Here is a 476,409-nt window from a genome sequence, read left to right as displayed (position 1 = left end):
AAGCTTTGCAACGTATGATCCCGCAATGGCCCAATGAGCCGGCGTAAATGAACGATCTTTAAGTGCTCTGTACACCTCATGGACTGTCCGCTTCAACGAACAGAGCTGTTTGGCCGCACCAGGCCCTCCCCTCCTCCAGCTACCCCCCTAGACTGCCGATCTTCCGCTTGACGGGCTGCGCACGGCGGAGACTTTTCCAACTGGCCACGAGTCGGGAGGAGGGGCGCTGCCGGTCTCCGTTGACGGTTTCCCCCGACCCGTCTCACTCGCGCCAAACGAGGATAAACCGTCTTGGAATCGATGCGCTTTGCCGACCAAGGCACAATGGCCCGTCTTCCACTCGGCTTCATGCTCGTTTACAGACCGACTCTGGGCAGCCTGTCACACACAACAAAGCAGCAGAATGGATGGCGTGCTTAATCTGAGCCGTTCGCACCCGGAATGAACTGAAGTGTGGCGGTTGCCGGCTTTTTTGATCTAAGACCGCCAACAAAATGGCCCCCAAAGAGCCCAACACTTTATTAACTTTAGCAGGGCGAGGGAAGGAGGTGCTCTCCGTCTTAGCTCAAAGGAGGCGGAAAAGACGGTCACTTATCATCCAATATCATTTAAAGACCTCTTTTCTTCTTTCTTGTTCCGCTTGGTAACGAATCTTCGTTCTTCAAAGCCGGCAATGAGCATGGACAGATTTACTGCCATTGCCTCGCCTCTTGGCATCATTAACTAATTTTATTTTGTTTTGTAATCGAGAATATACCAAATGCATTATTATTTAATGGGCTGTCTTCAGATTCTTAAGAATATTTTATTTGATTAAATATTTCGTCTTTAGTACGCTACTTAGTGGCTTGAGTCGATGTTGTATAAGAATGTTAAAATTACATCAGAGCCCAACTTTAGGACAGGGGTGGGCAATTAATGTGCATGAGAAAATGGTTTTAGAGGGCCGGCATCAGTACCCAACTTTACTTTATAGGAAACAAGGAAGATTTCATTATCACAGCAATAAAATAAATATTGCGCTGTGCTGTCAAACAGTTATCAAATAATACATTTTTGCAATATTCTACATATTTGCTTATATTTGTGATATTTTATATATTGTTTAAAATTGTGGGAGCTTTTCTCAAGTTAAATATTCATCTACTCTAACACAAAAGTTACACCTGTTTATGAATTTTAATGTAAATGGTAGATGATATATTGTTTTTGTTTTGCACTAAAAATTTATTTTTAGGCTAGCTGGATCTTAGTGACAAATTTATTTCATTTATGGTAAGATATTTTTACAGATAAACGGAACTAGAGAAAAGAGAAAACAGAGAAAGAACGATGAACAATAAAGTGTAGGGTAGAGCAAAGACGGAAGCAATTGAGCAAGAAGGAAAGAAAATAAAAGAGAAGATGAAGCTGGCAATATTTTATTAACAACCAGCACTAACATGCAAACATAATGACGGTAATAACAAGCAGCCACCGCTGATGAAATAATATTTTTCATTCATTGTGAACATGCCACAGACCAATATCGCTAACAGGTGAAATGTATATCTTACCGGCCAAACCAAACGGCGGCCATTACTCATACATTACAGGCCAAACAAATACCGGTCATTGTTCATGTTCACATCAAGCTGCAGAACATTCACCAAGGCAACAGATACACAGACAGCTTTGACACAAGATACTTCTGAGTTCAAACAATGAACTTGCTGCGAGGACAAGGGACACGGCGACAGCAAAAGTGTTGTACTGTTAGTTTGTCCTGGAAAATATGTTTTCTGTTGACAAAAATTGATTGCCATTGCTACTGGCAACTTGGGAGGTATGCAAGCCGAGTTCCGCTTCAAAGGCGCTCGACGAGGGACTTCAGTCAAAAGCCGTCAAAGATTCTCGACAAACACACTCTGTTCTTTCAACTTTCAACATTCTGTCACTGTTCCTTTATTCATCAGGAAGCTCAAAGGTGGCAGGTCGTCAAGGTGGAAGCCTTGATATCGCTTGAGATGGAGTCGGAGCTCAGAGAAATGCGACTCAGAAATAAGACTTTGTTTTCTGAGAGAATGAAGCTGTTAGTCCGGTGCAGGGAAAAGAAAAGAATGTTCTGGAGGAAAAACAAAACAAAACTACAAACAAAAAATATGTTAGCACGAGAATTGTGTAATTGGAGTATACATCAGGAAAGCAGTTTGTGACAGAAAGCTTTGATTTAGTAACTGCGTAATTTAATTGTGAGGGAGGACCAAGTATAACCCTGACCATAGAAAATGGGAGAGAAAGAAAGAAAGAAAAAATGGAGAGATGCTGGCTGACACGGTGTAACTGGCACCAATCCACTCCCCGCACCATGTTTTTCATCTCCCACACTTAGCCTGATTATCTCAGCGCCATTCCTGTTAACAACCTGTTTACCATCACCAACAAGCGCATTCGCTCAGTGGCACAACATGGCGGCGTTTCCTCCACATCCGGTTGTGGAGGGGGAGACGACGTCACACGCTACTGTGGGGTTTGCCGCTAGAGGGCGTAATGAAAGGCTTAGTTGTGGGGTTGTGGTCTCAGTATTCGGAAACAAAGAGGATAACAAATCTATAGAGCTAAGTCCAGTCCTGCGTTAAGAATTTTTTCTAACGAAATAGTCTTTGTCGGAAACCATGGTGACGGTGTGTACGCTTGACAGAGAAAGTAAGATTAGAAGTATTCCTGCATCCTCCTCCTCCTTCCTCCTCCTCCTCATCATCATCATCATCATCATCATCATCATCATCGCGAGCTTTCTTCAATACGTTGCTACATGCACCTGTGTAGACCCTCGATCCACATGAATGGGTAGATACACCCGTTGGCGTGTCTGGGTGCGTTTGGGCGTACTGGAGATCACGAGGTCGTCACTGGAAGAGCATGCAGACTACGGGACCATCCCTCGGCACGTGCACCTCGGTGCCTGCATGCGTGCCTGCACGCACATTCGCACCTCGACAAACAGTTGTTCCCCTCAGCGATCAATGCAGCTCCACGAAGGCCATTGAGTGTAATGGCTACTGTGTGCGAGCAAGTGACTTGTCGTCCACACCATCCAGCATCCGGCCATCACTTCCTTCCACAAATCTCCTATTGACATCTTTACCAGTTCACAAAAGAAAATTTTTTTTTTTTAAAGGCAACAAGTTTTGTTTTCTGTTTTTTCCCCGTGCTTTGAAATTTCTCGAGGTAGACACTCCTCTCACGATTTTTGTCAACTTTTCTGTAAACTTTTTTAAAATTAATTTTTGTCATTTATATCGATATTTTCATATGTTTCTGCCGTGCAAGCGCATGTAACACTAATTGACATTTACCAATCGAGCTCATGACCTTTCGGAAAATCTTTTCTCTATACCTTAGAAGCACTTTTCTTTTTCCTCCGTCAGACGCATGTATCTGATCAATCGATCTTTGAAAACCTTCAAGGAGCTTATGACCTGTTCCAGCTCTTTCTGTAACACATCTTCTTCATATTTCTTCTTTTTCCACGACAAAGAGTTTAGTCTGCCCACGCCTCAAACATTGTCTGCCGCACATTTGCCTTCAAGGTGTTTGTACTCGCCAAAAGCCATCGTCAGGTTGTCGCTGGGAATTCAGGGTGAAGAATTGACCTTTGGTAAGTGGGCGCTGCAAGGTAGGATTGAATATGCGAAGAAAGGTCATTGTACTAAAATGTGGTCAAGATGCGTCTGACATGAACACCGCCATTGCTACAGGATTTTGTCTTCTTACAATGGTTCTTGGACTACTTCCTTTTGTGTCTGCTGACAGCAACCTTTCACAAATAATATTCATATAATAGCACAGCACTGACGAATTTTAAGACTTAAACTTGTGTTGCTATGTTTATTGCTTTTTTTCAAAGCATAAAATTTAATAATTGGCATTATGGTGGTCAAACCAGCTTTGTTTTCTGGACATAATTTTTAAAATTTAAAAAGCTTTACCGACTTAACAATTCATTTGATATTTTCTTTATTTGTTTAATTATTTCCTATATAGAAATGCCTGGACTTTGTGAAGGGATTTTCAAGAAGGTGGTTGAGTCAGTCAAGGGATAACTTGAAATCGTGTCCATATATTGTTTATTGTTGTTTTTGATAAAGACAATCTGAGTTTGAGCTTCAATAGAGATGCAAGATTTTTTCTATTTCTTTGAATTCAAAGTTTGAAGAGTGGATTTGGGTAGGGAACCACCACAGTGCTGAGTGAGATGAAAAGAAAAGGTAATCTCAGTCGTCTGGTGCAAAAGGGACGCAATCCCAAGCTCCTGCTCGATGGCGAACACTTCCGCTTTCGTTATCGGGACGAGAATCGGCGCCAAGGGGAGTCGTCTGCCGTCCCTCCGGAAGACAACCCTGCCTGTCAGATGCTTCGTGAAATTTATAGAAACAGGTCAATAAGGAGATCCTTCCAGAAGTGAAAGTCGGATGTCTCCGACTTAGACTTACGACTTCTGACCTTCCTGCCTCTGACAAAGACGAGGATAACTCTGTCAAGAACAAACGAAGCCCAAATATTCTCCCAACATGTCTTGGATATAATGAATTCTGCATAAATGACATCTCTGTGCAGGCATACATTTGTCACAGGCAATGTTTCAAGGAAGCTTAAAAGGAGATTTTCAAGGCACCTTTCTAAGGTTTACTGACTTTATTGCAGCAAAAAGCTCTTTGGGGCCTGAAAACTTGATTTATCACGACCTTTCCCCTTTTGTCCTGCGAAATCCTAAATAATTCATGAACGATGGCTCCTTCATGACTGACAGCAACTTTACGAAAAGTTGAATAACTGTCTTTCAAATGTAGGCTAACGAAGAAATGGTAGAGAAAGAGGAGAACAGACTGAAGGATCGGGAACTAGAAAACAGACAAGAGACAAAATGGAAAAAAGGAGTGAGAAAGAACAAGAAACTAAAACTATGAATAGAGTAGCGAAAGAAGATATTATACAAAATAAAGCAGGTTAACTCTCCAAAGCAGGCAACATCTCGGCATTTATTAAGAAAACTTTAAAATTCTTTTTTCCCTCTGTGTAACTGTCTTGCTTTTTTCCCTTTTTTTCATCTCTCAACCGTTTTAAATCCTGGCGTATAAGGGTGGGAAGAGCCACGCTGTCAAAAATTAAGCAAAAAAAAATTCTTACATTAAAGAAAAAAGGAAATAAAATAACAACCATAAATCCTATAAAAACAAATAAACAGGAACAAAACTATAAGAACAAAAGAATAGAGGTAGAAATAGTTCTATTAAAAGCACAAACCACTTCATCACAGTCCACGTTTAGTCTGCTCATGATCATATTTCTTTCAGCAAACTGATAAACATAATTGCAATTAAAAGGCTCGAATGCCTTTGTTTAAAAAAAAGCAGATGAGAAAAGCTAGCTACACACATACGGGTACAAGATGGAGCTCGTTCCGCACTGCTGGGCAGTGTCAGAGACTGTACCCGGGCAGGTGAATGAAAGCTGATGTGCTAATCAAAGGCATTTAAACATAGTGGGGACCTTCGTCAACAAAGCTGCAAGCGTTCCGAACCGATGGACCTGAGAAGTGGAAACAATAGCCACAGTGGAAGGTCCAAACAAAGCCATCTCTGTAAGAATCTCCAGACAGGAAGTGTGGGGCTCTTTTGTTCGCGTTTTTAAAATGTAAACATATATTTTGAAAGCCCGACGCCGAATCGATAGAAACGTTGAGAAAAGCCGCGTGAAAAATGCCCGGATGTGACGTGTTTGTTATAAAATCGTCCCGAGTAATGGCTTTACGAATTTGTTTACACATTTCTTGTCCTGCCTGAAGGCTGTTCTGAACCGAGCAAAGCCCCGAAAGGGTCAAGACTCTGAAGTACCCCGAAGTCCCTTTTCGTTCGCACGTGCAATGGTAATATATTGGAAAACGAGACTGGACATGTTGACTAAAATTTCAAAGTCCTTTCCCCCTTCTATACTGAATGAATGTAGTAATCAATGTGATAAATGTCATATATGTTGTGATATTAATAAAAATAAAATGAAATAAATGTCAAGGTGTAAGCTCAAAAAAAAAAAAAATAAATAAAATAAAATAAAAATTTAAAAGTCCAAAACTCAGAACTATTGGGTTGATGCAACATTCACATACAATGTTGACAATTTTGGTCAAAGGTTTGAATATATTTTGCCCAGTTACGAAAGAGCTTTAAAGATATAACCATGGATACTTTCCTGGACTATGTCCATTACTTCTGTGCTCCCGTCCATCTAAAGTTTTGTGGATATCTTCACCCACTTTTGTGTATCAGCTCTCCAAAAATTATTTAAAAAATATCTCCAATTCTTCTCTTCTTGTCAAATGTTTTACAAATCAATAACTCAACTAATACTTCAGCACGATTAAACAATAAAATGAATGAAAAGTTTTAAAAAAGATAATAATATGCCGGAACCTGTTCCAAACAAAATTGTCGATAAAGTATCGTTCTATGGCGGTTATTAATTTGGTTATAAAATCAATTACAGGCGCGAATACCAGATGAGGGCTTAGACGATGCCTTAAAAGCGAGATCATATGTTGACAAAGAACAAACAAACCTGAACACAGGTGATATCGCAACTATTACATTTCAGAGAGAAAGCTTGTGAGTGGTACAGTGTTCATAATGGTGAAGGACGGAGACGAGGAGAGGGGAGGAGTACACCAAATAATTTTTTTAAAAAACTAGAATGCAGCCACAACAAGTAAGCCGTCACCAAAGCAACGACTAAAGCCTGGCTCACACGCACCAAAACTCAAATGAAATAAGTTAAAAACTAGTCCAACCATCAGCAACAATAAAAACTTTAAAAAAACTGATTAATTTTGGAAATTAGATCGATTGTTTTCCGTTAGGTTCTCAAGTGATAGAGGAGTATGACGGCTTAGGGGGGCTGAAGAAGGATGGGTGGGTGAGCGATGAAAATGTATATTGATCGACATAAGATGACACTTTGTATTCCACACGGCTTAACTAGTTCCTGACTGGACACTCCCAGTCGCACCGTGTGAGTCAGGCTTAAAGGTCATTTTGCAAACGTTGTCCGATTTCTATAACACTTTTCGTGTGTTCATCCACTCATTTTATGATTTTTTTTTGTTTGCCCTATCTATCTTTCGATCCTACTTTTGTCTAAATTAGCTTCTCCTGTTTTTCTACATCCTCACTGTATTTTCCAAAGCCATGCTTCAGTAACTTCTGTCTAATTACTTTTGTGCGAGGGTTTTAATTTTCCCAGTCTGTCTGTCCGTTTTTTCTAATTTTATTTTAATGGAGCACCTCCGGTTCACCCTGAATCATTATTTTTCAGTGTCAATTTGAATGTTAGCCCCTCCTATGTATTCATACACTCAATGTTCTCTCTCATGCCGCGGGTATTTTTTGTTTTAGAAACTCGGTTAAAGGAGCAGTCCTCGTCATATTTTATTAACGGGTAGACAACACGGGACGCGCACTAATTATGTTTACTGCGAGTTCTAACGGAAATTACGCCACGCCCACTATCACAGTTGATGACAGATGCAAAGGTTTAAGAAAACTTAGATTTTTTGAAATATTTCTTTGAAGAATAAGAAAATAGTTTTAGTGTCTTGCTCTGTCTCACTGTGTTGTAGCCACGGCTGTGTGTCAAACTGCCAAAGTGACACAGCAAGTGCAAAGAAGAATAGTCCCTGTAAAACCATTTTAAATCAGGAAAAATGACAAAATTTGTCAAACTATTATGTTAACGGCAAAAACCAGTTGTATACTTTCTGAATATTGGAATATTGGTTAACATTCTGAGCTAAGGCAAAAGTGACAATGGGACTTGGGATGCTTGGGAGGCTGACCCTTAGAAACTTTTGCCCGATTTAAAAAAGTTTTATCACTGGAGGAACAAATGTCAAGCTTTAGTAAGAAGATATTCATTGCTAAAAAAGGGTTTCATATTGTCACAAAAGAGTTTGGTTACTTTTAGCCTCATTTCTTGCTACTAATCTGAAATGTAGTTTTTACTTTGATGTATTCATAACCCTGCTTAAAATTCTCCACGAAGTATATAAATTTACCATTATTTAGAAGACCTTTTACAACTGTATATCTGTACACAAGGTTTTTTTGCCATGAATATTTCTTCCTAGTAATCTTCGTCTAGCCGTACTTCATTCCTGGAAGGTACATAGCGTTTCCTATTTTTTAAACTATTCTGAGAGTTATTTATTCTTCTATCCTACAAATACACATGCACATAAACTTACCAAACACATATTAAAGATAATTATATTCTGTATTAAATTGCAGCGCGTTCATGATGTGTGTTGTATACATTGTAGCATGCTGTAATACACAAGACAAATTATCTTCGACAGACCAACTGACCAAGACAGCTATCAATAAAGGTAAAGAGAGAGAGAGAGAAGGAAAAGAGCGAAAAAGAGTGTGAATGGTTTCTGAATGAGAAATGTCGTAGTTGGATGAACAACGTTCAAACCCAAACCCAAAGGTTCAATACCCATTTGACGCTTTGTCTTTCAGCAGTTGAACCAATTGTAGAGTAGGTACCTGACTCCGAAAATGATTATGAAAAGTAAAAATATGGCACGCCATGACAAAAGCTGGGCCTGAGAAATGTAACATCTTCCTCTCTTACGACAGTATGTTAACTACCTCTAACTTCTTCATTTTTTTTAAGTGTAAGTCGCTGTCGATCAGTTTGATTGATCCTGACTCCTCGAGTGACGGGCAGGACAGACACGTTCACGTCATTTCATTTCCTATTTTCTGTCCGCACGCACTTTTTTCATTTCCGGAAGACCTGCTCCTTCGTACCTGAGCTGCTGGCATAGGTATTGAGGCGACTCTTCTTCACCTGTCCAACACTTCCGGCACTGCGGGTACTGAAGCACATTTTCCAATGTCGATCCAACGGGTGGTAACTCAGTTCATTTCCGGTCTCTTGTCTTACATCCATCCTCTAGCGCATTTTTCCAAGCCTACGGGCCAACAGTGGTTCTTTTTTCTTAAATGGAAGATGGTCAATTATTCCTTCCGTTCAGAAGAGAGCATCATCAGGAAATCACGTGAATATGAATCGAAGAAGAAATACTTAGAGTCTTGTAGTTTGTTTTTGTCTTGCGTAACAACAGCGGAAGGCAAGACAAAGTACAGAAAAGGACATTATGAAGCTAAGCCAAGTAAATAAAACAGAATTGCTTTCATTCTACTCAGCCTTGGTGCTCACACAATAGGTGGTGTGCCGGGCACTTCTCTCTTCTGTTGGTTGTTTGTGGGAGAGGAGCTTTGTGTGGGATTTTCTGAATGTGTAGGTGGAATAGGGTCTACATAAAAAGCACACCTCTTAAGGTGCTAGCTGAATGGATGATCTGATGTAATTATCAAAATTTTATCAAAGTACAAAATAAAAAGATGAAAACATTTTTTTTTTTGCTGTTAAAAGTTATGGGGATTAATTTTTACCACCCGTCATACCTTCGAGTACCAGTTTGAAAACCTGGGGACTATAATGGTCCTGAAACATTTGTTTACTGTGAACTCACCGCCAGTCTCAGCAAATAGTCCAGCCCCGGAGTGTGAAGCAAATCTCACAATCCAGACTAAAATATCATTTCCTGCCCATGCATCGTAATCATAAGTTGTCACGGGCGTCTAGACCAGAAGAAAGGTGCTTTATGTTGCAGTCATAAGTCTGAAGTTACAGAGAATTTAACACTTTCTTGTCTACTCAAAAACGAAATTACATAAATAACGCCCGGAAAACGTGTTTCATAAATGACTTCAAAAAAATGAGTGGTTCAGCCTCGCAAGGTTTAGTGGCATCGTGGCCTGGTAACAGGATTCACGGTTCATGGAAATGTTCGCACTCCTGTCATTTTAAATTCAGAATTCACTTTGCTGCGACAGTTGCCTTGTCTTATAATTTTTCTCTACATGACCATTATTCAAGATCTTTGTTATTTACTGCAGGTAAACACACAGAATCTTCTAGAAAATATTGTGGACGACTTGTTAATACTATTGAAATATTCATTCTTTGGCGTATGTGGATCGACAGAATAGAATATTCACCTTTATTACTACTCCTGGATAGTGGCAGAAAAGTTTAAAGATCCAGTATAAGAAAGATTGACAGAATTCTTTAAAAATTCCATACTACAAGCATTAGGAGCTCAATCATGTTCTTAAATGGAGTATGTACCAATTTACACAATTGAGAAAGATCTGAAGAGAGAAAAGCAAGAGAGAGAAATAGAGAGTAGAGAGGGAGTGAGAGAAAGAGAGAGAGAGGGGGTAAAAAAAAATAAAAATAAAAATACAAAAAAAAAACCAGACAGAGGAGAAAGGATAGAGAGACAGAGAAGGTCGATAAGCCCACAGGGTTACATAGAATATCGTCCAAATGGCGGAGTCCCCTTAACGCCATGACTCATGACTGTTAGGATAATTAGGGGAGGTAAATCTCAATTGTGTTCCCATTGATTTGCATCCTGTTCCACGAAAGAGGGAAACAAATTACTGTGTCACAATACGGCAATGTTTTTGACAGACTAATAATTGTTATTAGCCCGAAACCCACTTGTGAGACCCTTGCGAATGTCAGGTGAGTGGTGGGTGAGGGAGGAGAGGGGGTGAGTGAAAGAGATAGGGTGAGGGGGAGATGTTAAGAGGAGAGGAGAGTGAACTCAGTGACTTGGCGGTGAATAACCAGCAGGAGAAGCTCGTGCCCCAGAACAAAATCAAAAAAAAGGATGCATTTCATCAAACTGAATTCCCCATGCAGACAATGAAAGGGTTTCACCCCTAAAATACTCTGTCTGTCTATCTTTTGTCTCTCACTCACACTTTCTGTCTCTCTCACAAACACAGACATATACATGGACGTATGGTACAGGCAACAAGATTCCATTAACACCAGGAAAGTACACTCTTACTTTTCCAGAAGTAATAATAAAAACAACTACTAGTGGTAATAACATGAGCGATGTCAACATCAAAATCATTATGTTTATCGTATCAATAGATCATCACTTATCGCTATCAATAAAACTATCACAAAAAATATAAGTAAGCTTAACACATATTGAGAAGTCGAACAAATTATTCTATTTTTAAAATATGTTCTTCGGGAATGTAATTAAAGTTGATTATGTTGAACAATCGGGTTTCATTTCGGGAAATAAAAACCATGGTGTTTGCTTGAAGTTTTTGACACAATGTCATTATTTTAAAAGCATTTTTGATTATAATGTCAAGAAAAAAAAAAGGACCAGTAAAGGCCGATGTAAGTGGTGTTAAAATTTTTTTTGAGGGTCTTACCAGAAGGATACTTGTCAATCCTTGTAACCCCCGTTTCATTGTTCATAAAGAACTGGCGGGGTTCATACAATTATTTAAAAAATGATTTTGTGAATCTCCTTGAATACCCCTCTTCCGTTATCAAGATACAAACTCATACAAACACCACCATGCAGACAAAGAAGTCCAAATCATGATGTCATGATATGTGTAATGTACATATATTTAACAGCTCTCCCATTGGCTGTGGATTTCACAATAAGAATGTATCCATGAATTATTCTCATGCATGTTGTTGACCTATTCCAGTGTACAGAGTAAGGTGTGAATCACTTAAACTGTATGAAATATTATCTATTATTGAGCTTTATCTGTAAAATATTGCACCACAGTAGTCCTTTAACTAACATCTATTTAGCAAAATGTCACCACTTTTCGACAAAGATTTATTTCACATTTATTTATTTATTCTCCCCTTGTTGTGACATGATGTCTTGTTGACATATGACATCACTCACTGTCTTTGTCACGATTGATATATAAAACATGTTATCTCATTTGTTTATAGCAAAAAGTAAGAGACTTCATAACTCTTTATAATGAAACAAAAGCTGAGTTTTAAAACTCCATTTATCTTTTAGACAAGTTTCAAGCACTAATTTATATTCCATTAGTGTCTTTCCCGACAAATTGAACATGATGGACTTAAACAAAGCGACAAGCAGTAAGATTGACATTAGTAATCACCAGGTGAATCTCTGTTTAGGCCAACTAAAGAGATAATTAAATATATTCTGACATCGAAACAATGAAATACAAAGCAAAGACAGAGTGAAAAATGGAAAGGGAAAAATCTCAAGAATGAAAGATAGAAACCGAAATTTGAGAGAAAAAAATCTGAAAAAGTAAATGTAGTTTGTGTCCTTTCGGTATTTGGAAGCGAACTCTTTAAACTCTTTTTCTTATCTCTCGGGAAGCTCTTGTAAGAAAATCACCACTTTACTACCCTCTACCATTCTCTAGAAGTGTAACTAAAAACCAAGACCTCACATTAACCTTCGACCCTGTCGCGGTCACATTTCAAGCTCAAAGTTCACGTTAACCATTTAGGATTCAAGAGCAACGACCAAACCAACCGCCACAGCAGCTAACAACCTGCGAGCTGCATCATCTCGCAGCATCGCCAATATTGACTGTGAGGCGGGCACCCGACTCTGACGGCGGGGAGATCATGCAGACTGCAATCTACCAAATAAGTTAGCTCCCCTGCCTGGTGCCCGTGTGCATGGGCCCTTCATTTGCCTGATTACCTTTCCCACCTTTATGACGGTGGGGAGTGAGGGGGCGAGGTAGAGGGGTAGCTTCCCTAGCTCACCCACTCACCCCTTTCTTCACCAGGGTATTGTCCGACCACGTGAGAATCGATTGCGTCCACATTCGTGCAAACTGCCAGACGACAGCTGGTAATTCATTGGATGAAATTACCAGCTCACCAACCTTTATAACCATCCCCCTTCATCGTCGAAAAGCACACGTACGAGAGTGGCTGGAGAGGGGAGGATCTTTGGGGGGTGGGATGGAAGTTGGCAGGGGCACAGATAAACCAGGTGAAAGGGAAATAAATATTGATAGGAAATGTCAGTCTGAAAATATTCGCTTATAGGAAATACTTCCAAGGGTTGTGATGATGTGAAGCGTAAGCTCGATTTCAATGATTGAGCTCACTGCAGTCTGAGGGAGTGTTGGGTAACAGTTCCATCGGTGTGTCGGTGTGAACTTTTGCTAAATGTGATTAAGGTCTCGTTTACAGCTCTACGGCTAGTGCCTCTAGCTGTCTCTTAAAATTAATGCATATTTCCATCATGTTATTTTACCATCATCATGTGCCATCAACTGCAAGGCATCAGGTATTTGTTGGCAAGGCCGCTACCTGATTGACTGACATGCGAGATGTACAGATAGTGCATTCTATTTTCCGATAGATAGTAGAGATTGAGATAGATATCTAGGTAGTAGAATATATAGATAATGGTGTATGTATATATATAATATTTATAAAGGTATTCCCTCTTGACGTGTGTGTGAGAGAGAGAGAATCAGTGAGTCTGTAAAAAAGGCAAAGGGAGACTAGTGATCTTAGAGGACTGAGGCGTTGAGGCCCTTGCTTACCTCATGGCCAACCTTTCTGAGGATGGTACCCATCCACTTTCATCGCTGCCTTACTTTCAGTCTCATTTCACTGCTTGGTTAGCTGGAAAAAATACACTGATTCACACGAGTATTGAACACGGCAGTGTGCATTTTAATAGGTTTGAACCCTGTCGCTCTAACTAATCGATTCAGTGACGTGTTGTTGTTTGTGTTTATGATGTGAGTGGGTTGTAGTTGTATAATTCTTTGTGTGAAATTTAATGTATGCGTTTGTCCTATGTGTGGGTGTGTGAATGTATTTTAATCTCTCTCCCTCTGCCCCGTAACAAAATTGATCTGCCCATTCTCTTCCTAGATGTAGAAAGAAACCGTTACACTGGCTACCCTTAGTAAACGTCGAACTTCCAAACTCAAATGACACCAACACGAAATATTCCTATTCACTAAGGTACAAAAAAAAGAAGAAGACGGGATGGGTAGAAAAATTAGAACTAAGACAGATGGGAATAGAGAAAAACGCTTGTGGCTGAAAATGCAATGTACTGGGAAACACCTTCCCTTTCTTTGCTTCTAATTGTGATGGAAGGAATTATTCACTTGAATTAAAATCTCAGCGAACAAAATGAGCTTCGCTCGCTTTACACTAAAAAAAATCCTTTGAAGCCTAAAGTAAGTCTAGCATGCACATACAAGCGATGTTTTTGGTCGATAGTAGTAAGCTTCATGTGAATTTTTGAAGAAAATGACGGAAGTCCTAATCGTGCTAAACAAAAAAAAAAATTTTCTTATTTGTAAAATTGATTGAAAAGCGGAAAAATAACTGACAGTGCGTTTCCTTTCATTAGGTCTTAATAAATTTATTAGGAGTTATAGATTGGAGACTGAGTTCAAAGTACTAGTGCAAATCACAGGGATACAGGAAGGAAAGAATGGAGAAAAAAAAAGGAAGACGATAACAAATGCATATCATTTCTTCTCATATTTCTCATATATTTCACAGTCTATTTCTGTCCATCTATTTTTTGAATTATATAAGGCGAGAGTTGGATAAAACAATTGCCTGTTTAGCCTAGTATGGTAAACACTTGTAAATAAAAATTTGACATTGTTACTTCCTCCCTCTCTCGTTGTTAGACTTTGTTTTAGAAGGTCGTCGGTTCGAAACTTGCTCTTCCACTGACTGCAAACCTCTCTCCCAATAAGTTGCCTGATTTAATGAAGGTTAGGGGTGGGAGAAACAGAAGGCTCAGCATGGTCTTCCATATTTTGGGGCCTAGGCACGGTGAATCACTCAGAGGTTATTGCCCATCTAGAATCTAGTCAATGGATCTTTTGCATTACAGTAAATATTCATAAATCTTCTCATTTCGGTTGCTTTCCCTTCTTTTTTAAAAGCTTAACGATCATTCATTCGCTTGTTCCTGTTGTAACAATCTATTATTACAGTTGTCCACATTCTCTTCTCACATTAGTCCCAACATTCCTTTTGACTGTTAGTACACGTGCTACTAAACACCATCGAACTTTCCCGCACAGGAGACTTTCAAACCACAATGGCAGGTCTGCGACTGTGTTTATCAAGGTACACAGTCCCTTCGAGTTGGCGGAAGGAGCAGTGACGTCACCGGCTCACCTTTAGAAGGTGGCAGAGCCTGAAGAGCGCACAAAAGGGGAGGCAAATGTCGAGGCGCTATTCATCATAATTATTCTCTTCGATCGCCGGAGACAAACTCAGTCGAGCGCCTGGCACCAGCGATGGACGCTTGCTGGGCTTTCAGTGGAAACCGGTTCATAATTACAGTTCGTTTTGTCAGCAAGCAGACGAGAAAAAAGAAGGGTTCCGAATATAACCTTCAGGGTTTGTCATAAAGGGTGTTATGAGGTTTCCTTTGTGTGGCTAAAATGAAATGGTATTGTCACAAACGGGTTTTATTTGGTTACGGTGCTTTAAAAGCATTAATAAAACCAAACAAAAATGTATTTTGTGTGGAGTGTGTTGAAATAAATGTTTTATACTTTACAAGATTGTTCCAATGATTATGCTATTAGAGAACTGTGTACGATAAAGGAGAGATTAATTTCTGTGTCCACCACAACCGCCTTTCAGAGCCCCTGATGTAGTTACAGAAAATAAAGACAGTTATTTTGATTATAATACTTTTATTTAAAAATATTTAATATTATTAATATTTAAAATTAAGTAGTTTTATCATATTTCGACATTGTCACCTGCACTCTACAGTGGCATTCAGAAGATCTAATAATAAAAAAAACAATAACAGTTAAATTTAAAGATAAAAATAATTTTAAAAAAGTTTCAATCAAATAATTAGAATATTAAACATTAAAAAAAAGAAATCTAAACTCCTTAATTAAGAAATAGTCCAAACAGTTAAACAGGTTTTCTTTCCAGTCAAGTTTCCAGTGTTCATTCACTTCCGAAGTTAACCTCCTGTCACTTTCCTCTTCCCCTCCCCAATTCTCTGCCGCTCCTCCTTTATTGAGTCACGTGATATCAGACCAGTGGTGTTCATGCGGTGTTACAGGTGAGCTGACTGTCCCCAGCGTTACGATTGGTGAGCTGGACGAGAGCGCCACCTTGCGCTGCCGTCTGGAAACCTCTGACCGTTGGTACGTCATCTCCTGGTCCAGACTCCATGACAACGGCACAGAAACGGTGATCGTCAGACTCCCTTCAGGACAAATGGTACGACCACCTACTTCCTGTACATCTGTACATTTATATACACCTCGGTGTACACTACACTTGAACTTTAACACCCTGATTCCTTAATTGTAAAGATTGTTGTGGTGTGTTCACCAGGTTTACCCCAGGTTTACAGTTTAACCCAAGTTTACAAACCAACAAGATTAGCAATGTCAACTACCAGACGCTAACATCTAAGCATCCACCATCAACAGTCATGGACATTCCTGTCTAAATTCTTAGAAGTTTGTGTCTTAAAATTTCACCAGCAGTCATCGCTTGCAAAGCTTGTAGACATACGTGTCTATGCTGCAATCATTTTCTTTTATAATTTCCACAGGTGCCTGATTGGAACCCGGATGTCAGATCGGTGCGGGAAAGGTTCCAGCCCTCATCACGGTGCAGGCGGGGCTGGTGGAGTTCAACCTCGTGGTTGCGCCCTCACCTGTGCCGACATGGGGACATACCGGTGTCGTGGAGTCTTCGGTGCTACTGAGGACTCCTCGGAGTACACAGACCTTCAGTTGCGACGTATGTTGCACGTGAACACGCTGGCGCACACAAACGTATACACAAATAATCTTTGTTTTAAAAACACAAACAGGCATAAGCACATTCATACACATTGCATTTTCTGTCTTAAACACACACTCACACGTCTCCTGACATCTACGCACACTCTTTCTCGTACGCATACGCAAACGTAATCCACTCATTCGCTTATTCGTAAAATGTAATCGTTCAGTTTAATAAACCAACCATTTTACAGTACCATACGTGAGCTATAAAGGTTCAAATCCCAAAAACATATTTTAAGAGGATATAATAATAATAATAATATCTATATATATAACTACTTACTAACTCTTTCATATTCTTCAGAGCCTCCAGGGACTCCCCGAGTGACGTATGATCACGAAACTCCCGGACACAGGAGAGCCACCTGGCGGCTGAGCTGTCACGCGGATGCCGGCCTCCCGCCGCAGGAGTTCCAGTGGTACGTGAAAGCACCAGACATGCGTCACTTCCAGATCGCCGAGGGCCAGGCGGAAGTCGAGTACTTCACCAATGACGGCTGCAGGGTGATGTCACGGCGGGCGTTGCTGGTGTCGTTGGCTACTGAGGACCGCGGCACAATGTACCGGTGCGCCTTGCCCGACCATGTGGACGATGACAGATATTACGATGAGGTCACAGTGGAACAGCTTCCAGGTAATGATGGTCGGCAGGATGATGACAGTGATTATTTGATCTTCTAGGGAAACAGCATTAAATTAATTCATTTTTATTTACTTTCTCTTGATTTTACAGCTGTGTCAATCAAAGAAGCGACAGGAGATCTCAACTGTGTGGACGATAATTGTTTGATGCAAGGTACGCAGCTTACCTCCTTCTTCTTTAATAATCAAAGCTATTATTATCTTTCAATAAGGTATTAAGTCTCTTTCTTTGTCGGATTTTGTTTATTTATTTATTTATTTTTTTGTTTATTTTCTGTGATGTTGTGTTGGGTTGGTGATGGGTGGGTGAGAAAGTGAAGAAGGGAGCCAGCAAGCCAGTAGGTCTTTAATTCCTCTTCCTGTTTACAGCGGAAACCAAGTCTCAGAAAAACTCAAGTCAACGCAAGTGCATTTCAACTTCGACAATTGGATTATTCGCTGTCGTCAGCTACCTAACCGGATACAGCTTATCCCTCGTCAACATAAAGGAATGATGTCGCCTAGCAACAACTATTTCGGAGGAACAGCAAGGCGACTTTCTTGGCATCCCCCGGCTCCCCCATCAGTGAAAATTTGTCCTGCTGGCAGCTGACATGGGGTTATCCTACGATGAAGATTTAGTGAACATAATCACATCATTATTATTGGGTTTGGTAATAGAAGTTAGCTTGAAAGATTTCTCAGGAAACTGTTCCTCAACATCACCCAAACCTCATATAAATATACACTAAAACCAAGAAAATATTCCCTATAGTCTTTTAGTCAAAATATATACAAGATTAATTTTTCCCAGTTTATTAGTTGCCCCCAGCTCTTTTTTTTTTGGTTTAGGTTTGCCTCATTCTTTTAGCTTTTCCTATCTTTATGACATCAGTTACTACCCATAATTCCTTGCTGACGTGTAGAAAAGGTACCTCCTATTTGTTTTGAGCCTGTTTCTTGAGTGCTCTGGGGTGTAGTTTGGGGTGTGTAGGTCTGCCTCCACCGTCCAGGTGTTCCATGCTGTTTCCTCTTAAAGAATTGAGTGTAAAGCATTTCTGGTGATGGATCCAATTGTCGCTTCTGATCACGTGTCCAGTTTAATGAAGATGATGGCCTTGTTCTTCTACTCGTAAAATACTCTGAAAGTGAAAATCACAGATTACAAATAAGACAATAGTTAATTTTAAGTAACTCAGTTCACCTCGTTTCTAACTCCAACACATGCGCACTCCCCCACTCATGCAAACACACAAACAACAAAGTAAAACATAAAAATTTGCTATTTTATATCATTATAGTCAACAGTTTGCATTACAAGATTTGAAGAAGGCTTGTTGGTAGAGATGTTATTATTTGATTGGAGACTGGAGGCATACAAACAGGTGAAGGCTTATTTGTCTACCTGTCAGGTCCCTCCGTGAATAACCCACGATGAAGAGAGCTACCCACAGCTCAGAACTCGAGTAGCACCGAAGCTACTCACAGATAAACTGAGTGATCCAGGAACGACGTCCCACTCGCTTCACTTCCTTAAAAGTCGTGTGCAAACATTTAGCTACCCGATGGAAAGTCGGGTGGTGATGGGATTTCAGAGCTGAGCATTGGATGAACAATGGATTCACGCAAAATTAACTTCAAAAAGTCCAAGAGTTTTCAACGATGTTTTATATAATGTATGTACATGAATGTAAGAATGTATATGTGCCTGAATTCGCGAGTGTATTTATAAACGGACTTGCATTTCCAGGACCTGACATAATAATGATAAACAGAGTTGCAATAACTTGAGACCACTGGTAAGGGAACCAGTGAGCTGATCAACGGGACCAGTTTTGTTTGTTGCCTGAAATATGTTTGGGAAGAAAATACACACGTCACGGAAGTTCCGAACTTTCAGTTCGAAGAACCTAAGGAAAAAACTTTTACTGTGCTTTTGCCAGTTTGTTCCTAGGTCTCGCAAAAGCGTCCACAAATTTTTATGGACGTATGGTTCCTGATTTTTTTTATTATTCTATTAAATGCTAACATGTCAGCATCCGAGAACCGACCTGCAGATATATTTTAGACACGCCTGTAAGCAATTCTTTGTAATCCTTAACGATTTGAGCAGAAAAGATTGAGAACCAACGTATTTCATTTGAATTTTGTATAAGGTGTGTGCATGCTGTGATGTAGGCAGAACCTGGAAGTTGTTACATAGACTGTTATAGATATTACCTGAAGGCTGTCTAGTTAACTAAAGTAAAGCAGATGTGGATTGTTTTCGAATTTGAAATTCCTAATATAATTTTAGTCCAGTGGACAGTAGAAGCCAAGTTGATGTTGATGGAATGTTTACCCATGAAATTTTTAGTTCCAAGTTACACTTTTCGGTGAAAGATCTCTATGCTTCGTTAGAGAATTTAGTAGCACAGTTCACTTGTTGTGTCTGTCAGAAGATCAGAGATAAACTGTACTTGCTAATCACGAAAAACGTATTGCACCACGTTGATAATGAAGTAGACTTTGTTAATGCAAGGATGAGATTTGTGAGGATTATTATGACGACGACGACGATGATGGAACAGAATTAGAAGAAGCAGAGTCGGAAGAGAGAAGAGCTACACGCTTCGTGGCTGAGAAAAAAATTAACAGGGAAAGTGCTTCTGCCTAACAGTGATTTTACAGTCCCATTCACCAAATTACAAAAAAAAAAAAAAAAAAACAACAACCCAACTCTGCCTCACTTATTCTGTTGCGATACTTGCTTATTCACTGCTGACTGCCTTTATAAAGATAAACTGGAGAGAAAGGAAATGGAGAGCAAGAGACTAACCGTGAAGGTGACTCTTTCAGAGCGCTGACTAGTATATTTGCTTATTTTAGTCACAAGACATTGACAAAAACCCTCACTTTCTTTCTTTCTTTATTTTCTTTTTTTTTGAGAAAAAAATTGCATGTGGTGTAATAATTACAGGTAGCTGGTACAGGTGTGACACTCGAAGGCTTGTAGCTTTACCCAGAATGCACTGTCGCTGAAGACTTTTATATTATTGTTCCATATGTATATAAATATCCATGTTTGTACCTAATTAAATATGAATTAATAAGCCATACTTTTTTCTAGAAACTACCCGCGGATTTATATTTGAAACCTGTAGAATGGATATTATACAGCGTGATTTTTTTCTCAAAATTATATCACTGGAGAGCTAGGTGAGCACTGCCGGTGTCCGCAGTAAAAGCTAGATACTCGAAATTCAAACCAAGTAGTTCATGTTCAACCAGTTCTCGAATTCTGAGAAGCATTGATCTGAATAGACTGCTTGACACTCCTCTGCAGTTTTTTAAATGATGGTATTATGAATCCACGCTTAACAATTGCTTTTTGTGTGTTTAAGTCCTCGAAAATAAAATTGTATCAAAAATCATTTAGAAAAAATGATGATGACATAATATCAAAGTTTCTGGAAAAGAAGGGGAAAAAAACTTATGATAAAACAGGGAACCAACATCCACAAGAGGCTATATAACTCTCAACTTAAAACTAAGGATGCTCTAAAAATATGTTAACAAAGCTTAGGCCAGCGGGTATTACATAGTCTGTGACTGTACAAATAGATGCTTTTTTGGAAAATAAAATGTTTGTTCTGGTTGACTAGGAATTATTTGTGGCATCTTTTTTTCTTTGTTCTTGTTGTGCTATTAATGTTCGCTTTTTAAGTCTTTAGATGCGTACTCTTGGGCTGAAGTCATAACTAAATGCACAAAATATAGTCCACACACACATGCACTCGCAGGCACACACAAAGAGGGACAGAGTGGCCTACTTGTGTTGCTCCTTGCTAACCCGGAGAACCAAAGTCTATAAATTCACATTTTAAAACTTTCCATATATGTATCGCTAATTTTCTCTTTGATATTGGACTGACATAATTAAAAGAAGAGAGCCTCCTCTGCTATGGATGACACCTCGCCAAAAGAAAGATTCATGCATTGTCTACACCAAAAGCATCAGTGCATCAGATAGGTTTCCATCAAGACAAGAGACAAGTCAGTTTGCATTTACAGTCAGTCGTTAGTTAATCTTGTCACTGTTCCTCCACAAAAATTAAATTTAAGCAGCTGCTGCCCCCGTGTTTATAAATCATTTCAATTTGAAAATGAGTTTTGCATGTTTGTATAAAACATAAAGTTACCGTCTGTTAATGTCGCGAGGAAAGACAAAATGGTGTTCGCATTCCATCAAATCCTGTTGCTTGCACTCGATTTTTGTCGCCATTCGAAACCCGGATGTACTCGTTGGTGATTCCAACATGTGTCCTTTGCTCTTGTCTTAGACAAAGCATTCATCACGCGTGCATCCTCTCAAGTAATTTCTAGATAAAATAAAGAAAAAAGTATTTTCTTTAAAATGCTAGTCACGAATTCTACGTAGTTAATAATAATTTGCAAGGGGTGAGTCATCCGATGTGAGCATGTCATTAACAATGCAGGTGTCCCCCCCTTGTCCACCTTGTCGCTGTCTGAAGGTGCTTGCATATCTACTTGTGCTAACCCATACGCTAGCTGCTTACATCACTGCGCTGCTCCTGTTCACGAGGCCGGTGAACATCAAAAGACAATGTGCCACGTGGCAGGCTGACGAGCAGGTGTAGGCAGGCTGAGTAGAGAACAGTCAGGCCATTGAAAGACGTGGAAGAGATTTCGTAAGCGCAAACTCTGTGTGTGATAAATGTCAGACATTTTTAGGCACAAATTTTATTTTTATTTTGCGCCCATTTTTCATTGCCCAGTTCTTGATTGGCTAATTGCCGTGGGAGCGGAGTGGGAGGAAGGGGAGAGGATGATAACGCGGTCACACGATAACACGATAAGCAAGGGAGGGAAAGATAGGGTTGCTGCCCTTTTATGGGCAACTAGTAGCCAAAATCCAACAAGGCGAGACTTTTAATAATTTTAAAATAAAGAGGAGATAAAGGAGTGAGAGGAAAATGGTGGGAATATTATTTCGATAACTAGAATAGTGACGGTTGAAACTAAACACAGGTTAAATGCCAAGGCAAATGTTTCCATATAATTTTTAGAAAGATTGTTGATGTTTTGTTATTGTCATTACTATTTTAGTTGTCACTGCCACCGTCATTATCACTGTCATAGCTATACCCATGGTTTTGTATCCATGGCTTTGCAATCAAAAACAACAAGAAAAAATTTATTGAACAATTTAAATAAACAAACAAACAAACAAACAAACAAACAAACAAACAAACAAACAAACAAACAAACAAACAAAAGAATTCAGTACAGTGTCTTGAGAATGAAGTAATATCTTTATCAAAGCTTCTAAACTTTGACCTACAGCAAGCATTACTGGTAACGCTGGTCAGAGATCGTTACACTTATACTTCACCAGAGTGTTTCACCGAAGTCAGTTTCTAAAGATGTATAGGCCGAGACTGAATTGAAAACTTAAGAGTTAATCAATTAATTGAAATAAAATAATAATCTGTTTATAGAATAGTTATTCTCATCAGACAGACTTCTAAATTAAAAACATACCAGTAAATAATTCGGATATTCTTAATATCTGTGTTAACTGGTGTCGTTAATGCTATTAGTAAACATGTTCCGTTGCTAGACTTTCATTAAAACTTGATTAAAAAGTCGATATCCATAATACGACAGCAAGCATTTAGTTGTATTACCTTCGTAAAAGCTTACAATGCGATGCTCACATTTTAAGAACATTACATACATTGTATTTCATAATATTTTTTTTTGGATTTATTGTTGGTTAGTTCTCAAGACCACAGCCTCGGGAAAAGCCTTCACTCTTTTCTACTTTCTTTTAATGCTTTTGTCTACAGAATGAAGAAAAACGAAAACACGCGATGGTTGAATCCCTTTATAATTAACAGCAATTTATAAAAGGATGATGAATTATTTTGTGTAGAATGGAATAACTGACAACTTTATGGGAGTGCACTAATGGGAGTGGACTAATGATGCCACTTATTAAAAGGGGAAAGTTTTTTTTTATATTTTTAGAATTTTATTAAGAGAATGATTCAGTGGTGTAGGGCAAGATGCTATTTCCGTAAAGGACGAAACAAAAGATGTGTTATGACATGACGAGTATTATGGGATGCTAGTAGGCTTGGGAGTGTAAACTGGTTTCCTTAGGGCTAGTACAGTACCAGTAAGCATACGAAGTTAGAAATGGGGGATTTTTAAGGAGAGTAAAGCCTCTTCATAAGACCCAAGGAAAAAGAAAACCGAAGTCTGTCTTGTCATCTCAGGAGAGGACCTACTTGATATAGTTGACATGATGACGAACAAGCTTATCAAGCATTTTTTATGAGGCTTTTAGATTAAATCAGTCTCTACTTTCCCTTCAGCCATAGCAAATTACCATAATCGTTACGATGCTCCAGGGGACGTAACTCAAACACTTCCTCGCCGAGTGATATACCGCAGAGTGATCTTTCCTGTTCCGTCAGGAAGGCGGTAAAGTAAACTCGACATGTCCGCGGCTTATGTTGAAAGATGTATGTTCCGGGCAAGAAATTAGAACCAAGCTTTAAGTCACCGTTTCTTAACAGACAATCCGTGGGGTATACCTTGAACCTTGGACTTTTTTTTTTATTTCCCTTTTTTTTTTCATTCCTTTCTTAAACTTTTACAGTCTTAAATGTCTCTCCCATTGTACTGAACGAATATGTTTTAAGAATAAAAGATGTTTTTGAATGATACGCAACGCCATATTTTGTTATTTGTGTCTACTGAATAAAAAAAACCCAGTTCTTATATAAAAAAAGATTATGTCACATCAATCCTGGGCTATTTATTTCTTGAGTCCTTGTCATGAAAACAAGAGTGAAGAAGTGTATGACACAAAGTCGAGGAAAAAAACTTATTTTCATGTTTTTCTTCGCAATACCTCTTTTAAAAAAATGTGTTTACAAAGTTTGGTATCCCATCAGTTTTCTAGTAAGACTCAAGAGGGCAAAGCACCAGGAGTGAAACATCGTCAGCAATGTAGTTTTGTCTGATCATTTATTTTCCGGTGACAGCTAGGTTAGAAGGGCAATGTTTAGGTGTACTTTCAGGACAAGGTGTAGCTGCGTGTAAACACCACAAGACCTTGTACCGTTTTTCAACTACGGGCAGTGCATAATAGTAGAGCATCCCAAGGAAAAAAATCTTTATGAAAGCTTTCTGAGATTCGTTATGTCACCTGCACTACCGCTTGGGGTGTGGGTGACGTATGACTGCAGTCCACCCTTCAAGCTGTGTCCTAATTGTCCTTAGGCGGTTCCTCAACTCGTTAATGCTGTTATTTATTTAAAAGCATAAAAAAATCTCATAGTAAGCTAGTAAATCAGTAGATGGCGGCTTCATTTCGCCCTTTTTTCTGTCATGCATGTTTGCATTTATCTAAAACTGCGCACATTTTATCGTTGTCCGAATGTATACGTGTTTATGGCTGTCGATGTGTTTTTGTCTGTTTGTTTGTTTGTCTGTGTTGGTATGTGTTTTGTGTGAATTTGTGTCTTTCTTTTTTCATTAAACTTTCTTTTGCGAAGCATATTGAAACTTTTGGTTTTTGATATTCCTCATGTTTCTGTATTACATATTAGTCTATATGCGTTAATGTATATAGGTGTTTTCCTGATCCCTTCAGAGTTATTCCTTATCTGTGTGTGAGGATTAAGAAGAAGTATATGCAAAATATTAAAATGTTAAACACCTTTTTTCGGTAAGTCTCCTATTTCCCCTTTTTCTGCGTTTTTGTGTTGCTCATTAGTCTGTCGGTGCATACATGGTCTCAAAAAGGTACCCAGCTTTCTAGTTAACGCAATATTATAATTATTATAATTATTGTTTTTTTCTAACGAACAGTACTCACAATGTTCTGGACAAGTTACTCTATATTTATGCAAATATGAAATCCCTGTAGCGCCTCTAGAAGTGTTATACATCATAATAATCAGGTCATTCTTAGTTACCCACTAACTGCTCTCAACCCGGTGAAAACACAACAAAACCCCATTAACAAAACAAGTTCAAAACCATAAATAAAAGAACGTAAAAAAAAACACAGTCAACAACTTTTGTTTACATTTAGAGGGAAATATGCCAAAAATTCATCTCAAATGTCATAATACATATGTTACAACTTCTAATATAATCTCATATTGAATTTCTCTAATTATTCGGGGAAGGGAGGCAAGGTGTGCCTGAAGTCAGATGCAAACAGGTTAAAACAACAAACGCTTACAAAAACAGATTTTAAAAGTTCAAAAGGTTCGTGAAAAACAATGTAAAAATAAAAAAAGATATTTACAAGAGCTGACACGATGAAGAAAAACAAGATGAGAAAGGACAGAAAACAAGGACACTGGAAGCTGGTGACATGATGCTTTCGGCGAGTCAGACGTCAGGTGAGAACAGAGTGGGTGTGTCGAAAACCAGTAGAAGTCTTCCCTTCGTGACTGTAAATTGATGGGATGGCGTGACGTATGTGACACACGAGGGAAGGACCAACCCAAGGAAAATGCGGAGAGAGTATCAGGATGATATATACACATATATGCATATATAAGTAGAAAATCCTTTGGCACTTTCCACGAACACCGTTTGGCACATGCCCAAAGTCTGCACCTAACATCATCAAAGCTCATTTCTGTGCAGACTAGTGTTTGTTGGGTGTCACGGCCCGTGTCTGTTCATCTTTTCGAAATGATGGAAGCGAGGCAGTTTCACGTGGTCGTCTTTGGAATGCTTTTATTTGTTTCTCGACAAGGTATGTCTAAACTCCGTCTAACAGTCACTTACAGGTGAAGTGCTGGGACACTACATCAGTGTCGTGGTTACCTTAGATGGTTGCCACAAGCACATTTTTCAAATAGTTTATGAAGTATTGTGTTTAGCATCTGCATTTAAAACAAATAATGGTTTAAATGTAATTAGCGGTTAAAAAGAAACTTGCTTTTCATCTGTATTTGATTATGCAAATATAAATTAAAGTATTGTAAATATATAGAAACAATAAATAATATAGAAATCTAGGTCACGAAATTGTAAACATTTATCTATAAAAAGTGTTTTCAATTTTTTAACTGACAATGAAAGATCGCCAGCCTTAGAGATAGATTGTTAAGGGGCCTAACAATATCCAGAAAAAGGTGATTGCTTATTTCAAGCAACAGAATATACAACAACTAGTGAACTAGTGTAAACTCTTTTCTACGTATACCTGTATGTACGAATATTGTGAAAATGGTGTACAAAGTCTGCAATTCCATTTGACATTACTTTATTGCTCGATTTCCCCCAACAACAAATGTGCACAAGCCCAGAAGTATGGCTTATATCTTACTTTGCTTTTTTAATTTTTTTTTTTTATTTTTCTTTCATTTCTGTTCTGGTTTTTTTTTCAGTCTCTTTCTTGAATCCTTCCAGTCTTCTTTTCTTTCTGTATTTTGAAGCAGACTTTTAAACTCAATGTTAATGCATATGAAAACAAACGGAAACACCCAAATAAGTAAGTTGGTTGTTTGATATTTTGCTATTAATGAAATTTCTATTTTTCTTCCAGATGTACAAGTATTAGCACAAGGTAAGGACCAGACCATTGGTGATTTTTATCCTTCATCGATTGCCATATGCCTTTAGACCTGTCACCTCCCTCCTTTGTGCATCAGACGAGAAAAACGATGAAGCATTCAAATGCATGATGTCGTAAATGATCTTGTGTGCAAGTATTTAAAAAGTTAAAAAAACAGAATTTTGCCATATATAAGAAAAAAAGCTAGGGAAAATATTGGAGAGAAAGGGAATGTTCTGTTCTCTCTTTTTCTATCATTTGTCTCTCTCTCGCGCGCGTTCACACATGCACTTACACAGGCACATACACGTGCGCGCTCACACTGAGAACATATATGCAAATAAAAACAATAGAAAGAAAAAAGAAAACCTTTCATACACACAATTGCAAGTATTAAAGCAATCACACACGCGCGCAAACATCAAGAACATCTAGAGAAATAAGCACATGAGAAAGAAAGAAAACCGAAGTTATTTCTGTTATCAGTGGGAACAGTTCCAGACTCCTTACTTCAGTATCTGTACAGCCTGACCAGTGGTCCCTCCAACTCCGGCTCTGTCTCTAATCCAGTCTCAGCTTCCTTGAATCCTCCTATTGCACCTCCCTCAGCCCTTGACCTGCCACTCAACATCTCCGCGCAGCAGCTGCCAGACCCTTTTGTGGAAGTCGCTAACATTTCCACAAACAACAGTCAGCCCCAGTCGCCAATGAATTTCCTACAAAATGTCATGGGCTTGCTGAATCCTGTCACCACGCAGGGCAGCACCCTGTCGCAGCAGCAGAACGCCACGACCGTGGTCCCTGCTCCTGTCTCTGCCGCTGGTCCAGACCTCGGAGGTTTCGGGCAGTTTTTCCTGAACACCACAGCTGCCCGTTCTTCCGACGACGAATGGCGTGATTGTAGATGCCCCCACACTCGATCCTAACCAAAACAACAACTTGTGGAGCGTGGCAGGAGTTTCAGGAGGCTCTCCTAGCAATGTCGGAGCGGCAGGGTCGGATCCATACGCAGGAGGGACTCCGGCGCCGGCAGCACCCTCTGTGCAGATGCCCATGCCAGTGGTGAACCGAGGCCCCATGGGACTAAACCTTGATGCTGTCAACGCCATTGGAATGAAGCCTCCTGCTCCAAGCTCCTGGGGGCAACAACCCCTACCATCACTCCTACCACAACCGCCAGCACAACAGCCGCAGCCTCACCATCAGGAGGCGCCTGTCAGCAACGCCATCATCCCGCCAGAGATCCAAATGGCAGCTTCGAACCTCGGCCGCCGCATGGGCATTACTCAGCACTACGAGTCTCATGGCTGCGTGGACCCAACGGCCGCCGCACCCCCGGGAGCCCAGGTACCGGGGCTCATGTTCAGCTGCCACCACCCTCAGTCCGAGCACACATGCGAGGCTGCTGGCGTCCTGGCTGGCGGAAGCGTGTCCAACATGGCCAGCATCATGTCAGCCATGTCACCCGGCTTCCAACAGACATTGGAGGAGTGTCTGTCGCATCAAACCCTCAACAAGGTGATCTCAGAGATGAGCAGCAATAGGAACGGTGGGAGAGGGATGAACCCACTGCTGCTGGCGTCCCTCATGGGGAGTGGCGGGGGAGAAAACATGATGATGACAATGGCCATGATGAATGCCATGCAGAGAAAGACGCCAGCGGCAGCACCGATGCCAGCAGGACAGCAACAGGCTCCGAGAGGCTTGCTTGAGACCTACGGCAATCCCGGACAGGCGACCGGAAGCGTGGGCCACTCCAGCGTGACACAGCGGTGCATGATGGTCTTGACGCAAGTGTTGGGAGCAGACGGCGGCCTCTTGTCCCCAGAGGCGGTAGAGCTGATCGCCGACAAGAGGAAACAGATGCTGCCCTATTCTTGTCAAGACATTACTGCCGGGTTCATGCCATTCCGAATGTGCTGCCCAGGCAAAGGTGAGGGAAATGTTTGTGTGAACAAGGGTTTGTGTGAACAAGGCTCGTAGTTATCTTCCTTGTGTTTGTGTGTGCTCCACCTCGTCCTTCATGGTGTAAATCTGCGCGTGAAGTGAACTTGGTTACCATGACGAACTGGGGAGGGAACGGGTAACTAGGACAGTGCTGTAGTCTTGTAACCGTGAGACCTAAAGAAGTGATTTTCTTTTGGTCACTTCTCTGGGCACGAAATTCCTACTGACTGTAGTTCCTGATATAACCTTTGTTCCTACCTCTTCCTGTTAAAATGATGTTTCTCACTAACCACACAATCTTATTCCTTAAACCCTTTCTGGTAACCACAACATAACAATTCTTGTATCCTTACCCTGTTAAAACTCGTCTGGGACTAACCGAAATGTTATCATCGTTTTGAACTCACCACGACATAATTTTTGTCACTCATCTAACTTCAGTTCCTCGGTTGCTGCAAATATCCCTTGTTCTTGATTCCACTGATTATTGTCTCGTCAGGAAAGAACGCCACTAGAGCTTCTTACGGGTGTAAAATAATTCGATCATTGCTTCAAACGACGCGGTTGAGCTCATCACACGTGGACAAATCCTTACACCCCACAACTGATCACCAGATGCAAACTAACAAACACCGCCATGCGCTAAAAAAATGTCGAAAAACACAGGCAATGGGGAGGGACCGACATCGGATGCTCCTACAACATCATGGCTACATCCTATGGGTCAATTTGGACCCTATATTAGGCGTGTCCGTTGGCATGTATGACGTCACGAGTTTAAGACTATAGTAAGCCTTTAAGCCAGGAATGACAAAGCGCAGAAAGAAAAAAAAAAAATGAAATGGTGACAAAAAAGACACCTGCAGCCCCAACATGTTGGTAAACAAGGGTGTAATCCCATTATCATTTAAGGTGTGGTGCTGACATGTACTTGCTCTCGTCACACTGAAAACAAGCCTGCTAGGGGAGATCAGGAGGGGACGGCTGTCACAAAGAGAATTTTTGAATCCTCGTACAAGATGGATTATCGTATTATCACGGCATACTCAGCGCATGCGTGTAAGGATGCTTACTTAAGATCCTTAATCCACGTGACAACCAGAATTAGCTGCGAATGCTAAGCCAATCTTCAGTTCGCAAAAGATAGTTTTGGAAATACATCAGTTTTAAAGACTAATTGATACCATTTTATATAAACTTTCAAGATTTATTGATCATCGAATTTCTGATAGGTGCCATTTACCAAGACTCCAGAGGATTCTTGCGTACAATTAAGTTACTGTGAAGTAAGGATATACAATTTTAAAAGATCACATAGAAACTTGCAAGTTTATTATGAGCTTCACATTTTTGGTACCCCAAAACCCAAAGGATTTTAACTACTATACAGCAGGGGAAATATGAAGAGCCCATCTATCCCACAAACCAAGCGTGACTCTTCATGAAAGCCGTAGTCACGAAGCGAGGGTAAGTCGTTGAACTGAGAAAAGCGTCCTAACCCCTTAGGTATAAATCGGTGGCAAAGGTGTCCTGAGGCAAAAAAACATGAGGCAGTGTCTGCGGAATCTGGACACCGCTTTATATCTTCGGAAATGAAACTCTTCTCCTTGAGCTGATAATTTTGCCCTGAGGAAACGACTTACTTTCCCTTCATAACTATGGCCACAGGTTTGTCTTCACGGTTTCGCGGAGACAGTTGTACAGTGTATAGCCAATGATGGATGCGCGCACGTGGCTCTCTTGACGTCAGAGAAGGTTAAAGGTTAAACCTCCTTAAGCATTATACTTCTGAGATAAGAGATTGCGGCAAGTTAATAAATAATACTTGAACACTCCATCTGTAGTGTGACCTAAACTAGCAAGCTATATTGTACTGTTCGTGTGTTGTGTGGACTGTTAACCTCCTGATGCAACTTGCATTGACAGGTACAGCGATCGGCTTTCATACATTAATCCATCTATCAATTGATCTATCTACCCCTTCACGAAATTAACCCTTAATTTACTACATTCCAAACCTTGTTATATTGTTTTTCTCTGTTTCACAATCCAGCTCATGTGTTTTATTTGTTTGTTTTATTTTTCAGTTCCAAAGCCGACCCCTATGGAGATAATGATGGCTGGAAGCCTAGGCGCCTAGTCACCTGCAACCAAGAGACAGTGATTAAAAGGACAGACAACTAAGACGCACGAAAGGGGGTGATTAGTGGGAAATTCTGGTATAAAAATAAAACTGTTACCTTAGGAACTCACCCCCTCCCACCCTACCTTACATGCTAGTCAGACGAAATACACTCTGCTTCCCAAAACTTTTTCAGGCTCCCATCTTTGTCCTCAACGAACCAGACCATCGGCGTTGTGGTGGCCGGGCAGGTGTGGAAAGAGTTGATGACGACAGAATGATGTGTGCGAATGTGGATGATGGATGGACAGTTGTCACTAAACATAGAGGCAAGAGTGAGTGGAGAATCCCTCCCTTCCCCCTCCTTTTTTTTTCAAAGTTGCTGCACGCACGTGAAAGAATCTGACGTGCGTACGTCAGTCCATGACGTTTCGACCTCACGCTTTCCGTTGCCGCAGAAACGCCCTAGTGAAGGGTCACGCCGGTTCACCCCTCGTCACAAGGCAGACGCTGAACGCGACCCAGAGCGACTGCGGCGAACGGATGGCTCCCCTTTGTACCAGCGATGGGGAAGGGGAGGTAAATACGTCACGCATTAGTTCAGGTTCTTTGCGACATTAGCTAAGCGGAAGCTAAAAATAAAGCTTATTGTTGCTGCTGGCGATGACGATGCTGATGTAGCTGTTGTTATAAGAGAAATTGAGTTTACATTTCCTTTCCAGCTTATTCTTCCCTTTGTATTTCACATTCTTTCCTAATAATGGAGCTAAACAGAAAGCTTCTACAGTTTATTGAGCTGGAGAACCGGTCGCTCAATTTAGGCTTCAACAGGTCTGTGATCTGTTAACATAATTCATGATATCTTGAATTATCCGTTTATCTTGTTCTTCTTTGCTTATGATACTAACAAAAGTCAAGCTTGTCAATGGGGAAAGAGCCACTGAAACAAGCTTTCAAGTTAGTCGCAGTGAGAATGAGACAAAAGACTATTTCTTACCCCTGGAGGGAAAGGTACATTTCAGTATTCTAAGGAAGTCAAAGATGGTTAAATGTTGAGTGTATGACCCAGAGAAATGATGTACTCCCCCACCCCTGCCTCTCCCTATTTCTTTGTTACATGGGAAAATCTGGAAGATAACTAAATTTAATAAAATATCTAATCTACAATAAAACTGATGAGAGCTGTATCTAAAGAAAAAAAGAGACTTCCCATGGTTAAATGTTATGTTTGACTGCTCAGAGAGAGAGAGAATGAGCTGCAGATGATAGAGGAACAGAAATGAAGACAGCTAGTATATTTGAAAGAAATAAATCCATCAGAGGATTTACCACAACAATCACCAACAAATGTTTGCCTTAAATGAACACATGATGATTTAATGAAAAACTTCACTGTCTTATCTCCCTCTGTTAATCCAAAACTCACCATAAATATTTATTTATCATTGTACACAGAATGCACATGCCTGAATTTAAATTTATTAAAAAATGAACAATAAAAATATAAGAAGTGTTACTGTTAATGAATTTTTTGCAGAACAAATTTTGTTACATTTGATGCTTATAAAACGTAGCTGCACATACTGATGCCTCAACATGCAAAGACCTGTACCAATAAACAGCAAACAGATCTTGGTTCAGGATAACGGAAAATCTACAGAGTATCATTTCTTCACATTGAATTATGACAAAGTTCTATGGCAGAATAACCACTAATAAAATGATTAAAAAGCATCTTTACATACACTGATATTCATGCATGCACATGCACGCACATGTGCACACACACACACAGATAGTAATAGAGAAAGAAGAGATGACGGGGGTAGAAAAGATGGAAAACATAGTAAAGGATAAACAGATATGCAGGAATAGTTATTATCATTTACTGCATGCAATTGTTAGAAATAGATCTTATGGTGGATAGCTCTCTGACCTAAGAAAAGAAAAAATCAGCTCTCCCTGTACCCATCAATTAGATATGTATTCCACAAAAGAATTTTAGAAATATATCTCCAAGCTCTGTCATGAAACATGTACAGATTCATATTTCAGATCATGCAGGCTACTCTGTAATATCCATCCATTTAGATATTTGAGGCATGGGTTTTAAAGTGTTTTTTGTTCTTGCAAAACACAAATGTCTTCAACTGAACATAAAATATTTCAGCTTATGAACTACTTTGCTGCAGTCCATTAAAAATACAAAACATATCATGAAAGAGTAAGCTCTATCAGAAATATGTTCTTCACTAGGAACTATGCACCAGGCATTTTAAATGGCAAAGAAACAGCACTTCTAAGGGACATAATTCATTACAGTCTATTTCCTGGAAATAGATTATAGGTTCAAACTCAAATATTATTATTGTACTATTAAAATACTGTTAAACAAAATATTGTTTAATTGCTGAAATATATCATATCATTAAAATACTTTTTTTTTATTTTGCCTAAAATCTATACACCAAATCAATGAACTGAAAAGGATGATTCCCTTTACCAGAACAAAAACAAACAAAAATCAAGAATAAACAATAATCATATTTTTGTATTAGTTTTTCTACTCAAAAGCAGATCTACTAAAGGAAATATTATTTACTTGATTAAATGAAATAAAACATTGCCAAACTCGATCTGAGTTAGGTAACTGACATGTACATCATTAAAAGGAGTGGGTTTTTTGCAAATGAAAAGCCAGACAAAACCTATCTTAGACACAATTAATGAGATGTTAAAGCTTGATCCTCTAGCAAATGTTTTCTTTTATGTCTTTGCAGTGTTCTCTGATACATGAACAATTCATTGCACTCATCACATCGATATGGCTTTTCTCCTGTATGAATTCGTTTGTGTGCCTTCAGGCTTGAAGACTGCGTGAAGGCCATCTGACAGTCATCACATTTGTAAGGTTTTTCACCTGTGTGCACTCGCTTGTGTCTTTTGAGCTGCGTGTAGCTATTAAAAATTTTGCCACAGTCAGCACACTGCAGGACTCGCACTGTTTTGGGCTCTCCAGTGTGTTTCTTACGGTGCTCAGCCAACGAGCCTGACTGGGTGTAGCGGGCACCGCAGATGTCACAAATGTATGGCTGCTCTCCTGTGTGCCTGCGGCGATGACGAGTCAGATGTGTAGACTCCACAAAAGCTGCGCCACAGTCTTGGCACTTGTAAGGTTTTATACCAAAGTGCCTGCGCCGATGTGCGTATAGATTACTCTCGCCACGAAATGTCTTGTCACACTGGTCACATTTGAATGGTTTCTCGCCAGTATGCAGGCGCTTGTGGCGCTTGAGACTCTCATGGGTCGAGAAGCTCTCTCCACAATCCTGACAGGTATAAGGGACGTGCCCAAGGTGTCGCAGCATGTGTCTTTTTAATGAAAACTCACGAATGAAGCCCCTTCCACACTGCACGCACTTGAATGGCCTCTCACCGGTGTGCTGCTTTGTGTGCAGTTTTAGGTTGTACTTACAGGTGAACCCTCTACCACATTCCTCACAAAGAAAAGGCTTGGACCCCACATGTGCCTCTATATGGGTTCTGCAGGTCTCTTCTGTAGGAAAAGCCTTCAAGCATTTGCCACAGCCATAACGATTCTCCGTAGCTGAGGCATTGACAATGATAACTGCCTGTTGGACCTGGACATATTTTAAACAAAATATGTGAGATCATGAAAAAAATCTTTACACAAGACTTTTCATTAATCGTTTAAACATATTAGTAGTGGAATTTTGCTTTTGTATTGCTTAGAGACTGCAACATGCTATGTACAGATAATTATCCTATTTATTTTGTGTTTAACTCCCTTTTCACTCTTTACATTTCAGTGAAATAGGTATAGACTAAAAAAGAATGCTTCTTCAATGGCTAAGCAAGAAACTCTGAACACTAAATGGTTCATCTGCCATGTTGTGTGGTTCACATGACCTCTACAACCTCAACTCCACTGTCTTTACAAACATACTGACTTTACAATCAGCTGAAGCAGCTCATCCCCCACAAGATATACAGATCAAGAAGTAAATAGCTGAGTGGTTAGAGCACCAGCAATCAAATGCCAGAGGTCAGTCTACTTCTTTCTTCCATAGCATACTATGAAAAAGCTGGCTGTAATAAATGTGGTCTTTCACACATTGAGACCAAACCTTGACCTTTGATTTTGATACTCAGGTACACAGGAATCTGATTGAATCAACTGCAGTTAAAAAAAAGAAAATTTCACTTTCTTGTAAATCCAAAGAAAATTAAGCATGTCAAATCTCCAAAAAGAAAATTTCAAGACAGGCACAACAATCATCTCAATCATCACTGGAATCTTATTCTGATACTCAGTGGATTTCTACACACCATGTAGAAATGAATAAACATAACTTACGATGATAAAGAACAAGTTTTGTGTCAGAAATAGGCTAAAAAAATTATAAGATAACTTCGTGTGTGCACTCACGTTGCCATCCAGAAAATTCAAATCTTTGAACTTACATCTTCCTGATCATATATTAGGGGATGTAACTCCTTTTGAATGTTATTTACCTGGATTTTGCTACTTTTTTTTGTTTAAAAGTTGATTTTAAAGGAAATCAAATCTCACCTGGATTCCTGATAATCTATTGTTACGGAGAACAGGGACAGGTAGTGAAATAGCTGGCTCATCATTTCCACTGACACAGACTTTATTGTGACCATTTTTGTCCTGTTCTTTGGGGTCCACTGCAGATGAATCCTCCTCTTCATCCTCCTCCTCCTCCTCCTCATCATCATCATCTGCATCTTCTGTCTCAGCTTTCCAAAGAGAGAAAAAAAAACTATCAGTTAACTCAAATGTATGCTAAACTATATTTTTTAATAATCTTTACTGAACTACTAAAAGTCAACTTCTAGAAAAGAAAAAATCTTTCTTAACTCAAGAGACAACATTACATCTACTATAAATGATAGCATAAGCTGGTTACTGGATTCCATGCTACGTACAAATATTATCCTTGTGTCTAGCAAATATTCTTTGAAATCCTTCTGAATGTTATTAAATCTACTGACAATGATGTACTTTTTCTAGTATTTCTCTCAGGCCACGGCCAGTTAATGTCTCGGAATCCTCACATCTAAGTAAGCATTTTCATGTCAAACAACTACTTGTACTAAAGAAGAAACCATCATCATTATTATCAAAAAATTTGTTTGTGTCCTTCTTTTATTTTTTACTGTCATACCTAAATTATCTGAAGACTTGCTGCTGATATAGGAATTGTCGCCAGTGTCTGTCACCTGTGACATAGAATAAATTCTTTTGTATACCAGCCTAAAAAGCTTTATCTAACAACTAATAGCCAATAGTCTGCCAGTATATTTTAAAAAGTGCTCGGTTATGAACTAATCTGATTACTAAACACTGAGCTAAATACACTCTATACTTTAGCTTACTATTTAGACAAAATAAATAATTAAATAAGCACATGAATTAGCATTTACGTGAAAAGTGGGACTTTCAATCAAGTACTGTTTGTAGTTAATGGGTAACTCCCCGTTTTTATTTTGTACCAGCCCTTAGCATGTAACCCACTAATAGTTTATTTTTAGCATAATAACAATATGCATGCTGTTAACCTTCTTTAACTAACACTTTTTTTGGTTTGTTTTTGTAAATAAATTTCTTTGATTTCTGTCAGAGATTGCAAGAAATCTCTTCCTAAATTATCCAAATCTCTCCACATGTACTCTTGCACCTATAATAAAGCATGATAATCCATCTTTGTTTCTTAGGATAGATTGGATATTCTCAGTTGAGCTAGTAATTCATCAGAACGACCGTGAAAGATGCATTAATAACAACAATACCAAAAAATGATTTGATGGGAACAAAAATAAACACAACACATCCATTTTCTTTGCTTAAAGTGCATTTATAATGTTTTGTTATGAATACAACTTACAGTAGTATTCATGGCTGCTTGAAAGTTGATGTCACCCAGAGGATCAATGAACCCTGAAGATGTGTCATATGACCCATCCTCAAAAGGTGGGACTGGCATAGGAATATTCAGAGCTGAGAAAAAGTTCTGTACAATGTAGGCCATCATACCGATCTGTAATAAGCCTGCAAATGACAAACAGTCTTAAATGATTTGTTAAATTATTAACAGGTCATACCTTAGAGCATGGAATTGTGTCATAAAAGTCATCGAGAAATACTTTTTACAACAAACGTTAAATGTGTGATTGCAAGATATGTGCATTTTTACCATAGCAACTGAATATTTTCTTCAACAAAATGTTTAAACATATGATTTTAAGGCATGTGCATTTATAGTATAAATGCTGGAAATGAAACCGGGAGATGCGTTAGTTCTATTATTTAACAGAAACCAAAACTAAGCCAATATATCATTATCCCACCTGCTGAGGCCATGATATTGACACCAAATGCAAGCTTGCCATTTGCGGCTCGCTGCTTCGAGCTCGTGTGCACGTCGTTGGCGACGCCGCAGGAACAAACGATGTACAGCACACTGGCAAGACCTTGTCGCGTCTCTCTGACAGTCTTACTTAAATCAAGCAAAGAACTGCACTGCTTGCAATGCAAATTTTCTGCTAGAACTGCTAATTCAACTATCCGTCTTCCTTCATTCCAAGACAGCATTTTAAATAACTAAATGAGATAATAGTAAAGATCGCTAATGAATTTCACTTTCTTCAGGTTGATCCCACAAAATTTTAAAAAAGTTTACTTTCACTTTCTTTCAAACGGTGAAGATTTAAGCTGCCACGATCACTGAAGTTCTTCTGTACTCAATTAAAGTAACAATATAGCTTACTATTTAAAAAAAAGTAAAAACAGACGATGACGATGACACGGATGAGTATTCTTTCCTATGTTTCTACTAGAATAACAATGTTGTCAGCCATATTGGATTGATTACCATGCATCCGCAAATAGTTTGTTACCAGTAAAATAATTTTCTCTCGCCGTTTAACTCAAATGGGAGTTACTGCAGCACAGTGGTTTGCTCTAAAATTATGCGTATATTTATTTAGAGAATTTTGTAAGCTAAGATACTTATCTACGAAAGTATTCTCAAATGTTTCGTGAGATATTCCTACTTAGACCTATATTCTGAAGGGTTTGTGTCTCAAGTCGCTAACTTTTATAAACTCGAAGTCGGCGGTATCTGTGCAGTTGAGGTCAATTTTTATAAAGAAATCTGTCGAAAACAGAGTCTTTTCTTACGTGGCAACAATTATTTTGGTCGGGGAATGTGCCACAGAGAATATAAAGCAGTTTCGCGCATGCACAGACTATTTTACACGTATTGAAAGACATTAAATAACATTTTGTGTCAAGCATTTGGATTACTGCAGTTCTTTGTGCTGCATCTTATTGAATCAAGTAATCAACTATGTTTACAAGCAGAGATTCCAGACATTGAAATAATGCTACTTTTAATAATAGCACATGCACATTTGTACAACGCTCTCTACGACAACGTGAAGTGATTACATAACAACATGAACAGTACAGGAAACGTGATTGGAACAATAGCCAGACTGAAACGACCATTGCGACATATATATCATGGATGTGCCCGAATAGTGTCAAATGGCTCGAATGTCTGCTGGTGACAGATCACACGAGTATGGAGAGTTCCAACAAACAGATTTTGAGATCAGTGTCACCACTAGCTGAGGCTTCTAGGCTATAGTATTTTGTAAAGCCACAGGCCTTAATGTAACAATTGTTGTAGTAAAATAGTCTCATAACAAAGGTGGGTATTTTCAACAAAGTTCAAGTAGACAAATGTGCGAGTCACATAAACTCTGCTTCTGATTGGTTTTAAACATCGATTTATTCAGCCATAGCGCTAGTTGAATTAAGAACCCACCAACTCTTCAATAGGTCAGTAGTGACAACTTGCACTCAGTGCACACGATGAGCCCAGCAATAACTACACAATCAGCAGTTTTAAAGAGACGCTCTGACTCTAAATACCTCTGTTTGCATGTTTACTGTGTCATTCTTTACCAGATAGAATATGGTCAACCCTGCATTATTTTTTCTCATGAAGACATGACAGAAAATCACAGCTAACTTCTTAATGATAAATTCAAATTTCTTTCAAAGAACATGGGATCTTACAGATAGCCCCTTTCCAAAAAAAAAAAAAACAGAACCACAACAAGATTTTCTTGCCTTGGACAATGACAGATTCATTATTTTGGGGAGTTTTTTTTTAATAATAGCATACTTTCATATAGACAAACACATGATTTTAAACAAATATTCAGCAGACAGGATGAAGTTTATTTCGCTAATTGTGAAGGGGTTCACTAATCCTCTGTTTAAAAATAGTAACTTTTTATGAGCAGACATCTTATTCTTTCTTTTTCACCACTCCTTTTTTATTCCCACTTTTAGAGAAAAGAAAGGAGAGAAAGAACACTTGAGTGAGCTACAAAGAAGTGATGATGCCTCAGCAGCATTCCACTGCTCTGCTGCAAAAGACATTTCAAATTTTAAACTCATAGAGGTCTTTAGTTAACAATTTTTATATAGCACTTGAAAACGGATCAAAAGCAATTTCACCAAATCTAAATTTGTCTCTACAAAACAGTTTTACGATTTAGACTGCGCAAGCAGATTAATGAGTATAAGCAGATACACTATAGCTATGATCGACTGATTGCAAGAAATCTTATTTCCTGGAACTAGGTAATGAAGGTGCTTAGCACCATGTGTTGATCACTTTTGTTGTTCCTTACTGTTTTCTATAAAAATTTGAATCTCATTCTTTGTCTAATATCAAACTATAATAATAGATAGTTACAATCTCCAGTTTTAATTCTTTAAGTACTCTCATTATTTAAATATCACTTTTCTATAATTGACCGTGTAGTTTCCATATATTGTTAAGCTTAAGTTTAAATGAGTGACAAAAGGAAGAGGATAAAAGAATGTAGATACATCAGTGGTTTTAGGTCATTGTATCTCACATGTCGTGGCTGTTCTGTGAACTGTGCATGTCCAGTCAACCACATTACAAACAAAATGGGATCCTTGGCTTTATTCTCTTTGATCTCTGGCTGCTTCCTTTTCAGGGGTTCGGCTACGAGTGTGTATAAGGACGATGGTTTGTGAAATATGTGTGCCTGGTGCAGGCAAAGCCACTGCAGTCAGATTCTCTGGGTTCATAACTCATCTCCGTAAACTATCTGTATTTGCAGGTCCATCATCGGAATATTTTTTTCTGGTTTCCTTCCTTTATAGTACAAAATCACCTCAAGGTAGAAACACTTTCCTGCCAAAGCTAGTAAGCAAGTAAGCAAGCAGCCAACCAGGCCGTGAGGGTGCCCAGTAGTGCAGTGGTTAAAATCCTCGCTTATCATGACTGCTGAGACCTGTGTTTATATTTCATCTTGGAACACTGTATTTGACACATTTACATGGACGACCTTTGGGAGTTTTCTCGCGGTTTTCTGGTTTCATTCCCCTCCTTCTTCCCTTATAGTGTGAGCTCACCGTTAGCGAGCCAGGTGTACCTGTGAACATGCTTGTCCATGTTGGTGCTTTAGCTTTCACTCATGGTATCAAACAAAATACAAGAATTAATTTTTTTCCTGGATAAACCATGCCCTACTCTTCGAAAATCTTAGCCACCATCAATCACATTCTTAACAATGGTTTAACATTAGTGTTTTTAGCAATATTTCTTTCAAGCGCAATAAGCTCACCTTAAAGTGCACTTAATTGTTGTCATTATTATTAATTAAGAAACACAGCCCAAACCTTCAAACTTCCGAATAGGACACAGAAAAAGAGGCAAACAAAATTGAAAAAAATGCAGTCATAAACATACATAAAATCATAAACATCAAATTTAATGAAGCGTTTTATTCAAGTGTGCCAACATGCCAGTGGCATAGAATGAAAAGGGGAATAGGGGGCAGCTGCCCGCTCAAAGAAAGATACCGCGGAAGCAAGAATGTGAACGTCACTTGCTGTCAGTATGGGTTTATTTAGAGATTAATAGAAATTTTTTGTTTATTTTTTTTTTGTTTTTTTTTTAAGTTTTTATTTTCGCCACCAATAATGTATCTTATAATATGAAACACTGAATATTACACAAAAGTTGCTTTGTAGCAGAAATTCACAGGCAAAAATTGACCTATAAATGTGTAATTTAAAAAAAAAGGCTTAATGCAAAAATTTGTTTAGGTCTGAACAATGTGCATCTATACAGCATTCAAAAAGAAAGGTGTGCAGGCACACACAAAAGAGCATAGACAGACACTGAGAAACATGCAAAAGGAGTAAACTGTACTAAACTTTTCAGCAGCCCACAGACATAAGCACTCCTGTTTGAAGTATCAACTGACCAGTAGGAGAGATTAAATGTTTCACCAAGAAAGCAAAACACCAATACTGTCCAATAACATGTGGCAACCAATGATTACAAGTGACAAAATTTGGGCAGTACTCATAGGTTTCATTCACAATTTGACCATTTCCCAAACTCAGAAAATATCCACATAAAAAATATTCACACAAGAAAAACTCTGGAAATGACATATTAAATGACCCATCTTAGTTAACACCAAAAATAACTTAAACAAAATGTTAGTCTTTGAAACTTTGACATGAAATCATTATTTTCATTCCAAAAGTTTACATATGTAGCATCACTACTAAACAGACTTAGTCCTGTTTACCCCCACTGGAGCATAGGACTGCAAACAAATCAATAAACAATACCCACATAAATAACAGATCAATAAAAGCAATTAGAAGTTGCACAGTAGTTGACGTGATCATTGGTAGAATATGGAGGAAATAATGTCCGTTTAACATTTAATTATTTTTCTCTGAACCTCCCAGATGTTTGTTTGTTGAAAGAAAATAGGACTTTTAAAACTAAATGCAGAACAAATTAAATGTATTTTACTTTTCTTGTTTTACCTTTCCCCCCACCAGGCAGTCACATTGATTTTGTTTGTTTGTTTGTTTTTAATATAAAGTCGTGAAATTATATATTTTCAGATAAACTCATAAAATTCATATAATCAGCCCAGCTTATTATAAATTCCTGCAATTTCATATTAACAAGTGCGCAAAATTCCTCAATCTTGTATTTTCTATTTAACTGGACAATAAAAACTCTTAAGTCTGGCTGTTTCTTCTCTATTTTACATTTATATATAAAAAACTTTGCTTCTAGTAGTATATTCTCTAACTTCTTATCTATTGGACAGTTTGCTTCATATCCAAATAGTATTACAGATTCGTTAAGTGCTAATTTATTATTTTTAGAGCATTTTTCCCTTATTGCCTTTTCTAGGCTTGTCCAAAATAGTTTGGTTGCCTGACAGCGCCAAAATAGATTTTCAATTGTCTCCCTTTCGTTGCCACAGAAAGATTAATAGAAAATTATCTAAGTGAACGAGTGTTTGTATTTCATACCGCATGTGACAATATTTGTGCGTGTGTTTATGTTATATGTGTTTGCCCATGTGTGTGTGTGTTTTTGTATCCGTGGTTCTGAGAAGTGTCTGAGCGGGTATATATATATGTCAGTTCGTATTGGATTCACTTCAAGAAATGCAACCCATCAGCCTGCTCTGTACTCTGCATTTGCTGCATCTGCACTTTTCTTCCCCGCACTGCTCGCTACATATGCGCTATCAGGGATACAATAATGACCGCTCCCAGCAGCCCCAGCGAGATGCCAACACCACAATTAGCTTCATATCCTGCAACAGAACCACCAGTCTTTTTGGATGGGCCTAACTCAAGGACAAAAATTATTATGGTTATTCTCATAGTCTCCGGTCACATCATATATCATAGAACGGAAAGGAAATATAAACACATGTGACTTCAAAGCAGATTTTCTTTCCGGTCTATGATGATGCTTGGGGGCTAAATAAAAAGTAACTCAAAACAGGTGACCAGAGACTATGAAAGTAGGAATGAAGCAAACGTGAGATTATCCCAGGGTTATTTGAAGATCGAAAGTAATTTAGTGTCCTGTACTTGGAAACAGGCAACATGAGGTTCGAATGGGAGAATAGGTCGGTAATTCACAGTCTAGAAGACTTCGTTTGGTCGAAGGTTAATTGCTAGAGTATTGAGTGGAGGTAAAGCAAAATCTTGAGATACGAATGAATCTCTGATTCAAAAATTACAACCCCGGAAGAGATGAGATGGGAGACAGTGATTCACAAGACTTAATTTTACCTTTGTCGATTGCGGTAGCATCCGTGCACACTTCTTCAAACTGATCGATTTTACAGGGAATTTCTGTAACAAGAAGAGGGCATTTCTTACCGACACATAGTGACAAAGAGCAGTACGTTAATTTTTGTAATTATCAGTATTCACAATATTCTTTTTTATTTGCTTTATCCGCAGGAAATATGTTCAAAATATTAGACAGTTATAATCTTTGCGATCTTTCTATCATTTGCTGGAGGTGTCAAGCTCATGGATATATTTACACATTTTTACACATACAGGTGCTATACTTTGTCTGTGGAGCATTTATATACACATATCTATGTGTGTTTATATACGACGATGACGACGACGACGAGGATGATGATTTATTTAATAGATGTGTGTTTAAACGAGATGATGATGATGTGTAAACACACATCTATTAAATAAATCATCATCATCATCATCATCATCATCATCATCATCATCATCATCATCATCATTATCATCTAGTTTTCTAGCACAGTTGTGAGCATGAGAGCCATACCCATGTTTTTACTGATCTGGCAAGCAGCGTGTGGCCGACATGCTGATCTGGAAACGTTTTTCTTGTTGGCACAGACCACAATGGCGTCGAAGTCACTGGAGTACATGTGAAAAATAAATTATTGCAAAAGCTTAAGCTTTTTTGTTGTTGTTGTTGTTGTTGGACCTCTTTAAGTACTGTTAGTAGACATTGTGCGTAGAACAACACGGAGAGAGCGCCGAAGAACAGAGAAGAAAGAGCAGGAAAGTGTGTGACCTTTGACATTTTAAAACATTTTATTTCCTCTGTTACCGGAGCATATGCAATTCATCAATAAGTGGGTAATTGTAGCAAAAATTGTGTTGTGTTCCCTACTTTGAGAATGTCTATTTGTGTGGTGGTGGTGGTGGTTGGGGTGTGTGTTGAGAGATTGAAAGAGCGAGAAAAATGTTTTCATATATATTTTGAAGAGGTAGAGTAGGTTTAACTCACTCGCACACGTCGCCAGAGATAAGAGTTCGGTTGCATGAACCTCCTGTTCCAAACTTCTTCAAGAATTTGTTATCGTAAGGCAATACATTCGATCAATGCCTTGAGTTCTTCAGCAGTGCATTGCGCCTGTGTCCCAGTCACTGAAAGCAGAAAAAAATCTGGCAAGCTGAACTATTATACGCATAAAGATCAGAAGCACATTACTTTCACATCTAGGCAAGAATGTACAGCGTCACTCACTGTCAGCATGGGTTTATCTATAGAGATTAATACACAATTATCTAAATGAACGTGTTTTTATGTGTGATATTGTGTAACAATAACATTATCATTATTATTTATTAAGTTTTTTGGGAGGCCATCTGGCCTATATCAACATCACATACTGTTGGTTACATGCATGTCAACAGTGGGTGGCTGCACAAGATCAACATTTTAGCTATGTTTGAGGTTTCAAATTAATAGTAAACAATATAATGGCATTCAATACTGAGCTTTATATATATACCGTCATGGTGTCATTTTCAGGCATTCTGTTATGGAGAGGGCAACATTAGTAGCTATTTTCCCCTTGGGTTCTTACACAAAAATGAACCTATTTTGAGGGTAAGGAAAATTTATGATAAAAGAGGGGGATATATCTATTACGTAGGGTTGTATATTTAGGGCATATTAGCAAACAATGGCCGTACAGGTCTTCTACGCTTTGTTCACACTCAGGTTTGTTGCTGATTTGGTGACAATGAGTGATGCCATTAAGCGGTAAACAGTTGCTTCTTATCAAACACAGGACACGTACTTGTTCGTGTCGTTATACCTGGTATATGTATGGGGCTTTAATGAGGTCGGGATGGTAGCAACAATAATGAGAAGTAGACACTGAATCGTGCCATTTTTGGCGAAAATAGTCATCGAATCTTTCTTTTACTGTGCTGATGAATAAGTGAAAATTATAAACTTTCTGCCATTCCCATTAATACCCAAAGCCATGGCTACATAGTAAAATTCTAACTTGAGAGGCCAAGTTACATTTGCCTGCCTTATCTTGTAGACATAACATATTGCAACATTGTTTAGTTCCTGCGTTCAGGTAACGTTAGTATATAATCTGCACCAGTATTGGATAATTCTTATAAACGAGTCAGATACAAGAGGAAACCTTCCACATTCGCCTAGGACTATATCATTTTTAACATCCATGCCAACACTTAAAATTATTTTACTGAGTTTTATTTGAGCTATATTATTTATATATATACACACGCCACACTAATCTCAGATCCATAAAGAAAAAAACAGGTTTTCTTTTTGTATCAGATATTTTAAAGATTATGTCTGTTGGGGGTTCTTAAATCTAAAATACATTTTCTTGACTCCTGTAAAGGCTTCTGATGCCTTTCCAGATAAAGTATCAGTACATTTTGCCACTTTAGTGTAGATGTGAATATAACGCCTGAATAATTATAGCTAGGCTCCAAAGTAATCTTCTTCCCAAAATGATACCATTTTTCACAATCCATAATAAAGCCACCACTTAAAAAAACTATTATTTTTATTCTATCCATATTAGCTGTAAGTCCCCATTTGTTACACAATGTTTCTAGATAGTAGATTTTACGTTGAAGGTCAACAAGCGAATTAGCAACAATGGCAATGTCATGTGCATACATCAAAATTAAGATCCCAAGTGGATCTGCCAGGACGTCAATACCACGTGCACCACGTAATGTTAAGTCTGACCAAAGCTTAGATAGAATGATAGAAAACAACAAAGGGCTTAACACGCAACCTTGTTTGACACCGGATATACAATAAAAGTAGTCAGTTATTTGAAATCCAATCTTAACAGAAGCTTTCACACTTTTATAATACTATATAGTGTTTGAAACATTCTTCCATGGACACCCCTTTTTTAACACGATATATAAGTATTTGGATCTATGAATAATGTCAAATGCTTTCGAAAAATCTGTGAAGAGAGGGCAAAAGATTCTGACGTTTCAATAGTTAGCACAGGGCATCATGTAGCAGGCAACTTAGTTTCACATTATCTACTGATTGAAATTTGTACAGTTCTCCATAAAAATGTTCGACTTACTTTAAAGTTTCATCTTGATCCATAATAAGGTTTCCATTTCCCTTATCCAAGTAACCTATGCATTTATTTACAAAATTTATATTCTCCAAATTGTAAAAGTATTTGGTAGTTTTTTCTCCTTTTATGACCAATGTTACTCTATATCTCACAGCCACACCTTCCATAGTTTTATTTCTTAATTCTTGCAACTCTTTTCTTAAACCTTCAATTTCAGTGAAGTTAGGTTCCAAAGTTTTGTTTTCCAATCTTGCTATATTATTTAACAGTTGATGTTCTACTCTCATTTCTTCTTTCTTTCTAAATGATGCATGGGAGATAGTTTTGCCCATAATCTCGATTAAAAGGATCGCAAAGAAAAGCTGGTCAGTAATGATAAACTCAATTTCTTCCATGGGTATTTCACCAATTTTCTTAAAGTTGTACATAGTGAGGGCATACTTTCTTTTTACATCGGAAATTACATTTTTAATTCACTCTGCAATCTTAGAAAGGTCAGAGGGCAATCCATCAGGTCCGGATGCTTTTGCTTTTTTTTAGAGAAAAAATAGCTCCAAGTATTTCCAAGAGGGAAAATTCCTCTTCTAAGTTTGAGTTTACAATAAAATGTAAACATTTCTCACAGTTCCCATAATTATGATCAAGGAAACAGCTTTCAACCTCTATGTCGAATTCAGTATCACATGATGTTTGTATTATATTTAGGAGGTCCCTAAAGTATACCATGTCTGGGGAGGAGGGGGAGGCTATTTTATTGTAATAATTATAAGCATTTGTTGTAAGAGCTTTCACTTTCTACCAGAAATTTCTAGAATTAGAATCATTACATGCGGTTTTCAGGTCACTAATTATACGCTTGTCAAATTTTGCCGTGCTGCTTTACACAGGCTTTTAAAGGTTTTCTTGGAAGTTTCGAGGAATTTTACGGTAGGCCACTTTCTGAAGAAAATTCACAAAACAGGAAGACCCATCTCCAACACTGTTATCAAGAGCGACTAAAAAGGTAGTTCTGTCTCTGCTTTCAAGTATTCAATCAGGGCTTCTGCTAAGGCTAAATTCTTTGGGGTCCCAGGGACCCCTTCTTCAGATTTTTAAGGGGTCCCTGTTCTTCGCCCAAATTTGAAGGGGACCCCATTGAAGAAAATTAAAGGGGTCCGCCAAACTTTTAATGCGTACTGTACGCAATTTTTTGCGTAAGCAGAAGCCCTGATTCCATAAATTCTGCTTCATACTGGTCTTGCCATATATACCTAACCTCAGCTTCTATGTCAATTGTGATATCCTTTGTATCACTACAGTGGGTACATGAATCTTTTAACAGTGTGATAACGATAAGAAAATGGTTTGATTCATCCTTATTATTCACATTCATTTCTGAAATGAGGTCCAATATTGAACCTCAGCTGAGGAAATAATCCACAACACTTTTTTCCCCTGTTAGTTATGCATGCATTTGCTCCTTTTTCATCCCAGGTTGATCTATCGTTGACGATAAAAATATCAAATTCTTTCCAGAGCTTCATAAGTTTCTGGACGAATTTAATTACTTTAGTACCTTTGGAGGAGCGGGTAGGAGGTAGTACAAATGTTTCAAACACACCTTCAAGGTCTTTTAGAGAGTGTACATGTTTGTCGCTCTCTTCATTGTCAACATTGCTGAGCTCAGCTGTACGGGCGTTGAAATCCCCTCACAGTAGCCACGGTAAGTGAGGGGGGTTCACTAGCTAACATGTTCATATGGTGACCGATATTTTCTATCCCATCACTGTTGTCATCACCATAAATTACTGACTTTTCTGGTGCAGCGTACTCGCAGGCAACAATAATGTCATCTAAAAAGTTCAAAGCAGACTTACCTATTTTAAGAAAAATAAAATCCTTTGCTTGCTGAAGTAGAGTTATATCCGAAGACACAGTTTTATGAACACAAACAGCTACACCACCCTTGAGTCTCAGTTCACGTGAGGATAGGTACAAAACATAATCCCAAAAGGCATTTTCTACATCACTCAGCTGACATGACCAAGTATCCAATAAGGCAAAGATCTTGAACTCTCCACAAAACTTTCTTTCTTTTCATGCCGGCCTAGCAGTCAGTCATTGGTTAGTCTTTCCTTCCAGCCCTTTATAGAGGGGTCGAGCACATCTGTCCTATCGTCAATGGCGAGTGCGTCAAAGCGAAGAAAAGCTCCCTTGTTGTCATCGATGGCTTGTCTAAGAAACGGTCAAAGTTTGCAACGCATGTCTCTCACCCTGGGTGTAAAGTCTTCCAAGATGAAGATTTCAGGCGCACTTTTCTTCAGTTTTCGTCGTCGTGCTCGAACTTTTCCCTTGTCTTTGAACTTGGCAAAGTTGACAATGATAAGATGGGAAGCCCGATCACCTAACAGTTCAATGGTTTAGTGGGAGGGAAGGGCGATCTTTTCAGAAAAGGGTACAGTTTAGCACAAAAAAATATTCCCCAAATAATTGTTGAGTACGTCCTTCCATTGTCAACATCAACGAATACAAAGATCATGATTTTTAGAAGGAGGTCAACAACAGAGGTCAGTCATTATTCAAGGATCCGTTTTTGTCGTCAAGGCGACAGCTGGTGGAAATGTTCGGGTTCATAATAGATAAGGTAATTAGGCATGTCTATGGATACATGTGACCTCACATAATTAACCATTTTCTGGTCACAGCGTTTATCTCTAGGTTTATTCTGTTTCTTCCAAACTATCAGAGCTGTTGTGTTTGTGAATATGGAATATTGTGAATTATAGGTTCTGTGAATATTCCCTTTATTTCCAGAAACTATCATTTTTGTTATTGCATTATTAACATCATTATGTAAGCAAAATATTTTTTGTTCTTTTTCTGTCAAATGGTGTGGTTGCTTTACGAAGAGATTCAAAATAAATAGTAATAGCGGCTTGGAACGAAACCTGAGAATTTTGATTAGGAAAGTGTGATAAAATCGAGTGTGAAAAGCAATTTGTTATAGACACAAAACGCACTCTGGATTAATAATGATATCAATGGATATAGAATTTTTGTATCCACAAAAATATTAGGTTTGTTGCTCACAAATTAGCTCTGACATGTAAGAACCGGCCTCTAAAAAAGACCGGATTGTGCACACACACACACACACTGGTCGGTTTATAACAGCTAATATATTAAAACTTATTTTCTGTATCATTCACTCATTCTTTCCTTCTCTTAGACTTTTCACGTATGCCTGGATATTTAATCAACTAAATCAAAAGCACATAAATATATGCAAACAAAGGATACATTTTTACCATGGGATGTTTCTGCCCCCTCTCTTTCCTACCTATGTCACAGATGCATACACATAATTATTCATTCATATCCATGAGACACTGTGACTATTTGTATCGTGCCTATAAAAATGTCCTCACACCAGAACTGTACTTTGAACATGTAAATGTAAAATGTTTTAAGGATGCCTTGATTAGTTTTAGATTGGGAGTCAGTGACATCAATATTCACAAAAAACATTTATTTATAACCAGAAGGCTGATAATATACCTGACCGTCCATTTTGTGTAGGATCCACTGAGGATGAAACCCACCTTTTGTTTCACTGACCACAGTGCAATAATCCTCGCCCTAGCTTCATTAAAAATGTTCCACTATACAGCGAAAACAAACTGCTTATTGAAATTCTGACATGTAAAAATGTAAATAATGTAAATTTCTATTCACGTCTTTCAGTTTAACAAGGGTTAAAATAACTACAAAGATGTGAAACATATGTCACTTTGTAATGCGTTTAGAATCTCAATGTAACGCTGCCTCTTAAGTGTGTGTGTGTTAATGAATGATTAGGCACGCACATAAATTAGAGCATATGTATGTGTAAATATAGGGAAACGAGGCTCACCTTAAGATTTTGGTAGTGATGGCCAGATGTCAATATAGAATTCGAGTTTGAGTTCTCCCTTTCTAACTCACACACGTACTATTAACTCTTCTAGGTCACCATCCTAAGAACTAACACATACAAGACGCAGTACCCAAAATATTGATACTGAAGATGTGCGGCAAATAACAGGAACCCTTGAAGTGAATGAAAAATAAAAACAGCAAAAAAATAATAAAATGAAAAACAGCTGGATGGCGTAATTATGCTAAACAGATGCATGGTGTGATGTCAGGATGTCTCGGTATTTTTTATTATTCCTACACCCTCGAATGGAGACTGAGACATTAAATAATATAAAGATACATGTTGACATACATTCCTATCTATCTCTATATGCAATCTCTCTCTCGCACACTCACATACACACATTCTACTTCTCTCTCCTTCGCATACATTACTCGGACATTTCATATCGACTGTTGACTGCATGCGGGCACAAATATATGCATGCATAAAATGAGGGAAAATTTTTTTTTCAATACCGAGGAAAATTGACGAGAAGAAGAGAGGAAAACTGTAGAAAATAAGAACAGCCGAACAGAAGACAGACATGAAAACAAACTAGATGGAAAATGCAGTCACCCTAACACTGAAGTAAAACAATGGACACGTACCAGCGAGAATCAGGACCAAGATACCAAGCACCAGGCCGCACGACCCACCCATGACACGTTGATGGCAGGTTTGCTACAGACGAGCGAGACAAAGGAACATCAAATGCTTCTGTCCTGAAGTGTCTGTGGGGATGGACGATGATGAAGGTGTCTTGCTCACTGTGTGAAAGATGACTACGTCTTGCTTACTGTGTGAAAGATGACTACTTCTTGCTTACTGTGTGAAAGATGACTACTTCTTGCTTACTGTGAGAAAGATGACTACGTCTTTGCCTGGAGATATTCCTTCCTGATTATGACGATTGGTTCCGATCTGGCTAATGCCTTATAAGGCTACGGAATTTTTTTCTGTAAAGGAACAAACATCGGGCCCGTTCGGTACTGTTCGGCGGATTCCGAGCAAATTCATGTCGTCTGCCTCTCTCTCATTGTCCAGCTAAAACGGAGGGCGTTAAAAATAGCGATTAAACGATACTACATGAGAGAAATTTTTAAAAAAGGATATTTTTCCCGACAATGCAAGCGAATTCGTTGTAGCGCAGGGACAAAGCAAGTAGGGACACAGTCATTGACTCAAACACACGTCCACGCACTTTGTCGCAGTCAGTTGATATGAAGGTTTGTCCCATTAATGAGAAAGCTTAATAACGCTGACCTTTTGTGTTAATATATAAATAAATAGGTCTTCAGAATGTTTTACAGAATGACGAGTTCAAGGTAATATCATTTAGATAACTCACTACCCCAAATCTGCACAAAGGACAACATGTCATCGCTGATAAGGGCTGCCTGGAACAGATGTCGATGGAGCCAAAAAGGTAATTGAAGATTTTCACGAATATTATTGTTTTCAAAAGGCCACAGTCCACCTCAGCCGTTGATCTTCATAAGGAATATTGGGCAAAAAAGTATTTTTTGGTGTCAGCAGACAAATCAGAGTGCCCAGATTCACAGGTAACGCATGTTGTCAGTGAAAGTCTAATACTAGTCGTGTTGAATATGTAATCCGTTTGAATATCCAGGTCATATAATTACATATCAATAAAGGTTAATCAGCCATGCAGTAAGTCTATCTTTGGCTAAGGTATCAAATTAACTTATAAATTACAGACTTTTTAAAGGACATAGTTTCATGTACATACAGTACTGTAAAGAAGATATTTAAGTAGTTGTTGCTGTGCTGTAAGTAATGGTATGTTTGTAAATATCAGAAAAAAATCCTGTATAATCTATAAAGTTTCATCTAGAAGCCTTTAAATCCATTTAATAAAATATTTACTTTGCTAAATATTTCATTTCTTGCTTGCAAGCTGTACTACCAGGGTCTCGAAAAAAGCATCCCAGCCTACAAGAGATTCGGGATTTTGATTGGGAAGAGGAGTGAAAATACAGGCTACGGCTGGTGGCGTTCCAAAATGATCCAACGCCCAACGGTCCTAGCCGTTACGCTTACATTTCGCTCCGACCTGTGACCTCGCGCACGGATTCGCCGACCACCTGTGGGATTCCAGACTAACCTCGCGCTCAGCACCTGCCACCTGGAACAACTGCCTTGTCTATCTCACCGGCAGTGAGTTGATAAATTAAGTGAGAAGCGTGCCCTAAATTTCTGTCAAATATTATAGCATTAAATATTCATACAAATTGAAACTGCATGTACAATATTGTGCTTTCTCACATTCATTTAATTTGTGTAGCTAAGCTAAAGCAATTGTTTTATAACGTGGGACTTATTCGTGTAGTGTTGCTACCATTAGGAAGACGCTGGGTAACAAGGTTAATTTATAAATTCTGGACGCCCAATGTTATGTCTCAAATAATTCTTATTTCGTATAATCAATTTATCCTATGACAGTCCTTATAAGTATAGCACTACTACTACTAATAAAAATGATGCAAAATTTATAAAGCGCACACTCACACTCTTAGGAACATGTTCTTAGCATCAAGGGACAGTAAAATAAACAAATAATTAAATATACAAACTGCAAAAGAATAAACAAAAGCAATAATAAAGAATAAAATCATATACAGAAAACGCAAAGAGGAACCAAAGAACAAGAACAAGAGCTGAGAGTAACATGATATTGCAAAAGGAAGGGTGTGAACAAGGACTAGCATTATGGAAAAGGTTGTTAGGAGTAATGTTTACGGAAGAGGTGCGTTTTCAGTGCACGTTTAAAGGATTCAATAGTGGGTGGGTGGTGGATATGGAAAGGGAGAGAGTTCCATCTTTTCACTGTACAATATAACTCTTGTGGCCATGTGTTGTTGTTCTGGTGACAGGAAGAGTAAGGAGACGATCATCAGACGAGGAGCGGAGTTGTCTACATGAGATGTAAGGGAAGAGCAGTTCACAGAAATAATCAGGGTAGGTGCCAGCAAAGATATTAAAACACAACACGGACAGTTTGTACTGGATGTCAGAACGGATGAGAAGCCAGTGCAGATAACGAATGAGAGGGTGGTGTGGTCCCGTTTCCTAGCTCTAAGCACCAGACGTGCAGCGAAGTTTGTGGAGTTTGTGAAGAAGGTATTCAGGGCATCCAGCAAGCAAGGAGTTGTATAAGCCCTGATCTTATCTCGAGATTTTAACACTCGTATACTGTAAGATTTAGAACCGGTGGCGCAACGGTTAGCGCTGTTAGCGCCTGTCACCAATACAGTGAGGGTTGGCTGCCCTGAGTTCATTTCTCGTCTCGGGCATGCTGTTCTTTCTCTGCACGTGACACCTGTTTACAGAGCTGGCTGCTCTCCGCCAAGGACGGTCCCAAGCCCGGCTGAAAAAGGAGGAGGGTTGGGCGTGGGGCCAGCACCCCCACCCCGTAAAACAAATCCTCTCAACCAAAACATGGCCTATGCCCCAGGAGGGGCGAAGGGCCTAAAAAAAAATTAAAAAAAAATACTGTAAGATTATAGTAACCGTTTTTAAAAATAATCTTTTTGAATACAAACTTTGGTTAAAGTTAGTGTTTTAAGCATAGTTTTCTCATATGGTAACGTGCGACGACCACACGACCACAACAAAAATGGCTTAAGTGTAGGCGGAGCTATTAACCCACCTTCCCCCCGTAAAAAAAAGAAAAGGATAAAAAGAAAAAAGAAAGACGTTACTCGACCTCTGTCGTGTGCTCTACACTCGACAATAATATAAACCAATGGCTTAAAAAAAAAAAAAATAAAAAAAGATTTTCAGATCAACGAGTCTCTCATGTGAACATAAGGAGGAAATAGCTGTTAGAGCAGTATTCCCGGAGAGAATAGGTAAGGGTCTTTGGAACACCTGACGACCACAGACGTGAAAAGCAGAGGAATCAAGAAAAAAGTACTTCATGTTATCCAGTCGCAATTTGGTCTATCGGGCATTGACACACTTAAAATTCAGATTCGCACCGAGTTGGAAAGTTACTCAATGACCAAGACAAGACAGTGATACTGATCGAAGTTCATCTCTTGTAAAGACAGAGACAGAGTTCTTTAAAGCACGAAGTTGTCTCAAGAGGTTAGCCCCGGTTAGGTATGGTTACCACCGAGGATCTTACCAACTTAAATGTACAGAGACCATAAACAGCTTGAAATCGTCCTGGATGCATGGTCGGCGATTGGCGGCAAACTATTTGTAAATCTTTCTCTGCTGGAGGTCATGAGAGGTCACGTCTAGTACCACATCGAACAAAAGCTGATAGGAACTATAGCCATAAAGAACGGCAGCAACGGGAACGGATAACACCACATCAACAGCCACCACACGGAGGAAAAGTCACCATATGGGACTCTACCTCCATCATTGACTCATCCTACATCTCTAAGCAAACCCGTGCTCCCCTCTGAAAAATCGATCGTACACGTGCCAACCCTCGTCCCCTTTGTCCAAATAGTATCGCCCGAACTATGATGTAATCGTTGCTATGTAACGCGATCTGTGATGGAGGTGATAACACTCGCTTGTCACCACTGCAGATATTGGCTCTGTGTTCAGATCTCGTCTCGGGATACTCGATACACACAGGGCTGGGCTTCGGGGTTTTCCGAATTAAATCACCTCAAGGTGGAAGCACGTCCCTGCTAAATAAACCAAACAATAACAATATACATTATAATAACATAATAATAACATAGACTTTACTTTCTAGGAAAGGCTGAAGTTCGAGGAGTCAAAGCATTGCAATAATGAAGCAGACTATACAACCACAATCAATAGATGTCAAACAAGGCCACATCATTATGACAATAACAATTTTTTATTAGTAACTACAGGTTTTTCATGAAAATTTGTTATAATTTAGCATGTTCTTTAGGATCTGTAGAATGCCTTTCTTTGTTTAGGATATTCAAGATCCTCGAGGGGCTGTAAGAAAATCCACTGACATCGTATATGATAAGACTACTTACAATATGGATGGTAAGTGTGGAATTATAAGTTACATAATATAAAAAAATGTCATCGCTCTGCACATCAAACAGAGGATTATGGCTATACCAGTGTTTTGAAGTGGTTTCTGAAATTCTTAAACTTTCATGATTTTGTGAGCTTTAGGATTTTATTTTCTAGGGAGGGGGATTCTGACAGTGAGTCTGACATTCAATCCAACTGGGTTTGACTATACATCAACCTTACAAGAGAAATGATCTCCACCTTTATATAAATGTCATTGCACTTGATCGTTTGTCAAAATTCAACTTGCTTACAATGTTTTATATTCCTGCTCAAATAAATTGAATACTTTACATTCAGATTTGTGTGTATGTGTGAGAGAAAGATATCATATCTAACCATATGCTGAAAACTGCTGACATTTCATTAATACATGAGAGATTCAAGTTGCCACTCATAACAAGATAAGTGGTACTTATAAATGGTGAAGCAAGTGTTTAGGGCAAAGGGTGGGATAGTTTAGAGCACACTTCATTGACAAGGTTGTACTTTTAAGTTTTTGTAAGTCAATATCATGTTGGTAATTTTGGTTTGCTTATGACCCTGACATATACTGTGGCTTCACGTACAAATGTATTACATAGCAACATTTGTATTTGACTTCTAACAATCCTAATTTCCCTCTGTGCACAGCAGCAGTCTGAAAATTCTCTGGGGATGTATCTGAAGTGGAGACGCCAGTCTTCCAATTAAGGTTTCAACTAATGTTAGACAAAGAATAAATAAAAACCATAAGCAAGGAAACTATCTGGAAGCTGATGCAGCACTATGATTTCCTCTAAAGTTCATTGCCATCATCCAGCTACTGTGTGATGACATGACATGCCAGGAGATCTACAATGGGAAGCTGACTGACCCATTCGCAGTGAGGACTGGAGTGAGGCAAGGTTGTATCAACATGGGCACTCAGTGGACCTTCACCATGCAACTTGAGGATCTCGACTTTGTGGATGACATCAGCTTGTTGTCCCACAAGCAGCAACATGCACAAAGCTCACTTGACTCTCATAAGAAGCAGTGATGACTGGCTTGACTATCAAGAAGACGGAGGCATTGCGAATCAACACCAAACGAAAAGCCCAACTCCAACTACATGGGGAATGCATTACAGAGACTGACTGCTTCACCTACCTTGGCAGCATAGTCAGCAAAGATGAAGGTGAATATGTAAGAAGCCGAATAAATAAAGCCAGGCTTGCATTCCACACCCTGCAACCTATCTGCAACTCCAAGGCTTTATTTTATGTTTGACTGCTTTGAATTGTACAAAAATCTGCATTAAGGATAAAGTTTACAAACTGATTTTTGTAGTCACTCCTAGTATTACTCTCTCTACATTTACACATTACGACATAGATAACATTTATAGCATTAGAGTCCTACCATTATAATTTCTTTCTATGTGCAGCTGCAGTTAAAAAATATTCCAACTTTGAAAGCTGGCATACATGGCATAGCAAGCAAGTGGTTTGCAAATACAAGAGAAAGGAAGGGAGGGAGAGGCTAAAAGACAATGCCATCTGATGGCAAGTGCACTTAAACAATTTTTTAAAGAATACATTTTATCGATTTTTGTGGGGATGGTTTGTTGAGCTTTAATGTACGAAACAAGTTTACCTGTCTTGTTGCATTAAAGATAACTTGGCTATCTGCAGATAGCAATCATACCTTACTATTTAAGAAATTAGGGTAAGCCTACTCAAATCAGTTTCAAAAGATTGAAGTTGTCAGATTTCCTTTTTAACATCGCTAAAGCCTTCCATTCAACATTTTGAATAGTGAAGAGGGAAGTGATGTTTAAGTTGCAAATTGTAATTTTTGTTTTCTTCCTCAGATGGTGACAGATAATTTAACTACAAACCTGGGGCCTGTTGTTTTATGTATGAATATGAGAATGTGCATATATGATGTCAATAAATTGTTGAACCATGTATATCTTTTGCTTCCTGGTATTCACCAGGAGTAAATCTGCAATGAAAGGTGTGGAAGATGTAAGATTGTTTTCTGGTGTGTCAAGTGATGGTAAGAGTGAAAACGTGGGACAAAGTAATGGTTGATTAGGGTTTTTAGCAGGGTTTTCAAGGGCCGTGAAGTGCTTTGAAGATTTATGTTAGGGCTGAAGGCATAGAAAGCCAGGTAGATGAGGTGGGTGGGAAAATTACTGGCAGCCCTCTGAAAACCTGCAAGGGCCCATGTACATCCCCCTTTAATCACCACTGGGCTGGGGATATAGCAGCCCTTTAGGGGACATTTCACACTCTGTACGTAGCCCATGTAGAACTCTTGCAACTCTCGGTAACCATGAAAACGTCTGTACTAACACAAAACGCTGCATTAGAAAATCTGAGCACTGGCGAAATTGCAATTGCCATTTGCAATTAGCTCATGAGGCGTGTTCCTAGCCAGCATAGAACCAAAGAAATGATCTTTGTGGACTCTTTAAATATTTCACTCAGTTTTACTAAACTGTTGACAAATAATGGCTTTCATAAAATTTATCACAGGGAAGACACAAGCGACAAGTCGCATCTTTGAATCCCAGCTATTGCGACTTGTTTCTAATAAAGTAGCTATACGTTGTCAGCCATATTGGATTGACTGCCATACATTCCTATACAGCTTGCTAGCAATAAAATAAGTCTTAATAGCCATTTGATTAAAATGATAGTTTCGACAATACAGTTGGTTTTTTTTGTAAGATGTCATATATTTATTTAGATTTTGGAACTAACATACTTATCTACGAAGCATATTCTCATATATTCGAGAGATGTTCCTACTTGGACCTGTATTCTGAAACGCTTGTGTCTCAAATAGTTGGTTTCTATGATTTCTGTGGCATTGAGTTCTTTTTGAATTCGATCTTGCCCTTGTGGACCATGCATGCAAACACAGATTCAAGACAATGAAATTATACTATCTCTAGTAATAGTACACTATATTACCTTGGCTTTCTTTGGGAAATAAGAAGCCAGCATCCCATGATCGTGAAAAGCTAAGAGTGTAGTATTTGCCTCCCTTTTGTTGCTGTAAGAGCACGAGGATATACTCTTTTCTGGTTTTATGAATGGTCCCCGGCAAGATAAGCTTCTTAGTAAGAAGTTTCTCTCCCATCCACAAGCTGTTGAGGAAGTTGTCACTCGTTGCACTCCTTTCACTATTTTCCAGCTCAGAGATCCTGTCCAACACAACTGATCTTTCACCCTGGCTCGATCTGTTCTCTGGGTTGATCAGCTCTTCCCATGTATACTTCAAAACATATATATTAGTTCGTGATATGACGTTGTGCTGATTTTTATACTATATTTCCCTGGCTTGCTGGGAATATATTGTTTTAAAGGACACCTGCTCCTGGAGACAACTATATTTGTTCCTCAACAGTCACATTTTCTGCGGAATCGTATTCGTAACTTTCTTTTAAGTTATCTACCCAAACATAATATTTTAGAAATTAATCCAGTTGGTGATAGCTCTTCTTCAAGTAGCCTTTGACGTCGTTCAGCAACATTATCAAATCGAAAGCCCTCTCCTCAATTACACAAATCTAGCTATGAGCACGGCGTCTGGGAAAAAGAAATAGCTTTCCCGTGCTTCTTGCTCCACAACCGTTCTATCGCTTCATCCTGAGGTTTAAAGATACCAGCCAAAATAAGTACACCATAAAACACTCAAATTCATCGTCCACTATGAGTCCACCACTAAAGTGTAAAGGTCAAGAAATTTAAAAATGTTGAGATAAACGGTTCACGTTTTATAAATAGCGATCGAAGCTTCGGTTTGGGTCTGTTAGAGGGTTAAATACATGTTTATACCTACTTTTAACAAACTGCGAGTAGAAAAAATGCTGAGTGAGTCGATGATAGGTACATCTGAGATTTGAACTTGAACGGCTCATTCAGGTCACAAAACTTTTTGTTACTAGCTAGAGTTAAGTAGTGGCAGCTTGCACTCAGCGCACACTGTAAACCAAGTAATAACTGAACAATCAGCAGTTTGAAAGAAACAATTGAGTGAAAGCCTTAAATACCTCTTTTCTCTTTACTTCATGTGTCATGTCCCAGATGAAATATGGTCGTCCCTGCGATATCATTTCTCATAAAGACGAGACAAAACCACAGTTGACTTCCAAATGATAAATTCCGTTTTCTCTCAAAGAACACGGTGTCTTACCGATAACCCCTTTCCAAAACAAAACAAAAAGGAAAAAAAACAACAACATGATTTTCTTCCTCAATCCATGCAGGTTTATTATGTGTTTTGGCTCATAGCAACATATATTTATATAGACATAAATTAACGTACTTCATTTTATGCATTTATAGAAATTCAGCAAATGGGAGATCACAAGCTGTGTTAATGATGGGTTTCACTTTTCTAATTATGCATGGATTTATAAATCTTATCATTAATAAAGATACATTTTTTAATGCGAAAACATCAAATTTTTTCTTTTATTATCCATCATTCACAGCTTGAAAAATCGAGAGATAAAACACACGCTACTGGTCGCATTCCAGAACTCAGCTGCACACACACACAAAATTCGAATTTTACACAAGTACTGGTCTCAAAAGTGTTTACTACAATACTTGGGGACATGTAGTCTCCTTTAGTCACTAATTCTAAAGTTTAAACGAGAGACAAAAGGAAGAGAATGAAAGAATGTTGAAGCTCATTAATACGTCGGTGGTTTTCAACTCTGAATCTCGCATGTCACGATTGTTCTGTGAACAAGATGAATCATTGTCTCTATTGTCTCTGATCTGTGGCTGCTTCCTTTTTAGGGGTGCGGTTACGAGTGGGTATAAAAGAGGGTCCGTGAAATAGGGGTGGCTGTGGCAGGGGAAATCATTGCAGTGAGATTCCCTGAGTTCTTCCCCGCACTGACCGCTACATATGTGCTATCAGGGATACAATAATGACCACTCCCAGATGCCCCCGCAAGATGCCAACACCTGAAGCTCCTCCTCCGGTATTACCTCCTGCAACAGAACCAACAGTCTTTTCAGTCTTTTTGGAGGAGCCTAACTGAAGGACAAAATTTAATACTCTCATAGTCTGTGGTCATCAGTTTTGAGTTTTTACTTTTTATTTAGCAAAAGTGAGATTATCTCAGGTTTATAGAAAGATTGAAAGTTATTTAGGGTCCTGTATTTGGAAACAGCCTCAACAGCTCGAGGCTTGAATAGAAGGTCGCTTTACTATCTAGAGGACTTCGTTTTGTGTATGGTCAACGTACCTGTACAGAGGACTTGTTAGAACTTTGAGTTGGGGTAAATAAAATCCAGACACAGATGATCTCTGATTTAAAAATTACATCCCCAGAAGTGTTAAATGCTTTTCTCAACTTTCACATTTTACTGACCATATTATCGCCAATAGTTCGTAGTCGTATGTGGCAGAAAAATATGCATTTAGAGTTTCTTTAGATTAAAAAGAAACATATTAGAAATCTTCGAATGTTTTACCTAAGAAGAGTCACGTATAATGGCTTGATTTTGTAAATACATTCAGAAAAAGATGAATTAATTAGCAAAGATTTAGCAAAAATGTTAAGGATATCTTGAAATCATATAAACCATTTTTTGAAATAGTTCACGTTTTATTGTACATTATTTGTAAGACTTACCTTTGTCGATTGCTGGTGCTTTCTTGCACACATTTTCAAAGTCAGGGATTTTACAAGGAATTTCTGTAATAAAAAGAGGCCTAAGTGCAGCCCATTAATTTTTGTGACTATTAGTATTCACAGTAATCTTTTTATAATGTGCTTGATCTGCAGGTAAAGTGTTTGAAATATTAGTACTACTACTACTACTAATATGTTGATTTTGCTTAGCGATATTCCCCACCGTTAAAGACGGGCGCAAAGCACTTTACTAAAAAAGACCACCACCACCACAACAACAACAACAACAACAGATGCTAGTCTAAAAAAAGTTTTTATCTATCATTTGCTGGATGTGTTGAGCTTGTATATATGTTTACACCTATTTACACATACATGTACTATACTTTTTCTGTGGATTATTTATATACATATATCTATGCGTGTTTACATATGATCATCATTATGTTTTTCAGACTGAGAGCCATACCCATATTTGGATTTATCTGTTCCACAGCGTGTGGCCGACATGTTGTTCTGGAAACGTCTTTCTGGTTGGTACAGTTCACAATGGCGGCAAAGTCACTGGAATATATATCAAGTATAAAATTTGATTATTGTAATAGCTTAATTTTTTTAGACATTTGTAGACATTGAGCGTAGACCAACACGTGCAGAGCGCCAAAAAAAAAAAAAAAAGAAGAAAAGTGCGTGAACTTTGACATTTTCAGAATTTTTATTTCTTCCATTAGCGGGTCACATGCACAGACAAATAAGTGGATAACTGTAAGAAAATTGTGCTGTTTTCCATTTATCAAGAGAATGTATGTGTGTGTGTGTGTTTTATGCTGTTAGAGAGAGGGAGAGAGCAAGGAGAATGTTTTGATGTACAAAGTATTCAATGAAGAAGCAGAGTCGGTATAACTCACTTGCACAGGTCCTCAGAGATAAGAGTTCGGTTGCATGAATCTCCAGTTCCAATCGTCTGCAAGAACTTATCATTGTAAGGTACAATACATAGGAACAATGTATTGAGTTCTCGCTCAGTGCATTGCGCCTGTGTCCCCGTCACTGGAAGCAGAAAAAGAAGATTTGGAAGCTTAGTTATTTTGTGTATAGAGATGAGAAGCACGTGACTTCCACAGCTAGTTTGTCTCTAACAAGTCAATTGTGTTTTACGCCGAGCCAGCAACTAAGGCTAAGTAAAAAGCAGTAAAAAGTAAAAAGTAAAAAGTATCCAGCCCTGTAAACAGATACCACATGCAAAGAAAGAACAGCGTGCCCGAGACGAGATCTGAACCCAGGACAGCCCTTCCTCACAGTATTGGTGACAGGCGGTAACCATTGAGCCTTCGGGCCACCCCAAAATAACAAGAAGAGAGGAAAACTTCAGAGTATAGTACGAACAACCGAGCAGGAGACAGGAACAATAGTAGATAGACACGAAGAAAATCAAACGGAAACTACCCATATACATAAGTAAAGCAATGGACACTTACCAGTGAGAATCAGGACCAAGATCACCGGCGCCAGACCGCACGACCGACTCATTGCTGCAGTTGAGCGATAGAAAGGATTGTCAGCAGCTTCTGTGCTGGTGTCTAAGACAATGAAAGACGACAAATGTGTCTTCCTCACTGTGTGAAGGATGAGAAGGTCTCTTCCCGGAGATACTGCTTTCCGGTTAGGGCCGAAAGTTCCGTTCTGGTTAACCTCACACTAGGATGTCCAGTTAGAAACGGCGCAGGTCTCAACTGACACTTAACTTACTGCGCGTTTGTCTGTTCCTGTATATTGTTTCTAGTGATAATAATGCATGCAAAATTTGTGAAGCATAATACTCACACTCCTAAGGAGCATGCTCTTAGCGCTTAAGAACAAGGACGAAACATGGACAACATACGACGGACAGGAAAACAAACAAAAAACATATCAACTATAAAAGAATAAACAACCGCACTAAACGAAGAATAAATTCAAATACAGGAAACACAAAGAGGAACCAAATGACAAGAACAAGAGCTGAGAGTAACGTGATATTGCAAAAGGAAGGGTGTGACAAAGGACTAGCATTATGGGAAAGGTTGTTAGGAGCAATGTTTACAGAAGAAGTGTGTTTTCAGTGCACGTTTAAATGATTCAATAGTGGGTAGGTGGCGGATATGTACAGGGAGAGAGTTCAATTGCTTCGCTGCACAATAACTAAACATCCTGTGTCAATATGATGTTGTTGTGTAGACAGGAAGAGTAAGGAGGCGATCATCAGACGAGGAGCGGAGTTGTCTGGCTGGGATGTAAAGGACGAGCAGTTCAGTTGTTGCCATTATTATGAAGAAACACAACAAAACCTCAAACTTGCGAATAGTGACAGAATAAGAGGCAGATAAACTTGTAAATTCATTCATAACATACATACATAAAACTCCAAACGTCAAATTTAAAGAATTGAACATTTGTTTTATTAAGTATGCAAACGTGGTTACTTTAATTTAGAGATTAATACAGAGTTATCTGTGAGGACGTATTTTTGTGTATGATGGTGTGTGGATATATGTCAAGTCTTGTTTGATTCACGTAAAAAATGCAACACCTCAGCCTGCTCTTATTAGTTCTGCACTCTACACTTGCTGCACCTGCACGTTTCTTCACCGCGCTGACCGCTACATATGCACTATCAGGGACACAATAATGACCGCTCCCAGCAGCCCCAGCGAGATGCCTGAAGCTCTGGCACAACCTCCTGAAACAGAATCAACAGTCTTTTTGGAGAACCCTAACACAAGGACAAAAAAATTATCAATAATTTCTCTCATAGTCTGTGGTCATTAGTTTTGGGTTTCCCATATTTACTGATCCCAAAAATGTCCCCAAAAGTCAGCGGACAACGGAACAGAAATCGCCATACATCAGCTTGCAGTTACATGATCAGAAGTCGTACGCATCAAGCAGAAGTCAGATTACCCCAGGATTATTTAAAGATTAATTGTAATTAGTGTCCTGTAATCAGGGCCGCCGAGAGCCAGCCCGGGGCCCGGGACAGACCTCTCCGGGCCCCTTGTACTTGTAATCGTAAATTATTTTCCCAGTATATAATGTATGTTTACAATTCGAATCTCAATATCTACACTCAAACTCAACTTCTGCATGTGTAATGCTTGGGTGTTCTGTCCTTAGACCTTTCTTTAAAAGAAAAAGAAAAGGAGAAGAAGAAAAAAAAAATCCACTGACCAAGGCCGGGCCCCCTTGACAGCCGCGGGCCCGGGTACACCAGACCCCCCTGTCCCCCCCTCTCGTCAGGCCTGCCTGTAATTCATAACAACCTTAACAGGACGAATAGGAGAATAAGAGGTCGGTTTACAATCTAGAGGACTTCGTTTTGTGTATCGTCCACACCTACCATACAGAAGACAATTGCTACATCCTTGAGTGGCGGTTACATAGATCCTTAGATAGAGATGTTTCTATGATTCAAATTTCCCTCCACGGAAGAGTCAACTACATTTCTCACCTTGTCATTTTACTGACTGGATTATCACCCAATAGGTCGTAGTCGTAAGTGGCCGAAAAATAATCATTTAGTTTTTTTAAAATAAAAAATTCTTACAAATCTTTCAATGTTTTACATAACAAGAGTCCCATCTACTGAAATATAGTAAAGAATCGATTTAGATAAGATGAACTAATTGGGAAAGAGTAAGCAAAAAGGCTATTAATATCTTAAAATCATATAAACCCTTTTGAAGCGTTTCCTTTTTTAATTATTGTATTTTTTAAATATACAATTCAGGCAAAATGCACCTCTTCATTGCGATAGCAAGTTTTATTACTTAAGAAGACTAATTAGTGTATCGATATGATGTTTATATAATTAAGATTCTATGTATTAAATGGTTATCCAAATTTTACGTTTATTATTGTTATTGATATTAATACATCGATTGTCTAGGTATTACTGTAACGCAAATATTCTACTACTATACTGATCAGTAGACTCTTTGTGGTGGGAAACATTTTACATTTTAACATATATCATGCTAAGTAAGGCCTCCAAGATTTCATCTAAAGAATATAGAAAGAAATTTAAGAAAGGTAAGAATAAATTAAATGCAGCGCGATTGATATATTAAAAGTTACATCAAGCACGAAAAACTGTGAGTGTGTGTGCTTATGTATGATATCCCAAGACTTACCTTTGTCGATTGCTGGTGCTTTCTTGCACACTTCTTCAAAGTCACGGATTTTACAAGGAATTTCTGTAACAAGAAGAGTGCGTTTCTCACGAACCTGGTTCCAAAGAGCAGCTCATTACATTTTGCAATTATTAGTATTCACAATATTCTTTTTTTTACTTTATCTGCAGATGAAAAATGTTAAAATATATTTACATACATATATGTCTGTTTTCACACATCATCATTATCTCGTTTTCGAGCCAGAGATCCATACCCATAGATTGGTCGATCTGTCCCAGAGCGTATTGTCGACATGTTCTGGAAATGTCTTTCTGGTTGGCACAGACCACAATGTCGGTGAAGTCACTGGTGTACACGAGAACAAAAAATTAGTGTGAAAGCTTAAATTGTGTTGGAGCTCTCTACGTTGTGTTGGTAGACATTGTGCGTACACCAACACGGGCAGGTCGCCGAAGAAAAAAAAAGAGCTTGACCTTTGACACGTATAAAGCATTTTATTTCTTCCATGAGCGGGTCCCATGCGATACAGCTGTAAATGGATAAATATAGAGTCTTTTGAGCTGTTAGAGGGAAAGAGGGAGGAAAATGTTTTCAATGTATAAATTATAAAAGTAGAGTCTGTATAACTCACGTGCACACGTCCTCAGAGATAAGAGCTCGGTTGCATGAACCCCCGGTTCCAAATGTTAGCATGAACTTCGTGTTGTAAGGTAGAATGCATTGATACAATGTGTAGAGTTCTTCTTGTGTACATTGCGCCTGTGTCCCCGTCACTAGAATCAGAAAAACATCCGGTCAGCTGAATTATTCTGTGCATAAAGATCAGAAGAACATTACTTACCCAGCTGGTCTCTCTAGCAAGTAAATTGCATGGCATAGTACAGCTGGGTAATAGTTTCATAATGTGGTGGGTGAGGCGAACGAACTTTGAAAAAAAAAAGGAAAGTTCAGAGATTTTTCCACATGAACAGACGCGAAAACAGATGAGATTCAAACTGATCCTACTCTTAACGAGATTCTAAGCAGTTTTATTTGGCCGTTACAATCACTTTAATACTAACCATATGAGGAATATGAGCAAAGTAGAAGACAGACAAAAAAAAACAAAACAACCAGCAATAAACAACTAAAAACACGAAGGAATTAAAAGAAGAAAAGCAAGAAAAATAACAATAAAAAGACAAAGAAAGAGCAAATAGAAAAAAGACAAAGAGGAACAACAGCAAAAAAAACAACAACAAAAAAACAAAAAAACAAACAAACAAAAACAACAAAAAAAACAACCATTTAAGAGATATAATACAAAGGAAAATTGACAAGAAGAAGAGAGAAAAACTGCAGAGAACAGGAAGAACAGCACAACAGGAGACATGCAGGAAGAATAACTGAAGGACAGAAACTCCTCCCTTCCCCCGCTCATACTGAAGAAAAGCAAAGACACTTACCAGTGAGGATCAGGACCAAGATCACCGGCACCACACCACACGACCGACTCATTACTGATGAGCGATGAAAAAGACTGTCAGCTACCTCTGTACTGAAGTGTCTGAGGCGATGAAAGACGACGAATGTGTTTTGTTCACTGTGTGAAGGATGAGGAGTTCTCTGCCCGGATACATTCCGACTTGGTTAGGGAGATAAGTTCTGCTTTGGTTAACCCCTTACTTCAGGTGGGTGCTTTTTTCTCCAAATGTTTGCTTTCAATAAAAGTAACCACTTCAGCATTATTTCTCGATGACATACTAGAAGGTTAAAAATGAAGAGGATTCATTTTGTGCGTAGATAGGTAGTCCCGGATGACTTTTTTCAGGATCCAGGACGGTAAGATGTATCCGTCTCGAACAATAAGCTCTCGGTTGTTTTTCTACAACCTACACATAGGCACAAAGGGTAGAAGGGTGTGTCACGTGCCGCACCCCTGCTCTCACACATGCGCTGAGGTCTACGTGCTCTAGTTACAAAATACAAAACAAACTGCTTTTACGGGTGCTGTCAACATTTAATAACATACCATAAAAAGATTCCCTCAAACACTCAGGCGTCATTAAAACTAACACAACACGATGTGTCCGTCTCGTTGTCCAGACCGGTCGTGAGAGAAAGTCACGTGGCTGGTGTTCGAGACAGATCCTCCTGTGTACACTCTGAACTCTGACACAGATGGGACGTACAGGAACATAAAGCCGGAGTAAATCAGCGTTGCGAAAAAAGAAGTTTTGAAGCACCAAGGTTCGAAAAATAGATGTCGTGTTGGGATAGTTCTATTGATGCTTGAATACTTGTGGGAAACTTTTTCTGGTATGTTATTAATTGTTGACAGGGACCTTAAACGCAGTGAGATACTGTTGTTTAAATCGTATTTATCATTCAGGGATATAACCACGGCTACTAGCAAGAAAAATGGCTTTGTATATTTATGTACTTTAAAGTGCAAAACAAGGCGTGGTACCCTTTCTAAAGACCTCTACTTTTATCCCAGTTTATTTCTACTCCAAGCTCTTGACATAATGTCACAAGGCAATTCATGAGATTTTGAGGGTCCATCGGTGTACTTTATAGTAGAGCTAGATCATCAGCAAACATGAAGATAAATAATTCTACCAGATCCGGGTACAACTCCGTGTTTGCCATTGGAAAATATTTTCTCAGCTATTTCGTTCATAACAAGTAAGAATGATGTCGGACTGGCTGTACATTCTTGTCGTAGGCCTCGCTAATGGCTCGTGTCACCCCCAACGTCCCGGATGCACAACCGCTCACACAGCTCACACCCACCCGCTCAGCCAGAGGCGGGACACGACCTACCTGTCCAACCTCTAGACCACAACAAAGATGAAACGATCACTATAATCACATGTAGATAAAATAAAAAATTGAAAATACATAATACACATTTAGGCAAGAAAGGTCATGGTCCTGGTGTAGGCGGCATCTCACCTCTTTCCAAGACAACCTTCTTCTCTCAGCTTTTCCACTGACACTTATTACTGACACCTGCTCTGCTTGTTGGGTCATTGGTGTAAGGCTAGGGTCGTTCTCTTGGGACACACTTTTCTGTAGTGCGTAGAGAGAAAGAGAGAGAAAGAGAGAGCGAAAGAACAGGAATGGAAAATGGAATGTCTGTGAATTGCATAAATGCTGATGGCATTCATACTAGTTTTTTACTATGCTTTCGAGACCAGATGTGTGTTTACATTTTTGTACAGCGTTTTGAGCCTGTATTTGTTGGTTTGAAAATGCGCTTTTACTATTATTACTTTTATTATTATTATTATTATTATTATTATTATTATTATTATTATTATTATTATTATTATTATTATTATTATTATTATTATTATTATTATTATTATTATTTTTTCCTTCATTCACAATCACCCCTCATACTTTCTGTCATACATCTTTGTCTCTCTACCACAGCCCGTCGATCATTAAGTCACACAGATTGACATTGTACAAAAATAATACTGTCCTCTGTGTCTTTATTTGGACTTGATTAGATTTTATATTCCCACATATATCAATGAATGAGAGAGAATGCATATTTGTCTGAAGCTAATAAAAGTTCAAAGCAGCATGTCTCATCAACATCATCTTTAACAGATTCTCTGTACATCCCTAAACAGGTTGAGACATTTTCGTTGGTCTTCAAGCAATCTTCTGTTGGTCCATTTAGCCTGAAACAGATCCACTTTTGTCAACACAGAAATCATATTGTTTATAAATACAGCAAAGGCAATGTTATTTCAAATCGCAATTCCCCGAAGAGTGCAAAGGGAGACATCGCATACAAACCTTAAACAAAAATGTTGACACCCTTTACATAATAGTTGTATTGTAAAAATATCAAATAATTTTTAACACATAAAGGGCCTAGAATGCCAATAAACAAACTAAACAAAACAAAATAAATGAACGAGTAATCAAACAAACGTACGCGATAAGAACGATGGTGCGTTGGTGCACACCTGACTCAGGTCGGACACACTACACGAGAGCGCTGTGGACAGTAAAACACAAAGTGTGGCCTTAATATCCACGTGTATCTTGATTCACAGTTTTATAATAATTGTTTTATAATATCTGAATGCTAAGAAAAATTTTCTGACATGACTAGCCCTAAATTTCCTTATCCGTTGTATCCCCACACAAAATTCCAGTTTTTCTTTTTAATTGACTGTTGTCTCTGCCACTAGTTTTCATTTTACTTACACAGATAACCCGATACATATTTGTTAATTACTTCATTTATATTTCAAATGTGGTGAACTCTTTGAGTATTCATATCAAAGAAGAATCAGTTCATATATAGCAATACATACGGAGTCGTGAGTTGAGTTCACTGACGGCGTAAGGGCGACAAGTTCTGGACACGTATCTCCTGTTGATGCAGGCGACGACGGTCGCATAGTCACTGCAGAAGAAAATTTTGACAAAATTAATGAAAGAAAGGAAACATTCTTTGACGCTAATTCAACTCTAACTAACAATCGACCATTTAGTACTCGGATACTTGTTTGTGAGAGTGTTGACAAAGCATTGCCCACTCGTTAAGTAAAACTTGCAATCAACTAGATGTTTTTGTTGACATCAACAGTCATGCAACCCGCAGAAGGCTTGCAATATCTCGTCCTGCCAGTTGTCCTGAATAGCGTGTTGCCCGGATGTTTGGCACGGATGCACTTCTTGGGTCAAGTAATTCGCCGGATGCAAAATCAGTTGGCAAGGACCAGTCGCTGAGGACTTCCCAGTTGGCGATTCATCCTCTTCCCGAACTGTTTAGCCAATCGTCTGATTCAGACAGCTGTCTGGCAAGTGTACGAGAAAATGGTCATGCAACTGGGTGCAACTCTCAGCTCTAAGTGGTGACACTCTCTGACTCGAAATTTCTTATCTTTGTGGCGAGGTTTAATAATAATAATTGTTGGGACCGGACCCCCGCTTTCTTTCTCGATCTATTTATCCATCTCTTCCATTTATCTATCCATCCACCCTTCTGTTCGTCACTACTTGTATTCCTCTGTCCATCAATGAAAATGTAATGAAAAAGACCTCTGTTATTCACACAACACTTGACCTGTTTGGACCTCAGAGTACTGGTGAATACTGTGGAGTAATGGTTTGAAAAAGCAGTAACTTTAGTATACTTGTACTAAAATGAATGAAAGAAAGAGAGAACGAAGGTTGAGAGACAAGAGAATCAGAGACCAAAATAATGATATAGAGACAGAGAGAAAAGAAGCGTAAATCTGGAAACACACACACACACACACATATATATTCACACACACACACTGTCCTGAAGTGCATCCCACCTGCAGACCGTAGACGTGATGCGGTTTCTGTCACAGCTTTGTCCAGTCCCAATGGCATGAAACAATCTGAAGGCGTGAGGCATGGTGCAGGCCATCATGGTGCCCACATCCCGTTGGGTGCACTGACCTTGCACGTCCACTGAAAGCAGGCAAGCGGGTGTGTAAGTACAAAGCCCGAGCAAACCTTTCACTCAAGTAACCGACAGTAGCATTTAATAAACTTTTGACAAAGTAAAATTTCTCGCAGTTAATAAATATAAAGATTATTTGCTTATTTTCACGACATTATGATTTAAGTTATAGCCTAAAATTAACAAAAGAACTAAAGTGTAGCAACATTTTACTAACATTATTATAGTATTATTTGTCCAAAGAAAACAAATGTAACTTGCATACCAATAATAGTGACATGTAAACAAACAAAAGTTATAAAAATATATAACTTCATTTCCTTTATATAGTATAGATTAAAACCTATCAGGTATTGCCGGCTTTGTTAAGCACATAATATGGTCTGTGTGACAGCGAAATTCGTGTCTACATCAAACAGCTAATTCACGAACATACCTGACAGACCGAGGACAACAATGGCGGGAATGAGGATGCCCGGAAAGTTCATGATTCTCCTTTACCTTGAATGTTTAGCTTCTAAACAAGAAAACAACAGCAAGTAACTTGTTCTAACGTCCCTCAAGTAATTGGCGTGCAGAGAAATGGCTGTTAAATGTTACCATCGTGTACATATGTAGTGTACGTTAAGTGGAGTCAGAGCATCTGTTTCCGGAGCGCAGCCGGAGACCCGCCCGAGATGAAAATACTGTGTTATGAAGAACTCAGCGCGAGCATCTCAAACGACGGAAGCTGAACACAGGAACTTCATCTCAGAATCAGGGCAGCAGAAGCAGGGATGGACAGGCTAAGCAAAATTTGGAATAGAAGACGGCTTATAAGAGTTTCGTGACGACGACGACGACGAAGACGATGATGATGATGATGATGATGATGATGATGATGATGATGATGATAATTATTATTATTAGTATTGAAAGTCTCGTTGTCTCAGTATTACTCCGAGACGAGAGCCTGCTTACGGAATCGGAGTGACGGATCGAGGCGTTCAAAATGAAGTGCTTGGGTGTATTCTTGGGATCTCCTCAAGTAAGTCTTCGTTCCAGCGTCTGGCATCAGCTTCCGCGAGTCACCAGCAAGGTTAATGGAGAGGGAGACAAATCGCTTAAAAATTAATGAGTTTCTGCCCTTTAAAGTGACACACACCAGAAGTCTGAGAAAAAGTCTGAGACATCAACTATAGGATTAACAGCGACAATGTCGAAAAATGTTCCTGCTAAATGACACATCGAAAATAGTCAAAGATCAAAATACAGATTATTATTGTAATAAATTAATAAACGGTTGTATCAAAGGGTAGCGTTGTTTTTTGTTCTGGACACGGCAGAACAGACTAATGGCTTTCAAGAGTGGTTTGGTCCACGAACAATGAAAGATCGCAGTACACTACCATTTCCAATAAAATATTTTTCTCGTGTTTTACGCCGGAAGCAGATAAAATCCCGAGCATCCTGTATTTACCTCTTTTAAACTTCATTGTATCCCCCCTGTGGGGCCACATTGCTGATGATGTGTAACTGTACAACTGCCGGTCTTCTCGCAGCTTTTCGTGGACGTCCAACTGCTTGTCCAAACGGACCAAGGCGACAAGAGACCACAAACACGGACGGAGCGAGATACAGGATGACACGAAACACATCTACTTACTCCTGCTTAAACTTCACCGCCGAGTATCGGACCAACAACACACGTGACACACAAGTGAAACAGGATAAATAAGAACCAAATGCACCATAGTTTTGTTAAGGATCCGTGAACATAGTGTTAACAGACATAGTGCACACACGCTCACAACATTATATATGTTTATGGTGATATTAATGTATTTATTTTCGTGATGTTTGGTTTGTTAAAGGTGTATTTTATATACCAAAAGCTTGTTAAAGACAGAATCGTATTTGTGTAGATGTAAATGCACAAGTATTGTTGTTTTTACTATTACTAGTATTATATAAGATAAATAATACATCAATAAATGAGGAAAGAACCAAAATTAACACAAAATATTCGCTGATGGTGTTTTGTTATTGCTTGTATTTTTTCTTGAAATAGACGCTTTACGTGAAATTTAAGGTCATCAGTCTATGCCTGAGCTGTGCTGAGGGACTCTCTGTCCATCAGCATCCGTAGCATAGCGATGACAGTCAAGACTTCAGTCCAGTCATTGACCGCTACACGGTGTTTGTCACACTCCCGTGAGTTGGGACCGAACCCCAAACACCTCTCTCTCTCCTCACTCCCTTCAACTGCTTTGTTGGGGACAAACTTTCAGCAGAATTTTATTAACAATCTTAGTGTTGATGTTTTGAAAGGAAGAAAGGAAAGAAAGGTGCAATGACATGCCGCTAATCAGATTTCTAAATGTTGAAAGGTTGGTCGTGTGTTGTGTATCAACATAAATAGTAAGTGTATTTGACTTTCGGCAACATGCTTTTCGTAAAAAAAGAAAACGCTTTACCGTCTTCAGCAAGCAAATGGAAACGAATTGAAAAATATTGTTTTACTACAAAGTTTAACTAAAGAGCTTGAAATATAATTTGTTTTCAAAGGCTAGGAACTAGTGAGAGCTTCAATCTCATCATTCACCCATCCAGACTTACAAGGTTCCATCGTCAGCATGTCATCTCCTGCAAAATAAAAAGCACAAACTGCTGATGAAACAAATCTTTTGCTGAATAAATGAGTGATAGACATAGACATATCTTTTACAGGTTTAAGCACTCAAGCAAGGGTGCGAGAACCTACTCACAAATGGCTATATATACCCATTTACATCCCCCCATATCTCTGCCTTCCTTATACACACATCTATATCCACATCTTCATACACAAACATCCTTCAACCCCACATTTCTCTTGGTCAGTTACCGCAAATGTAAAAGTATGACCCTTTGAAATCTCTTATGTAAAACTGTATTTGTTTCAGTAAAAATTTTTGAAAGTCAGCCTTCTATTATTTATATTATTCTATTACTTACCAGATGACACTTCCGTCATTGTACTACCACTCCCTGTAAAAATAAACATAAAGTGATAATCAAACAAAAAAGCTGTAGTCCAAAGGAAAAATAATAAAGAGGAAGTTAGGAAGAAAGAAAGAAAGAAAAATTGGAAGCTGTAAAGACAAAGCACAAAGTGAGTAGACATTCCATGATTCGTCATTGTATAGGAATTACTATGCCACATAAATATTTACCGTTAAAAACAGTTCATTGTGTAAGCAAAAAGGATCTGTTGATTATTTCTTATATCTATATAAATTTATCACAGCGAAAATTAACTTTTTCTTTGTGAGATCATAAATGCTGCATGGCTGTGTTTGTTTTCTGCGGGTCATAAACATTCTCAAGTCCTAAGGATTTTTTATTAACCAGAAGTCACCCTTACCAGATGAAGATGCCATCGTCAGAATATTATCTCTAAAAAGTTTTTAAATTGTATTAGCGAAACATAAATAATATAGCAGCATGAGCTTTGTTGGTATCTGAGAGAGAGTGTGTTTGTGTTTGTGTTTGTGTTTGTGTTTGTGTTTGTGTGTGAGTGTTGGTGTGTGTGTGTGATCGAGCGGATGGGTGGGTGGTGTCTGGAGTGAGACAAACAACAAGAGAGAGACAGGACAGATACAATACCTAAATTAAATATTCACTTAGTAGGACGCCTTCCTGTCTGAGTAGCAGTGAGAAGCACTTTAGGTGTCATCTTGTGCAATAATGATTTGCCAAATTGAATAGCAGTGTCAGGATATCCTTTACACAATTAGCTACTTCCTTTCTGACAGTGTTTATAGAAAACACAGGGTGACATATGAATCGACCAATGGACAACGTAAAGCCACCAGAATTCAAATCAAACTGGTTATTACATGAGAAAGAGGAAGGAGAGGTAAAATCCCAATTTAAAATTTTCTACAGCAACTGGTAAAACAAGCTACATAGTGTGTTATGAAAAGTATAAGGAATTTAGTTACCTGTGTCAAGTTCAGGGACGTCTGCACATTCTTCCTGCAAGTCGGTCAGGTTACAAGCGAAATCTGCCAGTTGACGATTGTGAAAGGCAAAATTGCAATAAATCATCAAGTAGTTATTTTTAGAGAAGTAAAAAACAATTTTCAAGACCAGCAGCCTCTTCATCAACTAACCAGCCAACCATCCAGCAACCCAGCTAGAAAACTAAAATATCAAAAGTACCTATTTATGGAGAGTACACCTCCACTGATGCTCTTGAGAGTTTGGAATTTTCCCTGAAGCGAGCAATAATACCCTTCTGTCCAAACAATCATAAACAGAACTTCACTTCTCTAAAGAGTACTTTAAGATATTAGGCATTTGGATAGTAATAATCAGAGTGAATACTTTGAGAGTGAGCACATACTCATCTGTGAGCCAAGTAGACTGGCCCGACTGCACGACGGAGAGGTTCTGATTTCATTGACACACTCCACGATGAAGACAAACTTCCTGCAGTGACCACCAACGAGTAAATTTTAAACACATGTAATGAGATACTTGCCAATAATTTTAAAGAATCATTATCACAACTACTAGTAGATATACTTCATTTACAGGATGACTACTACAACCACCACCATTGCCCATTCCGGTAAACACGACAGTTTATTGCGCCTCTCTGGAAGCATTCACAAACATGCACAGACTCATTACATTAATTAATTACATACGATATGAATACTCGATTAATTAACACATTACGTGCAAAGCTGTTCTGTAATCAGTTTTCTGTCGCAATACGAGTTGTGCAGCAAAGGTGAGAAGGCCATTGCATGCTGGGAAAAACAAACTCCAACGGCGCTGCTTTCTCGCTCCTCACATCTAGCTTGTGTTCCAGAAACTAAAAACATATTTAACAGGAGTGAAAAGGGAGAATAATAAAGAACTTAAATAATTTAAATTGCTGAATTTGGTTACTTTTGTAGCTTTCGAAACTTTATCTGTAGTGACAAGTTAATTGTGCAGACTACTTATATGATCGTGCATAATTTAACATCAGTCTGTAAGTACATTTCTATATGATTATCTTTTCGTTTTCTATTCACAATGAAGTGGTTTTAATAAAAGTTCAAATATAAATCCAGGTAGTTGAAAACAATCAGTACTGCACCTGTGACAGTAAAGGCCAGGACCAGTAACAACAAACCACCGAGGTATTCCATTCCAGATGCTTTCATCACCACAGCAGTATCGGATTTACAGTTTTACCACCAAAGATGCTGTTCATCAGTAGGCAAAAAGCAACAACAGACTTCCAACACTCAATCAGGCATGCTACAACACACCACACAGTTTAGTTCTGAGTGTCAGCATCCGCTGTAAGTAGATACCGGGTTGAACTAACTGGGATGCTCAGCTCCACACACAGGGAGGAGGCCCTAGTCAGTGGCTCAGCTCCCCCCTCAGAAAAGATAGTGAGAGGACAAGAATGTGAGTGTCGTTCACTGTCAGCATAAAGGTTCCTCCTCCCACACACACACACACACTTACACACACACACATGACAGATTTACACTGATAGCAAACAGTTATAACGCCATTTCTATGCTTGATGCCAAATTTTATTTCAGTTTTGTTATTCCAGATGTTTCTGTCCTTCAGGGTTCATCCTGAGTGTTAACTCCAGCCTGTCATATTCAGGCCCGCAAGATGTTCTTGTTCATCATCTCCGGAGAATGTAGAAGTAGATGAGGTGGTAAAAACTTTACCTTCTACCTGGGGCTGGCGTCACAGAATGTGGTTTTGATGTATAATTGTCATGTTCAGGGTGGATCTAAGAAATAGAAAAACATTATTTTTTATATTCTTATTTCTAAAATTAAACTACTCCATCAGTTGTGGCGACATGTGATCTCAGAGGTAAATCCTTCTGAAAGTAGAAATTCTTTTTAAATTACATCTGTCGTAATTAAAACTTACTATCATGCACTCCTTCTCTCTCTCTCTCTCACACACACACACGCTTCATTAAAAGATCGTGGATGATTAAAATAAAGTCTTGCTTTTTTAATAATAAAAATCATCATCATCATCATCATCGTCGTCGTCGTCGTCGTCGTCATCATCATCATCATCCCATGATATACATAGCACATAATCGCGTTCAAAAAGGAGCATGTCCTCAATGTTTAAGGCAAGTATGTGACGTGTGCAGAATACGATGGATGGAAGGAGAACAATCATGCTGACAAGTAATCAAAGACGAACATAGAAAACAAAAAGCAGAAACAGAAAAGAATTAATGAGGATGGAGAGTGTCATTATCTATTTTCAATTCAATTCAATTCAATACAACTTTATTCATCCACAAGGGCAATTATAGGTATGATGACACGCCAGCACACTAGAGGGAAGAATGATGTGAGAGATGAAAGGGAATAGATTCTGGCGACATACACACACACATGTGCACACATCTACAGAGAAGGACGACAGGCGGACGAGTCAAGAAACTATATACACAGCTTTTTGTACATACTCTTTCCCATTCGGTCAGAAATTCTATTCTGCTAATGACCCCATCATCTGCAACAGAAAACTTGTTTTAATTAACGCTTGTTTCTTATACATCTCATTACAAAGCAAACTTCATGGATAACATAGATTAATAACACTGCCTACCAAAACTGGAGAGTTGGGGAGGGGAGAGATTGCTAGTGAGACAGACAGACAGGACAGACAGACAGACAGACAGACAGACAGACAGACAGACAGACAGACAGACAGACAGACAGACAGACAGACAGACAGACAGACAGACAGACAGACAATGATAGGGTGGCGAAAGAGTTTCAGCACAAGAAGTGTTCAGGGTGTCAATAAGTTTTCCATCTTTTTTCACTAAGAATAAATCAAACGATGATGTGTTAAAAGAAGGGAATTTCGTGTAGTGCCAGTTACTCACTGTTTGTATCGAAGACCTTAAACAACAGAAATGTATCGTCGTAGCTGAGTGTGGTGTTGGTGACTCGCTTGAACAACAGCTCGGCCGAGTGTCGGTTCTCCTCCTTTTCTTCAGAAGTGTATTCGGTGATCGACTCCCAGCACTTAATGAACTCTTCTTTCGTGACGATACCATCATCTGAAACCGCCATGACGATATTCTTACGCAATTAATAAACCGTGAACTATGGGTAAGGTAGTTAATGTCTGATAAAGGTATTGAAAGTTGTCCCGTTGTCGAACAGTTAAGTTGTTATGTGGTAACCTTAAAAATCGCCCACAATTGGATGAAGGATGGTAGATGAGTCGTTGACCAATGACATCTCTTGTTGAATGTATCAGGACAAATATGTGACCTTAAGTAGAGAAACCAGAACCTGGCAAGATACTGCACGGCACACCCAGGCACACACACTACCACACACACTAACACAAACACATACACACACACATTCTATCTATTCTATTCCTCTTCGTGCATCAGGTTGCACATAAGGCCTCAACCAGAGTCAGCCACCGATGTCGATCGGCTGAAACCCGCTCTAGGTGACCCCATGTCCAAACGGAACGGCGACAGAATGCAGCCCTGCTTCACCCCGGTACTGACGTTGAAGGGGTCTGTGAGCTCCGTGTCACAGACAACCTGGGATTTGAAATCGCTGTACAGCATTGCAATGACCTGAACAAGTTTTGCAGGGACTCCGTAATGCCTCAGGATCTTCCATAAGGACTCGCGTTGGATGCTGTCAAAAGCCTTCTCCAGGTCGATGAAATTGATGTACAGCGGTGTGTTCCATTCGTTGCTCTGCTCCAGAATCTGTCGCAGAATGAAGATGTGTTCGGAGCAGGATCGCCCAGGGCGAAATCCTGCTTGCTGTGGTCGGAGTTCTTTCTCAAGTGTTGCCGTCAGTCTTGACAAAACAATCTTGCTGAAGACCTTGCTGGTGAGGGAAAGAAGTGTTATGCCCCTCCAATTATTGCAGTCTCCAAGATCTCCTTTCTTGGGTAACTTGAAGATGAGCCCTGTCTTCCACGCAACAGTGACCTCCCCTGATTCCCAAATTTGCCTGAAGATTTCAGTCAGATTGGGAGCTGTCACATTTATATCTGTTTTCAACATCTCTGCACACACACATTCAGAGGTTAGTAAAGATGATGGATGTGTACTGTTACCATTCGGGTCATTGGGAAGCTTGGTCCAGAACTCTGTCACAGTCACTTTGTTGTCACCATCTTGGTCGAAAAAACTGAAGACTTTGTTAAAGATATGAGCGTGAGGTCCTCCAGGTACATGGGAACTGAAACAAATATCCTGTCACTCTTTCAGTTCATGAAAGTGCCCTTTAGTTAAGGGAATATTCTATCGTTTCCTGGAATCATGCAGCTTCTTTCACAATATAATGCCAGGACATTTTGCTCTTATTGCAAGTCTTATAAAATGTGTTCTTGAATGTGAGAATTGTTTATTTGTCATCTATATGTTTGTTTGTATAGAGATCTGATAGCGCAGGCTTCAACCGAGGCTTGTGATGCAGTGGTCAATGTAGACAAAAGAAATGTAGCTCGTACAAAGTATATTAGGCAATAATTAATTATCAATAAACGATAACAGCAGATTTAAGTACATCTCTATCGCTGAAACCACGCAAGTGTTCAATGCTGTGCGTTCGCGCGAACACACACACTTACAAACTTTTGTTGTTTTCTTTAAAGGTCGCGGACACACGTAAACTACATTGTTTTTTTCCTTCTTAATGCCAGTGAACAATATGAACCAATGTTTGTCCAGTTCTGATAAAGTTTTTATATAATTGAGCAAATACTTTGCTAGACTTGGTCAAAGGATCTTTGGTTACACACAACCAGCAACTTGCCGAGGTGCGTCCATGAAGAGCAGCAACGACTTGTCGGGAACAAATCAGTTGTCAGTTTAACTCACACCAAGATGTCGAACAGCTGTAAATTTTCGTCAAATTTGTTGTTGAAGTGTTATCTCTATCCAGTTTTTGTTGAAAGGTAGTGATGGTAGTGGATGTGTCAAAGAGACTAAATCACATGATCTGCACATTTCTTACCTGAAGCACAAGGTAGTCAAAGAGAACAAGATCCAGTAAGACAGCATAGTGACGGATTCAGCAACGTACGTAGCTGGCAAAGCTTCACCTGCAGAAACTTATATACACCTGTACGTGGACAGGAGGTGTGTGCTGCTGTGCCGCCTTCTCTCTCTCGCACGCGCACGCTGTCTCGCTCAATATGTTTGTCACAGATGTTGGACCCATGTGGTTTCGATGTCCTTTGCGTCACTCTCTACTGTTCTTTTCCAAGTTTGCTTCGGTCTCCCTACTCTCCTCTTTCCCTGAGTGTTCTAGGAGCTAGTAAAAACTTCAATCTCATCATTTACCCATTGAGACTTACAAGGTTCCATCGTCAGCATGTCATCTCCTGCAAAAAATAAGCACAGAACGCTGATGAAACAAATGTTTTGCTGAAAAAATGAGTTTGTGATAGACATAGACATATCTTTTTTTGGTTTAAGCACTTAAGCAAGGGTGCGAGAACCTAGTCACAAATGGATATATGCCCACATCTATACAATTTTCCTTCGTTATTCACCTGTATGCTCACACACTCATATCCACATATACAGCAAAGATATACCAGAAAAGATTATAAGGTTCCACACCTCTACATTACCTTTGACCTACCTCCCACTACCACAACCCGTATACCCTTATACATCCCCCCCATATCTCTGTCTTCCTTATACACATATCTATCTCCACATCTTCATACACAAACATCCTTCAACCCCAACATTTCTCTTGGTCAGTTACCACAAATGTATGGAAAGTCAGCCTTCTATTATTTATATTATGCTATTACTTACCAGACGAAACTTCCGTCATTGTACTACCATCCCCTGTAAAAATAAACATAAAGTGGTAATCAAACAAAAAAGCTGTAGTCCAAAGGAAATAATAAGGAGGAAGGAAGAAAGAAAGAAAGAAAGAAAACATTGGAAGCTGTAAAGACAAAGCACAAATAAAATGGGTAGACAGAATTATTGCATGATTCGTCATTGTATAGGAATTACTATGCCACATAAATATTCATTACACTCAAACCGTTCTCGTTAAAAACAGTTCTTTGTGTAAGCAAAAATAATCTGTTTATTATTTCTGCTATATATAACACATCTAGCTAGTGTTCCGGAAACTAAAAACATATTTAACAGGAGTGAAAAGGGAGAACAATATAGAACTAAAATAATTTGAATTTCTGCATTTTCCTTAATGTTTTTCTTGTATATTCCTCCTTGAGAAATTTCCTCCCCTCTTTCTATTAGAAGCAACTCTCCCGGTGTCTCACCTGCTTAGTCCTTTAGAGATAAATAAATATTGCCAACACTTTTGTTACTTTAAAAATTTCGTTAAAAACAGATGATGACGGTGTGTGTTTAAATTACGGGTACCTCAGATGACAGAGGCACAGGAAATGTATGTGAAATTTATAAATAAATATAAAAAAATAGGTACTTTTGTAGCTTTCGAAACTTTATCTGTAATGACAACTTCTCTGTGGAGACTGAATATATGCTCGTGCGTAATTTTACATCAATATGTAAGTACATTTCTAGATGATTATCTTTCGTTTTCTATTCACAATAAACTGTTTATATAAAATTTCAAATATAAATCCTTGTAGTTGAAAACTGTCAGTACCTGTGAAAGTAAAGGCCAGGACCAGTAACAACAAACCATTCAGGTAGTCCATTCCAGATGCTTTCATCACCACATCAGTATCAGATTTACAGTTTTGCTCCAAAGATGCTTTTCATCAGTAGGCAAAAAGCAACACCTGACTTCCAACACTCAATCAGGCATGCTACAACACACCACACAGTTTAGTTCTGAGTGTCAGCATCCGATGTAACTAGATACCGGGTTGAACTAACTGGGATGCTCAGCTGCACACACAGGGAGGGGGCCACAGTCAGTGACACAGCTCCTCGCTCAGAAAAGATAGTGAGAGGACAAGAATGTGAGTGTCGTTCACTGTCAGCATACACACATACACACATATACACACATACACACATACACACACACACACGACAAATTTACACTGATAGCAAACAGTTATAACGCCATTTCCTTGCTTGATGCCAAATTTTATTTCAGTTTTGTTATTCCAGATTTTTCTGTCCTTCAGGGTTCATCCTGAGTGTTAACTCCAGCCTGTCATCTTCAGGCCCGCAAGGTGTTCTTGTTCATCGTCTCCGGAGAATGTAGAAGTAGATGAGGTGGTAAAGATTTTACCTTTTACCTGGGGCTGGCGTCACAGAATGTGGTTTTGATGTATAATCGTCATGTTCAGGGTGGATCTAAGAAATAGAAAAACATTATTTTTTATATTCTTATTTCTAAAATTAAATTACTCCATCAGTTGTGGCGACATGTGATCTCAGAGGTAAATCCTTCTGAAAGTAGAAATTTTTTAAAATTACATCTGTCGTAATTAAAACTTACTATCATGCAATCCTTCTCTCTCTCTCTCTCTCTCTCTCTCTCACACACAATGATATAGACACTTCATTAAAAGATCGCGGATGATTAAAATAAAGTCTTGATTTTTTAATAATAATAATCATCATCATTATTATCATCATCATCATCATCATGATCGCGTTCAAAAAGGAGCATGTCCTCAATGTTTAAGGAAAGTATGAGACATGTGCAGAATACGATGGACGGAAGGAGAACAACCATTCAGACAAGCAATAAACGACAAACATAGAAAACAAAAAGCAGAATCAGGAAAGAATTAATGAGGATGGAGAGTGTCATTCATCTGCAGAGAAGGACAACATGCGGACAAGTCAAGAAACTATATACACAGCTTTTAGTACATACTTTTTCCCATTCGGTCAGGAATTCTATTCTGGTAATGACCCCATCATCTGCAACAAAAAAACTTGTTTTAATTAACGCTTGTTCATTAGAAAGCAACATATTGACTTCATGGATAACATGGATTAATAAAACTGCCTACCAAAACTGGAGAGTTGGGGAGGGGAGAGATTGCTAGTGAGACAGACAGACAGACAGGCAGGCAGGCAGGCAGGCAGGCAGGCAGGCAGGCAGGCAGACAGACAGACAGACAGACAGACAGACAGACAGACAGACAGACAGACAGACAGACAGACAGACAATGATAGGGTGGCGAAAGAGTTTCAGCATAAACAGTGTTCACGGTGTCAATAAGTTTTCCATCTTTTTTCACTAAGAATAAATCAAGCGATGACGTGTTAAAAGAAGAGAATTTCGTAGAGTGCCAGTTACTCACTGTTTGTATCGAAGACCTTAAACAAACGAATTTTTTCGTCGAAGGTGAGTGTGGTGTTGGTGACTCGATTGAACAGCAGCTCGGCCGAGTGTCGGTTCTCCTCCTTTTCTTCAGGAGTGTATTCGGTGATCGACTCCCAGCACTTAATGAACTCTTCTTTGGTGATGATACCATCAGCTGAAACCGCCATGACGACTCTCTTACGCAATAAATCAACCGTGAACTAAGGGTAAGGTAGTTAATGTCTGATAAAGGTATTGAAAGTTGTCCCGTTGTCGAACAGTTAAGTTGTTAGGTGGAAGCCCTAAAAATCGTCCATAATTGGATGAAGGATGGTAGATGAGTCGTTGACCAATGACATCTCTTGTTGAATGTATCAGGACAAATATGTGACCTTAAGTAGAGAAACCAGAAACTGGCAAGATACTGCACGGTACATCCATGCACACACACTAACACACACACTAATACAAGCACAAACACATACACACCAACACACATACAGAGGTCAGTGAAGATGATGGGTGTGTACTGTTACCATTCGAGTCTGCATTGGGAAGGTTGGTCCAGAACTCTGTCACATTCACTTTGTTGTCACCATCTTGGTCGAAAAAACTGAAGACTTTGTTATAGATGTGGGCGTGGGGTCCTCCAGGTACATGGACACTGAAAGAAATGTCATGTCATTCCTTCAGTTCATGAAAGTGCCCTTTAGTTAAGGGAATATTTTATCTTTTTCCGGAATCAAGCAGCTTCTTTCACAATATAATGCCAGGACATTTTGCTTTTATTGCAAATCTTATAAAATGTGTTCTTGAATGTGAGAATTGTTTATTTCTCTACTATATGTTTGTTTGTCTAGAGATTTGATAGTGCAGGCTTCAACCGAGGCTTGTGAGGTAGTGGTCAATGTAGACAAAAGAAACTATCATGTAGCTCGTACAAAGTATGTTAGACAATAATTAATTATCAATAAACGATAACAGCAGATTTAAGTACATCTCTATCGCTGAAGGCACACAAGTGTTCAATGCTGCGCGTTCGCGAACACACACACTTACAAAGGTGAAAACACAGATACCTGCACATTTCTTACCTGAAGCACAAGGTAGTCAGAGAGACCAAGATCCAGTAAGACAGCATAGTGACGGATTCAGCAACGTACGTGGCAGGCAAAGCTTCACCTGCAGAAACTTATATACACCTGTACGTGGACAGGAGGGTGCGTTGCTGTCCCGCCTTCTCTCTCTCTCGCGCGCGCACGCTGTCTTGGTCAGTATGTTTGTCACAGATGTGTATACGAAAAGAAAAGATAAAGTGTGGGGAGGAGGGGCATAAGAGTGCCAAAGCAGGTAGGACCGTGATGTGACCAAAAATAAATGAATACAATAATGAATATCAATATTTTCCAATTAAGGATTATTACCACTTAAAAATGTGATGTCTCTATGAAAAAAAGAAGAGGAAGTCTTTAAATGGAAGAAAGTTTAACCAAGAGCACCGAGTGTCTAGTTAAACGCTCCGTCATACTCCGGGAAAGGAAGGAAGACAATAGAGTAGCAAAAATAAATAAAAGATGAAAAGAAATCAAGCGCAAAAGACAAGATGACGAGAACAACAAAGAATGAAACAAAGATAGAACAAAAGAAAGAAAAAGAAATATCATGATTAGTCACCACCGGTACAAGCAACAGCTTGCCGCAAGATAGACTTTATCCATGATGAAAGCTCACAAAAACAAATGTAGAAGACAAGCGGTAGATATAGTGTTGTCTTCCAATTGTCCAGTAGTCAATAATCAGTGTGTGTGTGTGTGTGCACTGAAAGACTGGAGTGAATGGATGTTTAATTAGGAGGATTAATCACGCACAGCTGACCCAGTCATTAAGGTTGTGGGCTGTTACTTTCCACACCTGCAGGTGAAGACAGAGAACGAGAGGGAGGAGAGGAAAGAAAGAATGTTCTAGACATAGAAGGAATCTTTCTATGTTTATATTTTTTTTTGCGCGCATTGAAATAACAATACAATACTACAATTTTTCATTTCTTCGTCTGGCAAGACGCACGTGTGTGTATATGTGTGTGTGAATGTGTGTTCAATGATTCTTAGTCTCAGTCGCTAAAGAAACGAAAACACAGACAAAACTGAACATGATTTTGACAATTTGATTTGATGGAAAACTTATAGACAAAAGAAACTATCATATAGTTCGCGCAAAGTATGTTAGCAATAATTAATTATCAATAAACGATAACAGCAGATGTAAGTACTTCTATTTCTGTACATCTCTATCTCTCAAACCACACAAGTGTTCAATGCTGCGCGTTCGCTCGAACACACACATACACACACATACACACAAACTTTAAATTCACTTTTCAGGTTGAACTACTGTTCTTTTCCAAGTCAGCTTCGGTCTCCCAACTCTCCTCTTCCCCTGAGGGTTGCAGTCAAGTGCCTGCCTGGCAATGGTGTCAGCTGGTTTGTGCAGGGTGTGTCCTGTCCACCCCCATTTGCGCTTTGTTTACTTTGTTTACTGTTTAGTTGTTCACTTAGCTTGTCTTCAAGGTACGCTCGTTTATTTCAACGGTCTACTTCCTATATCTCTGGGTTCAACCCAGTGCAAGATAATCCAAAGCCATTGTGACTATCCCTTGCAGATGCAAACCTAGAAACACATTCATTGCACATAAACTAGAACCGTTAAGTCCATCACTTACATAAAATGGCCGTGGCTCATCCACCGTAGGTAGACTGCTTCTCCATGGAAAGTAGCATTTCGTTTGTTTTATTTTATTTTTTGGGGGAGAAGGTTCAGGTTGGAGTCCCTTTAGTTGCTAATGTGTCGATACAGTTTGAAGTAACCTATGTATAGGGCTACAGACTATAATCGGAAACATTATTTAGACACTTGGTATGCGTGCACACTTGCAGACACAGATACAGCACGCAAGCCCATAACAGACACACACACACACATACACACATACACACATACACACATACACACATACACACATACACACATACACACATGACAGATTTACACTGATAGCAAACAGTTATAACGCCATTTCCATGCTTGATGCCAAATTTTATTTCAGTTTTGTTATTCCAGAAGTTTCTGTCCTTCAGGTTCACATTAACGCATCCTGAGTGTCAACTCCAGCCTGTCATCTTCAGGCCCGCAAGGTGTTCTTGTTCATCAGCTCCGGAGAATGTAGAAGTAGATGAGACTAACGTACAGGAGAGGTTGGCATCGGAGAATGTGGTTCTGATGTATAATCGTCATGTTCAGGGTGGATCTACGAAATAGAAAAACATTATTTTTTTATATTCTTATTTCTAAAATTAAACTGCTCCATCAGTTGTGGCGACATGTGATCTCACAGGTAAATCCTGCTGATAGTAGAAATTCTTTAAATTACATCTCTTGTAATTAAAACTTACTATCATGCACTCCTTCTCTCTCTCTCACACACACAATGATATAGACGCTTCATTAAAAGATTGTGGATTTGTGGAATACTATAGTCTTGATGATTTAATAATAATCATCATCATCATCATCATCATCATCATCATCATCATCATCATCATAATAATCATAAGAAGAGTCATTATCATCGTATGATTTATAAAGCACATAATTAAGGAAAATTGAGAGTGTCATTCATCTGCAGAGAAGGATAACAGGCGGACAAGTCAACAAACTATATACACAGCTATTTGTACATACTCTTTCCCATTCGATCAGGAATTCTCTTCTGCTAATGACCCCATCATCTGCAACAGAAAACTTGTTTTAATTAACGCTTGTTCATTATACATCTCATTAGAAAGCAACATATTTACTTCATGGATAACAAGGATTAATAACACTGCCTACCAAAACTGGAGAGTTGGGGAGGGGAGAGATTGCTAGACAGACAGACAGACAGACAGACAGACAGACAGACAGACAGACAGACAGACAGACAGACAGACAGACAGACAGACAGACAGACAGACAGACAGACAGACAGACAGACAGACAGACAGACAGACAGACAATGATAGATAGGGCGGTGAAGGAATTTCAGCAAGAGAAGTGTTCAGTGTACCAATAAATTTTCTTTTTCACTAAGAATAAATCAAACGCTGATGTGTTAAAAGAAGGGAAATTCGTGTAGTGCCAGTTACTCACTGTTGGTATCGAAGACCTTAAACAACAGAATTTTATCGTTGACGCTGAGTGTGGTGTTGGTGACTTGCTTGAACAGCAGCTCGGCCGAGTGTCGGTTCTCCTCCTCTTCTTCAGAAGTGTATTGGGTGATCGACTCCCAGGTCTCGATGAACTCTTCTTCCGTGATGATACCATCACCTGAAACCGCCATGACGACACTCTTACGCAATTAACAAACCGTGAACTAAGGGTAAGTTAGTTAATGTCTGATAAAGGTATTGAAAGTTGTCCCGTTGTCGAACAGCATAGTTGTTATGTGGTAACATTAAAAATCGCCCATAATTAAAATTCGATGTCTTGTCGACAAACTAGAGATCACTGATAAAAGAAAAAGGGGCGTAGGTATGGGTTGAGCTAGGTGCTAGTGGTGGTAATAATAATAATAATACTAATGATGATGATGATGATGATGATGATGATGATGATGATGATGATGATGATGATGATGATGATAATAATAAAAAGTTGACTTGTATAGCGCTTTGCCCCACTATTAAAGGTGGGCTCAAAGCACTTTACTAAAGAGAAAAACACACAGCCTTAAGTGGTTACAGCAAGCCAACCGCAGACCATAGTAGCTTTACACGGGAAGGGGGACGGGAGAGAATTAGTTGACCCTCCACCCTACCATCAGGTGAGAGGGTCAACTGGGGTGGAGAGGTCTTTCTTCTGTCCGTGCTGGCTACTTGTTGATTGGATGAAGGATGGTAGGTGAGTCGTTGACCAATGACATCTCTTGTTGAATGTATCAGGGCAAATATGTGACCTTAAGTAGAGAAACCAGAAGCTGGCAAGATACTGCTCGGCACACCCAGGCACAAACACTAACACACACACACACAAACACATACACATACACACTAACACACACACATACAGAGGTTAGTGTAGATGATGGGTGTGTACTGTTACCGTTCAAGTCGGCATTGGGAACTGTGGCCCAGAACTCTGTCACATTCACTTTGTTGTCACCATCTTGGTCGAACAAACTGAAGACTTTGTTAAAGATATGGGCGTGGGGTCCTCCAGGTAAATGAGAACTGAAACAAATATCCAGTTCATGAAAGTGCCCTTTAGTTAACGGAATATTTTATCTTTTTCTTGAATCATGCAACTTCTTTCACACTATGTTGCCGGGACATTTTGCTTTTATTGCAAATCTTATAAAATGTTTTCTTGAATGTGAGAATTTTTTATTTCTCTTCTCTATCGTCATGGATGTGTCAAAGAGGCAAAATCACATGATCTGCACATTTCTTACCTGAAGCACAAGGTAGTCAAAGAGATCAAGATCCAGTAAGACAGCATAGTGACGGATTCCGCAACGTACGTGGCTGGCAAAGTTCACCTGCAGAAACTTATATACACATGTATTTAAGGGGGGACAGGGGGGTGGGTGCTGCTGTGCAACCTTCTCTCTCTCTAGCGCTGTCTTGGTCAATATGTTTGTCCCAGATGTGTATACGAAAAGAAAAGATAAAGTGTGGGGAGGAGGCGTGGCAAAGTACGTAGGACCGGGATGTGACCCCCAAAAAATACAATAATGAATACAAATTTTCTCCAATTAACCATTCCTACCACTTAAAAAAGTGATGGCGCTATGAAACAAATAAGTGGAAGCCTTTAACTGGAAAAAGGTTTAACCAAGAGCACCGAGTGTCTAGTTAAACGCTCCGTCATACTCCGGGAAAGGAAGGAAGGCAAGAGAGTAGCAAAGGTGAATGAAAGATGAAAAGAAATCAAGCACAAAAGACAAGATGACGAGAACAACAAAGAATAAAAGAAAGATAGAAAAAAGAAAGAAGAAGAAATATCACGATTAGTCACCACCGGTACAAGCAACAGCTTGCCGCAAGATTGGCTTCATCCACGATGAAAGTACACAAAAACAAATGTAGAAGACAAGCGATAGATATAGTGTTGTCTTCGAATTGTCCAGTAGTCAATAATCGGTGTGTGTGTGTGTGTGTGTGTGCACTGAAAGACTAAAGTGAATAGATGTTTAATCAAGAGGATTAATCTCGCACAGCTGAACTAGTCATTAAGGTTGTGGGCTGTTACTTTCGACACCTGCAGGTGAAGACAGAGAACACAAATCCTGAACTAAATGAGACGGATTAGAGGAAAGAAAGAATGTTGTAGAAATAGAAGATATGTGTGCAAGAAGCGCGAGTGCGTGCATAGGTGTGTGTATGTGTGTTTAATGCATCTTAGTCTCAATCCTTAAAAATACGAAAAAACGTAGACAAAATTGAACTTGATTTTGACCGTTTGATTTGATGGGAAACTGATAGAAACAATGATTTTTCTGCTTGTGTTTTCAAAAAATTCCTTGCTGGTAAAAAAAATTGTGTAGGTATGCACTAAGTCATGAATACTGAGCTTTAGTCGCTATCTGAGAGTAGTTACAATCTCAGGCAAACAAACACAAATATCTCGTGTACATAAGTGTGAGAAAATTTATGTACTAGGTTTCAGGGTTGCAGTCGTCTTCTGTAATGCAAACGATGAACTTTACCCTCGCCATGTTTGTGAGCTTTGACTTCTTCCTCATCCTTCTCACACACATCATTCAAGCATACACAGAAGTGCCTATAAGAGTACTCATTAAAGAAATTAATTACAAGTACATAATTAAGATTGTAAATGCGCTGTTCAAATGTTTAACTCATGAGAAAAATACCGGAACAGTCAATGGGAGAGAAGCACACTTTGTTACTTTTTCTTATAACATACTCTAAAACCTGTAAAATAGAAATTTGTGGGCGTAGATTCTTCAGTGTGATGTTCCAACCTTTGGTTAGGAGAGTCTGATAGAAAGAGAACTACAACCTAGCTGCGCATATAGTTTCTTTTTCTCTGAGCAGTTTGTGTTTTTTTACCCCGATATCAGTAGATGTAGGCGATAGAAGACTAAACTGTAAATTTCAACCTCCGAAACCCTTCGGTTAATTAATTACCCGCTACGTTTCGCTCATGCGATCAATCAGCGCTGATAACAGTGTACTACGTCACGCTGGTGCACCACTCACAACATTGTGACGTCTACACCAATCAGAGAGAGAGAATGAGCGACAGTTGGGATTATTCGTACTCTGACAGTCTGCATTTTTCGTGGTTCTGAACAAATGTTACTTTAGCACGAGACATGCAGACTTTCAATGTCCGAATAACATGAACTGTCGCTGTGATTGGTGTTGGCTGCTGACAATGTTGTGAATGGTGGTCCAACGTCACGTGGTCTTTCATGTGTTTACAGAATCTCTATATTGCTACAACCATGTGAGCTAATGATAACTGCTACTTTACTTTTGCCTTCAATGTAACATTAAAATATCTTTACTTGACTTCTACTCTTGCCCGTGGAAACAGTCGAGTCGTACGATACAGTAGAAGGCTGTCACGATCTGGGGATGAGTGGTGTAGGATGTCCGCCCTTGATTCTCTTTTCGTCTTCCGCCTTTCTGCTCCATCATCAGTTTTAGCTCTGCCTTAATAAAAACAAAGTGCCAGTGTGTGTGGCTTGTTAAAGCACACACATTACAAAATTAAAACCCGAGCATAAGAAATCATGTTTCTCTATATGACCGTAAGTGTCGATATATAGCACGTGAGTAAAATGGAGAGGAGTGTAGAGTTTGGTGGTCAATTATTTGACTGTGAACGCCAAGTGAAGGCAACAGTTTACAAAAAAGTAAAGACACATAGTTTGCTATATGGAATTTAGTTTGAACAATAATCCTTCTGTTTTAGAAGAAAAAGGACAGCTAAGGTAAAAAAAAGTGCATTAGAGCAAAGACAAATAGACAGGTACCTTTAGAAGAAAAAAATGTCAAAAATATAAACATGGAAAAAAAGAACACCAATATCCATAGATTTAAAACGTAGGCTGGTAACACGCAGAAAAGTTTAAAAAGTTTCAAAAAAATCCCATGCAATTGCTTAAGCTGTTGTTGAAAGTAATACCGGGTTTTTTGTGTGAGTAGCTGTTCTGATGTCTGCCATCAACATCGAAAGTCACTGTAGTAAGTTCAGTAGACACGGAGACAATCGGCTTGAAAAATGGAGGAGTTGCCGCCCTTTCACTTGATGTATAAGGCACAAACAACGAAAGCATTAACAACGCCAATGGCAAAAAAAAAAAACAACCTTCGTACATGACACGTAGAAAAATTGTTCCAGGTCAAGATATGGATCGCTCAGTTAAATGAATAATTAGTCCAGGACAAATGAAATTTGCACGCAGGACGCCTCTACCTGCAAAACCTTCTACCCATAATGCACAGCAAACAGAAAAAATCTTAAGCATGCTATAATTATCTTCCTTTCACACATGTTTCACGCCTATCGTTGTAATTATAATCACTTTCACACTAGCTTAAATACCAAACTATGTAACATCCTTTGATGCCTCACAGCCATGACGGTTGAGTTTGGTACCCACAACACGTGACACACATGACAACATACTCAAATAAAACCAAATACAGCAGAAACTTTCTAGGGATTCAAAATCCGTACTATTAAAAAAAGTAGTAGACAGGTCCACATTCACAAAGGAAGTCAATGTAGACAATGGTATATAAAATTTCAAACTTTGAAAAAAAATTCTGTTCTGTTTCATAATCCGAGTAGCAGCAACATACACGGTTTAATGTAAGCCAAGATAATTTGAATACAGTTTGCACGCACACACATTGAATATGTTGATGGAGATAACAATGGGTATGTACCTCTTTTAATTCCTTATTTGTGTGTGTGTTTTGAAAATATATTTTTACCCTCAAGAACTTGCATAGCCATCAACTACATGTGTATATAGATTCCTTTAGAGTTTTTGTTTTGCTGTCATCCATATTATAAATAGAAAATATTAATAAATAAAAATACCCCAAAACAGCTCTTCAAAATCTTTGCTCATTTCTGTTTCATGGTGTGTGACATTTTCTGTTGTCATAGCTGAAATATTTTTACATGTCATTGTACTTGCATCTGTCTATGCCTGAGCTGTGCTGACAGACTTTCTGTCCATCAGCATCCGTAGCATAGAGATGCAGGTACACAAGGTTTGAACCTTAGTCCGGCCACTGACCGGAGGACAGGTGTTTGCTGATGGACTGTCTGCCCATCAGCATCGTATCATGGCGGTTACAAAACACAAGTTATGACACCATTGTCCGGTCCTGACCGCTTGCCAGGGTTTGCTTTACCCCGGTTTGCAGGGACCGGATCCCAGACATTGGTCTTTATTATCTCTTTCTTCAACCCTTTTCACTGTTTTGTGGAAAAACATGAAGACTTTATGGAACATGCTATAAACAATGTTAGTTGCGGGCTTTTGGAAGGAAAGAAAGAAAGGTGCTAAGACATGTTACTAGTCCAATTTCCGCATGTTCAAAGGTTGGTCGGGATTTTCGTCCTTAATTCTAGTTATTTTCATGTTTTGAATCATCATTATGACTATAATGACTGAGAAAAATGGAAAAAAGTGCTAAGTGTCTGTGCGTGTATTTATGGAATGTGGTGTGTGGTATGTGGATGTGTGAAACTCAATCTTCTATTATTTATAACAAATTTTGTCTTACCAGATGCACATTCCGTCATCGTAAAACCACCTGAAAAAGTGAGCAAAAGTTGTAATCAAACAAAAAAGCTGTAGTTGGACGGGAGAAAAAGTAAAGAGAGAGAGAGAGAGTGAACGAGAAAGAATTTAAAAAAATAGAAAAGAAGAAAAGGTGCATGATTTAAGCTAAAAAGACAAAGTAGGTAGACAGTTTCATTGCATGAATAGTCATTAACTATATTACATACCTCTATGCGTCTCTCTCTCTATATATATATTTTTTCAGGTTTAAAATTATGGTTTTTTTATGTATTTACTATTGCTTTACATAATCCATCCACGCGATTATGTTATTGCCTATCTAGAAGCATTTGTTTTTGTTTTATTGTTATGATAATGCTGGGTAGTGAGAAGTTCCCTGGGTGGTTGATTTCTTGTCATGTTTGTGGTAAAGTTCGATGTCATAATGTACAACTTAATGTAAGTAAATTAAAAATGTATTTATGCTTCATTCTAAGGTTTTCTTCTGACTTTGTTTTCTAAGGTAAGCAGCTGTTTGCAATCCTATCCTTAATTAACCACACTTACCAGATTCCATCTCCAGAAAATCTCCTGCAAAAATAAAACATAAAATGCTTAAGAAGCAATGGGGGCATCAGCAGAAGTCAATGAGTGTGTGAGAGAAATACAGAAAGTGGTGTTTATGGGGTTTGTATGTGCATGTGTCTTAGTAAATGCTTTTGAATGTATATAAAAAAATATTAGAGGGAGATGAGAAGCACGAATGAGGTAAAGAAAGAATTAGAAAGAGAATGAATAAAGGAAAATTCACTTATGGAACGTGGTATGTGGTGTGTGGATGTGTGTCTTATCAAAAGGTTTTATAGGCGAGAAAAGAAAAACCAAAGCGTGAAAAGAAAGAAAGAAACATATAAAGTCGGAAGACAATTGTAAATTAAGTTTAACATTTTACCCTTTTCAAACTTTTGTGCATATGTGAGGAGGTTATTACATTTTTTTTCGACATGAAGAATTTGTGAACTTCAACCTTCTATTATTTATAAAAGTTTTGTCTTACCAGATGCATATTCCGTCATCGAAATATCACCTGAAAAGGTGAGCAAAAGTTGCATTCAAATAAAAAAAGCTGTAGTTGGACGGGAGAGAATGTAAAGACATAGATATTGAGCGACAACGAGTTAATAAAAGAAAAAGAAAAAGATAAAAAGGGGCAAGATGAAGTAATACGAAGTAAGTAGACAGTTTCTTTGCATAGTTATTAGCTATATTACATACTTCTATGCGTCTCTCTCTCTATATATATTTTCAGGTTTTAAATTATGATTTTCTATGTATTTACTATTGCTTTACATAATCTATCCATTATGTTATTGGCTATCTAGAAGGATTTGTTTTTGTTTTATTGTTACGATAATGCTGGATAATGAGAAGTTCCATGCGGGTTGATTTCTTGTCATGTTTGTGGTAAAGTTCGATGTCATCATGTAAAAATTAATGTAAGTGAATTTAAAGGATGTGAATGGATTTTGTGTTGTTCTGGTGTCAAACGCGTGCTGCGTGTAATGTGTCAACATGAGTACCAAGTATATACAAGTATATACAACAATCTATTTAACGAAGAAGACACTTTTCTATCATTGGTAATCATGTTGGAACAAATTGAAACGTATTTCTTTCCTATATTTTGTAGCTACATGTGTGAAGAATTTATAATAAAGAAATAGTTAGATCATAGTCAAAATTATGTTAATATTAATGAATTATATATGTACATTAAGGTATTAACATACTTTGAGTAACCCTATATACTACGAGAATTTTATAGCGTTGGCTGTACCAGGATTTTCTTTTTAGATTTTGTGTATTTATGATTCATTCTGAGGTTTTCTTATGGCTTTGTTTTCTAAGGTAAGCAACTGTGAAAATTTGCAGTCTTATCCTTTTTTTTTAGCCACACTTACCAGATTCCATCTCCAGAAAATCTCCTGCAAGAATCAAACATAAAATGCCTATGAAGCAACGGTGCCGCAGCAGAAGTGAATGAGTGTGTAAAAAATATTAGAGGAGAAGCACAAAAGAGAAAAAGAAAGAATTAGAAAGAGAATGAACGAAAGAAAAAATTAAAAAATGAAAGAAAGAAAAAAATTAAAAAAGAAAAAAAGAAAAAATATAAAAATAAAGAATAAAAGAAAGAAAAGAGAGAAAGAATCAATGAATTAAAGGAAGGAAAATGAAAGAAAGAATAAAAGAATAAAGAACATGAAAGAGAGAAGCAATGAACAAATGAATGAAAACAAAAAGAACGAATGAACAACAAAAACAATGAAAGAATGAATAAATGAATAAATAAAAGGAAGAATCAAATACAATGAATTTATGAATGAAAGAAAAAGAGCGTGAAATAGAAAACTACAAGCACAAAATACAACTAAAAAGAGTAGACATGCTTACTGCATTATTTACAAACTTAATATATAGTACACTGAAATCAATAGAGATATCTTTTTGAGCAGGCAAACTATATCCTATTATATTTTGTTATTTATTGCACCTCTTCAGTGAAAAGATCTTACAAAAAAAATAATTAAAATGCTTCATGTTTGTGTTTGTTTTCTCCAATTATCAACATGCTGAAGTCGTGCGTTTGTGATTTATCAGAAGTCACCCTTACCAGAAGAATAATCCAGAGTCAGAATATTCTCCCCTGTACAACAAAACAGAAAGTGATAAATAAACATGCATAATAATACATAGCAACATTATCTTTCCCGGTACTTGTGTGGGTGTGTGTGGACGGGGAGTTGGTTTGTGGGTATGGGTGGGAGTAGGAGAGAAAGAGAGAGGAATAAGAACATGAGATAACTAAAATAACTAAGAAGGAAGTTGTAGTGTCTGATTGGTCACTTTACAAACACTCAGGATGTCAGTTTGCGAGACTGAGAGATAATGTCATGTCATCTTCACCACTTAGTACTTCCTGTCCAGCAGTGATTATAGAATAGACGAGTGACATATGGATCGACTAGTCGGTAATTTAAAGCCACCATAACTCAAATTAAAGCTGTTGTTTAAATGATAACTAGAAATAACAGAGAAAATCTCTCAATCATGTAAAGCAGCTGATAGGACGAGTTGTATGTAGTAAAGTGTTGTTAGTGTATCTGTATCAACTAAAGTGAAGAGCAAAAGAAATGCATCTTTTCGGTATGAAGTTCAGAAAAGCTTAGTATAGTAAAAATTAAATTTTGTCTCTTTTATTACTGCAAAAAATTCTTTAACAACTGCTACGATAATATGATTGCTAGCTTGATGTTCAGTTTAAATTGTGAATCGTGGGTACGTAAGATAAAAATGTACAGAAAGAAATAAATATGAAAATTTTACATCATCACAAATGGTGCTATTTTAGTCTCCGTACTTTTATCTTTAACAACAACTGTATTGTACTTTAGGTATTTACATTATAGAGTTGTGTATGATTCCCCCGTAATATGTAATTATATTTATATTTGAGTTTTTTAGTTTATAAATTTCAATAAAATAGTTTATAATAAAATATCAAATATATATCCTTCTAGCTAAAATCAGTCAGTACTGCACCTGTGAAAGTAAAGGCCAGGACCAGTAACATCAAACCACCCAGGTGGCTCATTCCAGCTGTTTTCATCACAACAATACTGGAGTCACAGTCTTGCTTGCTGGAGCTTGGGTGATGCCACTGACATGTAGATGGACGACAACAGAGTTTAACGCCCATCCGAGGCTCCGACACACCCATTCTTTTTCAGTGAGAGTGTCAACATCCGTGTAAATCCACTCAGCATCATGGCATCCCCGGCGCCACACAGTAGAGGGCCCTAAAATTATTATTGAGACTGTATAATTATTATTGTTTCAGGACGTGCAGTGTACACCAAGACATAAAATAATAGCTGTTGAATGTTTGTAGCCATCTTTGTGTGTCACTGAAAAAAGGATGCAATAGCAAATCATAAAATGATTACATATTACAGTAGCATCGGACATTGGGCGTGGACAGATTAGTAGAAAGTTGGCAAATCGTCCTTCTGCTCTTCTCTCTCTACCCTCTCTGTCTCTTTGTATGCGTATTCTTAAGCCAGGTGAAGTTTCTTGTAACTAGATTAAATTTTTAATATTTTAAATATAGAAAAAAACATGTAGTGCTAACGTGTGTATTGAAGTGTTTTTGTCATCTGGTCACTAATTGTGATATTAACGTCTGCAATAATTAAAGTTTACGACTAATTTATCAGCGAGTCCACCTAAAAGACTCATGATAAATAAACCTCCTCGGCCAGAAAGACCTATTGCCCTCATCCCCCACTCTCCAGACATATCAGACAGGTCTACAGATGGTCAATACTCAGTGGGGTGTGGTCCTCTCTGACTAGTTTTCATTTCCTCCATATTCACACTCGCAGGATGATCTTAGCAAAAAAGCATCCACACACAATGTCTCACAGAAACTGACCAGTCTATCTAGATTAACACTCCTCCCCCATCATTATCATCTTCCCCCTATCCCCGACCTCATTAACTTTGTTATCCGCTATTTTTAAGCTAATCAGTTCCAGTGCACAAACTATCACGTGTGCCCTATAAAACATGCATTAATAAATTATATCTACATATATAAATGTTATTTTTCAAAATGTAAACTCTGCTATAGTCTATATCAAAAAATCATTCACCATGTAGAAGCATAATGTCCATGTATTGCTCAATGTATAAGGTACACCACCCACGAGCAGGGTAACACAAGACATCTAACCGTTCTTTAGAGATATTGTTTATGGGGATATCTCGAAACACAGGGTTTTGTCACTTAAGTGATAAAGCGGATACTTGTGACAAGGAGGTGTCAGGGCGGATGTAAAGTGGAGATATTTTATATTAAATTGAAGGCATAACGAAAGAGCAGGGATCTCATGGTTGTGCGTAGCTACACTGTATGATTCTACAAAACTCACTCCAGTCCAGTCTGAGGGCTAGCTATTAGTTTCACGACTTGTTAGCCAAAGATTCAAGTAAACAGGACACCAAGAGCGACCACTGTTATAAGAGAGCTTGGAGTCAGTCACACGCTTTTTAGACGGGTACCCGTCTCTAGATTGGGGTGTGCAGTTCTGTGATGATCGTGGACTGGCAACGGACCCACACACACACAAACAAACAATCAGACGCGCAAGCTTTCATACTTTTCCAGCATTGATACCGAAGAAAATCAACTTTGCTGATACTCGGAGGCGGACGTGGTCGGGGAGACATCCGGGTCTGCGCGGCTTCACTTCTTCACCTAAGTGGTCGTTGTTGGTATCCTCTCTGGTTGATGAGGACAGCCACTTCACCGTAAGAACAGATAGGTGAAGTGCTGCCACATTCTGTGTTTTAGTTGGGGTTTTTTTTCATGCTTTTGCACAGTTATCTATCGTTGGATTTTCTTCCGTGTATTTTTGAGTATGCAGACAGTGTGAGTGAGAGAGAGAGGGGTTGAGAAAGAGTAAAAAAAGGGGGTAAATATAGGAAAACAAACTGATCGTCTAGAAAATACTAAACACTAGTGATTCAAATATAAAACACATAGAGAGAGAGAGAGAGAGAAAAGTGACTTGAGAGAGACTTGAAACACAAAGCAAACCAACAGGTAAACTGACACACAGATGGTCAACTTTAGTCAGAGGCCTAACCCACTATCTGTATCCCCGGAAACAATGTACGTAGATGATGTTACGCAATCATCGCGCATGCGCAGAAAGTCCTGCCCTGACCAGGAAGGAGTATCTTCATTCAGAGACCTCGTTATCCTTCCCACAGTGAGTCCTTTATCGCCTCAGAGACTTCATCACACAAGCATCTGACATCAGCTTGTCTCACTCCTCTGTAGCAAACCTGACATCAACTGTCATGAGTGGGTCGTGCGGTCTGGTGCCGGTCATCCTGGTCCTGATTGTCGCCGGTAAGTCTTCATTGCTTTGATTTGGTGTTGGAGAGGAATTTTTGTTTTCTGTTCTCCAAGTTTGTCTGCTGTTCTCCCTGTCTGCTGTTTCTTCTGACTGTCGACTTTCTCCTGTTCGGCCATTCTTACTAATCTTTCCTGTTTTGCTGTCTTACTTCTTGCCAATCTTCCTTTGTGATATTGTAGCTCTCAGATATGTCTTTTTCTCATTATTGTCTCGTTTTGTGTTCAACCTTCTCTTATTTTTTGTTTGTTTGGTGTTTTTCTTCTTTTCTTTATATTCCATTTCTTTCTCTTAACTCCTTTCTTGTTGTTTTTGTTCTTTTTTCTTTGTCCACGCCATCCTCATATGGATAGTATTACATTTTTAACGAGAACCACAACTGTTAAATGAGGAACAAAGATTGTTTTCAAAGGGAGAGAGCCTAGAAATGGGGAAAATATACTTAATCATTACCTGCCATCACTTCACTGAGAGTGTGCACGTGATTTGATTAATTTGTACTGATTTGCGGCAATATCTTCACCTTTGTAAATGGCCTGTAGTTTTCTTTAATTTTAAGGCTTTGAGATTTTTTGTATGTTGTGGTTATCAAGGATTTGTGTTAGAAGAAAGGATGAATTAAAAGCATTTAAAATCCAAGGAGAGAGCACAGACTTGACAAGTAACGCGCTCACACAAATGTAATAAGAAGTTTATGGTGTGTTTGAAATAAATAGTAAATTAATTTTCCCTGAACCATGTAAAAATCACAGCAACTCTATTAGTTTGAAAAATAAATAAATAAATAAAATAAAGTAAAAAAAAAATAGAATAAACCTTTAATGCCTTTTACAGAAAAGATTCAATTCTGTGAGGTCACATTTATCTATAGAAATGTCTAATTGCCATACCTAATATGAACCCAACCATTCCGAGCTGTCAACTCCACGACAAACTGTACAATGGCTGACCTGTGTTCCTGACCTGTTAATGGTGAACTGTGTATACTTTGATGTTGAGACGAAAGGAAGTACTCGCCCATATCCGGGAAATTGTTTCTTGTACTGAACTTTAAACTATTTGAAAGAGAAATCCCCTCTAGACCATTTAACTATTATGTTCCTTTATCAAGTCGAAAAATTGACTAGTTAAGAGACAAAGTTAGGTGTTAAAATAATGTTTGTGACATGTATGCACACAATAATTCAGCTGCTTATTTTCTAATTTTAGTAACAGGGACACAGGCACAATGTACCGACCCAGAATTAAATACATTGTTTAAATGTATTACTCCTTACAATGACAAGTTCAACAAGACTTTTGGAACTGGAGGCTCATGCAACAATACTATTATACGTGTATCTGCAGACGTGTGCAAGTGAGTTACACAGACTTTTTATTCTTTATACCTTAATATATATATACATTAAACACCAATACAATCTCCTCTTTCTCAGTTCAAATGACACACATACACACACTCTCACAAGCATCACACACGATCAAAGAGAAGACAACATTTATTTTTTTAAAGTTATCGACATAATAATGTAGTGCATGCTACCAGCTAATAGAAAAAATAAAATGCTTAAAAATGTCAAAGATCACGCTGTTTCGTACTCTGACTTCTCTATTCTTCTGAGCTCTGCCATGTTGGTCTAGGTGAAATATCTACCAACTGTGCCAAGAGCAGATACAAAAAGAAAAAAAATAATCTAGGCTTTAACAATAATTTATTGTTCACTTGTACTCCAGGGATTTCGCCTCCATTGTGAACTGTACCAACCAGCTAGACGTATCCAGAACATCATGTCGACCACACGCTGTGGAACAGATCGACCAACATTTGTGTATGGTTATAAATCTCAATTGTACTAAAAAAAAGATTATGATGATCGAATGAAAACACACATACACTTATGTATGTAAGTTCTCCCCCGAAAAGTATCGTACATGTATGTGTAAAGATTCATGTATAACTATTAAGAATACCCACTAACTAATGATAGATTGAGAGATAAATACAATATTACTGAGATCCTTAGTATTTAAGATTTGTATATTTTATCTGCAGATAAAGCATGTAGATATTATTGAGAATGCTGATAAGAACGAAAGTGAATGAATTGCTTTTTGGCACTGAATCATTGACAAACACCTTGTTCTTATTACAGTTATTCCTTGTAAAGTGAACGACTTTAAACAATCGTGCCCCAACGCTCCAGCAATTGACGTTGGTAAGAGCTGTGTATTTCTCTCTTCCTCTCTTTCTCTGTCAATCAAACACACACACTCTCTATCTTTTGTGCGGGGAAATTTTAGTATATTTATCGCTTTCACCTTTATACATTAATTTCTTTATTAAATTTCTTCTATAATTTTTTTTTGTTTGTCGAAGGTTTTTATTATTCTTTGTCTTTAGTTGAAGCTTTATAATCCTTATCAAGCATGCTGTAGCTACGAAGTAAATATTAACTATCCTAATGATAAATAAGCGTCTACATATCAGTACATCTGTATGTCTGATTTCCTTTGCACTCAAGGCTCTAGTAGTCGTCTGTAGAGGTAGATGTTGACGATACACAAAACGAACCTCTAGACTGGAAACCGACCTCCTATTCTCATATTCAAACCTTCTGTTAAAGCTGTTTTCAAATACAGGAAACTAAATTACTCTTTAAACAACCCTGGGATAATCTGGCTTCTTCATGCCTACGACCTCTCAACACGAAATTGGAATCCGTTGTGACGTCCATGCGGATTTTTGACAGTTGTAGTCTGGGACAGGGAAAAGTACAACTATAAGCTACAAGTGTAACGATTGATCTTTGTCCCTGAGGTAGGCCTTTTTTTTAAAAAAAAATGTGGTGATTCTGTTGCAGGCGGAGCTTCAGGTGTTAACATCTCGCTGTGGCTGCTGGGAGTGGTCATTATTGTGTCCCTGATAACGCATATGTAGCTGTCACCGCGGGGAAGAAAAGTGCAGGACCTGGATGTGACAAAAAAAGCAAGCAAAACAAAAAGAAGCGTTACTTCACTTTTTCTATTTAAAGGAACATATATACTTTCCTACACAAAGACAAAGGGATACAATATCCCAATAAATACTACGAACTAATTTTGATAATAAATAACCCTACATATAATAAATAAAATAACAGACACTCAAGTAAGAATCAGAATCTTGTTTGTTTTTTGTTTATTTTGCAGTCACTTCTCATTACAAGGTCAACCTTTCACTCGCTCTCTCCTTTCCTCTCGGTATCCTCCTACACATGCACCTTGAAGGCAATGAATACAAATATTCTGCAATTAATCATTTCTACCACTTAAAAGAAAAGTGATCACTTCATAAACAAACAAAAACTTGCCACAAAAGCGGCTTCATCAACGATGAAAGCACACACATCCATTTGTACAAGTCAAACGGTAAATATAGTGTTGTCTTCGAACTGTCCAACAGTCAATAGTCGGTGTGTGTGTGTGTGTGCACTGAAAAGCTGGGGTGATAAATGCTTAATTTGGAGGACTAATCACGCACAGCTGACCCGGTCATTAAGGTTGACTCAGGCCGCGGTGTAGATGTCTACAGGCTGCAGCTGAAGATGGAGAACACAAATCATGAGTTAAACAAGAGAGAGAGGAGAGAACCAAAATGTTTCTAGTCATAGATGCATCGCATTAGTGTGTGTGTGTTTCAATACACCTCGGTTTCAACTATTAAACACAAAACACTTAGACAGAACTGAAAATGATTTTGACCGTTTGATTTTAAAGGAAACTGATAGAAACAAGTTTTTTTGTTTGTTTAATGTGTAGCAATCTCAGTGTATGTTGGGCTTGCTTTAGACCTTCAAAAAGTTCTTAAAAGATAACTCCACATACTCAGCTCCATGGCACCCCGACGCCTACACAAGAGGACACCCCAATATAATGATTTAGATTTTGTGTATTATTGTTTCAGGATGTCTATTGTACACCGAAAATTAAATAGCCGTTTAATATTTGTAGCCATCTTTATTTGTCAGTGGAAGCCTCCCCCAGTACAAACAGGATGGAACAGCAAATCATAGAATGATCACACATGACAGTAGTATAAGGCGAAGGTATTTTTGTCATCTGATACTCATTGTGACATTAAAATCTCCAATAATTAAATTTTACGACTAATTTATCCACAATCATGAATAAATAAAAAGACCTTGAAATACAAGCAGTATAGAAGCTGCTAGAGAGCACCATGCCGGACAGTCAGTCCTGCGGAGCAAGAACAGTGGCCTTTGATGACGCCGCCGCCAGGTGACAGGTGTGAACATCGTCCACAGCTGAGAGACACAAAGCATAATATTATTGTCACCTGGGCCACCTAGACAGTTCCCTCATCCCCCACTTGTCAGACGGGGCTACAGATGGTCAATATTCAGTGGTGTGAGGTCCTCTCTGCCTTGTGTGTAGTTTGAGTAGGCGATGTGTGTGTAGGTGTTCGTGGATGCATGCGTATGTAATTGCGAGAGTAAGAGGGTGATATCTAATAAAAATGCAACTTCTGCCTTTGCACTTATATATATATATTTTCTTTTTTTCTATATCGATGCAAGTTTCATTTAAGCCACCTTCTGAATAGCCATGCCCGTACTCCAGAATAAAAAAAAAAATTAATGCGTTTGTTCGTCGCAACGCTCAACTATGGCAGACCAGGTAAGGAGAAAATGGAAACACAAGGCAAACCAGCAGCTACACTGCCACACAGATGGCCGGACTACCATATTTTATTCTGATGCCTAACCCGCTCTCTGCATCCCCGGAAACAATGTACGAAGATGCTGTTACGTAGTGTCACGCATGCGCAGAAAGTCCTGCTCTAAGCGGGAAGAGAATTTATTTTTTCTCAGAACAATGTTATGTAGGAACCTTACTCTAGCCTTCTGATTGGCTATACTTGCTCATGTGACTTAATCTCCAACCCACATGGCTTTGTATCCACACACGCATCGCATTCTTTTGGGTTGTCGTCTGCTCGATGTGAAGACTCCACATAAGATAGTTTGTTACACGAATAAGCAGCAGTAATAAATATTACAAACAGCATAATTAAAAAATAACCATTGGATTATATATTTCAGGATGAAATACAGCTGAAGTTTACCGTGAATCATGGCAATGATAAAAATGATGCTTACCAACATCAGCGACTCTTATTTGAATGTGAAAACCCACAACACGACGATGTGTGTTTGTACAAAGCCATGTGGGTTCGAGATTAAGTCACATGATCAGGAAGCCAATCAGAATGCTCAGGTAAGGTCTCCAAATAACATTGTTACGGGAAAAATAAATTCGCTTCCGGTCAGAGACCTCATCGTGCCATGGGTGGGTCTTGTGGTGTGGTGCCGGTGATCTTGGTCCTGATTCTCACTGGTTCGTGTCTTTGCTTTACTTCAGTGTTGTTCTTTGTGACTGTCGCGGTGGTGTCAACTCAATTATGGGTAGATAACTATTCTAAGCTGAATTTTGCATCAGTAATAAGCAAACAAAAAAGTACATAACCACATAGATTCTATTATTCTAATTCTAAGCACATAAAACGTTTTTCTATTACTTCGACTATTTTCAAATTAAGTTTTTTTTTATTAAATAACAAGTGACTAACAAGCATAAAGACATTAACTGGTCAGCAACTGAAAAGAAGTAACGGAACAAAGTCTTTTTAGACTAGGCTGTATACATTTATTGTTAACGGCTCAGAGTTTCACAGAATAACTGTGCAAGTCAGGAAAAAGTTTCAAACACGAGGCTTGTTTTACTCCGATACTAGTGGGAAGCAATGGAGTGTGAAGTGTCGACCGTGAAGCACGTGAACCATCCAGTACATGACCTCGCTAGTTGAATACATTTCACCTGTGCATTCTAGAAGTGTAGTCAGCCATAAAATGTCTAAAAGGAGTAAAGGAGACAATACACCAGCGACAGAGGATATTCAAGCTAGAAACTCATCAAAGTTCGGCTCCAATAATGCTATCAACGCTACTATGGATACGAGCAATAAACACAAATCCCTAAAATTTGTCACTTATAACATCGATGTGTATAAACCTGACTTAATTAAATATATTTACGAATTTCATTTTGCTCTACTTGTAGAAACATTTAGGGAAACTATACCCAATGACTTGTTTCTCTACCACACTGTATTTATCTTCCTGTCTTTAAAACCTTTAGAGAACACAGGAAGGCTATCTGGAGGTTTAGCTATGATAGTCAGAAAAAATCTTGCTTGTTTTGTGAACCTAACGCCTATAGAGTTTGATGTTTAGACGCAAGGAGGTACTCGTCCATATCTAGGAAATGATTTCTTGCACTGAACTTTAAACTCTTTTAAGAAATCGCACTTTCCTTTCATTAGAACGTTAAACTCGTAGACAGCTCTGTCTTTGTAGCATCCGGAACATTTGACAGTCTAGCTGTGAAGGTAATATGCTTCTGACCTTCTGACCTTTATGCACAAAATAATTCACCTGGCACTTTTGTTTCTGTTTCAAGTGACGGGAACAGAGGCGACATGTACTCGAGAAGAATTCAATACATTGTCTAAATGCATTCTGCCTTACAAAAACAAGTTCTCGCGAAAATTCGGAGCTGGAGGTTTATGCAACCACGATCTCATCACTGAGGACATGTGCAAGTGAGTTCATTAAACACTTTATACATCCAAACATTCTTCTCTCTTTCAGTCCAAAAGACACACAGACTCACACGCATCAAACGCAATCAAAGAAAACACATAATTTATTATTAAGTCAACCACATAATGATACAGTGCATGTGACTGGCTAATAGAAGAGATAAAATGTTCAAAAATGTCAAAGGTCACGCTGTTTCCTTCCCTGACTAATTTGTTCTTCTGAGCTCTGCCCGTGTTAGTCTAGGCGCAATATCTACCAACAGTGCCAAGAGCAGGGGAAAAAATAAGGATTTTTTAAAGAATTTATTGTTTACGTGTATTTCAGTGACTTTTCGGACATTGTGATCTGTGCCACCAAGAAAAACATCACCAGTGCAACATGTCTGCCACACGCTGTGAGACATATCGATGGAACATTAGGTATTGTTTTACATCTCACAATTGTGCTCGAAAGGATTATAATTATTGAATGTAAACAGATATACATGTATGTATATAAGTTCTCCTGAGGAAAAAGTATCGTACATATATGTGTAAAGATTCAAGCATGCGAATTAGAAATACGCCCGAAATAATGATAGATAAATGCAGAGGTGGTTACAAGATTACTTAGACTACTATCTAAGATTATGTATACTTTATCTACTATTAAAAATGCTGATATGAAAGAAAACTAATGAATTGCTCGTTGCCACTAATTCCTTGACAAACGACTTCTTATTACAGTAATTTCTTGTAAAGTGACTGATTTTAAAGAACATTGCGGCGAAGCTACAGCAGTGGACATTGGTAAGAGTTGTGGATCTCTCTCTTCCTCTCTTTCTCTCTCTGTGACACACACACACACACACAATCTCTGGACGCAGCAATTTTAGTACAGTGGAACCTCGGTTAACGAACTTAATCCGTTCTGGAAAGCTGTTCGTTATCCGAAATGTTCGTTATCCGAAACAATTTTTTTCCATAAGAAATAAAGGAAATAGATTTAATTGGTTCCCAGCCCCCGTTGACTCGCTAATATTTGAAAGTTACAGGCTATATAGGTATTTGTTTTAATGAGAACAGTTATAATGCAATATAAATGGAGTTAAATAAACATAAAAACATTAACGAAAGCATTTAAACATCAGAAAACTTGCCGTTTTGACGGCGTGGGTGGAAACAGGTGTGGGGAGGAAGGGGTGGAATTACTGCTTGGATTCCCCCTCCATGAGCACACGTGACATTGTAAAATCGGGGGTGACTTCCCTTTTCTGTAGCTTTGTGGTTAAAGGAAAAAACTTGTCCAGTGTCTGCTCCTTCTGTCTTTTTTGTAAAACTCTTGGGTAATACGACATCACATATCCGACAGACGCATATGCCACCTTCATACTTTGAAATCATTTCCTTTTTCAATTCATTTGTTGGCCGCTTCCTTGTCATTACATCATTACTATTAATTGCTCTTAATCTTTTTTGGAGCCATGATTGAGGATTATCTTACTAAAATAAAGCACAACAATCACTAAATAAGAAGGATGCGCATAGATAAGGAACGACCGATCGTAACTGTGTCTCGAGCTCGAATGATGACATGCTGGTCGGTCACGTGTGGTTCACGTGGCTGTTCGCTATCCGAAATTTTGTTCGCTATCCGAGACAAATTTTTAACGAAATTTTTGTTCGTTAACCGAAATATTCGCTATCCGAGGCGTTCGCTAACCGAGGTTCCACTGTATATTCATACCTTTCCCCTTTATACATTCTTTTCTTTTTAAATTTCTTCTACATTTTTATTACTTGTTGAATGTTTTTATTACTCTTTGATTTTGTTATTTGAAGGCTTATAGTCTTTTCTTAGCGTTCTATAGTTACAAAGTAAATATTAAGTATCCTAATCATAAGCGTCTACAAATCAGTACATTTGTGTGTCAGGATTTGATTTGCACTCAAGGCTCTAGCAAGTCTTCTGTAGAGGTAGATGTTGACGATACACAAAACGAACCTATAGACTGGAAACCGACCTCCTATTCTCATATTGAAACCCATCTTAAAGCTGTTTTCAAATACAGGAAACTAAATTACTCTTTTGAGAAATAGGCCTTACCTTGCATTAGAACTTTAAACTCGTAAACAGATATGCTCCTGCATCGTGCCGAACAATTGACTGGTTAGCGACAGTTTAGCTGTGAAGTTAATATGCTTCTGACCTTAGACCTTTATGCACAAAATAATTCATCTGCGACTTGTGTTTCTGTTTCCAGTGAGGGGAGCACACGCGCCATGTACTCAAGAAGAACTCAGCATATTCTTACAATGTATTCTGCCTTACAATAGAAAGTTCTCGCGAAAATTTGGAACTGGAGGTTCATGCAACCGCACTCTCATCACTGATGACGTGTGCAAGTGAGTTATACAGACTCTACATCTTCATTAAATACTTTGTACATCAAAACATTCGTCTCTCTTTCAATCCAAAAGACACACAAACTCACACACATCAAACGCCATCAAAGAAACAACATATATTATTTTAGTCAACCACATAATGATACAGCGCATGTGACGCGCTAAGAGAAGAGATAAAATGCTCAAAAGGGTCAAAGGTCACGCTGCTTTGTTCTCTGACTTCTTTGTTCTTCTTAGCTCTGCCCGTGTTATTCTAGGCTTCTAGGCGCAATATCTACCATCATGTCCAAGAGAAGGTACAAAAAGGACGAAAAAATAATCTAGGTTTTTACATAATTTATTGTTCACGTGTATTTCAGTGACTTCTCCGACATTGTGATCTGTGCCAACCAGAAAAACATTACCAGCTCAACATGTCGGCCACGCATTGGAGTACAGATTGAAGACATGTTAGGTATTGTTTTAACTCACAATTGTTCTCGAAAAGATTATAATTATTCAATGTAAACAGACATACATGTATGTATATAAGTACTCCCGAGGAAAAAGTATCGTACATATATGTGTAAAGATTGAAGTATGCGAATTAGAAATACCCCCTCAATAATAATAGATAAATGGATAGGTTCTTACAAGATTACTTAGACCCTACTATCTAAGATTGTGTAAACTTATATGCAGATAAAGGATAGAGAGAGACTATTAAGAATACTGATAAGAAAAAAAATAATGATTTACTCTTTGGAACTTAATACTTGAAACAACTCCCCCTTTTTTTACAGCAATTTCTTGTAAAGTGACTGACTTTAAAGAATTGTGCTCCAAAGCTCCAGCATTGGACGTTGGTAAGACATGTTAATATATTTCCTCTCTTTCTCTCTCTGTGACACACACACACACACACTCTATTTATCTTGCTAGTCGATTTAAGTATATTTATCGCTTTCCCTTTTTTACTTTCCTATCTTCCTTAAATTTCTTCTACATTTTTATTGTTTGTCGAAGGTTTTTATTATTCTTTGCCTTTTGTTTCTTGAAGCCTCATAAGCCTTATAAAGCATGTTATAGTTACAAAGTAAATATTAACCATCCAAACCAGAAATAAGCGTCTCCATATCAGTACATGTTTATCTCAGGATTTGCTTTTTAATCAAGGCTCTGGCAAGTCTTCTGTAGAGTAGATGTTGACTATTCACAAAACGAAGTCCTCTAGACTGGAAAATGAACTTTTCTTCTATTCAAACCTTCTGTTGAGGTTGTTTTAAAAAGCAGGAAACTAAGTTACTCTTTAAACAACCCTGGGATGATCCGAGTTTTGCTTCATGCCTACGACCTATGAACACGTGATTGGAAGCCGTTGTGACGTCATTGCCGATTTCTTTTCCGTTGTACACAGACATTTAAAGTCTAGGACAGGAAACGTAGCCTAAAGGCTAGTGACAAGGCTAAAAGTGAAACTATCAATTTTTGTTCCTGAGGCTTTTTTTTAATAAAAAAAAAATGATTTTGTTTCAGGACGAGCTGCCGGAGCTTCAGGTGTTGGCATCTCGCTGAGGCTGCTGGGAGCGGTCATTATTGTATCCCTGATAGCGCATATGTAGCGGGACTGACGCAGAAGATGTAGAATGCATAACAAATTAGAGTAGTCTGAGGTGTAGCATTGTGTGAAGTGATATATAACCACGCAGACATTCCTTCGAACCAAAGGCACAAAGGGCAAAATTAAACATAAAACATAAAAACACTCATTCAAGGGCACTTACAGGTCAGCACACAACAACGCACACGCACATGCGCGCACACACACACACACGTACACAGATAATACTGTATTAGTCTCTAAATAAAGCAGCCATGTACGCACACTTGAATAAACCAAGCATTAATTGCATTAAATCTGATGTTTGTGATTTTGTGCATGTGTTTATTAACAACTGCATTCGCCCCTTTTTATGCCTTTTATTCTGTGTCACAAGTCGGATGTTTAGGGGTTTTTTTGCTGCACCTGTTGACGATGACGATGATGATGGCAACGATGATGACGATGGCGATGATGATGGCAACGATGATGACGATGGCGATGATAATGATAATAACGATAATAACAACAGCAATAATAAGAACACCACATGCGCTTACATACACCACTTTCATGTCCACATAAGGCGAGTTCAGTACGTTTTCCGGAAATATTGCTCCAAATACAAAATGTCAATTGTTGCTACGATTGTAATTGATAGTGGGGTGGTGCTTCCATAATTTTACACTATGATGATAGAGGGGAGGAATCTGGAGTGTCCAGAGACAATCCTCGATTATGGACCCTCTAACAGATGTCAATACAGAAAGCATCCTGGAACTCGTTCTAAAACAAGAGCCTCACACTGCAGTGTTATCGCTGCTACATGCACACCGACATCCCGAACTCGCTTTATGCGTACTTGTGGTAAATACAGAGAAAAGTAACTATCATGTAGGTCATACAAGGTATTTTAAACAATAAAAATTATGAATAAATAAATGTTCGATGTTGCGCGCTTTTGCACACACGCAGAGTAGGTGCAGAAGTCCGACGAACAGATGAGTTATTGCCAATCAGGCCGTTAGCAACTAGGTAGCTAAGGTAGTTGCTAAGCAGACACCGACTAACTACGGAATCGTAATTCCTATCCGCACTAAGTAGTACTGGCTCACATCACACCTCATGCTCCGCTCTCTCCAAGATTAACACTCAATGTCCACAACAAAATCTACAATTCTTACTGCGTCACGATGTGATGTCATATGTGGCCTTACGTCACGCGTCACGTGGCTTTCCCAGAACGTGCCGCTATTCTACCCATGCTTGAACACACAATTCTACCTGTGTTTGAACAAATACAGGAGCCATTGGGATTTGAACCGTGAATCGTTACAGTGAATATAGCGGAGACAGCGAGCTTGAAACAGTCGACGGACATGAAAACATGGATGTTTATGGCTAACTACGACAGTCTCCACACTCTACACCGCACGACGAACGATCAGCCTGCGTGTTTCATACAAAGCTACACCCCAGTGAATGTACAACTTCACCTTTATTGAAACGCAGCAGATACTTATCAACATCAGCGACTCTTATCTCAATGTGAAAACCCACAACAAGGCGACGTGTGTTTGTACAAAGTCATGGGTTCGAGATTAAGTCACATGATCAGGAAGCCAATCAGAATTCTCAGGTAAGGTCGCACTATAGCAATGTTAGGGGAAAAAAAAATTCGTGGCCGGCCAGAGACCTCGTCGTCATTCACACAGTAAGAAAGACACATCAGTCGTCTTTCATCGCCTCAGACGCTTCGGGATAGAAGCAGCTGACAATCTTTTCTATCTTCATCTGCATCAAACCTGATATCATCGTGCCATGGGTGGGTCGTGTGGTTTGGTGCCAGTTATATTGGTCCTCATACTCACTGGTACGTGTCTTTGCTTTACTTCAGTGTTGTTCTTTGTGACTGTCGCGGTGGTGTCAACTCAATTATGTCTATATAACTAGGCACTTCATTTTTTGCATTATGAATACGAAACAATAAAGAACATAACCAAATAGATTCTACTGTCCTAATTCAAGCACATAAAACTTTTGTCTATCACTTTCACGATTTTCAAATAAAGATGTTTTTTAATTACAAGTGACTAACAAGCATAAAGACATTAACTGGTCAGCAACTGAAAAAAGTAAAGAAATAAAGTCTTCATGGGATTAGATTGCATACTTTTATTGTGAACGGCCCAGAGTTGAACAGAATAACTGTGCAGGTCAGGGAAAGTTTCAAACACGAGGCTTTTGTTAGTCCCATCCTAGTGGGAAGCAATGGAGTGTGAACTGTCCACCGTGAAGCACGTGAACCATCCAGTAAATGACCTTCACTAGTTGAACGCGTTTCACCCGGACATTCTTTGTTTCTGTTTTCAGTGACGAGAATACATGCGCGATGTACTGAACAAGAATTATTTACAATTATAAAATGCATTCTGCCTTACAATGCAAAATTCTTGCAAATATTTGGAGCTCGAGGTTCGTGCAAGCGTGTTCTCATCTCTGAGGACGTGTGCAAGTGAGTTATACAGACTAAATCTTCATTAAATACTTTATACATCAAAACATTCTTCTCTCTTTCAGTCTAAAAGACACACAGACTCACACACATCAAACGCTATCAAAGAAAACACAAAATATATTATTTTAGTCATCACATAATGATACAGTGCATGTGGCTCGCTAACAGAAGAGATAAAATGCTCAAAAAATGTCAAAGGTCACGCTGTCTCCTGCTCTGACTTCTTTGTTCTTCTGAGCTCTGCCCGTGTTAGTCAAGTGCTCTAGGCGCAATATCTACCAACAGTGCCAAGAACAAATACAAAAAATAATAATCTGGTATTTATAATAATTTATTGTTTATGTGTATTTCAGTGACTTCTCCGCCATTGTTGACTGTGCCAACCAGAAAAATATTTCCAGAACATGTCTACCACTTTCTGCAAAAGTTGTTGATCAAATATTAGGTATTGTTTTAAATCTCACAATTGTTGCTTGAAAAGATTTATTTATTGAATGTAAAGAGACATATATATATACGTATATAAGTACTCCCTAGGAAAAAGTGTCTTGGTTGTATGTATAAAGATTTAAATATGCGTATTAGGTATACCCCTAACTAATGATAGATAAATGGATAGGTAGTTACAAGATTACTTAGACCCTTCTAAGATTGTGTATACTTTAATGATAAAGCAAAGAGAAAGATAATATTAAAATGCTGATAAGAAAGAAAACTAATGATTTACTTTTTGTCACTGAGCCTTGATACAACAATCTCTTCTTATTACAGCAATTCCTTGTAAAGTGACTGACTTTGAAGAATTGTGCCACGAAGCTACATCATGGAATGTTGGTAGGAGTTGGGGATCTCTCTCTTTCTCTCTTTCTCTCTCTGTGACACACAATCTTTGCGCGCGGCAATTTTAGTATATTCATCGCTTTCCCTTTATTTATTCTTTCCTTACATTTCTTCTATATTCTTATTGTTTGTCGAAGGCTTTTCTTATTCTTTGTCTTTTGTTTGTTAAAGCCTTATAAGCCGTATAAATCCTGCCATAGTTACAGAGTAAATATTAACCATCCAAACCATAAATAAGCGTCTACAAATCAGTACATCTGTATCTCAGAATTTGCTTTCCACTCAAGGCTGTAGTAGTCGTCTGTGGAGGAAGATGTAGACGACACACAAAACGAAGTCCTCTGGACTGTATACTTGCTTTGTATCCGGGCAATGGTTTCTTGCACCGAAGTTTAAACATTTTGCAAGAGAGATAACCACCAGGCCATTGAACTATTATCTTCTCATATGATTACAACTGATTGGGTAAAGACAGTCTTGCTGTAAAACTAATGTGCTTCTCACCTTTATATCACAAAATAATTCAGCTGCCAGTTTTGTTTCTTTTTCCAGGGACAGGGAAACAGGCTCAATGTACCGTTCAAGAACTGCTTACATTAATTGAATGTCTTGATCCTTACACTCAAAAGTTTATAAAGATTTTTGGATTTGGAAAATCATGCAACCGTGCTCTTATCTCGGAAGGCGTGTGCAAGTGAGTTAAACAAGTTCATTGTATATTTTACAAATCAAGACATTCTCCTCTGAAAAGACACAAAACAATCAAAGAAACGTTTTTAAAGAAGGCAACACAACTCTTATTTGTTTATAGCTGTCCACTTACTGATGCAGGGCACGTGACCAGCTAATGTAAGAAATAAAATGTCAAAGGTCCTGCTCTTATTTCTCTTTTCTTCCAGTGTTAGTCTAGGTGAAATGTCTTTCAAAAGTGCCAACAGCAGGTCTAAATATAATCTGAGCTTTGACAATAATTTATTGTTCACGTGTACTCCAGGGACTTCGCCGCCATTGTGTTCTGTGCCAATAAGAAAATCGTTTCCAGAACAACATGTCGGCCATACGTTGTGGAACAGATCGATCAACAGTCGGGTATGGTCGAAAGCTGATGATGATGATGGATGATGGATGATAATGAATGTAAACATATGTATACAAATGCTCATCCACATAGTGTAGTACATGTATATGTAAAACATCAAGCAACAATATCCTCTAGCTAATGATAGATGGATAGATTCCAGATTACTTAGATATTAGACACTTTGTCTACATTGAAAGCACAGAGAAAGAGCATATTGACAATACCGATAAGTAAAAATATCATGAATTGCTCTTTGGTACTGGGTACTATAGAAATACCCTCTTCTTATTTCAGCAATTCCTTGTAAAATGAAAGACTTTAAAGAAGCTTGCCGCAGAGTTCCAGCAGTGAACATTGGTAAGACTCCAACTTTCGTGCCTAAAACTTTGCTATAGCATCCCTTTCCCGTTAAATAATTCTTTTCTTTTTTAAAATTTCTGTCTGCATCCTTATTGCATGTCTGAGGTTTTCAGTATTCTTTGCCTAATGTTAGTTGAAGCCTAAGAAGCCTGATGCGGCATGTTTAATTACAAAGTCAATACTTACATTCCTAATCATAAATGAGCATCTACATGTCAGTGACCACAAGTAATGACAGTAACCATCAATGTTTGTCCATGAAATGGTCATTTTAAAAAGACTGTTGAGTCTGTTGAAGGTGGTGCCGGAGCTGCAGGTGCTGGCATCTTGCTGGGAGCCGCCATTACTGTATCCCTGATAGCACATATGTAGGATAGGCTTTATCTTTAATTCTCAGCTAAAGGTGTCGCTGATCTCAAGATCCGTTTGTTAAATGCTGTCCGTGCTCATGGGATTAGTCACCAGCAGATATTCGAGTCATTCAGACACGTGCTTTTCGTGTACAGTTGTCATTAAACATATTTGTGTCGCCATGCACACATCTCAGTCTGACTTGTTCCTTATCATCTGTATTGTGTTCTTCTTGTTGAGTAATGGATTAGTACATAAATGCATGTTGTAGAGAGTTATGCAAATGTAATATATTTGTGAAAGTATTTTTAAATGTCTCTATTCTCTGCTTCCATAGACAGTCCATTCGATGAGATCAAGAACGAATCCAGATGTATGAAACCAAATGTGATTTAGTGTTTTTTTAAATTCGCGTAAATTTGTCTGTGTGTTTGTGTGCGTGCATACATTGTTTAACTGATTTAGGATGACATAGATTAATATGTGCGATAACATGAATATATAACACAAATAAAAACTCCTTTAGTATTTTTATTACATTAAAGTCAAGTGCTAAACATATCTTGAAGAATTTATTCAGTAGTTATGGTAAAAATGCACATACCTTAAATCATACATGAAACATTTGTTAAAGTATTTCACTCCCTTTTTATGACACACTTTCATTATATAAGTTATTATTACATTTTGTGTTTACAATCATTTATCAAACCATCTAAGACAGTCGTTTGTAGCCCTAGTACAGGTTGTTATGATGGCCTACATTGTACTGGATATATTCTTAGCTCTAAATATTGCTATGCAAGCTCTAGGATTAACTGAATGTTGCAGCAACTTTCAAGAAGCCATGATTACTGTCATAATAAAACATAACAATGAAATTTATGCAAAATGAAATGTGAGATTTTGTACTTTTTTATCACACCTTTTTTTGTTTATAGTATTTCTTTCACACTCAGTCTGAGTCATCTATTCTAAGAAAAACAGATCATGAGGTGCAAGGGTATATTGTGAGATATTCGTATAATTAAGAAAGAAATCTTTAGAAGCACTACTAAAAATCAAAGAAGTTTCTTACAAAACCAAACAAAAAAGTGTTAATAAAAGGTTATCAGCATTCTCATTATAACAATGGGAAAAAACGAGTACCAGTAGTTCCCAAGCAAAGAGTTGGTAGAAAATGAAAATAGTGTGTTAGCCAAATCGTCTTAGGCAGTTACAAAATACCGTGACAGATATAAAACTTTTATAACGAGATCACTTTATTTAACACATATTTTATTCCTCTCCATTTCTTTTAATCCCGGAGGCTGCAAAACCTTTTTTTGGTGAGCAGGATCGGAAGTACACTGGATTTGTACAGGTCGTACCCATCAAAACATTTAACTGCACAAGAGACAGTATTATGTGTACCCATGTGACACACAAAACGTAGATTAGAAAATCTCAATTTTAAAAGAGAGCATTTTCTCATTAGTAATCAGCACAATTATAAAGGAAATGTGGCCATAGCATCGTCTGAACTCTGTGATAACCTTTAAAAAACCAGCAAAAACAGATGATTGTCAGCTGGAAATAAGATAAATAATTTGCTATGAGATTGACACTTCTATTTTCTGACGTTATTAAAGTTGTCAAAGAACATGAAATAAATTATGATTTCGTGAATATTTTATAATCATCCTTTTCATCACCATCACGCCATTATTATCATTGACTTACAACAATTTCCCTTAGCTAGAGCTGCCAATAATCAGCTTTAAAGTCTATGAACTAAGTGCCACCTATTTAAAAAAGAAGTAGAAAACTTATCTCTTACCGTTATTTGGAAACAAAAGGTGCCGTTAAAGTCGAAAGAGATGCGATGATAATACCTCCATTCTATCATACCTTCAAAAGCCTTTGGCGTGGTCACGTTCTGCTTCAGAAACTTGAACTTGTAAGTATATATATTGACAAGTCTTGCTGGTCTGCCAGAGATACGTGTAAGGCATTTGCCGTCGACGAAGTAGCTCAGATTAATACTGTTTGGCTTGCATTAATCAAATCATGAAAACTGGATCATCAAAATCTGTCAGATCCATCCCATATATTGGTGTGTCTTTCTAGTTATGTGTCTTTGTGTATATATATATGAATAATGACTTGTATAGAATGTTCAGAATGTTTCTCAATTGTGTATGAAAAACTTATGAAGACAAAAGCATAACCGTAAGAGGATGAACACCTACCTGTATCAAAGTCAGAGACATTAGTGCATACTTGATGGAAGTCCTTCAGATGACAAGAGAAAACTACCAAAATGAGAAAAAAGAAAGTTTAAGAGGATACGGGAGGGAATAAATATACCATATGCTGGGTCCATGACATCATGCTATATCTATTTGCGATTCTTAAAGTTTGCTTATGAGTACCTGCCCGTGTGAGGGTGACCACGTATAGCAGTGATGGACAGCCTGCTGGTCACTCCTTCAATTTATGTTAAAAAAACTATGGAGAGAACTGATCCCATAAAACAATTAAAGGCGCCGGTGATTGTTCTAAGGCTATCAGAAAGTAATGAGTCGTTAGTGTCGGGGTCAAACTTTCCAGGCAAAGAGGTCGGCGCAGGTGGAAGGTCGAAGTCGGAGTGTATCAGCCGCTAAATGAAGTGAGTGACATGGAGTCTGGACAGTCAGGCAGGAATAAAAATAATCATGAGAACAGCGATTAAAATATAACAAAGACAATAAACTTGTAAGTGAAACGGTTGAGGTAGGCAGCCAGTGACGTAAGCACATCATTATGGGAGGGGTGATGTCGTCATTCAAGCGCCAAAGGGTCAACAGCGTTCTGAAAGCTTTATAATGTGAAGTGGGACAACAGGGAGACCAGAAACAGAAACTTGATGTGGTTTAGCGGTAGTAATACTTTGAGAGTAAACACATACTCGTTTGTGTGCGGAGATTCTTGGAAAAATGGCGTCTGCACGACCGTGAACTATTGACTTTATTGAAACATTCCACGATAACTGCAAAATCCCTGCAGTAAAATCAAAAAAACATTTTTAAAAGGTAATTTTTAGGCATAATATTCGAAGATTTGTAGGTTACTGAAGTTTGAACGCAAAATCTGATCCGACCTTATGTATATATGAAAAAATACGGATATTGTTATTAAACTCACCTGCAAAGATCCTTTGATATAAGTTCTCTGTTACAAGAAGAACCACTCCCCAGTTTGTTAAAACTCCTGACTCGCGGGTAGAAGCAGCCTTGAAAGTCGGTGAGCTCATGTGTCCTACAGATCGCTTGTGTTCTTGAAACTAAGGATGTACAGGTGTACAGTGTACAAGTCATAATCATAGCCTAGTAAAGATACATGTTATACGTGGCAAGTGAATAAGCGTATCACCTCGTGTGTTTATGTGTGTGTGTGTTTTGTATACATATGTTTGCCTATATGTGCGTCTGTTTGCATGTGTAAGTTACTGCATTGTGTGGATATGTCTGAGTGCGTGTAAGTGTGCACACCTGTGCATCATGTGTGTGCATAAGGATATGCACATGTTACTATAAAAAATAGTCCGTTTGGGAACTATCGTATTGCAACCATAAACAATTCATAGTAACAAACTAAAACCAAATGCTGACAAAACAGCGTATGCCTAATGACGAGTCGTCTTGACGAGGTTGATGAGGGTGAATATCTTGTGGAAGCAAAATTAACTTCGGAATAAATCTATCTCATTTAATCAACATATCAGTTATGCTTGCTGTGCACCTTTGTTCAAATTGAGAGGGGAAATTTCAAAGACTGATCATATTTCTTACTTTCTGCCCGCTAAAGTTTGTGCTCATTTCGAGGCTGCTACACTGACCTATAGGGATTTTGATGGTAGTTTTACTTCTTTCTGTAGCAAAAATATAAAGTAAAATGTAGATAAAGGTCATACCGTTTGTAAACCGGCTGGTAGGAAAATTATGTAAACGACCAACTTCCACGTACGAGGATAAACAATGAGAATAAAATGCTTAATAAAAAAACACCAACCAGTATTTAGAGCAGGAGCATCTGGGCAAACTTCCTGAAAGTCTTTAGTGTGCAAGCAAAATCTGTCAAAACGAACAATTTTTATGTAAAAGAAAGATAAAATATTATTAATAATGAAGTAGCAACAGTCTAATAATAATAATAATAATAATAATAATAATAATAATAATAATAATAATAATAATAATAATAATAATAATAATAATAATAATAATAATAATAACAACAACAACAATTTTTATGTATAAAAAAGTGTGTTTAATTAATCAAAGCTCTAATGTAGTTCATTTACTCCTTCTCACACAAAAGCTACTTAAATGCAGTTTCTATCCCAAATAAGTCAGAACAATTTTGTTTACATCAGAGTTTGGGCTATTCATCGTAAAAACAACTTTTTATTCTAGTTATGCAAAAACCCCTTTTGAAAAAACAGAAGAGGAATTCTTAAACTCTCCCTCTACCTAAATCCTACTTAAGGAAATTATGAGTGTGGGCATCATGTGTAGGAAGAAATATGTAAATATTAACATACTCATTTGTATGTGGAGTTCCTCTGCAAACTGACGCCTGCACATCTTTGAAGCTTTGACATCATTGATGCAATGCACGATATTTGCAAAATTCCTGAAAAAAAACAGAAAATTTGTCAACAGGACACACATTAGCCCAAACTTCAAACATAAATTGATACATTTAATAATCCAGAGCATGTCTGAGAATAAGGGTATTGATGAACAACCTTGGATTAAAAGTATGTATGAGTACTAGTGTGTGTCTATATATATAGAACACTATTTTAATATTACTTAATATTGAATGATTATATCGAAAATTCACTAGGATTTTATTTTACAAAATTGAAGTGAAAATTATTTTTGTGCTTAAAAATACTCACTGCTCTCAGTTTCTGACACGACCATCCTCGCTGATTTTAGTTATTTTATAAAACATCACTTCAAAAAATCTTTTAAGGTATACAGTAATATACCTAAAATAATTTAAAACAGGAGATCAAGAGCAGCAGAACCAGAAGCAAAGATACTCATAAATTGTTGAATTTTTTGTATGTGTATAAAATATATAATTACACAAAAGCATAATCAACTCACAGGCAAATATCTTTCGAGATAATATTTTTGTTACATGTAGGGCCACTTGTCAATGGAGCAAAACTCAATGTGTATGGTAAGATGCATTCATCAAAGGAGTTGAGTTCTTCCTCCTCGCACTGGGTTTCTGTCTCCGACACTAGTTGCAGATGCAATATTCGTAAAATATTCGTAAAATAAAAGAAAGTGCATTAAGGTTGCATGATACAGTAGTATATATTTCCTTTTCTTAGTTACCGGTACATCTTGATCTGCTATGTGAAAACTGATACAAATATAAATTATATTAATGATATTAATCATAAATCAATTATATCAAGCATAAATTAATTATATTAATTATAAATTAACTATATCAATCATAAATGAATCATTTCAATTATAAATTAATTATATTCATTAAAATATCTAAATAACTTTTGAAGAATGATTGTAAGACTGCATCTGAAAGAGCAGCAACAGTATAAAAGTAAAATGATTTTATGGTCAAATGAAAAATTCAGATTTGTAAAACAAGGAAACCCTGTTTTTTTGGTTTCCGACTAGCTCAGTGCGTGGTGAATGGCATAAACATAGATTAATTAAAGAAGAGAATTATCTCCCTCATCTCAAGGGACCTGTAAAGCGGTGGCTTCAGTTTATATAACAAAACATGGACACCTGATGTTGACAAAGGAAGGTTATGCAACAACATGGAAACAGCATGATATAATCAGTGTGATATTTAAGTATTCTTTGGTTATGATGTATTTAATGAAAAACACCAACCTGTGTCAAAGGCAGGAGCATCAGTGCAAACCTCTTGAAAGTCAGTCAGCTTACAAGCGAAATCTACAAGAAGAAAATTGTAAAGAGAGAAAGACATGAAAAGCAAAATAAATACTCAAGTATTCCTAATTATATCATGATAATAAATTTCAACTAACAAAGATGATGGGACGTATAAAAGTTTCTTTTGATAATATTACATAAGCATCTTGTTTAATGGCATAGAAAGGAATTCTGATAGTGACTTCAAACATAAAGCTGACTTTACATGATCTGGTTGGGAAATATAATTATAGAAAGATGTTGATGTTAAACACATACTGGCATCCGAGCTGATTTCCCTAAAGAACTGACGCCTGCATGTCCTGGTAACTTTGAGGTTATTGAAACATTGCACGACATGTTCAAAATCCCTGCAATAATATCATAAACAATAATATCATAAACAATTGCGAGAATGTGAACTCAAGTTTTCTGGAGTTATTCTGCAAGGCTTATTATGTCCCTTGTCATGATAGTTGTATTCACGATTAAAAAGTAACCAGCTGGATATAAAGATAGACTGAGAAAAAGAAAAAAAATATATTGAAACTAATTAATAGAAGTAATTTTAAAAGAACAGAACTGTAAGAACTTTCTACTATTAGCACCACGATGACGTATCTGTTATTAACTGACATATTGTTACTACTGCTAGCAACAATTAAGAGTAATTAATACATAAGTACTTGGGGAGAGAACATCTTTCTACTTTTTACTACTGGAAGAAATATTTTCTGCTCATGTGTCATAAGCTATTAAATACTCATAAACCACCCTTCAAGAAGTCATATGTGCTTGTTAATTTGTCATTTTTGACCCTGTCTATTTTATTTTACTTGTTTCTTTTTATATAAATTATATCCACTCTTCCACATATACACATTTTGTGAATATGTGTACTCAAGTGTGTAGATTCTGTAAGTATAGTGGTATTCAGGCGTGTAGGCTACACATCAAGCTCAATACATATATCGTTTAATCAAGAACAGTTGGCATACACCTATATGTCCACTTACTCGCAAGAGTTCTCTAAGAGATGTTTTCTATCACAAGAAGAGCCTCTCGTCAGCCGGATGAACATCATGCTATAGGGAGTAATGCAGGCACTGAAAGCACTACTTCTCTGCTCCTTACATAGACCTTGTTTATTAGAAGATAACAACATACAACATACATTTGTGAAAGTAATATTTAATATCTTTAATAACATAAATCAATCTTTAAGTAATTATTATTAAATTTTATTTGTCATCGTTCATATAGACCAACATAAAAACATTTCTTGTTGCAGGAAACTTTTTCGAAAGCTATTAGAGGATGGCATTAAAAAAATGAATGAAAGTAATAAAAGCAATTGCTAAAATGATCCTTTAATATTAAAATATTATGAATACAGAGACTATATACGGTTATTTTATAAGTGGAGCTTGAACAGCTGAAAAATAAATCACCATAACATAGAATTAGCTTTTGCAGTGTAAAAATACTACCAAAAAATAGAAGAAAATTGCAGATGTTAATAAGAAAAAATACAAGAAAAACCTCCAAAGCTTTTGTTTAATGAAAGTCAATGATGATTATATATATCTACATTTTTATACATACATTGAGAGCAAGCGATTTTTATATTGTTTCTATTTTGTTGTATTATCTACAGACTATATGTTTATATATATATATATCCTCCTAGCTATTGATTTGATTGTTTGTTCTCAGCCTCCTTCACTTTATATTTTTGCTCTCTTTAACAATGTGGTGAGAGTTATGTGTATGCAAGCTATCAAAGTCAATCTTACCTTCTGCTGAAGATACTGTCGTTTCTACAGCATCTCCTGTATCATTAGAAGCATCATTACAGGCAGGGAGCATATGTATCGTCAACATGCAAAGTTAGAAGCACCCAGATAGAAAAGAATTCTCTATAACAGTACCACAATTAAGGGAGTCTCTGTTAATAAACACAAATGCTATGTGTTACTTTGCTGTACTTTCCCATAGTGCTAGTCCTTGTTCACACCCTTACTGTTGCCATATCATGTTACTCTCAGCTCTTGTTCTTGTTTTTTAGTTCCTCTTTCCTTGCGAAAATGTAAAATATAGCTTAAAAGATATTTATGAGTTTGTCATTGTCTTTGGTCTTACTATTCGTTGCAAAAAGGATTTTTCTTGCTTACTTTGGTCTTGGTCCTTTTAGTACCTCTCTTTTCTGTGTGTTCTTTATCTTAAAATTATATATATATTGCTGCCCTATGCTCCTCGAGTAACAAGGACTAAACCATATATATATATATTGCCAGAAACTAGCGAAAATATAAAAGTAAAAAAAAACCTTACAAATTAACACAAAAAGTATATAATATTTCATAGTATTTCACAATCCGCTGGTGGGAAATAAATATAGACGATTAGTTTCAACGTTCGAAGACCACAATCGGATCAAATAATTCAGAACACTTACCTGTGTCAAGCATGGAAATGTTGGCGCAAACTTCGAAGATGACATTCAGGCTACAAGAAAAATCTGCCAAAATGTAAATTGCTAAAGATAATGTGCAACAAATATTAAAGCACTAAAGATACAGGTAAAATAATCTTTTGAACATATCCCGATAAACAAGACATACGTGTGGGTCATATATAAAATTCTAGTACAAATCATTGACACCGTCTCTACAGTGTCGATTGTAATTCAGTCAAGTTTCAAATTGAACAGATTGATTTTGTTGAATAATGTTGGACTTCATGAGACATAATTTTCTCCTTTTATTCCTGTTTTCTTTTAAAAACATACTCAGCTGTGTGGCATATTGCTGGGCAAGGTGAATGCCACAAATCCGTGTAGCTGTGGCATGATGGAAACATTGCGCAACATCTGCTACCCTCCTGTGGTAACATCCACAAATATTTTGTTAAAAAATGTTAACTCCAGTGTTGTCAAAAAATTATCTGTAGAGGCTTTCAACCTCAGCAAGTAACACCCTGCTTCTTGTAAAGATGCTGATATTAATAGGATATTGTGATAAATAAAAATAATCTCACAATATGAAATTATTGCACGCCCACACTCACATATAAACACATCGCAATATTAATCTATAATAATAATATAAATATAATAATATAATATAAACAAGCGTTTGTATAGTTTGTGAGTAAATGCCTGAACATGTCCACACACATACAAGTGCTTATTTACTTTGTGTATGTGCAACACAATGGAGGAATATTGCGTGTGAAGTAACTCACTTGCAGATATCTTTTGAGATAAGATTTTTGTCACAAGAAGAGCCGCTCAGCACCGGGGAGAAGCTCAACATGTGAGGCAACAAACAATTGGCATAGACGTCGATTTCTTCCTTCGTACACTTGACTTGTATTTCCGAAACATATGTAACAGAAAAAAACATATATTGCATTAACATTTATTAAATTTAAAGTGTACTTTTTTATTACTCATGCTCAAGGAGAAACTTGTGGTAGAGGATGCGTATTGGGTTTGTTTACCTTTATTATTAATATTATTATTAACATCGTCGTCCGTCTACTCAAGTGGATTGTCGCATTTCTTGAAGTCCACAAACGATTATTATATTTATTCTCAGAGTGTGTGAATAGGGTGGGGCCTTCAGACACGCAACTTTATATATGGATATAAATAACTTCTAAAGCATATTTTAATATTCTAGTATAAACTAACAGCAAACAAACACAAACAACACTCATAATAGGTTCTACAATAAGCAAGTAGCTTAGTTCAGGATTCATCGTTCGGGAAGCACGCATCTTCTGTAAAATATTATCTCTAGTAATGTTTTGTTAATTCGAGCTTCTACACACAAAAAATCTTACTTTTAGCTGGAGAAGTTGTCGTCTGCACAGTATATCCTGTACCATAGGATGCACCACTTTCACCTTTACCGACAGGTAGCGATTGCGCTGACAAGTCGATTTCTGCAAAGAGTTATGGAAAACATTAATTTAAAATACTCTTTTTTTTTTTGAATCAAAGGTCAATGTTCCTAAAGCGATGTTTGAATATCAAGAGATGACTTTTTGGAAACTATTTTAATGTACAAAGATCATTTACTATGTACAAGTTTGAAGATACTGGGTTGGCAGTGAAAGGGTTTTTATTCTCTCATTTAAGTATCAGTCTGCGATTTTTATACTTAATTTCGTTTACTACAAATGATGCGACGGAAAGGAATGCTACTTGCCACTGTCTTCAGTCTCTCTAATCTCGATGAATTACGCGAAGAATTCACGTGGTATAAAAATACAAACGAAAGAAAACGTGGAGACCAAGTGGGATGCTAACTAGAACTAGGCGGTTAAAAAAGGAAGATAAAATAAAACTAAATCAGGGGGAGTGAGTACATAAATATATATATAAAATTATAATTTTACCGAGTAGCATGGAAGAGTAATCAATTATATTTTTTGTAGCTTTTTGTACGAAGATCTACAAATTAAATAAACTGTTCAATGAACAATACTTACCTGTCCGAAGGGCAGGTGCGTTAATGCAAACTTCCTGGAAGTCATTCAGCTTACAAGCAATCTCTGGCAACAAGAATTATTATGGGAAAATAGAAATAATGTATAACAGATATTGAAGTTTTAATTGCTGAATAAGATATCTTCTGAGAAACAAAAATCTGTATATATCTCTATAGACAAGACAGATTTTGGTTTTACTGAAATTCTAACGCATGTCCGTAGAAAAGTAATTCTAACGCAAGATTGTTTTCCAGGATAGAGCAGAGAGTCAGGGATTTCTTTCTTTTTTTAATTAATCTACTTTATTCCAACTAAATAATGTCACTGCCAGATCGTTTCATCACTTTCTTTGACTGATTGGTGTAAATGCTTACCCAAGTTTGTGCTGAGTTGCTTGGCAGAGTCTCGTACGCATTCCGATGAGAGTTTAACGCCATTAACACATCGCACGATGTCTGCAAACTTCCTGGGTAAAATCAAGAAGATTTGTATCTTACTTGAAGAAAAAACCAGTATTCTGTCATTAATAACCCTTAGATAATTGTAGCAAGCCGTTCACATAATTTATATTTGATAATGAATACTAACAAGCGAGTAGTACAACAGGAAGACATTAACTCACGTGCAAATATCTTGTGTGATAAGATGTCTTGCACAAAAAGGACTGATTGCAAATGAAAAAAAATGCATCATATGAGGCGAAACGCAAGCAAGAATTTCATCGGTTTCTTGCTTTTCACACTTGCCCTGTATTTCTACGAACACACACAACAGGTGTTAAAAAAACAATAGCGTACTAAAATGTATTAAATTTGTCAAGTATATTTTCCCGAAGGTTTACAAGTGGTTCTTGTCCAGACGCATAAAAGCATTTTATCTTGTCACATTGGTAAAAAAATGTGGACTAAAATACAAACTATGGATAGAGTAATAACTAAAACATAAGTTAAACAGAGCAGAAAATCGTAACAGAAGATAAGAGGTTAGGTACATACCTGCAAAACAAAGGACCAGAACTAGCAACATCAAACATTTCGAGAAGTCCATTGTTTTCTTCGAAACAATCTTAAGCAAATTCTGAAAAGAGAAAGGTGTATTTCGGCATAAAGGACATAAAAAAAAGATTCTTATACAGAGAATGAATATGCCCCAGATGCAGCTGTTGCTGATGATAAGGATGATGATTAAAACTTCGGTTAAAAAATAACAAATTACCAATGAAGAGAAGTACAAAACCAGCAATCCCACAGAACTCGAAGGACCGGCTGTGGTCAAAAACACTTTTCTTTCCTATTGTCTTCCGTGTTGTGAAGTCGAAGCAACCGAAGCGGAACTGCAAAGATATTAGATACGATGCCGTCAGATTCTAGGAACGAAAGCTTTAAGGACCAAGACGGAACTTCAAGCATGTTAAATCAGGAAATTGGCCTGATTAGTTTTCAGCTATACTGTGTATACTTTGTATAGCATAAATCGCGCTCGCATGTGTGTGTGTGAAGACCTTACCGAGATGTTATCATTATTCAAGTTGTATGTGGCTGTTGTGCTGCTTTAAACATTATTTGTGAATTTAAGCCGGTATATTGCAAACGTAAATAAAACTACTGATCTTTTGATGTCCTCGGTCTTGTTTAATGATGTAAAATTAGTTTCAAACAATAAAATACTATTTTTAACTTTCTGAAAGGTTAGAAACTGGACAAGGGTCTTTGAACTGTCAGGATGTTCTTATCATCGCTGTGTCTCTGCATTCGGTACTTGTGTTACTGTACAGTAAGAAATCCCTCATTGACATATTTTGCAAGTTCTAAACCATTGTGAAATCAAAGATAAACTGTAAATACCATGCCCTCCTCCATGTAATAACAGAAGATTTCCCGAAAAACTATCATACAGCCAGGGTTGAATCCCCTTTGAAATAGAACTTGATTATTTCTGTTAAACAGACCTACATGGTTAAGATAATTTTGTAACAATAGTGTACGTAAACAAAGCCACATTTGGAGAATGCAGATGATTAGACGGTTTAAAAATGTGAAATCTGCTTACCCTTATCGAAGCTGAAACTCTTCCTGTTTTAGTGGTTAATTCCGTTGACCTTGTCTCAAGTAATGATCAAACTATATGAGCATCTGTAAATATCTGTACATAGAATTCAGGAAATGAATACATTTGAAGTTATACATTAGTACAGTATTTGAGTTTGTACTGAGTGTTAATATTTGATTGTGATATACCTCGACAATCGTGACTAGGTGAATCACAATCGCCCCCATCGTCTTCGTGAAATTTATTAGTGTCTGAAAATTGGATTGTTTTAGAAGATTTCACGGCAGTTTGTTTTGGTCACCACTGTGAGCTGGTTTACTGCAATGTCAATTTAAATTTCAGAGAAATTTTCGTTACTGTAACCAATAATTTGCAGAATAGAGTTACTGAAGGACTTACTGGCCAGACCGCTGTCTAATTTAAAAAACAAGTCAATAATCATAAAGTTCTACACCACGAGTGGGCAATTAATTTTCCAAAGGGGCCGCATGAGAAATTGGGATGGTTGTAGAGGGCAGGACTAATATAGTTAACTCAGTTTTACCCACTACTGTATATATAGTATATATACTGGCGGGCGGGCTGGTCAGAGACAGGAGGCGGGGCGGATGCGGCCCGCGGGCAGGCCGTTGCCCAGGTCTGCTCTACACGTTGCCCCATGCTTAACTAATTAAAAGAGCGACCTTTTCTGTTCTGCTGTAAACTTTTCAATTGTGTCTGTAGAGATAATGTCATTGATATCATTGTTGTAATGACAAAGGAAATGATTTTTGAAAGCATTGTGAAGCCGAAGCCATTCGTTTAAGTTCTTTGGCCCGCTGATGTTTGTACGTTAATTTAAATGTAATTTGCTATTTTGCAAAATCTTTTTCTGCTTTCTTTTCTCTTGTAGAGTCCTTGTTTTGCACTGATCAGACACTGATAATAATTGCTGTCAGTTCCATATGAAACCTCTTCTGTATTATATTACAAACTCGCCGGAAATAAGAGATTGGCTGAGGCGATTAGTGTTTAATTATATTTCACATTAATCAGTATATGTGAATTTTTTTTTCTCTCTCTCTCTCTCGCGCTTGAGTGAGTGCTTGTGTGTAAGTGAATAAGAGAGAGAGCAGTGTTCTTGAGAGCGCAGCCAGATGTTATTAAGTGTGTGTTTCCGGATTTTTTACAAAGATTTTTGTATCTGTTACCGGTGTGTTTGAATTACAAATTTCTCTGCAGATGTATGGTTCTGCTTAATAACTTACAAATTCAGACTGCAGTTAGTCGTTGTACTTTACCAGCAAACGTATACAAAAATACTTACAAAAATCAGTAACGTAAACCATAGTATATGTGTGCGTCCGCAATGGGCGGTGAGAGAGAGAGAAAAGGAGTGGGAGACAACAACTTGAAGAATTTCTTAGAGAATAGCAATAGGTGGATGATGTGTTCAGGAAATGTAAGAAGTCACAAGAAAGTAAATAACCACAAAGTATATACACTTCCGCTCAAGTCCACAAGTTATGAACCACTGATATATAATAATAATAACTTCATTTTTTAAACTGTATATGTTGATGTAACCTCAACGTGCTTTACAAGAGCAACACACACACACCCACACACACATTCAAATGCACATATGCATTGCAAACACACATACCTATGCAGTCAGGACAGGTATACATTGGGATTTAAAGCTTCCAGTCTGCTGGTGTTGGCACATGTGGCAATTGCATGAGTCGGTTCTCTTAAACAGTTGAGTCTAGCTCTTTACGAAGAGAAAAGAAAGAGACAAAAGATGCAGAAGTGGTTTGTATGTGTGGACGTCAGTAACTGTCATGGAAACACAAAGATTTAGTCACGAAGCCATAGTTTTGTAAGTGCATCACTTCTCTACTGCTTATAATGATTATCTAGCATTTCGAGGATAAGATAAGTAGTTTAAGATCTTCCCACTAACGTATAAAATTACGTTTTGGTGACTTCAGTAGGTACGTCCGTTGATTTCTGCTTGAAAAATGATTAACACGACGATGCATATGATTGTAAGCACGCTCAACTGCGACTTGGGTTTTCTCCCCTAATTTAAGTGGAATCTTACGTCCAACGGCCATTCTTATTTGACCTCCGGAAAAACAAGTTTAATAAGCAGCAGTCCCGTGCACACAAAGACATCTTTAATCAAAGAATAATTCAAATGTCAAAAGATTTTAAATAAGTCCAAATAAGAGTTTTAACAACTGGTATGGTAAAGTATACAAACTAATACTTTGAAACTTTGCTGCGGCTATTATTAAACTTGTGGTTGATATTAATTTTGATGTTTGCTCCTGTTTGTGTGCCTGCGCTTTTTCTGTTTGCAAGCAAGCGAATGTAAAGGGAGACAAACAAAATAGAGGAAGAAATCGAAGAGTTGTGTCCCTTATCTCACCGCAGAAGCATTGTTCAATAGCAGGGATAGCGCAGCAGCAGATCAAACGACGACAACGGAGTTGATGAATTTCATTCAGGAAAAATCTTGGCCTCATAATTACAGAGCACATTGTAGTCAAAAGGGTAGAAGCTTGCGGCATCAACGTGTTATGAGTGTTCATGCTTGCAATTCATTAAAGCTGCTCATATTGTCTGGGTTTCTAGGTTTTGTCCCGACATTACAAAAGAAGAAAATGATTGTTAAACATAATATACAATAACCACTAACAAGTATCAAGCCAAAGAAGGGCAGATATTTGTATTGACATCATGAGCATGGACTCATCCTTATTAATATAACACAACTAATAGCATTAAAACAATCTTAATCGTGGTGTAGAATTAACAATAATAAGAACCGCAAGATAAAGTTCTAACATAAACAGATCTTCATGAACAAAGCGCTGATAATGTTGTCAGTAATTAACTGATAGAGATAATGTGAATTTATTTCATGTGTAGTTTCTTCCTTAAATAAGAGATAATAAACAGGTGGTGAAATAGGAGAAAGAGTCTTTTACTTGTTTATCCTCTCTGACACAAAGTAATAAAAGCTGAGCTATTGTCGTATACTTTTCATTGTTTCATCTTAAACTTGCCATCACTAGAAAGGTTGTGCTAGTATCTGGTTGACATCTAACAGTATGATACACATAAGCTAGAAAGCTACAAGAATATGCAATACTTAAAAACATGGTGTTGACAGGTTTTAAAAGAAGACATAAACTACACAATCTGCATGGAAATAAACAGCAATAGGATGGTGATGACAATTAACAGGGCAAAAGAAGTGTGTGTCACTGAACCTCCTCTGGCACCTTTAGTTTGCCCTGAAACATGAATGATGCACGTAAATAAAGAAAAAGAATACATGAATTACAACAACAAAAACCAAATTTGTAGAGAGGAAAGAGGACTAGTCCTAATACATGCTGACTAGAGCTAGCCTGTGTTTTAATTGTAAACATACAGGACTATAACATCCTACGTACATACCGACTATACAGCTTTAGACTGACTACACATCCCAACTGTAGAAATATATGGCTAAGCTGTACACATCGACTGTAGAAATATAGGGCTAGTTTGTGTACCTCTCAACTGTACATGGCGAGTTTTAGATGGCGAGTTTCTTGTTTGAATTGAAGTTCCTGTCAATTGGAAAACAAAACATATTGTGATAAAATGTTTGAAAAATTTCTGTTTGGTTTTGACTAATTTGTAACGGGGGTGAGCACAGTGGGATTTTGATTATTTCCTCAAGAAATGCAGCTAACCCTCTTGCTAATACCTGTATAATATGTAAGCAAAAAATTCTTACCTCCAGGTTTTGTAGTCTGCACCGAATCTCCTGTGCAGTGAAACACAAATAGCGATTAAACAAATGTTTAAACGAGTGAAGAAGTGGTCTGACATGTTGACATTTGAGAGTCAGTAAAATGAGACGAAAAGCGCTGCATTGATATGAGGGTTTTGATACTTTGTATAAATAAGTTAGTCTAGAATTGTATCTTTCCATGTTCTCATGATAACTAAAATAGGTTTGCTGTGATGCGTGTTTGGCAAACGTGTGTTGTGCATAGAATAGACATTCAAACAACATTTAATATTATGTAGTCATGGAAACTGGTGTATTGTCCTTTTGATACGGGCGTGTGTGTGTGTGTGTGCTCACTTCTGCCATTGCTGATGTTATTGTTGATGTTTTTGATTTTCTCTCTGACTGCTTGCATGCTGGAAGACACATCTCCTTTGCTGGACAATAAAGTAATCTTATCTTATCTTAAGGCCAGACACCGGTCAAAAAAAAAGTTTTTTGTTTCACGGGATAGCGCGGATTTTTTTGTATCAGCTATTTAGCCTTTGAATGAAGTTTCAAAAAATAGTTTTACTGCACTCGTCGCGCTATCGGTTGCCATGGAAACAATCCAAAATGGCGCCCAAACAAACATTTTAAAAAGCTTATAACTTCGTCAATTTTGTGAGTAGACTCAAAATTCTGTTTGAAATAGTTACCTAAAAGGAAGATCTACAAACGTAGGAGGGGGATTTTGCAAAATCGGCTTAGTTTTTTTTTTAATGAATTTTTTTGTGAACAGTGTGTTAAATTTTAAGAAATTTTGATTTAAAATGGTATAACTACCAAACTACTAAATATTTCGTAAAAAGCTCTCCTACAAATGTTTAAATTTGTATGAAGAAAAGCTCAACCAAATTGCAGTTAATTATAGAGATACAGTCCTAGTCAGTGTAAAAACTTCACAATGAATGAATTAAATATATTACAGTAAAGGTTTCAATATTGATGAAAAATGATGTATCTTTCACTTTTCTTAAAAGACAATGTCAACAAAGAAATGAAGAAAGGTGTCATCTACCGTGTCTTTTGATGAAACGATCATCGATGCACTTTTCCTCCAAGTGGCGCACTGTACAATCAAACTCTACACAAGAGAGACTTGCAAAAGTGAGAAAGAAATGTAACATTTATTTTAAGTGCTCAGTCATTAGGTAACAGAACAGATAGAAATTTGACAATGATAAAATTCAACTGTACACAGAGTGTTTTAGTAATTAACGACAGATAATGAAAAGTTTCCCTACCACCTCTGCCATTATCGTCGTTAAAAATATTGGTGACTGAATACTGACTGTTCCAACTGAGTTTTAGTAACTATTTAAATACAATACAATTTTCAACTTTAATGAAAAATTTCAATAGCACTAGCATATATGTATATAAGATTAGCATCTTATTTGTAAATCAGATTCATTTAAGAACGAAATCATACCGTTTTGCTGAGATCCTTCTGTTACGTTGTACATCAAGCAATATGAGGAAATATCTTTTTTAATGAAGCACTCCATAGTCCATAAAAAATCTCTGCAACAAAATGTTCTTCCTTTTCTTTTTACTTTCCTCGAAACGTGACAGAAAAAGCAATGACCATTTGATAATAATATAGCAATATGAGCTATGTTGTTGACAGTAGTTTAATTTAATCTGTTCGTCCCTGTTTAATATGTAATAATGAGATAAAAATTCCGAGAGAATGGTCGGACACGTATGGTACCTAGAGTTTCCGTTTTAATTTAAACCATTTTAAATTAACAGACCAAAAAAATCATAATATTCTAATAATAATAGAAAAGCATCAACAACATAACGAATTAAACAAAAAGAAGGGGAGGTATTCACACATTAAATATTTAATACTTTTTAAACTTACGTGCAAAGATCCTTTGTTATTAGTTCAGTATTACAAGAAGCGCCGTGATGTAATAGAAAGTTCAAGAAGCTGTCAGAAATACAGGACATTGACTTTTCAACTACATCGTAGTCACACTGTTCTGGTCTTTCCAGCACTGAAGACAAATGTAACAAACGTGTGAGAAGCAGCTATTCTATTGATAAACACAGAGCGAGAGGAAAGTGTATTGTTGATATAAATAACTTATTATAAGACAAATAACAGATATCTGCTTAGATAGATCGTGAATTGTTTTATCAAGATAAAACATTTTCTTCTGGCTTTGCGAGAGTTAGTATGAGTGTACGAAATCACTAAATATAAAATGATCACGATTTGCACCGTTCATCTGCCATCTTTAGGTAATATAAGATATATTACTGTAATAACTAAAAAAGGATCAGGATATTGTTAATGATTATCTAAAACAGGACATAGGACAAGAATAAGTTGGCGACTGAAAGAAAAAAGCCATTTTATACTTTGGAAGATACCTTCAGAGACAAACACCAGTTAAAATAAGACAAAAAAGAAACCGATTGCATAACATGATCACAAAGAGAAAGACATAAGGAGTACAGAAGGTGCTACAACCAATAAGTTAATGTTGCTGGTGGGAGAAATAATGTGATATTCAACTTGCCATAGAGAATATTAACAAAGAAGACAAAATGTTCGAAGCAGATTAAAAGCGATTTACCTTCGGTACAAATTTTCTCCACGTCGTTCAGTGAGCAGCCGAAAACTTCCAAGAGAAAATAATAAAAATTTGAAAAATACTTACATGTATTTGAGAAGATAGTGACCGCTATAAACTACAAGTGCGCAGTAGATCGCTAAGGCAATAAACGACAAAATAATCAGTTATCGTAAAAATGTACATTTGCCAATACAGACAACACCACCATCACTCTTAATGCTCTAAGTCTAACCCGAACCCAATTACATTGGCTGGCAATTGAGTTCTTTTACCTCATGCTATTTTTATAAAACCAAAATCTTTCCAAGAGATGATTGTAGAAGGGAAAGAGATATGTAAACTGTTTCTATCATCCGCCAACAGAACGGAAAAAAAAGTGACGATCCTAAACTATATTTATATCACCCACTGCTTTAGTAAGAAAAAAATAAGAGTTGATGTCTGAATAGTGATTACTGCAACTGTTTTTATTTTACTATTACTTTATACTGCCATTTGAAATTGCAGGTACGTTTATTCTAGAAGATTTTTATGCAGACAGGATACATTTACCAACACAATCATACCGTATAAATCTGTCTCTGTTGAACTGTCCTCCAAGCAAACTGGTGAAATATCACTTTGAATCATACACAAGTGCATCAGTATCATGTCTCTGCAAAAGATAAATTACCATGAACAATTTGTATTCCTTTTTCAATTTACTACTTAGGCTACTGAGATAAAGCAATGTTGCCATATGACATTAGTATATAGCAAGAACTTGAATACGGTAATGCTGTTGACTGTAGTTTATGCTATTATTTATTTATTTTTTATTATTTATTATTTATTAATATTTGATAATGAGACAAACATTTCCGAGAAAGCCAACTGATACCTCATGTGAAGGTACTTTTCATTTCGATGTAGACTAGTTTATTTTAACAGCCAGCAACATAAAAAATACCAAAGCATAAACGACATAACGAATTTAGTGCACAGAAAGCCAGCCAGTCATACAGCCAGCAAGACGGTCAAAATGAGAGGAAGTGATATATTAAATACTTTGTCAACTCACCTACAAAATTTTTTTGTGATTAGTTCCTTTTCACAAGTGTCCCATTTCGGTGAAAATATGTTCCAGTCGAAAATAGAAGCACAGGACATGATCTTCCTAGCATCACTGGCGTCACACGGGTCTTGTGCGCCTACGACTGAACAACAGTGCAAAAAGTGTTAATATTCCGCAGTTTGTTGATAGACATAGAACAAGAGGAAAACATGTTGAGATATATGAACAGGAAAGTAATAAACGAATGACCATTTAGATCGAGAATTCTTTTATCAAGTCAAGAAAATTTGTCGCGGGAGGCGACTTTTTTAAAGTTGATTGTAAGGCATCAATATAGATGAAATGATGCGGATTACTTTAGCTGCCATCTTTAAACACGACAGGTACCGAATATTGGAAGCTGCTTTTTTCATCTATATTTTTTGTGCTCTGGTGTGTGTGACCACGACTTTCAATGTCTCATAGCTGCTATCCATTCGTTCTCTATGGTCACTCAGTGTAATCTTGTAGATTCTTTCGTTACCTGCCAGAAGGTCATCGGAGAGGCCTAAATGACATATTAGTCTACCAGGTATGAAAAGAAACGCCTAATCTTTGTCTAAGTTATTTTTTCGCAAAACTATTACACAATAATGGCGAGAGTACACCAGCTATCGATTAAAAAAAATAGTTTTCTGTTTTGACGTTTGAAGTCTGGTAAAAACAATAAGTCATCATCAATCATCCGCTGAGGGACATTCATTCATGATTTCCTTTAATGGTCGTGTTTAATGGGGTAAAACTGCACCGCTGTCCACTATCTCCTACTATGATATGTAATAAGATGTTGAATATTCTCATGAGATTTCATAATTCTACGTGGAAGATGTCTTCAAGGTTAAAACAATGGCAAAATCATGAACGTACCTGTAAAATAAAGAACGAGGAACATTAGGACTAAACCAACCGGACCGATCATTTCATTTGATTTCATCACGACAGTAATATCGGATTTTCACTTGCAACAGCTTCCTTCGTATTGCTGAGGAGCAAACAGAGAACAACAGTAATAACAGCAGTAATATTTTCACGCTCATTGGAGTATCATTCAAGGATCTGATTACTACACTCTGTGTTGTGCCTACATTATCTGTATGCAGGTACATACAGCTCTAACATGATATAATAAGATAAAAAGAAATACAGAGACCAAATATACTTTTCCCTATATTTCGTGTGGCATATCAAGCACAGCGATGATGATGATGATGATAATATGCTGCTGCTGCTGCTGATGATCATGATGATGATGATGATGATGATGATGATGATGATTACTATTATAGAACTGTAAGATTACCTGTGAAAAAAAGAGTAAAAATCCTGGAGTTTCAAAGGAAATTGAAGTAATGTTGACTTCACTATGCAGTTTTCATAAATCGTTTTCTTTCTTTCCTGCTTTCCTTCTTCTTGCATAGCCGTAGCTGAAAGTGAAACCATGCAATAACCGCTTGACATTTAACACTTTTATTTTTTTCCTGCAGCGGAAGGTTTCAATTAAAACGAAAGAGTCCCAGGAAATTTCAGATTGATATGTAGTGGATAAATCAGTAGTATCTGTGTGTGTGTGTGTGTGCGCGCTTGCTGGCTTTTGTGTCTGAAAGAGAGAGTGAGCAAAAGAGACCAGTGACCTTAATAGCTCAGCTATTTTCAGAATGTATTTTTAATGTGTTTCTACTTATTGTAGATTTTTTTGGTAATGTGTCTTTCCGCCTGACGTATACAGGTTGTATTTTGTTGCTGAACATTACAATAAAGTAAGGGTCTAGAAAAATGTTTTAACACGAAGTATTCATATAAGTATGATATGTATGCATGTATGTAAGCGAGTGTGTGTGTGTGATAGAGAGAAAAGAGAGATTTGAACATGACAATATATTAAGAAAGTACCACTTCCCACAAGAAAGTAAGCTACGATGACCTATACATCTTAGTACATGTGTTTGGTAACTGAGATAATACATATTCAGTAAACTACGGTTTTTTTCTGTATTAAAAGAACACCTATTAATTAAGTTAAACAAAACTTATGTGCACATTTATTGGTAAAAAATAAATATATTTTTTTTCATAACAAGCAAATTAAATTATCTATTTATAGGGTTAATTAAGCAAGTCAAATAGTATATATATATATATCTTTTATACAACAGGTTTAATGAATACTGAAAGCTATTCCGTTGTTCAATAGGTCATACAACGAAAAAAGTAATAAGTCACAAATGTGAAAGATACACTGTTTATACTTCTTAATACTACAGGGTTGACTTGTAAGCTGCAACAAGACAGAAGACGATTTGTTTTTTTTATTGCTAATGCATCAGCCCGGTGTTGATTTTGTTCTCTCTAAGTAGAAGAAGACTGATAACATGTTAAGGAAATCAAAATACCCGGGGAACTGTTCGGACACGAAACCTTGTGATCTCTAAACAGATGCAGCAAGATTTAGTTTCAACATAGAAGTTTTCCTGTTTTTCGACTTTTGAATTTTTTTCTTATTCCTTATTTAGCTTGTTCACCCGCCCTCTATTCAATTTTTCGTTTTCGATCCATTTCCCCCTTTGAATTATTTTCTTCGTGACTGCATTAAAAACTCTATGACAAATTGGATATATCATGCTATCCTTCATAAATTACAGGAGTCTTCACACAGAAACGAAACTATTGTTATGAACACAACGATTGTAGACAGCATGAACATTTTTTTTATTATTCGTGATTGTAACTGAGTAAAGATCTCTTTGTGTGTGTGTGTTTAAAGTTCATATTTAGTTGTCGTACTTGGTCTGTCAGTGGTCAGCCAGATTAGTTCAGTGTGTATTTCGATTAATACTGCAAAAAACGAGTGCTGAACACAAGATCCAATATTTTTTTTTTCTTAAATCAAAAAATATATATTGTATATATATAATACAATTGAAGCCAACGTGTTATTAAAGTGAGACAAATAAACAACCTACCTGTAAAAGTAAAGGCCAGGACCAGTTTCGTCACACCACCGGGGTAACCCAATCCAGTTGCTATCATCTGATCACCCCATCAGTATCAGATTCTATGTTTCGTTTACAGCAGCTTAGCTTGGAGATTTCACTGATACGCAGTCGACAAACAATAATATTCCAAAGTTCATCGCACCATCAGTCAAGACTTCGACTGACTCATGTGAAGTTTAAGTACTGACTTCAGCTGTGCAAAAATATCTTTTGTACATTCTCACTTGCTATCATCAGCTTCAGACACTGAGCGACCCCAGACATAATTGTCTCGACATATGTTTTGATTATGTCACGAAGTTAAAAGCATTCTAAGGAACAGTTGAATGTACAAAGGGAGGTTTTCTTTTGTGATACCCTGGCAAAGCAGTCTCAGCCCAAAGTCAAGCAGGGTGGCCTGCATATTCAGTTCTTTTTTTCTTACATGAGCACATTAACCAGCAGGGGAGCTGACACTTTGAAAGCCTAGCAGGGAGTTTGCAGGGAGAGAAAGTGTGTGTATGTGTGTTGGAAATACATGTGAGTCTTTTCAATTGTCACTACAGTGGTTGTATAATTCGGAATGTTTTTTCACGTATTTTGCCTTTTCAATCGTTGTCAGTGATGTGTATCAGCCTAAATTTCTCTCTGTGTGTGTTTGTGTGTGTGTGTTCCCGCCCTTGAATTAGAACACTGAGTAGCAAGAAGCTAGAGGCCGCTGGAGCTTAATCGGAAGTTCAAATAAGTAGCTTCTTAATTAGTCACTATACACAATTGTGATGGCGCAGTGTGTACAACACAGACGGGGTTGTGAGTGGCACATCGTGTACAGTGTACAGTGGTGACAGCTGCTCCTCTGTTTGCCAGCTTTGGTTCTCTGTATTCTCGTGTGAGCACCATGAGGTGCACGAACATTCCTATCACCCTAAAGCATCCACATTGAAAATAAATAAAAAACATACATAATGAAACATGCTCACATATAGATGAAAACACACGAACACGTTAAGAACACACACGCACACAGAAAAATAAACACATAAGCACACAAAGAAATAACAACATACATGCAACTGTATATAGAAACACATATATATATATGCTTACAAATATATGTCAACACAAACACACGTGCGCAGGCACAAACAAACACATGGACAAATGTACACAAATTTAAGTGTTTTTATACCATAAAATTATTAAATTATAAATTTAAAATGCTTTAAAAATTACCTACACAGAATGATATTTAGACTATGATCATGCAATGCAAAAAATCCTTGAATCTTTGGCTGTCACTGATGTTGTTGCTGTTGACAAAGATGCTGAAGCTGACACATGTTCGTTAGTCTTCTTTTTCTCACATCACATCAACGAATATAAAGGGAGACAAGAGGGTTTTAGAGCGAAGGAGTTGTAGCCCCTTTATATATACATATATTGCTTCTCCAGTCATACAGCAGGTTTTAACAGCAACAACATGAATGACACAGGAAACACAACAACAAAGTGTCATTGATGAAGGAATTTTAGAAACAATTTATTCCAACGTACAATATCAATCAGATTTATACTGTGTCAAAAATGGTCAACAACCTGTCACCTGGCAATGTGTAACAAAATTACTTTTCACGTGTGTGTGTGTTAGTTCTAATAGTTACATCGATATATTATCTTTTAAATGCATTTTTTAAATCTTCTTTTTCTATTCTTACACTCGAAAAATGTAGTTTATTATACTTAAAGTCTTATCCAGTTTATGTCTAGTAACATTTCGCTGTACAAATCTTATAGCATAAAATATTGTCCAAAAGTCAATACAAAAGTTTTACCATCTATAAACGAATGATACAATGATCGTAAACAAAAAAAAAATATTTTAAAAATTTTATTCAAGCTGCAGTCAGGAGACCGTTAAGATTATTTTCGTAAGGCACATGGCACGCACCAATGGCAATCTACAGCTCCAGGGTCAAGATGAACATGAGCTTCACTAACAGAAACATGAAGACTTGAGCAACCGAAGCGGCTCCTGTCCCAAGGTTCCTCCCTGAAGCAGAAACATGTAATTTCTGGTTTATTAAAGTATAACAATGGTAGAGTTATGTCCCTTCGACTAACTAGCTATAGGGGGCTAGTTCTCTGTCGTTTTGTTTTCTTTTAATGGAGTTTTAGTGTATTTTATCTATCTGTGATGTTTGTTGCGCCGTTCTCCTCTGTTCTGGATTGTTCTTCTCTGCTTGTTTCTATTCGTTTCTTCCCGTGAACACTTTCATCCAGTAACTGCTTCGCTTTGCCATATTGTTTTGGGTTTTTGATTTAACAGGATTATGAACCTTCATCGACACTCAAGCTTCTCCGATGTTGTAAACCATGTTGCCTTCATATTTACATATCGATGTTTATATTCTATTTAGACATTCCCCCAAAGAAACAACAGCAGAAAGAGACATATCAATTCTAAGTAGAATAATATTAACATCGATTGCCACAGAAACAGTAACATAAAAATACGTAGACTGAAAACAATCTTTTATATTACACTTTTCTTCTTCACATCTTCCGTGTATGTTTATTTCCTAATTTTTTCGGTGTATGAGAGTAGATAGCTTATGTGCTTATCAGAATCAGACACTTGTAGATATAAATAAATTTAAATCTCTCACCATTAGATGAAGATGTGGTGTTAATGGTTAAATTTCCTGCAAAACCAGAAAAGTTTGTTTATCTCATCATTGATAGAAGGCGCCTGCGTTTAATGAATGCCGATTACTGTAAAATTACTTTCTTTCTACTGTTAGACATAGCTGATAGTTGGAACTTGATGCATAAATTAGCAGTAAAATTTAAGGATATATATATCTATAAGCAATCAGAAAAGTCGTGTTTACCCTTAGAAGTAGAAAAGGTCGTGACAACAGGCTTCACTAAACAAAAGGGAAAAAAGTTATCATTACCGACAGATGAATTTGCGACTTGTGAATGTCCATGACTGTGAGATTACTCTTTTTTCTATTGTGAGAGGTAGCTCAAAGTTGGGAATTAATGCACAAATTAGTAGAAGCATTTTAAGACTGTATATATAAATATAAAAGCAACAAGTTAAGTCGTTTCTACCCTTAGATGTATCCCACGTCCTAAATTGTAAAATTTATGATAAACTCTATATCACATGCCATCCACAATGTGATTAGAGTCGTCGTCACAACAATAATTCTTCAAGCTATATATCAATCCCAGATAAATTAAGGCTCTTTCAAGGCCTAAATGGTTTTGACCATAATAACCTTAATAATGATTAAACGTATGAATCCAATATCACTTCTATTCATCAAGATGATGCATTTAGGAAATAAGCTGATAAGATTTGAGAAGTGTGAAGCCTTGATACACTTAGAGAAGAGTCCTCTCTTCCGGTTTGAATAGCTATCTTGGTTAACGTGAGACTAAACTCGATGATGATGATGATGATGATGATGACGACGACGACGACGACGACGACGACAACTGAAGCTGTCAAAATCTCCTTTTTTCTTTATGCCTCCACTTACAAAGAGTTGAAGAGAAGTAAATTATTGGTCTCCTTTAAACAGCTGTGAATTCGTTTGGGGAATTGAATACATGAACACATTGTTCATAGATTGGCTTAACTATTTATTTTTCATGTAAACTACTGCTTATAGATCTCTTTCTGTGTGTGTGCTGGTGAAGGACCCTTCTACCCTGTGAAGGACCCTTATCCCCTCTTGATGCTAAAATAGTAATATGTCCCAGCTACTACCAGCAAACCAACCATAGCCTAAGAAAAAAATCTATGCATTTTTTTAATATTGGTGAATTATTCCTTTTAAAAGTCAATTACTAGGCAGCTTCTATCATAGCAGCGTATTCTTTCTTTCCTTCAATTCATAATAAAGACATAGTTGTTTTTTTAAGTCCTTCAAACATTTTTAAAGTAAAGGTAACATTATCTTGTCTCCAAATATATTATTAAAACGGAAGGGTTTTCGGCAAAAATTATGGTAACCAAAGGGTTTGAAATCTTTAAAATATCAAAGCTGTTGTATTTGAGCTGGGAAAAAAATAGAGACAGAACTGAGCAAAAGTAACTTGGCTGATGTCTTTTATAAATCCTTCTCTTCTGCCAGAGACATCCAGTTAAGGTAGATGATTAAGAGTACAATAAAACAATGGCTATACGAGAAACTGTTGTACATTCTGATAGCAAAGTAAACAAACAAATATTATCCATTGCTTTGTACCTTGTCCTGCTTGATTTTTAGGTGTTTTGGAAGTTGTAGAACTAGAAACAGTTGTCATTGTAGCTTCCCCTGAAACATGAATGATAGAAGAGAGGAAGAAGCTTAAGCTGTCTAGTATCGAGTTACTGTGTTAACTACAGTATAAACTGGAGTTAGAGTTTGTAAATATGATGTTCTTATAATTGAAATGCCAATCTTGCCTTTACAACAAAATAACAAAATGGAGGCCCTGTTGTTACAAGATTAAGACATATCAACTGCTTACCTGTTAAAGAAAGAAGTACGAACGCAAACATCAAAGCACCTGGACAGGCCATTCCTATTCCTTTCATCATCTCAGCAGTATCAGACTCCGAGGTTTACTTGCAGTTACTTCCGAGATGTTAGTTATAGCAGTCAGAAGACATGACATCATCAGTCCAGGCTCTGACATGCGCAGTCCGATGCAAATTGAGTGGAAGCTGTGAGATATTTATAGACAGAGAGGGAGTAAGACTCACAGACTGACTATTTCTCAGTGATTGTAAAACTAACCTGATGATCTTATTGCTAGAATTCGGCTATTATTTTTTTGTTATTGTTTATGAGACCAGAATCTATTATTATTATGTTTGAGTGTTTTATTGTTTTTTGTTTTGTAAAGCGTTTTTAATCCACCTTTACTAGTGAGAAACAGCGCTATAGAAATAAATAAACATTATTATTATTTTTAACAATAATATATTTTTTCTGACATTTTTATTTTACAATTGTTGAAGGAAGTCAGTGGCATCATACTCTTCGTTATAAAAATTGTCAAACATCTGAAGGAACGTTCATTTTCGCCCAGAGACAAAGAGTTTGACTGACAGCAAAATTTCATAATTAAATCTTCAAAGGACAACAAAATTTGCATCGTGTCTTTCAGATCGTGTGTACGTGTGAGTGTGTGTGTTGATATTGATAGGTTTGCCTGCAGAATGACACTTATACAAATTATAATGAGCTCACAAGCCGACTGAAGGGAAGCAGTGCAAATCCATCGATGGAATACATTCAGACGGTCAGATGTTAGTCATCCTTCCTGCGTGAATAATTAATTAACCCCAACACTTTCAAAGCTCTGGTAGTCTGGTAATTGGTCGAAACACTATCATCATGTATGGAAAACGATTTAAGAGAAGATATCTGCTATAGTTGATAGATAGTTGTACTAAATGTGGTTTAATTTAAATTATTATTTGTTTAAAAGAGTAGTGTAGTGTATGTGTAGCAACTTTAAAGATGATTTGCTATCGTTTATACTGCAGACGATTTATCGGATTTAGCAAATGAAGACTATCTTCTGAGTTGAGACGAAGGTTTTGCATTTGACGACGATAATTTTGTTTCCTTAATACTTTAGTATTAAATGCGACATGCAAGTTGCAGGCCTCTCACTGGGGCAGAGTTGCGATGTACATATATAAAATGTACATAATACATATTGACAAGAAAAAGAACTTTTAAGCTAACTGGTTACAGATGACTTTTTATCTGCATGGTAATTCCTACTCAGATATTCATTGCTCCTAAGAGATACAGACAATAGCCACATTATGTGCTGTTGTTTTACATCACCTCTTTATCTTTGTGTTTTATTTCTTCATTGAAACTTTTATTTGATCTTCCTGTGCATGGACTGAGCTTGTCTTTTAGAAGGTGAAGCACGCAGTACAAGTACAAGTAAACTCTTGTTACTGTACAGCGATTTGAGTCCTGTTCCTGCTGAACAAAGGCCATGTGTAAATCTTCTTCTTCTTATTATTATTTGTTATTGTTTAGCACTAGTGCTTCAGCCTAGGAGTATTTTTCTTTTAAAAAAGAGAAGACGACTGATCAGCACATGTTGAAAGATATGTATAGAATATATATATTTTCAACTACAGCGAATGAATATAACTGGCACATGAAGCGATTAGTTAAGAGTGTTCTGTTCACTATCTACTAAGATATTTTTAAAACCACGACGTCGACGATAACGATGACGATGACGATGATGATGCAAAGCAAATCATTTTAGTGGTTAAAGAAGCTATCACTTTCTTGCAGAAAAAAATGCTTTTAGGATAATCGTCGTTTAGTTAAATTCTTTATTGTTCAACGGAATCTAGAATTGAGTGTCAATAAGATAGAAAGAGAGAGTATACGGAAGTATCTATACATACACATGAGACCTGCATTTTCATCTTATGTTAAATGTGGAACACTTGTCACAAACTGGTGTTTCTCGTAAATTTGTTGCTAATAAAACGATTGAAACGTTTCTGTCTTTATTCAGAAGACCGCCACTTCGTTTCTTCTCTCACTAGTCACAAGAGCATCATCTATACCAATGCTTGCAACAAACGCTAACGGAACAAGTTTATTTCACTTTTTGAAAGAAATTTTGAATAAACAAGTTAAAACCCAAAACACATCCACTCAAATGAACAAATCCTTAAAAAAGCATTAGAAAAAAGTTTGATCAAATTGAAATAATAAATAGTAAAATGTGCTTATTAAATGGTATTTTTATTAAAGTTTTTATTACAACTATTATAATGCTAGATAGTGTTTGTGTTTACTCGCTTTTATGTCTGCGCGAAAGTTAACGTAAGGGGAGACAAGAAATAGAAATGACCAGCTCGAAGAGTTCTGTCCCTTCCCTTGATGTTCACAGCAGCATTGCTTAACATAAGGGACAGTGCAGCGGTAGCATATTCATGCGACAACAATGCATTTGATGAATGACATGCAAAAATCTTTCAGATTTTTACTTTCAGATCATATTGAGGCAAAAAGGATGACATTTGTGACAGACATGCTTGCAATTCATTATAGTGTCAAATTTTCTAGATTTTGCCAAACATTAAAAGAGAGCAAAATACTTATTAAACACAAGATGCATATATCAATAATAAAATTTCCAGTGCAATAAGTGCAGATAAAATGTGAATTGGCTTCACGAATCCATCCTTAATTATTAATGTACAACCAGCGATATATTAAATAAAGTTAATAATGACAAACAGGAAACAATAATAAAATCCGCAAGGCATAAAGATCTAATGTGCAAAAAATATTTCTAAACAAAGATATCACAATGCTATCAATGATTAATTCAACAAATTAAATAGGAATGTATTCGAGAAACAGGTGAGATTGTATTTGTTTACTCTCTCTCACAGCCAAAGTAAAAAAACAAAACAAAACAAAAACGCTTGCTATTGATGCAATGTGTAGAAAGTTGGTGTTCATAGGTTTAAACAGGAAACATAAACTCCACGGGTTACATGAAAATAAACATTAGAAGGATGGTAAATATAAGCAGCAGAGCCAGGTAGGTACGTGTGACTACAGCGCCACCACCTGCATCATTGGTTTTTCCTGAAACATAAATAATGTGCTTAATGCAGATAACAAGAGATAAGAGATAGTAACTGAAAAAAAGAAATGGAAATAGTATTCAGAGTATAAGCTACTTAAACTAAGAGACAGTTTTGAGATTTTGAAGAGAGTGTTAGAAAACCTTATTGGTTAGAATGATGATGTGTACATAAATACAAAGACCGATAATGAAGTATATTCATATTTATACTACACTCTATTATTATATAGAATGGAACTCCTTACAGGCAGCAAAAGTTTTTATTTTAAAGATAAAGAGAAGCAGTTTTGATGGAATTACAATATTGTTACTATTTTGATGTTTTCGGGGTGTGTGTGTAGATATACATAATATATATATATATGTCTCTCTCTTCCTGTCACATTTCTTACCATTAGATGAAGATGTGATCTTGAAGATGACATTCCCTACGACATAAGAAATTTATTTTCTTATTATTTACAAGTACTGTTTTTGTTTTATAAATGTTAATTACTAAAAAAACTACTCTTTTTCGTTGTGAGGGGTAGCTATGAAATGGGAGTTAGTGCACAAATCAGTAGTAAACATTTGAGATATATGTTTAAAAAATTAGAAAAGTCCCTTTCACTCGTTGTCAAATCAATTGTCTCCACGAAAGCAAAAGTGTATTTAAAAAAACAATCAACTTCAACTGTTTTGTCTTTTTTTCACTTTCTCTGAGCATGTTTTAATTTCCGTTTTTTTCTTTATTTTCAATTTTTTTTTTGGTCGATGTATGAGAGAGGAAAGGTGAACAGAATATGAGAATCAGACATTAATTAGATAGAGATGTAAAATTATCTTACCATTAGATGAAAGTGTAGTCGTCAGGAGCGCCTTCACTGAAAAACCAGAATTTTTTTTTTATCTGATAATAACCTAAAAACAATCGTATATATTGCATTCTTTTTTTCGTTTTTGTATAATTTTTTAAAATTTTTGTAAAGGTGGAGGGATAGTGAATACGAGTTGGAAAGTAAAATGTAAATGAGATTCAAAGATTTGTAAACATAGATTAAAAATTCTCTTACCATTAGAGGAAGGTGTGGTCGTGGTGATAACATTCCCTACAAACACAAAATTAAAAAAAAATTATTGTCGACAGAAAGCATTTTCTTCCTATGTATATCAATTACTATAAAATTACTCTCTTTTTTGTAAGAAATAGTTGACAGCTAAGAGTTAATGCGCACATGAGCAGCAAACATTTGTATATACACACGTATGCAATAACTAAACTCGGTTTTTACCTTTAGTTGTAGACGCAGTCGTGGAGGTAGTCGTCACTGAAATAGCATAAAAAATATAATCGACTGATAGCATTTGAGACTTCTAATTGTCAGTTATTCTATTTTTCTGTTATCTTCTTTACTTTGGTGTGGTGAAGTTGAGAATAGGAAGGTGGGGTCTGTATCAAAAGATATCGTTTGTAAATATATATGCAAAGAAATAGAAAAGTCGCTTTCACCAGTGGAAGTTGTGGTCGTAGAGGGTGTCTCTCCTGAAATAAAAATAAATTTTTAGCTATTTATACTTTTTAAATGTTGGTTTAGTTATTATCGTTTTACTTTATGACTTCTTTATGTCCCTTCTTGCAGTCTGAATTATAGGGTTTAGCTATATAATTCACTAGTACTAGAGTAGCAGCTTTCGCAAAATAATCGGCTGATAAGTTATCATTAAAAATAAGAAAAAAACTACTACTAACTTCTGAAAATTATTTAATACTTGATTGTCACCGAGAACGAGCAGCTGGTGAAAATGTCAGATTCAACATTTATCTATACATAGAAAAAGAATTGAAAAATTCAGTTTTACTTTTAGTTGTAGAAGCGGTCGTGGAGGTAGTCCTCACTGAAATAGAAACAATTTTTAATATCGACAGATTGCGTTTGAGACATAATTTAGATTATTTTTTTCTGTTTTCTGCTTTAAATTTGTGGTGTGTAGCTTAGAATGGGAAGGTAGGGTCTTTATGAGCAGACTTCCTTTGTAGATACATAGGTAAAAAAAAATAATAGAAAAATCTCTTTCACCTGTAGAAGTTGTGGTCGTAGAGGGTGTCTCTCCTGAAACAAACAAACAAACAAAAACAATTCTTTTGAGATGTTTAGACTTTTAAATTTTTATTTTTGATCTTTATCGTTTTACTTTGTGACTTGAGTCCCTTCTTGCAGTCCGAATTATGGGGTTTAACTACAGTTTACTAGTCACAGAGTAGCAGTTAGCTATCTCAAATAATTAAGAATTTGTCATCATTCAAAATTTTTTAAAAAATACTACTTTTGGACTACTGAAAAGGATTTAATACTGGATTGTCAACGAAACCATGCAACTGATGAAAATTGCAGATTCTATGACGATGGAAGGTGAGTGGAAAGTAGATAATAAAAACTGAACCCGACAGACAAAGAATGCGAGTTAATATAAAAGTGTGTGAAAAGACACAATTTGAGGCTTTTAATAGACTAGCCATCAATTAACACCAATTAACCCTGCCATTACATTTCTTCCTATTTTCTTTATCTGGTTATAGGGTTTCTCTTACTAGTAGATGAAGGTGTGGTCCTGAGGGTAGTAGTACCTGAAAGACCAGAAATTTTTGTATCATTATCAACAAAAGGTGTTTGTGTGTATAAATGTCGATTGCTATAAAAATACTCTTTCTCTGTTGTGATGTGTATTTCAGAGAAGGGAGTTGATGTACAAATGAGTGGTAAACATTTATCTATATATATATACACATATACACGTAAGCAATTCGAAATATCGGTGTTTACCCTGAGTTGCAAACGCGGTCGTGGAGTCAGTTTCCACTGAAATACAAATAAAAAAGTTATTATTATAGACATGTATCGTTTTCGATTTATGAATGTTGATTGTTCCACACTATTTTTGGTTTTGGTTTTTGCTGATTTTTGTGCAAAGTAGCTGAAATTGTTTACTAAGAGATTACTTTTTTATGTGGAATAAATGAAGGAGAAGGTGAGGTATAAATTAACAGAAATCGTTTGTTGATACATACGTAAAATAACATGGTATTGATTGTCTCCCATGAACAAAAAGTATGTAAAATATTAAATTTTACCTATTTTGATGTAATTGTTCATTCTGTTCCCGTCCTTACTCTTTCTTTGAAATTATGCCAAACGAGATCATACGTTAGTGATTATAACAGGAACAAAAAATAATTATTTGTATCATGAAAACAATTGTTTGTATTATACTTGTTTTCTGTTGGTTTTTAGTGTGTGTGGGTATTTTTTGTTTGGGGGGGGGGGTCAGTGTATGATAGTGGGAGGGGGTTATGTATATGAGAATCAATCTTTCGGAAGGGGAAACAATCAAATCCTTTAATAGGAGAATTTTGTCAAGTGGGTGCATCATGTCATAACCAACTGCTTGACAATCTTGGATGAAAAATGAAAAGCTTCAAGCTGTGGTATTACCACAATATTACTAGAGCTGATAGTGTTTAGTGCAGAAAAAGAAAGATAAAATGTAGCCGTTTTCGTAATGTGAAGAACAAACATACAAATGCACAATATAAATTGACTTACTGATGACTTTTTTTCATGTTGATAAAGTCTTTATAATAGCAACCAATATCTTTGTGATCTGTACTGATACTAAATAATGCTTTACAATTTCATTAATTCTACAAATAGTTTTTTAATTATACGATTATGTTCTCGTATAAGTAGTTGATGTCCTCTGTACTTATTATGCTGGGTAAAAAAATATACCCGATTCGGTGAATGAAGTAGTGGAGCACTTTTCTTGGAAATCACTCATTGTACAACGAAAAACTGTCCAAGAGAGAAATGTTGAAATTATTGTGCTTATATATATATATTCAGATGCCATTCTAGATTTCCTTCTTTTATAGACTGCTTGCAAGAAGGGTACATTTTATATTTTTATAAATAAACAGAATCGATGTTGTAAAGACACACACAATAAGCAGTCATATTTTCATCACCAAATTTATCAAATTTATGTGTGTGTATCGATAAACATACTTCAACAAAGCTATTATTTGGTGTCCAGTTTTACTTTTTTATAAATCTTCCATGCCATAGTTTTGAATCTTTGTAGATATTTATGTTAGCTAAAACTACTATAACTTGCAGAAAAATACTGAAATAATTTATTAGTCTCACAGATTTGCGCTTGTGGCCATACATGCTTACTGTACTCACCCCTTTTATAGTAGTCCAGCATACCTTGTGTGAAAGAAAGAAACTGGTCAACTGAGGTCACATACTTCTACACTTTTATATCATACTTTGCATTCTTCTCCTGTAAATGAGTGTTTTAGGCCTTCTACTAAGGTCGTTTGTTAAATTACTTTATTTTATGTAAAATGAGAATTGTTAGATAAGAGAAGTATAGATGTAATGTATGTTATTTTAAACAATTATAAAATAGCCACTTCAGGAGATTTTCTTTGTAGTTGATTCCAACTGCTACATAGTTTTGTGTCAGAGATTCCCATTGGATGAAAATGAACCGTTCTGGGGAGGTGAGAACGTGACAATCACAGTTGTATTATCCTATATATTTTCCCTCAAAAACTACGGCGAAGTTTAGAGAAAAATATCCCTCGTCCTTGTGTGAAAGTAAGAACAGTTTGCACCTTCTTCTTTAATGCCTATAAATTACATGAGCGTAAAAAGGAAAACTTACTGCGTTCCATGGCTCGAGCCACTAAACTTTCTACAAGGCATTTTCGTGGAACATTATTGCTGGTGAGGCAGAGATCGGCCTCATTTACATCACTGCAAAGATACATTTCCAGACAGAAAACATTATGGCTTTCTACATGAAGAGTTAACTGAGAGAAACAATATTGCTATGAGAAACTTAAATTAATAAAAAAAACAGATCTTATGATGTGAAATGTTACATATAGTAATTTAATTTATTTTGTTTTAATTTATTTTGTTTTCCACTGTTAAACATATAAGAAAGAAAACTAAATTTCCGTATAAACTGTACATGTACATAAGGAGTTATACATTTTGTTTCTTTACTTTTATTATATATATATATTGCTATGAGAAACTTAAATTAATAAAAAAACAGATCTTATGATGTGAAATGTTACATATAGTAATTTAATTTATTTTGTTTTAATTTATTTTGTTTTCTACTGTTAAACATATAATAAAGAAAACTAAATTTCCGTATAAACAGTATATGTACATAAGAAGTTATACATTTTGTTTTTTTACTTTTATTATAAAAAAAACCAAAACAATATCGTAAGTCAATCTCAACACTGAAATACAGTCAGCCAGAGAGAACAAGATGCAATCTTATTAAGGAAATGTTAACATACTTGCATATGTCCTGTGTAAAAAGTTCTTTGTTACAGAAAGTGCCGGTCAGTGAAAGAAGTCTCTCCTGGTAAGGAGAAACACAGGAATTTATCTGTTCTTGCTGATGCAGTCTTGTGCACCCACACCTGAGAACAAATTAATTAACACATGAATTGTTTGTCTTCGACAAGTCAGTTGATTAGATATGGAAGACAGTAACCCTTTAAAGCGATGCTGTCCATATACATGCAGTTATTAGTCAGAATAGATAAATAAAATACATACAACAAACAGCTTATTGAAGAAGTCACAAAACTCAACGTTTCCTCTCTCGCCTTCGTGGATATTTTCTAACTGCTGTCACTCTGTAAATTTGTATTATTACAACTAAGAAAAGTGTTGCACTAGCCAAGCTGTTGCCAAGCACCTTACATATTCGACACTTACAATAATCCTGTGACATCTGACAGGATGGATTTATTGTTCTCTGAGCGCTCAGGCAAGAACTGATATCTAAGCCATTTTGTGTCCTAGGCTCATTGCTTGTAGAAACTGTTGAAAGCTAGCAATCAGTGAGAGTGATTGACGAATGAAATTTAGTGATTGTTTGTGTTAGTTGTCTAATTCTAATGTTATTTGATGATTCGATATTTCGAAGTGCATATTGATTTTTAACAGTGATTATTACTTGAATTGGATATTGTGTCTACGGCAACTGTATAACACTCATGCTGCTGTAATTAATTTGCAATCTACCAATAGTCTTTACCTTTAGTGTATGTGTTAAGTATGTTCTTAGACATGAATTGATCATAGGGAATTCCATCAGCTGTTTTACACGCCTGTACATATCCACCCACATGCCGCTAATCATGTTGTATTATTTCATTTGATAGATGGGTCAAGAAGGCAATGTACAAGACTCCTTCTGGTATATGTTCCTATGGACAATTGCTGTGCTCAATGATCGATCTCCAACGAAAGAAATAAGTAATATAACAAACTTTGGTATGATGGTGTTAAGTTAAAAAATAGAAAGTTACTGATTATAAACTGTTATTAAAATGGACGAAAAAAACTTTAAATATTTGTATATATTATATTTTATTATGTTTAAATCGAATCCTATAACAAGATTTAAAAACATCAAAGCCAGAGACAAAATCAACATACCTGTGAAAATAAGAATCACAAACGCAAACATCAAAGCAGCTGGACAGGCCATCCCACTCCCTTTCATCATCTCAGCAGTATCAGACTTGCAGTTACTTCCGTGATGTTAGTTATAGCAGTAAGAAGACATGACATCATCAGTCCAGGCTCTGACATGCTCAGTCCATGCAGTTTGAGGCTTAACTTCCGCTGCGTCGAGCTATTTATAAACATGACCTCATCAGCTATAGAGAGGGAGTGAGACCAACAATATCTACTTCCCTGACATTTTCTTTTTAAAAGTATTAAAGGAAGTCAATGAAACAGTTGTACTGGATATATGCAGATAATTTACATTTCAATAAAAAATCGTCAAAGGCAAACGAATCGCGCCTGCGTTTGTATGTGTGTTCGATTTGGTGTTCGTAGGTTTGCCTGCAGAATTCCCCTTTGAAAAATTAGAATGTTCACCACCCGACTGAAGGGAAGCAGTGCAAATTCATCGATAGAATACATTCATTAGTCATCGTTTGTGAGTCACAAATCCAAACACTTTCAAAGCTCTTGTAGCCTCGTGAATGGTCGAAATACTGCCATCCTTTATGGAAGAAAATAATAAATATGTGTTGAATTTACAGAAGAGCACCATTGAACAATAGTTAAACCTATCAAATACAAGATATTGTAGTATGTAGTCAAACATTAAGATATATAGGAATTATAGTTCTATAGTAGTAAAGTAGTATTTAAGTTCCAAAGTCATTTCTAATTTGCGATAAAAGATCAAGTTATAATCTAGTGTGTACTGTTCCATCTGAGCAGCCGGTAGATAATTTATTGTAAATATGGTTGCAAGGAGTTTATACAACATTGTAAAATGACTATATATATATATTCACCAAAAGGCGGGAAAGGTCTTTGTACACAACCATACGGAACATCAATCGCCGAACGAAAATGACCGACGTGTATCCCGCGGTTTCCAAATCAATCCCTTTATTTTTTTAATTTTCTGTTTTCAAAGGTCTTTCATTTGATCTGTCCTTTAGTAACTGGTTACAGATGACTTTTTATACATAGTATTCTCCACTCCGAACTTACTGCATTGTTCCTAAGAGAAACTATCGCCACATGGTGTGTTGCTGTGTCACATCACCTCTTCATCTTTATGTTTTATTTCTTCATTGGACTGCTATTTCTTCCTGTACATGCACTAAACTCTTCTTTTAAAAAGTGAACCATGTAATACAAATGAACTTCTATTACTGTAAAGCCCTTTAAGTCATGATGTGGAGAAGGTCGCTATTTTATATATGTTTTTGTTGTTAAGTTTTATTATTATCATTTGCAGTAGTAGTAGTAGAAACTCGATAAAAGCATTGGAGCTGCGGGGATGTATTCAGTGTAAATTAGTATTTCAACACTCGACCTGTACTTATGCCAAGATGTTTATCTCTACAATCATGATCTGCTTATCCATTTAGTACTCACGTACCATGGAACTGCCTTTGTAAAATTTGTATTAATCTCTACATCTCATGATAGCATTGATAAATTCCAAAAATCATCCAGAAAATAATTTTAGTTACCTACATTTAAAGTACATTTAAAAGCAACCTGTTCAGCTCTACCAAGCAGGTCTTAATTGTAACATAATAAACTTGTACACGAAACTGATTTCACTTTTGTACTGCTTATGAAGTTCGTAAATTATCAAGTGTACATGTGGAAAAATAAGCTGATTAGATTGACAAATGAAAAGTCTTCTTACGCTTATCGAAGCTTAAGCTTACCGGAGTTTAATCGCTACGTGTACTAAGATGTACTCAACACAACGACGACGATGCGACTACTACTACAACGACGCTGACGACGACGGAGATGATGATGATAATGATAATGATTATTATTATTATATTTATTATTATCATTATTTTGCTCATGTTGATGTAAAGCAAATCAGCTTAGGGGCTAAAACAGTTTCTTGAAGAATCTTTTCTATGATCACGGGCCATAGACGACCCCAAAATACTCTGATCTTGCCTGCGAAGGCTACCAGTGTCCAGCATAATCTTTTCTAGATTTCCAAAGGTTGAGAAAAAAAAAACTTTGACTAGTAAAAAATTATTTAAGTTTATAAGTTTGTGAGTGTGCAAGCATTATGTGCGTGTACAATGTGTATACTGTAGATGTCATGGGACCCCCAGCGTCGCCGGATGCACGCTCGCAACCGCTGTTACAGTCGGCACGAACACACACACACTCACTCAGTACCTTTGATAAACATAGACCACAACAAAGACATATTGAACGGTTTTGATAAAAAGTTTAATCATGTGTAGATAAAAAATTAAAAAAAAAAAAAAAACATATATACATATGCCCACGAGAAAACACAGGACTACCCCACGCCGAAGCAAGAGATAATGAGAGATGTTAGTAAGGAAGATAAACAAGAACACCCGCACACACAGTCCTGTCAGAGTTCTTGCCCCTGAGGCGTTCAGGCGTGACGTTAGATGTAGATACTGTGCACTGTTGACACTGTCTGTGACCACTACTTCATTGTCCGTCCGACATACCTAGGGATTCTTTGCTGGTTTACATCGGAAGTAGGTGCATATTAAATGACAACAACGATTTTACTGAAAAAAGACTGTTTATCTTACTTTCAGCATACATTGTGGCTCAAACGATGATAGCTTGTGACAGCCAGGTATTATGAGCTTTCGTGCTAACAATTCGACATAGTGGGACATAGAATCTAGGTTTCTAGGTTTTTGCTTACATTAAAAGAAATAGTTATTGAACACAAGACACACTCATCGCTAGCAAAATCTCAGTACAGGAAGTCCAGATAATATTTGTAATGATATCATGAGCAAAAGCCATCTTTATCACGATCACATAACCAACAGTATATTCAAAAAAACATTAAACGTGATGTACAGGTAACAGTAATAAAAGCTGCAAGACATCAAACTCTAATATAAAATATCTTCATGAAGAGAGATATGACACTGCTATTAAAGATTAACCAATAGAAAGAAAGAACAATAACTTCATGTGTAATATTGTTCATAAATGAGGAATACTAAATAGGCAATAATTCAAAAAAATATGCTTAGTTTGTACTTGTTCTTCCTCCTTGACACCAAAGTAATAAAAATTTAGTTTTTAAATTATATTTTTAGTTGTTTGGTTCTTTAACTTACCTTGACTAGAAATGTGTTAGCATTGCTTTGACAAGCAACAGAATGATATACATAAAGCTGAAAAAATGCATATAGAAAGACGATGTTGAAAACATAACAGAAAACATAAACTACACAAGCTAAATGTCAATAAACATGAGAAGGAGGGTGGCGACAGGTAACAGAGCGAGATAGTCAAGTGTCACTGCGGCGACACCTGCGTTGTTGGTTTGTCCTGAAACAGAAATGAAACTTTAAATGAAGAAAATGAATATGGAACCACAAAATGACCATTCGTAGAGGACGAATGAGGTCTAGTCCTCTTACATCTTGTTTACCACTAGTCTAAGTCCCTGACATAGAAGACATTATGTACATGTCGACTGCAGAAATACGAGGCTGAACTAAAGATGTTGATTGATACAAAGATAGAGTGTACATGTCGACTATAAAAACACAGATGTTGCAAACGGGTTTTCACATGTACACAACATAAAGCATCCTGTGTTTTCGTTAAAACTTCTGTGTGCAGCGGGGGAAATTATTTTTCCTGTTTTAAAGCAATTTGTTGAAATACTTGTCTGGGCTACAGTTTCTGCTAAATGAGACACAAAGCATATTGTGCGAAATTTTTGAGCACATGTTCGTCAAATTATTTTTGTTTTATTATTAATGTATTAGTCGATAACTTCTTGTACCTACTGCTATTTTAATTAAGTAAGTCGTCAAGATATGCAGCCAGCACTCCTGCAAATAAATATCTGTCTAATATGTTACAACCGATTCCTACCTTCAGTAGTTGGCTTTGTCGAATGCACGAAATCTCCTGTGCCATGAAAAAGAAAACCAGTAAATGTTGAAATGCTTTTTCCATGTCAGTGAACCTGATTTATAATCTATAAATATGTAAGAGATAATGCCTATTTTTAAAGCTCTTTAATTGCCAGTGTCTGGTATTCTTGCCTGAAGAATGATTGTCTAAAAAACAAGGAATGACCGCGTTGGAATGCGGGGCAACCTTGTTTCTCTTTATACTTACAGCCGGGATATTACTACGATATTACTAGCGCTGATAAAGTGCTCAAGTAAAAAAAAATATATATATATACCCGTTTACATAATGTAAAGAACAAACGTGTTTAAAATATTTATGACAAAAATAGATTTTCTGATGACTTCTTGTCACATGAAACATATTTTTTCTCATCTTTATAAAGTCTTTACAAGACTACCTATATTTTTACTATCTTAGCTGGAACTAAATTCTGCATTTTATTTTACTAATTTTCATCATTTTAGGATGATGATTGTATTTAATTATTGATTGCCTTCTGTACTATTGTTGCTGTAATAAGACATTTACCTGCTTGAGTGGTAGAAGTGTTTCGGCACTTTTCTTGGAAATCACTTACGGTACAACCGAAACCTGCCCAAGAGACAAATTGGAGGTAATCAGAAACAAAGGTATACAGTAGTCAGTCCATAGCAGGTCAGATACAAATGGTGACGGTTATCAAGATATTTGACTCTGAATAGTTGTATTATCATTTGTCATTTTGATATGCGTCTGTGCTTTATTTTTCAGGAATGCGATTTTACTTCTATGACTATATTAAATTATTATTATCGTCCCTTCTTTTGACCCTGTTCTTTCACCAGTATATTGCTATTTACTTTAGGTGTTCATTCATAAAGCTTACTCAAGAAATTTAGTGTATTTTCTATTTAGTCTTCTTGGAGGGAGGACTCAAATTTTGAAACATTGCTCTTATGTGTATTGTTGTCAATATCTTTTGAGACAAATATAGCAAAATATAGAGAAAAATGTCCCTTGGCCTTAAGCGAAAGTAAGCATGATTTAAATCTTGTTTAGTCCCTGTAAATTAGATACACTTGAAAACGAAAACACACCAAATTGCTTGAGTTGTTTGGATACACCGACCTCCAAGCATGTTGATGAAATATTATTTCTGGTGACGCAGTCCACGATTTCCTTAAAATCTCTGCAAAGATACATTTCCAGAAAGAAAACATTACGGTTTTTTAAAAATTGATTGCAGAATTAACTGAGATAAACAATAGTATCATCAAAGAAGTTTAGTTCGGAAAGAATAGATCATGAGGTCTATGCTGTAATTTAATTTATGTTAGCCGCAGCTTATTTAGTAAATACAGAAAACAAAGTTTACGAGTGAAGTGTACAAGTATGCTTAAATTATCAAGTTATTCATTATAATCACGGGAAACAAGAATATAATGACGACGACGACGACGACGACGATGATGATGATGATGGGTGAACATAATCACTAATTTGAGCAGATTCAGTCAGCCAGAGAAAACAAGGTGCAATTGCACATGAGGTCCTATGTGAACACACTTGCAAAGATCCTGTGAGATTAGCTCCTTGTCACAAGAAGCGCCGGCCAGTGGTAACAACCTCCCCATGTAAGGAGAAACACAGGAAATCATCTGAACAGTTTCTTGATGGTTGCACTCTGCTTGTGTACCCACAGCTGAGGACAACATAACACGCTTGCAAATAACACCAATATTCGTCAGTGTTTGAACATTGTTCAAAATATATGCAAGTAGTCAGAGAATAGACAGATAAACAGATATACAACAAACAGCTTATTTCAACCAAGAAATGCTCTTTCCATTGTGTAAAAGAAATCTTCATAATGGAGAGTAAGGTATCTTTAGTAATAGAATCTATTCCACGTGGTCGTTGGTGTCGTTGCTGCTGCTATGTCCTCGAGGTTTATCCGCCCTTTGGGGAAAAGGGTGAAACTGTTATTGACTTTTTATTTTTTTTCTGTTTGCATTCGTTTTTGCCGTGACTACTTGGTGTTCGCCATTGTCGTATCTTTGTTACAAATTGACCCTTGCCCTGCTTTTTTTTTTTGGAACACATTTCACTCTATTATTCTGTCCTTTATAATAAATGTGGTGAATGCCGTCAAGTAAGTGGCAAAAATTAAACATTGTACTGGTTATATAGTGAAATAGAGTTACATCGAATCAGAAATCACCTGGCCTAGTCAAGGTAGTGATTTGTTTAATATAAGGTATTATGTTTTGGAGATTATGGTCATGATGTCACAATGTTCTAAGAAATGTTGATGTTGCCGCTGTTTATCTTGTATTTTTAGTCCTTCACGATGTCATTGTTGCTGCTGCTGTTTGTTTTGTGTGACTTTCATCGACTGATTATGCAAATAGTATAGATTATGCAAATAGTATAGATCATTCATCAAAACTGATGAATAATTTTTGTGTATTAATCAGGATAGAATATGTTTAAGAACTAGATGAAAAGCTTGTATTATAGTTTTTAACCAACCGGGTCAGGGATCAGCTTCATACGACACATCGTAGCGTAGGGCCCATGAGTGAATACAGGGCTAATGTGTACTGTGTATATAGTATTGTCTTTGCAAAGATTGGTTCTCTACGCCTTGTCGGCTTCCTCGTCAAGGAAACTCGGCTAAAGTCACCTGGTCTGGAAAAAGTAACATGCGACGACTATGTGAAGCGTTTCCATCCCCGCATTTGTGGATATTTTCTAATTGCTGTCACTCCGTAATATTTATTATTCCATCTAGGAAAAAAAGTGCGCTAGTGAATCTGTTACAAGCTATTTACACATTCGCTGCTAGTAATGATCCGCTGATATGAAGGATTGCGACGAGATGCGTTGTTCTCTGAACTCTCAAGATATGTCCTGACATTTGAACTATTAAGTTAAAAAAAAAATGGAGACTTTTAGTAATCGTTGTTTGTCGTTAAAAAATGCACCATTTCCATTAGTGAATGAGCTATGTGAACTATTTGTGTGTAATACTTGGTGCTAAATGCACATTTAGTCTGTAGTTCTTCCGAAGATGTCTTTCAGATGTGTTTTATTACCTGCTTCTAGTTCAAAGTCGCCTTTAAAAATACACGCAGTAAAAATATTGGTCTCCAACGTACAGAAACACCAAATGTGCTTGTGTATTATTTCTGACATCCTGTTCATGAAGATGTTATACAGTAGAGAGGGCTTACTGAAGAACACAACATTTGCTTGAAAAATCTGCTGGTTGATTGGTGTTGAGGTCTTGGGCAGACTGTTAATAAGTAGATCTTTCTAGTCTTAAATATCCTGTCACGCACATGTGTGACTGACTGCCAGACAACTTCTTAACTAAACCAAGCTGTATACGGAATACCACTTATGCTACTTTTTTTTTCTATCATGGCTCTTCAATACTTTTCAAATTGTGAATCTACCAAGCATGAAGCCAGTATGCTCTTGCATGGAGTTCCTATTGTGGTGGCAGCATCATTTTACTTGCTGAGAACAGGGATGATTCTGTATTGAGTCTGCCTAGTGTTCATGTGTTCTATATGTCTAGTAATTCTAGTCATAATATAAACCAATTATCGTCTCACTACTTTCTGACATACAATACTGGGACCCTACTAAATACTTTTATGCTGCTAAAGATATTTCAACTGTCTTTAGCGATACAGTCTAAAATCGGTTATTCTAATTATGTAAATTTATAATCATTAGTTGTATAATCACTGTCTGGTTTACAAGCTGAACAAAAAAAGCAAAGCCAAATAGTTGCCACGAATAAGACAAATTAACAACAAACCTGTGAAAGTCAGGACCACAAGTAGCTGCAGCAAACCTCTGGCAACCCATTCCAGCTGCTAGCATCCTCAAAACAGATCGAGTTTAATATTTTGCTTGCAGCAGCTTACTTCCTTAATGTTACTGATAAGCATTAGCAAACCAGAATGATTAGTCTAACCTTGACATGCTTTCACATGTATCCGGTCTCAACGAACTTCCGCTTTTGCGAGATACTTTACTAAATGCCTACATGCAGTCACCAGCTCCATTAGACGGAGTAAGAAGAGAAAAAAAAATTCTCTGCACAGTTCGTGTCATAACTGTTTTAGGCAGTCAACAGTATGTTAAGACTAAAAGTTATAGTTGTCAAATGTCTAAAGTGAGGTTTCTTTTTGCGATAGAAAAGGCAACGCCCAAAGACAAACAGGATTGACTGCAATTTGAGGTCTTAGTGTCATCAGCACGTCCATCAGCATTAGAGCCACCGCCCTGAGAGGCCACGAGGGAGTTTATGGTCTTCCTTCTGCGTCAGATTCAATGAGCAGCAAGAGGTTCAAGTAGTACTTCCTTAATTAGCCAAACTTTTCACACTTAGGATGACGCAGTGTGTGCAAGTTCCATGCGAGGCAGTGTGTGACACACTGTGTACCATGTGACTGATTGTTTCTTCCTGACAGGAAAAGCACGTGAACATAAGGATGGAGGAGAGGACAGCAATTGACCTTTTTCCTGCGTGTTGGCTGGTTTAATTTTAGGTTAAATAATATTACCGCAGGGAGCTTCACGAACATTCGTAACAACACACACACGTACATACAAATAGACAAATAAACATACTAATCCTGTTTTGTAATGCACAAAGACATGAGAATATACACGTGTGCACATACAGAAATACAAGGCGCACACACACAGACTGACGGTAGCGCAGCACACGCCCTGAAAATAATGCTTCGCATTTAAAGGGAGGTAAGCGAGCTGTAAAGGCAGGGAAGAGTTTCGTCCCTTATAGATTGTGTTGCGACCGACGTAGATCTGTGGTCGCAGTAGTATTATAACAGAAGGCAGCAACACCAAAACAATAGCTGACAGGTTGTATTCTGTGAACGTGTGAACTAAGTTTTACATTTGCACACACACACACACACATGTTGAAATTTTTACATATCTATAATTATATAAATGTATTTTGCTTTTCACTTCTTAGACTGGCTGTCTTGATGTGATATATATATATAGCCTTAGTTGCTGGTTAGGTGTAAAACACCTTCCCCCCCCTCTTTCACTCCTTTATTATAATCTTTGATTCGACGAAAACAGTGTGCATACTTCATAATGCATATCTAGATTTTTTAAGTATAAAACTTACAATGAAAACGTCATTCGTGTTTATAAAAAGGAATGTGATTTTTACACAGCAAATTATATATATATATCACAGGCAATGTATTAATACTGGAAAAAAAAGAAATCATTAAGAATCGTTTGCCTAAGACACATAGCACGCATTTTAGGAAATCCTAAGCAACAAGACTAGCAGGATCGTGTACATCATTAACAAGACTAATGAGGCTCGAGAAAGAACAGCACTTCCTGTCACAGTGTTTCCTCCTGAAACACAAACAATATTTGTAAAGGTCGTATAAGTGTTGCGATGACTACAGGTATAGGGACAGCTCTTTTCACATGAAGAATCGCCTTTTATTTGTTTTTCTGGGACATTTTTTTCTGACAGATACACCTTCGGGTTTTTGTTCTGCCTTTGACATATACTGATGGTCTTTAGTATGCAGATTTTTCTTTCACTCTTTGTAAAGACAAAAAGAACGAAGGAGGGCAAAACAGATTCTTTATTGCTAACAGAATAAGAGAAACACGACAAAATGCAGTAATTTCATTTCACTTATGATAAAAAAAAAGAATAAATAAAAAACTGCATTTATATCGGAGATTAAAAACTGATGTGTATCAGTCTCATACAAAATAAACGTTTTGCTAACTCTAGAATTGAGTCTTTTCAGATGCTTTTGATAACCCAAACAAGTCCGCTGTGATTTGTGGCAAATTTTTTGTGTATGTTAGCGCACGAGCGCGCGTGCGTGTGTGTGTGTGTGTGTTTGTTTTTGTGTTTGTGTGTGTGTGTGTGTGTGTGTGTGTGTGTGTGTGTTTGTCTGTGTGTATGTGTTTGTGAAATAAACATTCGTGTAACAGTAAAGGCAAAGATAACCGAGAGCAATACAAGCGTTTCAAAGAAAAACTTTAAAAAAATTGTCGAAGAACTGATAGAATGTGCATCGGCTAGACCTGTAGTGCTACACCCATATCCACTCCTACTAACTGCTTATTACTACATTCAGGAAGTCCTCTTGTTGTAAACTCTACATCTCATGTCAACGACGGTGTAATTCTTGGAGAAAAATAATCCTTCAGCTACATCCGCATCCCAGGTAAATCGGGTATAATTCAAAACATTACCTGGCTTTACTGATAATGTTAATAATATTTGAATGTATACATCAAATACCCATTTTGTTAAGGAAGATGATACAGCTCGTATTATACATATGGAAAATAATCTGAGTAGAATTGTTCTAGAAGTGTAAAACCTTCATGCACTTATCAAAATTTGCACACTTCGGGTTTGAAGGGCCTCGTTGGTTGACTTGAGAATAAACAATTGGACAAATATATCCTTCCTTCATTCCAGAGAACTGCAGTTGCCAAATAATTGCTTTGTGTCTTCCCTTACACACAGTTAAAAGGTAGTAGACAAAGTGTGTTTGTGTGTGTTCTTCTTGTTATTAAAACAAAACACAATGATCAAAAATAAAATCTTCCGAAGAAAAATGTGCAGTTAAATAGTGAACAAAATCGTAATCATCGAATATGGATTGATATAGTCTTTTAAATATTACAAAAGTTAAATGTAATAAAACTTTTAACCTCTCAAAGTGTCACTATTAATAGTGGAAGGTTATTGTCAGGAAAGGTTACACAAATAAAGGTTACAGTTAAATCATTTAAGATAACAAAGTGGTCGCGTCTGCAGTGGAAGAAATGCAAGGCAAAACTGAACAAAGTTAGCTTGACTGAAACATTTTATAAATCCTTGTCTTCTACCTTACACATCCAGTTAAGAAGGTTATGAGCGTATAAAAAATTGAGGGCTTTACGAGAAAATTTTATAATCTCTAAGACAATACTAAGCAAATGAATATTTAACAGTTGTTATGTACCTACACTCAGATTTTGGAAACGTGTCAGATATGTTGCTCAAGTAAAGTGTTGACAAGTGAAAGTAAAATATAGACAAGCTATACGGCTATATAGACATTAATCAACAGAAAACTGCCGTTAGCAGGTGTCAAAAGAAGACACAAAACTACATAAGCTACATCGACATAAGAAGCAGACAGATGGTGAAGACAAACACCGGGACCAGAGAAGCACGTGGGGTTGAAGCTGCACCTGAAACATGATAATGCAAGTGAAGAAAAAATAACTGAGATTGAAAGGACAATATGATAATTTCTTTTTAATTCTGTTTCTCTTTGAGCTCAGAATGATATAGAAGCGCAAATAAATTAACAACTTTGCTCTTCGTCTGATGATCGTCTCCTTACTCTCCCTGTCACCAAAAAACAACATATGGTCACAGGATGTTTAGTTATTGTGCAGCGAAACAATGGAACTCTCTCCCTGTCCATACCAGCCACCTACCCACTATTGACTCCTTTACACCTGCGCTGAAAACACACCTCTCCTGTAAACATTACTCCTAACAACCTCTCCTATTATTCTTATTCTTATTATATTATTATTGTTATTGTTATTATTATTATTATTATTATTATTATTATTATTGAGCGCACATTTATCAGTTATGAGTGAGGGAAGGACATGCTTAATAATGATTGAGTTATTGAATAAAAAACAAAATAACATATTAAACTTCTGGAGATAAGTATAAGTACCTGACATAAAAGACAGTAGATATATACATGTCTGTAGGAAGACGGGGAGGGACTGCACATGTTAGTGGCGGATATACAAAGATTGTTAGGATTGTTACATGTACACTACAGAATTAAATGCATCATGCATTTGCGTTCAGACCCGGTGAGCAGCGCGATAAATGTTTATTTGTTGGGGGTGAGCGATGATCATGGTCGAGGTAGGACGCGTCTGTACCTCGGTGTAAAAGAATGCATTTATTTACCTAAACAAAATCTTCTTATGGCCTGTGTTGGTGGATCAGCACATCCGGGATACAAGTCTGTAGATTGTGTCTAAGAAAATCCCATGGAAAAAAAATTTTTTCAGTGAAATTATGGTAAAAAAAGTAAAAACTGGAGCAAGCCAGTGAAATTGGCGGCGAATTGTGATCACCTAAGTAGAGGGTTGCTGAGCAGTGTGGGGTTACCCTGTAGGGTTCTTACTCCTGTGTTTTAAAATACTTGTTTGTACGAAAGACTAATGGGTCCAAAAAAGATAAACGATGATTAAAAAAGAAAACAGGTAACCAGCACAAACGAAAGTATTGTGAACACGTCTGCTCAAACAACTGGAGAATTGGAAGGAAGAGAGAGAAGACAACGAGAGAGGGCAAACAGTGTCAGTCAAACATGTCGATCTCAGTCGAGTGACCGACAAACCCTCCTGACCCAAGTTTTTCCGGCTGCCAACATTACAAACAGTGAAATAGCAGACCGACTGGGGAAGTTACAAAGAGTTACAGAAGTTTTGTGCAAGCAAGTGGAGGACGGACATCTCTCACTCAAAGAACATATAGACAACAAAATTGAGTTCATATCGAGCACTATCTTCGATCTAAGGAAAGAAAATGATGATTTAAAAAAAATAATAGAAGATCTTCAAATGCAAATGTTAGAAATGAAAGAAGAAATCACTGGGCTAACCTCACTGACAAAAGAGCAGCAAGAAGAAATAAACAATCTAGATTCTAGAACAATACTCGCGAAGAGACTCTGTGAGGATACATGGCCTCCCGGATAATGGCAGGGAGGAAACAAGTTGGGATTGTGAGCAAAAATTCCTTAAAGTTGTCAACATTACTCTTGGTTTGCCAGACATCAACACTCACAAGATCTCAGCGCTGCATAGAGTGGGGAGACTCCAGCAAGGCAAACCGAGACCGGTGATAGTAAAATTTGTCTCCAGAAAAGACAAGGAACGAGTCATCAAAGCGCGCTGCCGATTGAAAGGATCAGGAGTCGTTATAGCTGAGGACCTAACACATTTAAACATCCAAAGACTTAATCGTCTCAAACAACAAGAAGGAGTGGTAGATGCATGGTCGGCAGCAGGAGGTAGGCTGTTTGCAAAACTTCGAGATTCCAGTGTGGTAGAAATAAAAAGTGGAGACACGAGTCCCATAGACAGGAAGCTGAGTTACACAACGAACAAAGAAGTCAACACCAAAGGAGGAGCGAGGGCAACCCGCAACGCTTTCCTCAGGATACCCTTCAGAGGCAGCATGTTCACCGGCCGCAAATTCATCAGCAGCCGACCCATAAAGAAAAAGCTCAGCAGGGACTGTCAACACCTCCCTCTCAGCTCTCAAGATCCAGCCATTCTACCCCAACTACACCTACATCAGCCGCGGAAGCAGTTTCGCCCCAACCAGATCAACAAACCGTGAATGAAGTGACTGAGGTGTGCAGGGGATGAGCAAGTGTGTATATAAAGGATATATTACTTGTGCAAAAAACAATTCTATTTCTCAACACCAGCTTACTGGTAAGTGCATCAATATTAATGTGCACACCCTTATTTGAGATACGCCTTCAGATTTCCTCTGATTTCCTTTCCTTGCTTCCAATGATATATGGTTAAAATGTGGCTATTCCTTGTGAAATATTCTACTGGGGAAGGTATGCACACACCCAGACACATATTATAACAATTAATTGTGAAAATTTGTCCAACCAATGTTGTAGACATGATTTGTAAAAACGCATGTACTCAAACCTGAAGCTATTTGTATTAGATTCTTCCAATATTTAGAAATTTCCACCACCAGTGCCAGCAAACATGATCACCGCCTATGGCAATTAACGGTGACTATGATAAGATATGCCAACCCAATAATAAGGAACTGTCTGTTTATTGTGCTTGTTTGTTTATTTTTTGTTCATATTTTTTGCTATGTTTTTTGTGCTTTTTGTCTGAGTTCTTGTCAAGCTGGATTTTTGTCGTGCCTGGGCTTGCCCCACATATGTCTTTATGGGTATGCTTTTTTATTATAAGTTTACTTATTAATATTCATATTTCATCCTTGTTGCATTGTATGCTGTCACTTTTGGTAAATATATTTAGCCACTGCTGTATACTGTATTATTTTACACCTTCCAATCATAATATGAATTTTAGAGCAGGTTTGCAGAAACAGTTAGTAGAGGCAGAACAAAAAGTACAAAAAGGGAGCTTATATTGGTTTAAGTACCTATTAGTTTTAGCTGCTGCTAATTGTACCTTTCTATTCACTCCAATATGAATACAGACTTACAACTCACTTTTGCATCAATGAATTGTCAGGGACTAGGGGACATGCGAAAAAGGAGAGATGTGTTTCATTATTTACGGAATAAGTCTTATTCAATCTACCTGTTACAGGACACACATTTCGAACATAAAGAGGAAAAAATGATTGCCGCAGAATGGGGTCACTCCTGCATATTCGCATCATATATTTCTTCCTCCAGGGGGGTAGCAATTCTATTTAATAATAACTTTGAATTTTCAATTAAAAAAGTTTATAAAGATAATGGAGGAAATTATGTGATGGCAGTGATAAAAACATTAGAGAAAGAGTTTTTAATTGGTAGTGTTTATGGGCCAAATAAAGACGACCCAAAATTCTACTCTCAGGTAGAAGAATATGTTAAACAGATAGGAGTAGAAAATATTGTTATTGGAGGAGATTGGAACATTGTTTTGAACTTTCAACTTGACTGTCATAATTACAAACATAAAAATAATATTAAAGGGCAAGAACAAGTTGATAAGATGATGACAAACATGGATTTAGTAGACATATGGCGTGAACTAAACCAGAAGCACTAAGATATACTTGGCGTAGGAAAAGACCATTCCAACAGAGTAGATTAGATTTTTTCCTTATGTCAGATTCGCTCTCAAATTTGGTCATGGATGCAAATATTACTCGGGGCTACCGTACGGACCATTCACTGATTACTTTGTCATTAGCTACAGAACAAGAGGAAAGGAGATTTAATCTATGGAAGCTAAACTCTTCACATCTGAAGGACAAAGACTATCTAACCCAAATAAACACTGTCATTAAAGAAGTGACAGAAGAGTACTCAGTGTTCCATATGACAGGGAGAATTTAGCAAAATATTCACCCAATGGAAATACAGTTTGTAGTGTCTGATCAAACATTTCTAGATACTATGCTAATGAAAATTAGAATGAAAACAATGACCTACTCTAGCAAGAAAAGAAAAGAAATAATGATAAAGAAAAAATATTAGAAAAAGAAATTACACGGTTAGAAATTAAAGATAAGTTAAAAGAAGAAGAAGTCCTTGAACTTGAAAAGAATAAAAGAGAACTCATTAGTTTAAGAGAAAAAAGAATGGAGGGTGTACTGATTCGCTCCAGGGCAAAGTGGATAGCAGATGGAGAGAAAGTAAGTAATTATTTCTGTTCACTGGAAAAACGTAATTATGTAAGTAAGCAAATTCAGAAATTACAGAAGCAAAATGGGGAAAGTATTAGAAAAACTGAAGAAATAAGAGCAGAAGTGCGAGAATTCTTTTTCCAACCTGTGCGCAGAGAGAGCGATGTTCAGGACTTTAGCTTTACTAATATCCAAGAAGATATATCAAAACTTACACAACTTGAACTCAATTTGTTGGATGGAAATATCACTTTAGAAGAAGCGAGCCAGGCAGTTAAAAATATGGGTAATGGGAAAAGCCCAGGGAGTGATGGATTCACTATGGAATTTTTTAAGGTCTTTTGGAAACAACTTGGACCTTTCATTGTTAGATCTCTAAATGAAGGTTTTAGTAAGGGTGAATTATCCTCTACACAAAAAGAAGGTGTAATCATATGCATTCCCAAAGTAGATAAACCTAGAGACCAAATTAAAAACTGGAGACCAATTACTTTACTAAATGTGGTATATAAGATTGGCTCAACATGCATTGCAAACAGAATGAAAAAGGTTTGATCATCTCTAATTCACGAAGACCAATCAGGTTTTGTCTACAGGAGATACCTAGGGATAATATAAGGCTGATATACGATTTGATTGAACATTTTAATATAAATAATCTGGTTTGTTGGTATGTCTTGATTTTGAAAAAGCCTTCGATAGGATTAGCTGGAGCTTCATGCTGAAAGTTTTGAATTTTTTGGTTTTAGTTCACAGTCTTGTAAGTGGATAAGCACTTTCTACACAAATATCAAGTCTAGTGTGTCAGTTAATGGCACATTGTCTGAATGGTTCTATGTTAGAAGAGGATGCCGTCAGGGGGACCCAATTTCGCCTTATATATTCATCTTATGTGTAGAAATTCTAGCTATTATGATTAGAAAAAATACATACATAAAAGGTATAAAAATCCAAAATAGCGAAACTAAAATTGTACAAAATGCAGATGACACAGAATTGACTTTAGAGGGTGATAGACAGTCTTTTGAAGAATCAATGAATACATTAAAATTGTTTGAAAAAATATCTGGTTTAGTTCTGAACACTGAAAAATCAAGTGCAATATGGCTGGGAAGCAAAGCAAATTCATCAGCTAAGTATTTACCCCATTTACAGATGCAGTGGAACCCAGGAGAGTTCAAAATTCTTGGTATTTGGTTTACTAATAATCTAAAAGCATGTATAAAGTTAAATTATGATAGTAAGCTAGCCGAAATTACAACATTGTACAAGATTTGGCTGAAAAGACAGTTAACTCCATTAGGAAGAGTAGCAATACTCAAATCCTTAATCTTGTCAAAATTAACACACTTATGGTTATTGCTGCCAAATCCCCCAGATCATATTGTTAACAACATTCAAAAAATCTATATTTCAGTTTTGTGTGGGGTGGAAAAAGGATAAAATTAGCAGAAAAGTGTCTATTAAAAAAGTATATAATGGGGGGATTGACATACCTGATGTTAGAACTTATATGAATGCCTTAAAACTAACATGGTTGCCGAACATAAAGAAAACCAGTCATAGCTGGAAAATGATTATTATGTCCTCACATAAAATGCTAAATTACCTAGACAAACTTGGCCCAGCAGTTGGCTCTTTTGTAACTGTAAATAGTTTCTGGACGGATGTTTTGAAAGCGTATGAGATATTTGGAGAAAGTGTTGTGTGTAAACATATTGAAGAGATTATATCAGAGCTTATATTTTGTAACAATAAAATTAAGATTGGGAATAAACCATTTCTGTATAGAAGTTGGGTAGACAAAGGGATATATTTAATTAAACACTTGCTGGATGAAAGAGGAAATTTTCTATCATGTCAAGATGTTAAAAGGATATATGATGTAAACATTAATTTTGTCTCTCTAAATGGTTGCATAGAAGCCATAAAGGAATATATGCATCAAGACAGAGAGAATGCAACTGATCCATCACCGCTTGCCTATGATACAAATAAAACTCTTAGTGTAATTCAATCTATACAGAAAGGTGCAAGACTGTACTATGATAACATGGTAACTAATACACATGTGCCTAACTGTTGCTCCAAATGGGATACAAGACTAAATAGAAATGTAGATTGGCACATTATCTTCAGGAAAGTAGCCAAGATTAAAGATATTAAATTAAAATGGCTCCAAATCAGAGTCTTGCATAGAATACTGGGGACAAAAATAGCTTTATTTAATATGGGTCTAGAAATTGATGATTTCTGTAACTATTGTAGATGTGAAAAAGAAAACATTCAACATATTTTTTGGAAATGTAAATGTGTTCAAGATTTCTGGCAAAACTTTCAAAATTATGTGTCAAACAAATGTGGGATTATGACAAGGATGATATTAAGTGAACACCTGGTTTTATTTGGATGCAGTAATAACTTTAAGACAGATGATGTACTGGATTTAATCTTATTACTTGCTAAATTATACATATACTCTTGCAGATTCAAAAAAACCACACCTCAGTTGCAACCATTCATTCAGATACTGCAATATAGATATAAAATTAAAATATTTAATGCACGCCTGGAAATGAAAGAAGAAAAAGTTGTACAACTTTGGCTACCTTATATGCAACTTGTTGACCAAAACTTAAGCAGTGACTAGACTTTCATACATGTTGATATACACTACCTTATATGTCTTTTATATTGTTATATATGGTATAGTCATTATAGTGCAGTGGAGTGAAAGGCTTAAACATAGAATATGCCATATGATTAATAGGTAAATGAAGAATAAATAATTATATATTCAAAAATAAATAAATAAAATAATGTGCAAATAATAATAATGAGAAAAATAAATGTTTATATATGTTAAAAAGAAAGCTAGTTGTTAGATACTAGATAGTATATTGAAATTACTTTAAATCAGAGTCCTGCACAAAATGTTGGGGGCAAAAATGTCTGGCACTATTTAATGTATGTGATATTGTTATGTATGCTCGTTATAATTCAAGGAATATGATTTGGATGATTTTGTCATGTAATGTAATGTGTTAATGGAAAATAAATGTTAAAAAAAAAGGAAAAAAAAAAGAGAGAGGCAATAGCAAAAATTAAAAAAAAAAATGTTTATTTGTTTGCATGCAATTTGTTAAAAATACACCTTTATCATAATAATAAGAAAAGTAAAGCTTACCCTTAGATGGTTTGGCTTTTCTGCCAGTTGCAGTTTCTGTCAAATGAGACAAAAAGACGCTGATGGACTACACATGTTAATGGCGGATATACAAGGATGGGCTAGAATTGTTACATGTACACGACAGAATTTAATGCATCATGCATTTGCGTTCAGACCCCGTGAGCAGCGGGATAAATGTTTATTTGTTTGCATGCAATTTGTTAAAAATACACCTTTATCATAATAATAAGAAAAGTAAAGCTTACCCTTAGATGGTTTGGCTTTTCTGCCAGTTGCAGTTTCTGTCAAATGAGACAAAAAGACGGGGATGGACTACACATGTTAATGGCGGATATACAAGGATGGGCTAGAATTGGTACATGTACACGACAGCATTTAATGCATTTTGGTTAAGACCCCATGAGGAGCGGAATACATGATTGCATGCAATTAGTTCAAAATACACCTTTATCATGATAATCAGAAAAGTAAGGCTTACCCTCAGAGTCTTCTGTCTCGTCTGCAGTTTCTGTCAAATGAGACACAGAATCATATATTAAACTTCTGGAGATAAGTACCTGACATAAAATACAGTAGATATGTACATGTCTGTAGGAAGACGAGGATGGGCTACACATGTTAATGGCGGATATACAAAGATGGGTTAGGATTGTTACATGTACACGACAGAATTTAATGCATCAAGCATTTTGGTTAAGACCCAGTGAGCAGTGGGATAAATGATTATTTGTTTGCATGCAATTTGTTAAAAATACACCTTTATCATGATAATCAGAAAATGTAAGGCTTACCCTCAGAGTCTTCTGTCTCGTCTGCAGTTTCTGTCAAATGAGACACAGAATCATATATTAAACCTCTGGAGATAAGTACCTGACATAAAAGACAGTAGATATGTACATGTCTGTAGGAAGACGAGGATAGACTACATATGTTAATGGCGGATATACAAAGATGGGTTAGGATTGTTACATGTACACTACAGAATTTAATGCATTTTGGTTAAGACCCCGTGAGCAGCGGGATAAATGTTTATTTGTTTCCATGCAATTTGTTAAAAATACACCTTTATCATAATAATAAGAAAAGTAAAGCTTACCCTTAGATGGTTTGGCTTTTCTGGCATTTGCAGTTTCTGTCAAATGAGACAAAAAGACGGGGATGGACTACACATGTTAATGGCGGATATACATGGATGGGCTAGAATTGGTACATGTACACGACAGCATTTAATGCATTTTGGTTAAGACCCCATGAGGAGCGGAATACATGATTGCATGCAATTAGTTCAAAATACACCTTTATCATGATAATCAGAAAAGTAAGGCTTACCCTCAGAGTCTTCTGTCTCGTCTGCAGTTTCTGTCAAATGAGACAGAGAATCATATATTAAACTTCTGGAGATAAGTACCTGACATAAAATACAGTAGATATGTACATGTCTGTAGGAAGACGAGGATGGGCTACACATGTTAATGGCGGTTATACAAAGATGGGTTAGGATTGTTACATGTACACGACAGAATTTAATGCATCAAGCATTTTGGTTAAGACCCAGTGAGCAGTGGGATAAATGATTATTTGTTTGCATGCAATTTGTTAAAAATACACCTTTATCATGATAATCAGAAAATGTAAGGCTTACCCTCAGAGTCTTCTGTCTCGTCTGCAGTTTCTGTCAAATGAGACACAGAATCATATATTAAACCTCTGGAGATAAGTACCTGACATAAAAGACAGTAGATATGTACATGTCTGTAGGAAGACGAGGATAGACTACATATGTTAATGGCGGATATACAAAGATGGGTTAGGATTGTTACATGTACACGACAGAATTTAATGCATTTTGGTTAAGACCCCGTGAGCAGCGGGATAAATGTTTATTTGTTTGCATGCAATTTGTTAAAAATACACCTTTATCATAATAATAAGAAAAGTAAAGCTTACCCTTAGATGGTTTGGCATTTCTGCCAGTTGCAGTTTCTGTCAAATGAGACAAAAAGACGGGGATGGACTACACATGTTAATGGCGGATATACAAGGATGGGCTAGAATTGTTACATGTACACGACAGAATTTAATGCATCATGCATTTGCATTCAGACCCCGTGAGCAGCGGGATAAATGTTTATTTGTTTGCATGCAATTTGTTAAAAATACACCTTTATCATAATAATAAGAAAAGTAAAGCTTACCCTTAGATGGTTTGGCATTTCTGCCAGTTGCAGTTTCTGTCAAATGAGACAAAAAGACGGGGATGGACTACACATGTTAATGGCGGATATACAAGGATGGGCTAGAATTGTTACATGTACACGACAGAATTTAATGCATCATGCATTTGCATTCAGACCCCGTGAGCAGCGGGATAAATGTTTATTTGTTTGCATGCAATTTGTTAAAAATACACCTTTATCATAATAATAAGAAAAGTAAGCTTACCCTTAGATGGTTTGGCATTTCTGCCAGTTGCAGTTTCTGTCAAATGAGACAAAAAGACGGGGGATGGACTACACATGTTAATGGCAGATATACAAGGATGGGCTAGAATTGTTACATGTACACGACAGAATTTAATGCATCATGCATTTGCATTCAGACCCCGTGAGCAGCGGGATAAATAATTATTTGTTTGCATGCAATTTGTTAAAAATACACCTTTATCATAATAATAAGAAAAGTAAAGCTTACCCTTAGATGGTTTGGCATTTCTGCCAGTTGCAGTTTCTGTCAAATGAGACAAAAAGACGGGGATGGACTACACATGTTAATGGCGGATATACAAGGATGGGCTAGAATTGTTACATGTACACGACAGAATTTAATGCATCATGCATTTGCATTCAGACCCCGTGAGCTGCGGGATAAATGTTTATTTGTTTGCATGCAATTTGTTAAAAATACACCTTTATCATAATAATAAGAAAAGTAAAGCTTACCATTAGATGGTTTGGCATTTCTGCCAGTTGCAGTTTCTGTCAAATGAGACAAAAAGACGAAGATGGACTACACATGTTAATGGCGGATATACAAGGATGGGCTAGAATTGTTACATGTACACGACAGAATTTAATGCATCATGCATTTGCGTTCAGACCCCGTGAGCAGCGGGATAAATGTTTATTTGTTTGCATGCAATTTGTTAAAAATACACCTTTATCATAATAATAAGAAAAGTAAAGCTTACCCTTAGATGGTTTGGCTTTTCTGGCATTTGCAGTTTCTGTCAAATGAGACAAAAAGACGGGGATGGACTACACATGTTAATGGCGGATATACAAGGATGGGCTAGAATGTTACATGTACACGACAGAATTTAATGCATCATGCATTTGCGTTCAGACCGCGTGAGCAGCGGATAAATGTTTATTTGTTTGCATGCAATTTGTTAAAAAACACCTTTATCATAATAATAAGAAAAGTAAAGCTTACCCTTAGATGGTATGGCTTTTCTGCCAGTTGCAGTTTCTGTCAAATGAGACAAAAAGACGGGATGACTACACATGTTAATGGCGATTACAAGGATGGGCTAGAATTGGTAATTGTACACGACAGAATTTAATGCATTTGGTAACCCCATGAGGGAGCGGAATACATGATTGCATGCAATTAGTTCAAAAGCTTATCATATAATCAAAATGTAAGGCTTTCCTCAGTGTCTCTGTTCGTCTCAGTTTCTGTCAAATGAGACACAGAATCATACATTAAACTTCTGGAGATAAGTACCTGACATAAAACATTAGATAGTACATGTCTGTAGAAGTACGAGGATAGACTACACATTTTAATGGCGGATATACAAAGATGGTTAGGATTGTTACATGTACAATTTTTTTGATGCATTTTGTTAAGACCCAGTGAGCACGGGATAAATGATTTGTTTGCATGCAATTTGTTAAAAATACACCTTTATCATGGATAATCAGAAATGTAAGGCTTACCTCAGTGTTTTCTGTCTCGTCTGCAGTTTCTGTCAAATGAGACACAGAATCAATATTAAACCTTCTGGAGATAAGTACCCTGACATACTAAGACAGTAGATATGTACAGTCTGTAGGAAGACGAAGTATGGGCTACACATGTAATGGCGATATACAAAGATGGGTTAGGATTGTTACATGTACACGACAGAATTTAATGCATTTTGGTTAAGACCCCATGAGGAGTGGATTACATGATTGCATGCAATTAGTTCAAAATACACCTTTATCATGATAATCAGAAAAGTAAATCTTACCCTCATGGTCTTCTGTCTCGTCTTCAGTTTCTGTCAAATGAGACACAGAATCATACATTAAACTTCTGGAGATAAGTACCTGACATAAAAGACATTAGATATGTACATGTCTGTAGGAAGACGAGGATGGGCTACACATGTTAATGGCGGATATACAAAGATGGGTTAGGATTGTTACATGTACACGACAGAATTTAATGCATGCATTTTGGTTAAGACCCAGTGAGCAGCGGGATAAATGATTATTTGTTTGCATGCAATTTGTTAAAAATACACCTTTATCATGATAATCAGAAAATGTAAGGCTTACCCTCAGTGTTTTCTGTCTCGTCTGCAGTTTCTGTCAAATGAGACACAGAATCATATATTAAACCTCTGGAGATAAGTACCTGACATAAAAGACAGTAGATATGTACATGTCTGTAGGAAGACGAGTATGGGCTACACATGTTAATGGCGGATATACAAAGATGGGTTAGGATTGTTACATGTACACGACAGAATTTAATGCATTTTGGTTAAGACCCCATGAGGAGTGGATTACATGATTGCATGCAATTAGTTCAAAATACACCTTTATCATGATAATCAGAAAAGTAAATCTTACCCTCATGGTCTTCTGTCTCGTCTTCATTTCTGTCAAATGAGACACCAAAATCATACATTTAAACTTCTGGAGATAAGTAAGTCCTGGACTTAAAGACAGTAGATATGTACCCCCATGTCTGTAGGAGACGATGATGGGCTACACATGTTAATGGCGGATATACAAAGATGGGTTAGGATTGTTACGTGTACACGACAGAATTTAATGCATTTTGGTTCAGACCCCGTGAGCAGCGGGATAAATGATTGTTTGTGTACATGCAATTTGTTAAAAATACACCTTTATCATGATAATCAGTAAAGTAAGCCTTACCCTTAGATGCTCGGGCTTTTCTGATAGTTGCAGTTTCTGTCAAATGAGACACAAAGCATATTGTGCGAAAATTATTGAATACTTTTTCGAGAAATTTTGTTTAGTTATAGCTCTATAGGAAATTTATTAGTCCATAACATATTGTTCCTACTGCTACTTTGAATAAGTCCTCAAGATATGCAGCCAACACTTGTGCAAATCCTTAAATGTTCAAACGTTTTTTTTCCATCTCATTTATACTGGCTTATGATCTATGAATATGTACTGGATAATGCCTATATATCTAAACCACATCTATGGCCCGAAGAACGATTGTCGAAAAAGGAGGGAATGGACGTGTTGGAGTGCGGGGCAACCTTGTTTCCCTTTATACTTACAGCTTAAGTATCACTATGATATTACTAGAGCTGATGAAGTGCAGAAAAAAAAGAAAAGATTAAGTGCGATCGTTTGCATAATGTAAAGAAAGAGGTGTTTAAAACATCTATGACAAAAATACATTTACTGATAACTGTTTGTCACATGAAACATATTTTGTCCGCATCTTTCTAAAGTCTATGGTCTAAACTGATAGTCTACATTTTATTTATTTTATTAATTTTCAGTTCAAAGATGATGATCACGTATAATTGAACAGCGTTTGTACTTTTACTGCTGTAATAATCAAAATAAACAAAATACTCTTTTTGATCATTGTAGCGTTGCCGCACTTGTCTTGGAAATCCATCAGACCACAACTATAACCTTTCCCTAAGACACATGTAATGTAAAGAGAAACAGAGGTATAAACTATTTAAATGCTTAGTCAGTAAATTACAAAGGGTAATGGTTAAAAAATAAAATTACACAATCTATTGCTTAAATAGAGAACGGCAATAGGCAGTCATCAGAAAAGTATGCCATTGCCTGAAGAAACACTGGTTCCATTACAACCTTTATGACAATATTAATAAAAGTATTAGTGTTATCGCTCCTTCTTTTGAATGTGGCCTAATCTTTTGCCATTGCTTTGCTGTTTTCTTTAGGTTTCATCCATAAAGCTGACTCAAAACTTGAATGTACTCTTTACCCAGTCACCGTTAATGGGGAGGAAGGACGTTAAACGTTGCTTTTCTCTGTATTCTTGCCAATATCTAGGCAAAATATGGTAAAGCATAGACAAGAATATCTTTTGTCCTTATAAACATACTTTACACCTTCTTTAGTCTATGTAAATTAGATGCACTCGAAACCGAAAACACACCGGATTGACTGAGCTCTTCAAAGACATTGTACTCCACGCATTCTGCGATATCTTTTCTGCTTGCGCAGTCCTTGATTTGTTTAAAGACGCTGCAAATATACATTTCCAGACATAAATACCTTATAATTTTTTTCATTTCTTGTAAAATGAATAGACAGGAGCAATATTATAGTGAGAAACTTTAGTTAGTAAACAACTGATCTCAAGATAAGGAAAGCTCTTAGTGGTAATTGAACTGTTGTTGTTTGCTGCGGCTTATTATAAAAAAGAAAAACGTTTTCAAATAAATTGTATACGGAAGTATGAAATTATACAGCTAATTATTAAAATCACGGGAAAAATACAATGACGACGATGATGGTGATAACGACGACGACGACAACGATGATGATAATAATGACAATAACAAAAATAAAAAGAAGCAGAAGCAGTGAACATTATCACTAATTCAAACATAGTCAGAGAGAATAAGACATGAGGTACTCTGTAAACACACTTGCAAAGATCTTGTGTGATTAAATAATGGTTACAAAAAGCGTTGATCAGTGGAGCTAATTTCCTCATGTGAGGAGAAACACATGGACGCATCTCATCAATTTCATCACTTCCACAATGTGCTTGTGTGCCAACAGCTGAGGACAAAGTTGACAGGCTTGTAAATAACATCAACATTCAGGCTTGTAAATAACATCAACATTCAGGCTTGCAAATAACATCAACATTCGTCTGTGTTTGACAAATCGGTTAACAGAAGACAGTAAGTCTGTAAAGCTACATGCAGGTATTAGTCAGAGAATAGACAGATACAAAGATATACAACAAACATCTTATTTAAACTTAGAAATTTTCTTTCTGTTTTTTAAAATAAGTCTTCATAAAGGAATGCTAAGGTTGTTTTTTTTTTCGTAACAGAATCTATTAAACGTGGTATTCGATGTCTTTGTTATTGTTATATCCTGGAGGTTTATCTGCTCTTTTGCTCTACCTGAAACACCTTACCTAGTCAAGGTAATAATTTGTTTAATATAGGTGTTACAATTTGAAGATTATGATAGTCATGAAACAAGATAGGTTGTTTTTGCTGTTGTTTTCTGTTGTCGTTTTTGTCTCTCTCGGTGTTGTTGTTGTTGTTGTTGTTGTTGTTGTGTTGTTGTTGTTGTTGTTGTTGTTGTTGTTGTTGTTGCTGCTGCTGCTTGCTTGCTTTCTGTGGCTTTCAAAGTATAGAGCATCCACCAAGATTGATTGATAATGATAATCTATTACTCAGGGTCGACTATGTTTAAGAACTGGATAAAACATTATATTGCAAATTACAGTTTTCAACCAGCGGGCTCCGTAATCAGCTTCATACGACCCATTCATGGATGATGGCCCATGAGTGAATACAGGGCTAGTGTGTGCTGTGTATATAATAATATTATAGTCTCTGCAAAGTCTGCTTGAGTCGCTAAGCTTTTCGGCTTTCCGTGACATCTACGTCTGGGAAACGTAAGACGTTAAGCGGTCGACTACGTGGCACTGGAGGGAGGGGGACCTCGCTTTCACATGTCTCCTTCCGCACCATGTGAGACAAACGTTTCCCCGCTCGCCTTTGTGGTTATTTCCTAGCTGCTGTCACTTGAAAATTTGTATTATTCCAGCTAACACAAGTGTTGCGCTAGCCAAGCTGGTACCAAGCTCCTCACACATTCGATGATTATAATAATCCTAATCCTCCGACATCGCGAAGACAGGATGGATTTATTGTTCTCTGAATGTTCAAGATAAGACCTGACCTTGGAACGATTTGGTTTTAGAAGGCTTGAGAGCTTTAGTAACGTTTGAACATAAGTAATTAAGAGTGAGAGTGACTGGGATAATGCGAGTTAGTAATTTTAAATGTCCAATCGGAGTTTTGTTATTTGGTTCTTAGAAGATTTAAAGTGGGTGTTGATGCGGAGTTAGTAATGTCCAGTTTTTATCAGTGACGGTGATTATTACTTGAGTTACATATTGTGTCTATGTCCATTATATTAAATATACATAACTCTACTCATTTTCTGTCTTTCAGTCCTCTATACCAGTGCTTCTCATAGTGTGGTCTGCGCGCATGTCAGGTGGTTGGCGGCTGACAATCTTTAGTATGTGTCTAGTTTTTATTAGTATGTGTACTTTGTGAAGTGTGTAACTTTATCTAAACTTATTACTATACTAATGTAAAAAAATACATTTAGTTTTGAATTGTAGCGAAACGAATGCGGCAGTTTAAATTTGAAATTAACTGTACAGAGGGATTTTAGACCTCGGTGGTCAGACGTATTTTTTTTGGGTTTGAGTTAACTGGTCTGCGGTCTGACATACTTTGAGAAACACTAGTCTATACTATTGTTTAAGTATCGAAGCTAAGACCAGCTTGTCCTTAGATGGCAATTAATCATAGTAAGTGGGGTTTGTATTGTTTTTTCATCAAAATAATGTTAACTTTGTCATTATCGAGAGCATCATTGTGCTGTACAGTAGAAATCAGTTATGTAATTATGTAAATCTTCAATAATTAGTTATTTAGATCGCTGTCTGGTTTACAAGCAATACAATAAGTTTCAAGCAAAATGATTGAACCAATAAGACAAATTAACAACAAACCTGTGAAAGTCAGGACCAGAAGTAGCTGCAGCAAACCTCTGGGGTAACCCATTCCAGCTGCTATCATCATCTCAACCGATCGAGTTCTAAGGGTTGTTTGCAGCAGTTTACTTCCTTAATGTTTCTAATAAGCAATCGAAAACCAATATGATTACTAGTCAAACCTCTGACATGCTCACTCGCATATCCGGTCTCAATACGAACTTCCGGTGCTGCGAGATACTTGTCTTAGCGCCAGCATGCAATCACTAGCTCCATAGATGGAGCAAGAACAGATAAATGTTCTCTAAACATTTCTTGTCTTAACTGTTTTAGGTAGTGAAGAGTATTTAAGGCTTAAAATTATAGTTGTCAAATGTCTAAAGTGAGTTTAATTTTGAGATGGAGAAGGCAACGCCCAAAGACAAACAGGATGGACTGCAGTTTGGGGTTTTAATTTCATCAGCGCGTCCACCAGGATTAGAGCCATCTACCTGAGAGGCCAGTAAGGACATTGTGGTGCTTCATTCTGTATCAGACCAATGAGCAGTAAGAAACTGAAGTATTACTTCCTAATTAGCCAAACTTTTCACACTTTGGAGGTGCAGTGTGGACAAGTTTCCAGGCGAGGCTGTGTGTGACACACTGTGTACCATGTGACTTGTTTGTTCTTCCTGACAAGAAAGCACGTGAACACAGGGATGGAGAGAGAGGCGACGACAATGGACCTTCTTCCAGAAAATGAGAGCAAGGAGGTTCACGAACATTTGTAACGACCTTAACACACACACACACACGTACATATACAGAAATGAATAGACTGATACTCTTTTGTACTTGAAAAATACATGAAAATATACACGTATGACAGCAGGGCTTCTGCTTACGCAAAAAATTGCGTATAGTACGCATTAAAAGTTCGGAGGACCCCTTCAATTTTCATCAATGAGGTCCCAGAGGACCCCTTCAAATTTGGACGAAGAACAGATACAAAATTGGATAAGTGTAGTGTCTGACATCGTAGCCCAGCGGTTCTCAACCTGAAATCTCGCCGTTTCTGACTAGACATTACAGTGCTTTGTGTGTCTGAAAGGCAGTTGAACAAAGTAGTTGATTTGTTGTTTTTTTTTTCAACTTTGGAAAGGGACCCCTTAAAGTTAGCCTGGGACCCCTTAGAAATCTGAAGGGGTCCCTGGGACCCCAAAGAATTTAGCTTTAGCAGAAGCCCTGCGTATGTATGTACAGAAACACACACACACAAGCGCACACAGACACACCGACGGTAGCTCAGCTCATGGCCTAAAGATGACGTCTTAGAATTTAAAGGGAGGCAAGAGAGTTGGGAGAGGGTGAAGAGTCTCGCCCCTTATATATGGTGGTGTAGCCACGGACGTAGATCTGTGGTTGCAGTAAAATTATAACAGGCTGAAGCAACCTTAACAAAGAATAGTTTACAGGTTGTATTCCGTCAGCGTTGGGATTACGTTTTCCGTTTGTACACACTCGTTGCATTTTTAAACATATTTATATATTCTTGTAAATGTATTTTGCTCGTTCACTCCTTTATTCTGATCGTTCATATAACATGAGCAGTTACAGGTATCAAATCCATTTTTAATAATATATTTGTGTACATATCTCATAAATCATCTATATATATATTATGTATGAAGTTTACAATGAACAAGTTATTAATGTTTAAATGAATAATGCCATTTTTAACAGTAAAAGAATATATAATAGTTAATCGCATTAATCCTGAAAGAAAATAAACTAGAATCGTTCGCCTAATACACATAGCACGCATTTTAGGAAATCCTAAGCAACAAGACTAGCAGGATCGTGTACATCATTAACAAGACTAATGAGGCTCGAGAAGGAACAGCACTTCCTGTCACAGGCTTTCCTCCTGAAACACAAACAATATTTGTAAGGTGTTGCGATGACTACAGGTACAGTGACAGCTCTTTTCACGGGAAGAATCAAGATTCATCCCCAGTTTGCAGGGTGAAGTGTCTCAATTTCATCAAAATTTGTGGCACTCCTTGATAACTATCAATGTTTAATATCTAAATAGTGTAAACTAAGGAACACTTGGGCATATGAGAAAAAAAGTATCCGAATTCAATAAACAGGTAGTTAAAACAGATCAGAATCACGTGTCTTTTTTAGATGTTGATGATTTAAAATATTTAATTTTAATTTTCTGACAACCATACTCGGATGAGGCGGCGGCGGCGGCGGCGGCGGCGGCGGCGGCGGCGGCGGCGGCGGCGGCGGTAATTAAAAATGACGGCGCATGTAAGCATGCACGGAGACAATTTCCATTAGTCTTCCATTGGTTGAAAGAAATACAGAACCATCTGGTCATCTCCACGTCACGTGGACATCCATGACCTATTTTCTGCCATTGCCTGAAGGACTGAAGGTCCACTGTGACAAGAATTAACTCGTTCAGAGACGAGCTATGAACCAGCTACACAGGGTAGAACAGAGCTTATTCAAGACTAGAAAAAAGCTATGGGACCCTTGCTCTTCTGGTTTCCCGTGCTTTTAGGTTTATTATGATAATTATTTTTTCAAGAAATCACTTTCATATCCTCAACTGAACTTTCATCCTTACCGACAGATGCTGATTCCATGGTCTGCATTTGTGAAGCTGTGAAAAGAGAAATTTTGTTTAAGAATTTATAAGAAATTATATTTATGGAATCGACATTTAAAAAAATCTTATTACTTTTTTATTTTTTAATATATTTATCAATTATAGATATGTGCCCAGTTGAGTCTCCGTGTGTAGATGAGTTAAAATGTGTGTGTGTGTGTATTTTTGCACCCGACATTATTATATGGGCTCCCTTAATATTCTCTAATGAATAAAATCCTTAACGACTGATGATTTTATAGTCTGCGTTTCGAATGCCGTGAAAAGATTCTATTTGAAAATGAAAAGAAATGATCATTTTATAAGTCTTTAAAATATATGTATCTAAATATGTGGGGCATTTTTTTTAGCCCTCGTGTATATCCTTTTCTTTTAAGGAGGGCGGTGCCTAACCTAATCATGAATTATTGCTACAGCAACAAACATTTTCTGCTCAACATTAACTGTCTTTCTCACTCTTTCTATGTACCTTTACTTTTTTCAGCGGTGGTGTATAGATAAAAGCGGGAAGATGATGTGTAAATCAATCAGAAATTAATTGTAAATATAGATGTCAGCCATAAGAAGAATGGTCTCACCTTTAGATGAAGACGTGGTTGTGTGGATAATCTCCCCTAAACCACAAAAAATTGCTACATTATTGACGAGTGGATTTTGCAATCATTTTTCAAATATCATTAAAGAATCCGATGATTTTAGTTTGGAACTATAAGAATAATGCTACACTTAAAGAAAATATGTGTAATATTTTATGAATTAAGAACGCAAATATTACAGTGCAGACATTCTCATACAATCCTCTCTAAATAAATGTATTCAACAATAGAAACTTTAATTGAATATGAACTTTATTCGTTAGTGTAAATCAAAGTGAAATAAGAGAATATGGCTAACACTTTCATTCATTCTTGTATTCCAAAAAAATGAGGAAAATAGAATGACCTCCGACCAGACAAAAGCACACCAGAACCAAAAAAAATGTCAAAAAATATTCAAGCAAGCAGATGATACAGAAACCTTTTATAAAACTACATTAAAATACCTAAATCAAAGAAGCAGATAAAATGTTTAACAACAACACAGTTAACAATCTACCTGTGTCCAGAGTAGGAGCGTCTGTACACGTTTCCTGCAAGTCGCTCAGCTTACAAGCAAAATCTGAAACAAAATGAGAATTGTGAACGAGAGAAAAAGATGTAACTGTGTTAGTAATAATTATCTGAATGGCAATTTTAGAATAAGAAAACAACAGATATAACATTTGCACATTTTTCTTTTATCAATAGAAGTTCTTAAGTTTTTAATCAAAACAAACAACTTTAAACAGACCTATCAAGCCAATGTCAGGAGGTCACCAGACCTACAATCACTCCACCGTCAGGATGACAAGTCTTTAATACCAAAACGTGGATGAGCACAAAACTCTAAAAGTGTGTAAGTAGTATTTTGACTTCAGAAATATTAATTATAAACTGTATAATGACACAATGAGAGTAAACTCATACTCATTTGTTCCCTCATTAGATTGACAGCATCACGCCTGCATGTTGAGGAAGCGTTGATATTGTTGACACATTGCACGATAGTGGCAAACATCCTGCGATAATATTGACAAGTCTGTTGTTGTTGTAGTGAAAGATTTATTGCTAGTTGTATAAGGAATTGTCTTGAAAGTCTTGCAAAGCATCATTAACTACCTTGGTAACAGGTTTTAACAAAATATCAATACCTTATTAGATGATTTATTGGTAGAAAAAAAAACAGTCACTGTAGACTAAATAAAATGTAACGGTGTGAATTTTTCTGACCACTTATACAATCCATACCACAATTTTTCTACTAACTTTACAATAACATCAACATATCAGAAAATAATAATGATCATTCATATTTTTTGATGATTTTGATGAGCTGGTGCATAATAATTTTCTCTAATTGCCCATACGCTACCACTTCTTTCCTTAAGCAGAAACACGTTTATTCTAACAATGTATTATAATTATTATTGAAAAAAAACCAATAATAGTTGAGTAACTTACTTGCAAAGACCTGCCGTGATAAGTTTTCTGTTACAGGAAGACCCAGTTGTCAGAGGGGCAAATGACGAGATATATGGAAAAACACAATCCATAAAGGCAGTGTGTTCTTGGTCCCCACATTGAAGACTGGCGCCATCGACGAAAGCCTGGACATCTCCTCCATTGGTGCCGCCATCCCCTAGTGAAGCTAAACAGCAATTCACCGAGTTAGAGGACAAACTATTTTTAAGTTATATCACAACGAGAGGAGTATAAAGATCTTTCGTCTCAAGCCCTGACGGTAAAGTAAACTAAATGTCTAAACTAAACTAAAACACAGAGGAGGTACTCATATCAGACGAAAGTGTCACTGAATAGTTTAGCTCTCAAGTCCATGTAACATACAATATATTTGACCACAGTAAGGCTAAATACAAGTTTCCTGAAGGGGGAGGACTTGAGGACTTAGTAGCCTGATCCCAAAGCAGAAAAGATGTCCTTACTTGATGTCCTAAGCACCTCCGTACTACATTCTGAAATGAACAATATGTTATGCGCAATATAATATTACTCAATATACTCAATATTATACTTAATAACGACCAATATATTATACTTAGTTATGAGCAATCTTTTCTAGTCAGTAATGCACATCAGTGCGCAGCTCGGGAAGCCACAACGACTTCACATTCCAAACAAGATAAGTTTTATCGCTAATTTCGTCTTAGCAGCACCATCCTTAAACCCCTTAAAGTCCAAGATTTAACTAAAGTAATCTAGTGCATGATATACATATTTGTAGGTACTGATATAACCCATAAAAACAATTCTCATACCTTCAGTTGATGACGTTGTTGTGTGAACAGCATCCCCAGCATGGCTGACCACCTCAGTGTGTCCTCCATTAATTCCCCCATCCCCTAGTGAAGTTAAACACAAATGTGGGAAAGCAAATACAGACTATGTCAAAAATAACTTGATGGTGCATGATATACATATTTGTAGGTACTGACATAACCCATAAAAACAATTCTCATACCTTCAGATGATGACGTGGTCGTGTGACCAGCATCCCCAACATCGCCGACCACCTCAGTGTGTCCTCTATTAATTCGCTCATCCACTAGTAAAGTTAAACACAAATGTGGCGAAGCAAATACACACCATTTCTAAAATAGCTTGATGGTAAAACAATCTAAAGGTTTTGAATGTCAAGGCCTGGCACTAAAGCAAATGGTTACTAAAAGTAAAGAATACTCATATTAGGCAAAATTCTGTTTGCTTGATATCCTGTTTTTTGTTGTCTGCATTTCCGATGTGTTTTTTGACAGTCACCAGAATATTGAATTTTCAGTTAATATATGTGCTTAACAGGTCAATTATCGAGTAAAAAAATTTTTAGCCATTCTGCTCTCCATGTGTGATTCTGTGTATAGACTTTAGCAAATGTTTTTTTCATTCTTAAACATACCTAAATCAAGGACCTTAGTAGCAGAGGAAAAAGGGGGACATCTGGGTCCAATGTCCTGAGTATCCGGTGGTCATATGGCAAATCGACCTTATTTACATTGTTTTAAAACAGGATATGCCAAAATTCCTAAAAATACCAATAATATCAAATACATAAAAATAACCCTATAAATGCCAAAATATCAAATAGATTAATAATGAGTGTGTTTTGCATGGAAGACGTTTATCGAAGAAGAAATGTCAGCACAAATAAAGATAAAAAGCAAGGTAATTATAGAAGTAATTTAAAATAAACAAATATTTGTAAAGCATTGTCTTATTGATACTCATTGCATACATTTTTTTCCTCATGACATATTAATGCAACATTCGTTTTTGATTACGAGTTGTAGAAAACATGTGTCCATTGACAAAACCATTAAATTGCAGTTTCCTTAACATTTTCCCAAAGAAATTGTTCAAAGATCTATTATATCAAATGATGAATATTAACTGAATCGCTATCAAACTAGAGTGATTAAAGCTTTAATAGACATTTCTTTAAATTAAAACAAACATTCATGAAATTAAATATAAACGGTTTCAGGCTGGACTGCAGCTTATGGTATTAACTGCAACCTTTCAAAAGATGAAAATTTTAAAATTGTACTTTTATAACTAAGAAAAGGAAACCATCAAACATATGTTTAAAACATAAATTATGTTCAAGAATATTAGACAGTATTAGAAAAGAACTGTAAACATATAAATGATTTTGAATTTACTACAACACATTTCTTATTGGACAGAGTGAAAACACCCTCACTGATAAATTAATGCGTTAGAGTAAAAATAAATCATAACAAAGTCTTATGTATTTATACAAAGCCAGACTTAGTATATTCAGGTTTGTGTACAAGAATTTTACAGACAAATGTAAGGGAAAAGTTGTACAGCTTTACACGTCCTCCACTCTTTCCTCCACCCAGAGCAATTAACTGACTTGTACAGGTTCTGCTCAGCCCTTTCCCTTCTGCAATTCTCTCGATCCCTTGCACCAGCTAACCGAGTTGTTATATGCACCTGCAGGTCAGCATCCGTAGATTTAGGATAACTTTTTTCTTGCAGCATCTACAATAGAATAAATATTAAATTAAGAGGTCTGCACAAAAAATAATCATTTGATTGAAGGTTACTGAACATAAACTCTAGAATATAATGTGAAAATTCCGACAGCTCCGAATTTTCTGCATCGCTAACGGCTAAAGAATTTGGAATTTGGACATTTTTGGACTTAAGGTCTCAATAATTATACTACTTTAGAGTACATAAATTATACGTACTGTTATCGAGGAGTCGATATAGGAGTATAGGAATTGACCGCTGGAGAAGCTTTTTTGTTGCGAAAAATGTAGAAACAAAATTTGCAAATAGCGGTTATGCAATGCTCACAAGTAAAGCGCGAGATTCCGGTCACTATGTAGTACGCCATTGGCTAAAAGTCATTGCTATTATTAGATCCATGGCCGTTCAGGTGGGCAACAGGTAGCATCCGCTGAGCTCACGTGGATCCTTGGCTGGTGTCACAGCTATAGTACAAGCACGCGCATTGGCTATCCCGAAATAGCCAATGATGTCACAGACAGAACCCGGCTTTCGAAGTGTAAGTAAACTTTGTGGACCTTTGAATTTTCGGCTTTCGATGCTGCAAGAGGAAGCAGATAAAGTGTTTGGCAAGAACAGAACTATTTTCACCTACCTGTGTCATGGTTACGACCTTCTGTACACGCTTCCTGCAAGTCACTCAACGTACAAGCAAAACCTGCCAAAAAAGTGTGAATCATGAACGAGAGACAAACAAGGAAGCAGAAATTAACAACAAAATATCAAAAACAAAGTTTTAAAAAAGTGTTATATTTACTTTTCCCAACGAAAACTACTAACTTTAATTTAGTTTAAATATTAAGAAAGACCATTAAAGAATTTGTTAAAAGGTCACCAGAAGTTACAATAAAGCCAAACAAACTCTAGAGTCCTCTAATAAAATATTCTTTCTTTAGAAATGTTAATTATAAACTGTATAATAAGAATGCTGTGGAATAACTCATACTTATTTTTTCTCTGATTGGACTGACAGCGTCGCACATGCACGTTGATGAGTTGTTGATATCATTGACACATCGCATTATAGTGGCAAAATTCCTGTGGAAATATTAATAATTTGTTTTTATTGAAAAAGTGATTATTCTGGGTCAGGAAATATCTTTGTAAACGTTTTAATGGTTAGTTATTTACAGTGTTACCAGGTAGCAGAGGCTACAACCCCTTCTTAACATAAAATTGAGAATGGCCATTGTTTATTAAATGAAACTTAATTTCAGTTTTAAATGTGTAAAGTTTCTGACAGTACTAAAACAATCGCGACTGATACTTCTGTTATTATCACTACTAAGAACAACAACGCACGATTAAGTAATAATTATCAATTCTATTATCAAATAATTTATGGATTCGCTGGTACTTTACCATCAATTATAAATAGTTCTATGGAAAGTAGTAATTGCCCACGTGACTGATGGCAACTATATTACACTCAATCTTAGCAAAGAATACACTAATACTTGATTAACTCACGTGCAAAGACCTGCTGTGATAAGCTTTCTGTTACAGGAAGATCCTGTTGTTAATGGCGCAAAAGAGGATAAATATGGATGCACACAGTCCAAAAAGGCATTGTGCTGCTGCTCCCCACACTGAGCGTTGCTTCCTGAAACTAAGATCACGGGGTCACGTAAGGGTCAGCGTGGCTTTAAGTTCCCGCCTTAGTGGGTTTTCCGGATCCTCTTTTATTGAATTTTGTTCCTTATTTTAGCTTAGAAGCTTTATAAGCCACAAGCATAATCTGAGATATCACCTGATTATTCCATTTAAAATATGTAAAAAAAATTTAGACATAAATATAAAACTTGAGATAAGAATTTAACCTGTGACCTGTAAGCTCTTTTAGTAACTGCGCTACATGGATTCATAAGAGCAGAGCACCAGAAACTGTATATCGGTAAAGCATCCAATTCAGCTTAAACAAGAAAATATATAAAACTGGCATATCTCGGATCTTGAAATGATGTGAACTCAGGGCATTATTGAGTGTAACCAGAAGATGAAAACTCTCTCTCTGTCTGTCTATTACTTTGTAGTTCCCCTAAATCTTAACTAAATCGGACGAAGTGAGCTGATTTGGACGGAAATCAACACTAAGTGAAAAAAAAACTACAAAGGAGACATCAAACAAGACCGTTATAGCACAGTGGAGCTGATTATGAAGAGCTGATAATAGTTCAGAGGAAAGGGAAAGATGAAGAAATAAACGGCAGTAGGTCGAGCATGAGAAAATATTTGTCTTCGACGCAGTCAGCTCAACAACATACCTGTCAAACAAAGCACCACACCCAGTGACACCAGTTCACTCAACAAGCCCATTATTCTCTTTACGACAATGGCCTCAAAATCGCAGTTTCTGAAATAAAAAAAACCGTTGTTGCTGGAGTGATATTATCTACAAACAAACAGACTTTCCTTTAAGAATTAAGTGCAGCCCATGTGTCACGTATGTCTTTATGAGACACCATTACCTAAATTAATTGTAAAAAAATATTTCACAACTTACCAAAAAGGATAATTATTTTACGAAAAAATAATAATTGAAAACCTCGTCTTAGATAGATTTATAAAGCATGTAACATCACCTGTAAAGCTCGTCGTCTGCTCAGAAGCATTCCAAAGTCCTTTCTTTGTTTTCCACGTAAGAGATTACTTTTCAGACCGTTGGGCAGAATCTTTTCGCTCCTGACTCGTTTACTGTTTGTAGACACTATTGCCCTCTCTGTGTGCGAACCCAATCAGTTGTCTTGAGAGTTCACCGGGATCTTAGCGAGATTTCAACGAGGAAGAAGAGGGCGTAGGTCAGGTCAATCTACTTGCTATTGTTTGTCGCAGACTTGTTGATGTGCTCACGAAGGCTTTGGTCAGTTGGGTGGTTTAGACATGACTCTAGCGCATTACAATGCAGACAACATATTTCAGTCAGCACCATTCCAGTGTGTGCATGTGTTTGTGAATCAGAACAATGAGCAGCAAGAAGCTCCAGTCAACAGGAAATCAAGCGGAAGTTAGGATGTAGTTCTTCCTAGTTAGTCACACTATTCATACTCAAGAGGGTGCAAGTGTCGGGGTCAGGGTGATTGTAACTTTTGTGACAACAAAGCGTGTGAACACAAGAATAGGGCAACAGGTGGACCACAGTGACATTTCTGTTTGCCTGCACAACGCAAGCACACATGCATACAGACGCACACGCATGCACACACACACACACACCAGCGCACAGACAAACACATAAAAGCGCAAACATTCATACATCTATATTTATACACAGAGACATATATATTCTCACAAATACATATATATATATAGGAGAATATCCATATACTCATAAAAGCACAACACATGAGCGCACACACACACACACACACTAAAACGGTTTTTAAACTCAGTTGATATTAGAAAATTTTATTAAACGTGAAAGAACGTAAACGCAAAATGTTCTTTAGTCCACAAATGTAACCAAACCAAAAGTCTTTACATTTATTGACATCCACAGATACTGTTGTTGTTGACTACGATGCTGCAGCTTAAACATGGTCTTTAGTCTGTCTTCTACTTACACAAACTTCACCAAAGTGTAAACGAATGTAAATGGACACAAGAGTTTAAAGACAGAGTTTCAGTCATTTATATCCGCGGCAGTATTAGAATAAAAAAACCTATTTTTGTCAGTGAAATTTATATGATCAGAAAATTAAATGAGATAGGCAATGTGATAGACGAACAATTTTGACACTTATTATCTATATTTACATGTCAGTTCTAATAGTCATTTATATATATATATACAGCCGTTAACGTATTTTTTACACTTTTATTCTTTTATTTTAATATTTTCCTAGACAAAAAGTAGTTTATTAAGCTCAAAAGAGTTAAGAGTGAAGATTCAGTAAAATGTCAAATAGTCCATGGAGCGTATGCATAAAATATGTCGAAAATCCCTAGAAAAGTGCTCTCTACGTATTAATTACTGATACCTCTGTCGTACACAAAGAATATTTTATTTTTAAAAATCTTATACAGGGTGCAAATAATATACATTTTAAGATATTTTTTTTAAGAGACATGGCAAGCTAAACATGTAATCTACAGTACTAAGGTCAACATGGTCTTGTGAATTATTAACAAAATCATCGATGCTTGAAGAACCGAGCCCCTTCCTGTCACTGAAACAAAAACAACCGTTGTTATTTCTGGTGTTTAAAGAGAGAGAGAGAGGGAGGATGGAAGTATAGTAATTTGGATATGTTTGTATCAATGTTGATGTTTTTGTGTGTCAGTCTGTCATTAGTTTTTTTTTCTTTTTTTTTACAAAGTTTCACTAAAACGAAGAAATTCTGGCTTTGACGATGATGATGATCCTTTCAAGAAATCACATTCATACCCTTAAATGCAGCTTCATCCTCACTGACAGATGTTGATTCTATCTTCTTCCTTGTGACTGCTGTAAAAAAAATTGTCTTCAAAAATGGTATTGAGGTATCTTCATTAAAACAACAGTATTATTATTACAATTTTACTTTAAATATATTTGTAATTGATAGATTTTTGGCTTTGACAATGATGATGAATTTAAAAAAAAAATCACATTAATACCCTAAAATGAACTTTCATCCTCACCGACAGATGTTGATTCTATCGTCTTCCTTGTGACTGCTGTCATTGGTCTTTGAGAGATAAAGAGAAATGATATATTTAAATGAGGTATACATATAAACCATTAGAAGAATCACTCTTACCTTTAGATGAAAATGTCGTCATATGGATAGCCTCCCCTTGAACACAAGAAATGTTTATTCATTACAGGTGGAGTTTATGTCTCACAAATCGACGATTGCTCTAAAAATATCATTAAAGACACACATTTATGTCACATGCTAGGTTTCTCTGAAACATTACGAATTGATGCGTTTTGCATAATAGAAAAAGTGTTCGCATTTTGGATGCAACGACAACAATACAGTGCAGACAATTCGATGACATTATTCAATCTCAGTCAAAGTGTTTGATGCATGAAGAAAACTTAATAATTTTTTAAAAATAGTTTCAGACAGCGATATCGTTGGTTAAATTAAAAATTTCTTTCCTTACAATCACTTTAAATGAAAAGGTTAAGAGAATGAGTATGAGATCTGCTTTTATGATTTTTGAATAATAATAATGATAATAGTTGGCTTCACACGTGACAGATAAAGTGATGAAATGGGAAGAAGGATATCGTCCTATTGTATTACATCTGATCAGACTAATACACATTAGAACCCAAATAAAGATATCAAAGCAATACAGTCAAGCAGCAGATATAAAAGAGCAGCAACAAAAAAAACGAACTGTAACCTACTAAATCAGCGAAACTCTTAGAGTGTTTAACAAGAACAGAACTATCATTACCTACCTATGTCCAGGGCAGGTGCATCTGTACACACTTCCTGCAAGTCCTCCAGCTGACAAGCAAAACCTGATAAAGTAAGAAGTGTGAATCAAGAACTGTAAATAAGACATATATGTATACATATCCAAGCATGATTATCTAAATAGGAAACTCTAAACAAATAAAATAAAACTTCACCAAAAGTTATTACACATTCTTCTATTGTGAAAATCACAGGGTGACAGCAGTCTCCAATACCAAGGCACACAAAAGGACTAAATTTTATAAAGAAATGGTCGCCATTTCTTTTAAAAAACTGACCAACTATATATAAGTCATTGAGTTTACATAACCTAAAGTTTTCTTCTAGTTAATGATTACTTTTCTAAATTTGTTACAAGATCACTACTGAATGAAAACATAATGATGAGAAACTTTTACGAATTTGTTTCAGAGGTACATGCTAGGGTAATATGCCAGCAATTTTTACTTCTATATTGTTTATTACCTTATTAACACGAAAAAATCCACTACATAAATAATGTAACTAAAGAACTGTTAAGTACAGTATAAACTGTATAATAACAAAAGTGTGAGAGTGAACCCATACTCCTTTGTTCCTTAATTTTACTGGCAACATCACGCCTGCAGGTTGCTGAGGTGTTGATGTTGTTGACACATCGCACGATAGTGGCAAAGTTCCTGTAGTGATATAGATAATTTGTATTTCTTGTAGTTGTACTTAAAGTATATTCTGTTGTGTACTGAAATGTCTTTAAAGACTTAAAACGCTTTATTAACTACAGTTTTAACAGGTAGCAAAGAATACTAATCCCTGTCGGTAATTTAAGTCCTGACCACCCACCTGTATCCTTCGCATTTAATAATTTTGCTACTACAAATCTATAAAAGGGACGAAATCCAGTCCTAGGGCAGGAAAAGGACATTTGAAAAGAGTTACGTCCCGTAGCATGGAAACCTTTCTTTTCTCAAACGATGGCAACCGTACTGCACCCACAAAGTCAGCTAGGAATGTTTTCCTTCATTTTGAGCATATTTTACACTCCCAAGATGTCCTTTATTATAATAATTTTTTATTTATTCATATCTTCCTGGTTTGGAACCAGTGACATTAACTGAGTATCGGACTTCACTTACTGGCAAACATCTTCTGTAATGAGCTTTCTGTTGCAGAAGGGTCCCGATGCCAGTGGGATAAATGACAATAAATGCGGAGATAAGCATTCCATGAAGGCAGCTTGTTCTTCCTCCCCACACTGAATATTTATTCCTGAAACTATGAACATACATGACCCAAAGTCTGAGAACATTCTCTAATGACGAATACAAGGTACAAGAAGGGCATAAGTACCCCGAGAAGAGAAATGTTAGTGGCATGATGCAAAAGCGGAAATAGAACTCTAGATTATCGGAATTGTCACACGAAGAAAATCTGCCTTTGACGATGATGATGATTCTTTGAAAAAATCACATACATACCCTTAAATGAATTTTCATCCTCACTGACAGATGTTGATTCTATCGTCTTCTTTGTGACTGCTGTAAAAAAAATTGTCTTAAAAATGGTATTGAGATAATCTTCATTAAAACAACAGTATTATTACATACAATTTTACTTTAAATATATTTGTAATGATGTATATATATATATATAGTCAGGTTGTATCTCTGTATATCTCTCATTATTATAAGTATTATATTTACCCTTATTATTATTAAAATAAATCCCACACATACACTGTAAAAACTCATCATCTCTGTTGTAAAAAGTGTTTTTTATGACTTAACGAGAAAGGCTATAGGCAAAATCTTCATTAAAATAACAATAGCAATATTACAATTTTATGAATTTACTTTTGATATATGTTTGCACTAGAGGTAATATCTCTCTATATATAGCACTATGTATTTTATTATATCATTAATATTTATTAAATTAATTTTCCATGTGCTACAATAAATTTCAATTTTACCGGTAGATGACGATTCACTGGTTGTTTTCTCAACTGCTGTAAACATAATTACTTTAGAGTAACAGAAGATTTTTCATAAAATCCTCATTTTTAAAAAAATGCGATTTTTTTACTTTATCAAATTTGTTTGTATATATATATATAGGCTCTCAAATTCATACTTTTTTCTTTCTGTACGCTTATGGGAACATTTTCTAAGCTAAACATAAGTTATTAATTACAACAGCCTCGTAAAGATGATGCAGACGGACATCATTCTTTTAAAAACTTTTTCTTCTTCTTCTCACACATTTTTTTTTCATATTTTAGTGAGTGTCGGAGAGGGTAAATGAGAGAAGGGTGGTGATGTGTATATGATCAGTAAACACATGGAAGTATACATGTAAACCCTTAGAAAAATCACTCTTACCTTTAGATGAAGATGTTGTCGTGTGGATAGCCTCCCCTAAAATACGACAAGAAATGTTTATCATTACAGATGGCGTTTGTGTAAACTCATGAACGACGATTACTATAAAAATATCATTAAACACACAATTTCTGTAACATACTAGGTTGCTCTGAAACATTAAGAATTGATGCATTTATTTCATAATAGAAAAAAGTGTTGGTCTTTTGGATGGATTGCATTATTCAATCTAAGTCAAAGTGTTTGATATTAAAAAAAAAAAAGAAAAAAAAAACTTAATCGACGATAATTTATAAAGAAATGTTTTAGACAACGATATCTTTGATTAAATATGAAATTTCTTCTTTATAGTCACTTAAAATAAATTAAGGTAAGAGAATAAGTATGAGATCTGCTTTCATGACTTTCGAATAACAATAATAACAGTTGACTTGTATAGCGCCTTCTCTCCCTTTTGACAAGCTCAAAGCGCTTCACACCTGACAGATGACATATAAAGCGATCAATTGGGAAATTAAGCTATCGTACTTTTGTATTACCTCTGACCAACTAATCATATTAGAACCTAAATGAAGATGTCAAAGCAATACAGTCAAGCAGCTGATATAAGAAAGCAGCAATAAACGACTAACTGTAACATTCCTAATTACTGAAAACTCTCAGAGTGTTTACCTACCTATGATGTCCAGGGCAGGGGCCTCTCTACACACTTCTGCAAGTCCTCCAGCTGACAAGCAAAACCTGATAAAGTAAGTGTGAATCATAAACTGAATATAGAGATATACCTACCCAAACATAAATATCTGAATAGGAAGTACTTTTAAAAAATAAAATAAAACTTCCAAAAAGTTATTACAATTCTGTTGTTGTAAATGTTTTAGGGTTACAATAGTCTACAATACAAGGTCTGCATAAAGACTCGATTTTTTTCAAAGGAAATGGACGCCATCTCTTTATAAAACTGACCGAATATAGATAAGTCATTGAGTTTACATAACCTAAAGTTTTAGTCTAGTTAATGATTACTTTTCTAAATTTGTCACGAGATCACTACTGAATGAAAAATAATGGTGAGAAACTTTTAAAGGTTTGTTTAAGAGGTACATGTTAGGGTAATATGCCAAAAAAATTATTTCTGTGATGTTTATTACATTGTTAACACGAAATAAAAAAAACCCTAAGTAAATAATTTGACTAAAGAAATGTCAAGTATAAACTGTATAATAACAAAAGTGAGAGAGTGATCTCATACTCATTTGTTCCTTGATTTTACTGGCAGCATCACGCCTGCAGGTTGCTGAGGTGTTGATGTTGTTGACACATCGCACGATAGTGGCAAACTTCCTGCAGTGATATAGATAATTTGTATTTCTTGTAGTTGCACTTTAAGTATATTCAGTTGTGTACTGAAATGTCTTTAAAGACTTGGAAAGCTTTATTAACTACAGTGCACAACAGGTAGCAAAGAATACCAATTCCTTGTGGGTAATTTAAGTCTGACCATCCATCTGTATCCTTCGCATTTAAAAATTTTAATACTACAGATTCATAAAAGGGACGAAATCCAGTCTTTTGGACAGGTAAAGTACATTTGAAAAGAGTTACGTCCCTTAGCATAGAAGCCTTTGTTGTGTACTGTTGCCATCGTTTGTGAGAAGAAAGGAGGCTAACACGCTTCATGAAAACAGTAATTAAATGTTTAAAGGTTACATTTTTTTACATATATTTCTTATTTTAAGAAGAAACATGATCATGATAGCATGATTATCGTGCACAGGATTTACAACGTATACATTGTAGTTGATGAACTTACTGGCAATGATCTTCAGTAATGAGCGTTCTGTTGCAGGAGGAGCCCGATGCCAGTGGTAAAAATGACAATAAATGCGGAGATAAGCATTCCATGAAGGCAGCTTGTTCTTCCTCCCCACACTGAACATTTATTCCTGAAACTATGATCATACAGGACAGATAAACATTTTTAGTCATTGAGTTACAATGAAGGGATAAGAGCAGAGCATCAGTTGAACTATAATTCTATACATGTATATATAGGGGAACTGAACTCACAACTCACGTCTGTCATTACTGAGTACAACCAGGGAGTGAGGACACACATCCATCAACACAAACAGACAGACATACACTTTCAAATTTTCCTAAATTTAAATTACATTGGACTGAACTGATTTGACTAGAATCCATAGTAAGAGAAAATAAAAGGTAAGGAGACACACAAAGATAATTGTGATACTGGTAATACTGATAATGAAGAGTTTATGATAGTTAAGAGAGAAGAACAATGACAGGCAAGCGATGCAGTGAGATCAACAACTCACCTGTCAGCAAAGAGCAACAACCAGTAGCACCACCGTATCCCAGAAGCCCATTATTCCTCTCACCATAGAATCACAATGTCTGAAAGTATAAAACCATTGTTGATGCATCGTGTTTTTGACAAGAAAATAGAATTCCTTCAAGTATTAAGTGAAGCTCACACGCGTGTGTGTGTGTTTATGCAGGTCTTATAAATCAGTATTACCTGAATTTATTAAGAATAATTCCACAGGTTATCAATGATGACATTTGAACAAAATGAGTTTAAAAGTTTGGTTTAAGTAAAAATCCTGTAACATCACCTGTACAGCAGCCACAAGCGTCACTGGATGTAGACCCCGTCGTCTGCTCTCAGCCCCAAGTCCCTTCTTCCGCGTTGTTTCACTGTTGTCAGGTAAGTTAAGGTGCAAAAAATCGGAAATGGGAGTTCGCGGAATTAACTGTCAGATTATTGCGCGAGAGCAGTGTGGCGGACAACGGCGGAAGTTTAAGGTGACATCCGAGCTGAAGTCAGGTAGACTGGCTGGCTTGTTGTCTTGTTAGTTTTTATTTTAACCTGCGTGTGTGTGTGTGCTCGCGTGAATAGCAACGTGCGAATGATCAGACCCTTGATACCTCACCCGGATGTAGCAATGTTTTCTTTTTTCTTTCAGTAGGAAGAGAGGAGAGGGCGATGTTTTTTCGTTATTGTTCGACGCAGACTTGTTGACAAGTGTGTCTATGCTCGCGTAGGTGTTAGCAGGTCGCGTGGATTTTTTAAATTATTTTTTTTCTCTGTATTACAATGCAGAAAACATTTCAGTAAACATCGTTGCAGTAAAAATATGTTATATAAATGTTGAGTATATATTTCTGTGCTTATGTGCGTTTGTTTGTTTGTCTATGTCAGAAATAAAATTCAGAACAATAAGTAGCAAGAAGCTGGATCAACAAGACATTCATGTGAAGTTTGGATGTATCTGTCCCTAATTCAACCCCGCTATACACACCTGGAGAGGCGCAGTGTGTAGGAGAGCCAGGTAAGACTGTGTTGACACACCGTGTACCCAGCACAATGTTCTCTCGGCAAACAAAGGACAAGGACAGGGCAACGGGCACGAGACACTTTGCCGGCTGGTGAACAGGTTTGATTGTCGGAATAATCCTGTGAGCGCAAGGAGGTCCACAAACATTGGCATTGACCTTACCACCCAGACACAGATGTAAAATCATAGACTAAAACAAACGCATCAGCACACATTTACATCTATCAGAATGAAAGCCCACATAAACACAGATTCGGACATATATTTTTGTGGCGAATTATTTCAGTTTAAAGCTATTCTGCTATATAGAGTGTTTATATCCGCGTTATAAACAGCATGCAAAGCGATAATATTCATTTTACAGCCGACATGTGGCCAATTGTTGTGGGCTTTTATCATCTTTGTGTGTCGGCGATAAAGTATTCGATTCAGAAGCAGATGCTATGCAACCTTTGTGACCATCGTTTTTATTGTGGGTGCATTACATATTCTCTGATTTGGAGAGACGTAGAAAGAAACTCAGGACCTGCCTAAAGACAGGCTCTTCTGCCGACATCGACATCATCATCTAAACAACGGGACGATCAGCAGGACTTGTCTTTTCATTCGCGAGTATGCCACACCTAAAACACAACACCAGAGCAACCATCCATAGCAGATGTGGTGAGAATTTTGAGTTCCACAGACAAAAAAAGACAACATGAGTGCTTAAACACAAAACACTTAAATTTTAATACACAGAGATTATAGAAGAAATAAAAGAAAATATGGCTTTGATGGAGAAGGTCTTTAAACTAGAAGAACAGTTAGACAATAAAGAGGGATGAAAGGCGTAAAAATAACATATTTTTGCTCAAAGGGGAAACAGAGACCTGGGCAGACTGTAAAGGTGTCATAAAATCTCTTCTCAAAGTTAAACTAAAGATGGGGGACCACATAAAGGGATAGTGAGCCCACGGTCTGAAAGGTGGTCGGGCCCCCTGTCCTATTATTGTCAACTTTGGAAAGGTCAGGGACAAGAAAAAAAGTTCTAAAAACTGAGTGAAAGTGCACCTGAAATCTTAATCGCGAAAGACTTTGCACCCAGGGTGAGAGACTTGCGTCGTAAATTTCGACCGTTTCTTAGAGAAACCATCGACGACAACAAGAGAGCTTTTCTTTGCTTCGACACACTCGTCGTTGACAATAGGGCAGATGTGTTCCACCCTTCGGACAAACAGTTTGAAGGAAAGACGAACCAGTGACAACAGTAAGGCCGACATAAAAAACCTTCAAAGAGAAATAAAGCACCTGGGTGTGAAGATATAAGAACTTGTGCACCGAAGACCAGTGTAACACTCAGCCCCCTGCTGTTTGTGTTGTGTGCATGGTGCTGAAGATAATGTCGTGGAAGGTACAAGGACCGAAGTCCATCATTCAGAGAGTTTTGTGAAAAACAAATAAGATCTTTGCCTTACTTGGGACTTCGTCATGTCGGTTGAGTGATGAAGACAAATCCTTATCGGACTATGTTGTGTACCTGTCCTCACGTGAACAGAACTCAAGGGTGGTGAAGCTGTTTGTGTTCATAAAACTGCGTCTTCGGATATTTTCTCTTAAAGCAAGCAGAGGATTTTATTTTTAGGTAAGTCTGTTTAAATCTGTCTGGAAGATATTATTGTCACCTGTGTGAATGTCAATAATTTAAGGGGATGACAACATGGGGTGGGAAGAAAATCTAGACCAGCATATGAACATGTTAGCTAGGAACACCTGCATTCACAGGGGCAACTATTTCAACGCTCATGCAGCTGAGCTCAGCAGTGTTAACATGTACACTCCCTGAAACACCTGGAATTTTGTTCGAAACATCTGTAACACCACTTGCCACTTCTCCTTGAATATTAACCGAAACAAATCGTCAAAGGCTTCTAAACCTCTGACAAAACTTTGACATTTTGTATCGTTAATGGGAGATTAGTTTAGTCTTTGTTTAACTCCTCGGAGGGCAAAGGTCAATGAGGTTTATGCGTGCAAAACGTTCTGACGGTGAATATTCTGTCAATGTGCTTGATGAATATGACTTCAGCTTGTGTGTCTGTATATAGCTGTTTCAGTTTTAATAGTTCCACACAGACATGAGCTTTTAGGTGTTTTCTCTTCAGATTTTGTTTTCTTTTTACTCTTTTATTTCAATATTTCACTCCGCTTTGGTAGTTTATTAATACATATATATATATATCAAGAAATATCAGTTTATGTACAGTAAAGTGTTCATAGCTAGCAAAAATAAAATAGTCCATATAGGATATATATATATATACAAATCACTACAAGAATGTTATCCACGTATAAAGCAATGAAGCTATTATTGTACACAAAAAAGAATTTATTTTACAAAGTGTTTTTCAGTCCGCAGAAGAGAATTTAAGACATGTATTCAAATAGACAATTTACAGTACTAAGGTCAACATCATCATGGGAATCATTAACAGAACCATCGAGACTTGAGGAACCTCAGAGCTTCCTGTCCCAATAAGAAAAATAACCGTTGTAAGTTCCGTTAACATTAAAGTATATATATATTGAGCAGACATGAGTTTTGTAAGCAATTTTACACTGTGTGATGACCCAACAGATTTGCTTATTTGTATTTCATTAAATCGTCATCGTCATTCGTTCTTTGATCGGTATCTGTTGTTTTGGGGAAGATATTCAATTTTCAATGACAACAAAGAGACTAAGACGACTTTGCGCCATGGCGTATCGGCCGGTCATCGGGCCGACCAGCAGACCATTCCTGTTCTTTCACTCGTGCTTTTGTCCTTACAGTTTGTCTTCTTGTTGTTTTATGATTGATATGCTACATGACTGCTATGATGTCAGTGAGTGTAGTGTCTGTTATTCTAACCGGTGTTGTTTTCTACCCTGCATGGACCCCTGCATGGACATCACAGCCAACAGGGACATTGCATCACCGTGACCTTTGTCATTTATGTTGTCGTAATATTTGAACTGGCATGTCCAGCATTTTTGAAAAGGAATGTGCATGTTAGTGCATGACTAGCTACTTTTGCATGTGGGACTGAAATATATGTTGCTGACAGGGTCAATCAACAGTTAATGTATACAGGTGAACAAATATACGTGAGCGAGCATGGGATACAGGGAAAGGAGAAGTACAGAAATATAGAAATGTTTGCATATCCATGTTAATGTTTCTGAGTGTTAGTCTCTCCGTCATTGTATGTCGACACTACACTTAGGTTTTAAGTATTTAAGTTGACCTGAGTATGCTTAACGAGAGGCTAATTCTTTTCTGTAAAAGTTTTAACATCATGATGATGAGGATGATGGTTTTTTTTTTTTTTTTACAAGAAATCACGGTCATACCTTTAAATGAACTTTCTTCCTCACCAACAGATGTTGATTCCAGAGTCTGAACTGTGTCTGCTGAAAGAAAGATAATTTTTTTTCTTGAGAAACGGTATTGAGGTAATATTCGTTGAAATAACAGTATTAAATTTTACCTAATATATAAAAATACGGATGTATAGGTCAGGTATTATTTCATGATATTTTACACTATATTTTTTTATTTTATCCTTATTATTAATAAAACTAATCTCCGTTATATTATTTAGTCAATTTTTTTACCGGTAGATGATGATTCAGTGGTCTTTACTCGACAGCTGTAAATAAAATTGAGAATAAAAGAGGACTTTTAATTGTTAATGAAATCTTCATGTAAACATTTACAATACTGTTACTTTATTAACTTACATGAAAAAATATATATATATTTTTTATGGGGGCTTTTTGTATTAATATGCAATATTTATATTGGATTGCATTTCACAGACCATGAACAAGATCAAGGAAGGGTTAGAGGAGAGCCTTGTGGGGAGGTGCATTAACCAGTAAACATCTGTAGGTATTGTTGTAAACCATTTGAAGGATCACTCTTACTTTTTGATGAAGATATGGTAGTCTGGATAACCTCCCCTAAGCCACGAGGAAAAAGAATTTCATTGTCTTATATATGTTGATTACTCTTAAAAATACAATTAAAGACATTGTGCAATACGCTAAATTTTCTGCAAAAATAATAAACCTTTCTCAAATCAGTGTAAGCATTTTGGATGTATTAGGACGCAAGCAGTACACGGCAGACATTTACATTTCTGTCAATTTCAGGGCCAATTTTAAGATATTTAAATCAAAAAAACAAATAACGCGTTTAATTCAAACAAATTTTAACTTCAGCTTACCTGTGTCGAGGGCAGGAGCCTTTGTACACTTCTCCTGCAAGTCGTTCAACTTACAAGCAAAATCTGACAAAGTGAGAATTGTAAATCTTGAGCGAAATACAAATACACAAATATTTAAGAGATTATTTTCTGCATTTAAAAGAAAATATTACTTTTATAAGAAAGATCTTAAAATAATAAAAGTTTAAACTTTTGTTGATAGGTTTCCAGAGATCCTAAAACTTTTGCTGTCTCAATGTGCTAGAAGTTTCCAATAGCAAGGACTGCAATAACTCGCTCTTTTTGTCGAATTAAGGGAAGCTACTTCACACACAGACCAGAGTTATCTAGATTATACATCATCTCGAGTTTTCCTCCATTTAATTATCCTTCTACAAGCGATTGTTGCAAAATCATGACTAAATTACTAATGAGTTGTTTTGCGGTTTGCTTTGAGATGCACATGGATTTTGTTTTCTATATTTATGTACATTGTAAACATATATGAAGGATATGAGCCCCACACACTCACATATATGTTAAGAAAACTCTTTAAAAAGTAATTTTATGTCTTTACAAATGTTAGTTCACAAACTTATTATAACATTACAAAAGTGAACTCATACTCATTTGATTCCGTGATTTGAGTGACAGCATCACGCCTGCACGTGGCTGAGGTCTTGACATTATTGACACATCGCACGATAGTGGAAAATGTCCTGTAGCGACATTAATACTTTTATTTGCTGTTGTTGTATTTAAAATGTATCGAGATGTGCTTGAAGAGATTTACTAAAACTACAGTGTTATCAGGCAGAGAAGAACCCTTGTGAACAAAAGTTGTAGACTAAATAAAATATATTTACTCTATAGAGCAATTTCTACTGCTAACAACAGCAGCATATTAGCAAATAATAAGATCATTCACTGTATTATGACAGGTTGGTACATAGGCCATTTCTCTAAAAACAGTTACAGAAAGTAGATAACTTATTTTAAGCAGTAAAACGGTCTTCTAGCAATGTATTATACTTTGTCTTTGCAAAGAATGCATTAATAGTTGAAGAACTCACTGGCAAAGATCTTCTGTTATGAGATTTCTGTCACAGAAAGAGACCTCCATCAGGGGTACAAATGACCCTATATGGTCATAAAGACATCCCATGAAGGCCTCCTGTTCCTTCTGACATTGAGCGTTGGTTCCTGAAACTATGATCATACATAACCAACGTCTGAAACATATTCTAATGCTGAATAATTGTTACAAGAATGGCAAACAAGTACCTCAAATAGCGGAAGCACCATAGTACACACTCCAAATATCATCTGTGTTCAATTCCGGATGCAGGAGAGACTTTTTTTCCCTCTTAGTCTCGCTGCTTATTATCTTGACAACATTAGACATAAGCCCTAAGCTAATCCTGACCATAACATAACTAAAAAAAAAAAAACACAAGATAATTAAAACCATGATTTTCAAACACAGCTAAAAAGGTCTTTAAGCAGTTAGGAGAAAAGAAAAGCAACCAATGATCAGGGTGCGAGAGAAAGTCCGATCACCAACGTACCTGTCAAACAAAGAGCCAGAATTAGTGGCATCAGTTCACCCACGAAGCCCATTATTCTCCTTACAACAATAGCCTGAAAATTGTCTGAAATAGGAAAATTGTTAACTTTGTATTGTTAACAAGACAATAGTCATTCCTTTAAGTATTAGAACTGCAGCTCGCACGCGTGCTGTGTCAATGAGTTCATTTATGAGACATTGATTATTGAAGTTTATAAAAGATATTCAGAAATTATTATATCATTTCTATGTAAAAAAAATATATATATAAACAAGATAAAGTTAAAAGCCTTGTCTTAGATTAATAAATCTGTAAAGTCACCTGCAAAGAACGCACGCGCGTGCTGAACGTGTGGTCTCGTCCTGCGCTCTGAGGCATCCCTCGCTCCTTTCTTCCGCCTTGATTCACTGTTGTCTGATAATTGAATTGAAAGAGATCGGAAATGTGTGGAAGTGGAATGAATCAGATGTCAGATTGTTGTTGAGACTTAGCAACCCCGGAAGGTTAAAGCGACGTTTTAGTGTGAAATACTGTAGGGTTGTTTACTGATTGTTTACACTATTGTCCTGTGTAAGTGTGTTTGCCAGCGACTAGGAACGTGTCAATCAAAGCAGTAACCTAATAGCGCTCACCCGGATGCTAGCAATATTTTTTTCCTCTTTTGTTTGATTAAATAAAAGAGTTAAACTATTTTTTTGTCGCACTCTTGTTGACATTTTTTTGAAGTGATAGTTGAGCATCACAATGCAAAAACAAAAAAATATTCTTTTAGTAACCACCGTTCCAGTAAAATAAATTACGTATATAAATGCTAAACAGGGATTGTGAGTGTCAAAGAGTTGGAGTCAAGTGGAGAAGGATGGGAAGTTTGGACTTATTCCTTAATTAATTAGTCACACTGTGCTCACTTAGAAGGGACGGAGAGAAGTCAAGGTCCGGGACAGTGGGTGATGTGCTCGATGTTCTTTCCCACAACAAAGGGTGATCACGAGGCTAGGATGACTGTAGCTGACAGTTAGGCCCTTTGGTTTGGTGACAGGTTTGATTCTCTGTTACATCGTGTGAGCGCAAGGGGGATGCGACAGTTTCTAGATATGTTTGCATCAATGCTGATGTTTCTGTGTTTGCCTGTCGTTGTATGCTGTTACTTGACTGAGGATGTAAGCATTAGATTGACCTGAGGGTTGCCTCACTAGAACTCATCGTTCTTCCTTCAAAAGTGATTTTTTTTTTTTTTTTTTTTTGTAAACCGGTTTTTGTAACGCAAAGTAACTCTGGCTTTGTCTGGAAACAGCGATGATGATGATGATGATGATGATGATGATGATGATGATGATGATGATGATGATGATGATGATGATGAGGAGGAGGAGGAGGAGGAGGAGGAGGAGGAGCAAACATTCTTCTAAATGAGTGCAGCGTTTGTGCGAGTTCGCGTTTGTGTGTAACAGTCTGACATGAGACGGACATTATCTGACTTCATCGTAAAACAACTTTACAGATCATTAAAATGATAATGAAGCTGAAGCAATAGTGGATAAAATAACAAGAAACTCGTCTGACACTGAGTTAGAACACTTGTCACACCCTTGTACAGAGAAGTACAAACACAACTTCAACTTGTGACCCTGTCTTTCTCTGAGGAATCCTAAGTCCTTGCCTCGGCGTTGTTTGCTCTGTTGCCGGGTCGTTGAGGAAAAGGGAAATCGGAAATGATCGAACCTTGATTGAAATAGCTATCAGTCTTTTGCCGAGAACATTTCTTGACAAAAACGGAAGTTTGCAGCGTAGTCCCAGGCATGGTCGAAGAGATTGAATGACCTGTTTACTCTTTCTTTTTACTGTGTGTGCGCGTGCTAGCTTTTGGAGGCTTTAGATAGTGATTTTTTCTTTCCAAAATATAAATGACAGTTAAAAATTATAAAACAAAAGGAAAATACTGTAATAATATTTATATACGAGGTTTGTAATTATCATTAACTTAACTGATATCCACCAGACTCAGACCAAGCCGACCCGACCGTGGGGACGACTTACCGTTACTAGTTGTCAGTGGGTTTTATATATATATTATTCTACTTAAGCACTTTAAACGAATCGGCATGTGGGTTTTATCTGAGAAGGTCGTTCTTAGACGAGTACAGAAAACATGTCACCTTGTCTGGCTAAGGTTTTTTTCTGTCATGAAAACAGATTTCGAAAGAACAGATAAAACTTTGGCAGCTGACAATTTGTTGACATTCTAAGAACGGCGTGAAAACAGAACATCAATTTTAAATGATCAGACAGATTTTTACAAAACAAAGCTTTGCAGATTTTTTCCAAAAAGTCTTTCTTTATTCCTTTTTTTTATTATTTTCTTTTTTAAGTTCTTTGTTTCTTTTCTCCGCGTGTTCATGTGCGTGTGTGTGAGTGTGTGTGTGGGTATGTGGGATGTGGAATAGAGAGACAAAGGTAGAGAAAGAGATAAAGAAACATAATCCAAGACAGTTTATTTAGGACCATAATAGCTTAGGTTAGAAAGAAACTAATAAGAAAACATATTTGAGTAAACACGCTGAATATCACTGCGACAAATCATGAACTTACATGACTGTCCTCTAAAATAATATTTTATTCACCTGTAAATATGTAGTTTATTTATTTAGTCGCACTATTATTAATAATCTTAAATATTATCGTGAAGAAAAAAATCTACTTCGTTTTCATATGTTCCGTTTTCCAAAGTGTGAATAACAATCATACGATTATGAATAAAGTTAGAAAAAAGGAAGTTATTATTTTAAGAAGTGTGTCTGAGAAACTATAAATCTTAGAATACATAAAAATTGAAAGTACAATTGTATAAAAGAAATGAAATTTTGAAGAGATCAGTATGAAAGATTATTTTTAATATGGCGGTTAATAAGACTGAATAAATGACAGACTGATGGAGGTGTAGGAGCAGAGTTAGTTTCACGAAGATTGAGGATAACGACATGACACAAACACTTCTGTCCTGCTTGTGTCTAATGTCTACATCTTGCTTACCATTTACTTCTACTTCACTTTCGAGATCGGTAGAGAGGAACACTACACGATGTGCCTTTGTCAAAATCCAGGTTTGTTGGTATTTTTTTGTACATGTGCACACATTTGTCTTGTTTTTAGTCTGTCGATCCAGCAACAGATAAACCCACATACCGAAAGGATAAACTTTTCCCCCATCGTTCATAATGTTTCTTCGCTTGTCACCACACTGTGGGACGCTAGGCAGGGGTCGAAAAAGCGAGGTCCATCAGAGTTGGTGAATCAACTGTAACACAATAGATAAATGTTGCTTACACCTTTTAGTGATTTCCCACTCTTGGTTAGGGAAGGGAGAAGGGACCGTACAGTAACTGAAGAAAGCACACAACGAAAAGCCCTTTGAAAAGGTGTTCTATCCAAAGAGAAGTACGTGTACCCCGATACCAGATATGAACATAAAACATTTGTAATGAGCGAGTGTGAACTACTGTGCTACTCTCAGCCCTTATCTCACTACCTTCCCACCAACCCGAAATTGAAGAAAATCTTCTCAGACAATCAGAAGGCAAAAGCAAGTGATTTAAACAGCAGATTTTTTTTTTCAAGTTAACTGCACTCCTTTTCTCACCCAGTCCTTTTATCCGCCATCAGCCATTCCCCACCCTATATTTTTACTATTTATCTGTCTCCATTCGAAAATGTGTAGCATGTCTTTGCTCTGAATAATTATTTTTATTTTGCTTTTATCAGTTATTATTATTTTTTTTTTGTTGTCAAGGTATGTATTTTTAAAAAAAAAAGATTATTGGCGAGAGAGTAGAAGGGAGAAACAACGCACAACAACAACAACAACAACAACAACAACAACAACAACAACAACAACAACAACAACAACAACAACAACAACAACAACAACAAAAACAAAGTTGAAATCGCATTTCAAAGCTTATTCGGAAAAGGGCAACAACCCTAAAGAATAAATTGCAACATGTATCAGCAGTACTCTCCCTTCCTTCGCTATCCAGCTCGCTCTCATCATGAGTAAATTATGTCTGTATCTAAAAACTCTGAAAGCGTATTAATTATGTCATAAAATTGTTATTATTACAAAAACATTTTGTTTTTACAAACATGCGCCATATATCACTGTTAATAAATCAGTAAACAAGTAAAGACTTTTTTAAACATCGTTTAAAAAAAAGATGTTCGTTTCTTATGAATAAGATAGCACGACATCCAGTCTATTTAACTTTTATCAGAGAAAATTACCGAAAGGATCTCCCCTTAATCCTGATAAATTAACAGGCTCTGTAGGTCTGACAAAACTCACCATGTCCTGGACAACACATTCTGAAAGGCATGGCGCCAACCTTTCCTTCCTGACACTTATACGGCATCGTGTGTCTCCTGAGGTCACGAACCGCCTCCATGATCCCCTCCAGGGATGTCGGCGTCACCCCGCCCTCATGGCCAGCATGGACACCACGTGCTCACACACGTCATCTTGACCTCGGGCTTGACCTGTGACCCCCACCAGCGTTGTGCGTGCTGTTGTTACCGCTGGGCACCGCGCGCGTCCTCGCTCTCATCCTTTCAGCCAGCGTCCTTATCATCGTCGACAGCGGGCTAAACCCATCCTACCGCTCTTCATTGCCTGCGTCGTCACTTGGCGGATCGTGGTCATCGACAAGCATGCTTCCAGACGCGCGCTCGTGACAGGTGGGAACATGACACTCATCAGGTGAGACAGGGCAGGACTATGAACCATACCCTCTGCACCAACATGACCTATGGCCTCACACGCCCGCTGCGCATGACTTGAGGTGCAGCCTCTCGTCAACGCTAGGGCATGAACTGCCGGGGGGTCAAGGCAGCCGTGGGCTTCGTAGTATTGCGCGACACCCGAGGCACGCGCCATCTGCTGTGCAGCAGGTTGCAGCAACTGCGACAAGAAGACATTCCGAAACGAGGTGGCACTGTTGCCTTGGTTACCTCGCCCTTTAGAGGCAGGTGCAGGGGTACTTCTATCTGACGTCCTTGTGGATGCAGGTGCTCTCGAGGAACTGTTTCTGATTTTTGAGGCAAAACTGCTTGTTTGAGGTGCTGAGCTTCCGCCGGGCTCTTTGGCAGAGTGGAGGATCCTGAAGTAGAAACTGTATTCCTGTGTCCAGCCAGGCCTTGATTTCTATTTGCTGGACTTAAGACTGTAGGCTCCACTACCATGGAAGGAGGTGGTAGGTAGTACACTACTGGTGGAGCAAATAGACTCGCTGGATTGTACTGTGGAGCTTGGTAGACCACCTGGGGTAGGGGGATAGGTTGGTACATAACTTGCAAAGTGTAGGGTTGCGGGTTAGTCCCTTGAGGAAGCTGCGGTGGCGCCACTGTTGTCGGGATGGTTTGAGGAGAGGCGATGGCCGCTTGTGGATCTTGCGGTGAAGCACTTATTCCCTTGGAGGGCTGAATGATCGTGATTATAAAAGGAGGACTATACTGGTAAGGCGGATGGCTTATGTTGGAAGCAGATTGTAATGAACTTAGGAGCAGAGCCTGATTTGGAAGAGAATTTTGGTTAGGAACCTGATGGGGGACAGTAGCCACCAGGTAGGGTTTGCCAACGGAGGAGAAACTGGCTGGCGGATCGGTGAGGGATTAAACTGGTTGACCACACTGCAAAATAAATTTTCAGAGCTTGATAAGAAGAAAAATCAGATAAACTAGAAAATGTTCAAGAAAAATATAAACACTTTCTTAAAGATGCAATGATTTATTTATACGAGAGAAAAAATGTGTTGTTAAAATTCTCATCAACTTGCTGAGCTTCACTAAGTGCGTGGGTGAGAGAGAGAGAAAGACTGCTACCTGACCTTTCCGCACCCGGGGTGGTACTCCATCAGCTACAGACATTGCCTCCTGGGTGGCACCTGGCAATGAATTCTTCGGGATGGATGACATCTTTGGGACATCTTTGGGAATAGTAGATACTGACCCAGGAACGGCTTTTGATTGCAAAAAAATAAAATAAATAATCCAAATATTGTAGCAAACAATGATGATGATGATGATGATGATGATGATGAGGATGAGTATGTGTGTTTTAATAAGCATAAGAAACTGATAAAAGTGTTACATTAATTAGTGGTTGACTTTATGGCCGTTATGAACTTGTAACTTGTTGGCTGGTTGGTTGACCGCCTGGCTGAGAAACGCATGTCATCCGAGAAAAACCCATGCATACATTATTGCACTCGGTGCATTCCTTCATGCATCCCTACATGGGAACTGTCAGTAAGTGAGGTATTTTTAGCAGATGAATAAACGACCGTTCACCTCATCCGTGTGCTCCAGTATCCTCAAATGTTAGGGTTAAGGAACTTTTTTTTACCGACTTACACCCTGGTCTTTCCATTTCATTTTTTTTAAGTGAATGCATTCATACATTTTGTTTACATTCGTACATCCATAATCATTTTTAGTTTCTCTACTTATCTTCCTGTTTCTCCCTCTTCCTCTCCTTCTGTGTGTGTTTTTACCGATTTTTTTTCACGCCTTGTGGAATGTGGGTTTTTTTTCCCTTCCCTTTTCTCCCTGGCGTTCTCCAGTAAAATATTTTGACACTTTTTCGTACTTTGGAGCTGACATTTATTTTCACTTAAATCTTTTTGTTGTCAGAATGAAATAAAACCTGCTTCATGATGATTATATAATCCTCTTGCTTCTTGCTTACAGGTCTAGCAACTATTTCTGAAAAATGTATTTTTGACAAAGCATCAGTCTCATACCATCCATATATTATACTTTGTGTCACATTAACTTTCTAAGCTTCATAATTTCATGTTCAACCAGTGATTACATATGTTTGCTCGGTATATAATTCACAACGGCGAAAACTTAACATTATTTTTTTTAAAGCACACAATCTTGAAATAAAATTTGTTTTCTGGTAAATCATAAAAGTATTAGTGCCAATAATACACTTAGACAAGTATCTTACCAGTCTGTTGCAAGGCCAGTCCAGGAAGAAGAGTCACAGTCCAGAAGACTGCACGAATGACCAGAAGTCCCATACTGATGCTGCAGGATCCACACTTACAATGTTGGATGGAGAGGTAGTCTTGTGACCTGTTCAGCCTCTGGCAACAACAGAAGTGGGAGGCAACTTCCTCTTTTCGTGTCACTCTAGTGTGCATTCTGACTGAATTGTGTCACGTGTCTGTGTGTTTAGCATATCAGGGAGGTGGAGTCAACACTTTTCCCGGTCTCTTGTTTTTCTCAAGTACATTCTAGAAAACTCCTCACTATGCGTCCTTTATTACCCAAAGTACTTTATAATTTATGCAGATGTACTGAAACATTAGCGTGTTTAACATTCTTTAAATGTCACAAAGGATTCCATAGAAAAGAGGCAGCAAAGGCAGAATACATCTTCCCTGATAAATCCGTAGCCATTCCTTTGCTTTCAGTTACAGAATGATTGAACCTCCCCATGTCCTCTGTAGTCAACGTTGTTTTCATAAACATATTTACACACTGAGTTTTTCTCTAAGTATGAAGACATCAAGTATTATGTGTATATCAATTGGAGGAAATTTTGGTGTATAAAACCACTTTTGACTGTAAAGAGGAAGGGTCGAGATTGAAAGTCATCTCAGACAGGGAAACTATCCATCATGGGAACCAGAAGTGGTATACAGAAAAATAGACTTATACACAGCATGCTATATATAAAGCTAAATGAGCTTACAATCATTAACCTGTAAGATTTGTTTTCTATATTTATAATAATTGATTTTGTCTACTGGGATAGGGTTATGGTTTGACTGGTCAGCTGCCGTGTTTGACGGTTTGTTTATAAATTGTTGTTAAAAATACTTAGACACAAAGAAAAAAGAAAACAAAACAAACTATTATAATAAGACAGATAAGAAGGATTTGGACAGAGATGAATACACAGGAAGTGGAAATGGAAAACCGGATGGAAATGATGGCTTCAGAAGAATTAATAATCAACAGAAAAAGGATGATGTAGTGATAAAAATTTGCTGTCGCATGAATCAGCTTGACATTAATATGGGAAAAAATGGAATATTTTGACAACGAATAAAAAGGATGACAACCACACAGACACAGAGTATGAGGTATAAGACAAAAAAATATGGATACAAAAATTGACACTTTTGTACATCCATGACATTACACACATCCACTATTTACCACATATACATTATTTAACACCTTTCACAATTGAAACTCACTCACGAAGTCAAATAATTCACCGGCTTATCCTTTTGTGGCTATTTATTTTCTATTCACAATGTAAATCATTATTTATTTATTTTTTGCAAATTCTGGTTTTCCACACTAAGCTTTGAACTCTGCTAACTTTGTATTCCAAAGTCATGCAATTAGGAAAGAATTAAAAATATTCCACACATGAAGTAACAGCGATCTCCACATTGCGGGGAAAAAGTCGATGAGGTGTCAGCCTCGTTGAATATCACATAATTAAAAAATAGCCTTTAGCTCTGTATTCTGCAATTGTTCCTTCTGACCAAGAAGGGAAAATATTTTTCATGCAAGCATAATCAGAGTGACTTTTTAAAAATTACTTAAGAGGTTACAGACCATTTTATTGCTTGTTTAAATGTTTGTTACTTTAAAGTCTTACACTTTATTACATGGTTTTGTCGAATTATTTTCTTCCTTCTTCCATTCCTTCATATTTCTTTTCTTTCTTCTTTGCCGAGCTGCTTTTATTCACCCACATTGCTAGTTAATTGAAATTAGTGAAAAAAATAAAACTGAGTTTGATAATGACATTGCATCTCACCAGATTTTTATTTTCTCTTTGATATATGAAAACCACCATAGACTGCTTTGAGAGACATTAAAGTTACATCTCCAATAAGAAGATAGCAAAAGAGAAAAAGCCTGTGACATTGAACATATATTTCACACTATTGTTTACAACTGCATATGGCTAAACAGTTTTCTCCACTACAAGCAGAAACATTTTCTTATGTTTCTAAACGTTTGTAAAAAGAAGTTCCTGGTGCCTGGTAATTGTTTTACTACACTAAAATAATAAAGATATTCTGTAGATTTAAGGAATCAATTAATGTAAAATATGGTAATTTGAATATTGTGGTGTTGATATTGTCTAATCAAATAGTGCCATGACATGATGCAGTCACCAACCCAAACAAACCTATTATTTTAAAACAATTGCAGTTTTAACTAGACCTATTTTGATGCTGTATTTTTTTTTTAGATTAGCATGTAAATTTATATAAGAGTTGGCAACCCACACAGCATATGACACTAGGCCACACCATGATAAGTTTACAGTTGTATATTCAGAGCTAAATCATGACTTACTGTCTTCTTTCTAAGGGACAGAACCCTGAAAAGGATCTGAAACTAAACAGCAGTTTCTTCCTTTTATCCACTATGACAGTCTGTTAAGTGTTTGGTAATGGAACAATGAGGTAGGTGCAAAGCGATGATTAAATGCTGGTCAAAATACTGTTAAATGCCCATTATACTTGATGTTATTATTTATACACTGAGCTGATAAATCATGTGAAAGATGTTTAATTAGAGAATAAGTACTGCTAGATGTGCAGATTATTGTTTGTTGCTTTGTGTGAGGTCTTTTGTATGACATAGGTGTTTGGGATTATCTGCTTAATCCTGCAGTATCTTTGTGTGCTCTCGGATAAGTTTTAATTGAGAAATTTGTCATCTCTGATTTACCAGCAAAATAATGTTTATCTCCCTTTTGAATTAAATGTAAACAAAATATCACATTCTCGGGTATCAGAGTATATGAAATTATGCAATTATAGTATAATAACATCCATACCGTATAGTGTATAGTACAAAATGCATTTAAACAAAGCTTTCGTGTAGGCATGCACTCAGTATAGTCTATAGAACAAAACTATATACAAGTAATGCATTTCCACAGTTTTGTACATTCACAGTCACTCACATCCACACAACCCTGACACACAGAAAGGAATAAGACAGATAAATTCATGAAAATTCAGACAGAAATACAGGCAGACATGCAGGCTAACATACTGACATTCTGAAAGACACAAAACCAAACTGAAATCACCATTAAAAAAATTGACAAACCAGTCTTGTAATGACTTGCGCTCAGTGTCAACACTGGCGTTCTCTTTATGTTAGAGAGACTGGAAAGAAATTCTTAGCCCATGCTAAATGTTTTCATTTGAGTTTTTTAAAATGTATTTGGCAGTCTGAAACTGCATGACAGTCTATCTCAGCAAGGTTTTGCTACAGTTGGCGGAGTTGCTGATATTTGTTTCCATGGCAACGTTCTCGGACTGAACGATTATCAGATAATCGCATAATAAAAATAAATAGTGCAGTACATGCATTGAAATTCTCCTGATGCATTGTTTCCTAGGTGCACATGTTCAACTTGACTGCTTGCTGCAGAACACCGGTGAAGAAATGCTAAACTGTTAGCATCAGAGCAATCCCAGTCCAAGCTAGCCTCAATATCACTTGTTTATCTCATGTCTAATATCTACTTGCATTGTTTGCTACAGTGTCTTTGGGTATAATTCCTTTCTTAGAGTCTTCTCTTTCGATTCACACATCATATTGCTGTTATTGTTGCTGTCCTGTCACTGTTGTTGGAGACTAGGTGAATAAGGTGGTAAGTAGGTCCATCATGGAGGGTGAATTCACTGCGAAACACAAAGAAAGGAAGAGTTAGATGCCATTGCGTAGTGTAAACACTAAACTCATTAGGAAATAATTATGATTAAATTTATTTTACTCAAAGTATAAAAACAATCGTAACTAAATTATATGGTTCAGTTCAAGCGTTCCTTCCCTCTGGTTAAGTGAATTTATGCGTGTGTGCATGTGTGCATATGTGTGTTCTGGAGACATGAAGACATCACTATGCTTAAGGGATTATTTTGTTTTCTGATTCTCATACTCAGAGTACAAACACCATCGTAACTATGATGAGGATGGATGGAAGCTTACTCTGGTTAGGGCAGCACATTGAGAAGTGAATGAGTCCTGCGCGCAGGTCCTGGCATTGGTAGGGTACCGCTGTCCGTCGCATGTCAAACATCGACTCTATGCCATCGGGTGGGAGCACCATGCCAACGTCTGTCCGCATCAGCAGCATGTGCAACACCAGGCTACACATCCCGCTAGGGTCGTCCACCCCACCTCCGGCGGCCGAGGAGGGTGCTGGGGTCGCCTTCTCCCTACCGCCCCCGTTGATTCCAGAACTAGGGCTGATCAAAGGTGCAGCAACGATCCCAGAGCCCCCGCCGTTCATCATGTTCATCAGGGCCATTGCCCGCATCATGATGTCCCCGTCCAGCGTGCCCATCATGCTGGACATCATAAAGGGGTCGATGCCGAAATGGTCGTTCCCCATCACAGTCATGAGCTGGCGGCGGAAGGAGCTTTGAGACAGGCAGGTCTCCAGCAGCCCCCGGCTGACCAGAGGGGAGCCGACACCCATCAGTCCATGACCGCGGGTGGCCCGATGAAGCTGTCCCACCACCCGGCACATGGTGTAAGCCTGCGGCATTGCGCAGGTCATACCCTGACTGTCCTGCGGCAGGTACAGTCCCGGGTCGAGACAGCCGTGAGCCTCGTAGTACTGAGTCACCCCCAGCTGCCGAGCCAGGGTCTGCGACGCGCTGTGCAGCTGCCGTGGTAAGGTGGAGCCCATGCTGCAGCGTGCTGCTGGTCTTCGTCTTGGCGGAGTTGGTCGAGTTGCTGCCGACTTGACCCATTACCGGCTTTTTTTCAGGGGGCGCTGAGGTCACCGCTGATGTTGGTGGTGGTTGTGGCGTCGGCGCTGGAGTTCGAATTTCGGCTGTTGCCTGACCTCGGCTTTGGTCTTGAGGTGGTCCCTTACCTGGGCTCTGAACTTGATTTAGATTCTGAACCTGAGCTTGCGGTGAAACTAAAGCAGCAGGTGCTGGGGGCTCCGGAAATGGAGTAATAGTCATTTTAGCTTGCGGGCTGCTGTAACCTTGAGAGGATCTAGGTGACGCTGTCCCGCTTCCTGCTGAGGAGTTATTTCCGGATGTTTCCCGTGGTTCCGTCCCTTTACTATCTTGCTCGGGTGGCTGCGCTGGGAGCGAAGGGGACAAGTAGACCACGGAATAGTAAGAAGGATAACCGCCGGCTTGCATCGGGCTTGGTGCGCTGTACACCCCCATAGGGAGCGAGGGATTCTGGGATAGCACGTGAACACCTGAGACGTCTGGTTGCCTGGTTGCAACGGAGGGGCGAGGTTCACGATTTGGGATGGACCTGGCAGCTGGCCAACACCTGGGGAGAGAAATAAGGCTGGTTGACAGGTTGCGAGGGATGGGGAAGCACGTAAACTACCTGAGCATTTGGATGTTGAATCTGCTGGAGTACCTGGGTGGGCTGCAGAGGGAAGGGCGGTAGCTGGTTGGAGTACACCACCTGCGCAGGCTGGTTATTAAAGGCCTGCTGAGGCTGCTGTATCCACATGGGTCCGCCCAGAGGGAGTGTCTGTTGTACCACCGGGGATGCTTGTTGTACCCCGGAAGCTGGATTTTGCTGCATCAAGGGGCCTGGAAATGGAACCTGGTACATCAACGTGGGGATCTGGGGCTGGTACCCGCTGACTGTTTGGATGACAGCAGACTGCCCGCTGGCACTCGAGGCACCAGTGCTGATTTTGGCCCCTGAAGTTTGGGCGTCCACGTTAACTAGAAAGCAATCAAACGGCATATCTATGTCAATAGTAAAAAAAATACCCTTTTTCACAAGATGTGTTAAGTCTAAAGGGTAAGTTCATCTGTAAGGATAAAAATAACACCAAAATGTAGAGAATAGTTTGAATGCGATGTACAAAAATACTGATGGAAAAATAAAAAGAAAGTATTAATGAGAGTATTGGATGTGTCAGTTAAACGTGTCTAAAAATCGTATTACCTCTACATGCCATGTTAAAAATTCAGTAATAAAAACAGTCATTCCCCCCTCTCTCTTTCTCTCGTACCTTCAAGAACATTACTTAACCACATCAATAATAAACATCTTACTTTTAGCATACAAACTGATAACAAGATCAACAGCAATTTCTTGATATGGTAAACTATAATATACAACCATAGAAGAAATAACATTGTGTTGCTTTGCATAAACACATTTTATTGGAATAACATAATTTATTACTTTTATTATTGTATTATTACTGTTTCTACTTTTGTTGTCGACAATAGACTCTATGTGAAAATATATTTAGTCATATATATGATTTTATTAGTTTTCACGTCTGTTTTTTTTTTTTTTTTTTTTTTTTTTTTTTTGGGGGGGGGGAACTACTTATTTCTGATAAAAGGTCTTTTTGTACTGTGTGTTATTATTAGCTTTGTACTTCCGTCTTGGTCCGCCTTTTTGACCGTCCGTTGCGTCTTGTACCTGTCTGCAAGTCGGATTTCTGTCTCCTGCCGTGTTCTTAGTCTGTTTTGTTTCCTGTCACTCGGTTCCTATCCATCCGTCTTCAACGTCTGTCATCGCGCATGCTCAGTGCGTCACGCGTGTTTCAGCTGTAACCACATGTAACCCTCGCGGCGTTACGCGGAACCAATGGCGCCTCAGGCGGCCACGTTGCGTCACCCACCTGCGAATCGCATCCGGGACATTAATATGGCCGCTGGGTGCGCAAGCTGACGGGCAAACAAATGTGCCCTTGATTCTGTGCCCTTTTGTGTACACTTGGACATGAAATGTTCCTCGCAGATGACTGTGACTAATCTCAGGGGCCACCTATACGACAGGTACGCGTGCTGTGAAGTTTAAACACCGCACGGTCCTCCGGGCGGGAGGACAGGCTGGTCGTCTACTCGCATTCCGTGACTGATATGGCAACGAATCCTCAAATGAGAACGATACTGGTGAAGATGGGTTAAAAAAAAAGTCGTGCAGAATCGTGAGGTTGGGAAAGACAGTTACAATCGTGCCTCTTCTTCTCTCGACTGCCGCTAGTCTCAAATTTCGATGTAAAAAGTATTTACAAATCTTCTTTGTATTTGTTTGGGGGGGGGGGGAGAGGGAGGTAGTTCAAACTTTCCACTTTCCAGACACGGTCACAGAAATTTTAAACATTTTATCGAGTGGTATATTGGGAACAGAAAAAGTATTTATATTGACATAAAATCTTCCTTTATGAATATTTTATTCAATTATTAAAAAAAGTAATATTTCAAGCCATTGAAAGCTAAAAGATTACCTTTGTGCAGAACAGCACCTATTTGTCATTTACTGTGGGCGGTGTTTTTTTTTTTTATTTCTACCCTAGGGGTAAGAGGTCGTGACAAGTTACTAATGGCCTTTCTCTTTGATGATGTACTCGACGGACGCGCGAGCGACGAGGGTCGATGACACAGCGGTATGTCTGGGGGAGCAACTCCTCGAGGCTCTACGTGAATGCTGACAGGTGTGTCAAAGATCAAAGCGTGCCGACTGCAGGTGCTTCGACGAAACTCACAAAATACTTTCAGACAGAGTTCAAGACGAACCGATGACATTGTAATCTTTCACTGAGCATCGTGTTGCAGTTACTGTGGTGTGTATGATAACGACGACAATGAGGAGGAGGAGAAAAAGGAGGACGGCAACGATGAGGAGAAAGTATTATCAGATAAATTATGCAATCTAAGTCAAATAAAGAAAATGGAAATTTATTGACTGACAAGGTATAGATATTATTAAAAATATACTTCAGCACAAACACACAAACAGGGTTCCACGGCAAGAAAAAGCCACAAACGTACAGATAAGCAGACTGATGCAATTTCGATGACTTAAGCAAGGAATGCATTAAAACAAAAGATCTTTTGTTTCTTTTGCCTAATAACGGAACATTCTTTGTTGATTTTTCTTATACACACTCATACACAGAAAAAAACGCACTTAAAATATGTCAGAGACAAACTGTCAGAAACTGCATGTCGTAAATTTTTATATTATGAAATATTATGAAAACGTTGTGTCATACTTAAAACGGAGAGGAAATATGTTGATAGTTTTATGAATATAACATGTCTTTTATACTTGTTCAGAAGCATGTGACCAGGATAAATGAAAAGCATGTTAAAGCAAAGATGGATTGATGCTTCTCATTTGTAATCTTCCTTTTTTCTTTGGTTTTTGACTGCACTTGCACTTGCAGGTCAATTTTCTCTTGTCTTCTTTCTGTTGAACATACTTCACGCATGCTTTGAGAGTACATAAGTTCACGTGAAAGTAATCATGGGAAAACGTTAGCAGTTTATTGTTGTCTGTCCCTCAGATATACATATCCCTCCTAAATCATGATAGCTTAATTTATCCTTACCCTTTGACCTCTGAAACCCTTTATCTTGGTTATACATCCGTTATTTTAAGAAAGAATGTTTATAGCAACTGCAGATACATTATTATAAATATTATTACGCAGCTGTTGCTGATGACACATGAAGACAAATTCTGAACATGGCAGCAAGGGGAGACCTTCACGCATGCAGTCACCTGCCTCGTTGCTGTGAGCGCAAGGATTTATGGCGCTTCACGCATGTCCCTCCCAATAAAAACGAGTGCATACCAGCATGTCTTCAAGGTGCACACAGGCAACAGGGGATTGTGGAGGCCTTGAGGACAATGACACCATCTGACTATGTCTGGCCTAGATAGATGACAGATGACAAACTTGGCGCGTCTTCTGAGTTTTATGCCCTGCTTCCTATGCCCCGTGTCCTGTGATGTTCTCTGTTGTGCCTTTCTAAAAAAAACTAGTGCACACACTTGCAGAGACTTGCAAACCTACTTTTGACTGTCTTTAGATGTTTGGACTCATCTGGAATATTCGAAAACGACGAGTAACTAATAAACAGGGTTAAAGCAGGGATGCGATTAATTACTGAGTGATGGACATTAAGAAGCCAACCTGTACACAAATGTGGAGTGACTAAGTGAAGTTTGATAAAAAAAAAATGTAAAAGTAACTTTTTTTGCTGTTTTGTTTGTTTGTTTTTAATAAAGCAGTGCAAATAGTTGAAGAGACTCGCAAACGTATGTTTAACTGTTTTATCTTGAGAGATTTTTGTCCATTTTTGTACAAGGCGTGGCCTTGGATCTCCATCATCATTCAACAAGTAGTCGAGGTGAAAGCAATAATGCAATAGTTAAGAAGAAAGTGAAAGCAAACAGAAATCTTCAGTACACACACAATCAAACACACACACATGCGAGTGAGGCGCCATAAATCCTTGAGCTCAGACCAATGCAGGTGACTGGATGCCTGAAGGGTCTCCCCTTGCTGCTATGTTTAGAGTTTGTTTTCATGTGTTATCCACAACAACATCTTAATAATATTTATAATAATATATCTTGAGCTGCTAAAAACACTGTTTCTTAAAAGAATGGACGTCAACCAAGATAAAGGGTTTCAGCGGTCGAAGGGTAAGGACAGAGAAATGTCTGTCAGTTTATATTGTTTAATTTATTACATATTTTTCAAAATAATATTACGACTTTGTTATTGTCTTTAATCTGGGTGTATTTCCTGTTGAGAGCATAGACAAAACATGGTCTTAGCCGTGATAAGGTGACATTTGTTGTCACTCTCTGGCAGCCGGCTGCCTTGATCTTGGTGTTTACCTTCTCAAATAACATTCGTAACACACACACACATAAACACAAATATCCACGCACGCACACACACACACACACCTCTGTCCTGTTTTGGTTCCATTGTTTACCTTTGTCTCCATCCGCCCTTGTCCAAAATTAGTTGATCGTGTACGATGAAGACTCAGGTTTCTAGCTTTCGTGTACGGGAATCATGATCACATTAAGACTTTACGAACCATCATGAGGCGTCCGTCCTCAGACTAAGAACCCAGCTATCACAACTTTACTTGACGATGAGGGGAGGAGGAGCAGGTGCAGGAGTAGGAGGATCAGGACGACCATCATAATCACGAAGATGAAGAAAATATGCGTGTGTGTGTGTGTGTTTGAGCACGTGCGTGCGTAAAAGAGAAAGAAAAAAATACAAATTGGAATATTTTACAAGTAGTATGATGTACACGAGAGAGATAAAAGTCGTTTTTATTATATAAACTCATCTTCATCTACGATATTTCTAAATCCGTCTACATTCATCTTCGTGTCTATAATGCCGCCCTCCCACCGCCAGCCCGTCCCACCCCCAGTGTCCGTGCTGTAGCCTCTTTATCAACTGTCTTCACTCGCGGCAACGGCGAATTAAATAGTCGAAGGGAGACACCAGTCGCAGCCTCTGACCTCCAGGTCATCAAAAACGGCTTTTATCATGGCAAATAATCGCCTTTGTGTGCAAAAAACCTCGCTGGCCTTTAATTTATTCCTTGTTACTTCTCGAGGAGCATAGTCCGCCAAAACACAAACACTACGATTGCTTAATATTCTTAAAAAAATACTTTATTTCATCGATGTTTCTAATGATCTACTTCTTCTGAAACAGAATTGAGCTAATTAGGTTTGAATCGTTTTCATGCCAACCAATAGTAATAATTATGTCAAACCGTCTAGCTTTCGCTATTCTCAACATGCTCTATCGATACATACAAGAACTAAAGGTAACAAAAATACCAAACTAAAAGGTCACCAGAAGTCCAATGTTCCCCACTATTATCAACCAATATTCCCCAATATTATCTGACTTGTTCACGCATCCGAGGATCATAAATATGGACCGGAAGTCAACCTTCTCCAAGTCCAGACCCTGTGGGTAGAGCTTACGGACGAACGCATGACCACATTGCACTCTCACGCAAGAGCCACCGACTTTTGTAAGGTTCAAAGTTCAAGTTCACGTTCAAGCTACCTCAGTGTTAGCTACTGACACAATGGTAAGCATTATCCACACCGCCACAACCCTCCCACACCTCGAAAAATATGAAAGAACCGCTTTCATAAAATGTTGATTAAACCTTAAACAAATTAAAGATACTGATGGCGAGGAAGAGCCCCCTCCACACACACACGAACACACAGACTCATGCTCGCGAGAGCGTGGTGACACAAAAAGACAAACAAGAACAAAATGAAAGTCCCTGAAAAAGGAACTGTCAGGGACAACATCTGGTCTCGTATATCTTTAATGAGAGGATTATTAAGCGTTGTGTCACATTTAAAAGAGACAGGACAGGTAACATTTCATGAATGCGAGATTTCAGTTATGCTTGTTCAGCAGCATATGAGTAATAGAATTTAAAAGTCTAATAATGGAAAATGGATTAATTTTTATTTTTTAATCTTTTCTTTTGCTGTTTGGTTTCTGTTTCTGGACTGTTAATTTTTCTGTTCTGTGGAATCTCTGTAACCTTTTAACTACTAAACATTATCACGTATGCCGATGTCGATTTTTTTCTGTAAGAAATTCTAACAACCTTCGTTAATTATATCTATTATGTTATTTCTTACAATATACATGGTAGGGGAAAGGTAGGGGGAGCACAGGCACTTACGCCATCAGAATTTCTTTGTCCTAAATACAACAGTAGATGACAGACGACAAACATGGCGAGTGTCTCTTGTGTCATGTGCTCCATGTCCCATTCCTGTCCTGTCCTCTTTCATTCTTTTTAATAAACCAGTCCAAAAAGAGTGGCAGAGGTTAGCAAACATATTTTCACGAGTGATCCGGAATCTTCGAAAAATGATCGGTAGCCTATAGCTAAGTTTATTAATGCAAAAATGCGATAATGGTTCCATCAAAGAATGTAAGCTCTTCTTAGATAAAAACTAATAATTGGTGCCGTGTTTCATGACCGCAGCTATCGGCAGGTCAATCAGTTTATCTGTAAGGACCTTACTTTATCTAATTGTTGATTCGCATTCTAGCTGTCCACCCTGTCATCACTTACTCTTTCCGTCCATCCTTTTTTTCTTTTGTCTATCATGTTCTAGACAACTACTCTTTTGAGCTACACTCTACTATCGTTCAGGGCTCATAAATAGCGACTAATATCTTAATTTTATTTAGTAACATTTTCTCAAATTATCTGTTAATTTATAAGATGAGCCTCCTTTCGATAAGTCTTCCAATTTAGCCTTACATTAGTAATACATTCTTTAAACCTGCTGATAAATTAAGTAGGAATGTTTAGGAACTTTGTAATTTATTGTTGTGCAGTAAAGTTATTAGATATGTAAATGTTTCTAATCCTTTGATGTCTCCAAATGGAAACAATGGCCGCAAGCGGGACCGTGTATATTGTAGGCAAACAACAAGGTGCACAAAGGTCAGAATCAAGGGTATGGCCTAGGTCATTGTTGTCACACCTTTTCTGAGCTGCCTACAAACACCTCTAAGATGAGGTGTATTTTGACAATTTATTTACATCATATGACATGCTTCTGACACTTGAAGACCAAAACATGAAAGCATTTGGCTATGTTTGTGAGAACAGGCTGAAGCAATGCCCATTGATGAAAACTAAAGAAGGTCATTATGTCTTTAGGTGGAAATAATGTTTCTTGTAATCAGTTATTTGCCGAAGAATATCATTTGGTCAGAATGAATAACTTTGTGTGGGCAATGTGGTTGCCTTTACCCCCTAAGCAGACAAAATAAAATGTTTCTTTTTGTTCTTTAACATATTCATCCTTAATAATTCTCTATATCTTACATAAAATTTGCTTGAAATACTGAAAATCAACTGTTTGGCTACTGTGATTATAGTCATCAAATAGCTTCTTTAGCTGCTATTATCTACAAACTCAGAGAGAGGACTACTTACATGTGTCAGAAATTAAATAATATCAAGGCACAAAAAGCGTTTTGCGTGTGACAGATGGAGACAAATCACCGTCCCAGGAATTCATCATCAAAAGATGTTGTAGTCCAACTGGGCAGTATACAGTTGGGAGAGTTAAATGTGAGGGAAGAAAGAAGCAAATAGTGAAGAAAAATGTCAATAGTTTTCATAATGTATTAACATTAGAACACCTTTTTGTCGAAAGATTACTATAATCCATTTTTAAACCCTATCGTAAATAAACAAATATCTAAAGTATATACGTCTGCTAAAAACGTCCCAATAACTAAAAAACATATCGAACTCTTTTCCGAAAAAATAAAAAAACAGCAAAGAACATACTACATAATACCATTCTCAAAATGAATCAGAAGGAATGCTCATTTGATTGCTTTGCACCGTGAGTGGCATGATTATATATAAATATAAATATATAGATTAATGTCTTTGTAATCAGAACAGACGTGACAAAAAGTATTTATCAAGATCTGACAAAATGGCTTCTTGCACTAATCATAACCAAAAGATTACAAAACTGTGTCTCATTAGTTCTTTCATGCCCCGGGAGTTTTTACGCACAAAGGAACATATTTATCATCACCTGGGGCGTCTGTTTCTGGTTCTACAGGTAAGAGGCCGCGACAAGGGTAATAACCGTGTCTCTCCGGTAATTTACTCCAGCGTTCACGCCACAAAGAGTTAGGAAGATTGAAATGGGAGATAACTAAAGGTTGCGCTTTGACGCTAAAAGGTGTGTAAAAACATCAAAGTGAGCAAAGTTCAGGTGTTTGGGTTAATCTTTTACGAGCAAAATTATCTTTAACAGCACCTGTATTGTTTTGCACACGTTACTAAACAAAATGTAGTACTCGTGGAGGTGGTGTGTTGTGTGGTGGTGTGGATGATGATGATGGTGATGATGATGATTAAACCCGAAAAGAATTGTTATTGACACCTTGTCGAAGACTATCCTTCAAGACACATTAGAGAGTAGTCGACGCCATGGTGGCCAAAGGAAGAACTGACTTACGACTGTCAAAGACTGGACTGGTCGTCCTGTACAGGACCTGCTGACCATCGCCCACAGTAGACAAAAGTAGCGGCCATGTCAGCTGCCGTGTCTATCCATGTGATCCTCCCAGCGACAAGTGGAGGTCAAGGGGCGACTGACTGACCGGCAAACACTGCTCATACTCTCACTACCCCGGGGTTAGGGTTAGTAAAAAAATAGTTAGAAATCGTTAGAACAAAATAGGGGAGATCTCGGACGGTTATAAACATCATGAAGGTTACTTTCTTGTGTCCAGGTCCTTGCTTCTCTGCAGGTTTAATCTTCTCGGTGCGTGCGTGCGTGCGTGCGTGAGTGAGAGAATGTCTAGGAGCTGGTGTTGTGTTATTTGAAAAGTTATTTCTTGATGTAAAGTTAAATAAAAAATCTACATATATTTAAAAGACACCCATTAGGATGTAGTCAACAGGTGCAACGCTGTCAACACGTCTGCACATCATGATCCCTCAAAAACATTTTAGCATTTCTCCGTGGAAAACACAAGTGAATGACAATGACAAGGTCTTCATCTCCGTTTATAAAATATTTAACAAGAATTACAAAAAAGACATATAAACTGGCAGCGATTAAAGACACCTTCACACAAACTAGAAGACTACTTCGTTCCAACGAAATAAGACAAACATATTTAAATTAAATTATTAAATAATGAAAGGGTTATAAATGTCACTTTATATTCAAAGGGAAACAAGGAAAACAGATGGGAAATTAAAACAATTCGTTCATACCTTTTAGTAACAGACAAGCCGCTGGATTAGCAAGTCTAATAAATTAATGTTTTATGAGAGAATATTTCTTTGGCGGTTTTGTGGCAGTTTTGGTTTTGTCAACAGTTGTGGCGCCGAGTTTGACAGGACATACAGAATACGTCGGACTGAGAATAACATAGTAACAACATAACATAACAACAACAACAGGATCTGATATTTACTGACGTGGAGAGAATATTGTGTCTTTACAATTATTGTTAGCACGTGATACTCTTGACAACAGAAAGATAATACTTTCTATGCTTTAAAACTGGGAGCTTGTTAGAGAAAAATCAAGTAGGTTCATATAAACAAAAATGGAAATATTTCAAATTTGACATTCGTGATTTTCTGGCAATGAAGATGATGAGTAGCTGGACAAAGCTCACATCATCCAGTTACCTGAAGCAGCAGCCAGGAACACTAATGGACTTCGACTTCCACATTCATACATCTGTAAACAACAGCTCGACCTGATGGTCCAATACATAGGGTTGTCCATGGGACATATTTTTCTATTCCATCCCATCCCATCCCATTCCATGGGACGTTTCCCATGGGATTCCCATGGTAATAACATTCCTATGGACAACATTGCCAATACATCATGTCTAGCTTTAAGTGAAGCAGTCATAAATTAAGGACCAGGGCTACAAAATTGGCCATATCCCTTGTAGGGTGCATGACTTACCTTTCCTGCTGATAATTACTAGGACACAGGTAGTCGAAGAGTATAAATGGCCGTCCCTTCATTCATTAAACAGGAAACGAAGTTCCCGAGTATATTTTATCCGCTATGCAATGTGCAATGAGTGTGACACCCCTTACTGTTTATTACAAGAAGTATGGACAATATCCAAAAAGTTGTAGTATAAAAACCTTTTAAGACAGCAAGACTGCTTATGTATCTACCTACCTTTACTTCTTTTTTATATTTTTACTTTTTATCCTTTCTTTCTTTTCTTTTTTCATCTTTTATTTTTCTCTTTTTATTAACTCTTATATTTCATGTCCATTTTTGTTTACTTTTACATTCAATTTTTTTGTGTTCTGATGTCCATTTTTTCATCGCACTTTTCATTCACATGATCATTTATTTTAAACCTTTTCAGCTTTTCCATTTATTTTCTTTTCATGTTTGCCTTTTTAAATATTTTCTTTTTCAGAAAATCAGTGCTGTCCATCAACATCTGATAATTTTTATTTAGCTTAAAAAGCACACACGCCCTGTGCCAAGCTTCCAGGTATTCATTCTCTTCTCGACACTACAAACACACTTTTGCATAACAATTAACTTCATAACATATTTGCATAAATTATTAAAAATTATTCTAATAAGGTTTGTAATCTGTTCAACAGCCTCCAAGAAATATCAAAGGAAAAACTAAATTATGCATAGTAATAATAATCCAGAAAAAGCTTGTAATGATACAACCGTTTCTTACCTGACAGACGTGAATTAAGTATAATGAGTGGAAGAAGCCAGAAACTGCACAACCACGCCGACGACATGTCGTTGCACCCCCTTCGTCCGTCTGCACGGGAACAGGCTGGTCCCCCCGCCTTCAGATGTTTCCGATCTTGAACTCCTCGGGAGTGTAAATATTCCTTTTTATGGACGGCGCCCCGACACAGGCTGTTGACTTTTCGTCCCGTCGTCGTCCCTGTGAACACCCTCGTCAGCCTCTCGAGTCTTCTTTCTCGGTTGACATTGCTGTCACGCGCTTCTCTACCTTCTTCCTTCATCCTCTTGACGTTGCAAATCTCTCTCTCCCTCCCACGGCTAGTACCTGCGCAGTTAGGTGTCTCCTTCTGAGTTAGATGTTAGTAACGGATTTCTCTCCAATGCAGGTGACAAACTTTATTTTAATTTTAGAATTAACGGGCATGCTGCTTTAAGGCAAACTACTTCACTTTAATATTTCCTTTTATTCGTTTCTGGAGTAACCTCGATAATTTTCGTACGGTATATGTTCAACAATTCTGTGTCAACCAACCTTTATTTTTTTGACATTAGGCTTCTACTTTGTGATGACCGTTAGACCGTTAAATGTAGCAATACATAATGTTCTTAATTTTTCTGAGCATTGTTTTAAAGGTGTAATAAATCACACGAAATGTATCATTAAAAAAGTGTGGAATACGGAATTAAAAAAACCTCTGAATTAATGCTTGTATAAATGAAAAACTTCCAGTTTCATGGCGACCCTTGTGTATGTGAAAGAAAAACGGAATTTCGGATTTTTTTTTTTCTTAAACTTGACAATTACGCGTCGCCTTATAGAACAAAAATGAAAAAAGAGAACAGTTAAAGCAAAATTAAAAACAAAGACAAAAGCCAGAACAATTTGATTGTTATATTTTAGTACATTAATGGTGTCAGCACATTATTAACTGTTTTATCTTTTATTGCTTTTCATGTCATTAACTCTAATAATATTAACAATATTTAACATTTATGACATTTAAATAATTCTTGCTTTGAGTTCGTATCTTATTCAGAGTTTGATCGAGTAATTTTAAATATGTTGGAGTTAGGATATGTAGCATGACTCTTATTAGATACAAAGTAAATGTGATTACACAACGAATTCATATGTATGTAGATAGAGAGTATTATTTTAATATTTTTAAAGACTGTTTCAATGTATATCAATTGTTTTAGAATTACAGATTTTTGTTGTTGTTGCTCTTCCTGTTGCTGTCAGTAATAAAAAGAGATTTAACTTTATGTGACGCATGACTGGACGAATGAAAGTGTGAAGAATGTGAAGCCCTCGGAGACAGAGTCTGGGGTCAAGGCGATTCGCCCAGGCAGGACATTAGTTGCAGAAGGATAACAAAACCGTTATGACATTTATAGTTTAGCTACGTGCATTATTAATGCTTTCAACTGGTTGTAAAATGGTCTGGCGATATTATGCCAAAATATTATAGTTATGCCCATAAACACGTGGGGCCTATAGCATCTCTAGTTATGGGTAAGGAGCCCAGACATGCCAAGACATTGATTCACAGAAAAATTACTGCGTTTTATGCTTGTGCTTTAAACAAAATTCAACAAAATTCCAAGTGAATGCCTTACGAACATGTAAAGATTTCTAAATGTCTACGCAGAGCAGCTGTGAAATTTAATTTATGACTACTAACTCTTCGTGGAATTTTTAGCTGAGAAATGTGACCGATTTTTTTAAAGTTTCGCCTGTAGACAGAAGAACTTTAAAATATTTTGAAAAAAAAACCCACATGAAATAGAGACTTTTTTGTTATATTTTTACTCTTTTATTCCTTTCTTTTCTTTATGTATTTAAATTACTTTTTCTGCCATGTTTAGGGGCTAAATACCAGGTAAAGATTCGTCTAACATCGTAATTTTCGAAAGCATCGACATTTGAAGATTTATAATACATCTCCACTAATTTGTGTTAATTAGAAGACTAAAATATTTTCAATAGCTGTTTCAGTTTTCATACATCACAGTGAGAAATCGACCGTTAGACTGTTACCCTTGTCTTCAGAGTGTTGCTCAAGCAAACCTGTCTGAACTACTTACCCCTGTGTACCTGAGTCGGTCTCTTTGATCTGTGTTGCCCTCCTTTCTAGGTCACGCATCAGATGGAACGATTTCGGAAGACATCCTTTTCCTTCTTGGACTCCACTGTTTTGTAATGCCCTTCGAGTGTTTCTTCTTGTAATATTGGTTTATTCAATACACCTTGAAATACAGCCCTCAATCCTGTTACTTTAAGTAATATCCTGCAAAATCAAAAGTATTGTTCCGCTCACTCCACAGTTCATGTATGTCCTTAGTTTAGGAATTTTTAGCATGGTGTCGTGCTTTGTTGTCAGTTTGTTTCTAAGTTTTCCAGCGCGCATTTTTACGGGGAAATTTCTATGAAAATTTGATTATTTTTTACAATTATACTATAACATATTATACTGCTGATGTACTTAAAGATAAAAAATGCATTTGTGAAATGGGGTCTCTTATCAGTGAAAAACAAACTTTAATTCACTAAATACCTGATAACTTCACCATGCTTTTATTTTGTGTTTTGCAGACAAGGGATTCAATAGATTTAAAGACAGAAAAAACAGTCATGGGAGGCATGCAACACAAAGGAAAAAAAAAATAAAGAGGCGAAAGCACACTACTTTACAGCCAGACTGATAACTATGATTATAACTATGCAAAAAAGTTTCAAATAAATGTTCAGAAAATATTTTTCTGCAGAACTTGCATCACTATACAAGGATTCTTTCTTGTAGGTACATGTGGTTCTCTGTACACCGTACTCCACCTTCTTGACAAAGTTGTGATAAGTTAGTCTTTGTAAGAGACAGCAACACACTGTGGGTCTTTTATTAACTCAGGGTCTATGGAATCAGACGTCTACAAAGGACGGAAATATATTTGCATGTCTTTCAGACCATTTTATTAGAATGTCAGATGTTATTCATGTCTATTATCATGTAATGGTAATAGGATTAATAACAGAAACACGACAAGATGCGAACAACGGAAAATGTCTCCAAGTTTCACTTTTAAAATACAGACCTCTTTGTTATCTCGTGTTCCAGTTTTCCATGTAACCTTTACACGGAATGCAGAGGCTTGCATTTGGTAATAAGTTTGATAAAAACAAATCTGCACCTGTATATCTTAACCGGCATCTAAGTCATTAAAATTTTCATCGTATTAGTCTTTTTCTTAATCTTCATCATCAATTATCAATTTCGTCGTCTTTACTAATGTCGCTTAAAGGAGAAAAGCATTGATCAGTTGGTGGCTGCTATCTAAAACCTACATTGATAATTGTAATAATTTAGAAAGCAAATAACTAGAACTACCAGGTACCCAGCATTTCATAACTTACAATATTCCAGGAACACTTGTAGCTGGGATTTTATTGTCATGTAGACAAGTATTCGAGTCAGTAGTTGAGATGAACAACCTTATCATGGTAAAATAGGGTGAACTTCATGTTCACAGATGTAGACACATGCATCTACACACAAAGACACGAGAACTTTCTAGCCTCCGATGTCTGTGCAGCGGCCGACATCCACGTCAGGATTCTAAAAACATTCCGGTTGTTGTCTCATCAGTATGGAATGAGGGATGGCAAAAGTTCAGTCTGTCTGCATTTAAACTAAGCATTACCATAAACACTGTCCAGGTCTTTATCAACTGTCAACTTGCGGGGGCTCAACAGGGCTTCAAAAGAAAGTCAGATGAAACAAGAACACAGGACTTGACATCTTACAAGATACAAGATATTACTTCATCTGAGAAGTCATCAAGAAAGAGCTCTCCTGAAAATAGGTACCATTATGGTTTGAAGCTACAAAATAATTTTAATTAAGGCGTGCAATTCTTGCAGAACAATAAAATTCCTGTTTTTTTGTGTTTATGATGTTTAGTCGTCTGATCGTGGATTATGTTTCTGTGTTTACATGTGAGTTTTATGCTGCGTTGTATTTGTAGGTTCTTGTTGGCACTGATGAATTATATTTTGTACACACCAGTTTGCTCTCAAAATTAATGAAAGTTTAATCTGGTCCTAACTTCAACAATAATATTCAGTGGGAGTTTAAAGATAAAATTTAACGGTGTGCAGACAAAGAGTTTATTTCTGTTGTCTCTTTTTCTACGTCCTTCTAAAAAAAAAAAAAAAAAAAAACAACAAAAAAAACAAAAACAAAAACAAAAAACAAGAAACTTTTTGGGTTTTTAATATAGGCTGCAAGAAAAGACGACGGTTTGATTAGTTTTGATTCCTCGATTCAGTTTGATGTGAAAAAATTATTCATTAAGAAATATTTTTTTTATTTGCGCAAGTTTTGATTGGTCCATATTATTAACTATGAATTTTAAAAAAATGTAAAGTAAGCAGCATCAAGGGAAGTGCACGAGCTACTACATTACAAACAGCATCAATACAATTTATAGTAACATGACAAGATTCACCAAGGTGTAGGTTTTAACTAAGCATGGTTTCACGTAGGTGTCAAAAAAAAAAAAAAAAAAGAAAAAAAAAAAAACAAAAAAAAAAAACTAAAGAAAGCTAAGAAGCAAACAAAGACGAAATTCAGCATTAATTTCCAACTGGGAAAAAGAAACAAAAGAACAAGCTCTTAAAAGCTACTGAAGAGTGGTCTTTAATAATTTACTACACAACAAAAAAGAAAAATAAGGGGTTAAAATTGTACAAAAAACAACTGCAGATGATAGATAATGATAGATAAGCAGCTAGCAACTGGATAATAAGTCAGTTCTATAAATAAATTATTTAATGACTTCCTGTAGCAGAGTTTCATGATACGAAAGAGTGAAAAAAGGAACGGTTGATGATGTCCAAGTCTTTTCAAAATACATTTTGATTAAAACCTTTCTAGAAATGCTTTACACAGAGCTGGCAGCAGCGGCAATCTCAAGATCACTAGAAAAAATCAGGTTATTTACACATATCATAAGTGCTTTTTTCACTTATGTTTGTCATATTTTCTCACTTTGTTTCTGTCTGTGTGTGAGAGAGAGTGTGTGTGTGTGAGAGAGAGTGTGTGTGACTATGAGAAGGGAAGAAGATGGGACAAAATTTCTTTGTATTTGGTCGCTTAATTCTTCCTCTATATCCAAGTATGCCTGAAATTTAAAATTACCTAACTGATTGATTATTGATTAATTGGATTTTCAAGGAGGTATTTGAAGGTTTAATACATTTTCAGACTACTGGCGAAAGAAATGTTATTTTTATTTCTTAACCAGTGGAAGAAGGAAAATAAATTTCGTGATAAAAATCCCTCAATTTAGGGGGCAAATTAACGAGCGGAAAGAAAATTTCAAAATTTTCTTCAGCATATTTCAGCTGCAACTAATTTTATTCACAGAGTTAAATAACAGTTAGAAAGAAGCTAGTCGGTAGTTGTTGAAGCTCTGTGGTAGTGTGGGGATGTTCTCAGTCTATACTGACTTACCTGGCTTTACTTTACACCGTCCTGTCGTGTTTCTGCTTTCCACTCGGCCTGATCGGTCTTTGTTGGCTGTCTGAGGTGTGAGCAAACTGTGACACCGAAATTAGTCTCCCATGATAAAGTTTTGTCTCCATTCTTCCTGACATTTATATTCTTTTAGACCAGCTGGTGAATCGACCAGAAGTGATAAGTGAGGACAGATGTCGGACAGGTTGTCAGACAATCTTGACGAGAATGTTCTCACACATGTGTGGAGGAAGAAACTAGTTCCCTTAGGTGGGTTCAAAAGGGTATGAGATATATTGCAACACTTTTGTACTTCGTGATGCACAAAGAGGATGTTGTCTTTCTCACTGCAAGCAAAGATGTGGGCAAATTCTATTTCTTGCGGCTTGCAGGCGGGCTAGGGTCAACGACCGATATACGGTCGATATACATTTTTCAGCTCGGTTTGTACAACTATTTATATATACACTTGTTATCTGAATGATGTCTAGCGGCTGTAACCCAGGACAACAGGAATTTCCTGACAAACGTGTCATCGGTTTGGTTACATTGCAGTTATGTTTCCTTGCTTCTCTTGTGATTTTTGTCTTTTGATAAAATAGTTTCCGTCATGGTAAATAAAGTATTGCTGGGAAAATGTTTATGGTTAGGGTTATTGATTGGGGTTAGAGTTAGGGTTAGCCTTATGGATATATTCAGGGTTTGGCTATGAGTTTAGTCGTACTGTGTAAATTAAAGATGGAACTAAATTATGTCGCTTCAACTGGGAAAATTTATTTTGCGTTCCGGTCTTTATTTCATTGCGAAACTCCATACATGAGACCACTAGTGGTCCGCTGGACACTTAAGCGATGTGTTTGCAACAGGAAACCCAACAAGTGGTCACGTGACTTCTCTTACAGGTTTTGTTATTACTTGAATGCATCATTGTTTTAGGTCGGAAAGATTCAAAAGGGATGCAAGCCGTCTAGTGACATTGTATTCAGAGCAGATCGTCTCCCTGCCGCAGTCCGCTAACCTGGAGTGAATATATGTGACCAATTTATGAAAAAAAAATTACAGAAGGCTTGTGAAAAAACTAGTTCTTAAGTATTTTCTTTCTAGATTAATAGTTGGCATATTTTGCTCACACTAACGGGCTAATCAAAGAACTATAAAACTATTAAATCCATTGTGCCTATAAAAGTGAATATTTGATTTTAATAAAAATTATTAAGCTTACTTTAGGAGACTATCGTCTGTCTTGTGCCTTTTACAAAAAAATGGTTTGCGTTATTTTTTATATTATTTCAGTTTAGTTTTGTACCCACTGATTTCTTGTTGCCTAGGAAATAAAAGTAATGGGAAACGATTACAAAGCTTAAAGAGTATCCTGGATTTGAGATGCTGTCTAATGACATAAACTAAGGAGGACCAATAAATGATCCCGAGTACTAAGGGTCTAGTGATTTCACAAAAAGAACGTTTTTTACCAGACACCACTCGATCAAACCTGTTTAGTAAACAAGTTTAGAAAGCTATGTCACCCCAGAAGTTTTTTTTTTTTGTAACTTCCCAATTTGTGCGCGACAGAAACCCATCAACGAGGGTCAAAAGTCAACACTCGCAACTAGGGGTCGCTAGTCACTATGAGCTTCAATTGTGTGGCCTGGCCTTATATTAGCGCACAACATCAAGTTTGCTGATTACAATTGAAGTCCTGAAGCCTTGCGTTAAGGGATGACAATAACTATGTGGAGATTGTGTGTTTCTCTTCTTTTTCTTGAATTACAAACCGTAGAAGGTAAGTCATTAACAGCATGTATGTGAAGGATTCATGTATGATAGTCATATTACAGCCACAAGAAGACAGAAAAAATATGTCAGTAAAAATTAATGACTATTAAAATGCAATCAGGCTGACAGTAAAAACATTAACACTCTCTCTCTGTCTCTCTGTCTCTCTGTCTCTCTCTTTCTCTCACTCACATCAACAAACACATATGAAAGTATGCTCATGGTTACGTCCTCGTGACGGCATACACATTTACTGCTTGATGTTTGTTGAGGATTTGTTGTTGTTGAAGACTGTAGGAACAATAGGTGTGCAGATTACACCATGCACAGACAGCTTCGTGGAGGTACCTGCCGATGGGAGCCTTACCTTAAACTGTACACCACAGACTCAATCTATGGAATGGAGACTTTCTTTGGGGGGCTCTTCGTATCTGTCAGCGAAGTTTGAAAATGGTCAGTATGTACAAGAAAACCTCCCTTTTAATGTAAGCAGCGACCCGGGGAAAATATCTCTGACAGTCAACACCAGCAACATCAGGAACATCACCTTGGTCAACGGTACTGTAGTGTGCCAAGATCTCACTCAGTCACCACCGAGTTCTTCAAACTGTGGACTTAACTATGTTTGTAAGTAGATGGCCTTCTTCTTCGGGCATGTTTTCTTTTATATGTTTCCTGTGGACTGACGGACAAAACAACGAGTAAAACACTTACACACTGTCGTGTATGCATGTGTTCATATACTTCGATGTAGTTTTGTTCTAAGTACTCGGTACAATTTTGTGCAAAACACTATTTCTCTAAGTTTGGGTGTATATCTATTACCCCTGCGCATTTTTTGTTATCAAGAAACACGTCTACACGCATCACCATGCTCTGTAAAGTACACAGAGGTTTAACAGGGAATAGAATAAAAATTTCGCACTCAAGAAGATTTTTAAGTAAGCAAATAAATGGGTTATTTCTGAACTGCTTCTCTTGAATGTACCTTTTTCTTAACGATTGGATTTTAATCACGACTAAAAGATTAGATGTAACCCTGTGAAATAAAGGCATTAGTAACTACAAGGACTGACTAACATACACATCCAGGTACACATTGGCGAGCTAATTACTAGCTGTCACCCACTAACACTACACTTTAGACCATACACACCTTAAAATAAACACTGAAACTACTCATTGCCAGATACAATTTACAAATTATACATTGCTGTTTGTACAGTTTACTGTCATGGGTTTTAAGCAGTGAACTCCAGGAACAGAAATAATAATTTGAGTTTAATACGTCTAAAAGAAATTCAATGTATATGGTTATCATTAGATAAGCAGTAATGGAAGATATGAAGTGAAGAAATTGTGCAAATGTCTAGTGTGCAAGACTTACACACAAAAAGACCTTTATAAATGTGCAGACATGCAGACGGACAGACAGGAAGAGATAGGGATGTCAAGCACAGAGAAAAAGTGAATGAGAGAGTGAGAGTCAGAGAGAATTCCAATGTAAAATTAGCAGAATGTTGAAAAACAAATCTGCTGAAATATTCTTATTGACCTCACACTTTCGTGTGTCTATGCTGGAGCAACATTAGGTCATGGATGAACACAATGATGTGTGTTGTTTTAGATAGACCAAAGCCAACCGACGTCTCGTGCACAGCTAGGGCCGATATGGACGCTGATAGGTTGTCTTGTACCATCACCAACATCTACTCTTCTCGTGGAGTTTACACGTGTCAAGCTCTCCGGCGAAATGAAGAAACACACGTATGAAAAAAATTATTCCTCACTTGTTCCTTTCTAGACAGCGCAAAACTATTTCATTTAACAAACTAACTTTTCTTATATTAATTTTGAATTTATCTTGTATATCAACAGATATTATCTTGTAAAATGTAAATCACTGTCTGTCAACTTAAAGAGTTTTGACTATCTTGTTTGATCTTAAAAATCTTTAGTTTTTTGGTTATTCTGTGATTTGGTAAAGCTAGATACTGCTTAAGGTGATGTTATTTTCAATGTCTTGGTACCTCTGCCTTTGTGAATATAACCCCAGCTGCAACAAAAACGACAACAATATTTACAACAACTTGGTTTGTTTTAGTCTTTCTCTTGATAGGCTTTAAGAAACAATATTTAGAAAACGATTGATTGTTTCAAACTCAAAATGTACTGTAATCTCCCCTGTGTGACTTTGATAGAGGAGTAGAAGACAAGATCAGTGTAGGTATAGAAATCCCTAGTGAGATCAGGAGCAATATGTATTACAGTCGTGATTTCTCCTATTTTTTTAGTAGTTTATTCCGTGGTCCCTGTCAGAATTTGTTTAAAGGCAGCTCTCCTTTCCCTGAATTTCTTTGTTTCAGTCTGAGGTAGAACGGTTAAACACGGTCAACATGGCGAGTTTGAATGATGAGGGAGGACTAAAAGTGTCCGGTGAATGTAATATCAGAACGGAACTCCCTGAAAATGCAGGCAACTACTCTTACTCGGTTAAAATCTTGCCAGGGGGGCTAGAGGTACTGGCAAATCTTCTTGGTGGTGAAAAATGGATAGAACATTGTAAGTACTTTCTTCTTTCTTGGACAAGATTGACTTGCACACGATATATAACGGTTATCTTTTCTGTTTCGTTTATTCGCTAGACACAATTATGACATTTAAAAAAAAATTGGTTTCTTGGATATTAAAATATCAGCAAAATACACTGCTATGTTAATTTTAGAAAGTTAGAAATCGACTTTAAATACGTTTTAATCGAGGTACCCTAGTGCGATCCGTACCGATTTCAGACGAAATTCAAACGATCTTTTGAAACTGTTTCCCTGCCATAACCCCATCGTGTTATACCTTGCCAGAAAGCCCGGAGTCTGTATATTCAACTTCTTTAAGGAACGATTCAAATATTAACCAATCAAGAGATTTGTCTGTAAAAGTTTCGGAGTAAACAAACCTCTTTGATACAGTTTACTGTCGTGGGTTTTGAGCTGTGAACTTCAAGAACAAATATAATAACTTGAGTTTAATACGTTTAAAAGTAAGTCAATGTATATGGTTATCATCAGATAAGCAGTAATGGAAGATATGAAGTGAAGAAATTAAGCAAATGTCTAGTGTGCAAGCCTTACACAAAAAGACCTTTGTAAATGTGCAGAAATGCAGACAGACAGACAGGAAGAGATAGAGATGTCAAGCACAGAGAAAAAGTGAATGAGAGAGAGCGAGAGTCAGAGAGAATTCCGATGTAAAATTAGCAGAATGTTGAAAAAATAATATTTTCAAATATTCTTATTAACCTAACACTTTCTTGTGTCTATGCTGGAGCAACATTAGCTTAGGGATGAACACAATGATGTGTGTTGTTTTAGATAGACCAAAGGAAAGCGACATCTCGTGCACAGCTTGGGACGAATGTAAGACCAATGTTAAGTTGTACTGTACCATCAAAATCTACTCTTCTCGTGGAGTTTACACGTGTCAAGCTTTCCGGGAAAAACTAGGACAAAACGTATGAAAAAAAATTATTCCTCACCTGCTTCTTTCTAGACAGTGCAAAACTATTTCACTTAACAAATATTTTTTTTTAAATATTAATTTTGAATTTATCTTGTATATCAACAGATATTATCTTGTAAAATGTAAATCACTGTCTGTCAACTTAAAGAGTTTTAACTATCTTGTTTGATCTTAAAAATCTCTAGTTTTTTGGCTATTCTGTGATTTGGTAAAGCTAGATACTGCTTAAGGTGATGTTATTTTCAATATTTCTTGGTACCTCTGCCTTTGTGAATATAACCCCAGCTGCAACAAAAACGACAACAATATTTACAACAACTTGTTCAGTTTTACTCTTTCTTCTTGATAGGCTTTAAGAAACAATATTTAGACAACGATTGCAGTGTTTCAAACTCGAAATATACTGTAACCTACCCTGTGTAACTCTGAGGGTTCCCAGTCACTTCATCCCCGACACTTCATCCCCGACACTTCATCCCCTAGACTTTTAATCCCCAGACACTTCATCCCCAGACACTTAATCCCTAAACTAAATCCTTAACTATAAAAATTATGAAGTCAGCGAAAAATTTAATTGAAATTCAAATTCAAATCATGCTATTAACTTCAACGTCATTTGAACATCTACAACATTAGTTAAAGTTCATATAAGTTAGTAAATTTAATGTTCTTCAACAATATGATATGAAAATTGTTCTTGAGTGTCGGGGATGAAGTGTCGGGGATGAAATGTCTGGGGATGAAATGTCTGGGGATTAAAAGTCTAGGGGATGAAGTGTCTGGGGATTAAGTGACTGGACACCAACTCTGAGAGATGAGTAGAAGACAAGAGCATGTGTAGGTATAGAAATCCCTTGTGAGATCAGGAGCAATATGTATAAGGGTCGTGATTTCTCCTAATTTTTGTAATAGTTTATTCCGCAGTCCCTGTCAGAATTTGTTTAATAAAGGCAGCTCTCCTTTCCCTGGATTTCCTTGTTTCAGTCTCAGGAAGAGTTAAATACGGTCAACATGACGACTACGAATGATGAGGGAGGACGAACAATGACCGGTAAATGTATCATCACAACGGAACTCCCTGAAAAGGCAGGCAACTACTCTTACTCGGTTAAAATCTCGCCAGGGGGGTCAAAGAAAGAGGCAAAGCTTCCTGATGGTGGAAAATGGATAGAACATGGTAAGTACCTTCTCCTTGCTTGGACAAGATTGACTTGCACACGATATATAACGGTTACCTTTTCTCTTTCGTTTATTCGCTAGACACAATTGTGACTTCCTCTCTTTGTAATAATTATTATGAAACGCTGACCTCTTGATGATGACCCTCTTAAAACGCGTGACTAACTTTTCAAAACCTTCTCTATATTTGTAACAAAAGTTTACTTCCAACTCTTGCAGTATTTTTAAAAAAGTAAATTAAAGGATTTTTGTTTATATATATATGCTAAGTCCATAGATAATATAAGTATATATGTAATAATCGTGATTGTTTTATCGCTAAGTTTGTCGATTGTTCTCATTTCGTATCCAACTTTCGTATCAAATGTTTGTCATTTATACAATTAATTTTCACAAAGTATTTAAAATAACACGAATGATGCAGTTGGTACAGGCACAGCTGTTGCCAGTCAAGCTGCCATCTACAATGTGCTCACTGTTTGGCTTGTTGCTGCTTTCGTGTTGTTGTAGTCACGGAAAAAATAATAATGTAAGAAATCTCTTTCTCATTTCTCTCTCTAATATAAATATAACAAGAAGTATGTGTGTGCCTTTATGTTTGGATAACCTTCGAAGTGTGCGTGTGTGTATTGTATTAGTATTGTTTGTACTGTAAGAGAGGAGGATATAGAAACTTCATCTCCCTCTCACACTCATTCAAATTTAAAAAAAAAAACACTCGAACGAATATATACATTGTATGGGAGAGTATGGCTTTTGAAATTTGACTTTAACACTCAATGTTCATCGACTATTAAATTTTTTTTGTTGTTGTCTCAGCTTTCCTAGCACACCGCCAAACAAGTGTCCTGTACTGGAATCAAACCTCGATGAAAGGAATGAAATCGCTGAAAATATTTTTTTAGTTTTTTTTATACTAATACATGGGCAAATATTTCTTTTATGGGACGACGTCTGTTTAATGTTTACGGCACGATTTCATTCCCTTTTGCATATCTTTACCAATTCCTGCACACTTGAAGAAAAATCTGTTTAATAGGTTAATCATTAATTAATGTTTCTTGTGCAACATGTCATACCTAGAATTATAAAATGTACAGTTACTAGCGACAAACATTGTACTTTTTTCTTATTTTTTTGTAAAGTAACAGATAAAAAACACGAATGAACTGTGTGCATAGACACTATAAATCATGTGGATTTTTTAGTTCTGTAGCAATGCAATGAAGTGTGTTTGTCCTTGTTCAAATCTCGTCTTAGGCTCGCTGTTCTTTCCTTACATGTGAGACTTGTTTACAGGGATTGGTTCACTTCGTTATACAGTCTAGATGTTGGCTATTCCCACTCCTCTCATCCATATTTTCTCTCTATCTTGCTGTACGTCTTTTTATCTCTGAAACACACACACACACACACACGCATGCAGACACGCACGTTAGCAATGCGATACAAACGGTTGAGTCTGTAACCTTTGAACTTTCTCTTTTATAATATAAAGGTAAAGTAGCCTTTGACTTTCTGTAAAGTCCTACTTGACTGTAAGATACTTGCTTAACCGTGTTCATAGTACAAGATATCACTATTGCATGTTTTGAAATTGTAATTAAAACACATCAGTGGAAATAAAAATCTGAAGCTGCTGCAAGGAGAAATTTACGGAGTTGGTAGAATGACTCCAGTCTGTAATTTAGCATCTTTCGTGAGTGAGCACGCTTGAGCGCGCGCTTGTGAGTGTGTGAGGATGGATATGCGAGCGCGCGTGCGTGCGTTTGTGTGTGTAAGGAGGGATGTGCGAGCGCGTGCGTGCTTGCCGTGCAGACCACAAGCCATTCAGTCACGAGCTTTTCATGGCAGAAACAGAGGACACTTCATACTCAGTATCGCAGTCTCCTTGGTTTATGAAAGGTTGTCAATCCGGAACATTGTGTTTCCTTTTCGAGACAACTTTCCTGAACATGCTTCTACTCAAGAGGCCTACACTTAGCCCTCGCGACATTGAGTCCGTCCAGTAATTCACACTTCCCGGCGTTTTCTCCAAAGTTTGAATTCCTAGGAAACGAGCTCTAGAGACCTCGGCCGCAGATTTATCCTGTGCACATCAGATGTTCAGCCTCCTCGCGGGTTGATATTAGGATGAACAACGCCCACAAAATAAAACCCAATATTTTGAACTAAAACAGCGGGGATAAGGCAGAGAGAGAGAGAAGTCTAAGCAAACTGAAAAAAAAAAAACAGAAATAAACAAGCAGAAACAAAAACCCCAAAAAACATAATTTTAGGTAGGTCTTTTGGATTTCTTAACTCTTTTTTTCTAGTACTTTTAAAAACTGAGATATAAAATAATGTCCAGCGGCTGTCTTCTAAAAGATCAAACCGAATATTTAAACAACGCTCAAAAGCATCTGTCAGTTCTGATCCAATCAAAAGTCTTCTAGCTTTGTTTAATGTCATGGCTGCACTCATTAAGTTCTTCATCTTACTGGATGCAGATGATAGGAGGTAAGTCAGAAACACACTGTCATACCTCGTTATGCATAACTGACACCAAGCAGGCAAAACTATTTTGTAATAAAGGTGAACTGAAACTAAAAGTCACTCTTTGGAATTTTCTTTCAGTCTTCATATATTTGTCTATTTACCCTTCCATCATCTTAAATGAAAATATTTTATCGTGACAGAAAAATAGAATAAAGAAAAGTGCAGTCGACTGTTTGTTTACCAAAGAATGTCTCAGTATTGGACAGGAGTCTCAACAACGTATGCAATGCTTAACACGTTTTATTTTACAATTAATTTCTTTACAATACTATTGTTTGTCCTGTGAGTTTGTGGTCATTTCCGTGTAAAGGACGACTGGTCTTGTAGACATTTTTTTTTACAAATGGTTACACGAAACAGTTTCTTGTGTCTGACGTTTGGACTTTTCGCTCAGGGAAAAAATAATAAAAAATTAAAATGTAGTTTAAAAACTATTTACAGACTTACCTTGGAAGTAATAATAGATATAAAAGAAAGTAGAAAAACCACTGAATTTTGACTTCTTGGACGTATATATCAGCACACACACACACACATGCATTTCTACTAAGAAAATCCAAGAGCATGCGCATTGTTATGGTAAATTCTATTTTGTCATGATCAAGAAAAATGTGTTATGCTCTTGCAGACCTTTAATGTCAAATGCTCGAAGACACAGTGTTAAAAAATTTTGCGTAAGATATAAGTCTATCACTAACACTTTGTTTAGTACTACACAACCATCGAAACAAGCATATCGCTCATGTATAAATCAAAGTTTAAACTCATATACACCATATTATTCCACACAATAGCGAGTATAAGCATATCACAATCACAAACATATACACGCAAAAAATTACATAGATCATTATCATAAGGCGTTTGCATATATTTTTACTAATTATAACAATTAAGTATAATGCAGATTATTAAAAACATAATCAACCATTATTTAAATTTAAAAGTCACCAAAAAAATTAACACAAATGAAAAGACAAGATGATCAACGGGACAAGATGGCAAAAGATCCGAGGAATGAATTTATAAACAACGCAGAGATAGACTTAATATTTTTAGAAGGAGACGAAGGAGAGAAAAGATGTAAACAAATGTCGATATCAATAACTGAATGTATGAAAGTGTTACTGAAGCTCGAGTCATTCGTTCAAAGTTCGGCAGCAACGGAAGCGCAGGATGGAGAGATCACGAAAGGCCAGCATGGTGGAGAAACACTTGAGGCTGTTATCACCTCTTCTGAATGCAGAGGCTTGTAAGGTAGCGGGGTCATGTCACGTGACAGCAGCCAGGTCAGGCCCACGAGCTACTTGATGTGGGAGCATGCGCGAGACAGTTTGGGTTGGGTGAGTCGATTTGTAAAAGCAGCTTTTCACGTGTCTTTTCTTTCTTTCCCACATGGACAAAAATATACCGAGAATTTCAGCAAAAAGTGAAAAAAATTCCCAGTTGTTTGCTTTGTGTGTGTGTGTAGCATCCAATCTATTTGCAGGTTAGACTACCATGGTGCTCAGTTATGAGACACAAGACAACATATTATTGAATAGTTTCTATCATCAGGCTTCAAAGTTAGCGGTTGCCCTCTTTATCCGCAAGCATCTCGGGACTATCTCCCTTTAATAAAATGTACAACACTAAATAATTACTTTCCAGTGAATAATTTAGCTAAACTAAGATCCATAGAAATGTAGACTCTGTAACACTAAGGATTAATGGGAATGAATTTATTATATATTTAATTGTAAAAGGTTTGATGACCTGCGTAAAAAATAATTTATCACCTGACAGTACTTACATTTCTAATGCTGATCAATTCCATTCATTATTAGATTTAGTAAATAAATAAGCTCGATTTCTAAAGTTATTACTGAGGACGGTGACCTAGACGAATGAATAAAATGTGTGTGAGAGTATATATATATAAAACATGATATATATATAGATAAAAGAATATGAGTAAATGTATACTCATCTGATACTTCATATCACATGACATAATTTTATATTTTGTTTACATGTGTTTATATTCTTTGATTTATTTCATTAAATATGTGGATATACATTAAAGAGCTCGAAGAAGGAAAGAAATGAGTGATGCAGAAAATGAGTTTATATTACATTAGCTGTTATAAACCGAGCACTGAAATGTGTGTGTGTGTGTAGGTGTGAGTGAGAGATGTAGTATACAAAGGTAGATACTACCCATGTCCCTACACTAACATCACTTGTAGCTGCAGCACTACGAGTCGGGGGCAACCTCCGAGGTACCTGATTAGGGTTCCTGGAAAGTACAGTCACAAAAGCACCGAAGCTAGATATGGAAGATTGGCGAGATGACATATCTGCTACTTTATACTACAGTCACACCCTGACCCTGGCAGGTCATGGAACAACTTGGTTTAGATGTGAGATCACGTGGGGCGGACAGAAGGTTCGAGGAGAGAACTACAAAAACTTGCAAAACTGTTATGGAGCCACATGGTCCCTCTTTCCTTATCAAAAAGGTCAGTTTATAGCGGAACATATTCCAATATTCAGTATTTTTAGTAAAAGTGCCAAACTGCCAGTTGCTAAGGTAATGGATGACTAAGAAGCAGAGTGAAAGTGTGAAAAATATTTTTTTGCTGGTTTTAGGGACATAGTTAAGGCTTGACAGTATTGTACCTGACACAAAAGTTTACAAAGAAGATGTTGTATACAATTTAACTTTTCAGTGCTAAACCAAATCATGAAGATTAATATGTCATACAATAATACAAAACAATAAATTTATGACATCATTATGTCAGAAATCTATATTATAGCTTTGTTGTTTATAAAATCTGTCAAAAACATTTATTTTCATGCTTTTGACAGCATACAATTTCGCAATTCATAATAAGAAGACACTTTGCTGATTTTTCCAATTACATTGTTACAAGTTTTTATCTTATCCTCCTTTATTATAAAGTCCTGACTGCTTGCAGGTGGTGCAATCCAAGGGAGGTAATCATCAGTGGTACAGTACCGCTAATGAACGGTCATTTACCTTTCAGTTATATTCAGTGCATGGTAGAATAATATTCCTTTAATGTGAGTTTTATCTACAAAATATTAGAAACAGGACTACGAAAGTTGTGATCATGATTACAAGCTACCTTGGTGATTACACGTGTACAGCACAGACCACCTGACACAAGCTATATGAATTTTTTTTATTTGTATACATCATTGGAGAACTTCCTGTCCTACATGTAATTATTGAAAAGTAGTAGAACTTCGTTGACATGAATAAAAGTTTTAAAAAAATGGTTTAAATTGCAAAAGATTGTTTCAAGGCCCTCAAGTTACAAATAACAATAAATCAATCAAGGAGCTGTACAGCTAATAAAAATATAAAAATAAAGCTTTCTGAAAAGTTCCAGCACCATAATGATTACCTATCTGCTGCATTCACAGTATCATGAGGTAAATTTGAGTTTCAGTTGTGACAGTGCGGTCAACACAGGCAAAACTTTATTTCTGTGTTTGTGTGTGTGTGTGTGTTTTGTTCGATTTTGTCTTGTGCGCATTTGGTATATTTAGCCTAGTAGATATCTTTCATCTTTATTTTATTCCTAATTTTTATTAATTTATTTTATGGAACTGGCACACGGAACCTATTTTACTCTTTTGGGCACGAATGTAATGTAGTTATTCCTGCTTATTTTTGAGTGAAGTCACGCTTTGTATATTTTTCATGAATACATCATACCTAAATAAATTAAATTTAAAAAGACGCACGAGCAATAAATGTTTTTTTCTGTGTCTATATGTATTTTTAAACGAAAAAAATAGAAAACTTTAATGAATTATATGCATACACTCTATAAATCATGTGGATTCCTTTCTTTTTTCTCTCTCCTTCTCTCTGTCTTCCTTGTATGTCTTTGGGATATCAAAGAGCACAACAGCCGGCACCTGTAAGCAATACAATGAGGTCTGATTGTCTTTGTTCATATCTTGTCTTAGACTCATTGTTCTTTCCCTACATGTGGGATCTGTATACTGGGCCAGGAGCTTCGCAGTTATCTATTGTAACCTATATGTTGGTTATTCATCTCCGCTCATGTATGCTCTCTCTCTCTCTCGCTCTCTCGATGTCTATGTATATCACACACGCACCTACAAGCTCATCATGCGATATAAAGGGTAAAGTCTGTAACCGTGTTTTCTTTCACCTTTCTTTTTAAGAAAATAAAGATAAAGTATTTTTCGACTTTCTGAAGAGTCCCACTCGACAGGAAGATACCAAACTAACCTGTGTTCATACCACAAGATCTCACGATTCAGTTTCTCTCAAGGAATATGAAGTGCAGTCGATATATCTCTATTTTTTTCAGAATTCAGCAAAAGTTTTAACGTGTGTAATGTTGAAGAAGTTTATCAAGAGAATCTGAGAGATAATGAGAATAGAATACTAGATGGAGCTACTTGTGACGAGCATTTCTGGTGTTGTCTCAACGAAAATGTAATGAAACTGTTTTCCGTTTACTGCTTACACATATCCTTTATTCGTTTGTACGTCTCTCTCTCTCTCTCCATATTCTCTTCCTGCTCCACGCAGAAACAACGTGGGTCAAGTCCAACACTCGCAACTAGGGATCGCTAGTCTCTACGAATTCAATTGTGTTGCCTGGCCTTATATTAGCGCACAACATCAAGTTTGCTGATTACAATTGAAGTCCTGAAGCTTTAAGGGATGACAATAACTATGTGGAGATTGTGTGTTTCTCTTCTTTTTCTTGAATTACAAACCGTAGAAGGTAAGTCATTAACAGCATTTATGTGAAGGATTCATGTATGATAGTCATATTACAGCCACAAGAAGACAGAAAAAATATGTCAGTAAAAATTAAGGACGAGCAAAATGCAATCAGGCTGACTGTAAAAACATTAACACACTCTCTCTCTCTGTCTCTCTGTCTCTCTCTTTCTCTCACTCACATCAACAAACACACATGAAAGTATGTTCATGGTTACGTCCGCGTGACGGCATACACATTTACTGCTTGATGTTTGTTGAGGATTTGTTGTTGTTGAAAACTTCAAGAACAATAGGTGTGCAGATTACACCATGCACAGACAGCTTCGTGGAGGTACCTGCCGAGGAGAGCCTTACCTTAAGCTGTTCACCACAGACTCAATCCATGGAATGGAGACTTTCTTTGGGGGGCTCTTCGTATCTGTCAGCGAAGTTTGAAAATGGTCAGTATGTGCAAAAAAACCTCCCTTTTGATGTAAACAGCGACCCGGGGAAAATATCTCTGACAATCAACACCAGCAACACCAGGAACATCACCCTGGTCAACGGTACTGTAGTGTGCCAAGATCTCAGTCAGTCACCACCGAGTTCTTCAAACTGTGGACTTAACTATGTTTGTAAGTAGATGGCCTTCTTCTTCGGGCATGTTTACTTTTATACGTTTCCTGTGGACTGACGGACAAAACAACGAGTAAAACACTTACATACTGTCGTGTATGCATGTGTGCATTTACTTAATTATACATTGCTGTTTGATACAACTTATTTTAGTGGGTTTTCAGCTCTGAATTCCAGGAACAAATATAATAAGTTGAGTTTAATGCGTTTAAAAGGGAGTAAATGTATATGGTTATCATCAGAGAAGCAGTAATGCAGCATATAAAGTGAAGAAATTTTGCAAATATATAAAGTGCAAGATTTACACACAAAAAGACCTTTATAAATGTGCAGACATAAAGACAGATAGACAGGAAAAGATAGAAATGTCAAGCACAGAGAAAAAGTGAATGAGAGAGAGTGAGCGTCAGAAAGAATTTCAATGTAAAATTAGCAGAATGTTGCAAAAGAATCTTCTGAGATAATCTTATTAATCTGACACTTTCGTGTGTCTATTCTGGAGCAAAATTAGATGTTTGTTGTTTTAGATAAGCCGAAGCCAAACGACATCTCGTGCCAAGCTACGGCGGATGCTAACGGTGATAAGTTGTACTGTACCATCAACAACATCTACTCTTCTCGCGGAATTTACACGTGTCAAGCTTTACGGCGAGAAGAACAAAACGTAGGAAAAAAATTCTTTCTCACCTGTTTCTTTCTAGACAGTGCAAAACTATTTCATTCAACAAATTACTTTTTATTATTAATTTTGAATTTATCTTGTATATCAACAGATATTATCATGTAAGTCACTGTCTGTCAAATTAAAGATTTTTGAATATCTTGTTTGATCTTAAAAATCTTTGGCTTTTGGTTATTCTGTGATTTGGTAAAGCTAGATACCGCTTAATGGAATGTTTTTTTCAATATACCTTGGTACCTCTGCCCTTAAGAGCACACCGAATGTGAATTAATTTAACCCCAGCTGCAACAGAAACGACAACAACAATATTTATAACTTATTCAGTTTTAGTCTTCCTTCTTGATAGGCTTCAACAAACAATATTTAGACAACGATTGATTGTTTCAAACTGGAAATGTACTGTAATCTACCCTGTGTGACTTTGAGAAAGGAGTAGAAGACAAGAGCATGTGTAGGTATAGAAATCTCTTGTGAGATCAGGAGCAATATGTATTAGAGTCGTGATTTCTCCTATTTTTTTAATAGTTTATTCCGCAGTCCCTGTCAGAATTTGTTTAAAGGCAGCTCTCCTTTCCCTGAATTTCTTTGTTTCAGTCTGAGGTAGAACGGTTAAACACGGTCAACATGGCGACTTTGAATGATGGGGGAGGACTAAAAGTGTCCGGTAGATGTAACATCACAACGGATCTCCCAGTAAATGCGGGCAACTACTCTTACAGTGTTAAAATCTCACCAGGTGGGCTAGAGGCACAGGCAAATCTTCCTGATGGTGAAAGATGGATAGAACATTGTAAGTACTTTCTTCTTGCTGGGACAAGATTGACTTGCACACGATAGATAACGGCTACCTTTTCTCTTTCGTTTATTCCCTATACACAATAGTTACTTCGTCTCTTTGTAATAATTATTATGAAGCGCTGACCTCTTGATGATGACCCTCTGAAAACGCGTGACTAACTTTTCAATACCTTCTCTATATTTGGGACGAAAGTTTCCCCTTCCAGTACTGAAATCTTGCATTTTTAAGATGTAAATTTGAGGCGTTTTGTTTATATATATAATATATCTCTACACTGTGTACATACATGCTAAGTACATAGATAATATAAGTATATATATAAATTAAGTCATTGTTTTATCGCAGTTTGTCGATTGTTCTCATTTCTTGTCCAACGCAAATGTTTGTCTTCTTTAAAATTAATTTTCATAAAGTATTGAAAATAAAACAAATATTGCAGTTGGTATAACCACAACTGTTGGCAGTCAAGCTGCCATCTACAATGTGCCCACTGTTTGGCTTCTGGCTGCTTTGGTATTGCTGCAGTCCTGCAAAAAATAATGTAAGAAATCTCTTTATCATTTTTTTTCTCTCTCTCTCTCTCTCTCTAATATTAATATAAAAAGAAGTATTGTGTGCCTTTATGTTTGGATTTGCTTCGAAGTCTTCGTGGGTGTATTGTATTAGTATTGTGTGCACTGTATGGAAGAACGGAGGATATAAAAACTTCATCTCCCTCTCACACTCACTCATACAAATATATACACTGTATGGGAGCGGGTGGCTTTTGAAATTTGACTTTAACACTCAATGTTCATCGACTATTAAACATTTTTTGTTGTCTCAGCTTACCGAGCACACCGCCAAACACGTGCCCTCTACTGGAATAAAACCTCGCTGACAAACCAGTACAAATCTTTCTCTACAATCACACCATGGAGCCACCTGACTCTTCAAATGGCCATCATAACAGGAAGAACACAGTAATGCTGACTAAAGACTTTGTTGTGTGTAGAGTAAATGACAAAAGTCAAAACAAATAAGATAAACTGATTGTTAGTCATGGATCCCACACAGAATGAATTAAAATGTTTGCATCTTAATTAAGATGTAAAAACAGTAACAAAGGTGACAATAAAATTTAATTCTTTGAAATCAAGTTCTAAACAATAATACTCATCTTTAAGATACCCGTGCTTACCCGTGTTCATAGTACAAGATATCACTATTGAATGTTTTTGGATATTGTAATTAAAACACATCAACATAACGAAATAAAAATATGAAGCTGCTGTAAGCAATTGGAAACATTTACAGAGTGAGTAGAATGACTCCAGTCTGTAATTTAGCATCTTTCATGAGCAAGCACGCTTGTGTGTGTGCGTGTGTGTGTGTGTAAGGGGGATGTGAGAACGCATGCGTGCTCGCTGTGCACAGACCACAAGCCACTCATTCAGTCACGAGCTTTTCATGGCAGAAACAGAGAACACTTCATACTCAGTATCGCAGTCCCCCTTGGTTTATGAAAGGTTGTCAATCCCGAACAATGTATTTTCTTTTCGAGACAACTTTCCTGAACATGCTTCTACTCAAGAGGCCTACACTTACCCTTTGCCACAGTGAGTCAGTCCAGTAATTCACACTTCCTGAAGTTTCTTGCAAACTTTGAATTAAATTTCTAGGAAATGAACTCTAGAGCCCTCGGCACTAGTTTCATTCTATGCACAGCAGGCGTTCAGCCTCCTTGTGTGTTGACATTAGTATGATCAACGCACACAAAGTAAATCACAATATTTTGAACTAAAACAACGGGAATATTATATCCTAATAAAAAAATAATATGAAAAAATGCAGTCGACTGTTTGTTTATCAAAGCATGTGTGTCAGAACTGGACAGGAGTCTCAACAACGTATGAAATGCTCAACACGTCACATTTTATAATTAATTTCTTTTTAATAATACTGTTTGTCCTGTAAATTGTTGTGGTGGTTTCAGTGCAAACGACAACTGGTCTTGTAGACTGAGGTACTTTAATCTAAATAATTTTTATAAGCACAGTGAGTTTGTCCCTTCATTGTAGAGTTCCTTGTATGACAATGTCATCCCCTTTCCCAATCTTGGTAGCGATGAACCAGTCCAACCACCAACATAATTCACCCAGACAGAAACTCTTAATAATATCTTTGGATTGTAATTCCTATCCCAACGACCTTTACCGGTTTATCTGCACTCTAGTACCCTCTGCCAATTATTCTGAAATGAAATCAGGCTTCTACAGACTTGTGGCAGTCAACAAAGGTGGCGAAGACATCTTGACAGTGCGGACTGGTGAGCTAATGGATGCTTGAGTTCATGTTCTTATGATTAGGTATCTTTCATCTTAAGAACCTCGCTCATATATACCATATGAACTCACACAATAGCGAGTATAAGCACAACACAATTACAAACACATACACGCCTAAAATGACATGAATCATTATTATAAAGACTTTAACATATATTGTTCAGTAAAGCAATAATTACGTATAACGAAGATTATCAAACATAATCAACAATTATCAAAAGGCAAATTAAAAAGTTACCAAACAAAAACAAACATGCACCAACAAATTAACACAAAATGAAAAGACAAGATGAGCAAAGGGACAAGCTGGGAAAGATCCGAGGAAGGAATTTATGAACAACAAAGACATAATATTTAGAAGGAGACGAAAGAGAGCAAAGATGAAAAAAAAATAAAATTCAAAAAAAAAAAATTCAAAATCCATTAGTGAATGTATTAAACTAATGAAAGCATTACTGAGGCTCGAGTTGTTCGTTCAAATTTCGGTAGTAACGGAAGTACAGGATGGAGGATTCACGAAAGGCCAGCATGGTTCAGGAAACACTTGAGGGCGTTATCACCTCTTCTCAATGCAGAGGCTTGTAAGGGAGCGGGTTTATGTCACGTGACAGCAGCCAGGTCAGGTCCGGGTGACACTTGATGTGGGAGCATGCGCGAGAGAGTTTGGGTTGGGATAGTGGATTTGTGAAAGCAGTATATTCATCTGTGACTTCATATGACATGACATAACTTTATCTTTTGTTTACATGTTTATATACTTTGATTTATTTCCTTAAATATGCAGATATACATGACAGAGCTCGAAGAAGGAAAGAAATCATGAGTGATGCAGAAAATTAGGTTCTATTACATTAGCTGTTATAAACCGATCAGTGAACTGTATATGTGTGTGTGTGTGGGTGTGAGTGAGAGATGTAGTATACAAATTTATAGAAGTTTCGAGGAGAGAACTACACCTTTTGCAAAACTGTTATGGAGTCGCATGATCCCTCTTTTCTTATAAAAAAAAGTCAGTCTATAGCGGAACATTTTCCAATATTCAGTATTTTTAGTAAAGTGCCAAACTATCAGTTGCTAAGGAAATGGATGACTAAGAAGCCGAGTGAAAGTGTAAAAAGTATTTTTTTTTGCTGGTTTTAGGGACATAGTTTAGGCTTAACAGTATTTTAACCTGACACAAAAGTTTACAAAGAACGAAAAACATATATTTTGACACCATTTATCTTTTCAGTGCAAAACAAAATCATGAAGATGAATATGTCCTACAATAATTGAAAACAATAAATTTATTAGATCATTATGTCAGAAATCTATGTTATAGAATTGTTGTTTATAAAATCTGTCAAAAACATTTATTTTAATCCTTTTTGACAACATATAATTTTGCAATTCATAAAAAGAAAAAACTTTGCTGTTTTTTGCAATCACTTTGTTACAAGTTTTTATTCTCTTTTATTATAAAGTCCTGGCTGTGGTGCAGATGGTGCAATCAAAGGGAGGTAATCATCAGTGGTACAGTACCGTTAATGACCAGTCATTTACCTTTCAGTTATATTCAGTGCATAGTAGAATAATATTCCTTTAATGTGAGTTTTATCTACAAAATTTTAGAAACAAAACTACAAAACTTGTGATCATGATTACAAGCTACCTCAGTGATTACACGTGTACAGCACAGACCACCTGACGAACGCTATATGAATTTTTTTTCTTTAGACTACAGCATGGGAGAACTAACACGATTCAGTTTCTCTCAACGCTGATTAAAATACATATAAATAAGGAAATAAAAAAAGCTAAAACTCAATATCCTACAAACAGAGGACACTTCATACACAGTATCGTAGTCCCCCTTGGTTTATAAAGGGTCGTCAAACCTGAACAACGTATTTCATTTTCGAGACAATTTTCCTGTACTTACTTCTACTCAAGTGGTTGACACTTAGTACTTGTGAAACCGATGCCAGTCCAGTAATTCGCATTTCCTGCCGCTTCCTGCAAACTTTGTATTCCCCAGAAAATGAGCTCTAGAATCTTCGACAGCAAATTCACTCTAGGCATTGCCTCCTTAAGATGAGAGGATGGAGCTAGCACGATGATGGAAGGCTTAAGGATCATGAGATTAGACCCATCTCTAAAAGCTATCAGTCTTCCATAAACTTAATGCGATTTCCATCATTATTTTATTAATTTATTCCTTGTTGCTCCTTTGGGGAGGTTAGGACCGCAACAGCACCTAGCCAGCGGACCCGGTGTTGGGCAATCCCGACTTCCATCATAGCAAGATAAAACATTGAAAACCACTAGAAAAATATATCCTAAAATTTGTTTGAACTTTGGTATCGATGTTTCAATGAGTGTCCGTCGTAAACTTTAGATATAAAATAAACTGTCTCGTTATTGCAGTCGTCTGCCACAAGATTGACATCTGATATTTAAACCACACCCAAACTCTTGAACTCTGCGCGGGAATCAGTCCGGATCCACTCAAATATCTTCCGGTTTTGCTTAATGCCATGGCGACACTCGTTAAGTTCTGATTACTGAGTTGTCTCAGCACAAATTTTGAGAATGGTGGCAAGAAGCATCTTGTTTCTTCTTCTTCTTACTAGATGGCAAATAATAGGAGGTAAGACAACAATGCATTTTCATACCTCTTTATACATAACTGACACAAATCTGGTCAAAATATCTGTTATCATGGTGAACAGAAACAAAAAAGAAACAATGTTTAGCCAGCTACTCTCTCCTGTCTCTGTACACGTTTCTATCTATCCGACGCTGAGTTAAACTGAAAATATTTTAACCTGATAGAAAAATAATATGAAGTGCAGTCATCATCAAGAAATCAAAGAAGATAAGCTCATACTTGTTTTCTGTCGTCAGTAACAGGTGTGCAAATCAAATCTTGCGGTGAAGGAAATATGATAGAAATAAAGCCCGGAGAGACACGCTCGTTCAGGTGTACCTCAAACACAGGGTACGTGGAGTGGACACTAGTCACCGGCAAGAGCGGAGCTCACCAACGGCTTGCCGTGTGGGAAAACAACTTGCAAACTTATAACGACTTCGACAAAACATTTGTTGCAAAATCTAAATACGAGCTAGAAATTAATGCTGTGAACAACAGAAAGATACACGATGATGTCTCAATTGTGAACGGAAGTCTGTTGTGCAAAACTGGGAGAGAAACGGCGACCTGCGGACTGAGCTATGTTGGTGAGTAAACAATGTTCAGACTGAATTGATGAAATTAATGATTGAACATGTTGAACCCTAATCATAGGTGACAGACTATTCTTTGAACTGGTTTAACATTCACGATCACAAGAAACTGATAGTTCGGGAAAGATAACCTATTGGTCCGTGTGATTTAACCTCTAGTTTCCTCATCTTACTCTTGTTTCCGTTCTTATCAAGACATCATTTGCATTACTGCTATAAAGTGCAGAAGCACTTTCTTGTGGGAAAAAGAAAAACTCATTTTTCTGTGTCCCAGTAGGTTTTTCAGGAGCTAGATGTATTCAGTATATAGAAGGCTGCAGGCTGTAGGGAGCTTTTACACAATGATGTGCATTTGTCCCACAAACGCTTGGACCTACAGATACAAATTCTTTTTCTTGCATGATGGCAGCAGTTTTAATGTTAGCAAATGTTGTAAACTGTTTTGTTAACAACAGATGCTGCACAAGGCACTGTATGCACGGCCATGGCGACATCTTGGAATGTCACGGTATCCTGCAACATCAGCAGCGCCTACTCCTCTCGGAGAATTTACACCTGTCATCTCAGTAGAAAACACAATGTAAATGTTAAACGACATTAAATACTGTATTTAAATGAAGATATCCCAAATAATCACGCGATGGTCCTGGTATAAAATACAGCTAATTTATGTTTCATAGACCTTTTAAGCTGTAAGGTATTGAAGTAGAGTGGAAGAAAGTTTTTCACACAATAAACTAAAACAATTGAATTTTTTTTTCTTTATGCTGAAATTTCCTGATGAAAATTAGACCACACACACAGAGTAATATCTATGTGTTGTTGTAGTAAAGAACTCGTTATTGTAAATTAGCATGCGTTGTGTTTTATCTTTTAAACAAAAAGATTTAACAGATGGTGTAGTACTTACATGTTATCTTTCTCTAGGTTCTAGTAAATGTAATAAACAAATTAAATCGCAATATTGTGATATCTCCTTTCCTTTTGTTGACGATGTCACTTTCTTTCGTCTTTTTTGTTGTCTTTTTTATTTGGTTTTTAGTCAGTGTTCATACCGCTACAGACCATCGCCATGACGACTAGTGTCACCAGCCAGCTAATAGCAAACAATGAGTTCAAAGTGTCTGGAAACTGTTTGTTTTATACACAACTTCCGGCTATTGAAGGAAAATATGACTACTATGTTGTCACCTCCCCAGGGAGAAGCAAGCAGACGGTGGTAAATACTGGGGACAGACAAAGTCTGACAGTTAGTAAGTGTATAAGGTTGTTTACTTTGATGAGATATTCACAAGTTGTCTGATTTTGTATTTACCATTATGATATATTTGTCCCCTTTAGTTCTCGCTTTGTTCTATGTGGTGCAATTGTATTCATAAAACTACAAAATTAACATAAAATTCAGTATCTGCACCATTCTAGAGTTAATACTTTGTAAATATTAAAACATTTTGCAAAGATATGCAAATTTCAATAAAAGAACAGCATTGCTTCTATATGACAGTATCTTTGAACTATGAACTAGATTCTGTTTCCATTTATTCGCAGAACGACCAGCCTCGCCAAATGTCTCATGTCATCCTGGTGGTCACGTGTTAGAAAACACAGAAGTCAGCTGTGTGTGTAGGACAACTAGTCTGGGTCAACCACAAGGTTCTTTGAGATGGATGGTCGGGTATGGAGCAAACATGACATCATCGGCCACCACAGAGCTGGGTGATGAAAACTCATCTGAGCTCCGTTACAACCGCACCTTGACGATGAGTGATCATGGGAAGACGTGGCTGAGATGTCAGCTTGTGTGGGGGGCAGAGGAACTTAGAGGAGATACCTACATGGCTAGTGTTGGGCGTGAGTTAACTTTATTAATTATGAATCTCTTTCGCAGTTGTTTCTTTTTTTCTCATTTGTTGTAAGTTTGGTTTTTAAGAGATATAGTAATGAATTTCTAAAAACCTTAAGCTCTAAATAGTTTTTTATGGTAACTTACATTAAGCCTAATTTATTAGAAACTGAGAAAGTTACTTTATGATATATTGACTCTCAAACACACTATTACTTTACTATCACCACTTATCACCTGGCAGGTAAGCCCCGTTCCTTGTCTGACGATGTCATCGCGATGACAAACATGCAGTTTGATGTGATCGCGTTTCCCAAGCCTCACAATGCCACCTTGATGTACCTGGGAACCAGTCCAACCACCAACATACCTCACCCAGACAGCCAACTCTCAATAATATCTTTGGACTGTAATTCCTATCCCGACGACTTTGACCGGTTTAACTGCTCTCTAGTATCCTCTGCAAATTCCTCTGAGATGGAATCAGGCTTCTACAGACTTGTGGTGGTCAACGAAGTTGGTGAAGGAATCTTGACAGTGCGGATTGGTGAGCAAATGAATGCTTGAGTGCATGTTCATTTAATTAAGTATATTCAATCTAGAGAACGTGACTTAGATAATGGGATATAATTTAAATGATACCAAAAAAAGTTTACCAAGTGAGACACGAAAACACAAAGTTCAATCCTCGTGTCTGACTTCAGGACTTTTTAGTCATGGAGAAATAATATACAATCAAAATATAATTTGAAAAGGCTCTCTGAAGGGTCTGGAATTATAATGGAAGCAGATATAGCTATAAAAGGAAGCCTAAACCAACTAAATGTTGTCTGTATTGAAAAACATACCAGCACTAACAGACTTTCTTTCTCTCTCTGTCACACACACACACACAAAAGAAAAAAAAAAACCCGCAGAAACAAGCATGCACAGTCATGTATAAATCCAAGCTTAATCAACACAATCACAAACATCTAGACGAGTAAAATGACAGATTATTATTATAAACACCTAAGCATACATTTCATTAAGCGATAATTAAATATAATGCACAGTTTAAAACGCAGTCAACCATTATAAAAAGACAAACTTAAGAGGAAGCAAACAAACAAGCACAAACAAATTAATATAAAATGAGACAAGACGCTCATCAGGACAAATGGATAAAAACTGAGAAATAAATGCAAAGACAACGCTAGACAGACATAATATAATATCTACAAACATGTTTTAAAATATCCGTCGTTACAAGTAACGGTATTACTGAGGCTCGAGTCGTTCGTTCAAAGTTCGGTATTACCAAAAGAGCAGGATGGGGAGTTTACGAAAGGCCAACATGATGCAGGATACACTTAAGTCCGTTATCAACTCTTGCTGAGAGCACGTGCTTGTAAGCAAGCAAGGCTACGTCACGTGACACAAGCCAGGTCAGGTCAAAGGTAAGTGCTATGTCTTGAGGGTATGTCGAGAGGCAGTTTAGGATGAGTGAGGGGATGTGTGCATGTAAGCAGCTGTGTGCTTGTCGCTTCCATCCTGCTGTGTAAACACATGCACACAGACTGAGACAACGTTGGCAATAAGTGTCACAGAAAAATAAAGAGAAACTGGGAATGCTTTGAAGAGTGGATTTAATAATGGATGGATTTCCTGTCACGTGTCTATTTTATTATTAGCTCCATGTTTACCAGCATTGCTATTTCATTTCTTTTGATTAGCATGTTAATAAAAAAAAAAGGGGAAGAGTTAGCATGCTCCTTACTATAGAATTTGTAAGATATTTGTAGTTAAGGTGATGGTAGAGGTAGACACTGTGCAGGGCGCGTGAATTCAGCTATAGAAATATATGGAATAGAAGCAGTTGCTGCAACACAATGTTGTATTTCGTAGAAAAAAATTTTGCTGGTTTGTATGCACTTTCAGTAGCAGTTACAATATATTTCTCCTCTGAATTACAGGAAGACTGGCACGGGTTCATGTCAACATGTGTGGACGCCTTCACAAAGACGAGTTTTGGATAATTGTTTTTACCCTTTCTATTTTGACATCGCAATTATCGATCTCATGATATGTTAATAAACAAGCAATCAAAGCGAAACAGTATTCTAGAGAATCTCGACAGACAGACAGACAGACAGACAGACAGACAGACAGACAGACAGACAGACAGACAGACAGACAGACAGACAGACAGACAGACAGACAGACAGACAGGCAAACATTAGTTTAAAAGAAGTGAGAATCTTGTATTCACACATGTGCATCCCATCTCTGCTCATGCCAACATTTAAGCGTGTAAAATATATTTAAAATTGTAACGTTGAGTGTGTAATAGTTGAATGTGAAAACTGAGCTACTTTAAGTAACATCGTCTTTTCCCCAATTTATAACTATTATTTCTTTAACTAATATGTATATTATATCAAAAAATAAAACCAATGTGCATATATTTATTCTTTGGAACAGAAATTTTACACACAGTGCAGACATGGGATTACCATTTGTGGTGGTGCCATCACTCCACATGGTATGGGTCGGCAGGTAAGTACAGTAGATTTTTTCATTGCAAAGAACTGCGTCTGTTCCACAGCAGTGCTGTCATTAAATACAAATCTTGTTTTGCGTTCTGTTTATTTTTTCGACTTTGTGATATATAGATATTTTGCAAATTCCCGCGGTGGAAATTAAAGCTTTTATGTTTACAGACCAGACTAAAGGTAATACACAAGCGTTATAAAAGTTTAGGATATGTGGTAATAACTACTTGATATTAATTTTAGACAACAGTATACAACTGAATAGTGTCAAGGGGCTCTCTGTGTAGGACATCAGCGTGACTTGTTTAGCCAGAAATTATTCCCCTGCTCACTCAAAATCTACTGTGCAGACGGTGCAAGGGAGGTAAGCCCCACAGCTACAGTGAAGAACTCTTCAGGGGAGGTAACGACGTCATTAAACGAAGGCTTTCTCATTTCCTGTTCTAAATAAATGTTTCATATCTATTGCCTTTTTTTAATGGGTCTCTTTGCTTTTTGGAAAGGTGTAGACTGTGTGTAAAGTTTGTCTCCTCTTGAATTTTCTGGCCTAGTGGTGGACAGAGCGAGTGGTTCGCAGGTATGACCCGTCAGGTCTTTGTGACTGATAAGGATAACTATTTAATATTAATATGTAAAGTATACATTCTACTTACAGGGCAGTTTCTATGACACTTGGGTATGAGACACATGACAACAAGGCATGGACAGACTTTGAGAGGCTCCAGGCTTGAACTCTTTACAACAAGCGTCGTTGCTAAATTTATCTTATTTTCCGGTCTGGTTACTACCCAAGTCAAGCAACTCAAAAATTTCCAGCTCAACCCTTATATACGGAAGAAGCCAACTTTAATAAAAAATTTATATTACTTAACTAATTAAAGGTTCTTTTTCATATTCCAGACGTTCTGAAACTTTAATAGGTTTTGAGGGTTTACTTGTGACCAGTAGCTAGATTAACAGATATTTTGATAATCGTCTGCTTTACAACTCTCCTATTCAAGGGAAGGAACTACTGCAATCATAACAGTTTTTCAGAGTTACATTCCTTGAAATTTACTTTTTTGATGGAATTATAAAGGAGACAACAGCACTGACGGTAACAATTAAAGTATGAAAAGGATATAAATATTACCATATATTTATATTATATAAAACAACTTAATAAACTGCCATGATATTTATTACCTAAATCATTAATTGTATAAATCACACGTAAATATATAAGCTGAATATATAGTATAGAAAACTTTTATGTAAAACCGATATAAACAGGTTAATTTATTTTAAATAAATTTGTTTTTCATATGCTTATAATGTGTATATGTTATATTTAAAACAGGATGAAATTGCTCATTCTCTTTCTATGGCACAAGTATTTAAAATGCTTAGACTTTGTCTCCTTACATGATTGAGATATAGTTCATCGGAAACTCTAGAGAAAATTATAAGGGATAAATCATGAACATCCATGACAGATTAACTTGCGTTTAAACACATTTCCATTATACCCATTATACCAGTTATACATTATATTACATGGGAGGGAGGAAGTTGGAAGGTTTAGGAGGCGCCATGCAGTTTATCCTCATTGTGAATACATTTTCGCTTCTTTTCGAGTCCCTGGTATTTTAAGAAAAGAAATAGAAAAAACGTTCTGTTTAGAGCTTTAGGCTCAAATATATATTATGCACCAGTTTACCACTAACCACTAAACACTTACAGTATACTACTGCTAATAATAATAAATATGTAATTTATGCAGTTCAGTATCGCTATAATACTACAGACTGCACTAAGCGCTGAATTAAAAGCAGCGAAAGCTATTTTACTATGAAGCAAAAGAAAGAACAGAACAACAATCAGGATAAACTCGAAAATACAGTGAAGACACAGCGATAACAGAGTAAACACAAAGAGTTCGCTAAAACATAATCAACAAAGAGATATCGGCAGGACGCATTAGTCAAAAGAAATAAAAGGCAGAGAGAGAGAGAGAACAGGTGAAGTGTAGAGTCTTGAATGTAGTCCGCTGCATATAGATAAATATTTTAAGTCTCTACTTATCAGCTGAACAAAATGAGAGTGTACAAAATTATAGTACTATTAGTAAAGATAACTCTCTCAATTGCATCCTGTCGCTGTCACCTCCTTCTTCCACCCTTTCTCCATCTCTCAAACACAACTTCCCACTACGACTATTAATCTCCGGTAGCGGAAACAGATGTTTGAATTTTTAGAAGACATCAGGACGTTAATACAGTGTGTATGTACAGACGACCAACTGCTCTTTGTTGGCATATTTCCGTTCATAACTTAGTTCATTTTCACCACGAAAGCTGACAGTCAACGTGGAAGAAACCTCTTTCAGCTGACTAGCGTTAATTTAAAATTACAATGACAAGAACAGTAGCATCTTTGATGCGCGAAAAGTGGTTTGTGCTACAAAAATTAGTTCAAACAAAACAATGGAATTGATTAGAGTACACAGATAGAACGGAAGGCTGGAATTAGTCACTGGCAGAGAAGACAGAAGGAATAAGATTGACAACACTGACCGATGAACTCAAGTGCCTCTTGAAAACTTCCTGTGGATTGGGCTAACCACTCGATTGTTTTTATTGACAGTCAGCGCTGCGCGGGATTAGAATGCAAGTGAACTGGTTGTCAGGAACACTTTCCCACTTCATGAGCCAAATATAAACACGAGTGCGCTCGTATTAACATGCACCCATCATTACTTGAGGTCTGAAAGTCACGGTCATATCATCTGGACAAGACACTATGTAGTCAGGACTTGTGGAAGGACCTGCAGACTACATGTCAGTGATGTGTCGGGATCGTGGGTCCGACTAAATCTGTCATTATTGAACTTTTCCATCGCTCTCCAATCAACAATAACAACAACAACAACAACAAACAAAATACAAGAATGAGTAGTTTCTTTAGCGCAGAATGGCACATTAACATGAGCAATACATCATAGTATACACCAAAGCTCGTTATATGTAGTTCATAAATGGACAGAAAAAAGGGCAACGATGAATTTGAAGTACATTAGAAGACAGTGAAAATGAGAAGTAACGACGATGAGTTGGTTAAAAAAAATAGTCAACAAGAATACTTTAACAGAACTGACTGAACAAGATATATAAACGGTGAGAGATAGAACGAGTTAATACAATAATTGGACTGTGTTTGTGAGTAGTTTAAAGGTCAGCTACGTGTTCTTAATCCACAATATCCAATGGCATGATCAACGTGGAGCCTGTGATAACTCACTCTCTGAGGGTTACAGACGCAAGATTCAAAATGTGTATAAATAATTGTAGTGACTTTACAAAAGGTATATTAACTAACATCTAAGACCAAATAAAATTAGGGACACTTTAGGGACATCCAGTGACATGATACGATTAAGACGATTTAATACCGGAAAAGAGTGAATGAGACATATAATTAGGTGTGAATGTATTACCTGGAAACAATTATTCAGTGTGTGAAAGAAATGAGAGAAATTGCATGTATGACAATGACCAACTTTATTTGTCCCAGTGGGCAATTGGAACATGAGAAGATGCTCTAGTAACAAAAATAAAAGTTAAAAATAGAAATAAGATATAAAGTACTGTGCAAGGTGCAGCGTTAAAAGATGTCAACATTGAGAAATATTGGAATGAGGAAAATAAATTATGGGCAAGTAACAATTATATATATAAACCAAGCAAAAAACATACATAAATTATATTCATCACAGCATGACACACACTCCTAAGGAGCATGCTCTTAGCGCTTAAGAACAAGAACGAAACATGGACAGCATACGAGGGACAGGAAAACAAACAGATAACTAATGAGCTATAGAAGAATGAACAACCTTACGAACGAAGAATAAAATCAAATACAGAAACACAAATGGGAACTAAATAACAAGAACAAGAACTGAGGGTGACATGATATTGCAAAGGAAGGGTGTGAAAAAGGAGACGGGAAAGGTTGTTAGAAGTAATGTTTACAGGAGAGGTGCGTTTTCAGTGCACGTGTAAAGGATTCAATAGTGGGTAGGTGGCGGATATGTACAGGGAGAAAGTTCAAGTGCAGCAGCACAATAACTAAACATCCTGTGACTATAATTTTATGTTGTTGCTTTAGTGACAGGAAGAGTAAGGAGACGATCATCAGACGAGGAGAGGAGTTGTCTAGCTGGGATGTAAGGGAAGAGCAGTTCAGAGAAATAATCAGGGCAGGTGCCAGAAAAGATATTAAAACACAACACGGACAGTTTGTACTGGATGTCAGAACGGATGGGAAGCCAGTGTAGACAACGAAGGAGAGGTGTGGAGTGGTCCCGTTTCCTGGCGCAAGACGTGCAGCAGAGTTCTGTACTTTCTGGAGTTTGTGAAGAAGGTATACAGAGCAGCCAGCAAGCAAGGAGTTGCAGTAATCAAGTCTGGATAAAACAAACACACAGACAAGATGCTGGTAGCACGTAGACAGAATGCGACGGATGGCGCTCATCTTGCGTAATTCATAAGACAGACTGACAGACAGCTGTCACTTGTTTATCATAGTAAACAGACTAAAAGACAGCTGTAATTTGTCTATCATAATAGACGGACAAACAGCTGTAACTTGTTAATCATAGTCCACAGATTGAAAGACAGCTGTAACTTGAGAGTCGTCTATGAGTATAGGTCCACCTAAAAATGTCTGTAATCTGTTGTCACAAAGGATACATGTGGGACTAGTGTGGTTTCTATGTCTTGTGTGTCGTCCCCAGCAGTTTCAGTACTGTGAAAAGGTCCATATGCTGGCTGAGCATTGGGGAATGAGCTTGTGCTCTTGTAAGTAGGCTGTGTCTAAACGACTTTCTCTATGATCATTGAAAAAAAAAGACAAGTTGGAAACTGGGCGATAATTGTTCAACACATTGACATCAAGAGTGGATTTCTTAAGAAGTTGCTTCACAAGGACATTTTTAAACAAAGATAGGAAAACACCTGAAGACAAGCAGACATTTACAATGGTTGTGCAAGGAAATAAAATATCTAAGCACTCAAGAAGAAGGCTTGTTCGTATTGGGTGTAACTGGAAAATTGTTGGTTTGGCTTTTTAGAATAATCGCCTTTAGAATAATCGCCTTTATATCAGCATTAGAGGCTGGTCGAAATTTTATCCGAGAGCATCCCAGAAGAATATCACAGGAGATGCTGTCAGGCAACGATATCGCATCCAACGATGATCAAATGTCCGAAATATTGTCAGCAAAATAGTCACAAAACACTTGTGGCAGCTGTGAAGCAGGACAGTCAGTGGGTAGCGGCATCGCCTTGCTAGTTCCAGTCATTCGACTGCAGATGTCAAAAAGTGTTCTGGAGGAGTTGCAATTATTTATTTGGGCCTGAAGATATGATGTTTTGGCCTTGTTGACACATTTTGCAACGCTTGGCTTTGCAGCGTTATAAATCTGTTTGTGGATGGTGAGTCCAGTCTTCCGCCAAACACTCAGCTCGCCGGCGAAAGTTCCCTTCAGGTCACTGAGGTCACTGAGGTCAACACGGACCTGTGAATACCAAGGTGACCGTGTGGACTGATGCATCAGATGTCTAGACATTGGTCATGGTCATCAACAACTTTAGATATGAGGAAGAATGGTATGCAGGATGGACTTTGTGGTTTCTCTGTCTCTTGTCCGTGTACATGAGAAACATTCTAGTGTCACCAAGGTGATGTACTCAATATAGCATAGGGTCAACGTTGTGCTCAGTCTAGACAATGAGGCTACTGTATATTTTTCTACTGGTTGCTGGATTACAGATGCAAGAAGGTAAGCTTGTTAATATGTAATCATTCACTAAAGTTAGCGGTTGATAAAACTTACAAACTGTAGACACCAATAAAAAAAAAGTTTGACATACATAAGCAGCTCTCAAAAATATTTAGAATATATTTATTATATGAAGGATTCTTTTCCACAGTTAGAAAGAGAGTATGCTTCATAACAGTCACAAAATGCAAGCCATGCATTTTAAAATATGCTGATGTAATAAAGAATATACTGTTAGTCTTACTCTGTCCTTCGAAGAGACTGTTGTAAGTAGGAGCCTTTAGTAACTTTTCTTACAACATGCAACATCTGTATAATTGTCAGTCGTGTTGGTCAAGATGGAGCGACGTTATGAACCGTTATGAGCCTTATGAACCATTTAAGATCACCTTAAAATATATTTATCTCTTTCAAACATACTTTAAAAAGCTTCTCTGTTCGGTTATTAAGTCCAAAACTAAACATATTTATCCAGATCGCAAAGTTTCATTTGATTTTTAGTATAAAGTAATATAAACGAAAGTATTTTGATACGATAAATTTATTTATAACAAAGTAGTGTTAGAAAAGCTTGGTTGTAAACTAATTTGTTTGTCGACTGTTCGTTATGACAGCCTATAGTTTATCTTGCGTGAACGGAAGCATCTTGGACATTGTGGCAGGTCATCGAAATCTTCTGACGTGTCACACAAATGAAGTACAGGAATGGAGACTAAGTGTCGGTAATGCATCGTCATCATTAATAGCAAAGTGGGAGAATAATAAATTCAATGTCATTAATGACTTTGACAAATCTTTTATTATACAAAATATCAGCAATCAACAAAGTCCGTTGTTGGTCAACGCTGCAAACAACACAAAGATAAACAGAGATGTTTCCATTGTCAACGGAACTTTATTGTGTGGAAATGGAAACATAGCATGTGGACTAAACTATGTTGGTAAGTCAATTCATGTTTTAAAGAACCCATGTCCCACGTTAATAAATATACATCCACACAGAAGTAAAAGAAGTAAAATATGCAGGAATAATAAATGGATTCATTATAATAGGCAGTTACTGTGTGAGAAAGAGAGAGAGAAAGGAGAAATCTATATTTTCAGTGCTGTCTCTAAACGTTTCCGAATACGACTCACTCTTGGGTTTAGTCAATTTGGCTTGAAGCAAAAAATAGTTTGGTTGATTCGTCAGAAAGAGAATAAATATTTGGTGTTGTTTTTTCTTACAGAATCAGACGAATACATAAAATTAATTGTTGCAGAGACAACAAAAAGGTTTAAAGAAGTTAACATTGTAGAGCCTGGTATAAAGATGTCAGTTATTTGTATACATTTCTAGAACAACCTGGAATTATTAAAGTTTACATGACTAGAAGAAGAAACACAAAATAAATGTTCGTAATGACTGATGGGAACAACGTTAAGCAAAACTTGATATTTTTCATTATATCAATATATTTGTTGTGCTGCTGTGGACAACAGATCCCGCAGATGGCGTTTCGTGCACCACCGTGACGTCATCATTGAATGTCACTGTCACCTGCAGCATCAGCAGCGCCTACTCCTCTCGGAGAAATTACAAATGTCAGCTGATTCGGCGAGAACAGGGTGTGAGTACAGCCTGATACACAGCAGAAAAATATTTTGTCATGTGTCTTCTAATAGCTTCATCAAGATGTTTTGTGTCTTACAACCAGCCTAATGATGTTTCTTCGAGACTTATTTCCAGTCAGCTGTAACAAATTTGTGAAAATTACAAATCTATTAAAAAAAAACTTTCTCTTTCCTTCTCATTTCTGCTTGTCCACATGTTAAATCAATATTGTTTACAAGACTACAATACCATTTTAACATTTTTCTTGTTAAAGTTCTTCTCATCAAGATTGGTTAAAGATTACAAAATACATATTTATCATGATTTAATCTTTCCTGTAATAATTTATACAGAGAGTATGTTAAAGTTTAAATATCAATACCTAAACAAGTCTAGCCCTCATTATCTTTTAAGTGAGCATTTTAATGGAAAGTTTGTGTGCACAAATAACATATCTGCCATCACTGAATTTGTCATTTAGTTCAACCTAAACGTAATACCAATGTGTATTGCAATATTACTCTAGTCATCCATGAACAATTAAGTCAGAATTTCCAAACATGTTTGCCCTAAAAAATTGTCCAGCCGCAGAGAGTAATGTTAGTCTCGGGGATTTTTCACGAGTTATCAAAATATTCTACTAATAAACAAGAGCCACTTTTTATTTAAAAAAATAATTTTTGTTATCCTTTAAAGATAAGTTTGATTTGACGCGACTTTATTTGTTTTTTAATTAACTTTCTTTAATGTGTTCTATCCTCTTTTTGCTGATTCTTTGTTTTAGTTAACAGACAAAACTTTGGACAGGGTCACCATGGTGACAACTTCTACTAAAGAGCCAGTAACAAAGACTGAGGTCAAAGTGTCGGGGTCCTGTCAGGTCCACACAACCTTCCCCCCACACAGCGGCAGCTACGGCTATTATGTGAAGATAACTCCGGGAGGACAAAGCCATGTGGCCAAGTATTCTGAACACAATTCAGAATGGTTTACAGTCGGTATGTACTCTCACAAAATATATGCTATGGTAACAGGCAGAGCTTTACCATTTCTATTTGCACGAGAATGTTATGTTCCATTTTCTTTTAGATATGGAATTCGTAAATACTTTTGTATTGTTGACTGACTCCTATCAACAAGCTGTATGTCAGTTCCAATTCACATTTAATTTGTATCATTTACTCTAATTCACCCAGTTTCACTTTGGAGTGAAGTCTAATGTAAATTTCTTATTCCTGTTGGGGCTTTTTTTCTCAATCTTTTCTTTAATAATACATCTAAAGCATATGAGTGAGTTTTGAGTGATAAAAAATAATGTTTATATTCTCTCAGAATCACCGTCGCTACCAAAGGTAGTATGTCACCCAGCGCCCTACGTGTTAGACAACACCAACATCAGTTGTACCTGCAGCACCACAAGTTTGGGGAAACCTGCAGGGTACCTGACGTGGGTAACGGGTAAATACACCCACGGAAATTTTAACAACCCACTTAGAGGAGATCGGAGTGATGACAAACCTACTGAACTACACTACAGTCAGACCCTGACCCTGGCAGACCACAGCAACACCTGGTTTAGATGTGACGTCACGTGGGGCGGACAGCAACATCGAGGAGAGAACTACACGGCGAATGTTGGATGTAAGGGAAACGGTCATTGTGTTGATGTTTATTAGACGATTGAGACATTTAAAAAAACTGTGTGTGTGTATTCATGTGCGAATTGGATTGGGTAGAATCTCAATGCAATATACGATTTCCAAACCTTTGGACAAATATTCCTTCTTATAAAGAAATATATGAAAAAGAAATTGCGACTATTAGCTTGTACACAAAGCGGTCAAAGTCATGACGTCATGATGTCTTATTATCATATGTTTCCAGCTCCCCCATTGGCTGAGGATTTTACAACGTAAGCCTGTCCGTGCCCGACTGTGTTGTTAGCATCTTTCTGTGCATAGTAATGTAGAGAAACATGTAAATATTTAGGTACTGACATTTATTTCTGCGTCCACTTGTCATTCATTTTGCAACAGTATCTTTAAATTCCTCTCTTTTTCACTGGCCTAACTTTTAACTCTGTCTCTTCTTTCATTTCTTTCCCTTCATTCTAATTCGAGATATAGATTTTGTAAATTATAAAGGAAGCGAATGTTGTTTGCAGACAAGACACGACATCCACAGCTATCTCTCAACAAGTTCAGTAAAAATGTGACGGTGTCAGAAGGTCAATCAGTGGATGTGAACTGTTCAGCAGAAGGCAGACCAGAACCAACTGTTACCCTCATCAATACAGTAAACAATACCAAGATGGCCACAGGCTCCTCTGTCATCCTCTCTAACTTCAGCGCTCGGTGTGAGGACGGGGGAGAGTACACATGCTCCGCGCAGAACTATTTTTCCTCCCAATCACCTCTTAAAACCTCTCTCCGCCTGCAAGTGAATTGTAAGTGACAATGTACACTACAAGAGACTGAAAAATGTCTGTAATTATCATGTGAGTATAGAGACGCTGGTATAGATGTTCTGAGTAGAATTGTTCATTTCTATTATTTATTTTTCATGAACTAATTTGTTGTATCGAAGCCATACAACCCATCCTCCTTTCGCTTTAATTTTTTTAATTTTTAATTTTTAACTTTTAATTGTAATTCTTTATTTTATTACTTGAAAATTCGAGTTTTATAGAACGGTACTCATAATAAATACATCTTCTCTTGTCTGCTATTTACAACAGAGGTACAACATTTCCTTTCTTAGGAGCTCTCATATGTAATAAACTAAACAACACGCAGTCACATTCCCCCTCGAACAAAATTACTACACTTAAAGCTACATTATCACACACACAATAATCGCCTCTATAATTACCACAGTGAAAATACAGACAAGTGGAAATTGTTTGTGCAATGGTTAATTTGGACACCAGTTAATTGTGTTAAGCTCACATACTTGTTGTTTATGCGAAATGACGAAATCACGCGAAGAGAATCTGATGATGTTTAAAGATTAATTATTAAAGTCGTTATTGTTTGTTGCATTGTCAGGTAAGCCGCAGTCCCTGTCTCCAGGTAATGTCATCAAGGTGAGAAAAATGCACTTTGACCTCATGGCCTACCCCAAGCCACACACCATGACAATACTCCCCCGGGCAAGTGATGTCGGTACGTCTCCACATCCTGTTGTATCAGCGATATCCTGCACTGTCTACCCCCACCTACCTTACAAGTTTACCTGCAACTTCACAGAGAACACACAAGGCTACTACCAAGTTGTGGTCACCAACGATTTTGGTGATGGAAACTTTACTCTAGAGATTGACGATGGTGGTAAGTGATTATTATAACACGGTGGTATGAAATGTTTGAACAGGAAACAGACTATTTGATATCATGTTCATAAGATGTACGCACTTATTATATGTGATTATAAGGTCAAGACCATAATCAACATCATAATCATATATAATCACAATCAGACAGAAAACGCTGGGCCCTGCATTTTGCGGCCCAAACGAACAGAGACAAGACATATGTAGGAAATCATTATTGTCCAGTGAGTTAATGAAAATAATTAAAGTATTGACTTGCTTTACGATCTGATTTTCTTTAGTTCTGTTCCATAAATATTTTCACTTTGTTAAAAACAAAGCGGACGTATTTGTTTTGCTTTTGATATTTGCTAAAACCTGAGTTTGCAATTGCACCGCCTTTAATATTATTATTGTTCATCTCTTAAATCTTGTTCTTTATATACGCGAAGACTGTTTTTAAACCCTTTTTTTCTCTCAGCAAGATCCGTGTTTAATTTAGTTTTACAGCAAAACCTCGATTATCCTAATGACAGGGACCCATTGCAAAATTGATGGATAATTAGAAATGTTATTAAATTGTTGCAAATGGTACTGTAGATCAGGTGTGTTTTTTTTGGGGGGGTTTGTTTTTGTTTGTTTTTTTTTTTTTGCTAACGGCAATCTCTCCTAACAGAATGCACTGTTAATTAAATACTGTTCTGTATATAGAGCTATATCATGACAACCATATAACAATTAAAGTTTGTGTTGCAGACGACACCAGTGACTCTGACATCCACAATGAGTCTCAAAACATAACAGCTTTGGTTGCTGGAGTCACCACTCTTGCCGTTGTCCTCTTTGCCATTGTCTTTGTCATTGTAATTGTTGCTGTGAAAAGAAAGAAATCAGGTAGGATTTTCTTATCAATTAAAAAGGAGAGTTTTTTTCCCTTTTAACTAACTCTTTCAGTGCTATTAACTTTCAAATTTAGTAGGGCCTGAGTGTTTAACAATGTTTCACATCCTGTAGATCTTTCATATACAAAGCAAAGAAGAAAAAGAAGAAGGAGTAGAAAAAAAATTCCACTCAACCCACAGAAAGAGAGACAGAGACATGGAGGGGAAAGAGAGACATGAAAAGAGAGAGAAAAAATTGTAATATGCATGACCAGTGATTTTGTGCTTAATCCCTAACAAGCGCATTTTTTTGAACTCAAGTCACACCCTTTCCTAACACCCGCATATCTCCAGGGTACAATCGCTTATTTTCGCTTTCGTACTAATGAGTCTGTCTATTACCGTAACACATTTGCTTATTTTTCCATCACTTATTGCTTAATGGCGATGTAAATACTCTCTTTCCCCTACAGTTAATAATCTTTTACCCCCGATAATTATATTCTTTTCTCTACAGATACTCTTTATGACAGACACAGATACTTTTTTTTCTGACATATTCTTTTATCTGACATGGATATGCTTTTTCTTCGATATAGATATGTTTTTAAACATGTAGATATGCTTATTCCATAGAATGCCGTTATTTGTTTCGTTTTGTTTATTTTGTTTTCGTTTCTAGGGAAACGGCGGACACTGCATCGCAGAGAGGAATACAAGACGCCTTGGGACCTAGGTAGCCCAGTATCTCTAATGTTTCTTTGTATGATACTTATTCTGTAACATGTTCTACACTCTCAGACTGCACTGACTTTATATTCTCCAGAAAGGAAAGTCATAACATCAAAATTTTAAATTCGTTACCAGTTGCAATTCGTTGCTTAGTATCGACATCAAGTTTGTTCATCCACTATTCTAGAATTACATTATACTAGCATTAGTTGCAGAGAACTGTATTTACAGATATTTCATGTAATTAGTGTAATTACAAATATCTCGACTAGGCCTACATGGCGGGTATCACGTGCTGGCAAATGCACTAATCTTTGTTTTTCTCCTTCCGTGTCCAGTCCCAAGAATTAAGGTGATTTCTATAAACTTGTGCACGTTTGTCAAGTCGCCCACACATCTTTCTTTTGACTTTTGATATCGTCATAGGGGCTCACTCTTTACAGATTCATCTACTGATGTATTGCCTTCTGTTTGTCTTAGTGCATGATCATGTATTCAAGCCTTTTTGTATATGCATTTACACCTCAGTATCCTATACACCGGTGTTTTTATTTATGTCTATAAACATACTTTTACAAACATTTATTTATACGAGTTAATAAATATTGTTTTATAAGTTTTTCAAATGCTGTGAAACACCATTACAGACACGTGATTCTGTGTAACACTGTTGTAGTGCCGCTAAACATCAACGGACATGATGTAGACGATAATAGAGAACATCTACAACCACCCATCTTCTACGAAGACATCGGTGCTGGCGTCGTCTTTGCAGATGAAGAGAATCAAACGCAGGAGGATAATAAAGGTGAGATGTATTTACGAGAACTTTAGTCCTGTAGTTGAAGAATGTGTTGGAGTTGACATCTTTTAACGCTGCACCTTGCAACATACTTTATTTCCCATTTCTACTTCTTTTACATTTGTAACTTGAGCACCTTCTCGTGTTCCAATTGCCCATTGAGACAAATAAAGTTAATCATTGTCATAAATGTTATTTCTCCCTTTTCTTTCACACACACACACACACTGAATAATTTGTTCCAGGTAATACATTCCCACCAAATTATATGTCTCATTTACTGTTTTCCTCTACTAAATCTTCTTCATCGTATTATGTCCCTGGATATATAATCAAATAGGACATAATAAACACACATAGTCAAGATACAGAACAGGATAGGCTTTAGCACAAATACTTCTCTCTCTTTCTTTCGTCTTTACCTAATTTCCAAGTGAATGCACACATGTTCAAATCTTGTTTGCTGTTCTTTCGCCCCTTGGAGAGATATATTAATGATTAGAAGATAGAAACACACAAAAGCAAATTGTCTCTCAAATCAATCCATTTATCAATCAAGAGACCAAGCAATAAGCCTTAATTTTCTGTCCCTAAAAATAAATAAAATTAATTCTTTAAGCCAAGGGATAACATTAGATTTGTCTTCTCCTAGCTGTCATCTCTCTTCTTTGTATCCCCCTCCCGACCCGAAATGAAGCAAACCACGGGGATATACAGAATGTCCAATATCCTGTCTATGAGTATATCATCACACATAACTGTTTACACTGCTAGTCGTCTTGGAGATAAATTAACAGCGAGATCATTTACTTTTCCTTTTTCAGAATCAACCGCTTCTGAAGCCATGTACGCTAACATTGGAAACCCAACATTGGATGACAAAACTATAAAGAAAGCACAACAAAAGGAAGGAAATGAAAAAACCGAGAACAAATACTCGGAAAATCCACGTGACCTTATTAACAAGTATAAGCTTGACAAAGACAAGGTCTCTGGCATCAAACGCATGACATCTGCCGCCGAGCAGGTAGTGAACACTACTCATCCGAAGCTGGCAGAACACAGCAACACGTCGTCTGCCGCTGCTGTTGTTGCTGAGGACACTGGGAGATGGACGAACCAGGATGGTCTCATCTACACGTCTATCAAACATGATTGCAACCTGGGCACGAAGAGACCTTCACCTCGACTCCAGAGAACGGAGTACGCAGAGGTCACTTTTAATAACGGTAAAACCCATGTCTGTGACTGATGGCGAAGTTGTAGTGAATGACAAGATGTTCATGGTGTGGGTCGAGGTACATTGTCTCACCAAGCTAGTCTGCTACTATCCTACGTGTTATATGACTGCTTGGTGTTATAATCAAACAACAACGACTGTGTATTCATCCCCAGTGCAGCAAGATTACCGGTAGTGAGAAATAGTTTATGCAAGCGGTCATATGGAGAGCTGTCTATACCCTAGACATATAACAACAGCAAGGACGGTAGCAAAGTCACTGTGTTGTGACCTTTTTACCGGGTCAAGTGGCTTCCCAGGCGCAAGATGACATTGTCCAGTCTTTGTACGAGAGGACTGCAGATCGTGCACTTTATTAGCCTCTGAAAAACATGCGTGGACGCCTTCACAATGACGAGTTTTGGATAATTTATTTTTACCCTCTCTATTTTGACATCGTGATTATCGATATCATTATATGAATTAATAATCAAGCAAACAAAGTGAAATATTAATCTAGACCGACAGACAGACAGCTTAGGATATGTGGTAATAACTACTTGATATTATTTTTAGACAGCAGTGTACAACTGAATAGTGTTAATGTCAATGGACTCTCTGTGTAGGAGATCAGCGTGACTTGTTTTGCCAAAAATTATTTCCCTGCCCACTCAAAACCTACTGTGCAGATGTGCAAGGGAGGTAAACCCCACAGCTACCGTGAAGAACTGTTCAGGGGAGGTAACGACATCATAAAACGAATGCTTTCTCATTTCCTGTTCTAAATATATATATATAAGAACTTTGGGGTCAAATTATTGAACCCCAACCCATCCACCCCAAATCTGTCAATATGTCGAAAGGAGCTGCTTAGATGGTAACCACTACTGTGTATAGAGGTCTGCTTTGCACTTTACTATATGGTAATATTTTTCTGCATATTATCTGTTCTTTACTTCCATTTCAAACTAGTTTACACTCAGTTTTGTAATAAGAAATCTGTTTCTATAAACACAAAACTTTGCCGTTATTAAAATGAGACTGAATATTTTATTTAATTTGGATTCATTTTGAACTACAAAAATGATTAAATGTTTGTTTACAATTTATTATGTTTGCAAGGAAAACATTTTTAACCTCAAAAAGAGATCATTCCAAATGTTTGTTACAATGATACAAACAAAGAAAAAATGCTTTATAGATGTCTTTGACTGTGCAGAGAAAGTGCAGAAATCTGAATCTTGTAGTTGAAACAGTAAATGGATGGGCGAAAATTTGTCCCCATTAAAGTCTGTATAACATTTGTTTCCATTTTTTAATGGAGGTAGAAGGGATCTGTGAACATAGCAATTTATGATATATCCATTTTGTACCTTTTATATGTTTAGTTATACCTAGGAATGAAGCATGGAATTGAGTTTCTTGAGTCCTTTCGTAAGTGACAAATCTTTCTTTTGTGTTTAACAATTGCCATGATTAAACTATAGTAATCAATAAAATTAACACTATCACCATGCATTTATTGGAAATTTTCAAATGTTATAGATATTCAATTATTATTTTGTAAATCTCCAATTTTTGTTATATTATATTTTAACCATTTTCGGCCACATTTTACTATTTTATGAAACAATAATGGTTGACGCAGAAACTCTTCTAGTGAGTAGGAGTAAATCTATCGCTAAAGTCTGTATATACAACTTTGTTTAGCAAATAAATTCTAATTAAACCGTGACTACAGCAAAAGTAAATGTGTATAGTTAGGCATGGAAAACACTTTTAGAAGATATCTAATTCTACTTATGTAAAGAACAAGAACTTGACTATAATGGAATTACATTTTTAGTTTTCCTTCTTTGTCTTACACTATTCTACAAAGAAAGACAGCTCTTATTATTCATCCGTCTCAGCTTTGATCATATTTCTACTTTCATAACTTTCGAACCAAAGAGTGAAACATCTTTCAGGTTTTCTTGTTTATATACAGTTTTTTTTCACATTAGCTAGTATGATTAAACAGAACTTGATGATGCTCCATAGCAATTTTTGTATTTGATTTAATAAAAAGTTTGTAAAAAATAAGTTACCAGAAAAAATATGCAACGGTGTAACTTTAAAGACAGTGCATGAAGTGTCAAGAATTATCGGAACCACCAAGATGTCATCTGATGGAGGCAATTTCAGGAAAAAGTCATCACGTGACGCTAAACCGCCTCCATGAAGGGGCATTCTGCAAGCTAGAAGATCTTTTCTCAGTCATGTGACTGAAGCAAGTGATATACATTAATTAAGTGCGGCTACGTACCGGTCGACTGTTACACTCATTCTCTTCCCCTCCACCCTTAATGACTTAATCAGCTTCTCCACGTACGCCAAACAGATATGTCCGGGACTTACAGACCGGTAAAAGGCCGTCCGAGTGTCTAAGTACGATAAAGGGAGGGTCTTGTAATTTTAAACCACTTCCTCCAGTCGACAGTCCTCCAAGCTGGAGACGGTTTCCCCTGTCTCTAACCCGCTCAATGCTCGCTAAAGATGGCTGCTGCGACAAAATTATGCAATCCCAATATTGTCATTTTACCTTCTGACTACGGACTTCATAACGCTAATTTATGAGCTTTTCTCACAAACTCTTTGGTGGTTTTCATAGACAAATCCTTCCCAAACCTGTCTCGAAGCTTCGGATCATCCCTATAGTGCTTATTCTACTTTATTAATTCTTTCGTGACTCTTTAAACTTCCTTTCATATTCTTGTGATTGTGATCTTGTCATGTCAATAAATCATGCGCAATGACTCTTTTGGCAGGCTCGGGTTGTCATGGAGCGATTTAATGGTTAACTTGACTGCCATGTCATTATGTGCTGCAGGAGAATTAAGGAGATAAAAAGATAATACCTGAACTGTTTGAACATTATAACATGTCATTACACCACAGATAGTGTGATTTTAGTTGTGATGCTGAACTATTAAAGTGTATTATTGCTATTAAAGATAAATTTATGCTGTACTTTTATTCTTGTTTTGTGAAATCTAATTTGGCTACTTTTGTAATATTTATTTCTTCCATGTACCAAGAAGCTAGCTGAATCCGCAAAAGACTTAAAGAAATGTTGAGGTGGAGAGTGAAGACAAAGATACCCTGTGTGCGTGCATGTGTGTGTGAGTGGGTGAGGGGGTTGTGCAAGCACGCGCGTGTGTGTGAGGGGGGATGTGTGAGCATGTGCGAGCGCGTGCGTGCTCGCTGTGCACTAACCACAAGCCGCAAAGGAAGACACAAGCTCAATGTCCTCGATACAGAGGAAGCTTCACACACAGTATCCTACAGCCCCTTGGTTTATGAGGGATCGTCAACAATGTGTTTCCTTCTCGAGACAACTTTCCTGAACATGCTTCTACTCAAGAGGCCTACACTTTCTACACTTGAGTCCGTCCAGTAATTCACACTTCCTGGCGTTTTCTGCAAACTTTGAAATCCTAGGAAACGAGCTCTAGAAGCCTCGGCAGCAGATTAATTCTATGCACAACAGTTTAGTTTCCTCGCGGGCTGGTATTAGGATGGCAGGATGGCTCTAGAACGAGGAGGAGGCACTCATTGTGTGGGGAGAGGCTTAAGGATCATGAGCTTTGACCTATGTTTGAAAGCAATCAGTCTAACATAAACCCCTTGCATAAACTGAATACGATCTTCCCTCAAGGAAGATAAAACGCAGAAAACTGCTAAGACAAGTATACTAAAATTTGTTTGAACTTTGGTATGGATGTTAGAATTTGCATCCGTCATAATCGTTGTCTTTAGAGCAAAAATTGTTCCAATAACAATCCTGAGGAGGAAAAGGTACATCTTGCTCTACTTAAACAAATAAAGAAGCAAGAAATGCAACGAAAATTGTTTATAAAGGTGACGAAATAAAAGATCAGTTAAATTTATTTTGTTTCTCTAAATGATTCATTCATTCACTACAAACAAATCACGCAAAATAAAATCCAATATTATGAACTAAAACATAAATTTTAATCCAGAGAGAGAGAGAGAGAATAGACGAGAGAGAAGACTTATTAAGCTGAAATATATATAAAAAGAAACAAGCAGAAACAGAATGAGAAACAAAAACAAGAAACAATAAACACCATAATTTTAGATAGGTCTTGTGAAATTTTTAAAACCCTTTTTTTTAGTACATTTTAAAAACGGAGATATAAATTACTGTCATGGTTGGTGGCGTCTGTCTGCCAAAAGATTGATGCTCAATAAACAACGCCCAAAAGCTTTTAAACTCTGCGAAGGAATCAGCTGTAATCCACTCAAATTTCTTCCGGCTTTGCGTAATGCCATGGCTGCACACATTGAGTTCTGGTCAGTGAATTCTCTGAACACACCATTTAACGATGGGGCCAAGAAACGTTGTGTTTCTTCTTCTTCTTACTGGATGGCAAATAATAGGAGGTAAGTCAACTGCACACTTTCATGGCTCTTAACTGACACAAAGCAGTTAAAACTATTTTGTGATAGAGTTGAACTGAAAATAAAAAGGAAAAAAAATATTGTTCAGCTATAGATTCACTCTTGAACTTCCTTTTCTGTCTTCATACATGTGTCTATCTATCCTATCTCAGATAAAAAATATTTTAAAATCATGATAGAAAAATAATGGGAAGAAAAGTGAAGTCGACTGCTTGTTTATCAAAGCATGTCTCAGAATTGGACAAGATTATTTACAAGTATGTAATTTTCAACACGTCACATTTAATATTTAATTTCTTTACAATAATAATCCTAGTCTTGTAGATTGTTGTATCGTTTCAATGTTTTAAAGACAACGGTACTTGATTTAAATATTTTTTAAAAGCGCTGTACGTTCCTCTTCAACATTTAAACGTCTTCATCATCGTCATTGTCAAAAGAAAAAAAAAACAAACTTTAGTCCACGACTAGTTTTCTTCTGCCGATGGGGCTCATTATTTTTAAGCGTAGAAGGGAGTTTTTTTTTCTCTAATGCTTAAGATTATCCAATTGTTTATTTTTGCAACTAGTACACAACACTTGTTTTACTGTTTATGGCACGATTTTACTTATTCCTCAACATCGTTAACCGTTCCCACACATTTTAAATAAAATATTATTAGTGAAAGAAAATAGATAGATCTATGTAAGGAAATAAAAAGCTCAAACTATTGAAAGTAATTGTCGAAATTTACAGAGTCAGTAGATGCGCGAGCACGCGTGTATGCGCGTGTGATGTTGAGGTGTATGCGCGTGCGTGCCTGCTCGCTGTGCACAGACCACAAACCGCTAAGGAAGACACAAGAGCATCATTCTAGAAACAGAGGACAGACATTTCGATGTATCAATGGCATGTAGAAAAAATTCTTATATACGTATATTTTTTCCAATGTTACTCTTCAGCAAAAGATCTTTTCTTGTTTTCTACTTTTCGATTCAGACAGTTAGCAGTTTTGCCGACAATGACTAATCAAGGTACTTCAAAACAATAAAATTACTTGCGCCTATATTAGGAAACACGAAAGAGAGCATTTTATTTTAATCAAATTACTGAGTTTACTTAAAAAACAAACATCTGATTTATGCCCTCATTATAAAATGGTTTACGTAGTTTTATTATATCAGTTTATTTTTACCCATTAATTGATTTTCAGTCTTGTAGATACAAATAAAAAAATTTAAAACATTGAGAAAAGACTACATTTTTCACTGAATCCTTTATAAAGATGGAGATAATACTTGCCCGCAGGTTTCCAGGAGGGAATGACATGAAGACTGATTAACAAACAAAAAATAATAAAATCTAATGTTTTCACAAAAAACAGAGAAAATACCAGACATCGCTGGATTATTCCTGATTAGTCTGTGGTAGACTATTATGTCATTGCAGTAATATTATTTTCTTTATATTCTAAGTTTGTGATCAACAGAAACCAATCAACGAAGTTCAATAAAGGTCACTAGTCGCTGTAAGACTTCGACTGTATAACCAGAACTTATATTAGCAATCAGCGCTAAGTTTGCTACTTAGTAATACTAGAGCATTGCATTGAGAAAGTATAATAATTATGAGGAGGTTGTGTATTTCTCTTCTCTTTCTTGAATTACAGATGGTTGAAGGTAGTTCAATAACAACCTGTATATGAAGCATTCAAGTATACAGCCATTAGAAATACAGAATATATACATATAATTAAATAATAATTGAATATATTAAAATTAAGCGCTATGTAAATGATGTAATAATGACTGAAAAACACTAACATGGTCATTCTCTCTGAATCTCTCTGTTACACACACACACGCTCGTGCGCGCGATTGTTTTATCGACACGTGTGATTGTACGCCATAACCATCATCCTCTTTATTTTTGTTTGTCTATTTTGGGGAAAAAACTGTTGGAACAATAGGTGTGGAGATTACACCCTGCACTGACAGCTTCGTGGAGGTATCTGCAGAGGAGAACCTTACCTTAAGCTGTGCACCACGAACTCAATCTATGGAATGGAGACTTTATACGAAGGACACTTCGAATCTCATAGCAAAGCTGATTAACAGTCAGATCGTGGAAAACAGCTTTTATTACGCTTTTGTTGCAAGCATCAGTGACGAGGGAATATTGCTGACAATCAACACTCGCAACATCAAGGATATCTACCTGCTCAGCGGAGCTGTAGTGTGCTCAGACCTCACTGAGTCAACATTGACATATGCGGGCTGTCAACTTAACTATGTCTGTAAGTAGATGATCTTCTCCTCCGTGCATTTTTTTCAATATGATTTCTGTGGACTAACGTACAAAACATGAATTAGATAACTTACAGACTGTCACCTATGCATTTCTGTGTTAAAAGTCTCCTTGGGTGCAGTTTTGCTCTAAGTACTTGGTACAATTTTGTGCAAAATATTATTTCTCTAAGTTTTGGGGTATAACTATCCCCTTTTTCCCCAGTCTGTTATCGAAATACACGTCTACATACATTACCATGCACCGTCACTTACACCGAGGTTTACCAGGGATTAGATTAAAAATGTCGCAACCAACAAGATTTTTTTTGTAAGAAAATAACTGGGTTATTGCTAAACTACTTTTCTAGACTGTCACTCTCCCTTAAGCGTTGGAGTTTAAAGCACGGTCAAAGATTGCATTAAAGACATTAGTAACGACAAGGACTAACCAATATACATACACATCCAGGTACATACTGGCGAACTGATCACTAGCTGTCACCTACTAATGCTACACTTTAGAGTTTAGAACATACACACCTTAAAATACAGGCTGAAACTACTCATTGCCAGATAAACTTTACAAATTATACATTGCTTTTTGACACAGTTTACCGTCGTGGGTTTACGGCTGTGAACTACAGACACAAATATAATAACTTGAAATTAGAGCCCTTAAAAGTAGGTTAATGTATATGATTATCATCCGATACACAGTAATTGAGCATATTAAGTGAACATTATTTTTCAATGGCACACAGACAAAAATATTTTGATAAATGTGCAGACATGCAGACAGACAGTAAAAGAGGGGGATACACACACAAATAAAGTGATATGTCCTTCAAAGTGAAATTAGCAGAACGTTAAAAAATCTGTTAACCTCATACTAATGCCTATGCTAGAGCAACATTCGTTAAGGAATAAACACAATGATGTTTGTTGCTTTAGATAAACCGAAGGCAAGCGACGTCTCGTGTACAGCTACGGACGATCCTAGTGGTGTAAATTTGTCTTGCACCATCAACAACACCTACTCTTCTCGCGGAATTTACACGTGCCAAGCTTTACGGCAAAAAGACGAAGAACACGTAAGGAAAAAGCTACTTCTCTAGAAGTTTCTTTTTTAAGGCATGCTAAACTATTTCATTTAACAAAATACTTTCCATAAAAGTCCAAGTTATTTTGTAAATCAACAGATATGAATCACTGTCTGTCAACTTGAAGAGTAATAAATATCTTGTTTAATCATTGGACTTGTAGGTTTTTGTTGTATTTTGATTTGGTGAACTTAGATACCTTTAGATATGCATGGTACCTCGAACTTTAGGAGCACAATGAATGTAAATAAAATTCACACTAGAACAACAGAAATATTTGCAACAACGTGTTCATTTTAAGTAAATCTTCTTCATAGACTTTGAGAAACAATCTTTCGACAATAATTGCGCTGTTTCAAATTCGAATTCATAACCTACTGTAATCTACCATTATGTAACTCTTGCACAGTATATGTCTTAGAGTCGTGTTTTCTATTAAAACTCATTTTGTTAATAGCTTATTCCCTGCCAGGAATCATTTACAGCGATCTCTTCTTTCACTGAATTTCTTTGTTTCAGTCTATTGTAGAAGAGTTAAATATTGTAGACATGGCAGGGTTACATTACGGGAGAGGAATAAAATTCTCCGGTAGATGTGAGATGACGACGAAGGTTCCTCAAAAAAGGGGAAACTACACTTACCGTGTTAAAATCTCGCCAGGAGGGTTAGTGGTACCGGCAAAGCTTCCTGATGGTGGAATATGGATAGAACATAGTAAGTACTCATTTAATTAGACAAGATTAACTTTCACGCTTTATATAACGATTACCTTTTTTCTTTTCTGTTATTCGCTAGACACAAAGGAGCCTTTGTTTCTTTGTGATGTTTTCAAGAGCTAAGTTTTGATGACGACCTTCTAAAACCTTAGTACGTAAAATTCAATACCACACCGCCATACCTCTTTATACTGAACCGACACAAAACAGGCAAAAATATCTCGTGAGGAAGGTGAACTGAAAGTTAAAAGAATGTTCAGCTAACGACTCTCTCTTCTTCGCACATTTTTCTAGCTGTCTATTCTACACTGACATAAAAACCTTGATTCTTTCTTTATCAAGGCGTCTGTTTTAGAATTGGAAAGAGTTTTTAAAAAGTGTGTAATGTTGAACATGTCTGGCAAGAAAATCTGAGAGATAAAGGTAATAGAATACTACATGGAGCCACTTGTGACAAACATATCTGTCATATTCTGAACTGCAATGAAGCTGTTTTCTCGTTTATTTCTTACACAGCTCCTCCATTCGTTCGTCTGTGTGTGTGTGTTTTTTCTTTTCCTCTTCCACGCCAAATCTGTAAAAATTCAGCACTCATACCAAGTCACCAAAGCTTCGCCCACTTTTTCGCGCTTCACAATGATTATTTACTTCCTTTTATTATTCTCTTCTGCTGGCTCAATCGTGTGCAAACTTGTTCTGCACAACTCTTCAGTACCTTTATAAGGTCTCTTTAATTTACTTGCTGCACTGACTTCATGTTCTTTCATCTCTTGACCGATACCAGCCGCCATCCATCTGGTTAGTCCGTCGGTTCTCGTTTTTGAGGGAAGGAGGGAGGGAGAAACTGAATAAATAAAGCGTTACTCAGTTCTGCATAGTACTGCCAGCTTATTCGTTTATGTTTGATTGCAATTTTTTTGACTGCGTACGCTTCGGCCTCCTTTTGTAGTCCATGCTAACCTTTCCTAACTTTGTACAAAATATCAATTACACTAGTCAACTGGTCACATGTGTGTATTGAGTTTTTTGACACACAAAACACAAACACACACACGCATACATATAGATATAAAGTAACACGTTGTAATACTATCTTACAAACTAGATAGATAATGAAAAAGCTCAATGCGGCTGTCAGTACTGTTATGCTTTTACTGTATTACGTGTTATTGTTAACCACCACCGCCACCGCCACCATCACCATCATCATCATCATCAGCATCAGCATCAGCATCAGCATCAACACCATCAGCATCAGCATCAATAAATAAAAGCTCAAACTTGATTGTTTTCTGTTGTCATGAACAGGTGTGCGAATCAAACCTTGTGGTGAAGGAAATATTACAGAAATAAAGCCCAGAGAGAAACTCTCGTTGACGTGTACCTCAGACACAGGGTACGTGGAATGGACACTAGTCGCCGGCAAGGGCGGAGCTCAGCAACATCTTGCCACGTGGGAAAACAACTTGATAACTCATAACGACTTCGACAAAACATTTGTTGCAAAGACTAAATATGTGCTAGAAATTAATGCTGTGAACAACAGAAAGATATACGATGATGTCTCCCTTGTGAACGGAAGTCTGTTATGCAAGACTAGGAGAGAAACGTTGACCTGTGGTCTTAACTATGTTTGTGAGTAAACAATGTTCAGACTGAATTAATGGAATTAATGATTGAGCATGTCGAACCAACATCATAGGTCACAGATTATTCTTTGAGGCATTTTAAAATTCACATTTACAAGAAATGGATCGTAGGAGAATGATAACCTATTGATCCGTGTTAACTAACCTCTAGTTTCCTCCTCTTTCTTTTGTTTCTATTCTTGTCATCATTTGCATTACTAAGACAAAAATAAGTTCGTGTGCGACAATAAATAAAAAGATCACGATCAGCCGGTAGGGTTTTTCAGGCCCTAGATGTATTCAGTATATAGAACCTTACAGGCTGTAGGGAGCTTTTACACAATGATGTGCACTTGGCCCACAAACGCTTGGACCTACAGATACAAATTCTTTTTGTTTTCCTTACATAAAGGCAGTAGTCTGAGTTTTAGATAATGCTGTAAAATGTTTTGTTAACAACAGATCCTGCGGAGAACATTGTATGCATCGCCATGGCGACATCTTGGAATGTCACGGTATCCTGCAGCATCAGCAGCGCCTACTCCTCTCGGAGAATTTACAAATGTCAGCTCATTAGAAAAGAAAAAGATGTAAATGTTGTTTAGTGACATTAAACAGTTCATTATAATGTACAGATAAAAAATAATGATAATAAAGACGCGATGGTGCTTCAATAAACTACAGCGAATTTCTGTTTCATAGACCTAAGCACGCTGTAAAGAAATAGAGTGCGAGCAAGGTTTAAACTAAAAGAATTTATTTGTCTTCCTGTTTGTTTTTATGCTTTTTTTGGTTGTGGACTTTAGGCTATGCATACGTAAATAACAGTGTGGGTGTGTGTGTTCATTTGGTAAAACAAATTTACGATTGCGGTGTAGTATACTTTTTTCAGTTTAAAACAAACAGATTTAATATAATTTAATGTTGTAGTACTTACACTCTATTTTTTGCTAGGTGCCACAAAATGTAGCAAATAAGTAAACAAGTTAGGTAGCAGTATGGTGATCTATTGGTTACATTTCGTTAGCGTTATCTCTTTCCTTCTTTCGTCTTTTTTTAAAGTCAGGGTACACATATCTACAGACCATCGCCATGACAACTAGTGTCACCAACCAGCTAATAGCAAACAATGAGTTCAAAGTGTCTGGAAACTGTTTGCTTTATACACAACTTCCGGCTATTGAAGGAACATATGACTACTATGTGACCACCTCACCAGGGGGACGCAGGCAGATGGCGGTAAATATTGCGGACAGACAAAGTCTGACAGTTAGTAAGTATTTGAGGGTTTCTACTTTGATGAAGTATGTACAGGTTGTCTCTGACTTTGTAGACTTTTGCTGCGTAGCTAAAATTTCGACCTGTAAAACTGTACAAATGTAGTATAAAAAAATAACATCTGCACCATTCGATATTTGGAAACTATTAAATATTTTTTGCAATGATACGCATATTTTAGAAAAGGAAAGCAGTGGTTATGGATGTTTTTCTCTTCGAGCTTAAATGCTTTGTTTTGTTTCTCTGTCTTTCACTTCCTTTCTTTCTTTTCTTTTTTTTTCCTTTTATTTCATTGTTTTATCTTTTATCACAATTATCTTACAATTATCTTACAGTATGGCATACAAAACCAAGACGGTAAAGCTCTAGTTAGTTGTTTTATTCTAAATACTTAGTTCATAGTAAATAGTTCACGGTACTAACTCCTAAACTAGTTTCAATACATTCCTCACTGTTCTATTCCCAACCTCACGGTTATCCCCTTGTATGGTTATATAAGATATAGTACCACCTCTGACAGTATGTGTAGCCTTGACGACGAAAATATATCATTGTGCTACCTCCGGTATATGTGTGCTTGTCATTTTCTACGCATGCTGATGTTTGTAGGTGGGTAAGAACAAAAAAAAGGTATTCATTATAATTTGTAGAAATAGTATTTTGCACGGAGCTTTACTGTCATTATAAAAAAAATTGTTCCAATAGACCTTTAACAGAAGTGCACCAGACGCTGTTTATTCGCAGAACGACCAGCCCCGCCAAATGGTTCCTGTCATCCTGGTGGTCACGTGTTAGAAAACACAGATGTCAGCTGTGTGTGTAGGACCACTAGTCTGGGTCAACCACAAGGTTCTTTGAGATGGGTGGTCGGATATGGAACAAACACGGTAAAACCGACTACCACAAGTTGGAGCAATGAAAACTCACCTGAGCTCCGTTACAGCCGCACCTTGACGATGAGCGATCATGGGAGGACGTGGCTGAGATGTCAGCTTGTGTGGGGAGCAGAGGAACTTGGAGGAGATACCTACATGGCTAGTGTGGCGCGTGAGTTAACTTTATTAACTATAAGTAATCTTAATTACAAATCTCCTTTAAATTTGTTTCATATTTTCTCATTTGTTGCTTTAAAAGCTGTGAAGTTTTTCTTCATGCTATAACAATCATAAATTTTGGATGGAAATTCTAATAGGTTAATGTTTTCTATAATTTCTATATGTGCTCAAACTGGTTGAGTTGGAAAATTTCTATTGTTGTTTAATTCTGTGCAACGTATCACATTTTCTAACTTATCTGCTGTAATATGTTACACATTAATCTAACGGGTCTTAATCTAATGTTTTAATGATTGTAAATGTCATTTGTGTGCAGAACGACCATCGCAACCAAAGATTGCATGCTACCCAAGTCCCTACGTGTTAGAAAACACTAACATCAGTTGTACCTGCAACACCACAAGTCTTGGACTACCTGCAGGGTACCTGACGTGGGTTACTGGAAATTACAGTCACAAAGGTGTTGAGAGCATAAATAGAGGAAAAGGGTGGAATGACAAACCTACCACTTTATACTACAGTAAGACCCTGACACTGGCAGATCATGGAACAACTTGGTTTAGATGTGACATCACTTGGAAAGGACAGAAAGTTCTAGGAGAGATCTACACTGCGAATGTTGGATGTACGTATATCGATGATCGCGATGATGTTCATTAGACGACATTTTACGAATCGTGTGTGTGTGTTTTATGACTTATTTTTTTTATTTTTAAAAAAGGCATTTGTGGTCTACCACGATGAAATGAGTCTTAAGTCGGAAATTTGGGAGTTATTGCTTATTTTTAAAAAGTACAGCTTCTGAACTTTCTTTTGATACAAAAGGTGGTCTTTTAATCCTAACATTGAGTGAGTTATAAACGTTTGAAGTGTGACAGTACGATGGCGGCCATTTTGAGAAAAAGAGGGTCCAAAAATTAGGGTGGAGATGGCCGACCGGGTCTGTTTACTCCTAAACTTTTGCAGACAAATCTTTTGATTTGTTAATATTTTAGTCGTTTTTTTAAAGACGTTGAACATACAGACTCCGGGCTTTCTGGGAAGGTATAACACGATAGGTTATGAATGGGAACCAGATTCGAAACAGCGTTTGAATAGCGTCTGAAATCGGTAGGGATCACAGTAGGGTACTCCGTTAAAACGTATTTTAAGTCAATTTCTAACTTTTATTTTAACATAGCAGTGTATTTTCCTGATAGCTCAATAACCAAGGAATCCATTTTTAAATAAAAGTCAAACTGGACAAAACTGATCCTATCACCTTTCGGGGCCTCTAGCACAAAACTGTTCCGCGCGACTTAAGACTCAGTTTGTCGTAGAGGGTCACAACTGTCTTTTATCTCTTAATTTTATTTCCTTACAATATTGTTTTGGAGGGAAGTGTAAAGTAAAATTGTTATTCCTGTTGGGTTTTTTGACGATGTTTCCTTGTTTAATCCATCTAAAGCATAAGAGGAAGTTTTATGTAGTAATCAATGATATTTATGTTCTCTACAGCACTTCCTCGGCTACCAAAGATGGTATGTCACCCAGCGCCCTACGTGTTAGAAAACACCAACATCAGTTGTACCTGCAGCACCACAAGTTTGGGGAAACCTGCAGGGTACCTGACGTGGGTGACGGGTAAATACACCCACGGAAATTTTAACAACCCTCTTAGAGGAGATCGGAGTGATGACAAACGTACTGAACTACATTACAGTCAGACCCTGACCCTGGCAGACCACAGCAACACCTGGTTTAGATGTGACGTCACGTGGGGCGGACAGAAACATCGAGGAGAGAACTACACGGCGAATGTTGGATGTAAGTGCCATGGTCATTGTGTTGATGTTTATTAGACGATTGAGACATTTTACAATGTCGGTGTGTGTGTGTGGTTTTTTTTTCTTCTGCTGGCCACCTTATCTCTAGTCTGACTTTTTCCGACAGTGATGATACAATAAGAAAGTAGTTAAGTAAAAGCATGGTTCTTATTCTCTAATTAAAATACTTCTTACCTCGCGCCGTTATATCTAAATCATAATATCAATATTTAAAGAAACAATTAATAATGCATACATTTTACGTACCTATCAATGAAAACGTACGAACGGCTACTTCAGAATAAGCAATGTCAGCTCCTAAACGACAGCCAAACGATTTAAGACTCCGCCTGACATGACAAGCATGAGAAAAGTTTGTCACGATGGGGTAAAATCGCATTGCAATACATGATTTCCAAAACCCTGGACGAATATTTCTTTTCCGTTGAAGAAATACATGAAATCCAATTTCGACCATTAGCATGCACCCAAAGAGATCGAAATCATGACGTCACGAAATGCATCGTTAGCATATGTTTCCAGTTCTCCCATTGGCCGAGGCCTTTACAATGAAAGTGCAAATTTTGTTTGCAGACAAGACACGACATCCACAGCTATCTCTCAACAAGCTCAGTAAAAATGTGACGGTGACAGAGAGTGATTCAGTGGATGTGAACTGTTCAGCTGACGGCAGACCAGAACCAACGGTTATCCTCTTCAATGCAGTGAACAATACCAAGATGGCCACAGGCTCCTCTGTCATCCTCACTAACTTCAGCGCTCGGTGTCAGGACGGCGGCGAGTACACATGCTCCGCGGAGAACTATTTTTCCTCCCAATCACCTCTTAAAACATCTCTCACCCTGCAAGTGAATTGTAAGTGACAATGCACACTACAAGAGACTGAAAAATGTCTGTAATTATCATGTGAGTATAGGTAAGCTGGTATAGATGTTCCGAGTAGAATTTTGTAATTTTTTTTTATAAAGTTGTTTCTTTGATCGTAGTCATACAAACCGACGTCTTTTATCTTGCAATTCTTTATTGTTTTTAACTTTCTTATCCTACTTCCTTTTAGGATTCCTTTTATGATCTCAAAAAGTGTTCGAAAATTTGTGTTTTGAATGTTCCTTAGTATAAAAAGTAGTCTTTTTCAGCAAGTTCCTTGTCTTAAACCCTTAGGGGAAGAGAAGAGTTGGGAAACCAAAGTTGGAAAAAAAGTACAAAATCAGGCAAAGGAAATCGAAAGCACATGGGCCTTACAGAAGGTTATGCCCAAAACCGGATCCGCTGGCAAGGTGTTGTTGCGGCCCTCAGCTCCTCGAGGAGTAGCAAGGAATAAAATAAACTAAACAACAAATTCTGAGCTTCATTTCATCATGAACTACGACTATTGTCTTGAAACAATACAATACATCTTTATTGTCTACTTTTGTTTTAGAGAGAAGAAATTTTCTATTTTTAGGGGGAGCTCTCATTAGTAAAAAGCTAAACATATATTCATTACCCACATATCCATACAATTATTACACACTCCTTGCAATGATTATCAGACTCGTGCACGCGCGCGCATATATATATAATACATTAGTTAGTTCAAAAACGACCATTTATTAAAGTCGCTATTGTTTGTTGCCTTGTCAGGTAAGCCGCGCCCCCTGTCTCCAAGTAATGTCACCGAGGTAAGAAACATGCAGTTTGACCTCATGGCCTACCCCAAGCCACACACCATGACAATACTCCCCCGGACAGGTGATGTCGGTACGTCTGTACATCCTGTTGTATCATTGATACTATGCACTGCCGACAGCCACCTACCTTACATGTTTACCTGCAACTTCACACAGAAAGCAACTGGCTACTACCACGTTGTGGTCACCAACGATGTTGGTGATGGAAACTTTACTCTAGAGGTTGAGGATAATAGTAAGTGATTATTATAAAACGGTGGTATGAAAATGTTCGCACAGGGAACAGACTATTTGATATAATTTTTGATGGCACTATCTCTTAGTTGAATCTTTTCATGTGCACAGTGTTACTTGCATATGAATTTTCAAAAAAAGAACAATTTACTTGCTCATGTTGATAAGAATAAAAAGTTGATAAACTAACATACACACAAAACATATATATATATCAAAAAAACAAAAAAAAAAACAAAAACAACAAAACAAAAAAACAAAACAAACAAACAAACAAACCGGGCCCTTTCGCTCAGTATGTGCGCAATTTCTCCGATGTCCTCTCGACAGAACTTCAGCCCCATGTATACGTGAAGATCATCGTTTAAAAGAAGTTGACATTATCTTTAATGTCTATGTTTCATTTTATAAGCGATTGGTTAGCGCGAACAACTGTGTTTATAAACGAATATTTGAAGATATATGAAAGCTACCTACCAGAAAATCTACTGAGGTATTGTTATTGTCACTCGTCCTCTTACTTTATAAGGTCAGTCAGAGCAAAACATATTCAATATTCAATACCATCATCAGAAATAACCCACTGTCATTGTTCAGAAAAAATTTGTTTTAAACATAATGTTTGCTGCTTTTAGTGGTATAGTTAAAAATTAACAGCTTAATAGTCCTCTTCAGCTTACACAGGATTTGAGAAGAAGATGTCTCATATCAAAAGCTTAATTGGCTTCGACACCATTTAATTGTTGAGTGTAGAACTGATAAAGGAGGAGTAGTATGTCATACATAGTTTGAAAACAGTATATTTATGAGATCATTATTTTTTTCAGAAATCTATCTTAAAGCTTTGTTGTTCAGAAAACTGTCAAAACAGTCGTTTTATTTCTTTGATCAACAGATAACTCCGCAATTTATGATAAGCAAAAGATTGAAGTGTTTTGCAGTTACACTTTTTAAAAGTTTGTATCCTCATTTATTGTTCAGTCCTGGCTGCCGGCAGAACACCTTTCAATCCAAGGGAGGTAATCACTAGTCATACAGTCCCGTTAATAACTCCTTTTTTAAGTGTGAACGTATAACAGTCACTTACCATTTAGTAATCATAAGAATACATTGTCAGAATATTTCTTTAATGTGATTTTATAGAATTTTGGAACAAATCACACACTTGTGGTATGACCATAAAGTTAGCTTTCTTAGTGATGATGCGCATACAGGTGTGACGCACCATTGTATAAAGCTATTATCATATGTAAACAGCTTGGGACAATCTACTATCCTACATCTACCAAAACCTAATTAAAAATAGTAAAACTTCGTTGCCAGGAATAAGTCTTAAATAAAAATGTTTTAAAATCAAAAGATTGCTTCAAGGCCCAAATGTTGCAAATAAAAAATCAACCTTAATAAGCTATATAATTATTAAAAATGTTATAATATATCTTTTAGAAATATAATGCTTACGTTGCATATGCAGTCTCAGTTCAGTGAATCAGTGCGATCGAAATCGACTTCAAATTTAGAACCAAAAAGCTTCAACTGTCATTTCGCTGGAAGATAACACTGTGCCTGTCATTAACGACGATTTGAGAGGAAGAAGATATCTCCTCAACAGTAACGACTGAATACCAGCTGCTGTATTTTTGTCTCCGGGCATAAACAAATTCTAATCAGGGCTATGACCAGTAGAAGATGCTGAATAATGCTCATTATGCATGTTTGCCTTACTGTCATCATTTAAAGGAAACTTTTCTACGATATTGTTGAGTCTTACTAACAATCAAGAAATTGGGATGAATGAAAATACTGAAAAAATGTGAATATTCCCATTGGATTTAAGAATCTTCATGAAAGATTTATATAGCTGAAATATACGTAGGCTTTAATAAAATTAATTAGCGTTAAAAAGTAAAGCGAAATAAATAAAGTTTGTTGCCCAGACTTGTGGACAAAGTTCGCTGGCATAAACTGACAAATTAGTTTACAAATATTACGAACTCCTGAACAGCCAAGTCAGCCATTTTAGACCGCATAATGTCGACAGTATATATCTAATTCGATATATTCCTTAGGACACCTTTTGAAGAAACCCAGTAAAAATTATAGATACTTTCACGCTGCTGAGTTTCAGTTTGGTAATGTTTGTTTTAAAATAACGGGCTTGACACGTTTAGTCACATACAGTCAACAACTTAAAAGTTAAGGAAAAGCTGGTAGACCTGTTACACGTGTTTCATCTAGATAAACTACATTTAAATTGAGATGTTACGAGAATTAAATGTCGCACCCTTTTCATGAAGTTGTGGTGTTCAAAGCTGACCAAGGCACGCACTCAACAAGAGGTGCACAAAAGTCTAATTTATTTTTGTGTGTGGTGTGTATATGTGCGTGCGTGTCCGCGTGTCAGCCATGTTTGTGCTGCTTTCTCTCAGCGCGTGCGACTCACTGCCATAGAAGTCGCTTACACCAGACGACATTTGACGTCATATTTCAGGCTATTTTTTTCGTTGTTCGCGGGGGGTAAAGGTCGAGGTCTTTTTTTTCGCTGACTGTAGCAATGCTTGACGTCATGGCCATGCTACGTCACGCGTCGTCTGCTTGATGCTGAGTCTGCAGCTTGTTGTACCAATGGCGGCTCGCTGTTCATTGCCCCTCACAAGCCTGTCCGCAGTTTCGGCGCCAAATGTCTTCACGCGCTGTAGGGTCACGTGGGTGTTGTGGGCGCTGGCCATTGGTTGCAGCCCCTGGGAGACAATGTAGCGAACCCCAGAGCTTAGTGTCCCTCGCGCGATCTTCCTAAGGTGCTAAGAAGAGAGGGTGGTTGTGACAGGTGAGAGACCACCTGAGCAAGATGCCGTGTGTTTACACAGTAGCCAGGAGTGACCACACGCTAGGGGTGGATGGGAAGGCGGGTACTGTGAAGGACACAGTGTCAATAGAGTGCACAGTGTCTACATCTAACGTCAGGCTATGGGCCTCAGGGGCAAGAACTCTGACAGTATTGCGCAGCAATGAGTGCTGTTTTTAATATTATTTCCCTTACTAACATCTCTCATTACCTTTTCTTTGCTGCGTGGGGTAGTCCCCGGTTTTATTGCGTGTGCGTGTACGCAAAAGCGTATTTCTTCACTTTTTCTTTCTCTTTTTCTCATTTTTATCTACATTTTTATTAATCTTCTTATTTGTACTTTTCATTTCGTCTTTGTTGTGGTCCACGTTCATCAAAGGTTCGATAAGTACGTGGTGTCCGGCCTGTGGCTGAGCGAGTGGGTGTGAGTTCGTGCGACTGTGTGGGCGGTTATGGGCGGGCATCCGGCGACTATTGGAGCGATCGGTGACAGTGTGTAACAACAGCTACACACATTGCCCGCGAGACATGACAGGTCCCAGGCCCTGATGTTTTCACTTCTTCATGTTTAATCTCAGCAGCTCACATGGTCACGTGATGAGGAAGAATTAGATGCAGGATTGACTTCGTGGTATTAAACTGTGACATCAAGATGTACTTGGAACAACATAATTGCAAACATATTGCTTCCCTATAGCTGTCACCGGTACTGGCCATTACTTGTCACTTAGCCTTTCTTCGTAACATACTTCACCATTCTTGTTTTCTTCCTTTTGCTTCTCTTATTCTTTCTTTTGTTTTTGTTTCGTTTTTGATAATGTTCAATTTATGATTTTACAAGATATATTATGTACAGTTGACGCTACACTTGCGTGGTATACTGTTCAGCCAGTGATCTAGATTGAAAATATGAAGCAACAATCAGCAGTGACACAAGTTCTACTTCCCGGTTCTCAGTGTGAGAGAAGCAACAGTCGAGTCTGCAGAGGATGGTGTCGACGTGTACAGATGACAGCATCTCATCAAAACACCTCTGTCCGCAGGATGTCCGGACTGTTGTCGACTCACTGAGCTCAGCATCTGAAGCCAGTCTCGCGCGTGACTCACGCTCACCTCCTCCATTTGTTGTAAAACCGCTAAACATCTGAGTTGTGGTCGTCTCCACTGATGTACTAGACTACACATGACTGATAAAGAGGGAGCAGACCCGTGACAGGTTCCTGTCTGTGTTCATGAGAACATTGTAGTGTCACCAAAGTGCTGTGCTCACTATAGCATAGAGTCAGTGTTATGTTCAGTCTGCACAATGAGGCTACCTTACATTTTTCTCCTGGTGAATGTATTAAAGATTCAAGAAGGTAAGCTTATTACTGTGCAATTCTCAACTGAAATTAAGGGTTGGAAATGTGATAATATTTACAAACTGCAGAAAAGTTAGTAGAAACCATTAGTAACTTTTCTTGCAACATGCACGACTGTATCAGTGTCGGTCGTGTCGGACGCTTCCCGTGCTTTATCAACCATTTAAGATCACCTTGAAGTGGTTATATCTCTTTCAAACATACTTTAAAATCTTCTCCTGCTCTGTCACTTAGTCTACAACTAAACATTATTTTACTCAAATGGCAAATTTTCGTTTGATATTGCTTAGTAAACAGTAATATTTACGAGGTGATTTTGCCACGAGCACTGATGTGACTAATTAGTGTGAGTAAAGTGTCGATGTGAAAGCAAAATTTCTGTCGACTTTTTTTTCTGACAGCCTGCAGTCTATTATGCTCTAAAGGACAGATCGTGGACATTGTGGCAGGTCATCAAACTCCTCTCACGTGTCCCGCAAATGAAGTGCAGGAATGGAGATTACGTCTCGGTATTCAAAACCCATCAATAATAGCAAAGTGGAAGAATAATAAGTTTGAAGTTCATAATGACTTTGACGGATCTTTTATTATACAAAATAATAGCAATCAACAAAGTCCGTTGTTGGTCAACGCTGCAAACAACAAAAACAGCGATGCTTCCATTCTCAACGGCACTTTAGTGTGTGGAAATGGAGACACAAGCTGTGGACTTAACTATGTTTGTAAGTTAATTTTTATTTAAGTGAACCCTTATACAACGTTAATAAATATACTTCCACACATAACAGAAGTAAAATATACAGGATCAATAAATGGATTCATGAAAAGCCAGGTATAGTTGTGTGTGAGAGAGAGAGAGGAAGAGAGGGAGAGATAAATTGTATATTTTGAGCGTTCTCTCTAAGCGTTAACTTTTGGGTTTAGTACGTTTTGCTCGAAGCATAAAGTAGTTTGGTTGACTAGCCGCAAAGGGAAAAATCGGGTTTTTTTTGTTTTTGTTTTTTTTTTTTTTACAGAATTAGTCGAGCATTTTAAAGCAATTGTGGTAGAATCAACAAACAGGTTTAAAAATGATTAAGATTGCAGAGCGTAGTATATAGATGGCAATATTTTGTACACATTTTTAAAACAACCTAAAAATTATTAACGTTTCCATAACTGAAAATAGAAGCAAAGAAAATAAATGTTGGTAGTGACTAATTGAAAGCAAAACTGTACATTTTTCATGACATCAATATATTTGTTGTGCTGCTGTGGACAACAGATCCCGCAGACGGCGTTACATGCACCACCGTGACGTCATCATGGAATGTCACTGTCACCTGCAGCATCAGCAGCGCCTACTCCTCTCGGGGAATTTACAAATGTCAGCTGATTCGGCGACAACAGGGTGTGAGTACAGGCTGCTACACAGCAAAGAAATCTTTCTCGTCATGTGTCTTTCAATATCTTGATCAAAATATGTTTTTTTCTACAACGGTGTTTTTTGACCAGCTTAATTATGTCTCTTCGATACGTATTTTCAGTCAGATATAACGAATTTGTTCGAAAAATTTTCTTTCTCTCTCTCCCTCTCTTTCTTTTCTTATCTATATACCTAAAAAAAATTTTGTACAAGACTACGATAACATTTTTTCTTATTAAAATTTTTCTCATAAAGATTCGTTATCGATTCTAAACTACACATTCATCATCATTAAATCTTTACTTTACTGTTATTTACACAGAGTGTGTAAACGTGTAGATGTAAGTAGACATATCTACTCCTTCTTATCTTTCAAATGACTATTTTCATGGTACACAAATGACATAACCGCCATTACTGAATTCCTTCTTCTTTTTTAACCTAAGCATAACACTTACGCGTGCATGGCAATACTAGTTCAGTCATCTATGAATATTAAAGTCGGTATTTCCGAGAATATTTTCCAAAAGAAAAAAATGCCAAGCCTCAGAAAGTTATCTTAGTTTCAAGGTGTATTTCGCCTATTATCGAGTAATTGATATAATAAACAAGAGCCACCACAAATTTTAAGAAAATACCACTCCTCTTGTTTAAAACATTTGTTTTTCTTGCGCTTAGCATTTCATTATTACCTGATTTTCTTGAATGTGTTATGCTGTGTTTGTTTTAGTTAACAGACACAAATTTAGACACGGTCACCATGGTGACAACTCCTTCTAAGGAGCCAGTAGCAGGGACTGAGGTCAAAGAGTCGGGGTCCTGTCAGCTCCACACAACCCTCCCCCAACACAGCGGCAGCTACGGCTATTATGTGAACATAACTCCCGGAGGACAAAGCCACGTGGCCAAGTATTCTCAACATTACTCAGAATGGTTTATAGTCGGTGGGTGCTTTTATAATAGACTATGCTTTAGGAACATGAGGAGAGCCTGACTATTTGCATTAGAATGTTATATTCCACCTGGTCAAACTCTTTGGATATAGCATTTATGACTAATATTTTTATTATTGTCTGCTGTAAACGAGCTTGCTGCACATATGATATATATATATCCTTAACTTTAATTTCCTTACAGTTGCATGTTGGTGTGAGGTCTAAAGTTAAGATCCCTGTTATATTTTTCGCGATGTTCGCTTTTTTAATACATCTATAGCAGAAAAGTAAGTCTTCCTTTAGTGATGTGCAGCACTGCTCAAACCTTTAAGGACAAAGAAAAGTTTGTCTCGCGCTGTTCAATCTCGTCTCGACAACATTTCCGGACGAAGCCTTGGTTGTGAGAGGTCGAGCTCACTTGTTGAATGAACCGGATGAACGATTAGTAAATGTTGAGAGGCCTGAATCCCACTGCTTGGCCCTAAAGTGATAAAACTATTAAGTGATAATTGTTCAATTTATTACAATGCTAGCATTGTGATTGCAATTGTCTTTCTGTATATTTGGTGGGATTTTTTTTAGTGTTCTCATTCACATCACTATAATCTATAAAAGAAATATAAAATAGACGTAACTGAAATAAAGATGATATTAAAAAATCTATTATTTCCTTGGATAGGCTAAGCATTTTAAGGACCTGAAACATTTTGATTTACTCCGTATCCTTTGTCTCAAAAATGTGCAAAAGTATCAATGTACTATTAAGGCTCCCATTAAAATAAAGTAGTCCTCACAGCTAGCTTTGAACCTAAATCTTTCATGACCAACGACAAATGTCTTTAAGCAACACAATAAATACATCTTTATTGTTACTTCTGCTGAAAAAAGGTAAAACTTTTTTTTCTTCTTGGGAGCTTTCATAAGTAATAACTAAACAACATGCAGTCACATCCCACGGACAAACACCATTACTACACTTAAAACTACATTATCACACACACAGCAACAACAACGACAAAGGCCTCTGTAGTTACCACAGTGGAAATACTGATAAGTGGAAATTGTATGTGCAATGGTTGGTTTGGACACCAGTTCACTGAGTTTAGCTCACTCACATGTTGTTACATAAAATGACGAAATACGACAAAGAGAATATGATGATATTTACAATTATTCAGGTTTTTATTTTTTTTTTCATTGTCAGGTAAGCCGCACCCTTTGTCTTCAGATAATGTCATCAAGGTAAGAAACATGCATTTTGACCTCATGGCCTACCCCATGCCACACATCATGACAATACTTCCCCTGGCAGGTGATGCCGACACGTCTGTACATCCTGTTGAATCAGTGATATCATGCACTGCCGATACCCACCTACCTTACAAGTTTACCTGCAACTTCACAGAGAAAGCACCTGGCTACTACCACGTTGTGGTCACCAATTATTTTGGTGATGGAAACTTTACTCTAGAGGTTGAGGATGATGGTAAGTGATTTTTAATAACACTGTGGTATGAAATGCTCACACAGGAAACAGGCTATTTGATATAATTATTGAAATACAGAGTAGTTATCCTATGTTGTTATTATTACTATGTCAAACCCATAGTCTTACTTGCATAATCGGGCATAACCGAATTCTCGGTTAATTGAAGACTGTACTGTATATATAACTATATCATTGCAATCATACAACGTTTAAATGTTGTGTTGCAGACGACACCACGGACCCTAACATCCACAATAAGTCTGAAAGCACAACAGTTTTGGTTGCTGGAGTCGTCGCTTTTGTCCTCTTAGTCATTGTCATTGCCATTGTAATTGTTGTTGTGAAAGGAAAGAAATCAGGTTGGATTTTATGTATCTTCTCCCTGTTAACTCACTTTTGCAGTACTATGAAATTTATATTCTAGTAGGGCCCGAGCGATGAGTCAACAACCTGTAGATTTTTTACTATACCTTATATACGCTTATCTCCAGGGTACAGTCGCTTATTCCCACTTTCCTAATAAATGAGTGTGTGTATCACCATATCATATTTGCTAATTTTCTCATCGCTTACTGCTTAATTCCGATGTAAATACTCTTTTTTCCCGACACACTTTTACCTCCGAGGATTATACTCTTCCCTCCATACGCTTTATGACAGACACAGATACTTTGTCCTGACATAAGCATTTACTGGACATGGATATGATTTTTCCCGACATAGATATGTTTCCAAACATGTAGATATGCTTATTACCTAGATATTAAGCAGCATTTCTCTATTTGTTTTGTGTTGTTTATTTTGTTTTCGTTGCTAGGGAAAGGACAGATACCTCTTCGCAGAGAGGAGTACGAGGAGCCTTTGGACTTAGGTACCACAGCATCTGTAAATTTTCTTGGTATGATACTCATTCTGTAACCTGTTCTACACTCTCAGACTGAACTGACTTAATATTCTACAGAAGGAAAGTCATAACATCAAAATATAAAATTATGTAGCAGATTCTTACAAAAGCATTTACTTGACTTGGATATGCTTTTAACCCGACATACATATTTTCGAAGATGTAGATATGCTTATACCTGAGATACCAAGCAGCATTTCACTATTTGTTTTATGTTGTTTATTTTGTTTTCGTTGCTAGGAAAACGACAGATACCACTTCCCAAAGAGGAGTACGAGCCGGCTTGGGACTTAGGTACCACAGAATCTGTAATTTTCTTTGTGAGATACTCATTCTGTGACCTGTTGTACACCCTCAGACTGAACTAACTTAATATTCTCTAGAAGGGAAAGTCATAACATCAAAATATAAAATTACTTAGCAGTTTCTTACAAACGAAATACTTGACTTGGATATGCCTTTCCCCGACAGATATGTTCTCAAACATGTAGATATGGTTATACGTGAGATATCAACCAGCATGACTCTATTTGTTTTATGTTGTTTATTTTGTTTTCGTTGCTAGGAAAACGACAGATACCACTTCGCAAAGAGGAGTACGAGCCGGCTTGGGACCTAGGTACCACATCATCTGTAACTTTTCTTTGTATGATACTCATTCTGTGACCTGTTCTACACCCTCAGACTGAACTGAAGGGAAAGTCATAACATCAAAGTATAAAATTCCGCAGCTGTTGCTTAGTATCGACATCAAGTTTGTCCATCCACTCCACGTAGGATTAGATTACACGAGCACTAGTTACAGCGAACTGTACTTAGAGATATTTCATCTAATTAGTGTAATTATAAATATCTCGACTAGGCCTACATGGCGGAAATCACAAGCTGGCAAATGAACTAATCTTTGTTTTCCTCCTTCCGTCCGGTCCCAAGAAATGTGGTGATCTCACTAAACATTTGCGCGTTTGTCAAGTTGCCGAAACATCTTTTTGACTTTTCATATTGCCATAGGGGGAGCACTGTTCACCGATTCGTCTATTGATGCATTGCCTTCTATGAAAAAAAATACGGATTAAAATTAGGAAGTTGTAGATTGAATAAGCTTAAAATTCAAACATCTAAGTCAACAACAACAATGTCACCATTGTAAGTAACATCGTTCTCATCCTCATAGACTGTAGCTTTAAGGGGAACAAAATATAATTCACTCGCCATGGTACGGCCACGTTAATATGCAACAACAACAACAACAAACACCATTACAGACAAGTGATCCTGTGTAACACTCCGTTTCAGGGCCGCTGAAGATCAACAGACTATGTGCAAACGATAATAGTGAACATCTACAACAAGAAAACTACTACGAAGAGATCGATGATGGAGTCGTCGTTGCAGACAAAAAGAAAGAGACCCAAAAGGATAATAAAGGTGAGATGTATTCACGAGTCCTGTAGTTGAAGAATGTGTTCGAGTCCTTGTTTATCTTTAAAAGTGGAATAAAATCAGTCCCTTAGCCGAGTAATAACATTAGGTTTGTTTTCTCCCAACCCTGATCCTGTCACCTCTTTTCTTTATATACTCCTCCCCATCCGTACTGAAGCAAACCACGGAGATACACAAAATGCGCAATATGTTGTCTATGAGTATACTATCACACATAGATGTATTCACTGCTGGTCGTTTGACATAAATTAACAGCAAGAATTTTTTTTTAGAATCAACCGATTCTGAAGAGATGTACTCTACAATCGTGTAATAAAGCTAATACGCAATAACAAAAAACAAATAAATAAATAAAGGAAACGAAAAGGAGGAGAAAAAATACTTGGGAAAGTCAAGTTACCTTGACAACGACAATGAAAAAGTAAAAGGACAAGGGCAAGGACAAAGACAAGCTTGACAAGGACAAGGTCCCTCTCACTGGCGTCGAACGCGAGACATCTGCCACCGAGCAGGTAGTGAACACTACTCATCACGAGCTGGCAGAAGACAGGTTCCCTGCTGTTGCCGAAGACACCGAGAGATGGACAAACCAAGATGGTCTCATCTACACATCTGTGGACCTCAACAGCAGCCTGAGCAGGAAGAGACCTTCACCTCGACTCCAGCAAACGGAGTACGTGGAGGTCACGTTCAAGAACGGTAAACCTCATGTTTGTGACTGATGGCGTGTGGCCACGTTGACTGTCAGCTTTAGTGGTGACAATGGACTAAGTTGTGAACAGAAATATACTGACAAAGAGCAGTTGGTTCTCTGTACGTACACACTGTATTAACGTCCTGATGTCTACGAGGGATTCGAACATCTGTTTCCGTTACCGGAGATTAATGGTCGTAGTGGGAAGTTGTGTGTGAGAGCGAAATTAAGAGATTTCTACTAACAGTACTATACTCTCTTTGTACACTCATTTTATTCAGCTGCTAATTTAAGACTTATAATGTTAACCTTTTTCTGCAACGGACTCAATATTATATATTTCTTTAAAATATGTTTTTATACATGTCGTTAATGATTATCACCAAGTGATGTCAAGAAGAAAATTGAAAAGAGTCCAGTTTCAACGAAGTAACCCATTTTGTGTGGACAGTCTAGTTCGACTGTTTATCAGCGATGCCATGAGACATGGATGTAGACGAGGTCTAACCCATACCTCGATTTTTATTTCACTGTCGTTGTGTGCAAAACTGTAGAGACTCGTGAAAGGTGTAGATGCCAACATAATAAATATGATGTGGTCATTGAATTTTTTTATAAACTGTGTTCCTGTTCATGTTCTTTGAATGTGATTTTCTCGTGTTACCGTTGGCTGACAAACCAATGTCCTGGAAAAGTTTAATAAAGATGTTTAGTATTGTATTTGGACTGAAGCTGAAAAGTGAGATCTTTGCTGGCGGTACGTTTATTCCTAGAGAGATCAGAGGCTTAATTTGCATAGACGATCATCTAATACACCTAAAGATCTGCTGCATTCAAAATATTCACAATTTTAAAAACTTAAAATGTTTTTCTCACAAGCGTTGAATGCAAGATGTTCACATCCAAAGCGAGACTACTCTGGATGAGTCACTTCCCTTTGTGTAGATGTAACTTGAGGAGAAAAGTACCACACCAAAACAAAAATAAATAAATAAAATAAACACCAATCTACCACTAAACACTCACCACTAACCACTTTCCATACACTTACTACTAATAATAATAAATATGTAATTTATGCAATGCAGTATCGCGCTCATATTACCAACTGCACTATGTGCTTAATTTAAAAAAAGCAACAAAAATTAAACTAATATGAAGTACATCAAGGAACAGAACAACAATGGGTATAAAGTCAAAAACACAATGAAGACACAGAGATAACAGAGTAAATATGAAGAGTTTGCTAAAGCATCATCAACAAAGGGATATCGGCAGGACACTAGTCAAAAGAAATGAGAGGCAGAGAGAGAGAAGAGGTAAAGTGTGGACTACTATAGCTACACGCTGGTGACTATGCGTCCATTGTTTTAGTGCGAGAAGTAAACATGCACTGGTTAGACAAACCCTTGAGGGAACGAACTCACAGTTAAATGCAAGAAGTTTGTCCAGAAAGAAGGAGGCATCCGCTCACACAGCCGGCACGAACACACACCCACAGAGTCGACACATGACGGACCTGTCGAACCTCTGATGAACATAGATCACAAGAAAGACGAAATGAACGGAACAAAAAAGAAGTTTAATCACATGTAGATAAAAATAAGTAAAAAAATTATTGGAGATATACACATACTCGCACACACACATACGCGCGCTAGAAAACAGGGGACTACTCCACGAATCAAAGGAAAGGTGACGAGAGATGCTAGTAAGGGAGATAATAAAAAATTAAAAACACCCACACACACTGCGGCACAGTTCTGTCAGAGTTCTTGCCCCTGGGACGTTCAGGCCTGACTTTAGATGCAGACACAGTGATTGACGTAACCTGACCACTCACTGACCTGACGGCCCAGTAGGTCACGTGAGGTCAGAGGTTAAGCGATGCGTAAATTGGCCGAGAGACATGCATCGGTCCCAGGCCCTAAAGTTTTCACTTTCAGATTTAACGTCAGCCGCTGAGAAGGTCACGTGATGATCACGAATGGGATGCAGGATGGAACTCGTAGTCTAAACTGTAAGATCGAGATGTACACGGAAGGATATAATTACAAACATGTCACGTAGCCAGATCGCCTTTCTTAGAAATGTCTTACACCATTTTGTTTCTTTTTCTGTTACTTTTCTTTTTCTTTCTTTCTTATTTTTGCTTGCTTTAATTTTAATGTTGTTGTTTTTATTATTATTACTCTTATAACTATCATTTTACAAAATATATTATGTACACTTGCATGGTCAGCCAGTGATCTACAACTAAAATATGAATCAGTACTCATGGTGCCACAAGGGCCTTACACCCAAGTTCCTCTGCGCTCAGGATGTCCGGACTGTTGTCTAATCACTGAGCTCAACATCTCAAGCGAGCCTTGCGAGTGACTCACTCTCATGTCCTAATTTTGATGTAAACCCGCTAAATATCTGAGTTGTGGTCGTCTCCACTGCTGTACTAGAGTCCACATGCACTAGTAATGAAGGAATCACACTGGTGATACATGTCCGTGTACATGCGAGCATTGTAGTGTCACTAGGTGATGTGTTCACTATAACATAGAGTCAGTGTGGTGTTCAGTCTACACAATGAGGCTACCCTACATTTTTCTCCTGGTTGTATTACAGACACAAGAAGGTAATCTTGTTAATAAGTAATATTTAACTAAAGTTTAAATTTGAAAATGTAATAACATTTACAAACTGTAGAGAAATTTAAAAAAGAAAGCTTGACTCACATACGCAGCTCTGAAAATAACGGAGAACAAATTTATAATCTGATGGTTTCTTATTCCCAGTCCGAAAATGAGTGTGCTGCATACAAACTATACTGTTAGTCTTACTTTGTCCTTCTAGCAGACTACTCTTAGTAGCAGCCATTAGTAAATTTCTAGCAACATGAAACATTTGCATTATTGTCGGTCGTGTTAGTCAGGATAACACGAAGCTTCCCCGGCACTACCAACCATATAAGATCACCTTGAAGTACACTTATGTCTTTTAATCATACTTTAAAAGTTTCTGTTTTGTTATTCAGTCTACAAGTAAACACTTGTTTATCCACATTGCAAAGATTTGTTTAATCGTTGTAGTAGAGATTTTTATGAACGAGAGGATTTTACTATTTGTATTTATTTGTGACAAAGTAGTGTGAGTAAACTGTCGATGTGAAGCAAAATTTCAGTCGACTGTTTTTTTTTTCTGACAGCCTGCAGTCTATTATGCTCTAAAGGAGAGATCGTGGACATTGTGGCAGGTTATCAAACTCTTCTGACGTGTCCCACAAATGAAGTGGAGGAATGGAGATTAGGTCTCGGTAGTCAAAGGGCATCATTAATAGCACAGTGGAAGAATAATAAGTTTGAAGTTCTTAATGACTTTGGCAACACTTTTATAATACAAGATAACAGCAATCAACTAAGTCCGTTGTTGGTCAACGCTGCAAACAACAAAAACAGAGATGTTTCGATTGTCAGCGGCACTTTAGTATGTGAAACTGGAGACACAGGCTGTGGACTAAACTATGTCTGTAAGTTGATTTGTATTTTAATGAACCCATATCTAACGGTAATAAAACACATTTACTCAAATAGAAGGAAAAGATACAGAAATAATAAATGGATTAATAACTAAGGCAGATAGAGTCGTGTGTGTCAGAGAAAGAGAGGAGAATTGTATGTTTTCCGTGTTTTCTCTTAACGTTTCCTGACGCTTCCCACAGTTTGTTTAGTGCGTTTTGCTTGAAGCTGAAAGTATTTTGGTTCATTCGCCAGAAGGAGAAAAATAGTTTTTTAACAAAATCAGACGAGCATTTAAAAGTAATTGTGACAGAAGCAGCAAACAAGTTTGAAAAAGTAAAGATTGCAGAGCGTAGTATATAGATGTCAATAATTTGTTTATATTTCTAGAACAACCTGAAAATTATTATCGTCTACATGACAGCAAGCAAAAATATATAAAATAAATGTTGGCAATGACTGATGGGAACAATGGTAAGCAGAAGTCGCTATTTTTCATATCAATATATTTGTTGTGCTGCTGTGGACAACAGATCCCGCAGAGGGCGTTTCATGCACCACCGTGACGTCATCATGGAATGTCACTGTCACCTGCAACATCAGCAGCGCCTACTCCTCTCGGGGAATTTACAAATGTCAGCTGATTCGGGCAGAACAGGGTGTAAGTACAGGCTGATACACAGCAAAGAAATCTTGCTTGTCATGAATGAGCATTTTCGTGGAGAGTCCACAAACTGTATATCCGTCATCATTGAATTTTTCGTCTAGCTCATCCTAAACATAATACATATGGCAATACTAGTCTACTCATCCAGGAACATTTAAGTCAGTATATCTGGGTAAGTTTACAAAAAAAATGTCCAGCCAAAAAATATTATCTTAGTTTCAGGGGTTTTGTTTTTGCGACTTGTCAAATAGCTTATCTAATAAACTAGATAAGCCTACTATTTCGAGAAAATACTGCTAAATGTTTTTTTAAAGACACGTTTCTTTTTTGACATGCCTTCCATTTTATCATTAAGGGATTTATTTTAATGGGTTCTATTGTCTTTTCGCTGTTTCTTTGTTTCAGTTAACAGACACAAATTTGGACACCGTCACCATGGTGACAACCTCTACTAACGAGCCAGTAGCAAAAACTGAGGTCAAGGTGTCGGGGTCCTGTCAGCTCCACACAACCCTCCCCCTACACAGCGGCAACTACTCCTACTATGTGAACATAGATCCTGGAGGACAAAGCCATGTGGCCAAGTATTCTCAACATTACTCAGAATGGTTTATAGTCGGTAGGTACTTTTAACAATAAATTATTCTATAAAAACCAGTGGACAGCTTTACTATTTGCACGAGAATGTAATGTTTCATCTGGTCATACTCTCTCAAAAAAAAAAGGCAATTAATGAATGCTATTTTTATTATCGACTGACTGTTATCAATAAGCTGAACTCTGTTTCAATTCACTATTGTCTTTTACTCAAGAAACAAAAAGTAAGAAGACGTAGATTAAATACATAAAAAAAATCGAGTTTAAATCTACTGCACCAATAACTTGCTCTACTACTCTTATTCACAGTAATGTCAAACATATCAATGTTACCACTTCCTTGTCAGACTGAACATTTCCTGCTTATAAACATTATTATAATTAGTGCTCCTCTATGCAAAGTCGAGAAATTCACATTAAGAAGAGTTAACCCTTGAAACGACCAGAAACATTTTGATTTCACTGTATATGGTCTTTGTAATAACCACAGTGAAAGTACACTTAGGTCGAAGACAAGCCGAGATCGTTTTCAACAGTTAATTTGAACCTCATGCAATTCACGAGTTTCGCTCAATCACCTGTTGTTTCTACACAATGACGAAATGACACAAAGAGAATCTGATGGTGTTTACAGATTAATTATTAAACTCTTTATTGTTTGTTGCATTGTCAGGTAAGCCACGCCCCATGTCTCCAGGTAATGTCATCAAGGTAAGAAACATGCAGTTTGACCTCACGGCCTACCCCAAGCCACACACCTTGAGAATACTCAACAGGACAGGTGATGTCGGCACGTCTGTACATCCTGTTGTATCAGTAATACCATGCACTGCCGACCCCCACCTACCTTACAAGTTCACCTGCAACTTCACAGAGAAAGCACCTGGCTACTACCACGTTGTGGTCACCAATTATTTTGGTGATGGAAACTTTACTCTAGACGTTGATGATAATGGTAAGTGATTATTATAAAACGGTGGTATGAAATGTTCGCATAGGAAAAAGTCTACTTGATATAATGTTCATAATATGTAGCACTTATCGTTTGTTATTATTAGGTCTTTAATCAACACCATAATCTTACTTACATTATTAACATCAAGCTTAATGCGTTTGGCCTCATCTCCTACCCCATGCCACGCAACATTACCATTGTGAGGGTAGGAAAAATCCCCGATAGGTCTTCAACTTTTGTAGACGACAAAGATTTAGCTGTGGTTCAGCCATCTTTCTCATCTTCGTCTCCCCTACCTCTCCACCTGCATTATAAGTCATAAGTCATTATAGTAAGCACTAAGCGACTTATTTTAATTTTGAAAATAATGCATCCATATGTTATTTGTTTTTAAAACAATGTATTGGTTAGTAAAACAAAATCAGGATGAAACATTTCTAAATCAATGAACCTCGGAGGAAGAACTTTTTTCAGTTTGTTTATTTATTTATGTATTTATTTTTAATTTTTTTATTTATCAGCTCAAGTAAAAAAAATCTCAGGAAGGACAATAGGAGTCTAACCATTACAATAAATCATAATAGCTCTCCCACTGGCCGAGGTCTTCACATGTTGAACACATGTCTGTACTAACCTGATCTCTATGATTTTTATTTTTCTCTGTAATGGCGATGCGTGGAGGAGTTTCACTTGAAATAAAATCAGGGTTATTTCCCATATTTAGGGATATGGTATCCTTTGCTGTGCTTTGTGTAATTGTTTGAAAAAGTAAAATCAATGGCGTTCGTCCTTTTAGACTTAAAATAAACAAAACAGTTAGTTTTCAATCTTTAAATCATCCCTATGTTGATTCTTATTTCCACGAGCAGGTAATTTGTTATTATGGATCTTTTGTTAAACCATCCATAGAAAGGGTCACTGGTATTTTTCTTTCTCAGGTGTTTGAGCAGGCTAAATATTAGAGGTATTTTGCAATCAGCTAACCCTGATAGTTTTCGCTAATTTTTGATGCTGAATAGAGTCTAATAATTACATAATGTTGAATGTAAAAATGCAGGTGCCGGTCACACCGTGCAGGTGGAAAAATTAAAGTAAGAGAAAAGAGGATCACGTGTGCACCACAACATGACTATGTACATGTTCATACTCACATAAATATACACCAACTGTCACATACGCTGCCTCTCTCCCCAACCCCTCACCACCACCACACACACTTCCATACAACCACAACATGTAAACACACAGACATATGTTTACTCATAAAACTAATAACAAGCGCATACTAACGCACACATATTACACACATACGTTTATGCACACACACACATATATATATATATATGCAGGCATGGATGCATAAATATTTGCATACAAACACACACAAAACAAGTCGCGGGCCTTCACTCTGTCATTGTGTCCGATGTCCTGTTGACAGAGTTACATCCCCTTGTATACGTGAAGATCAACGTTTCAAACAGTTCACATTATCTTTCATGTCTATGTTTCCTTTTGTAAGCGATTGGTTAGCGCGAACAACTGTGTTTATAAACGAATATTTGAAGACAGAAAATCTACTGAGGTATGTATGTGGTTTTCATTTTAAAACTGGTAACGAGTCACATCGTCCCTCTTTTCTCGTCAAGGTCAGTCACGGTGAAACATTTTCCAATATTCAATATCATCAACATCATCATCATCAGAAATAAGCCAAACTGTCAGTTGTTTAAGAAAAAGGTGTTATAGATAAAGATAAACAGCTTAATAGTCTCTTCACCTGACATACGATTCCAAAAAGAAGATGTTCTTACTTAAAACCATTATTTCGACACCAGTTTACTTTTTAGTGCAAAAACCAATTCATAAAGGGAAACAAGCATTCCATACAAAAATCAAAAAATATATTTATGAGATCATAAGGTCAGAAATCTATCTTAAAGCTTTGTTGTTCAGAAAACAATAAAAACAGTCCTTTTATTTCTTTCATCAAAAGATAATTTCGCAATGTATACTAAGCAAACAACTTTGCCGTATTTTTCAATTACACTGTTGCAATATCTGATTCTGTTTATTGTTCAGTCCTGACTGCGGGCAGAAGACCTAGCAATCCAAGGGAGGTAATCACTAGTCACATTCTCCGTGAATAACTCGTTCTTTTCTAAGGATGGAAGTTCACCAGTCTTCTACTATTTAGTGATTATATGAATACCTTGTCGATTAATATTTTTTTAATATGATTTTATTGCAAGTATATAAACAAAATCAAAAACTTATGATTAGGCCCAGTAATGTTAACTTTCCCAGTGATGATGCGCATACAGTTGTAATAACAGACGAGAGCAATGTATTTTTATGAAGATTACAATTTTTTGTAAAAGATTGTCATTTAATCTCAAAATTGATCATTTCATTCATAATTTGCTTTAGTTTCTTACAGAAGTGTAGGTTTCTCAAGAAACTGAGGTCAGAGGTCTGACTGTCACCGACGCCAATCGCCTCTGAGTTGTACAGATCGGTGGATGCATTGCAGATGACTGCAACTTTCATTCTATGAGCCTGCCTCCAAGTGTTGCAAAATATAGGCGAGCAAGAAAAACAAAAACTTTGTTTAGTTATAGCTTGAAAAAATATTTTATTTCATCGATGATGTTGCAAAGTGACCTACTGCTGTAAATCAGTTTACATTTAAATGAGACTTACACTGAGATTTACTACATTATAAGCAAATCTGTTGAATAAGGTCTAGATACCACTATTATAAACTGCGGAATAGTGCCTAAATAAAGAATGCGAACTTGACTATACTGTGAAATCACATTTTTATTTTCCTAATTTGTCTTACATAAAAAGACTTCTTATATATCTTCCTAGATATTTTAGTATCACATGTAATTACACCGTACACAAAAAAAGATGGAGATAAGACAACGTTCAAGTTATTTGTACATCTTTGATAAATTTTTATAATGTCATTTTTGGTTATTTGATTTGAGAAGTTTATAACAAGTTAGTTCCCAAAAAATAATTTTGTAAACGCGTAATGTTATGTAGTATGAAGTGACGAATAATAATAAGTTTGGTACAAAGATGCATGCTTCTAAAGCCCGTTTAAATTTATTGTTTGGTCTGCCTTTCTGGATTGTTTCAATTTAAATGAAACTTCTGTTCTACTATTCTGTACAGTCCCTATCGATGTATACATAAAAGAACAGTCAAAAACTCAAATGTCACCCTGCCTCCCCATTCGACTTTACAAATGACAGACTTAATGTCGTGTCATCGCATAGAAAGTCACGACTACTTGTTGGTTTATAAGGCTAGGACTGCTAAAGCTTGTGGCGATTAGACATCGTGGTTGATGAAAGGTTAGGGAAGTAGAATTTTGGTTGAAACTGCCCGACTAGTGGACCTGTTACACGTGTTACATACAGACAAACTATGTTTTAAATGAGACGAGATGGGAATTAAATGTCGCACAAAATTCATGAAATTGTGGTATTGAAAGCTTACCACTTACCAAACAGTACAAAAGGTGCAAAAGAACTATTTTAGTGACAGATTTATGTCATAAAACAGACCTGTATTGTAGCAATTGAACGTGACATGGTATAAAGTAGTACTCAAACATTCATATTTCACGTGTTTTCTGTGCAAGTTTATTTGTCATTAAAACGATTTATTAGAAAAGTGGTCAACATATTTGTTGCTTTAATAATTTTTTTTTAAATAGCTGTATGATGTGGTAGATGTTTATGTAGTATTGACAAGAAAGGCGCAGGAAAGGTTGTGTCTGAGTGCGTTTGTACCTCACCTATCATTTTTTCTTTCCTTCCTTATTTAATTTTGTGTTTGTGTATTTGTGTGTGTGTGTGTGTGTGTGCGAATATAACACCAGCTACACACAGACTGGCATAATCTACATTATAAACTTTTTTACAATGCATGCTGGCCGACAACAACATACAAACACATAGAAAGTGGAGTGTGCTGCAAGTCCCAGAAGAATTCCCAGTCCTACGCAACCTTTCAGATTCCACGTCAGCCACTTTGGAGGTCACGTGATGAGGAAGAATGGGATGCAGGACAGAGTTCAAAGTTTAAACTATGAGATCAACATGCACTAGGAACAATACAATTGCAAACATGTTGCTTCCTTATGTTATAGGTACTGGCAACTACGTGTCACGCTGCCTTTCTTCGTAAAATACTTTATTAGTTTTCTTTTTTTTTTTTCGTTTTCTTCTTTTATATTGTTTTTGTTTGTTTGTTTGTATTGTTTTGATTTTGTGACTTTATTTTTTTTATTACCATTATTTTCAAAGATATATTATGTACATTGGGTGCTACACTCACATGGCTTAATGTTCAGAGGTGATATGAAAATGTGAAGCAACAATCAGCTGTGACACAAGTTCTACTTCCCGGTTGTCTGTGCGAGAGAAGCAGCAGTCGAGTCTGGAGAGGATGGTGTCGACGTGTACAGATGGCAACATCTGATGAAAGGGAACTACACCGAGTGCATCTGTCCGCAGGATGTCCGGACTGTTGTCGACTCACTGAGCTCAGCATCTGAAGCGAGACTGACGCTCACCTCCTCCGTTTGTTGGTCGTCTGCACTACTGTACTAGACTTCACATGACTAATAATGGAGAGAGCACAATGGTGACAGTTTCCTGTCTGTGTACATGTGAAACATTCTAGTGTCCGTAGAGTGCTGTCCTCACTATGTCCTACAGTCAGTGTTATGTTCAGTCTCCACAATGAGGCTCGCGTACATTTTTCTCCTGATTGTATTACACAGGCAAGAAGGTAAGCTTAGTAATATGAAACCTTACTAAAGTTAACGGTTGAATATGCGATAAGGCATACAAACTGTAGAGAGAAATAAAAACTCAAATTTGACTGACTTAAACAGCTCTCAAAGTAATGTCAAACATATTTATGATGTGGAGATATTTTATTCCAAAACTGAAACTGATTATGCCAAATAACAGCCACAGAATGCAAGCAATGCATCTTGAAACAGGCTGCAGTAGTGATGACAGTACAAACTATACTGTTAGTCTTCCTCTGTCCTACTAGTAGACTTCTGTTCGTAGCAGCCATTAGTAATTTTTTTTTTTTTGCAACAGGAACGACTTTTAATTGTCGGTCTTGTTGGTCATGATAACAGGTCTTACGAACCATTTAAGGTCTACTTAAAGCAATCTTATTTTTGTCAAACATACCTTGAGACCTTTTACTGAGCCTTCAACTAAACCTTTTCCTAATCAAGATGGCAAATGTTTGTTTGATCTTGTTGAGTAGACAGTAATATTAAACAGATGATTTTATATGATGACTGATGGTACGAAAAAGTATAAGAAAAATGTCGACTTAGAACAAAATTTCTGTCGTGTGTTTGTTTTTCTAACAGCCTGCAGTTTACCTTGCGTGAACGGAAGCATCGTGGACATTGTGGCAGGTCATCAAACTCTTCTGACGTGTGAAACAAAGAAAGTAGAGGAATGGAGACTAAGTGTCGGTGGTGAATCGTCATTATTAATAGCACAGTGGGCGAATAATAAATTCACTGTCATTAATGACTTTGACAAATCTTTTATTATACAGAACAACAGCAATCAACAAAGTCCGTTGCTTGTAAACGCTGAAAACAACACAAAGATAAACAGCGATGTTTCCATTGTCAACGGAACTTTGTTGTGTGGAACTGGAGACACACGCTGTGGACTAAACTATGTTTGTAAGTCTATTTGTGTTTTATTAAACCCATATCCAACGTTAATAAATAAACTTCCAAATATTAAAGAAGTAAAATATACAGGAATAATGATTGGATTAATAAAAATACAGGTTGTGTGAGAGAGAGAGGGGGGGGAATTATAGTTTTTAGTGTTTTCCTGATGCTTACTACTCTGTGGTTTAGTGCGCTTTGCTTGAAGCAGAAAGTGAGTTGACTCGCCAGAAAGGGAAAAAGTTTGTTTTCACATAATTAGACAAGCCTTTAAAAGTAATTATTGTTGAGACAATAAACATCTTCAAAAACTATTAAGATTGCAGAGCGTAGTATATAGATGTCCATAATCTGTACACATTTTTAAAAAACCTAAAAATTATTAACTTTTACATAAGTTCAAATAGAAACAAATGAAATAAATGTTAATAGTGGCTAATTGTAAGCAAAACTTGATATCAGTATATTTGTTGTGCTGCTGTGGACAACAGATCCCGCAGATGGCGTTTCATGCACAACCGTGACGTCATCGTTGAATGTCACTGTCACCTGCAACATCAGCAGCGCCTACTCCTCTCGGGGAATTTACAAATGTCAGCTGATTCGGCGACGACAGGGTGTAAGTACAGCCTGCTACACAGCAACGAAATATTTCCTATCATGTAGCTTTCAATACCTTCATCAAAATGTGCTGGTTCCTGTTACGGTGTTTTTCCAACCAGCTTAGTGATGTTTCTTCAAGACTTCTTTCCAGTCCACTATAACGAGTTTAGGAAAATAACAAATCTGTTCAAATAAATATCTCTCTTTCTCTTTTTCTCGTGTCTGCTTGTCCACATATCTACAAGACAGTGATAACATTTAAAAAAAAATCTTACTAATCTTTTTCTCAAGAAAATTCGTAAACTTTTTCAAAATACACATTTATCATCATTTAATCTTTCATAATTGTTATATACACATAGTATGTCAAAGTGTAGATGTTAATACTTAAACAAGTCTAGTCCTCATTACCCTTCAAAAAAACATTTTCATTGAAAGTTTACATACATAAATGGCATATTCACCATCGCTGAATTCTTCGTTTAGCTAAACTAAACATAATAAAAAAGAGTATATGCACATACTAGTCTAGTCATCTATGAATATTTAGTCAGTATTTTCCGAGAAATTTTGTCAAGGAAAGTTCAAGTCTCTTAGTTTCAAGGTTTCTTTCGTGACTTATCGAATAGTTCCTCTACGAAACTAGAGACACCTAATCTACAACCCCCCCCTACTCTTTTTTAAAACACATTTGCTTTTGACGCGGTTTGTACTTCATTTTAAATTGGCTTTTGTAATGTATTATGTTGTCTATTTGTTGTTGCTTTGTTTTAGGTACCAAACAAAACTTTGGACAGGGTCACCATGGTGACAACCTCTAATAACGAGTCAGTGGCAAAGACTGAGGTCAAAGTGTCGGGTTCCTGTCAGCTCCACACAACCCTCCCCCCACACAACGGCAGCTACGGCTATTATGTGAACATAGCTCCGGGAGGACAAAGCCACGTGGCCAAGTATTCTGAACTTAACTCAGAATGGTTTACAGTAGGTAGGTACTTTAAAATAAAGCTGTAAAAACTGAGGGAGAGCTTTACTATTTGCGCGAGAATGTTTTGTTATATCTAATCGAATTCTTTCTATAAAGCAATTTATAAATATTATTTTTACTCTTGACTAATTGCAATAAACAGATTGGACGTATGTTCCAATTCACATTTCTTACATATCTCTCAGTCTAATTTCCATACAGTTTCATTCTGGTATAAAGTCGGGAGTAAATTTCTCATCACCGTTGGATTTTTTTTTTTCGCAATGTTTTCTAGTTTAATCCATCTAAATTGGAAAGCATAAGAGTAAGTCTTGTGTGGTATTAAATAATATTTATGTTCTGTGCAGAACTACCGTCGCTACCAAAGATGGTATGTCACCCAGCGCCCTACGTGTTAGAAAACACCAACATCAGTTGCACCTGCAACACCACAAGTTTGGGGAAACCTGCAGGGTACCTGACGTGGGTGACGGGTAAATACCCTCACACAGACTCTAACAAGCCAGTTGGAGGAAATCGGAGTGATGACAAACCTACTGAACTACATTACAGTCAGACCCTGACCCTGGCAGACCACAGCACGACCTGGTTTAGATGTGACGTCACGTGGGGCCTAGAGCAACATCGAGGAGAGAACTACACGGTGAATGTTGGATGTAGGTGAAACGGTCATTGTGTTGATGTTTATTAGACGAGTGAGACACTTTACAAACTAACATATCAATGAAAATATACAACGGCTACTTTAGAATAAGCAGTGTCATCTCTCCAATGACGGACTTCGCCTTACGGGACAAGTGACAAACACTCTACTCATTGGGTAAAATCTCAATGCAATACATGATTTCCAAAACTTTAGACGAATATTCCTTTTTCTAAGAAATACATGAAGAAACATTGCGACCATTAGCATGTACCCAAAGAGGTCAAACTCATTACGTCAAGATACGCCTCATTAGCATATGTTTCCAGCTCTCCCATTGGCTGAGGATTTTACAACCTCAGACTGTCTATGGCCATCTGTGTTGTTGACATCTTTCTGTGCATTGTAATGCAAGAAAAGCTCATTTATTTTAGTGTATTGTGACACAGTTTGCACCAGATAAATATTTAGGTATTGACATTTGTTTCTCCGCGTGTACTTGTCACTCATTTTGTACCAGTATCTTTGGAATTTCTGCTAGATTCCTGTCTTGTTCACTGGACTCACCTTTAACTCTTACTGTCTTCTCTTTCATTTCTTCATCGTCCTACTATTATGCGATGTAGATTTTATTAATAATAAATGTAGCAAACGGTGTTTGCAGACAAGCCACGACAACTAAAGCTATTCTTCAACAAGTTGAGTGAAAATGTGACGGTGTCAGAAGGTGATTCAGTGGATGTGAACTGTTCAGCAGACGGCAGACCAGCGCCAGAGGTTACCCTCATCAATACAGTGAACAATACCAAGATGGCCACAGGCTCCTCTGTCATCCTCTCTAACTTCAGCGCTCGGTGTGAGGACTCGGGCGAGTACACATGCTCCTCGCAGGACTATTTTTCCTCCCAATCACCTCTTACAACATCTCTCCGCCTACAAGTGAATTGTAAGTCACAATGTACACTACAAGAGACTAAGAAAAGTCTGTAAGTAAGGACAATGGAAAGTTAGTCTCGCGGTGTTCAATCTCGTCTCGACAACATTTCCGGACGAAGCCATGGTTGTGAGAGGTCGAGCTGACTTGTTGAATGAACCGGATGAACGATTAGTAAATGTGGAGACGCCTGACTCCGACAGTTTGGCCCTAAAGTGATAAAACTATTCAGTGATAAATGTCCGATTTATTACAATGTTAGCATTGTCATTGCAGTTTTCTTTCTTTTAATTTGGAGGGCTTTTTGAATGTTCTCATTCCCATCACTCTGAACTATAAAAAAATCACATAATCTTCCTTCCATCCCAACACATCCTTGTGCTGTGCAATATAATGTCCTGAAACATTTTGATTTACCCCGCACCCTTTGTCTCCAAAGTGTATAAAAGGTTGAGCTAACAAGGCTCCTTTGAAAAAAAAGTAGTCTTCACAACGAGCTTTAAACCTAAATCCATCATGAACAACGACAATTGTTTTTTAAGCAACACAATATATACATCTTTAGTGTTACTTCTGATCAAACTAAAGGTAACAATTTTCTCTTCATGGGAGCTCCAATAAGTAATAAACTAAAAAGGAAGCAGTCGGATCCCACACACCTACACAATTACTACACTTATAACTACAGTATCAGACAATCACAGTGAAAATATAGACAAGTGGTAATTGTATGTTCAACTGTTGATTTTGACATCAGTTCACTGAGTTTAGCTCACTCACCTGTTGTTACAGGAAAAGACAAAATACGACAAAGAGAATCTGATGATGTTTACAGATTAATTGTTGAAGTAATTATTGTTTGTTGCATTGTCAGGTAAGCCGCGGTCCCTGTCTCCAGGTAATGTCACCAAGGTAAGAAACATGCACTTTGACCTCGTGGCCTATCCCATGCCACGCAACATGACAATACTCCCCCGGACAGGTGATGCCGGTACGTCTGTACATCCTGTTGTATCATGCACTGCCGACCCCTACCTACCTTACAAGTTTACCTGCAACTTCACAGAGAAGACACCTGGCTACTACCCCGTTGTGGTCACCAACGATTTTGGTGATGGAAACTTTACTCTAGAGGTTGATGATAGTGGTAAGTGATTTTTAATAACACTGTGGTATAAAATGTTCGCACAGGAAACATAATATTTCATATAGTATTCATAATATGTAGTACTTATCACTTATCATTTGTTATTATGAGGTCTGGTATCAACATCACAATCTTAATTACATAGTCGTATTATGAGTAATACGTTGAGCCCTGAATCGTGTGGCCTGAACCAACAGAGGCAAAATAGATATATATATATTATTTTGTTGTATGTTGATCGTGAATAACCTAATGCAATGAAGACTGTTCTGTATATAGAGCTATATCCTTACAATCATTTAATTTTACATTTTTTGTCGCAGAGGACACCGTGGACTCTGACATCTCCAATAAGACTGAAAGGACAACAGCTTTGGTTGGTGGAGTCGCTGCTCTTGGCGTTGTCGTCTTAGCCATTGTCTTTGCCATTATAATTGTAGCTGTGAGATCAAAGAAATCAGGTAGGAGTTTACGTATCTTCTTCCCTGTTAACTCACTCTTTCAGTACTATGAAACTTCGATTTCAGTATGTCCCGAGCGTTTAACAACAAGATGCAACGCTCCATAGATCTTTGATATACCTAGCAAAACATCGGCTTTAAGTAAGCATTTTATCAACAACAAGAAAAGCGAGAAGAAGGAGTAGAAGAAGACATTTCACCCAACAGACCAAAACAAAGACCGAAGTATGGAGGGTAAGGAGGGACATAGAGAGAAAAAAACAACTAAAATCTTTATTACATATGACCAGTTATTTCGTACTTAACCCCCATCACACACGTTTTTATAAACTTTCCCCACATCCGCTTATCTCCAGGGTACAGTCGCTTATTCCCGCTTTCCTGTCAAATAAGTGTGTGTTTGTGTGTTACCATAATACGTTTGCTTATTTTCCAGTCGCTTATTGCTCAATCCCGATGTAAATACGCATTTTTCTTGATTGGATTATCTGTTTACCTCCGAGGATTTTCTCTTTTCCCCATAGAAACGCTTTTTCAGAGATCAAATAGTTTGTCCTGACGTTGATACGCATTAACTTGACATGGATATGCTTTTCCCCGACGTAAATATGTTTCCCAACATGTAGATATGCTAATACCCGAGATATCAACCAGCATGACGCTATTTGTTTTGTGTTGTTTATTTTGTTTTCGTTGCTAGGGAAACGGCAGGTACTGCCTCGCAGAGAGGAGTACGAGACGCCTTGGGACCTAGGTACCACAGTATCTGTAATGTTTCTTTGTATGATACTCATTCTGTAACCTGTCCTACACCCTCAGATTGCACTGAATTAATATTCTCCAGAAGGGAAAGTCATAACATCAAAATATAAAATTCTTCACCTGTTCTTTAGTATCGACATCAAGTTTGTCCATCCTCTAAACGTAACATTATATTACACGATCATTAGTTGCAGCGAACTGTATTTACATATAGTTCATCTAATTAGTGTAATTAGAAATATCTTGACTAGGCCTACATGGCTGAAATGACAAGCTGGCAAAGGCACTAATCTTTGATTGTTTTCATCCTTCCGTGTCGGATACCATAAAACTGAGTGATTTCTAGAAATGTTCGCACCTTTGTCAAGTCACCCAAACATCTAGCTTTTAACATTTGATGTCGTTATAGGAGGTGCACTCTTCACAGATTCGTCTATTGATGTATCTGCCTTCTGTGTTTGTCTCAGTGCATGACAATGCATTGAAGCCTTCTTGCATGTGTGTTTGCGTTTCCGTACGCTAGTGCAAACCATTGTTTGTGTGCATGTGTATGGACGAGCATGAAAACGAAACGCAGCCTATATCTTCTGCAAAAATATCTTCCATAGTAGGTTGGGAAGAGAAAAGACTTGTTTTATTGTTTTTGTGAGCATATTACGAGTAAGTTTCTGTTATATTTTTAGCTGTCAAAATGTCCACGTTTCCTGTGAGTTATCATGCAAAGCCAGGTAATTGTCAAAGTCCAGTCTCGTAGAATTTGATCAGGTACTCTACACGTCAAAATATGGCATTAATATAACAAAATACAATATGATATATTACAATAACATTTTATTTGTCCCACAGACTAATTTTCCAAGTATCAATTCAGCCTACCGACACCAAAACTAGCTACTAACTCACTCACACAACTCATCAACATCTCCCTGGTGTAGTGGTTACCCATCCACCCCACTCCTGCCATCACATATATACTCCGGTGTTTTTATGTATGTTCAGAAACATACTTTTAAAACGTTTATTTACAAGAGTTATCAAATTTAATCGAACGTAGCTTGGCAAAAAATACGGATTCAAATGAGGAAGTTGTAGATTAAAGCAGATTAAATGTAAACATCTAATTAGTATATACAACTAGATACAGAAAACTTATGTAAAGCCCTGCATTTAATCCTGGCGGAACTTGTTTTTCAAAGTGTATACCAATTATCCTTTGCTGGATTATAAAATTTCTCTCTTTCGTTCACTTTGCTCAGATGTAGACATTTTCGTATACCTACCTTATTATTTCAGCTCTTTGTGTGCGGGTATGTGTTTGTGTGCATGCACATAAGTGCTTGAATACGCGTGCCTTTAATTGTTATTCACGATTTTCAAATGTTGTAGATTATTATTACATATAATTGCATTGTTATTCTTTGAGATTACTCATTTTCACTGCTATTCCCTTCCACTTACACATTCCATTTAAGTCGTTCTTTTTATTTTAAATAGCCTCTAATGAAATCTTGGGATGAAGACTCTTTTTTGTGTCTTGTCTGCTGTAAACTGGAAACGAATTTCCTTCTTTTGTTAGTTCTGCTTTACTTCGAAAATCAGGCGAAGGAAAAGACACACACTTGTACAGAGAGTGAAAAATAAAATTTACTTCCATAGGACAATCACATTAAATAAAAAATAAACACAACAACAAGAAACAAATATTACAGACACGTGATCTGTGTTACACTCCGTTGCAGTGCCGCTAAGTATCAATGTACCTGACGTAGACGATGACAGAGAACATCTACAACCACCCAGGTGCTGCGCAGACATCGGTGCTGGCGTCGTTGCAGACAAAGAGAAACAGACTCAAGACGATAATAAAGGTGAGATGTATTCACGAGATCTTTAGTTGAAATAGTTGAAGAGACCTTGTAGTTAAAGAATGTGTTCCAGTCCTCTTTTATCTTTTGTGTCTCTTCTGCCTGGCTACCTCACTTTCCCGAATTGGATATATAATAAGATCGGTCAAAGTAAACACATGTGGTCAGGATAAAGACAGGATAAGCTTTAGCTAGCTCTCTCACTCTCTCGTCCTTACCTTATTTACAGATGCATAAACACATGTTCAGATATTGTTTTCCGTTCTCTCGCACCTTGGAGAAATGCCTTAGAGATGAGAGGAGAGAAAACAAATTGTATCAAAAATTAATCAATTAATCAATCAAGAGAGAATACAATCAACTGTAACTTTCTGTCTCTAAAAATAGAATAAAATCAATTTCTAAAGCCCAGTAATAACATTAGGTTTGTCTTCTCCCAATTCCACTCCTGTCAGCTCTCCTCTTTGTATCCACCTCCCCACCCGTACTGAAGCAAACCACGGAGATATACAGAATGCCTAATATGCTGTCTATCAGTACACATCACATATAGCTGTCTACACTGCAAGTCGTTTTGAACTTATATTAACAGTGAGACCTCTCTTTTTAATGTTTAAGAATCAACCGCTCCTGAAGAGATGTACGCTAACATCGGAAGCGCAGCATCGGATGATAAAGCTAAAACGCAAAAACAAAAATTGGAAGGAAACGAAATACCAGAGAAAAAATACCCGAGAAAGCCAAGGGATCTTAACAAGGACAAGGACAAGCTTGACAAGGACCACGTCCCTCTCACTGGCATCGAACGCGAGACATCTGCCACCGAGCAGGTAGTGAACACTACTCATCACGAGCTGGCAGAATACATCAACACGTCGTCTGCTGCTGCTGCTGTTGCTGCAGACACCGGGAGATGGACAAACCAGGATGGTCTCATCTACACTTCTGCCGACCTCAACAGCAGCCTGAGCAGGAAGAGACCTTCACCTCGACTCCAGCAAACGGAGTACGTGGAGGTCACGTTCAAGAACGGTAAACCTCATGTTTGTGACTGAGGGCGTGTGGCCACGTTGACTGTCAGCTTTAGTGGTGACAATGGACTAAGTTGTGAACGGAAAATGTTGGTAAAGAGCAGTTTAGTCCTTTGTACTTACACACTCTATTAACGTCCTTATGTCTACGAGGGGTTCGAACATCTGTTTCCGTTACCGGAAATTAATGGTCGTAGTGGAAAGTTGTGTGTGAGAGAGGGAGAGAGGATAAAACAAGGACGTGATCGCGTCAGGATGAAATACATGTATACATCTTTTCTATTAATAGTACTATACTCTCTTTGTACACTCATTTTATTCAGCTGCTAATTTTAGACTTAAAATGTTTATGTATGTGCAGCGGACTACATCCAAGACTACAAACTATATGTATCTTAAGAATATGCGTGTATTTATGGTGTTAATGAAAATCACCAAGAGATGTCGAGAAGAAAATTGAAAAGAGTCCAATTTCAATGCATGAACCCATTTTGTGTGGACGCAGTCTGATTCCACATGGATGTAGACGAGGTTTTACCCATACTTTTTATTTCACCATCGTCGTGTGCAAAACTGTAGAGACTCGTGAAAGGTGTATGTGGCAAAGTAATGAACAGGATGTGGTCGTTGCATTTTTTTTAATAAACTTGTTCATGTTCAAATTTTTTAAAGCGATGTTTTCGTGTCTCTCTTTCTCTCTCGCTCATGAGGGGACGCAACTGTATTTAGTAACGTCGAGGTATGGACGAGTTGTAGACCCTTTATGCTCCACCACAGTGCCATTAGAATTCATCCATGACACGTGCTTCTCGCCTATCGCTGCGAGTTGCGGCATGTGTTCATATCAGCTAAGTGTCCAGTGGTTTCTTGATAATCAGTATCGTATTATTGTAAGCTATTCGACTGTTTTGTACGAAAACGTTCAGATTAAGCTATAATCATAGTTCAGAACCATTTTTACCATTATTTTGTGATCAGTGAGGATGAGGTTTTAAACCCACTCACGTCTCGCGATGGTGAACCTTGGCAGTTTATATTTCCTGCAAATAAGCTAACATGTGTCCCGGTGCTTGACTGGTCTAAAGAACCAAGTGTAGGGTTATGGATAGAAAACGCCAAAGAAATCTTAAGCCTTGATCAATGAGATAATGTATAAATAATATTTTTAAAACTTTGAAGTTGTCTGCTTCTGCGTTCCATTCTTGTCACGCATCTCAGTCCAGCTGCTGCAACGAAGGCTGCGATCATTCTTAGCAAGTCTGCAGATCCTCCTATCTTCTCCATCAGCACAACTTATAGCACTGACAAGATAGCACGCTGTCGTGAAAACTTGGGCATGTCTACATGATATACTTTGAAACTTGAGTCCCGTATCGTAGCAGCATTCACGTGTGTGACATCCCCAGTTTGTGCAGTGAGCCCGGAGTCAACATTTATAATGGCCTGTTTGTACCTGCTCTTGCCTTCCAAGCCACGGGAGGTCATAGTATTATGTTGCTCAGTGCATGGAAAAGAATGAAGAACAAAACCTTATAATTTTCTATTAAGTTACACATAAAACAGACACAAAAAAACCAAACAGATAACATCAAAAGTTCAGTTATTTATTATTATCAATCTATCTTATCCAAATTGTGAGACACACAATAACTCTGTTTTCATAGTGAGTGCAAATAATGCTCACAGAAAGTGGACAGACAGTATAATGGGTAAAAGTGACAGAGCTGATCTCCGGTTTTCACATTACTATATGTGGCAGACAAATCATCTTCCTTGGATGAGGCTTGGTGACTATATAGGTCAGGGGAGGCTGGAAGCACCTCAACAATGCTGTGTCAATCCATAACAGCAAAGCGTTACTCCTAAAAGAATAGCAAGTCTTGCACCAAACTCTGATCTTCCACAAACTTGAGTGTATTTTCAAAATGCAGCATTTAAGATCCAACCCCTAATAAAAAGAAAAAAAAAACGCTTGTATAACTTAACCCAAACTTATTAGATCAAAACTTATAAATTCTTTTCAGGTGCCTCTAAAAAACCAATTATCCTATAATCTCATCAACCTGAGAGTATAAAAATATATAGGTAGTGCTCATTGTACAGAGTTGCTATGTGTTTCTAGGTAAATGTATGGAATAATGCTTTAGTATATTTCCTAATTTACATATAAACATTATCATATTAATTATCATCTTAGAAGAATTAATTGTCACAGAATAATCAAAATAATAAAATCAGTGCAGATTTTAACTGATTTTTTCCAAGTCCTCTTGAAGATGACAGATGATGTTCTAGTCTTCTCATTTGTTATGATCCGCACAACAAGGAAATTACACGATTCTTCAGAGAGAATAAATCAGATTATAAAGAGAGATAAGAGACTAAAAGAAAGGGAAAAATATATATAATGTTAAGACAACTACACTAACAGGGACATCATAAGAAACTTGTAGTAAATTGCCAGTGTCAAGTAGGTTTAGCAGATGAAATTAAAAAGAATTGATACAAAAATAGGGTAGACCACCAAAAGAGACTGAAAACTGAGATTAAGTCACATTAAAAAAAAAAGCAGGTCGAAAAAGCACTAACAAAATGAAAGGGACACAGAAAGTATGTCAGAAAGCAAGAGAAGCTGAAAATTTGATATGGAAATGTATGAAATTTCTGAAAAAGTAACTGATATTAAGGCAAGGATCACTTCTGAATGCATACTGACAAAAGCTTTGAAATAAAAAAGGGCATTGAATGCTGAGTGAGAGTGAGAAGAGATAAGAAAGCCTGCTCTCTTCCTCTCTCAAGCACACACACACAGATGCACATATTTACATACAAAAACACATGCACACACACACAGCATGATCTGGTATATTAGCAGTTATGAGGAGTCACATTCGTTACTCACTGCTCAAGATCATCACTTAACAAGGATGGTGTAAGACACTATTGGAATAAGAAGTATTATTATTCCATAAGCAAAAGGTGCCCCTGAGTTGCCCACGACTATTGGCCATGCTGAGAAAGACAGAAGACAAAAATAACATCAAGTGTATGTACACATGAATAAACATTCATCCACTGAACTATTCTATCTGTATGACTCCTCTTACACAAAACAGTTACTGGAAGTTTTTCTCTCTTTTTGTTATTTCTGACTAACACAGTTTCTATTCAATAAATAGTGGACTATTAATGAAAAATACATTTATGTGAAGTTATAGGTATCACATTTAGATAATGCTTACATGTTTTAAGAATGTATGTGATGAAGTGGGTGGCCTATGTGTGTGTGTAGGGGATGAGGATAGCTACGTGCACATGTGTGCATATGTGTGTGCGCAAGCATTGATTTCATTGTATTAATCTCTGGACAAGATTAAATAATTTCTTACTGTGTCAAAACTTAGAGAACAGGCTCTATATTTTTGCCATTTGTGGCTAAGGAAAAGCGTAGAGTATTTTCCTTATGACAGCTTGATTTCCATCAATTATTTAGATATTATTAGTGCTATTCTGAGTGTCAGTCTGCATATGTCTATACTGCAATTCATGCTCATGGTAATACCTTTAAATGCATTTGTGCAACCACTACTAGAAGTTCTGTTCAGCTTGCTCATTGGATACATGCAAACTTCGCATTCCATTTCACCATTATTATTGTCATCTGAACCATCCAAAGTAGTGTTTGGGAGAAGAAGTTTATAGGTAAAGATGTCTCCAGACACTTCACACCAGCACATATCTAGGTCAGACTTTGAGCTACATATATCTGGACTGTCATACTCAATTTGACACAGCAGCGCAGAACGAAAACTGAATTTAAAATTGAAGTTAAATTTGACAAGCTTCTCAACTGACAAGCAATTGGCATTCTGGATTGCTGTTCTATTGATCTTGCAGACAAATAGTTTTTTCCCATCAACATATGACTTTGGACAATAAATGTCAATACCAATTGCCATCACTGCAAGAAAAATATAAAGCAAAACAAAATCATATCAAACAACTGCAGAGAAGCCCTCAAGGTCTCAAGACCAAGCGATTGAATACCATAATCATCAACAAAAGAGCTACATGAAGTTTTACATAAAATATTCCATTATAAGCCTTTTTATTTGTTGTTGTTTACTGCAGAATTGACTAAAGAAATTAAGCATTGAAAATTACAACCTTCATATCTCAAAGATAGCAAACATATAATGGGTTATATTCCACTTCCAGCACAATTTTTCATCAGACTGTAGCACTGTTTCATGCAAATTTTTGGTGTTTGTTTATTCACTCATGTTTAGGACCTCTGGGTTTCTTGAAACTGCTTTTATAACAAGGCAAAAGGACAAAATAACAAATTCTGAAGTTTTTAGACGAAAGATTGCCGCAGAGCTGCGTGTACTTCATTCGTGCCCACAAGATGGAAGGACCACCCACCACCTTCTCTCTTTTTTCTTAAAGCCCCTCTACAATCTGCTGGAGCAAATTATAAGCATTCATTAATTAAAGGGAAATTCTATACAATAGGTCTATATGAAACTACCAAATTTCAATGAAACTGTAAAATTACGACCTCTTTGAGAGAAGAGAAGGAATTTAGAAAAGGACAGGAGAAAATCAAGGGAAGATACCAGGGACAAGAGTTATGAAAGCATTTCAGCCGGATTGCCTCCCTTGTCAAATCCAACATTCTTTCCGTTCAACGTGGCATATCAAATTTGTTCTTTCTTTTCACTTAGTTCCTGGGAGTTTTCTGTGGACTAAAATTTGTTTTCAGCGTTTAGCCTAGCTAAATTTTGGTAATTTTTGCTATTAACACTTATAAGAAAGTATCTGCTGGAATGTAAAATTAACGAACCCGTTAACTGCCACTGGAGCGTCAATCCGTCACAATGGGTGCGGCTACCTGATCTGGCATTTTATGGAAAGTAAATCGCTGGTATGAATAATTGCAGCTGCTGTTTACAGTTTAAATGTAATTAAAGTGCCTTAACTTACCTAGCGGCGCCATAGCCAGAAAGATTGAAACAGCTGCATACAGTTGGAAGGCAGTTGATCTCATTGTTTCTAAGCTGCGAATGCTGCATCTAGGACACTGATGACGAGTTCCTAGCATAAAAAATACTTTACTTTCCTTATTCAGTCACTGACTTCATACAACTAGATCAACAGCGATCATGAGTATCTAAGTCAGCCTGGAATAGGCTCACACTCCTGTTAGATCCCACGGCCGCCATCATCTGTTTTCTCGCGCTAGAAGTCGAGATGCTCGCTGTAACGTTTTGTGAAGAGTGCGTTATGAATGTGAGTGTGAATATACATCTGCATGGAAAACTTGCTCACCGCCCACTTCTACCTTTTCCAGACAAAAAAGGTCAAAACCCATTCAGTGACGTCAAATAATTCACGTGAAGATTGCACACCAAATATCTGGATGTCTTAAAGAGTCTGGAAAGACAAAGTATATGGTTAGAAGCGGAGTGGTTAGAGGGCAAGTTTCCGAACCCTGTGGTTCGATACCCGTGTGGCGCCAAAACCTTTACCCAGTCTTCCCAAGGGTTGAAGATGAGGAGAGAAGATGGGTTTTCACAAATCTAGCACAGAAAAAAGTGAGGTATCAAACACCTCACTTCCCAACGGCCTAAAACAGGGGTCTCAAACTTGCTGCCCGCGGGCCAACTGCGGCCCGCGGGACAAAAGTTTGCGGCCCCCACCTCAATATCAAAGTTTCATGTTAGTGCGGCCCGATCGAGTTTGATACTGTTATATCTTCCCCTCTCTCGCTCCTTAGTCTGCAACTTCCAGTTTCTGTCAACTGTCCTCTGGATGGTCCGGGCGGTTGGCCATAAATCTTGACCAGTGACACTGCTGTATTATTATTATATTTTCATTTTCAATTTATTTATTACTGATTGATTTATTTTTTCTTATGAATTTGTTAATTTATTTTAATTTTTTAACACAAAAATAAGATGAAAAAATAAGACATTTGATAACATTGGAATGTTTTTGTAAGAGCTTTTCTTGTGGAAAACCTGATGCGGCCCAGCCTCATCCAGACTCTGCCTCCAGTGGCCCCCGGGTAAATTGAGTTTGAGACCCCTGGCCTAAAAGGTATAGATGAGCTTTTAGACTTCTTACTTATACAAATCGTTGCGGCTGATACAATACTAGAAGTCTTATTCTAAAATAAAGAAGAAAGGTAGTCACTGTACCAAACGCAATTATCCTAAGTGATATATATGTTTGCATACCGTTTCTGAGGATGTGAAAACATGCGCACACAGTTTCCCCTGGCGCCGAAAATGGACATCTGCACTCAAGTTTGAGAAGACTGGTCAGACAAGAGTTCTTATAAAAACACTTACTGATCATCAGGTCGTTGCATGACCCAGTATAAGATGCCTTCTCTTTTGTGAGTTGGCTGCGAGATGGACTAGAAAAAAAATATAAAGTGTGAAGCGCGCTTCTGATCTGTTGACACTGTCAAGATGAGACGAGCTGTCAAAGGGCATATTAATAACTCCAAGAAGAACTGCGTCTGTTGATTCTGTTCCTGTAATCTAGCAGATCATAAAATTCCGAGAAAAAGATAGTCGGTAAGTTTGTTCTTGCTATTCTCAGGTGTCTGTAAGTACCAGTTCAAGCTAAAATAAACTACAACCTCTCAACTCTGTGCTATGGATTCTTTGAATGTTCCTCACATCACTACTTTACTGACATCTTGTCTGTCCACTCTCCTGCCCGAAACCTTCACTACTCATCAGACTCCCGCATTCTATCCTCCCTCCCACAAAGACAGTCACATACGGACAACGGACGTCCTCCCTCTGTGCTGCTAAGCAGTGGAAATCTCTTCCACATCATATTCGCACTGGGACTACAAGGCTGCATTCAAATGTTCACTGAAAACATATCTTTTCACAAAGTACTATCCCTTGGTGTTATTGGTGATATCAATTTTTTTAAGCATTTCACAACATTAATACGTTTAACAGCACATATAAAAGACAATACTTAAAATAGAAATTATGTTTATTTAATATTAAAAATTTCATTTTTAAAAGAAAAATTAAAAATTCAACATGCAACATGGATTTTTCCCTCTAGCACCTCAGCAGAAAAAAGTTTGTAAACTGCTTCCATAATGCAAAAATGTAAAAAAGCACCAATATTTCTTTATAAAGATTGTTTTAATAATTGCCACAAAGCAAATATATTTCACAACTTTAACTCAAAACGGTTCACAATAGTATAATTTTAAGGTACATTGACGTCAAAAGTATTTTTCCATACAAAGTGTAAGGCTAAATCTCCATTGAGCAGCAGAGTGATGGAAGGTCTTTTACATGATGCAATAAAATCCTTATTTTCACAACATTAATCACAAATAATCACAACAACAACAAAAATTAAATCAGCATTTTCATTAGCCACAAAATATATCTGACTTCCTTCACTGCCTGCTTGTTAGTAGGTGTTTTACGCAATGTCAGCAACTACGGAAGGTTCTCATGGCAAGATCGATGAACAGGACCATTCGAAAGTTGACAATGATATTGGAAGAGGATATAGAGTATTCTTTTTTTAGTTATGTAAACTAAGAAGCCTTTGAATAAACAGGGCATATTACATCAGGTGAAACATTTAGACTCTAGATAAGCTAAGACTGATGTGAACAAAGACTTGACAAAAAGGTGAGTATGAGTCTGGGCCCTGAAATAATGTTGATGAACAGTAGAGTTTGGAATAGGAGAGGAATAAAAGTTTTATAGCAAACATGCGACTCCATGGACAGAGTAGGAAGTTGTACAATGCTTGTACATTGGTGTAAGTACAGTTTTCTAACTTCACAACAACAACATATCAAGATTATCACAGAAACGTTCTTTTTTTCTGATTATTATTATTTTGAAATGTAACCAAGACTACAAATGTCTGTTTATACTTTCAAAGGATGTCTTTCACCATAGAAAGTGAGTCTTAAGGATAGACAAGGTATCCTGAAGGATGGACTTCAACAGTACAGCCAGGTCACTCTAGTTTAAGCTGCTTTATAGTTGTAAGAAGTGTTCTTATTGTCTTACAAGGTGGCGACAGTACTCTAGATAAAGTCGTTGGTTTTGTGTTCTGATGTAGTTTCCCCTGATTTTTTTCTGAAAAAAAAAGGTGGCATAATGATTATGTTGGTTTTAGATCAAAATAACTTCATAAACTATACAAACTTTGGGTACATACATCCATCCACGCATCCTTTGACTAGTACCAAGAGATAAGTGGCTATGTCAGTCAACTAAAATGGTTGTTGGGGTTAACAACTGGATAAATGCAATGGTTCACAAAGCCTACATGCAGTCGTAGCGAACAGATTCTGCATGAAATGACCAGACAACTCCTATATGTTTATCAAGTTCTTTCTCGATCCACCTTGGCATTAATTCCCTTTGATGATACCCCAGGGATGAACTTAGATTACACTGAAAATGTAAAGTGTGAGGGGTCTTGGAGTATTTTGAGTTCCTAGAGTGCCTCTCACACTTTTGCATTTTAAGTTATATGCATTAAAGAAAATCTTAACACCTAATGATAAAGATTATTTTACCTTTTTTAGTATTTTTTAATTAAAAGTGTGTTTTAAAAAGTGTTCCTTATTTCAAGCTTTTAGCTCTCTTTGAATTTTGTTATATATTTTTTTTTAAATTTTCTTTGTTAATTTATTTCCTACTTGTAGGCCGAATTAGGGAAGATAACTATAGTTCCTAAAAATTAGAAACCAAATAATTTTACTACTTGTGGACAGCTGGAAATATTTTAATATTGCCTTGTCACCAGAACTGAATAACTGGTGAAAATTTCCGACATCTAGGACAATAGAAAGTGGGTGAAAACTGATTACAAATTAAAATCCATATATGGACAGACAGGCAAGCAAACAGAGCAAGTTAAATAAAAGTGTGTAAAAAGGTGTAAAGAGCAGAAAAAGATCCAACATTATATAATAAAAAACAAATGTTAGGCAAAATGTCAATGCACAACAACAATAAAACTACTATTCACGGTGTCCAGTCACTTAATCCCCAGACACTTCATCCCCGACACTTAATCCCCGACACTTCATCCCCGACACTTCATCCCCGACACTTCATCCCCTTGACTTTTAATCCCTAAGCACTTCATCCCCGACACTTCATCCCCTAGACTTTTAATCCCTAAGCACTTCATCCCCGACACTTAATCCCCGACACTTTATCCCCGACACTTCATCCCCTTGACTTTTAATCCCTAAGCACTTCATCCCCTAGACTTTTAATCCCTAAGCACTTCATCCCCGACACTTAATCCCCGACACTTTATCCCCGACACTTACTCCCCAGACACTTAATCCTTATAAATCAAGTGCAACCTATAATAGATTGTTGGATGAAGTTTGAGAGCTAATGCCTAATGTAGCCCCAGAGACTATAGTAACAGACTTTGAGAAAGCTGCGATGACCGCTTTTAGTCATGTAAAGTAACGGGATGTTACTTTCGTTGAAGTCAAGCGGTATTATGCAAAGTCACTGAACTGGCGATGAGAAGTGACGATGAAGACGACGAGTGACGTGGAATGGTCAGATGCCTCCCAGCACTTGCCTATGTACGTGAAGAAGACATTGTTGATTCCTTCCAATTGCTAGCAGAGTCAATGCCACAACATGATCGCATGCCGGAACTTCTACCCTACTTCGAGCATACGTATATACTGTATATATTGTTGAAGAACATTAAATTTACTAGCTTATATGAACTTTAACTAATGTTGTAGATGTTCAAATGACGTTGAAGTTAAAAGCATGATTTGAATTTGAATTTCAATTAAATTTTTCACTGACTTCATAATTTTTTTAGTTAAGGATTTAGTTTAGGGATTAAGTGTCTGGGGATTAAGTGCTTGGGGATTAAAAGTCTAGGGGATGAAGTGTCGGGGATTAAATGTCGGGGATGAAGTGTCTGGGGATTAAGTGACTGGGAACCACTATTCACTTATCAGGAATTACACTATGAATAAACTTTAGATAAAGGTATGAATAAACTGAAATGCCCAAATCTGTATCAAATCTATCATAACTCTTCTCTTTATTCAAAGTTTTAAAGATAAATCAGAAACAAAAACTACATGTGTCATAAGAATTTTTAATGATTGTAAATGACAACACAGAGAAAATTATCACTTACAGAGCATAAGTAGTAGCTGCCTGAACAGTGAAATCCAAGCAACAATTAGTCCAGTTCTGCTAATGTGTCCCCCGCTACTAGGAGAATTCTCCTCGCCTGTCAACATAACAAAAAACAATTAAACAAACATACACACATACATGCAGTCTGTCACTTTAAAGCATGGCCAAAGCATGGCACATGAAAGGTGAAGTTAACCTTACCATGTTTAATGTCAAACGATAATAAAAGTGTCTCATCGTATGATAAAATGCTTGTGAAAATGAAGACAATGAAGTGATGGAAAGGAAAAAAAAAGAAGTAAGGGATACTATTGTTCAATCATAGCATCCAAGTACATGCCAGGCCCCTTAAACAGCAGGTTAAACATGAACAACTGTTTTGAAGATGTAGAATTTAAGTTTAGTTAAAAGCTATGTAAACAGTTAACTCATTATTAATAATAACTATAAATTTTTCAGAAATGTTTCTTATCTGCATTTAAGCTCAGTGTCTACAGTGAGGTATGTCACTGTCAAATAAAAAGGTAGCTACAGTGTTACTTGTAGATGATCACTTCTACTTTATGCAAAATGAGATAAGAAATACTGATCTTGACTGATCTCCGCTTTCTACATGTTGAGCTCTCAACCAATAAACCACTAGTAAATGACGTACTGCTCTTAGGAATTCTAGGCTACAGCAACCTACTCCTCACCCTGTGTAATGTTCTTTTGTCTGGCAGTTCTCTGTACCTTACTAACAAGCTCCAACAATTCTGAAATGATGCAGCTCAACTCATACTCCAGACATGCAAACAACATAATACAAATTCTTTTCTCCATATTCTCCAATTCTCCATTCCATCCAGGCTTGTGTACACTACCAAATTACTGCACTCTGCCTTAGGTTCTTTAAAGGCTCAAGCACTTCTTATTTCTCTGATGTCATAACTCACTAAAAGCAGTAATGTCCTGTATATCTGCATGCCACATATTTTGATAACTTTAAATATACCACTTTTATTATTAGTTTTAAAAATCTTTTTATCAGACAAAAGAAGCTGAATCAAATTTTCAGTCGTTTTAATTTTAATCTGGTCAATTAATGCCAAACAAGAGATAGAATGCTGAATCAAAATTATATAAATTTCACTCACCCTCTTCTGTAAAGTTTTTGCAGCTATCAGTGGTTGTTACATTAAGTGTTTTAGGTGAAACGCAAAGTTTGCACTCCAAACTTCCATGTTTGTGTTCAGAACTGTTGTACTGGAAAATAAATCCATACTCAAAAATATCGCCAACTTGTTTAGTACAAAAGCAACCCTTTTGATGTTGGTCTCCAGTGCAGATTTCTGGAGTGTCATATGCAACATAGCACACAGTGCGAGGAACAGAATTCACTGTAAGGTCAAATGTCACCGAGTTTTGCTTGAAATTACAATCAGCATTTTCAATGGCTGTCTTATTGATCTTGCAGGTAATGTTGTTTATGCCACTTCTGAAGGTCATTGGACAATTTAAATCCACACCAAGCCCCCATGCTGCAAACAAAATTCTCAAATGAAATAGATGTAAATAAGACACTAAAGGCTAGACTGTAAGTATGAATGTACTTATGGATAAAATGTAATAATATTTATTTACACTTCACATACACATCTATATATGCAAACCCATAGAAAGGCAGTAAAATCAAAAAGTTTCAAGTGTGCCTGGCCGCTTCAATCAATGTCTTTTTCACATATGCTGCATAACCAAAAACAAATATACAATTTCATTCAGCAGCTGTATTGACGAGACTGGTAACATGATCGTAGTACTCAACAATTTAGCAGAAGCTTCTTGTTACACACCGTGGTCAGCACTGTGGCGGAAAAATCTCCCTGCACACCCATTGGTAATGGGTATCTGACTTTTCAGTGAACAAACCCAGTGTAAGTAAAAGGTTGGCCATCACCCTGCGTAGCCAGCTTTTTTTTTTTAATACATTGAACCACCTAGAGTTCACTGCCATACAGTTGCCAAGCTATGACATTCTTCTTTCAAAACCTCTTTTTTATCCATAACACAAAATCGCAACATGTCATCTATGTCGGACAATGACAATGAAGTGTAAACATAAATAAAAATAATTTCAATAATGCTGCACTTTTCAGAAACTAGTATTGGAGTGCGAGTACGTATAAAAAGAAATATTGAGTAACACTAGCAATAAAAGCACACGACTCTTACTTAATGCCATTAGAGAGGAGACGAGCAATAATATAATCTGAAATCCCATAGCTTTTTGGTGAAAGTTGCACTCTGGTGAAATGTGTGAAATGTACTTTCTTTGACAATGGCTTTGCAGAAGCAGGGGAAGCCTACTCTACCTACGGCAAACAACGCAGCAGAGTTGCCGGCCCTGATTCCCCAACCCCCACCCCACCCCCCTGCACCCAACGACAGATACCCGTCAAGTGACGACTGATTAGAAGAGATCGGAGCGTATTTACATAATCAGTAACCGAGCATTTACTATCATTTGTAAAAAAAAAAGATGAGCTCATGCTCTGCAGATGATTGTATCGACTGAAAGACGAAAGATTCAACAAGTCTTTTTTATATATATAAGTTTGACTTTTTTTAAATGTGTATATACAGGGTTAGGGTTAATTTAATTTGTATATAAGTCGTAGCTTTAAGAGATCGATGAAGAAATCGAGTTACGGAAGGTTCAAGTTAAGTTTTCACTGTAGACATTTAATTTGTAACCAGATTTTCATTTCTTGTCATTTTTTAAAGACACTCAGGTGTAGCAGGATATAGGATCTCCTACCCAGAATCGAACTCCTACCGAGGTATGCTTACAGAAAGCAGCCAAAATCTATGACTACAAGTAAGAAAACACAATGCGGAAAAATACAATGTGAATGACAAAGAAGATTTTACACCTGTGAATAAAGAAGCAATTATGACTTAGAAAAATATTCTGGAAGAAAGCAGACAAGCTCAAAAAATGTTTGATAGCTATAAAAGTATTTTTAATGATCATTTTATAGCAATTAGATGCAGAAACACACGGAAAATCGAAATTACGATAGAATCATGGAAAGGAGGACATACTAACCTGTAACTTGGAGGTTATTGTCAAGAGCGCTATTAAACGACAGTTTTCTTTATTACATGTATAGTATTCAAAGAACTAGGTGACTTACCCTGCTTTCAATAGTTTGGCTTTCATAAGATATAACTACCCTCCCTCAGGTTCCTGTATAAAGCTGCACCAAAAAGCTAAAGTACCGATAGAGACGCCATTTGTCAGAGATTTTGTGCAGTTTGACCACGGACGTGTTAGGTGGACTGCTGTCTTTTTGTCTGCCAGGACCAATGCTTAGCCTCTTGCGAAGTTCTCTGTCTGTCAGTCTCGGCTAGTCTAAACAATGAATGTGACTAAACCGAAGCTTTGTACACATCATGCGTCGTTTGTCTGCCAGCAGTCCCAGTAATATGAGATCGTGATTTGAACGTGCACGGCAATTACTTCCGCTGTTTCTCTTCCGGCATGACAAGGATGTGATTAAAGAAATAAAAAAAAAAGTGCCTCACAAACACCTTTTTTTTTTTCTGAGTTCTATAGTTGCACACAGCAAGAAAGCTGACTGACCTGTCTACAGTCGCTTGGAGAAACATTGGGTGACTGTCTATAGTGCTTAAAGCACATTTCCTCCCTGAGCTGTCCTGGTGCCTCGAGGTTTTCAAACCCACACGTAGCTTTAATTGCGGCATTCCCCATATTCACAAACTTGAAAATTTAAGCAATACACACACTTCTGCTTGTGGTTGGGATGTCCATATCTGAAGGTGAAGTTGTTTTTTTTTTTCCGCGAATTTTACGTTTTGAATAATGACTTAAAATATAATTGACAGCCCCTCCCGTTCCCAACAAAAATGCATGTAATAAGCATTTAAGTATACTTTTGAACTTATTCCCGGATTTCGAACAAGACAGAACCGTGCTTGGACTATTAAATCAATTGCATTTATCTAAATTAGCTCGCTGACGATTCTCTCTCTCTCTGTTCTCAATTCTGTCAATTAGCTAACTTCCCTTTGTTCTTATAATAAATCTGGGACAATACCCTGTTTAGTTTTTCGATATACACAAAGATACCAAATTACAATGCACATTAACATAGAGGTCAGGATTGTGCAAAGTATATGGATATGCTCCAGTTGTGAAGTTTCAGTCAATAGAACAGCTGGAGAAATATGTTTATTAAGCATATTGTGGCATCACGAATGTGACTTACTTTCTGTGCATGGTAATAGTTTGTGACCGTATGTCTGGAGAATGAAACAGGGGTATTCACTTCGATTTGGGGAAATTCTTGTACTGCAGCATCCAATCACCAGAAAAAATGTACCCTACTACCTCTTTAAGTGTGTTGCGCACCCTTGACTTGTCAAGTCTTATTGACATTTCGAGTAATCCTCATCTGCTGACGACCGTATACAGAAGAGAAACCTCTAGATTATAAACTGAACTATTAGGTCTGATCCTGATTTCGGTCAATGGCTAGCTCTCATATCGTTAGCTCCTCTTTATATCAATGTCCTCAGGTATGAGTAAGTTTCGCTCCTCATTTCCCTAACCCCTCCTATTCTCTTTTTTTCTCATAATCGCACTTTCAATACAAAACCTAGTTAAACCTTGTCCCGTTACATACGGACGCTCCAGAGGACGACCTAAACACAGGTTTAAACTCTAGTTGACAGTCGGTTGTGTCGTGTGTGTGTTGGGGGTGGGTGGGTTTTGATGCTGTAAAGTCGGTTTGTGGTCTTCTTACGCTGTTATGAGTATTGCATTTGTTGGTAGCGATTCCCTCCTTTTGTTCCCCCATTTCCCGATTAACAAATTGCACAAGCTATGTTCTTCATTCTGCATGCGCCGTGTCGTTTTACTTTCCTCTTCTCCTCGCTTTAACTTCTTTTTCATTTCCTCTTTTTTCTTTACTCACTGAAATACTGATTACACTCATCGACTGCTTAACAGATCTCCCGGAGGACGTGTCATGTCGAGCAGACATTACATCCTGGTCTGTCCTTGTGTCCTGTGTCCTCGGGAAAGTCTACTCTTCACGGGGAGTTTACACCTGTCAACTGCTTAGAATGAAAGATGTACGCACTGAATACAGACAGGTGAATGATATATTAGCGAAGATTGCTGCTGATTCTGTCAGTCACTCCATTCTGATTATGACCTTAAGTTCTCCATCTTTCCATTCACTACTCCGACTGTTTCTCGACACTCAGCCTAGTCCTTCCTCTTTCTTTTCCTCTGTCCGTCTGTCTGGTTCAACAATCTCCATGATTTTCACTCACTAAAAAGTATATCGGAGCTTTCAGACTTCTTACTTACACAAATCGTTGCAGCTGATACAATACTAGAAGTCTTATTCTAACGTAAAGCAGAAGGTAGTCACTGTACCAAACGCAATTATCTTAAGTGATATATATGTTTGCATATCGTTTCCGATGATGTGAAAACACGCACACAGTTTCCCCTGGCGCGAAGATGGACGTTTGCGCTCAAGTTTGAGAAGACTGGTCAGACAAGAGTTCTTTTAAAACATCGACTGACTGCACTTACTGATCATCAGGTCGATGCATGACCCAGTATAAGATGCCTTCTCCTTTGTCTGTCCACACTCCTGCCCGAAGCCTTCACTCCTCATCGGACTCCGACATTCTATCCTCCCTCCCACACAGACAGTCACATACGGACAACCGGCGTCCTCCCTCTGTGCTGCTAAGCAGTGGCACTCTCTTCCACATCGAATAATAAAAATTTTATTTATTTCTAAAAGAAAAAGTAAAAATTCAACACGCTAACAGGGATTTTTTCCCGTCTTACAGCTTAGCAGAACAAGGTTTGTAACTGCTTTCATAAAGCAAAATGTAAAAAAAGCACCAATATTTCTTTATAAAACTTGTTTTAATAATTGCCACAAAGCAAATACAGTTCACAACTTAACTCAAAACAGTTAAAAATAGTATAATTTTTAAGTACATTAACTTTGAAAGTATTTTTCTATATAAAGTATAAGGCAAGTGGTGGGCTAAATCATCATTGAGAAGCAGAGTGATGCAATAAATCATCATTTTCACAACTTCAATTACAAATAATCACAGCAACAACAAAAATTAAATCAGCATTTTCATCAGCCACAAAATATATCTGACTTCCTTCACTGCCTGATTGTTAGTAGGTGTTTTACACCATGTCAGCAACTGCGGCTATCTCATGGCAAGAGCAATGAACAGGACCGTTCGAAGGTTGATAAGCTAAGACTGATGTGGAGAAAGACTTGACAAAAAGGTGAGTATGAGTCTGGGCCCTGAAATAATGTTGATGAACTGTAGAGTTTGGAACATGTGGCTCCATGGACAGATTAGGGAGTTGTGCTGTGCTTGTACATTAGTGTAAGTCACAGTTTTCTTAACTTCACAGCAACAACATATTCAAGATACTATCACAGAAACTTTCTTTCTTTTCTGATGTATTATTTATTTTGAAATTTAACCAAGACTACAAATGCCTGTTGATACTTTAAAAGGACTGTCTTTCCCCACAAAAAGTTGAGTCTTAAGGATAGACAAGGTATCCTGAAGGGATGGACTTCAACAGTCAAAGCCAGGCACTCTAGTTTTAGCTGCTTTATAATTGTAAAGAAGTGATTCTTAGTGTCTTACACGGTGGCAAACATACTGTATACAAAGTCTTTGGTTTTTGTGTTCTGATGTAGTTTCCCCTGATCTTTTCTGAAAAAAAGATGGCATAAAAATTATGTTGGTTTTAGATCAAAATAACTTCAATAAACATACCAACTTTGGGCACATACATCGCCCCCCATCATCTGACTAGTACCAAACAATTCAAAATACTACATTCACTTTCAGGAATTACACTATGAGTAAAACTTTAGATAAAGGTATAAATAAAACTGAAATGACCAAATCATGTATCAAATATTTTTCATAACTCTTCTCTTTATTTAAGTTTTAAAAATAGCAAATCAGAAAAACAAAAACTGCATGTGTCATAGGAATTTCCAATGATTGTAAAAAATGACTAACAGAGAGAAATTATCACTTACAGAGCTAAAGTAGTAGCTCGGAGGGACCGGCCCCTCCTGAACAGTGAAATCCAAGCAACAATTAGTCCAGTTCTGCTAATGTGTCCCCCGACTACGAGGAGAATTCTCAAACTCCTGACCGAACATGACTAACAAAAAAAACAAAACAAAAACAAAAAATTAAAAACAAAGCCAAGCACACATTACACGCAGTCATCACACATGCACATTAAGATATCAGCATGTCCTTCCTCAAAGATGTACCTCATCTTTCATTGTTTATATATACACAATAATAGAATTAATACCAATAATTTACAATCAAGTAACGAATGAAATCAAGTGAACTACATTGTGGCTAGATTCAAAAGTAGAACTGATTTTAAAGAGATTCAAAAACCGAATTAAAGCTTGCTCTGTCTGTTTGAAAAAGGAACTAAAACAGCTTTGTTCCTTTCACTGGTATGCATTCCTAGCAAATATCATTCAGAGATCAACCATAACTACGCATTATGCAGAAAGGTAAGGTAGTTAATAGATTTCATATCCTAGAGCAATGTGGAGTTCTCGTGTTGTAAAAAACAAATAAACGAGAAGGACGTACGCTCTCTATGTGCGAGTCTCTGTTAAAAAAAGCTGGTTTGAAGACAATTGGTGGGAGACAGAGAAAGACGTCAGCTTCCGGAGAAGGAAGAGGCGTTGTTGAGCCTTCTTCACGAAATATTGAGTGTCGACATCCCAGAAAAGTCGCCGATCGAAGATGGTGCCCAGGTATTTAAAAGCAGAAACAATTTCCACCTCCTTGTCATGGATGACACACACAGAACATGGTGAAGAATTCCGACGGAAATCAAAGACAATCTCCTTCGTCTTACTCACATTAAGTTCTAGAAAGTTGTCATCGCACCAGCAATGAATTCCTCCAAAGTTACACCGTGGTATGCACTGGCCGCTAAGGAGAGACAGCAGTACAGTGTCATCAGAGAATTTGACAAGTTGACCTCATGGCGACTGCGAGAACTGTTGGTGTACAGAATAAACAGAAGCGGGTATAGAACACATCCCTGAGGTGAGCGGTGCATTCGTGGTGATTAAGTCGGAAAAAGTGCCATTGCAAGAACTCGTTGCTGCCCTCTGTCAACCAAAAAGTGGGATGATCCATGACATTCGAAGTCTGATGCGTCAAGGGAAACTCGTCTAGGAGACTTCTAGCTAGGATAGGTGTGGCTGAATAGTGTTGAATAGGCAGACGAGAATAGCAAACACGAACAGTCGAGCATGGGGGGGTCCCCTTGAGGATTCTCTCAGGTTTTGAGTAAAGTGTGGAGGAATGAACAGTTTAGCATTCATCAATACTTCGTTTGGACTGGTATGCAAATTGCAAGGATCAAGACAATTGTTAGTGACTTAAGAATCAATGCTTGATGATTTGTCTCAAATGCTTTCATGACCAATCCCGCGATGTTAAGGGCCACTGGTCTAAAGTCATTTGAGATGCCGAGCTTAAGACTTCTTCCGGAACTGGGACAAATGGTTAGATAATTTCCAAGAGGCTGGGATGGAGAGTGAATCCATAGAGCGCTGAAGATGTTTGAAAAATGCCTCCAAGTTGGTGCCGCGCAGACAACGTAATGTCCTGCCACAAATTTCCATCCGGACCGGACGCCTTGCGAATATTTACTCGCTGAAAGAGCTCCACAACTTGTTCATGACAAATCTCAACTTCTGTACAGGGTGAAGAGACTAAGCACATCTTTAATTTGCACTGAGAAGTCATGAGTCCCGAAACGAGCGAAGAAACATTAAGAACATAAGGCAGGGCCGTACTGTCAACGCCTGAGATCGAGATTTTGGCTTTTTGACCCCTTACTCCGATCGACAATATTGGCCATGTTGTTGAGTCCCTGCCAAGCTACTCGGATGTTACCTGTAGCAAACTGAGACTCTATTTTGACTTGTGCTTCACCTTGGCCCGACGGATAGCATCACGGACCTCTCTATGTACCAATTTCTGTCGTGGCAGAACCGTGAAGAACACATGTTCTTTTTATTAAGCACTGCTTTCAGGATCTTAGTCACCGAAGGTTTGTTGTTAGGATAAAGCAAAACTGTTTTTGATGGAATGGTGCAATCTACACAAACGGTGATATATGAAGAGATGGTGTTTACTAAGCGTTCAGATTAGGACATGCTTCTAAAAAAGACATCCCAGTCAGTACATTCAAAACAGCCTTGTAAGCTTGCAACACTGTCTGCAGTCCAGCATCTAGTGGAATGAATTGTTCGGCGCACCCGTCTGAACACAGTTTATAAATTTGTAATTTAATCTGGTCATTAATGCCAAACAAGAGATAGAATGCGAATCAAAATTATACAAATTTCACTCACCCTTTTCTGTAAAGTTTTTGCAGCCATCAGTGGTTGTTTCATTAAGGTGAAATTTAGGTAAATGCAAAGTTTTGCACGCCAAACTTTCCATGTTTGTGTTCAAACTGTTGTACTTGAAAATAAATGCATACTCCAAATATCACCAACTCGTTTATTACAAAAGCAACCCTCTTTATGTGAGTCTTCAGTGCAGATTTGTGAAGTGTCATATTCAACATAGCACACGGTGCTTGTAGTAGATTTCACCTTAAAGTCAAATGTAACCGACTTGTGCATGAAACTACAACCAGCATTTTCAATGGCTGTCTTATTGATCTTGCAAGTAATGTTGTTTATGCCACTACTGAAGGTGACTGGACAATTTAACTCCACACCAAGCCCCCATGCTGCAAACAAAATGAAATAGATGTAAATAAGACACTAAAGGCTAGACTGCATAAACGTACTTATGGATAAATGTAATAATATTTATTTACACTTCACATACATATATGCATATGCAAACACACAGAAAGGCAGGAAAATAAAAAAGTTTCATGTATGCCTGGCCGCTTCGGTCACTGTCTTTCTTACAGATTCTCACACATGCTGCATAACCAAAAACAAATATAAAATTTCACACAGCAACTAGTGTTGGAGTGCGAGTACGTATAAAAAGAAATATTCAGTAACACTAGCAATAAAAGCACACGACTCTTACTTAATGGCATTAGAGAGGAGACGAGCAATAATATAATCTGAAATCCCATAGCTTTTTGGTGACAGTTGCACCCTGGTGACTTCGCGAGTGGAATGTATTTTCTTTGACAATGGCTTTGCACAAGCAGGGGAAGCCTACTCTACCTACAGCAAGAACGCAGCAGAGTTGCCGGCCCTGATTCCCCAACCCCCACCCACCCCCCTGCACCCAACGACAGATATAACCGTCAAGTGACGACTGATTAGAAGAGATCGGAGCGTATTTACATAATCAGTAACCGAGCATTTACTATCATTTGTAAAAAAAAGATGAGCTCGTGCTATGCAGATGATTGTATCAACTGAACGACGAAAGATTCAACAAGTCTTTTCATATATAAGTTTGACTTTTTTTTAATCTGTATATACAGGGTTAGGGTTAATTTAATTTGTATATAAGTCGTAGCTTTAATAGATCGATGAAGAAATCGAGTTACTGAAGGTTCAAGTTAAGTTTTCACTGTAGACATTGAATTTGTAACCAGATTTTCATTTCTTGTCATTTTTTTTAAAGACATTCGATCCGGTGTAGCAGGATATAGCATCTCCTACCCAGAATCGAACTCCTAGCGAGGTATGCTTACAGAAAGCAGCCAAAATCTATGACTACAAGTAAGAAAACACAAAGCGGAAAAAAATACTATTTGAATGACAAAGAAGATTTTACACCTGTGAATAAAGAAGCAATGTGGACTTAGAAAAATATTCTGGAAGAAAGCAGACAAGCTCAAAAAATGTTTGATAGCTATAGAAGTATTTTTAATGATCATTTTATAGCAATTAGATGCAGAACACACGAAAAATCGAAATTTACGATAGAATCATTGGAAAGGAGGACATACTAACCTGTAACTTATTATTGTTATTGTCAAAAGCGCTATTAAACGACAGTTTTCTGTTTTATACATGTATAGTATTCAAAGAACTTGTGACCTACCCTGCTTTCAATAGTTTGGCTTTCATAAGATATAACTACAGTGGTACCTCGACATACGAGTTTAATTCGTTCCGTAACCTTGCTCGTATGTCAAATTGCTCGTATCTCAAAGCAATTTTCCCCATTGAAATTCATTGAAATGCCATTAGTCCGTTCCAGCTCCCAAAACACCACCTCAGTTGTTTTTGTTAAGTGTTTTTGAATAAGAAAAAGTGTATTTACAAGAAGAAACATTTATTTATGAATAACAAATACATATTCTATAAAAACATATTAAATTCTTCGTTTGTGGAAGTGAGTGGGATCTGCTTCAGCAAATCACCGTAAATCGCTCGTGCCTTCTCACACATGATGCTTTGTGTTAAGGTTCCTCTTGAAGCTGCTTCTCTGTCACCCACACAGTCAATAGTTTCTCCATCTTTCCATGGAGAGAAGTCCGGAGCTTAGAAATTATTGTAACGCCCCTAGCTGGCGTTGTACCCTTTATCAACTCCTGTTTAAGCTCAGAACATATCATTGATGTGCTACACCCGTACATCCTCACCAAGTCAATTACTCGCACACCTTGCTCTGGTTTTTCTAGGATTTCGCGCTTTAATTCAATAGACATCATCTTCTTCTTCGGACCCATGGTTACAAAAATAAATGGGATAATGTTTTTTAAATGTACAAAAAGCAAAAAAACGCGAACCCAACTTATCAAAAATGCTTCGAAAACGAGGGAAACAAACACACAGACTGAGGTCTAGTCTGAGGTGGGAGAAACTGTTAGACGCTGCACACGACACCAACATCCTCCCCGCATGTTGGGGTCGTGTGCAGCGGTGTAGTGTGCGATTTCTCGTATCTCAAATCTTGCTCTTATCTCGAAGCAAAATATCGCTCGCTCGGCGGCTCGTATCTCAAAACACTCGTATGTCAGGGCACTCGTATGTCGAGGTACCACTGTATACCCCTCAGGTTCCTTATTAGCTCAACTAAAAGCTAAAGTACCGATAGAGACGCCATTTGTCAGAGATTTTGTGCAGTTTGACCACGGACGTCTATAGGTGGACTGCTGTCTTTTGTCTGCCAGGACCAATGCTTAGCCTCTTGCGAAGTTCTCTGCTGTCAGTCTCGGCTAGTCTAAACAATGAATGTGACTAAACCGGAAGCTTTTTACACATCATGCGTCGTTTGTCTGCCAGCAGTCCAGTAATATGAGATCGTGATTTGAACGTGCACGGCAATTACTTCCGCTGTTTCTCTTCCGGCATGACAAGGATGTGATTAAAGAAATAAAAAAAGTGCCTCACAAACACCTTTTTTTTTTTTCTGAGTTCTATAGTTGCACAGCAGAAAGCTGACTGACCTGTCTACAGTCGCTTGGAGAAACATTGGGTGGACTGTCTATAGTTGCTGAAAGCACATTCCTCCCTGAGCTGTCCTGGTGCCTCGAGGTTTTCAAAACCCACACGTAGCTTTAATTGCGGCATTCCCCATATTCACAAACTTGAAAATTTAAGCAATACACACACTTCTGCTTGTGTTTGGGATGTCCATATCTGAAGGTGAAGTTATTTTTTTTCCCGCGAAAATTTTACGTTTTGAATAATGACTTAAAATATAATTGACAGCCCCTCCCTTTCCCAACAAAATGCATGTAATAAGCATTTAAGTATAACTTTTGAACTTATTCCCGGATTTCAGAACAAGACAGAACCGTGCTTGGACTATTAAATCAATTGCATTTATCTAAATTAGATCGCTGACGATTTTCTCTCTGTTCTCAATTCTGTCAATTAGCTAACTTCCCTTTTGTTCCTATATAAATCTGGGACAATACCCTGTTTAGTTTTCGAGATACACAAAGATACCAAATTACAATGCACATAACATAGAGGTCAGGATTGTGGAGCATATGGATATACTCAAGTTGTGAAGTCTTCAGTCAATAAGACAGCTGGAGAAATATGTTCTGCAGCATCCAATCACCAGAAAAAATGTACCCTACTACCTCTTTAAGTGTGTTGCGCACCCTTGTCAAGTTTTATTGACAATTTGAGTAATCTTCATCTGCTGACGACCGTATACAGAAGAGAAACCTCTAGATTATAAACTGAACTATTAGGTCTGAGCCTGCTTTCGGTCAATGGCTAGCTCTCATATCGTTAGCTCCTCTTTATACCAATGTCCTCAGGTATGAGTAAGTTTCGCTCCTCATTTCCCTAACCCCTCCTATTTTCTTTTTTTCTCATAATCGCACTTTCAATACAAAACCTAGTTAAACCTTGTCCCGTTACATACGGACGCTCCAGGGGACGACCTAAACACAGGTTTGAACTCTAGTTGACAGTCGGTTGTGTCGTGTGTGTGTTGGGGGTGGGTGGGTTATGATGCTGTAAAGTCGATTTGTGGTCTTCTTACGCTGTTATGAGTATTGCATTTGTTGGTAGCGATTCCCTCCTTTTGTTCCCCCATTCCCCGATTAAAAAACTGCAAATACAGTGATACCTCGGTTCTCGAACGCCTTGACTTTCGACCAAATCGGTATTCGACCAGGAAATTCGAGAAAATTTTGTCTTGGAATCCGAACAAATATTTGGAACTCGAACATCCGAACGTCCGAGATGAGCCGAGTTGGACGAATGGCGTTCATTTCGGCCCAGCGCGCCTTGCTTGCGTCATCAGTGTGAGTGCAGAGAGAGAGAGAGTCACGTTTTTGTGGAGAGAGTCATGAAATGTGTGCAAAATGGGCAGAATCGCAAATTTTGTTGAACAACATCACCTGATAAAGTGGTAGCAAATAGAGCAGTTAACATTTTTTAATGACAATGTTATGTCCACTTTCCGCAAAATTTTGCAAAGGAGAAAAAAACAGCAAACAATTGACAAATTCTTCCGTTAAGAAATCAGACAAGCAACTGCAGAGCAAGATTCTGATTCTCCTCAGCAAAAGATACAGAGAACAGAAACACCCGAAGAGCAGTTACCCTCTGTTTTTATTGAAGAGGACTCCCCTTCAAAACAATAACCATCCCCCTTCCCTCCTCCCTCCACATTCATTCCCTCCTGCCATAAAGTTTGGTACAGGTACAGTAAATGAAACACAATTTACTGTACTGTACTGTACAGTACATTTTATTTTGTTTTGTTTTTGTTTTAATAAATACACTTTTATTTCTTATTTCTTGTTGAGACTCATGTTTGTCTACATATTATATACAAATTAGGCCAGTAAATAGGCATTTTCTGGGGCTTGGAACGAATTAATCCAGTTTCCATTATTTCCTATGGGTTTCATTGCTTCGGTTCTCGAACAATTTGGTTCTCGACCGTCCTCCCGGAACGAATTAAGTTCGAGAACCGAGGTATCACTGTATATGTTCTTAATTCTGCATGCGCCGTGTCGTTTTACTTTCCTCTTCTCCTCGCTCTAACTTCTCTTTCGTTTCCTCTTTTTCTTTACTCACTGAAATACTCATAATTACACGCATCGATTGCTAAACAGATCTCCCGGAGGACGTGTCATGTCGAGCAGACATTACATCCTGGTCTGTCCTTGTGTCCTGTGTCATCGGGAAAGTCTACTCTTCGCGGGGAGTTTACACCTGTCAACTGTTTCGACTGAAAGATGTACGCACTGAATACAGACAGGTGAATGATCTATTAGCGAAGGTTGCTGCTGATTCTGTCAGTCACTCCATCCTGATTATGACCTTTAGTTCTCCATCTTTCCATTCAACACTCCCGCTGTGTCTCGACACTCAGTCTAGTCAGTCTTCTTTCTTTTCCTCTGTTCGTCTGTCTGGTTCAACAATCTCCATGATTTTCACTCACTTCCCAACGACCTAAAAAGTATATCGGAGCTTTCAGACTTCTTACTTACACAAATGGTTGCAGCTGATACAATACTGGAAGTCTTATTATAAAGTAAAGTAAATATTATAAAGTAAAGCAGAAGGTAGTCACTGTACCAAACGCAATTATTCTAAGTGATATATGTTTCCATATCGTTTCCGAGGATGTGAAAACACGCGCACACAGTTTCCCCTGGCGCGAAGATGGACATCTGCGCTCAAGTTTGAGAAGACTGGTAAGACAAGAGTTCTTTTAAAACATCGACTGACTGCACTTACTGATCATCAGGTCGATGCATGACCCAGTATAAGATGCCTTCTCTTTAGTATGTCCACACTCCTGACCGAAGCCTTCACTCCTCATCGGACGCCGACATTCTATCCTCCCTCCCACACAGACAGTCACATACGGACAACGGGCGTCCTCCCTCTGTGCTGCTAAGCAGTGGAACTCTCTTCCACATCGCATAATAAAAATTTTATTTATTTCTAAAAGAAAAATTAAAAATTCAACACGCAAACAGAGATTTTTTCCCGTCTAACAGCTTAGCAGAGAAAGGGTTGTAAACTGCTTTCATAAAGCAAAAATGTAAAAAAGCACCAATATTTCCTTATAAAAATTGTTTTAATAATTGCCACAAAGCAAATACAGTTCACAAATTTTACTCAAAACAGTTCAAAATAGTATACTTTTTAAGTACATTAACTTCAAAAGTATTTTTCTATATAAAGTGTAAGGCAAGTGGTGGGCTAAATCATCATTGAGAAGCAGAGAGATGCAATAAATCATCATTTTCACAACTTCAGTTACAAATAATCACAGCAACAACAAAAATTAAATCAGCATTTTCATCAGCCACAAAATATATCTGACTTCATTCACTGCCTGATTGTTAGTAGGTTTTTTACGCCATGTCAGCAACAGAGGCTATCTCATGGCAAGAGCAATGAACAGGACCATTCGAAGGTTGATAAGCTAAGACTGATGGGGAGAAAGACTTGACAAAAAGGTGAGTATGAGTCTGGGTCCTGAAATAATGTTGATGACCTGTAGAGTTTGAAACATGTGGCTCCATGGACAGAGTAGGGAGTTGTGCTGTGCTTGTACATTAGTGTAAGTACAGTTTTCTCACTTCACAGCAACAACATATCAAAATTATCCCAGAAACTTTCTTTTTTTCTGATTATTATTATTGTTGTGAAATTTAACCAAGACTACAAATGCCTGTTTATACTTTAAAAGGACTGTCTTTCCCCACAAAAAGTGAGCCTTAAGGATAGACAAGGTATACGGAAGGATGGACTTCAACAGTACAGCCAGGTCACTCTAGTTTAAGCTGCTTTATAATTGTAAGAAGTGTTCTTAGTGTCTTACACGGGTGGCAAACAGTACTCTATACAAAGTCGTTGGTTTTGTGTTCTGATGTAGTGTCCCCTGATCTTTTCTGGAAAAAAAAGATGGCATAAAAATTATGTTGGTTTTAGATCAAAATAACTTCATAAACTATACCAACTTTGGGCACATACATCCAGCCACCCATCCTCTGAATAGTACCAACAATCAAACTACTATTCACTTATCAGGAATTACACTATGAATAAACTTTAGATAAAGGTATGAATAAACTGAAATGACCAAATCTGTATCAAATATATCATAACTCTTCTCTTTATTTTAAGTTTTAAAAATAAATCAGAAACAAAAACTACATGTGTCATAGGAATTTCCAATGATTGTAAATGATAACACAGAGAAAATTATCACTTACAGAGCATAAGTAGTAGCTGCCTGAACAGTGAAATCCAAGCAACAATTAGTCCAGTTCTGCTAATGTGTCCCCTGCTACGAGGAGAATTCTCCTCTCCTGACAACATGACTAACAAAAAAAAAATTAAACAAACACACACATACACGCAGTCAGTCACACATGCACATTAAAGTATCAGCCCTTCCTCAAAGATTGTACTTATCTCATTGTTTATATATACATAATTATTGATATTAATACAATATTTACAATCAGTAACGAATGAAGTGAACTACATTGTGGGTTAGATTCAAAGTAGAACTGATTTAAGAGATTCAACAACCAAATTACTTGCTCTGTCTGTTGAAAGGAACTAAAACAGCTTGTTTCCTTTCACTGGTATGCATTCCTACCAAATATCATACAGAGATCACCATAACTACGCATTATGCAGAAAGGTAAGGTAGTTTAATAGATTTCATACCCTAGAGCATTGGTTCTCTGTTGTAAAAACAAATAAACGAGAAGGACAGTACGCTCTCTTTGTGCGATTTGTAAAAAAGCTGAAGAAATTGGTGGGAGACAGAGAAAGACTTCAGCTTCCGAAGAAGGAAGAGGAGTTGTTGAACCTTCTTCACGACATGTTGAGTGTCGACATCCCAGAAAAGTCGCCTATCGAAGATGGTGCCCAGGTATTTAAAAGCAGAAACAATTTCCACCTCCTTGCCATTGATGGCACTCACAGAACATGGTGAAGAATTCCGACGGAAATCAAAGACAATCTCTTTCGTCTTACTCACATTAAGCTCTAGAAAGTTGTCATCGCACCAGACAATGAATTCCTCCAAAGCTACACCGTGGGTATGCACTGGCCCGCTAAGGAGAGACAGTAGTGCAGTGTCATCAGAGAATTTGACAAGATAGTGACCCTCATGACGACTGCGAGAACTGTTGGTGTACAGAATAAACAGAAGCGGGGATAGAACACAGCTCTGAGGTGAGCTGGTGCACGTGGTGATTAGGTCGGAAAAAGTGCCATTGACAAGAACTCGTTGCTGCCTGTCAACCAAAAAGTGAATGATCCATGACATCAGCTAATGGTCAAGGGAAAACTCGTCTAGGAGTCTTCTAGCTAGGATATGTGGCTGAATAGTGTTGAAGATCGACGAGAAATCAGCAAACAACAGTCGAGCATGGGCTTGAGGATTCTCCAGGTGTTTGAGTAAAATGTGGAGGATGAACAGTTTAGCATCATCAATACTTCGTTTGGACCGGTATGCAAATTGCAAGGGATGAAGACAATTGTTAGTGGCTTTAAGAATCAATGCCTTGATGATTGTCTCAAATACTTTCATGACCAACGATGTTAAGGCCACTGGTCTAAAGTCATTGAGATGCCGAGCTGAAACTTTCTCCGGAACTGGGACAATGGTAGACAATTTCCAAGCGGCTGGGATGGAGAGTGACTCCATAGAGCGCTGAAGATGTTGAAAAATGCCTCCAAGTTGGTGCGCGCAGAAACGTAATGTCCTGCCACAAATTCCATCCGGACCGGACGCCTTGCGAATATTTACTCGCTGAAAGAGCTCCACAACTTGTTCATGACAAATCTCAACCTTCTGTACAGGGTGAAGAGAACTAAGCACATCTTTAATTTGCACTGAGAAGTCATGAGTCCCGAAACGAGCGAAGAAAGCATTAAGAACATTAGGCAGGGCCGTACTGTCAACGCCTGAGATCGAGATTTTGGCTTTTGACCTCTTACTCCGATCGACAATATTGGCCATGTTGTTGAGTCCCTGCCAAGCTCCTCGGATGTTACCTGTAGCAAACTGAGACTCTATTTTTGACTTGTGCTTCACCTTGGCCCGACGGATAGCATCACGGACCTCTCTATGTACCAATCTTCTGTCGTGGGCAGAACCCGTGAAGAACACATGTTTCTTTTTATTAAGCACTGCTTTCAGGATCTTAGTCACCGAAGGTTTGTTGTTAGGATAAAGCACAAACTGTTTTGATGGAATGGTGCAATCTACACAAACGGTGATATATGAAGAGATGGTGTTTACTAAGTCGTTCAGATTAGGACATGCTTCTAAAAAGACATCCCAGTCAGTACATTCAAAACAGCCTTGTAAGCTTGCAACACTGTCTGCAGTCCAGCATCTAGTGGAATGAATTGTTCGGCGCACCCGTCTGAACACAGGTTTATAAATTTGTAATTTAATCTGCTTCATTAATGCCAAACAAGAGATAGAATGCTGAATCAAAATTATACAAATTTCACTCACCCTCTTCTGTAAAGTTTTTGCAGCCATCAGTGGTTGTTTCATTAAGGTGAAATTTTGGTAAAATGCAAAGTTTGCACTCCAAACTTCCATGTTTGTGTACAGAACTGTTGTACTGGAAAATATATACATACTCCAAAATATCACCAACTTGTTTATTACAAAAGCAATCCTCTGTATGTGAGTCTTCAGTGCAGATTTGTGAAGTGTTATATGCAATATAGCACACGGTGCTTGTAGTAGATTTCACCTTAAAGTCAAATGTAACCGACCTTTGCATGTAACTACAATCAGCATTTTCAATGGCTGTCTTATTGATCTTGCAAGTAACGTTGTTTATGCCACTACTGAAGGTGACTGGACAATTTAACTCCACACCAAGCCCCCATGCTGCAAACAAAATGAAATAGATCTAAATAAGACACTAAAGGCTAGACTGTATAAACGTACTTATGGATAAAATGTAATAATATTTATTTACACTTCACATACACATCTGCATATGCAAACACACAGAAAGGCATTGTCGAACAATGCCAATTGTAATCATAAATAAAAATAATTTCAATAATGCTGCACTTTTCGCAACTAGTGTTGGAGTGCGAGTACGTATAAAAAGAAATATTGAGTAACACTAGCAATAAAAGCACACAACTCTTACTTAATGGCATTAGAGAGAAGACGAACAATGATATAATCTGAAATCCCATAACTTTTTGGTGACAGTTGCACCCTGGCGACTTCCTGAGTGGAATGTACTTTCTGTCTTCGTTAACGGTTGTGCAGAAGCAGGGGAGCCTACTCTACCTACGCAACAACGCAACAGAGTTGCCAGCCCTGATTCCTTTCCCCTCTGAACCCAACGACAGATCTGTATCGATACCCGTCAAGGGACGACTGATTAGAAGAGCTCGGAGCGTATTGACATAATCAGTAACCGAACATTTATTATCATTTGTAAAAGAAGATAAGCTCATGCTATACAGAGGATTGTATCAACTGAAAGACAAAAGATTCAACAAGTCTTTTCATATATATGTATGACTTTTAAGTTTGACTTTTTTTAAAATTTGTATATAAAGGGTTAGGGTTAATTAAATTTGTATAAAAGTCGAAACTTTAAGAGACCGATGAAGAAATCGAGTTACGGAAGGTTCGAGTTAAGTTTTCACTGTGGACATTTAATTTTTAACCAAATTTTTATTTCTTGTCATTTTTTAAAGACACTCCGGTGTAGCAGGATATAGGATCTCCTACCCAGAATCGAACTCCTAGCGAGGTATGCTTACAGAAAGCAGCCAAAATCTATGACTACAAGTAAGAAAACACAAAGCGGAAAAAATATTATGTGAATGACAAAGAAGATTTCACACTTGTGAATAAAGAAGCAGTTATGACTTATGAAAATATTCTGGAAGAAAGCAAACAAGCTCAGAAAAGGTTTGATAGCTATAGAAGTTTTTTTAATGATCATTTTATAACACAGTTGCAGAACACACAAAAACTCGAAATTTACGATAGAATCATTGGAAAGGAGGACATACTAACTTGTAACTTGGAGTTATTGTCAAGAGCGCTATTAAACGAAGTTTTTTTGTTTTATGCATGTATAGTCTTGAAAGAACTTTACTTGTGACTTTCCCTGCTTTCACTGGTTTGGCTTTCGTAAGATATAACTACCCTTCAGGTTCATAATAAGTTCAACGATAAGCTAAATTTCCAATAGAGACGCCATTTGTCAGAGATTTTGTGCAGTTTGAACACGGACTTGTACAGGTGGACTGTCTGCCAAGACCAGTGCTTAGCCTCTTGCGAAATTCGCTGTTAGTCTCGGCGAGCCTAAACAATGAATGTGACAAAACCGGAAGCTTTGTACAAGCATGCGTCGTTTAAGTTGTCTGCCAGCAGTCCAGTAATACGAGGTCGTGATTTGAATGTGCACTGCAATTACTTCCACTTTTTCGCTTTCGGCATGACAAGGATGTGTGTAAGTCAAAAAGTGTGTAACTGCGCATGGATGTCATTCGTATGTCAAGCCTGGATCTTCTCTAGACTTTACGAACACCTATTTTGCTTCTGAGTTTTATAGCTGCACATCAGAAAGCTGACTGACCTGTCTACCGTCGTTTGGAGAAACATTGGGTGGACTGTCTATAGCTGCTTACAGCACAATCCTCCCTGGGCTGTCCTGTTGCCTCAAGGTTTTCAGGACCAACAGGTAGCTTTAAGATCCGCACATCTTGACAATGAAAGCAATACACACTCTTCTGCTTGTGTTTGGGATGTCCATATCTGAAGGTGAAGTCATTTTTTTCCTCGAAAATTTTACGTTTTGAATAATGACTTAAAAGGTGCTTGACAACCCGTCCCTTCCCTAACAAAAGGCATGTAATCATCATTTAAGTATAACTTTTGAACTTATTCCAGGATCTCAGAACAAGACAAAACCGTGCTTGGACTATTAAATCAATTGCATTCATCTAAATAAGACGCTTATCTCTCTCTTTCTTTCCCTCTCTCTCTCTCTCTCGTGTATGTGGAGTCATGTACACATTCTTTTTTTCGTATGGTAAGGTCTGTTTTTCTCCTACATTTCCCATATTATATTTAGTCAGCGTGTCTCACTTAAGCAGTTCTGTCAGTTAGCTAACTCCCCTTTGTTCTTGAATAACAGGTGTGACAGTGTTGCCATGCGGGAACAATACAATCACTGACGTCACGCTTGGACAAAAAACGAACTTCACGTGCATTGCTGACGGGCCTGCTCAGTGGCGAGTGGAATTCCACGAACAGCCTGGAAACCTCCAGGATTCGGAGCTGCTGGCGGAGTGCCACGAGAACTACTGCTACACCTCCACCACCTTCCACGGTCTCTTCGTGGCTGATGCGATGAACGGTCAGAGAAATGTGATCGTTGATGTCGTCAACACCACAAAGATATGGCGGCTGTTACAACTTGTGAACGGGAGCCTCGTGTGTACGGAGACGTCCGGAGACCTGCTGTCAGCAAGCTGTGGCCTTAACCTTGTGTGTAAGATGTGCTTCTTTAGTCAGCCATTTCATTAAAGGACTAGAGGAATTTTTCCGAAGAAAGGTCGGTATAAATCTGAGCAAATACCCTGTACAGTTCTCGAGATACACACAGATACGAAATCACAATGCACATAATATAGACGGCAGGATTGTGGAGTATATGGATGTGGTCAAGTTGTGAAGTCTTCAGTCAATAAGAAAGCTGGAGAAATATGTTGTTCCCCCATTCCCCTATAAAAAATTGCACAAGCTATGTTCTTCATTCTGCATGCGCCGTGTCGTTTTACTTTCCTCTTTTCCTCGCTCTAACTTCTCTTTCGTTTCCTGTTTTTCTTTACTCACTAAAATACTCATTCTTACTCTCATCGATTGCTAAACAGCTCTCCCGGAGGACGTGTCATGTCGTGCAGACATTACATCCTGGTCTGTCCTTGTGTCCTGTGTCATTGGGAAAGTCTACTCCTCGCGGGGCGTTTACACCTGTCAACTATTTCGACTGAAAGATGTACGTACTGAATACAGACAGGTGAATGATATATTAGCGAAGGTTGCTGCTGATTCTGTCAGTCACTCCATCCTGATTATGACCTTTAGTTCTCCATCTTTCCATCCACCACTTCCGCTGTGTCCCTCCACACTCTGCCTAGTCTGTCCTCTTTCTTTTCTTCTGTTCGTCTGTCTGGTTCAAGAATCTCCATGATTTTCTTCGTATTTTATATATATATATACGTGTGCACGACAGAAGCAAACAATACAAATACCCACATTCAGCAGCATAAATCTAGGTTGGAAGTAATAGCAGTAGTACTTTTAATTTTGATAATGTATTAGTTGTAAACTTCCAGTTTTTATTGTAATTTTCATACAAAGTCAGAAACAAAAAGCCTGGGAACAGAAACCATGGTGACATCAGCAACAAACGACTACATCACAGAGAGCGAAGTGAAGATGTCGGGTTCCTGTCGGTTCAACTCTACTTTGTCAGCAGAGGAAGGAAACTATGGTTTTGAAGTGGTTGTCTTCCCAGGAGGATTGACCTACTCCGCCAATTTTACAAAGGAACAGAAGTGGTACTCAGTCGGTACTTATCTTCTTCCTTTTTGTAACAGTAATGAGTGGCACAGCTAATACAGCAATGCAGGCATTGTTCTTTTGATCTCTCCCCCCTCCCCGCCCGAAACATAACGACACTTACTACAATTAATGCTACTTCCCAGTTCATTAACGATTGAATTGCAGAAGCATAAAAATTAAAGAAATAATAATTCAAGTTTATGGCGACACTTCTTAACAAAAATTAATATGACTTCCCAGTTCATTAGCTATTGAATTGCAGAAGCATAAAAATTAAAGAAATAATAATTCATGTTTATGGCGACACTTTTTAGCAAATATATATAGTGAAGGCTGTCTGCTTCATTGCCTACGAAAACAAGTGTAGAAATCCAAGCAAAGATGATGACTTTGCCTCACGTGACACATCTTTTTTCTGGCTCAGTTCAGTGGGATGGCAACGACATCGAAACCATAGCCCGGAAAAATTTGATTGTAGCATGTCACTGATTGTATATGCGCTTTTGCAGGACATGCTTCCCTCATTTCCTCAGCTTAAGGTACAAAATAGTTGTTACATACACATACACAATATATATATATATTTTTCAGAGTCGAATAATACAAAAGTATTCCGAGCAGCTATTTTAAAACCAAATGGTGACCCCAATTCGATTTTTCTAAGGCTTTAAATGTCTTTATTGTTCTTGTCTTGTTTTCGTGTGTTTTGTTTTGAGGCGGTCTAGTCTTCCAGCGGCGCATTATGCAAACAATTTTGACTCTTATGAATAAGCAATTAAGTGGGCGTTTATTGAAACTTTTGAGACACATCTAAAACACAAAAACTTTAAAGATTGTTTGTCGAATACAATGTAATCTTGATTACACAAAAAATGAAGAATAACACCACTGTTGCGATTCAGCCAAAGTAAGGGAGTTATGAAAGAAGACAAAACGAATAAAAAATGTTATTTCTTCTGCAGAAAGACCCTCAGCGCCAAGACTTGTATGCAAGTCACTGCCCTGTTCACAGGGACAGACACAAGTCAACTGCACGTGCACTGCTACTCACTTGGGACAGCCTATAGGACATTTGCGGATGCTCGTGGGGAATGAGACCCACATCATGGTGCCAGCCAACAACGAGAAGGACGATGGCAACCCACACGAATATCATTATTCACAAACCTTGAGTGTATCCGATGACAACATCTGGGTCAGATGTGATGTTGTGTGGGAGAGAGAGGAGATTCCAGGAGCACTCTACACTGCCGGTGTACCATGTATGTAATTGAATCATTTTTATATATTTTTTGGGGGTGTCATCACTCCAGTTTAACGAAATTTAAGATTATGAAAATTCATTTTCAGTATTCGGATTTTAAAATTAGCGCTCCCCATAGTTTGTTACCAAACTGAGAAGGGGGTTTTAATTACTTTTTAACGAGAAACTCTACGTCTCTATAGGCAGCAGCCAGTGTCAGAAATTCAAGTACAGTGTATATGCTAATGAAGGATTGCTATTGTGACCTCACAGTAAATAAAACCTAGACCTCACCAAAATTCAGAACACCAATGTTTAAAGGGGTGTAGGGTCGCAAACAAAACAGTTTTTCACTGTGATTTTTTTGAAAATTAACATCTTTTTGTAAGTTAAACCAACTCATCTAAATATTATTCAGTATTTGATTTTGCTATTGGGAAAAATGTCTCCAGGCTGACAATAAATAAATAAATTTCTCTTCATACGTGGAAGATGTGCGCTACAAAGGTAAGTTAATGCAGCTAAGTTCAAGTCCTAAGAAAATATAGAGCAACATCCACATCAGCTCACATGTGTTAACAGGATGTTTAATAATGTTGAATATTATTAACACAAATTGCGAGATATGCTTACTATTTATTATTCTGTAAAATTATTTAAGTAGATAGAGACAGGTTTGTAGACCTACCTCTCTCGGCAGTAGGCAACTGTTATAAACAGTGGATTTTCTTTTTGTAACCCAGAATAGATTCTGCTGTCGGCAGCAAAATTGTGGAATATCTTTGCTGTAAAATTCACTTCAATGTTGTTAGAGATGGCAACGTATGATAAACAACAACACTACCAAAGCTTTAGCACATCTACAAAAACACAGTAAAACTCTCACTCGACCCCACACGCACTTAGACGCACGCACACGTTCGCACAGCATCCACATCACGCTCCTCCCCCTCACACACACACACACACACGCACGCACGCACGCGCATATTTTTATTTCATACAAAAACTATGATTATATTTTTTAAATAATTATGTTGAAAAGGAAAAAGTTACAAGTTGTAGGTATCACATTCAAAGCTGACGGAGCCGTCTTCAGAACCACGGAAAAACCAAACTTGTAATTTCAAAAGCAATATGATCGGTCCTCCGGAAATCGCCAGTTGACAATGCTGGAAATGATTTCCATTTTCGGAAGCGGACTTCCTCTTATATACGAGCTGTGAGAGTATTGTTTGTAATCATACGACTCCACTTGTGCTGTCACCTCATACGCGGACATCTTCCATGTCGAGGTTTCGTAAGCGTTAGGCGGCACGACGAAAGTCACCGCTGGAAGGTCACGACCCCTGGCACGTACAGGAAGGGGTTAGGTAAAGTACAGGTAAAGCTTGTGCCCTCACCTTTTGGTTGTTGGAGAGTGAAGTGTTTGGACGGCAAAAAGAAAGAAAAAAATGAGCGGCCAGGCTTTTCAGTTTGCATTTATGGAATTTCGTTTCCATTGTTTCTGATGTTTTGTTTCTTTTATTCTCTCCTTTTTACATTTTTCTTTTTTTTTTCATTTTGGTTTTTTGTTTGTTTGTTGTTTGTTGTTTTTTTTTTGGGGGGGGTTGTTGTTCGTTGTATCATTTTTTTTTTAAATTTCAATGACAAATTTGTTTGCCTATCTTTCACTCTGTCTGTCATTCTGCCGGTGTTCCTTTCTGTCTACCGTTTTGTCTTTCTGTTGTGCTGCCTGTATATTTATATTTTAAAAGCTCAAAACTTATTTTCAATAGCACATTCAATATCTGTTCTTATCAGAAAGATTAGTACGATAAGAGTGCATAAAATACTTTGTGGTAAGATTTTTAAAAATTGCCTAAGTGTGCAACATGAGTGCGCATAAACGTTGATTTTTTTTAAAATAATGGTAATTATACTTACATCGTTTCATTATACCCAATTTGTTTTTATGGAAATTGTCCTTTCTCTATCCTTGTTTTTTTTTTTTTTTTTTTTTTTTTTTGTGCAGGTAGAATCTGTATGAACGCATTTGACAAGGGAAGCTCTTTCAAATAAAACTTTGTTCGAAATCTCTCTCGTGTTATCCTATAACGTTACTGCTTTAATGCACGTTTCAATAAACACGTATAAACATGTACATGAGATGTCTAATGTTGTGGTCTTCTGTTCAAAGCACGTTTGTACTAGTCCCTTAGAGACAAAATCTGATCAGTCTCATGTATTTGGCAGTCTTGTTTATGTTCTTTAAAAATGAAAAGTGCTTCTAAGAAATGTTAAACTAGCTACACGAAGCGACATATAGCAACTTGATAAGTGATCAGTGTCAGATGTAAGACCAGTCCTCTTGGCGGTGACTTTCCTCTACAACATGAGGAAGAATTTTGTTGTCAGGAGATGTTTATGTTTCTGAGTGTATGCTTGTGTGTGTGAGTGTGTGTGTGTGTTTTATCTGTATGTACGTGTGCTTTTGTGCGTTTATGTTTGTGTCTTGTGTCAAAATCTTAAAATTCATGTTCTGCTGATGTCTCTAAAAAGCTTTATGCGCGTGCACACACACACACGCACACGGACGCACGGACGTACGCACGCACACTCCAACATAAGAAACATACACATAATTCTACTTGTGTATGCATGTGAGTGTGTTAGAGCGGTTTGTAATAATAATATAATTATTTCTTAATGGCACCCAGCGCTTCACATAAATTGTACAAACTATGATACAAGGAAACAGTATAAGATTATATATTATCTAAACAACATACCTTCACTCAAAGGAACAAGTGAGCAAGTGATTCTTCAGCCGCTGGTTATATTCTAACAATGATAATATATGTCTCGGTTGAAGGGAAGGTAAACAGCTAGTACATATAAATATAAACCCGTGAATCGTAGGGACGGTCAGTATCGTTTCTTTAGAGGAAAAGAAACGCCTAGAGCAGGGGTGGGCAATTAATTTTCCCAAGGGGCCGCATGAGAAATTGGGATGGTCTTAGAGGGCCGGACTAATATAGTTAACTCAGTGTTGCCCAATACTGTATATGTAGTGTATACTGGCGGGCGGGCCAGCGGGTGGGCCGGTCAGAGACAGGAGGCGGGCCGGATCCGGCCCGCGGGCCGGCCTTTGCCCAGGTCTGGCCTAGAGGTAAAATATTTGTAGAGAATGTCGCAGAAAAATAAGCTGTCACTCTGCCCTCAAAATGGCGACAAGCTAGGGTGACTATATTGTAAAGTATACGAAACTTCACTGACAACCAATGTAGCTTCCTTGTCAATGGTGTAATGTGAGCATGCTTTGATTTAAAGACAATATGGTGAGCATCCTTGTTGTGAACTCTTTGCACGGAAAAGATCCGGTTTCACAGAGAAACAATGTACAAGAAAATGACCCAGAGTTGCAGAAGTCGCGAAGTGACCAGTGCAAAGACAAGTCTAGTAGAAGTATTTTCCAACAGATTACTTGCAACCCTGAAAGTTGCAAGAAAGTTGCTCGGTAAATGGAGCTAACATGTTTTTTATGGAAAGCGCTTGATCAAGATACACACCAAGATATTTTACAGAAGTCTGGAAAAGTACCCTTGGATGTATATACTTGGCATGGTGATCAGACGCCGGGTGCACATTATCTCGGTATCAACAGTCACCCGACTACAGAGTATCATTAGCTACCTTGACACTCAACTAACGTGTACCTCTCATCACACCCTTATCATAAAATCTCTTCTGTGGCATGATAAAAATTGAGCCTGAAGTTTGCTAATCGTAAATGAATTAATAACCATAAATATTTGTATCAATTAATAACGTGACTGAAACCATTATAAAAACTATGAATCTTCACCAAAAGTAACTGCAGCTTTTACTATGTAGGTTAGTCTTAATTCTAAGATCAAACACTAAGTACAGTTCTGACAAGGAAGATGTCTACTTGAGCTTGGTGACAGTGTTCCTTGTTTTACTTGCGACACGTGATCTGGATGTAAGTTTCGAAAGGTAACTCTGGTAAGTGTCATCTGACTGTTCATTGACCTTGTGTGACATCTACATCACACTTGTATAGGTCTACTACACAACTAGCCTTGCTTGAGCTGTCCAGTCACATAGAAAGGGATTGTACATCAGCAGCCACACCAACACGGAACTGCAGCTAATCCAGGAATCCACAATGCTGACAATAATGACAACAACAAACCTTCTTCTGGTAATCGGATTCTCCATCACCAAAGGTAATTGAAATAATATTTATCCTTTAAGTTATGAACTATGAAAATTATGAAATTAGTTAACTGAATATAGAACTCCAGTATTAAAAAACCAGTCTCATATATTTATATGGAAACTTGATTATATTTTCTTGTTTCATCAATATCTACAAAAATGTCTTTTATGGATAGCCAAATGGACAACAAGGCTTAGATAGTATTCCTTAAATATAGTTGATGTTATTTCCTCCATTGTCTTATTGGCACAACCTCTCTAATGACGACTGTTAATTATGTTTAAGTCTATTCTTTCTTTAGTGCAATAACCTTAGGTTATCTCATCACCATATCAAGTTTCATTTAGTGCTGTTTATTTTTAGTGTGCGGTAAACAAACCTGTTTTTTTTCAGCTTATGTTGGTCTTTCCATTTTACTGTTTTTCTGTCTGTCTTTCGCTGGGGCAATCGCTGTTTTGTCACAATGTCCTATCTTACAGTGTCTAGCTTACCGGCTATCATCATCATCAATCATCATCGTTTGGTTTCACATATTTTTCTTAAATAGCAAGAAATGTTAGTGTTTGTTGTTGCTTGAATGTTTCCTTCCTAAAACAAGTTTTGTTCGGTGCTCTCCTTTACACAGGTGCAATTGTGTTGCCGTGTGGAAACAACCTCACAGATGTGCCGTATGGTCAGAAAACGGTCTTCGCGTGCAATACAGAAGGACAAGTTCAGTGGCATATACAGCTTGGCAACTCTGGGAGCTTTGAGCTCTTGGCGCAGTGTGAGGTGGAAAGTTGTTACACCTCCACCACCTTTAGCGGGCTCTTCGTTGCTCAGGTCACCGAAGGTCAGAGAATCATGACCGTTGATGCTGCGAACCACACGAAGCTGTGGCAGACGGTGCACCTTGTGAATGGAAGTCTGGTGTGCAGGGATACCACCAGGTCGACCACTGTGGGCCGTTGTGACCTCAACCTTGTGTGTACGTGTTTGCTGCTCTTCTCCCTTCTGAGTTTATTATATTTGATATTGTCAAGCGTTCTTTGTTTACAAGCTACGTTTTACTACTACTACTACTACTACTACTACTACTACTACTACTACTACTACTACTACTACTACTACTACTAATAATAATAATAATAATAATAATAATAATAATAATAATAATGATGTATGATTTTATCGTGCATAATCCGAAAAAAAATGTTCTTTCAACAAGAAGACTCATCTCTCTTTCTTACACACATATGACAAGCGTATCACAACACATTACAACAAGAAGATGAAAGTTTTTTGGATAGTTTTCTGATGAGAAATAATAACGATAGATAAAAGTTATTGTTTCTCGAAATATCTCCCTCATTCTTTACCAATTTATGATGTTTATAAGCAGTAGTTTGTGTCTACAATTCACACCATTTGTTATTTTAGATGTGACCAAAGCAGAGACAAAGGGTCACTCAATTTTCAGAAAACTCTCGCCCTCTCGGCGACGAGGACGTGATAAGATATCGTCCTGTACTAAAATTAATGTTATTAATATTTAGCGATTAAGATTTTTAAATTTTAATACATTTCCTTGTAACTTGATTGCAAGGAAGTTTTCCATAACGGCCTTGATTGTGCTGCTTTGATTTGTGTGTTGCCCATGTGGATGGCATAGCAAAGACATAAGCAGATGACACAAACTATGTTCTACTCAGGTAGTGTCATGTAGACGTACACTAATATCTACTGGTCTCAGGTGTACGCAAACTTCCTTGTCTCCGTCACAGGACATTTTTTGCATGCTGTATTTCTCACTAATTTGAATTCAGTTAGGTCAAAGTGTATATATATATTGTGTGTACGCGCGCTAACATTTTCAGATCTTCCTGAGGACGTGTCATGCAGAGCGGTCAACACCTTTTGGTCTGTCCACGTGTTGTGTGTGATTGGCAAAGTCTTCTCTTCACGGGGACCTTACAGATGTGAGCTATTTCGACTCAAAGACGATGTAAGTATTGGTACGAAGATTCTCTGTGCATGCTGCTGATGCTTCTGTATCTTTTTATCTTAGTCCCTTTTGCCGTTCGCTGGCTTCCATCTATTTCTATGATTTTGTTCATCAGATTCTCTCTGTGTCTAGGTATTTCTTTCTTCCAATCTGTAACTTTCCATCCGTTTCTCTTTCCATCTAGTGCAAACTTAACAGTTTTTTAATCTATGAATTGCAAACACTTTTTCGATATCCTAAAAATTCATTGTTTACTACGATTAGGAGGTAAATGATAAAAGTGATGTAATCTGCCTCCAAAAGGTGGTCCTTCAAAACAGAGAAACAGATGTTAAAAAAAACAACAAACAAAACTGATTCACGTGACGCAAAAGTAAAGAAACAAACAAATAAGAAAACAATCGAAATGAAAAAAAAACATAAGAAAATACAACCCCATCAACAAACAACCAAACCACAAAAAGATTTAAAAACCAAAAAACAAGAAACAACAACACAAAATAAACAAAAAAAGAAAAAAAAACAAATAAAAATAATAACAAAAAAAGAAAAAAAGTGAAACGGAAAAAATCACGAGGTATAAAAATATCTCACACTCTGTAGAATGTAGATGAATACCGTTTACAGATTTACCAAGGGTTATCGCATTTTTCTATTTGTATCCTTCTAAATAAAACTTTATTTTTCTATTTTATTCGATATTCAGTCAGATAAGCAGCAATTGGAAACAATCACCATGACTACATCTCCAACCAGCGACAAGATCACGAGGGATGCGGTGAAGATGTCGGGTGGCTGTCGCTTTACCTCTACAATTCCTGAAGAGGAAGGAAACTATAGCTTCGTGGTCTCTGTCTTACCACCGAAGCTCAGCTATTTTGCCAAGTTTTCTGAAGAACGCACGTGGTACTTAACTGGTACTGATCTTTACGAATTTTGGATAGCCAGCTAAAGATTGATCATACTCAATATTCCTTGATTAAACGCACAGTAACACTTAATCCTATGACAATAACATAGCTTGGTCGCCATGACAGTAACAAAAACAAAAAGAAGCAATTAAAATAAAAAAATCAAAACTGTTCATTTGTTCTGCAGAAAGGCCCTCACCACCACGACTGTCGTGCTGGCCCTCGTCCTGTGTGCTCGGACACACGGTCATCGTGAAGTGCACGTGCACTGCCCAACGTCTGGGGCAGCCAACAGGACGTCTACAGCTGCTCGTGGGCAACCGGACACTCGTTGCTATGGCAACGAGCAGTGAACAGGAAAATGGACAAATACGTGAGCTACACCATGCACTGGCCTTAGGGGCTGATGATAACGAAACCTGGTTCAGATGCGATGTCCTGTGGGGGGCAGAGGTGATTGTGGGAGAGGACTACACTGCTAATGTAATATGTAAGTGATTGGGTCTTTATAGGCACATTATGTAATTTTAAACCAACCCGGCATTTTTAATTATAATATTAATAAGGAACAGTGCAACAATTAAGGATGCCTAAGTGTGAGGTAAACAATGCAATGTACTTGCTCTCTGCCCTTGAAACCTCAGTTTAATATTTATTCTTATACTTACCACGGCATCTGAACGTGAGGACGTAGGCAATGGGCAACTACCCCACAAATAAGCTGGTCCCTCAGTTGGACATAAGTGAGGGGGTACTTGTACTTTCTTCAACATAGCAGAGTCGTGGGTGCTGTGCAATAGCTTTTAATTACATGTTCTTGCACAAATTAAAGGTAAGAGTGTTCGCTGCCTGGATGCAGCTTTCAGGAAATGATTAATTGTTTACTAAGCCTGAAACATTAATTTCTAGTGTGTTTATTTCATAATGGGTAACCAGAGTGCAACATTTTTTTCATTATGATAGGTTTAAGTTTACTTAAAAAATAATTCTCAAAATGTAAGTAAGGTATGTAATTATGCTAAATTTTAAAGATAAAGCCTTGGGAAAACAAAATAAGTTACCCTCTTATCCTGAAGAGTTCCTATGACTAGTATTTGTCACAGCGACTCCAGAAAAACTATGCATATCTTATAGTCAGTTGAAGAAAAATTGCTCATATTGTCATGTTCAACAAACAATTTTCTTTCCCAGAAAATGAAACAACTGATTTGGTAAGTCAATATTCTCCACATCAAAATGTAATGGGAACAATCAAGGTCATTGCAGAAAAGTGGTCTAAACAGCTTGTACATGTTGGTCACTTTGCCTTTACCCTCTCACTGACAAAAAATATTTTATTCTAGTGTTTACTTTAGACTGTTCCTGAGTCAAGTGTCAAAATATTGACTGTACTCAGTTACAGAGAGAAGGGAGACAAGCTTGCTCGAATAACTATATTATTAAAACAAAATCTGGAACTGCCTGCTCGAAATGAGAACGATGACCAGACAGCAGGAATAAACGGTATGGGCAATTGTGCCGAAAATTTTAATATGAATGTTGGCAAACTGTGACCATTAAAAGTCAACAGACTGTTTTTTTTTTCTGTTTACGCGACTTCTGACATTACCATCCCTCCTTCTGGTAACTATTTCTCCTAAAAATTGCAATTCGTCCTTATATTTCCCTAACGATCCGGATGTCGTCACTTTCTTTTAAACGAAAGAAGCTAATGAACATATGTTAATCAGACACCTTGTCAGGATGAAGCGGTGTACTTTTCCCTTCCTCCTGCCGAGGGAAGGAACGGCCTCTACTGCGAGTCCGTATCGTCGGTCGTGCACGGACACTTTTATTTTACTTTCGTGTGCAGCAAGAGAAAAAAACAGGGAATACCACTCACACCTTGAAGGTCGCAACGGTTTATGTAAGTTATGACCAAGCAGAGGACACAGGCCAGTTCCCCAAACAAGTTTTTTCGTGATCTTCTGTTTCTAATCTACTTGTAACTAATGTTTATTTTTTATTGTCCTTATCTCTTTTTTCTTTCACTTTGTAATACATTCATCGCATGTCAAAATATGCATCACCTCTCCCTTCAAGTGTTGGGTGTGGGGCCTTCGGCAAATAGAATTGTGGGGCCTTTCCAACCGGCATACAACCGCGATAATAAATGACATAATATTGTAATACTGTAAATAGTGGAACAACTTCTGAATAAAAATTTTAAAACATAGGACAATAGCAAATGTATGTAATTCTAGGGAATGGACTGCGATAAACATGTCATGTACAGCTTTGTGACATGAGGGAAACATATCAGGGAAAGACTGGTTATAGAAGTAATGTGTAAATAGAATTTATTTTTAGTCAGTTGAAAAGGGAGGCGATTTGACTTCTTAGAGTTTTCAAGATTGGGAAAACTACGAATTATCTCCATCTCCCGGGGTTATCATCCTGCCAGGCGCTATAAGTGGGACCTTGCTCACCAACCCCCAGATCCGGCATTTCCCTCCATTCTGCTCTTTCTCTGTCTCCTTCCTCTCTTTCTTTTTCTCCTCTCCAGCTGTTACAAATTCACTCAACTAAATCCTTTCAAATTCTAGCTAAGCCCATTTATTCACTGAAATTTTTGTTGTGTTGAAGGGAGATAAAGAGACATTTTATCAATGTTTGTTCAATTTTTGTGGTCTTGTTTCAGTAAGAAATCTTCATCCTTAGCACAGCAAAAAAGCAGAAGGAGCACAGGTCGGAGAAAATAAAGTATTTAAAGATAATGGTTTTGTCATTGTCGCGAATAAATGATGGAAAGGTACTTTTAGTTGCATTGGTCTACCAAAGTGAAGCATTTAATGCATGGGAAAAACTCCTGCAAAATACAATGACCTGAAAGTTAATTGCATACCAATATTCTGTTCTCTTGATTTAAAACTACAAACAATACCATACACACAATAGAGATTAATGCTCTGGCATCATAAATGCAAAAGTATTTTGTGGAAAGAGCAGAGATTAAAAGAAATGTCCACATTATTGTGAGCTTTTGGCTCATAATCATGTTAAAAGCGAGGAATCTTAATTGTAAAATTAGGTTATTCACTACAATTTTAATATGCGGGGACATGGGAAAGTAAACCTCAGCATTTGTTAAAATTTATTTACATACACATAGGAAGGCTTGGAGAAAGTAAACAGCAAACCTAAATATTTTAACTGCCAAGTTTCATGTGGCTTTTTTCGAAGAACTACTTTGATAAACATTTACTTCATCATTTGTAAATACATTTTAAGATCAAATTGTAGACTCATTTTTGGAATTTGTTTTTGGGTAGAATGGCTTATCTGCACTGCAGAAGTGTCAACATCTACTCATATCTTTTTGTGAGTTTTGCAGCAAAATTAGCAATCCATCGCATACGACATTTACTTCTAATGCAGACCTCACAAATAATAAAATAAAATTTATGACTATGTACAACAGGTAAATATCAAATGTCATTTTATTTCGCTCATTCCATTGTTTTAACCTATACGCATAAAATGTTATAAAAAGGCCACTTGTAGAAGGTAGGAAATATCAAATTCCAATGGAACAATACCAGTAAACTACATTTGTAACAGGTATACAGAAATTTACTTTTTGCTAACATTCCTTTGAAGTCCATTTTTGTACACCTTTCAGTGAACAAAATCTTAAATAATTCCAGTCAAAATATTACAGTCAAATTTCTCTGAAGTGTTACATTCAACGTAGAATATTTATTTTCATATTTCCAACACTTTTACTGAGTCTTAACTAAGACAAGTGTCCTGATAAACACTGCATGCAGATTTGTTTCTAGTATTTAGCTTTTTTCTGAGTGCATTTCCTTTTAACAACAATAAAGCAGACAGATGTGTCCAAAGTAAATAAGCAAATAAGATTTAGCGCGAAGGAGGTAAAGAGATTACATTGGTAAGTACTGAGCCTCTGTCAGGAGAGCATGGCAAACTGTACAAATTCGATAAAAATAATTTCCGACGAATGAGGCGAGGAGAAGGATGGGCCTAACTCGGCCGAGAGGAGAGGGGACACTTCTACTTGTTCGCTTACACCCGACTTTTGTCCTGTCACAACCACTCAACCGCCTATTCACACGTCCACCCGCGTACACACTAGTAATCACACTCACCCTCGTGGCAAACACAGCCGACAACACAGTTACACGGTCAATAAAGTAAAATCACAAAACTTTAGAAAAAACGAGGGTAAATACTTTAAAAGCACACTATGATCAGGTAAATAAAATTGAAACAAAGCAAACAAACAAAACACTTTCCTCCCAGCCAATCCTTGTTCGACGAATGCTTCACGTCGCTGTAAATGTAATCAGTTTATAGATGGGATGAACTTGAAACAAACTGGAAAAGGCAATTATTTCTGCTTTATTCAGGGTTTCATCAAGTTGTTTACCTAAATTTGTGACTAAACGAATATAAAAGGGAATCGAATAAATTCAGTTTATCCAGTAGAAGTCTCATTGTCACTGCCAGAAACACCTACTGTGACAAAAAAGTTAGTTGATTCATTTTTACTCTTTACAAAAAACCAATATCTCTTCCATCTACTATGTCTTGATGTAAGCAACTATCTGAGGACAAATTATCATTCTCTACCGCCCTTTGTAGATTTCTATACTTTGTCAACGGTATGTTATAGATGTATTGATAAAGTGCTTTCATGTTAACATTATTTTTGTGGAGAATGTTGAAAACAATGTTATGTGAATAACTTAATTGCTACTGAGAGTTTTATTTCGCAAGATTGATCAGTCTTTCTTATGAACATGGGAGATAACTTGATTTTCCACATACCAAAGAAATAGAAATTGTACAAGCTTTGTCCTGTGTGTCAGAAAAAAAAATATATTTTAGCCATTGGTAATTCAAGAACAATTAACGAAGATAAAGAAATGTAAATGTATAAACACTCACTTCTTCTACAACAGCCTCCACGCTATCACAGCAAGTGGAACAAATAATGGCAACAATGTATCCGTGTAGGAAGAGGCCCCGTTAACTGAAATGAGAAAAAGATTGAAACAAATAATTTTTCACTTGCCCTTAGGCACATAAAACTTAAATTTAGTCACTTTATATCCCTTTACTTACCCCAGCTCGCCAGAAATGAAAGGGTTCCTAGTTTATCAGGGAAGGTAAAAGTGAAAGGAGATAGTTGAGTATATAGAGAGAGTTTTCAGTGTTCTCCATTTTCTATCAAGGCGATGCATTTTTCATGCAGCCAATGTAATGCCATGGAAATACTCTGATTCATGTTATGTTACCTATTTTGATGTTTCTTGCAGATTCCTTTATTCATTTCATGCTTACTAGACCCCCATAGAGAACAGACTTTGCACTCCAGGTCGCCCCCTTCCAGAGTTCTGTTTCCAAAGACTTTAAAAATGCATTTGGTTTCTTTGTCATTGATATCTTCACACACGCCGCATTTACTGGATTTGGAATAAATGCATAGAGGATAATTATCTTTTGACTTGCTGGTAAACATTAAATGTGGACGAGCATGTAGGTCCACACACTTGTCATCTGTTGCCGATCTGGTTATGATGCATATCACCGTGTTCTCCTCTCCCTCACGAAAATATTCTGGGCAGGTAATCTGGCATTCTGCAGCTCCAGCTGAAATAAAATAAAGATAATGATTAAAGGAGAAAAAGGTTTATTTATTATGTATTCTAAAGTGCATGGAAAAGGTTTCTTAACTTGAGTTGATCTTTGTCCGTGAAAATGTCTCTTTTTTTTAAGTAGTCTACCTTATTATTAGCTGGTAGTTGCCGATCCTGCTATTTAAACTTTTGCAGGGTTAAGTAGTCTTTAATGTTTATAGTTCGCAGACAGTGTATCTTTCAAAAAATTGCCGTAGATTTTTACTTACATATCTGGATGACTAAAAATCAAAACTTTAAAAAAAAAAAGTACAAATAATTTTCTTTCTTGTTAATTAATGTAGGAGTTCATTTTATTAATATAGCTCAAAATATGATCAAATGATGAGATTGAATTTCAGCAGAAAAGCATCACACCACCAAGAAAAATTTGATCCTGAAAGTATTCAAATTCATGTTACATAAATAATGTTTACTTGTCTTCAATTTATCCATAGTTTTTTTCTACTTTTTTTCGTGAGTTGCTATATTTATCTGCTTCATTTTCTTAGTTTGTTACATGTAGTAATTCATTACATTTGCAGTTCTCACTCTCGAAGTAGGGGATGAGACCGAAGGAAAAAAGATGGACATGATATTCAAGACAGAATATTAAGGAATGTGGAGCACTGGTAAAAATGACAATCGTGTAAAGTAGACTATAGTAGCTACTACAAATAAGTTCTGCAAAATTAGCCTTCCGTGTTTGACAATCACGAATCCTCACTTGTTTAAACTTCGAACATTTATACGATACTGAAATAATTTAACTAAATATTTTCAGTGTATACATAGTGTTCGTAAAGAGGGTACGAAAAATAAGACATAACCTTTTTGAAACGCTGTGAAAAATATAAAGCAGAAGCAAGTACACTGGCCATTTTAATTCAAATGGTGGCTGACAAAAAAGTCCGCATAAAATAAAAAAATTCTTGCTTTAATTTTAAAATGGTAAAATTAAAATTTTATGAATTAAAAATATATATAAAATATCCCAATAGGCACAACTATGGAGGAGCTATAAAACAAAATAATAACAAATGACCTTACTTGACCCCCTTCGTCTCCTCGCCAGTCGCCCTTCGTCGTCTGCTCCACACCCGAGACTAATGTAAACCGTTGCAAAACAACTAAACTATCCCTTTCACGATGTTCATTAGAAGCAGTTTATTAACGGCATGCAATTCCATACCAGATTTTAATATCAACCGGTGTACAAAGCTAAAATTATTTTTTCCAACTGGCGGTTCATTAAAGGCACAACTCCACGCCTCACCCCGCACACCCCTCTGAAAAGTTGTACACGAGCCAACCCTCCATTCCCTCTGTTTACATAGCATCGATCAACCTATGACGTAAGCCGATATATTATAAGAAAGTGATATGATATGTATTAAACTATTCCACTTTGTCAGATAACTAGTCTTTGTTAGAGAATGGACTTTCCTCCCTTGGTTAGTTTATAGGGGAGTGGTCTTTTTATCTGTTTCTTCAGCGCCTAGCGTGAATAACACATATTTATTGAATTATTTATTTACTTTTAGCTTTGTGGTACATCTACTTGTACTTATTTTGTAGACTCCTTACCTTAATTGTTTATCCTTTTGTAAATCCTAGGTCAGTAGCACTAATTCTTTAAACACTAGGTCCTGCACTTACATACCGCACGGAAGTAAATGTTTCGACGAGTGCAGACGTCGGGTCCGTTCTGTGAGTAGATTTACCGCACCATCCCCGCCCTCTTCCGAAAAATTTGTCCTGATGGAAAGGAGTGGTACTAAAACTTTACTAAAAAGAGGACAAAGAAGCAAAATTGAATAAAACGACTAAGGAAAAAAAAAAGTAAAACAATAAAGAAGAGATAAGAGGGACAGAAAGATAAATACGCAGCCACACTGAATAATATATTTCGAAAATCTACTGCCTTTTTCTTATCCTGTTATTAAATATTGATACAAAGGTAAAAGACTTTAACATTTACAAAGACTAAAGTAGTCTTGAAATCTCTTTTACACAAAAAGAAGGCTAAAAACTGAATAGACATTGCTTACCCCTCTTGAAGACACAGACTCACAAGTTGACTGACATTCTGCAGGGGGTGTTGTGATTGTGACAAGATGAATAGACTTTGATCCCGTCCGACATTCCAATGACATTAGGAGGTTTGTGTCCACCACACCAGCGTGAAGCCATGACACATGCCTTATCAGCCTTCAAAGTCTGTCTTGCTTGTTACTGGAACGTGTCACCACATACAAACTTTATGTACGAAAAAATCATCAGCTTTGGAGGGCCCACACTTTTCCTAAGCGTTTTAGTATTTCGGCATTTAGTAGACATTTAGAACTTTGTTAATTTGAAATAAAAAATATTATACTTTACTCCAGCATGGGTAGGATAAACCTTGCAGCTGCGTTACTGTAGTCAGAATGAGTCTTATTTTATCTCGTATAGCTGATCACGTTTAATTAAGCACTATGGAGTTCCTAGTTGGCCACGTGCCATCTGCTCAAATATAATCAATATAATTCCTCTCGATAATCTCCCCTTTCCCGTCCTCGACCACACCATACAGCGCTGACACGCACGGGACCACACGATTTTCTGATAAGGTAGGGGCTAAGATTGAGACCTGGCGTAACTTCAATAGTCAGTCAGCTTGGGACTTGATACTTTGACAAGCTCAAACAAAACACACACACACACACACACAGCTATGGTGATGGTGCGCTGTAAAACAGGCTGTAATAAGGTGGAATGGGTAATGTGGGGACAAACTAGTGGTGGAGGTGGCGTGTGTCTGCATTGATTAGAGACTTTGAGAGGGTACGTGCATGGAATAAAATGTTTCACTCTTAATTGCATTTGTAAAGCTTTCATGAACACTTGTTCTTCATAAGAACTATACTACTTAAATGCACTTCTATTGAATTTTATAAACATTGACTCTTAAGTTTCAAGCAGTAAAATTAGCATTTTTATCAGGTGCTTCTATTTTTACACTACAGACACACGTGTCTTGCCCTTCTCGTGATAAGATAGCCCCTTTCACCAATACAGTGAGGGTTGGCTGTCCTGGGTTCAACTCTCGTCTCGGGTAGTGCTCTTCCTCTGAACGTGACATCTGTTTACAGGGCTGGCTGCTTTGTCACGATATAGCCATAGTTGCTAGCTCGGCGTAAAACACCTGTTCCCCCAACTCTCAACCTTCTGATGATGAGAGAGCGAAAAAACAAGTGGTACCTTCGTCTGTCTTCTGCTCTAAACACTGAGTCGGGGTATCTGGATATGACTACTCTTTCAATGTTTTTAGATAATAATTGCATATGTAAATGAACTCTTACCTTTGGGTGAAGAGCTGTCTATGGCATCTGAAAGGACTATAGACTGCTTCCATGATGGTGATATCAGCAGGAGTGTCAGATGTGCGAAAATACTGTGAAGCATTACTTTCTCTGTCCTCAGTTTCACTTCATTAACTGACCGGTAACAAAGGTTTTTGTTGCTGCAACCAATGAGATGGATATGAGCAGGTTCTACTAGACAGTCACCAAGAGAGCTCACACTCGGGGGCAACAAGGATTGGAAAACATTAACATTTAACATAACTGTCGTCATTTATTTTACTTCCTCTTTTCTGTTCTTCCTTCTTTTTCTTCTTCTTCTTGCTTCTTCTTTCTTTTTTTTGGCGTATATCTGGAGAATAGAAAAAATATTATTACTCCCGCATTGGGGTACTAGTGGTTTACCTTAAATAGAACTTCACTAAAGTAATACAAATAAATTTGCACACCACTAATCTTAAGATTGCCATGTCAAATCAAAACTGATATTAGTTCAGGAGAAGCCAGGTATTTTCGATAAGCTGCAAAGAGAGATCTTCCTGTCGTCAGTGTTGATATTTCCGTCAGATTTCAATAACAGAGAGATATTGTCATAGCAAGATACAAGCTGTCATTTTATGACACGCGAACACCCACACACTCGAACAGACATCAGGCATATGAACTCCCTGTATCTTCTTTATACTATGACCTCAACACAACCACAGAGGAAGAGAGAGAGAATGAGAGAGAGAGAGGAAAAAATAAGAGAGCGAAAGAGATATTGAGAGAACGAAGGAATGAATAACTGATAGAGTTTAAGTGCTCGCTCTCTGCGTTAACTCCCCCTTGACTAATATCTCTCTCCTTGAACAATAGTCAAGTACTTTGATATTCCTGACTAGTATGTATTCCCAGCTCATAACATAAACAAATCATACGTTGGCTTGACGTCTTGTTCCAAACAAGAGTACCTGCAACTAAAAACAAAGACACAAGAGCTTTCGTCCATTTCACTTCCAATTACTATGTCACTATACCCTCTTTCTGTGAGACTGCTCTTTGTTTACACGACATCCACATGTAAACAGAATGTGTAATGTTGTTTGCAGAGAATCCGTATCCTGGTATAGTGCGCTCGACCGTAGAGCAGGTCCATGGTTCGAGGCCCATTGAAACTTGCTAAAACAAAACTGATCAACAACTAGCATTTGCAATCTGATTTATGAAAAAAATTCCGGAAGGCAGGGGCCATCTCTTCCTCCAAATGCACTACGCATACAACCACTACAACTCCCCTTTACATACTTTTTAAAAACTGAACAGTTTACCATTTATATAAGGTGTTATGTAAGTCCCTTATCCTTGCGATTTAAACAGCAAGAGGATGTAAGAAGAGAAGCAGATGAGGCCTGTTTTCGAAGTAGTTCACACCAAAATGTTTGCTGCTGATCCTTCTTTCTGCGTTCCGTCACAGTAACTCGTATTTCGCAAGGAGTGGCTGGAGTGTGTGTTGAAATGTGTATTTTCCCTTTGTCTTAGTTCATCTTAGTCCATCTTTGTCCACGATGTGCTCAGCAGTCTCCGGATACCCTTCCCTTCCATTTTTTTTTACTCGTCTTCTAATGTCAAGTTTCAAATTCTTTGAGAGAGAGAAAGATGGAGAGGAGAAGTCAGAGAAAAATAGAGGAAATAACAAGTCACTAAAAAGAAAAAGCAAACTTTTGCGAGAGTTTTAGTTTCTACAGGGGGGGTAGTTATGAAGCAAGGGAGGGCACTGCCCTGGGGTGAGGTTATAAAGCTTTGTATTTTTAATAAAATTAAAAATGAAGAGATAAATAGAACAAAACGGAACTTACAAAGGACATAAATGCACACAGATAATAATTACCACAAAAGCTGTTCAAAACTTTAGTGAAATTGTTTTATTTAACTCTCTATATCCCTATCTTTTACTATGTACTCTAAAGCCCTATATAGCAAGATACCTTTCTTACATTCTATATTTTGATTCACACAATGTTTGAACTCTTGCTGATGAAGCTGCAATAATATCCTGAGTGCTTGACAATGTCCTCCTAAGATCAAAGCATAGCTGTTCGAATGCTATTGTAATACTTATAACAAGCGTGGCACAAATGAGGTAGCACCCATCACATTATAAAGGAAGTGAACTGATTTTTATAATCTGTAAACTGTATCAAAAGTGATCAATGATTGACTGGTTTGACAGGACGGTTTAGTGATTTTAAATCTTTGAAACTGCTGATGTTTTGACATGGATCTTAACCTCTCTTAAATGCATTTAAATACAAATTAATGAGAAAAAGTATCTAATGAAGTTGACACAGTTCTTGGCTGCCAGTCAGTCGTTGCTTTGTCGAGCATTTACTTTCATGGATTAAGCACCTGAAATAAGAAGAAAGAAATATTCTTCAGTAAACAGAATCTTTTAAAACAGTGTGAAATGGTTAAAACACTTTGTTGATGACTTGGTAATGTAGTTATAAATTCAAAGATATTGTTATTTTATTCATTTTATGCTTGGGAGCCTTTGTGACGATGTATAAGAGGTGCTTAAATATACTTTATAAACATGATAGAGGCTGTCCAAGTTACGTGACCGATTTAAAAAAAATTATGTATGTCAAACGAAAATGTGTTTTGTCTTTAAATAATGTCAACGAATCCTATCTGGAATATTTTCTTGAGCTTTGAGTCACACAACTTGCCTAGAAACAGTTGTCATCACTCTGTGTATCACTAGTGGAAGTAAAAGTAAACAAAATGAAATAAATGAACACTTTTTTCTTGTACGCTTATAATACGGAATGAATATTTTTAAAAATAAGACACGTTAGGAGAAAGAAACCCTAAATATTTCCACTCACCAAATGTCTTGGTTAGCACCATACAGCCAACACAGCTACAATGACTAGGAATACCACAGCGGGTCCATAAGGAGCATTGGAAATAGAGCGGTTATTATCTCCTGGACAATATGGAAAAAAACGTAAAATTAACCACATTATTTGTAAGTATGTATACACACGAAGTTACACAAACAACACATTCTGTGTGCATGTGCAGACAGCCAGCAACACACAATCACACCAACACAGTTTATGCCATTTCCATCTTCATTTATAATACATCAGCAGAGGAGTATGGAATCTAGAAGTGATGGTAGTGGTAGTCGTATACTGGTATCAACTATAAGCTATTATATGACTTCCACTAGTGCAGCAGTTCTCAACCTGTGGGGCGCGACCCCCTGGGGGGTCGCGACGTGCCTACAAGGGGGTCGCGAAGGTGGTCCTTTTTTAAAAGTTTCTTATACTGGTATTAGTGAAATTAGCTTAGATTGTGTAGCCGAGTGGTGAGGGCGAGCAAACTCCAAATCTCTTCTCCCTACTCAAGTACACTCTCTCGGCATGCAGTGACTTCTCACTTCCAAAACTCAAAACACAATCCCCCTCTCAACAATTAAGCCTCCAATCTCCCTCCTCTCGCCTTTTGCCCTCTCTCTCCACCAATCTCTCATCGCTGACTCCCCTCTCCCTCTCCAGTCACACGTCTCTCTTTTTTTTTAAAAAAAAAAACATCTAAACGGCACTCATTCAGGAAACGTCCATCATTCACACCCTTTCGCCCTCGCACTTCTCAGTCCTAGTACTCTAGTTCCTTGACAGAAGGCCATGACCAGACAGTGCGGAGTGGGGGCTGAAGAACGACCGATGACTGCTGCTAATGATATATTTATCGGACATATTTGAGAAGCTGAACGTTGTGAATACTTCTCTGCAAGGTTAAGACACCACCATATTACAAACAACTGACAAGATGAATGCTTTCGTCCGAACAATTTCGTTGTGGACGCAAAAGATACGTCAAGAAAATATTTTTGATGTTTCCGTGCTTGTGTAAGTGCAAGGCTGACAACTTGAATCTTGATCAGGTGAAGAATGTAATTATTGCCCATCTAAACGGACTGCAAGAAAGGTTTCAGCATTACTTCGCTGAAATTGATGTGACTAAATACGATTGGATTCGTAATCCATTTCTGGCTGATCCTAGCACAAGCGGGTTGTCCACGGAAGAAGAAGAGCTCCGCATCGACCTTTCGAGTGACCAATCCCTGAAAATGGTCTTCCAAATAACACCAGTGCCAAAATTATGGATTAGCGTTAACGGTGCTTTCTGAGAAAGCAATGAAATTTTTTCTGCCATTTTCAACTTCGTATATGTGTGAGCAAGGATTTTCAGCATTGGCAGCACTGAAGTCTCAATACAGAAGTCGTGTGGACGCAGAGGCTGAGCTGCGAATAGCAGTGGGTACGAACATCGCACCCAGGTTCGCTTCTCTATGTAACAGCGAGCAGGCTCAACCTTCTCATTAATCAAAGTGAGAGTCCAATAAAATAATATTTATTAGCACCGCAGAATTTGATTTAGTAAAATTTCATTAACAGTTATACTTCTTGCAGATACGAACTTTGTTCTTCCGTTGTTGAATTTCATTGATTTCCTCGACGCGGCGTTCGACTAAGGGGGGCGCGGACGTACTGGTGTTCGTCAGGGGGGGCGTCACAAGTAAAAGGTTGAGAACCGCTGCACTAGTGCCTTGCTTGAAAAGGAGACAAATTAAGACCGATCGAGACACCGGCAAGGTGTGTTAGCAAATTTTTGTTGTTGTTGCTGTTGTTGTTGTTCTAAACGAAATTCTTTCTTATTTGAATGTTGATTTATACTTACTCAATGATGCAGTGTTACAGGTCTGGTATAGTTTTGAGACATCCATCTCCTGCCCACTAACACTTTTCCAAACTACTTTTCGGACATCTTTTTTGTTGCTCGCAAGCAATGCAGTGCAGCGGAAAGCCGATGATGAGGATGGTCTGGTACAGCTGCAGCTCCCTACTCCATTTATGTAATTTTGGAAATTAAGTGGACATATCACAGAAACTGTCTTTTTGTTAATGAAGGTGACCTCAATTAAAGGGGTTTTCCGAGCAGTTGAGCCATCAGAGTTGGTCTCGTCGAAGGTGCAGGTTACATTTATCTTGTCGTCTAAACGTTGGGCGCAGCACGTATCTGAGTTTGACGCAAATACTGAAACAATAAAAATATTTTTAAATAATACTTTATGATCTGAAATTCCAAACTAAAAAAGGAGTCTGCTGAAAAAAGAATAGGATTAATTAGTTTACAGTTGTGTAGTGATTTATCTCCTTAAGATGTTCGTCTTTCGTACTTGTATCCCCTATTTTTTACATCACAACGAAAGGCACTGTCAACTGAAGTTATGAAAATAGTCAAAATCTAAGAAAGGAGAAAGATAATTACCAACTGAAGAAATATCTTCAATATATCGAATAGTGAAAAAAAGAATTATTTCACATGATTGGTTAAATACGTGGAACAGTCCACAGACACGTAAGCCCTATTCTGTGGTTTTGTCCGGAATTAAAAACCCAACAAAGGCTTACGACACACTGATGTTCATTATAATTTGCTCCTGATTTTTGCAAGTAATACATGATTTTAAACATGTCATAAAGAATATTCGTAAGTGAACACTGATAAGGTGTTTTGGCTTTTATTTGATTAAATATGTGCGGACTTAATCACGCATTCCAAACTTCTGACAAGTAAACAACTTATAGCACTAAAAATTAATCTCATCAATAGTCTGTAACATACTGCTTCCTTTAAAAACTGTCAGAAGTGTTATGTTAGGGTAAGTAAGAAACATTTCGGCGTGTGTTTTATACCATATAAAATTTGATTTTAAGTATCCTAAAACTGGACACAACCATTTTCAAATGAAATTTAAAAAAATTCTGCACATCACTCCTAACAGAGCTCAGCTCGTACTTTGGGTTGGTCACAGACACATTTAAGCTGAATCCCATACTTTTTGGATTTCTTAAGATCATTAAAGTTAAAATGATTACATTACAAACCCATTAGAACTGTTCTGCCTCAGCAGACTAGTAACAAATAATACAAACACTAGAGGTTTGCAAAAACTAATAAACAAAGCAAACCTTTATCATGCTAGCACAAACCTTGATACAAAAAGTATAAAGTAAGAACACCAAACTACAGACATCAAAGTCTTTGAAAGCAATGTATGTATAAACTAAAAAGTATGTATATGAAAGAAGGCTAAACAAAACGATCTACTAACGAATGGCTTTTTGAGATCTCAAGAGTCAGAGTTCATAAAAAATTAACAATGGAAAGTTTTGATAAACACGTTCAATTCCTCTAAATCACTGTCTAGTCAGGGGTGGGCAATTAATTTCCCAAGGGGCCGCATGAGAAATTGGGATGGTGTTAGAGGGCCGGAGTAATATATTTAACTCAGTTTTACCCAGTACTTTATATATAGTATATATACTATCCCTTCGCCAGCGGGCGGGCCAATCAGAGAGAGAAGGCCGGCCGGTCTTTGCCCAGGTCTGGTCTAGTGCATTGACCTACTTGTAAAAAACGTATCTGTGTTACAGTAACCACGTTAGATCAAACAAGTTTCAATAAATTACTTTATAAACAAGTAAATATAATGTTTTGATCATTTTAAACTATCAACATCAAACCTTTAGGGAATAAAGTGAAAATGATGAGCAAAGGAATAAGCTTCATTGTTGCCTCCTGCCTCGTGGCGTGAAGATCACGTGTTAACTGCGATACTACATATTTGCATACTACTAAACGAACAATCCGCTTTGCAGATGACATTGACCTCATGGCAGGCAGTAACAACGAACTTCAGGATTTGACGGACAGACTCTCCAGGCGAGCGGAGGCCTATGGCATGGAAATAAGCTCAGAAAAAAGCAAAGTAATGATTATTTCCACCAACGACAGCAGCGGCAACATCGTCATGAACGGCCAGAAACTGGAGGAGGTCAACAGCTTCAAGTACTTGGGTGCCACCCTGACTAGAGATGGTTGCTGTACAGCAGAGATCCGTATCAGGATTGGTATGGCAACATAAGCAATGTCCAGGCTGGACAGGATCTGGCGGAGCAACTCAATCAGCTTCAGTACCAAGCACAGGCTGTACAAGTCCCTCGTAGTGTCAATCCTACTCTACGGCTGCGAAACTTGGACGCTGCTTGCCGCAACGGAAAAGAAACTCCAGGCCTTTGAGAACAAGTGCTTGAGAAAGCTGCTCCGCATCTCGTACCGCGAACACAAGACCAACGAATACGTACGGAGCACCGTAACCTCTCTCGTGGGTCCACATGAGCCCCTTCTGGCAACAGTGAAGCGGCGCAAGCTCGCCTGGTTCGGTCACGTCACCCGCCACAACACCCTGTCCAAGACGATCCTACAAGGAACCCTCGAAGGGAGCCGTCGTCGTGGTCGTCCTAGGAAAAGCTGGGTCACCAATATCAAAGAATGGACCGAACGCGAGATGCCGGACCTGCTCTCATCTGCTCAAGACAGGACCGGGTGGAAAATTCTATCTGTTGCTGCTGCCGGACGGTCCCCCCTACGCCCGGACCGGGCATGGGACTGACCTGACCTGACCTGAAACGAACAATATCACAATTTATAAATGCGGAAATAAAAATATTTTATTAATTTGTTGCTTTAAATATTATCAGGTACAGTTTTATTATTTCTTTTATTATTATTTTTATTATTATTTTTGTTTTGTTTTGAAGTGTGAAATATGTAGTCTGTTGCTGCGGAACAAGGGAAATAAGTGTATTAAAAACGGAGTGTCCAGCGTTTACCTCCCTTGGAAAGAATTAGACGACCAGGTACTGTAAGAGCTATTATACTTCCCTTTGGTACTAGTTTGAGAAACAGAAAAACGATCTATAAACAGACGACAGAAACACAATATTGCTTACTGCCTATTCTCTCTTTTTCTCTCTTGTATGAGAGCAAGTACGTAAAATAAGATGCCATTTTATATATTTGTTTATGCTTTATAGTTTTATGATTGTGAGAAATATCAGTGACCTAACAGTCACAATAAAATAACCCTAACAGTTATTTTCGACGGAAAAAATGTGTTATTCTTAGCATAGTGAGAAAGCTACAAAATGTTATTGTACTTACTATTTTTCAGCCAGGTTATAACACTGAAAAATCTCCAACTACACTGTTCTTCACTGGTTTGTTGGCTGATTTAACTGAAAAGTGGTTATGTTTTAACACTACGTGGAAAAGGGAGGAAACCAGAGTAATCGCAGAACACTCCCTGAGGACAGATATTACATACAGAAATATCCGAACGCAAACCTTCCTACAGTTGTGACAACTACACTACGTGACAACAGTCCTCCAGTGCATCTTGAGTAGGACAGTCAGGAGTGCAGCCTGTTATTTTTACGCCCGAACAATGAGTGAGTGTATGAAACCGTCGCTTATCGAAGAGAGTGCAAGTCAGTACTTGTCAATGAGTTTGTAACTCGCTCGTCTTACAAACTTTAATGGACTAGTGCCAGAAAGTGCAGTACTCTTAACAGGTTTAACTCTTAACAGTGTTTATATTTAAAATTATTGTCTACGTTTTATAATTTGAGTCAATCTGAGGCAGACAATCTTGAGAGTCTGTCATCGTCAGATTTCAGATGTTCGAGCGTGCGAACGGAGAGAGAGAGAAGAAAGAGTGAGAAATTAAAGAAATCAATCGCTATTGACGACGCTGTATTTAGACTTAAATTGTATGGTTGACACTGAAAACATGAACAGGTTAAAATAGGTACAACTATGACAGGCCTGGGTGGGGTACATATCGTCTGCATTTCACAACAGATCACGTGAGTACAAAAAAACACACACACACACACTATCATGTGAAGCGTAAAAGATAGATTATACATGAAATGATTGAGGGACAGAGAGATTCCTAAACTAATGCCTCTGAGCCAACGCTAAGTACATGCCTTCCCTCGACAACCAGTACCAGTGGACTAGCATAATCGCTCGTTAGCTGGTAAGAGTTACTGGATTTACAAGTTGCTATTTGTAAAGAGGCACAGTAAGCTTGCCCTGCTCGACCGAGCTGTCAGAAAATTTACCGTACTCCACAGAACAAACATGCAACCATGCGGCCCGCGGGCCGCATACGGCCCTTTGCAAGCATGCCTGCGTCGAGCAGAGCGGCCAGGTGGCGTAAAGGTTGGCGCTTGTCACCAACACAGTGAGGGTTGGCTGTCCTGGGTTCAGCTCTCGTCTCGGGCACGCTGTTCTTTGTCTGCATGTGGCATCTGTCTACAGGCCTGGCTACCTTGCCGTGATATAGTCTTAGTTACTCGCTCGGTGTACATTACTAATTACTTCCCCCCCCCCTTTCCTTAATACTGAAGACAGCTGTGCCGCAACTGTGAAAAAGTAATTCTGCTTATCAAACACCTAAAGCTAAATGCACCAGCTAACAATTGATCATATAATTTTCCAAGCAGGTGTCAAAAGATGCGAATATTTTATACAAGCATTCTCTGCAAGTATATATAAGTTCATTTGGGTGACACATCGGGATAGGGATCGCCCACAAAAGGATAAAGGTCGTCATATATCCTTTCTGCTGGAGACCTTTAGTTGGGGCCAGCTTTTTGTAAGGTGGTGCCCATCTACTCTCTCCTCTTACCTTCACCACTACTGGGCAACTGTCCTTCCCCAACACTCGCTGCCCCTCCGATTTCCAAGTAGTGTAATGCTTACGCACTACATACACACGCACACATATTAACCTATAATTATAATTAAATGATCACGCCCCTCTCGCCAAGTAATATAATGTTTGCTTCCCCATTCGACCCAGATGATAATGTATACCCGACATAGCGGGCCGGGTATCATATGGCAGTTTGAGAAATGATATGGACTCTATATTAAACATAGAAAAAGCCTGCATACAAGTGCGTCGATGCGATTGTCTCTGTTACCTAAGACAAATGTCTTGATGATATTTGATAGCTTCGACCGCCATCTGGAAGGTGATTTCACGTCAGGAGAACGCAGTATGTCAGCAGTAAAAGTACATTATGTCAGTAGTGAAAATACTTCAAAAACAGTTTCCATTTCTGTACTCAACGGGAGACCAGACAAACATCTCGATAAAGTCAATCCGGAGTCGACATCATGAGACTTCCCAGAATATGAAACAGAGGCAAATCGCGATGTCACCTAGCCTATTACTAACCTTTGAGGACGTGGCATGGACAGGAAGAGAGACATTTAGAACAAGAAAGATACAGAGAGAGTGCTCTTGAGTTTCAGAAAAAAGGATCACGATAACTGCTATCCGAATTTTTTCTGATACCAAATGATGTATGTACTATTGGTAACAGACTGATACTACATATTGGCACATTTAATCTATTCTCAGCTTTAGCAGTAACAACAACAGCAACTAACTAGAATAAACAAAAGACCACAAATAGTAACAGTATTTACTTACCAGACACGCTAATCCCAAAGATGTTTCATTGTTATTCGCTCTCACAGGCAGTTATTTTAGAACACCAGTCACTTTAGTAATTTGGGAAACAAAATATGACACATTGACACAGCCTGTCTAGTATAATCTTTAAGCCTTGTTGAGCACCAGCAGAAGTCCACCTCTTCTCAACCTGAAACCGATAAGAAATATCTCGTCAACAAACAATAGACTAACAAGTTTGACGGAACATTAATCATGACAAGTCAACATTAAAAAAAAAACCCCGATAGTTAAAGCAAGTCTTGACAAACAATATCATGAGAACGAGAAAAATATCAGAGACGAGGAAGGACGACCCATAACGTATGATATGATATTTAATTTTCGCAGTTTTCGGAACCTCGTGTCACATCAGTAATAACCCCTCCTAACACTCACGAGCATTAAGACGCACATACACAGTCTCAACAAGCCCACAGAATGGACATAAGCGGACCGCCAGTGACTGATGCTCTTTATGAGACATGGCCGAGTACTGGCTCCACTCGAGAGGTCAGCTACGATTAAAGGACTACTGGAGTGAAAATGTTTTTCTAATACTTAGGTAAAGCTCAGTGGGAGATACTATTTCCCCACATCCGGGAGAATAAATATCCCCTCTTTAATTTTCGAGATACAAGTCTACAAACATTATCTTGTACAGAAAGTCAAAATCCCACGTTATTTCAAACAAAAATAATCCCAGCTCTCTGATTGGCTGAGTCCCTCGCAACTTAAACGTATCCAAGACCAATCTTGAGGTCTTTCAGGACATAGAAACAACAAAATCTATATAGCTTATACAAAGACACACATCCATCTTTTTTTTTTTTTTGATATGTCGCCTTCCACTTTTCCGTCTTAGTTTTTCCTGTAAGTCTGTAAGAAACTTTATTTGAACTCCTTCTGCAGCTTTAAAAATCCGATTTTTGCTTAATATAGTCGTTTTTTTTTTTGGCCTGAAACTCCACCTTTTGTGACATATCACACAGAAAGTGTGTATCATTTACAAAATACTTAAATTTTAACAAGACTTTGCATACATCATTATTTTTATGATTACCTACCTATTATTTGTCGTCAGTATTCGTGCCTCATATCACACATGCTGACTCGAATCCTCTGTCAGGGACTACTGCATCATTGAGGCTAGGTATGGTGGCAAACCCTAGAAATTGCTAATACATTACAGCTAGAGAGGCGCAGCACGGTCAAGGTCCTATTAGTACCCATATGAGCTTCAAAATAGGAATTGTGTCAATCATAAAACCAGGCAAAAGGCTTCACGTGTAGCAGTAACGACAGATCAATAAAGTTAATATTTATGAAAAGAGCACAGCTTTATTTTACAAGCAACGAAAATAATACATGATACGAGATCTGTTCTATGACTAGAACAGTAGTGTGGGCAGGAAGGTATGCAAACTCGATACAGTTTTTTTTTAATAATATCATTACTTGTAAAGTGCCAAGCGCTAGGACATAGAGTTATAAAATTTACATTTATTAAACATAATTTTATGTCCACTGATTAATTTACCAATTTCACGAATCATTCTTACCACCATTCACCTATTTTGTTCTCAGTAAAAACAAAATCCTTAGAAGGACAGAGCGTACACAGCGCAATGTACACAAAATCACATGATCTCCAGAATTTAGCTGAAAATTCCCTTCAGTGTTAGTCTATAAAACCAGACCCAAATAAAAAGCAATGGGATGATGCAGTATCTCATTCAATAGATAGACAAAAGTTACTTTAAACAAGTTTTTGCGAATGAATACATGGCAATGTCTCTCTGATCCCGGATTTCAATCCACAGGCGAATCATCCTTGACGACTGGAGTAAGTCCATGGCCAAATATTAATTTCAATGTCATTAATAGTCCTTGTAAAGTTTACTGTTATGCTATGTGATCACAACAGCAACAGAAAAAAAGTATTTGATAAAGTCTCGACAAACATGCAATAAACTCAGCAACTAGATGGGAATAAGGCAAACATTGCAAGTTTAGTTGTGTTTACTCGATCATCACTTGATGATGATGTTGCTGTGAAAGCTGTAATGGGAAGGTAGTTCGTACCATGCGATGTCCTACGTGTCCCTCGTGAACCTGCATCATCACGGGGACATGTGATTAAATAGTTCATATGGGTTCCATTCACATGGTTAAATGGTTCGTGCACCTATTTTCCCCTTCAATTAACGAATACAAAAGCAGTTGTTCTATTTACCTCCAGAAAACGTCAAACGAAAAGGAGTTTACATCCTCTCTCAGGTGTATCTAACCTGTCGTTGTCGCAATTATTTCATTTTTATTTTGGCAAATAAATCTCTTCCATTTATGTATAGAAAGGGTGCGCGCGTGCGTGTGTGTGTGTGTGTTTTAGAGAGAAAGAGAGAAACAGCGAGAGAATCTCTCTCGTACCTTTATTAACTTATCTGTAGTTTATATGCTTCAGTTATATTTGCATACATATTGTCGATATGGTTTTTATTAATATTAATTTCCTAATTTAAAATAATGTTGATATTTAATTTTTTTATTTCAGTTTGAAAAACTGTGCAGAATAGAATGTATGAAATGAGGCAGCCATCTTTTATACGTGTAAAGACAGAAATCTTGTCTTTCGGACATTTGTATCTATGTCGCCACGACAACAGGCTTGTGCTCGACATTAAATGTTTATGCATATTCAAGGACAGTAACTCTTCTAAACACCAACAAGCGAGTACAACAGTTGTTCCGTCCCCTGAAGAGAATGTCTACCTCGTGCGGATCTTATCTTGTGTCATTCTCATACCCTCCTTCACATTTCAGTCAAAGATCCCATACATATAGTATTTAGTTTACATCATCTGTGTCTGTGCTTGTGTTCGTTTGTGTTTGTGTATCAGGGATATATCTATAGATATGTAAACGTCTGTGCCAAAGCTTTGAATCAAGCGTTTAGAGATGCCAAGGATGAATATCTTCCTTTCATTGTAGGTGGAATTTTAGCGATGATTTTCTTGTCTGTACTTCTTCATGAGTAAAGTAATTGTCCTTTGAAATGTAGTCTTTCTCAACGATTAGGAAAAGCTTCCGTGTTGAATGTCCTGTAAATAGTAAAGGCCAGGGACTGACTAATTCGACATCGGAAAGGTCGACTTAGCGAAGTTCGTACCAGGAACATATTAAGGTATTGTGTAGCTTGAGCCATCAAGACTAATTTCTTTCCTCGTTTCACTTCTGAAAAAAAGTCTTTCCTATTTTAACAGCAACAGTATGGACCTGTCTAACTGATAGCAACTGTGCTCGAGGTGTAGAACAAATATGTAGGTGGATTTACCTAACACTAATTAACAAAAAAAATAACCAAGGTAGTCAGAGTCACTCCTGGAATTTGGATAATGAACACAGTCCACACTCTTGCTCTTGTGCTTGGATTGTCCTTTTTCGAAGGTATATCCCATATTTTACTAGAACTTAACGTACAATGATTATTATGGAATAGATTTCTAGAAACCACTGCTAATGAAGTCAAAGAAAAAGGTAAACTGAAGCTGACGTGAGTATTTTCTCTTTAGTGTACTTTTTCTGCAGCTCTCATCTTAATTGCAATAAGCTAATTTTTAGTTTCTTTCATGCCAGTTTTGGGAAAAGGTTTGTAAAATCCTAAATGTATTCTTTTTATTCATTTGTATTTCGGTTAAAAGTAACTCATTTTCAGTATGGCAGACAGTCTGTCCGGGTGTCCGTCAGTTACTTGTCTGCGTATCTGAAAGAATGGCTATGATGCACATTGTTGTCACCTGATGTGAGTTATTCGAAAGACTATCTCTGAAAGAGTCGAGTTATCTTTATAGAATATAAACTTTGTAGACTTCTAACCCGCTCTGACACCCTCTGCTTATACCCTGCTCTGTCATCCTTTCATCATAACCTGCTTTGTCATCCCCAACCAATAATCCACTGTCACCCTGTACTCCACAGGTATAACTCTCCAGCCGTGCAGGGACAACGGTATCTATGACGTCACTTGGGGACAAACCACAAAGTTCACCTGCAGAGCCAACGGTCCTGTTCAGTGGCGAGTGCAATTTGGCGACTCACAGGACTCCGATCTGCTGGTGTCGTGTCCACAAAGTATTGGTACATGTTATGTTTCCACTGAAGTTGGCGGACTTTTCCTCTTGAGGATGGTGGATGGTCAGAGAATGATGGTTGTGAATGCTGTGAACAACACGAAGATATGGGAGTCGGTGCAGCTGGTGAACGGGAGCCTCTCGTGTAACGAGATGAGTGGGTCCATGTTAGACTGCTATCAGCTCAACTTCGTGTGTACGTGTTTCTTATTAGTCTAGCTTCGTGAATTATGTTAACGACTGAAAAGGTTTATAGGACCGTCATCGTCACATACTTGTAAAACATCCTCCATTATTTTACAAAAATGTGTCAGGTTAGAAAACACTTAAGTCAGTGTTCTTACCAATGCAGTGAGTTTTTTTGTTGTTTTTTTTGTACGAAAGATTGATGATAGAAAAGGCTTTTATCTTATTTTTATTTCTCGGAATTACAGGTTAATGAGAAGTTTGCTCTTCCTCGTTATTTTCCGGCTTTCTGTGTTGAGTCTGTGTCGTGTCGTGTTTAGTTTCAAACAATATCAGTGAAGCTGTACGAAAGCTCTATATTTTCCTGTTATACCCTTCATAGAGTTTAGCCTCAAATTTTTGTTTTTATTTCTAGACTAGAATCATAGACCTGACATTTATATGAAGCTGCTTATTTCTAAGCATACATAATGATAAATGTGACCACATCTTTTATGTCACTCAATACAAACTTTATTTTGATGTCTTCTATTATCTACTTCTCTTAATTCTTCGTTAATTCCACTTTCACTTGAACATTTTTATGAGATATTTTACTTAAAATTTTTACTTAAAACTTTATTGCAACCCCTCACACCCACACACATACTCTAACTCCTCTCTATCTCGCGTGTAAGTAGATACGCAGACATACACGTGACCAAGTTTGAGTTTGTTGTTTCTTTTATTTATTTCCCTTTCATAACGCTTTCTATTTTTGCTGATTGTTTTAACTTTATTTTATAAAAACATGGCCGTGCATTATTTCTTGGTTTCTCTGCGCTCGTGTGCCTCACTCTGTTATTTGTCTCTGTCTCTCTTTTTCTCTGATTTTCTTCTTTTTTGAGTCATTCACACTCACACGCACACACTGAAGTAATCATGTTCTTGCTAATTTCTGTAAGATCTTCCTGAGAATGTGTCGTGCCGAGCGGTCACCACCTCAGGGTCTCTCAGTGTGTCATGTGTCATCGGTCGAGTCTACTCCTCCCGAAGGCTGTACACGTGTCAGCTCTGTCGACTCACCAATGGTGTATGTATAGAGTATAAACGATTGTAGGCTTGTATCTATTTTATCTTCCTCCATTTACCTGCTTCTTTGTTCGTACTTCTCTACATCGCTCATTCCATCCATCAATTAATCTATTACACTGTTGGTACACTCAGTTGAAGTGTATTAGTACAAAATGTTCTCTCGTATCGCAATTCTATGTGTGTAACGATACAGTATAATGTAACTGTGTATTGAGTATTGGTTGCAGGCTGCTTGTTACTCCCTCCTATGAAGGTGGTGTGTGTGTTTGAAACTCACAACAAAAAAAAGCGATGAAAGTGAAAAAAATAGTGTTAAAAGTGACCTTTTGACCTTCATGATCAGATTAATTAGAAAAGAGATTAAATCATGGGTTTATTAAGCTTACTAATTGAAATATGACGACCTTTGTATTATACAATTTGGTTGTGTCTCTGTATTCTCTAAATGAGTTGCTATTATGTTTGTGCTATTTGTTATATTTATATAGTCGATGACAGACATCCTGGACTCTGCCCCCATGATGACATCACCAACGACGGACCTAATAACAGAGAGCGAAGTGAAGGTTTCAGGTTTCTGTCAGTTCAACTCCACTTTACCAACACAAGAAGGGCGTTATACCTTCTCTGTGTCTATCTCTCCAGGAGGAGGTGTCCACAATGCACGATTTACAGATGGGCGGGATTGGTATTCAATCGGTAATTTTCACTGCTTTTTCTATTATTATGGTTAATGAACTAGTTTTTATTCTCATTAACATTTTAGTAAAGAATGCACACGTGTATACAGTTGTTACTCCTAACAATAGCCTACACAATATTTTTAGAATTACAACACATCACAGTATAGCAATAACACTCTCCCATACGTATTCTCACTTCTGTCTCTCTCCCAAACTATCACATTTCCTTTTGTCTTTCTCTCTCTCTGTCACAAACAAACACACGTGCACGAACAGACTGAAGGGACCGATGGGCGATAGGGCGACATCATCAATGTAAACAAATATAGGAAAGAAAACATGTTTTCAGTCAGGTAGGAATAGAGATAGGGATAACTATACTCTATAGAGAGGTTGTGATGTCTCATGACAGACACCATCACCATCTCTGCTCAGCAATAATTTTAAACAATGATAATATGTCAACTGCTGAGTGGCATCATCAGAAACCAAAAGTTGTAATCATCATAGTGTTACAAAAACTTCTCAAAGAGTATACTTTATTTCCTGCTTAAATCGCACAAAAGTAGCAGAAAAACATCCTCAACACACACACAAACACACTCAAACAATAAATTAAGCACAAGCCTACTTGCACTAGTTTTACTAACTTTCACACAAAAAAAAAAAAATCCAACAAAAAGGTTTTCATTTTCTTCACAGAACGACCTTCGCCACCTACTCTGTCCTGTCAACCATTGCCATGTGTGCTTGGACAACTACACATGAAATGCAGGTGTACTGCCCAACATCCGGGGCAGCCTATTGGGCTCTTGCAGCTGCTTATGGGCAATCAGACGTACAACAGGATGTTGTCATCGAGTGGAGAACCAGATAACGACAACCGAAACGAACTGTTCTATACAGTGGCCTTAAGGGAGGAAGATTATAACGAAACCTGGTTCAGATGCGATTCTGTATGGAGGACAGAGACCATTTCTGGACAGAACCACATCTTCAACGTAGCATGTAGGTGGTTTGTTCTTTTTGTTCTTATTTTTAAACAATAGTTACTATTTATTTCTATAAGAACCAAGCCAGATTGGTTTTAATCCATGAAATACGTGAAGAAGATATTATAGGGTTTTATGTAGATTTTTAGCTTGGGGAGAAAAGTATCCTTAATGTGACAGCAATACTTTCAATGCTTCTGGATTCCACACAAGTTGTGAATCCCTTAACGAAATTTTATGAGAACCTTTTCAAAGAACAAACTTACAAGAAAGTCCTTCATATAAGTATATGTTTGTTAACCCTGGGAAACCTTTGGATAATATTTTTGGGGAAAGGTTAAGTGAGGTAAATGCACATGTTGCCAATTATAAATTCCAGAAAAGTCAGTAAACATCTGCTATATGTGCGTATGCCTTGTCCTGCTAGTGATATAAAAAGATATGGATTTTTGCTTCGGAAAAACTTTGTCATACGACCAGAGCTTGTCTTGCAAGATGACTGAGAGCAACAACCTGTTGGTGGGAAGAAGACTTTATTTCCTTGACTGTGAAAGAAAGAGTTAATATTTGATACACCGCCCAAAAGATTGATTTGGGAAGAAGACTTTATTTCCTTGACTGTGAAAGAAAGAGTTAATATTTGATACACCGCCCAAAAGATTGATTATTTAATATATTATCTCAGCCAATCCATTAATATTTATTTGTTCTTTTGCCTCTTTCTGTCCATGGTGGCTCTTATGGGCTTGTTTCTTGACAAAAAGACTGATTTAAAAATATATTTTAAAAAGTTTGCTCTATTTTTCTCTCTCTACCATACCAGTTAAAGGGAAACAAGACAAACGCATTTTCTCTCTTACCCCGCCAGTTATCTGTTCCTTTTCCTTCAAATTGTGTTTACATTCAAATCGTTGAAGTCTGAAATCAAAACCTAGGTCTTTAACAAATATGCTCATAATCTTCTTCTGCTTACTCTTCATACCCTCCTCCTCCTCTTCTTCCTACTCCTACTACTCCTCCTCCTCATAATCATCATCATCGTCGTCTATCGCTGAACCCATTTACAAGCCTTTAGACACTTCAACCATTTTGAATTTCGTTATTTTTGGTTCATATTTTTTTTATAAACAATGTCAGTTATAATATAAATCTCACAGCTATGTCGGAACCCACTCTCATTGTGCGTCACGCGTGCTCAGAACGTGAGTTCAACTATTCTAGTTTCAACCCAGAGAAGACGAAAAGAACAGCTACAACTGTACTAGTAAAAAAAAGGTGTCAGAGGTTCAGAATGCAATTTTCACAAGTTTCACAAGAACAACCATTTCATATAAAAAAATAGACCAGTAAAACTAGTTGAATCCGAAAAACTTTAGTGCTCTAAAGTCTAAGGATGAGGACGCTGAACTCATTTCTAAAAAAAGTGTCGTGCAGAAGGGACACGGATAAACAAACGATAAGACTTCCGAAGAATTATCGCAGCTTCAGAAGTCATTCCTTCGCTTTTTGAGCATAATATATGAACCAAAGGAAACAGGAGGGATATAATCAGCAGACTAGTGTTGGTCAACAAAGGGTCACAGGAATGACAAGGTTAGTTTTGATAAGCACTCGTTATCGCAAATGTAAGCTACATGTCATTTTGTGAACTGTGCTTTTCCTTATAAAACAGAATCTACAAAATCTGTTTTGCGAAAAAAATAAAAGTAGTAAAAGGACTAGTTTTATTCTTTTTTCAAAATCCTTCTGCTAGTAAATATTTAATGTTTCTACCCAGATGTAAGCATTAAAGAAATGTGCTATTACTGTTTGGCTACTCGCTATATTTTTGCTTTATTTTTCATGTTTTGCGAATTTTTTTTAAGGAGGGTATTATTTCAGGGGCTTTTATTTCTAAATATGGAAGGACACAACAGCAAGACCCTTACAAACAGTGGGTACAATTTCTTATACTTTGAGCATATTAATATAGCATATTAACAACTACTGGTATAAACTACATTAATCTAATGTTTTTGACAGTGTAGTAATTAATGATGCAGATATGATTAAGTTTATTGTTCAGGCTGGTGCAAAGAATACAAATTATCAACCTCTACGACAGAAAACCACCTACAGCTGACAAGAAGTATGTTGCGCCTAAAAGGAATAAAATTGCAGTTTCTAATAACAATCATTTACTTTAACGACCGTTAAAAATGTTATACCTCCAGTACAAAAGATTTTAGCATACAATAAAAACAGATGCATTTCATTTTTAACTTCGCCTTTTCAGAAGTTTCTGATGTTTGTGTACAGGAATGCTCTCCATAATGATTGAATAGTTTTCATGGAAAGTAAATTGCTTACAAAAGGGAAGCAGAAAGTGATCTCCCTTAGACTAAGTCATTGAAGATGGACTTTTGTCTATTGTCTTGCGTTTGATAAAGTGAATCTATTAACTTTGTAGATTTCAGATCTGATTTGTATTTTGCACCTTCCATTGACATCCTTGTCATTGCTAACTATTACAATAGTTGCTCTATTCTCTCCCTTTGCTCGCAGTGCTTAGGCGGTCCGGTGGTGCAACGGTTAGAGCTTGTCACCAACACAGTGAAGGTTGGTTGTCCCCTGTTCAACTCTCGTCTCGAGCACGCTGTTCTTTCTGTGCACTTGTCATCTGTTTACAGGGCTGGCTGCTTGCCGTAATATAGCCTTAGCTGCTGACACGGCGTAAAACACCAATTCCCCCCCCCCCTCATACTGATATGAAGATTGCTTGTAACACATAAATCTCCACCATGCCTTGTCAGCAATCCTCATTCCGGTTCTGGAAAATAGAAAAATGCAGAACTAAAAATATACCCTTTAAAAATATATCTCATCTATATGTATAACATTGGCTGATCGTTAGATATCTAAATATGTATTTGTAAGAGTAACAGTAAACATTTTTACAATATGTAATCGAAAGTAGAAACAATGTACTTTTGATTAATATTTTTGCCTAGAGAATGGTTAAAAATCAAGGGCATGTGTGCCCAGTAGCTTCAGTGGATAGTATTAAACTTATAGCATCTTGGTGTGAACCTTGCTCAGTTTCGGTTTTTAACGAATATCTCTCTAAAGTGCCCAAACCGTTTTTGGAATATCAGCAGTGAAACTTTGTTCATTGTTAAAATTGTGTGTCATCTGACCATTTTCGTAGAGGCCCATAGAACTTTTTGTTGAACAAAAACATGCTGTATGAAGTAGTATGTAGCTGTGTAGCCAAGGCTACAATGTCTTTCTAACCTCCATCAGTTTTCATTACCTTCTAATTTAAAGTCCTATTTCCTAGGACAAAGTTCATTTGATTTATAGTTTGATATTTCTAAGGATAGTCCCTTGAATGATGACTTTTAATCCCGATACAAAACTCTCCCAAAATTACGGCTAGAATGCTTCGCCAGATACGACCCCTTGCCATATATATATATGTATTAAACTTCTAGATAAAGCAACAACAACTTACATCAGAAAATGTTTACATGGGTATTTTTGATTCAGGTATTAGGTGAAGTATCCCACCCTTGAGTAGGCACGAGAAGTGCATTTCAACTGATGGATAAACTACTCTACTATTTTCGGGCTTCTTATAAGGTCCACTGATTTTCAACTAGGGAAATGCTGCCCTATCCCCAGTTGCATGTCTTAACAATCAAATGACTTGGAGGGAAGCAGAAAGTTCTTTGTCAACTAAGTAAATCTTGGGAAGCAGTGGTAGCTACCTAGGTAAATGACTATTGGCATTGGAGTAAATGAGTAAAAGTAACTTTTCCACCTTGTAGAAGGCTGGTGTACGACTATGAATTTCACTACTTTTTATCGTTATCCAGTGAATAAAATAACCTAGCTTGGGTAGACCTATCTACTTGGTAAGATACTCTGTGACTATAAACTATGAGAACAATTGGGGTGTACAAGGTAATGTAAGTGCAAAATGTTGGAGACGGTCACATAAAGACTTAGTTATATACTGGAGCCATATTCATTTGGTAAAGTTATAGTCATATAGTCACATGGGAGAGACATGGTCATATACTAGAGATGTAGTCATTAAATATGGTCACTTTTTTCTTCAGAGCAATATTAAATAGTTTTCAAAAGCTATGAAAAATATCAAAAGGTAAGCTAAACTCACTGAAGGAAAATTTTTTTTTAAATTTCAAGAAACATATAAAAAATTTCTAAATTCATTTTATTAGTCTCTACATGAAATGCACATTGTATTAGTTTTTTTCTAATTTTCTCCATTGCTTGATACACCAGAAAGAGCTAGTCTTTTTGCAGCTGAAATATAAAATTGAAGCCAGCTATAGATCAAAGTTTCACCATCATTAATGTCTTAGAAAGGAACAGTAAAAGAGAAAAAGGAAGATAATTTACCACACTCATCGAAATTAGTGAGTTCCAATAAACACCAGCAGCAGACAAAAAGCAGACAGAACCATTCCGCCAGAAGAAGTAGCCCCACTGCTGCCGAGCACTAAATACAAAAATGAAACAAAGAATATTTTCATATTACAAACCTGTCGGAGCGCAATCATTTGCGTGTACATAAACAGTATACATTCACGTGCACTTAATATAGACAATATATACCCAAGTACACAAAGAACATACCACGTGCAACAAAGCGCTTGTATATCTGTTTATAAATAGGCACCACTTATGTATTTCTTTTTAAAATGGTGACTATTAACATGAGAGAATCTCTGGTTTTTACATTTCGAAAATTAGTTTTCGATGCTTACTTAAAAAGTCTTAGATGGCCCACCTCGTTGAGTGTGAGATGAATAGAAATGGAGAGCTAGCAATTATTTACAAGGCCTCATGCACTCACAAGGCAACAGTAAATTTTTGAAAGTTAAGCGAAAAAAAAGGGAAATTGGTGTTTATGTCCACTTCAGACCTTCTTGATGATCTTATCAGCCCTGAACAGCAAAAGAAGAACAAAGTAAAAGTATGATGTCTGGTTTGTAAAGTCTTAGAACTGATTTTTCCTGCAACAAAGCATATAATTAAAATTGTAATATGGATGTGGTGCTTACCAAATGTGATATGTTCGCAGCATCCGGTACGTGTTACATTCAGATTTCTAGGTCTCACGCAGGGCTTGCACGTCAGCTCCTTGCCTTCATCACGAGCTCTGTTTCCAAGTATATGTACAGTGCAGTTCAGCAAGTCCGCGGAGATATTTTTACAGTTGCAATGATCTTTAGAATTAATCGAGTTGTCATCACAAGGAATAGAAATTGTGTTTGGACTTGATTTACTTGCTAAGTCCATGTTTATGTTTTTCTGCTCGCTAATGCACTTGGCCTCCTTGACTGCAGTGGTATTGACGATACACCACATTGTGTTTCGTTCAGCTTCTTTGAAGTATTCTGGACAGTGGCACTCGACACCCACAGCCAAAGCTGCAACAGATTAAATTCATCTAGAAATAATGAGCTGCAAAACCATGCATTGCGAGTACGTATAAAAAGAAATATTGAGTAACACTAGCAATAAAAGCACACGACTCTTACTTAATGGCATTAGAGAGAAGATGAACAATAATATAATCTGAAATCCCATAGCTTTTTGGTGACAGTTGCACCCTGGCGACTTCCCGAGTGGAATGTACTTTCTGTCTTCGCTAACGTTTGTGCACAAGCAAGGGAGCCTACTCTACCTATAGCAACAAAGCAGCAGAGTTGCCGTCCCTGATTCCTTTCACCACTGAACCCAACGATAGATCTGTATCGATACCCGCCAAGAGACGACTGATTAGATGAGCTCAGAGCGTATTTACATAATCACTAACCGAGCATTTATTATCATTTGTAAAAAAGATAAGCTCATGCTTGTATCAACTGAAAGACGAAAGATTCAACAAGTCTTTTCATATATAAGTATGACTTTTAAGTTTAACTTTTGTAAAAATTTGTATATACAGGGTTGGGGTTAATTTAATTTGTACATAAGCCAAAGCTTTAAGAGACCGATGAAGAAATCGAGTTACGGAAGGTTCGAGTTAAGTTTTCACTGTGGACATTTAATTTTTAACCAAATTTTCATTTCTTGTCATTTTTTTAAAGACACTCCGGTGTAGCAGGATAGGATCTCCTACCCAGAATCGAACTCCTAGCGAAGTATGCTTACAGAAAGCAGCCAAAATCTATGACTACAAGTAAGAAAACACAAAGAGGAAAAATACTATGTGAATGACAAAGAAGATTTCACACCTGTAAATAAAGAAGCTTAGGAACATATTCTGGAGGAAAGCAGACAAGCTCAGAAAATGTTTGATAGCTATAGAAGTATTTTTAATGATCATTTAGATGCCACACAACTAGATGCAGAACACATAGAAACTCAGAATTTGCGACAGAATAATTGGAAAGGAGGACATACTAACCTGCAACATGGAGTTATTGTCAAGAGCGGTATTAAACGACAGTTTTCTGTTGTATACATGTATATATATATTTAGTCTTCAACGAACATTACTTGTAACTTACCCTGCTTTCACAAGTTTGGCTTTCGTAAGATATAACTACCCCTCGGGTTCCTTATAAGCTCAACGATAAGCTAAAGTCCCGATAGAGACGCCATTTGTCAGAGATTTTGTGCAGTTTGACCACGGACGTGTATCCTCTATTTCCGAGAATTATGCATGCATACGACCTTCACCCAGCACGTTACGACCTTCACCCAGCAAGTATGTGAGGCCACTTCCGGATTTGCTGTCTGCTGTTTATACTCGTAGCATTCTTCAAGCATGAGAGTGTAACGTACTCAAACTTCCCAGCATGACTAAACGTCTCAGTTCAAACTTCCGATGGATTAATAAACATTTTCTTGGGTTTATTTATCAAAACAAGCTCAAAGCATTTTGTGAGTTGCATAATTCTGCTTTTGCAATGTTATAATGTTTCGTCCTTTACTTTTATTTCAAGAAAAATGCCAATCGAAGATTCACATGACCGATAAGCTTTATTTTTCTTCGCTTCATGACGAGACGTTTGGTTTCGCTGCTGTGCCTTCGAATAGTTTGCTGATATTTTCAAAATATCATCGGTCGTGGTATAGAATAGCGTACTATTCGAAGGCACAGCAGCGAAATCAAACGACTCGTTCGAGATCAGGTTCCGAGGGGCTAATTTTCCAGTATGGTATTAAATTATAAAGAAAATATCTTGAAGTTTGATCCATGTGACAAAATAAGTTATTGTCGACAATTAAATTTATTGGAGGAGATGACGTGCCTAAGTTGTTTTATCATAAAAGGAAAAGGAAAGCACTGTGCGAGACTGCTGTTGATAGACGGGTTGCTTCCCCTAGACTACTAGTCACCACGACAGCAGCTAATAACAGCTAGATGTTATCAAATTTTATTTATAGTTATGCTCCTTGTATCTATTTTACCTTTCAGCAGATGAAAAAAAAAGAATTGAGAAAAGCATAAACTCGGACAAAAAATTTAAAAATATTGCAATATTTTATGTTTATAATTTTATAACATTATATATAATATATGATAACAAACAAGTACTAAGTTTCCTAAACAGATGTGTATATGGGAAAAAGCAAATTAATTTCATGACAAGATAAGTAACCCAGGTACAAATTTCTTATCTTAAAGTATGAAGTATGTAGGTTATTGCTGTGTGACAAGGGAAATAAGTGTATTAAAAAAAAAGAGTGTGCAACGTCTACCTCCCTTGGACATGATTTAAAAAAAACACCAGGTACTGTAAGAGCTATTATACTTCCCTTTGGTACTAGTTTCAAAAAACCAAAACGATCTAGAAACAGACGACAGAAACACAACATTGCTTTCTGCCTATTCTTTCTCTTTCTCTCTCTTGTATGAGAGTGAGTACGTAAAATAAGATGCCATTTTATATATTTGTTTATGTTTTATAGTTGTGAAAAGTATCAGAGACCTAAAAGCTGCAATAAAATTACCTCAATAGGTATTCTCGTCAGGTGTGCAACCTCTAATTTTTACAACATCCGACCAGTGAGTGTATAAAACCGTCGCTTATCTAAGAGAGTGCAAGTCAGTAGGTGTCAATGAGTTTGTAACTCGCTCGTCTTACAAACTTTAATAGACAAGTGCCAGAAAGTGTAGTACTCGTAACAGGTGTACAGTGTTCGTATTTAAAATTATTGTCTAAGTTTTATAGTTGGAGTCAAGCTGAGGCAGACAATCTTGAGAGTCTGTCATCGTCAGATTTCAGATGTTCGCGCGCGTGAACACAGAGAGAAAGAGAAGAAAGAGTGAGAAGTTGAAGAAATCAATCACTATTCACGACGCTGTATTTAGACTTAAACTGTATGGTTGACACTGGAAACATGAACGGGTTAAAATATGTACAACTATGACAGCCCAGGGAGGGGTAAATATCGTCTGCATTTTACAATAGGTCACATGAGTACAAAACACGCACACGCACACCTATATTAACCTATATAGTTAAATGATCACACCACTCTCGCCTAGTAATATACATATAATGCTTACTTCCCCACTCGACCCAGATGGTAATGTACACCTAACATAGCGGGCCGATGATACCAAATGATGCATCTACTATAGGTTACAGGTGAATGGTACATATTGACACATTTAATGTATTCTCAGCTTTAGCAATTAAAACAACAACAACAAACTAGAGTAAACAAAAGACTAAAAATAGTGACAGTATTTACTTACCAGACACACTAATCCCAAAGATGTTTCACTGTTCTTCACTCTCACTCGCAGTTATTGAACACCAGTCACTTTAGTAATCAGGACAAAATATGACAGAAACGTAAGTCCGTCTAGTAGCCTTGTTGAGCACCAGCAAAAGTCCACCTATTTTTCAACCTGAAACCGATAATCAATATCTCGTCAACAACTGACAAGCACTAGGCTCACAAGTTTGAGTGATATTAGTGATATCAAGTCATCATTTAAAAAAACCCGATAGTTTCATTACTTGACCTAGATGTCGGTAATGTATACCGAACTCGATATGGGTAGGGAATAAAGAGATGGACACCTTATTTTACTGAAAAAAGTACATGTATGTATATCTATGATAACTGCACTCTTAATGATATCTGATAACTTCGACAGCCTATTCAAAGTTCATTTATCAGCCTATTCAAAGTTCAAGTATCATGACAAGCAAATCACCATAAAACAGTGTGTATCATCTTTTTTGAGAAGGCGGGAGAGACAGAAAGGTAGACATCGACAACGAGAAAGAGAGAGAAAGTACTCTTGAGTATTCTATGTATTATTGTAATTTATACTCAGAAGTTTATTGCGGTCCCAGAATTTGTCTAATTTTAAAATATTTTATTCATAAAAGTACAATTATCAATGTAAATGTGTTATGTATATTTATGTTGTATATATATAAAATCTAAACCAAATTATGTCATCTGATCTAAAATAGTTGTTTACCATCAGTTTCTACCCAAAACGGCTAAGTAAAATGGGTTGTTCTTTTAATCTTTAAGCAATGGGTTTTTGTTTTCTCTGACCACTTTTCCTTGGTACACGGACTTTTCGCCGACGGACGTTTCGCCGCCGGACGTTTCGGAGACGGACGCTTCGCCGCCGGACGTTTCGGAGTCGGACGTTTTGTCGACCGGCGTTTCGCCGCCGGACTGAATTGCCCTCTAGGGATTAATAAAGTATTATCTTATCTTATCTTATCTTAATTTTAGCAAAGCTTCGCATACATTCTTATTCTCATGATTACCTCCCTATAATTTGTTTTCAGTATTCGTGCCTCATATCAAACATAGTGATTATTATCCTCTGTCATGGACCGTGTGCGGACGTTTTGCCGACCGGACGTTTCGCCGCCGGACGTTTCGGAGTCGGACGTTTTGCCGACCGGCGTTTCGCCGCCGGACGTTTCGCCGCATTATTTCAGAGAGAGAGAGAGAGCTTACTTACTTCTCAAAGAATGAAAGTAACTACTAGATTACACAATAATTCTTTATTTCAAACAAATTTTACACACAGACTTCACAGACAGTTCAGTTTGATTGTCACAGATTATGCCCAACAGCTTTGAGAAAAAACATTGATACAATGGCGAGAGAAAAGTGTGAGCTAACGGTTCACATGAGGAGGGATAGTGAGAGAGAGTTCACTGATACATTGATACAATGGCGAGAGAAATGTGTGAGCTAAGGGGCGTCACACACTTGACTTCGGCTAAAGGTCCCACGTGAAATGCCGAAATGAAGTGCCCCGCGCCGAAACGTCCGGCGGCGAAACGCCGGTGGGCAAAACGTCCGACTCCGAAACGTCCGGCGGCGAAACGTCCGTCGGCGAAAAGTCCGTGTACCGTCATGGACTACTGCATCATTGAGGCGCTGTATCCTTCAAATTGCATATGCATTACCAGCACCACTTTGGTGTTCAAATAAGAATTGTGTTGATCATAAAAACCAGGTAAAAGGTTTCACGTGTAGCAGTAACGACAGAAAGCTGTGCACCGGGTTTATCAATAAATGTCAATATTTATGACAATAGCCCAGCATTTTTTCTGTATTGGATCATATATTGCATGCCTCCCGATCTATTATCCTGAGATTTAATTGTTTCACCAACATCCAGTGTTTGACAGAGTCGAAGGTTTACTGAGGACTGACGAACAGATTGGGGAGTTGGCAAGCTGAGCCAGATGCCGGGAGCTGTGGATCGTCAACACACGTCATACTGCAAGTCAAAGGATCAAGTGGCTGGACACAGGCAGTAAACAATACAGGGCCGAGGACTGAACCTTGAGGCAGTCCATAAAGCACAGCAGTAGGTTCTGATTCAGAGCTGTGAACTCTAAAAGAACTGGGTGCGATCACACAACGGACATGTATATGTGGATTGCTGTCTGCCGAGACCAACGCTTAACCTCTTGCGAAGTGATCCGCTGTTAGTCTCGGTTAGCCTAAGCAACGAATGTGACTAAACCGGAAGCTTTATACACACATGCCTCGTTTTAGTATTTAATCTGACATGTGACTAAGCCGCAAGCTTTGTATACCTCTCCATCGTTTTAGTAGTTAGCTGGAAAAACTTGTCTGCCAGCAGTCCAGTAATACAAGTTCGTGATGAGACACTTAGCAGTGGAACCAACCTCACACAGTGCCAGACAGGTAGAAAGTAGTGTGAAGCCGCTGGACAAAAATGAAGTGGTCTAAAATCAGCGGAAGAATCGAACATAGAACCGATAATAAAATAGTCGTCTTTTATCTGAAATCGTTCTATATAATTCCAACACTTAAGAAAACAAAAACATGAATTCCGAAGGTTCGAAAACCTACAGACCAATGTCTACTCTCCAATTTACTTCTTCTTATTATTATTGTTGTTATTATTATTTACTCTCCAATTTACTCTCCAATCTCTTTAAACTACTCGAACACATTGGATCCGTCGCTCTTGTTCTGTAAGCAAGGTAAACGTCTCGATGGTGTACAGCATGACAGGCAGAAATAGAGACTTGTGTACACTTTATTTTGTATTTGTTTGCTTCATGTCACATCATGAAGATTTTATGCGAACAACCTTTTTATCGACTTCTGGGGTTTGAATGAAAGCACTGTGATGGTTTATATCATTTCTTAGCAGTCGGTAGCTGTTAAAAATGTTATTTACATCGTTTCTTAGTGTTAAATCTACCCCTGGTGCTCCTCTGGGAGGCTGAATGTGACCAGCTTTCTTCATAATGTACCTGCTGACTTTTAGTTCTTTCATTTGATCTTGTCTTCATCTTTATCATCTCAATCGTGATGTCAGTTACAGGGCAAGAGGGTGGTCAGCGCTGGAGCGCCACGGAGGGCCAGAGGGCATATTACAGCGAAACTTATAGACTTGCTGCACAGAGCCTACCCTCAGTGAGTGCGGGTATTGTGTCTCCCATCCTCTTTTGTTTTCTTTTTTCGGTTATTGTTTTCACCTCTGAACTCTGGGCAGCCAACCTTTACTGTATTGGTGACAGGTGCTAACCGTTGCGCCACCGGACCGCTCTCGGCGACGCTGGGGACGGTTACGCGAGTACGCGACACATACATTATAAGTACAATCAAATACACAGTACAAATAGTACACACAATACATACAAAGCATTCATTGCACACAGTAAAAACCAAAGTTGGCATAGCAGACAAGCAGGTAGACACATCAATAGTAGACGCAGCTCCAAGTAGCATATCTACCATTGAATCGTCGGTATTTTCCTTAGATGATATTTTCTCTTGCCGTTGGCACTATTATCTACCTACCTACGTTACCACATTCATGAAAGTAAGAACAATTCAATTCAATTCAATTTAACTTTATTATCTCACTAGGAGAAATTACAAGACGTGGTAAAACATGTCATCACCATGGCATCGACAGAGGCAATGAAAGTGTAGCGGGAGCGCTAGTTTAGGTCAGTAGGTACCGCTGACGGTGCCCAGTCCCTCCACCCCACACCCCCCTTCCACCCCACGCGTGGTCGCGCGAGCGGCGCGCAGCGTGACACAGGGCAGCAACTGCGGGTGACGTAGTACCCAAGCTGCCCTGTACAATATGCGGGCGTAAGGCAGCGTCCGCACCCTTTTTCTCTCCGCCTGAGAACTGGTCCTGCTGGTATGGCAGTTAGAGCGTTTTGAGACTGAGCAAGCGAGAAGTACCTTTGGGCTGCAAAGCCTCTGGTCCGCTGGCAATAGCGGCTCGTGGTACTCAGTCTCTTTCCCCTTTTTCCCCCTTCTGCGAGCTGAGCAAACGAGAAGTACCTTTGGGCTGCGAAGCCCCTGGTCCGCTGGCAATAGCGGCTCGTGGTACTCAGTCTCATTTCCCCACCCTAGGAGTTAGGTGTTAGATTTCGAATAGGTAGGTAGTTGTTAAGTTTGGGTAGTTGGTTAGTTTTGGTAGTTGTTTTGCTGTTAGATGTATATTTTGTAAATAAATCTATATCTTAAACTTTAGCACTTGTGTGAGTGATAGTGTCAGCGAGTGCTAGTGTGTGTACTGTCCCTGTGTAAGTAAGGCGTGACGCAGCAGAAGAGAACACACGAGAAGGTCCGGCGAAACTGACACACCAACCGAAAGGACGCTTTACGTGCAGTTAGTAAAGCAGGGTCTTTTGTGGGCTCCTAGGTCGGCTGTAGCTCGGGTGCGTGCAGAAATAGGTTTAGAAGGAAAAAGTAAAGAACACAACGCGAGGCAGGTTAGAACTAGGCGACGCACCCGACTAAAGAGAGCCAGAATTTTAGTAGAAAAGAAAATTCTCCTAGGGAACTCCCGTCCTCTTCCCTGTACCGACAAAAGAGGAACGGACTGATTTGGCGCTAGGGTGTTAGTTAGAGATAGGGTGCCGGTCAGTCCGGTTACAAAAGTATAAAAGTTGTAATACTTGATGACAGAAGCTGACGAGAAAGCTTCCCACAATACACCACAGCTTCCCTCATTGTCAGGTCGATAACACTTTTACTAGAAAGGCTACAACTGCCATCTATTTAGAAAACGTGGAATTAGACGGACTAGCTTGCAGCAGTCAGACAGCATTACCTCCCCTGACACTAAATATTTACTTCCGGTGTCAAAAGTTGACTCATGTGTGCAATAATTCCTGCTTTGACAGCCAACAGGCGACTGATAATGATAAAAAAAATTATCAATTTGAGAAGACAAATCGTAACTTTAAAAATAGACGAGTTCATGCCTCCTGTTGACTGCATTGCCTGGTCTGTGATGCACATTGTTTAACATTGATACGGAAGTAAAAATAATTCTGAACAGTTACCTCAAGCTCTATAAAAGACAGGTAACAGTTATAAGTGGATACAGGTCTATGCTAGGAAGAAGGAAAAAAATGAAAGTAAACCGCAAATAAAAAATATACATTCAAGATCTTTAGACAAAACAATAGGAATTACATCGAGGCAAGTCGGCAGTATATCGTCGATGTGTACATCTTGTATACTGCCCAGTGCTACAAGGAGCCAATAAAAACTGATTATATCTAATGATATCGCTATGTTAGACTAAGATGCTTGCTGGATGTGCACTGAGTTGGGAAATAAGAGAAGTACAAAGAAGAGCCTACAAAGAACCAGGAGGAAAGAATAGTGTTTATATTCTATACTATCCAGGATTCGAAGCCAGCGGAAAATACAAAGATGCTTAAGTTGGTAGATAAGATACATAGGACAGTTGGACAAGAGACAATCGCAACATAGCTAAGTTGTAAATAAACAGATAGATAGACGAGGATATGGACATTCTATATTCAAAAATATATAACATACTGAAATAGTACAAGTGAATCTAAATTCTAAAAAGTAAACTCGGAGTCAGGCAACATAAAAATACTTTATCAGTCACTTGGTCAAATTTGTCATTGATAATGATGTAACTATATTTCTGAGTTTTAAAAATAAGTAAATTTTCAGTTTAAACCAGATACATTTTTGTTAAAAATAATCTTTTTTTCAGAGCTGGAAAAGGGTTTTCAATCTTTTCTTTCTAGCACTTTATGGCTAGCGCTTAGAGCTAGGTCCACTAATTTTTTTCCAGACTATGCATCAATGTGTCTCTAACAAAAGGATTGCATTTTGTACATACTGATTATGTATCTTATATGAATGCTTTTTTGTTTATATTATTAATAAGGCTATTGAGCATTCCCACAATAATAAAACAGTTTGCAGTCAGTTATAGAATGGGAGTACAATAAGAATGTTGACCAGACTAGACAGTTCATTGTGGAATTTTCCTAAGATTCTATTACATTGCTGACGAAAGTTGCAAAAATTCACAGAGACTTTCATGGTGCAGCTTCCATGGTCCTTGTTTCTGTTCTGAAAAATAAAAAGGTAACAGTTCATAAAATATCTCCTATCTATAATTTTGGCTTATTGTTAATGTCTAAATATTTATTTGCAATAGTAATCTTGCTCATTTTTCATACAGAATGTACTCCAAAGTAGGAACGATGTATTTTGATTACTTTTTATACCTACAGAATAGTTAAAAATCAAAGGTATTTGTGGGTGGTAGCTTCAGTGGATAGCATACAATTTTTAGCTGCTTGGTGTGGACCTTTCTCATTTTCTTTTAAAAGTAGAACGGTCTCTCAAGAAATATCTTTCTATGGTGCCCCATCTTTTCTTTAAATATGATTAATAATGTCAACAGGGAAACTGTGTCCCCAATTGAACTTAAGTTTCGTCTTGGGAATTTCTTAGAGGCCAAAATAGCTTCCTGTTAACTCCTTCCCTATTTTTTAGAGCTGTGTGATTTAATATGTTGTGTGGCCGAGCCTACACTGTCCTACTAGCCTTCACCAGTTTTCATGGCCTTCTGCCTTTAAGTCATACTTTCCAGGGCGAAGTTTCTTTAACGTAAAGTAACAGTGACACATATCTGGATTTGTGTACATATGCATCTTTGATTTTGAGGGTGTACACGGTAAGGTAAGTGCATAATTGTGGAGACATAGTCGTATGGTAAAGGTATAGTCATATAGTGGAGAGACATGGTGGAGACAAAGTAATTAAATACGTTCTCTTTTTTCTAAAAGCAATAATAAATAGTTTTCAAAAGCTATGAAGACTATCAGTAGGTAAATTACTTTAGAAGAAATATTTTCCCGGGAAAGGAAATAAAACAAAATATAAACAGTTCAAGAGCAGCAAGTTGAACATTTCTACATTGATTTAACTGGTCTTTAGGTATTATACACCTTGTATTAGTTTTTGTCTTGTTTTTTTTTTTTTTTGTTCATTTCTTTCCACATAACACCATCAGAACGTAAGAGCTGGTTTGCTAAACTGCTAGTCATTTTGTGGCTGTAAAAGCCATCTGTATTAAAAAAGTTTGCCATCATTGATAATTTAAAAAGGAATAGCCGAAGGACAAAAGGAACAGAAGTGAGTACACTCACCTAAACTAGATGTATTGATACCATCGAATATAGGCCACCAGTTGACAAAAAGCCAACAGACTTTTGCAAGGACGAACAATCCCAATGTTGAAAGTCCCTAAATAAAAGTCTAAAAACAAAAAAAATCATATTGCATTGTAAAACGGCATGCTCGTAGGCACGCAATCATCTGCACGTGCAGAAACAACATACAGTGGAACCTCGGTTAACAAACATAATCCGTTCTGGAAAGTTGTTCGTTATCCGAAATGTTCGTTATCCGAAACAGTTTTTCCCCATAAAAAATAAAGGAAATAGATTTAATTGGTTCTCAGCCCCTGTTGACTCGTTATGTACAACTCTGACGTCTGTGCGAGTGGCCTTGACCGGTACATGCTGATGTTTGTGGGTGTGTATCTTGAGAATGGAAAGGGTGGATTACTTTGAATTCGGCAAGTCTTATCTTGAACGTATCATTATCTGGTATCATTAGACATTATTCCATCATTAGTTTTTTACTTGCATGTAAATCTTTCCAAAGTTAACGTACAAACAAATAACTGAAGAATTTACAGAAGATCTTCGTAAGGATGTTTTCTAAATCTTCAAAATTAAAGTCTTTTTACGGGTAAGACTTTCCGACTCCGGTAGCCTCTGTGTTTATTTTCTTCTGTCTGTGAATATTTTTACTGTTAATGTTATTTGTGTAGCTATGATATACTTTAATGTGAAATCTGTATGAAAGACCCCTACAGTCATTCAAACATTAAACAGCGCTCCGGCTATGAAATATTTCTCAACGTGCAAGAGAGACATAAACTGAACCTGCAATGCCAACAACAATACTGAAATCATTAAATTCCACACACTCCTCTATATTAACATCATTAAATGCCACACATTTTTCTATGCAGCAAGAAAGCTTTGTGACTCCTTTTAAAACGAAAATAAAATCCCTCAAGTAGAATTTGACAGAAGGTAAACTGCTCCATAACGACAGGTGTTACTGGTCTCGGCTATCTCACACACAAAGAAACCCTCCATGCTTATCATCACTTGGAAGGCAACAGGCGGTCAAAATGTGTTGCTGGGTGCACGAAACGTATCCTCCTCCTCATCATCATCATCATATAGAGGAGGTCACTTCTCGATTGTTCCTTCTCCCGAAAATTCAAGGGTCCCATAAAGTTTACTGAGATAGACTTCGTAAGCAGGGTTCTATCTGTATTACTTTCTTATATTTCTTGCTGTTGGCTGTCCGAACTCTTGCTCAAAATCCAGCTATCCCAGATACATGCATATACAAAATAGTATATGAACTTCATACAGTAGTACAGCAGTATATACCGGTGTATACACATGCATAGAAGTATATGTACTACATATACACAGCAGTACACTAGTGTATATATAATAGTCTATTAGTACCCATGCATAATAATTAATAAATATATTGTAGTACATTAGTACACACATGGTAATTCATCCATATACAGTAGTACATTAGGGCATATACATGGTAGTGCTGAGTTGTAGTACTTACAGATAGAATATGTGTTGCACATGTATAGTCATAGTTGTCGTACATACATGAATGCAGTGTATGTGGCACGTGCACACAATGGTTTATGTAGTGCGTGTGTGTGTGTGTGTGTGTGAGATCAGTTATAATATAACATAAATGGAGTTAAATAAACATAAAAACATTAACGAAAGCATTTAAACATAAGAACACTTGTCGTTTTGACGGCGTGGGTGGATGGAGGTGTGGGGAGGAAGGGATGGAATTACTGCTTTGATTCCCCTTCCATGAGCACGTGACATTGTAAAAACGGGGGTAACTTCCTTTTTCTGTCGCTTTGAGGTTGAAGGAAAAAACTTGTCCACTGTCTGTTGCTTCTGCCTTTTTTGTAACACTCTTGGGTAATACGACATCACATTATCATTGAACATGTTTAGCCTCATATTGCCTATTGCACTGTTAGGGAAAGACTTCTCTACAGACTTTTCTTTGGAGCCATGATTGAGGATTATCTTATTAAAATAAAGCACAAAAATCACTAAATAAGAAGGATGCGCATAGATAAGGAACGACTGATCGTAATTGTGTCTCGAGCGTCAATGATGACATGCTGGTCGGTCACGTGTGGTTCACGTGGCTGTTCGTTATCCGAAATTGTGTTCGCTATCCGAGACAAACTTTTAACGAAATTTTTGTTCGTTAACCGAAATATTCGCTATCCGAGGCGTTCGCTAACCGAGGTTCCACTGTACATTCATGTGTACTAAATATAGGCAATATCTCTACATACACAAAACACATACCACTAGTAACAAAGCGCTTGTACAAATTGCCATATTTTAGACATTTCTTTAAAATCATTAAGTAACTTAATTCATAAGAAGCTTAATTCATACGCAATATCTTAATCTTTCGCGCACTTGCGTGGGTGTGTGTGCATATATATAGATATGAGCGAGAGAGAGAACTCAAATTGTATTGAGTAGACCTGAGGCCAGTTTACGGGGAACGTAAACAATGACACCAGTGTGCATCATCAATTAACATCGGACAAAGATGAATAGTACAAATTATTTCCCATTTGTAATTATTATATGAATTAAATAAATTAACCCATCTATACAATGAGATAGCGCTTTCTCAGAGTGGCTTTCATGATTATCTTCCTTTCCGTACATAAGCTGCAAAGTGTCTAGTGCACAGACAGGCTTAGCAGTAGTATTTTCCCATAATACCTAATATTCGCACTCTTGCGGAGTTGTAAGAAAGCTACTTTGCTTCTGGAACTAACATGCCATGACATGGAAAGAGCTTGTTCTTGATTAAGATATACACCCAGATATCTTGTATAAGTCTAAAAAGGTATCTCAACTCTTCCAATGCTAATAACTTATTGTCCAACAAGACCGAGAGTCTGATAAGCCAACAGATATGATTTCAGTTTTGTCAGTATTTAGTTTAAGCTTATTGCTAGTCATTTAGGCAAGAACATCAGTAACATGAGTCCGACTTAGCACTGAGGAATGAGTGGGACAGGCACTTTTTATGATACATGGAAATGACTAGTTGCTTATGACATTTTCATTAAGACTGCGCAGTTACAGGGGGTAAAACTTTACTTGATGTGAAAAATAATAACCATTGTAGGTAGCACTATTTTCACTGCCGATATCTTTACTAAATGCGTGTTTCTATACATTTCTTTGATTGAACGTTCTGCGGTTGTAACTCGAGACATCGATGCAAAAACGGATGAAGATGTCAGGGATACAATGGAAAGAGGAGAAACGTGATGGAACGACAAAGGATAAACCTCTTTCTATAGTGTTGGTATCTGTAGAGATATTCTATCAGGTCTTATTGTGGATTTCTGTATTTTGCTGAAATATTATCAGGCATGTAAAAAGTTAAGTAATTAATCATGAACAAGAAATTTTTTGATTACCAGTTAAAAGAGTGGAAGGCTAGAAAAAAAATCGTAGAAAAATAAGGGAGTATATAATAAAATATTCTAATTACTTCTGGAAATGACAGTGTCAAGCAACAATGTAGTCACCATTTTTCTTCATAGAGACTAAAACTCAGCTTGTAAAATTTACAAAGAAAGTATAAAGGAAACTATTGGGTACTCATACAGTACCTAAAAGACTGTATTACACAGATGATAATAAGAATGGTTAGACGAATCAAATTATCAAAGAAACTGAAATGTACTACGCTGACATTGATTTATGTAATATTATGTAGGTTATGTAAGAACATAAAACTAAAGCTATACCCAAGGTATTCATTCACTCCTACTTTGGTCATTGAATAGTAGAATGAATGCCGCACATGTGCACTAGAGGTTTTTCTCTTAAATTCAGAATAAGGAAAAAAATGCATCTGCAATTCTCTCAATTATTTTTTCTCTAAAGGAAAATGCCGTATGGGTACATTTATAATTAAAAAGATCTAATTTAACATATAATACCAGTCTGTTAAAATACTGATAAACAATACTAGTAGTTTTTTAACTAGGAAAATTATTTTAATTATGTAGAAATGTGCACTTAATCTGACTACCTTTGTTTTAATCAGTTATTTTCGAAACTACAAATATGTATATCCAATAAATCACATGTAATAATTCATGACATTGTGCAACAAATTTAGTTCTAATTTGTTGCGGCTTGTAAACATGGCAGACACGCTTAGGCACAAATATTGGCATTGTATACAGTTTTGCTCATGTGACTATACATTTATACTGTGCCAGAATATTATTTCAAAAACTGAGACTGTTAATAAATCCCATTTAAAATCGTTCATTGTCGAAATCTTATCTTCCACAACAGTGCTATGTTCTCCTTTGTTTAGCAAGCTTTCACTCTTGTTCCTGCTTCGTCGCATTAAATAAAAATTTAGAAATTAAGGTGATTTATTCCACTAAACAAAACATTGCTATAAACACCTAAATTAAGAATATCTAACCTTGAACAAATAAAGCGAGGAAAGTAATAAGTAGTAAGAAGAATAGCATATCCATGTTGTTCCTAAGGTTTCACAATGGCAGCGATCAAAAGGGCGACTCACAATCTCGAAAATGGCGAGAAGGGAACGTGGCCCAGTTTTGTTTGTTTGTTTGTTTGGGTTTTTTTTTATTTTTGTTTTTTTTTTTGTGGTTTTTTTTTTAACAATTGTTAAACATTTGTCACTTGTATATGAATGTGTAAAATATTATTAGATGCTGTAACTATTTTAGCTTTTCATATCGAGATCGACATCACGCTTTTGAAAAATTGAAAAATCACCGCATGAATGGTGGATGCACTTCCGCTCCTTCCTTTGTGTGCTGGTTTGACTGCATGTTAATGACTTACTGCTAAGTTGATAACCATTGAACTACATTTAAGATACCTTTGGAGTTTTGTAGACGTATGTTTTTTTTGCATATGTTTTGCAAACAGAAATAATGTTCCATGATGACAAGTCTTGTTAGAGCATCAAACTAACGGTCACAAACTTGTGCAGTTACAAACTAGTTTCAGAGAGATGCACAATGTTGGTCTATCAGACCAGGGTTTACTGTGCACGAAGCTTGTTGTGACACCTCGCCATCAAAACTTTCTGCAGAAATTGTAGAAAATGAATCAGTCTGAAGTGACACTGCTGATGTACAGAACTAACATGTAAGCTATGGAAAGATGGCGGTGACGTGGCAGTAGAAATAAAATGGTGTAGCAGGGCTTCTGCTTACGCAAAAAATTGCGTACAGTACGCATTAAAAGTTCGGAGGACCCCTTCAATTTTCGTCAATGGGGTCCCAGGGAACCCTTCAAATTTGGGCGAAGAACAGATACAAAATAGGGTAAGTGTGGTGTCTGACATCGTAGCCCAATCTATTGTTGTCGTCTGCTACAAGGTGAGAGTTACTTCCCTTGCACTGAGTTTTTCCCCTTACCGGGAAGAGTTCCCTCATGGACAGCGTGGTTAAAATCATCTCAGTAACGGAAGAAAGGGAGCACCCCAAGTACAGTGAGCATAAGCTCATCACAGAAGCTTGCAAACTCTTCATGGCACAAAAATCTCGCCGTTTCTGACTAGACATTACAGTGCTCTGTGTGTATGAAAGGCAGTTGAACAAAGTGGTTGATTTGTTGGGTTTTTTTTTCAACTTTGTAAAGGGACCCCTTAGAGTTAGCCTGGGACCCCTTAGTAATCTGAAGAAGGGGTCCCTTGGACCCCGAAGAATTTAGCCTTAGCAGAAGCCCTGGTGTAGAAAAGAAGAACAAGAAGAACAAGTGGCACAGGGACAAAATTCAATCCAGGAATATATGAAATTGTGTTATAGATGCACAGATTAATATGGCACACAAAACTTAAGTCAGATAACAATAAAAAACAAAAAGCGACATAGTGTAAAAGTTTCAGTAACAATACTGACCACTTAGATCATGCAGATGTAAGTTTGCTTTATCATCAAGCTGCTAACATTGGAGATTCAAGCGGACAAAGTAACTGTTGATATTCGGTTTGTTCGTCCGTTTTCCCAAATTAGCGAGTGTCTGTTGCCTAAACAAGGTGTGTGCCAAGAGCGAAATCATTATCATCTGGAATACACTTTAGTGCACGAATGAATCCTTATATAAGCACAGACATTAAATCATAAGCGAAGAATAATCACTCACACAGTGTGAAAAAGCTTATGTCATACATGAAATATATTGAAGCAATTAGTAAAGAGAAAACGGCATTCTCACTCTGTGACAGTCAGTGGGTTTCTGTGAGATTTATTGGCGTGCTCTTTTAATGCTGAAAGCAATGGGAGCGACCACACTTCTCAAATGGATTTGCTTTTTACCAAACTAACAATAAATGCACCCGTTAACAAAGATAATATTGCACTCCGAATTGATTGGGCAAATTACGTAGCTATGACATTTGCTGCAGGCAACAGCACAAAAGCATTGTGTGCGTCCTCATTGATGCATTGTGCCATCAATCAAAGTACCCGTGATTTGAGAGTAGAAGAGAGTACCACAGGCAAGAAGAGAGAACTCGTAGGCCAGTTCTGCTCCTTCAATACCTAACATAGTCATGTAACAATCAAGTAACAAGTAACATCACAAATTGATTCTTTTGTCAAAATTGAAGCAGAAGATATACAGATTAATGTGAAGATTTATGGCGGTTACGTAGAACTCAAGTCCCTTGTCCTTTCAGGTATCTTGTTAATGGATATCCCTGGTCATGTCAATTCTTTTCCCTTTTTATTTATCATAAACCTTCAAAACGAACCATGTGTGATGAGCGGAGGTATGAACACAATGATAAAGTATTTATCATGTACAGAAAAGTGCAGACAGCCAGACTGCGCAATCCTTTTATTTTTGAGTGCTTACCTCATCTCTGTCGTTAGCATGCGGCGTCCTATTTCACAGTACATATTCCTCGTATCCTTTCGAGTAATCCTTATTGAATTACCGGGTCTGTCACAGCAGCCTGGAGAGAGAAATATTAACAACTAGCTGTTAGGTTCTCATTGTTCTTTCTGGGTTAAAATCTTTTAGATTGTAAAATTAGACCACAATGTAAATGCATTCTCACTTTAAAAAAAAATGCACAGACAGAAACATTCAATGTGTGAAGAAAAGCTGCTTATATGGTATCCATTTTAGCGAAAAACATTCTGACTTACTATTTATTGTGTAGTAATATTTTTCTACATGATATCTTTTCTTCATTTCCAATACAAATGAGTTCACACTTAGATGAATATTGAAACATTTGCACCGGTAAACATAAAACTTTGCAATAATTAGAATAAGGCTGAATATCTTATCTGTCATAAGCTCATTTTGGACTCCAAATAGTATTAGCTGTTTCTTTACTTCTATCTGCTCACAATGAGCACATTTTTCTTTTAACTTAGTAAAGAGATCATTCCAAAATTTTGTCACAATAATACAATCAAAAAACAAGTGTTCTATACATTCCCTTGACTGAGTGCAGAAGGTGCACAGATCTGAATCTCTAAGTTTTATTTGATATAATAGTGTGTTTGTAGCTAAAACACGATGCAGAATACGATATTGAAACCACTGAAGTTTTGTATCCATTGTAACAATAAAAGGGTGAGCAAATATTTGTCCCCACTGAAGGTCTGGAAAAGCTTTTTCCCATTTTCTAATGCATATAGGAGGCGTCTGTGGACACAACAGTTTATTATATATACCTTTTGTGCCTTTTTTATGTTTGTTTATGGCTAACAGTGGTGCGTAGCCTGTAGTATTTCTGTCCGATTGTTTCCATAAGTGACCAATCTTTCTTTTATATTTTACAATGGCCATGATTCTACTGTAATACTCGAGAAAGTTTATATTTTTGCCATGTATTTGTTGGAATATTTCAGATTTCATAGGTATTTCATTATTATCAAGTAAATCCCCAATTTTCATAATATTACAGTAGAATTTCTACTGTTTTTTTGTGTATCATTTTTGGACAGAAAAGTATTAAAAAATAACGGTTCATGCAGAAATTCTGTAAGTGACAAGGGGGTAAATCTAATGCAAAAGTCTGAAAAAATAGCGAATACATCTTTCCAAAACACATTTGTTTCGGTAATATTTTCCCGAAAGTATCCTCCATACTGTTGAAAATTTAAAATCTGTGGATGAATTGAATTCAAAAGGTACTTCCAGCCTGCATTTGATGTACAAATCTTACTTATCCATGTCAGCTTGAGTGCATTATGAAAAGCATTGATATCCGGGATTATACATGGCACAGAATAATTACTGTTTTGCAATCACCTCAACTGATTGTTTTCTGTACTAAAATACATGCTTATACTCAGTAAAGTTGCCCTATACACATGTATGAATATTAGGCAGTTAGTATCTTTTGTTAAACGTTACAGACAACTATGCAAGTGCAAAGTACTTACAAGAAACAATTCACATTTTCTAATGCAACTATTCGATAAAAAGAATATTCTTCGCGAGTATATTTACTATATTGAAGGCAATGTAAATGTATTTCACACAGCATCCGCAGCCTTTAAGACATTTTCTGACATGAATACTGTTTAACATTGCTTAGCTGTCTACCAGTCTTTATTAATAATATACGTGACAGTCAGCCATAAAAAAAGAAGAAAATTTTACGCTTTAAATGTTTAGAGAAGGAACACTTCTTTTGGCATTTATTTCAGTTCAATTATCGTTGTTTTACCTCAGATCTCTCTTACTTGATAAAACTATTTCTCTGTTAGTTGTGGAGGATAGTGTAGTAGTCAGAGCGCTGTCATCCTAATCTGTTTGGCACACTGACCCTTCCCTATTCACCTAGGTGTAGGAAATTAGTAGTCCCTAATCATCCCTTATCGACGCAAACAAATTAAAAAACGTCTCAATAACACCTGAGTTCTAATGATTTAATCTAAATTAATATTAACAGATGACATTCTGCGCCTTCTGGGATTCATATTAGCACCAGATGTTTATTGAACAAAGCCACACTAGTAAAGCGCAGCATGCTCGTATCGCTTAAGTCGCGCGGAACAGTTTTGTGCTAGAGACCCCGAAAGGTGATATGGGTCATTTAATGCAGTTTGACTTTTCTTCAAAAATGGATTCCTTGGATATTAAACTATCAGGAAAATTCACTGCTATGTTAAAATAAAAGTTAGAAATTGACTTAAAATACGTTTTAATCAAGGTACCCTACTGCGATCAGTACCGATTTCAGTCGAAATTCAAACGCTGTTTCGATACTTTTTCCCTGCCATAACCCCATCGTGTTATCCCTGACAGAAAGCCCACAGTCTGTATGTTCGACTTCTTCAAAGAACGATTCAAATATTAACCAATCAAAAGATTTGTCTGCGGCCCTGCGTATCGTAACGCGTGCGCTCACCGCGAATGCCCGCGGGCGCTCACTCAAATCTCGCTGCGGTACGGCCCGCCCGCGAATTTGCTTTTCCCGAAGAATTGTTGTATAGCGACCTCATCCGAGCCTTCGGATTGGCCGCTAGCTCACGTGACTTACTGTTACTTTGCACACACACATATCGCACTGTTTTGGGTTGTCGTCTGCTCGATGTCAAGACTCCACATACGGCAGTTTGTGGCAGGAATAAGCAGTTTTAATAAATATTACAAAGTATCATTTAAAAAATAACCATTAGATTTTATATATCTCTAACCCATACAGCTTTGCACACACACTTTGCACTGTTTTAAGTTGTCGTCTGCTCGTTGCACTGTTTTAAGTTGTCGTCTGCTCGATGTCAAGACTCCACATACGGCAGTTTGTGGCAGGAATAAGCAGTTTTAATAAATATTACAAAGTACGCGCGCTTATCTGCAGCAGTTTACTGTACAGCTTATCATTTAAGCGAGCATTTGGCACAATATGGATGGATGCCACTCATAATTTTGTTGTAGGTAAAGACAATTTTATGACACTGGACAACAGATCTTTTGACCATCCACTTGACACAGGTAACATCATTTGGTGACAACATGGGGCTTTCTTTATGTTTCTTATCATTGTCTTTTTTGAGGTGTTTTTTTTTTGGAATGTGTTTTCCTCTCAACACAGTTCCGCACAGGTATATTTTCTTTCCTTATGACTTAATTTGAAGAAATTGTGAATTGTAGAAGTTATAAATGTAAGACTCACAACACCAATGCTCAAGTAGTTTAGTCAGCATAACAACCACTCCCTTTCCTACTCAATATTCGGTTTCAGTTTTATTCCCTATGTACAAGTAGAGCTGATATAAGTAACTGGTCTTTGAATCAAGCCTATACCACATCTTGAATTCCTATTTTATTCGGGTTTTATTTATTGCTTCATTGTGTTGTGCCCCTTAAAAGTTATCAAGTGCTCATCAACTGATAATTATTTGCTTGAGTATTGTACATTTTGAAAGTTGACTGAAGGGATCTTTTCTCAGTGGAAGGCATTACTTGAAATAACTTCAAAGCGATTCTGAGGCATCATATTAGCAACATATGACACCTGGAGATCAGGTTCAGTGGACCAGTAGTCTCTCAAGGATGGAACCAAATGATATAACATTACAGGATCGTGCTGATCTTGCATAGCTCATAATATTCAGACTGACAGACAGGGGTAACTTCTTTATCATAATAGACAAATTGACAGACATTTGTAACTTATTTGCCATAATAGGCAGACTTACAGGTAGCTGTCACTTCTTTATCATAATAGACAGTCTGACAGACAGGTGTAACTTGCTAATCAGGGGTGATATCTGCCCAGATACTACATGTAAAGGCAGCCAGGTGTCTATATTCATGAATCTAAAGCTCCAGACAGTCTCATCATTTGCTGTGAATGAAAAAAGCCTATACATAGACAGCTTCCGATATATCTACATATTGTTTAATTGAATGCTTAAGCTTGTAGACATCTATGTGAACATATCGCATATTCTCCCAGCTTTGGGCAAGCAAAATCTTGTTGCAAACTTAATGAAATCACGACACAAATATTGTAAATAGTGGTACAAAGGAGATTAACGCTAGACAATGCAGCAAAATATCTCCCTTAAGAACACTACTAAGGATGGTAAGTAGTTTACTACTAAAGTCTAATAATAAATTCTAAACACCCAATTGCAATCAAATATAAACATTAACCAAGTACATGCTGCTGTGCCTTAGTGAATACAAAACAGAAAATTAACTGAAGCAATATACTTTTAAGCAAAAAACGCATATTCTTTCTTTATGATCTGAAGGATATGGCAGTATTTGAGATAATAAGCCTTTCCCTACATATCATCACTATTTGAAATTAGTAGAAAGGGTACGCACACTATGATTATAAAGAATTACTTACTTCCGTTTCAGATGACTTTTAAAGTAAAGATTAGACAAATTCGCTCCATACACAGTCCAAAGCTCTTGATAGCGCCAATGGAGTCACCTGCACCACAAACCCATAACTAGACAGCGGCAGAATGCCACCGATCACCGCCTGCTGTAAAATTAGTTTTTTTGGAGTGGTGGGGGTGGGGAAGTGGCGGTGGCTGCGATGTAGGTGTCGCTGTAGTAGTGCTTTGGTTTTTGTGTAAAAGGTCTGTATATGTGTGTCACACATAACCAGTGAGAAAATACAAAGTGTTCATAATAGTGTCAACGTTGTAGTACAAAAATGTTTTGGAAAAGGAATATCTGTAGATATGACTGCTCTGTGTTTGTGTCTCTTAGTGTAAAGCGACAACAGCTAGACGACTTCAATATGGCGTCCATTAAGTTATGCGTTATCGACTAATGCTAATGTTCAAGGTTTGTTTGTTGTGGCCAGTAGCCGGCTTCAAAGGGAAAATAACAGCGGTCAGAGAGAGAGAGAGGCGGTTGGCTAGCACGCAAAACATTGTGGCTACGTCCTCACTCATCCAACAAAAACGCTACTAAACTCCGCTTGAGCGAGTTTCCGCTCGGTAAAAGAGTATTCAGACGTGTTTGTGAGAAACGTGAATAGGTGATCGATTTATCAGCAGGATTACTTTATCATCTTTCTATCGGAGTGACTGTGACTAATTAAAAACATCAGTGGTGTGCGTGTGTGTGTAAGTGCGTATATGCGTGCGTGTGTAAGTGCATGTGTGTGTGCGTGCGTGTGATGTGCAGTTTGATCCAAGCACCAGCGTTTGACATGAGACGTTACTAGGTGCTGGCTTTACGGCTGATGAAACGAAGTCACTGATTGACAAAGGTGACTAAATGGTCAGTCTCCGTGGAACTCACTTCACCGATAGGGAGGATAAAGCACCTCCCGATACCACTAAAAGGATCCAACCACCAGGATTCCCTTTTTTAAAATCTCGTAAAACAGTCGTAGAAGAAACATTCTTCCCATTTTGAAATGTATGCCAGAAAACTTTTATTTCAGGCATTGGTAGTGTTTTCCTAAATTTGAATCAATAATACCTATGTTCTCAGAGTTTCTACTAACTTTTTTATGTATCAACATGAAAAGAAAGAGATGGAAGTAGTGACATTTGCCATCATAATTTGGAAAACTACTTTTCTGTTGTCAAAGGTGTAACCATTAGAAAGCCTAGTACTCTCATGTTTATTTTCCTCATACAAATATAACTATTCACAGAAAAAAGTAAATAACACTAACGTTTACCTTGTGAAGGCTTAAGACAATTAAAAAAAACCTGTGGAATGTGTTAATTAGGTCTTTCTAAGATGAGGAAGCGGGATAGCGGAGTGGCTAGAGCAGCGGGACTTGAACCAAGAGGCGCGCGATGAACGGGTACCTAACTCCTTATAGGGTTGAACGTAAGGGAGCGAGGAAGGGGAGAGGAGATGGGCCCCCACCCCCCACCCTCCCAAACAGCTGCCTCGTTCTTTAAAGCCCTCACTTCTCAACGACGAAAATGGTTAGAAGACCTTTACCTTTATTTCCAAGGTGTGATGGATGAATCTGAATTCTTTCTGCGCATTTTTTATGTTTGTAGGCATGGATTCGAAAGTGGAAGAATACTTTACACGCATTGTCTAATCATGCTTCTTCCACTAAGCTGAACAAAACTCTTCGCTGCCTTCGTCTCAGGGGCACAGGATACACGGGGACCTTCCTTTGGCCCTGAATTGTGGTAGTGTTTTCTATCTACTCATTTCCTCTAGTATAAGCCATCATGGCTGTTAAAAAGAATGTTATAAGGGGTTTTAAGGGTGTTATTTCTGTGTAGACAGCTCCGCTATAGACACGCGATATCGATACTAATATAAACTACAGAATGCTCCTTGCACGCCGCCATACAATGTTGTCTGTACACACAGCTGACACGTTCAAAACCCACACTAGGAGCTATAGAAAAAAAATTATAAAAGACCTGATATAGCATCTCACCACGCCTTTCTATTCAGACTTACAAAGTTTTCCATTTCTAAACTTCGCAAAAACTCTTTCTACGTATCTAAGATTTCTGCCAACACAATACAAAATTCACAGACGGATAGGATTTAAAGAAAACAAAAAGAAAAAAACTAGGAGCATAATTTTTCCGAAAATAGTTAACAAATTATCGCTGTGCTTATCCGTTTGTGTGCGTGTGTGTGTGGTTGCCTGTGTGTGTAAGTGTGTGTGAGGGTAAGCTATAAAGTGTGCTTTATTGTGTGTTTAATTTTTATGGTTGCCATTTTATTACATGAATAAACTTAAGGTTTCTTTTTCTTTATGCCACCTGCTTTTGTAAGCAGGTATCAAACACCCTGGGGTTCTTTTCATCATTTCCTTCAATTTCATATGGCGATATACTACTTCACAATTGATAAAGATTGTTTCCTCGGTATTATTTCACGATACAAATTACCCAATGGCGTTGGGTATGTCTCGGGGTAGTTCTAACCCTCGTCCTTTTTCCCAATAGACTGTTGTTCGTGGCGCCCACTTGCCGTAATTTCAGGATTCTCATTACCATTATGTCATTATGCCATTGCTGCCGCGAAAGAAGTCCTTAGGCTTCACTGTTTTCTTTTTATATATTCCCGTAATAATTTCAGCAGCAGTACCCGACACTCGTTTTACCTCTGCAAAAGCAGAAACCAAGCTACCGCAGAGTGTACACAGCAAAATGTACACAAAAACAAACGATCTCCAGGAATTAGCTGAAAATACACTTCGGTCAAGAAAATGCAAACCAAATTAAAACAAGTTATGTGCTTAATGCAGTAACTTTTTGGATGGATAGATGCAAGTTTCTATACACATATATATGACTGTATCTCCCTCATCACTCATTTCAGTCGATGGGCGAGTCTTACTTGACAGCTGGAGTCAGTGTATGGCCAAATATCAATTTCGATGTCATTAATAGTATTTGTAAAGCTCACTCATATGCTATGTGATCACAACAGATCATTTACCAATTATCATGTGTGGGGTGAACAGGCGGGCGACGAACACCGACAGGAGGAATAATGCAAACACACAAAACTGAACTACAGAAAGCTCCCATCGGGAATAGTTCATATTTACAGAAAACAAACTACATTTCAAAAGCATTGTATATCAACGTGCCGTGGAAGGTCAGGGTCGGATATATATGAAATCACTCGTGGTGAATCATAGCCTTTGTTAAGACATTGTTTATATGGGTGGATGTCATTATATTTGGTCCCAGGATGCCTGTTCCTATGCTGGTGAGGCTAGTCTACAAAGATGGCCACTTCGTAATGATACAACTTTTACTGACTCGTCACTCGCCAGGCGACCAAATGTCGAAGTCTCAATCAATCTTTTTTTAAAACTGTTGTACTCCACTTTCAGTGCTGCTGATGACTTGACGATGTCACTGTCGACGATGATATGGTGATGATGATGTGAGGATTGTGAGGTAGTGGAACATTTATCTCCCGTTCCCTCCAGTGGATAAGTACTTTAATAATACTTTATAATATTATATTTTATAATAATACTTTAGGCTGTCATCATAGGTATAGATCTTAAAAACTTTTCACGTAATGTTCTCAAATAGCCTGTTGTTTATTAAATAGAAATTAAAATAAAGGAATGCTGAAAACAGGTTTTGCCATACTTTGGAATAATTTTATTACTAGCATGAGACCACAAAAAGTAGCTATAATGTGAACTTATTTAACAATTTAGATACATACTTGAATGTTAATTTATTTATTTAGTGAATTACGTACTAATGAAAAATTGCGATAACTCTTGCAAATACCATGAAATAGTGCTTGACGAGTTACTTCCCTTAAAACTACATTCACAGCCTGGACTCGGCAGAGAAGAGATGCTGTAAACACTCCACATTCTCTTGTTAAGTTTTTCATGGATGCTTTTAGTGTGATGTTTAGTCAAAGAAAAGAAATGTGAATGATCTTATGTGTTGTCCGAATTTGTTTAAGATGTGATAAGTTTCATCATGTTAGGCAGACTAGAGAAAATGTGTAATTTCACTAATAGACATAAATATCATTTTTACAGAAACTAGGCTTTGACAAAAGCACTGGATGACGACACTACCGATACAAAAGTAATTAGTGTGGAAGCTGCTGGCAGTATCAGTAGCTTTTTTCTGTTTTATAATCATTTTCTTGTTTGCTAGTATTAATATATCTTTCATTGGTCTGTCTTTTCCTTTGCATCTTTTCAAATTCTCGTGCATCATAATTATTATAAGCACTATAGGTGCATAAGGAGCTGATAAACCGCTACAGAGAAAAGTGGAATGGCAAACTAACAAATTCTCAGAAAAGTTTTGTCAGCTGGGCAGTAGAATGAATGCTTGGTAAATAAAGAGTACTTACATAAATGCAGTAATTACTTAAGTGCAAACTAGTGTAATGTTTCAAGTAGATTAGAATTTAGTAACTGTCGTTAGACATGAAATTATTACAAGGAGATAGACATAGGCATCGCCAGAGATGTAGTCTGGATATAACCGATATAATCGGAAGTGTTGCCAGAGACAGATAAAAGTAGCCGAAGAAAGATACAAAAGTTCAATAAACATTCCCCTATAAGGGAGGCAAATGTAAAAGGCTCTTAAGTAAAATTCAGGTTATTATTCATGTGTGTGTGTGTGTAAATTATGTCATACAGTCTAGTTATATATTTGCATGATTTGACGTCTTTATAAAAGTTAATACAATGCTGAGCTTTATCTTGACTACTTGTTAAGAAGAAACAAAAAAAGGGACGATTTATTGTCGGATGTCATGGTATATTTGTTTCGCTTAAAAGTCTTAGTGTGGAGAGAGAGAGATAGAAATACTGTGCAACCACAGAATATTCTACCATCTGCATACAATTCAATAAACTTTATTGATTCTCATGTGTGACCAAGTGGTGGGGTTTTTGCTAACGACGACAACCGTCCATGATTCAATATAAAAGCAGGTCTTGTCAACAAGTGCAACCACTTTAATGTGCGGCTAGAACAATGGCCACGGCTGCGCCACACGTCGATCTCCTTCCCCGATCCGCTGTCGTCTGCGCTCTTCCTTTTTCCTAACGTCCTCCGTTTGTCGTCACCTTTTTGTCGTCACCCTTATTTTGACGTCATAATTTATGACGTCATACCTCCAGCCCATCACACAGGGGCTATTCAAGCAATACTATACTAGCAATAATATATACATCTACATAATGTTAAGAGATAATAAAATATATAGTTATTGATATAGTTATTTCTCTCTTTCTCTTTTGGGATCAGCATTAATTATATGTATAAGAAAAGTTTTGAATTGTTGTCTAGCTATTCATTCTCTCTTAGTTTTGATATGTTTTTTTGTTTTTGTATGTTTGTTGATAGGGAGTTCCAGGCGCTAATGACCGTGTTTCTATGTCTGTTCATGTACATGTATGTACATATGTGTGTGAGTGTGTTCTCCAAGCTGTTAAGCTGTGCAAGTCGTAGTGGGCACCCATCGGTTTGTTAAAGGTCTACCCACGAACTAATATCCCTGGACTGCTGGCAGACGATTTTTTTCCAGTTAACTGTTAAAACGAGACATTAAAAGACATTACTTCCAGTTTATTCACATTCTTTGTTACGGCTCGACGAGACTAACAGCGGCCAATTACTTAGAAAGAGGCCAAGAGTGAGTCTCGGCATACAGACATCAGTCCATCCATACACGTCCATGGTCAACCATATGCACCTGGTAGTTGAGGAGTACAGCACTCACTGAGCTCTTGTACAGTGTTTCCACACCTTCAGCAAGGCCCTCTGCAAAGACAATAGGCATTGGAAATAACAACAAAATAAAAACATCTAGAACAGGTTCTAAAGATAATGCAAGGAAAAACAGATATAACAATAGCAAACAACGGATTAGAGACAAATGAGTGAGACAGAAACATGACATGGACAGTTTTATAAGGCAAACAGAATGAAGCTGGTAAGAGATTAATTAAACTATTCCATTTGTTCTCCTCTTTTTATAACAACTAAGATAAGAAAAGCAAAGGGATGAACTTGCACAGCAGAGTATTATGTAGTTTTATACAATGTATGCTGCAGCCCAGGCGCTCAAAGTAAGCAAAATTACGACAAGAGAAATGATTAAGATGTAAAAGACATACAAAAATCTTATGGAATTATGAAAGTTCTTACTCTTTCTGTCACCAAAACAACAACATATGGCCACAGAAGATTTTACTTATTGTGTAGCAAAACAATGGAACTTTCTCCCTTTCCATATCCGCCACCTACACGCTATTGAATCCTTTAAACGTGCACTGAAAGCACACCTCTTCCGTGAACATCACTCCTGACAAACTTTCCCATAATACTAGTCCTTTGTCACATCTTCCTTTTGCAAAATCATGTTACTCTCAGCTCTTGTTGTTATTTGGTTCTCTTTGTGTTTTCTGTATTTAATTTGAATCTTCTTTTAGTAAAGTTGCTTCTTCTTTTATAGTTCATATGCTATTTGTTTGATTTCCTGTCCCTCGTGTGCTGTCCATGTTTTGTTCTTGTTCTTAAGCACTAAGAGCATGCTCCTTAGAAGTGTTAGTATGCGTTTTACAAATTTTGCATTTTAGTTTGAGATAATATGCTTAATAATAATAAGGAAGATTTATATAGCACTTTTCCAATGTTTTGCTCAAAGCGCTTTATAGAAATGATATACAGAAGTAAACTGAATCACCAACAACCATGCAACACATTTGTAAATAACAGACACCTGCTCATACACAAAATAAATACAGAGACACATGCAGGCTCATGGTCAGGACAGGGTGACAGTGAAGTCGTTGTTTTGATACAATGCGTTAACGCAAAAATCTGTATAAAACGAAATTTGGCATAAGTCTCCTCTCTTTTATGATTTAGTTCTGAGGATAAATCAGTTATGAGAGCTTCAAATGTTATAGAAATTTATATAGCATGACTGAAATATCACTTACAGCACAAAAACAGCAGCCACATGAAAAAGAATGAAAATTTCAGCAACAGTTAGTCCAGCTCTACTATTCACAGGTCTCTCAGTTGCTAACAGAAAAAAAAGAAAAAGGATTTAACAAATTATAACAACCACACTTTCATGGGCATGCTCTCTCTTTTCTCTCACAAACACACAACCATGCACAGATATATTAGCCCATCCTCAAAGATTCCATTCTTCTCACTGTGTACATACTCATTCATATTACTGAAAAATATTTAAAAATAGAAAAGACAAAAGTGAATTACATTGTATGCCATATTCAATGTGGCGCCAATTTTAAATAGCTAATCTAATCACTTGTTCTGTCTGGTCTGTGGGAAAGAACTTAGTTTGTAACTGCACACAGTTTGTCACTGTAAACCCACTTCAACAAATGTGTCCTTATCCAATGTTAACCCAGTTCCAACGCTAACTCAGGTCCATAAATGAAAAGTTCTCTTGTCCTGCTTGATCACTGGTTGCCATAGTAAATGAGGAAAGAAGATTGAGGGCTGGGTTCCCCTTTATGCATGTTGTGCCTTAGACACAGTTAACCACTTACACCTGGCTACACATTCTCATTGAGCTTCTAGAGATAGTATAATTACATAACTATATGTTAATGTTCTTTACAGTGGACCATAAAAACCCACTATCTTGTCTCAAAAAAATAATTAAGATACAGAATATTTCAGTAGCAAAAGTAATGTTTCCATTATTCGTATGAAATAACTTCTACCATTTTATGGCCTGTTGAAATAACTTTAATATCATTTACACTATTTACTACATAGCTGTCAATCAATATCATTAGCAAGTCAGAAGAAATGGGAAAACTTGGTAGAATTCTGTCTTGAAATGTGGTTAACAAACTCACAATGTTGCTCATTCTCTGCCAAACTGATTACTACAATGCAGTTCTTGTTGGCTTACCTAAACTTCAGAGAATTCAGAACTATGGTCACATTATTCTGTACCATCCTCATGCATTTATTCATAATTGGTTTATAAGTTGAATCACCATCATGTGAAACTACCTTTGAAATTTTTGCAGCTGCCAGTGGCTGTTGTGGCAAGATGATTTGAAGATGGAATGCAAAGTTTGCATTCCATTTGTCCTCCTTTGTGTATGGTGCGGTTGAAGTGGAAAGAAAATTTATAGACAAGGATATTTCCATCCTTATGATCACACCAACATTGCTCTTCATTCTGTTTTCCAGTGCAGTTATCTAGACTGTTGTAAGCAGCGAGACATGCTGTGCTTATAGTGGAGTCTTTCGTAAGATCAAATGTTACTGACTTCTGCATTGAAAGGCAACCACCATTGTCGATGACTGTCTTGTTGATTCTGCAGGTAAGGATGTTTATACCGTCAGTAAAGACATCTGGACAATTCAACTCCTCACCTATCTCCCAAGCTGCAATCAATAATACATGAAAGGTTTCTAAAGGTCACGCTATGGGCTTACATAATATACATTTAGATATACTCTACGTACAGCAAAGACTAAAAATTTTAATAATAAACTACACAGCACAGCATCCTCACATTATCGTCGAAGATAAGCACCACTTAAAATCACCAAACATTTAAGCCACATTTGACAACTTCCTGCATAAGAGTTTACAATATCTTGATAGATTTGACAAAAATTTGTCATTATTGGTTCACATGCACTGTTACTGCTTTCCAATGAAAGATTTGTAAATAAGTCTAATCCGTAATAACCAATGAGGTGGTGGTGCAACTAAGTTACTTGGGACAAGAGATCCCAAATTAAGCAGTTATTGAAAAGTGGTTTTGTGTTTGATTTTATTGAGTGGAGCTGAGCAGACTGAACAGAGAGAAGTTGTACGCAGTTGTGTGCCGGTAATAAACCAGGTGAGCGGTCCGGTGGCGCAACGGTTAGCGCTGTTAGCGCCTGTCACCAATACAGTGAAGGTTGGCTGCCCTGAGTTCATTTCTCGTCTCGGGCATGCTGTTCTTTCTCTGCAATTGACATCTGTTTACAGGGCTGGCCGCCCTCCGCCAAGGACGGTCCCAAGCCCGGCTAAAAAAGGAGAAGGGTTGGGCGTGGGGCCAGCACCCCCACTCCGTAAAACAAATCCTTGCTACCAAAACATCGACAACAGTTAAGACTGTGGTCGATGGCCTATGCCCCAGGAGGGGCGAAGGGCCTAAAAAAAAATAAATAAATAAACCAGGTGTTAAAGATACTTATGTTTTTTTGCATTGGTTAATCTTGGGCCTTTCAGACAAAACTCATACCCTGGTCACATATCTATTCAGGGCTGTGGTCAATTCTCCCTCAAAGTCTCTTTTACATAATGGATGACACAAATCCTCAACTTCCTTCAGCACAACACACAACACTACAGCGCTGTATAACATCATGTTGTTTTGTCCTATACGATAGGAGGCCGGGTAGCACCAAACGGTCTCACAACACAGTGGACAAACTTTGGCTGTCTCTTCAAACCCTTCTCTCCGCCATTACATTTATAAATCACCGTGACCATTTTTTAGTTTGGTAGGAATAGTCGCTATCATAAAGCCAGGATGCTAGAGAACCTGCGAAACAATGCACCACAAACTTGTTACCACAGCAGCCATGCACATCGGAGAAAATGAATACAAACAGGTTCACATACTAGGTAGCCATACATGGCATCATCCTTGTTAACTGCTTCCCCACGAGGCAGGGTCGTGTTATCATCCATGAGCGAGAGCCGACAGAGTGGGTTCGAGATCGAGAAACGGGGGGACGAGACTTAACGGTGCTGAGCTGTTTACAGCCTGAGAATACCTGGCTGCCACTGGAGAGAGGCAGCAGCATCCTTCGACAACAGGATGAGTCACACTCGATGCATGTGTCGATAAACTCTGACCCGCTATTCCTGGAGCGGGAATTCCAAGAAAGATTAATTTGGGCAGGGCAGACTCGACACAAAAATGCACATCTCTTTCTTTCTCTCTCTCGTTCTCTCACTCCCAAAAGCTGTATATTTCCAAAAGTTTAAACATGAATTACCAGCTTGATTACATCACAATATCGATGCATTTATTTTTCGTATCTATGTACAGATTATTTTTTTTCATGTTTTCTATGTTTTTATATTCACCCTCTTCAGTTAAGGGCTATGGCCTACACTAGATAAAGTCAAAGTTTCACACACCCTCTGTTTCTCTCGACGCACTTTCGCTGGTACACCTTTTCCACGTGTGCGGGTACTTATGTATAAAATTGTGAACAATATAGCATCAAAATTTCAAAAGCCACTTACTTAGTGGAATCGAGGCAAAGACAAACAACACACTCCATAGCGCCATCGCTTTTGCTGCAGCACGTCTGCTGCATGCAGCTGCACACCACAACCTGTTTAGCATCCCAGGCCCATAGACTACCGTATGTTCCCCAAAATAAGACCCACTCCATAATGACACTTACAATGATTTTACTGGATGATTGTAATATAAGCCCTACTTCAAACATAATCCCTCGTTCAGATCGTCGGCCAGACGGAGGATTTCGCTCGTCATTGAAACACACAACGAACAAATTGAATTATAAAGTAATGATATAGGTATATAATTCTGATGTACAAACAATATAAGTAAATAACGCAATGCGCCATGACGAATTTCCAGAAGAATACATGATTGTATCAGAATAAATGTAGATTATTTTGTACTTAAATAAAATGTAGATAAGACATCCCCTGATAATAAGCTTTAATACTTCTTTTCGAAAAATAAGTGAATATGAGACTCAGCCTTATTTCCGGGGAAACACGGTAGGCGGGGTTTTTCCCCCACAATCAATAAGGTGGGAGGAATTTCAGCCAATGACAGTGCACGAAACATACTTGCGAGGCGTGCTGATAAGGGGGCGTGAAGGAGGTCGGTTTTTTTTTTTATTTTAGTTTCTCATATCTCATATCAGTCAGGGCTTCTCCTTACGCAAAAAATTGCGTACAGTATGCATTAAAAGTTCGGAGGACCCCTTCAATTTTCATCAATGGGGTCCCCTCCAAAGTGGGGCGAAGAACAGGGACCCCTTAAAAATCTGAAGAAGGGGTCCTTGGGACCCCAAAGTATTTAGCCTTAGCAGAAGCCCTGTCAGTATTAGTGAAATTAGCTTGCATTGTAATATTAAATTATAGTGAGATCAAGAGTTCACTTATATTCATAAATTTGGTAGAAGATTAGCACCCACGTTGAAAATAATGAAATTATGAGATGTGTTTTTGCCTTCCAAGTCCCCCAGCTAGCTAAGGAGGGGGGTGGTGGTTTTTTTCGTGGAAGGTGGGCGGCTTTTACAAGTAAAAGGTTGAAAAAAGCAGCCAGTAAAGGTCAGTGCAACTGTTAGCAGGGAACCTACGCTGTGGCTGAAGACCGTAGACTATTATTATAAATATGACCATGTAAACTCGAAATGCTAACGGAAATGTGCCCTGTGAGCAGGACGCTGAAACATTGTTAAAACTAAAGATATGTGGATTTTATTTCTAAATTTCTAATCAGAGCTTGAGACATGCCATTCTTTTATATTTTTGCACGGAGATCAGTTTTGTGATAGTCTTTGAGAGTGCTTTTGTGAGTATATCTATAATTTATATAACTACAGTGTACACATAATTATTGCAGTATTACAGAGAAATAAAACCTATTGTAGTACATGTCTAGAAAACGAGAAGCTTGTTCTTGCTATTTCATACATGTTTGTGCTATTGTTAGAATTACCTTTATGACTTTCTGCCAATAATATTCATGAATATTTCTAATTTAGTTTTCATATTTTCTTAGAATTTAGTACCTGAGGGATATAAGGACATTATCTGAAAATATTGTGTGACCAGTTGTGCTGATGATCATTTTGAGGCTACTGTGAGAATTGACCTACTTTGCAGATGTGCAAAAGTGGAAGAATTAACAGCTTTCAGGAATCTTCAAAAGTTCATGTAAGAATCAAGTGAACATACCTTGCTCTGTCAACTAAGTTCATCTACAAGGTATAATAGTCATATGATGTGTCATTTAAATTTCATAGGTAAGTCATAGATATTGACATAAACACTTTAGCTGGTATATTCTATATTTCAAATATGCAGTCTTTTAATACATCACATTAAATTTCAGGTCCTCACCACTGAACAAACTGTGTGTACATTTTTAATTCTGGTCAGCTTTCATAGGATGCTGTAATAAAATTGAGTATACTTGTTAATAACTGTGAGTTCTAGAATCGAATGCCATAATATAATTATTTCATAATAATGTATGGTCACTCATTGATAAAGGCAAACAGTCTGTGAAATTATAATTATCATCCTAGCCCATACCAGTTTCTAAGCGGAATCTTAAATTTGATTGTCTACTTTTAAAAAACAAGTTTTATGTTGTTATAATGAACCAGCCTGGTTCGAGGCCATGAACAACAGGGCTGAGGTCGGGTAGATAGCCATAGGTGGGCAGCGGTCAGTGGAAGTGTGTGGGGAGGACAAAAGAAAGCCTTTCTTTTCCTTTCTTACGACTTGATAGGTCGCCTTGATTGATGAAGATGATCAAGGCCCGAGGATGGGAGGTAGGACATAGCTGTTTAGGGGTCTAGCGCGGTAGGCAGCAGTTTTCTTAGTATAATAATAGTATAATAGTGGCGATATAAAGTGCCACGTGTACAAAAAACGGCCTACCAAAGGTCCTTCGTGCCAGCAGCCATCACCATCCTAAATAAAAGACACAAGGACTCGTAGGTCTACTAGCATCCTGCGAAGTTACCTATTTGTGTGTGAGAATGTGTAGGTGCGCGTGTGTGGTAAATGTCTGTATGAGTATGTATGCCTGCCCGTCATATTCTATGTGTTTGTGAGCAAAAGAAAATTTTCTGTCTTGGGTTTCTTCGACAGACAATAAAGTTTTATTTGATTTGATTTGAATAGTGATAGCGTCAGGACCGGGTAGATTTGGTTTCGAGGGTCACGTGACTAGGTGGGTATATAGTTAGTTTTAATGTTTAGTCAAGCTTTTTCTCATTGCTCCCTGAGCGCAGTAGCAGCTGCAAGCGGTAAGTCTGAGAAAGGGGATGGGGACAGTTGCACAAGAGCGCAACTCTTAATGGCACTTGAAGTCTGTGACCTTTGAAGTGTGAGGGTCGCTGTCATCGCAGACGATAAGAAGGGTGCGCGGCGATGGAATACCGGTAACTGCCATTCTTTGCCTGAAGCAACCGCTGGAGGTAGTGGCCGGCATAATACAGCACCTGTGTCCCCCTTGGATTCTTGGTCGTCTGTAGTCGGTGCCGGACATCCGTCGCCTACGACCGCCACTACAGCTGTTGCTCGATGCCTGTGGACACCGGGGGAAGCAGCAGTGCAGGCAGGCAGTGCTCCTCACCTTCGTCTTCGTCACCCTCATTGGTGGCCTGGGATAACAGTGAGGGACGAGAGGATCTCCGCCAGTAGTGAGAGTGTTGTGCCAAGACGGTTCTGTGGCTGTCTACTACTGGTTGTCAAAGGGAAGTTAGTCGCGAGGTTCTTAATGGCCTTTGCACAGATTCAAGATTTTACAATTGTTTCCTTTTGTGTGTCTGGGTGATGTACAGGTGTCAGCACTCCACAGTGCAAATTAGTAACAATTAAAGACGTCAAACAAGGGGGGTGAGCGATGATCATGGTCGAGGTAGGACGCGTCTGTACCTCGGTGTAAAAGAATGCATTTATTTACCTAAACAAAATCTTCTTATGGCCTGTGTTGGTGGATCAGCACATCTGGGATACAAGTCTGTAGATTGTGTCTAAGAAAATCCCATGGATAATATTGTTTCAGTGAAATTATTGTAAAAAAAAAAGTAGAAGCTGGGTGAAGACAGTGAAATTGGCGGCGAATTGTGATCACCTCAGTAGAGCGCTGCAGAGCAGTGTGGGGTTACCCTGTGGGGTTTCTTACTCCTGTGGTTTTAAAATTATTTGTTTGTACGAAAGACTAATGGGTCCAAAAAAGATAAACGATGATAAAAAAAGAAAACAGGTAACCAGCCCTAACGAAAGTATTGTGAACACGTCTGCTCAGAAAACTGGAGAATTCGAAGGAAGAGAGAGAAGACAACGAGAGAGGGCAAAACAGTGTCAGTCAAACATGTCGATCTCAGTCGAGTGACCGACAAACCCTCCTGACCCAAGTTTTCCCCGCTGCCAACATTACAAACAGTGAAATAGCAGACCGACTGGGGAAGTTACAAAGAGTTACAGAAGTTTTGTGTAAGCAAGTGGAGGACGGACATCGCTCACTGAAAGAACATATAGACAACAAAATTGAGTTCCTGTCGAGTACTATCTTCGATCTAAGGAAAGAAAATGATGATTTAAAAAAAATAATAGAAGATCTTCAAATGCAAATGTTAGAGATGAAAGAAGAAATCACTGGGCTAACCTCACTGACAAAAGAGCAGCAAGAAGAAATAAACAATCTAGAACAATACTCGCGAAGAGACTCTGTGAGGATACATGGCCTCCCGGATAATGGAAGGGAGGAAACAAGTTGGGATTGTGAGCAAAAATTCCTTAAAGTTGTCAACATTACTCTTGGTCTGCCAGACATCAACACTCACAAGATCTCAGCGCTGCATAGAGTGGGGAGACTCCAGCATGGCAAACCGAGACCGGTGATAGTAAAATTTGTGTCCAGGAAAGACAAGGAACAAGTCATCAAAGCGCGCTGCAGATTGAAGGGATCAGGAATCGTAATATCAGAGGACCTAACACATTTAAACATCCAAAGACTTAATCGTCTCAAACAACAAGAAGGAGTGGTAGATGCATGGTCGGCAGCAGGAGGTAGGCTGTTTGCAAAACTTCGAGATTCCAGTGTGGTAGAAATAAAAAGTGGAGACACGAGTCCCATAGACAGGAAGCTAACTGAGTTACACAACGAACAAAGAAGTCAACACCAAAGGAGGAGCGAGGGCAACCCGCAACGCTTTCCTCAGGATACCCTTCAGAGACAGCATGTTCACCGGCCGCAAATTCATCAGCAGCCGACCCATAAAGAAAAAGCTCAGCGGGGACTGTCAACACCTCCCTCTCAGCTCTCAAGATCCAGCCATTCTACCCCAACTACACCTACATCAGCCGCGGAAGCCGGTTCGCCCCAACCAGATCAACAAACCGTGAATGAAGTGACTGAGGTGTGCAGATGAGAAAGTGTGTATATAAAGGATATTACTTGTGCAAAAACAATTCTATTTCTCAACACCAGCTTACTGGTAAGTGCATCAACATTAATGTGCACACCCTTATTTGAGACACGCCTTCAGATTTCCTCTGATTCCCTTTCCTTGCTTCCAATGATATATGGTTAAAATGTGGCTATTCCTTGTGAAATATTCTACTGGGGAAGGTATGCACACACCCAGACACATATAACGATTAATTGTTAAAATTTGTCCAACCAATGTTGTAGACATGATTTGTAAAAACGCATGTTCAAAGTTATCAGAACCTGAAGCTATTTGTATTAGATTCTTCCAATATTTAGAAATTTCCACCACCAGTGCCAGCAAACATGATCACCGCCTATGGCAATTAACGGTGACTATGATAAGATATGCCAACCCAATAATAAGGAACTGTCTGTTTATTGTGCTTGTTTGTTTATTTTTTGTTCATATTTTTTGCTATGTTTTTTATGCTTTTTGTCTGAGTTCTTGTCAAGCTGGTTTTTTGTCGTGCCTGGGCTTGCCCCACATATGTCTTTATGGGTATGCTTTTTTATTATAAGTTTACTCACTAATATTCATATTTCATCCTTGTTGCATTATATGCTGTCACTTTTGGTAAATATATTTAGCCACTGCTGTATACTGTATTATTTACACCTTCTAATCATAATATGAATTTTAGAGCAGGTTTGCAGAAACAGTTAGTAGAGGCAGAACAAAAAGTACAAAAAGGGAGCTTATATTGGTTTAAGTACCTATTAGTTTTAGCTGCTGCTAACTGTACCTTTCTATTCACTCCAATATGAGTACAGACTTACAACTCACTTTTGCATCAATGAATTGTCAGGGACTAGGGGACATGCGAAAAAGGAGAGATGTGTTTCATTATTTACGGAATAAGTCTTATTCAATCTACTGTTACAGGACACACATTTCGAACATAAACAGGAAAAAATGATTGTCGCAGAATGGGGTCACTCCTGCATATTCGCATCATTTACTTCTTCCTCCAGGGGGGTAGCAATTCTATTTAATAATAACTTTGAATTTTCAATTAAAAAAGTCTATAAAGATAATGGAGGAAATTATGTGATGGCAGTGATAAAAACATTAGAGAAAGAGTTTTTAATTGGTAGTGTTTATGGGCCAAATAAAGACGACCCAAAATTCTACTCTCAGTTAGAAGAATATGTTAAACAGATAGGAGTAGAAAATATTGTTATTGGAGGAGATTGGAACATTGTTTTGAACTTTCAACTTGACTGTCATAATTACAAACATAAAAATAATATTAAAGGGCAAGAACAAGTTGATAAGATGATGACAAACATGGATCTAGTAGACATATGGCGTGAACTAAACCCAGAAGCACTAAGATATACTTGGCGTAGGAAAAGACCATTCCAACAGAGTAGATTAGATTTTTTCCTTATGTCAGATTCGCTCTCAAATTTGGTCATGGATGCAAATATTACTCCGGGCTACCGTACGGACCATTCACTGATTACTTTGTCATTAGCTACAGAACAAGAGGAAAGGAGATTTAATCTATGGAAGCTAAACTCTTCACATCTGAAGGACAAAGACTATCTAACCCAAATAAACACTGTCATTAAAGAAGTGACAGAAGAGTACTCAGTGTTCCCATATGACAGGGAGAATTTAGCAAATATTCACCCAATGGAAATACAGTTTGTAGTGTCTGATCAAACATTTCTAGATACTATGCTAATGAAAATTAGAATGAAAACAATGACTACTCTAGCAAGAAAAAGAAAAGAAATAATGATAAAGAAAAAATATTAGAAAAAGAAATTACACGGTTAAAATTAAAGATAAGTTAAAAGAAGAAGAAGCCCTTGAACTTGAAAAGAATAAAAGTGAACTCATTAGTTTAAGAGAAAAAAGAATGGAGGGTGTACTGATTCGCTCCAGGGCAAAGTGGATAGCAGATGGAGAGAAAGTAAGTAATTATTTCTGTTCACTGGAAAAACGTAATTATGTAAGTAAGCAAATTCGGAAATTACAGAAGCAAAATGGGGAAAGTATTAGAAAAACTGAAGAAATAAGAGCAGAAGTGCGAGAATTCTTTTCCAACCTGTACGCAGAGAGAGCTGTTCAGGACTTTAGCTTTACTAATATCCAAGAAGATATACCAAAACTTACACAACTTGAACTCAATTTGTTGGATGGGAATATCACTTTAGAAGAAGCGAGCCAGGCAGTTAAAAATATGGGTAATGGGAAAAGCCCAGGGAGTGATGGATTCACTGTGGAATTTTTTAAGGTCTTTTGGAAACAACTTGGACCTTTCATTGTTAGATCTCTAAATGAAGGTTTTAGTAAGGGTGAATTATCCTCTACACAAAAAGAAGGAGTAATCATATGCATTCCCAAAGTAGATAAACCTAGAGACCAAATTAAAAACTGGAGACCAATTACTTTACTAAATGTGGTATATAAGATTGGCTCAACATGCATTGCAAACAGAATGAAAAAAGTTTTATCATCCCTAATTCATGAAGACCAATCTGGTTTTGTCCGTGGGAGATACTTAGGGGATAATGTTAGGCTGATATACGATTTGATTGAACATTTGGATAAAAATAAAGAACCTGGTTTGTTGGTATGTCTTGATTTTGAAAAAGCGTTCGATAGTATCAGCTGGAGCTTCATGCTGAAAGTTTTGAATTTTTTTGGTTTTAGTTCACAGTTTTGTAAGTGGATAAGCACTTTCTACACAAATATCAAGTCTAGTGTGTCAGTTAATGGCACATTGTCTGAATGGTTCTATGTTAGAAGAGGATGCCGTCAGGGGGACCCAATTTCGCCTTATATATTCATCTTATGTGTAGAAATTCTAGCTATTATGATTAGAAAGAATACATACATAAAAGGTATACAAATCCAAAATAGCGAAACTAAAATTGTACAATATGCAGATGACACAGAATTGACTTTAGAGGGTGATAGACAGTCTTTTGAAGAATCAATGAATACATTAAAATTGTTCGAAAAAATATCTGGTTTAGTTCTGAACACTGAAAAATCAAGTGCAATATGGCTGGGAAGCAAAGCAAATTCAACAGCTAAGTATTTACCCCATTTACAGATGCAGTGGAACCCAGGAGAGTTCAAAATTCTTGGTATTTGGTTTACTAATAATCTAAAAGCATGTATAAAGTTAAATTATGATAGTAAGCTAGCCGAAATTAGAACATTGTACAAGATTTGGCTGAAAAGACAGTTAACTCCATTAGGAAGAGTAGCAATACTCAAGTCCTTAATCTTGTCAAAGTTAGTACACTTGTGGTTATTGCTGCCAAATCCCCCAGATCATATTGTTAACAACATTCAAAAATCTATATTTCAGTTTGTGTGGGGTGGAAAAAAGGATAAAATTAGCAGAAAAGTGTCTATTAAGAAAGTATATAATGGGGGGATTGACATACCTGATGTTAGAACTTATATGAATGCCTTAAAACTAACATGGTTGCGGAACATAAAGAAAACCAGTCATAGCTGGAAACTGATTATTATGTCCTCACATAAAATGTTAAATTACCTAGACAAACTTGGCCCAGCAGTTGGCTCTTTTGTAACTGTAAATAGTTTCTGGACGGATGTTTTAAAAGCGTATGAGATATTTGGAGAAAGTGTTGTGTGTAAACATATTGAAGAGATTATATCAGAGCCTATTTTTTGTAACAATAAAATTAAGATTGGGAATAAACCATTTCTGTATAGAAGTTGGGTAGACAAAGGGATATATTTAATTAAACACTTGATGGATGAAAGAGGAAATTTTCTATCATGTCAAGATGTTAAAAGGATATATGATGTAAACATTAATTTTATCTCTCTAAATGGTTGCATAGATGCCATAAAGGAATATATGCATCAAGACAGAGAGAATGCAACTGATCCATCACCGCTTGCCTATGATACAAATAAAACTCTTAGTGTAATTCAATCTGTACAGAAAGGTGCAAGACTGTACTATGATAACATGGTAACTAATACACATGTGCCTAACTGTTGCTCAAAATGGGATACAAGACTAAATAGAAATGTAGATTGGCACATTATCTTCAGGAAAGTAGCCAAGATTAAAGATATTAAATTAAAATGGCTCCAAATCAGAGTCTTGCATAGAATATTGGGGACAAAAATAGCTTTATTTAATATGGGTCTAGAAATTGATGATTTTGTAACTATTGTAGATGTGAAAAAGAAAACATTCAACATATTTTTTGGAAATGTAAATGTGTTCAAGATTTCTGGCAAAACTTTCAAAATTATGTGTCAAACAAATGTGGGATTATGACAAGGATGATATTATGTGAACACCTGGTTTTATTTGGATGCAGTAATAACTTTAAGACAGATGATGTACTGGATTTAATCTTACTACTTGCTAAATTATACATATACTCTTGCAGATTCAAAAAAACCACACCTCAGTTGCAACCATTCATTCAGATACTGCAATATAGATATAAAATTGAAATTTTTAATGCACGCCTGGAAATGAAAGAAGAAAAAGTTGTACAACTTTGGCTACCTTATATGCAACTTGTTGACCAAAACTTAAGCAGTGACTAGACTTTCATACATGTTGATATACACTACCTTATATGTCTTTTATATTGTTATATATGGTATAGTGCAATGGAGTGAATGGCTTAGACATAGAATATGCCATATGATTAATAGGTAAATGAAGAATAAATGTTTATATATTCATAAATAAATAAATAAAATAATGTGCGAATAATAATAATAAAAAAAAAATAAAATAAATGTTTATATATGTTAAAAAGAAAGCTAGTTTAATTGTTAGATACTAGATAGTATATTGAAATTACTTTAAATCAGAGTCCTGCACAAAAATGTTGGGGGCAAAAATGTCTGGCACTATTTAATGTTTGTGATATTGTTATGTATGCTCGTTATAATTCAAGGAATATGAGTTTGTATGATTTTGTCATGTAATGTAATGTGTTAATGGGAAATAAATGTTATTTATAAAAAAAAAAAAAAAAAGACGTCAAACAAAATCACAAAATAGTAACAACGATGTAGAAGAAAGAACAAGGAGGGGACTCGCTGCGTTCTGACATTAAAGGGAGATAACTGTAGATGTAACGGTAACGACTCAAGAGAATAAGGTGAGGGACATCAGAAGAATACTAGGACGATTATGAGTAATCTTGAGAATATTAAGAAATATTATCATATGAAACTGCAAAAGGCTGATCATCACTTCAGTTTGTTAAATGCAGCTCAGCGTAGCTGCAGTGAGTGCAACATGGCGGCATGGAATCCCGCCTATAGATCCCAACGGTTTGCACTTCAAGATAACAACATATACAGTCCTGTTAAAAACCAGAAGAGGAAAAAATGCAGCAGAAAAACGTGTTAACATGAAGGTCCAACGTTTTTATCCAAATTGATGCTTTACCACAAGACATAAACAAAATCAAGAACAGCCGATCCCCTAGCTCAGCCTGTTAGGCGAAGGGACAGAACTCTATCAAACTTAAAAACTCAAAATTGGGATCAGCATTAATTATATGTATAAGAAACGTTTTGAATTGCTGTCTAGCTAGTCATTCTCTCTTAGTTTTGATTTGTTGTGGGTTGTGTTGTTTTTTTTTTGTTTTTTTTTGTTTTTGTACGTTTGTTGAGGGGGAGTTCCAGGCGCTAATGACGTTGTCTCTACATGTCTGTTCATGTACATGTATGTACATATGTGTGTGAGTGTGTTCGCCAAGCTGTTAAGCTGTGCAAGTCGCAGGGGCACCGATTGGTTTGTTAAAGGTCTACCCATGAACTAATAACCCTGGACTGCTCGCAGACGATTTTTTCCAGTTAACTGTTAAAAACGAGACATTAGACGACATAACTTCCGGTTTATTCACTTTCTTTGTTACAGCTCGCCGAGACTTACAGCTCAAGAGCACAAAAGTTAATCTCGGCATACAGTTTGGTGTTGAGGAGGGCAGCACTCACTGAGCTCTTCTACAGTGTTTCCACACCTTCAGCAAGGCCCTCTGTAAAAACAATATGCATGAGAAATAACAACAAAATAAAAAAAAACATATAGATCAGGTTCTAAAGACAATGTAAGGAAAAACAAATACAACAATAACAAACAACGGACTGAGTCAAATGAAATCACTGAGGCACAAACATAACATGGACAGTTTTATACTGCAAGCAGAATGAGGCTGGTAAGAGATTAAGATATTCCATTTGTTCTCTTTTTACAATAACTATGGTGAGAACAGCAAAGGGATGAACATGCATAGCAGAGCATTATATGTGCTTTCATACAATGTATGCTGCAGCTCAGGGGCTCAAAGTACAGGTAGTCCTCGGGTTACGACGGTCTCGAGTTACGTCGTTTCGTGGTTACGACGCTGTAAACGACGCTCATTCCGACTTGCGAGGTTTAGCGTCGTAAGTCGAACTGTACGTGATCCTCATTCCACGTGCGGCAGAAGTCATAAGGCAATCTGAGAAGGGGAAAACAACAACAGAAATTGGCAGGTCATTATGACTTAGTCGTTCGACTGTCGCTACGATTATCCAGGATAAAGATCGCATCCTTGAACACGTGACAGGATCTGCTCCTATGACAGCGACAGTGATAACAAAGCGTAGTGTACTGCACAATATTTTACTGTACTTAAGTTTATTGATAATTATGTAGGGTACTGTGTTAGGATAGGTGTTTGGATAGGCTAAGTGTTTGTAGTACTGTGCTGTTATTATGGTACAGTACTGTATGAACGTATGATCCGACTTACTCGAAATTCGGTTTACGACGCCGCGTTAAGAACGGATCCCCGTCGTAAGTCGAGGACTACCTGTATACAAAATTACGACAACACAGACAATAAAGATGTAAAAGTCATACGAAACTCTTAAGGAAGAATGAAAGTTCTTACTCTTTCTGTCATCAAAATGACAACATATGGCCATATGATTTTTCGTTATTGTGTAGCGAAACAATGGAACTCTCTCGATCCCTTTCCATATCCGCCACCTACCAACTACTAAATCCTTTCAACGTGCACTGAAAACACACCTCTTCTGCAAACATGACTCCTAACAACCTTTCACATAATACTAGTCCTTTTTCACACCCTTCCTTTTGCAATTTCATGTTACTCTTAGCTCTTAATCTTCTTTTAGTAAAGTTGTTTCTTCTTTTATAGTTCATATGTTATTTGTTTGTTTTCCTGTCCCTCGTATGCTGTCTATGTTTCGTTCTTGTTCTTAAGCACTAAGAGCATGCTCCTTAGAAGTGTTAGTATGCATTTTACAAATTTTGCATTTTAGTTTAAGATAATATGCTTAATAATAATAAGGACGATTTATATAGCACTTTTCCAATGTTTTGCTCAAAGCGCGTTACAGAAATAATATACAGAAGTAAACTAAATCACCAATAACCATGGAACATGTTTGTAAATAACAGACACCTGCTCATACACAAAATAAATACACAGACACATTATGCAGGCTCATGGTCAGGACAGGGTGACAGTGAAGTCGTTGTTTTGAAACAATGCTTTAACACAAAAATCTGTGTAAAACTAAATTTGGCATAAGTCTCCTCTCTTTTATGATTTAGTTCTGAGAATAAATCAGTTATGAGAGCTTCAAATGTTACAGAAATTTATATAGCATGACTGATAATGATACAGCAATATCACTTACAGAACAAAAACAGCAGCCACATAAAAAAGAATGAAAATTTCAGCAACAGTTAGTCCAGCTCTGCTATTCACAGGTCTCTCAGTAGCAGAACCTAAGTCTTTTGCTAACAGAAAAAAAAAAAAAAATTTAACAAATTATAAAACACACACTTTCATGGGCATGCTCTCTTTTTTTCTCTCACAAACACACAACCATGCACAGATATATTAGCCCATCCTCAAAGATTCCATTCTTCTCGCTGTGTACATACGCATTCATATTACTGAAAAGTATTTAAAAGTAGAAAAGACAAAAGTGAATTACATTGTATGCCAAATTCAATGTGGCGCCAATCTTAAATAGCTTAGAACCATCTAATCACTTGTTCTGTCTGGTCTGTGGGAAGGAACTTAGTTTGTAACTGCAACCAGCTTGTCACTGTAAACCCACTTCTGCAAATATACCTTGCCAACATATGTCATCACATATAGATAAAAACTATGTAAAAGGTCAAGGAAGTTTACACGGTTCCATGGTCTAGTGGTTATAAGCGGTTGATGGTGTTAAAAGCCCCCAAAAGATGGTTAAGCCTGTCCTGCCAATTTAATTGCTACACAAAAGCAAACTATAGGTTTCCCTAACCCCAATCATTTTCAAATAATTCATAACGTAAAAGTCTACAAGTGGATTCGAAAGTATCTCTGTATGATAAACGGATTTTTACAATGAAACTGACCAAAAAAAGGGTGAGGCAGATGCAAGGAATACTTGATGGTCTGGACAGAGCAACCAAGCATGTACACAGCACAATTAATCTCCATTGAGAATTATGAGATGAAATCATTAAGGGATGTTAACAGCTAGGTTAATTATATAATAATATTAATATTAATAATAATTGCCCGTTTTTACTACAAAATGTATGTGCATTTGAGTTGAATGTCCAGAATGAGGTCTGACAGTGTTGTCTTTACTTCAAATTTATTGAAACAAGACATCCAATGATCTCGCCACCAATGTTCTCTTTTGTTAAAAGAATATTTTTCAAAAGGATATTTTTTTCTTTGCAGCATAGTAAGCTATTCTAGTATTCAAAAGAAATTCAAAAGAGACATAAGAAATAATGCAGAGAAAAGTTCATTACTGTAAAAAAGTTCTTACCTAGAAAACTTGAAGAAACAGATTCTTTAGGCTACAGAGTATGTAGAATTTTTCTAAAATCAGCAAGAATATTACTAACTCATGGATATTAATGGGGCTTCAATAAGTGGATTGTGAAAAAAATGCAATGTGTTACGGAACTTATGGGTTGATAAACTACAAGATTTCATGGTATCTCTTTCTCTGTTAACCCTGTCTTACTTGCTACCAAATGATACATCAACCAGCCATTTACTTAAAAGATAAACAAGGACAGTTCTTCAGTCTCTCAAACTTCTTTGACGGGTAACTTCTCTGAACAAAAGGCGCTCAGACCATGACTGTATGGTTAGTTAAAAAAAATCTGTTAAATATAAAAAATAACCATGGTTAGTCTGAACAAATCCCAAAGTGCTTTCAAAATCATGTTTTTAACAGGCAGTTCAAGAACCTGGCTGTTATCTAAAAACATCCTGATATTAATCTTTGCAATGATTTTTTACCAAAGAAATTCTGCTTGTAAGACATTTTACTTTTTAATGTGTGCCAATATTTCTTATAAAAAAATCCAATGTTAATGATTCAGAAGCAAATTATGAGCAAAAATTCTCTGTTCCATTGACAGTTGGGCTTCACTGATTCTAAGGGAGCAGCCAATAAATTATATTTGCTTAAAGTTTACAATGTTTTACAAACTTTACAGGATTTACTTTCTGAAAACTTGTAAACTAGGTAAGATCTGCAATGTAGCCTTGTAGTTGGTGTGTCCTTATCCAGTGTTAACTCAGTTCCAATGTTAACTCAGGTCCATAAATGAAAAGTCCTCTTGTCCTGCATGATCACTGGTTGCCATAGTAAATGAAGAAAGAAGATTGAAAGTTGGGTTCTCCTTTCAGCATGTTGTGCCTTAGACAAAATTAACCACTTACACCTGGCTACACATTCTCATTGAGCTTCTAGGGATAGTATCATTACATAACTATATCTGAGGATGGGTATACATGGCAGCAATGACTCACATGTACTTCTCAGACAAAGTGAAGATAGAGAAACTGTTTCTTTGGTTTAGTTAATGTTCTTTACAGTGGAACATGAAAATTCAAGACATAAATTTATTTACAAAATAAACAAAGAAACTACCAAAATACTCTAACCTACCTACCTACCTATTCGAAACCTAACACCTAACTCTGTGGGGTGGGACGCTGAGTGATGCGAGCCGCTATTTCCAGCGGACCACAGCGCCTTGCGGCACCGAGGTACTTCTCGCTAACTCAGACTCAAAACGTTCTCACTGCCATACCCAGCAGGACCAGTTCTCGTACCGAGAGAAAGAGGTGCGGGCGCTACCTTACGCCCCCATTTTGTACAGGGCAGCTTGGGTACTACGTCACCCGCAGTTGCTGCCCGTCTCGCGCTGCGCGCCGCTCGCGCGACCACGCGTGGGGTGGAGGGGTTAGGCGAAACTAGCCCTCCCGCTACAGTCACATTATTCTGTACCATCAACATGCATTTATTCATAATTGGTTTATAAGTTGAATCCCCATCATGTGAAACTACCTTTGAAATGTTTGCAGCTGCCAGTGACTGTTGTGGCAAGATGATTTGAAGATGGAGGTGGAATGCAAAGTTTGCATTCCATTTGTCCCCCTTTGTGGATGGTGCGGTTGAAGTGGAAAGAAAATTTATAGACAAAGATATTTCCATCCTTATGATCACACCAACATTGCTCTTCATTCTGTTTTCCAGTGCAGTTATCTAGACTGTTGTAAGCAGCGAGACATGCTGTGGTTGTACTGGAGTCCACTGTAAGATCAAATGTTACTGATTTCTGCATTGAAAGGCAAACAGCATTGCCGATGGCTGTCTGGTTAATTCTGCAGGCAATATTGTTTATACCGTCAGTGAAGACCTCTGGACATTTCAACTCCTCACCTATCTCCCAAGCTGCAATCAATAATACATCAAAAGTTTGTAGTTAAGGTCACACTATGGAGTTACATAATAATACATTTAGATATACTCTACGTACAGCAAAGACTAAAAATTTGAATAATAAACTACACAGCACAGCATCTTCACATTATCGTCGAAGATAAACACCACTTAAAATCACCAAACATTTAAGCCAAATTTGACAACTTCCTGCATAAGAGTTTACAATATCTTGATAGATTTGACAAAAATTTGTTATGATTGGTTCACATGCACTGTTACTGCTTTCCAATGAAAGATTTGTAAATAAGTCTAATCCGTAATAACCAATGCGGTGGTGGTGCAACTAAGTTACTTGGGACAAGAGACCCCAAATTAAGCAGTTATTAAAATGCGGTTTTGTGTTTGATTTTATTGAGGAGAAGGGAGTGGAGCTGAGCAGACTGAACAGAGAGAAGTTGGACACAGTTGTGTGTCGGTAATGAACCAGGTGTTAGAGAGATTTATGTTTTTTTGCATTGGTTAATCTTGGGCCTTTCAGACAAAACTCATATGCTGGTCACATATCTACTCAGGACCGTGGTCAATTCTCCCTCAAAGTCTCTTTTACATAATGGATGACACAAATCCTCAACTTCTTTGAGCACAACACACAACACTACAGCGCTGTATAACATCATGTTGTTTTGTCCTATACGATAGGAGGCAGGGGAGCACCAAACGGTCTCACAAAACAATGGACAAACTTTGGCTCTCCCTTCAAACCCTTCTCTCCGCAATACCATTTATAAATCACCGTGACCATTTTTTAGTTTGGTAGGAATAGTCGAGATCATAAAGCCAGGATGCTAGAGAACCTGCGAAGCAATGCACCACAAACCTGTTACCACAGCAGCTGTGCACATCGGAGAAAATGAATACAAACGGGGTCACATCCTCGGTAGCCAGATATGACATCATCCTTGTTAGCTGAATTCCACACGAGGCAGGGTCGTGTTATCCTCCAGGAGCGAGAGCCAACAGAGTGTACAGTATTCGAGATCGGGAAAAGGGGGGGTCCGAGACTTAACGGTGCTGCGCTGTTTACAGCCTGAGGATACCTGGCTGCCACTGGAGAGAGGCAGCAGCATCCTTAGACAACATGCATGTGTCGATAAACTCTGACCCGCCATTCCTGGAGCAGGAATTCCAAGAAAGATTTAATTTGGCACTCTATTTCTCTCTACGCACTTTCGCTTGTACACCTTTTCCTCGTATGGGGTACTTATGTATAAAATTGTGAACAATATAGCATCAAAATTTCAAAAGACACTTACTTAGTGGAATCGAGGCAAAGACAAACAACACACTCCAAAGCGCCATCGCTTTCGCTGCATCACGTCAGCTGCGTGCAGCTGCAGACCAGATCTGTTTAGCATCCCAGGCCCATAGACTACCGTATGCTCCCCAAAATAAGACCAAATCCGTAATAAGATAAGATAAGAGATAAGATAAGAGAATACTTTATTGATCCCTAAAGGGCAATTCAGTTGCAACTCGATTATATATATTAAACCCACAGGCAGTAATAAGACCTACAATGATTTTACTGGATGATTGTAATATAAGCCCTACTTCAAACATAATCCCTCGTTCAGATCGTCGGCCAGACGGAGGATTTCGTTCGTCATGAAAAACACAACGAACAAACTGAATTATAAAGTCAGGATATAGGTATATAATTCTGATGTACAAACAATGTTAGTAAATAACGCAATTCGCCATGACAAATTACAAGAAGACATGACTGTATCGGAATAAATGTGGATTGTTTGTACTTAAATAAAATGTAGATAAGACATCCCCTGATAATAAGCTTTAATACTTCTTTTCGAAAAAAAAAAAGATTAATTATGAGACTCAGTCTTATTTCCGGGGAAACACGGTAGGTGGGTTTTTCCCCTATACTTAATTAGGTGGGAGGACTTTCAGCTAATCACGGTGCAAGTCATACCCTGTGGACAGCCAACACGAGGCGCGCAGTGGGATAGCGATGACTCACCGCGTGACCGCGGGGTGGAAGAGAAGGAAAGGACAGGCAATGTCCGGTCGCTTTGTTTTGTATTCGCGAGTATCTTTCAATCCTTTGCTATTGAAGAAATCCTCTTAGTAAGTATGTTTTGATATATATATTTATTAATAAGTGAATGATAATGAAAAATTCTACACTCACACACAGCGTTGTATTTGTAATTATGTTAAGAGTCAAAATGTTTTTGTCAGCAAGTTCTCGCTCTCTAGCTCATTGTTTTTCTGAGTGGTTACAGAGGATAGTTTGTAGTGAGTTTATCGCTTCTGAACTCAGACTAAGGCTCTAAGGAACTTGCCTTAAATTCCATTTAAATCCTTGTTGATTTTTGTAACAGCTGTTTTGAACACATTCACGTCACGCGCTGTTATCAGGATGATAGTGTACTTGAAGTGGGTGGCGAAGAAAATTGTATGTTCCTCTATCTATTCTGATATTTATGTGTCTCATTCCCGTGAAAAAAATATGCACACGACGGCAAATCGTTCAGTGACTGTTTAGTTTAGTTTCATACCTGGATAAAAATATATAAAAATATATAGAGTTAGAGAACTAGCTATTTTCTTCCATTATCTGTTTTGCTTTTTTACTTAAATTTGTTGACAAAGTTTGTTTAATCATAATCGGTTTGATCTGGTCTGCCTAGAGGTCTTGGAAGAGTCTTGTGGGACTTGAGGTCAGATGACAACATTTCAGACAATGTAAAGGAAATAATCCCTAATGTTGGTGGTAAGTATACAGGCTGAAACGTTTTGCAGTTTTGAGTTCATTATTGACAATGTATAGAAAATACCAGCAGTTTGAAGCAAATACTGAGTGTATGCAGAAGCTATTTTTCTTCTTATGTATATTAATAGTGGGTTTTCCTGTAGACAATATGATGTGAAAGGTATTGATCGTACATTCATTTGTTTTTTTAAATGCACTTTTCATAGACATTGTATTAATAATGCGGTACCAGTAAATTCTTAAATTATTTCAAATGAGATAACATTGTATGTCTCTACTTTTTCAGGACCTGCACTACTTCATGATTTACAGTTTCTTAGCCTGTGTATAGTGAAGCAAAAGAAAAAGTATATTCAAATTTTCACAAGGAATTTTTAATTGATTGTAAAGATATTAAAAGGCATATATCCCATCTCTGCATCAATATGGATCTGCCTAATGGTATTTGAAACGATGGTAAATGAAAACTACAACTTGGCTAATAATCAGTCTGCAACTGATTTAAGCGAGGTGGCTGATGAGGAAATAGAGACTGTAGAGTATATTGGAGGCTGTGTGCTATGAAATGTTGAAGGGAGATAACTGTAGATGTAACGGTAACGACTCCAGAGAATAAGGTTTTACTGACATCAGAAGAATACTAGGACGATATTGATCGAGTTATCTTGAGAAAATGAAGAAATATTATCATATGAAACTGCAAAAGGGGGATCATCACTTCAGTTTGTTCAATGCAGCTCAAGGTCGCTGCTGTAGCGAGTGCAACATGGCGGCGTGGAATCCCGCATATAGATCCCAAAGGTTTGCACTTTAAAATAACATCATATACAGTCCTGTGAAAAACCAGACGAGGAAAAAAAATGCAGCTATGATTTGCTATCTAGCTAGTCATTCTCTCTTAGTTTTGAGTTGTTGTGGGTTGTGTTTTTTTGTTTTTGTACGTTTGTTGAGGGGGAGTTCCAGGCACTAATGACCGTGTCTCTATATGTCTGTTCATGCACATGTATGTACATATGTGTGTGTGAGTGTGTTCACCAAGCTGTTAAGCTGTGCAAGTCGTACTGGGCACCCATTGGTTTGTTAAAGGTCTACCCATGAACTAATAACCCTAGACTGCTGGCAGACGATTTTTTTTTAGTTAACTGTTAAAACGAGACATTAGACGACATAACTTCCGGTTTATTCACTTTCTTTGTTACATCTCGCAAGAGGCCAAGAGTTAATCTCGGCATACAGTTTGGTAGTTGAGGAGTACAGCACTCATTGAGCTCTTGTACAGTGTTTCCACACCTTCAGCAAGGCCCTCTGCAAAAACAATATGCATGAGAAATAACAACAAAATAAAAAAGTCTAGAACAGGTTCTAAAGACAATGTGAGGAAAAACAATTACAACAATAGCAAACAACGGACTGGAGACAAATGAAATGACTGAGGCAGAAACATAACATGGACAGTTTAATTTAATACTGCAAGCAAAATGAGGCTGGTAAGAGATTAAGATATTCCATTTGTTCTCCTCTTTTTATAATAACTATGATGAGAACAGCAAAGGGATGAACTTGCATAGCAGAGCATCATATGTGCTTTCATACAATGTATGCTGCAGCTCAGGCGCTCAAACATGAAAAAAAATCTTATGGAAGAATGAAAGTTCTTACTCTTTCTGTCACCAAAATGACAACATATGGCCAAACAATTTTTCGTTATTGTGCAGCGAAACAATGGATTTCTCTAGATCCCCTTCCATATCCGCCACCTACCCACTACTAAACCATTTCAACGTGCACTGAAAACGCATCTCTTCTGCAAACATGACTCCTAACAACCTTTCCTATAATACTAATACATTTTCACACCCTTCCTTTTGCAATATTATGTTACTCTCAGCTCTTATTCGTGTTATTTGGTTCCTCTTTGTGTTTTCTGTATTTAATTTTAATCTTCTTTTCGTAAAGTTGTTTCTTCTTTTATAGCTCATATGGTATTTGCTTGTTTTCCTGTCCGTCGTATGCTGTCCATGTTTCGTTCTTGTTCTTAAGCACTAAGAGCATGCTCCTTAGAAGTGTTAGTATGCATTTTACAAATTTTGCATTTTAGTTTGAGATAATATGCTTAATAATAGTAAGGACGATTTATATAGCACTTTTCCAATGTTTTGCTCAAAGCGCTTTACAGAAATGATATACAGAAGTAAACTGAATCACCAATAACCATGCAACACATTTGTAAATAGCAGACACCTGCTCATACACAAAATAAATACACAGACACATTATGCAGGCTCATGGTCAGGACAGGGTGACAGTGAAGTCGTTGTTTTCAAACAATGTGTTAACGCAAAAATCTGTATAAAACTAAATTTGGCATAAGTCTCCTCTCTTTTATGATTTAGTTCTGAGGATAAATCAGTTAAAGAGCTTCGAATGTCATAACAATTTGTATAGCATGAGTGAAAATGACACAGCAATATCACTTACAGAACGAAAACAGCAATCGCATGAAAAAGAATGAAAATTTCAGCAACAGTTAGTCCAGCTCTGCTGTTCACATGTCTCTCAATAGCAGAACCTAAGTCTTTTGCTAACAGAAAAAAAGAAAAATGATTTAACAAATTATAAAACACACACTTTCATGGGCATGCTCTCTCTTTTTCTCTCACGAACACACAACCATGCACAGATATATTAGCCCATCCTCAAAGATTCCATTCTTCTCACTGTGTACATACGCATTCATATTACTGAAAAATCTTTAAAAGTAGAAAAGACAAAAGTGAACTACACTGTATGCCAAATTCAATGTGGCGCCAATTTTAAATAGCTAATCTAATCACTTGTTCTGTCTGGTCTGTGGGAAGGAACTTAGTTTGTAACTGCACACAGCTTGTCACTGTAAACCCACTTCTGCAAATATACTCTGCCAACAAATGTCATCACATATAGATAAAAACTTCTCTGATAAAAGGCACTCAGACTATGACTGTATGGTTAACAAATCTGTTAAATATAAAAAATAACGATGTTTAGTCTGAACAAATAATGTTTTTAACAGGCGGTTCAATAACCTGGCTGTTATCTAAACACATCCTGATATTAATCTTTGCAATGATTTTTTACAAAAAGAATCCTGCTTGTAAGACATTTTACTTTTTAATGTGTGCCAATATTTCTTATTAAAAAAATCCAATGTTAATGCCTTCAGAAGTAAATGATGAAACAGAAATTCTCTGTTCCATTGACAGTTGGGCTTCACTGATTCTAAGGGAGCAGCAAATAAATTATATTTGCTTAAAGTTTACAATGTTTTACAAACTTTACAGGATTCACTTTCTGAAAACTTGTAAACTAGGTAAGGTCTGCAATGTAGCCTTGTAGATGGTGTGTCCTTATCCAATCTTCACCCAGTTCCAACGCTAACTCAGGTCCATAAATGAAAAGTCCCCTTGTCCAGCTAGATCACTGGTTGCCATAGTAAATGAAGAAAGAAGATTGAGGGCTGGGTTCTCCTTTCAGCATGTTGTGCCTTAGACACAGTTAACCACTTACACCTGGCTACACACTCTCATTGAGCTTCTAGGGATAGTATAATTACATAACTATATCTGAGACTGGGTATACATGGCAGCAATGATTCACATGTACTTCTCAGAGAAAGTGAAGACAGAGAAACTGTTCCTTTGGTTTAGTTAATGTTCTTTACATGGGAACATGAAAATCCAATATCTTGTCTCAAAAAAAAAATTTAGATACAGAATATTTCCCTTACTTTTATGAAATAATTTCTACCTTTTTTTTGGCCTGTTGAAATAACTTTAATATCATTTACACTATTTGCTACATAGCTGTCAATCAATGACATAAGCAAGCCTGAAGAATTGGGGAAAATTGGTAGAATTCTGTCTTTAAATGTGGTTAACAAACTCACAATGTTGCTCATTCTCTGCCAAACTGATTACTACAATGCACTTCTTGTTGGCTTACCTAAACTTCAGAGAATTCAGAACTATGGTCACATTATTCTGTACCATACTCATGCATTTATTCATAATTGGTTTATAAGTTGAATCACCATCATGTGAAACTACCTTTCAAATTTTTGCAGCTGCCAGTGGCGGTTGTGTCAGAATGATTTGAAGATATGCAAAGTTTGCATTCCATTTGTCCCCCTTTGTGTATGGTGCGGTTGAAGTGGAAAGAAAATTTATAGACAAAGATATTTCCATTCTTATGATCACACCAACATTGCTCTTCATTCTGTTTTCCAGTGCAGTTATCTGGATTGTAAGCAGCGAGACATGGTGTATTTGTAGTGTTGTCCACTGTAAGATCAAATGTTACTGACTTCTGCATTGAAAGGCAACCAGCATTGTCGATGGCTGTCTTGTTGATTGTGCAGGTAATGATGTTTATACCGTCAGTGAAGACATCTGGACATTTCAACTCCTCACCTATCTCCCAAGCTGCAAGCAATAATACATGAAAAGTTTGTAGTTAAGGTCACGCTATGGGGTTACATAATAATACATTTAGATATACTTTATGTAAGGCAAAAAATAAAAATTTTGAATAATGAAACTATACAGCACAGCATCCTCACATTGTCGTAGAAGATAAGCACCATTTAAAATCACCAAACATTTCAGCGAAATTTGACAACTTCCTGCATAAGAGTTTACAATATCTTGATAAATGTGACAAAAATTTGTTATTATTGGTTCACATGCACTGTTGTTGCTTTCCAATGAAAGATTTGTAAATAAGTCTAATCCGTAATCACAAATGCGGTGGTGGTGCAGCTAAGTTACTTGGGACAAGAGACCCCAAATTAAGCAGTTATTGAAAAGTGGCTTTGTGTTTGATTTTACTGAGCAGAAGGGAGTGGAGCTGAGCAGACTGAACAGAGAGAAGTGGGACGTAGCTGTGTTCCGGTAATGAACCAGGTATGAGAGATATTTATGGGTTTTTTTGCATTGGTTATTAATCTTGGGCCTTTCAGACAAAACTCATATCATGGTCACATATCTACTCAGGGCTGTGATCAATTCGATTCTGTATTGTGGAAGAATCGACTAATTGATGGTCGAACTAAAGACATTGAAATACAATATCTTTGGTCAAGTTACATTTCTGCGTGGTCTGACTCGGTCGAGTGGGTAGATGGTCAACTGGCAACCAGCGCATATATGTTTTAAAATAACAATAACATGTTTTAGCCTTTTCGATTGAACTGTATGAAGTAATGTAGCATCGACAAATCTCATCATATCTTTACATTCTCTCTCCTCTCTCTTCTCTCTCTCTCTCTCTGTCTCTCTGTAAACTAATAGTGAAGAAGCTTCTGGAACTACCATTGCAACAGACAACTCATCAAGGCTTTCCTTGACAAAATTTAGGATGGCGGTATGTAATTTTTAGTATCTATGCTTCTCTATTTACAAGATTCAGAGTCTCCAGCCACCAGTATAGTAGGCTAAAGTGAACCTTAACAGTCTTCCTCAAAGTCTCTTTTACATAATATGGATGACACAAATCCTCAACTTCCTTGAGCACAACACACAACACTACAGCGCTGTATAGCATCCTCGTGTTGTGTCCTATACAAAAGTAAGCAGGGGAGCACCAAACTAACGGTCTCAAAAAACAGTGGACTAACTTTGGCTTTCCCTTCAACCCCTTCTCTGTTATAAATCGCCGTGACCGTCTTCCAGTTTTCCAAGTATAGTCGCTATCATAAAGCCAGGATGCTAGAGACCCCGCGAAACAATGCACCACAAACTTGTTACCACAGCAGCCATGCACATCGGAGAAAATGAATACAAACGGGGTCGCATCCTCGATAGCCCTACATGGCATCATCCTTGTTAGCTGTCTTCCCCACGAGGCAGGGTCGTGTTATCCTCCAGGAGCGAGAGCCATCAGAATGGGTTCGAGACCGAGAAACGGGCGGAGGAGACTTAACGGTGCTGCGCTGTTTACAGCCTGAGAATACCTGACTGCCACTGGAGAGACAGCAGCAACCTTAGACAACAGGATGAGTCGTTAGATTCGAAACTGCCATCACGGGAGCAGATGTGTCCTTCTATCATCGGGAGATATTTATTTTCGCAAGAGGCATACTGGACATAAAAGTGTAATCTCTTAGTCACACACACACACTAGTACACCACTAGTTCTACCCTAACCCTAACCCTAACCCTACATAGGAAGAAGCGTTAACAATGTAGCAACCAAAACACAAACTTACTTAAAGGAATTGAAGCTAAGATCAGCAACACACACCAAGTCTCCATTGCTTTTATTTTAGTTTCACATAAGCGTCGACTTCCTGTAGCTGTAGTGTTAGAGCTGCAAAGCTCGTGTGGTCCAGACTGAGTTACGCATGGACGGAAAAGATAAAAAGACTTAGCGACAAGGAAGTTAGTGATAGCCAATTAACAATTCAGACAGGCAAAGTGCCCATATAAAGTCAAGGCTTTATTACTGGTGTAGCTGTATTCATGTCGCACGTTTACCCAGATGTTAACCTTCACAGGCTGGGTAAGTTTGCTACGAGGAGGTAGTGCTAACATGTTGTATTCATGTCGTATTCTGAAGAGGCCTAGTCAAACCTATAATTTATCAAAAATGTGAAAAAAAGGGTCTTGCTAATAACTGTTTTCTGTCACCGATTGGTTTGAGTATTTACTAATTGAATAACGCACATGTCAATTCAATCACCCATTACAGAATTAGTTACTAGTTGAATTACTTCTCAGTGGACACGCCCATCCACAAATGATAAAATAGTTACCCCAGAGGTGATCACAGTAAAATGTTATTTTAAAGTCAGTTTTACATTGTGAGAGAGAGAGATAGGGGGACTATGACAGAGAGAGCCTAATACAGTTCAATGTAGTTTGAGTTCGTGTTTACACCTAACGACACTAGTTTCACAATCTCTACAGACTACTTTGTGATCTTGAGTCGCACTTTCAAAGTCAACACGGAAAATGATTCAATACTCTCTAAGAAAAGACGAGCCAAATTCAATTTTAAGGGAAGTTAAAGCCATCGAAAGGGAAAAGGGAAGTCCAGAGAACAGTAAGCAAACGCACGATCACACACACACACAGAGTCCGCAGCCTGAAAACAATAATAATGAGTACACTTTGGACAGCTGCCCTCAGTTGGTCTTTGTGGTTCTGATGTCCTTTGCCTCACTCTCATTTTTTTTCCAAGTCTGCTTCGGTCTCCCAACTCTCCTCTTCCCCTCAGGGTTCCAGTCAAGTGCCTGCCTGGCAATGGTGTCAGCTGCTTTGCGCAGGGTGTGTCCTATCCAGCCCCACTGTTATGATATCACATGTTGGTGGCCGTCAAACATGTTTTGAATGTCGCAAAGGACACGACTATGCGTTGTTAGACATCTTTGTTTTCTGTGCTATGTCTTAATTAAAGAAAAACTGTACATTTTTTCTTTATTTTTATTTTGTTTTATTTTATTGGTGTGTTTCAGGCATTTTTAAGTTTAATTAATTTTTTTAATTGTCATCTTTGTTAAAGATCCCCCCCACACACACACACACACAGAGCGGGGGAGGGAGGGAGGGAGGGAGGGAGGGAGGGAGGAAAAGCATGTGAGAGTGGTTCCGTCTGTTAAAAAGATAAAAGCTTCTCTAGACAATTTCTGTCCACTTACTCCCACCCTTTTAGCAATTAATCCACAGTGACTTCCCTTCATTAAAGAGGTTGATAAAATATAAATCTGATGACATTGTAGCGACTGCAGCCACTGGACTGCCAGACTCTGTCCACTGCATGTCACCTGTATTATGTCATGTGTCCCAGGTTACACACATGCACAGTGCAAATATCAACACCTGCCGCAACTCACAGCAATGTCACTGATAAATTCTAATGACACGATAACTCATAATTATTGTAGAGCGCCACACATCGACATTACTAAATACAGTTGCGTCCCCTGTTTTATCTGTGTTATTTCTATAATACACGCTGACAATGAAAACTGTTGTAGCAGAGAGAACGATGACCACTATTAATTTTCATTGCATTTAATAACTCTTCTTGAGTACTTTGACATGACATATTCAGCTCACATTTATAAAACAACATTACAAAACTTGCAAACATGGAATTTACTGTCAAAGTTCAGATGAATGGCACAGCTTGTGAATGCAATGGTCGTTATCATTGTCACCTTTAGGACCGTCTCTCCTTGCCTCATCCCTCTCGTCTGCTGTTTCAGCAAAGTGAGTAGGTTGTGTGTTTGCTTTCTTTGTTGTCTTGACGACGACAGTGGAGACAGGCGTGTGACAGCTCACCGGATGTGACGCTCAGCCTCGAAGGTTTCGTCGTTAGTGCAACTGAAATGAAGCTTCTTTCCCGGATTAGTCTTAAAGAATAACACGAGCAATCAACGAAAATCACTGGAAATGGAGCATAAAGTATAAGAAAAAATCACACTCTGGTTTGCTTGCATTTGGGTTTAGTGATTGAAAATGAAAACAATGTACACATATATACACTCACATAGACTCAAATTCTGCTTTGAAAAACTGAATAATAAAAAATGTATTTGTTTGGTGTATTGAATCAGATGCACTGATGAACCTAAAAGTAACTAAAATTGCATGTGTGAACCCAACACAAAAAAAAGGAAAATAAATGTACATAATTTTGTTACAATAATTTTTAAATAGACACTTGTTTATGTTCATTTGAACGTAGTTTTCATTTTGAATGTCTTTAGGGATTCCAATTTCGCTAACTTATGCTACATGTGTAGGGCAGATTTTACTGCATCTCCCTAGAGCAATTTCTTTTACACAGTTTAATTAGGAATCGCTCATCTTTGATAAATTTTCAGATGCTGGTCGATGAATATTAAAATTTTAAATTGTGTGTACTTGTAGTTTGACAACTTTTGAAGAAGCGTGAAGATCTTTCCTGAAAAAACAATGAAAATCACATTGAGTGTAACTCTGATTTCGCTCTATTTTATATATAAATATGGCGGTGTCCAAAACACGTGCGAATTTATAAGGGTTCCACGAGTGACCGTGCTTGATAACATATCTACAAGTGTATATACTTTACATTTTTTGAGACTGTGATAGCCATTAAGTATAAAATATATTTATATGTTATTAAGCAATCTACAAAATAATTACAAATACGCGCTTTGTAAAACGTGTCTTGATAGTCATAAATCATTCATGTCAGTGAAGGATTGCACGAGTGAGCGTTCTTGATAGTATATCTCTATACTTTGTAAAACGTGTCTTGATAGTCATCAATCATTCATGTCACGAACTTGGCTTAAACTTAGTGCCCCTTTTTGTATCACGAATGTTGGCCGGTAACTGGTCCGCCAGTCTTTTGCCAATTTCTCAATCGCAGCTAAATGAACGATAGCGCTGCGTGCGCACCGTAAACGTTGGTGCTTGCGGGGCGGATGATTGGCTATGGGCAAACCAATGTTACAAGATTTTCCCAAGCTTGGCCGAATCTTGCGTGTTTGCTTGGTATCACCCACATGCGCACTCGCTATCCCGAAAAGTCGAAGGTCGGAGCTAGAACACGGCTTTCGAAGTCTCTCTCGCTTAGATTTGCTAGACCCTTAAAGAACTATTAAAAATTGGTAGAATTCTGTCTTTAAATGTGGCCAACAAACTCACAATGTTTCTCATTCTCTGCCAAACTGATTTACACAAAGTAGTTTCTGTTGGATTACCTAAACTTCAGAGAATTTATGAACCATGGTTACATTATTCTGTACCGTCCTCATGAATTTTAAGAGTAATAGGTTTAAAAGATGAATCATCATCATCATGAGAAACTACCTTTAAGATTTTTGCAGCTGCCAGTGGCTGTACTGGCAAGATGATTTGAAGGTGCAATGCAAAGTTGACATTCCAGTTGTGCATTGTTGTGTATGGTGCGGTTGAAGTGGAAAGAAAATTTATAAACTAAGATCTCTCCATCTTTATGATCACACCAACATTGCTCTTTATTCTGTTTTCCAGAGCAGCTATCTAGATTCATGTAAGCAGAGTAACATAAAACGCGTCTACTGTCGTCCACTGTAAGATCAAATGTTACTGAGCTCTGCAAGAAAACGCAACCAGCATTGTCGATGGCTGTTTGGTTGATTTCGCAGGTAATGATGTTTATACCGTCAGTGAAGACCTCTGGACATTTCAGCGCCTCACCTATCTCCCAAGCTGCAAGCAATAAAACATGAAAAGTTTGTAGTTAAGGTCACGCTATGGGGTTACATAATACACATTTAGATATACTCTATGTACGGTAAAGAATAAAAATTTGAAGTATGAAACTATACAGCACAGCATCCTCACATTGTCGCAGAAGATAAGCACCACTTAAAATCACCAAACATTTAAGCCAAATTTGACAACTTCCTGCATAAGAGTTTACAACATCATGATAAATGTGACAAAAATTTGTTATCATTGGTTCACATGCACTGTTGCTGCTTTCCAATGAAAGATTTATATAGAAGTCTATAATCCGTAATAACCAATGCGGTGGTGGTGCAACTAAGTTACTTGGGACAAGAGACCCCAAATTAAGCAGTTATTGAAAAGTGGTTTTGTGTTTGATTTCACTGAGGAGAAGGGAGTGGAGCTGAGCAGACTGAACAGAGAGAAGTTGGACACAGTTGTGTGCCGGTAATGAACCATGTATTAGAGATATTTATGCTTTTTTTGCATTGGTTAATCTTGGGCCTTTCAGACAAAACTCATATCCTGGGCACATCTACTCAGTGCTGTGATCATGTCGATTTTGGGTTGTGAAGGAATCGACTAATTGATGGTCATGATCGAACGAAAGGCACTGAAATACAATATCTTTGGTCAAGTTACACTTGTGCGTCGTCAAAGACTTGGTCAAGTGGGTAGATGGTCAAATCAACCGGCAAAAAGCATATATGTTTTAAAACAAGAATAACACGTTCGAGCTTTTTCGATTGAATTGTTTGAAGTAATGTAGCACTGACGAATCTCATCATATATTTACATTTTCTCTCTATTTTCATCTCCGAGGTATTGCTCCCCGTAACCCTCAAAAAATAAACCAATAGTGATGAGGGAAAATGCTACTGGAACTACCATTGCAACGGACAACTCATTAAGGCTTTCCTTGACAAAAATTAGGATGGCAGTATGTGGATTTAGTATCTATTATTTCCCTTGACAAACTGCTGGTGGAGGCCCTTTCACATCCAATCGCCCTTTTCTAAGGATGGGGACATTAGTTAACGTAGAAAAGGCAAAAGATTGGAGTGCACCTCAACACACCGACACTGCTAGCGGGTTGTCACAAGAGTGCAAAGGCCAAGATAGCAGTTGACAGGAAAGTTTGCCAGGTATTGTCTCTATAATAAAGCCAGGATGAACCTGAGAAACAATGCACCGCAAACTTGGCATCACAGCAGCCATGCACATCCTCGGTAGCCATACATGGCACAGCATCCTTGTTAGCTGCTTCCCCACAAGGCAGGGTTGGTATCATCCAGGAGCGAGAGCCATCAGTGTCCAAGACGGAGAAACGGGTGGAAGAGACTTAACGGTGCTGCGCTGTTTACAACCTGAGAATACCTGGCTGTCACTGGAGAGAGACAGCAGCATCCTTAGACAACAGGACGAGTCGTTAGACTCGAAGCTGCCATACCCTTCTCTTACCTGGAAAGATTGGTTTTCGCAAAAGTGTACATCTCTCTCTTTGTTTCTCTCTCTCTCACCCACACACATTCGCTAGCACACCCCTTGTATGCGAGTACATAGGAAAGAATCGTTAACAATGAAGCAGACAAAACCTAAAAGACACTTACTTAATGGAATTGAAGCTAAGATCAGCAACACACTCCAAGTCTCCATTTCTTTTGGTTTAGTTCCGCATAAGCGTCGACTTCATGTAGCTGTGGTGTTATAATCAGCTTAACACACACCGAGATGTCTGTGGCATCACAGGACCATAGACTACCGTGTTTCTCCAAAAATAAGGCTCAATCCCAAATAAGGAGTAACGGAACGCTCGTGATACAAGCCTAACCCTACATAAAAGCCCTTGTGAAGATCGTTACCCAGATGAACTGATTTTGTTCTCGTTGAAACACACGGCGGAAATATTGACCTGTAAAGAAAAATAATAATATGTAAATAAGTAACGGTATGAGTGGTGACAATATTTCAGAAGAAGATTATATGAATGTTTTAGAATAAATGTAAATTTGTGTACTTGAAAAAGTTAGACATCCCCTAAAGAAAGCCCTAATACCTCTTTTCGACAAAAATGTAAGCCCCAGTCTTTCTTCGGTAAAACACGGTAGAAGAAATAATCTCCACGAACTATGAAAAAAAACGCTTTTAACGTTGACAGTACAGAGGACATGAACTTCAAACTCTGTGGCCCTGTAGTCCAGGCTGTATCAGATTTACACGTGGGACGGAAAGGATAAAAGACTAAGAGGTTAAGGAAGATAGTGAGAGGAAATTCAGACTTAAGCAATTTAATACAGGCAAGGAGAAGCCTATGAAGTAAACGCCTTATTACTGGTGTACCTGTACTCATGTCGTACGGTCACCCAGATGTTAACCTTCACAGGGTAAGTTTGCTACGAGGAGGTAGTGCTAACATGTTGTATTCATGTTGTATTCTGAAGAGTCCTAGCCAAACCTATAATTTATCAAACCGTATGAAGAAAGGTCCTGCTAATAACTGTTTTCTGTCAACGATTGATTCGAGCATTTACCGATTGAACAACGCACATGTCCATTCAATCACCCATTACAGAATTAGTTACTAGTTAAATTACTTCTCAGTGGACACATCCATCGACAAATGATAAAATAGTTACCCCAGAGGTAATCACAGTAAAATGTTCTTTTAAAGTCGGTTTTACATTGTGTGTGTGATAGAGATAGAGAGACTGGGACAGAGAGAGCCTAATACATTTCAAGGTATTTTGAGTTCGTGTTCACACCTAACGACACTAGTTTCACAATCTCTACAGACTACTTTGTGATCTTGAGTAACACTCAAACTCAACACAAAAAAACGCTTTAATACTATTTTAGAAAAGACGAACCAAGTTCAATTTTAATGAAAGTTAAACCCATAAAAAGGAAAAAGTTAAGTCCAGAGATCAGTAAACAAACGCACGATCACACACACACACACACGATTTACATTTTTTGATGAGGAGAAGGGGGTGAATAGGGTTATGGCTTTAACTTCATCATAGGTTAGTTCTCCTGGCCATACAACCAAAACAATTTGATAAATTACCTAGGTGTGACAGTAATAAATAATAATAAAACCAGCAATTATACAAAAAAACCATGTACACGCCTGACAGGATGATTGATGACAGACTAACGTTTTTCATGTTGTTTTGTTACAAGATAAAAGGAACCTTCGAGGTCTCTCCACTTAAGAGAAGGATATGCATGAAGAAAGGACAATTCTTGGCCTCACCGGCTCCTTGGATGATCAACAGCTTATGGTATTTGTTTAGGAAGGATTGAATACAGTCTCTCGCTCCAGAGAAGATCGTAGGTGGATATACTCTAGTACTGACTATTAGTCTGCAATGATAGATTGCTTTAATAGTAAATTCACTAACGTGTCTATTTATCTATCTATTCCTTCCAGTCTCGGTCACTCACACAATGTAGCTCAGAATAGTTTTCTCTTTTTCTCTTGAGTAACGCCCAGTCAAGGAACCTAAGTAGACTCACTTAAATATTTTGTTTATTTTTAAACATACCTCACTCTAATACACATAATCACCCCCCACTCTCTCTCTCTCTACCACACCTTCGTGTAAATCTTTTTATGTCAGTGAAACCTTTTCAAGGTGGGTATAAAAGACCGTCATAGGTTTATTGCGACTAAAAGGTCTGCATTTTAGCTAAATGCTCCTTTTTCCGGAGACATTTTTGTGGCCTCAGGACAACTAGAGCCTCTGTAAACTGGTCTGTGTTCACTTAACTGTCTTCGTGTGGCACGAGATGGTAGGACTGTGATGAACCTCGTGGTTTCTGTGAAACCTGCATTGAACAAAGATTCTATTTTGGTTAGACATACCTTCGATTCGTAAGACGGATTAAACAAATAATAAGTAAATATTATATGATGAATGGAAAATAGTCAAAGTGAAAAAAATTCCGTCCTCTCATTCTCATTATCTCGTCCTTTCTGCGTCTCTCATTCTGTCGTCCGACACTCTACAGCTTCTGATGCTGACAGATTCAGACAGTTTTTGTCAACTTGTAGGTCAAAAATTAAACAGGGAGAAGACAGATATTTTGAAGAAAATGCGTTTTGAGTTCTTCATGTGTAGAAGCCTTAAGCAACAACTTTCTTTCTCATTCTTTCTAACTCTCTTTTTCAATGTCACACACACGGCTATGCGCGAATCGCACTTTTGTCGAGTTTCTCCCTTTTTATGTTCTTTGATGATTTATTAATTATATCCTAGAGTTTGTTTAATCTTGTTTTAGGTGTTGATTGGAGAAATAGTATGGCATGTGTAGCTTTGCTTATCAGAACTTTTCGAAGTGCAATATTCTGAACAATTTTTGGACATGCTTAGCTAATGTGACATAAACAAGGCTTTTAAAAGTTTGTAACGCATTTCTCTCTCTCCCTGTTTACCATAATCACCTTAAGAGTGGTTTCTTTATTTTGTGGGACATGTATATTCTTTGAGCAGTGGGTCTGATTTAAAGCAATGGTACAGGAGCCTACGAGGTCTTGCTTCCAAGTCTGTTAATGAATCGACTGAAATATTTTTCGCACTAAAGCATACGCCTGTTTTTCGACACCCTAATTTGACCTTTTTTTCTGGAAGCCTAAAATTTTTAGGCACAATTAAAATTATTCACAAGTTTTAGCCAAATTTCCAAAGTTAAACCAGTTATGTATGAGATAAAATCATCGTCTGAAATCTTATAAATAAATTTTCTTTTACAGAAGTAAATTACGGACTAATATGTGAGGAGTAGATAGTGCTGACAAAGCCGTATCCACTGTCACATTTTCTGTTCTGTTTGTTTTATTTATTTAAATATTGTTTGTTTTACTTTGACACTTAAACATTTGAGAGCACTTTTCTTCACAAACAACTCAGTCTCTTTTGTCGGCCTGTAAACATTTAGTAATTTAAATTAATAAAAATGAAAAATAATTTTTAGTCAAGATGCACCAGTTAATCCTTACTACTATTTAAGATCTATTACACACACAACTGACCTTTCCACCTGGGGTCAAACGTTATCCACAATATGGCACTGTGTCTGGGGACGAGCGACCTCTACTTCCCTGGGGCAAACATTCCAGGATATCAATACATTCTAAACAACTCACAAAACAAAAACTCTTTAAATACTTCATGGCATCTCCAGGCTCGTGATTCCATGGCATTAGCAAGGCTCAAACACTCACATCTCCAGGCTCCGTATACTGCGCCTATCGGTAAGAGTCCTATGAAATTTCTTTTGCACCTACAGTGTTATCATGCACATAAATTGATAAAATAGCAAAAGATAGAGAGGAAAATAAAATAACAGGACTATAAAACAGAAAAAAATCAACTACAGGTGTTGCTAAAAACATCTAATTTAATTTCTTTTATGTGGATACATTTTCTTTGTGTGCTTTTTCTTTTTTTTTTCGTTTACTGACCATTGAGAAAAATTAAGAGAGCGAATGCTAGCACAAGGGACGTAACTCGTCCTTCCTTATGGCAAAATAATTATTGTCAAGGGCTTTCACAGTCTTTTCGTACTAATTCGTTAAATTATTAAAATCGAGTTAAATGGTTTTAAAAAACTAAAGCTAGCTATAATATTATACACAATATGTCTCAGGTGACAGGAGAACACTATATTATCGTACGTCTAACGGATTACATATTCGTTAATATCTTGGTATATCACAAATAAGTTTTAAATTTAATATTATTTATTCCATGTGTCTCAAGAACAAAACCACTTCTTTTTCGCATACTTATGGTAGTTAACAGGAAAAAATCTTACCTTTATTAGCATCTTTGATATGCGGATGTCCCTCGACAAAGTTTTCTTCAACATCGCATTATCAAACGTGTTTTAACACCGACCGGCTATAGACTATAGCCACCTGTAATCACTCCCGTATACGCATTTGCTTAGTGTTGGTGCTGCTCCTAATAAAATCCCTGTTTGTCGAGAATAAAAACTGGAGTGCTAGTGCAGGTAGGAGCGTCTGTAACAACCAGTCGACCAGCACAGCAGTGTCAAGAAACCTTTCAATTAGCCGGCTTATTTTGTTTGTTTTTTCCAGGGGTGGTGGTTTTTGTTTTATTTTGTTGGTGGTTTGTTTTTTTGTTTTTTTGTGTTTTTTTTTTTTTTTTGGTCAGTCTAGTGATCAGCCTGTTGAAATGGCCTCTTGTTCCTACATTGTGTGATTGAGAAGTTAACACTTACCGCTTGGATTTGTGGAATTAAACGATCTTGTGTACAAGGTGACCGAAATAAAACTTACTTATCTGTTTAGACTGTGATTGTAAGCGAAGCTCGAACTGATTGGAACTGTATAGTGGGATGAGTTGATGAAAAGGAAGTATGGTGTCTATTAAGGAGGATGCCATGAAGGCTCTTATAGGATATTATAAAAGATGTGATACTGGGTGTAATTAATAAGTCATACGTGCTAAAGGGAGTGTTAAGGCATGTTAGAAATCACAGTATGCATTTTAAAAGTTTTGTTTCAGTCATACTGAATCGAGTGTTTCAAAAATACTTAAAACAATTTTAATTTTATAAATCTTTTTAAAACGAATTTTTTCAGAACCGTTTCAAAAGGATCTCGAGCAGAAAAAATTGTCATTTAATCTACTGGGCAGCACATGAGTGGTTACTAGAATAAATTGTAGATCATACGACAGATCATGAACGGAGACTTCACCACTTAATAAAAGAAAATTATATTAAGCCTTTGCCTCATTAACTAGTCACTCACCGTAGCTGATCTCAAATGTGAAATTCTCATCGCCGTGTTCATTGATGATTTGCACCTTGTAAAAGCCTGAAGGATAGATAATACTGAATATTGTCAGAGTGCACTTGGATAGGTAACTTCGCTCGGCGGAAGCACTGCAGGTGACAGTCATCTCTGAATCTTTGACATTTTCTTGTAAAGGCTCACTGGTGTTGGTGATCACTGGTTCAACATACCAGATTCTATATTTGTGTGGTACTGGGTATGCCATAACATCAAAGTTTTTTTCTTCTGTTTTGTTCCGAAACTGGAACTTTTGAATGCCTGTGGTTGAAACGCTTTGAGGTTTACCTGCCACATTAAAGTGATCGTATTATGTAACCATCATTTCAATAGGTATGTATTGAAGAGGTATTATTCCATATTTGGACAGCATTTTGACATACATTCGCCTCGCCAAGACCGTCTAAAAGAGTACTCTGGAAGAAGGATGATATATTAAAAAACTAGACCTAAATGGACGCTGTTGGGAGTTGCTTCCTTTTTTATTAGCCAATCCTTTTCTGCGTGCATCAGAAGGATTACAAATAAATTACATATGTCCCTTCCTGTCTCATAATAAATTGTTTAACATTAACCCGTCTTGTAGCTCTCAGAAAATAAAACCAATGATTTTACTTTTTCTATTCCAGTCAAGAGACCATTAAATAGAGAGAAGAAGAATCCAGCTAGTTTCATATGAAGATTTATCGAGTTGTGATTAATCTAGTTCTTGATTCAACTTTGGGCTATATGACATGCACATGAATTTATTCTAGTTATAGACAAGACATATGCTGAGATTTAAAGCAGAAACAATAAAGGCAATAATGGCAAGAAGATCGAACTTGAACTTTGCAAACTAACTATTTGAAGATAGTTTCTTAACATGTGCACTCACATCCAACACCAAGCTTGATGTTGTAAGAGCTGGTCACGTGACGTGAGAACTCGTTCTTCGCAGCGCACGAGTACGTGGCGGTGTCCTGGCATCGAGCGATGACTGTGTAGACAACAAGAGAGGAGCCTCTAACGATGACACTGTTGTTGTCGTTATTGTAGATGCTAACGTTTGGAGCGGGTCGGCCGTCTGATTCGCACCTAAACTGAACTTTGTCTCCTTCCATGACAGTCACATGCCTCCCACGACCGTTCAGAGAAAGTCGTGGTGTTTTGCTTCCGTCTGGAAGTATAGGAAGTAAGAGCGAGATGAAGTCGTTTATGTTGGATAATAGCGAAGATTGTAAACCGTAGTACATTAAATTTATACTTAGACAAAATATGCATGCATGGATCCATGGATACATGTTTATAGCTGGATTATAACCACCAATTGAACCTATTACACAATTAATGTAATGAAAAACTCTTACATCCTACACGTGCAGTGTAGTTCTCTCCTTGGCTGCCACTGGTTCCCCATATGACATCACATCTAAGCCAAGTTCTGTCATGATCTGACAGGGTCATGTGATGAGTATACTGTAGTTCTTTTGACACGAATGTATGTTCCTCTTGAACTACTGCAATCTTTTCGTTGGTCAAGTTAGCTATGATCCATCTCAGATACCCTGCAGGTTGTCCAAGACTAGTGGTCCTACAGGTACAGATGACATTGGTGTTTTCTAACACGTAGGGGTAGGGACTACAGGAAACGGTTGGTGATTTGGGCTGTTCTAAACACACATCAGCAAGTCTAGTGATTACAAATATTATCAAATCAAAATGGATTCTTTGATTGCAGTGTTTTGAGTGCAGCATTCTTTTGGAAATAAATTGAAGCAAAAATTACACTAATATGTAAACATCTGAGCTTTAAAATCTTCCTGAAACTTACATTTATTGCTTGCACATACTAATTATTTAACAGGATGTTTTTAAAGCTAAAAAATATCTCGTTAACAGCAGTGTACCAGACATTAAAAATAATTAAAAAATAGTTTTTTTCTTTTGTTCACGCATACTATATAATGCTACACCTTCTCAATATTCATTAGCAACATAAAATAATATGAGAGAAAAATCCCTTTTGATATTTATATTTCTCCCTTTCAAACAACAGGTTGTGCAGCCTGTGCTTCTCCAAAGGTAAGGGCAACATTAATACAGAGTTTCCATTGTTTCCCTTTATCTAATCAACTGCTATCATCATTTGTACTTTTATTCACTATAGGTTTTTATTGTTATCTTTGATCTCATCAAGATCTTATTTTATCTTTCTTTCCTTTCTTTTTATTTTGTTGTCTTTTCCAGCTTTTTTCTACATTAATTTTTAAACAATTCTTTGAAGTCGAAACATATTACACTGAGGTTCTCACCAACTGTAAACCACTTATCACTGGCAGCAAAATGTTGTCCACTAGGTGAGATTAAGACAAGAAAGCCATAAAGTCCTTCTTCTGTCGGGAGAGTTGTGTTGAACTGACAGGAACCTGACACCTTCACTTCACTCTTGCTAATTCTTTCCCAGGTTGGTGAAGTCACCATAGACACATTTTCCAGTGTTTTATTCTTTGATAGAAATAAGAAATAATCAGGTATATTATGTAGTGATGTTTCCCAACTAGAATCAGAATTAATGAGCTTGACAAAACCTACTTAAACTTAAACTAACTTTTTTCCTGTACCACCCGCCACCTTGAGCAAACACTTATCAACAACACGGATACAGAACATAAATAAGAAAATTTTAGAGGTAATTTGTGTCTATGATGGACTAAGTACAGTAGGAAGCATATGATATTCGAATGACCATGTAGACGATGAAATCCCCTGTCATCTTTACTACTTTTCTTGACTGTAAAGTGAATGTATTATCATGAAGTAATACAAAAGATAAGCATTTCAGCTGACAATTGTTTCATAGATTAATCAATTAAGAGAAATATAAAGATAAAGAAATAAATTCAGTTGTAGGTAGTAACTAGCAAAAAGATTAATTTTCATGGAGTTTTACCTTATCTTTCCTGTAAAGTAGCTGACAACTGTAGCTTTTCCGAGAAGAGTAGACACTACTGATGACACATGACACATTGACGGACCACGACACATTTGCTGCTGTGCATGTCACATTCTTTGGTGGATCTGTGTATTCAAAGGATTGAGTTAAAAATTAAAAGGCAGGAGCAAGAGAAATTAAAAAGCGACATATCGAAAGAAACTAAACAATGAATAAAATAAAGAAATTGCAAAGAAACTAGTACGGATAAATAAAGACAAATCCAAGAAAACTAGGCTGAGCATATAGAAAACACACACACATAGACATACAGATACACACATTCTCTTACACACACACACACACACACTGTCTAAATTACTAAACGTAGACTTAAACCTACATGTTCGGTATTATGAATAATAATAAAAAAACTCGTCAAAAGGATCCATCTAAGATAAAAGAAAAAGCTGAAAAAGAGAAGCATGAAAGTTGGAAATCAGGAAACATCTCTGATAGCATGTAATCCACTTAAAACTTTAAGCTGGAAGACTTGACTACTTTCACTTCTTGACACATCAACAGGTAGTTGAAATTGAACGCTGTAAGTACTGCATGTGAAACTAGTGATCGAAGGGTCACAGATCTTTTCAGAATGATGAGTTAGTCGTGACCCTCTCCTGACCCTGCGTGGGCATATCGTGTTTGTATTTACTTTGTATATGAGTGCATGTTGTAGAGGTATGCGGGTCTGTTATATACTAGCGTGGGTACATATATGTTGATGGTTTAGTCTATGTATGATTTATATCAAATCCCTATGAGCAAATCTTTGTAAAGCGCTATAAAAATCAAATAATAATAATAATTATTATTATTATTATTATTATTATTATTATTATTATTATTATTATTATTATTATTATTATTATTATTATTATTATTATTATTATCCTGACTATTCTTCTCTTTCTTGGTTGTTTTTCTTACACTCTAACAGCACGTACGTTTGTCAACACATGTGCATGTAGAAGGGTTTTTAAAATAATTAGTTAGGTATCCTCCCTTGGAAATAAGCTCAGAAAAAAGCAAAGTGATGATTATTTCCACCAACGACAGCAGCAGCATCATCGTCATGAACGGCCAGAAACTGGAGGAGGTCAACAGCTTCAAGTACTTGGGTGCCACCCTGACTAGAGATGGTTGCTGTACAGCAGAGATCCGTATCAGGATTGGTATGGCAACATCCGCAATGTCCAGGCTGGATAGGATCTGGCGGAGCAACTCAATCAGCTTCAGTACCAAGCACAGGCTGTACAAGTCCCTCGTGGTGTCAATCCTTCTCTACGGCTGCGAGACTTGGACGCTGCTTGCCACAACGGAAAAGAAAGTCCAGGCCTTTGAGAACAAGTGCCTGAGAAAGCTGCTCCGCATCTCGTACCGCGAACACAAGACCAACGAATACGTACGGAGCACCGTAACCTCTCTCGTGGGCCCACATGAGCCCCTTCTGGCAACAGTGAAGCGGCGCAAGCTCGCCTGGTTCGGTCACGTCACCGCCACAACACCCTGTCCAAGACGATCCTACAAGGAACCCTCGAAGGGGCCGTCGTCGTGGTCGTCGAGGAAAAGCTGGGTCACCAACATCAAAGAATGGACCGAACGCGAGATGCCGGACCTGCTCTCATCTGCTCAAGACAGGACCGGATGGAAAATTATGTCTGTTGCTGCTGCCGGACGGTCCCCCCTACGCCCGGACCGGGCATGGGACTGACCTGACCCGACCTGACCTATCCTCCCTTAAGCCTCATTCTGTTTTGGTTTGGTGGGACCTACTTGATTTAAAAAAAAGCAGAGCGTTTGTTGGCTTGTTATCTAGCAATCTTTCACCTTCTCATTTTTTTCTTCAGAGAAACGCTCCACTATAGCTTAATTTTATATCTGGCGATACGAAATTTGTAAACACTAAGCTATCCAGGAAACAATAGACTTCTTACCTACATAGTTAAGTCCACAACGAGCGGACTTTCTCTCATCTCTTAGACTACACTCCAGACTACCGTTCAGAAGCTGGACATAGTTATACAGCATCGTGTTGTTCACAGGTTTGATGATCATAGACGATCTGCCAGCATCGATGGTCCTGACGATGAAGAGCTTGCCCAGTGTCTCCAGCTGAGTACAGTTCTCGTCACACACTGCCAAAACGAGTTTACCTGTCGTAGTGTCTTTTGACTGTAATGTCCAATATACTGGCTTCTCAGCTTTGCAAATGAAATGATTTTCTTGTTCATTTACAACTTCCTGGACGTTGTCACTGCCGCATGGTGAGAGGCTGATACCTGTAGCAAATTCATTGTGACAAAATAGTAATCACTTTTATTTAGCGGTTGAGAAAAAACCCCACAATGACTAGTAAAGTATAAATAAAGAGATGTACTCTGAGATGAAGGCTGGAAGATCGGGTCAAAGACATGCATCAAAATGGTTTCTCAATCTATTGAAATCTACTCAAAATAAAATAGGGAAACTACTATAGAGTTTTAAGACGAATGAGAACTCATTAAAGTTCCAGGTTAACCGTTGTGTTTTTATTTTAATCTGTTGATGTCCATTTGCACAGATCATGAACTTCTATGAAATCCGGTGTTTGTATCTCACAGTCGTATTTTTATAACATTAATTGTAAAGATATGTTAAACTTTCAAATTTCACTAGAAAGCCCATCAGTATGTTTTTCCCGATAAATAAAATTCTCTTCGTGTTAAGTAACTGCTTTATTTAGGATCGATAGCCTTTTGATGAGAAAATGTACGAAAAAATATAAGCAGTTTGTGTATACTTTCGGACGTAGGTATTCCTAAGCATTTTATATTTATTTAATGAAATCTCCTATTAAATTTATTACGATCAATTAGTGTTGTGAGATCTTGGTAGTTTTACAGTCAACAAAAGACTTAATTACGAGTCTGGATTAATCAGAATAAGTAACCTTATATTTAAAGCTTGGATAAAACGTTGCTTCACCTTTGACAAGTGACGGCCAAAGAAGAAGTAGAAACATCCATACTGTCTTCATTGTTCGCTCTTGAGAGGTTTAATTCTGAGCCTGATTACACCTTCACTTGAATGTGAGATGCGTAGAGCTCTCCATTTTCTCGTGTCCCCTAGTGTTAAGGAATAGGAGCTACAAAAATAACCCGAGCATACCAACTACTACTCACGTGACGATCTGGAGATATAAGTTTCCTTTGTCCCCATTATCATCCGTGTCTTGTATATATTTAATTCGAAACCAAGAAAGTGAATTGCAACGTTAAGTGGGACTTAAGATGATCTACAGAAAGCCATACTTAGAGCCAAGTGCGTTTCAAGTGCTAACCCAAGTTTCAGTTTCAGTCCGGCAACTCCCGTGCTTTGTGCACAACCTAGCCTCGCAGTGCCTGTATACCATATGTCATTCCCAATAAAACATCAATGTACGAAATCTCTACTCCGCAAAACAGAGCAAAGAGGGGCTAACAACTGACCCCCAAGATAGATTCTCACCAACACATCCGCACACACTCAAAAGTTTGCCTCGCAGCTACTTTCACTCTCATTCCGCACATCGAACTGATCAGGAAACCATCGGCTGGTAAAATCCTCGACAGGGATTGTCCCTCTCCTCACCCAGAGGCTAGTGATGTGGGTCCTTCTGTCAGTTACAGATGACTCAGTTCAGAGAAAATTTAAAAAAAACCACCGCTGTCAGTGTCCTCTGCGCCATTTTCCCCCTATCGGTCTCCTCCCAAACCGAAAAACCTCTACTGTCACCTCACTCGGCAATTAAGTAAAAAAAAGGGAAAAAAGTAAAAGGCAGTGATGTAGAATTTCATCCACCCGGCTACCTCCTCCTGCCCCCTCTCCCACCGGAAGTATGCGACACGCGAGATCTTTGATGTTCATAGTACCTGTCATGGTCCCTTTTCCCAATAACATCATGAAGATATCACTAAACGCCTACAGACCCGCGGGCTTGATATCACTCCTAATGCAAGTTCTTGAAAAACTGCTTCTGCAACACATTTTATGTACGAGCAGAGGCAAACTAGATTATCTACAACATGCCTATGAAGGGAAATCAGTGTAGGAAGTTGCTGCCTTTGTAGCTTTTCACATCGTTCTCCAGAACTTGGAATCCACTTGTTGCTATACACGACGTATGCTCGCAGACCTTAGCTTTGACTTCAGCATCATCAGTTCGCAGAAACTCTTAACTGTTTTTTTAACTGTTAATCTCCTTCTGGGTTCTTGACTTCCTCTTGCACCGACCCCAGAGTGTAGGAGTCACCAATCGCGTATCCAATATCATGGTGTTTACACCTCAAGGTTGCGTCCTGCCTCCTTTTATTTCTTGTATCTTTACCAACGACTGTGTCTCCTCTCACAGATCCATTTAGGTGTTAGGGTTCACTGATGACACCACCGTAGGTCTCGTTGCCAACAAAGGTGAGTCTGCGTATTGAATGGAGGTAGATCACCTGCTGTAGTAAACGCATTCTACGACTAAATGTGTCTAAACTATGTTACATTCCGCAGGAAAAGAAACCCTGTTATCAACTATTTTCAACACTAAGGTCATACAGCATGCTGACCATTGCAGGTTTCTGGGAACCACCATTTTCAATAACTTCATGTAAGACAACAACGTGATGTCTATCATAAAAAATGTTCAGTAGTGACTTTGCTATCTGAGCCAATCAAAAACGTTTTAGCCCCAGGAGGGACATTCTGGTCCAGTTTTACAGAAAAGTAATCGAGAGTGTACTTTCTCATTTAGTATCTAGTATGACAGCACCACTCAGGTACAGACATGTTCAGGCAAAAATACATTCTTCCTGCACGCAATAACCTCAACGAATTCTGTTGTTTAGATTTACACATACTAGTCCGTGTAGTCGTGTGTGTGTGTTATTTTTCGAGTAAGCGAGGGCCATAACTGAAACATGTTCTTCGTACAATATCACTTGACAAAATAATGAGATTTTTCTTTCTTTCTTCTTTTATCTTTGTTTGTTCTTCTCTCATTTCCTTCTTATTTTTTTTCTTTTTCCTCTTGTTTCTCTTTTTCTGTCTTCCTCGTTTCTTTTTCTAAGATCCTTTTACATGCAGCTCAAGCTATGACATTTTAAACCTCCATTCAGAAAAGAAATACGTTCTGAAATATTTCTTTTTATTTGTCCTTTGTACTACTACGCTTACACAATGTTACTTTAAAATATGCCATTTTTGGTTTGTTGTTTTGACTAGACAGAATGTCAGTTTTTATCAGCTTCCAGCATTCTGTATTGTATGTCAACAACAGCTTTAGAAATGAATACAATAACACCAGGTATTTTGCTGTCTTGTCCATTTTGTTCACTTTGTTTGTTGTTATTCTTGCTTATTTAGTTTACTTTAGTCCAGGGCTGAATGGACTAGTGAACTGTGACCACAAACACTTGTGAGAAGATTTGTTTCATGAACTAGCTCCTAATGTTCCGAACACGAACAACATACACAATAAAGAGCCTCTCTCCGAGATCATGAGAAGATGGAGTAGAGCTGTTTGCCTGCAATGCTGGAAAAACAAAGATACCTTGATTAGTCTTATATCGTAATTTACATAAAACATGTATGTAAAATAACTCTTTGATCTGCATGTATCTAGAGCGATACACTTTGTCTTATAAACAAAAGGTCGTGACAACTACTTTTTAAAAACTGAAAATATATTTATGAACTTTATTCGGAACTTTCCTATCTCATGTTAAAATGGTAGCCTGCTATGATATCATTTGTTGTGTCATTACCTTTCACCAGGTATTTATTCTTAAAAATTACTCAATAAAATCAACCTTTTACAGGAATCAAGAAACTGAGAAGGTGAATGCCTTTAAAGACCACATGTACACAAATTCTTGCACCAAACCTGGCTCTCATCATCCCCATTCTGTAAAATTAAACTAAAATATCCAGACAGATGTCCTTAATGTTGACTTACAGATCATATGTGATGAATAAGGCCAGCATAAGTGTTATGATGACGCCAGGTGTTGAATTTGAATTCTGTATTCCATCTGAATGAGAGATACCTGTTGACAAACAATCATAAAATGCTATTCTCTCTGGTCGTTACAAGTGACTAAAGGTATATATATATATTCTCTCCTTGTATTCAATCATTCCACAACTAATTTTGTTTTTAAATATCTATTATCATCGCATTGTATTAATTACTAACCAAAGTTCATCTCTTTGCAGCTTTCACTTTCCTTGGGGATCCACGTTTTCTGAGGTACAAAACAAATCTTGCATAGTAGTTGAGCTCCCTGATCAAGGCTTTTATTGGCTGAATAAACAAGCATGTAGTCAAATATCTGCCCATCTGTTCCATCGCACCAGCATTTATTTGTGTCGGTCCTCGAATCTGGTGAACAGTTTGAAGAATCAAAGCTTGGTGTGTGGCACAGGGGAAATGTGCGAGAACCAACTTGCAACTCAAAGGTGACATGAGTTTGCACTTGAAGGCACTCCGCACCCATGACAGCTGTTTTGTTGACCCTGCACTTGACGACATTTTGTTCGCCTTCGAACTTTAAAGGGCAAATTAATTCGACTGTATATAGCTGCACTGAAACAAAACAAAATAATAAATGTCAGCAGCTAATGCATAGCATCTGTGCCCGTCTATGATTAAAATGTATGTGCACACTTGAAACTCTTGGAGGTCGCTTACACTTTTGTATTTTAAGCTTTGTAGATTAAAGAGTTTCCGAGACCCAAAGAAAGAATATTTTATCGTTTTGGTGCGTTTTAAATTAAAGTATGTTTGAAAAAATTGTTTTATTTACTTTATCGATAGATCAGGATACGTTGGGGGTACAGGGAGCCGATAGGTAAGGACGGTCGTGGTAGAATATCAGCTGCAGCAAGTGCCGTCAGTGATGGCTTGCAAGCCACGTGACCACAGCAAGTGCCAGACAAGTTTCCAGCCTGGTCAAATATTGCTTCAGAGAACGCGTCCTTGTTTTTGATCGACCATACCTCGCACCACACCTTACTTGTAGGACGGCGCAAGGAATGACTAAGAAGCCATTTCTACTATTGTAGAACTATATGACATTGGCATAGTGGCCAGGGTTTGGTTGGCATGATTCGGCTCTAGCTAGTGTCGCCAGTGATGGCTCGCAAGTCACGTTACCCTGTGAATGTCAGGTTAGCTCAGAGTTACCACAGTGGTAGTATGTCGGCTCCAGCTCATGGGACTCGTAAAATGCTTGCCCAGCCAGAACAAATACTTACAGTCTGCTGTCTAGATGCTGCATTGTCCAATATCTGTCTATATTGGGATGTGTCGAGAGTGCATGAGCAGCCCCCCTTGGCTAAACCACGCGACTATGACAAATGCCTTCCGTCTCCATTGTCTAAAACATAGCTTACATTACACCATCATGGGCTAATATTGGACCATTGTTTCATCAGCAATGAGTCCTGCATTAATACAAAATCCCTTCAAAAATTGAGATCTTCATCAACTCAATTCTTATCACCTAAAAATGGTTAGGAGAGGATTTTCACTTTTATTATTGGGCAAGAAATAATTTTAACAGTACACAAGTCCACGCCCCACTCCACACTTCACTACCACTATGGATTGTATACACCCTGAGCACAGTCCCCTCTGTTGAATACGATCAACCAACCTATAAGCGTTACTACCGTTACTCGATAAGAAATTTCTGCCGATGTACTCCTTTTTCTTTTTTAAACTCTTAAATTCTTTTTCAAGTCACAGAGTTATGAACAATATAAATATTTTCTACATACACGAAACTGAAACATTAACAAGATTGTCTCTATTGTGTGGTGTGTCTCTACCGTGTGTTAACAAAGATCACGATCTAACTAATTATTGACATGTGTATGAAACATGCATAACTACACAAGTTGAAAAGCCTTTAAATGTTAGCCATTGAAGCTGTTAGTCTCTTTGAGTCAACATGGCTTTTGCAGCTTAGGATGTGGATTAGGCACGATGTACCGACCTTGTCAAGCAGAGGTTCAGAAAATGCAAGATCTCTTTTAAAAACTATTAAATTCCCATTAAGGTTTTAGTATAGATGATTAAGACGTCGTACCTGCAGGTATGATGATATACATCATAAAGATAGGATATATCTGAGTCATTCTACTTTGACGACCGGCACGGACGACAGACAAGGAAACCATGGATGTGATGGGTACGTAGGTCATGTCGAAGAATATTTTTAACGAGATCACTAATTTTCATTCAGATTTTTCAGGAAAATAAAATAATTTTATTTTGAAAAACAACAAGTAAAAAAAGACTTTAAAAAATCTTTGATTTAGCTTTTTTTGGGTGAAGGCATTTTGTCACATGACAGTGTCGTCTGCTACTCTCGCTTCTTTACTACGGCGTGATTATTAATTAAATATATTACTTATTGTTATTTATTACTGTATTTATTTAATGGACTATCAGTGCAGGTATATAAGCAACCAGAAAGGGATGTTAAAAACTTTATAGGAACTAAGTGACATGATTCGGCGTTAGTGCGGAATACCTGAGCTAACAGTAAGATAAGTGTGCTGACATTTAGTGGATGATTGAAATCAGCAAATGGTCATTCTACATTATTACTTTTAGGAAAATACGATGCGTACAATACAAAAAGACTTTTCTCACATAAAGTTATCGGAGCAAGTATATTTGTTTTGGGTAAGTCAGTCTTGTACAGAGCACTAACATAATAGAGCAATAGGAATTTAGGTGCATATATGGACATATATAAATGTCATTTATATAAAAGTAAACTTAAATATAATGTTTGCCTTACCTCTTTCCTAGATATTACACACTCAGGAGATCTTTTTGTAGGCACATATGTCCATACAGTAGCAGTGCTATGTTGGATAGACCTGGATGGAAGCAGACGACAAGAGCTGAGAGAAGTGTTCGGCCCGTCATCTCCTTGTAACTGATTATTTTCCTTAAAATCTTAAGAGCGAACAGCCTGATATCATTTGACAGCACTTAAACTTCACTTTTCCTAGACAACATTTCCTCAATACATGATGAAGAAAGAATCGCTTTGTGTTTCAAAATGCACGCGCTGTTTACATGTTAAATGCTTACGAGAGTGCAAAATTTAATTATCTACTGGGCTGAGCTACGCACAAAATATTTTTAACACATTTGGATAAATGACTACATACCATCAATTCTTAAAATACAGACCTATAAATATGTCTACACTCAATGAAAAAAAGGCAAAATAATGATATAAGTAATCTGAATGGATACATGCCAGTTGTCCATGTCATGACGGTAGGAGAAGGAGACACCATGTTATTTACACACATCCATGGATATTCGTAGGCAAAGAGTTCTGTATTTTTCTGTGAATAATGTTTAAAGTAATATTTTTCATTCTTATCAAAATTTTAACATAGTACATCTAGAGCAGACCTGGGCAAAGGCCGGCCCGCGGGCCTCATCCGGCCCGCCTCCTGTCTCTGACCGGCTCTCCCGCTGGCCCGCCTGCCAGTATATATACAGAGATACCTCGGTTCTCGAACATAATTCGTTCCGGGAGGACGGTCGAGAACCAAATTGTTCGAGAACCGAAGCAATGAAACCCATAGGAAATAATGGAAACTGGATTAATTCGTTCCAAGCCCAGAAAATGCTATTTACTGGCCTAATTTGTATATAATATGTAGAAAACATGAGTTCAACAAGAAATAAGAAATAAAAGTGTATTTATTAAAACAAAAAAAATAAAAATAAAAATAAAATGTACAGTACAGTAAATTGTGTTTCATTTATAACCGCTTTATTCTTAAGGAAAGTAGAGATGGTTGATTTTGGCATGCCATACTCAGCAGACAGATCCGAAACACGTGTGCCCTGTTCATATTTGGCAATGATTTCTTTCTTCAGCTCAATAGTTGTTCTCACAGCTTTCCGCTTACCTTTGTCTGCATTACCCCTTCTGGCTTCTTTGGACCCATGTCTAAGGGTTAAATTCAGTGTACAGTACAGTAATTTGCAATACAGTACAGTACACACAAAGCGTGACTCTCTCCACAAAAAACGTGACTCTCTCTCTCTGCACTCACACTGATGACGCAAGCAAGGCGCGCTGGGCCCAATGAACGCCATTCGGCTCAACTCGGCTCATCTCGGACGTTCGGATGTTCGAGTTCCAAATATTTGTTCGGATTCCAAGACAAAATTTTCTCGAATTTCCTGGTCGAATACCGATTTGGTCGAAAGTCAAGGCGTTCGAGAACCGAGGTATCACTGTACTATATATACAGTATTGGGTAAAACTGAGTTAACTATATTAGTTCGGCCCTCTAAAACCATCCCAATTTCTCATGCGGACCTTGGGACAATTAATTGCCCACCCCCGGTCTCTAATCAAACCTCCTGTGCATTTCTCACGACTAATATAAGTCATACTCAACTCATAAAGTTCACCTAAACATAGCATTTTGATATCACGAAAATAATTTACTTTTTGTTCACGATCCACTACTCTTTGGGGTTGTACCATCTGTACCTCGGGCATACTGATCGAGTTTTGTGTACATGGGCGTGCTTGCACATAAGAAGAAATCTGTACAAAAATGAGTATCATGCAGGCATACATCCATGTTTGTGTATACATATGTATACATAATTTATGCCCATTATTAAATCATAAATTATCTGCACCTAGAGATCTTACTTGATATTGTTCACCTGTATTCGATAAACAAAACAAAAAATACCAAAATAAAAAAATGAAGACAGAAAAATAGTTATACAACATAGTCAATACGGCATTGGTATTACAGCCGCGTATTGCTTGTAAATGTTTGTTTTCTCATGATGATGATGATGATGATGATGATGATGATGATGATGATGATGGTGCAGTGCACGATGATGATGATAATGATGGATGATGGATGATGATGATGATGATGATGATGATGATGATGCACATTGTGTAACTACCTGGTTTACAAAAAGCTAAGTACCTGCACATATACACACGCCCTCATGCACAAACACACATATAGAAGTCATTATGCTACTGTTAAAGTCAGTGTTCCCATCTAACTCACCTTGAAATACCTTTGTCCAAATGAATAAATATGAAGAACAGCCACGTAGGTATTCTCGTGCAACCTTCGGCGATGAAGTGAAATCAACTTTCACTATAAAAATATTATGCAAAACAATGTCTTGGGCTCTGGGTTGTTTAATGTCACCACAACTGTCAGAATCAAAAGGTCGTGGGTTCAGATTCCGGTTGCAGACACTGTCTGTGTGACCATTTCATCATCCCTTGCTGACCATCAAGAGTTTTCTCAGCGTTTTGGCCCCTTCATCATTCATCTCTCCTCGTTGTGCGAAATCACCTGGAAACATATTCCTTTTAGAAAAATAGTAAATTCTCACACAGACTGCATTATACTCATGACCCCCCAACAAAAGGATGTTGTATTGATGCTACACTTGTAACAGCTCACTTTCCAGTGCTTTGTCAATCCTCATCACAGCGATAAACGTTTCACTGGCATGAAAGTACGAATGATCTAAATCCAGTTGTTTGTAACACGCAGATATTAAAAGATACTGGAAACACCAGTAGAAGGTCTAGTTTACTGATTGTACGCTTGCTTTTGCTTTCATCTTGCAGGAGTGGTCAGGTGGCGCAAACCCCTGTCACAAAACCATTGACAATTGGATGTCCTGGGTTCAAATGTCGTCTCAGCCACGCTGTTCTTTCTGCGCGTTGCTTCTGTTTACAAAGCTTTGTCTTGGAATAGACTTAAAGTTGATGTTTTGGCGTAAGACACCAACTACCACTCGACCTCGCGTTTGAGGGGTGTCTGGACTAGAAAACTTTGAACATCAGGGTAGTGCTGCTAACACAAATAACCTAAACAGTTTTTAAAATACAAGTTTGGGGAAGCCTGTCTATCCGGTTTTCCCCGTACTAACGACAAGGCAACAGCCCACCCATCCACCCACCTCGTATTCCCAAGGTTCAAGTTAATCAAACGTCTCTTTTTAATGATTTGATTTAATGATTCAAACAGGAAAATAAATTCATCACAAAGGTCAGCATTGTGCATCTAATGGATATGTCTTGTTGCTTGCTAGTTATTAGTTTCACAAATTCGAGTTAGTAAACAAGTCCGTTCGAAAATATGAAGCCCTAAAAAAATAATAATAATAAATAAATAAATAAATAAAATTATGGCGTAATATAAGACCATGTTTGCCCATTTTATGATTGGTCTCTCTTTGGTCTTTTTTTAACACAGCCGTAAGGTAAAGTGTTGTCACGGGTTGGGCGGCTTCCTACAAAATTAAATCAGTACTGATGATTTATTGCTATTTCTTCTTTCTTGTCGCTGCGATTTAT

The 476,409-nt window shown here is 37.5% G+C and overlaps 36 protein-coding genes and 8 long non-coding RNA genes across 123 annotated transcripts; 13 read left to right on the top strand and 31 right to left on the bottom strand.

Annotated features, from left to right (window-relative positions):
* Positions 1 to 16,060: 16,060 nt before the first annotated feature.
* On the top strand, positions 16,061 to 18,319 carry LOC112569241. The gene is made up of 5 exons (XM_025246974.1): positions 16,061 to 16,191; positions 16,532 to 16,722; positions 17,074 to 17,403; positions 17,503 to 17,565; positions 17,781 to 18,319. Exons 2-5 carry the CDS (start codon positions 16,551 to 16,553, stop codon positions 17,903 to 17,905), a joined length of 690 nt encoding a protein of 229 aa, XP_025102759.1. The 5' UTR covers positions 16,061 to 16,191; positions 16,532 to 16,550; the 3' UTR covers positions 17,906 to 18,319.
* Positions 16,603 to 18,808, bottom strand: LOC112569242. The gene is made up of 3 exons (XR_003100343.1): positions 18,326 to 18,808; positions 17,053 to 17,446; positions 16,603 to 16,742 (listed from the first exon to the last, which is right to left on the bottom strand). It is a non-coding gene; the product is annotated as an uncharacterized LOC112569242 (long non-coding RNA).
* A 7,106-nt stretch (positions 18,809 to 25,914) lies between these two features.
* Positions 25,915 to 32,567, top strand: LOC112568141. Its single transcript, XM_025245268.1, has 4 exons — positions 25,915 to 26,181; positions 26,977 to 26,997; positions 27,472 to 28,918; positions 31,020 to 32,567. The coding sequence occupies exons 3-4, from the start codon at positions 28,033 to 28,035 to the stop codon at positions 31,070 to 31,072; spliced, it is 939 nt and encodes a 312-aa protein (XP_025101053.1). The 5' UTR covers positions 25,915 to 26,181; positions 26,977 to 26,997; positions 27,472 to 28,032; the 3' UTR covers positions 31,073 to 32,567.
* LOC112568140 (zinc finger protein 2-like) lies at positions 32,512 to 38,788 on the bottom strand. The gene is made up of 5 exons (XM_025245267.1): positions 37,451 to 38,788; positions 36,988 to 37,151; positions 36,268 to 36,322; positions 35,649 to 35,839; positions 32,512 to 34,695 (listed from the first exon to the last, which is right to left on the bottom strand). Exons 1-5 carry the CDS (start codon positions 37,692 to 37,694, stop codon positions 33,778 to 33,780), a joined length of 1,572 nt encoding a protein of 523 aa, XP_025101052.1. The 5' UTR covers positions 37,695 to 38,788; the 3' UTR covers positions 32,512 to 33,777.
* Positions 38,789 to 59,917: 21,129 nt separating this feature from the next.
* LOC112568891 lies at positions 59,918 to 62,624 on the bottom strand. The gene is made up of 5 exons (XM_025246403.1): positions 62,466 to 62,624; positions 61,896 to 62,037; positions 61,457 to 61,551; positions 60,988 to 61,050; positions 59,918 to 60,340 (listed from the first exon to the last, which is right to left on the bottom strand). Exons 1-5 carry the CDS (start codon positions 62,515 to 62,517, stop codon positions 60,249 to 60,251), a joined length of 444 nt encoding a protein of 147 aa, XP_025102188.1. The 5' UTR covers positions 62,518 to 62,624; the 3' UTR covers positions 59,918 to 60,248.
* Positions 62,625 to 63,231: 607 nt separating this feature from the next.
* LOC112568889 lies at positions 63,232 to 67,914 on the bottom strand. Of its 2 annotated transcripts, XM_025246401.1 has the most exons (6): positions 66,605 to 67,914; positions 65,791 to 65,932; positions 65,413 to 65,504; positions 65,157 to 65,219; positions 64,195 to 64,269; positions 63,232 to 63,706 (listed from the first exon to the last, which is right to left on the bottom strand). In XM_025246401.1, exons 1-6 carry the CDS (start codon positions 66,654 to 66,656, stop codon positions 63,627 to 63,629), a joined length of 504 nt encoding a protein of 167 aa, XP_025102186.1. In that variant the 5' UTR covers positions 66,657 to 67,914; the 3' UTR covers positions 63,232 to 63,626. The 2 variants fall into 2 exon arrangements, with proteins under 2 accessions (XP_025102186.1, XP_025102187.1); XM_025246402.1 differs by lacking the exon at positions 64,195 to 64,269 and having other exon boundaries at positions 63,235 to 63,706.
* Positions 67,915 to 68,624: 710 nt separating this feature from the next.
* LOC112569277 lies at positions 68,625 to 71,231 on the bottom strand. The gene is made up of 5 exons (XM_025247022.1): positions 71,042 to 71,231; positions 70,475 to 70,613; positions 69,482 to 69,573; positions 69,097 to 69,159; positions 68,625 to 68,836 (listed from the first exon to the last, which is right to left on the bottom strand). Exons 1-5 carry the CDS (start codon positions 71,091 to 71,093, stop codon positions 68,832 to 68,834), a joined length of 351 nt encoding a protein of 116 aa, XP_025102807.1. The 5' UTR covers positions 71,094 to 71,231; the 3' UTR covers positions 68,625 to 68,831.
* Positions 71,232 to 72,593: 1,362 nt separating this feature from the next.
* Positions 72,594 to 75,968, bottom strand: LOC112568786. Its single transcript, XM_025246262.1, has 7 exons — positions 75,722 to 75,968; positions 75,313 to 75,451; positions 74,975 to 75,060; positions 74,571 to 74,633; positions 73,991 to 74,020; positions 73,582 to 73,614; positions 72,594 to 73,230 (listed from the first exon to the last, which is right to left on the bottom strand). The coding sequence occupies exons 1-7, from the start codon at positions 75,786 to 75,788 to the stop codon at positions 73,154 to 73,156; spliced, it is 495 nt and encodes a 164-aa protein (XP_025102047.1). The 5' UTR covers positions 75,789 to 75,968; the 3' UTR covers positions 72,594 to 73,153.
* Positions 75,969 to 76,155: 187 nt separating this feature from the next.
* Positions 76,156 to 79,756, bottom strand: LOC112568788 (calbindin-like). The gene is made up of 5 exons (XM_025246267.1): positions 79,629 to 79,756; positions 78,727 to 78,851; positions 77,516 to 77,692; positions 77,090 to 77,136; positions 76,156 to 76,384 (listed from the first exon to the last, which is right to left on the bottom strand). The coding sequence occupies exons 1-5, from the start codon at positions 79,673 to 79,675 to the stop codon at positions 76,316 to 76,318; spliced, it is 465 nt and encodes a 154-aa protein (XP_025102052.1). The 5' UTR covers positions 79,676 to 79,756; the 3' UTR covers positions 76,156 to 76,315.
* A 1,955-nt stretch (positions 79,757 to 81,711) lies between these two features.
* LOC112568787 (putative calcium-binding protein CML23) lies at positions 81,712 to 88,541 on the bottom strand. Of its 3 annotated transcripts, none has more exons than XM_025246265.1 (5): positions 88,390 to 88,451; positions 83,441 to 83,568; positions 82,903 to 83,079; positions 82,470 to 82,516; positions 81,712 to 81,940 (listed from the first exon to the last, which is right to left on the bottom strand). In XM_025246265.1, exons 1-5 carry the CDS (start codon positions 88,434 to 88,436, stop codon positions 81,872 to 81,874), a joined length of 468 nt encoding a protein of 155 aa, XP_025102050.1. In that variant the 5' UTR covers positions 88,437 to 88,451; the 3' UTR covers positions 81,712 to 81,871. The 3 variants fall into 3 exon arrangements, with proteins under 3 accessions (XP_025102050.1, XP_025102049.1, XP_025102048.1); XM_025246264.1 differs by lacking the exon at positions 88,390 to 88,451 and adding an exon at positions 83,999 to 84,147 and having other exon boundaries at positions 81,713 to 81,940; XM_025246263.1 differs by lacking the exons at positions 81,712 to 81,940; positions 82,470 to 82,516; positions 82,903 to 83,079; positions 83,441 to 83,568 and adding exons at positions 85,977 to 86,208; positions 86,643 to 86,689; positions 87,090 to 87,266; positions 88,041 to 88,168 and having other exon boundaries at positions 88,390 to 88,541.
* A 4,098-nt stretch (positions 88,542 to 92,639) lies between these two features.
* On the bottom strand, positions 92,640 to 96,600 carry LOC112568471. Its single transcript, XM_025245778.1, has 6 exons — positions 96,313 to 96,600; positions 95,384 to 95,416; positions 94,674 to 94,697; positions 93,770 to 93,799; positions 93,280 to 93,303; positions 92,640 to 92,743 (listed from the first exon to the last, which is right to left on the bottom strand). The coding sequence occupies exons 1-6, from the start codon at positions 96,488 to 96,490 to the stop codon at positions 92,640 to 92,642; spliced, it is 393 nt and encodes a 130-aa protein (XP_025101563.1). The 5' UTR covers positions 96,491 to 96,600.
* Positions 96,601 to 98,330: 1,730 nt separating this feature from the next.
* LOC112568409 lies at positions 98,331 to 101,848 on the top strand. The gene is made up of 5 exons (XM_025245709.1): positions 98,331 to 98,689; positions 99,903 to 100,050; positions 100,428 to 100,522; positions 100,847 to 100,909; positions 101,555 to 101,848. Exons 1-5 carry the CDS (start codon positions 98,638 to 98,640, stop codon positions 101,629 to 101,631), a joined length of 435 nt encoding a protein of 144 aa, XP_025101494.1. The 5' UTR covers positions 98,331 to 98,637; the 3' UTR covers positions 101,632 to 101,848.
* A 5,706-nt stretch (positions 101,849 to 107,554) lies between these two features.
* LOC112568470 lies at positions 107,555 to 109,547 on the top strand. Its single transcript, XM_025245777.1, has 4 exons — positions 107,555 to 107,739; positions 108,102 to 108,196; positions 108,525 to 108,587; positions 109,258 to 109,547. The coding sequence occupies exons 1-4, from the start codon at positions 107,555 to 107,557 to the stop codon at positions 109,341 to 109,343; spliced, it is 429 nt and encodes a 142-aa protein (XP_025101562.1). The 3' UTR covers positions 109,344 to 109,547.
* Positions 109,548 to 116,155: 6,608 nt separating this feature from the next.
* Positions 116,156 to 126,204, bottom strand: LOC112569125. The gene is made up of 19 exons (XM_025246821.1): positions 126,138 to 126,204; positions 125,918 to 125,999; positions 125,545 to 125,677; positions 125,297 to 125,388; positions 124,923 to 124,985; positions 124,272 to 124,373; positions 123,669 to 123,792; positions 123,214 to 123,305; positions 122,881 to 122,943; positions 122,219 to 122,254; positions 121,439 to 121,562; positions 120,702 to 120,793; positions 120,381 to 120,443; positions 119,613 to 119,751; positions 119,036 to 119,127; positions 118,504 to 118,565; positions 117,637 to 117,775; positions 117,401 to 117,492; positions 116,156 to 116,765 (listed from the first exon to the last, which is right to left on the bottom strand). Exons 2-16 carry the CDS (start codon positions 125,967 to 125,969, stop codon positions 118,510 to 118,512), a joined length of 1,323 nt encoding a protein of 440 aa, XP_025102606.1. The 5' UTR covers positions 125,970 to 125,999; positions 126,138 to 126,204; the 3' UTR covers positions 116,156 to 116,765; positions 117,401 to 117,492; positions 117,637 to 117,775; positions 118,504 to 118,509.
* Positions 126,205 to 128,600: 2,396 nt separating this feature from the next.
* Positions 128,601 to 137,639, bottom strand: LOC112569124. The gene is made up of 12 exons (XM_025246820.1): positions 137,433 to 137,639; positions 135,773 to 135,896; positions 135,340 to 135,454; positions 134,440 to 134,575; positions 133,946 to 134,034; positions 133,380 to 133,424; positions 132,659 to 132,794; positions 132,221 to 132,312; positions 131,807 to 131,872; positions 130,750 to 130,779; positions 130,523 to 130,579; positions 128,601 to 130,258 (listed from the first exon to the last, which is right to left on the bottom strand). The coding sequence occupies exons 3-12, from the start codon at positions 135,404 to 135,406 to the stop codon at positions 130,155 to 130,157; spliced, it is 822 nt and encodes a 273-aa protein (XP_025102605.1). The 5' UTR covers positions 135,407 to 135,454; positions 135,773 to 135,896; positions 137,433 to 137,639; the 3' UTR covers positions 128,601 to 130,154.
* A 7,342-nt stretch (positions 137,640 to 144,981) lies between these two features.
* On the bottom strand, positions 144,982 to 146,402 carry LOC112569224. The gene is made up of 5 exons (XR_003100338.1): positions 146,366 to 146,402; positions 146,147 to 146,182; positions 145,922 to 145,957; positions 145,487 to 145,522; positions 144,982 to 145,093 (listed from the first exon to the last, which is right to left on the bottom strand). It is a non-coding gene; the product is annotated as an uncharacterized LOC112569224 (long non-coding RNA).
* Positions 146,403 to 147,066: 664 nt separating this feature from the next.
* Positions 147,067 to 148,927, bottom strand: LOC112569192. Its single transcript, XR_003100329.1, has 3 exons — positions 148,862 to 148,927; positions 147,664 to 147,699; positions 147,067 to 147,184 (listed from the first exon to the last, which is right to left on the bottom strand). It is a non-coding gene; the product is annotated as an uncharacterized LOC112569192 (long non-coding RNA).
* Positions 148,928 to 149,811: 884 nt separating this feature from the next.
* LOC112567630 lies at positions 149,812 to 151,758 on the bottom strand. Its single transcript, XR_003099849.1, has 3 exons — positions 151,613 to 151,758; positions 150,460 to 150,585; positions 149,812 to 149,896 (listed from the first exon to the last, which is right to left on the bottom strand). It is a non-coding gene; the product is annotated as an uncharacterized LOC112567630 (long non-coding RNA).
* Positions 151,759 to 153,904: 2,146 nt separating this feature from the next.
* LOC112568089 lies at positions 153,905 to 159,588 on the bottom strand. The gene is made up of 6 exons (XM_025245188.1): positions 159,432 to 159,588; positions 157,166 to 157,301; positions 156,697 to 156,788; positions 156,149 to 156,211; positions 155,576 to 155,611; positions 153,905 to 155,020 (listed from the first exon to the last, which is right to left on the bottom strand). Exons 2-6 carry the CDS (start codon positions 157,255 to 157,257, stop codon positions 154,926 to 154,928), a joined length of 378 nt encoding a protein of 125 aa, XP_025100973.1. The 5' UTR covers positions 157,258 to 157,301; positions 159,432 to 159,588; the 3' UTR covers positions 153,905 to 154,925.
* Positions 159,589 to 161,244: 1,656 nt separating this feature from the next.
* Positions 161,245 to 179,645, bottom strand: LOC112568085 (balbiani ring protein 2-like). 50 transcript variants are annotated; one of them, XM_025245129.1, is made up of 24 exons: positions 179,290 to 179,618; positions 177,164 to 177,299; positions 176,668 to 176,756; positions 176,106 to 176,174; positions 175,425 to 175,460; positions 175,113 to 175,141; positions 174,816 to 174,845; positions 174,506 to 174,535; positions 174,210 to 174,238; positions 173,701 to 173,737; positions 173,456 to 173,491; positions 173,208 to 173,243; positions 172,960 to 172,995; positions 172,711 to 172,746; positions 172,464 to 172,499; positions 172,216 to 172,251; positions 171,911 to 171,940; positions 171,598 to 171,627; positions 171,365 to 171,400; positions 171,060 to 171,089; positions 170,747 to 170,776; positions 170,514 to 170,549; positions 170,266 to 170,301; positions 161,245 to 162,880 (listed from the first exon to the last, which is right to left on the bottom strand). In XM_025245129.1, the coding sequence occupies exons 1-24, from the start codon at positions 179,357 to 179,359 to the stop codon at positions 162,767 to 162,769; spliced, it is 1,113 nt and encodes a 370-aa protein (XP_025100914.1). In that variant the 5' UTR covers positions 179,360 to 179,618; the 3' UTR covers positions 161,245 to 162,766. The 50 variants fall into 50 exon arrangements, with proteins under 50 accessions (XP_025100914.1, XP_025100923.1, XP_025100919.1 ...); XM_025245138.1 differs by lacking the exon at positions 173,208 to 173,243 and having other exon boundaries at positions 179,290 to 179,628; XM_025245134.1 differs by lacking the exon at positions 171,598 to 171,627 and having other exon boundaries at positions 179,290 to 179,627.
* Positions 179,646 to 180,868: 1,223 nt separating this feature from the next.
* LOC112568088 lies at positions 180,869 to 189,543 on the bottom strand. Of its 4 annotated transcripts, XM_025245183.1 has the most exons (14): positions 189,147 to 189,543; positions 188,829 to 188,917; positions 188,035 to 188,173; positions 187,511 to 187,602; positions 187,160 to 187,222; positions 184,991 to 185,074; positions 184,788 to 184,871; positions 184,455 to 184,484; positions 183,973 to 184,159; positions 183,439 to 183,530; positions 183,029 to 183,091; positions 182,512 to 182,547; positions 181,892 to 181,927; positions 180,869 to 181,177 (listed from the first exon to the last, which is right to left on the bottom strand). In XM_025245183.1, exons 2-14 carry the CDS (start codon positions 188,878 to 188,880, stop codon positions 181,077 to 181,079), a joined length of 1,059 nt encoding a protein of 352 aa, XP_025100968.1. In that variant the 5' UTR covers positions 188,881 to 188,917; positions 189,147 to 189,543; the 3' UTR covers positions 180,869 to 181,076. The 4 variants fall into 4 exon arrangements, with proteins under 4 accessions (XP_025100968.1, XP_025100971.1, XP_025100969.1 ...); XM_025245186.1 differs by lacking the exon at positions 184,788 to 184,871; XM_025245184.1 differs by lacking the exon at positions 184,991 to 185,074.
* Positions 189,544 to 189,953: 410 nt separating this feature from the next.
* On the bottom strand, positions 189,954 to 195,605 carry LOC112568635. The gene is made up of 11 exons (XM_025246028.1): positions 195,591 to 195,605; positions 195,015 to 195,079; positions 194,339 to 194,374; positions 193,930 to 193,965; positions 193,436 to 193,495; positions 193,094 to 193,232; positions 192,546 to 192,637; positions 191,960 to 192,022; positions 191,304 to 191,339; positions 190,949 to 191,008; positions 189,954 to 190,730 (listed from the first exon to the last, which is right to left on the bottom strand). The coding sequence occupies exons 6-11, from the start codon at positions 193,183 to 193,185 to the stop codon at positions 190,651 to 190,653; spliced, it is 423 nt and encodes a 140-aa protein (XP_025101813.1). The 5' UTR covers positions 193,186 to 193,232; positions 193,436 to 193,495; positions 193,930 to 193,965; positions 194,339 to 194,374; positions 195,015 to 195,079; positions 195,591 to 195,605; the 3' UTR covers positions 189,954 to 190,650.
* A 1,071-nt stretch (positions 195,606 to 196,676) lies between these two features.
* On the bottom strand, positions 196,677 to 197,936 carry LOC112568637. Its single transcript, XR_003100134.1, has 2 exons — positions 196,978 to 197,936; positions 196,677 to 196,756 (listed from the first exon to the last, which is right to left on the bottom strand). It is a non-coding gene; the product is annotated as an uncharacterized LOC112568637 (long non-coding RNA).
* A 1,894-nt stretch (positions 197,937 to 199,830) lies between these two features.
* On the bottom strand, positions 199,831 to 201,382 carry LOC112568634. The gene is made up of 3 exons (XR_003100133.1): positions 201,337 to 201,382; positions 201,073 to 201,132; positions 199,831 to 200,206 (listed from the first exon to the last, which is right to left on the bottom strand). It is a non-coding gene; the product is annotated as an uncharacterized LOC112568634 (long non-coding RNA).
* A 236-nt stretch (positions 201,383 to 201,618) lies between these two features.
* LOC112568633 lies at positions 201,619 to 204,031 on the bottom strand. Its single transcript, XR_003100132.1, has 6 exons — positions 203,819 to 204,031; positions 203,498 to 203,581; positions 203,003 to 203,138; positions 202,556 to 202,648; positions 201,951 to 202,013; positions 201,619 to 201,684 (listed from the first exon to the last, which is right to left on the bottom strand). It is a non-coding gene; the product is annotated as an uncharacterized LOC112568633 (long non-coding RNA).
* Positions 204,032 to 211,786: 7,755 nt separating this feature from the next.
* On the bottom strand, positions 211,787 to 227,015 carry LOC112568632. Of its 3 annotated transcripts, XR_003100131.1 has the most exons (4): positions 226,605 to 227,015; positions 215,945 to 216,261; positions 214,538 to 215,851; positions 211,787 to 214,230 (listed from the first exon to the last, which is right to left on the bottom strand). XR_003100131.1 is itself a non-coding variant. In XM_025246027.1 (3 exons), exons 2-3 carry the CDS (start codon positions 215,241 to 215,243, stop codon positions 214,184 to 214,186), a joined length of 753 nt encoding a protein of 250 aa, XP_025101812.1. In that variant the 5' UTR covers positions 215,244 to 216,261; positions 226,605 to 227,014; the 3' UTR covers positions 211,787 to 214,183. The 3 variants fall into 3 exon arrangements, 1 of the variants encoding a protein (XP_025101812.1); XM_025246027.1 differs by having other exon boundaries at positions 214,538 to 216,261; positions 226,605 to 227,014; XR_003100130.1 differs by lacking the exon at positions 226,605 to 227,015 and having other exon boundaries at positions 214,538 to 216,712.
* Positions 227,016 to 233,723: 6,708 nt separating this feature from the next.
* On the top strand, positions 233,724 to 240,259 carry LOC112568360. Its single transcript, XM_025245636.1, has 8 exons — positions 233,724 to 233,923; positions 234,223 to 234,543; positions 235,544 to 235,683; positions 236,283 to 236,478; positions 237,285 to 237,424; positions 238,417 to 238,609; positions 239,036 to 239,140; positions 239,431 to 240,259. Exons 1-7 carry the CDS (start codon positions 233,860 to 233,862, stop codon positions 239,119 to 239,121), a joined length of 1,140 nt encoding a protein of 379 aa, XP_025101421.1. The 5' UTR covers positions 233,724 to 233,859; the 3' UTR covers positions 239,122 to 239,140; positions 239,431 to 240,259.
* Positions 240,260 to 243,375: 3,116 nt separating this feature from the next.
* LOC112568361 lies at positions 243,376 to 249,304 on the top strand. 2 transcript variants are annotated; one of them, XM_025245637.1, is made up of 6 exons: positions 243,376 to 243,650; positions 246,226 to 246,546; positions 247,075 to 247,211; positions 247,824 to 248,019; positions 248,468 to 248,569; positions 248,855 to 249,304. In XM_025245637.1, exons 1-5 carry the CDS (start codon positions 243,464 to 243,466, stop codon positions 248,566 to 248,568), a joined length of 942 nt encoding a protein of 313 aa, XP_025101422.1. In that variant the 5' UTR covers positions 243,376 to 243,463; the 3' UTR covers position 248,569; positions 248,855 to 249,304. The 2 variants fall into 2 exon arrangements, with proteins under 2 accessions (XP_025101422.1, XP_025101423.1); XM_025245638.1 differs by lacking the exon at positions 243,376 to 243,650 and adding an exon at positions 245,732 to 245,930.
* A 3,294-nt stretch (positions 249,305 to 252,598) lies between these two features.
* Positions 252,599 to 258,773, top strand: LOC112569267. 4 transcript variants are annotated; one of them, XR_003100353.1, is made up of 7 exons: positions 252,599 to 252,984; positions 253,242 to 253,574; positions 254,036 to 254,160; positions 254,623 to 254,833; positions 255,129 to 255,431; positions 255,668 to 256,862; positions 257,379 to 258,770. XR_003100353.1 is itself a non-coding variant. In XM_025247009.1 (6 exons), exons 1-6 carry the CDS (start codon positions 252,927 to 252,929, stop codon positions 255,988 to 255,990), a joined length of 1,353 nt encoding a protein of 450 aa, XP_025102794.1. In that variant the 5' UTR covers positions 252,599 to 252,926; the 3' UTR covers positions 255,991 to 258,772. The 4 variants fall into 4 exon arrangements, 2 of the variants coding, with proteins under 2 accessions (XP_025102794.1, XP_025102795.1); XR_003100352.1 differs by having other exon boundaries at positions 255,668 to 257,961; positions 258,308 to 258,768; XM_025247009.1 differs by having other exon boundaries at positions 255,668 to 258,772.
* Positions 258,774 to 262,598: 3,825 nt separating this feature from the next.
* Positions 262,599 to 275,328, top strand: LOC112569265. The gene is made up of 12 exons (XM_025247006.1): positions 262,599 to 262,824; positions 263,671 to 263,781; positions 264,396 to 264,722; positions 265,264 to 265,391; positions 266,160 to 266,373; positions 266,708 to 267,016; positions 267,540 to 267,821; positions 268,423 to 268,704; positions 269,442 to 269,579; positions 270,249 to 270,302; positions 270,975 to 271,106; positions 271,925 to 275,328. The coding sequence occupies exons 2-12, from the start codon at positions 263,730 to 263,732 to the stop codon at positions 272,350 to 272,352; spliced, it is 2,346 nt and encodes a 781-aa protein (XP_025102791.1). The 5' UTR covers positions 262,599 to 262,824; positions 263,671 to 263,729; the 3' UTR covers positions 272,353 to 275,328.
* Positions 275,329 to 276,672: 1,344 nt separating this feature from the next.
* LOC112568110 lies at positions 276,673 to 320,189 on the top strand. 2 transcript variants are annotated; one of them, XM_025245210.1, is made up of 16 exons: positions 276,676 to 276,765; positions 278,733 to 279,059; positions 280,003 to 280,142; positions 280,671 to 280,866; positions 282,177 to 282,503; positions 282,959 to 283,086; positions 283,559 to 283,769; positions 284,519 to 284,821; positions 285,146 to 285,454; positions 286,327 to 286,635; positions 313,996 to 314,277; positions 315,140 to 315,412; positions 315,736 to 315,873; positions 316,574 to 316,627; positions 318,375 to 318,503; positions 319,119 to 320,189. In XM_025245210.1, the coding sequence occupies exons 1-16, from the start codon at positions 276,708 to 276,710 to the stop codon at positions 319,553 to 319,555; spliced, it is 3,621 nt and encodes a 1,206-aa protein (XP_025100995.1). In that variant the 5' UTR covers positions 276,676 to 276,707; the 3' UTR covers positions 319,556 to 320,189. The 2 variants fall into 2 exon arrangements, with proteins under 2 accessions (XP_025100996.1, XP_025100995.1); XM_025245211.1 differs by lacking the exon at positions 316,574 to 316,627 and having other exon boundaries at positions 276,673 to 276,765.
* LOC112568111 lies at positions 291,067 to 299,313 on the top strand. Of its 3 annotated transcripts, none has more exons than XM_025245213.1 (11): positions 291,068 to 292,762; positions 293,167 to 293,487; positions 294,030 to 294,157; positions 294,901 to 295,114; positions 296,310 to 296,591; positions 296,822 to 296,953; positions 297,412 to 297,465; positions 297,739 to 297,792; positions 298,064 to 298,117; positions 298,795 to 298,926; positions 299,214 to 299,313. In XM_025245213.1, the coding sequence occupies exons 1-11, from the start codon at positions 292,711 to 292,713 to the stop codon at positions 299,252 to 299,254; spliced, it is 1,464 nt and encodes a 487-aa protein (XP_025100998.1). In that variant the 5' UTR covers positions 291,068 to 292,710; the 3' UTR covers positions 299,255 to 299,313. The 3 variants fall into 3 exon arrangements, with proteins under 3 accessions (XP_025100999.1, XP_025100998.1, XP_025100997.1); XM_025245212.1 differs by having other exon boundaries at positions 297,412 to 297,492; XM_025245214.1 differs by lacking the exons at positions 297,412 to 297,465; positions 297,739 to 297,792 and having other exon boundaries at positions 291,067 to 292,762.
* LOC112568112 lies at positions 302,120 to 309,047 on the top strand. Of its 2 annotated transcripts, XM_025245216.1 has the most exons (7): positions 302,120 to 302,264; positions 302,835 to 303,155; positions 303,678 to 303,805; positions 304,217 to 304,430; positions 305,082 to 305,363; positions 307,443 to 307,480; positions 307,791 to 309,047. In XM_025245216.1, exons 1-7 carry the CDS (start codon positions 302,216 to 302,218, stop codon positions 307,806 to 307,808), a joined length of 1,050 nt encoding a protein of 349 aa, XP_025101001.1. In that variant the 5' UTR covers positions 302,120 to 302,215; the 3' UTR covers positions 307,809 to 309,047. The 2 variants fall into 2 exon arrangements, with proteins under 2 accessions (XP_025101001.1, XP_025101000.1); XM_025245215.1 differs by lacking the exon at positions 307,791 to 309,047 and having other exon boundaries at positions 307,443 to 307,772.
* Positions 320,190 to 321,119: 930 nt separating the features above from the next.
* Positions 321,120 to 324,743, bottom strand: LOC112568115. 2 transcript variants are annotated; one of them, XM_025245218.1, is made up of 4 exons: positions 324,518 to 324,743; positions 323,094 to 323,492; positions 322,434 to 322,543; positions 321,120 to 321,479 (listed from the first exon to the last, which is right to left on the bottom strand). In XM_025245218.1, the coding sequence occupies exons 1-3, from the start codon at positions 324,633 to 324,635 to the stop codon at positions 322,446 to 322,448; spliced, it is 615 nt and encodes a 204-aa protein (XP_025101003.1). In that variant the 5' UTR covers positions 324,636 to 324,743; the 3' UTR covers positions 321,120 to 321,479; positions 322,434 to 322,445. The 2 variants fall into 2 exon arrangements, with proteins under 2 accessions (XP_025101003.1, XP_025101002.1); XM_025245217.1 differs by lacking the exon at positions 321,120 to 321,479 and adding an exon at positions 321,492 to 321,871.
* A 1,827-nt stretch (positions 324,744 to 326,570) lies between these two features.
* LOC112569104 lies at positions 326,571 to 340,089 on the bottom strand. 4 transcript variants are annotated; one of them, XM_025246787.1, is made up of 4 exons: positions 339,922 to 340,081; positions 330,873 to 331,256; positions 329,735 to 329,830; positions 326,571 to 327,674 (listed from the first exon to the last, which is right to left on the bottom strand). In XM_025246787.1, coding segments are annotated over exons 1-4 (531 nt in total). In that variant the 5' UTR covers positions 339,971 to 340,081; the 3' UTR covers positions 326,571 to 327,672. The 4 variants fall into 4 exon arrangements, 3 of the variants coding, with proteins under 3 accessions (XP_025102572.1, XP_025102571.1, XP_025102570.1); XM_025246786.1 differs by lacking the exons at positions 326,571 to 327,674; positions 339,922 to 340,081 and adding exons at positions 328,832 to 329,152; positions 331,948 to 332,012; XM_025246785.1 differs by lacking the exon at positions 326,571 to 327,674 and adding an exon at positions 328,839 to 329,152 and having other exon boundaries at positions 339,922 to 340,084.
* Positions 340,090 to 344,285: 4,196 nt separating this feature from the next.
* Positions 344,286 to 363,093, top strand: LOC112568449. Of its 2 annotated transcripts, XM_025245751.1 has the most exons (8): positions 344,286 to 344,511; positions 352,675 to 352,885; positions 353,841 to 354,140; positions 358,188 to 358,353; positions 358,972 to 359,313; positions 360,203 to 360,330; positions 361,037 to 361,247; positions 361,429 to 363,093. In XM_025245751.1, the coding sequence occupies exons 4-8, from the start codon at positions 358,293 to 358,295 to the stop codon at positions 361,737 to 361,739; spliced, it is 1,053 nt and encodes a 350-aa protein (XP_025101536.1). In that variant the 5' UTR covers positions 344,286 to 344,511; positions 352,675 to 352,885; positions 353,841 to 354,140; positions 358,188 to 358,292; the 3' UTR covers positions 361,740 to 363,093. The 2 variants fall into 2 exon arrangements, with proteins under 2 accessions (XP_025101536.1, XP_025101537.1); XM_025245752.1 differs by lacking the exons at positions 344,286 to 344,511; positions 352,675 to 352,885; positions 353,841 to 354,140 and having other exon boundaries at positions 358,085 to 358,353.
* A 1,611-nt stretch (positions 363,094 to 364,704) lies between these two features.
* LOC112568450 lies at positions 364,705 to 370,553 on the bottom strand. 4 transcript variants are annotated; one of them, XR_003100097.1, is made up of 4 exons: positions 368,977 to 369,308; positions 366,545 to 366,899; positions 366,195 to 366,279; positions 364,705 to 365,621 (listed from the first exon to the last, which is right to left on the bottom strand). XR_003100097.1 is itself a non-coding variant. In XM_025245754.1 (4 exons), exons 1-3 carry the CDS (start codon positions 370,541 to 370,543, stop codon positions 366,276 to 366,278), a joined length of 633 nt encoding a protein of 210 aa, XP_025101539.1. In that variant the 5' UTR covers positions 370,544 to 370,553; the 3' UTR covers positions 364,705 to 365,621; positions 366,195 to 366,275. The 4 variants fall into 4 exon arrangements, 2 of the variants coding, with proteins under 2 accessions (XP_025101539.1, XP_025101540.1); XR_003100098.1 differs by lacking the exon at positions 368,977 to 369,308 and adding an exon at positions 367,756 to 367,918; XM_025245754.1 differs by lacking the exon at positions 368,977 to 369,308 and adding an exon at positions 370,270 to 370,553.
* A 1,607-nt stretch (positions 370,554 to 372,160) lies between these two features.
* Positions 372,161 to 378,545, bottom strand: LOC112568451. Of its 2 annotated transcripts, none has more exons than XR_003100099.1 (4): positions 378,334 to 378,545; positions 375,004 to 375,360; positions 373,140 to 373,237; positions 372,161 to 372,657 (listed from the first exon to the last, which is right to left on the bottom strand). XR_003100099.1 is itself a non-coding variant. In XM_025245756.1 (4 exons), the coding sequence occupies exons 1-3, from the start codon at positions 376,897 to 376,899 to the stop codon at positions 373,152 to 373,154; spliced, it is 492 nt and encodes a 163-aa protein (XP_025101541.1). In that variant the 5' UTR covers positions 376,900 to 376,917; the 3' UTR covers positions 372,161 to 372,657; positions 373,140 to 373,151. The 2 variants fall into 2 exon arrangements, 1 of the variants encoding a protein (XP_025101541.1); XM_025245756.1 differs by lacking the exon at positions 378,334 to 378,545 and adding an exon at positions 376,854 to 376,917 and having other exon boundaries at positions 373,140 to 373,240.
* A 5,404-nt stretch (positions 378,546 to 383,949) lies between these two features.
* Positions 383,950 to 390,570, top strand: LOC112568448. Its single transcript, XM_025245750.1, has 5 exons — positions 383,950 to 384,148; positions 384,680 to 385,027; positions 385,962 to 386,089; positions 386,580 to 386,790; positions 387,477 to 390,570. Exons 1-5 carry the CDS (start codon positions 384,097 to 384,099, stop codon positions 387,821 to 387,823), a joined length of 1,086 nt encoding a protein of 361 aa, XP_025101535.1. The 5' UTR covers positions 383,950 to 384,096; the 3' UTR covers positions 387,824 to 390,570.
* An 11,591-nt stretch (positions 390,571 to 402,161) lies between these two features.
* LOC112568452 lies at positions 402,162 to 415,212 on the bottom strand. 2 transcript variants are annotated; one of them, XR_003100101.1, is made up of 3 exons: positions 415,079 to 415,212; positions 403,720 to 403,828; positions 402,162 to 402,634 (listed from the first exon to the last, which is right to left on the bottom strand). It is a non-coding gene; the product is annotated as an uncharacterized LOC112568452 (long non-coding RNA). The 2 variants fall into 2 exon arrangements; XR_003100100.1 differs by lacking the exon at positions 415,079 to 415,212 and adding an exon at positions 410,605 to 410,698.
* A 5,294-nt stretch (positions 415,213 to 420,506) lies between these two features.
* On the bottom strand, positions 420,507 to 442,814 carry LOC112568623. 5 transcript variants are annotated; one of them, XM_025246013.1, is made up of 4 exons: positions 442,472 to 442,814; positions 423,192 to 423,572; positions 422,135 to 422,219; positions 420,507 to 420,950 (listed from the first exon to the last, which is right to left on the bottom strand). In XM_025246013.1, exons 1-4 carry the CDS (start codon positions 442,515 to 442,517, stop codon positions 420,938 to 420,940), a joined length of 525 nt encoding a protein of 174 aa, XP_025101798.1. In that variant the 5' UTR covers positions 442,518 to 442,814; the 3' UTR covers positions 420,507 to 420,937. The 5 variants fall into 5 exon arrangements, with proteins under 5 accessions (XP_025101798.1, XP_025101799.1, XP_025101797.1 ...); XM_025246014.1 differs by lacking the exon at positions 442,472 to 442,814 and adding an exon at positions 442,036 to 442,458; XM_025246012.1 differs by lacking the exon at positions 442,472 to 442,814 and adding an exon at positions 425,440 to 425,535.
* A 2,304-nt stretch (positions 442,815 to 445,118) lies between these two features.
* LOC112568624 lies at positions 445,119 to 450,311 on the bottom strand. The gene is made up of 4 exons (XM_025246015.1): positions 450,197 to 450,311; positions 448,038 to 448,412; positions 446,431 to 446,533; positions 445,119 to 445,257 (listed from the first exon to the last, which is right to left on the bottom strand). The coding sequence occupies exons 1-4, from the start codon at positions 450,240 to 450,242 to the stop codon at positions 445,245 to 445,247; spliced, it is 537 nt and encodes a 178-aa protein (XP_025101800.1). The 5' UTR covers positions 450,243 to 450,311; the 3' UTR covers positions 445,119 to 445,244.
* A 10,040-nt stretch (positions 450,312 to 460,351) lies between these two features.
* On the bottom strand, positions 460,352 to 467,134 carry LOC112569634. Its single transcript, XM_025247474.1, has 7 exons — positions 466,964 to 467,134; positions 465,934 to 466,278; positions 463,955 to 464,082; positions 463,317 to 463,509; positions 462,372 to 462,674; positions 461,900 to 462,181; positions 460,352 to 461,310 (listed from the first exon to the last, which is right to left on the bottom strand). The coding sequence occupies exons 1-7, from the start codon at positions 467,013 to 467,015 to the stop codon at positions 460,973 to 460,975; spliced, it is 1,641 nt and encodes a 546-aa protein (XP_025103259.1). The 5' UTR covers positions 467,016 to 467,134; the 3' UTR covers positions 460,352 to 460,972.
* A 2,261-nt stretch (positions 467,135 to 469,395) lies between these two features.
* LOC112568342 lies at positions 469,396 to 473,511 on the bottom strand. Its single transcript, XM_025245599.1, has 4 exons — positions 472,819 to 473,511; positions 470,202 to 470,591; positions 469,962 to 470,052; positions 469,396 to 469,538 (listed from the first exon to the last, which is right to left on the bottom strand). The coding sequence occupies exons 2-4, from the start codon at positions 470,500 to 470,502 to the stop codon at positions 469,502 to 469,504; spliced, it is 429 nt and encodes a 142-aa protein (XP_025101384.1). The 5' UTR covers positions 470,503 to 470,591; positions 472,819 to 473,511; the 3' UTR covers positions 469,396 to 469,501.
* Positions 473,512 to 476,409: the final 2,898 nt, after the last annotated feature.

This window comes from Pomacea canaliculata, linkage group LG7, assembly GCF_003073045.1.
Source record: "Pomacea canaliculata isolate SZHN2017 linkage group LG7, ASM307304v1, whole genome shotgun sequence".
NCBI classification, from domain to species: domain Eukaryota; kingdom Metazoa; phylum Mollusca; class Gastropoda; order Architaenioglossa; family Ampullariidae; genus Pomacea; species Pomacea canaliculata.
This window is presented reverse-complemented; position numbering and strand designations above follow the sequence as displayed.

Bases quoted from the DNA above. Each gene is read 5' to 3' on its own strand.
- LOC112569241 (XM_025246974.1), top strand. From the start codon at position 16,551: ATGTCAGATCGGTGCGGGAAAGGTTCCAGCCCTCATCACGGTGCAGGC. The intron at 17,404-17,502 runs GTAATGATGGTC...TTGATTTTACAG, and splicing joins CACAGTGGAACAGCTTCCAG to CTGTGTCAATCAAAGAAGCG. The intron at 17,566-17,780 runs GTACGCAGCTTA...TCCTGTTTACAG, and splicing joins CGATAATTGTTTGATGCAAG to CGGAAACCAAGTCTCAGAAA.
- LOC112568141 (XM_025245268.1), top strand. From the start codon at position 28,033: ATGCCCATGCCAGTGGTGAACCGAGGCCCCATGGGACTAAACCTTGAT. The intron at 28,919-31,019 runs GTGAGGGAAATG...TTTATTTTTCAG, and splicing joins AATGTGCTGCCCAGGCAAAG to TTCCAAAGCCGACCCCTATG.
- LOC112568140 (XM_025245267.1), bottom strand. From the start codon at position 37,694: ATGCTGTCTTGGAATGAAGGAAGACGGATAGTTGAATTAGCAGTTCTA. The intron at 37,152-37,450 runs GTGGGATAATGA...TGTCATTTGCAG, and splicing joins CAATATCATGGCCTCAGCAG to GCTTATTACAGATCGGTATG. The intron at 35,840-36,267 runs GTATGACAGTAA...CTCTTTGGAAAG, and splicing joins CAAGTCTTCAGATAATTTAG to CTGAGACAGAAGATGCAGAT.
- LOC112568891 (XM_025246403.1), bottom strand. From the start codon at position 62,517: ATGAGTCGGTCGTGCGGTCTGGCGCCGGTGATCTTGGTCCTGATTCTC. The intron at 62,038-62,465 runs GTAAGTGTCCAT...TTCTGCTTCCAG, and splicing joins CTTGGTCCTGATTCTCACTG to TGACGGGGACACAGGCGCAA. The intron at 61,552-61,895 runs GTGAGTTATACC...TATATATTCCAG, and splicing joins ATCTCTGAGGACCTGTGCAA to TGACTTTGCCGCCATTGTGA.
- LOC112568889 (XM_025246401.1), bottom strand. From the start codon at position 66,656: ATGAGTCGGTCGTGTGGTGTGGTGCCGGTGATCTTGGTCCTGATCCTC. The intron at 65,933-66,604 runs GTAAGTGTCTTT...TTCTGATTCTAG, and splicing joins CTTGGTCCTGATCCTCACTG to TGACGGGGACACAGGCGCAA. The intron at 65,220-65,412 runs GTATGGATCTCT...TTCTTGTTACAG, and splicing joins ACAGATCGACCAATCTATGG to AAATTCCTTGTAAAATCCGT.
- LOC112569277 (XM_025247022.1), bottom strand. From the start codon at position 71,093: ATGAACTTTCCGGGCATCCTCATTCCCGCCATTGTTGTCCTCGGTCTG. The intron at 70,614-71,041 runs GTATGTTCGTGA...GCCTGCTTTCAG, and splicing joins TGTTGTCCTCGGTCTGTCAG to TGGACGTGCAAGGTCAGTGC. The intron at 69,574-70,474 runs GTGGGATGCACT...TTTCTTCTGCAG, and splicing joins ATCACGTCTACGGTCTGCAG to TGACTATGCGACCGTCGTCG.
- LOC112568786 (XM_025246262.1), bottom strand. From the start codon at position 75,788: ATGAAAGCATCTGGAATGGAATACCTCGGTGGTTTGTTGTTACTGGTC. The intron at 74,634-74,974 runs GTATGTGCTCAC...GTCAACTGGCAG, and splicing joins TCTACTTGGCTCACAGATGA to ATTTCGCTTGTAACCTGACC. The intron at 73,615-73,990 runs GTAAGGGTGACT...TTATTTTTACAG, and splicing joins GACGATGGCATCTTCATCTG to GGAGTGGTAGTACAATGACG.
- LOC112568788 (XM_025246267.1), bottom strand. From the start codon at position 79,675: ATGCTGTCTTACTGGATCTTGTTCTCTTTGACTACCTTGTGCTTCAG. The intron at 77,137-77,515 runs GTGAGTAACTGG...TTTCTGTTGCAG, and splicing joins TAAGGTCTTCGATACAAACA to ATGATGGGGTCATTAGCAGA. The intron at 76,385-77,089 runs GTATGTACAAAA...TCTATTTCTTAG, and splicing joins TTCTGACCGAATGGGAAAGA to ATCCACCCTGAACATGACAA.
- LOC112568787 (XM_025246263.1), bottom strand. From the start codon at position 88,436: ATGCTGTCTTACTGGATCTTGATCTCTTTGACTACCTTGTGCTTCAG. The intron at 88,169-88,389 runs GTAAGAAATGTG...TATTTGTTTCAG, and splicing joins TTGACTACCTTGTGCTTCAG to TTCTCATTTACCTGGAGGAC. The intron at 86,209-86,642 runs GTATGTACAAAT...TCTATTTCGTAG, and splicing joins TCCTGATCGAATGGGAAAGA to ATCCACCCTGAACATGACGA.
- LOC112568471 (XM_025245778.1), bottom strand. From the start codon at position 96,490: ATGGGTGTGTCGGAGCCTCGGATGGGCGTTAAACTCTGTTGTCGTCCA. The intron at 93,304-93,769 runs GTAAGACAAAAC...TTATTTTTGCAG, and splicing joins GATGACGGAATATGCATCTG to GAGATTTTCTGGAGATGGAA. The intron at 92,744-93,279 runs GTAAGTGTGGTT...TCACTTTTTCAG, and splicing joins TTTTCTGGAGATGGAATCTG to GTGGTTTTACGATGACGGAA.
- LOC112568409 (XM_025245709.1), top strand. From the start codon at position 98,638: ATGAGTGGGTCGTGCGGTCTGGTGCCGGTCATCCTGGTCCTGATTGTC. The intron at 98,690-99,902 runs GTAAGTCTTCAT...TTCTAATTTTAG, and splicing joins CCTGGTCCTGATTGTCGCCG to TAACAGGGACACAGGCACAA. The intron at 100,051-100,427 runs GTGAGTTACACA...CTTGTACTCCAG, and splicing joins GTATCTGCAGACGTGTGCAA to GGATTTCGCCTCCATTGTGA.
- LOC112568470 (XM_025245777.1), top strand. From the start codon at position 107,555: ATGCACAAAATAATTCATCTGCGACTTGTGTTTCTGTTTCCAGTGAGG. The intron at 107,740-108,101 runs GTGAGTTATACA...CGTGTATTTCAG, and splicing joins ATCACTGATGACGTGTGCAA to TGACTTCTCCGACATTGTGA. The intron at 108,197-108,524 runs GTATTGTTTTAA...CTTTTTTTACAG, and splicing joins ACAGATTGAAGACATGTTAG to CAATTTCTTGTAAAGTGACT.
- LOC112569125 (XM_025246821.1), bottom strand. From the start codon at position 125,969: ATGGACTTCTCGAAATGTTTGATGTTGCTAGTTCTGGTCCTTTGTTTT. The intron at 124,374-124,922 runs GTAAGTATTGTT...AACTCTTTGCAG, and splicing joins CGCACCTGCCCTTCGGACAG to AAATCGACTTGTCAGCGCAA. The intron at 121,563-122,218 runs GTAAGATTGACT...CTAATAAACAAG, and splicing joins GACAGTATCTTCAGCAGAAG to GTCTATGTAAGGAGCAGAGA.
- LOC112569124 (XM_025246820.1), bottom strand. From the start codon at position 135,406: ATGAAATCAAATGAAATGATCGGTCCGGTTGGTTTAGTCCTAATGTTC. The intron at 132,795-133,379 runs GTAAATCGCTTT...ATTTGTCTTCAG, and splicing joins GGAGAAAATTTGTACCGAAG to TGCTGGAAAGACCAGAACAG. The intron at 130,259-130,522 runs GTACACAAACTA...TTCATGTTTCAG, and splicing joins TCGCCATGTACAGTTGAGAG to GGCAAACTAAAGGTGCCAGA.
- LOC112568089 (XM_025245188.1), bottom strand. From the start codon at position 157,257: ATGATTTCCTGTGTTTCTCCTTACATGGGGAGGTTGTTACCACTGGCC. The intron at 155,612-156,148 runs GTAAATGTCTTA...TTCATGGCACAG, and splicing joins CACTTCTACCACTCAAGCAG to GAGATTTCGTGCATTCGACA. The intron at 155,021-155,575 runs GTAGGAATCGGT...TTTCTGTTTCAG, and splicing joins GACAAAGCCAACTACTGAAG to GACAAACCAACAACGCAGGT.
- LOC112568085 (XM_025245129.1), bottom strand. From the start codon at position 179,359: ATGATGATAGCAGCTGGAATGGGTTACCCCAGAGGTTTGCTGCAGCTA. The intron at 176,175-176,667 runs GTGTGTTTTCGG...CATGTGTCTTAG, and splicing joins TGAAGAGCTCAGTCAATCCG to GGAAAGGTTATAGTTGTGGT. The intron at 175,142-175,424 runs GTAAGGCTTACT...CTCATTTGACAG, and splicing joins AAAAGCCCGAGCATCTAAGG to AAATGAAGACGAGACAGAAG.
- LOC112568088 (XM_025245183.1), bottom strand. From the start codon at position 188,880: ATGGGCTTGTTGAGTGAACTGGTGTCACTGGGTGTGGTGCTTTGTTTG. The intron at 184,485-184,787 runs GTATGAGAATTG...TGTTCATTTCAG, and splicing joins AACAACGTCATCAACTGAAG to AATGTAGTACGGAGGTGCTT. The intron at 184,160-184,454 runs GTAAGGACATCT...ATTGCTGTTTAG, and splicing joins GGAGGTGCTTAGGACATCAA to CTTCACTAGGGGATGGCGGC.
- LOC112568635 (XM_025246028.1), bottom strand. From the start codon at position 193,185: ATGGAATGCTTATCTCCGCATTTATTGTCATTTATCCCACTGGCATCG. The intron at 192,638-193,093 runs GTAAGTGAAGTC...ATATCACTACAG, and splicing joins ATTACAGAAGATGTTTGCCA to GAACTTTGCCACTATCGTGC. The intron at 190,731-190,948 runs GTATGAATGTGA...TTTTTGTTTCAG, and splicing joins GGATGAAGCTGCATTTAAGG to TGACAGGAAGGGGCTCGGTT.
- LOC112568632 (XM_025246027.1), bottom strand. From the start codon at position 215,243: ATGGGCTCCACCTTACCACGGCAGCTGCACAGCGCGTCGCAGACCCTG. The intron at 214,231-214,537 runs GTAAGCTTCCAT...TGTGTTTCGCAG, and splicing joins AATGTGCTGCCCTAACCAGA to TGAATTCACCCTCCATGATG.
- LOC112568360 (XM_025245636.1), top strand. From the start codon at position 233,860: ATGACAATAACTATGTGGAGATTGTGTGTTTCTCTTCTTTTTCTTGAA. The intron at 234,544-235,543 runs GTAAGTAGATGG...GTGTTGTTTTAG, and splicing joins CTGTGGACTTAACTATGTTT to ATAGACCAAAGCCAACCGAC. The intron at 235,684-236,282 runs GTATGAAAAAAA...TCTTTGTTTCAG, and splicing joins GGCGAAATGAAGAAACACAC to TCTGAGGTAGAACGGTTAAA.
- LOC112568361 (XM_025245637.1), top strand. From the start codon at position 243,464: ATGGAAGATTGGCGAGATGACATATCTGCTACTTTATACTACAGTCAC. The intron at 246,547-247,074 runs GTAAGTAGATGG...TTGTTGTTTTAG, and splicing joins CTGTGGACTTAACTATGTTT to ATAAGCCGAAGCCAAACGAC. The intron at 247,212-247,823 runs GTAGGAAAAAAA...TCTTTGTTTCAG, and splicing joins TACGGCGAGAAGAACAAAAC to TCTGAGGTAGAACGGTTAAA.
- LOC112569267 (XM_025247009.1), top strand. From the start codon at position 252,927: ATGGTGGCAAGAAGCATCTTGTTTCTTCTTCTTCTTACTAGATGGCAA. The intron at 253,575-254,035 runs GTGAGTAAACAA...TGTTAACAACAG, and splicing joins CTGCGGACTGAGCTATGTTG to ATGCTGCACAAGGCACTGTA. The intron at 254,161-254,622 runs GTAAATGTTAAA...TTTGGTTTTTAG, and splicing joins ATCTCAGTAGAAAACACAAT to TCAGTGTTCATACCGCTACA.
- LOC112569265 (XM_025247006.1), top strand. From the start codon at position 263,730: ATGAGGCTACTGTATATTTTTCTACTGGTTGCTGGATTACAGATGCAA. The intron at 263,782-264,395 runs GTAAGCTTGTTA...TCGTTATGACAG, and splicing joins TGGATTACAGATGCAAGAAG to CCTATAGTTTATCTTGCGTG. The intron at 268,705-269,441 runs GTAAGTGATTAT...TTTGTGTTGCAG, and splicing joins TCTAGAGATTGACGATGGTG to ACGACACCAGTGACTCTGAC.
- LOC112568110 (XM_025245210.1), top strand. From the start codon at position 276,708: ATGGGGCCAAGAAACGTTGTGTTTCTTCTTCTTCTTACTGGATGGCAA. The intron at 282,504-282,958 runs GTGAGTAAACAA...TGTTAACAACAG, and splicing joins CTGTGGTCTTAACTATGTTT to ATCCTGCGGAGAACATTGTA. The intron at 314,278-315,139 runs GTAAGTCACAAT...TTGCATTGTCAG, and splicing joins TCTCCGCCTACAAGTGAATT to GTAAGCCGCGGTCCCTGTCT.
- LOC112568111 (XM_025245212.1), top strand. From the start codon at position 292,711: ATGAGGCTACCTTACATTTTTCTCCTGGTGAATGTATTAAAGATTCAA. The intron at 294,158-294,900 runs GTGAGTACAGGC...TGTTTGTTTTAG, and splicing joins TGATTCGGCGACAACAGGGT to TTAACAGACACAAATTTAGA. The intron at 297,793-298,063 runs GTACCACAGAAT...TTTCGTTGCTAG, and splicing joins CGAGCCGGCTTGGGACTTAG to GAAAACGACAGATACCACTT.
- LOC112568112 (XM_025245215.1), top strand. From the start codon at position 302,216: ATGAGGCTACCCTACATTTTTCTCCTGGTTGTATTACAGACACAAGAA. The intron at 302,265-302,834 runs GTAATCTTGTTA...TTTTTCTGACAG, and splicing joins TGTATTACAGACACAAGAAG to CCTGCAGTCTATTATGCTCT. The intron at 303,156-303,677 runs GTAAGTTGATTT...TGTGGACAACAG, and splicing joins CTGTGGACTAAACTATGTCT to ATCCCGCAGAGGGCGTTTCA.
- LOC112568115 (XM_025245218.1), bottom strand. From the start codon at position 324,635: ATGCTAGGAACTCGTCATCAGTGTCCTAGATGCAGCATTCGCAGCTTA. The intron at 323,493-324,517 runs GTAAGTTAAGGC...TTTTTCTTGCAG, and splicing joins TCTGGCTATGGCGCCGCTAG to TGATGGCAATTGGTATTGAC. The intron at 322,544-323,093 runs GTATTACCATGA...TGTCTTTCTCAG, and splicing joins TTGCACAAATGCATTTAAAG to CATGGCCAATAGTCGTGGGC.
- LOC112569104 (XM_025246785.1), bottom strand. From the start codon at position 339,970: ATGGGATTTCAGATTATATTATTGCTCGTCTCCTCTCTAATGCCATTA. The intron at 331,257-339,921 runs GTAAGAGTCGTG...TTTTGTTTGCAG, and splicing joins CTCCTCTCTAATGCCATTAA to CATGGGGGCTTGGTGTGGAT. The intron at 329,153-329,734 runs GTAAGTGATAAT...TCACGTACATAG, and splicing joins GCAGCTACTACTTATGCTCT to GCAAGTGCTGGGAGGCATCT.
- LOC112568449 (XM_025245751.1), top strand. From the start codon at position 358,293: ATGCTGACAATAATGACAACAACAAACCTTCTTCTGGTAATCGGATTC. The intron at 358,354-358,971 runs GTAATTGAAATA...TCCTTTACACAG, and splicing joins CGGATTCTCCATCACCAAAG to GTGCAATTGTGTTGCCGTGT. The intron at 359,314-360,202 runs GTACGTGTTTGC...TAACATTTTCAG, and splicing joins TTGTGACCTCAACCTTGTGT to ATCTTCCTGAGGACGTGTCA.
- LOC112568450 (XM_025245754.1), bottom strand. From the start codon at position 370,543: ATGACGACAGTTATGTTAAATGTTAATGTTTTCCAATCCTTGTTGCCC. The intron at 366,900-370,269 runs GTAAGAGTTCAT...ATTTTATTTCAG, and splicing joins AGACAGCTCTTCACCCAAAG to CTGGAGCTGCAGAATGCCAG.
- LOC112568451 (XM_025245756.1), bottom strand. From the start codon at position 376,899: ATGAAGCTTATTCCTTTGCTCATCATTTTCACTTTATTCCCTAAAG. The intron at 375,361-376,853 runs GTTTGATGTTGA...TTATTGTTTCAG, and splicing joins TTTCACTTTATTCCCTAAAG to TATTTGCGTCAAACTCAGAT. The intron at 373,241-375,003 runs GTAAGTATAAAT...CATATTGTCCAG, and splicing joins CTGTAACACTGCATCATTGA to GAGATAATAACCGCTCTATT.
- LOC112568448 (XM_025245750.1), top strand. From the start codon at position 384,097: ATGAACACAGTCCACACTCTTGCTCTTGTGCTTGGATTGTCCTTTTTC. The intron at 384,149-384,679 runs GTATATCCCATA...TGTACTCCACAG, and splicing joins TGGATTGTCCTTTTTCGAAG to GTATAACTCTCCAGCCGTGC. The intron at 385,028-385,961 runs GTACGTGTTTCT...AATTTCTGTAAG, and splicing joins CTATCAGCTCAACTTCGTGT to ATCTTCCTGAGAATGTGTCG.
- LOC112568623 (XM_025246009.1), bottom strand. From the start codon at position 442,517: ATGGCGCTTTGGAGTGTGTTGTTTGTCTTTGCCTCGATTCCACTAA. The intron at 441,168-442,471 runs GTAAGTGTCTTT...TATTGATTGCAG, and splicing joins CTTTGCCTCGATTCCACTAA to CTTGGGAGATAGGTGAGGAG. The intron at 438,205-440,780 runs GTAGTTTCACAT...TTTTTCTGTTAG, and splicing joins CAGCTGCAAACATTTCAAAG to CAAAAGACTTAGGTTCTGCT.
- LOC112568624 (XM_025246015.1), bottom strand. From the start codon at position 450,242: ATGGAGACTTGGTGTGTGTTGCTGATCTTAGCTTCAATTCCTTTAA. The intron at 448,413-450,196 runs GTAAGTTTGTGT...TATTGCTTGCAG, and splicing joins CTTAGCTTCAATTCCTTTAA to CTTGGGAGATAGGTGAGGAG. The intron at 446,534-448,037 runs GTAGTTTCACAT...TTTTTCTGTTAG, and splicing joins CAGCTGCAAAAATTTGAAAG to CAAAAGACTTAGGTTCTGCT.
- LOC112569634 (XM_025247474.1), bottom strand. From the start codon at position 467,015: ATGAAGACAGTATGGATGTTTCTACTTCTTCTTTGGCCGTCACTTGTC. The intron at 464,083-465,933 runs GTAAGAAGTCTA...TTGAATACACAG, and splicing joins TTGTGGACTTAACTATGTAG to ATCCACCAAAGAATGTGACA. The intron at 463,510-463,954 runs GTAAAACTCCAT...TTTCTATCAAAG, and splicing joins TACTTTACAGGAAAGATAAG to AATAAAACACTGGAAAATGT.
- LOC112568342 (XM_025245599.1), bottom strand. From the start codon at position 470,502: ATGGGTGCGGAGTGCCTTCAAGTGCAAACTCATGTCACCTTTGAGTTG. The intron at 470,053-470,201 runs GTTAGTAATTAA...GTTTGTCAACAG, and splicing joins CTGCAAAGAGATGAACTTTG to GTATCTCTCATTCAGATGGA. The intron at 469,539-469,961 runs GTAAGTCAACAT...TTGTTTTTCCAG, and splicing joins TTATTCATCACATATGATCT to CATTGCAGGCAAACAGCTCT.